This window comes from Cyrtonyx montezumae, unplaced genomic scaffold (genome assembly GCF_038088225.1).
Source record: "Cyrtonyx montezumae isolate F1298 unplaced genomic scaffold, pur_monq_1.0 scaffold_17, whole genome shotgun sequence".
NCBI lineage: Eukaryota > Metazoa > Chordata > Aves > Galliformes > Odontophoridae > Cyrtonyx > Cyrtonyx montezumae.
The window spans coordinates 14546132-15087399 of NW_027071903.1; the positions used below are offsets into that span (position 1 = coordinate 14546132).

A 541268-nucleotide genomic window follows, 5' to 3' on the forward strand; every position below is an offset into this window, starting at 1 on the left:
CCCCGCGGCGCTCGGCCACAATCCCACAGTGCTCCGGGGCACGGCCCGCGGGCGCAGCGCCGCGCGCTCTCCTTCCCCTCATTCAAATGAGCGACCGCGGGCGGCGCCGCGGGGCACGTCGGGACTTGTAGTCCTTCACGCCCCTCCCAGCGCGCGGCGCCGCCACCGGCCGGACTCGCTTTCCCGGCGTGCATCGGGGCGGGGCCGGGCGGGGCGAGGCGGGGCGGGGAACGCGGGCCGGAGAGGCTGAGGGGGTTCGCGCCGCGCACGGGGCCGCCGCCATAGTGGGAGCTGCGGGGTGAGTGCGGGGGGCGGGGCGGCGTGGCGGGGCTCGGCCGTCGGCACACGGCCCCGCTCGGCGGCTCCACGCTGCGGGGCCTTGCCGGTCGGCGCCGGGCCGGGCCCTGACCTTCCCCGTCTTTGAGGCTGGGGGGCGGCGGACTGGGCGAGGCCCCGCGGGCGGAGGGGCGGCGCCGCCGTTCTGGGTGTAGGGAGGTGGTTTGCGAGCGGGCCGCGGTGCCCGCCAGCCTCGCACGGCGCCGGGCTGCGCGGAGAGGAGATAACCGAAGGCTTTGAGTGCCGAGTTGTCCGGATCTGGGCTGAAGTTCCCGCCCGAGGCGTTGCGATCCTCGTTCCCGTTCCCGGCCCTTCTCTTCCACCTTTCGTGCCGGCTTTGCGGGGCGTTGTGTTAGTGAACAAAGGACGGGCGGGTGCGGGCTGCGGAGCTGGCAGCTCGGGGCTGCTCCCCTCGGCTGCTACGAGCGGCTGCGGTCGGGCGGCCCTTCTCCCGGGGGTGACTTTTGGCTGCGGTAGCGACGGGGAGGAAAGAGGAGCTCTCGGGTGAGAAGTAGAGAAGTTACCGTGTCGTCAATGAAACGCATCGTCTCCTTTAAAATTTAGGTTAAGCGAGAGGAAGAAAGCCTGCACTCAAAGGGAGGTGAGAAGCTGGGGGGACCCACCCAGACTCTATTCCTGGCGGTGGCCCTGGAGGCAGCCCTCTCCCCTGCGTGGGGTTAAAACTGCATAATCCCTAAGGCTCCTTCCAACCTAACCCAGTCTATGAAAATACAGTGATATTCTGGCCTGCTTTTGAGCTGTTCTGCTCTTTCCCACTCCGCTTTTTGCTTATTTCCTGTGCCTCCCTAGGAGGCTACAGCTCATTCAGTGGGTGGTCTGAAATATATTTGCTTTACCATCCGTCTTCCGTTCTGAACGTTCCAGCAACTTTCTGCAGTTCTCTCTGGTGGGGTTTCTGTTGTCCCCGCTGTCCCTGTTGCCCGGGGAGGTGGTGGAGTTGCCGACCCTGGGGGTATTCAAGGAGCCTTTAGACATTGTGTTCAGGGACTTGGTTTGGTGAGAACTACTGGTGATAGGTGGATGGTTGGACTGGATGATCTTGTAGGTCTTTTTCCAACTTTGGTGATTCTAATAGTAGGATCGTGTCATTAGTAGCGGTGTATGGTATGTTCTGTGTAAGGATTGTAGCCCATACGAACAGCTGGTAACTGAGAGGTGATTTCTTTGGGTCGCTTTTAAACTCCCAAACATTGGGGTGTCACGGGTAGCTTTAAAATCCATATCTGTGCACAAATGCACCTTTTCGTACCCATTTCTCTGAAGGTAGACACTGCAAGGAAATGTCATCGCAGCCTTCCAGGATTTACGAGGGGATTGCAAAAAGGAGGGAAGCCAACTTTTTACTCGGGTAAATAATGATAGGACAAGGGGAAATGTTTTTAAGCTCCAGGAGGATTGGATGTCAGGAGGAAGTTCTTTGCAGAGGGAGTGGTGAGCTGCTGGCACAGGCTGCCCAGGGAGGCTGCGGGTGCTCCGTACCTGGAGGTGTTCAAGACCAGGTTGGATGGAGCCCTGAGTAGCCTGGTCTAGGGCAGATCTGGAGATTGGTGGCCGTGCCTGTGGTGGGTGGCTTAGAACCTGCTGATCCTTGGTGTCCCTGCCAACCCAAGCCATGCTGTGATTCTTTGGTACCGTGTGCTCACAGGAAGCAGAAGAGGAGAGAAAATGCGTGGTTGCGGAAGCGTGAGGTAGGTAGGTGCCATAGGAAAAGTTCTGTGAGCGTGGGTGTTGTGTTTTTCTTCTTTCTTTTTCCAGGCATATGTTGCAAATCTGGAGCTTAACAAAGATCTGAGACCATTGGTGCAGAGATAAGGTGTAACAAGCCATGCTTATGTGCCTGCAAAGCTTGATCAGAAAGCGTGCTGGAGAAAATATTGTGTTTTGAATGGTGTCAGTCAGTAATGAGGGAATGTGACTAAACCTACATCAAGGTAATGAAATGCACCTGTTACCTAGGTCCTCTTGCATTTAGCACCTCAGTCAGTCCACAGGGTGGTGTTTTTTTGGTGCTTTGTGCTGCCTCCTGCAGAGCTGTTATTTATGCATTTGTCCACCTGGACCATGCAACTGGGGTTGTTTTGGGATGGGCCAAACCCATCCTAACAAAGGGATCAGATTTTGGCCGTTGGTAGAAGATCCTGCAGGAATAAAACTGAATATTACTTTGGATCTTTCAGTCCTTGAATAATCCTGACTAAATGCTGAGTAATTGCTTGCTAGGGAAAAACGTAATGTTTCTCTTAACATGAAACAGCTGTTGTAATAGTCACAGAGGTGGACAGACAGAAAAATCTGACAGCCTGCTCATCCTTGGAGTTGAAATGTGGTGTTGCTCTGCCTAGAAGGTGAGGAAAGATGTGGAGCAGCTGTGTTGTTCTGCCCCGTGTCCCCTCCCTCTCTGCTGGTGGCCATTCTGGAGTTCTTCCTGGGGAATGCACCAAGGACTTCAGCCTTGTACGTTTATTTGTATTCAGTTTTCTTGATTTCATCAAGAACATAATGTAAAAAAAAAAAAAAAAAGGCCAGATGTGTAGCTATTGCTTAACAGCAAAACATCCAGTTATGTATAAAATAATATGTGCCCATCTATTTGAAAATCATCTAGGGTACTTCTGTGACTCATGGATTGTTGGACTGCAGACAGGGTGAACGTCAAACTGGGCACAGGGAAGGCTCTTCCAGAACCAGCTCTCCCCATCCATCTATTTACTAGTGTCCCTGTACTTGCTAATGTCTGAAACCACCGAAATACACTTCAGGTTGGCATAATTCCTGCATTAATTCGTTTTAATGAAGTTGGAGGAGAGGGGAAAAAAAAGACAACAAAACTGAGTAAAGTAAATTATTTTCTGTATTTTTCAGGAGGGAACTGTCTGCTCCTTGTCACGCCTTTCTCACTTTCCATTTTTCAGCTGTGCACATACCCAGACTTAATTATTTCCAGGTCTGAAAGCATATTTAGAATAATTTCTTGCATTCTTACCCTCTTGTTAAGATGTGTTCTGTCTGCCCTGAGCTTGCTTTCTCTGCAGGAGCATGAGCAGAGCTCAGCCCTGACCTTCCACAACCTGCAGCAAGGCTTTCCACAGAGGTGGGGGGGTCTGGAGGAGGTGAGAGGCATCCAAAGCTAGAAGGGATTCTGCTTAGACCTGGGAGGGGGGCTTTTTCTCTCTGTGGAGTATTGAAGCAACTTGCCCATGGGGTTATGTTATCTCTGTTGTCAGAAGCTCTTGGGATCAAAGTGGGTAAAGACCTGGGCAGCCGGATATGATCTGATCTGAGACCCTGGCTGACCCTGCAGGAGATGGGGGTTGGAGCTCCTGAGATGAATACCATGTTTGCTTTGTTTCTTCTCTCGATGGTGTATGCCTTTGCTGAATGCAGCTGATCCTCTGTGTACGAATTGGGTGATATGTTGAAGAGTAACTAATCTGATTGTGATCCCATTGTGTTCTTAGAAAGCATGAGTAGGAGAAACTCCTGTCTTGTTTTCGTACCAATAGGTAAGAGGTCGAAGGAGAGATAATAGAAAAGTTGTTCACTGCTTTATGTGTTTCTTTGTGGTGCTCTGAAGTCTGCTTATGATGCTTCTCATTCGGAGTGAACAAAATACATTTGTGCCACAAGTACATGCAACAGGAGCTGACAGAGCCAAGCGTTCTTCATTGTCTCTGTGCTTCTGGTGATCTGTAGCAAAGGGTGCAGCAACGGGTGGTCCAGATTGTGTTTGTATGGATCCCCAGGTAGCCCTGGGCCCACAGCACTGGTTTGAAGGGGGCACTGCTGCTCCTGTTAACACAGATCTTCTTGTCTTCCAGAGAGCAGCCTGCCAGCTCGTTGTATTTTTAAGCTTCAGTAATCTTCAGAGAGCTCAACTTCGGTGCAGCGATGTGCAGAGCCAGCTTTAACATTCAGGGGTGTGGTTTGTTTGTGCTCAGATTTCTTATGGAAGTAGTGTAGTCACACTGGGAAACTGCATCATCGGTGGGGATTTCTTTCCCTTCTGCTGGTGTGGTGGAGTATTCTTTTACGCTTTTCTCTATTTTTGTTTCTTCATTTCTGCAGATCAAAAAGCCTGTATTGAGCTTATTTGCTTGTGGTAGTGGTGTGATTCCTCGTAGCTTGCTTCTCACACGGGGCAATCCCTTGCAGAAGGAGTCCAATTTGTAATGGAAATAGCTGAAGAATGCTTCTGCACTTGATATCGCTCATACCTAAATACTGATTTTTTTTGTTGGCACTGTCAAAAAGAGTAAGGTTCTTATAGAAGTGCTGATGTGCCCTTCTTGAACTCAGAAAGACTTTACCTGATAGCAGCGAGATTGCATGTGTCCAGGTCTGATAATGCAGTCAGCGTGGCTGTTGGCTGGGACAATTCTTTGTGGCCTTCCTCTGTCCTGCACAGATGTGGTGACACCCCACCTCATGAGCTTGCCAGTGCTCCCAAGGCTTCAGGGAAAGTGATTTGCTTTCATCTGTCAATGAATGGCAAAACAAAAAGGTGGCTTTTCTTCGGTTTGTAGCTCTGAGTTGCATTACAGCATGCTGACAGCCACCTCCTGGTTGTTCTCATGGTTTCTGGTTTGTTGAAGGAAGCAATGAGGAGAGTTTTCAACCAAACCCTGTGTTCATCCCAACCCGTCATGCAGTGATGCTGCAGTGGGTGGGGCTGTGCAGAAGTTTTGTTTGGGGTGGCTTTGTTTGCATTGAGGAAAGGTTGCCATGGTGAACTGGGAAGTCTTGCAGGGTGTAGGTATGAATTCCAATCTCCTGTGCTTACTGAATGTGGGACCTTCCCTTTGGGGTCAGGGATGTGGCAGTGCCGGGCTGCAGGAGGGTGAGCACGGGATGAGGGTGGTGGGGATATGTCTGGGGCTGTGTTGGTCAAGAGGTGTAGGAAGTGTGGGAGGCACACAGAGGGCAGGGGTTGCACTAGGGGATGTCAGTGTGTGCTGGGGAAGGAACACTTGGGTGGGTGTCACCAAGAGGTGCCCTGTAGAGCAGCAGTCAGAATGCTGTGCTGCCCCTCTGTACCTGTTAGAGCCAGAGTGTTACACTCCATGATGCACACTGATAGCTGTGTGCTGCTGCTGTGCTTCTGGAAGGAACCTCTGCTCTAAACTTTGTATTCAGGAAACGTGAGCCACCGTGGAGGAGAGGGTGACAAATCAGAAAAGGACGACAAGTCTTTTGGGAAAGAGTGAACCGTATATGAGCAGCACAGGGGAGGAAGAAGTCAAAATTAATCAGGAGTCATTAATTTCAGCAGATTTTTTTTGAGTTCAGCTCACACTTCTCTAACAAAATCATCGTTGTTGGATTTATACTGATTTATTTAGGGGTATTTCACCTCAGAGAGTACAAATACATCTTTAAGGAGGTAGCGAGCTTGCACGCTAATTTAAAAAACCATGATACCACTTTCTAAATTTGAAATTCCAGTCCCTTAATTTCTGACAGTCTTAAAGGCTTTCTTAGTTTCATGCTTGAACAGAAGGTGTCTGGTGCTTGTGAGAGGCTGTGTGCCTTGAGGAGCTGCAAGTGTCTGGGGCTAAAGAAGCTGTAGGGCCAGCATACAGCTGCAGCTTGGCTTTGTGATGGTGCAGTGAGCTCTTAAGGGGGGATACACATCGTGGATTAAGCAGATTTCACTTAGGGTGCACTGCTGGTGGTTGGCATTTACCAGTTAGATACTGTTTAATGAGATTTGCACTTGAATGTTTCGGAAGGATGTCTGATGCTTATCTGTGTTCACAAGCGATGGTGGACCACAGAAAATGATTTTTCACTTGGACTGTTTGCTTCACAGCAGCCACCAGCTTGTTGTCCCAGACTACCACCTGTAGGTACCTTCAGGTCTGGAATGCAAACAAAACAAGTACTAGTACTTCTGGTTTTCCAAACAAGGAATGGGCGTCCTCTCCTAACAGTGGGAAGTACAGGGGAGAGGTGCAGTGGGGGCGTCAAAGCTTCTGCAGGAGCTAAGAGGGAGGCTGTGAAACAACAGCAGGACTGTGCAGCCAGGGCTCAGCAAGTCAAAACCTCTCCCATGGAGTTTGCTTAGAGCGAGCCAGTGTAGGAGGGTTGGTATTAGGGGACACAGGGTGGTAAGAAGGCTTTTTTGATTGTGAAACACAGAAATTGTAGCCTGTGCCATGTTAAGAATTGTGCAGGGAAGGACAGGGTAATGACACAAAGCCAGAATGCTTGATCCCACAGCAGTCTTGGCATGCATTCTAGATCCTGAGGTTTCTTCTGAGAGGATGTGTGGGTGTTTGTCAGGATAGACCTTGCAGACGTAGTGAAAGAAGAATATCTCATATTGCATTTTTGGTTTATGATAGGTTGTAAAGAAAACTGTAGACCTTGTGCAATAAGCTCATCTTGTAGTTCTCGTGAGGTTATTTGTGTGTTTCTAAAGCCAGGTGTGCTTGTGCAAGTTCAGGACTGAGGCAGCTCCCCAGCAATGTTGTGATGGAAACCTTTCCTTTGTCTGGGGAGATTCATTGGCAAATCCTTCTTTTGCTGCTCTGGCACACCCTGGAGTTGTTGTATACCTGGGGAGCTGCTGGTAAATCTTCTGAGGTGTGGGATGGAGGCTGTTTGAAAGCAAGGGACTGACTAGGAAGGTCTTCTTTCAATACAAAATCCTTCAGTTCAAGGTGAGGTTGTCTGCTTCATGGTATGTGTTCCTGAGTTCAGCGCTGACCACTCTGACTGGGTGGTTGCTGACGAATTAGGAGTATTTCAGAAATGAGATAGATAAAAGTCAATGCTAACAGAGCCAGGTACCCACCCCTGGAGAGCTGGACTTCTAATAGCTCGCTAACTGCCATGATTCTAGGAAAGATTCAGCCTGTGAATCATGCAGTGATATGGAGAGATGGCCTTTTTGTAGCAAAGCCTGTAGGAGCAGCACACCTGGTGTAGATCAGATGCACAGAGCTGGGAACACAGACTGTGTTAGCTGAAAGGAATGTTCTTTTGGTTAGGGGAGATCTTAATTTCACCACAACACCTTGACATGACCCTGGGTTCAATTATAAACACTGAGTGTACATCAGCCTTAGTGATGGGATGCTAGAGGAAAGTAGGTCCTAAAGTAAGCCTGTGCTATGCAGGTAGCTGGTGAAAGTGAATGAACTCTGATTGTGTACCAGTAATAGGACACTCTTCACAGAGGGTCCTGTGTGTGGTAGAATGCACTGTTCAGGAGCTGAATAGGTAAATAAGTGCTGTAAGCCACTTGCAGGCAGTCAGTACTAATGCTGGTGTTGTTAACAGTGAGATCAAGTCATAGTAGCAGCAGCTAGCCAACTTTTTCAGATGGTGACATTTTTGAAATCTGTGAATGTAAGGCGGTAACATTTACTCACTTTGCTTCTTGTTCTCTGCTTCTGTGAGTTGACCTTCCACTGAAATAGCACTAGAAATCACCGGCTGCTCTAATACAAAATAAAAACCTCGGACACCAAATGGGTTTATTTCACAGAAATCTGGGATTCAGAGATGTTTGTCACTTTCCTAAAGAATAATTTGAGCCAGCTGTGTCCACTGGTGCTTCAGCCACATGCTATGCTTGTTTACACCATTGCTCTTTCTGATAGTTCCTTGTTTTGTTTTGCAGTCACCGGCTTTAGGCGAGGATTCAGAATGGGAGACAAGCCTATCTGGGAGCAGATTGGGTCTAGCTTCGTACAACATTACTACCAGCTTTTTGACGCAGACAGGACTCAGTTAGGAGCAATATATGTAAGTATCTAGAAAAGATGCCCAGTCTCATGCCTAGGCTTCCTTGTTTTGATGTGTGGGAATGCATAGGGTTGGGATAGTGGGTTTTATCCTTTCTCGAGAACATCAGTCAGTGCAACTGCACTTGCTGAGCTCAGAGTTTTTGCCTCTAGAAGATGCAAAGTGCTGTGTGTGTGATTGCTGGTGGTGAGGAATGCTGCTGGGTGGCCGAGGTTTTTCAGCAAGGCACTCAAGTCTGACAGGTCTTCCAGCAGCATGTCCTGTTTTTCTGACCCTTGCCATGAGTCATATGAAGATTCACCAAGTTCTGTAGGATTTAAGTTGCAGAATTGCTGTCTGATGCCCCTCCCTACCCCTCAGCAGTCTCTACCAGCACTGATAGCATTTGCTCTTTGGGTTCTTGTGTTTGCTAGCTGTTGCCTTGTTTTGACTAAGGAATTGTGAACAGAGAGACCATAGAGTAGGGGAAAAACAAGTAGCCAGTGTTTAATCACAGCTCTAAATATGAAGGCACTTAGCAGTTCCTGTCATGCCATTACTAAAACACTTCAGATCCTCAGAAGAGTGGCAGCATTGCAGACTAATTAATTCTGGAAACATGGCCATCCATACCATGAACTCATGTGCTTTTTTTCTGCCTTGAGGGCCCTTTTACCTTTCATCAGCATTCAGTGCAGGTACCTGTGCAGGGGCAGACTGTGCTACACAGCGTTTGCTGGAGTTCCAGGAGTATGAAGTTCTTTTCTGTTGCTGTTGCACCTGAGATAGTGTGCTCTGTATGCTTTCTCTCTTGTACACAGGAAGAGCTTATAGATTGAAGCATCTCAATGGTTTTGTCCCACACAGGGCTAGCAATCTGCTAGGAAACCTGTAGAGGCACTTTTCTGGGTGTAAATAGGAAATGCAAATTGGTACCTTAGTTGAAGAAAGTGTGGTGGTACAACTCATTTTATCAGGTTTAATTTATTCTCTGTGTGCTTGACTTCTGTCAGTACTTTTAGTTTTTTCTCATGAAAGCTGACTTAAATCCAGAGCCAGGAACTTTTTGCTGGTAGAATTGTGATAATGAAACTTAATCTACTTGATTTCCAGCTGACAGTTGTAAACTATTTCAATTGCTCTTTGTGGTTTCTTTGCACCTCTCTTTGAGATAGTTTCCAAATAGCTGGGTTCTAAGGATACATGCCAAGTAAGCAAAACCTCTTAATAAGGTTCATGAAGCATTACCTAAGCAGGCTGATGATTTGTTTTCCCTTTTCCCTCAGATTGATGCATCATGCCTTACGTGGGAAGGACAGCAGTTCCAGGGCAAAGCAGCTATCGTTGAAAAACTCTCTGTAAGTCTCTAATCCTTCACAAATGTTTCAGGAAAGAATCTGTAGTCTGTAGATTAGCTACCTCTTAAAAATGTGCTTTAAACTTCAGCTAATTAAAATTTAATTTGTGCTTTGAATGTAGTCTCCACAAAGATGTTACTTGTCGTTTAATTCTGTGGAAGTGGCTCTAATGGCAGATTGTTAATTGACTTGTTTAGCTTGCAAGGTTATTTTGTGACTTCACTTCCGTTTTATATTATTTGTTTATGAAGCTCACCCTTCAATCTCGGGGAATGAAAGGGGTTTTTGGTTAGATTTTTAAGGATGCTAAGCTAGTAGCACAGCAGACCTGCTCTTTGGATCTCTTTGTGATAGAGGCTAACCACATAACTGCAGGGGAGGGTTTTGTTGTTTTCCAATACATAAACTGCAGCTGAGTTCTGTAGCAAAGAACCTGGGTTACCCTCAGTGCAGTTATTCCAATATGAATAGTTACAGTTCAGTACTCTGAAGCCAGTGTTTCTTCTTGCATCAAGTCAGAAGAAAGCATTTTGTTGTGTGTACAGACTGAAGCTCTCTGTTTGTGTCTTTTCATTTAGTCTTGGAGAGAAGTTTTATCTTTTTGAGATACACCTCTCCTATAGAAATGGGTGTGCTTATAAGCTGTCATGGAAGCAGAAAGTTTTTCTCCCACAATATATGTGGACTGTGTGCTTTATAGCTCCTGATGCTCTGCTCAGAGCATGGTATGTCAGACAATGCAGTTTCAGTCTATCTGTCTCACACTTTGGAAAGAAAATCTTTATTGCTTGGCCACTTGTTGCACAGCTCTTCCTCCTGTGTTTTGGGATCAGTGCTTTCATCCAAGGTATTTTGAACTGTGGAGGCTGAGATTTGTTCTCATATCTGAGTTTTAGATGCCTGCCTTGCTTTTGAGAAGGCCACACACCTCGGAAATAGTACAGCTTGCAACTACTCACTTCTAGATGAGACATGAGGAGATAATCACGCTGTGGAGTTGCTTATTTACTCGGTGTTCCTTAGACAGCTGGGCTACCAGCCACTAAGACACCCGACCAGCTAAAATTTGCTTGGCTGCAGCATCTCAGGCTGCTGCCTTGGATCTGATCCAGTGCAGATCAGCCTCTTTCCCACCAGAGTGTTGTACCATCTTATCATCTTACCTGTTTGTGGTGGAAGTTGAACTTCGTGCATTCACGTGCTTGCTACACAGTCTTGTTTTGTGAACGGAGGCATACTTCTTTTCCTCAAGGAGGTGTTTTGATTACATCCATCTGCTTAAAGTGAGGAAGAAATGCAGTAAGATTATTCTTTGCCCTTGCTGAGCCATGGCTTGTTATGGGACTGTAGCATCTTGCCCTGACTCTTGCTCTGTAGCTGTCAGCACTGAACTGCGTGGGTTTTGTTTTTCTTTTATCCCAGTGTGTTTACCTGCTGTGTGTGTGCTTCTGGAGTGTCTGATCATTGTTGGGCACATCGCTGAAAACTTTGTGCTGAAGTTTTTTCTGCATTCCTGTGATCCTTTGTTCTCCAGCACTGAGCCCTAAGCGCAGGGTGTCAGCTTTCTCTCATAATAGTAGGATCTCTGCTCTGTAACAGCAAAGCTACAGCACCTTTCAGTCTGCTATCAGATGATGCTGGTACAATTGGGCTTTGCAAGAACTTGTGCACCTGCACCCTTGTTAAAGAGTGAGAACTGACACGCATGCCTTCTGTCTTAATTGGTGCTGGATGAAAGAATCATCTCAGAGTGCCTGTCTCCTTTAGGAGAACGGCCTGTTTGGTTTGAGCACTTGAGATAATCCTGTAGTTCCAGCAGCTTCATGGAGCAGGGAAGAAGCTGGAGCAGGTAGCCCTAACAACAAAGCATTTGCAGGCCAGCTTTACTCTTCAGTGAGATCTCTTCTCATGTCTCTTGAAGAACCGTGCTGCAGTTTTGTTGCCCTGTGTTAACCAAACATATCCAAAATCTCTGATGGTAAGGCTTTAACTTATTGCACCTAGTAGGCTCCTCAGGCTGGGCATCTCAGAAGGTGACAGTAGTGCTTGGAAGTGTGATAGGAAATAGTCCCTGCATTGCCAGGTCCATCAGAGGAAGTCAAGGATGGATGTTGTATTGCAGGTAACTTGCTTCTCGTACTTCCTGCTTAGCTTGCAACCAGGGCTGAGTTTAAGCTACCCAGAAAAGCTTTATTCTTACAGAATTTTTCATGACTTAAAAAGAGGAGGACTCTTAAAGCTTTGCTTTTTGCTTTTCACTCTGCACTTATTTTTACACTCTGCATGTAAAGAAATGCTTCTCTCAGGTATAGGTGGATATCTGTAAGCAACCATCCTTTTGAGGTAGTTTCCCTTGGTCTTAGGTATTGGTGATGCTGGCTGACCCTACCTAGTTCAGTCACTGTATCCCAGGAGGAATGGCTTGTTTGACTGCCCAGCCATTAGGGCCCTTCTTCTCTGATGGGGTCAGTCAGGTGACTTTAGGCAGGCACCATTGTGCCCATCGAGGCTGTTGCAGGACTTCCTTAACACATAGCTGTTGTGCTGAGGCCACGCTGAGTTTTGTAGTACTCTCACTTGTAGAAGAATGGCTGTGTGATATCCCAGTCTATGCTTGTGCAGGCTGGGCATGCACATTACACGTTCAAGTTCAGGATGGTGACCTTGGAAAACGTTCTGCAAACCAGCTGACTCATTTTTCCAGTTCATGGTAGTTTGGCATTATTAACCCAGCCAAGAGGAAATACTGGAGGCTTTATTCAAGGCTGTTGTTGAATAGTGTCTCTCTGCAGTTGGAGGGCTGCTCTGTACACTTACTTTGTTCCCTTCAGTCCTGATTCTTCCACAGTGTTGTGCTCTCTCTTAGCCAAGGATTTAGCTTCCTGGTATGCTTCCTGAAACCTTATACTTGTAGGGCCAAGTTTGTAGTTCACGTTATTGCTAGTTGCACTCCTGTCTTCTCTTTTTATGTGTGTGCCTTCTAGGAAGTCTTTCAGGCTCTTTCCACCAGAGGATAATGCAGAACTTGGTGAAGTGCATGTTTAGGTCTGTCTTAAGCCAGAAAAACCAGAAGGATCAAGTGATGCTGGAGTACATCGTACACGTTTAAATGACTGCATGCTGCATTCCTGTGCAGTGCTTGAGTCTGGATACCAGCCACATTATTGCCTAGAGCTCCATCAGAGCTCTGAGAAACTATTTGCACTTCTAACTCCAGCTTTTTTTTATTCTCAGTGTATGTGTTTTTGCTGTCCTGGCTGGCTCATGACAAAGATGTTGCCAGTTGCTGTTCTGATTTCCCCTCAGTTGCTAACATCAAAGAAAAAAATCAAACAGAAGAAATGGAAATGAGGAATTCAGGTCTGTTCCTGACTGCTTATAGTCAGAAGGAAGAGGCATATTTGGAGTTGTATTGTAAACCCGGTATGTTAGATCATATACTCAGTTCTTAATATTAAGAGCAGAGCTTTCTTCTTTCCTGGTGTGAACTTGCAGCTTTCAGAGGAAGTAAAGCTCTTGAGGCCATGCAATTAGACAAGGAAAAGATACTAGTTGATGACTATGGTGACATACCTACTTTTAAAGCACCATGACACAAAGGAACTGTTATGATCCGCCCAGCTGAGTAGTGTTGCAAAAGCTCTTCTATGCAGCACTACTAAAATAGTCTAATACTTCATAATGTTGGGTTTGTGCTTTGTGAGTTCAGTAATGCAATGACTGTGTTTGTTTTTCACTTCTCATTACAGAGCCTTCCTTTCCAGAAAATACAACACAGCATCACAGCACAAGACCACCAACCTACACCTGACAGCTGTATACTCAGTATGGTAGTGGGACAGCTTAAGGTAAACTCTTTCCATTAAGCAGTAACAAATGCTTATATCTTAGATTTTTGCAGGATAATAAGTCATCCAATTTCTGAAAGCAAAATACTCCCTCCGGTGGGGAAGGAATTCTGGTAAGGTTGCACTGGGATGTCGTTCTACTGCTGTTGATGTTTGTCAAGAAAGTACTCACCCTTTGGATAGCTAGCACTAGGTAAAATCACCTGTAGCTTGACAGTCATTTGCTCACATCCAGCAAGGTACTGTGGTTGTGCTGTACTATGCACACAAGTATACCAGGGGCTCAGGAAGCTTCAGTATTTCCCTTATTCTACTGTAAGCTTTCTGTGTCCCCATTTGCTTTAAGAGCATCACTACACTGTTCCTGGAAAACAAAAGCATCTCTAATTGGATATTCTTTAACACCTGCTTTGAGCTGTGGCAGTATACATCTTTTGTTAGTTGATGACCCTTCAGTAAGACCACACTTCTTTGCTCCCTTAGGGTACAAAACCACGGTCCTGCTGATAACCTTGGTAGGCAAAAGCAGTGGGAATGTTCCCACTGAGTTAAACACTTCTTGCTGAAAGAACTTCTTGTGAAGGAAAGCCAGAATAGTTTTCAGGCTGTATTATGGTTACACTGCTGTTTAAGTTGGAGTACTGAACTGCATAAGCTTGCTCAATCTCGTCTTCTTCTGAAGGAAGTTGTGATGCAAGATGATACTACTTTAATGAAAGAAGTTGTCCTAAAATCTGCAGAAAGTTCCTGTATGTAAGAACTTGCACTCAGTGCATGATGTTTTATCTTAAAAGTGTGAAATTGACATAATTGTAATGATCAGAAGATTTCTCAGAGATGGGTCCAGCCAAGCTGTCAAATCAGGACTCCAAAGCCATGCCACCTGTAGAGTTGCTTTGATCCCAGTTTCTCTTAAAGTAGCTGTTTAGTCTTCCTTGTCCTCTTAACTTTGAATGGCACTTCTGTTAACTGTCAGACTTCAACAGAGTGTACTGTTAAGCATACCTAGGGCTGAAAGCTTGAATCTGTTTGCGTAGCTATTCCCTTTCATTTTTTTGGGCATCCACTACTAAGCCTAACACAGATGGCTTTGGCTCTCCTTAAAGTTGCTTCTGCTTCCTGGCTGCAAGTTGGATTCCAGCTTTCCTGTTTCTCCCTCCTGCTTGCCCGTACTTGAGTGAGGAAAGAACCATTTGTGGTCTGAGGAAGTACTGCATTGCAGGGCAGGTGTGAGGTCAGACATGCTGATCCCATTTGTCTGATGCCTGGGTATGCACAAACTCAGTGATGTAACCGAGACTGTTTTTAGGTCAATGTCCTGAGCCAGTCACAGCTGCCTCACGTTTTGCACGTTTTTAAGGTTGCTATGTAATCACCAAGCAGAACACAGCTTGCTGCAGTGATTGCATTGAATCCTGTGGCAAGATGTGAAGTTTCTTAAAAGTTCTGTAAAGCTTTTGAGTGTATTCATGATTTAGAAGCTGTTAGGATGGTAGAGGCAGTCTGAAAGCTTTTCAGAAATAGCACTTATTGGAGTGGTGATGTACTGTGAAGTTTTCATGTTCTGAATGACCTCAGAGATCACACAGTAGTGCATGTAGTTACTTGGAAAGAACGTACTGGAATAATACATGTCTATTTTCAGTGTGAAATCCAGGTTTTTAGCAAATTCTTACTGGGAGGGATGTTCTCCAGTCTTCACATTTGAGTCTTCAGTCTTGGCTTTAAGATGTGTAGTTTAATGCTCAGAAATGCTCTTCCTCACTGAGGAAATGTTTAGAAAGACCAGTGTGTGGTATTCATTACAGACAGACATATGAAATACTCAGCAAGTCTCTAGCATGATGCATATAGTAACCACTTGTCAGTGCGTGAAGCTGTTCGTCATACTCAGCAAATGCTTTTTCTTGTGCTTATGCATGCATGTTAGCAGTCACTTTAGTATATCTTTGTGCTGTTGTAGATACAGTGACTCAGAACAGCAGGGTTTGGTAAGTAACTTAGAGCTGGTGAGTAACTGAACCCGTCTGTAGTTCGGGTTGATCAAGATGTGCTGTAGCACAGAAGCACGGAGCTGCACACTTAGCCTTAGTTAAAAGAAACCTTAATGGTGTGGCTGTTCTGCACAGCTCTGATTGCTTTTTTATAAGGAAAAATAGAGAAGTTTGTGCAAGAGATAAGTCAGTAAGGACCATTAGTAGCTGGATTTGAAGGGAAAGGATCCAGTCTGCAGCCTAGTGTGCTCATACCAACATGACCTGTAAACGTGCAGTATCTTTTGGAGCAGCCTACACTTAAGAGGATTGGACACAACAGCTTCTTGGAAAAGACACTGGAGTTCAACAGAGTGCATTTGAGTGGGATGAATGGTGCCCCTAGCAAGGGACAGATTCCCCAGCAGGAAAAACACAGTGAGGGCTTTTATTAAAAAGCAGTATTGTCAAGTAAATGTGTAAGATCCTCTCTAATTGATGTTGAGATAGTAATGTTTTCAAACTGGGGGAGGAGGGGTGGTAATAAATGTTCCTTCACCTCCTCCAGGTCTGTTCTTACAGCTTTTTATTGCTGTTCATGGTGTGTGCTTGCTCGCTTTAGCTAGTAAGGCTGAGCTTTGGTTTAAGCCTTCAGAAGCAAGTTTATTTTGTGGTGCTGCTATTTCTATGTTCCTCCAGCATGTTACCCAGTATTTCCTTCACCTTGTGACATATTTCTCCTCCTGTCATGCTTAGGCAGATGACGACCAGGTTCTAGGCTTCCAACAAACGTTTTTGTTGAAAAATATTCAAGGTGCCTGGGTGTGCACCAACGAAGTCTTCAGGCTAGCCCTCCACAACGTTTAACCTCTGCCTTACCTCTGCTCCCCGCAGTCCTCGCTGTCCTGGTTGAGTAAGGACTGCTTTCTTCTCCCTTTTCTGTCAGCTGAGCTCACGGTGGCTGAGAAGCATGGCTGTGGCTTGCACATTCTCAGAGCAGTGTGGAAGATCTGCAGCTCTATCTGAGTGTGAATTTTGAAGTGTTGTGGAATTAACGTGGATAACTAACTATTCTGCTGTGTTACTTTCCTTTGAAAGGGAAGGGGAATTGGTAACCCAAATCACTGGATGGTTTTGCAGTGCATGTTGACTACTTAAAGCATTGCTTAAAGCCTGTCAAATGTGGCCCAGCATCTGAAAAAATCTGTTCTCTTTAGTCACTAGCCTCTCCTTTGAGACAAAGGTAGCTCCAAGTATGCACTTCAATATACTTTCTTTTGTGGGGTGCTGATGAAATTCTTTCCATACAAGAAGATGAGTTTGTTTGTTTGTCTTTTGGACTATTGAATTTTTTTTTTGCAGCTATGTTTGGATTACAAGGTAGTGTAGCAACTAATGTTCTGATGTGACTCATGGCTCTGTGAGGTGAGGACTTGATACAGGTGCAAACCTCAAGGCCAGAAGGAATGAAGGATAAACTGGAAGAGGTCAAAAAGCTGCCAAGATCACCAGTGATTGAGGGTTTGAGCCTGGGGAGGAGGTGCCTGCAGAGTAGATGTAAGGTAGTGTAGTATTTGTGCTAATTAGTGGTACTTGAGTACCTCCACTGACCTGAAGCAAACTCTTGGTGGTGCTAGACAGTGTAACAAGGGATAGTGGTTGCAGACCACAGCTTGGGTTGTTTACACTGGACATGGGACAACTTACCAGAAGGGCTGGATCCCTGAGCAGTGTTTCCTGGACACATGTGAAATGTTGATGCATGGAGGACTCTGCTAGATGAAGCTTTGTCTGATGCAGTGCTGCTGGTAATCCTGCTGCAAGCATGAGACTCAACTGGAAATCAGGGGATCCTATCAGTCAGATTCTGTGCCTTAATCAAGGATGTCATGGAAGTGTTGACACTATAGGGAATAAAATAATAATAAATTAGGAAAAATAAAATCCCTATATTTAAAGCTTGTGCTCGCATCTGGAATGGAGATTTTGAGTTGGACAGAGATGAATTTGGAGTGGAAAGTAAGGATAAGGAGTTTTCTGTGGGGTTATTTGATCTGTGATGCAGATCCCAAATAAGATGGGCTTGGATTAGTCTGTGCCTTCTGGAGCATCCCAAGCATCTTGACTGTGGGTCTTTGCTATTGATAGCATGTGTTCAGAATTTTGAGAACAGGCTATAAATCATTCATTCTAGGTGTAGCTGAAGATTTTCCTTATTCTTAGAGAGTACTGCTCCTCTATTCTACAAAGACATAACATTAAATGAATAAAGAAAACACCAGTATGTGACCTTAGAGTGGGGATTGCCACGTGCAGAAGAGCAACTGTTTGGAGATGAGCTCTTCATCTTTTTTTTTCCACACAGCCAGTCCTGCATTACGTAGGGAAGGAAGAACTTCCCCTGAAGTCAAAGCACTACCAGCTGGGGTGTAGCTGTGCTTACCAGGCCCGGAGGAAGCATGCTCTAAAAGCAGGCTGTCAGTGAGCTGCTGTTTTTGCAGAGGTACACTCAAGATCAGTTATGAGTAATCTCAAATTTGGTGAAAACTACTCAAGCAACTTTTAGTGGGGCCTTGGTGACTCAAGAGGAGACTGGAGGGCAACTGCAGGTATGCAAAATGCTTACTAATAGCTGTAATTAATACTTAGTCAAGCTGGTGACATTCTGCCTGGTGGTGTAAATTAAGCCATTAGAAAGGAGCTGAAGTGAACCTGAACTCAATTCTGGCTTCATCAAGAAAGATAGCATTAATAAGGTGCTATCAAATACAAGGTTGTATTTCCAACTTTAAAGTACTCAGCTTTCTGTGTGTATGGTATACAATGAGTATCAGGTGGTAGCAAGACCTTACTGGGATTTCAGCATTGCATTTGCTACCTAGGAAAAGCTAGAAATGACATTACACTCCCAGACTTCAGCACACTGGGCAGGCATCTCCTCGGGATGGATACGCAAGCATCTTTCTGGGCAGACATAATGATGGTAATTCCCCTGAAATAATCAGTGTGACTGCTGTCATATGTGCTAATGAACAAGATGGACAGCCAGCCTAATTCAGCACAATTACTGTGTTCACGTGTTAATTACTGTGGAGCCTCTGCCCAGTGCAAAAGAAAGCTTATATCAGCGTGACAAAAAGCTGCTCAGGTCATCATGCTGAGCAGTGACTTCATTAGCACTTGCCTTGATTTGATGATTTCTCTTTTGTTACTTTGGCTGCAGAGTGCTTGGACTCACTGATACTTCTGCTGCCTTGTTCTCTGACTGTAGGGAAGTAGATTCCTCATTCCCTTTGCCCTTCATTTTTTTAATAGTAGTTTATCTTCTCCATTCTCCCACTCATAAAATCATAGAATCACTCCATCACGGTTTTTTGCAAGCTAGAGTCATGCTCACTTTACTTTCTTCAGTAGCAAGCTTGGGAGCTGGATCATCTCTTACCCTTTCTGGCCTTTCCTTGTTCTACTTTTTTCTTTTTTTTTATGTAAGAAATGCATGCAGGATTTGGAGTGTGGGTGCTCTGTGCATTTGTGCTTGCATAATTATGGGCTTTGGTCTCTGTTCCTTTCCTAATAACTGCTGACACTTTGTCGTGATAGCTGCTGGGCTCTGAGCTGCTATTTCCAGTAAGTTACTCATAGAATCATGGCATATTCTGACTTGGAAGAGACACTCAAAGATTGAGTGCCTCCTGGCTCTACACAGGAGCACCCAAAAACTGATTTCAGAATCGCTTTCCTGAGGGACAGCAGCTCCTCTGTGGGTATACTTGGATGTATATCCTACATGGATATATTCCTGACACCACATATCACGTACTGTTTTGTTTTTTGCTAGTTGTTGCTGTGACATCCTTGCAGTTGGTTTTAGATTTGTGTTTTCCTGCTACGCTTCAGTCACACACTCGATCCTTTGAGTGCTCTGGCAGACTTCCTGCTCTGTGATGTGGTTGCTGCTCCTTGAAGTTGACTTTGTTCCACAGTCAGTTTATCATCTACATACACTTGACATTTTTAAAAAAATGTTTATGTATAGCAGTTGCCTTTCTTCAGTCTTCTCATTTGCTTTTCTTGCTAGACAGCTAGACCACTGAGAGTAAGCATTCTGACAGTTTGTCTCATGTCTTCCTCTGGCTGCTGCTTTTCAATACTTTTTTTTTTTTTAGTGCTTTTTTCCCCCTTTTCATTCCAAAAGCTTAAAGCCTTCCAAAAAGGCTGACTTGAATACACTATGGTCAGTGTACGGGGATTGTTTTGTCACTAGATCTTAGGGATTGTTCAGATTAAATCCTGTCATGATTTCCAACTCATACTGAGGCTGTATAATGTCTCTTTTGAGACTGGTAAGCATTAGATTGGAGAACTAGCCTCCCTACACTACAATTCAATTCAGTACTATTGACATTTCTACTTCTGTACTTCCTAATTCCTGTAAACATAGCACTGAATTGGCAAAGACAGAGGGCGAGGCACTGCTGAGAAGATTCTCTGTGCTGCTGAACACCTCCTTGCAGCTACAGCTTCTGTTTCAGAGTTGGTCCTGGACTGTGGCAGCAGGGAGCACTGTGTTGCTGGCTGGCTGAACCTGCTCTGGGAAGCGTTTCACAAGGCTCGATTGTTACAGGGAGAATTCAGGCAGTGTTGCTGCTCTTGGCTTCTAGAGAAAAACCTCTTCTGAGATCTGATCCAAACTACAGCAGTTCCAACCTAATCTGGAAACGTGTCATCTTACACTTGCTTCCTTGGGTGAGGCCCAGAGGAAAGCTGTGGCTCCACGTGGTGAGGCAGGCGTGCTTTTACCGGTACTAGACACCTTACAGCATGCAGTGTCACTGTCAGCATTAGCTTCGTACGTTTTCTTACTGTGTGGTGGAATACATTTCTCAAGAAAGAGCTTTCTGAACTTTTTTCCTTTCTTTCCACAGGCTGATGAAGATCCTATCATGGGATTCCACCAGATATTTCTATTAAAGAACATCAATGATGCCTGGGTTTGCACCAATGACATGTTCAGGCTAGCATTGCACAACTTTGGCTGAGCTGGCGACCCCGAGGCACCTGTTCTTTTTTTTTTTTCTCCTCCTCTCCTGTTACTGATATTATTCACACTCACAGAACATTCCAAATATCATACACAAACCTGCAGCACTGCAGAGCGCGAGCAAGCAAGAGCTGTGACCTGCCCTTCTGCTGAGTTTACATTGTCACTAGATGAGTTCCTTGTGCATGATGTTTGGAAGTTAGTTAGCTGCATTTGACAAGAGAAATTTGTGTTGTACCAGCATGCCTCGGAAAGAATTGAAAATGCAAAAGGTTGTTGTTTATGTACTGACAAGATGCTCTATAACCCAAAGAATTGAAAGAACAGCAGCCCGTACAGCCCAGATACAGATTTGTTCAGATGTTTCAATGCTACATTACACAATAAAGACATGAGATTTTTCTTAACAGTTTAAATTGCTTTAATGAGTTGGATATTGTGTGTGTGATGGTGGTGCTTGATTTGGGTGCCCCTTATCTGCCTGGTTGGCAAATGTTTGTGAGCATACAGTTCAAACTGAGAGAGTGTTTGATGTTTTCCAAGCAAAGCCTGGTAAAACAGCTTATTTCCTCCTCCTTGGCAGCTCTGAAAAGCTTCCAGCTCAGCTTTTAGCATTGCTTGACACGTTGGGTCTCAGCTGTCCCATCTGATCCATGCAAAACCCTAAACTAATTCACAAGGCTGACAGTTGTGCTAGCCTGTAGTTCATCTTCGTGACCTCTCTTGCATTAACCCTCAAAGCTAAAGGAGCTGGCTGCATTTTCACGTGGGATGGTACCCACCTTCAGCTGAGGTACCTGGTCCATCCCACAGTGCCCTCCTTCAGTTTGTATCCCGCTCTGAAGTCCTGGCCGGTTGTGTTTCCACAATGTTTCTTACACAGTTAGGGCTGGCTGATAATGTTACGGCGTGCTTGGCCGTCATGTACGCGTCCCCCTGGAGGTGGCGGCATTTCACTACTGAAGGGATTGAATAAATTGATCTTTCCTGCAGCCCAGATGACACATGAGCGGAACCGCGGTTCCTTTACCTGCAGACCTCACTAAGCCCTTCGAGCCCGCCTGCAGAGGGCTTCGTGTGCCGTGCTGAGCTCAGGGAGCAGCCAGCCCACGGCAGGGCGTGGGGGGCTGGAAGGTCTAAGCCAACCTCATCCGCCCCGCGCGTTGCACTGCGTCGCTGTGGGGATGGGCAGCTGTGCCAGCGCCTCACCGCTCTTCGGGACAAGAAACCGCTCCTAATACCCAACCCGAGCTCTGCGTGGGGCCACCGCGTCCCGCTGTGACCCGGAGCAGAGTGAGCCGCACCTACACGCCGCGCAGGAGCGGCCGTACACCCCACGCACACCCCGCCCTGCCGGGGCGGTGCCAGTGCTGACCCCGCCCTCACCGCGCCCCGGAACCCGTTGGCCCGGCGGCGGTTTCCTCCCGGAGCGCCGCCAGCGCCGGGACCGGAGGCGGAAGTGCGGGCGGCGGGGCGGGACGGTGCGGTGCGGCGGGGCGGGCGGGAAGCGGGCCGGGCCTTATGGCCTCCTCCAACAGCATCGACATCGAGGACGCCACGCAGCACCTGCGGGACATCCTCAAGCTGGACCGGCCGGGAGGTGAGGGGCAGTGTGGGGCTCGGCGGGGAGCCCCGGCTGTGGGCCCGGGCCCGAGGCCCCGCGGGTGGGGCCCCGCTCGGCCCGTGCCCTCGTAGCCCGGCGCTGGCTCGGTCGTACTATGGGTATGGGCTCGGCGCCTCAGTGCTGTGTTCTCGCTACGAGAAAGACGTGGAGGTCCTGGAGCGCGTCCAGGGGAGAGAGTGGAGCCGTGAGGGGTCTGAGCGCAGCGCTGTGGGAGCGGCCGAGGGAATGGGATGGGTCCGCTGGAGAAGAGGAGCTCAGGGGAGAGCTCGTGGCTCTGCAACTCCTGAGAGGGGGTGTGGCGAAGGGGCGCCGGCATCTGCGCTGAGATACCGGCGATAGGGCAGGAGTGGTGGCTCGTGTTAGGTTGGGTACTGGGAATAATGGCACATCTGCCCAGCGTGGTGGGGGAGTCACCGTCCCTGGAGGTGTCCCAGAGCCGTGGGGATGTGGCACTGAGAGATGTGGGTGCAGTGGGGTGAGGTTGGACTTGATGGTCTGAGAGGTCTTTCCCAACTTTAATGATTCTATGACTGTCCAAGCTCCAGAGCAGCCACCACACACGCTGTCTCTGCACGACCACAAGGCACAGAGGTTGGTGTGAGGCTGTGATGGAGCAAATCTGCAGAGAGGCAGTTTCGTAGCACAGCTGGATTGGAAGGGACCTTAAAGCCTCTGATAGCTGAGGTGTCCAAGGCCTTGAGCAACACCAGCAATGGGGCATTACCAGGGTCTCACCACTCTCTGAGTAAATAATTTCTTCCTAACATCTAACCTGCGTTTCGTTCCCCCTTGTCCTACAGCTATTAGACTATGTAAGAGGCCACTTCTATCTTCTTTTGTGAATACCATTTAAGTACACAAAGGGCTCATTGAAGCATCCCGAGCCTTCTCTTCTCCAGGTTGAACAAGCCCAGCTCCCTCAGCCTTTCTTCACAGGAGAGGTGCTCCAGTCCTCTGAGTGTCTTCGTGGCCCTCAAAGCACCCTTCTTGTGTTGTGCTGGAAGCCCCAAGCTTGGACATAGGTGAGGCCTCCTCCCCTGGTGGGCCTCACAAGAACAGAGCAGAGGGGGACAATCACCACCCTCATCCATTTTCATTATAGCAATAGAAAACTTCTGGTTGTTCGAAGTTTCTGTTGTTTCTGGAACGTACAGGTGATTCAAGATTCTGTTTCTTATACTGTAAGGAAATACATTTTCCTTTCCAAAAGGAGAACTTGGTGCAGTGATGAGGGAACTCTTATTTCACAAGCAATTTGTGAACTGGAAGAATGCATCGTTGCTGGGACAGTGATGAAGCTGTCACCTTGAGAGAAGCTTAACTTTCCCCTGAAGCAACTTCCTCTTGCTGGTAGAAGCAAAGGAATTACTTTCTGAGGATGCTTTATTTCTTTCTGGGGCTTTTTATTCGTATTCATGCTTGTCCTTTGCCTCTTATTATCCTTTTCTCTGAGCTCTGGTGCATAGGAAGGCAGTTGAGAGGAGGAGGAGCAAGTAAATGGCAAGTCAGTGATGAACCTGCAGTTGTTCTCAGCAGGAAGCGCTGCCCGAGTGGGCATGTGTACTTGGAGGAACTGGACAGAAAAAGTGAAAAGCAGAAGGACTTGTTAGCTGAAAGCCTCTGATCCTCCCACGTGGACATCAGAGGAAGGGGAAGCTTTTGAGGCCCTTGACAGAAAATAGAAGCAGTCCTGTGAGCTGCACATGCAGGGCTAGTGTTATCTGTCGTGAAGCTGCCAAAGATCTCTCTACTTCCACTTTCTGATTCTCCCTGAGTTTCAGTTACAGATTTTGATGTCATGCAGAGTGTAGCTGCATTCCAAGGCTATTACTGCAATGGAAGTTCTGCTCTGCTAGCTGCAGGTAGCTCTGAGCAGTCTCTCCTGACACGAGTTTCTCCCAGTTTTGGTGTTAATATGTCTTTTTACCTGCTGAGCACCGAGTCTCTTCCCTTTTCTTATGCCTTCAGGGTTGTGCTGGCCTGGCTCCCACTAGGGTAGGGTGAGGGGCTGAGCACATTCCCCAGTGTTGGTGTCCCACTGTGGTGCCCATCATCCTCTGTGGGGCGTTTCCTTCTTCCCTTCCCCCGGAGCTGATGTCATCACCCTGCTGTCCATAAACACTGATGTGAGCCATTCCTGTTGCTGCAAATAGAGCAAAGCCCATCTCATCTTTTTCTGTCGCCCTGGATGCTTTTCTGTCACAATTACTTTCTTATTTTTGGCCACAAAGGATAAATTACAGCTGACGAAAGCTTATCACACCTACCAATATGCTGTAACAGTCCTCATCTGCAGCAGCAAGCTCAGCTCGGGTATGCTGGCTGGTTACAAGGCTGCATTCTGCAGCCTCATGCAGTGTGGCTGCACTGCTGTCCTGTTCACACAGGACAGGTGAACTGAGGTGTCGTGCTCTGTGCTGGGATGCCCTGGAGCTGCACAGGCTTGCTGTGTCCATACTGTAGTTGTTGATTTATTTACCTTGTTCTTCATAAGCCAGGCAGGTTTTAAATATTCTTCTGGCAAGTGAGTAATAGTTGCAGTTGTGGCTGTAGGCAGCAGCGCTCATGCTGATGCATTAATGTCATTAGGGCTGTTTGGTGATAGGAAGCTTGCCTTGCTTTCCTCCTGCCCCTGGTTTAGGTGTGTTATGTGTGGCAGCAGCAGTGGGACTCGTGGCCCTGCGAGCTGCTATCTCACAGGAGCTTTGCAGCACTTGTTACCTGGCAACAGGACGTGTAATTTCAGCCTTTCAGCATGAATGCTTCCAAGACAGGTGGCTTTGACTTCTGTGCAATCGCATGTAGGCACTGCTGGAGTGAGCTTGCTCTCTGGTGGGGATCATCAGCTGTTGAGGAGATGTGGAAGCCACCAGGCAACTTGCCCTTGGCCAGATGTATGAGGGCAGGATGCATACACTCCTCAAAGCAGAGATGAAGCTCTGAATAAGTGGTTGCTTTGCCCTAAACTTGAGCGCTGTGAACTTCCATGTTCCGTGTAAACCAGGGGACAGCTGTGGGAATCCCACAGGCACAGATGCATGGTTTTGTAGCTCAGCTGCTTGAACACCTCTGGCCTTTGAGGTCGTGTCTTAGAGAATGGTTTTGGAAGGTGTTATTTCCAGCCAACCCCAAGTGCTGTGGGTGCTGCTGTGTGTACTTCTGGCCTTCAGAGCTCTCTCTGAAGAGTGAGAATGCGCAGGAGTTAGAAATGACGTATCAAGAACCCTTTGGCCTGGAACATAAATATGAGATTCACTAAATCTGAGTTGTTAGCCCTTCTGATCTGAGAATGTTACCTCCTTGAACCACATAATCTCACTCCCATTTATCCTGATCTGCCGGGATTCCTCATGTAAGATGAGCACTATGACTTCAGCCTTTTATACAAGTTCCTTGGATGGGAGGTCTTCCTTTTTCCAGCCAACTCGGTGCGTTCTACCTGATAGTACCTGACCGAAAGCACCTGGAGGTGGTGTATTTCATGCAGCTCTATTTCTTTTAAATGGATCTTGTGCATGGTTGACTGTGCTTTTTCTTAGGTTCGGTGAATGAGAACCAGAGACCATCCAGTTCCTATAATGGAGACCTGAATGGGCTGCTGGTGCCTGATCCCATCGTGGCTGGAGATGGACCTTCGCTGGCGAAGCCGGTGCACCGCAGCATTTCTCTGGGGGCTGTGCAGGAGAAGCAAGTCATGTAAGTGTTGTTCAAGAAAGGCTTGAGAGTGGATAAGAAGCAGTTAAAAATGACTTGTGGTGGGCCTGGGAAAGCATGCTGGGAATCTAGGCAAGTTTTATGTTGAGCTCAGCTGGCAGCTGTGAGTCCCTGCTGCTGGTCAGAGCTCTGGTGGTGCTGATGCACTGAGCCTGACTGCTGTGCTGTGCAGGAACTGAAGAACATTGGCAGGGCTGTGTAGGGAGGAGAGCAGAACTGTCTGTGTGACCAACACTTGAGTAGGGATGCAGGTAAATAAGCAAGGCTGCAGGGAAAGGTAGCATTTGTATGAAGAACTCCAGCTGGACTCCTGCAGGGACCTGCGTTACCTGAGAGGTAACTTAAGCTGCAGGTTTGCAGTAGAGAAGGCTGTGCACTTGTCCAAGTGTTTCTCTCCCCATTATTTAAAATAGAAAAGCTACTCCCTGAGTAGCTGAGCTGAGCCTGCTGAGCTATGCCTATGCATTGATGTATTTTGGACAGCATACGTGCTTTTACTGCTTACATGTAAGCAAACATGTCTAGAACAGTTTGGATTTGCTCTTTGTCATGGGAGAAAATGCAAATCCAGAACTGCTATCGTATGTCAGTCTAATTAGTGTAATGCTTGTCTTCATGCAGTCACTCTTCTTAACATCAGAATTAATATAAATATATTTTATGTGGGTTTTTTCTTTGTAGTTTTGAGAGAAGGTTTTGTGACAATCATGAGCAGGATGCTCTGCTGCTGAAGTTCAGCTGCTTGGCTTTGCTGTTTGCATCTTGTGTTGGATAGTAGTCAGGGCTGCTCTAACCAAATATAGGTCTGTGCTCAAGTCCTGTAGGTTAATGTTCAGCAAGAAGCTGAGCAAAACGGGTGTTTGGCTCTTCTCAAACTCTGACATCCAGAGAATGGAGGCTCTTAAATGAAAGCAGTTTCTCTTTTCAGTTCAGGTCAGATCTTCTAGATGCACGGATTCCTTCTGTGTTGCTCTTAATGTTGTGAACAATTGTGTCCTCTGTGTTCTTCCTGTGGAGTCCAGTCTGATTTATTTTCTCTCTGCTTTTCTCAAAAGCTGCCTTTCTGGTGATGACAGCTCCACTTGCATAGTTATATCAGCAAAAGATGTGGAAATAGTGGCCAGCAGTGATTCCAGCATCAGCAGTAAGGCCAGAGGGAGTAACAAGGTAAGGAGCATGAGGGGACACATTCTGTCTATCCATTTCAGTCGCATCAGCTCAGTGCTTCAGTATTTTAAACAGAAAAGACTGTCTTCTTTCATGTGTTGTGGGAGTTTGTCAGAGAGCTTAGCAAGGGCAAAAGAACTGGAGCAGTATCTTGTGATTGATTGCTACTGTTACTCTAGAAGCTGGCCAAGCTGCCTTCTGCTTCTCAGGAGGAATTCCATGATGTAAGCTGGTCTTTGCTGAGAAAGTGCCCTTCTTCCCTGAACAAATTTATCTTGCTGATTGTTTCTGTGCTGGAAGGTCTTTTCTATAGAGGGAGTGTTTCACTGGTCCTCCCGAGCACCAGTCCTGCTGAGGGCTCCTGCCAGCAAGTCAGGGCTGCAGAACACTGAGATATTTCTCAGATATAACCAGAATTCCTTTTCTGGGAAAGAACAAGTGCCAATGCAGCAAATAGTTTTTGAATTTGAAGAGTGTCTCCAAGAACTGGGAAGCCGGATGCAGTGCCAATAGGGAGGTAAAGGCTTCTTGGCTGTGGTTGAAGGGCAGGCACTTGTTCTGCAGTGTGACATTCAGTGAGTCGCATTCCTTCTTGCAATGGAAGGAAATATTCATCAGCCTTCATAACTTTGAGAGTTCAGGGTTCTAATACTTGGCACTCAGTATGCAATTCTTCTTAGCAACTGCCGCTTCAAAGCTTGCTATTAAGCATTAGGCTTTCCAGGAGGAAGTTGTATTTGGCAAGTTTGTTCCAGGAAAAGTTATTTGAGACTCTCATAATTCTTTTTTCTTTCTCTTGAGCAGGTGAAAATACAGCCTGTTGCTAGATACGACTGGGAGCAGAAATACTACTATGGCAATCTGATAGCTGTTTCAAACTCTTACCTGGCTTATGCCATTAGAGGTGAGGTACCTTCTTGTTTTTGCTGTTTTGCTCTGTGTCTCTACAAGAGGCAAGGTTTGCATCAGAAGAAAGTAACTAACAATAAGTGAAATGCTTTTTGCAATGCCCTGACCAGTGTGATGTTATAACAGGAGAAAGAGTAAAGAGTACAGAGGGGGAAAAGTGATGGTGGTATGGGAGAGTTTGCACGGAGAAGTTTTCAGAGGGTAGAAATAGGATTTGCTGGACAGTATGCAGATGTTCACTGTACTCATCTAATGAAATGCTTCTGTAGCAAACAAGCTTCTCTGCACAGAAACAGCCCCGTGGTAATTTGAGTAGATGTTTGTGATGGGTCTGCTTGCATAAATTTAGAGTTGAGCTTAAGGCTAAATTTAGAGGAGGCAAAGAGCAGTGCAAAGGCAGTGTGTTTTGCAGGAGAGAAAAGCAGAACAATACAGGTACAGTCTGTGAAATAGTCTTTATGAAACAAATGAGCCCTTACAATGCTGTCATGTAACCACACTGCATCTGGGGCTCTTTGGTCTCTTTCTTAGTTCTAGCACCCACCCATTTGTCTGGCTTCCTACAACATCTGCTACTGCACTTCTGTGTTCTTCTTGCAGCTGAGGTTATCTCGGAGCAGCCATTTTTAGGATGCCTTACCCTTTTTTGAAGTATTGAAACTTGTGTGCCATAGAAAAGCTGAGTGATCTTCTAGGGCTGTGTTGGGCAGCCAGGTGGAACTGGAAACGATATGGTCTCTGTAAGACTGCCTGTGTTATAGCGATGTGGGGGAGCTGAAAATTTTGCCTAGAACACGTGTGCATTTAAGTCATGCCTTTTTTCAGCCATGCACACCAAAAAGCAGTGCCTTTTCCAGGTGGATGATCATGCTTTTTGTGTTCTTGTGGAAGATGTGTTTGAGCTTCCTGCCTCCTTTTGTCCAGTCACTGAAAGTGAAGTTGCAGTTACACTAATTCACTGTCACTGGGGTCAGTCTTAAAGTTTTGGTAGCTTTGTGATCACCTTGGGATGAAAATTCAGGCATTGCATTAAATAAAAGCATCTTTCTAGAGAAAGAAGTGCTGAGAATTGTGAGAAATCAACTTCTGTTGATTACCTCTTAGGTAGAACAACTTAGGACTTGTGGCACTCAAGAAACAGTGCAGAAGATATAGAAAATTCAGCTGCCCCTTGCAAGGCAGGGAAAATCCTTGATGCTGCTGTTCCCTTCTTCTGCACCGAAGCTGAAAAATGCAGGGGAAATATTTTTGCATGCATCCTGGGTCGTCAGAGGGTTTATTAATGTGTCGTCCATGGGTTTTTGGTGCACTGCTGACTGAGAGCAGCTGATGGCAGGATGGATGCTGGGAATGACAAATGGGGAGGCCATCCTTTAGGGAAACTGCATGGGTATGTAGTGACTCTTCCCTTCTGTCTTTTCTGCAGCTGCCAGCAATGGCTCTGCTATGGTGCGAGTGCTGAGCGTCAGCACTGCGGAGCGGACCCTGCTGAAGGGATTCACGGGTGGTGTGGCAGACCTGGCTTTTGCTCATCTCAACTCCAACCAGCTGGCGTGCCTGGATGAGGCTGGCAACCTCTTTGTCTGGCGCCTGGCCATGGAGAAAGACAAAATCCAGTATCTTGTCAAAACAAGCTTCACCTCGGTGGTAGGGTAATGGTTAGGTGTGAATGCAAGCTCGGAATTGCTGCACCTATCGTGGCCTCCTTAGAGCAGCAGCTTGCAGGAGGGGGTCAGTAGCTGTGCCTATCCCAGGGAGTATCAAATGTGGGTTTGCAAAGTCAGCCCCTGCTGCACAGTCAGCACAATCACTACTTGAAACTGTGTAACTTGAAATTGTAGGAGTGACATCTCTGTGCTCCTGGTCCAGGCAAAAACTTTCAGTCCAGAAGGTTTCAATGTTAATCTCTACTAGCTGGCCCTAAACGTGACTAATGTCATCTGGACTTGTGTGACAGCTTTTTACTTACCTTTGCCTGATTCCAATTACTTTTCTGGGGAAGGTAATACCATCCTTCCACTCCTTTTCATACCTGTCACCTTTGTTCTTATGGTGGTCCTGAAATTTATTTTAATACTTGATTCACTGCCCTAAATAATTTCCTTTTAATTGCTAGATGTGACTTCTCCATGCTTTTCTGAGGCACATCAGTCAGTGGGGTATCATAGAATCCTTAAGAGTTGGAAGGGACCTTTAAAGGCCATCTAGTCCAACTCCCCTGCAATGAACAGGATGCTACAGCGCAGTCAGGTTGCCCATGGTCTGATCCAGCCTCACCTTGAAAGTCTCCAGGGATGGGGCATCCACCACCTCTCTGGGCAACATGTTCCCAGTATTCAGTGAGGATATGGTTTGTTAGGTTGCAGCTTCTTCATTTTAATTGTATCCGCTCTTTCCAAAACCAACCAGAGTAAAGGTGGTTGTAATTGTTTAAGATCTGATGCATATGGATGGACCAGAGCACTCATCCTGAGGCATTGTGGTAGCATTACTGGCTCTCTGTGGTATTGGTGTTGCTGCAGTACTAGCTGAAATAACTTAATCTGTCCATCAGTGGTTGTGTGGATGATGCATCCAGATGGGAGTATGTGTTCTTGTGCTTATCCTTCTCCTGTCTGCAGCCTACAAGAGAAAATTAACAGAATCTATTAGCTTTTGTAAGCTGAATTTCTTCTGCAGTGAAGAAAAGCTAGTTTCCCTACTGATTTTTTTTTCCAAACCACAATTCTCTTTTAATCTCAATGATCAAAAAAACTTGAGGTTTAGTAGCATTTACCAGAGGGCCAAACCTGAAAAGCCAGAAAACTGTTTCTTAACTGTGGTGATCAGAGAGGAGATCTTGGTGAACATCAAACGACCCGACAGCACCCCTCTGAACACCTCTCGAAGAATCATCTGGTGTCCTTTCATCCCAGATGATAATGAAGAGAATAGTGAAGAGGGAAGTCAAACGTTGGCCTTGCTGCACGAGGACAGGGTAAGGAGATGTTGCTTTTGAAAGATTGTGTTTTCATGAGAGGGAAAGAATCTTATGGAGGAAGGAGCCCATGTAAATGGTTGGAGGTGTTGGGCTTCTGTAGTGTGCCAAGGGATCCTCCCGTAATAAGATGCACAATTCCTCTCTTCTGAGGATCAAATAGTGAACACTGCTAAAAATGATGTGGAGGGCATCGTTCCCTTGTTCAGGCTTTGCCAGTAGGGAGGAGTTTGGTGAGCAGCGTCTATCACTGCCATGAGCAGCACTAGAAAAGCATCTAATTGCCAAGGTAGAGAGGGGAAGGTTTGTGTCACATGCTTCCACGGGGCTGATAGGTTGGGCAGAGACTGTAAGAATTTCTCGTCTGCCTGAAACCAGTACTTGCAAAAGTAAACCTGTATGTGTACACATTTATTTTCCAGGCAGAGGTATGGGATTTGGACATTATCCGCTCAAACAACAGATCCTGGCCAGTGGAAGTGCCTAACATCAAAGAAGGCTTCATTGTAGTGAAAGGCCACAGCACGGTATGAGTCTGCTTCATTTTCTTTGCTACTGTCCCATAGGTGATCACTAGAGATCTTTTAGGCTCTCTTTGGGTTTTACTGTGTCTGGGGCTGGAGTCCTTAGGGCAGTTTGCTGCAGAAAAGTTCCTTGTCCATCCACCCTGTCACCCACAGCCTTCTGGTGATGTGATTAAGTGCACACGTCACTGGTAAATGACCTTTGTTTCAAGAGCCAAGGTGAATTTATGGATATTTGCTTTGAAAAAGTCACCTGTATTTCCAAGGGCCTGTTTAACAACCTGGGCTGTATTTCAACTGGTTTTTTGTGTGTCACAGTAAATGGAACACCTAATGCTGCTGTTTGTTGCTGAATAAGAAAGGGAAAACTAAGCCCAACATCTTCTTTATTATTTTATGATCTCCCCCCCTCCCCCAAATAAGTATAGCTATTATCTGTTACGACAGTGGACCAGAGCTACAGGTGAGCATCCAGAAGGTGATATTTTGAATATGAAAGATAGAGCTGGAAAGAGTCCAATTTCACTTCCTGAAAGGGGAAAATGACAAATTAATTATATCACCCAGATAAAACAAAGTAATTAATGCTTGTGAAAAGCCAGAAAATCCCAACACCAAATGAGCTCTGTTTGTAATACGATAAATGGTGGGAACAGCAGCTGAATAAGTAGGATGGATTATATGGATTAACTTCCTGTTTGGAAAAGTAGATTATTAATTATTATTATTAGAAAAAAATAATAATCAGGTTTTCTCTGAAGTGTTATGTAGTGAAGTATGTGTTAAATCACTCAGATCTCTGGTCCTATCAGCATGTTAATCACATTCCTGTTTGAAGAGAGTATTCTTTCTCCCGAAAGAGCTATAAAATTACTTTCTTTTTTTCCTCTTTTTTATTTAGTACCTGAGTGAGGGAGCACTTTCTCCTGATGGAACTGTATTGGCCACAGCAAGTCATGACGGTTTTGTCAAATTCTGGCAGATCTATATTGAGGGGCAAGATGAGCCAAGGTAACCAGAAAACTAGAAGATGAAGGAACTTGGGGCAGAGCTGCTTTTTCTCTGAGAATTTTCTTGCTACAGGATTGCATGAAGTGATCACTCTCAGGACACAGTAAAGTACAGGGTGGATGTTTGTAAAATGATTTGTTAGTGAATGGTGATTTTATGTCACTGGATATCACACATGCTCATGGTTTGGTGACCTCAGGAAAAGGTAAAAAGTAAAATCCTGAATTCTGTGCTTTGCAGAGGCTGTACTCAGAGTCAACTTGTTACTCTCTTTTTCAATGGAGAAAGCTGCTCTGAGCTATTCATCTCCATGTTGACTTATTTTATATATTATGTCCTTAAAAGGATAAGCTGGAGGGCAACATGTGTGTTCTTCATGGGTTATTTTTTTTGGTTCACTAGCTACAGTATCTGATCTTACTTTGTATACACATGTAAACAGCTGCAAGCTGGTAACTCTTAGTGCCTGCTGACCAGATGCTCCTTTGGATAGGGGATAATGTCTTCAGGACCTACATCTTCATTTATCTTTCCATTCACACTTGATTTCTCTGATTCTTTCCTAGATGTCTTCATGAGTGGAAACCACATGATGGTAGGCCTCTTTCCTGCCTGCTCTTCTGTGACAACCACAAAAAACAAGACCCAGAGTAAGGCCCCAGTCCTCTTTGTGTACTGAAGTTTGGTAACACCTTCTAATGCTGACATTGGGGCGTTCCTTGAAGTTGTGCTCTACTTGTAGGAATTTAGTTTTGTGGCAGGAGCAGGTCCTCTCCTGTTCATACTATGTTTTCTAGTGATGGAGAAATAGAGAGTGGACAGAACACAGCCTGAAGTTACCTTAATTCTAATGCCTTTCATCAAAGCAAGGGCAGATCTAAATTGATGAGTCCTTTCAGGTTTGTGGTGTGGTCAGTTTTGCCTGGCCTGTTGTCTTTCAAATTTCTATTGCAGATGAATAAAAAGATAGCAGTTGTTTTATTTAAAAAAAATGAAAAATGAAAAATAGCTATTTTTCATCTTTCTTCAGTTGCTTATAGATGTAGCTCAAGAACTCTACAAGAGCTGTACTGGTTTCCAAGGTAGATTAGAAACAGATTTTCTGGGAACTTTGCTGTTGGGTAAAACCACCTATGTAACACTTGTAAGGATGTTTCAGTGAAATATCCCTGCAGCAAGGGACCAGGTCTTGTTTAGAAGAACTTAAAATTGTGTTGTGTCTGCAGGGTTCCCTTCTGGAGGTTTCTCATCACAGGGGCAGATCAGAACAGAGAGCTGAAGATGTGGTGCACTGTGTCTTGGACCTGTCTGCAGACTATCAGGTAGGTGTTCACCTGCAGGGTTGGCTTTCCTTTGAGCCATTATATCCTAACAAAGCTCTCAGCTTCCAGCTATCCTTACTTTTCAAAGGTGATCTTTAGTGGAGCCTGCTCTAACTTCAGTTAGGACCTTTTTCTGGGCTGATGTGATATATCAGGGCTGTGGTAGGCTGTCAGGTCAGGCTTTGGTACAAGAGCAGAGGTCAGTCCTTTTGCAGTCAGTCATATTACTGAGGTCTGTAATCCTTGCTTAGGTCTGTAAAGCGTAGACACAGCTGTAAGCACTGGGAGAGGCACTGCAAATTGCACTTAACTGTTTTTTGTTTTTTTCTGTAATCAAACTAGGTATTGAATAGCCAACCTAGGATGTCTTCCTATTATTCCTTTTCTGATTTAAATAATGAGAAGCCGCTGCGTTGACAGAATTAGAGCAGTTTTACAAAGTTTATTTGCTGAGCCATATGGGTCCACAAGTTCAAATGCTGCTGCAGGCCTTCCCTTTGCTCAGCTTGTGCTGTTCCTTCATTTGACTTTTGCTAGGAGATTGTGGCCTCTGTGATCACATGCACAAGTAAGGCCACTTCTGAATTCTCCTCTCTCATATTGCAGGAGATCTAATGCTTGTGGATTGGTGGATGGTTTTTCTTAAATCTGGATCTGTCGTCCTCCCATGAATGTAGCATAAGTTCATAAGTTCATAAGGTTGGAAAGGACCTATAAGATCATCTAGTCCAACCATCCTAAGTTACCTGAGCACACAGTGTCATCTTTCATTTAAATACTTGGAATTCATGTCTTGATCCTATTCTGTTATCCTCCTGCTGTCCTCTTAGTTGATATCAGTCAGCAGTGACTTTTAGCAGTGATGCTTTTGTTTTAGGGGGTGGTTGTGCTATAGCGTGACTGTAAACTCCTAAAGATTCATTTTAATTAATGCACAGTAGTTGTGGTTGCATTAATATGCCTTTTTTCTGTGCCTCCTCCTGTCTTGTTTCTGGATCTAGATTTTCTCCTGACATCTTCAGCTCCATGAGTATTCTTCCCAGCCTGAAAGTCTGCCTGGACCTTTCTGCTGAATATCTGATACTGAGCGATGTGCAGAGAAAAGTAGGTGTTTCATTTTATTGCTGGCTGTGTGGTGACAGGGGAAATGTTCTCTGTGACTGTTTCTGCTGCCTGGGACAAGGCTTTGCATGTTAATAACTGAAAATTCTCAGAGTTTGGCCTTAGCTATCTCAGTGTAAGATGACAGATGGTGGCAATTGAACAGCTGATTAATCCTGAGGAGCCTTAAGGATTATTTCTTTCCCCAAAATAAAGTTCTTATTTGGAGGAACTTGTCTGGCACAACAGGATTGAGTTCCTGATCAACTGTAACTCAGATAAGAACGTACTTATTGTGATTGCCTAGTGTGGGTGTACTCCTCCAGATTTAAACATCCCAAGCCTATTCCTTGTTTTATTCCCATGCTTCCAAATCTGAATGCTATGCTTTATGCCCACATGACACATACACGTGCTGTTCTCTGATAGCCCAGTGGCATACTGTTTTTTATTCTTCTAGGTCTTGTACGTGATGGAGCTGATGCAGAACCAAGAGGAGGGCAAAGCTTATTTCAGTTCCATCTCAGAGTTTCTCCTAACCCATCCTGTCCTAAGCTTCGGCATCCAGGCCGTGAGCCGCTGCCGGCTAAGGCACACTGAAGTGCTGCCAGCAGAAGAGGAAAATGACAACTTGAGTATAGGTAAGTGGCAAAGAGAGTTTGGCTGCTGTGAGATCAGGTTGTCTGTCCTGACTGATTCTGGCTTTTCTCTTGAAAAGCTTGCTCTCTTCTTTAGCTCTGTGTGAAAGGCATGTTGTGCAGCTAGAGTGCTTCTGGGAAGCACTGTACAGATGGTTGCAATAGGCCTGGAGGTCTGCCAGCCTTGAGACTGAGTCAGCCCTGGCTTCACCCAATTCTTTGTTGAAGACGTTGAAACATGACATTTCTGGCTGTGCTGTGGTGCCCTGTCCTAGGGCTGCACCTCTTCAAAAGAAACTCAAGCTGGGAATGTCAACCTACAGATCGTAGCCATCACTTTGTCCCCAGCAGAACCCAGGGGAAACCTTCTCTCTCACTGTAGGGCTGTGAGTCTCTCCAGCACAATTCCACACACACAGCAACAAAAGAATTCCTGAAAGGACCAGCAGGACATAGTTCTGTGACTGCCTGTCCTGGTAAACTCTGTGTAACAAAACACGAGAGGTGTGAGCACACGGTCTGAGATCCAGTTGAATTTTACTGCCTTTGCTGTGCTGGGATATGAGGATGCAATACACTCTGAGTTGAGGGAAAGGGTGAGATTCTTCTCCATCGTGTATGGAAAGCACTTGCCCAAGACACAAAGCTTCTTGCAGCAGGAACGAACAAGAAAGTCTCTTTTTGAGGAGAAGCTTCTGAGAGTGATATGAGATGTATTCTTCTGGTTGGTATTACCGTGGCTGTGGCAGCGAGCCCTGTGGAGAACTGTTCCTTGATTGCTGCCTCTCCTTGGCTGTTACCTTGCTCCTGACTTTCTACTTTTTGTTAGTAAAACCTGGAAAGATGCTTTGAATAACAACATCATATTTCACGTGAGAGATTCCTGGGCTGTTGGTACAATATCCTTCCCTATACCTATTCTTCTACATGATTTCAGTTGATTCAGTGTTAGTGGTACATTGCTGTAAATCACATGAGAAAAAAATGACTGAAATGGAATGGAAATGCAAGTGAGGAGCAGAAGGGATGAAGCTTCAGGTCCCCTATTAGTGCTTAGATAATTAGGACAAATTGCATAGGAATGCCTAATTGAGCTTTTATTATGAGGAGTTATCCCTTCTACTCAGCTTTCATTCTTAGTGAGGAGGATGATTCACTTCTTGGCTGGGTATTGTTAGCACTAACTGGTGGGAGGTTTCTGCTGAGCTTCTCATAACTGCAGTTACTCAGAGCTAGGAGGATGGGTCGTGACCTAGCCTGAACTTCTGTGGGGTACCGTGTCTCCCTTAAAATATATCCAAGCAGTCATGTCAACAACCAGAGTAATCTCCAGACCTCATCTTCCCTGACTCTTCATGATGGAATGTACCTACTTCCTTGAGGCTTATTTGACTTGATTAGAGCAAATTTGATTGCTCACTTTAAAAGGAATGGAAGTATAAGAGATGTAGGCTACTCTTTCCCTTAACAGAATGAATCTACCTCTGAAGCAGGGGAGTGATGAAGCCATGTTCTTCTGGTTCCCTGCTCTGATGGGATTAGTAGCAGTTTGCTTTTTCCATCCAACTTCACTTTTTACTTTTATCTTATTTTTCAGAAGGTGCTCAGGGAGCAGGGGCTGTTGAGTCAGCAGCTGGCGTGCTGATAAAACTCTTCTGTGTGCACACCAAGTGAGTATGTACAGCAGCTGCCACAGTCTGCTGTCCCCAGTGGTCCTAATCCCACACTGACTTATAGGAACTGCTGGTTGCTTACCGATTTCTTTTGCTCCTGAGGAAAAACTGCTTGGATCCCTTGAAACTTCTAGCTGTGGTGCATTTAGTATGTCCCTGCAGGAAGCAGCCCAGCATGGTGCTGTGGCTGGGAAACACCTCTCACGTGCTCTGGGTGCCAGAACTGGTTGATAGGGATGAAAGGGGGTCAGCTTCTGCTTTCATCTCAGGCAGAAAATAACCAGTGTGTATTCCACGGGTGTCAGTTCCATTAAAAGAAGTTTTCTAAGGCTTGAACTTTTCTTGATGACTCATAAACTAATCAGAGATGCCCCTTTTAAAAAAAATATATATTTTTTTCAGAGCCCTACAGGATGTGCAGATTAGGTTCCAGCCTCTCCATAGTCCTGACATGGGTGCATCTGTGCCTTCCCACGGCTCTCATGAAGAATTTGGTGAGTGTTTTTGAGAGGGAAGCAGCAGGAGGGCATTGGCAGGCTTCTGGCAGCTTTGGGTGCCTCTTTATAACAGTGGTGTCACTGCATGAATGGTTCTCAGTGTAGCTTAACAGGTCTCTTGACTGGAGCCCAGTGAGAGTGTGGAGCACAAGGATATGTTAGGGTGGGAGTGCTAAAACTTCGTGCACTCTTGGGTTTGCTTTCCTAGGTGATCTGGTGCTGGTGCCAGAAACACGACTCTTTTTTGTGTCAGGCAGAGGGAGTCACAGTGACACCAGAGCTGTGGGGGTAGAGGGGACCAGGCTGTGTGTAGCATTCTCCTTCACTTCATTTCCTGCTCTAGAATGTTTCTGTTAAAACTAATGCTGCTGCATTCAGAGAAGAAAGGAAGGTTGTACCATGTATTATCAAAGCCTGATAACATCCACTCTAGCACATAAGAAATAAGGAGAACAGAAAGTTCACCTTGCTATTAGCTTTGATTAGCATGTTGCAGGTTTTCTGTTTAGTCTTTTGGAATCCAGTATGGCTGGCAATGGCATAAGTTCATACTTTGTGGAATTGAAACTTTAGCTTTTGATGGAGGTTCCTGCGAATTGATGTTTGTTTCTCTCTCGGAAGCCTTTCCAGATCACATAGCTGATCTAGGCACAGAAGGACTGGGGTCTGAAAAAGGATCTGTGCACGGCTCTCAACCAGACTTGCGACGTATCACTGATCTACCTGTACCAGCAGACTTTCTTTCGCTCTCAAATGATGCCAAACCTAAGCTGATGACTCCAGATGCATTCATGACACCGAGTACATCTCTTCAGCAGGTAAAGCAGAAGATGGCACTGATGGGGGTGGTGAAGGCTATGAGTGTGGATTTTGATACTTCTGAGAACTTTTTCTAGGCAGTTATGACTCAGGCAGACCAAACACGGAAACCACAGCTCTTGTAAATCCAACTGAGTTAAGACGTATTGGCCTGTCTAAATGCTAAGCTCATCTACACTTGTGTCGTGAGCACTCTGTTTAGCTGTAAAACAGCTGTAGCTGTGTTGTGTAGAAATGTGTGTGCTAAATACCTGTTTATGCTGGGAAACTGCTTTTACTGGTTTACATACGTTGTTTGGGGTTGTGATGTAGCAGTAGTGGCAGAAAAGCCCTGTCAGCTTGTGCTGTCCCTGTATGTCCTGTCTGACAGGGTCCTGTGGGAATGCATGTCAAACACGATCAGGTAGGTAAATGAGACTGGAACATCTGCATAAGATCTGAAAATCAGTAATCTGGTGGCTCTGGGAGTGTTTTGAGTCTGGCACAGCAGGCCTTAACTCATGTGGGAGACAAGTCTGCTGTACTCAGTCCAGGGACTGTGGTATTGGGAAGCATATGAAGCTTTAGTTGGGGTTTGCTGATCTTTGAGAGGGGTAGCAGAATGTCTGGGTGAGGAGCCATCAAGCAAGCATAAATAGAGTGCTTAAAATCACATCCTTAAGTAGATTGATCTGCAATGTAACGATAAGGTGGGGTTCCTTTGGTGAGAATCTGTGCTGTTTGTGCTTTCCTTGTCTTCCTGTGAGAAATGGAAAGTCAGCAGGTTTTTGCCATGCTGGTATGGTTCTTACAGACAAGGAGGAAGGTGCTTGGGAGCAGCACCCTGCATGCACATCCCAAAGGCAGGGTTTCCACTTCCAGGGGAGGAATGCGTGGTTGTCACCATGTATGTGTACTGGAAGAGCCTGAATGAGGGTGAGCAGCAGGTGGAGATGTGCAGAAGTGAAGTTACTATTGAGCTGACCAGTGACGTTGAGCCACCCCCACTGACAACCTAGGGAGCAAAGAAGAAACTCAAATCCTCATGAAGATTTTGTTGATGCTAGCAAAAGTTGTTGAGTGCAGAAGTTAAATACGTGCCTTCCAAATGCAAAGATGTCCTGAGAGAGCAGAGTGATTCCTGGAGTGACAGTAGCAGGGAGCCTTGTAGAGTGAGCACAGCCTTCAGTTCAGCTTCATCTCTGTGCTTTGCCATAAGCAGTGTTAATGGTAAGCAGCCTGGCCAAGCAGATTCTCCCAGCTGAGTACGGGTGCTTATGTTGGTTTCTCTGTAGGTATTTCATAAGGCCTGCACATCCCTCTGTGGTCTGTGCTGCTGACCAGATCATGAGATGCATCTGAGTGTTCTGCTTCTGCGTGGAAGACAGAATGGTGATCTAGTGCTGAGCCCTGCAGAATGCCACTGCTGTTTAGCGGGAGCAATACCTCTAAAAGCTGTCATGGCTCATGTGATGAGGATGTATTGGGACTGGCTTCTGACCAGCCCCTGAGCACCCCAGCACTATAACTCATGATTTGTTTTCTTCTTTTCCATCTTTGCCAGAATATCTTTACAAGTTCTTCTGAAACCAGTATTCTCAGCTTAAGTACTGCTGTTGGATTCTTCTGTCATGTTTCACTTCTGTATGCTCTCTTATAGATCACTGTATCTCCAGGTAGCAGTGTCAGTTCTCTGACTGCAGTCACAGCCATGAGCAGCACTTCTGTCACAGATGCATCTATGTCCAGGTAAATAGAGCATGTGTTAAATAGTATATTTGCATCTGAATCAATACTGTTCTTCAGCATGGAGCAGAGATGTGGTGTGTCCTATAGGAGAGTTGGTTGTAACCAGAACTGGAATCTGGCCCGTGTCCCAAAGTCCCTATATGGGCAACTGTTTGTTTCTCTGATGCAGCTTGGAGCATGCCTGTTGTCTTCTAGGGGGCCAGCAACAGTGATTAATTTGTGCTCACAGGGATTCTTTTCTTGCTTCTCAGTTTTGTTGCTTTACATGCTTCTCCCAAAGGGCTGGCGTTGTTTACAGGTAAGAGAGAACTGCAGCCACTGAGGAGCAGGCTGATAATTGGGACTGCTAGGAAAGTTTTACTAGTGTTGAGGTGTGTTGGGCTGCACAGCAGGGAAAGATGTTACTTCTGGGGGCTGGAAAAGGACAAGGAGCTGTTGTGTAGTGTCTTGTTTCTTTCTAAACACTGTACAGTGTGAATTGAAAATATAACGGGCCCCTTTTCTTACAGACCCCTGCAAATTCTAGGAGATTACAAAGCCCTTCTATTTCTTTTGCTTCCACTTGATTTCTGGGTAGCTCTGTGGTGACTGGGAGATGCAGTTGTTAGAGAACAGGGAGTAGCTGACCTTGGTGGAAAGAAGGACAGCAGTGAAGTTTGTGCTGAGGTTCCTCTGTTGACCTGTGGACCAATCTCCTCACCGTGAGCATTTGATGCAGACCTGCATCGTGGAGTTGGCCTGCTTGATTTGTTTGTGTCTCTGTTCTCTGCAGGCCATCAGAAGACTTGACTGTGAGCCCCAAGATGCAGCTGGACACCAGCCTCACGCTGAGTAGCAGTAGCAGCAGCCTCCAAACTAGTCCTAGGAGCCATTCAGTTCTTATCCCAGGCCTTCCTGACAAGCTGACACCAAAGGCACCTGTTCCAGTAAGCTCAAAATGTTGCTTCTTCCTTCTCCTTGGGCTTGTACAACCTGAAATTAGGTTGGCCTTCGTGTTCTCCAGCGTTGCATTTTCTTTTGGAAGTTTGTTTGAACTAACATTGGCTTATTGTGTTGTGTGCACAGCTGAGAGACAGTTAGGATCGTGAGTCTGGTTCTGTGTGACATCTGGAGGAGAGTTACGTGCTGAAGGGTCACTAAATGTTTTTATGCTTGTAGTTAGTGGGGAACAAACGTGCTGCTTTTGCATTGAAAAGTTGGAGGGGGAAGGGGCAAATGGAGGTGGAAGTGTGCAGGCTCATCACAAGGGTTGGGGCCCTGCTCCATCTGCTCAGCAGTGGAAGCACAGGGATTGCATGCAGGAAGGATACGGCTGGCGTTTTCCAGAAGTGGGATACCAGTGTAAGACACAGGTGTTTCTTGGGGTATCTGTGCATTACCCTGAAGTCTCTTGTTTGATTTTTGAACTCAGGTCACCCCAGGAAACTCCTCTCTAGCACTGGAACTGCAGGAAGTGGAGCCCTTGGTGGTGCCTCAGGCTTCTCCCACCCGTGAGCGTTCGCCGGACGTCATTTCCTCTGCTTCCACAGCCATGTCCCAAGACATCCCTGAGATTGCTTCCGAGACCTTGCAGCGCAGCTTTGCAGCAGCTCCATCTGCACTGTCTGCAGAGGTGCTGGAGCCCAGTCACCACGCAGACAGTATGGCATCTGCTGCCTCAGCCTTGCATTTGCTGTCTCCAAGAAACCGGCACGGTTCAGAGCACAGCCACCACTCTTTGGACATGCCTCCAGTGGAGGTGGACAGACTGAATGCTCCATCGTTACTGGAGACTGCTTTAACTCAGGAAAATGCATCTTCGGACAGTGTTGTGAGTCAGCCATGGCCAGCAGCTCCTGACATAACCAGAGAAACCAGGAACAGCATGGCAGACAGGTAATCATTCAGATGTGTCTTGCTTAGGATACTTTGTGCTTTTCATGCTGCTAGCTTGATGGAAAAAGTCTCACGTTTGTTGTTAAGGTAGAACAGTTTTCCATCCCTTCTCTTCCTTAAAGAATCTGGTGGTTCAGCCCTTCTGTGTGTCTGCTCTGTATAGGCTGCATCCTGCATTTCCTAGGCTGGCGTTATCGATTTGTGCTCTTAGGCTCTTCCAAGTACAAAGGATATCTGCTAAGAAGGTGAAGCCTGTTTTACTGGCCTTTGTGTTCACCTTGAATAGAGACTTCAGCTGGAATCTTCTTGATTTTATTTATTTTTTAATACATTGTCTCTGGAAACAAAGGTGATTCAAGCTAAATCGTCTCAGGTGATCTCCCTGCACAGTCTTTTTGAAAGCCATCAGTTAGCACATAATTCATAGGTTGATTATAGTTTACTTGTGTCTCTCTTCTGTGATTGGCTTTCTGCAGCTAGCAGTATAAATGAAGTACTTTAGAAGCGAGGACATGCATGACCTCTGTGGAGCAGGCATGCAGAATGGGGCAGCATCACCTAGGCCTGCTCACAAGAAGCAAACAGTTATGCAAGCAGCAATGCTAGGATTTGTTGCAGAATTAGTGTCCCCATCTTCTAGTGGGGCTGGGGCCAGTGAGGTGGCTCCAGAGTCTCTCTAGGCTGCCACTGCCTGCACCACGAGAGCTTTAGCACCAAGAGACTGTTGCTCAGTGAATCCATCAGCCTATGTTAAAAGGATAAGCACTCACTCCTGTTTAGAGATCCTGCATGCTAAACTCAAATAGACCCGCTCTGTGGCTTAGCTGGATGTGCAGTCTGCTTTCTGAGCTTCAGACTGGGTTTGGTGTTGCAAGAACTGGAAGACTTGGAGAAATTAGTACCTGTACACAGCACTTGCTGCTCTCTGGATCTGTGCAGATAGGTTTCTTTTATTTGTGTTGATTTTTGTGTTGCTTTTAAAATATAATTTTAGATCTTCTGTCAGGATCACCCATATGAAGTAGATTGAGCACATAACTAAGCTGAAAGATACTTTCATGATGGTGTGTATATAAATATATATTTATTTTTTTTCCTCTAGCCCAAGGGATGAGGTTGAAGAAAAGCACAAGGGCTCTTCCTATCATCGACACAGCTACCACCTGCTGCAGCATGACAGCCAGGATGCTAGTGCAGAACAAAGGTACAAGAGCACTCAGCCCCCTCTCTCGCCCTGCATGGAGTCTGTTCAGGCTGCATTCGTGCTTCTGTCCCCAGCAAGCCTTCACGTGTGGGGTGAATGTCTTTGCTTTGTCTCCTGATTCAATGTGTGTGTGCCTTCCAGCTTCCATAATGTTCTGGTGCCTTCAGCTGGTCGTGATTGACCTCTTGATGTTGTCCAGCTGGCATTCTGGAGGGCAGGATTTGGCTGTACTGCTCCTGAGAGCAGGGACCGAGCTTGGTTTAATTACCAGTGTAACTATTTAAGGGACCAGTATCCAAATCTTGGAAGTGATGTCCTCTCCCCTGCTGTTACTTTGTAGTGACCACGATGATGAAGTTGCAAGTTTGGCTTCTACATCAGGTGGATTTGGTGCCAAAGCATCTACACAGAGGCTGCCTGTGAAGGACTGGAAAGCCAAGGCATCCCCTCGGGCTTCCCCAAAGCTAAAGCGGAAGGCCAAGAAAGATGATGGGTATGCTGAGCTTGCAGGGACTGCAGGTGGCTGTGGGGCCAGCTGTGCAGGGCCTGGCAGAGCTGTTATGAATGCAGGCACAGTGCTCCTGTTCAACAACATTGATCCTTTGTTACCTGCTCGCTGCTTTTATGTGTTTCTAAACATGTCCATGTGAATGTCTTGCAAGTGAAAATTGATAACTGGAAAGAGCTGCTCATGGGAGATTAGAGCAACCTGTCTGTATTAACAAGGGGGAAAGTAGCACAGCTTCTGCAAGGGGCTTTGCTCCTCTTGTGTACTTTTGGCTCATTTGGAGCCTAGCTGTGCAGGTTGCAAAAAAAGATAGCTTGTGACATTAAGTTTCTGGCTGTGGTCCTTCACTGTGACACCCAGAAATGCTTTTCATTTCTCCTGCCTCGGTCTTTTTAAAGGTGCTGAATGGATGCAAATGTGTACTTCCCTTATGGTAGGTTTTTTTTTTTTTCTGAAGGTTTCTGCACCTTCAGAACTGAGATCATTAGAAATGTTTTGAAATTCATTAATTTCCTGTTTCACAAATGAGTACTGGGTTTTTTTTCTTTCTGAAATATTGGGAGACCTTCAAAAGCTCTCTGGCAAAAGCCTTCCCTGCCTTTGAACTCAGACAAGACTGTGTTGTTCTTTTTTAACAGCCCCCATTCAGACTTGGCTCAAGTCTGTTGGGTGTTGAAAGCAGCCCTGTGTAAGGGGCTTAAGGGCCTGTGAATGCTGCAAATGGAGGTACAGAGCAGTGGGGACTGGGTCTTCCTTGCCTTCCTGTTGCACTCACATTATGCTAGGCAAAACAGAAGTTTGAGCTGGGTATGAAATCTAAAGTAACCTGTGAGGTGCATGATCTGTTTGGGCACTTTTGATAATCAGTGCAATTGACATAATTGAGTTCCTGTTTCTTTCTCTTTATCTCCAGGGATTTGAACCAGTCACCAAGATCATCTAACAACCAGGTGAGTAGCTGCTCCTGCCATCCCTTCCAAGGGCCTGATGCTTCAGCTGTTTGCTGTCATACTAAAGACCTGAGAAGGATCATCCCAGTTAACTAAGTACTGTGGGCCCTCTGCAGCCAGGCCTGGCATTGCTCCATTCTGAGGCTTGCACACCAGAGAAAGAAGCTGCTCAGTGCTGCCCAGACCGAAGGCTTCCTTCTCACTTTTGCATGTTGATTTGCCTTTCTGTGTTCTCACAAGCTCTGTATCGTCCCAAACTCTACCCCTCATTTCCTCTTCCCTGCTGAGATGGCTTGCATGCATTGTCAGCAGGGATAAACCATTCCCAGCAAACTAGGGATCACAGTGGGACAGGCCTGTTGGGGTGTGTTGATCTCTGTTGATAGCACTTCTTTATCTGGTAGGAAACGTGCTCAGCAGAGTTAAGTGCTTCCTTTAGACTTCCTGAGCAGCTGAAGAGACAACTGTAGGTGTGTACTCTGAGTACTGACCAAAAATGAGGGAGTGCTCTTGGAAACCTCCTTACTGCACTGATTGCACAGCTCTTCCATAAGCATTTGAGGTGCCTATTTACATAAGGACCTCTGTGTACCTGGCCAAGTGAATAGGCTTTGCTTTTTCCTATTTTCTTTTTAATGCCTGAGTTTAGAAAGGGGGTCTTGAATCTACACAGTTCAGCATATTCTAAGCAACCACTTATGAATTCCTTGCAGACGCTTTGTGTACTTCATCAGTTTGTTTCTTGTGGCAAAAATCTTAGAAATTGGCGTTAAGCTGACCCAGTTTTCTGCTTTGTATGTTGTGCTTCTGTCTCTGGCATGGGGCTTGACTTAAACACCTAGCAGCAGGGCTTGGCTGATGCTGTCAGGGTGAGTGGTCGTCCTCTCCACACACAGGTGACACCGGAGTTCCAGGAAGAGCTGATGTGTGTACTGAGGAGCCAACAGCGTGAGCTCTCTGAGCTACGTCAGAACCAGATGGAGCTGCTGCAGAGGCTCACGGATCACCTTGATGCCATTCAGAGCTCACTGATGGGCCACATGGAGAGGGTGATCGACTCCCAGCAGGAGCAGGAGCGTATCCTTGTTTGAAATTGTGGAGTGGAAGGCTGCAAGGCATGAGGAGGGCTGAGAAAGTTCAGCAGTCTTAATAGCATGGGGCATAGGTGTTGTAAAGGAAGGCTTGGCTGCAGTTTAATTATTTCAGTTCTTCTCAGTCCCTTTCCGAGGGCAAGAAGCTCTGAAGTAGAATGGGGCATTGGTACTTTGTCCATACCCCTAAATCTTCAGCTAACCTATGATGGCCGTAAGTGCTGCAGTACTGCAACAGAAGTTGCACCTAAGGTGTTCCCCTTCCTCAGGCAGTGGCCAGTTGCACAGGAGTGCTTACAGACTGATCCTTTCCTTCTTTTCCTCCTGAAAGCTGATGCAGTACTTTGAGAAATTGCACCAGAAATAGCATCTGACTGCCATACCCCATGGGTGCAAACAGACTTTTCTTGTATGTATCCACATATTTGTCTGGTGGCTTGGCCAAGTCATTTATTCCGTGCCTTGGTGCTGTGTTTAAAGCAGTCAGCTCTTGTGCATCTGCTGCTGCTGTGTTGAGTTTGGTCATGTTCCCCAAACTGAGCAGCCTGTTTCACATCTCATTTGAAGTCACTCTTAACTGGTGATCTCAATTACCCTGCTCTGTACCCTTTCTAGTTTTATATAAAGTTGGAACTGTTACCCTATGCAGGATGCTGGTATACCTTACACTCCTGTGATGATGCGATAGCAGGTTGTTTTCTCTCTTAATCTTGGATTTTCCTTTGTGGTCATCAGCCTGATGTTTTCACAGTGGGCTTTCCACTGAAGCGCAGTCTGGAATTTCATTGTAATGTTACAGTGAATTTTCCTCGTTAGCATCAAATTTTGCCAGCAGTTGAACTCTTCTCAGTGAGTGCTGAGAGATCCACCTGTGTGCTTTGCAGTCAGGTGTAGTCCTAGTGATGGTGAATAATTTTAAGTGAAGAAAATTGCCAGAAATCTCTGTTTCTGGCAGTTCTGTGCCCCCACAGTGGGTCTCGCTTTCCTTCTGCTTTGGGAAGTGACCGTGTATTTCCATAACTTGCTTTTGCCTCTGCTTTCTTAATTCACTGGAAGATCTTGGCCTTAAGTTCTCCAGCAGGTCACTTTATTGCAAGCTGTTTGTGCTCCTTAATGTGCATGCTTGGTAGAGAGGAGACTGGATCGAGCGCTGACGGAAGGGCAGCAGCGCAACGGGCAGCTCCAGGAGCATCTCTCTCAGCAGCTCTCTCAGACCCTTTCCACTGCAGTGTGCAACCGTCTGGAGAGGACCGTTCGTGAGGAGATGAAGAGGGCTGTACCCCAGTGTGAGTGCTGCTGCCTGGGTTTTGAAGGTGGATTCTGGTAGAGGTGGAAGGCGTGCTCTGTTAAAGTGCTGGCGCTGCGTGATACGGGAGTTGGGTTGCAGGAAGACTTGTCGTTGCACACTGTTACTTTATCTGGATGAGTCCTGAAGACCTTCAAGGTTGAAGGCTCTATAGCTTCTCTGTTGGCTTCTGGTGTGTGGCAAATTTTTCTCCTTGTGTCCAGCTTTATTTTCCTGAGCCAGAGCTTGTGACCTTTGTCCCTACCTGTGTCATTTGTCACCTCTGGGGAGAGATTGACACTATTTTCTTTTTCAAGGTTTGAAGTGTAGTACTGGGCTTTTAAAGCTGCAACTTAAACTTGTTTGTGTTGTGCCTAGGCATTTCCAAGAGCATGGACCCAGTTGCTGGCCAGCTGAGTAACACTATTGCCACCAAGCTCACTGCTGTTGAGGGGACACTGAAAGAGAACATTACCAAGCTAGTGAAATCTAAGGTAAGGAGAACCAGACCATAGCTATTCCTGGGGGCACGGCATTGTCACCTGCATGGGTAATGACTCCTTGTAGCTGTTCCTCTCACCTCAATTTCCAGGTGGGTCTTAAGTCAATTTAGCTGACAGTGATCAAAGCTTTCTTCTGGTTTCTTCAGGAGAGAAAGCTCTTTGTGTGCTCCCCCGCCTCGTTAGCCCCTTCTTCCACTTACCAAGTTGTTCATGTTCTGTAGTAGAGGCTCTCACTAGAGCAGTGGTTTTTAGGGTCACCTTAGTCAGCCAAGTGGTGAATGTTTTTAGGAGCACAGGCTTGTCACTTGCATTAGCAGGCAGTGATGGGTTGTGGGAGGGAAGCTGTGGATGAGGAAAGGGGCCGTGCCTGGCTGCACCGCCTTGCCTTGCCCTCAAGCTGAACTGTGGGGAAATTGCCATTTTTCTTGGCACCCCCTCAGTAGTCAGCTGCTCTGCCTGCTGTAGTCACGGTGCAGCTTAGAGAACGGAGTTCAGTTGCTCAGGGAATGCACGCTTCTGTCTGACACCGGACTGTCCTTATCTGGTGTGGGTGCGTTGCCAGGATGTGGAGTGTTTATTCACATCTCTATGCTGCAGTTAATTTTCTGGAGTCTCTTCTGTGTGTTCTTATAAGAACCTTACAGACAGTGTTGTGAGGGCGACGGCCGATACCCTGCAGGGGCCCATCCAGTCGGCCTACAGGGAAGCCTTCCAGAGCGTCGTGTTGCCGGCCTTTGAGAAGAGCTGCCAGTCCATGTTCCAGCAAATCAATGACACCTTCAAGCAGGGCACGCAGGAATGTGAGTCCTCTCGGGGTTTTCTCTCTGCTGCACTTCTGTGTTAGTGACTGACAAGTTGGCCCTTGGCTAATGTCGTTTCCATTCAGAGTTTCGCTGTAATTGTTGAGCTCTTATCCTACTGGTCTTGTGTGAAAGTGCACTGCTCCATTTCCCACTTGAGAAATGGATGTGAGGAGGTTTTGTAGGTGAATCTCTGTTCTTGCAGCACCAGCTCCAAGCTCTGTAACCCACACTGCAAAGTGCTCGGTGTCATTCAGTGAACAGGAGACTTGCAGCTGGGCTTTACTACTGTGTGATTACCACATCCTACTTCTGTTACTGTGTCTCATGTAATTCTCTGTGGTGGGGAGACCAGAAGTAGGATTTCTAGGTTAGTGTAACACAGCCTATGACAAGCTTATGCGTTCTTCCCTCTTCTGTACTTGTACACTGGCTTCTGCTCCAGGATGCCTGGAGCCTGGTGTTGGATTTCTGCTCTGACCACAGTGCTTGCAGCTCAGCTGTCTTCCTGCTTGGCTGTTGCAGACATTCAGCAGCTTGAGACTCACATGAAGAACAAGAAGGCACGAGAACAGGAGGCCCGGGACCCGCTGCTGAATCAGCTCCGACAGCTCATCAGCACCTTCCAGAGCACCACGGAGCAGCTGGCTTCCACCATCGCAGCCAATATCCATGCTGAGGTGCAGCACCAGCTGCACATTATTGTGGGCAAGTAAGTTGGCATCTGGGCTTGTTGAAAGAGATGTCAGTGGAGAAGCACAGGTGTTTAAAAACAAACTTTTCCCTACTTTGTTGTTGAAATATGCCCTTTGCCACCCCTACCAGAGGGCTGCTTGTTAGCTCTGTGTGGTATGACAAAGCATCTGGGCTGGTGTAACTGTTGCCCTGTAAGGCACAGAACAAAGTCCACAGAACCCTTTGAACAAGCAGCTGTATCTCTGCTGTGTGTGGGAGTTTGGGGCATGCTTGGCACAGTATGCCCGCTGCTTGTTGGAGTACCTGGGCACTCTCAAGTCACCCTCTTCTTTCTGTTCCAAAATGATCTTCGGGTCTCTTCAAAGCTTTTCCTCTTTATGTCCTCAGGCATGCCAACAGTTTTGCAGGCTACTTTTGTCCTCTCAGCAGCAATTCCTGTTTGGCCATCCCAGATTCAAGTCATTATCCTGGCATGGATCACTGTATCCTGCCAGTGCCTTCAGCTTGTACACACCATGAAGCTGGTGGCAGGTTTCCAGGTGTAAAGACTGGCAAATATCACCTGCAGGACAGAATTCCCCCCGTTTATTTTAAGCCATTAGAGCATATGTCAGTGTTCTGGGGTCTTCAGTGCAGAGCAGACTTGGCAGGGAGGACACCAGGCCAAATTCCTGTCCTGCTGCATGGGCAGTGCTAGCTCCCAGGGGAGCCATGCTGCTGTACCACAGAGATAACTTGTTTTTTGTTTGCTTGTTTTATTTTTTAGCCTGCAGGAGTCTATTTTGACCCAGGTGCAGAGAGTCATTAAAGGAGAAGTGAGCCTGGCAATGAAGGAGCAGCAAGCAGCTGTCACCTCGAGCATTGTCCAGGCAATGCGTTCGGCTGCAGGGACTCCCATCCCCTCCACTCACCTGGACTTCCAGTCCCAACAAACTCACATCCTTCAGCTGCTCCAGCAGGGCCACCTCAACCAAGCTTTCCAGCAGGTACATGGCCTTCCCTGCAGTGGGCAGCATTGCTTTTTTAGGGGACAGAGTGAGCGGGAAGTGGCTCCTTGAGGTGGGGGGTGTAAGTCCACAACTCAGAGGAGCTGGCTGAAAAGACCTGTGGCAACAAACAGCTCAGGGGGTGAATTTGCACTCGTGCAGGTCAGGCCAGAGCCATGCATGTTCTGTGACACGATGACACTAAAGTTCCTTCTTCCTTGTCCTGTCAGGACAGCATCAGTGCTGCAGCAAGCCAGTGACTTTGCCGTCAGCAGCAGCACATGGTGCACCCCTGAAGTGCAGCAGCTTTGTAAGCCTCTCTGGGCAAATCTGCCAGCTGGGACCTGACCTTGGCTTTGCCTTTGAACATTCAGGCAGATTCACTTGAGCTGCTGCAGACAAACTCCACCAGGAATAGAAATAGTGCTGTGCCATCGAGCTGCAAGTGTGGCCCCTCTTCATGCTGCTGGTGATCCTGGACCCCTCTGTCTGTCTGTGAGCTGTTACCTGCCTGCTCAGTGTAGAACAAACACGGGTGTCCTTATAGTGTACACAGAGCCTGCACACAGTCCTGCCTGCACCAGTGGGATTTGCTGAGCCCTCTGCTACCAGAGGAGGCTGGCGAGCCATTGAGCTGTCCCATGTCCTTCACCTGCCTCATGCTTCCTCTGCATTCCTAGCTGTGTCTTCCTTGCAGGCTCTAACAGCAGCTGATCTCAACCTGGTCCTGTACGTCTGTGAGACTGTGGACACGCAGCAGGTGTTTGGCCAGCAGCCGTGCCCGCTGTCCCAGCCCGTGCTGCTCTCACTCATTCAGCAGCTCTCCTCGGATCTGGGTACTCGTACAGAACTGAAGCTGAAGTGAGTATGGTCAGAGCCATGGCTTTGAGCCCCTGCAGGTGTATGCCTGGCTCTAAACTCGCTGCCAGAGGTGCTCAGTGGGAGCTGTCAGCAGGAGCTGTGGGAGGTGCTGTTGGTCGGCTGTTCTGAGCAAAACACACGTGCCTGTGCTGGCACTTGGCATGAGCAATCTAAGACTGAGTCAGAACCCTGTTAGCTGCCCTGGAAAGCAAACTTGTTACGATAGCTGCAGGATTTGATAGCAGCATGTTTGGAAAACGTCTTGGCTTTGAGTTAGTAACTCAATTTTGGGGATAAAGGTAGCTCAAGCCAGAAAGAAATGAGGGGCTGTAAGTTACAGAAGAGCTGGTGAGTGGTTACTGTGGCTGCAGTCAAGTGGAAGTTGAAGCCAAGGCTCTTCCCCATACTTCCCTGGGTAGGAAGGAATGAAGAGTAAGCCTCAGCACTGTGAATTTTACTGCATGCTAAAATGCCATCAAAGGAAATTCACATGCAGCAAGCACATGGTCACAGCTCCACTGAAGCCTGCTTTGTTGCAGGTTTTGTTGTGTATCCTGCAGCCTGTGCAGCAGGGGCAGAACTGAACTGCACTCTGCTTCCACTTGCCATTTATTTTCTAATGGCTGAACTCGGGGCACTGTTAGGAACTGAACTGTGCCTCCTCAGCACTGAGACGGATGGGAACTGGCGTGGGGTCAAGTGCTGGGTTTGGTTCTAACCCACCTTTCTCCCCTTCAGTTACCTGGAGGAGGCAGTGATGCACCTGGACCACAGTGACCCCATCACCCGGGACCACATGGGGTCGGTCATGAGCCAGGTGCGCCAGAAGCTCTTCCAGTTCCTGCAGGTGGAACCCCACAACACGCTGAGCAAACCTGCACGCCGCCTGATGATCATGCTGCAGGGCCTGGTCACACCCAGCATGACCTAGGAGAGGAGGGGGGGGGGGGCTGCTGGATGCTCTGGGGAACCCCCTCCTGTGGCTCCAGTAGTTATTAACCACCTCCAGCTTGTGTTAAAGAGCTCTTGCCAGGAAATCTTATCAACTCGTGTGTGATATCTCTAAGGCGAACGCCCATCTGCGTGTAGTCCCAAATAGTCACTGAACGCTCACTTGGCTTGTAGTCCTCAACGGCCCCTCCTGAGAGATGGAGGTCTCTTTTCTGCCCACCCCCCTCCCCCTCCAGCTGATGCCAGGGGGTTTCTTACTCCTTTGCTCTGGAGCCCGTTGCCATCAGCACAGGAGGGAGGAGGTGGGTGAGGGGTCGCTCACAAGGAGCGGGGCTCGGATCCTGCCCGGTGTGTGGTGATGGGGAGAGGGGATCAGCGGGACGTTGGGGGGGGGCTGGGGGCAGTTATTGGCCCCCAGCTCTCGGCAGGAGCGCCCCGAGGGGGAAGGAAAGCCCGTGGGGGCTGCTGTTCTGTTGTGGGTGGGAGCACTTCCCCGGTTCAGCTGTTACTTTGGATTTTACACCCGGGGCACGGAGGTGAGGGGGGGGGGATCGGGGGGGGGGGGGGGGGGGGCGGAGGTTTCTTTTTATCTTTTTTTTTTTTTTTTTTTGGAAATAACGTTCAGAACAATTCAATAAATAACTTTTTTTGGAGAAAAACGAACCAAAAAAAAAAAAAAAACCCAACGTCTCCCGAGTGTCGCGCAACCCAGCGCTTTCGGGGCGGGGGCAGCGCGGGGGGGGCGGGGCCGGGGCCCGGGGGAGGGGGTGTGATTTTGGGGGGGGGGGGGCGGTGCGCTGCGCACACGGAGCGGTGGCGGTGCGGGCGATCCGCACCATGGGCTGCGGCTGCGGGCGGCTGCTGGGCGTCCTGTGCCCGCTGCTGCTGCTGCTGCTGCTGCACGTCGGTGAGTGCCGCGGGGGGTGGGATGCCGGAGCCGGGATGCTGTTTGAGGGTAGTAAAGGGTGGGATCTTGGCGTCTTGGTTCTCCTTCCCGAGCTTAATCCCGCTGCGGGGACGGGTGTGGAGGTGCGGGGAGCGCTGCGGGATCGGGGGATCCCCAAGGTGGGGCGGCCGGAGCCGCACTTGTGCCTCTTCTCCATCTCTTTCTCATCTCTCTGTCTTAAAGCATCCCATCTCCCTCAGCCACTTTAAGCCGGAGCCGCACTTGCGCCTCTTCCCACTCCGTTCCCCCTCTCTCCCCTTTCCCTTTCCCCCTTTCTCTCCTCCTGCCCTTCTCTCAGAGCTTCCCCCCCCACCCCCCTTTCTTGCTCAACCACTCAAAGCCTTTGCTTTTGTTTGCTCTGCTGTAGTCACAAATTAATCTGTGCTGTTGGGGGATAAGAGGGCTGCACAGATGGCTCTGGAGTGATCCTCGCGGGCTGGGAGCGTGGGTCCGGGCAGCAGACACTGTAATTCCTGGGGCTGTGAAGGAGCTCGTTCCCACCCCATGCCTGAACGTGAGCCCCTCTGCGTGGGGTCCCCAGCGTGGGCTGCTTTGTTCCATAGGACCTCAGGATCGTGAAGGTTGGAAGAGACCATTCAGGTCACCCAACCCACCCTCGCTGTCCCCTTCCTTACAAACCTAACCTTTCCATTGCTGGGCACGGGCACGCAGTGCTGGGTCTGGTGGGTCGTGCATCGCCGTGAGCCCAGCGGGTGCTGCCTGGTGGGGGGGGCTCAGCTCCATCCCTCTGTCCCCCCCGCAGCCGTCGCTCAGGAGCCCATCAGCACGGCGGGGAAGTGTAACACCATCTACAAGGGCTTTGCTGGCTGCCTCATCAGCCTGGGGGACAGCATGGCCCAGAGCGTGCGGCAGCAGCGGGACGAGGAGGAGGAGGAGGGCGGCCAGGACTCGCAGGAGCTGGACACCATCTGCAGGTGAGCGGTCCCATCCCCGTCCCCCGCTCCTGGGAGCTGCCACCGCCGTTTCCCTGATGCCCATCTCCGTCTCCAGGTCCTGGGATGAGTTCCACGCCTGTGCCAGCGGAGTGCTGTCCCGCTGCCCCGAAGAGGCGGCCGCCATCTGGGAATCTCTACGCCAGGAATCCCGCAAGATCCAATTCCAGGGCAACCTGCAGGAGCTGTGCAGTGCCCGGGGCCGCCTGGCCGGTGCCCAGGGCTCGCCGCCCGCCGAGACCAACCAGGCCACGCTGCGGGGCTCAGCCCCCCCTGCTCACCCCACCATCCTGCCCCTGCTGGCCCTGGCGCTGCTGGGGGCCTGGGCATAGAGCTGCCTGCAGCCAGGGACCCGCCGTGCCCTGTGGGAGGGAGCAGCCCGGGGTCCCCGCTGAACTCAGCGTGGACATGAGTTGAGCTCCAGCCCGGCCCCACAGCCCTCACCCTCTCCCGAAACCCTTCAGATGGATTTATATTTATATTAAAAGATGCTTTTACATTTCTCCCATCTCTCTGCTGTACGGTGCCCTCGCGTCTTCCCCAAACCTATGTGGCTTAGGGTGGCCTCATGCTGTCTCCTCTGCCACGCTGGCACCCAGGGAACCCCAGTGTCCCTGCTGTGGGGCACACACAGGTGTCTTTGAGGGGGTTAAGAGCTTTACAGGGATTTCACCTTCCCAGGAGAGCCCGACCCTGATGCAATCAATCTGCCATCTCCCTTGGGGGAGCTCAAATGCCCGGCCCAGCTTTGGACTGGAGGGCACCAGGGTGCCCCAGTGCCATCTGTGGCATTGTACAATTCTGTGTGTGATTCCAACCCTGCTAGGTTTGGTCCTGATAATGGTCACAGAGGAAATTGGGGTACGTAGAGAAGTGAGAACAGTTGGGTGCAGTTGTATTTTGGGGATGATTTGATAGAATTGAAATTACCAGATCTGAACGTCTCCACTTCAAGGTGAGACATTCAGCTATTGCCATCCATGTCCAACCAGGGAAAATGATTTCTCCATTCCTGGTAGGAGCTGAAAAGCTCTTCCTGCGGGGCCTGCTGCCTTGGCAGAGCTTTGTGATGGACACAGCCTCGGTCAGCACTGGCAGCTATCAGTTGAGCATCTGCTGGGCTTAAAACTCTTTGAGGACAGAGGTGGTGCTTCCAACACTGCTGGCTCACACGAGCCTGGCACGACCTGCTATTAATTCATTTAAGCAAGGCGTTGCACGGGAAGGACACAGCCCAGGGCAGAGCTCTGCCCCAGCGCTCCTCACACGGCAGCTGCTGCTCCCTGTGTTTAACGCTGCCGCGGGGGGATAATCTGCCTATTCTTCCATTTCCAATTTCTGACAATCCTGTGTTTAAGGCTGAATTAGTGCCGGGATCTAAGAGGATCAGCGCTGGGTGGGCAGCTGGCACCTCTGGGGGGCGGCTGGAGGTGGCTGGGGGCTGGAGGAACACCGAGGTGATGCTTGTCCCCTCCTTCGGATGCTCTCTAATAGTTTTATGTCCTTTGCACTGTGGTGCTCAACCATCACCAGCTGGTGAGGTGGCACACGCGTCCTTGGCCAGCTCGCAGGTGGATGTGTGGCACAGAGGGGCTATGGGGTGGCTTTAGGAATGGGGTCTTGCTGGCCATGGAGGGCTTCATCCAGCTCTGGGGCCACCACGGTGGGGAACAGCCAGAGCCCCATCTCTCTGCTGGCTTTTGCTTTTCTTTGGCCTTGGACAAGGGCTGTGGCACAAGCCTGTGTCCAGGAGGGGCCCAGAGCTTCCTGGTAAAGGCAGGCACCAGTCCTGCAGCTGTGTCCCATGGCAGGAGGGGCACATCCTTGTTCCTACCCCATGGACTTCACAGCTCATTGTCCTTCAAGTGACTGCACGAAACCGAGAGCACACAGCTCAGCTCTGTCCCGGGCTGCTGAGCCTGGGAGAGCTCTGCTTGGGCAGAGAAATCATCCCCCCTAAAATGAAGACAACACAGTACAGCTGGCTCATCCCCAGCACCATGTCCCCATTCCCTCCATCCCACCTCTTTATTTTGCCTCTCAACCCCAAACACAGCCCAAAGGTTCCCAGCTGGTGGGTGCCTGAGGCAGTGCCGGGGCCACCAGTGCTCTCCAGGCACCTCCACGCATCACAAAAACCCATCGCTCTGCTTACGAAACTCCAGCGACCTACTTTACACTCCCCGCTTTTGTTCTTAATTCCCAGATATGGCCGCCCTCCAGATTTTGCCCATCAAGGCAAATTAATTGGGAGTCGATCCTAATTTGCTCTCTGCTATTCTTTGGGCAGGAGATTAAATGCTCGGCAGACATTATCTCCCTCTCTCTTTTCTAAGAGGAGAACCTGAATTACTTAAAAAAAAAAAAAAAAAGAAGAAGGAAACCAAAGAAGGGAAGGGGATGAGGGAAAGAGTTTGGTTGAGTTGATGCACAAATTCACTCTCCGGGCAGCCAGAACCAGATGGTGACAGTGCACGTGGATGGCAACTTGAGGGCCAACACACCACGCTCTGCTCCTCCTTTCCTTTGCCAAAGGAAATTCCTGCTGGGTACAGAGGTACAGGGGCCTCGCTGCTCTCCTCCACACCCCAGCTGATCTCAGGGCTGATGGAGGCTGAAGGATGCTGTGTTGTAGGGCAAAAGGTCGAACCTTTTGGACCCAGAACAGCAACCTCAATCCCTGCAGATCGGCTGCAGCAGAACAGCTGAGCTGGAGTCACCTCTGTGCTCAGCCCCCCCATCCTGGCAGCCCCTCTGTGTTCGGCTTTGGGGCTTTTTTGGGGGGGATTTCTTTTTCTAAGCAGATTTAAGTGAACATCCTCCTGCTCTGTCCTCTGCTCGGCCTTGCTGGGACAACCTTGAGCTTGTTGCCAAATGGGTCCGGCGATGAACTGTCCCCTTGGTTTGAGTCCTTTGAGGCTGAGCCCCTGCACGTGGCAATGAGGGACCACAGCGTGAGCCTTGCACCCTCCTCCTTGTCCCTCCGTAGGTGGAATGAGACCCTGAGGGGTCTGAGCACTGTGCTATGGGAGCGGCTGAGGGAATGGGATGGGTCCGTTGGAGGAGAGCAGCTCGCAACCGCTGAGAGGAGGGCGTGGGGAGCGGGGGGCTCGTCCTGTGCTCCCTGGTGACAGCGATAGGGCGGGAGCGCTGGCTCACGTCGGGGTTCAGCTTGGGTACTGGGAACAGTGGCGGAGGTGCCCCAGAGCCGCGGGGACGCGGGCAGTGCTCCGGAGGCCGCCGGCAGGGGGCGCTAGAGGGCGGGGCGGTGGTACAGCACGCCCGCTTGTCCCGCCCACCGCCCGCTCTCCACCAATCAGCGGCGCTTCCGGTGCACGGTGATGACGTCAGGAGGCGGTGCCGGGTCCCGGGGCGGAGGTGAGTGCGGGGCCCGGCCGCGGTGCGGGGCCTTCGTTGTCCCCCCCCCCCCCCCAGTTCCCTCTGCGCCTCCGGGCCCCCAGCACAGCCCCCCGGGACGGGCGGGGACCTCGGGCAGCGCGTCAGAGCTGTGGGCCCCTGGGTGCCCTCAGCGGGCGGTCGGGGCGCGGCTGTGGGCCGGGGCTGCCCTCTCCTCCCCTCCTCCCCCCCCGGTAGTGCCGTGCAGAGCCTTCCCTGCTGGGCCTCGGGACAGAAGTAGAGTTGCAAAGCCGTGAGGGCACTCTCGAACGAGAAGGTCGGGGAAAGGCTCTGTATCGGGGAGTGTAGCGATGGGCCGAGGGGTAGTGGCTTTAAGCTGAAAGAGGGCCGGTTTTGATCTGATTGAAGGAAGGAATCTTCTCCTGTGGATGCGGTGAGGCCCCGGCACGGCTGCTCAGAGCAGCTGGGAATAGCTTATCCCTGGGGATGCACGGGGCTGGGGTGGATGGGGCTGTGGGTTCGTTGCCCCTGCCCAGTGGTGGTGGGCTTTAAGGAGCCTTCCAGCTTAAGCCACTCTGCACACCCACTGTGCTGTGCTCGTCGGTGGTGCTGAGGCGGTCAGGCCGCAGGGTTGCTCCCGGGTGTCTTACTGAGCTGTAAGGCCCTGACTTTTCCCAGGGGGCTGGAGGATGCCTGCCCGCCATCAGGAGCTGTGGCACTGCCCTGCCTGTCATGTGGGGAAGGGATCTCTTTGATACCAAAGTGCTCAGCCAGCTCTTCCTCTCACCTATTGTAACAAAGGCACGCTGACGTCTTTTGGGCAGTTTAGAGCCTTCTGAGTGTGGGGTTTCCTGTTCAGAAAGGGGGTTCTTATCCATAATACATTCAACTCCCAGCTTCTCAGTGATTTCATCCCCCCCACCCCCCGCTGGCATGGTGCTGGGTGCTCCCACAAGGCAGAGCCATTACCACACTGCTGGCTGATGCCTGATCTCTGCTATTAGCAGCAGGGTTCACACACAGCTGTTTCAAGCTCTGTGTTTCAGGCTTCTCATTGCTTTTGTTCACTGCTGGGATGCCTCACACAAGTGCTTCTTGGCACGTGGAGTTGCTCTGTAATAGTCTTGTTTGCAGACGCTCTCATTCCATTTCTCTGCTAACTTAAATGTGCAGTAATGCTGGGGGAAAGAACTGCTCGTGTGAGTTATGATTCAGAAGTAGCTATAATATTTCATGTATTCCTTGTCAAAGTGCTTTAATCTGAATGAGCACCCAGCTGTAGGACGGCCCTCAGTGAGTTCCTGTCTCCATTAAGCCACCTGTGGAGTTGTTTTATGTCTGCTGCAGACCTGCTTGTGCATGGTTGTATCTGACCTCGTGGTACTACCAGGAGCTCTTATGTGAGAAGACAGATGTCTGGTTTTTAAAGTGGAACCTTAACTAAAGCCTTGCTTTCTTTCCAGATTGAACGTAGAGCATAAACTTCTTGCTGTTGTCCCTCTGGAGCACCTTTTTTCACACGTAATTCTGATGGGAGACCAGCTGGGGTTCCTGCTGTGCTGAATAGTTGCTTGGAGAAGTGGTGAATGAGTGAAGATACGCTTGGTGATGGTAAGGTGGATGGGTACATCTCAAGGCTCCCTCCTTTTCTGTAGTCTTATGCAAATGTGGCACTGTGCTGATGGGCTCTGAGCCAAAGCAGAAACTTAAAACTGCTCAGCTAATTGCCAGAATGCATGCAGGCAGTTTCTTTACCTCCAGATTGTTTTAATCAGGACCTAAATAAAGGCTTGCAGACAGCTGATTTGGCTCTGTTGGAGTAGAGAGTGGTGAGCGAGAGCTCTTTTTGCTCCAATTGAGAACAACTGGCTGAAATTCTACTTCAGCTCCATATGGAAGAACAGAAGTGCTTTTTGGTATCTGAAAGTGCAGAAGGCAGCACAACTGTGCTAGGTGTTAGAAAACATCAAAGCCCACCTTGGTTTCTTAAGGCTTGAAGGACAGGAGAACTGCCAGCTCAAAGTTGCCCCGGTTAAGTAAGGCCTGGCATTCTGCAGGAGATGCAGGGAATAAATGGGCAGCACACATGGCAAATTGAGCCTGCCTATCTGCATATTCCCTGCCTTCTGCCCAGCTCCATTGATCCCTCAGAGCAAAGTAATTAGAGGTTTAAAGCACCAGTACAAGTGAAGTGTTAAGAAAGTGTAAGGATTTGTTGAGTGAACAAGTTGCTGAGAGAGTGTGTGGAGTTTCTAATGAGAAAATAAGGTTCAGGATGGTGAGTGCCTTGCGAAGCTTAGCAGATGAAATGAAACTAAGGAGGGTGCCTAACTCTGCCCTTGATTTTGATTAAGCTACTGGGGCTGGACAAAATGAGCTGTGGAGATCCAGCCTCAGCTATTCTGTACTTCATGGCTCTGATTGCCATCTGTCTGTTTCTCCTCGTTCTGTTTGGAAGGTTCAAACGTGGGAGCTGCTGCTGGCGCTGCCCTGGGAAGATGCCTTGATAGGGAATTGACACCCGTCAGTGATGGGCTGTGGGACCAGCAAAGTGCTTCCCGAGCCCCCCAAAGATGTGCAGCTCGATCTGGTTAAAAAAGTAGAGCCTTACACGGGCCACAGTGACATCTACAAGCATTTCATCAAAGATGACTGTGGTGCTGTCATCAAGGCCGGCCCTCCCTCGCCTCCACGCCACCCCGACCTGTTTCCTGGTCACCCCCTCCCTGCCCACGCGGCCCAGCCCGAGCCCCGCAAGAACAGAGTGGCCAAATACCGTGCCAAGTTTGACCCCCGAGTGACGGCCAAGTACGACATCAAAGCCCTGATTGGAAGGGGCAGCTTCAGCCGCGTCGTGCGCGTGGAGCACAAGGCCACCAAGCAGCCCTACGCCATCAAGATGATAGAGACCAAATACCGGGAGGGGAGGGAGGTGTGCGAGTCGGAGCTCAGCGTGCTGCGCCGGGTCCGCCACACCAACATCATCCAGCTCATAGAGGTGTTTGAGACCCAGGATCGAGTGTACATGGTGATGGAGCTGGCTACTGGAGGAGAACTGTTCGACAGAATCATTGCCAAAGGTTCCTTCACGGAGAGGGACGCCACGCGTGTGCTGCAGATGGTGCTGGACGGTGTGAGGTACCTGCACACCTTGGGTATCACGCACCGGGACCTAAAACCTGAGAACCTGCTCTACTACCATCCTGGAACGGATTCCAAGATCATGATTACGGACTTCGGGTTGGCCAGCGCTCGGAAGAAGGGAGATGACTGCCTGATGAAAACCACCTGCGGGACACCCGAGTACATCGCTCCCGAGATCCTGGTCAGGAAGCCCTACACCAACTCTGTGGACATGTGGGCCCTGGGTGTCATCTCCTACATCCTCCTGAGTGGCACCATGCCCTTTGAGGACGACAACCGCACCCGCTTGTACCGACAGATCCTGAAAGGAAAGTACAGTTACTCAGGCGAGGTGAGTGTGGCGGGGTTGAGGTGAGGGGAAGGTCCAGCAAGGAGCACTCTGCGTTTGGGTCTGTGTGGTCTCATGTAGGGCAGTGTTAAAGGTGTGTGATTCTGGCCCTGAAAATCCTTTCTCTCTCCTTCCCCAAACTGCAGCGCAGTGAGCTTCTTGAAAAAAAAAATGTCTGAAGATCTTGGTTCCCCCAGAACAGGAGGGATTGAGAGAACTGTGCAACTTGTAGGCAGATAGCTGGGATGCAGCTGAAAATCATGCCAGGAGCATTTGAAATGTAGTAGGAAATCAAACTAGAGATGTACGGATACAAACCCAAGAGTACTGTGAAAAATACCCGTGCTGGAAGGTGATGCTGTGGCACACAAAGGCCTAAAGAGCATTTCTGAAGTGAGTCTGCGTTGCCTCCTGAGCTTAGGTAGTAACAAAACTGAGGATAGAAGGATGGCTTTCTGGGGAAAGGAACCTTGAGGGGTGGTTTTTAGACAGAAGATGTCCCATCACCCCACAGGACGGAGCAGGCTGAGCACACAGCTGGGTGCCAGGCTGCTCCACAGCAAGCAATCTGGATCTCTGTCTACTTTCCTCACTGAAGGTGTTTTAAAAGCAAGCTTTCCTAACTTCTGCCTTTAAAAAGAGTGTCTAGTTTCCTGAACTTGGTGAAATGAAGCCCAATGGGAAAGTGGGGATGTGTGAGTGTGGGTATGATTCTGAAGTGACAGTGAAATTAACTGTCAAAAAGCTCCCGTGTGTCATGGCATAGGAGCATCTCTGGTTGTTCACTTCTTCCTGTGGGGTTTCTCATACTGTGTTTGTTTCTTTGGCACCCCTGAGCTGGTGCTGGGTGTCCAGGGCCATGGATGAGCAGCCTGAGCTGTAGGGGCACCCATCCCAAAGCATGGCTTGGAATTAGATGATCTCTAAGGTCCCTTCCAACCAAACCATTCGATGTTGCTGAGCTGTGCTGTTTGTGTGTGATAAATTGGCTGTTACTCTTGTAGGCAAGCTTCAAGTGGTCCCATGGGAGAAAAGGCAGTCGGAGTACTCAGTAAGTGATGGTGAGCTCTGAAGGTGCAGCTTGCTTTTCTTGGTTGAATGCTTCCAGTCGTTGTCTAGATCCCAGGACAAAAACCAACTGACATTTGGGCGTGTGCATTAAAGTCAAGAGCATTTCTGTTTCCTCCTGGAAAATAACACGCTGAAGTGAAAAACACCTGAAGAAGAACAGAGTGAATGATCAAAACTATTGAGTATGAAGAACATTTGAACAGACCAGGCCCAGATCCCCCCCCGAATTTGTGGGGGTGGGGGGCAGACAGCACTCAGTGCAGCTGTAGGGTCAGGGAGTAGAGTGCAGCTGCTTTGAGTGTTCCTTGGGGGTAATTCAGTTTGATGTCTTCTGGTCCTTGTTCCAAAGCTGAATCATTTTGAGAAGTTTTGGCTTCCTAGGCTGCAATTCAGGGTGTTGTGTTGGGTGAGAGCTGCTGGATTCTTGTAGGCTGTAGGAATGATGGTGGCACGTGTGCTGCAGTGCAAGCACAAGGCTGTGCGTGCTTTGGATGTCCCAGCATGTTAGCTTGAAGCCTGGCAAATGCAGCAAGGGCAGAGGAAGCTGTGTCTTTCTCCCCAAAAGGGATGGGGGAAATCGCAGTAAGAAGCAGTGGTGCTGGGTTCCTCAGGGTGCAGACAGGGGCTGGGGAACCCTCTGGCTTCTGGGGGCCCCTAAAAGTTTCCCTGAGTTCAAACAGCACCTGTGTGGAAAACAAATGAATGGAGAAAATAACAGTAGGAAACCCAGCTGTGGATAAAGAGGCACCTCAAGTGTTTAATGCTTGGGAATTTGGGGTGGGTTTCCTTCAACTCTCCCTCCATATCTGCAGCCAGATGTTGGAGGCACCAGGTCGGACTAGGTGAAGGCTTCCTCCACCCTCTTGCATCCTTAACTTGGCTGTCTGTTAGTGGTGCTGCTCCTTCCTCCTCTCTTTTTGTCCCTCTGTGCTTAGGGCTTTGTCCTGCCCCAGGGGCAGCCTGCAGAGCAGCTCAGTGGGATCGTGTGCTGTGTCAGATGTGCCCACTGGTGTGTCCATCCTGTCTGACGTCAGTGGAGCAGGTACTGATGTCTGACGTGCTCCTGGCTTGTGCCTCGGAGGCAGCATTGTGCCAGCTGAGCTTGAAATCAGAAATCAGCCCTGAGGCTTACCCAGCTCCCACTGATTGAGCTCACTGTGTGATGCTCCCTTGGTAAGGCTTGGAGATGTGAAAAGTAAAGAGGGTAAACTTTCCATTTTAAACAGAAACGTTCTTAAACTCTTTAATTATGACCCAGTGCTGGAGTTGCTCTGTACATGGGTGAAAAAGCAGACTTGCTAGCAATAAGAAGTGCGTTTTGCAGATGATAGAATGAATTCCACTTCCCTTTCTCCTCCAGAAGCATTTTTTTCCTTAGGAGAAGTGAGTCTGCCGTGACGTTCCTCATCTATGAAAGCCAATGTGTGTGTTGTATTATCATGCCACTCTGCCCTTCTCTGTTGGGTGACTCACTCAGGGTTGAAGTGTGAACACAGAGCCCACTTTATCATCTTGCCTGGCTCCCCTGTGCAATGGCTCTGCTGTTAGGCAGCTCCCCTTGCCACTTGGTTTTCCTGTTCAGGATTTTGCTCGTTTCATTGCACCCTTGAGGGGCTGAGTCAAACCAGAGACACCATCTTCTAAAACTGCACCTATTGTTTCCTTCTCTGACACCACGTGCTGGGGTAAATGGAGGTACCACCGCTGTGTTGGGGGAAGGGTTGGTGGCACATTCATACAGTCATTCAGCTCATCAGGTCCCAGCTGTCAACACATCACCACCACATCCCTCAGTGCCACATCCCCACGGCTCTTGGACACATCTAGGGATGGTGACACCCCCACCTCCCTGGGCAGCTGTGCCACTGCCTCTTAGAAGAGATTTCTCCTAATACCCAACCTGAAATGATGGTGGGTAGAAGGAGACAGTAAGGGTAGGACAGTGGGATCACGAGTGGAAGATGCTTCTTTCATTAACCTGAAGAATTTGAGTTTATCTTGGTGAAGGTCCACCTGACTCTCTCTGCTTTTTGTCCTCAAATCACCTGAGTGTCTGTTCTTACAGACACTGTGTGTTCATTTGTCTCTCACCTTTTCCTCCCAAGTCTCTAGAACCTTCTCTTTCAGCTGCAGAAATGGATTTTTTAGTGGATCACAGTCTCGAGGCCCCTCATTCTCCAAAGGGTGCAAGACAGTTGTCCACCATTGCATTGCTTCTGAGACTTCTTGTATACTACATCTAAAAACAAACTGAGGGAAACTCTAAATTCCCTAAACTGTCATTACTGAGTCAGCTCCTGGCCTTTATTAAGCACTCCTGATGAATGGAAGCTACAAGTTCACAGCAGTACTTCTCCTTGGAAAGGTCTGAGAGCAGCCTTCTGATGTCTTCCCTGTCCCTGTGCTGCTGATGGCTCATGAGTCGCAGTGCCAGCTACGTTTAGCTCATCACCATGCTCTGCAGGTGGTAAATGCTTGCTCTTCTTGGTCTGGTGGGCAGTCTAGGGGAACTGCTAGACCTGAAAGAGATACTCAGAGGCACACGTACTTCGGAGAGGAGAAAGCTCTTGAAGAAAACCATGTTCTTGCTGTCAAGCTGTGTTGCATTTGGGAAGGTTCATCAGATGTTTCACAGAAGGTTCAGAACTTGGCAGTGTGATATGGGATTTGGAGGTTTGAAATACAACGTACTGCATGTTGATTCTGGACTGAACAATGGAAACACATTTGGCATTGACTTCAGTCGGCAAGGTTTTTTCCCTCAGGTGGACCCACATCTCATCTCTATGAGATTGGCTCTCCTTTCCCCAGCAGTAACAGGACTGTGTTGTAGCAGCAGGTGATGTATTCCAGTGTGGAGCAGTGGCACACGTGTGCTTGGCAGTGTTCTGATGGATGGGAAGAACAGCAGCTTGTATCAGCTCAGTGTGCTTGATGAGCAGTAGTTTGCCCTGAGATCTCTACTGTTTAGAGGAAAAAACCAGCAGCTTGGGAGAATGTGGCCCAGAATGATCTGCAGTTTTCTACATCTGTTTGTAGTTCACCTGTCCGTCCTGTCCTGCCCTTGTCTTTTACATCCTTAATGCCTTTTTCTTCGCCTTCAGCTCTCTGCATTTTTTTTCTCCCTCCTGTAGTGTTTGAATGGCAGTAACCTGCATATCTCTCACAGCTTTGCAGAGCACGCTATGCACCTTCATATCCAAATGGCATTTCAGTCCATTTTTCCAGGCCTTGTCTTTTGTCCAAACTTAGGATGAAATGTAACTTTGGCATCTTGTGACCTTCCCTTTCCATCTGGGCTCCTTTGCACCCTATGTTCACCCTGTGCTCACCCAGCCTGTGGCTCCTTGTTTGGTAGCAAAACCCCCAGTGCTGAAGGGCGTGCTGTGGTCTGCGTGTTGGTCTGTCCCTGGCATGGAGGGGAGTTTCCTTGGAAAACAAGCACTGTAATGATCACCTGCAGGCATTGAGGAAACTCTGGGTATGTCTGTGGATAGATTCAGGCTTGAGGAATGCCCTGCCTGGACTCCTACCTGTACAACCTGGGCTAGAGCTGCTTTGGGAGCAGGGTTGGACTCGATCTCTAAAAGACCCTTCCACCCCCTACAGTTCTGTGATTATGTGAGCTGATGACATGATAACCAAGTTCCCTTAGTAAGAGGTGAGCACGATCAGTGTGGTGTCACAGTAACTAAGTCGGTTTAAGTAAGGAATAAAACCCAAACTGTCCATCAGGCACATCAGAAGCAGCAAGAACGAAGCAGTGTGTTAGCAAACAGTGCTTGTTGTCTCAGCTGCTACCTGACAGATAACAAGGGATAAAGATGAAAAGCACTTCCATGGCACCACAGCCATGGTACTGCCCTCCTGAGCCACGCCAGACCCATGGGAAGCTTTTGCAAGGCACAGTGGTAGTCTCTTTTTCTCTGATATTCCTCCGCGTGAGGAAGAACTGCTCTTTGTGTAAAACTGAGTGGTTTTTTTTGCCTAGAAAAAGGAGGGGGGGGGGAAATCAATTTCCAGAGGAATGTGCTATTGCATTTCCTAGCTGTGAGACCGTGGTGCAGAGCAATGAGAGCGGTGGTGAGATGCAGAGGGGTGGCTCTGTTGAGAAGAACACCGCGCTCTGCTTTGAGGAGCTGAGGCACTTGAGCAGATGAAAGTGAGCCTCTCCCAGCAGGCACAAAGCACCGTGGCCAGGCTCACAGATGTGCTCCTTGGAGCACCTCCTCTCTCTTTTCTCTGATGTACCTGCGGGGTGGGTGAGGGTAGAGGTGGGTTTGTGTTGCTGCATACGCTGTGGCAGCTGAAGTGTTTGCCCAGCCCTCCTGAGCTGCAGGGCAGGTATCTTGGGCTCTCTGAAATGTTACCAGCTCAGTTAAAACCTGGAAATCTTTCAGCCCAGCGTGTGTCAGTTGACTGCACTCCTGCAAAACCATAGCGTGCTGTAATGGAAAATGCTCTGTTTGCAGGTGAAGCAGCACCTCCTCGTGTAACAGGATGTTGTGCAGGCTGACAACTGGTGTATGAGTTTAAAAATTGATTCCCTTTCTGCTTTGGCTGCTGCTTGAGGTTCCAAAGAGTGTTTCCTCTGCAGCTGGTGTGTCACCAAGGACCTCATCAGAGTCATTCCTGCTGCCCTGGCATGGCGTGCTTCAGCTTATATTGCAACTCTTAGCTGGAAAGAGACCTCTTACCTTAAGGGTAAGCAGGGAGAAGAGTGAACCCCTCGTCCCGTACCATAGCATCTACAGGTTGGTGGGGTTGGAAGGCTTTGGTTTTTAGATGGAAGGCTGCAGCTGGGGCTGTGGCACGGCGTGCAGCTGAGGATGGAGGAAGGCAGGAGCTGCATCTCAGGGAGAAGGACTTGCAGTCATACAGCACTTTGCTGTATGATTTCTGGGCTGCATAAAATCCTGTTACCAGCAAAACAGTATTTGTGGAGAATTAGGGGTGTGGGGATAAAGGAACATTGGTAAGGTAGAAAAAGAATATTAAGCTGCCTCTGTGTAGAATATAAAGTATCAACAAAGCATTTAAACTATTAACTGTTTGACTCCGTTCTGGTGCCCTGAAACTAGACCTGGCAGTTTCCTTTGTCACTGTGTCCTTCTTCCTTTGATTAATTCCTTTGCTTATTAACCATGGCTCAGATTTTTCAGGTTGATGCTGCTAATGTGCTGCATGCTGGAGAAGCTGCAGTGTCTTTCTGACTCCATCTGAGCACCAGGCTGCAGTTGTACAGGGGTGCAGCGTGCTCCTACGCTGGTGTAGGACAAAGGAGGACTGAACCAGCAGAGGGAGAAGGGCAACCATCTGAAACCAGGATCCTGATTTCAGATACTTTTCATCTGTAAAAAAAAAACAACAACGCAGAAGTGCTTGGGGGATCTTATGTTGGTGCTGAGGGCTGTCAAGATGTTTCCTGGTTGTTCTTGGCCCCCCTCTTCACCTATTCCCTGAAATCCCCAAATCTGATGAGATTGCAGCTGAAACTTTCAGACCTGGAGTGGCAAAGAAGCTGAGCTTTGGTCTGGAAGGAGTGGCTCACACCAACAGCAGCACATCTGGAAGCTGGGGGAGGTTTTGGTGTTTTGGAGCATGAGCTTCATGGCTGGCTCCTCTGCTTCTCGCTTCTTCATTCTCACTGGCTGCTGCTTTGCCCTCCTGCTGCCCAGAGGCTGCTGAGGCAGAAATCCCAGGCATGTTTTCTGATTCATTTGTTATTGAAGTGTTTGCTTGTATGGATTTTCCTGAAAACTGAGCTTTTGCTAATGCACCTGATTAGCGTTGCTTGGTGAGATGGGAACCACACAGGTGAGTCTCAGGGGAGATAGCCACTGTCAATGCTGTGTGCACCTAGCTGGTGTGCAGTGCCTGGCTGTGTGCCTGTCAGCTGGGAGCTCCCATCAGCATCACATGCACCCAGTGTTTGCAGCAGTGAGCCAATGAGTGTGGTTTCCTGCCCAGATGAAATTCTGCTGAGGAGGAAGGTGTTCTTATCATAGAGTCACTCAGACTGGAAAAGAGCAGCATCCTTCATCTAGTCCAACCATAGGCTTGCTTCCTGGGTCATCCCTTTCTGTCTGAGGAATAATTTCTAAGGGATTCCTGCAGCCTGGTCATTTCGAGGTGGTGTGCAGAGCTCTGACACGTGGAAGGTTTCTTGTTATAGCCAGGATGACTCAGAGGTGTTCATCCATATTGTTAAAACAGATGCTGATAGAAAGGTCTGGAATCATAGTTTCTTACTCCTTTTTGCCTTTTTCTCATTTGTTTTAAGCTTCACAAGCTTGGGAAATTCTTAAAGCCATTTTGAAATCCCTTTTTGCTCAGGGGGCTGTTCTTGACAAGCTAAGGCTCTTGGGTGAGAACATGAAATCACTTTGTGGAGTAGCTTCCAGACTTGGTAGGAGTTGCCATGCCTCCAGTAGATGGCCAGGGCACTTGGCAAGGATCATTAGGGTTGTTTTTAGTTGTTTCATGAAAGCATTTTGTCGTTTCCAGGGGAGGGTGGAGGAAATAAATCACAATTTGGAAATGCACTGTAACACTTGCTGAGTTTTTAAAGCAAGACAATCAGTCCTCTGCACTGCAAGTGTGCTTGATGTTATTAATTATACGGGCAAAGTATGTGAACAAGTGCAATGACTGCATTCAGGTGAGATGGTGAACTGAGCATATCTGGAGGTGAAGGAAAGCAGGAGCCATCTTGTCTGGCTTTAGGCATGTGTCCCCTTCCTTGGCCAGTCCCAAAGGTCCCATGGTGCTTAGGGCTTTATCAGCTATCCTGAACAAGGGAGGAGGAGGGGGTGCATTCATTGTATTGGAGCAGCCACCCAGTGTATTGGGTTCCTGATGGTCTTAACAGATTTGAGCAGCTCAACAGCAGATCCAAATGTTTAGAAACAGTAATACCCACCCCAAAAACAGAAAAGCAAAACAAAAGAAGCCCGCAGGCCAAGTGGGCAGAGTTGACAGGAGGTCAACAGAGACAATTGGGTGTCACAAAAACAGTCATTGGAAAGTTGAAAAGTGATTGCTTTTTTTCTTTATCATCACCAATTGTAAAGATGTCGTGACAGCAGTTAGCAGATACACCAGGGGTGCTTCAGACAGGAGAAGGAGTAATCTCTTTTCCAGATTATGGTGAAAAAAGAGCCTTAAACTGCTTCTAGAAGGATTTATGCTGGACATTTAAAAATGCTTCACTAGCATCTCCTGTTCATTTAAAAACTAGATATGTATGTACACAAAAAACCCCACCCTGAACCATTACAAGGAGATTGCTGAAGCTGTCTTGTAGAACAAGTCAGGCTGTCATCTGTCAGGAGTGATGCATCAGCTGTGGGTCCTCTGGGGATGGTGGTATGGAGTGGATGGTCCACGGGCATCCATTGTACAGCCTTGCTTTTGTGCAACTGTGCCATCATTCTTTCACTTTCCCATAACTGATTCCTTAAGGTTGATGTTGAATTTCAGCCTGATCCCACGAAGCTTGTGGGATGGAGCCTGGGCTGTGCTGTGTGAGGTTGCTGGTACAGGGAGGAGAAGCATGTACAGGGACACAAAGGCACTGGAATTGCACAAACCTTGGTAATCACAGAATATCCCAAATTAGAAAGGATCTGTAAGGATAATCAAGTCCATCTCCTGGCTGCTCACAGGAACATGAGAGACCTCTGGAGGTGTGACACAGCCTGAGGTGTGTTGGCTGAGACTATCTTCTTTTGAGGCTTGAAAAGCTTCAGGGTGGGAGATTCCCACCTCCCCACTCACCTTTCCAGGGCTGCTCCACCCTTCCAGTCATCTCTTTTTCCCCTGCTCTTTCCTAATATGGGCTTTCCAAGGTGCAGCTGCTTCCTGTGCCCCTCTTTACAGGGATAACAGAGCCAGGCAGCACGTCCAAATGATGCAGCTACTTCTGAGTAGCAGTGTAACATCCCTTTAACCTCCCCCAGCCTGCCATGCACGCCAACCAGAGTGAGTGGTTAGCTCGTGGACCCATTGTCAGCCAAACCAATGGCTATCAGCCCACTTTATAGCATGCCAGATACTTCCCTAGGCAGCATGACCACGTTGCAGTTGGAGGAGCCACCCCTGGCTTTGTGTGTGCTGGTTTTGTATCTGCAGTGATTCTGCTGTGTGACTGTAGCTCGGCTGCTTCCATTTGGAAAGCTGGGTTACAGAAGTTCACAGCACCAGATGGCCACGCATACTTATAATGCTGTGGATTATTAAAGGGTCATCATTTTTCCCTCTTTTCATCCTTCCTTTATTCCTCTTCCCCATATCAGCAAATTAATGCAGAGTACTTGGGGATCTGTCGTGCGTGCAGCCCTTAGTGCAGAGATGTGATGTGCTGGCATCTTTTAATCAGAAACTTGCTGTTGCAGCCCTCTGGAACGGCTTGGGTCTGAGCACATCCTTGCAGCTCTCTCTGGGCTGGGCATTGCTTTGGGCTGGGCAACCTTTTCAGTGCTGGCCAGGCGTGGCACTTCAGAGATGCTCTCCTTATTCTTTCAGAGTCGACATTTGCAGTTTATGAAGTCGTAGTATCACAGAATGGCTTGGGCTGGGGGGTACCTGGAGGATTATCAAAATGCAAGCCCGTGGCACAGTTGCCCCCCCCAACCCCCCACCAGCTCAGGCCCATCCATGGCCTTAAACAGCTTCAGGGATGGAGCACCCACAGCTCTCAGGGCAGCTGTGCCACGGCCTCACTGCCTGCATTGTGAAGAATTCCTTCCTGATATCTAAACTGTATTGACACTCTTAGTTTAAAGCCATCACTCCTTGTCCTGTTGCTATTGGACTCTGCGAGAAGTTGCTCTGCATCTCTTTGTAAACCCCCTTAAGCACAGGAAGGCTGCAGCGAGGTCAATCTGGAGCATTCTGTTTTCCAGGCTGAACAAGCCCACCTCCCTCAGCCTTACTTTGTAGGAGAGGTGCTCCAGTCCTCTCAGCATCTTTGTCACCCTTCTCTGGACCTGCTCCAGCAGTCCCACATCTCTTTTTTTGTCAGGTACATCCTAAATGACACGGAACAGCTCCAAAATAAGCAAAGAGATGAAATCAGAGGACGAAGGACACAACGTGATCTAATCACAGAGGCCCAGCTCTGTGTGCATTCACCTACCCTAAGTGACACTCCTGCTTTTCCTCCCCCTCGTACAGCCTTGCAGCCCGAGTTGAATAAAACAGAGCGCACTTGAGAGCTCTGTAAGGCGTAGTGTATGAGGCTGTTTTTCCCCTGGGTTTATTATCGAGCAGCGAGGAAGCTGCGGATCAGAGCTGCACCCCATGTTTTATGCAGCTTAGGAGCTTAAAAGATGCTTTTGTCATAAATGTCACTGCATCTTGAAAGCAGCAGCTGTCATCCCCGAGGGGTAAAAGCTGCAGATCTCCACAGCAGGATTTCTTCCCCCTTCATCAGAGCTGTAAATAAGGCTCTGGTGGTTTCGTGTCTGTTTGAAGTGCTGCTCCTTGTGCCACTTGCTCACTTGGGCTGATGTTGGTGCCTCCATAGCCCACCTGTGAGTCATAGCAAGGACAAGTGGCAGGAAAGCCCAGCAAAACAGTGGTGGGAGCTCTCAGCTCTGGCTCACTTTGCACAAACATCCGCACTGGTGTGGTGGATGCTGCAGCATCACAGCAGGACTGAGCTGTGAAGATGCCTGGTGGTGAAGCACGGTGCCAGCTGCTTGGTTGGTTGAAAGCTTCTACCTCTTCTACAGAATTACTTTTCCTATTTGTGTGAGTGGGCATTTTGTCCCCGCTCTGCTGTCTTGCTGAGGGTTTTCCCTTAGCTTGATGGATTTCTAAACTAGGGGTCACACACTGTTGAGGCTCATAGATCGTCCCAGTATCTGTGCAGTGCATCCCCACCTCCCCTGCAGAGAGGGCTCATTTTGCCCCTGCAGACAGCCAAGGCTAGGCTGGGTGGGGAGCTCTGAGCACCTGGTGGAGCTGTGGGTGTCCCTTCTCATTGCAGGGAGTGGGAGCTGATGGCCATTAAGGTCCCATCCAACCACCCAGACCATTCTATGATTCTCTCTGCTGGGGCAGTCTCACTCCTGATAAAATCTGCATCTTGTAAAACTTTAAATAGCCATCTGTTTTCTTTAGGTGGAGCTGGAGGGCTCCTCTGTCTCCCTGGTGCTTTGAGGCTTCTCCAGCACTTGATCAGACTCGTCCTATGAATCAGTGAGGCTGGCATGCAGCACTTCTGATTGAATTAGCTTCTGGGAGTTCTGGCTCAGGCAGGTCACCTGGAACTGTGTAGTTCTTTGGTGTACAGTGCGCATACATGTGTTTGCAGCCCATCTTTCTCCTTTCAGTATCTTCTGGGTCTGTAAGAAAGATGGGGAAAGACTCTTCAGTGCGTGGTCTGTTGTGATGGGATGAGGGGAAAAGGTTTCAAACTATAGCAAGGGATTGAGATTGGATATTAAGGGTGTTTGTGGGGTAGTGAAGCACTGACACAGGTTGCCCAGACTGAGGGTGGCTGCCCTGGAGACTTGTAGGTGTCCCTGTTGATTGTAGAGGAGTTGGACTAGATGGCCTTCAAGTGTCCTTTCCAGCTCAAACACTGCTATGATTCCTCCCCATCTTCCTGAGAGGCCTCTTGGTCTTGGTTGTCAAAAAGGAAAATCCAGATAGAAGTGAGCAATGGGTCTGATCTCAGAAGCCCTGCGGTGTGGGTTGTGCCTTTGAACAGAAGGGAGAGCACCGTAGAGTGGCACGAGGTTTCTGGAAAGTGGGTACATTTCCCCAGGGAATGGGCTTGAAAACTGCACAGTTTGTTCCACTTGGTGCTTCTGTAGAAGATCCCTATTTTTAAACAAAAAGCTTCAGTGAAATAAAAGCAAGGACGTGTGTGGTGCAGCAAATGAAACCTCTGCTTGCATAAACAGATCAATAAACTGATTTGTGTTTGCTGACCAGGAGAAAAAGCTAATTGCAAGTACTCCGTATTCAACATTTACGGTGAAGCTGGAATAATTAGAAGAATGAGAAATCCAATTTGCTTCTGCTTGGAGCTTGTTCCTCCTTAGGCTTCATTTAGCTGGACTGGTGCATGCATAGGCTGGTTGTTGCAGTGAGATATCTGGGTGTTCAGGCAGGCTGATGCATCTTTGTGGGGTTCTTCACATTTTAAATCATCAAGTTTGCCATTGGACCTTGGGCAGCTGCAGGGATGGGGCTCCCACACCTGTAATGACCTTTTCCTACATGCTTTTCCTGGAAATATAGCTCTGAGAAAAGTGTTCTTGCACGTCAGCCCTCAAGTATTTATTGATTTTGATTCATCTTTTGTGTCTCTTTGGATCAAAGTAGGAAAGAGAGGATGAAGATCCTGGAGTGACTGCATCTCTGTGATACAGGTGGTGTTCAGAAGGGTAAAAGATTGCAGACAGACATGAAGAAGTGAAAAACAACGAGGTTGGAGCCATGCAAATCCTGCATTTGTTTTTTCCCATTGGAGTGGGGCAGGAGCTGTTTCAAGCTACCACACTCATCTCACTTGCTGCTAACTATAGTGCAGATGGTAACCAAGATTGAAAAAGATGATTCCCTTTGCTATTTATTGAACAAAAGAAGCACCTGATGCAAAAGTATGGTGGGAAGGCTTCAGGCTTGGTATGTGATTGATATCTCTGCACGTCAGAGTCAGGTTCATCTTTTTGGTCCTCTTGTTGCAAGTAGCACAAGGGCTGCACACTTCAGAATGTCCATGGCTCTGTAAAATGAACCAGTGTGCTCAGCTGCAACCTTCATTGTGCTTTTTCTCCCCCACGTTTGAAAAGGCTTTTTGCCATTTCATGTATCCTCTTTATCACCAAACACCATAATGAGTCTCTGATCAAAGACTGTCTGTATTCTGTTAGGCAAGAAGCGTCTGTTGTTTTTTTTTCTTTACCCAGCTGATGAAATGCATCTTGATAATAAATGGCAAGAAAGGAGTTATTCAGTGGTCGGCAATGGCAAACTAATTATAGCTGAAAATAGCAGGCAGCCTGAGCTTTAGGACCTTTTTATTAACTTATTTAGTTCTTGAAACATAGGCACGAGTGCCATTTGTCCGTGGCTCCAAAACACAGAAGTGGTGTCTGATCCGTGTGAGAGTGCTGTGCCTCCCTCCAGACCACGAGGTAGAAGGACTTTCAGTTCCTATCCTGACTATGCTCAAGGACACTGAGAATTTGTTCATGCACCAATATTTCCTTTGTGTCCCATATTTTGTGCCTTTTTCTCTCTTTCTTTGTATAGTTAGTGGCAGTGCTCGTGTATTCCTTTGGAACGAGTGAGCTAAGGTGAGTAAGCAGGCTGCTTCAGTCATCCTTTGTAAAATACAGTGTGAAGTGCTGTATAAATGTGAAGCACAGACTTTCTGTACCTCGATGTCCAAGCAGCACGTCCTGAGTGTCAACCTGGTGCTGGCTGTAGGCAGGCAGAGCAGAGCAGCTCTGAGAGCATCCTGCCCTTTCAACGCCAAGTTCTCCTGTGGATTAGCTCTCTTGCAGATGGCTTTCAGCCTCTTAGAAGGGAAAATTGCTTATGGTGAGTGGCAAACCTCAAAAAGAAATATCAGGAGATGCCTCTTATTTGGACCTTTTGTAAGAAGAAAAGGGCATTATATCTGACTCCAGTTGGTAGGTGCTGAATTCAAAAAGACAGAATCCTGTTGTAGAATAGCCACGTTCTTTTCTTCCACACCAAAAGAGGAATGGATGGCGTGGAGCAGCAGCCTGCTTTTCTAACACACGTGCTGGTCTCACTTGGTTACACGTGTGTGGTGTTGTATGACCTCATCTCTTGTGCCAAGAGTCTTTACTTCATTGCCTTAAGCTGTTCAGCTGTTGTTAAAGCCACTTGGAAGGGGTCTCCAGGCACTGAAGGCTTTGTTATCAGCGTTCCTAAGTTTATGGCTGTACTTTGTGTATTAAGGGGTTATGGGTGTAATCAATTACTTTCTGGCTTGGCTTTGTTTCTTTAAAAGCAGGATTTGTTCCTGTTTCACTGTGATATGTTCACAAAAATCCTTCATCTAACAACCCCTTGGTGGATTTTGAACACTTCATGGACTTCCTCCCGTTGAGGCCGTTTTAGGGTTGACCACTGAGACCAAGAATGGTCGCAAAAATATCTCCCTGCCCTTGGTTTGGGAACTGATGCGAAGATCAGCACCTGCTTGTGAGATTCAAAGGGACAGGAGAGCCAGTGCTCTGGCAGCGTGTCACAATCCATCCTCTGAGCAGGGTGGCTCATGTTCAAACTGAATGGGCTGCAGCAGGACAAAGCAGGTGGGAACCCAAGTTAGAATCATAGAGTGGCTGAGCTTAGAAGGGACCTTAAAGGTGATCAGGTTCCAACGTGAGAGGGATTCTCCTTCCGAAGGAGGGCTGGAATGAAAGGGCAACTCTCAAAATAGAGTCTCCCAGTAAGGTAATAACAGCTCTTTCTCTTGGCATCTTTGTGCAAGATGTTTTATTTATAAGAAACTCAGTGAAACCCCTAGAGCATCCACATTGACTTCCCTGAGCTCCCTGAGGTGTGGAGCTGAGGCAGCTTTGTCTCTGTTGGGCTGATGAATTCTCTCTCCCCCTTACAGGTCCTCAAACCAGTTGCCTCTTATTCTCCTTGCCCGGATACAAAGATCTGAGGATGAGAGAGGAAGAGGCAGAATGCCCCGCAGCACCTTTTAGGGCCGGGAGGAAGGAATGAATGAACCAGCAGGGCCGAGCTGGGACCTTTGCTTCTAATTCCTTCTTTTATCTTTCAGCCCTGGCCCAGCGTGTCCAACCTGGCCAAGGATTTCATCGATCGCCTGCTCACGGTGGACCCCAGCGACAGGATGACGGCCCTTCAGGCCCTGAAGCACCCCTGGGTGGTCAGCATGGCTGCCTCCTCCTCCATGAAGAACCTGCACCGCTCCATCTCCCAGAACCTTCTCAAGAGAGCCTCCTCCCGCTGCCAGAGCACCAAGTCGGCGCAGTCCACGCGCTCCAGCCGCTCCACCAAGTCCAACAAGTCGCGGCGGGTTCGGGAACGGGAGCTGCGAGAGCTCAACCTGCGCTACCAGCAGCAGTACACTGGCTGAGCCCTGGGCTGGGACCTGCCCGAAGTCTTTCCAGATGTCTGATCTCTTCCAGATGCAGTGTGCAGCACCCTTTGCTGCAGGTTCCTCCCTCCCTTCCTTCAGGTGTTCCCCCACCCCCCATAGTGTGGAGGAGAAGGAACCTTGTGGTGGTTCTCACGCAGGGTCTCACGCAGGAAACGGAGCAGCTCTTGTTGGCTCAGAGCCTAACACCCATATTAAGGAGCTGCAAGTGAGGAGAAGAGCTCTCTCTGTAGCCCAGGAGCCTGCTTGTTCGTAGTTATTTATTAATTCCACTTGCATATGGAAACGAAATCACTTTGTGTGTGCGCATGTATGCACGTACACACGAAGTGTGGATGTGTGTATATATATTTAAAAATATACATACACACACTGTGAGCTGGTTTAGTCACACTCCGTGGTGCCTTGCAGGGAAGCTGGTGTGAATCACATGCAGTTAGAAGCAAACAGCCCTGACTCACCAGTGTGCTGCCTGCCTGCTCCTCGTCCCGGTGCAGCACCGTGGAGATGCCAGACTGCAGCTGTGTGTGCGATGGCTGTGAAGCTGTGAGGATCCCCAGAGGGCTGCCATCAGCGTGCTGACATCAAGGGTTTGCTCACACCTTGCAGATTGGCAACTGCATTGAAATGCTGCCACCTCGGAGCTGGAGTCCTGTCCCTTTCGTCCTGACTGCGTGGGTGCTCCCCAGTGATGGGCAGGGAGAGAAGCATCGTCCTGCAGGAACGTCGTGCTCCACAGAGATGAAGGCAGTTTGTAGGGATTCCCCTATTTGTAGTAGGACCAGTGCCTACTGTGCAGGATTTGTTCTTGTTGCTGTGACATGGCTTGCTGTTACTGACTGTGTTTCAGCACCCCAAAGCTTCGGTTGCTCTGGGGTGTTCCCTGTCCTCTGGTGTTGCCATCAGTTCCCCGGGCCAGGGAAGTGGTGGTGGGAGCTGGTGAGGTGGCTGCAAGTGGCTCCATAGCAGTAGGGTAGGGGCTTGGCCAGGAGAATCCAGGCCTGGAATGACAGCAGTGAGAGATGTTGCACAGAAACCACCGAGGTGTTGAGTACAGCTTAAATCCACCAGGAAAACGTGGGCTCTCAGTTCTATTGAGCTGAAAAAAGGAGATTGCTCGGGGTGTGCTTTACACCCCAGTTCTAGGAGCCTAACCACTCCACACATATGGCAGAGGATACCTAAGGACGATGGTCTTGCACGTCCTTGCAGTAGGAGTGAATTCCAGATCCTTCCCATGGGTTTGCACGTTGCATTGGAAGCTCTGGATCCCTTGCAGGCTGCTCTGTCCTGGGTGCCCATCCTGCCACATCTCGTGCAGGCTTTCTTCCATCAGCATGAACTGCTGCTGCAGAACTACTAGCTGCTTTCACTTCAGCTTTGTGGGCTACAGAAAAGGTTTCTTTGGCTTCTTTTAGCTTTTGTTGTAGTCTTTCCTGGTTCGTTACCAGGAATGACAAACCAGACACCATTTCTGAGAAAACAGGCAGCTTGTTTCATTAGCAGCTCCGGTGCTCCTTGTATTCCTACAAACAGCTCTTCACAAGCAGCAAGTACTTCAAGGCAGGTATTAGCTGGAAAAGTGCTCTTCCCCTGACACGAAGAGATGGCCAGATGCTTTCTCAGAGGGCTTCTGGTTATGAGCCATTACTTGAAGGATTCTTGTGTGTGTTTGGAGCAGCACGGCCGGGCACTGTGATCTTTGTGTCTTCTTTGATGCTTTTATAGTCCTCTCCAGATTATCTTAAAGCAGATCTTCTACCTATGCAAGGAAATCAAACTGATGGACTGAGCCAAGACCCCTAGAATCTGAGAGCCTTTCCTTTAACCACTGGACCATTGTCCTGCCCAGATGTGCAGGTTTGTACCTACCCTGTCCCTGCTTGCTTTGTGTGGATGTGAGAGGAGGGCAGGAGGTTGAGCTCTGGCCTGACCAGACTCGCTTCTCCTTCACACAGCAGAGCAAGGATCCTCTAATCTGTGGCTTAAGAACAATTCCTCAGTGCTTTCAGCCTTGCAGCTGTGGCATGTTTCCAGCCAGGGGACAGGCAACGTGCCACCAGCTCAGGTGCCTTCACTTCAGCCTGTCGTTCGAGAAGCCTTCACTGTGAATGATCTTGCTCATCTTCATCTGTATTCTGCAAGGGCATCTCAGCTCTCCGTTGATCTCATGTCTCAGGACTTTCCCCTTTTCAGAAGTGCCTTTGCCTGGGGATGTTTTAGAAGTTAAAATCTCTGATGCTTTATTGTTTTGTTTCGGTTTTGTTTTTTCCCCATTTCCTTTTTCAGCTCTTCATTTGGTGGTTCTTCATTTGACTTGTGGTCTTCCTGCAAGGCTTCCCCTAGCACTGCATTAGCCAGGAGAGCACAGGTGGCAAATCCATTGCTGTGTCGTGGGGTGCAAATGTCAGCAGTGGGGCTTTTGTTTTCTCTGCTTGCTTCTTAGGGGGAAAACGAAGCTGGAAGGACACCTAGTGGCAAGCTGCACTGTGTCCTCGTCCACATGAAGTTGCACAGAGTCAGGGAAACGTCGTACATTTGTCTTCTGGAACTTAGCACTGCTGTGTAAAGCAATCCCATCGTTCTACCCTGGAAGCTTCCCTGCTCTCTTGGGGAGATGGATGTGGCCACAGAGAATGCTGCTGGCTGATTCCTTGGTGTTTTGGGGGGAAATGAATGTGAAAAGGTCTTCCAGACTAAACATTAAGTAGTCTACAGACTGTTGAGCTTCACTTCCAGATTTCTGAGCATGTGATGCATCTTCCTGTATATTTTGCTAAAAAGCATTTGCTTGTCCAGCTGTGATTTACTTCTTACTCTCAGGCTTCTGTAAACTTAACAGGACAGCCCAGGGCTAGCAGATCCCCATGCTCCTTCAGTCCAGAAGCAAACTGTGCTGCTTAGCACTGAGGTTGCGGCAGCATCCAGCTGCTCCCACCTATTGGAAGGGCTCTGCCCTGCTGGCCTGCGTGGTGATGTGAAACCTGCAGCACAGAGCCTGCGTTACCTGTTTGTTTGGGCAGTGAGAGAGCCTCAAACTCTCAGCTGCTTTGGAATTGGGATATTTTCGTAGACTCATAGAAGCATTAAGATTGGTAAAGACCTCTCCTGATTCCTAAAGTCCAACCCCACCGTGCCCTCTGCCCACGTCCCTCAGTGCCACATCCCCACGGCTCTGGGACACCTCCAGGAGTGGTGACACCCCCACCTCCCTGGGCAGCCGTGCCAGTCACTCACTGCTCTTTCTGAGCAGAATTTCTTCCTAATACCCAACCTGATATTTAGTTCTTCCTTTAGTTCAGATATTTTCTGCTCTGGTGATTTAAATTTTCTCATGCCCTGCTCTGTTTCTCAGCAGAGCCATAGGTTGGGGAGCATGAGTTGTGGTCAGCTCTGCTGTGGGACAGCCAGTCTGGGTAGAGCTCCCTGCGAGCTGTGGTGAGCCCTGGGGTGATGTAGAAGCCAACACACAGTGCCTTGCAGGAGCGAGAGCGCTCCCATTGAGGTCCCTGGTGCGTGGGCACCTTGGGTTGTGTCATTTCTCCTGCCCATCTCCACAGGCAGAGTAAAACAGAGGCTGGCTCTTTGGAGATGGCACTGGAGGATTCCCGAAGTGAGAAATCCACGTCAGCCTGTGGGTTTGGGCAGCTACTTCTCAGCCTTCTTCATCCCAGCAAACAGCGTGCCGTGCCTTCACCTCTCGGACACCCGGCCCCAAGCTGCCCACACTGCTCTCAGGAGCGTTTTGGTGCTTCTCCTCTTCCAGCCTGGATTCAGAAACACAGCCCTCGGGTGCTAGGTGAGCATCTCCGAGCGGTGAATTTGCCACAAAATGTGAAGCAGCAGGGGTGCCTCGTGGCAGCGGCGTCACGGAGCGTGGTACCTTCCCCCCCCTTGGTGTCCCCATGGTGCAGAGAGCTGCCCCCCCCCCCCGTGGTGACCCCGTGTCCTCCTCCTGCTGTCCCCCCTTCTCTAACACTGTACATCCCACGCGTGTGACGGCCGAGCCACTCACTGCTGCTGCCCAGATGTTGCACTGCGTCTCTTGAATGTGGAACAAATCCTGGCCCAAAACCAGAAACGAGCACCTAGCAGATGCTGGGAGCCTTCCTGTTGCCTTTCACTGCAGAAAGGCACCTCGTGGGGAAGCCGTGGGACCTGTTATTTTCGGTCACTGAATTTCCTGTGCTGGGCTGGAAGCGCAGCGCTCGTGTCCTGTTGGCTCCTAAAGAAACACCCCGCTCTGTGCCTTGCCTTCGGGCCCCATCTTTATGGACTGGCTCATAGAATGGGGTCTGAAACGTTGTAATTAGTCTGTAACATTGTGATTAGAGTGTACAGAGCTATTTATTTTGTGTACTCGGTCTGTTAAACACGGCAGTGTATCCTGTGTACCCCACTGCTCCGGTGTCGTTCCTTCTGGCTCATGGCTGCTGCTCTGGGGGTGTGGGCACTCCCTCTTGGAAATGACAGCTCGAAGGCTTTTGGGCCCTTCTTTTGTTAGCTGGCTGCGAGGTGGTGAGCAGGGCAGGAGAAATGCTCTGCTTTGCTCACAGCTCATCACTTCTCCACTTTCTCGCTTTTTAGGGCCGATAGGAAAACCCTTAACAGAGTGAGGATCGTGTGCTCCTTGTGAACCACATCCTGCTGGAAGGGTGAGGGCAGCAGCAGGGCTGAAGGTGAGCTGAGCACTCAGCAGACAACCACACTGCCCACACGCCCCATCCCTGCATCCCTGACTACCTTTAGAGCCACGTGGAAGCTAGCTAAAGCCAAAAGTGTGCATGCTTGTTCCACGTGGCAGGTTTTACTTCGGCTGCGGCCGGGTGAAGGCACAGCCCAGCTGGGTTACAGTGGGCCCTGCTGCCTCCTGCCCTGGGCCTTTGCAGCCAGCACTGACACACCGTGGTCCCGCTCCTCTCCACCACATCCCCACGACCAGCTCTGTTCAGGGCTGCCAGGATCCCTTTGCTCCCACACCACACAGGACTCTGACATCACCTGAGATGCCTCCACTTGTCCTCATTCCTGCTTTAAAACCCAAGCAATTCCTGCTTTAACAAACCCCACACACCTCCTGTGCCACGCTGGACCACGAGAGGAACGCAGCGGGGCTGCCCACAAGCACATGCTTTATTACTCTGCCACCAGGTGAGCTCATTGTGCTCAGCCCCGTGCTGGCGCTGCCGGAGCGGTCCCCTCAGCTCTACCCCTGGGCGACGATTTGGTCGATCCAGTTTCGGAAGTGGCTGACTCGGGTGTAGATGGCGGGCGTGTTGACGTTGCAGTTGCTGCTTCCCCACGAGACGATGCCAATCAGAGTCCAGGAGTTCCCATTGTTGTACACGAGGGGACCCCCGGAGTCGCCCTGCGGGGATGAGAGCTCTTTTAGGGGTGCCCCCCTCCCCACCAGCGCCCGGATCCTGGGACCGTGCTCCAGATGGGTCCCTGCCACCCTGGGGGTGCCTTGAGCTCCTAGTCCCAGGTGCGGTGCCCCACGCGTCCTCATTGCAGGCATTTGTCACTCTGCTCCTCACCTGGCAGGAGGAGGCACCAGCCCCCCCGGCGCACAGCATGGAGCTGGTGATTTTGCTGCCCCAGTACTGCTGGCACTGGCTCTGGGAGATCAGGGGCAGGGTGACCTGCTGCAGGCGCGACGCCAGCGCGTTGGCTTGGGGAGGGGGGAGAAAAAAGCAGCGTTACTCAACGGCACGCATCCCTGCGTGCATGTCGGTGGAGGCAGCCCCCCCCTCCAGCGCCGTGGGGTAACCTACAGGTGGTGTGGGTGCGTCCCCAGCCCGTGGTGACACACTGCATGTTGCTGGACAGAACCAGGTTGGAGGAGGCCAGGCAGACGGGGGACACGCGGGAGTTCAGCTGGGCGGGCGAGGAGAGCTTCAGCAGCGTGATGTCGTTGTTGAGGGTGTAGGCATTCCAGCTCGGGTGTGTGACAGCCTGCCGAGGGCACAAGGGTGTCATCCCAGCTGTGGGGCAGAGCTGCAGTGCCCTCCCAGCACCGTGGCCGCCCCGCTCACCTTTGACACGGTCTTCACTTGGACGGACTCAGTCGCAGAGTTGAGGTTGTATTCCCCAAGGACGACGACGTGGGAATACGGGCTGCAAGAGAGAGGAATTGGGGGTCCTGCCACCGGGAGGGGGGGGTGGGCTGCTCGCTGCACTTCGGGGCTGTGCCCGGTGTGCCTTGACCCCGTGCCCATCCGGCGTCCCCCATGTAACGCAGGGTACGAAGGGCAGCGCTCCTCACCTGAACTCGCAGTGGGCGGCTGTGACCACCCAGTACTCATTGATCAGAGAACCGCCGCAGAAGTGGGATCCCGAGCGGGTCTGGGGGGAAAGGGAGAGGAGGAGCTGGGGGTGGGCAGGGGGTGCCCACACTGCAGCCCATCCACGGGAGCAGGACGGGGACAAACCTGCAGGGACACCTGCCAGGGCCAGGAGCCGGACACCGCGTTCTGCCCATTGATGATCCTCTCGCTGTACTGCACCGAGGGGCTGATCAGGGGCACCCCACAGCCTGTGGGGTGGCACAGGAGGGGCTCAGGGCTCGTGCCCGCAGGCTGCTTGCATTCCTGCTCTGTGCTACCATCCCTGGGCCTCCTGCACCCCAAGGACCTGCCCGCACCGTGGGGCTCAGAGAAGAGGGACACGAACCTCTCAGGGTGCGTGGCTGTGCTTACCTGAAACGGTGCTGGCCAGGGCCAGGCAGGTGAGCACCCACAGCAATGCCATCCTGGGAAGATGTGGCCGTGCCCCAGGGCTGCTGGCTTTATAGTAGCCAGGAGCTGTGTGGCTCGTGGCCAGGCCAGACAAGGTCCTGTCCCAGCTGTGGGCAGCAGTGCCACGCCAAGCCTAGCACCCACCCTTCCCTCAGTGGTGCCAGTGGCTGCAGAACCGAGCTGGCAGAAAGCACCTGTGGTGCTTGGGCTGCTGCTGAAAGGAGTTGCGTGGGTCCTCCATAGCTGAGCTTTGGTGGGACACGGGCAGGGCTGGGGTGGGTGTCAGTGCCTGGGCTGTGGGAGTTGGCTGTGTCCCTCCAGGCCAGTGTGAGAGTTGTTCTTTCCACAGGCAGCTGCGATGCGGTGGCCTGGCAACGTGTGTGTCCCAGCTGGACGTTCCCAGAGCCCAGGGGCACCCTTGAGCACACCCCTGTGCAGGTGAGCACGTCCCAGGGCCAGGTGGGGCAGGCAGAAGCCTTCCCAAGCAGTCACGAGCCCTGGAAAGCAGGCAGCGAGCCCCAAGGGGGACGGTGGACTTCTGCCTGACCCCACCACCTCCGAGCTCCTCCTACAGGTGCCCGATCCCTCTGCCCCCAGGGCTGTGTGCTAGGGAGTAACCTGGCTCCCCCAAATCCCCCATCACCATCCTGGGCACAGGGAAAATCAGTGTCTGTGTGTCACCCACACCCCTGGGTAATGCTCACTTGAGTGTCAGGAGCTGTCCCTGGAATAACACTGAGCACAGGGATGTGTTCCCAGCTCTGTGCTCCCCACATCCTGCTCCCCCGAGGTACAGCCTGGACACTGGAGTGATTGCAGAGCTCAGGTCTTTATTTCTGGCATTGGTGCCACACAAAGACAGGAGGATCAGGCTCACCATAAGGCAGAAAGAGTGACAGTGTAGAATTCAGCCCTCCTGCCACCCAAGGTGCACGCAGGGCTGACACAAGTGTGTAGGGCAGGCAGGAGGAGGAGTGGCTAAAGAGAGCTGTGTGGCTCCAAGGAAGCAGAGCAGAAGGACGTGCTTTGCTCCTCACCTTCCCCTGGCACTTGGGGAGAAGAAGACCAAGGGATGGAGAGCAGCAGAGGATGTCTGTGCCCAGGTTGATGCTGTCCATCATGGAGGAAGCTGGGACTCACTTCTCATTCTCTCAAGTATTGAAATCTTGGACTTTGATGCCGTTGTGAATGTTGACAAGAGAGCTTGGGCCAGGAGTTGGGCAGGTCACTACCACTCAGAGTTGTCCCTTCGTGCCAGCAGCAAGAGAGTTGGTGGCACTACCCAGGGAGACGAGCTTCATGTCCTCCTTTTCCTCTCTGACCATGACCCATGGTGAGCTGGCTGAGGCTGGTGGAACAGGAGAGGAAACTCTCCCATGCAAATGTGGGTCTAGCAGTGCTCCAGTTTTGGAGCTGTGGTAAGAAAAGGACCAGTGCACAGGCCACACTGCTGTCTGGATGCTCAGGGAATGGCTGCAGCCCCACAGAGACAGCCTCACCCCAGCTGCAGCCCCTAGCTCTTCCTCTGCTGCTCCTCTTTCTCCTCCAGGCAGTAAGCTAGACCTGAGCAGCCTTGATTTTCTCCTGACCCAGGTGTCCTGGATCTGCTTGGAGGGCTAACAGCTCAGCGAGGCAAGCTCAGAGCAGGACGGCGTGTATCCAGACGGTCCCAACACAGGGCAAGGTGTGGGGATGCCAGATCTCCATTCTCCCCACTCACAGCCTCAGAGCTGTCCTGCTGGGTCCGCAGGTTGGTGGGGCAGCGGGGAGCAGGGCTGTTGCAGGCAGTGGGATGTCTCAGGCACACCTGGCCTTGCGCAGGCAGAAGGGCAGCTCGGGTGCAGGGACCAGGATGGTGCTGAAGATGGGCCGGTAGCCCTCGGGCAGAGGCTGGGGGTTCTGAGCCATCATCTCCAGCACTATGTGTCGCACGTCCTTGGAGACGTCGCCACGGAGGTCCAGCAAGGTGGAGATGTGCTCGTCACTGGGCAGAGAGCAGGAGGTGAGCTGGGAGCAGCTGGCTCACAGCACCAGCCCCTGCAGCCCTGCTCGTGTCCCCCAACCCTCCCACGGTTCGGAGAAGCTGAGCCGAGGCTGGGGAGGGTTGGCACTTCAAACCAGCTGAATTTTGTAGTTGGCTTGAAAATAATCCCACAAAACTTTCAGCATATTTTATTCTGGGTTTTCGTGGGTTTTGGTCGATTCTGACATTTCTGATTTGGCAATTCATGGTTTCTCACCCTTCTGATGACTAAATATGGACAGGTGAACACCACAGCAGAACTGCTGTTCCCTTTACATCTTTGTAATCGGGTTTTTGGCAGGAATCCCCTCAAATCTGGGTCATGGCAAAAGGAAACCTCGGGAAGGAGGGAGAAAACGCCCAGGTTTCCACACACTCTCCAGCCCAAGCCTGGCTCCCCACAGCAGTCATGCCCACCCCCATCTCACAGGTGAGCAGAGCTGGGCTCCCTACCTGACATCAGGGTACTTGGTGATGAAGCCCAGCACCTCCAGGCTGAGCAGCCCTGGGTCTTTGAGGCAGATCAGCTCCCGCAGAGCGAACACGGCCTCGAGGCTCTGCTGGCTCCTGTCCAGGCCCTGAGGAGGGGAACGAGAAGTGGTTGAGTTTCCAGCTGGTTTCTCCCATCTTGGCCTCCCAAGTGGGCTGATGCAGCTCTCCATCCGCCGTGGGCCCGAGCAACAGCTCATAGCTCCTTGCACCGACCTCACTATGGGGCTACCCCAGGCCTTGTGCAATGTCCCTCTCTCACAGCCCAACCTCATCTCCCCACCACGTTCGGGCACCCCTCACCAGGCTGCAGAAGAGCTCCTGGAGCTGCGTGGCATCCTGCAGCAGGCGGTCGCAGAACTGGCCACGCTCCTCCTTGCTCTTGCACACCATCTTCTTCTGCATGAGTGCCCGCAGGTACTGGCTCGCCACCAGCAGCTCGGTCTCCATCAGCAGGAACTGACCAGGGCAGAGCAAAGGTGTTAGTTCAGGGGGTTGGCCATGAATTGCCCAGGAGAGGGGAAAGCAGACAGAAAAATATCTGAATTTGGGGAAAATCTGCATGATGGTGCCCTGTGGGATGCTCTGGAGGATACGGGCTCTCCAGCAGAACTCCAGCGACTCTGGCCCTGCATCTCTGCTCGCCTCCCAGCACCCTCTGGGCTGTGTGTGGGCCCTAGCACCCCAACCAACTGCCCAACGACCAGCAGCTCATCAGAGGGAAGCCCTGCAGCAACTGTACCGTGAAGGCGGGCTTCCTGACATGGGAGAAGTCCTTGGTGTGTTTGTCAATCACTTCGCACATGCTGTTGACCAGCTGGGACCCGGAGAGCCACTTGTGGGAAGGCAGCTGCACGTAGAGGGGCTGAAACAAGCACAGGGGGAACGTGAGGTGTCCTGCACTGCATTGCTCTTGAAGTAGTTTCCCGCTGAAGAGAGGCACGGCATCCCATGGCACGTGCCCTCCTGCAGCCTGGCCCAGTGCACCCAGGCCCATTGCTGCAAGAGGGCCCTGCTTGGCAAGAGCCAACATAAAACAAAGAGTGGTCTAGATCAGGAAATGGATGGAAAGCACTGGGGCTGCCTTTCTCGGGCCCTCCTAATGCCCACAGGTCAGCATTCTGGGGCTTCACCTGGCCCAAGGAGCTTCGCTGTCACTGCTGGGCACTGCACCACAGCCAGCACCTGAGGTCTGGGGCAGCAAGCTGCTCCTCTCATGCTTGCTTTTGGCCTGCCCTAATGCAATTTAATTTCTGCTCCTTTTCCTGTGTAGACATAACATGTTTTGGGCCAGGGGCTTTGCCCTCTTCCTCCCCTGCTGTCCTGTAGGCAGCACCTTCCTGCCTAAAGGCACAGACTGTTGTGTGGCAGCTTCCAGGCTGCCTGCGAGTGTTTCACCCTTTAGCTGCTCCTTTGTTTCCATGGCATTCACCTTCCAGCCCTAAATAGCAATGCCATTAATTTTTCCAGATTTTCTCCAGGAAAAGGCTAAATTTGACTACGCAGGCAGGAAACAGCTTGGGCAGTTACGCATCGCTTCGTATCCTCCGCACGGATACGCTCTCTCCTTGGTTTTGTGCCATGAAAGAGCCACAAAAAAGGAGTGCAAGGGAGCCTGGGTGGGCTGTGGCTCCCCAGCCCTGTCTGTTGGTGGGTCTGGGGCCATCTGCCCTGGTGATACAGGGCGGTGCTGGCAGGCTGCTGGTGGATTATCAAGGTCTGGGAGATGTGTTTGGGGGATGATAGCTGGCTGGCTGCAGCCTGTAAAGCTAGGCAGGAACAGGCAGGGTAGCAATAGTGCTGTTCCTACTGAGAAAGGGTCTTTGCATCCCCAGCCCCCTCGGGCTGTGGATAAACATACCTGTAGGTCAAGGAGAAGCTCCTCCAGCAGCAGCTGGCAGGCTTTCTTCTGCATTTTGTCCAGAGCAGCCTGGAGGGATGCAGGGACTTCTCTGCAGGCAGCGTTGGGGTGCAGAGAGGGGACAGAGGAGCTAGGAGAGAGAAAGAAGGGAGGGGACAGTTAGCCCAGGGAGTGCAGGGGGACGGAGAACTTGTGGCTTCCCTGTGGTGGTGAGGTTGCTCTGAGAGGCATCCACGAGGCGTGCATTACCTGAGAGCCAGGTTGTTGTTGAGCGTGGCCAGGAGGTAGGGGACGTAGTGCTTGGGTACGCTACGATCCTTCTGGTGCTCCTTCCCACACTGCACCAGGACTTCCCGCAGGCTGCAACACAGCCAGCGATCCGTGATGAGCAGGCAGAGCCTCAAACACCTGGAGCTGGGATGCTGCCGCAGCTCCTGGGGGCAAGCAGGCCTCCCACAACCCTCCAGCTCACTGCTGCCAGGCTGGCAGCAGCCCTTTGTTGGGCAGCATAGGACAGCGGGACCCACTCTGGACCCCTCAGAAGAGCAAGGCTCAGCACCTTGAGGTGCTTGGGGCAACAGGTGCTGGGTGGCTGGGGGACACAGTCCCTTGGGTAGAAAGGCTGTGCTGTGGGGACCCAGGGTCTGTGAGGATGAGCAGGGGTAGGAGGGGCTCCACTGACCGTCCCAGAAAAGCCTCGAGCTCCTCCAGGGCCATGCTGTAGACCTTCTGCTGCAGAGAGTCCGTGATCAAAGAGGCTACCTGGATATTCTCACTCAGCATCTGCGTGGGGAGAGGAGAGTGGAGGCGAATCAGCGGGGGCTGCAGGCCATGGCCCCTTTTTGGGGGGCTCTCAGCACGGCCATGCCCCAGCTGCACCTCAGGGAGCACTGCACACGAGGGAAGAGGAGAGCCTGACCACATCTTGGAACCACAGTGAGCACAGTGTGGCCCTGGATGAGCCATCAAAGCAGCAGGGGGACAAGTGCCTGGGGTAAAGCATGGTGCTGGACACCCACCTGTATGACAATGACAGGCAGGGCAGACTGGAAGAAGCCCTGATGGTCCACCTCAGGTTCCTCTTCTCTGAACCATTCCTTGAACTCCACCTCCAGGGTCCTCTGCATCCACTCGATCACGCTCGCCTGCAGGATGGACACCGACCACAGGCAGCCCCAGAAGTCAGCTACCAACACCCCCCTGACCCAACACACAGCCCAGCAGCGAGCCCCAGGCTTCACGCCACAGGTTCCTGCTGTTGTCAGAGCAGATTCCTGCACGGTGGCCACGGCCGTGTCCCCGCACCCACTGCACACGTGCTGTCCTTGCTCACTTTGACTTTCTCCACGTATTTCCTCTCTGTCTGATCCACAAGCTCAGGGGAGATCAAAGGGCTCAGAGAAGAAACATCCACTTCTGGGAGGAGGTCAGGGTGGCCCATCACCTCCGGGCTGGAGGGCAGACATGAGTCAGGGCTGCGTTTGCCAGCAGTCCTTACACCTGCCCTCCCCACAGTCACCTCCAGCAGCCAGAGGCCGCGTGTTGGTGACAACCTGCGAGGTCGGTGCTGACCTGGGGTACATGCGAAGCACCCACTCGAGGAGCAGGAAGAGTGCCTGCTTGTCCAGGTCCTCTCGGAGGATGTCCTGGAGGTGGACACTGAGGGCTCGGTGGTACATGGCAGTGCAGATGCTGAGGATGTTGTAGTGTGCTGGGACACACTGGACCATCAGGTCCTTCACCACGCGCAGCTCAGACACGATGTCCCTCTGCAGAGCAGCGAGGTGCCTGGCCAGCCCCGGGCCTTCAGCATCCATGCGTTTGGCATTAAAGTGGGCTGCTGTGATGCTCTCCTGGAGAACTTGGTAGAACTTATGCCTCCAGCCCTTTGGGCGGCCAGGGGGCAGGAAGGTGGCATCCAGGAGTAGAGCGTCATCTATTTTCTCCTCCCGTTCAATGATCCTTACGGCGGTGACAAAGAGAACTGGGTCCTCCCGTACCAGCTGCAGGCTGCTGCCCACGATGCCCCACAGCTGCTTGGCCAGGCTCTCGTTGAGCTCCTGCAGACCACTGAAGTAGGACAGCACGGTCGCCTGGGCACTGGAGAACCCACGAAGGTGCAGCTGGGAGAGGATGTCATCTCGGAGGTGCTCCATCATCATGAGCTCCGCGTGGGCCTCCAGGAGGTGCTGCCCACGGAGCAGCTGCAGGGTATGGGAAAATACCTCGTGGACTGTGGGAGAGGGAGAAGAGAGGCCGGGATTGAGCGTGGGGTGTGAAGGGGGAGTGGGCAGCCCTTGGGAATGCAGTGCTGGGAGGCAGGGGCATCTCCACCCACAGACTTTCCAAAGCCAATTGGCAAAGCCCCCAAACCTGCTCTGACTTTGCCAGTGCACGGCCCAAGGTTGGACTGGAATAACGACACTGAGTGGACTTCCAGCCTAATTCCATACAGACTGGGCCACTGCCTTACCTGAGAAGAGCTGGGGCAGCACCTGGACCACCGAGGCCAGCTGTACGTGCTCCGCCATCAGCGCCCGCATCTGCTGGAGGTCCTGGAAGCGCTCTGCACAGTCGAGCAGGGCCCACCTCGTTGCCCCCATGTCCTGGCACACGCTCTGCACCTCCTGGACCGCCGACCGCAGCTGCTCCAGCCCAGTGCTCACCCCCTCCAGGTAAGACTGGACAGTTGACTGGGGAGCAGAAGAGAGGCAGCAGAGAAGCTCTGGAAGGCTCACACTGTTTGGCCCAGCCCTGTTAGGACACTCTTGCGTGCCCTCTCCCAGCCCCAGAAGGTGAGACCTGCCTCTGCCACCATGCTGTCTCCACTCACCATGACCCCATTGGTCCTCAAGTACACACAGCATAAAGAAAGCTGCTCCAGCAGCAGGAATGGCCCATTTCACCCCTTCAGAGTGTGCCGAGTCACTGTTTATGGTGACCATTTGCAGGGACTGGGGTGTCTAATGGCTACTGAGCATTAGGTGAGAGAAGGGCATCCCTCTGGGGTTACCAGGGCACCAGGGTGAGCAGTAACCAGACGTCTTCTTTCCATTTTAAAACCATTTCCAAAGACTGCTCAGGTTGATTGGTCTTCAGGTTGTGCAGAATGGGATCACAGAGTCACCCTGACCAGGAAGGTGTGCACATCCCTTATTTATACGTGCAGAAATACTGCTTCTCTGTGGGCTCTGCAGGCTGGGATGGGGTTCCCAGCTGTGGGGAAAGGGATGGGACCGCAGTGTCCCACACGTGGGATGCGTTGAACACAATTATTGTATCACTGTGAACCACAGACAGAGGCAGAGGAGGCTCATTTTGAGCAGGGCAGGGGTTCTGACCAAATCCTAAAGAACTAAACCTAAAAACTGCATTTCTCCCCCACCAAGTGCCAGCCAACGGGTGAGATTTTTCCCAGAAGCAGGTAAAATGATGATTCCACACTGAAGAGCCTGGCTGGGATCTGTGCACGGGTGTGAAGCTGTGGGCACCCATCGGGTGGGACGTGACAAACACCCACCTTCAGCCGGGATTGGATGGAGCTGTTCCTCTGTGTCTCTCGGTTTCGGTAGTGCCCGAGTCCCTCCAGTTTCTCAGGGCGGTAGAACACCCCTGAAGCCCATTTCAGAGCAGCTCCTCTCGCTAACTTCTCAGCCTTTTCCACCTCTGGCCACTCCTCATCTGGGGACGAAGCCAGGGGTTAATGAGCAAAACGAAGCCTCTCCTTGCAGGGCAGGAAAGGCCCCTGAGGCCAGAAACAGGAAACCATCGTGAGCGGATGTTCAAGCACACCCAGATGTGGGAAACCAGACAGCAGGGCAGCAAGGAGACATCCCAGGAGGGCTCCCTGACATCCCACCACCACGGATGGGGCCACGCAGTGGGCAGCAGGCTGCCCTGAGGAGCTGTCATCCAATCTGTCATCTCGGGGTGCCACCCTGAAGCGACCCACAGTGACAAGGACTGGTTGCCCAAAGGGGTCTCGTGCCATCTGGGAAGGCAGTGAGTCAGCAGGTGGCACAAAGAGCTGGCACTGCCTGTCCATGTGGCACTCCTGGAGGCGGTGGTGGCTGTGACAGTGGGCAGCCACGCTGGTACGAGTAGACCCAGGTCCCTGGCTTCCTTGGTGTCCCAAAGGCACCTGATGGGCTGCGTGGGGCTGTCTTAACAAAGAATCCAAACAAAAGCATCCAAAACCATGCCAATCCCTGAGGGCTGTGACCCAGCTCACCTCCAGGATTTGGTTTCACTGTTTGTTTCATCGTTTTCCACCCTCCCCAGCCCTTTCCCAGAACTGGGGCTCCCCGCACCTCCCCCGGGGATGCCACCCCGACCCCAGCCGAGCTCCCCCGCACAGAAACCGCTGGGGCTAGGGGGCTTTCAAGGAAGAGCAGTGCATCCCTGGAGGGCGGGGAGCTCAGGGGGAGTCACAGCTCAGCTTGGATCCGCCCGAACGCACCGGGCGTGGGGAGAAGGTGGCAAAGCAGGGGTTTGAGGAGCACGGAGCGGCAGCCCCTCCTCCCCAGCCCGGCACCGCGGGGACCGCATCGTCCCCGTTACCTGTGGGGCTCACGTAGCGCTCGTCCTTCGCCGACATGCCCATGGTCCCACCGCCGCCGTCCACGCACGAGCGGGGCTGGGCTGAGCGGAGGAAGCCGGCGGCCGTTTCCTCCAACACACGGCTCTCCTCAGGGGCTCATTGTGTTCCCGAGGACGCGCTCAGGATGTCGGGGCCGGAGGGGGAAGCAGGGGAAGAAGGATGGACATAAAGAACCGCCACGCGGTCCCTCACGGCGCAGGGAGGGAGGGTCCCTGGGTGCTCCCCGCTGCCCCTGGGCTCCGCTATGGGCTGAGCTTCCCTCGCGCTTTGTCTGGGCAGGGAGCCCACCGGCAGCGGGGGTTTGCAGCGTTCATGCGGTGGGTGGGCGATGGCACGCAGGGCCATCGGCTTGGCCGCGGCTGCTTTTGTTAACCGGGACATCTTGGGGCCACCGACCCCCCCCTCCCACCAGGGCGCGGGTGAGCGGCATTCATCCGGCACTCGGACACCCCCACCCCGAGAAGCGGTTTTGCGGAAGGCTCGGGCACCGTGCACCGCCCCGCAACCCCCGAAAGGGGCACGAGGGCACAGCCCAACTCCCGGCAGCATCCCGGGAAGGAGCTGCGTAGCTGCGGGCAGCGCGCACCGAAAGGCCGCCCCTCCCCCACGGAGCCTCCACGTGCGCCCCCGCCCCGCCCCGCACCGGAAGTTCCCTCGTACCGGAAGCGGAAGCGCGGCGGGCCCGGAGCCGGCGGCGGGCAGATGGCGGAGTGCGGGCCGCAGCCCCCCGGGGCTGGTGGCGGCGGAGGAGGCGGAGGAGGAGGGAGCGGGGGTTCCGGGGCGCCCAGCCGGCACGAGAAGAGCCTGGGGCTGCTCACCACCAAGTTCGTGTCGCTGTTGCAGGAGGCCAAGGACGGCGTGCTGGACCTGAAGCTGGTGTGGGGCCGCCGGAGGATGGGGAGGCCCGGCCGGGGTCCCCCGCACGGGGGGGGGGGGGAGCGTGGGGAGGGAGGGCGGGCGGGCTGCAGGCTGGGGATGCGCTGCTGCCCCCGCCCTGCTACTGCTGCTGCTGCTGCTGCTGCTGCTGCTGCACGTCCCGCACCCCGTGTCTACACTAATCCCGGCAGAAGGAAGGCAGCCGTGGGCACGTCCACCCCCGGCACGGATTGTCTGTTCGGGGGGAGGGGGAGCGTTGGGTGAATGCGCCTCGCTCTTTTTCAAGATCTCCTTGACAAAGGAGCTCTGCTCGTGTGGCACGTGCAGCACTAAGCTAAGCCTTTTCTATATGCGGAGCTGTGCTGTGGCTTGGAGAAATCCCTCTAAGGTGGATGTGTGTGTGTGAGCAACGGAAGACTGTGAGAGTGCACTGAAAGTGCAAGGCCATCCCCTGGCTGCTGAATGCTGTCCTCTCCTGTGCCGAACTGCCATCTCCTTGGATTTGGGCAGAAGAGCAACGTTCCTGAAGCTGTCAGTTCAGTGGGGCTGTGATTGTTAGCTTGATTTGGGCAGGGTCAGCAAGGTCCTGGAGTGTGAGAGGGGAAAGTCAGATCTGCACTGTCCTCCGTGTGACAGCACTGTGTGACCGGTGTCAGTTAAACTCGTGCTGGTGCCACAGTGCTGCCTGGTAGTGGAAATGGCATCAGCACCACCTGGTGCCTCCTGAACCCGAGGGGAGGGTCCTCCAAAGAGTCCAAATCACAGAATTGTAGGGCTTGGAGGGGTCTTCAGGAGTTCATGTAGTCCAGCCCCCCTGCTGAAGCAAGTCCCTGGATTAGAATGCACAGAAAAGCATCCAGGCAGGTTCTGAATACTCCGGAGATGGAAACAGCACAGCCTTTCTGGGCAGCCTGTGCCAGTGCTCTGTCCTTGCACCCATGCTTACTGCCCTCCTTGTAGCCACTTCCAGAGGACTCTGCCTCCTGACGTTGTGTCTGTTCTCTATCAGCTGGCATCAGGGTTGCATATAAGAGACCTTTTGAATTTCAGCTTTGCTAAACTGTCGGCACTCAGACAGCTCTCTGCATTCTCTCCCATCTCTCCTTGCCCTGGAGGAGCACTGAGTATTTAGGCTGCCAGGCTTGTAGCCCTGCCTCGCTGCTGAGGAGCAGTGGTTTCTGGAGCTGCTGTGAGTGAGGTGGCTGGAATTTGATCTGTGCTCAGCAGGAGGGTTGCTGGTAAGAAGGAACAGAGGGGCAGTGGCTTCTCGTGGTCGTAACAGTGTTGTGAACAGGGCTTTGTAATAAGAAGTGTGAGATGGTGAGCAGACAGCTTGGTCAGGAGTTAATCTGACAGGCAGGAAGGAGAGAAATGTGACTGAGAGTTTGGAGTTAAGTGTCTGACTTGTATTGCAGGCTGCAGATACCTTGGCTGTGCGACAGAAGCGACGAATCTATGATATCACCAATGTCCTGGAAGGGATTGGGCTGATTGAAAAGAAGTCAAAGAACAGTATCCAGTGGAAGTGAGTAACAGAGAAGGTTTAAGTGGTTCACGGGTCCCTTCTAGTCCAAGGTCCTGTCTTCTGGGTGCTGTTCTGCTGGTTCCTCAGTGGCCTGTGCTGAGCTGTGCTGATGGTTGTAATGAGGAAAGCTGAAGTATGTATGGCACATTGCTTCTACAGCAGAGCTGGTATTTTGGTACAAATTATTTCTGTGTCCTGGGTTGGAAAAGATACCTTTTGTGGCACTGGAGGTGGGGGAAAGCCCTGCTGGGCTGTGGGATGTAGGAGGCTGCACTGAGTGGTGCTGTCCTGGGAGATGGTGTGGGGCTGCAGAGTGGGTACAGGTGAGATTCTTCTGGCCTTGATGTGTGGTAGAGAGGGCAGGAGGGGAGGTGGCAGCTCTCAGAGGCTGGGTTTGGCTGCTCTGTTGGCTGATGCATGTCACTGCTGTTTGCTCTGCAGAGGGGTGGGTCCTGGCTGCAACACACGTGAGATTGCTCACAAGCTTATAGAGCTGAAGGCAGACATAGAGGACCTGGAGCAGCAGGAACAGGAGCTGGAGAAGCAGAAGATGTGGGTTCAGCAGAGCATCAAAAACATCACAGAAGACGTGCAAAACAACTGATATCCTTTTATCAGCTGGCCATTCCTCAGGGCCTGAAGGTGGGAGCCAGGGCTGGGCTGGCAGTGCCTGCTGGGGGCACCTCGTGTTGCTGGAGGATCTGCCCCTCTTTGGAAGCAGAGAAACACTGCCCAGTGTAGGAAGTAGCTTCCTCTGCAGCATTTGTTGTGCTCAGAAAGCATGGAGACACCGGGTGCCCTTTGAGTCCTGTCTTCACAGGAAACTGCAGCCTCTCTCCTTAACGTTCCAAACGCTAGCCTACGTGACACATGAAGATATCTGCAAGTGCTTCACAGGTGAGGAAATGGTGCTGCATCACAAAGAGATAATGCTGCAGTCCCGTCAGTCTATCCCTGCTGCTTCCCTTTCTCCAAAAAAAAAAAAAAGCAGCAGCACATCTTGGCTTAGTCCTGAGCATGGGCTGCCTGGTAAGCATGCACTTCAAGCTCTGCTGCCATCCTTTGGTTTGGGAACCAGTGAACAGTAGCTTTGATGTCACCATCAGAGGTGAGGGAGCAGAAGGTGACTTTGCACTCATGTTTAAAGGAACGTACAAGCAATTCTTTCTTTGCTGTGTGTCACTCTGTGGGTGTATATGTGACATTACAAGCCCTTTACTTTGAGGGCTCGAGTAGACATTACAAATGTAATATGAGGAAAAGTTTACTGTATGGTAGAAATCTGGATGTGATAAAAAAAAATAGCATAGCAGTGTTCCCTCAGCTGCATCACACCTTTTACTAAGAGGAGAGCAAAGAGGAGGTAGTGAAGAATAGGACAGAAGGGAATGTGCTTCTTGCTGTGACCTCACTTCCCTGTGGGGCAAAAGTGGCAAGAAAACCATACTTGTCAGTGTTTCCTCTCTGTTGGCAGTTGTAGTACTAGCTGCAGGGCTGGAAATGTCCCGTGTGCAGTGTGGCAGCCTGCTCTGTATAACCTGTTCTCAGCTCTAGCAGTGTGGATTCAGAGCTGCTTTCTGCTTCAGTAAATGCCTGCCCTCTCCTGACCCTGTGCAACCTGCATCTGCGTGCTTGCTTCAGAGAGCACAGGGTGGAAGCTGCTTCTCCTGCCCACCCCAGCTGTGCATAATCTCTGCCTTGTCTGACTGCTCACCTCTCCCAAGCTGTCTCCTTATCCTGCCCCTCATCAGTTCTTCCATTTCTTGTATTTCCTTTCTTGCACTGTCCTCCTTGCCCACCAGACTTTATCCTGCTCCAGTTCCTGCTGCTCTACTCGTGTGCTTTACTGTTTCCTCTGGCATAAGGTTGTGCTTCTTGGGGACAGGGGTTGTTTTCAGTTTGACAGTGCCTGGGGCCAGATAGATCATAACAGCCTGCAGGAGCTTCCTGGAGCCTGGCAGACAGATTATTGCTTGGTTGATTGAGCATTTTGCATTTTATTGCACCTGTTTTTTCTGAACCAGTTTGCATCTGAAGTCAGACTGCACCAAAAAGTGCAGAGAAGACGAGACCTTAGCGAGGGCAAATCTGAAATCCTTTGGAACAGAAGTTTGAGCCATGCTTTCCCTTTTGGGGTGTGCCTGGTTTTGCTGCACGAGCATTCCTTACACAGAGTATCTGATTCCCCCTCCTGCCAACAGCCTGAGCCTCACAGAGGTGCTGTGTCAGAGCCCCAGTGCCACTGAGCTGTGGTGAAAGCTGAATTTGAGCCCCTTTTTTTATTCTTATCGACTGCTATTAAAGTCATTTTCTCAAAATGAGTTAGGAGTTGGTGATTTCCGTGCTTGGACTCTTGTCAAATATGAACTCTTTATCTGAATTTAAAAATAAATGTGAGAATATGTTAGTTTTCAGTGGCTGGGAAACGTAGTTTTCCCTCCTGCTGTGATATGCTTTGTGCTTGCAGAATCAGAAAGGAAGCAGAAGCGTGCTGCACACGGGTTGCTTTGTGAAAATATTTGGGACTCAGCTATCAGGAGAGATAGAAAGGCAGTGCCTGTGTTGTAGAGGCTGTTGGGTCTCAAAGCTCGAGCTTTATCTTTGGGCTTTATTATGCCTTTGTGATGTCCTTTAACAATGCTTTCCTTAAGCACAGATTTGTTACAGGGCTCCCTTCTTTTTCACACATTTTGTGCTTTTAATCCCTGTACTTTTGCCCATCTGACCTTTGGTTGCCTTTCTGAAATTGAAGGATGTGCTCTTCTGCTGTCTGCCCTCTCATCGCTCTGTGGATCTTAGAGAAGATTCTCAATGAAGCTTCATGCAAGTGAAACCACACGAAAGCTGAACCATTCAAACTGAAAGCTGCTAACTGCTCACTCTTAATATACCTAATGTTCACAGCACCGGTGTTTCCCCATTCACGTTTCTCCTGTTAAATATATACCCATGTGCAGAATAGAAACTGCTCATCTGGAATTGTGTTCTGAAGGAGCTGCAGGACTTGGAAGGGAGATGATGCTGCCAGCCTGGCTCTTTGTGTCTCTGTACAGAGGCCATTGCAGCCAGCACCAGGCAGCTCTTGCTGAAAGAGACAAGGGGGCATTGGTTTCAGGTGTGGTACTCAAACACGTGAGGCTGCAGTGCTGTTAGCTGCCTGGCTCCTGTGCTGTCTGTGCTCGCAGGGCAGCTCTTCCAGCTGTGTGCTGTTGTGTTCACAATTCAGACTGGGGAACGAATCTGCTGGAAAAAAGACCAACTTGATTTTTTGCAGGTTCTTCACACCCTTTATGCCTCATTCAGAGCTCTACAATATGCTTAGCAGCTTGAGTGGGTGTCAGTGGCAATCCTCCAAGGGGGGGGGAAAGCCATGTGGACTTTGGGAAGTGCAGGAGATGAGGGGCTCTTTGTCAGCATCAGGACAGCCTGTGCCCTCTGAGTGCTGACCAGTCTGTTTTCACAGGAGACACCCTCCTTGCAATTCGAGCCCCATCAGGCACACGCCTCGAGGTTCCCATCCCTGAGGTGAGAGACAAATGCATGGATAGAGAGCAGCTGTATTGCATGCATGTGTGTGTTCTGGGGCAGTGCTGCTGGATTGAGCAGGATGGGAGCTGGGGAGGAATTGGTGGTCGTGGGTTCGATGGAATTGGAGGAACTGGCAACTCAAGGAAGGAGGAAATAGGTGCCAGCAAGCTCTCTTATTTGGAAGTGCTTAAGTGTAGGAGCTTTGGAGAGAGCTGCTGAGAGGTGAACTGTCCTGAGCTGCCTGGACAGCATGTCTTGCCACTGGGAAATTTCTCTTCTGTTTGGATAGGGCTCTTAACATATGCCTGTGTTTTGCTTCTGACTTTTCTCAGGGCTCCAATAGGCAGAAGAAATATCAGATCCATCTGAAGAGCACCAGTGGTCCGATTGATGTTCTCTTAGTAAACAAGGATGCTTGGAGCTCTCCTCCTGTAGTGCTCCCCGTCCCTCCTCCTGAAGACCTCATCCAGTGCCAGGCAGTTGCACCCTCAAAACCACCGATACCGCCGCTCGCCCACTTCCAGGAGGCATCTGTCCCCAGCAGCACCCAGCCCTCTACACCAACACCTTCCAGCACTCAGGATCACAGCCCTCCTGAGCAGAAAGACACGAGCACAGGTGAGAGGGAGGTCGCAGAAAGCAGGAATGGGGTGGTTGCCATTGCCAGCCAACAGGGCAGTGTGGTCTGGCACTGCTGGTCAGCTCCTGGCAAAGGGAGCGCCCCTGTGCTTGCTGCACTTCACCTTAGTGGGAGTGGATGTGCTAACGAAAATACTGTGTGTGTCTGTGGCTCCTTCCAGAGTGCAGTGTCTCGGTGGCAGAGTCCAAGAGCAGCAGTGACCTTGAGCCCCTCAGCAATGTGTCTGCACCCAGCAGTCAGACAGCCACGCAGCTGCTGCAGTCCTCTGCCTCGCTGGACAGCAGCTCCGTCCTTCCCAGCCCCTCTGCCTCCTTTGAGCCAATCAAACCTGATCCTGCAGGAAGTGAGTATGCACCCTCAGTTTGGCTGCTCTTCAAGATTGTGCCACTGGGATTGAGGGAGTAAACTTCAAAGCTTACTTCCCCTGCAGAAATACTTCAGATTAAAGTATTAGAAGAGGAAACCTTGCTCAAATGTAGCTCATGCAGTTCTTTTCCATCTTGGACTAGTCCTGACCGTGGCATCAAGCATCTGATCTGCTCAGAGCTTGCCCAGCAGGGCTGTACCCGACCTTCTAGTAGCATGCCCTTATCCTACACGTACAAACCAAGGTGTTGTGCAGAACCTGATGCTGTGTGAAGTTTCATGCACTCAATTAACCCCAGAGCTGTCAGCTGTGATAATGTGTTCGTGTACTGGTGTTCCTGCAGATCTCTTCAAAGCAGTTGAGCTTGAGTATTTTGTTGCTGATCATTTCAGCTGATATGTATTTGACAGAGGGCATGGGAGAAGAATTTGTGGGTGGCGTGGCATGATCTGGGTGCACCAGGGGCAGTAGGGCAGCAGGTGATTAAGCTGTAAAGTATTTCAGCCACTTCACTTAGCAATGTAAATCGTTTGGTTTGTTGTATTTGCAGTGCTGGAGCTTCCCAAAGAGCTGTCAGAGATGTTTGATCCAACGAGAGGTATGTTCACACCCTGATCACAGCCTTGTCCTGCTCCCGTCCGCCTGCAGAAGTTTGTGTGAAGCTCATTAGTGTTTTGTTTATTTTATTCGCTCCCTTTTGGGTTATTTTGTTCATTTTAAGGTGCTCGTGGCAGCTGCTAGCTCTCTCCTTGTAGTTGGGCACTCTGTATTTTTTTTCTGTCTTCGTGTTACCAGCCACTTTCCTGTTCAAGTTTGCCCTGCAGCCCATAGATGAGGGCTTGTCAGGCCCTGTGCCAGCACTAATTTGTGTTCTGCTTTCCCACGCTCCTCTTCCAACTTGCCTGCACCATCTAGTGCTACCAGCAAAATCCCTGTTAGTCTTGTTTCAACTGCAGCCTGCCCAAGGCTAATCCAAGCAGATAATCTGGAGAGATCAGCTGCTGCCCTTGAAGTACCCCTAGTAGTTTTTGGGGTGCAGCTGGGGAGGGGATGCTGTTACTTGTGTCAGTTCTGCCTCTGTCCAAGGTAAGTCTGCCTGTCACTACCTCATGGTGGGCTGAGGGGTGCAAGGTGCAAGAATTCCATCTAACTTAAGCCTAAACTGGGAAGTATATTTCTAAATGTGCACACTCAGACTCCAGTCATTCCTTTCAATGCTGGTGTCATTCTTCCCAGCCTTGCAGCTGAGTACACACAAGCACTTCATCGTGGTCACAGAACACATCACAGTTGTTCCTCGGACAGTTGTTCCTGGATTCATTGTGAAAGTAGAGCCTTTGCTTTAATAACCCCACAGCCTTAAATGCCACAGTTGACACAGAGAACACCATTCCTCCATGCTCAGCCCAGCACTGGAGAATCCACTGCTGTAGTCCGTGAGGTCTTGGTAATGACCAAACATGTATGAAGAGTAAAGCTGATTCTTTGCAGTGTGGAACAAAAGCTGCTGCACGGTGTGAACTGTGGGACTCTGCAGACACTGTCATGAAGGAGAGGTTTGCTGCCTGCACTAAGGCACACTGTTTTATGTACTATTCCTCCTGGTTTGGAGGGGTGATGTTCAGATCTAGGAGTGAAGGTGTAAAGGAGCTGCTTGTTTTGGCCCTCATCTCCTGAAGAAGGTCTAAGAATGTAGGTTCTGTACGTAACTGCTGTTTATTGAAGCAAGTATTATTCCTGTCAGTTCCAGTTGAAATCCTCATCTCCCAGCACAGAAGTAGGCAGGTGGGTCCTTGCCCTCTGGGGAATGGCCTGCAGTGGATCAGCATCTTGAAGACTGGCCCATCTGAGTTTCTTCTGTGAAAGATCACTTCACGTGTGGGTGGTGCCTCATCACCGTGGCCAAAACTGCTTTAGATCATCACTGTTTAACTTGGTGAAGCAAGAGAGGGATTCAGAAAGTTGTTTTCAAGCACTTGGCTCGTGAAAAGATCTGCTTGCCCATGCTTGGTCTGGCTGCTTGCCTGTCAGCCCTTCAAGTGCTTCGTGGGCTGACGAGCCAAGATCAACCAGGGGAAGGAATGACGTTTGGGAGATAATCTTTGTTTATAATGTCGTGTGGGCAGTAGAGTAGAGAGCAGTTAATGGCCCATTAGGGAAGGTTATGCAGAGCTCAGATGTTTGCTGGTGGGCAGCCAGCCAATCTACCATGGCATATCACAGCTGTGGAGGGAAGGGATCCAATGAGGGACGAAAGGGGACAAATCTGAAGGGAAGTGGAGACATTGGTTAGTTCTGCTGCTCCTGGAACAGCTCGTTTCTCTTTTTTTTTCCCCCCCACTCCAGCACTGAGGGACGCATCAGGCTTTACCACCTCAAACTCAGATGTGCATTGGGGAGCTTCCTTTGGAGCAGTTTGGGAACATCAGCTAGAACCCCAGTGCAGGGATAAGGCATCACCCTTTGTGTGAGAGCGTTGTGCTTGAGGCTGAGCAGAGCAGGGAGGAACCTCGTGCAGAACGTTTGGAGTGCGTGGTTCCCTGTGGCCTGCTGGCACTGCACACAGAAGTAGCCCAGGAAGGGGTAGCAAGGCTGAGGACCAAAAAACTGGGAGGGGTGGGAAACTACGCACACACAACGGAGCAGAAGTCAGCGCACGCTGCTTACTGTGTTTGTCTCTTCCCTAGAATGTATGAACTCCGAGCTGCTGGAGGAGCTGATGTCATCCGAAGGTGAGTTTCAGGAGTTCCCCCTCGTGGTGTGGCCTTTCTGGGGGAGAAGACCAGTCCTGTGTGCCTTCGTACAGGCGACAGCCTTGTGTTTGCTCAGGGCATCGTTCTCACTGCTGTGCCAGTCCGTGAGTGATGCGTGAGCGCGAGATGAGCCTCTCCAGTGCTGCAAGGCTGCTGAGAAGCCATCTCAAAGATCCCAGGCCTCGAGGCCCCACTGTGCTAGCTGTGGGAGCCCTGAGCCTTGTTAACCCACAGTTGGCTTCTCTCTCCTAGTGTTCGCTCCCTTGCTTCGCCTCTCCCCCCCTCCTGGAGATCATGACTACATCTACAACCTGGATGAGAGCGAAGGCGTCTGTGACCTCTTCGATGTGCCTGTCCTTAACCTGTGACTCGTGAGCACGGCTGCGAGCCTCGTGCATACAGACCCTTTTGTAACTCTTTGGAAAGTGTCTATTTTTGGATTCCTTTTGTGCTAGAGTCGGACGAGGGAGCGGATCAGAGACAACTCTCATATGAACTCAGAACCAGGAGATGTGGGCTCGGGGGCCGGGAGCCTCCCCGTCGCTTCCTTCTCTTCCTGTCACTCACGTGCAAGGACTGAGCTCGCCTCTCTGCATCTCTCTGTTCACCAGATTCTGGGCATCGCTTCAGAGGGTCTGTGATGTGTTGAGTTTGACCCGGGTGCCTCTCCGAGCTTCCTCAAACCTGCATGCCTTGGTTTTCCTGCACTCCTAGAGGCACTTTGCACCTCCTAGGTACCAGCTGCTCCACAGAGCCCCGAGAGCGTGGCCGGTAGTTAGTTTCACTGTGGGGTGGTTATATGGCATAGGCAAAAAACAAACCAACAGCACCAAAGGGTCCATTGCTCCAGTGACTCCAAACCAAGCTAGTATGTTTTACAAGATAAAGCACTTTTCTCTGTTGGCTGCCCCTCCCAGAAGGATCCAGGAGCTGAGCTGACAGTTTCCCTGCTGTGCCTCAGCAGCAGTGCTGGCTCTCCCGTGGGGTTTGCGTGTGGAGCAGCCGTGTGCTCCTGCAGGGCTGAAGAAGGGGTGCCAGTGTTCACGTTTGCTAAGGCTGCTCTGCCCGGTGCCTTTAGGGTGTTCCAGCTCTGTCAGACACCGCTCGCATTAGCATCTTGCTATTCTCCAGCATTGCACTTGAGCCTTCAGCTGTTGTAGAGGCGACCAAGCAGGAACGATTCAGTAGTACTTTGCCACGACGAGTTACACAGGTGTGGTCAGAATAGTGTTTTGTTCCCCCTCCCCTCTATTTTTTTTTCCTCCTTAGCATGTGCTCAGGGTCGGCCTTCCCATTTATATGACTTTGCCCTGGTGTTCACCCCGTGCTCCCTGATCCTGCGGCAGGTTGCTGCCTTTCTGCATCTTTTTTTTTTGTCACGAGATTGCTCCTTCATGGAAGGTCTGTCGAGGTGGCTTTGGAGTGGCTTTCTGTTTCTTTCAGGCTGCAGAGCCTGTGCATTTATTTCTTTTTGTCTTTACTGTTGTCGGAGCCAAAAGCCCTCCCGGATTTGTTCCACTTTGCAAACCCCAGCGTTGCTTTTGGCTCAGTTTTGACTGTCAGTTTTGCACATCGGTCGCAGCAGTCCCACGGAGCCTTTCCTGCTCTGCAAACTGCCAGAGGGGGGGGCTCCTCACTGCCAGCAGGACGTGCTCACCTGCAGAGCTGAGGCTTGGCTCCTTTCTTTCCACAGCATCTCATTTATTCTTTGTGGGACTGCTCCAGCAGAACCTCTCCTTTCTGCACCCCGTAGTAAAGCGCAACGAATTCGATAGGAAGGGACGACCTCGACCCCTTGCTAGCTGATGGCAGCACGGGGGGTGAGAGGAGATGTGTGGGTGCTGAGCGTGGAGCCCACGGGCCGTCCCTCCTCCCCTCTGTGGCTCCCGACCTTCGCTCCCTCCCCGTGTTAACGTTCACCACCACTTTGGGAAAGGAAAAAAAAAAAAAAACAAGATGTAGAGAAGATTAACAGATGAACTTTGATTCCTATATAAAGATTATTTTTATACTTTCGTTTTGTTTTTGCAAAGGAAAATTGCCTGTAATATTTGTACAGTTGTTGAGTGAATAAACAAACCCTTTCCAGAGCCTGTGCTGCTTGTGGGGGTGGCACGGGATGAGATGAGCTGGGGATGGGTGGGACAGGATGAGACTGGACAGGGTGGGAGGGATGGGATGGGAATGGGTGGGATGAGATGGGGATGGATGGGGTGGGAGGGATGGGATGGGATGGGATGGGATGAAAGAGACAGTTTGGGATGGATGGGATGGAAATGGATGGGGTGGGATGGGACAAGATGGGGACAGACAGGGTGAGAGGGAGGGGATGGGAATAGATGGGATAGAAATAGATGGGGAGTGATAGAATGAGAATGGATGGGATGGGATGAGATGGGGATGGGTGGGCGACTGGACAAGATGGGATGGGGCAGAAGGGATGGGATGAGATAGAGATGGATGGAATGGAGGGGATGGGAATTGATGGAATGGGACAAGATGGGATGGGGGGATGGATAGGATGGGAATGGATGGGACAGGATGGGATGGGGCAGGGTGGGATAAATGGGATGGGAATGGCTGGGACAGGGAGGAAGGGATGGAATGTGAATGGATGGGATGGCAATAGATGAGATGGGATGGAAGAGACAGGGTGGAATAGATGAAACTGGATGGGACGGGATGGGAATTGATGGAATGGGACGAGATAGGATGGGAGGGTTGGATAAGATGGGACGGGGCAGGATGGACGGGAAGGGATGGAAGGGACAGGGTGGAATGGAACAGATGGAATGGGAATGGATGGGACGGGAGAGTGTGACGGGGAGGGATGGCCGGGATGGAAATGGATGGGACGGGACGGGGCGGGACGGACGGGACGGGATGGGGCCGCCCCACCTGCGTCAGCTCAGGTGAGGAGGACGGCCGTGCCCGCCCCGCTCCGGCCCCGCTCGGGACTCCCTCCCCGGCGGCCTCCCGGCCCGGCCCGGCCCTCCCAGGGGCGGGGAGGTGGCGGCGGAGACCCGGAACTGCGGCGCGGAGCGGCGGGGAGCCATGCCGCCTCCCAAGGACGTGGTGAAGATCGCCATCCAGATGGTGGGAGCCATCCCGCAGCTGATCGAGCTGCAGCAGGTACCGCCCGGCCCCCCCGCAGCCCCCCGCCCCGCGGCCGCCGTCCGCTCACGGCTCTCCCCTTCCCTCGCCCGCAGAGCAAGCCGCTGGCCGCCGTGCTCAAGGACGTCTGTGATGCGTGAGTACCGGGGCTGCGGTGATGTAGTGACCGCTTGTGGTCGCACGTTGGGTCGGGGCGGGTGGTGAGCTGCTTGTGGTGGCCTGAAGAGTTGTGATGGGTGCTGACCCATTGCGTTGTGACAGATGGTGGCCGTCCTCCGGTGGCCCATTGGGTCACGTCGAGCAGTGTCAGCTATCCTTTGGTGGCCCACTGTGTCATGATGAGCAGTTGGTGGCCGTCCTTTGGTGGCCCGTTGGGTCACGATGGGTGGTGACCAGCCTGTCCTGGCTCCGTGGATCGTGGCAGGCATTGACCACACTGTGGTGGCCCATCAGGTCACAACGGCCGGTGTGTGGCATCCTGTTGGGTCACAGCTATGACCGTGGGGCACGGCTGGGACCAGCCCTCCCCCATGACTGGCTGCTGTTGCTGCAGGTGGAGCCTGCCCAACGCGGAGCGCTATGCCCTGCAGTACGCTGACGGGCGCCAGACGTACATCACCGAGTTGGTGAGCGGCCTCCCACCCGGTCCCCGGCCCCAGTGGCTCTGTGTGCCCCTCACCCATTCCCTTTCTCCTCACAGAACCGTGGGGAGATTAAGAACGGGAGCATCTTGCGACTGACCACTTCTCCGGTACATCCCCTGTCTCCTTCTCCGAAGGCGGGCGCTGGGCTCGGCCCGCTGCTCCCTGCCGTGGGGCAGCGTGGCCCTCCAAGGCCCCGGCGCTGCCTCGCTTGGTGACATCTGGCTCGTGACAGCTCCTCTCGGTGCCTCAGACCCAGCAGAAATAACAGGGAGACCTCTCTCAACCTTCATTCTCCCTCAGTAGATCTTGGGGGAGCGTGAAGAGAAACTAACTCCGTAGTCTTGGGAAACACTTTGGACGCATCAGAATGCACTTAGTGCAGCGCTGGTCTGACTTCCTTCCTCAGCTCTGCTGCTCTCTGCTCCGATCGCTCTCTGTCAGACCCCTCCTTGCCTCCTTCTTACATTTCAGCTCCTCCAGCCTCTGCCTCCAGGTCTCTTGCTGCCTTTCGATGAGCCCCTGTGGCTTGATTCTTTCCTTCCTGGTAGGACCAAGAAGCGGAGAGGCTGTACAGCGGGATCCAGAGCAACAACGTGGACGTGAAGACTGACTCACTGAAGAAGCTTGCAAGCCTCTCCCAGGATGTTACCTTTGCTCAGGAGTTTATCAACAGGAATGGCTTGAAACTAATTTTCTATATTGTGGAGGAAGGGAATGAGTGAGTATCAGGAGGGGAATTTCCTTGCAGATCTCGCCTTCTCCCTTGCTAATGCTGTGTGAGCTCTGAGCTGGACTTCACTGGTGGCTTCTTTTGGCCTTGATAATTTCTCTCTCTGTTGTCTTTGGCTGTGAGAGGTCTACGGGCAGCTTGAGAAACTCCTGAGTGCCACAGCAGTGCCACCCCGACACTTTCCTGTCATGATGAGATGGGGCATCTCATCTGGATGCCGAACCCAAAAGCGAAGTGCATGTTCCTTGGAAGTAATGGGTGGGATTTGAGGTGGTTTTGGTTTCCCCAGGGCCTGTGTATGTGGTCTTTGTACCACGGTAACACAGCTTTCCAGAAGCTTGCACTTCCCCTACCATGGCTTCCTGGGATGACTAAGCCACAGTGTGGTTTCCTACCCAACAGCATTCTTCATTCTTTTCACCCTCTTCCATTTGCTTTTCTGGTTGCTTCTGTTGTACCCCACAATGAACACTGCGGGTGGGTGCCCACCACGGGGTCCTGCCTTACTGTGGTCACTGCAGGGTGTCCGTACCCATCCTCACTCAATTTGCTCTCCCTTTTCTCCAGTGCAGGGGAGATCCTGGCTCACACCCTGAAGGCCTTCATGGAGCTGATGGAGCACGATTTCGTCTCCTGGGAGACTCTAAGTGCAGCCTTCATCAAAAAAGTACCCAACTCCTGCGCCGTGGGCTGCCCCGTTGTCACTGCAGCTCGGCCTGCCTTGCACTGATGGCTTCTGTTATTGCAGATCGTGAGCTATGTCAACATGAACGCCATGGATGCCTCTGTCCAGCAGCTCTCCATGTCAATCCTGGAGAACATGGTACCCAGCAGCCGCGTCCTCTTCGAGCTCGTCAAAAAAGAAGTGACCGTGGATCGTCTTCTCACCCACCTGCAGGTGTAAGTGGAGAGCCAGGGGAAGCGTGGCCCTGAGGGGATTTTTTGGGGTGTCTTGCTGGCAGTCCCCGGCACCGCGTTGTGTTATCCCTTCCGAAGCAATCTGTGGGCACTCGGCACCTGTTACCCCAGTGCTGGGGGAGGTTTGGGCTGGACTGAACAGAGTATGCATGGGGGTCTGGCAGTGAAAGGGGCCGTCCTCGCAGCTGGTGACACGACATTCCTCCCTCCTTCCCCAGGATGAACACCCAGCTGCAGCTGAAGGCCATGGCCCTGCTGATCGCGCTGCTGCTGGCTGCCACCGATGCTGAGCGGCGGGTACGGGGTGGTGGGCAGCACCGGGGGGCTGTGGTGGGCACTGGGGATCCCAACACAGCGGTGCACCCATCGCTGGGGACCCGCAAGAGCCCAGAGCCAGGGACGGGGGGATGGGGACTGTAAGGGAACACTTGGCTTTTCTGGGAAGAGCAGCGCTGGGCTGGGAGATGTCTCACAGCCTTTCCCCTCTAGGATATGATGGAGTACCTGAGAGAGAAGAACATCAGGCAGTTCATCCACAAGGTGGGGAGTGAGGTTCTTACATGGCTCTGTGCTTCCTCCTGTCCTTCCCTCCTCGTATGTGCCACCCAATGTCCCCTTCCCAAAGCCCCTTCGGGCTGCAGGGCTTTGGCCGTTGGTCCCTGTGGGTCTGGAGCACCCGGGGGTCCCTTCTCACTCGCAGTCTCCTGTAGAACATCATCCACAGCTCCGAGCCGCTGGGGGACGAGATGGCCCATTACCTCTACGTGCTGCAGTCCGTCAGCCTCAACCTGCACGAGCGCCGCATGAGGACCTCCATGGACCCCTACTCACAGGTCTGGGAGCTCTCTCCTTGCCTGCTGGCTGTGCTTCCGCCTTCTTAAGTCCGGGCGGGCAAAGGTTTACCTTCGGGCTGTGTTCCTTTCCCAGCACGGTGGCTTTCACCGTCGATTTTAGTTCATCAGCATCCTTCCCCTCCGCTCTCCCTCCAGGAGCAGAGGGAGCTCCTCCAGTCGCTCCGCCACGCTGCCTTCGAGTCAGAGAGCGATGCTCCTGCCAGCACCTTCAGCACCGAGCGCCGCCGGTCACTCTGCGCCAAGGAGTTCCGCAAGCTGGGCTTCATGGTGCGGCCCAGCCGGCCTTGTGCCTGCCTCAGCGGGACCTTAGCACCTCCCCTAGGATGCTGCTGGGACAAGAGGTGCTCCATTGCGTTCTTTTGTGTCTTGCCAGAACAACAGCAACCCAGCGGAGGATCTGCGCCGCGCGCCGCCGGGGCTCCTCGCCCTGGACAGCATGGTGTACTTCTCCAGGCACACTCCCAGCGCCTACAGCCGGGTGCGTGCTCCTGCTCGGGGTATCTCCCAGCAGTGGGAGGGCGTGTGACACGAGGCCGTGTCCCTCTCTTCCAGTTTGTCCTCGAGAACAGCAGCCGTGAGGACAAACACGAGTGCCCGTTCGCTCGAAGCAGCATCCAGCTCACCCTGATCCTCTGCGAGATCCTGCACGTCGGGGAGCCGTGTACGTGTGTGCCCGGCCCCGCTCCGTCCCGGCAGTGGGGACGTGTGGCAGAGGGGCTGTGACACGGCTGACAGCCGGGGAAGGGCTGGGAGATGGCCGGGTTCTCCTGGATGCTGCAGGAAAATGGGAGTGTGGCACCGTCTGTCCTTCTCACCGCAGGCTCGGAGACAGCTCAGGCCTTTTACCCTATGTTCTTCGGGCAGGATCATTTCTTTGAAGAGCTCTTTTGCATCTGCATCCAGCTGGTGAACAAGACGTGGAAGGAGATGCGAGCCACCCAGGAGGACTTCGATAAGGTGACAGCGGGACCCCGGGGCTGTGCACGCGGCCCTGGAGCATCACCGGACTGGGGATGCTGTCTGGGCCCCCACAGGTGCTGCAGGTGGTGCGGGAGCAGATCACCAGGACCCTGTCCCTCAAGCCCACCTCCCTGGAGCTGTTCAAGACCAGAGTGAACGCGCTGAACTACAGCGAGATCCTGAAGCTGCGGCAGACGGAGCGGCTGCACCAGGAGGAGACGCTGGCCGTGCCCGTGCTGTGAGTGGGCTGTGGGCCGGGGGTCGTGCTGGGAGGTGACCCCTTAAGGGCCGGCTAAGACCCCGCGCTCCTTCTCCCCTGGCCGGCGTCCCAGGGAGCTGCGCGAGAGGCTGAAGCCGGAGCTCCTGGGGCTGATCCGCCAGCAGCGCCTGCTGCGTCTCTGCGAGGGCACCCTGTTCCGCAAGGTCAGCAGCCGCCGGCGCCAGGGTGAGTGCCTGCTCCCGGCGGGGCCGGGGTGGGCGCAGGGAGGGTGCAATTAACCGCAGCTCATCAGCAGAAGCGCTGATGGGGTCTCAGACGGGGCCTTTGTGCTGCAGATAAGCTCTGGTACTGCCGCTTGTCACCCAACCACAAAGTGCTGCACTACGGGGACGTGGAGGAAGGGGTGCAGTCGCCCCCCATCGAGAGCCTGACAGAGAAAAGTAGGTGATGGGGGAATACAAAGGGAGGGGGAAGGGAGCGCTCCGCCCACCTCTGTTACCTGGCGCCCCAGATGGGAATTGCCCCGCTGTCAGGGCACCACAGGTCTGGCCCTGCAGGTGCTGTGGGCTGGGGGAGATCTGGCACTGGGGATCCCTTCCCCAGCCGGGGCTGTGACCGAGGTCCTGGCCGCTCACACTGCTGTCCAAATGATGGGCAGTGGTTCTGGGGGGTGAGGACCAGGAAAGCGGGCACCCACAGCTCCTCTGCTCCCCAGTTCCCGTGGCAGACATGAAGGCGCTGCTCACTGGGAAGGAGTGTCCACACACGAAGGAGAAGAGCTCTGGGAAGCAGAACAAGGTCAGCACCTCCCCGCGTCGCCTTGCACGCTCCCCTCCCTCCTTGTGCTCTGTCACTCTGCACCTCCTGCTCATCCTCAGATGTGTCCCAGCACGGGGTGTTGGCCACAACCCAGAGCTCCAAGAGCTGGAGGCTCTGAAGGAGATCAGATGAGCAAGCATGTGTGTGGGACGTGTTTTTGGTGTGGCTTAAGGCTGGAGACCTGTTGGGTCTTTCAGGCTGCAAACCCCAGTGGGCTGCAAAGAACCCAGGTGACAGGCCAAGTACCCAGGCAGCCATCAGGTTGGGTATTAAGAGCAGTTTGTGGTCCCAAAGAGCAGCGAGGCAGTGGCACAGCTGCCCAGGGAGGTGGGGAATCACTGTCCCTGTAGGCATCCAAGAGCTGTGGGGATGTGGCACTTAGGGACATGGGCAGTGGGTATGGTGGGATGAGCTGGGGATCTGAGAGATTCTTTCCAACCTTAGTGCTTCTGTGGTTCTCTGATTCCCCATAGGATGTCCTGGAGCTCGCCTTCTCCATTGTGTACGATGTGGAGGAATATTGCCTGAACTTTGTTGCCCCCACACGCTACGAGGTGAGCTCAGGAGGGCACATCCTTGCCAAGGGAGGCCGAGTGAGGGAATCCCCTTCTCTGCTCTCCCAGACCTGGAATTGGACACTAAAGGGTGATTTGAGACACTGCTCCCACCCTCCCCTGCGTATTGTGGAGGAGCTGGGGGTTCCCTGGCCTGCAGCCAGCGTGCTGGGCTAGCACTGAAAGGATAAAAAGGCCTTTGTGCACCCATGGCTGAGGGCCTGGAGGAATGCAAGGACTGCAGCTCTCTAGTTGGCTGCTAGATGTGGGGATGAACAAAGACCCAGTCTGGCTGGGAAGATCAGATGCTGGGGGCTGAGCTGCCCAGGGCTGGGTGAAGGCACAAGGGGTAGGGCTGCTGTGCTTTGAGGTTGAGAGCCACAGGGCACAGCAGAACTGCTTTGAGCTGCTTTGCTTCCCCAGTTTTGCCTGTGGACAGATGGGCTGAACGTGCTTCTGGGCAAGGAGATGACGAGCGAGCGGACGCAGACGGACCTCGATGTCCTGCTGTCCATGGAACTCAAACTGCGGCTTTTGGACCTGGAGAATATCAGCATCCCCGACAACCCCCCTCCTGTCCCAAAGCCCCCCAGCAACCTCAACTTCTGCTATGACTTCAGCCATGCAGAACAGTGAGTTCCTGCATCCCGCCCCGTGCCCGATCCCCGTGCCCCTCTGCAGGCTGCTCCGTTCGGCTCCGAGATGGTCGGAGCTGGAAACGTTCTGTTGCCTGCCAACAGCAAAACCCTTCCTCCAGGCTCCATCCCCAAAGGGACGAGCCCAGGTGCTTGGATGGGGCTTGGCTGTGCGCTGCCTGTCCCCTTCCCGTGCTGGTGGCTGTGAGCAGGGTGTCCTGTCCCCTTCTCCATACCTCTGCCGTGTGCCCAGACAACTCAACCAGCATCTCAGGGCATAGCACCTTCCCTTCATCACCTGTGTCCTATGACAGCATGGGGCTGAGCCACTGAGCCTCAGGCTCCTGCTCCCTCAGAGGGAAGGGACCTCTTTGCTCTGAGCCACGGGCAGGAGAGACAAGACAGTTCTCGACAGCTGAACCCCTCCGTGATGATGCTGTCCCCGTACCCCCTTTGCTGCAGTCACACTTTGGGCAGAGGGTGAGGACGGCAGGATGGGGGGGACGGTACAGACACTGCTGTGACAGCTGGGTGGAGGTCAGCACACCCTGACCCTCCCCAGCACAGCTGCTTAGGGTGGAGGTTCCCCTCTGGGTGAAAAAAGGAGTTAGGAGAGGCTGAAGTCCTCCGTCTGCTTGGTCTGCTGAGCAGACAGCACTCTCCAGCAGGGTCAGCACTGCAGGCGGGCACTTAAACGCACTGATTTTTTTCCTACTCTCCTCCCTCTCCCTGCTGCGAGGGCAGCAGGATGCTCCCAGAGTTTGTTCAGGGTACGAATCCTCTTCCCTTGCACCGTATGAGACGGGCACGTTCTCGTTGCCCGGACCCTAGAGCATCGCCGAGCTGCTCGTGCCACCCTTGGTGCCTTCCCCACCCCGGCGGATATTGCACACTGCGACGAGCTACCTCCTCCGTGACCCCACCCGCTGCCCTGCACCTCCTCGTGCCTGTGGCCACTGCAGCGGGTGCCGTCGTAGCCAGGGTGCATCCTGCAAGCACTGTAACTGCACGCTGCGGGGTGGGCAGGGCTCTGCCTGTGCCCCCCACCTCCCGCAGATTTGGGCAATAAACACTCGTGGAATAAACCTCAGTGCCGCGTCCTTGGTGAAGGTTTGGGGAGGGGGGGGTGGGGGGGACACGGCGGAGGTGGGCAGGGTGCCTGCATGGGGGAGAGCAAAGAACAGCGTGCCGGGGCACCGGGTGTGGAAAACACACGTTGCTGTGCTATGGAAAGGAGCTGGGAGTGGGGAATGCCATCGTGGGTGCTTTGCCAAGCCCGTGGGGGGGGGGGGGGGGGCTGGCAGGAAGGGTCCAAAGAAGGGCAGCGAGGCTGGGGAAGGGCCTGGAGAACGTGTGCTATAGCGGGGGGGGGGGAAACGATGCTGTGCCCTCTGAGCGTCACTGCCACATCCCCGCGGCTCTGGGGCAGCCCCAGGCACCGTGACCCCCCCTCCCCTTCCATCCTCAGCGCTCTCCGAGGGCGGCAGCAGCAGCAGCCCCGGTCTCACCGGCACAGCCGCGATCCCCGCCCCGCGGGCGGAGCCGGAAGGGGCAGCGCGGAGCGGAGCGGCCATGGCGGTGAGCGGCGGGGCCGGGAGCGTTGGGGGGGGGGGGATGGGGAGGAGCGGGGTGCGGGTCGCTGACCGCCTGTCTCGGCCCCTTAGCCCAAAGGGAAGGCGGGCACCAAGGGCAAGAAGCAGATCTTCGAGGAGAACCGCGAGACGCTGCGCTTCTACCTCCGCATCATCCTCGGGGCTTCCGTGAGTGCCGGGGGAGGGTGCGGGGCCGGGCTAACGGAGCCGGGCTAACGGAGCCGCGTGTCCCGCAGGCCGTGTACGCCGTGGTCAACCTCGTCGTGTTCTACTCCGCCGCCTCCGCGTGGACGTGGGTGAGCGTGGCTATGGGGTGTTCCCCCCCTCTCGCCCCCTTTTCCCCGTGCCGCCGCTCGGCGGTCACGGCCCCTCGTGTCTCTGCAGCTGGCGTTCGCCTTCAGCGCGGCGGTGTACGGCGCCAGCTACCGCTCCATGAGCTCCATGGCCCGGCCGGCGTTCGCGGACGACGGCAGCCTCGCCGACGGCGGGATCGACCTGAACATGGAGCAGGGGATGGCAGAGTGAGTGTCCTCACCCGCACGAGCCCAGGTGAGCGGGGCCCCCAGCCCGGAGCGTGCCCCTCTCTCCTCCGAGCCGCGGGGGCTGCTGTGCCGGTGCCTCTTTCTAGTTTCCCCGCTGTAAACCTCCGCAGAGCAAACCCTGCTTTGGGTTTTCTCTGTAGTTATGCTCGCTCTACGCGGAGTGGCTCGATGGGATAACAACGCAGGTCTCTTGCTGTGCCCGACAGCCGAGGTGCAGGGGTCCCCGTGCAGGGGTCCCGTGCAGGGAAGCAGCGTGCTTTTAAGTCTGGAAGGAGCCCGGATTGATTTGTTGCCGTTTGTTTTGAACAGAAGCTCCGTTTCTGCAGCCAGCAGGCAGGCTGACCAGTTGTCCCTGCACACAGCTGCCGTGCTCTCGCAGTACATCTCCCACGCTCGGCGCAATAACTAAAATGTCAGGCGTAGGAGGTTCGGTCACCAGGGTAAGGCAGACAGCAAAGGAAGGAATCGTGGACCCAGTACACAGGTGTGGCCTCAGCAGTGCTGAGCAGAGGGGATAGATCACCTCCCTGCACCAGCTGGCAGTATTCCTAATGAAGTGCAGGACACCGTTCACCTTTGCCCCGAGCCATGACTGGCTTATCTTTAATGATCTTTAACGTGGTGGTTCTTGCTGGTCAGGTGGCCTGTAGCAGTCAGCCACTATAATATCACCTGTACCTGTCTTCTCTTTAATCTTAATGCGTAAACTCCATCTGCAGGCACAGCTCCGCACTCCAGCTGTGCTCCCATGAAGGGCAGCTCCCCTTCCTCTTCCCATACAGTCCTTCCTGAGCAGCCTGCATCCCTGCATTGCAAACCTGCAGTCATGGGAACCCGCGGTTCCCCTTCAGTGCTGAGCGTGGTGAACTTATTTTGGGTGTAAGGCCTTAGGTTGAGCAGGAGCTTTCCTCTGGGTGCCAGAAATCATCCATCCTTTCCAAGGACCTCCACCACAGGGTTGGGCACTGCCTGCTTCTCTTCCGCAGTGCTGGGCTGAGGCTCTTCCAGTTGTGACACAGGGAGGATCCTGTCCATCTCCCTTTTGTCTCTGATGATGCACAGTCTGCTTACTACCTCTGCTGAATTCAGAGGCAGGCTCCAGGCCCTCCCTGCAGCCTGGCACCTGGAGGACTGCACCAGCTTCCACCTTGGTAGGAATTGCTGCTCCAATAAGGGTTCAGTGGGAATGAAAGCTGGCATTTTTCTAACCCATCCCTGCAGTCCTTTGTGGCTTGTGCTGGAGAACCATGTACCTGCTTGTGTCTTGGCTCTGAGTTTGCTCCTGTCCCTCACTCTACCTCAAGCTGGCTTTGGTGGGGGCTGGAACGGGGAGGTTCACGTGCTGCTTTACTTCACAGGCACCTGAAGGATGTGATCCTGCTGACAGCGATGGTCCAGGTGCTGAGCTGCTTCTCCCTCTACGTCTGGTACTTCTGGCTCCTGGTAAGCCCTGCAGTTGTTTTCACTGCTTGAAGTTGTCCCTCTCTTTCCCCCTCTCAGAGCTGAGGCTGCAATTTATGCATTTCATCTCTAGCTGTCCTGTTTCAGGCTGAAACTGGTTCCTGATAATTTTTTTTCATCATCCCATAAAACCTTTGTGAGAAAGAAATCCCAGTCCTTCTGGGTCAGTCTCGTGATAAAACTTGCCAAAACTAGGCTGGCCTTGACCTTTCCCTCTGGTCCTATGAGACAGCAAGGGGAAACATGGAACAGATGAAAGCTGCCTTTGTGCATAGGGCTATTTTCTTTGCCTTTTTGTGACCAACAGACTGTGTTTCTTCTTGTGGGGTTTTCTGCCACTCACCAGCACTGAGGCTGGGAACTGCAGGACCCTGTGCCACTGAATACAGCAAACTGCAGGCTTTCATCCCCCTCAACACCAGGTGCTTTCTACTCCTGAAGTGTTTCTCATGTTTCTTCAGCTAGAGCTGCTTTGGCAAAAGGATTAAAAAAATACTACATCAGGGTTACCTGGAGTACATCCCAGGAAGATAATCGTGGAAGAGCAGGGAGGTATCTTGTTTTAATCCTGTCCCACAAGTTAGTTCCTAGCCAGTTCTGGCAGGGGGCAGCCTTGGCTCTGACTGCACCATATGGATCGTGGTTTTTTTTCCTTCAGTAAAATGTGATTTTGGTTCTGAAGGAGGGAGAGGCAGAACAGGCAGGAAGTTGGATCATTCTGGGTAATTCAGAACGGGTGCTGCCATTTCCACGTATGAAGTCCCAGAAATGTATGCAGGCTCCCGAATTCTATGAAATCAGGCTATTTATTTTGGGCGCCTGCTGCTGCCTTTGATTTCAGTGGATCCTGCAGTGTCCCTCACCCAGCCTGGAAACGTTTTCCAGCTCCTTTGGCTTCCTGTGTAGGACCAGCCCCCCCTAACCTGCCAAAATCACATCCGGAGTGACCGACTTTGCTTCCACGCGTGTTTTGCAGGCTCCGGGGCGTGCTCTCTACCTCCTGTGGGTGAACATCTTGGGGCCCTGGTTTACAGCAGAGTCTTCAGCCCCCAGTCAGGAGCCAAACGAGAAGAAGCAGCGTCGCCAGGAACGCCGTCAGATGAAGCGCTTCTAGCCCTGGCTGGGGAGATAGGTTCATGCTGTCTCTCATCTCCACGCTGTTATCTCATCAGGGATGCGACTGAAGCCAATCGGAAAGCATCGCAGTATCTGTGTCTCCCTCTGTCGTTGCTGCCATTCCGTGACGAAGGCTGCAAGAGACTTCCCTTGGTTGGTTCTTAGTGCCAGTCGAGGCCTTGCTCCTCGTGATGATGGGGGTTGTGCTGGGATGTGTGTAAATACCTTTCTAATGCAGTGCTGTATCGCATTCAAAGGTGGGGATTGCAATGCCAGAGGAAATATTATATTAAAGAGCAGAGAGTAATTGGCCACGCTGGCATTGTGTTGGGAGAGGGGTGCTCATGGATGGCAGTGGTGAAAAACACCAGCATGCTTGTGGAAGCCTGGACTAGATGGAAGCCAAATCTCCAGGCTGAGTTGTCTCATCCCTTCCCAGCTTGCTCTGTGCTACGCTGCCTGCTGCAGCACCTGGTCTGCAGAGGCTCTGGCTGCTGCCCTGTGAGATCTGCTGGGTCTGCAGCAGCTGGAGGAGCCACAAACTGCACGTGCAGCCCCATGTGGGACAGTTGGGATTGAGCCTGGGCATTCTGAAGCCACAAACCGGCCTGTGCTACCTTTAGGGGAGCTCAGTTGGATGGAAGGTTCCAACTCCCAGAACTGAAAAGCAAATCTTGTTTTGTAAAGCTCCCCACAGATAGCACAGCTGAGGTGCTGTGGCTGGGGCAGAGATCTCAACCTGCTGTTGCCTGCTTCTATTTATTCTCACTGTTCCTGCTCATTAGGTAGCTTTGCACACCGGTGACCCCTTCCTGCTCCTGACGCACCAGCTCAGCAGCGTGCAGCTTTGCCCATGTGAGTAACACATTAGTGTTGGTGGTGCCAGCCTGGCTTTTGCACTGGATGCTGCCCGTAAGCTTTGGCCCACACTTAGTTTCCATTACATGGGTTTTATTATACCTTTTTTTCATAACATCAAGCCAGATCCCTACCCCGAGTCCTTTGTGCCCTGATGCCAGGCAGAGCATGTATTTAGGGTGCAGTAATGGTTGCTTGTGGGTCCGCGTGGTCTGCAATGGCAGGACAGGTATCCAGAAGCAGGGAGAGCAGAGGTTGTTATCTGGGGGGACTGAAGTCCCTCCTGCCCCTCAGGGAGGACAGGAAGAGAGCTGGGAGCACCACTGGAACCTTGAGGACCCTGCCACCCTTTTCCCCATTGCAAACAGCCCAGCACAGCCTCTTGCACCGTTGCAGGGCTGATTCAGCTCCTAGGCTCTGCCCTTACTCCCTCCAAACCTTCGTTTCCCCAGAACCACACGGAGTAGCACAGCGTTCCCCAAAATGCACAGACCTGGGCAGGGGGGCAATCAACAACAACCACACCGACCATCCCAGCTGTGCTACCCTGCACAGCAGTGCATGCACATCCACCTCCTGGGCAGAAGCCCGAGCTGTGCCATCTCCTCCAGGCAAGAACTGGCCTGACAGCCCCAATAAATACTGAATAAATAGAGCCAGCATCAGCTGGGTGCTGGCAGGCTGCACTGAGGCACACGGGGCGGCCGTGGGGTGTGCAGTGCTGCTCACTCGGGCAGCAGCTCCTCCAGCTCCTGCTCATCCAGCTGGTTGGTGGTGACAATGTGGTCGAGCTGCTTCATGTACCGCTCCAGGTCCTGCATGAAATGGGGGATGCGGGCCTTCTCCAGGACACCAAATTTCTTCAGGCGGTTCACATCTTCATAGGAGACCTGAGGGGAAGCAAGGGGATGGATGAGCACGTGCAGATGAAGGGGTTCTAGCCCCCTGCGACACTCTTTGCCTGCCTGGCTGGGCTTTTTAGCCTCACACTGCCTAAATGGGACCACAGACTGCCAAGGGATAGAAACGAAAGCTTAAGGTAAGTTTTGAAAGAAAGACATGGGAGAAGAAAGTATCTGTGGAGGCAAAAATTCTTGTAGGGGAAGTACTGGGCTAAGCCAGGTCTCAACTTTGGGAAAACATAGGTAGACAGGAGAAGCTGGTGATCTCTCACCTGAGTGCTGTGACAGGGGAGGGTGGGTACAGCAAAAGGGGAGCCAGAGACCAAACATGAAGAGCTGTTTGCCTGCGTACAGGGGCTGGCAGGGAGAGGTGTGGAGCAAAGTGAGATGGCCTCACAGAACTGGAGCTGTCCGTAGTGCATGCTGACCACGAAACCTGATCATTTCTGAGCAGAAGGAAGGCAAAGCTGGAAGGGCTCCTGACAGTGCTGTGTCCCTGCTGCTGCATGCAGGGCTGTCTGTACACTGATGCTTAATGCTGCTGTCTGGAGGGAAGGTGAGACTGTGTCTGATGCAGTGCCCTTGGAAAAATCCTATCTGCTCTCAGCAGGAGAGCACGCCTAGCTGCCCCAAAACCAGAAAGCCCCTTGCCAGTGCAGAGCTTGAGCTGCGACCCCAGGCTGTTACCTTTCCAAGGGCAGCCAGCAATGGGAAGTCGATCGTCTGCCGATGGCGCAGGATGCGGAGAATGCCATCCAGGTACACCTGGTCCTTACTGAAACAGCCTGCAAAACAGGGAGGGCCTGGGAAACACCAGGAGATGACTCCAGGGTAAACCCTAACTTCCCAAATGTGTTGGGGCTGGCAGGAAGGAAGAGACTCAAAGGATGAGCAGAGCCAGCACCGGGGTCCCATGCCAGGGAGAAGCTGGGGCAGCAAGGTGCAGGGAAACACCATTCCCCAACACTTAGGAAAAAGGGACAGGCACTGGAGTCTCTCACCATTTTCATCATGCTTTGTGACTGCTTTATTTTAAATGCTGGAATCTAAGTGCATCCTCAGAATGCTTATCTTTTCTCTCCTTTGGCTCCTTGAGAGATTGTGCAAGTAACTGCTAAGATCCATCAGACTGAGATGACTCCACGGGGCTCCCCATGATGCCTCATCCATCCCTGCCTGCTGGACAGCAGACAAGAGAGGTGACAGGGCTGCTGGGTGTTGAAAAATATACCATAAACAGAAGTGTAGACCTATATGAGAGCAGAGCTGGGGACGAGGAGGATGAGAGGGCAGCAGAGCCACCGCCTGGGAGGATGCTCTGGCCACCCAGCACCAGAATGCATCTGTAGAAATACAAAAATCCCTTCCAAAGCACTGAAGGCTTTGTCCCCCTCAAGCCGTACCTGGCTGTGAGGTGTCAGTCTGGCCACGCTTGGCCCTCACGCAGTACTCCCACCGGATGCCAGCATCCTGGACATACTGCTCCAGGTCCTGGAAGAGCGCGGAGAAGGAGAGGCGGCTGGCCCGCTCGATGGTGTAGTAGAGCAAGGCTGCACGCCAGAGGAAGGGCTGCTTGCGGAAGAGGACGCTGTGCAGGCTGGCCAAACCTTCCTCTGTGGGGTTGGCAGGCTTCAGGCTGTACTGCTTGCGGCCCTCTGAGCTGTGCCAGGGCTGGCGGGTGTTGTTCACCCCACGGATGTAGTGGGTGCCTGAGGAGACAACAGCAAGCATCGTCAGCTGGGTGAGCCAACGTGGTGAGCCACAACAATCTCAGCCCCATCGCAGCCATCCTGCCTGCTATCCCCACGACGGTGGTCACTGAAGATGCTCAGCATCCTCCCTGCTCTGCCCACGGTCCCCCCCGTTGCCCTGCTGACCTATCTCGTGGCGCAGCATGCCCTCCAGCCAGTACTGCCGGGCTCCAGACAGGTTGATGGCCAGCGTTGGCCTGCTGTCCTCCACCATCATCACGGCCTGAGACAGGAGATCATCGGTGAGCTGCACCACTACCTGCGGAGGAGAGAGAAGGAGGCAAGTGGTTGTGTTAGCAGCGATCTTCTGCTGGCTCAGGAGCAGCAGATGGTACTTTGGGCAGCTCTTCAAAATGCCTAAAGGAAACACACTACAACTACTCCAATCCGGAAAGAAAATATGTCAAAATTAGAGATACCAGCAGGAACTGATGAGGAAGTAGACAACCTGCTCCTGGTGGGTGCTTGAGTAGGGGGAAGCTACTTGCAACCACAACACGTGAGCAGGCTGTGGTGAAGCTGAGTGCCATGCACAGCCCATCCCCAGCTCCTCTCCAGCTGCAGACAGCTCCCAGCATGCTGTAGGACCAACAGGACCAAGGGCCACGCGTGGCTTTCCATCTTCACCCATCACCTCCCATGGGTAGACTGAGGCCCACACAACACAGTTCCCAGGCAAAAGATGGATAACCTTCCTGAAACCCAAATCTCTTTGGCTAGTTCCAAGTACTCTGTTGGGTTGTATCTCCCTCTCCCCTCAGCCCAGGAGGTTTTGCAAACAAGCACAGGGGCTGCACTGTAGAAAACGTACTGGGAAACAGGCACCTGGTCCCTGCCCAGGAAGGTGCTGTGCACACGGCTGAAGGCAGAGCACAGATTTGCACAAGCAGCATCAGTGTGCCACCTGCACACATGACTACACCATTCCTACTTTTGTAGCAAAAGTCTTCCAGTGCACCACTATAGGAAATGAAGCACAAAGAGTCTCAGTTACTCTACCTGGCTCCAACAGAGCCTTCTCACCCATCCCTTTCCTCGAGTGCTGCATGCACAGCAATGGGAATGAACTGCTTCGTAATGTGTCCTACTTATAGGGCACCTGCCAAAAATATTCCGTGAGAGAACCTAGCTCCATTTTCACACCTTCATCTCCTTTTGATTACTGCTTAAGAAAAGAGCAACAAGAATAGATCCATCCAGCACACTTGCAGCAAGAGCTGCCAGCCACACACACATAGCCACACTTCCTACCTGGGCATCTGTCAGCACGACTGGGGAACACCTTTACACAGAAAGAAACAGCTCACATCAGCATGACTGCTCTCTGACCCATCCTGGAGGTGGATCCTGCACCTCTCCTGTGACACGAAGAACATCCAGCCAAGCACACAGGAGATGTTTGTATGGGCCCATACCTCAAAAATACTTCTGTCACGTACACGTGAACTCTAAAAAACATCTGTTTCAAAGCTGAAACTTTCCAGGTTGAAGAGCAGAAACCTGACAACACTGTACTCCCAAGCAAGACAACGCTTTTAAGCTTCTTCTTTCACTGCAGAATTGCAAGCACAGCCCAGACTGATGCACAAACTACACTAGAGTTTTTATCTCTTTTCCTTCTTTTTTCTTAAAAAAAAAAAAGAGGAGACGAAATCAGTTTGTTTTAAACCCAGATTTATTACTGTGCAAAGCTGTTCATTACAGCCAGAAGTGCAACGTAACACAGCAACACAGACTTCCACAGCAATGGTTTAACTGGGTCACACATATGAAAGACACAAAGACTTGCCACATTACTTTTAAGGTGTGCATCCCTTCAATTTTACTTCTGCTCCAGAAAGCAATTTCAAATAAATAGAAGTTGTCCTTCCGCTGCCCCTCCCCACATCCTGCCAGCACTCAGAGGTCACTGCTCCAACCTTGGCCTTAGGCACAAGTCCTGACCTGGGACCCCAACGAGCTGAGTCTTGCAGATTTTAGGAGTTGTAGCTGAGAACTGGAAACAGCTTCACAGTAAGTAGAAAGAAGAAGGCACACAGGAACCAAACTCTGGTATTATTTTGACTAATTCCTATCCATTAAGCCAACTCAACGTGACATGAATACAAGCATTGCAATCCCAAATAAAACCCAGATGAAGCTGAAATCTTGGAACCTGGGAGGGGAAGGGAAGACAGGAGGGACAGAGCTCAAAACAAACAAAGATAAGGAATGCATTTCATTGTCACAGTACTCTTCCTGCTCCTTCGAAGCCATTGCTGTGATCTTCAGCACAGAACTGGTGCTTGAACTCCTGTGACAGTCCCATGTCCTCTGTTGTTTGACCTAGAGCCCCTCCAGGGAGCACAGGACTCGATGTGCTGTGTCAGCTTGTGGGACTCAACTGCAAGGACATCATCTAACACACAGTGCTCGGCTGGCTGGGACATCTTGCTGCCTTGTCACTCTAAGTTGCCCCTACAGGAAAAAAAAACAACAAACAAACCACAAAGAGGTTGGAATTTAGGATACTACAGCCAGGGTAGTTGCAGATAACCTCTTTCCCTAGGATAAAACGTTCTCAGTTGTACCTGCTTTCCCCCAGCCTGTTTGAAAAGTAAATAATAAAAAAATACACTGCCCAATTGTCCATACCATGGCAAATTCCTCAAGGACAATGACTTGTATTCAGTGGTTTTCTACATCCCCTCTAATGTCTGTTCCAGTGGGAACTGCTTCACTGGAGTTATCTCAGCTGGCAGCTTTTGGGAGGGTGTTGCTCACTTGGCATCCTCTGAACAGCTCAAGTTTCAGTATTTGAAAAGCTGACTGTGAAAACACTGTAAGAGCACCCACACAAGTGAGAGAGATACTGCATAAACCCAAGAGTTTAATTACACGAATCAAATTAGAGGTCAGTGCTCTATGTAGACCAGCTCTGCTGTTCTGATGACATCTAACTCTCCCTCCCTGTCTTCACCTTCATCCCCACACCAAAGAAAACCAGCCAGGCATCATGATAATGACCTGTCCATGGCTTTTTCCTCCGCTGTAAGGGGAATGCCTTGCTGAAGAACACAACCCTTCTTTCATCCACAGCACAGGTTGCTCCTTATGTGATAGGAGTGGATTTGCTGGAAGTGCAGACTTTTTTTCTCCCACTTCTGACTGCAGGAGTGACACAGGGCCCGTGGATTTTCTTCTCTTGTATCTCGCACAAAGGCAAAAAGCATCCCTCAGACCAGCTGCAGATTGAACTGCTTCTCCAGACAGCCCTGGTTTCTACACCTTCATTCATTTTGATGCACTCTAACAGAGAAGCTGTTCTGAACACCGGGGTTCTGCTCAGTGGTGAAGAAGCTGCATGCTAGCCAAGAAAGTGAGTACTCTCTGCTCAAGAAGGACTATGCTGGATGGAGGTGACATCCCCAGGGATGCCTAGAAAGGCCTTACCCCTGCTGCCATCTGGGTGTGCTGCCAGGGCTGAGTTTGGTCAGGGAGGCCCCTGTCTGCACAAAGTCCCTCTTCAAGAGACCTACAGAGAGAGATGCCTCAGCTTTAATAAGCTGTAAATAACACCTACGACAGAGCACTCTGTGTTAAAAAGGTTGAGAGATGAATTATTTTCTCTGCATTTATACTGTAGCACAAGTCAATTGTCACTGGGCCCAGCAACCCCATCAGATCACTGCACAAGGGGTCCTGGGGTAATGCTTCATGTGTAGGAGCAAGGTAACCACCAGGCACAGAAGACACTTTTTTTTTCCTCTCCTGCAGTAAAGACAACACTGAACCCAATGAAACGGAGTCTAATATTTTTCTTATACAAGAGCTAGATGACATGAAATGAAGTGATTAGGAAGCAGATTCAGGACAAGGAAGCACCAGTGCAACCTGCTGTGGGAGGTTTACAATGGCTCAAATCCATCAGACAAATGAATGGAAAGGACTCTGCACACAGGAACACCATCTATGGCTCAGGAAGACACTGAACTGCAGTGGCAGAAGGCCACATGACATTGAAGGAAAAGGGATGAAGGTCTTATGAGCAGACTAGACAGGAAAAAAGAAAACTCTGAGGAAAGGAAGCAGGAGTGCTGCAAAAATTGGGAGATAAGGCTTGTTACTACTAGGGTAACTAGCTGAGGGTAGCACATCGTGGTCTACAGGTGAGCACTGACCACGTGGTCTTGTGGATGCATGCTGCAATTAGTAGACAAGCAAAGATTCAAGACTTAACTATTCCTTCATTCCTTTTAGCAAAGTATGATGAATTTTTAGAGGCACAGGCTTATGGTTTTTGTGTGTTTGTGTTTGACAGTGTTGCTTTGTCTCATCAGACAGAAGCTCCGAGAACTGCTCTGTGCAAAGCCAACCCTTTGGGTGCAATTGTGTGTATCTCCAGGGAAGACTGCAGCTTGCATGCTCCTGCTGTGCTGCCCACAGCATGTTTCTGGATTCAGTAGCAGGCTCTGAAACCTGATGCTTCCACTGGAAAGCACAGATCCTTGCAAGGTCAGCACAACTGCCACTGCTTCCCAGTGTGCTCTGCTCAGCACCTTTATCACAGAACCCTGTGCACCTTCCAAGATCCAATTCCAAAGCAGAACAACATACTACACAGCCCAAGAGAGAAGAAAAGAGATTGTTCTAAGGCTGGCTTTTGCTGAGTAATCACGTCAGCTCTGTGACTGCAGTCTGACAGACAGCATCACTTGCATTATGTCAAGATTCCCCAGTTTTGCTCAGGTACAGATGCTGTGGGAGCAGAGAGCTAGAACTGTAACCAAAGCCTTATTCTTGGAGCAGCAAGGCCAGTAATCTGGATCTGCAGCTTCTCTTGTGATCAGTGTTCACAGGTTGGGTCCAAGCACAATCTCCAGCACAACTTTGTGGTCCATTAAGCAGTCTGCCCAGTTTGTGGGTGTAATGACAGAGAAAAGAGGTCCCCAAGAACTGTGGGAAGAAGCAGAGGATGCTGATGGGACCAAAGCCTCTCCCCTGCACTGACAGCAGTGTGTGCATCTGCTCAGTACTGGCAGGGTGTGGTGGGACGGGGCAGGCCCAGCACTGCTGCCAGGACCTGAGGACATGCTAGCCAGCATTATTTAAGAACATTTCACAATGCCTGGATTACTACACAGTACTTACCAACGGTCAGGGGTTTCTTTAGTGCAAACTGGGAGCAGCTGGGAAATCCATGAAAAATGATAAGCAGGTGTCTGAGCTCCGGCAGCATCACCTCAGCCCTGAGCCAGAACAGAAACAGAACAGCCTCAGAACCTGCAGCTTGGACTACAATAAAGAAACTCTTGAATATGCAAAGTTCACTGCAGTGCAAATACTCACCCATAAACACGCTCCCTGGGGTGCTGGAAACTGGCATCCTGCCTTCATCACAGCTCAGACCATCCCTCCATACCTCAAGTGCCAGGGATGGAGGCACAAAAGGAGCACTCTGCACTGACACCTCCTTGGCAGGCAGTGCTGCCAGCCCTGCCCATTTGCAGGCAGCTCAGACCACTGATGCACTGAAGTGACTTTCCTTTCCTAGCATATTCCCAAATAACCATCTTCTTTACAAGTTTTGGAAAGACTCATCTAGATGCTGCAAATGCTATCCCATTTGTCCTGGGACTTCACTTGGGTCAGGCAGCTCTGTTTTTGCATTCCCTAAAGTGTTGTTTGCTTGCTGATTAAATTTAAAGAAGCAGCACAAGTTGTGACTTCATGTTTCTGGTTGCTGCAGGGGTTGCAGATGAAGGCCTGCAGTCACCTCACAGCCCAGCCAAGCAGAGAAAGCAGCAGCCATGCTTGTACACCTGCAGCCCTTTGCAAACATTTTGGCCACATCAGACACAAGCTTTGTTTTCCCCAGCTGCAGACCAACAGCCCATGCTACATCCCCAGCTCACAAATAAGCAACACCATGAGGTTTCTGGGCTGCTCCTAGTGCCTAGCAAGTCTGTGGCACAGGTTGAACAGGCCTGGGAACTGTTTGGAGTTGTAGCAGTGTGGCACAGCCCAGCTCTGTGCTATGCCAGGTTTGATGGAGAAACTACGGCAGGGCTGAGAACTGTGTCAGGAAAATCCATGCTGAGCCCTCTGGATCACGGTGCCTCCTGCACCCTGTCAAAGCAACACCCCCTGCAGGGAAGGCGATGGGAGAACCACAGGGTGCTTGCAGCGAACGCTGCCTGGCAGCTCAGTAACCTGTGGGGGCCCCATGAGATGGAGTTTCTTTTTGTAAGAAACCCATCGTGATTAGTGTGCAACACGAAAGCAGCAACAGAAAAGCAAACAGTGGTGCAGAACAGACTGGGTACAGCAGAGTGAAGTCAGCAAACAGAGATACGCAGGCAGCAGGGAGGGAAGGGAGGGAGGTGGCTCTGTGAAGCTGCTCTGTTCCTCAGCAAGGCGCACAAATGGCAGCAAGTTTTTGTCCAGTACCAGGAGCAAAGTTTGTCAACGTTTGCTATACAGAAAGCAGGCAAAACATTTCCATTTTCCCCTCCCCAGAGAAATTTACCACAGTCTGTAATGACTGGTAAGTCATAAACTGATGCTTAAATGGTTTTAAAGGCACTTATCAAAAGCTACAAAAAAAAACATGAGCCACGTACCTTGCACTCCAATGTACAAACACGGTAACTGAACTTTTAGTTCCCTTAAATAAAGGAAAAATTATACAGGGCTGGCAGAAAGTCAGACTAACAGCTAAGAAAATAAGTCTTTCTGCCCGGGTAGAGTTCAATATGTTTTAGATTAACAAAGAAGAATACAAAAGCTGAATTTAATCAATTAATAAAATTGAGAGAGAGAACACGGTTGGCCCAGAAATACTTCTCACCATTCGGATCTGGGGCCATGGAAGTGTTTTGCACACACGCTGCAGGGAGGAAGAGGAGAAAGCCCCTTAAACAAAGCCATGGGGTATTTCTCTTCCCTGTGAACATCCCGCTGCCAGGAAACACTCTTGTAACACGGATAAATCCTCAAACTCCTCACCCTGCTTTATAATGCCTGAGCTCTGTCGTGCAGAAGGAGAGCAGCTTTCCAACCGAGCAGCTGTGACAGTGGAATCAGCAGTACAATGCAGCATGCAGAGACCACGGATATGTTTTGTTTCCACCTTTTCACCGTGACTTTGAGATGACAGAGAAAGGGACAGTGCTCCTGACAGGCATGAACCAAGAGGTAAACAACAAGAAAGGAAGGAGTGCATCTTTACACCGCTTATTTAATCCTCTGAGATTTTTGGCTTAGTTCCTTGCAGTTCCACTGTAACAGAGCAGCAGGAGTTTTGAGTTGTTTGGAAAGAAAGGTTATTTGGCTAAATTCAGGAAGCCAGCTGAAAGCCCCTCCTGCTTTGCCAGACCCAGGCTTGCACCCAACGGTTGCTATCAGAAAGCAGCTCAGTGCGTGCAGCTACAAGTGATAAGAGATGCCAAGAACTTCCCACCCTCCACCCCCCACAGTTGATTTACCACTAGTAACATCTTAACAAGGTATTTTCTAGTCTTACAACCTCAGAGTGGAGTCTGAAAGCACCAGAACCTAGAACGTGCCAAAGAAAAGCCGGAAATCTCTCCCCCATCTCTGCCTTTGAACACACGAACAAACCCAGCTGCCACAGATTTCTGCCATACCACTGCTAGCAGAAATAGGTTATTCATCCCAACGGTAATTGATACCTCATGGACACAGCAAACCTACCCCAACCCTGTGTGCCTGTTCACGTGGACAAGCAGTAGCTCTTCTTCTTCTCAAGCTTACAAGGGAGATACTTCTGGAATGAGAAATCCAGGCAAATCGGTGGGGCAACAGCACCTGCTTCCTAACTTCAGGACGCTGCAAGCCAGGAGCCATGCCACAGATAAGGTAAGGTAGCCACAGTCCAGAGCAGAAAAGCAGAGCAATTTACTGCAAGGTAAAAGAGAAAGGCAGACCTGCTTCCCTTTGCTCTTTTCTGCTCCAAACCCCACTATTCTGTGCAAGTCAGCTTCAGGAACACGCAGGGCAGCTGTTGGTACAGCCCTCTGTGCTGCTCTACTCTTTGCATGTGGCTCTACACAAAGAGGTGCTGCTCCTGCTCTCAGTTTCCCAAAAGCTGCACAGAACATGCTGGCCCTGAGCGTGCACCGGGCAGCAGCCAGGTCAGAAAGAAATCTTGTAGCTGTACGACGTTTGCCCAGCCAATATCCAGGCTCTTACACTGTGCTGGCCTTTTCTGGGAGCCATAAATAGTCTGAAGAATGAGCTCAGCATATGTAAGGGCAACACAGCAATGCAAAGGATTGCTGAACTCCTTTGTGAAATATTTTAGCAAACAAAACTGCCACCAAGTTTATTTACAGAATCCTGAGCTAAAAACTCAGGTCTCAGATGCAACCTGAACTCCAGCCCTGAGCCACGAATCTCTCAAGCTTCTTTTCCCCACCAAGTCCATTTCTTCCTTGTATCCAAAACACTCCTTAATTCAACCCTCCATTATCAGAATTAACACCTCGCTGAACAAGAGCAAAGCTAAAAAAAAAAAAGTTCTGCAGATTAATTTCACCAAAGATGAAAAAACAAACAAAACAAACCAACAAGGACAATGATTACCTCCCCCACGCAGCCTTCCTTCTGCATGTACTTTCGGATAACAGACCAGATCTGACACTTGCTCAGCAGTCTCCCACCTGTGGCGACTTCGAAGCTCTCATAGGTCCCATACTTCTCCAGGACAGCGTGAATGATCCTAATGGCCTGTGACACACACAGAAACAAAGCGTCAGTCAGAACACCTCCTCCACTCTCCAGTCAGTCCATCTTCTGCAGCACCAAAACTCCCAGGTGTAACAGAACCCATCTGAGGAAATCCCTGATAAAGGACTCAAACATCTCTTAAGTGCCTATGAAGTGAGATGTTTCCGTGTTAGCGAGTGGGAGAGAAACAGAACGTCTCATTGGCAGGTGAGCACCAGGATAGATCAATACATAACAGAGTCAGCACGGCCCATGGCACACTCTGCCTTCACATTATTGTTTCACTCATCCTCACAAGTGTTTATTTGCAGGACTGAGCAAACCAGAAGTGAAACAGCTGTCCGTAGCACACTGCCTCGGGATGCTAAAGCCACAATTGTTTTCATCTTTTCTGCTTTCACTTCTTCTTTCAAACTTAAGTGTTTGCAAATCTTATCAACTCACTTATTGGTTTCTTATTGCAACACTGCACTGGTTTCAGGAACTCACAGCCCAGGAGGCAGTTGATAGAGCACGGCTCCTGGCACAAGACATCTTCTGGCCTGGCATGAAAGTAGCGAGTATGAAAACAGGACGGGTTCACGACTGGTCATCCTGGAGCTACAGAAGAGATCTTTGTTGAGCTCTGATAGCTCAGGACAACACAATTAGTATGAATCAGCTGCAGAGAATTTTAAAGAGAGGTGAGGAAGTTGTTAAAACGACTGCGCAGCTCAAGATGTTTGTTCTTCACTGGTCACCACATCTGCTTTGGAGAATTTCTACAGAAACAACGATTTCAACACAGCACTCAGGACATGAAAGAGTCAGGACTGCAAACAAGAGGAGCATGCCCTGTAGTAGAGCTCCCACAGAGAGCATTTCCTCGGGCAGCAGCGCTGCTTCCTTCGGGGTCTCAACACAGCCAGAGTACTGCAACAACAGCACACAAATAAAGGCAGCATGTGTTATTTTACCAATGTAACAACATGCTCTATATGAGCACTTATTAGCATGTTTCTTCCCCTAAAGTGAGTTTGCACGGAAACCATTTGCAAGCAACGACCCCCTCCAGACTGTTTGTTAATGCACACTCCAAAGTGGATGACTACAGCAAGTCCTTTGCAGTCATTTCGGAGTCTGTCAGCAGTTTTACTGCATCTAAAACCTGACTGCAAGATGTCTGCTCACCTGCAGTGTTTTTTAGCCCAGGACAAAATGCTACTGCTGAACTGTTTGCATTTTACCTGCTCCTCCTGAGCTCTGTTGTCCTTTCTCACCCAACTGATGTTAATAACAGACTGGCTGGCACTCAGGCTCATTGACAGCCCCCTGACCCCAGGAGCAGATCACCCTTTCTCCTATCACAGTACAACTCTGTCATCTGCTGAAGCTACCAGCTGGAGCCCTGCAGAAGTTACATGCCCTCTTGCTCCTTACCTGAAGCTCACATGCTTCTAACATCTCACACCCTTGTGGAGGTTTGCTCTGCCTTTGCCTCTCACTAAACCACCAACATCACCTGAGCGTGTGCTCTTGCAGCAGCTCAGTTCCCATCCCCAGCCAGCAGACAGGCATTGAGCTGAACCTGGGAGAGCCACCACGGCCTCTCCTGCCAGCTTACAGGAGGAAAGGATCACTCCCTCCTATCACCCGTGCTCACCCACTGCTAAACTTTGCCCCCCATCCCCTAAGATGGCAAGCAGCTCGCAAAGAGGAACTCGGTGCAGACTGCAGAAAGCTGACAAAAGGGGCATGTGCTACAGCAACTTTCAGACAAGTCACAGACAGCAACATTCCTAAGATAGCACATTTGCTCTTTGAGAAGCTGCTGAGCCCACACCAGCTCTTCCTGCCTGGACAGCAGCCTGGCTGGGCTGGGAGCAGGAGCCCGTCACCAGCTCAGCCCACAAGCCTGTGTCAAGGGATAACAAACACTCAAGCTGTGCTCCAAGCCCTGTGCTGATGCTGTTCTTGTGCCTCCAAGGAACTGGGCTGCCAACAGTCTTCTTGATCTCTCATAGCATAAGCCATAGAGGGCCTAGAAACCCCCAAACCAAACCAAGAAAACCTACCACCCCAACAACAACTCCTCAACACAGAACAGCTGATTCAGCAGAACTAAAGGGGGACGTCAATGTCAAAACACACAAAAAATAAAAGGACAGGAAACTGTGATTTTGGTTTGTCTGCTCTTGCATCACGATGCTAAATCAGTACGAGGTGCTGAGCACAGGGCGTCAGCAAAGGATCACTGCCACCAATGCTGCCAGGTACCCATCCGTCTCCCTTTCATCTCAACACTCACCTCCACAAGACTCACTCCACAGCTCCCACTCCTGACTGCTATATGCTGTGCTTTATTGAGAAGGTAGCAGAACCTCTGCTCTCCCACGACACATTACACAGATAGAGAACTTGTAAAGATAGGTAGAAATATTTAACAGTAACATCTCTTGCAGTGGGTGTAAGAACAAGACAAGAATGCTGTTTGTGAACAGTTAATTTCATTCCAAGCAGTGCACAGAGACAAATAGTTCCAATTATTCCCATTTTAGAACACTAGAAGCCAAATGCACCAGAAGTGGGGAAGTAGCTCTGTGCAATTCAATTTACTGCATTAGTCAGAGACCCAAACATGCTCCAACACAGGAAGAAATGAAACAAAAACCACCAAGGCCATTAAAGGAATCCAACCATCTCCCCTGAAACAGCATTGCTGGCACCAGTGTAACTGGGGCAGAGGTGTAGCAGGAATAGCACTGGAAATGACTGATTGCTTAGAAAGTTGTTTACAGATAGAGACCAAACCACCTGGGTAACATTCCTCTAGAGAAGCAGGAAGCAGGAGGTGACAAGGCTGCTGTGTACAGGCAGAGCATCAAGCAGCCTGCTCTTTTTACCTCCTGCCTGTTGTCTCCTGCTCAGATGACCGAGTGCTCTCCGCTTGCTGCCACTCGTGCATAACTACAACCTGCAGCAGAGAACAGCCAGGAACATTTCAGTAGCTTATAAGCAATAAGAGGAGCCTACAACCTAGCTGCCATCCACCATGTTAGCTGATAATTATGGGTTAAGAGTGCTGCCGTTCTCTTATCAGCTACAGAAGGTGTACGTTGAACATGTAATTAAAGGAGAGCTTAGACAGCCAAAACAAAACAACAAGCAAGTCAGAGTATGACAAGCAAAGCAAGGTCACACAGCAGGAGCCACGATGAGGAGCAGGCTGAGGGGTGTCTGGGGATGGCACGTGCTGTGGTTCCAGACTGGCCTGCCAGCAACACCCTGGCGGTGGCTACTGATCTCAGAGCCAAGACAATGGCACCATCGTGTATCAAACCTTATCACAGACCGGTTGGGTGGGAAGGGACATTAAAACCCACCCAGTCCCAACCCCTGCCACAGGAGGGGACAATTCCCACAGATCATGCTGCCCAGAGCCCCATCCAGCCTGGCCCTGAGTACGTTTGTGGATGGGGCATCCAGCAGCCTCTGTCAAGGCCTCATGTCCTTCCAAGTAAAGAAGTTCTTCCTAACGTCTAATCTAAATGTCTCCTCTATTACTTTAAAAGTAACCCCTTGTAGTACCACTACACCCCGCGACAATGAGTCCTTCCCCCGCTTTCCCATAGGCCCCTTTAGAACCATCCAAGTAGGAAAAGACCTCTAAGACCATCTCATTAACTACCCACGCATCACCACCACACCCACAGGCCATCTCCCTCACTGCCACATGACAAGCTCCCTGAACACCACCAGGGACCGCGTCTCCTCCACCTCCCTGGGCAGCTGTGCCAGCTGTTCCCAGTACCCAACCTGAACCCCCAGAGTGAGCCGTCGCTCCCGCACTATCGCTGTCACCAGGGAGCACAGGACGACCCGCCCCCCCCCCCTCCTCTCAGTGGCTGCAGAGCCACGAGCTCTCCCCTGAGCCGATCCGTGCACACCGCTAGCCCGCTTCACCCGGCACGGCAAGGCAGCCCCAGGCCGACACCCCGCACCGAGCATCCTCCCTCCCTCACCTGCGCCACGAAGCGATCGGAGGCGGCTCGGTACTTATCCAGCACGGCCTCGGGCACCGGCTCGGCGTACTCGAACTGCGGATCGTAGGCGAAGCGCTCCCTGAAGAAGCGCTCCCTCTCGGCCTCCACGTTGCGCGGCCGCAGCGCTACGAGCAGGCACGGGCTGCGCTTCCCGGCCCCGCCGCTTTCCTCGCCCCGCGCCCGCGCGATGTGAGGCAGCGAGGCGGCGGCCCTCATCCTCCCGCGGCTGCCGCTCCGCCGCATCCCGGCGCCGGTTTCTGACAAACGCCGGCTCCCCCGCGGGCGACGGGGCGAGCCGGCCGGCGCCGGGCGAGGCGGGGGAGAGGGGCACGAGCACAGCCGGGAGCCATCGCGGTCCGGCAGCGCGCCCAGCCCGGCGCGGCCTTGCCCGCTCGCCGCCCCCGGGTCCAGCACCATCGCCTCCAGCGCGACGGCCCCGGCCCCGCTGCCCTCGGGCGCCGCCGCCCCGACTCGCGCCGCACGCAGCCAATCCGCGCCGCGGCCGTAGTCTCACGGCCAATCGAAGCGCAGCGTTGCGTGAAAGCCCCGCCCGCCGGCCCGACAGGCCACGCCCATCTCGAGCGGGAAGATGGCGGCTGTCGCCTGTGGGTGCTTGATGCTTTTGCGCTTTTCTGGGTGGTGGACTCAGCCCCGTATGGCAGAGTTTTGCCCCCCCTGCGGTTGTGCCATGCGGGCGTGGGGGCTGTTCTGAAAGCCCAGCTCTTGGGTTCTGTCTGGTAATGAGAATCTCACAGGATTTCCGGAGGTGGAAAGCATCCAGGAGGATATTGAGGCTAACCCCAACCTCCTGATGGGATCACCCCAAAATCAAACCGTACATCTAAGAGCGTTGAGCAAACACTTCCTGAACACTGACAGGCCTGGGGCTGCGGCTGCATCCCCGGGGAACCTAGTGGTGAAGGACACATCCCCAGCATCCAACCTGACCGTCCATGGGTGCAGCCTTGATCCTCTCCTTCACACCCCATCACCGCTCACAACAGTTTTCACAGACCCACAGAACGATTGGTTGGAAGGGACCTCAAAGCCCGCTGAGCTCCAACCCCTGCCGTGGGCTGGCTGACCCCCCAGCTCAGGCTGCCCAGGGTCCATCCGTGGCCTTGGGTACCCCCAGCGATGGGCAGCAGTGTCAGCACCTCGCTGCCCTCTGTGTGAAGCATTTTGCCCTTATGCCTGAACTAAATCTCCCTTTAGGTTTCCACTGGGCATTGGTTATCACCCAGCCATGGTCGTGTAGGCAAGCTGGGAGACGCTGCACAGAGGAGGCTGGACGTGGTAGAAGCCAAGTGTGTTTATTAGGTAGATCCGCTGATTCTAAGCCAGTCTTGCAGCAGGGGCTCAGCTTGTTGCCGGTATGATGGGGGCCCTTCTGCAAGCTGTGCCTATCCTCCTGTCCTTACCCACCGTGGTGGCTGCCCCGGCACTATTAGCACTATATTGCTTACAAGGAGGCTGTCCTGTATAAACAGAGGCTATGGCACCACGGCCTGAAGTGTCTAAAGATAGCTTGCTAGCACTGAGGACTTGCTCACACGCCATTATCCATGAGTGTGATGTTAATGAGCTGGCAGCGTGGTTAATTATCCATCCACTAGTGGGAAATGACAAGCCTCTGAAGTATAATTAATCACTGCTCCCAAAACAAAACAAAAAAACCCAAACAATCAGAGTGGAAGAGGGTGCCAGCCCATCCACCCGAGCAGTTGTTCTTGCTCCTTCTCATAGATACCAAGCTCCGAGTCCTTTACTCCCCTGCATGCCAGCTTCTGGTGGATACCAGCATGGAGGGAAGCTGGCCATCACCTCCTTCAGTTCTTTCTGGGCTCCTTAAGGACTTTGTGCCCCTTCCTCCCTATGTCTGGGCTAGATCTCAGAGCACCCGCCGGCTCCAGCTCTTCCTGCTCCTCGGTGCCAGGCCCAGGCTTGGCGCTCCCCAGCAGTATTTCATTGATGGAGGTCAGCGTCAGGTTGCTGAAGACCATGTTGAGGTGGTCGATGCCTCGCAGCTCCTGGACATGCACTTTCTGCTTTTGCTGGTTGCGCCACCGCTTGCACAGCTCTGAACTGCGTTTGTTGACGGTGTCGTCCCCATCACCATAAATCATGTCCACGGGGTCCTCGTAAGGGAAACGCTCATCGTATATGTAAGTCTCCACTGTGGGATAGCCTGTGCCATAAAGGCAATATGTGTCCACACCAGGAGGGGGTAATCCCTTCAGCAAGTCCTTCATGTCCTCCCACATGTACCAACCGTCCTCCAAGTTGACATCAGTGAAGAACTGCTGGTAGTCCCGGTAAGTGTAATTGTAGGAGGGTGTGGAGATGAAAATATGATCTTCTGGCCAGGCCAAGCTCGTTGGGAACATCCAGGGGCTGGTGGTGGTCATGCGCTGCTCTTCACGCAGCTTGATGTTGGACATAAGTGGGATGCCCTGATTATCACCTGTGGGACAGACAGACCACACCAAAACACACTCTTGGGCAGCTGAGGCCAGACACCTCTTGGCCACTCTTGACAACAGCATGCACCTATCAAAACCCTCCTCTCTGACTTCAGCCCTCCAGATGGAAGAAGGGGCCGAGTGTGGACAGATAATGTCCTGAAACAACTGAGCCCTGCAAGCCCTACACCTCCACACACGAGTGAGCTGAGCCCAAGGGGACTGATGAAGTGTGGCCAACCTGCACTCATTCTGCAAACCTGGGTGTTTTTAGCGTGTCTGGAGCCCTAAGACCATGCAACGATACAACTACCTTAAAAAATGTCTCTGGCCCTTGTGATAACGGGGGAAAATTGTGATGACTAAGAGTGATGCAAGGGGTCAGATGTTAAAATTTGCAAGCATGTGTTTTTAAGTGAATTCCATGCATTTTGGAGGCTCAGCTTGTGACTTGTGGATACTTGGGCTGTCAGCATTAGGCAACTGATTGTGGCTTTCTGGGCTGAAAAGAGGCTTAAAGAGAAACTAGGTGAAGGAAGTTAGAAGCCTGCAAAAATAAAAGCTTAAGGGGGATGGGCTCTGAGATATAGGGAGATGCAAGAAAGTGATGTAGGACAGTGTGCATGTCCCTGTAGGCGCCTTCATGTCCCCAGCTGCATAAGGGCTGAACTGCTTGGAGCAAAAGTCCATCTAGCTCACAGCCCTACACTGTTGGAGGCAGTGCAGCTGACTGGGGAGGCAGCAAGAATAAGCACGGCCCAGGCTGCTTTCCTGGCCCCACAGTTTGTGGCTGCGGCATTATTTTTGCAGTTCTGATTTCAATTTTGCCCAGGATGGGCAGTTCTGATTTCAAGGAGCATCCCTAGTCCTCAGCTTTCTGTCCCCCAGCTCTTCTACCGCAATGCCTGTTCTCTGTCACTGCCACTCTTCCATTTCTGCAGGAGGAAGAAAATGAAGAAGCTTCTGCCCACAAGGAATCACTCACCTGATGCCAGGACACGCAGCGGCTTGACGGACCCTCCCCAGGGGGCACCCAGAGAGATGAAGCCCCCAATGTACTGATCTTTCCAGGCTTGCTTCTGCTGGAGCAGGAAGTAGAGGACGTTGAGGTTGCCCATGCTGTGCCCAATGAGGAAGACACGCTGCTGGTACTCATCGTGCATCTCCTCTATCAGTGCCTTCAGGTTCTGGAAGTATTCAGGCTGCTCCTCTGTGGACGAGAGAGGCACCAGCTCTTGGCCAGCTTCCCATAACCACAAGCTGACACTAAAAGCCTCAGCCAGAGAGGTGTGTGGGCACACATGCCAGAAGTGTCACCGCATATATTCACATGAGAGTGCTACTCACAGCCACAGACATCCACCCCTGTTCCAAGGGAACCGTGCTGAACCACCACACTACTCCTCAGCATGCTCACTGAGAGCCATCCTGCCTCCCTCCCTGCACATGTGAGATGGCCACAACCCTACACTTACGGGGACCAACCCTCCAGTCATAGGGGGCTGCCCGAACTGTCTGGTCCCTCACGTAGCCGTTGTTCACCAGGTTCTGTACCAGGGTGTGCAGGTAACCTGCAGAAAGAGAGAACAGATGGGATTTAGATCACTGGTCTTCTGTTACCCTTTTTCCACTCTTATCCCGATCACAGGCTGGAATTTCATCTGCTAAGCTCATAGCTTGACTGCTCTGGTCTGAGATTGTAATTCTGCGCATCCTGGAGGCATAGCACAGCACTTGGGGCTGGAAAAACATTGCCCTGGGGCAGCATCCTTCATACCCACGTGACCTGGGCTCCATCAGCTCTGCAGAACTGAGCTAGGATGAACCCCATAGATACAGGGTCTCGTCTCTGCTGGGGATGCATGGCAGCTCTGGATGCTCTCTGCCTCCCCACGAAGCTGGCTCCTCTCACCTGCCAGTTTACTCTGATCCAGGTACTCCACAGAATAGGTTTTGCCAAAGCCAGGCACACGGATGTGCACCCCAGGAGCGTTGGTCATTTTCCGAGCGGTTCGGTTGTACACTACCCTGTGGAGAGATCAGGACAGAAGGCAGCAACGGGGCCACATCCTGACCCTGCTGCTGCCCCTGGGAAGGCTGGCAGCATCGGCAGGAGGTGCTGAGGAGGTGTTATCATGAGCACATGGCGGGACGTGGAAAAGGGGCTGGAGTTCAGAAAGTGTGGATGAGAGCTGTGTTCACAATGCAGAGTCCGGGAATGACGGTGCTCCCACGGTTTTGTGTGTGTGTGTGCAGGGTCAGGGCCACAGAGGGAGGAGAGGGGAGGGAGATCCCTGGTAGGTCATTAACCTGGGGAGCTCCTGGGATGGGGGTGAGCGGTACCTGGTGTTATCGATCCAACAGTCAACACCCACTGGCAGGAACGTATTGAGGTTGAGCCAGATGGTGAAATAGTCCTCGGTTTTGCGGTAGCACATCCAGTTCACTACATCCGGCTTGTCCAGCTTGGCTTCCAGTTGGTTCCCAAGGCACCCGGGCACTGGGGGCATCACAGAAGGAAACTACAGCCAGGTAGACCTCATCTGTGGAGCTGCCTGGCCTCATGCTTCCTTGGCCCACACTCTCCCCTGGGGCTGCCTGGCTGGGCACACCCAGGAACCTGCTGTTGGTCGCTGTTGGATGTTGCTGGAACAGCACTCATGGAGAACAGCCTCCCCATGCCTTGGCCCTCACCAAGCACAGCACATCCTAGGGCACTTGGAGATGAAGGTTGGGTATAGAAGCATTGGAATTGTGCTGAAAGTGCATTCTATGGGAACACCAAGCTGCCACCCTCACCCAGCACTGGTCCAAGCGAACAGAGATAACCAGCATGGAGCATCCCACTGTTTCTCTCCAAGCTTGGCTGGGTTTCCCCACTCCTGTCTGCAGCCACAAGGATGGGGTTGGTGTTCCTTGGAACTGCCCACCCCCACCATATCCCATGCTCTACCATCACACCCGTCAGTTCTTCCAGGAGTAGCAGGGGCCCTGACTGGGGTGAAAACTGTCCACGTGCTGATGCCCAAGGCCCATGCATTGTTTTCCTGAACTTTAAACCCTCTGAGCAGATTGAACAAAGTCTCTGAAATGATTCTGAACTGTTCCCTATGGGAATTTGCTGCAAATATCATACAGTAAACACAACACCATTTTAACCAAGTTCATGGCCTGCCTTGTGACAGGCTCTGCCTCTGGGAGCTGCCCTGTAGTCCCCTGGCAGGGACAGGGAACATTCACTGCTGTCATTGCTCCTAGCCAGTGCACAGGGTCTGAGATGTGCCCCAAAGAGCTGGACGAGGATAAGAAACAAAGAGACCTCAGTGTTTGCAAGCCTGATGGGATGGGAGCACTGGGTATGGACTGAACCCAGCAGCCCACACTGTGTCAAGGACACGGGGGTTTGGCACAGCTCCGGAAGTGTCCCTGCAGTGGTGTACAAGGGCAGCCTCATCTGGGGATGCTCCAGTACATCCCGAGGTCACCCCGTGTCCCATGGGGCAGCCTCATGCAGGGCTGCATCCCAAGGGTGCTGGGGCAGCTGGGTGTCCTCCTCCTGCTTTACCATTCCCCCTGGTGCAGCCAGCACCCCAGTGCTCAGCTCTGTTCTGTGCCTCACCTCAGAGAGGACACTAGGTAATTATTAAGGGAGTTCCTGTGGGGGCGGAGGGGTTATCATCCGTCCTAAGGGCACTAGGGGTTTCTGGGACTCCAGACCCAGGGGGATGGGCTGCATGTGAATGCTGTCCCGACCACCCCTGCACCCTGGGCTTGGCACAGGGCACGGGACAGGGGCTGAGGCTGGTATAGGGGCACGGGGCAGAGGCAGGGATGGGGACGAAGGGAGGTCCCTGGGAAATGCTTGGAATGAGGCTGCCTGGGGGTCTGAAGAAGCTCACAGAAGGGCGGTGGAGATGCTCCTGCTGCCTCATGCCATCCTGCAAAGTGGCACAAGGTCACTCGTTCTGTGCCATCCCCTGCCTGGTATGGTGACAGCCTCCTGGCCACCAGGGCTGCACCCACAGCCTCTTCAACCACACAGTGCCAGAGGCTGTGGGCATGGCTGCCCCTGCCAAGCTGTGTGCCAAGCTGCCCTGTGCACAGAGAACTCCATGGTGAAGGGAGTTCATAGGGTCAGTCTTTGGATGTTCTGCTTTTTTTCTTCTCTTTTTAAAAGGGAAAGTCCTTCTGAGTCAAGAAAAGGGTAGAAAAATAATCCCCATGCACAGCACAGGTCTCGTGGCAAAATCCCACGCCACTGTTGGCACTGGGAGGCAGATTGCAGCCAAGCTGATGGCAGACAACCCCAGCCAGGCTGACAGAACTCCCCATCCCCACCTCCCCAGGTGATGCCCCAACCTCTCTTCTCACCTCTGCTGCAAGCAGAAGCTGCACACCGCCTCGCTATAGCCCAAGCAAGGCTGTCTGCTGTGGGACAGACACAACAGCAGCAGCAGCAGAGGATGAATTAACTGCAAGTTTAACAGGTAGATTCCATTCCAGTGGAACAGAAGCAGCAGGGGTACAGAGCTGCAATCCGGAGGCTGTGGCAACCCCTGCCCCTCCATCAGCCCCCCAAGCAGGGAAAAACCTGAACCCCACCTCAACTGTGATTTCAGAAGCCCTGAGCTTGGCAGCCCCTGCAGCCTCAGTGCTCCCACATGGCACGACATGCAGAGACTGCTAAGTGCCCCAGCCTCACTGCCAGCACCCCGGGCCGGGCAGCTGTCACCTTACCGAGCACCACGGGCGGTGTGCTGTTGGTCGGGGGTGCCTCTGGGGTGGTGGTGGGTGGGAAGAGCACGTTGAAGAGCCAGAACTGGGATGTGGGCTGCGGGAGCAGCAGCAGCGTCAGCAGCGTGAACCCGGCGCCCGTCCTCCCCATGGCCAGCTTGGCTGGGCTCCCTCCAGCAAACGGAGCAAACGGCCTTTTATATCTTAGGCAGGTCCAGGAGCCCGGGCTGCAGGGGAGGGGAGAGCTGCAAGGGGCTGGCCGGGATGGGGAGGAGGGACTGGGAGGGACGAAGGCCCGGCCTTGCGAATGTGCCATCTCCTGTGTACGCTGTGTTGGCTGGAGACACTGTGTACCCACGGGTGGCTGATCCATTGGCGTCCCTGAGCTGTGTGCAGGCAGTGACCACAGCGTGCCTTCCGTGGGTGACACCAGCAGGGGACACAGCAGGCTCTCTGCAAAACCACTGCTGTGTCCTGGGCTGGATCCACAGCACACAGAACTGATCACTGTACGGTCACGGCCGGCTCTCTCCTCAGGTTGAATTTACCTCGTGTTCCCTAGCACCTCAAGGCAGGGCTGGAGCTCTGAGTTCAGTCTGGGCAGGCACAGCACTCCCCATGTTGTCCATCCCATGGTGGCAATGTGGGCTCCTCAAGGGGCCGTCACAAGCATCAATGAAAAGCTTAAACAGGAGCCTGGATAGCTCAGTTGGGAGAGCATCAGACTTTTAATCTGAGGGTCCAGGGTTCAAGCCCCTGTTCAGGCGAAGGTTTTATCCTTTAAGTCTTGCGTGAGTGGACCTTGAACGCTGCTGCCCTGCCCAGTGCAGGGTGCAGTCTGCCCCAAGCTCCTGCTCCTGTTTTCTCCCTCTCGTGCACCCTCAAAGAGGAAGAACTCCTGGGCAGGGGCTGACGAAGGCTCCTGCTGCCCCCTGCAGGACCTGCTCGCTTTCCTCTCCTGGCCAGAATGGAGCTCAATCAGACCTTACATACACCCCGGGGGTCTGACTGCACGCCCTCATGCGTCTATGGGCTGGGAGTGGGCAGACTCCCACATCATGCCTCAGGGTGAAAGGATGGAGAACAGCTCAGGGAGCCAATGGAGCTGAGGTCCTGGAGCTGTGTGGGGCAGCCCAAGGTGAGGGCAGGGAGCGGGGGCTGGACGTCTGGTGACTCAGTCTGTGTCCCTGTCGGTGGAGGTCTCTCCCCTGGGGCAGTCCTGTCTGTTTTCACTGTCCTGAGCCACTCATATCTTATTTGGCCTTCTTTCTGGGATGTCCTTGTTCCTCTCTATCTGCTCATAGGGTGACCTCATCTCTGGGGACTGTCCATGCTGGGGTGATCCTATCCATCAGACTGTCCCATGGGTTGTCAAGGACAAATCCTGAATTTGAGACAAAGCATTGTCTTCACCTCTTCCTTCCCCTCTCTCCACCTTTCACAGTCCTTCTCCTGCTCCACACCTTGGGAAGGTTTGCTTTTCAACCTGAACATGTGTTAGTTATTATTCTCCATTGCTTGTCAGATGAGCTTAATGGGCTTATTCACAAAACCGACTTTCTGGACTGGAGGGGAAAAGAGGGATGGTGAAGTTTTCTTCTTTCGTTCTGTGTCTCAGCTGTGTAAAAGTGGGATAGGTTGGCCTCTTTTCCCAGATAACAGTGTTAGGACAAGAGGTAACGGCCTTCACTTGTGCCAGGGCAGGTTCAGGATGGATATTCCAACAGGCAAATGAGCCATGCACTTTGCTCTCCGTTTCTATATCTAGCTCTTTCCCTTCCAACAGCAGTGTGATCTCAGACAAGAAGGAAGAACCTGGGCAGCATCCCACCGTGGTGATTTGTGCCCTCCCACCGCCATGGCACAGCTCTCTGACCCATGTTCCTCTCCTCGTTCTGTTTTCTTTCTAAAGTGGCTTAAGGATAAAGAAAAACATCAGTCTGCAGTAAAAAGCTTCGCTCTTCCCTTCCTACACACAAGTGGCTCCTTCACCAGCTGAGCCCTGAGTGATTCCTGGAGAGACCTATGAGACACTCTGTTCAGCCTTTAATTTCTTTTCAGACGGCTGCTGCTCACAGTGAGCTCTGCACAGCTGTCGGGAGAGGGCACTAAGACAAAGGAAATTCAGTGTTTCAAAGGGCTGAAGACATGTAAAGAATAAAGGCAGGAGGTTAAAACACTTACAGAAAGTGGAGACGTTCTGGAGCAGCACAGAGCTCTTTGTGTGCCTTCTGAAATATGGGAAAAAGCTGATAGAAGGGGTCTGCAAAAGCCCTGGCGGAAGATGTCTGTGCTAGCATGGGATCCTGGCCTGACAATTAGACCCGTGAGCAAGAAACATCCTTGTAGAGCATGGCCAGATTCTTTGAAGTGCAAAGGGGCACCAAATAAAACCAGAGACATCCTGAGGTAGCCTCAATAAATGGAAGAACAAAACACTATTGCTCATCTGGAGAGGTGAAAAAATTGGACTAGAAAAGATACTGAGAGGGTAGGAAAGCAGGATCTGTTGTTTAACACGTTGCTTCTACTCTCCTTTTCCAAGAGGAGGGCCGTTCTGCTATTGCCACAAGACAGACTTGAAAGTGAGCGTTGCTTCTCTTCCCTGGGGAGGCAGACTGATGTTACGCAGCCTCTCTTTTCAGGCTCACCTGAAATGGCTGCATTATGAAGATACACTTGAATCTCTGCTGGCTTTCCTTCAGGACACATGAGAAAATAGGGACGTACAGAGAACTAAGGGATTTTGTCCCCTGTGCACAGGGACAGAGCTATAGCAAGATGGCAGCCAGGCCCCTAGTCAAAGATTGGTCATTCCAGCCAGCCTAGCTCAGCCACATACAAAATAAATGAGACATTCTCTCAAAGCGTTAGTGAAGACTGTGAAAATTGTACTTAAAACGAGAGCAAGAAGGTGGCTTGCATACTGCTCATGTATTGTTATCACTGTTTGCAGTCACAAGTTAAGACAGAGGCACAACTCAATGCAGCAACAAAGAGATCAGTGTTAAAATCCGAGGCTGGGCCAGCATCTCACCAGGCCATATTTTTCCCTTCCCAGCTCAGGAAGGCCCCGGTGTCCTTCTCAGAGAGGGAGGAGAGCACCTTCAGCATCCCTTGTACACTCTCATCCACTGTCACACGGGACTGCAGGGGGAGAAGGAGAAAGATGGCTGTGTGTGCCCGAGGCCCAGCCTATCCAGGAGCATCCACAAGAAGCTTCACATTCCCACAGGAAGAAATTCTTCCAAACCTTGGCCAAAAACTCTCTTACCTTATCTTCTAACGTGCCTCCCATTTCTGTTTTGACCCAGCCAGGATGGAGAGCGACGCAGAGGATGCCGTGTTCCCGGTACCCCATGGACTGGCACCTGGTGAGCATGTTCAGAGCAGCCTGTGGGAGACAGCACACGGATCAGGTGGGGATGAGAAGGTGCTGCATGGGGACCCCACAGCGATGTCCCCATGCAGATGCCCAGTCCAGAACATGTGAGAGGGAACTGAGACGGACAGTACCTTGCTGCAACGGTATGAGAGTGCTTGTCCATACTGCCATAGATAGAGTTCCTGAATGGATCCAGCAGTGCTGGACAGGTTGACGATGGCTGCCTTGCTGCAGCTCAGCCCTGAGCCCGGGGTCCCCTGGGCTGCCTTCTTCAGCAGGGGCAGGAACGCCTGTGGGGAGGGGAGAAGTGGGGTTGTGGCAGATGGTAAGGTAAACAGCAGAGTGCCCTGCAGCCAAAAGTGCTGACCATGTCCTGGGGTGGCTCAGGAACAGCCCTGCTACCGGGCGAGGTAAGGAATCGCCTCGGGCACTGCGTTGGATGATGAGCATAGAAGTAGCACAGAGTGTCCAAAAGAGGGCTGTGAGGTGGGGAGGGGTCTGAAGCCACCGTGTGTGAGGAGAGCTGAGGGCTCTGGGTCGGCTCGACACAGAGCAGAGGAGGCTTAGGAGGGGGTCTCATGGTGGCTGCAGCCCCTCGTGGCCTATGGCATTCAGCTCCTCATTGGGAGCAGAGTTCTTGGGACAGCAACAGGATCCAAGGAAACAGCATGGAGCTGCAACAGGGGAGGGTCAGGTGGGGGTTAGGGAAAGGTCCTGCACCATAGGATGGTGGGCATGGAACAGCTCTCCAGGGCTGTGGGCACGGCCCTGAGCTGCTGGAGCACAGGGAGTGTAGGGCCACTGCTATCAGCCTTATGGTTTGATTTTTGGATGAGGCTGCATGGAGCCAGGGGTTAGAGCTGATGATCCCCAAGGGTCTCTTTGAATTTAGGATTTCTTAGAATTCTATAATTCCTTCCAAAGCAGCAGTGCTGGCACCGGCCCCACTGGCACCTGCCTTCTTCCCCCTGCCCCATGTTCCAGCTCCTCAGCACCAGTCCCTGTCCCACAACTCAGAGCAGCTCAGGAGCAGCAGGGGTGACATTGCACAAGGGCAGAGCAGGGCCCCACCCCACCGGCCCCTTCCTTCCACCGTGGACAAATGCAGAGCTACACGGCAGGAGTGTTCCCAGAGCTGTGGGTGAGTGCAGTACCTGGCTCAGCAGCAGAGGACCAACGGTGTTGGTAGTGAACACATGAAGCATGTCGTCCAGTGTCTCGGTTTCAAGTGAGTTATTATTTCCTATGCCAGCGTTGTTGATGAGGAGGTTCAGCCCCGAGCCCTTGAGGTGCTCCCCGACGCTGGCTGCGGCCGCCTTGATGCTGGCGGGATCGGTGACTTCTGCAGAGGCGAGGTGGGGAGGTGAGTGCCCGCTCCCCCCGGTGTGTGCCAGCAGGCACAGTGCTGGGACAGAGCCCTCAGCCCAGGGATGTTGGGGGATGCAGTGCTGGTACAGCGGGGAGCCCGGACAAGGGACGTGTCACCTACCGAGCGGGACAATGACCAGGCTGCGGTGCTTGGAGGCCAATTTCTGCAGCTCCTGTAAGAGACAGCTGATGTGAGCCGTACATGGTGCTCTGATCTGCACAGCAGCCCCAGCCCTTTGCCTCCAGCCCTGGGGCACACGGTGCCAGGCAATGGCAGGAGCAGTAGCAGCAGCTCCCTGCCCAAGCCCAAGGATCCGTGGATGCCCGATGCATCCCCCCACAGCTCCGTCCCATCCCAGCCTCACCTGTGCTCGCTGTCCCTTGGGGTCCCGACAAGCTGCAAAGACCACTTCAGGTGGGTTTGGCAATGCCAGCAGGTGCTGGACAAACCCCAGCCCGATTCCCCGGTTGGCCCCGGTCACCAGAACGGAGCGGACACGCAGCTCTCCCATATTGCTCCTCCTGCCTCTGCTCCAGCTCTCGTTGTTTGTTCAGTGCCCTAGTGATTCTTATAGCATGCTGATCTATCACCACACCCACACAGGGCTTGCACAATCCCTTGGCTCTGTGTGCAATCTCTCCAGCTCTTTGAACTGATGGGGACAGAGCTCCTGGCTGAGAGCCAGCCTTACAAAGGGTAAAAATAGCTTTGCTTTTTATGGTAAAATGTACTTATAAGGTGTATAGAAGGTGAGTTTGTAGTCCTTCAGTGATATCTAGTCACGGCCTTTTTCCTGTGTCACCTGGGATATGTGGAGGAAGAGAGGAAGCCATAAAGAATATGAAGGGACACAAAAAGACCTAAAAAGGAGAAGAGATTAACCCAACCTGGTTAATTATTCTCGTGAGTGTGGATATGCGTGAGTGAGATAACTTGTTCTGTCAAGTTCACCTCATAGGGCAGCTTGATAATTGGAAACTGAAGCCAAATAGAGAAGCCAGAAACCCAAATATGCCAATACACAGAGCTGAGAAAGCAATCATGGAGACGACATGAGACAGATCTCCCTAAGGTAGCGCTTGATGGGCTGGTGAGAAAGCAGAGGTGGCACCTCCAGCAGGATCAAGCTGGACTTTTCCAGTGATAGATATAAGAAGAGAGAACAGCGATGGGCAGCTTTCTGGGGACACAGAGAGCTCCACATACTCGTGGAGGACGTGCAAAAGAAGGGGACGAGCTGTAACAAAGTGCAGTGGGAGGCAGAAAAGGCTGTAAAGGAGAATGGGCTTTGCTAGTGCAGTAAAAGAGAATATAACACTTCCACGAATGCCTCAACGGCAAAAGAAGAGTTAGGGAAAATTTCCATGCGTTATTGGAATACGAGGGGAAGCACAGTGATGAAAGGTGGGGTTAAGATTGAGATGCTTCATGCCCTTTCTGCTTCAGTCTTTATTAGAAAGAGCAATTGCTGTGAGGATACCCAGACCCCTGAGCTGCAAGATGGTGACAGGGAGTGAGATGCAGCCCCTGTACTCCCATGGGAAACTGGAAGTGACCTCCTACATGCTGTGGACATTCCTAAGTCTGTGGGGCCTGCGATATACAGACCATTAATGGAGCTGGTGCAAGTGCTTGCCAAGTTGGTCAGCAATTTTCCAGCAGTGCTGGAGAACTGGTGAGGTGCCAGCTGAGCGTAGGTCAGTGCCTGTGAGTACAGAGAGTGAGACAGACAGGAAGGATGATCCAAGGAATTACAAGTTGTCGTCCTGACCACATGTATGGATGTGTCTCTTGGGGACACAGATTAGTGATGGGATTTGGTAAATCAGGTCGGACTTGGAAACTTGAAGTTCTCTTCCAACCTCAGTGATTCCTGTACTCCATACCATGAGTGAAACCTCCTCCTTATCTCTGATTCTTAGGCAGCAAAGGACATAGGGATGCAGGGGCTGTGCTGCAGAAGCCATCATCATCAGTGTGTCCTCCAAAGTGGGCTCCATTAGGCTGTGCCACAGGGTGCTGGAAGCCTCTATGTTCCCATGCTTGGCATCAAGGTGAAGGGGCAGGAGAGGATTTGCTGATACTTGCCCACAGGGTGTGGACCGTGTAACCCTCCATCTGCCCTAAGACACTCATTCCTTACTTGGTACTACAAGTCCAAGCGCCAAAGCAGCCAGCACAGGCTATGCCCCTGCTTTCTGCAGAGCAAATCCCCATTTCCCACTCTATAGCAATCCTTACTGGAAAATGCCCACCTACGGTCATGGGCAGCATCTTCTTCCCGCACTGAATCTTACATGTGGTGGTGCAGTCCTCTGCATCCCAGCCCTGCCTTCCCCCATGCCCTCAGCCTCCTTGTCCACAATGGGGAGTCCTTCCCGTGCAGATCCTGTGACCCAACCACACTCGTGCTTCACTCAACCCCGGGTAGCCCACCTCCTGGAAAATGGGCGCAGGCCCCAGTCCCTTTACCTTCCAGAGGGGACATTTCCTGCAGGGACAGCGGTCACTTGAGGGGTCACCTGGCAGTGACTGTGCTTGGGAGCAGTGGGTGCTGACATACACAGGTTAAGAGTGGGACCCCCAGGGAAGGGGCTGCCCTCCACGGGCTCGCAGTGTGCAACAGTGTGCTGTGCTCACAGACAAAGATAAAAGCATTGTTGTTCTCAGTTATGGGTTTATTGAGGGGGAAGCAGAGGTCAGGCAGCAGCAGAGGGGCCACTGCCACGATCCAGGCACGGGGTTGGGCCAGCACCTCACCAGGCCACTACGTTCCCTTCCCAGTCCAGGAAGGTCCCGGTGTCCTTCTCAGAGAGGGATGAGAGCACCTTCAGCATCCCTGCTACGCTCGCATCCACGGTCACTGGGGGCTGCAGGGCAGAGGGAGAAACACAGGCGTGTGTGCCCAAGGGCTGCCCAGGCAGTGCCCTGCAGCCTGGCTGCAGGAAGGCAGCAGCTCCCCCGAGGGGGAAGCAGAGCCCTGGGAAGAGGGTGAGAGCTGGGAAGCCAGGCGGTGGGGCTGCCAGGAGCCAGGGCTGGTGCTGCACAGGGGTCCCAGGGCAGGGAGAGCTGCCCATGGAGCTGAGGGAGCAGCCCCCCTCCCCTGTGAGGGGGTCTCAGTGCAGGGCTCAGGGAGACAGCAGCCTGCAGTGGGAAAGAGCACAGGGTGTGGATGCAACCAATATGGGGAAGCTCCTACCGTGAATCCACCTGCACTCCCCATGTCTGTTTGCACCCAGCCGGGATGGAGAGTGACGCAGAGGATGCCGTGTTCCCGGTACCCCATGGACTGGCACCTGGTGAGCATGTTCAGAGCAGCCTGTGGGAGACAGCACACGGATCAGGTGGGGATGAGAAGGTGCTGCACGGCTACATGTGCATATCCCATGGCTGGGACTCACAGAATATCATGGTCCTTTGCAGTGGGGCCCGTGACCAGTAAAGGCAATGTGATGTGAGGTGAAACTTGTGACTGATAGAAGCTCTGTCACAGCAGAGAGAGGTTCAGAGACTGTCAGAGATGACAGTTGAGGGCACATGAAATCATTTTATGGAAAGTTTGGGCTCATGTCCAACACATACCTTGCTGCAGCGGTAAGAGACACATTGTGCAGCTTCCCATAAATACATTTCTTTGATTGAACCCCCAATGCTGGAAATGTTGACGATGGCTGCCTTGCTGCAGCTCAGCCCTGAGCCTGGGCTCCCCAGGGCTGCCTTCTTCAGCAGGGGCAGGAGTGCCTGTGGGGAGGGGAAGGAGGAGCATGCAGAGATGAGGATCACTGGGAGGGTGCATTTCCTTCTGTCGTTGGCACATCAGAACCACAGAATTAGAATACAGTTGTTGTTGGCAGAGATCTTTGTAGATCATCTGGTGTAGCCACCTTTATTTGAGCAGAGCCACTGGAGCCTATCGCCCAAGCTCATGTTCCAGTGACTTCTGAGCATCTCCAAGGAGTGACACTCAACCAGCTCTGTGATCAGCCTGTGCCAGCACCCAGCCACCCACCAGTGCTCAGGACAAAGGCAGAGCACACATTGTTGTTCCCTTGGCTCAAATCATGATGTCCTGCTCTCTGGCATGAGCTTGCACCTCTGCACTCTTCATTTCGCCCCAGGCTCCAAAGTGCCAAAGTCTTCAGCCTGCTGCCTGGTCCCAGTCAACCCCAAAAAAGCATAGAGAGGTCAGCATTTCTAAGACAGCTGTGAGCACCTGCTTCTGGCAGCAAGAGACCTGACTGAATCTTGAAGAACTCTGGGCTTGACACCAGAGCATGAACTCAGCAGGCAGAGAGTGGAGGAGTGCCCTGTCCCACCAGCCCAGTCCTTCCTCCATTGAAGATCTCAAGGTTGCAGTACAGGGACATTCCTGGAGCTGTAGGTGAGGACCTCACCTGGCTCAGCAGTAGAGGTGCAGTGGTGTTGGTGGTGTAAACCTCAGACATGTCCTTCAGTGTCTCAGTGTCAAGTGAATTTATCTTTGCAATGCCAGCGTTGTTGATGAGGAGGTTCAGCCCCGAGCCCTTGAGGTGCTCCCCGACGCTGGCTGCGGCCGCCTTGATGCTGGCGGGATCGGTGACTTCTGCAGAGGCGAGGTGGGGAGGTGAGTGCCCGCTCCCCCCGGTGTGTGCCAGCAGGCACAGTGCTGGGACAGAGCCCTCAGCCCAGGGATGTTGGGGGATGCAGTGCTGGTACAGCGGGGAGCCCGGACAAGGGACGTGTCACCTACCGAGCGGGACAATGACCAGGCTGCGGTGCTTGGAGGCCAATTTCTGCAGCTCCTGTAAGAGACAGCTGATGTGAGCCGTACATGGTGCTCTGATCTGCACAGCAGCCCCAGCCCTTTGCCTCCAGCCCTGGGGCACACGGTGCCAGGCAATGGCAGGAGCAGTAGCAGCAGCTCCCTGCCCAAGCCCAAGGATCCGTGGATGCCCGATGCATCCCCCCACAGCTCCGTCCCATCCCAGCCTCACCTGTGCTCGCTGTCCCTTGGGGTCCCGACAAGCTGCAAAGACCACTTCAGGTGGGTTTGGCAATGCCAGCAGGTGCTGGACAAACCCCAGCCCGATTCCCCGGTTGGCCCCGGTCACCAGAGCAGAGCGAACACTCAGCACTCCCATATTGCTTCTCCTGTCTCTGCTCCAGCTCACGTTGTTTATTCAGTGCCCTGAAGCTTCTTTTAGCCTTCTGAACTTCCACCCCACCCACCCAGAGCTTTCACAAACCCAGGTTCTGTGTACAATCTCTCCAGCTCTTTGAACTATTGGTGACACAGCACCTGGCTGAGAGCCAGCCTTACAAAGGGCAAAATTGATGTTGATTTTTAAATCAAACTGTGCTTGTAATGTGTATGAAAGGTGGGTGTTTATTTGGTCAATTAGTATCTGATCAAGACCTTTTTCCAGTGCCACATGGGATATGAAGATAGAGAGGGAGCCATAAAGAATATACCTGGACTCAATCTCCAACTAAATAGGAGAAGGGCAATGAAGCTTGTGAGCACACAGGTTAAGAAGAGGACCCGCTCCAACAGCTCTGCACTATTCTTGTGCTGTACTGGGGGACCCAGGCCTGGGCACAGTACTTGAGATGGGTCCTCGTGATGGTAGAGAGGAAGGGCACAGTTCCCTCCCTGCCCACTGCCTCCCCTCCGTTGATGTGGTCTAGGATGCTGTTGGCCTTCCTGGCTTCAGGTGCTCCCTGTTGGATCATGCCCAGTTTTTTGTCCTTCAGAGCAGCACGGTTCATCTCAGCACGGCTGCTCGTAATGAGTTCTTTTCCCAGTCAGTACACACACATGGGATTGACCCAACCCACTGCACTTCACCTTGTTGAAACTCATTGGGATTTTGTGAGCCTACCTTACAAGACTGTCCAGGTTTCTCTTGATGGTATGTTTAATTGTGAGGAGTCTGAGGGGAGACCTCATTGCTCTCTACATCTCCCTGAGAGGAGACTAAGGGGAGGAGGCATTGTCCTCTTCTCTCAGGTGTCAAGTGATAGGACATGAGAGGGAATGGCCTCGAGTGGTTCCAGAAAATGATTAGATTGGATTCTAATAAGGATTTCTGCATTGGAGAGAGTTGTCAAACATTGCAATGGGCTGACTAGGGAAGTGGTGATTTCTCCACCACTGAGAGATTGAAGAGATGTATGGATGTGGCTCCTGGGGACACAGTTTAGTGATGGGATGTGGTAAATCAGGTCGGACTTGGGAACTTGAAGGTCTCTTCCAACCTGAGTGATTCCTGTACTCCATATCATGAGTGAAACCTCCTCCTTATCTCTGATTCTAATGCAGCAAAGGACATAGGGATGCAGGGGCTGTGCTGCAGAAGCCACCGTCATCAGTGTGTCCTCCAAAGTGGGCTCCATTGGGCTGTGCCACAGGGTGCTGGAAGCCCCTGTGTTCCCATGCTTTCAGAGTGGGGCATTTATAGCAGTGACAGCTGTCAGTTGAAGGGATATCTGTCAGTGGCTATGGTTGGGAACAGTGGGTGCTCACGTGCATGGATAAGGAGTGGAACTCCCAGGGAAGGGGCTGTCCTCCATGGGCTCGCAGTGTGCTACAGAGTGTGCTGTGCTCACAGAGGAAGATAAAAGCATTGTTGTTCTCAGTTATGGGTTTATTGAGGGGGAAGCAGAGGTCAGGCAGCAGCAGAGGGGCCACTGCCACGATCCAGGCACGGGGTTGGGCCAGCACCTCACCAGGCCACTGCGTTCCCTTCCCAGTCCAGGAAGGTCCCGGTGTCCTTCTCGGAGAGGGAAGAGAGCACCTTCATCATCCCTCCTACGCTCGCATCCACGGTCACTGGGGGCTGCAGGGCAGAGGGAGAAACACAGGCGTGTGTGCCCAAGGGCTGCCCAGGCAGTGCCCTGCAGCCTGGCTGCAGGAAGGCAGCAGCTCCCCCGAGGGGGAAGCAGAGCCCTGGGAAGAGGGTGAGAGCTGGGAAGCCAGGCGGTGGGGCTGCCAGGAGCCAGGGCTGGTGCTGCACAGGGGTCCCAGGGCAGGGAGAGCTGCCCATGGAGCTGAGGGAGCAGCCCCCCTCCCCTGTGAGGGGGTCTCAGTGCAGGGCTCAGGGAGACAACAGCCTGCAGTGGGAAACAGCACAGGGTGTGGATGCACCCAACATGGGAAAGGTCATACCTTGTCTCCAACTGAGTTCCCCATGTCTGTTTGCACCCAGCCGGGATGGAGAGCGACGCAGAGGATGCCGTGTTCCCGGTACCCCATGGACTGGCACCTGGTGAGCATGTTCAGAGCAGCCTGTGGGAGACAGCACACGGATCAGGTGGGGAACACGGGAACATTCTTTGAAAGAGGTACAGTGACTGTGAGGAGCTCAGCCACAGCAGAGGGATGTTCAGAGACTGTCAGGTGATACAGGAGGGCTCATGAAGTCATTTGCAGAGGGGAGAATGTTGGCTCATGCTCAACACGGCACATACCTTGCTGCAGCGGTAAGATACAATTTGCATGACTTCCCATAAATACATTTCCTTGATTGAACCCCCAATGCTGGAAATGTTGACGATGGCTGCCTTGCTGCAGCTCAGCCCCGAGCCCGGGCTCCCCTGGGCTGCCTTCTTCAGCAGTGGCAGGAATGCCTGTGGGGAGGGGAAGGAGGAGCATGCAGAGATGAGGATCACTGGAATTGCATGTTTCCCTCTGTAATCAGTTATATCAGAACCACAGAGTCAGAGAACAGTTGTTGTTGGCAGAGATCTCTGTAGATCATCTGGTGCAATCTCCTCTACCCAACCATGCTTACAACCCCATTGCCCAAGGACATGTCTGGGCGACTATTGAGCATCTCCAAGGAGGGACACTCAACCACCTCAGAGATCAGCCCGTGCCAGCACTCAGCCAACAGCAGTGCTCCGGACAACTGCAGAGCACAAACTGTTGTTCCCCTGCTCAGATCATGATATTTTTGTCTAGCATGAGCTCATACTTATGCAGTCCTATCTTATTTTATGGATTGAGGCTCCAAAGTGGTAAACTGTTCAGCCTGCTTCCTTGTCCCAAGCCTGGAAGTGCATCTGGTGCTCTGCCTTTCTAGGAATGCTTTGTGCTTCTGATAGCAATAGACCTGGTGGGATTTGAAGTATGGTGGGCTTAACAGCAGGGCAAGAACTCAGCAGGCAGAGAGTGGAGGAGTGCCTGTCCCACCAGCCCAGTCCTTCCTCCTCTGAGGACCTCAGAGCTGCAGTGCAGGGATGCTCCTGGAGCTGTGGGTGAGTGCAGTACCTGGCTCAGCAGTAGAGGCGAAATGGTGTTGGTGGTGTAAACCTCAGACATGTCCTTCAGTGTCTCATTGTCAAGCGTGATTTCCCTTACAATGCCAGCGTTGTTGATGAGGAGGTTCAGCCCCAAGCCCTTGAGGTGCTCCCCGACGCTGGCTGCGGCCGCCTTGATGCTGGCGGGATCGGTGACTTCTGCAGAGGCGAGGTGGGGAGGTGTGTGCCCGCTCCCCCCGGTGTGTGCCAGCAGGCACAGTGCTGGGACAGAGCCCTCAGCCCAGGGATGTTGGGGGATGCAGTGCTGGTACAGCGGGGAGCCCGGACAAGGGACATGTCACCTACCGAGCGGGACAATGACCAGGCTGCGGTGCTTGGAGGCCAATTTCTGCAGCTCCTGTAAGAGACAGCTGATGTGAGCCGTACATGGTGCTCTGATCTGCACAGCAGCCCCAGCCCTTTGCCTCCAGCCCTGGGGCACACGGTGCCAGGCAAGTTCTGCAGCTCCATGCCTGACCCCAAATAACCTGGGCTCACTGAACACAGCTTGCACCTAAGCTGCTCCACCATAGTTCTCTTGTGCTCAGAGCTTGGAGCTGCAGCTCCCTGGCGGAGACCTTCACACGTCCCCTCTCCTGCTCCAGCTCTGCTGTCCCCCCACAGCTCCGTCCCGTCCCAGCCTCACCTGTGCTCGCTGTCCCTTGGGGTCCCGACAAGCTGCAAAGACCACTTCAGGTGGGTTTGGCAATGCCAGCAGGTGCTGGACAAACCCCAGCCCGATTCCCCGGTTGGCCCCGGTCACCAGAACGGAGCGGACACTCAGCACTCCCATATTGCTCCTCCTGCCTCTGCTCCAGCTCACGTTGTTTGGTAGCACCCAGAGGCTTCTTATAGCATGCTGATCTATCACCACACCCACATGGGGCTTGTGCAAACCTGTGGTTCTCTGTATTATATTTCCAGCTCTTTGTACTGGTGGGGACAAAGCTCCTGGCTGGGAGCCGGTCTTACAAATCACAAAAATGACATTGTTTTTTTAAGGCAAACACGGCTGGCATTTTGTTTGGAAGTTGAGTGCGTATCTGATCTCATAGCACCCAGTCAAGGCCTTTTTGCTGCGTCACACTGTATATGGAGGAAGAGAGGCAGCCGTAAGGGACGTACAGATACACAAACCAGAGACTCATTTGTGAGAAGCCAACCTGCTTAATTACACTGATGTGTGAAGGCATGTGAAAGAGTGAGAGAAGTCAGTTCATCCAGTGTGCTTCATGGCACCTTGATAATTGTAATGTAATGCTGAATGAGGAGCCAGGAACCCAACTGTGCCGTGGCACAGGATGGAGAGAGCAACCACAGAGACCATGAGATGAGCCGTGCCCGCCTGTGGCACTGCTTGGTGGGCTGAGAGAAAGCAGAGGTGTCATTTTCAGCAGACTCTGTAGCAGGGTCTGTAGTGCAAGGGCCCTCCTGGTTCTCAGAGATGCGACACAGAAACGGCAGAGCACTGAAGGAGCGTGTACGTGTGTTAGAAAGACACAGAGAGCAGAGGAGGCAGGAGAGCAGCATGACTGGGCAAGAAACGGCTGATCAGACTGAGAGCAAAGAAGGACATGTGGGCATTGGGAACTGATGTCATTTGAGGGGTCACCTGGCAGTGACTGTGCCTGGGAGCTGTGCGTGCTGACATACACAGGTTAAGAGCGGGACCTCCAGGGAAGGGGCTGCCCTCCACAGGCTCGCAGTGTGCAACAGTGTGCTGTGCTCACAGAGGAAGATAAAAGCATTGTTGTTCTCAGTTATGAGTTTATTGAGGGGGAAGCAGAGGTCAGACAGCAGCAGAGGGGCCACTGCCACGATCCAGGCACGGGGTTGGGCCAGCACCTCACCAGGCCACTGCGTTCCCTTCCCAGTCCAGGAAGGTCCCGGTGTCCTTCTCGGAGAGGGACGAGAGCACCTTCAGCATCCCTCCTACGCTCGCATCCACGGTCAGCGGGGCCTGCAGGGCAGAGGGAGAAACACAGGCGTGTGTGCCCAAGGGCTGCCCAGGCAGTGCCCTGCAGCCTGGCTGCAGGAAGGCAGCAGCTCCCCCGAGGGGGAAGCAGAGCCCTGGGAAGAGGGTGAGAGCTGGGAAGCCAGGCGGTGGGGCTGCCAGGAGCCAGGGCTGGTGCTGCACAGGGGTCCCAGGGCAGGGAGAGCTGCCCATGGAGCTGAGGGAGCAGCCCCCCTCCCCAGTGAGGGGGTCTCGGTGCAGGGCTCAGGGAGACAGCAGCCTGCAGTGGGAAACAGCACAGGGTGTGGATGCAACCAATATGGGGAAGCTCCTACCGTGTATCCATCTAAATTCCCCATGTCTGTTTTGACCCAGCCAGGATGAAAACCAACGCAGAGGATGCCGTGTTCCCGGTACCCCATGGACTGGCACCTGGTGAGCATGTTCAGAGCAGCCTGTGGGAGACAGCACACGGATCAGGTGGGGAACATGGGAATGTTCTTTGAGAGAGGTACAGTGACTGTGAGGAGCTCAGCCACAGCAGAGAGGTTCAGAGTCAGTCAGAGATGTCAGTTGAGGGCTCATGAAATCATTTGCAGAGGGGAGAATGTTGGCTCATGCTCAACACGGCACATACCTTGCTGCATCGATAACAGACAGTTTGTATGACTTCCCATACATACATTTCTTTGATTGAACCCCCAATGCTGGAAATGTTGACGATGGCTGCCTTGCTGCAGCTCAGCCCCGAGCCCGGGCTCTCCTGGGCTGCCTTCTTCAGCATGGGCAGGAGTGCCTGTGGGGAGGGGAAGGAGGAGCATGCAGAGATGAGGATCACTGGAATTGCATGTTTCCTTTGGTAGTGTCAGAACCACAGAGTCAGAGAACAGTTGTTGTTGGCAGAGATCTCTGTAGACCATCTGGTGCAATCTCCTCTACCCAACCATGCTTACAACCCTGTTGCCCAAGGACATGTCCAGGTGACTATCGAGCATCTCCAAGGAGGGACACTCAACCACCTCAGAGATCAGCCCATGCCAGCACTCAGCCAACAGCAGTGCTCAAACTGAAGACCGAGCACGAAATCTTGTTCCCCTGGCTCAGATCATGATACTTTGTACTCTGGCATGGGCTTGCTTTACTGAAGTCCTATCTTATTTTATGGATTGAGGCTTCAAAGTGGCAAACTGTTCAGCCTGCTTCCTTGTCCCAAGCCTGGAAGCGCATCTTGTGCTCTGCCTTTCTAGGAATGCTTTGTGCTTCTGATAGCAATAGACCTGGTGGGACTTGAATAATGGTGGGCCTAACAGCAGGGCAAGAACTCAGAAGGAAGAGAGAACCCATCAGTGAGCCCACTGACATCATCTCCTTCCCTCCTCCATTAAAATCATCAAGGCCACAGGACAGGGATGCTCCTGGAGCTGTGGGTGAGTGCATTACCTGGCTCAGCAGTAGAGGCGCAATGGTGTTGTTCATGTACACCTCGGACATGTCCTTCAGTGTCTCAGTGTCAAGTGTGTTTTTTCTTAAAATGCCAGCGTTGTTGATGAGGAGGTTCAGCCCCGAGCCCTTGAGGTGCTCCCCGACGCTGGCTGCGGCCGCCTTGATGCTGGCGGGATCGGTGACTTCTGCAGAGGCGAGGTGGGGAGGTGTGTGCCCGCTCCCCCCGGTGTGTGCCAGCAGGCACAGTGCTGGGACAGAGCCCTCAGCCCAGGGATGTTGGGGGATGCAGTGCTGGTACAGCGGGGAGCCCGGACAAGGGACATGTCACCTACCGAGCGGGACAATGACCAGGCTGCGGTGCTTGGAGGCCAATTTCTGCAGCTCCTGTAAGAGACAGCTGATGTGAGCTGTACATGGTGCTCTGATCTGCACAGCAGCCCCAGCCCTTTGCCTCCAGCCCTGGGGCACACGGTGCCAGGCAATGGCAGCTGTTCCCTTCCAGTCCCTTTAGTCCTTCAGTACCTCATATGCAGCTTCTTTCAATGCTCTCCCACCATAGTTCTCTTGTGCTCAGAGCTTGGAGCTGCAGCTCCCTGGCGGAGACCTTCACACGTCCCCTCTCCTGCTCCAGCCATGCTGTCCCCCCACAGCTCCGTCCCATCCCAGCCTCACCTGTGCTCGCTGTCCCTTGGGGTCCCGACAAGCTGCAAAGACCACTTCAGGTTTGTTTGGCAATGCCAGCAGGTGCTGGACAAACCCCAGCCCGATTCCCCGGTTGGCCCCGGTCACCAGAGCAGAGCGGACACTCAGCAATCCCATATTGCTCCTCCTGCCTCTGCTCCAGCTCACATTGTTTGTTCAGATCCCCGATGCTTCTTATAGCATGCTGATCTATCACCACGCCCATACAGGGCTTGCCCAATCCGATGGTTCAGTGTATAATCTCTCCACCTCTTTGAATGGATGGGGCTCCTGGATGGGAACCAGCTTTACAAAGGGCAAAAATGACAGCGCTTTTGAAGGCAAACACTGCTGCTAAGATGTGTGGAAGTTGAGTGCATATCTGGTCAAATAGCAGCTGGTCAAATTGCAGCTGGTCAAGGCCCTTTTCCTGTGCCACACACGACATGGAGGAAGAGAGGCAGCCATAAGGAATGTACAGATTACACAAACCAGGCCTTAAATTGAGCTGGGACTCATTTGTGAGAACCCAACCTGCTTAATTACACTGATGTGTGAAGGCATTTGAGAGAGTGAGAGGAGTCAGTTCATCCAGTGTGCTTCATGGCACCTTGATAATTGTAATGTAATGCTGCATGGGGAGCCAGGAACCCAACTGTGCCGTGGCACAGGATGGAGAGAGCAACCACAGAGACCATGAGATGAGCCGTGCCCGCCTGTGGCACTGCTTGGTGGGCTGAGAGAAAGCAGAGGTGCTATTTTCAGCAGACTCTGTAGCAGGGTCTGTAGTGCAAGGGCCCTCCTGGTTCTCAAGAGGAATCTGGAAAGATGAAGGAGAATGGGTTGGATAAGAGACTCACTGCATGGATGGTGTCATGCTCTAGGCTTTGGATTCTTTGATCTTGGACAGCAGTAGGAGGGACCAGGTTCGTGGGCAGCAGATGGTACATGAGTGATCTGGTGGAGCAGCAGTGTTCTGGGAAGCAAATTTGCTGGATTAATTGCAATAGCTTTAAGATGGATTTGATGGGGAAAGAATTGTACGCGACAGAGAATGTACAGCAAATGCTGTCATTTTAGGAGAAGGGGGGAAAATCCTCTGATTTGTCACAAAGGATCTCATGATGACTTCTCCTAGGATATAACATTGCCAATAGCTCAGCTGAAGTACCTCTACACCTCTAAAGCACACAGCCTTGGTTAAAAACAGGAGGAGATGGAAGGCATGATGCAATTAGAAAAGTAAAACCCAACTGTGGTCACAGAGACGTGGTGGGATGATTCACATGGCCAGAGCTCCACGACTGAGGGCTGCCAGTTTTTCAGGAGAGATGGGCAGGGAATGAGGGGTGGGGAACTGCCCTATGTGTTAGGGGGTGGATAGAGTGCAAAGAGCTGCCTCTGAGATACAGCCAGCTCCAGGTTGAGATCTTGTGGGTGAGAATTAGGGATTGGATGATAAAGCTCATCTGGTAGTCAGGGTCTATGACAGATTGCCTGATCAGGGTGGAGGATTTCTGGTGGAGGATTTCTTGCACCCAGAAGTCTGCTGGGAAAGCAGCATGGCAGGCTGCCAGCAATCCCAAAGCCTCCTGGAGTGTGTTGAGGACACCTTCCTGGTCCGGGTATTAGACAAACCTATGAGAGGAGAAGCATTTCTGGACATGGTTCTCAGCAGCAAAGAGGAGCTCCTTAAAGAGGTTAAGATGGGAGGCACTCTGGGCTGTAGTGACCATGCTCCATGTTAGACTCAGTAATCTGGAAGAGGATGGGCTGGGCAGCAAGCAAAGTCTGGACCCGGAACATCAGGAAGGCAAACTTGATTGTATTTAAAGAACTGCTGGGTGAGATCCCCTGGGAAGCTGTCCTTATAGGCAAAGGAGTAGAGAAGAGCTGGCAAGAAGTCAGGATTGGTTTTCTGAGAGCACAAGAGCTCTCTGTCCCCCAGTACAGGAAAACAAGCAGAGGAGGCAGGAAACAAACACAAGTGAGCAAGGACCTGTTCGTCAGAGTGAGGGAAAAGAAGGATGAGTGCTGATGGTGGAATTGGGGATATGTCACCTGAGGAGAATACAGGGATGCTGCCTGGACATGCAGTGGTGAGCACTCTGAATGTCAATGAGAGCTGTGGCCATGCTTTCTTCAGGGCAAAGCCCCATTACCCATCTCCACTGCCTTTCTGCCTGGAAAATGTTCCCTCATGCACCCAGCAGAGTGCAGGGCTTTCTGGAGGTGCCGGGCAGCCTGTTACAGGACATCTTTGATGCCTTCCTTGACTGGGAAGGGAACGGTGTGTGCTGGTGAAGCCAGCTCAGCCCCCCCATGCCACCCCTGCCCACACATGGACACGAGCAGCAGTGTCTTCCCATTCTCTGTATCATATGTGGCTGTTCAGCGGCCTGTACCCCAACTCTGTGCCCCCAACCACCTGGGCCCCCGTGGGAAACCCTTCCTGGACAGATCCTGCACACTCAACTCATCCAGTGCTGTTCCCGGCCCCGGGCAGCCCACCTCTTGGGAGATGGGTGGAGGTCCCAATCCCTTCTTCTCCCAGAGGGGACATTTCCTACAGGGACAGCTGTCACTTGAGGGGTCACCTGGCAGAGACAGTGGTTGGGAGCAGTGGGTGCTGACAGGCAAGGAAAAGGACTGTGCAATAGAGTGTGCTGTGCAAAAAGACGAAGACAAAAGTGTTGCTGTTCACAGATATGTGTTTATTGAGGGGGAAGCAGAGGTCAGGCAGCAGCAGAGGGGACACTGCCACGATCCAGGCACGGGGTTGGGCCAGCACCTCACCAGGCCACTACGTTCCCTTCCCAGTCCAGGAAGGTCCCGGTGTCCTTCTCAGAGAGGGATGAGAGCACCTTCATCATCCCTCCAACACTCGCATCCACGGTCAGCGGGGGCTGCAGGGCAGAGGGAGAAACACAGGCGTGTGTGCCCAAGGGCTGCCCAGGCAGTGCCCTGCAGCCTGGCTGCAGGAAGGCAGCAGCTCCCCCGAGGGGGAAGCAGAGCCCTGGGAAGAGGGTGAGAGCTGGGAAGCCAGGCGGTGGGGCTGCCAGGAGCCAGGGCTGGTGCTGCACAGGGGTCCCAGGGCAGGGAGAGCTGCCCATGGAGCTGAGGGAGCAGCCCCCCTCCCCTGTGAGGGGGTCTCAGTGCAGGGCTCAGGGAGACAGCAGCCTGCAGTGGGAAACAGCACAGGGTTTGGGTGGAACAAACGTGGGGAAGATCCTACCGTGGCTCCTGCTGCATTCCCCAGGTCTGTTTGCACCCAGCCGGGATGGAAACCAATGCAGAGGATGCCGTGTTCCCGGTACCCCATGGACTGGCACCTGGTGAGCATGTTCTGAGCAGCCTGTGGGAGACAGCACACGGATCAGGTAGGGAACATGGGAATGTCCTGTGAAAAGGAAAAAGTGATGGACATGGGCTGAGCCACAGCAGAGAGAGGTTCAGAGTCAGTCAGAGATGTCAGTTGAGGGCTCATGAAGTCATTTGCAGAGGGGGAAATGTTGGCTCGTGCTCAACACGACACATACCTTGCTGCAGCGGTAAGAGACAGCTTGTATGGCTTCCCATAAATAGACTTCTTTGATTGAACCCCCAATGCTGGAAATGTTGACGATGGCTGCCTTGCTGCAGCTCAGCCCTGAGCCCGGGCTCTCCTGGGCTGCCTTCTTCAGAAAGGGCAGGAGTGCCTGTGGGGAGGGGAAGGAGGAGCATGCAGAGATGAGGATCACTGGAATTGCATGTTTCCCTCTGTAATCAGTTATATCAGAACCACAGAGTCAGAGAACAGTTGTTGTTGGCAGTGATCTCTGTAGATCATCTGGTGCAATCTCCTCTACCCAACCATGCTTACAACCCTGTTGCCCAAGGACATGTCTGGGCGACTATTGAGCATCTCCAAGGAGGGACACTCAACCACCTCAGAGATTAGCCCGTGCCAGCACTCAGCCAACAGCAGTGGTCAGGGCAAATGCAGAGCACAAACTTTTGTTCCCCCGCTCAGATCATGATACTTTGGCCTCTGGCATGGGCTCATACTTCTGCAGTCCTATCTTATCTTATGCCCTCAGATTCCAAAGTGGCAAACTGTTCAGCCTGCTTCCTTGTCCCAAGCCTGGAAGTGCATCTGGTGCTCTGCCTTTCTAGGAATGCTTTGTGCTTCTGACTGCAATAGACCTGGTAGGATTTGAAGTATGGTGGGCCCAACAGCAGGGCAAGAACTCAGCAGGCAGAGAACGGAGGAGTGCCTGTCCCACCAGCCCAATCCTTCCTCCTCTGAGGACCTCAGAGCTGCAGGGCAGGGATGCTCCTGGAGCTGTGGGTGAGTGCATTACCTGGCTCAGCAGTAGAGGCCCAATGGTGTTGGTGGTGTACACCTCGGACATGTCCTTCAGTGTCTCAGTGTCAAGCTTGTTTTCCCTTACAATGCCAGCGTTGTTGATGAGGAGGTTCAGCCCCGAGCCCTTGAGGTGCTCCCCGACGCTGGCTGCGGCCGCCTTGATGCTGGCGGGATCGGTGACTTCTGCAGAGGCGAGGTGGGGAGGTGAGTGCCCGCTCCCCCCGGTGTGTGCCAGCAGGCACAGTGCTGGGACAGAGCCCTCAGCCCAGGGATGTTGGGGGATGCAGTGCTGGTACAGCGGGGAGCCCACATGAGGGACCTTCACCCTTGTGGTGCGGCTGTGTCACCTACCGAGCGGGACAATGACCAGGCTGCGGTGCTTGGAGGCCAATTTCTGCAGCTCCTGTAAGAGACAGCTGATGTGAGCCATACATGGTGCTCTGATCTGCACAGCAGCCCCAGCCCTTTGCCTCCAGCCCTGGGGCACACGGTGCCAGGCAAGTTCTGCAGCTCCATGCCTGACCCCAAATAACCTGGGCTCACTGAACACAGCTTGCACCTAAGCTGCTCCACCATAGTTCTCTTGTGCTTTGAGCTTGGAGCTGCAGCTCCCTGGCGGAGACCTTCACACGTCCCCTCTCCTGCTCCAGCTCTACTGTCCCCCCACAGCTCCGTCCCATCCCAGCCTCACCTGTGCTCGCTGTCCCTTGGGGTCCCGACAAGCTGCAAAGACCACTTCAGGTGGGTTTGGCAATGCCAGCAGGTGCTGGACAAACCCCAGCCCAATTCCCCGGTTGGCCCCGGTCACCAGAGCAGTGCGAACACTCAGCACTCCCATATTGCTTCTCCTGTCTCTGCTCCAGCTCACGTTTGTTCAGTGCCCTACTGATTCTTATAGCATGCTGATCTATCACCACACCCACACAGGGCTTGCACAATCCCTTGGCCGTGGTTACAGTTTCTCCAGCTTTTTGAACTGTCCCAGGACAGAGCTCCTGGCTGGGAGCCAGTCTTACAGAGGACAATTGTCTCTTTGCTTTTTAATTTCAAACCGGCTTCCTGGTGATGCCTGGCCCCCTGTATGCATAGGCAGCAGAATCCCTGGCCAGGACAGGCTGTGCTGGTTAAGGAGAGTGGAAGCTTAATGTGGGAAGGACACATGATGTCCTGTGGGTCTGGTGGACTTCAACAGAGCTGTTTCACAAACATCGTGAGCTAAATGGGCTTTGTGCATCCCACCCATACAGAAAGCAGTCTAGGGTGGTCTCATTCCCCTTTCTCTGCCTCCCTCAGTCATATTTTGCCTCAGATCGCCACGAGCTGATGTTTTCTGCTCTCCTTTCTTCCAAGCAAATGCCCCATCCCTGATGTTTCCCTTGGCAGCCCCTTGCTTTAGAGCACCGAGTGCCAAAGCCACAGGTCTGTGCTGCTGGGTAAATGGGCAGCGCTGAACTCACAGGCCGTGCAGACATGCTGGTTTCATCAATTGTGTTGTCTTTGCAGGAGTGTCAACCAGAGCTGCTTCCTCCCAGCCGTGCTGCCAGAACTGCTCCAAAGCCCTGCAGCAGACGGTGCTTAGAGGGCAAATTTGCAAGTGCCAGAAAACACTTGCACACTGCTATAATTTCGCTAGGCTAGCAAGACACAATTTCACAGCTTGTGCTGTTCTGAAACGCCATTCCCATGCACACATCTGTGGGAGAACCCAGTTTTGCACACCCACCCACCGTACCTCATCAGGACTCCAAGCCCAGAGCAGATGTCAGAAGTGCACACACACGCAGCTTCCTGCCTGGCACGGGAATGGGACACAGGGTTTGTCACCAGGCAGTGCCTAATGCTTCTGCTCCTGGACCCTGGGGCAAGCATTCCCTGCTGACTTATTTGTTATGTTCTGCTGCTGCCGTTCGTGAGACTTTGCGTGCAGGTACAATATCAGCGTGTTAAGCACTCACATTTCCATCAGTTATGAAGGTGCTGTGACCAAGATGGCACTTTTACCCTCTCCTTTCTGCAGTCTGTTGCTTTTATTTCATGTCAGTGCCCTTCTTGTGGCCCCACATGACTCTGCTCCAGCATGCTAGGATCTGTTCCTGCTTTGTTAGTCAACTAAGGCTCTCCTTTCAGCTTCTCAGAGCCAAATTCGTCTGCGCTCATCACCAGTTGGAACCTCTCTGTTTTCCAGCTGTCTCTCCCCATGAGATCTGTCTAAGGCTGACCTCTCACTGAGCATCGTTCATTTTCTCTGCCTCCCAAGCTGCAGGACTGCCTTTCTAGCCCCTGGTTGCTCTTCTCAATGGCCTTGTCTGCATTTTCACTGTCCTTTCATGGCCACAGAGCACCACTGGCTGCTATGTGCTGTTTGCAGAAGAGTGCAGAGCGCTTTCACATAACAGTCTTCCAAGGATTTCCTTTTCTGCATCACTGCCCACAGTATGCTAGAAAAGTCCAAGGTGCCTCTGAACCAGATAAAACCAAAACCAGACCTTTTCTCTCTCCTGTTTCTGCTGTGTCATGTTGGTTTTGAACCTGTCCATTGTTTCAGAGCTGTAATGTTATAATGTTGACTTTGCTTTGGGGCCTCATGCTGGATTATTGACCACTAAATTCTAAACAAGCATTCCCTTTCCAGGGGTCATAGTCCAGTCCTGCATGGACACACCTAGAAAACAGCAGTCAGCCTTGCCTGGGTGGCACTGGAGTCTTGCTACGAGCGCTGCTGTCCCCAAAGCTCAGCTGCAGAAGGGTGAGACATTCTTGCATGGCCTGGACTTTAGGATGAACAAAAGCAGTATATTTCAGAGTGGTGAAAGGCACATTGGTGTATCCATCCCACAGACCCTCTGGCAGCCATACTTCATGTGTAGATGCTTTCTGTCTTAGCGCACTGTAAGGAGTGGGGCACGGCTGCACCTTCCAAATTACGAGTGGCTGAAAGCTCAGCGTTCACACTTATCTAGATGTTTGTACAAAGGGCAATTACAAAGTCTCTGCAGAGATCTTGGGTAATATTCTTTTGTTTGTCAGGTTGAGGAACAGGGGCATGGCACAGTTATGTTTATTATGTATAATCTACCATGTAAGTTGCAGTAAAGGTGCTGCCCTTCATCGAGGCCATTGGCTTTGCAATGTCCAATTTCCATCCAACTCCAGCTCTCCTGTGCCTGGAGCCCAGATGGGGATGTTACTCATGTGCTTCTTGGCCTTTCTGCTTCAGTCTTTATTAGAAAGAGCAGTTGCTGTGAGGGTATCCAGACCCCTGAGTGTGAGACAGTGACAGGGAGTGAGACACAGTCCCTGTACCCCAGTGGGAAACTGGAAGTGACCTCCTACATGCTGTGGGCATTCCTAAGTCTGTGGGGCCTATGAGATACAGACAATAGAGCTGGTGCAAGTGCTTGCCAAGGTGGTCAGCAGTGCTGGAGAAGTGGGGAGGTGCCAGCTGTGTGCAGGTCAGTGCCTGTGACTGCAGAGCACGAGACGGGCAGGAAGGATGATCCAGGGAATTACAAGTTGTTGTCCTGACCTTGGAAGCAGGGAGCATTATGGCACAGGTCATCCTGAGTGCCATCCTATGGCACATAGGGGAGCATCAAGTGATGACAGAGCAGCCTGGCTGTCCAGGCTGAAAGGTTCCTAATGGATGGGGTGTGACTCAGCTGGGTGCCTGTCACCAGTGGTGTTCCCCATGGCTCAGTGTCGGGGGCAGTTCTGTTTCACATTTCTGCCAGTGGTCTGGCTGAGGGGATGGGGTGGTCCCTCAGGAATCTGAAAGACAACACCAAGTTAGGTGTCAGTGTCAAACTGCTTGAGGGCAGGAGGGCTCTGCTGAGGGATCTGGATAGGCTGGATCAATGGGCCAAGCCCAACTGCATGACATTACACAAGGATGAGCACCATGTCTTGCATTTGGGTCACAACAGCCCCATGCAGAGGGACATGCTTGAGGAAGAGCATCTGGAAAGGACGTGGTAGATAAGAGCCTGCACGTGATGACTGACAGCTGAACATGAGGCAGAAGTGTGTCCAGGTGGGGAAGAAGGCCAACAGCATCCTGGCCTACGTTGGAAGCAGTATGGGCAACAGGACTAGGGAAGTGACTGTCCTCTTGTACGTGGCACTGGTGAGACTGCATCTCAAATACTGGGCTCAGTTTTGGGCCCCTCAGTGCCCATTGCTCCATTGGGCTGTGCCACAGGGTGCTGGAAGCCCCCATGTTCCCATGCTTGGCATCAAGGTGACTGGGCAGGGGACAACTTGTCAATGCTTGCCCACAAGGGTTTGACCACAGGACCTTCCATCTGCCCTCAGACACCCATCCCTTCCCTGGTACTGCAAGTGTGAGCACTGAGACAGCCAGCACAGGTGTCATGGTTTTATGATTTGTTTGTTATTGGTATTCCACATCATAACATCATGTAGTGGCACTGTGAGTTCAAGAGTTAGTGCTCCAGCTCCACGGATCACTGGTGGTTCCAGGTACACCTATCTCAAAAAAGAAGAGCTCCGTATCCCAGAAGACTCTGCATTGCTTTGTGTTTTTCTGTTTTCCACTCGGAGGGAAAGATAAAACTGTTGGCCAGTCATGAGATCTGGCTCTTTTCCCCTTTTGGATCATCCCTCTTCAGCCATCTCACCTACAGCGTTAGCATAAGGCCTTTGGTTTTCAGACACTCTCATTTTATTTATAAGCTTCAATCCCAATTCTATTGTATTATGTTGTGTTATTTTGCATTCCAGTATCTTGTTTTGTAATTTAGCTTTCCTCCTCAAATTGTTGCTGCCATTTTACTTTTAGGCTCATCACCCTTTTCCCCTTCCTCCTTCCCCTTTCCCAGAGTGTGTGTCCATGGGTCCACTGACCCATTTACCACGGAACAGGGCTGAACAGGCCCATAAACTATTGACAGCAGGCTAGGGTCCAGTTTTCTGCAGAGCAAAGCCCCATTTCCCACCTCTATAGCCTTCCTTAGTGGAAAATATTCCCCTGATTCCCCACATGGACCCAGCAGCCTCTGCTCACTGATGGACACAGGCAGCATCTTCTTCCCGTACCCCATCCTAAGCGTGGTGGTGCAGTCCTTGGCACCCAGCCCCTGCCTTACCCCATGCCCCCAACCACCTGGTGCCCTACGGGGAACCTTTCCTGGACAGATCCTGCACCCCAGCCACACTCGTGCTTCTTCCAGGCCTGGGCAAGCCATCTCTAAGGAGAAGGGCAGTGACACAAAGCCCTTCCCTCCAGGTGAGGACATGCTGTGGCATTCAGACTCAGCTGCAGAAGGGTGAGACATTTTTGCATGGCCTGGACTTTAGGATGAACAAAAGCAGTATATTTCAGAGTGGTGAAAGGCACATTGGTGTATCCGTCCCACAGACCCTCTGGCAGCCATACTTCATGTATAGATGCTTTCTGTCTTAGTGCACTGTAAGGAGTGGGGCACGATTGCTCAGCATTCACACTCATCGAGATGTCTGCACAAAGGGCAATTACAAAGTCTCTACAGATATCATGGGAAATATTTTGATTTTTAGGTTGAGGAACAGGGGCATGGCATGATTATCTTCAATATGTTTAATCTACCATGCAAGTAATAGCAAAGGTGCTGCCCTTCATCAAGGCCATTGGCTTTACAATGTCCTATCTCTATGCAACTCCAGCTCTCCTATCCTGGAGCCCAGATGGGGATGTGACTTATGTGCTTCGTGTCCTTTCTGCTTCAGTCTCTTTATAAAGAGCAAGTAGATAAGAACCTGGATGCACTGACTGATAGCTGGCTGAACATGAGGCAGAAGTGTGTCCAGGTGGGAAAGAAGGCCAACAGCATCCTGACCTATGTTGGAAGTAGTATGGGCAACAGGACTAGGGAAGTGACTGTCCTCTTGTACGTGGCACTGGTGAGACTGAAATACTGGGTTCAGTTTTGGGCCCCTCAGTGCCAGAAGGATCTTGAGTTGCTCAAGTGAATGCAGAGAGGGGCAATGGAGCAGGTAAAGGGACTGGTAAAGAGGGATTATGAGGAGACACTGAGGGGATGGAGCTTGTTTAGTTTGGAGGGGAGGCCTCATTGCTCTCTACATCTCCCTGAAAGGAGACTACAGGGAGGAGGAGTTGTCCTCTTCTCGCAGGTATCAAGTGATAGGACATGAGAGGGAACAGCCTCAAGTTGTGTTACAAGAGGTTCATGTTGGATGTTAGGAAGAAATTCTTCACATTGTCAAACACTGGAACAGGCTGATCAGGAAGGTGGTGAATTCGCCATCACTGAGATATTAAAGAGATGTGTGGATGTGGCTCTTGGGGACACAGTCTAGTGATGGGATTCAGTAAACCAGGTTAGACTTGTGATTCCAGGATTCCATATCCTGAGTCAAAACTGCAACCTGCTTGGACCCATCACCTCTCCGTGGCCACCCTGGGCCACAGTGGTAATAATGGTACTGGTCCACTTCAGCAGACACAGGTGATGGTGGAGCACAGTGTGCAGGATGTCCTTGTGATTCTGAGCAGCCTCCTGTAGGAGAGCTCTACAAGAGATCTCTGGCACGTCCACCCTCAACTGGGAAGATAACTGCTTGCACTGGTAACACCAGCTCAGCCCCCACATCACCACTACCCACCCACAAACATAGGCAGCATTTCCCAGTACCAAGCCCACCATGGAGCACCTGGCATCCGAACTCTGCCTGAACTGCCTAATCTCTGCTTTGTGCCCCGAAACAACTGTGCCCACATGAGCATCCCTTGCTGGACAGATACTGACCCCTCCAGCCCCAGGCAGCCCTGCTCCTTGGGCCAGCTCTGACCCAGTTCCATTCATTTCCTGTAGGGACAGCGGTCACTTGAGGGGTCACCTGGCAGTGACTGTGCCTGGGAGCAGTGGGTGCTGACACACATGGATGAACAGTGGGACCCCCAGGGAAGGGGCTGCCCTCCACAAGCTCACAGTGTGCAACAGTGTGCTGTGCTCAAAGACGAAGACAAAAGCATTGTTGTTCTCAGTTATGGGTTTATTGAGGGGGAAGCAGAGGTCAGGAAGCAGCAGAGGGGCCACTGCCATGATCCAGGCACGGGGTTGGGCCAGCACCTCACCAGGCCACTGCGTTCCCTTCCCAGTCCAGGAAGGTCCCGGTGTCCTTCTCGGAGAGGGACGAGAGCACCTTCAGCATCCCTGCTACGCTCGCATCCACGGTCACTGGGGGCTGCAGGGCAGAGGGAGAAACACAGGCGTGTGTGCCCAAGGGCTGCCCAGGCAGTGCCCTGCAGCCTGGCTGCAGGAAGGCAGCAGCTCCCCCGAGGGGGAAGCAGAGCCCTGGGAAGAGGGTGAGAGCTGGGAAGCCAGGCGGTGGGGCTGCCAGGAGCCAGGGCTGGTGCTGCACAGGGGTCCCAGGGCAGGGAGAGCTGCCCATGGAGCTGAGGGAGCAGCCCCCCTCCCCTGTGAGGGGGTCTCAGTGCAGGGCTCAGGGAGACAACAGCCTGCAATGGGAAACAGCACAGGGTGTGGATGCACCCAACATGGGGAAGGTCATACCTTGTCTCCAACTGAGTTTCCCATCTCTGTTTGCACCCAGCCGGGATGGAGAGCGACGCAGAGGATGCCGTGTTCCCGGTACCCCATGGACTGGCACCTGGTGAGCATGTTCAGAGCAGCCTGTGGGAGACAGCACACGGATCAGGTGGGGAACACGGGAATGTCCTGTGTGAGAGGTGCAGAGACTGTCAGGAGCTCAGCCACAGCAGAGAGAGAGTGATTCAGAAAATGTAAGAGCTGACACTTGAGGGCTCATGAAATCATTTGCAGAGCAAAGAAGGTTGGGCTTACATACAACACAGCACAAACCTTGCTGCAGCGGTAAGACACAAACTGTTCAGATTCCCATAAAAACACTTCTTTGATCGAACCAGCACTGCTGGAAATGTTGACGATGGCTGCCTTGCTGCAGCTCAGCCCCGAGCCCGGGCTTCCCTGGGCTGCCTTCTTCAGCAGTGGCAGGAATGCCTGTGGGGAGGGGAAGGAGGAGCACACAGAGATGAGGATCACTGAAGGGCACGTTTTTACTGTAGCAGGTCACGTGTGAACCAGAGAAGCAGATGACAGTTGTGGCCGACACAGATCTCTGCAGATCATCTGATGCAACCTCCCCCACTCCAGCAGAGTCACCGAGACCCCACTGCCAGCATCATGTCCAGGTGAGTTTGAGGATTTCCAAGGAGAGACACTGGACAACTGCTGCAGTCAGTCCCTGCCAGCACTCAGACACCCATCAGTGAGCCCTGTGCCACCATCTCCTTCCCTCCTCCATCAAAATCATCAAGGCCACTGGACAGGGATGCTCCTGGAGATGTGGGTGAGTGCATTACCTGGCTCAGCAGCAGAGGCGAAATGGTGTTGGTGGTGTACACCTCGGACATGTCCTTCAGTGTCTCGGTGTCGAGCGTGTTCACCTTCAGAAGTGCAGCGTTGTTGATGAGGAGGTTCAGCCCCGAGCCCTTGAGGTGCTCCCCGACGCTGGCTGCGGCCGCCTTGATGCTGGCGGGATCGGTGACTTCTGCAGAGGCGAGGTGGGGAGGTGAGTGCCCGCTCCCCCCGGTGTGTGCCAGCAGGCACAGTGCTGGGACAGAGCCCTCAGCCCAGGGATGTTGGGGGATGCAGTGCTGGTACAGCGGGGAGCCCGGACAAGGGACGTGTCACCTACCGAGCGGGACAATGACCAGGCTGCGGTGCTTGGAGGCCAATTTCTGCAGCTCCTGTAAGAGACAGCTGATGTGAGCCGTACATGGTGCTCTGATCTGCACAGCAGCCCCAGCCCTTTGCCTCCAGCCCTGGGGCACACGGTGCCAGGCAATGGCAGGAGCAGTAGCAGCAGCTCCCTGCCCAAGCCCAAGGATCCGTGGATGCCCGATGCATCCCCCCACAGCTCCGTCCCATCCCAGCCTCACCTGTGCTCGCTGTCCCTTGGGGTCCCGACAAGCTGCAAAGACCACTTCAGGTGGGTTTGGCAATGCCAGCAGGTGCTGGACAAACCCCAGCCCGATTCCCCGGTTGGCCCCGGTCACCAGAACGGAGCGGACACGCAGCTCTCCCATATTGCTCCTCCTGTCTCTGCTCCAGCTCACACTGTTTGTTCAGATCCCCAGTGCTTCTTATAGCATGCTGCTCTATCACCACACCCACACAGGTCTTGCACAAACCCTTGGCTCTGTTTGCAGTCTCTCAAATTCTCTGAATTGTCTGGGACACAGCTCCCAACTGAGTGCTAACATTGCCAAGGGCTAAAATCAATTCAATTTTTTTTTAAGGCAAATTTTTCTTTAAGCTGTACTGAAGTTGGGTATGTGTTCCTTCAGGGGTCAAAGCCTTTTTCCAGTGCCACATAATTAAGAAGAGAGTAAAGTAGTCAAAAAGAATGTGCAGGGACAAAACTAGACCTAAAAAGGAGAAGGGGTATGTTCCTGTTAACCCAGCCTGGTCAGTTATGAGTGAGGATATGCCAGAGTGTGAGGTCACAGGGCAGCTTTGTATGTGGAAATAGAGGCCAAATAGGGAAGCCAGAAACCCAGATGTGCCAAGACACAGAGCTGAGAAAGCAGCCATGGAGATAGTGACATGAGACATTCCTCTGCAGCACTGCTTAACGTTCCAGTGAGAAACCAGATGTGGCATTTCAGCAGACACTTTAGAAGGGTTTGTTGTGATAGGTCAAGGGGAAATGGTTTCAAACAAAAAAACAGAGGAGATTTAGGCAGGGCAGTGAGGCAGTGGCACAGATTGCACAGAGAGGCGATGGCAGCCCAGTGCCTGTAGAAAGACAAGGTTGGGCTGGATGGCACTTGGAGCACTGGGGAGCTGTGGTGTCCTAGTTCACTGGAGAGTTGGACAGGATGACATTTAAGAGTCCCTTCCAGTTCAAATTCTTCTAGGGCTCTATTCTATTTTCAGTTCACTCTGTCCTCTCTTCTTGTTTCTCTGAATAAATCTTTATTTACTCTCTCTGCATATTTATACACTCTCTTATGCGTCTATAACAGTTGCAACATTGTGGTCTCGCAGCTGCAACAGAGCCTGCTGTGGTCACATACAGAGTAGGGAAATTTGCTTTATTCAGAAATGGGTTTATTGAGGGGGAAGCAGAGGTCAGACAGCAGCAGAGGGGCCACTGCCACGATCCAGGCACGGGGTTGGGCCAGCACCTCACCAGGCCACTGCGTTCCCTTCCCAGTCCAGGAAGGTCCCGGTGTCCTTCTCGGAGAGGGATGAGAGCACCTTCAGCATCCCTCCTACGCTCGCATCCACGGTCAGCGGGGGCTGCAGGGCAGAGGGAGAAACACAGGCGTGTGTGCCCAAGGGCTGCCCAGGCAGTGCCCTGCAGCCTGGCTGCAGGAAGGCAGCAGCTCCCCCGAGGGGGAAGCAGAGCCCTGGGAAGAGGGTGAGAGCTGGGAAGCCAGGCGGTGGGGCTGCCAGGAGCCAGGGCTGGTGCTGCACAGGGGTCCCAGGGCAGGGAGAGCTGCCCATGGAGCTGAGGGAGCAGCCCCCCTCCCCTGTGAGGAGGTCTCAGTGCAGGGCTCAGGGAGACAGCAGCCTGCAGTGGGAAACAGCACAGGGTGTGGGTGGAACAAATGTGGGGATGCTCCTACCGTGAATCTGTCTAAATTCCCTATGTCTGTTTGCACCCAGCCGGGATGGAGAGCGACGCAGAGGATGCCGTGTTCCCGGTACCCCATGGACTGGCACCTGGTGAGCATGTTCAGAGCAGCCTGTGGGAGACAGCACACGGATCAGGTGGGGACGAGAAGGTGCTGCATGGGGACACGTGCAGATCCCATGGCTGGGGTAAGGGAGAGGAAGGATATTTTCCGTCAGCAGAGCGTGGCTGTACCTTGCTGCAGCGGTATAAGTTCATAAGTTCATAAGTTCATAAGTTCATAAGGTTGGAAAGGACCTATAAGATCATCTAGTCCAACCATCCTCCTATCACTATCTCTACCCAACTACTAAATTAAGTCCTTAAGCACCTCATCTAAACGCTTCTTGAACAGCGCTAGGGATGGTGCCTCAACCACCTCCCTAGGCAGGCCATTCCAGTGCCTGACCACTCTTTCAGAAAAGAAATGCTTCCTGAGGTCTAATCTAAATCTTCCCTGGCGCAACTTGTGGCCATTCCCTCTCGTCCTGTCATTACTTATCAGGGAGAAGAGGCCTACCCCCTCCTCACCACAACCCCCCTTCAGGAAGTGGTAGAGTGCTATAAGGTCTCCTCTGAGCCTCCTCTTCTCCAGACTAAACAATCCCAGCTCCCTCAGCCGCTCCTCATAAGACTTGTGCTCCAGACCCCTCACCAGTTTTGTTGCCCTTCTCTGAACACGCTCCAGGGCCTCAATGTCCTTCTTGTAGTGAGGGGCCCAAAACTGAACACAGTACTCGAGGTGCGGCCGCACCAGAGCTGAGTACAGGGGGATGATCACCTCCCTGCTCCTGCTGGCTACACTATTTCTAATACAGGCCAGGATGCTGTTGGCCTTCTTAGCCACCTGTGCACACTGCCGGCTCATGTTGAGCCGAGCATCAACCAACACCCCCAGGTCCTTTTCCTCTCTACATTCTTCAAGCCATTCTGCCCCAAGCCTATAGCATTGCATGGGGTTATTGTGGCCAAAGTGCAGGACCCGGCACTTGGTCTTATTGAACCTCATCCCATTTTGCTCAGCCCAGCTGTTCAGCCTATCCAAATCCCTCTGAAGGGCCTCCCTACCCTCAGGCAGTTTGACACATCCTCCCAGCTTTGTGTCATCTGCAAACTTACTGAGGGTACACTCAATTCCCTCATCTAGGTCATCAATAAAGATATTAAACAAGATGGGCCCCAAAACTGACCCTTGGGGGACACCACTCGTTACAGGACGCCAGCTGGACTTAACTCCATTAACCACTACCCTCTGGGCACGGCCCTCCAGCCAGTTCTCCACCCAGAGAAGAGTGAACCTGTCCACACCACGGGCTGCCAGTTTCCTGTTGTGGTTTTGTGGTTTTGATGCCGGTATTCCACATCAGAGCATCATGCAGCAGTGAAGGAGTTAATGCTGGGGGAGCAGCAGAGGGGAGGGGCGGAGCTCCGCACCGGATGCAGGCGGCGCTCGGTCTGGGCGCTTTGCTCTGGGCTGCCGTGGAGGTTCAGCACGTGTGCTTCCCCTGCGGGTCCTCCTTAGCGTAAGCTCATAGCTTTTGGTTTGGAAATTTTTCTCTCTCTTTCAATTGTTCAATTTTATTAGATTTAGTAAAGTTACCGTTCCTTCTCAGATCGTGCCGTTGTTTTCTTGTAGACCCATCTCTTCCCGCCGTTTCCCCCTCCCCCTCCCGGAGCGCGGCTCTGCTCGGGCGGCCGCGCGGCCACTGACGCAGTTTCTTTTTTTCTCTCCCCTCTCCCTTCTCGGTTTCCCTTGGGTCACTGTCACGGACAACACCGTGACAATTATTGGTGGAGAATGCGGGCAGTGCAGTATTGGCACTCCATTGTAAATCTGGTGCAGAGTGGACTAAGGTTTTTCATGTACCTTATAGCATGCTGGCGTCTTTTTAAGCTCCTCGCGTTCAGCACCGGAGTAGTGTGGATATACAGCTACTTTAGTGTGCTGAGGGGGTTACATGCCTCCTACCTAAACACCCTGGCTAATGTGACAGATTATGCGGCATTTGGAATGGTTTCCAGTTACTCTTTTCAGGTCTTTACCTATATTCAGGATGTCAACCTGACAACTGTGTTATCTATTTTCCTGAATGCTCTCTTGGCAATTTATATCATGTGGAGGAAGCCTTCCTCAAAACCAGAGAGTGTTGAATGGCAGGGAAGGTGGAAAAAATTAGGAAAGAAATTAGAAGCGTGGGGACCCCCGGTGTTATGCAATTTTGATCTTGAGCACCTGTGGGATCCTGAGAAATTCAGTGAGTGTTTAGGTAAGGAGTCATGTGACTCAGGACGGTCTGAGAAGGAATGTATTGTTTGGGGTCTGGCTTGTGCTTATCGAGCCATAATTGATATTCTGGAGAGAAATGGTTTCCAAACCAAGGTCCAAAGCAAAAATGAAAACCTCCAAGTTAGACCTGACCAATCACAGGAAGCACCGGTATCAGTGTCGGTTGCCCCTGTGGAAGGCCAGAAATGGACACGGCCGTCCTCGCGCCTAGAACGGAAAGAAGAAGCAGAGAAAAAAAAGGAAGATCCAGGCGAGGGGCCCTCCTCAGCACCAGCACCACCACCACCACCTAAAAAGGCCACTAAGAAAAGTGAGAGACATGGAGAAGACAGCGATGATGATGGAGTCACTGTTACCACTACTCGTCGGCCCCTAAAGATGACTGAAATACAAGGTTCAAGAAAGGAGTTTGTACGGCGCTCGGGTGAATCTATTGTCACCTGGTTGCTGCGGTGTTGGGACAGCGGTGCCAGCAGTGTGTCCCTAGATGGCAGCGAAGCCCGCCAACTGGCAAGCATTGCCCGAGACCCAGCTATCGACAGAGGAATTGGCAGATGTCTGAATGGAGTCGCTACCCTCTGGGAACGAGTCCTAGTGGCTGTAAAGGATAGATACCCTTACAAAGATGATCTGGAGCCTAAGGTGGAAAGATGGAACACCGTGGAGAAAGGCATCCAATTTTTGAGAGAAACAGCCGTAGTAGAGATGCTGTATGATCCCAATTTCGTCCCTAACAATCCACACCAGGACCGTGATCCTGATAGAGTAAGGTGCACACCTGATGTATATCGCAAGCTCTCAAAAACAGCACCAGAGAGGTACGCAAGTACACTGGTAGCAATGTTCCATAGATTCGAGGGTCAAGACAGGAGACTCCCAGTTTATGAATTGACTATTACACTCCAAAACTTTGAACAACAGTTTCCACCATCACGTGCTTCCATTGCAGCTATAGTAGCAGAAGAAGTAGGTGAGATAAAGAAAACTATACTGGACGAACTGTCATTACTGATGAATAGGGATGAACCTGTGTCAGTATTGGAAACACCTGATGAAGACGAGCATGACGCAAAGAATCTGATGAAGCAATTTATCAAACTGTTGAAAGTCTCGGCCACCAAAGGCAACCGCCCCTCTGCACGAGCAAATGACGGCAGTAACATCATGTCACGTGTGGCCATGTGGAGCTTCTTACGAGAAAACGGAGAGGACATGAGGAAGTGGCATAAAAAACCCACTCCTGTACTGCGAGCACGGGTGAGAGAACTACAGCAGAGATCAGCCACCAATGAAATTGCTCCCGTCACTGCAGGTAACCAATAGAGGGGCCCTGCCCTCAGCCAGGGGAGGGAAAGGGATAACAGAGTGTATTGGACTGTGTGGATTAGATGGCCTGGCACATTAGAGCCACAAAGATATAAGGCACTGGTGGACACTGGTGCACAGTGCACTCTGATGCCCTCGAGTTATAAAGGGACAGAATTGATTCATATTTCTGGAGTGACTGGGGGTTCTCAGGAACTGTCTGTGTTGGAGGCAGAAATAAGCCTCACCGGTAAAACCTGGCAGAAGCATCCCATAGTGACTGGACAGGGGGCTCCATGCATACTCGGTATTGACTATCTCAGAAGGGGACATTTCAAGGATCCCAAGGGGTACCGATGGGCTTTTGGAATAGCTGCTGTAGATGCAGACAACATTCAGCAGCTGTCTGTTTTACCTGGCCTGTCAGAAGATCCGTCTGTTGTGGGGGTACTGAAAGTGAAAGAGCAGCAGGTACCTATCGCTACAAAAACAGTGCACAGACGGCAGTACCGCACCAACAGGGATTCCTTGCTCCCCATTCATAACTTGATCCGTCAGCTAGAGAGCCAGGGAGTGATCAGCAAGACTCACTCACCTTTTAACAGCCCCATATGGCCGGTGCGTAAAGCCAGTGGAGAATGGAGGCTGACGGTAGATTACCGTGGCCTGAATGAAGTCACACCCCCACTGAGTGCTGCTGTGCCAGATATGTTGGAGCTGCAGTATGAACTGGAGTCAAAAGCAGCCAAGTGGTATGCCACTATAGACATTGCCAATGCATTCTTTTCTATTCCTTTGGCCACAGAGTGCAGACCACAGTTTGCTTTCACCTGGAGGGGCGTTCAGTACACCTGGAACCGTTTGCCCCAGGGGTGGAAACACAGCCCAACCATCTGCCATGGGCTGATTCAAACCACACTGGAACAGGGTGGGGCACCTGAGCACCTCCAGTATATTGATGACATTGTTGTGTGGGGTGATACAGCAGAGGAAGTTTTTAAAAAAGGAGAGCAAATAATCCAAATTCTTCTGGGTGCTGGTTTTGCTATTAAACGGAACAAAGTGAAGGGACCTGCCCAAGAAATTCAATTCCTTGGAGTAAAATGGCAAGATGGACGTCGTCACATTCCAGGAGATGTGATTGACAAAATCACCAGTATGTCACCACCCACTAGCAAGAAAGAGACACAGTCTTTTCTGGGTGTAGTAGGTTTTTGGAGGATGCACATCCCAAACTACAGCCTCATAGTAAGCCCCCTCTATCAAGTGACTCGGAAAAAGAATAATTTTGCATGGGGTCCTGAACAGCAGCAGGCCTTTGAGCAAATCAAGCAAGAGATAGCCCGTGCTGTGGCCCTGGGGCCAGTTCGGTTGGGACAGGATGTGAAAAACATCCTCTACACTGCTGCTGGAGAGAAAGGTCCCACTTGGAGTCTGTGGCAAAGAGCCTCTGGGGAGACCCGAGGCCGACCCCTTGGATTTTGGAGCAGAGCGTACAGGGGTTCAGAGGAGTGCTACACTCCAACTGAGAAGGAGATTTTGGCCGCATACGAGGGGGTTCGGGCTGCCTCTGAAGTAATTGGTACTGAGACACAGCTCCTCCTGGCACCTCGACTGCCAGTGCTGAATTGGATGTTCAAAGGAAAGGTTCCCCCCACCCATCATGCTACCGATGCCACCTGGAGTAAGTGGATTGCACTGATTACACAGCGAGCTCGGATGGGGAACCTCAACCGTCCAGGAATCCTGGAGGTGATCATGGACTGGCCTGAAGGCAAGAAATTTGGAACATCCCCATCAGAGGAGATACCACGTGCTAAAGAGGCCCCACCATATAACGAACTACTAGAGAATGAAAAGACGTATGCCCTCTTCACTGATGGATCGTGTCGTATTGTTGGGAAGCATCGCAGATGGAAGGCTGCTGTGTGGAGCCCCACACGATGAGTTGCAGAGGCCACCGAAGGAGAAGGAGAGTCAAGCCAATTTGCGGAGGTAAAGGCCGTCCAGCTGGCCTTAGATGTGGCTGAACGGGAGAGGTGGCCCATGCTATATCTTTATACTGACTCTTGGATGGTGGCAAATGCTTTATGGGGGTGGTTGCAGCAGTGGGAACAGGACAACTGGCAACGGAAGGGTAAACCTATTTGGGCTGCTGAACTGTGGAAAGACATTGCTGCCCGAACAAAAAGGTTGGGTGTAAAGGTGCGCCATGTAGATGCTCATGTGCCCAAGAATCGAGCTACTGAAGAGCAGAAAAATAACCATCAGGTAGATCGAGCTGCCAGAATTGAGGTGTCTCAGATCGATTTGGACTGGCAGAACAAAGGAGAGCTGTTTTTAGCTCGGTGGGCCCATGAGACCTCTGGCCATCAAGGAAGGGATGCGACCTATAAGTGGGCTAGAGACCGAGGGGTGGACTTAACTATGGATGCCGTTGCACAGGTTATCCATGACTGTGACACATGTGCCATAATTAAACAGGCCAAGAGGATGAAACCCCTCTGGCAGGAAGGGCGATGGGAAAAGTATAAATATGGGGAGGCGTGGCAGGTTGATTATATCACCTTGCCACGAACTCGCGATGGTAAGCGTTACGTGCTCACCATGGTGGAGGCGACCACTGGGTGGCTTGAGACATACGCAGTACCCCATGCTACCGCCCGAAACACCATCTTAGGGCTCGAGAGACAAGTCCTATGGCGACATGGCACTCCAGAGAGAATTGAGTCCGATAATGGGACTCATTTCAAAAATTCTCTTGTGGATATCTGGGCCAAAGAACACGGCATTGAATGGATCTACCATATCCCCTACCATGCACCAGCTGCTGGTAAGATCGAGCGCTACAACGGGTTGTTAAAAACCACGTTGAGAGCAATGGGTGGTGGGACATTCAAGCACTGGGAGAAGCATCTGGCAGAAGCCACCTGGCTGGTCAACACTAGGGGATCAGTCAACCGAGAGGGTCCTACACAGTCCAGCTCCCTACAGACCATAGAGGGAGATAAGGTCCCTGTGGTACATGTGAGGAGCATGCTGGGAAAAGCGGTGTGGGTCCTTCCAGCCTCTGGAAAGGGCAAACCCCTCCGTGGAACCGTTTTTGCGCAGGGACCTGGGTGCACCTGGTGGGTAATGGATAAAAATGGGGACGTCCAGTGTGTCCCACAAGGGAATTTGATGCTGGGGGAATGCAGTCTGTAATTACGTGTGTATGTATGTATGTATATATATATATATGTTTCTATGGAACTCATGTTATTACTGTTTGGTTATGTATAGATGTGTGTTAAGCATGATGTGATGATGTGGAATAAGGGGTGGAATGTTGTGGTTTTGTGGTTTTGATGCCGGTATTCCACATCAGAGCATCATGCAGCAGTGAAGGAGTTAATGCTGGGGGAGCAGCAGAGGGGAGGGGCGGAGCTCCGCACCGGATGCAGGCGGCGCTCGGTCTGGGCGCTTTGCTCTGGGCTGCCGTGGAGGTTCAGCACGTGTGCTTCCCCTGCGGGTCCTCCTTAGCGTAAGCTCATAGCTTTTGGTTTGGAAATTTTTCTCTCTCTTTCAATTGTTCAATTTTATTAGATTTAGTAAAGTTACCGTTCCTTCTCAGATCGTGCCGTTGTTTTCTTGTAGACCCATCTCTTCCCGCCGTTTCCCCCTCCCCCTCCCGGAGCGCGGCTCTGCTCGGGCGGCCGCGCGGCCACTGACGCAGTTTCTTTTTTTCTCTCCCCTCTCCCTTCTCGGTTTCCCTTGGGTCACTGTCACGGACAACACCGTGACATTTCCTTAGGAGAATACTGTGGGAGACCGTGTCAAAGGCCTTGCTGAAGTCCAGGTAGACTACATCAACAGCCTTTCCCTCATCTACCTGTCTGGTCACCCAGTCATAGAAGGAGATGAGGTTGGACAAGCACGACCTGCCCCTGGTGAACCCGTGCTGGCTGGGTCTGATCCCTTTATTGCCATGCACGTGTCGTGTGATCTCCCTCAATATCATCTGTTCCATAACTTTCCCTGATACCGAGGTCAGGCTGACAGGCCTGTAGTTCCCCGGGTCTTCCTTACGGCCTTTCTTGAAGATGGGAGTCACATCGGCAAGCCTCCAATCTTGTGGGACCTCTCCAGATAACCAGGAATGCTGATAAATGGCAGAAAGTGGCTCGGCAATCACCTCTGCTAGCTCCCTCAGCACCCTTGGGTGGATCCCATCTGGCCCCATGGACTTGTGGCAGTTCAGATGGAGGAGAAGATCTCTGACCGTCTCTGCTTGAATCACAGGGGGTGCATTATGCACCCCGTCCCGGACTTCCAGGTCAGGGCAAGTACCATGTGGACAACTGTCCTGTCTATTAAAGACAGATGTGAAGAAGGCATTGAGAACCTCAGCCTTTTCCTTATCATCTGTGGTTATATTGCCTGCCTCGTTGAGTAAAGGAGGGAAATTTTCCTTAGTTTTTCTCCTGCTGTTAATATATTTGTAAAAGGGTTTCCTGTTCTCCTTTACAGCAGTAGCCAGCCTAATTTCAAGCTGGGCTTTAGCATTTCTAATTTTCTGCCTGCAGATCTTGGCCAGTTCTCTGTAGTCACCCCAAGTAGCCTGACCCATCTTCCAGAGGACATAGACTCTCCTTTTCTCTCGGAGTCTCAACAAAAGATCCCGGTTCATCCACACTGGTCTTTTGCTCCTCCGGCTTGACTTACAGGACTCCGGGACTGCCTGCTCCTGTGCCTTTAAGATTTCCATCTTGAAGAGCATCCAGGCTTCCTGGACCCCTTTACCCTTCAGGAGCAAGTCCCAAGGGACCCTTGCAACAAGTGTCCTGAACAGGTCAAAGTCTGCCCTCCGGAAGTCCAAGGTAATAGTTTTGCTAGTCACCCTCTTGACGGCACCCAGAATAGCAAACTCCACCATTTCATGGTCACTCTGGCCAAGACAATCTCCAACCTTCACATCCCCTACTAGTCCTTCCCTGTTAGTGAAAAGGTATGAGACAAGTTCTATGACATCCCAACCAGTGAGGGAAGAAATGGATCCCCCAATGCTGGAAATGTTGACGATGGCTGCCTTGCTGCAGCTCAGCCCTGAGCCCGGGCTTCCCTGGGCTGCTTTCTTCAGTGTGGTAGGATTGCCTGTGCGGAGGGAAAGGAGGAGCACACAGAGATGAGGATCACTGAAGGGCACGTTTTTACTGTAGCAGGTCACGTGTGAACCAGAGAAGCAGATGACAGTTGTGGCTGACACAGATCTCTGCAGATCATCTGATGCAACCTCCCCCACTCCAGCAGAGTCACCGAGACCCCACTGCCAGCATCATGTCCAGGTGAGTTTGAGGATTTCCAAGGAGAGACACTGGACAACTGCTGCAGTCAGTCCCTGCCAGCACTCAGACACCCATCAGTGAGCCCTGTGCCACCATCTCCTTCCCTCCTCCATCAAAATCATCAAGGCCACGAGGCAGGGATGCTCCTGGAGCTGTGGGTGAGTGCAGGTAGAGTGTAGGGTGATCTCATTCTCCTTTCTCTGTCTGTCTCCGTCATACTGTGCCTCAGATTGCCACAGGCTGATGTTTTTAGCTCTGCTTTCTTCCAAGCAAATGCCCCATGACTGATTGTCTTATTAAAGCTTTATGGAGCCAATCTCACATGGCCTGCTTGCAGAAGGATGCAGACCTGCTTTCACACTCAGCCTTCTCACTTTCCTCATGCTATTGTCTCCCTGCATTTCCCAGCTCTTCATTGCACAAGAGCTCTCACATTTCAGTCCGTTAGGTAGGTGTTGTGACTTTACCCTCTCCTTTCTGCTGTGTCACTCCTGTTTCATGACAATGCCTTTCTTGTGCCCCCACGTGACCTTCTGCTCCAGCATGCTACGATCTGTTCCTGCTCTGCTAGTCAACTAAGCCTCTACTTGTAGTTTCTCAGTGCCAAACTTCTCTGTGCTCATCACCAGTTGGAACCTCTGAGATTTCCAGCTGTCTCTCCCCATGAGTTTTGTCTGAGGCTGATCCCCCATTGAGGGCTGTTCATTTTCTCTGCCCCAGCACACCTCCCATTCTGCAGGACTGGCTTTCTAGCCCCTGGTAGTCCTCTTCCATGACCTTGTCTGTATTTTCAATATCCTTTCATGGCCACAGACCACCACTAGAAGTGGTGTTTGCTGTTTGCAGAAGAAATCAACCCTCCTTGCTGGGCTGGCTATGGAGCCTTGCCACAAGTGCTGCTCTCACCCAAGTCTCACAGACAATTTCTGCCTCATCATGCTGTAAGGAGTCAGGACTCGATTTCACCTTCCACACTAACAGTGGCTGAAAGCTACGGTTATGTTACACACCCATCTAGATGTTTGCACAAAGGGCAATTACAAAGGCACTGTACAAATGTTGGGAAATACGGTGTTTGTTTGGCTGGGAAACAGCGGGCATGGCACAGTTATCTTCACTATGTTTAATCTACCGTGTAAGCAGCAGTAGAAGTGCTGCCTTTTATCAAGACTCTTGCTTTACAACATGTTCAAGGCTAAACAGGCTCATGTCTTCACATATCAATCACTTGCTGAAGAAATTAAAGACAGCAAAGAATGAACAACAAATCAAAGGAGTGGCTTGGGGTTTACTCCCTGTCCCTGCCTGAATGGAGGAGCTGGGCAAGTCTTATCAGCCCTCTGTGACTTCATTCTCCTTTTTTTTTTTGGCTCTTCTCCTCTCTCTTGGAGGTTGGGAGGTCTCGGGCAAGGGAAAAGCAGCCCTGCAGTCTCTAATGAATAAAATCACAAAGTGATTTTACAGATTCACATCAGTAAAGTGAAGATACAGAGATGATGCAGATGTTGTAATGCTCACTGCCACTTCAAATGAAGAAAATTCTGTGGGCTCTAAAGCTCCTCTGATACAGCTCCCATTGCTTTGTTTGCAGCAATCTTCTTTTTGATGGCTTTACAAGTCTTCCCACACCTTGAGTATGCCAAGAGCTGTAATCATAGCCACTTGTCACCACGATGCACACTCACAACACTGACCTCATGGTGAGTAGAAGTTACAGATAAAACCACAGCATTTGAAAACATATTTCTACACTCAAGTACTCTAAAGTTCTGATAATAGAACAATGTTTTACCAGCTGCAGCAACCTACCAAGGGTTTGTCTTCTCTCCCTCCCTCCCTCCCTCCCTCCCTCCCTCCCTCCCTCCCTCCCTCCCTCCCTCCCTCCCTCTCCCTCTTCCTTTCTTCCTTTCTTCCTTCTCTTTCTATCCTTTTCTTTCTTTCTTTCTTTCTTTCTTTCTTTCTTTCTTTCTTTCTTTCTTCTTTCTTTTCTTTCTTTCTTTCTTCTTTCTTCTCTTTCTTTCTTTCTTCTTTCTTTCTTTCTTTCTTTCTTTCTTTCTTCTTCTTTCTTTCTTTCTTTCTTTCTTTCTTTCTTTCTTTCTTTCTCTTTCCCTCCCTTCCTTACTTCTCCTTCCTTTTCCTTTCTTCCTTCCTTCTTCCCTCCTTCTTTCTTTCTTTCTTTCTTTCTTTTTTCTTTCTTTCTTTCTTCTTTTCTTTCTTTCTTTCTTTCTTTCTTTCTTTCTTTCTTTCTTTTTTCTTTCTTTCTTCTTTCTTTCTCTTCTTCTCTTTCTTTCTTTCTTTCTTCTTTCTTTCTTTCTTTCTTTCTTTCTTTCTTTCTTTCTTTCTTCTTTCTTTCTTCTTTCTTTCTTTCTTTCTTTTCTTTCTTTCTTTCTTTTCTTTCTTTCTTTCTTTCTTTCTTTCTTTCTTTCTTCCTTTCCTTCTTTCTTCCTTCTTCTTTCTTTCTCTTTCCCTCCCTTCCTTCCTTCTTCCCTCCTTTCTTTCCTCCCTTCTCTCTTGCTCTCTTTCTCTCTTCCCCTCTCTTTCCTTCTTTCCTTTCTCTGCAATCTCACAGAGCGCTCACAACCTTTAGCCACTTGAATTTCCAACACTCCTCCACTCCCCGTTTCAAAGCCCGGAACGTAGCAAGCAACACCCCCCCCGCGTGCGCGCTCCACGCGAGCTGCCTGCCCCTTTCTCAGGGCCGACAATCAACTTTCCGCTCTATTTCCTTGTGGCCACACGCGCTCTGTCAGCATCTGCGCTAAAAAACAAAGTCCGGAGTCCAGCAGCAGCAGCACGAGCCCGGCGCGGCCAGGAGCGCGGGGCTGGGCCCGGGGGGGGGAGGGGCAGCGCTGGGCCGGGGGGGGGAGGGGCAGCGGGCATGGCGGCGGTGCGCGCCCGCTCCGTGCTAGCTCACCGCTCCAACCGCGGCATCGGGCTGGAGCTGGTGAGGCAGCTGCTCGGGGGACCTCACCCACCCGCGTGCATCTTCGCGACGTGCCGGGACCCCGAGGGGCCGCGGGGGCAGGTGAGCGTGCGGGTGGGCTGCGGGGCTCGGGGCTGCGGGGCGGTGGGGGTGAGGGAGGCGTCCCCATGGCGGCCGTGCCATGGGGGTGGGCGCTGCGGGGAAGGCCGGGGGCTGCTGGGGTCCGACGCGGACGTTGTTGTGCCGGCCCTCGTTTCACGGGGACGCGGAGCACACGCGCGTTTGTTTCGGGGCCGGACCGCAGGTCTCCTCCCGCTGATCGTTGCCGTGTTTCTCTTCGCAGGAGCTGAGAGATCTGGCGTCCAAACACCCAAACCTGGTGCTGGTGAAGCTGGGTAGGTGTGCCCTGGCCGTTGGTTGATACCTTTGTGCCGCCAACCACGTTGGCCCCATTTCTCCTCCCCTCCCTGACCGCAGGCACTGCATCCCTGCCTTTGGCTTCAGGTGCTGCCACCGTCGCTGCCTCCCATAGCCACAGCCTGTGGCCACGGGATGGGGAGCTTCTGGAGACCAACCATGGGCTGTCTCTCAGGGGACTGCCCCCTCCCTCCACCCCCAGGACTGTCACGCCAGCGCTTTGCCACCGTGGGGTTGTCTGCCAGGGCACCCCATGCATTGCAGACTTTGGGGACTTTGGTGCCAGGGCTCTGGGATGGTTGCGCAGCACCCTCTGGTGCCCACGAGGGGAAGAGACAGCACAGGTTGGGGTGCCCTGCTGCTCTCGGGAGCTCAACCCGCACCTTCCCCCCCCCCCCCCCCCCCCTTGGGTGGACTTTGGGATTACAAAGAGGTGCAGCTCTCAGAAACAAGTCCAACCTCCCTTCTGGGTCACGGTGGGCCTGCTTACGGCCAGCTGTGAGCAGACTGTAGGGCAGGATGCGAGCTCAGTGTCATCCCCTGCAGCCCTGCTGCCCTCCTCTCAGGGATGGTCACAGCAACATCCACTGCTGGCATCCCCAAAGCTGCTCTGGCCCAGGGAGGAGCTGGAGAAGCTGGAGGAAATGGGACGGAAATGCATTCTCTGCCACTTGCAGATGTTGCAAATCCCTCAGCGATCGTCGATGCGGTGAAGGTTGTGGAGGGGAAGCTGAACGGCGCAGGGCTGAACCTGCTGATAAACAATGCCGGCATCTTTGCCCCGGTGTCACTGGAGACAGTGGACTCTGAAGAGATGATACGGTCGTACAAGACCAACGCGGTGGGACCTCTGCTGATGGCCCAGGTAACTCTGCATCTGCGCCTTCTGCTCCTTGTGGCTTCAGCCACGTGCTTCTTTGGTCACAGTGAAGGTCCCAGAGGGTTTTTTGAAGTTTCCTGGAGCTGTGGGATGGAGAGGATGGTGCTTGCTGGTGCTCCCACCCTCCCCCTTGGCATCCTGCCCCTGCTGTAGGCGTGGGCATGGCACGGGCACCCACCAGGCTGCTTCTCCCCAGGCGTTCCTGCCCCTCCTGAAGAAAGCTGCCCAGGACAGCAAGGAAAAAGGACTGAGTTGCAACAAGGCAGCCATCATCAACATCTCCACCGTTTTGGGATCCATTGAGAAAACTCCTGAGTCCTTCTTCAAGCCGGTCATCTCCTACCGCTGCAGCAAGGTAGGGAGGTGGGGACGGAGGAGCTGGGTGGAAGTCAGAGGGAGCCCTTGCCAGGTCTGGTCTTAGGGCAGCACCCAGGCTTGTGAGATGGAGGAATGTAAATGTGTTGGTCACCACCTGAAATCTCTGAGCACCTCCGTGCCCGGCCCCTGACCTCCTAGGGGATGCTTGCACCGTGCACCCTCTCCTGAAGACCTGGCATTGTTTTTATTCCCTCACTTTGAGGCAGAGATAGGGTTGGAGGTTGTTGCGTGGCACATTCTAACGTTGCCTTCCTCCCCCCAGGCTGCCCTGAACATGCTCACCAGGTGCCAGGCTCTGACCTACGGGGAGGCTGGGATCCTGTGCGTGGCAATTCACCCCGGCTGGGTGAAAACCGACATGGGCACCCAGGAGGTGGGTGCAGCTGAGCTTCTGTGGGGCACGGACCCCTCTGCAGGGTGTACCTGGGTTGCATTGGCACATGCCCTGTGCCAGAGCCTCCACCCAGGGTTGGGAGGAGGCTGGTTCAGGGGTACAAGGCTTCAGGCTGTCCCAGAGATGTGCCGTGATGAGCCCTCCATCCTGTAGGGCTTATCCCTCCATCCTGTAGGGCTCATCCTGTAAGAGGTTTTTCACACTGCAGGATCCCTGTTTTGGGGCGAGGGGGGGGTCCCTGTAACCATGGGGTGTTGATATACCATGTAGCATCCCGCTTGCAGCAGGACCTTCTACATGCTAAGGCTCTGTGTGTCTGGTTCCTGGAGCTGCTCCCAGTGCATGCAGCTGGCTTCTTAGCCCAAGCCACCTCTGTTCAAACCGTGCTGATACCCACTTAAGCAATCCATCCCATCTCCTGTGGCTCTCCCCAGCCCGGGGCCAGGCAGCTTTGCTGGGATGGGTGTGAGCTGGCTGGGTGCTGGTGGTTCTTAGCCCTGCTCCTCACTGATGCCCTTTGCAGGCTGACCTGACAGTGGACACGAGTGTGCAGGGGCTGCTGTCGGTGCTGCCCATCCTCTCTGAGAAGCACAACGGGATGCTGCTCAACTGGGAAGGCAAAGCAATTCCATGGTGAGCCCCTGCGAGGGACCACACGGTGCCAGGGGTACCCTGAGTCCCCGGGATGCTCATCACGGGGTGGCAACCTACCCAGGAATCTGTCACTGGCTGTGCAGGGCAGGCTGTGATCCCTGCATCTGAATCACTAATAAACACGATGGTCAATTAGTGCCTGTAGCTTTTCCCCACTGCAGTGCTCTCGCTGAGATTGTCCCTGCCCTGGCCCAAACCTGCTGTCTGTACCAAATAACCTGCCATTAGAGCAGTCTGTCTGGGCAGAAGGCTCATCCCAGTGGGTGTTTCAGCAGCCTGAAGCCCTGCTCCGTGTGCCTGCTCTCTGCCACTCCTCTGCCCGATGCCTGGCTCCAGCAGTCTCCCTGCTGCACATCTCTTGGTGGGACTTTGTGCTGCATGAGCAGTGTTGGGGCTGAGATGTCCAGCAGTACCACAGCTCGGTCTGGTGATCCCAGACAATTAGCCATTCCCATTTGGGAGATGTAACTGAGCACAATACCATTTGGGTGTGAGAAATCCAGTCCCAAGGGGAGTGCACTGCAGGAAGGGCACTTCTGGATGGAGAGGGATGAAGACAGCAGCAACTGGGCTTCTGCAGCAGGCAGGGCTTCTTGTGGGGGCTGAGCAGCTCTGGACTGCGTGGTTTTGCTCGGGAGGTGATGGCAGCCCCAGAGGTAGGTTTTCCCAGTTTTAAAAACATTTCTACACTTCTGAAAGGAGTTTCCAATTGGGGCTAAAAGCAGCCAAGTGGCACCTTCAAAACCAGGTGAGCAGAGCAAGCTGGCTTGTAGGAGTCAAAATCCCAGAGCTTTTCCCTGAGCCCCCCATTTCCCATCCAGTCTCCCTTGCCCAGGCTCCCTTCTGCAGTCAGGCAGAGCACTGGGACAGATGGGCTTGCTGGGACCATGGCTTGGCCCCACTGTGCCTTGGAGACCTCCAACGAGCCCTGACCCCAGCCTGCCCTGCCCAGCAGCTCATTGCATCACAGCAGTGAGTATTTTCAGCCCTGGGTGCTCCCAAGCCAGTGGCATTTAGCAGCCCAGATTCCTTGCAGAGGACAGGAAAGGGGACAGCAGGGGAAACCTGCAGCTGTGTCCCAGCCTGGGCCAGGTTCCCATGGCTGCGGGTAGGACAGATGCCAGAGCTTGTGAGCTTATCCCTCCTTCCTGGTGTTCTCAGGCAGAGAGGAAAGCTGCCCCTACAAAGCTGAGGGGTGCTGGGAGTATCCGTGGGTGGAAAAGGGGGTCCCTCTGTGCCATAAGCTCAGGAAGACTCAGCGAGGGATGAGGTCCCCCTGCTCCAGTGCTTTTGCCAAGCAGTGTCGGCTTTTCCTTTGCAGAAGTTCCGGGTGTTTGTGCTCACACAGCTCATTATCTCCACGCTTCCTCTCCAGCCCGATGTTTCCTGCCTTGCTCACTCCCTTTCGCTGGCTTTGCCCTTTGTGTCAGCCTTATCTCCCAGCTCTGGGCAGTGTCAGGGCCCTGTGCTCCTCCTGCTCGCTGTGACGGAGCCGGGTCACACCCATTGCCTCTCTGCTCACCAGGGAACGGATTGCTGGCTGTCTTTGATTTCTTGGTTCTTCCAGCAGTCTCCTCCTTCCTCGCCTGACCTGGCCGTGGGAGATGGGCAGGCACCAAGGAGAGCACTGTGTCCTCTCCCCAGGGCTCCACAGGGAATGCCAACCCCTCCTGGCAAGCTGGGACAGAACGGGGAGGATTTAGGATTCATCTGCATTCAGCAGCTTAAATGGGATCTCCAGGTTCTGTCTTCAGCCACGGGACAGGTGCAAACCAGACCGGATGGAGTGTTGCCCATCTTGCAAGATGCACATCTGCAAGATGATCCGGCCTCCAAGAAATTAAGGAATTAGTCCTCCAAGGTGGTCGCTTCCCACCTGGTCTGAGAAAGGCACGTTGCAGCAGGAGCCGGGGCAGGACACCTCTGGGAGTTGGGACAGAGTGAGAAGGGCATGGGGAGCCCCACTGGGATGGGGATCCGAGGGCAGGTGCTGCACCAGGTGGGGCCAAGAGCCCCACGGATGGTGATGCTGGTCCAGGAGGAGAGGAGCAAAAGAGGGGAGTGGGGATGGCACAGGGCTGCTCCACGGAGCGACCTGCTGGCCCCAGTGCTGGGAGGTGGAGCAGCAGCAGGAGGCAGGTCAGAAACCAGCCAGCGAGGACAGGGAGAGCCAGCACGGCCGGTGTCGGAGCTGCAGAGCTGCTCTGGAGCAGGGAGAACCAGGAGCAGAATAAGCGAGAAGTGCGGGGACCTCGGACGGGACCTGAGTGAGTGTGCATCTCCCTCCACTCCCGCACTGCCCATGGGACAGAGAGCTGGGCCAGCAGGGTGGTCCCTGTGGGGACATCCACAGCACTGTGGTCCCAGTGACTGCTCCCAGCCCTGTCACCCGGGGACCTGCCGCAGAGCAGGGTGCTGGCAGGGTGTGGGAGAAAAGCAGCTGGGCAGGAAGCACACCCCGGCCCAGGCAGTGCTGGGGCCAGCAGATAATGCTTCAAGGCCTCCTCCTGCACACTGCAGCCGTGGGGCTGGGGCTACTGGCTGCTCTCTGGCCCCCAGACCCACCAGCATCCCCTCCTTTGTGTTGTTGTTAGCTCCCCAAACCCCGCTGCTGCCTGCCCTGCTGCTCCCTGCCCCATCAGCCTGGGCAGGAGGATCCATGGCTGCTGCGTGCTGGGAGCTCAGTGCTGCCTTTGCCCTCCTGGGGGGCCAGCATCTTCCCCAGCCAGCTTGCATCCCGAGGGCTCTTTCCCAGCACCTCCCCTCAGTGACATAGTTGCGCTGTGGAGGTGTCCATGGTTCCCTCTTTGCTGTCTCTGCTCACTGTGAGCTGGTCTGATCCTGCCCGGTGTTTCCTCTCTACCCACCCCACTGACCACATCCCTCAGTGCCACACCTCCACGGTCCTCGGACACCCCAGGGATGGGGACTCCTCGGACACCCCCAGGGATGGGGACTCCCCTATCTCCCTGGGCAGAGTCTCCCTGGGGTGCTGGGTAGGGTGGGACCCTCTGGTGCCTACAGGGTGGCCATGCAGTGCAAGAGAGGTCTGGAGGAGCTTGGGCAAGTCCCGCTGGCTTTGTAGGGGACACCCTTGGGCTTGGGCACGTGGATCAGTGCATCGTCACACTTGGGTCTTCCAACTGGAGGTATCCTGCCCACGCTCTGGGGGCCATGGGGATGGTGGAGGAGATCCAGTCCTCCCAGGGCTGGAGCAGGAGGAGCTGTGCTGGAGGGTTCCCGCTGAGCGTCCCCTGCCGCATCCTTGGCCCCACCAGCAGCACGCTTTGGCAGCTCAGATTGTCTTTCTCTTCACTGTCCCCCTCTTTGGAGCCAAGGAAGCGGTGCTGGGGAGGAGTTTGGTTCCTCCTGTTTGTTATTAGAGGATAAAGTTACTCTTTAAAGCAGAGCCAGCGCTGTCGGGGCCGCATGCCATCCGGGAACATCGCTTGTTCCCGATGGTTCTGACGTGCTGCCTGGTGTTGTGTCCCAGCCCCAGGCACAGCAAGGGGGGGCTCAGATGGGGGGGACCCAAGAAGGTGCTTGGGGTCTTCTCCTCCTGCTCTGGGAGATGGAGAGGGAGGGGACAAGGGCCTCTTCCAAGCAGGAGAGGGACGTGATGGGGAGCAGATACTGAAGTGAGAGCTGAGGGCATTGGAAAGGCAGAGCCTATGAGCTCCTGACTTTGTCCCCACAGCTCCCAAATCCAGAGGTGTCCTTTGCTGGGACCTGGCAGGTCTGAGCAGTGCCCACGTTGCCGCTCTCAGTACTCAGTGGTGACGTGATCATGGGTGGAGGGGAAGGAAGTGGAGCTGGGGGGGGCTTCCTGGAGAGCTCCTGCACCTTCTGTGTCCCCAGGCCGGGTGCAGGGCAGGGACCCCACGCAACTCCATTGACAAGCCAGGTCCCTGGGCCACAAGTCATCTTGCCCCCCTGCACGTGGCACTGGGGAAGCAAAGCCACCGAGTATGGGGATGCCTCGCACGTTCAGGAACCCTGCCACCTTGGTGCGCCAAGGGAAGGTGGCCAGCTCTGCCCTGACTTGAGCAGAAGGAGCTGGCATCCTCCCCACAGCATCCCCTCCGCTGCCTGTCCCCGCCACATGCTGGGTCCCTATGAAACCTCCCTGCTCCATGGCACGCTCTCGTGCACATCACACCCATGCCAAATGGCATTTTCATGTGCCTTGCTGGGTGTGGAGCACCAGTCCAGCATGGACAGGAGATGGTTACAGCTGCTTCCTATTGCCCTGCAGCTTGCTCACCCCTTCTCATTTCCTTGACCCATGTCCCAGCGCTTTTGTTGTTATTCCATCTGGAGGGGAGCGATTATTTGCTGAAGGGGGGAGCTTTGACCCATCCCTGGGGCCACCTCGGCCGTGCTGGGGATCTGCCTGATGCCATGAGCTGAACCCGTGGGTGCCAGCCCCGCGCCGAGCCGCGTGCAGCTCGGCCGTGACCTCAGCCTTCCTGCCGCGTGGGACAGGCCCGCAGGGGCTGCAGGAATCCTGTGAATCACAAATACTTTAGGAGTGATTACTCCGGGGCGTGAGATGTTTCCTACGGTGCAGGGTTGACAACACAGGCCCCGTGCCTTTCCAGCGTTGTGTCCATCCCCTTGGTCCAGGCAAGGGCTGGGGATGCTTCTTGCCATCCTCATGGGGCTGAGAAGTGGGAGAGGGGAGGGCAGCACTGCTGCAGAGCCGTGCCCTGGGTGCCAGCTTGCAGTCTGGCTGAGCTGGCCAGGTTTCCAGCAGAGCTCAGAGCTGTGAGTCAACCTCCGTCCTCTGTTAACTCCTTCCCAGGTCCTGCTCCTCTGCTTTGCACCCAGGGGACCCAGGAGAGCTGCAGCAGTGCATGGCACCGCGCTCTGGGGCACCAAGGGTGAAATTGTGGCTGTGAGGTTTTGAGGGTTGGAGGCTCCGTTCTGCACTGCTCCAGCACGGAGCTGGAATGCCGAGCACGCAGTGCTGCAGGGTGTACATGGAGGGAGGCACGGAGCCAAGCCCTGGCCTCGTGCCCTCTGCAGAGTGGGGAGAGGACATGGCTCAAGACCTGACACCCAGGGTCTAGAGATGGGGATGGAGCTGTGAGGGGTCTGAGTGCAGTGCTGTGGGAGCAGCTGAGGGAATGGGATAGGTCGGTCTGGAGAAGAGGAGCTCAGGGGAGACCTCATGGCTCTGTAACCCCTGGGAGGAGGGTGTGGTGAGGGGTTTCAGCCTCTGCTCCTAGGTAACAGCAATAGGGCGAGAGTGATGGCCTTGAGTTGTTCAGGTTGGGAACTGGGAACAATTCCTTCTCCAGAAGAGGGATGAGGCACTGGCACAGCTGCCCAGGGAAGTGAGGGAGTCACCATCCCTGGAGATGTCCAAGAGCCATGGAGATGTGGCAGCAAGGGATGTGATCAGCAGGCATGGTGGGGTTGGACTCGGGGATCTCCTGCACTAGGATGAGCTGTGCTGTTTGTTGGCCAGCCCTGGGCCAGTTGCTGCTCCACAACCTAGGGACATGGGGGCAGCTGGGTGCACTCACAGACCGCCCATCCATCCTACTAACCTCCTACCCATTCTACTAATCATCCATCCAGCCCACTGGCCATCCATGCAACCTACTGAGCATCCACGATAACACATGGAGCAGGTCAGCAGGGGACAGTTCCTGCCTTCCCCCAGGTAGCCTCGCTCCCCTGAGCACCTGGCTGCCATCTGAGAGCTTTCAGAGTGGGCAAGGTGGTGACACACAAGGTGTGGGTGGGATGCAGCCCCTGCATGACCCACTATGGATGCTTTCACACCTTTGATCTGATGACAGCAGCTGGCATGGTGGCCCTGATTGTGTGGTGACCATCCAAGCAGGATGGAGGCCACTGGGCTGACCAAGCCCCATGTTTCTGTCCTCTCCGTGTCTGCCCACTGGTTTGCCTTCTCCCCTCTACCCAAGGGACCTACTGTCCTCTCTGCTGTGTTCACTCTGCCACTCCATCCAAATAACAGGGCCAGCCAGAGCTCTGGGACACCTGGCTCCTCACGGAGTGTCCTTGGCACGGCAGTTTCTTTGTCACTGATATTGCCCTGCTCTGCTTAGCTCCGAGGTGTGGCAATCAGTTAATTAGGGTTTTTGCATCGCTGAAGCTCTGTGCTGTCTTGTCCTTGCAGCACAGGTGTCTCGTTGGGACCGGAAAGCCATCAGTCCCACTTAAAACTGGGTCAGCTCAGTGTGATCTAGGACAAGGAGGAGAGCGATGGGCTTTGGGAGAAAGAGTTAGGGTTATGGTTAGAGTTAGGGTTGGGATTGGGGCTAGAGTTAGGGTTGGTTAGGGGTAGCGTTAGGGTTGGGATTGGGGCTAGCATTAGGGTTGGGTAGGGTTACTGTTAGGGTTGGGGCAGGGGCTAGGGTTATTAGGGTTAGTATTAGGGTTTGGATTGGGGCTTGCATTAGGGTTAGGTAGGGTTACTTTTAGGATTGGGATTGGGGCTAGAGTTAGGGTTGGTTAGGGTCTCCCACCTGCCATTCCTGGCACTGGGGATGGGCAGCCTCCTCCCTCCCGCCCCCAAAGCTCCACAGTGGGGACAGCATTTAGGGCACAGGGTGTCACCCACTGGGATGGCCACGTTGCTGGCTGCTGGGGTCCACCTCAGACATGCCCCTATACCTCCCAGCATGGGGTTGGGGCCGGGTGGTGGTCTGGCGGCGGTGGCGGCCCCATCCAATGCTGCGTCCTGCTGGGGACAGCCTGGTGGGGGCCCTCGGGGACGCCCGCCCTCAGCCCGGGGCTGGCAGCGGCGATAGCGGTGACAACGGTGGCGGCAATGGCAGTGTCTATCGGGGGCAGTGGCGGTGACGGCGGCGGCGGCTCCCAGGGGAGGGCCGGAGGGGAGGTGCTCGCTGGATCCGCCATTGGCGCCGGCCGTGCCGTGGTTTCCTGCTGAAATCACATGGCTCTCGCGTTTCCATGGAGAGTGGCCGGGGTGGGCGCTGCCAAGCGGCTCTGAGCCGTCCCTGCCTGCTCCCCGTCCATGGGAGAGGAACAAAGGCGATGCGCCCAGCCAGGCCCGCTCCCGCCGCACGCCTCTCCCGGGACATGTGAGTGCCGCCGTCCGCGGGCTCCGCGATGGGGTCACCCTTTGGGGTGGGGTTGGGGGGCAGCGTTGAGTCTCTCCATTCTCTTATCCGGATGGGAGAGGGGAGTGAGGGTGGGTAGGGGGACCCCGCTGCCAACTGCGGGGACGCCGCGACCGTGGTGACAGCAGAGCTTGAGCAGAGGGGCTGAGAGCCTGTCCTGCCCCATGGGGACGGGAGGTGACGGCCATGTCTGGGGGCTGCCGCCTCGCCCTCCTCCTCCTCCTCCTCCTCACTGCGGAGGGAGGAATGCTCGGAGGAATTAATGAGACAGATCTGGCTTTGTTGCCGGCCCCATCCTCCTATCTCTCAGCCCTGCCAAGAAATCCTTTGGGAAGCCGAGCGCCATTAACCCCTTCCCCACTGCGCAGTGGGGCTCCGCTGTGCCCCGGCCCTGATCCGGATCCATTTATGGCACCCCCAAGCGGAGCGGGTGCTTTTACCCCTCGTCCTGGCTGCTGTGACAGGAGGAGGGCTCCACTGTGTCCCCAAGCGGGACTGGGAGCCGGGGATGGCAGGGCCGAGCAGGGCCGGGGGGTGACACATGGCTCCTGGCTGCTTTTGGGGTGCCCAGAGAGGGCTGGGAGCCCCCCCCAGAAACCTTCACCTAGGGCAGAGGCTGTGACAGGTGCTGCCATGCCCCACAGTGGCTGTGGGTCAGGGGACGTTGTTCGGGGCCGCATCACTGCTGTGGGGCTGTGAGGCCTCTGCTTTGTGGGGCTGTAGGGCCGCTCCCACTGCCCGGCCCCAGGCCCTATGCTTAGGGCTATTTATAGGGCTGCCGCTTATATCTGTGCTATTTCTGCCCTGCGTGGGGATGGCGCAAGGAAGTGACGAGAGGGCTCCAACCCAACCCAGCGGGGACGACTTTGTCACCCTCACTGTCACCTCGTTCCCCCTCCCACGTGCCTCCTGTGCCCCCACCTCTTTGGGTGGCATTGGCTCCGGCCCCAGTCCCTTGCTGTGTGGTGCTGCTGTGGGGGAGGGCCTGAAATAGCTCCTTGATCACCTTTGTCAAATTGGTGCCACTGTCACCGGAGGGGACAGGTGGCCTTGGAGATGGTGGCCTTGGAGGTAGCCTCTATGGCACCTTGTAATGGCGCTGGGGACAGCGACGTGGGGTCGTCTCCAGTGCTCAGTGCCTCTGGGACTTGGGTTCTGTGGGATGCTTGTCCTGTCCCCATCTCCTCCCAGTCCACCCCTGCTGGGATCCACTGGTCGAGCTGCAGCCTCCTGCAGCAGTGAAGCAGATGGTGGGGACACCACCCACATGGGGTGGGGACACCACGTTAATGGGATGGGGCACCGCCTATGCGCGATGGGGACAGCACGTCAATGAGATGGGGACGCCATTTGTGAGGGACAGGACATCACCTAGATGGGACACCATCCTCACGTCCCTCGGAGCCTTTTGGCGGTCTCCCATTGCGCAGTGCCCTCGCTGCTCACCACCAGGCAGCCCTCGTTAAGCTTTAATGAGGACAAACGAGCTGGCATGGGCCACGGCTGCAGGCACGCTGCCTGGGCGTGTGCCGGGCACCAGCTCGGGGCGGCTGCCAGCGGGATGTCGGCATTGCAGTGCCCGCAGTCCCATCAGGATGAAGGGTGAAGTCACTGGGCAGCTGGCTCTGCTCCTTGCTGGTGTCACTGGGGCGAGGGGTGACACGGCAGTCCTGCTGCCAGCTCCCTGCCCTGGTGCAGGGATGTGGCCCCCAGGCTGGTGCTGTGCCCAGTGCTACCTCCCTGTGGTGTAATGGGGAGGCAGGGTGCACCGATGGCATCTTGGGGCTGTGACACCCCTCCAAGGCTCTGCCCTGGTGCTTTTCTTCCTGAACCTTGCCTGACCTCCCTCTAAAAGCAGCAGCAAACAGGAAGGGAGCTGGGAGGGAGGCGTCTCTTCCTGCAGAGCTGATGGCAGCCGTTCCCAGCCGGGATGGGGCCGTGCTGCTCCAGCCTCCTCCTTGGGAGCTGTGGCTATGGCCAGGCAGAGGGCAGGACTAGTACAGAGACGTATGGCCCTGAAGTTCACGTCTGTGCTGCAGGTGGGCAACGGGGTCCTGTGGCTCTGCAGGGACAGGGACATGGCTCCGTGCTGCCTTCATCAGCTGGGAATTGCTCTGCAAAGGGCTTTTCCCTGTCCTTGTACCTTGTCCTGCCCCCGGGGATGTGGAAGCACGTGGGCTACCCTCACACCTGGTTGGTTTTAACACCAAATTCCTATGGGGCACGAGGAACCTGGTGCTGTTCCAGGTGCCGCTGCCATGCCCTTGGGTTCCCACATGGGAACGGCACCCAGCAGCCTCCCAGCACCCTACACAGAGCCACGGCTGAAGGCAGCTTCTCCACGGCACGGGCTGGGAAACCCTGCTGGGAAACCCACAGCAAAACCCCAGGCGGGCTTCAAAACTAAAACAAAATAAAAGAAAGCCGCCCAGAAGAGAGCAGCAGAGACGTGAGCTCTGGCCGGTTGTGCCGTGCTTATCAAAGGGGCCCCTTCCCGGCACAGGGGACAGACGGACGGACGTCCTCCCTTCCCCGGCCCTTGAGGCATGCAGTGGGGCAGTGCCGTGGGCAGGGGAAGTGTGGGAGGGGACAGCCTGCACCGAGCCCTCCTTGGCGGTCCCGTAGCATGAGAGCCCGCTGGGCCCCACTGCTCCCCACTGCACCCCACCATGAGCGGCAAGCAGAGAGGTAACGAGCCCGGCGGGGACCCCAGAGCCATAATGTCACCGCAGGGAGGATCCCTCACACCAAAACACGGGCAGAGGGGGACGTGGGTTGGGGTTGTGGGGTTGTTGTGGCAGCGCTCTGTTCCCCGTAGCACCTTGGCGAGATGAGCAGCGTGGTGCTGGAGGTGTGTGTGCCCCCCCTCTGCTTGGCAGATGTGCCTAATCTGGGGAACCCCGGGTGGGGAGGTGGGGGATAAGGGAACCCTGAGGATTGTGAGGCGATGCTGTTGCTCTTCTGGGGGTATTTTGGGGTTGAGGGATTTCACCCTCCTTGCCCTGGGGGAGAGAGCACCGGGGGATGGATGTTACTATGGCACTGTGGCACTGCAGCAGAGGTGTGGGGCTGTGATGGGTTTTTGGGGGACTGGGACTGGCCAGCTGCCCACCCTGGGCAGAACAGAGGAGTGCTGGGGCTCTCCCTGTCTACAGCTCCCCAGTTACCTGGGAATGAGCATCCCAGGGGAGAAGATTTGGGATCTTGGTGAGGTTCTGCCAACCCCATCAGGACCCAGAGGCGTTGGGGAAGTGAGTGCCACATCCCTACCCAGGGGATACAGAGAGGATCTACAGCACCCAATTGGATGGGGATCCCAGTGGGTGCCGCCGCTCTGGGGCCCTGTCCTCCTCCAGGGGACCCATCCCGCTGGGTGTGGCACCTCCACCGCCACATCCCAGGAGATGCCCTAGAAAACAGGTCGTGCTTGAACCACGCTTTGAGGCAGCCTCCTCCCTGGGTGCCACCTCGGGGCCGGCATCCCCCTTCCGAGATCCTCCTGGTGCCCCAGGATGGGCTGCGAGGTGCTCCGTCCCCATCTCCATGTGTGTCAAACCCAGCCCTGCCCTTCCTCGGGGACGCTCTGAGGGGTAAATAAGCGCTTCCTCCAATTCTTCCCATTCGCAGCTCCTTCCCTTTCCTGCCACCCACCCACTTCGGTGCAAGGAGCTGGCCCCATAGCTGCAAGGGGTGGGCACTGGCACCACATCGCCCAGCATGGGGTCCCGGCACCCAGCACGGGCTCCGTAGCTCCGTGCCCCCAAGCACGAATGGCTTTGGCTTCTCCCCAGCTTGAGTTCACTGTTCCTGACTCATCCCACTCCAAACCCCGATCCGCCACATGCAATGGGTCGCGGGGTGGCGGGGAAGGGGCCGTAATGCGGAGGAGGTCAGGGGGGAGGCGGCTCCCAGGCCCTCCGCTGATCCCCGGATGCCCCCATCACTGAACCGGGGCAGGAAGGAGGATTGAACACGGCCAAGCGATGTCCTGGGCCGGAAAGGGGCTGGCGGGGGACCGGGGCGTGCAGTGGGGACGCAGCTGTGCAAACAAGGACGCAGAGGTTCAGGCAGAGGGAGCGGTGCCAAACGCCTGCGTTTGCAGGCTCCAAAGGTTCTCCTTCGTGGTTTACCCTCCTAACAAAGGTGAGCTCGCCCAAAGGTGCCCTGTGGTGCTGGGGGGAGCCAGGCACACCCCATCGTGCCGTGGGGTACTGGAGTGCGTTGCTTGGCCAAGGTTGGGAGCGATGGATCCGGACGCAGCATCCGTGTTGGGGGCTCACGAGGAGTCGGTTTGGGTTCTTGGGGCATCTCAGCCTCCCGTCGTGTTGATAAACCCGAAAGAGCGACCTGGGGCTGCTGTCTGAGTGTCAGGAACAGAAACCAGCCGGGACCAACCCAGCCGGTCGGACTGCCCCCTCCATGCGCCGGAGGAAGCTGCTAGCAGCATTCCTGGGATCGGAATCATCTGAGCAGCACCAAGCACGGGGACACGAGCGGCAGCAGGGTCGGGGAGCCCAGGGGAGGGCCGCTGTGTCCCCTCCGCGGTGCCCGCAGCAGCTGGACAGAGCGATGGGGATGGACGGACAGACAGACGGGCTGTAGGACCACACGATCGTAAGGGCGGTGAGGCACAAAGCTTTGTCAGAAGGCGGCTTCGTTAGCACTGTAATTAGGGGCAGGGGCTGTGGCTCCGTGGGGCTGTGGGACTGGACCTTCAGGGCAGGGACACGAGGCTGCGTGGGGACCTGTGGGACTGCCACCCACAAGGAGCAGCTGGGATGTGCCGTGGGCTCGGCGGGCAGCAGGGACACGGACATGTGGGTGAGCCACCAGAACCCCATGGAGAGGGGCTCCAGAGCCCTGCGGGTGAGGGGCTGTGGCCACCATCCCTTCCAAGCGTGCCCCAGGCTCGGGGCCGCAGCGTACCAGGTACTCCTTATCTCGGTAATGTCAGGAATGCACCACGCTGGGGCTTCTCTTCCGCCAGCGGAGCATGCCAGCACCCGACCCCGCTGCCACCCAGCACCCAGCTCAGTGCCAGTGTGTGCCAGGCGGGGGCATCCCAAGCAGCCCTGCAGACCGTGAGCAGGATGGGGTTCATGGGGCAGCCCCCTCCTCAATGAGCTCCTAGCCCTGGGGCTGGGGACATGGCAACATGAGGCTGGAGCTGATAACTGGGGTGTCACGGTATTTTGAGGTTGGGATGAAGCCACAGTTATCAGAGTGGAGAATGGGGATATGGAGCTGGCCATGCCATGCCATGGTCCTGATGCTCGAGGTCAGGCGCATGTCCCAGCGTGAGGGACCCCCTGAGGGATCTGAGATAATACTGAGCATCACTCCATCCTGCCACTGCTCCCTGGTGACAACCTCAGCATCCTTCACTCGTGCACTTCCTGCTGCTGAATGCCTCTCCTGGAATGCCCCCCAAGCCCTTAGGCTGCCATGTGGGGTTGGAAAGGGTGGACTCCATGCGTGCTGAGTACTGCTGTGGGGCTGCTGGGTGCTTTCTCTGTAGATCAGCCCACTCATGCCATGGGCCCTGCTCGCTCAGTGGGGAGCAGATTAAACCACCCTGCAGAGGGTAATCTGCCCAGGCCCTGCAGGGATTACAGCTCCTCCTAATGAGCTTAATTGGGACAACGTTGTCCTGGTGACTGGAGGGACCAAGGCAACGCCGAGACCCACGGAGCTGCTTGGCTCCGGCCGAGCTCCGAAAGCAGGACGTGGATCTGCTGCATCCCAGCCCCATTCGTGCAGGGCCTGGTGGTGGCAGCTGCTGGCTGCTGGTGGCCTTGGTGCGGTGTCCCCGGGAGCTGGGGACACGGGGCTCAGCGTGGTGAGGAGGAGGCTGGGGCATGGCTTTGTGTTGGCTGGGCAGGTGCGTGCTGCGTGGGGACGGTTGGGATGGGCTCAGGGCTCTGTCGCACCCTCGGGACCCCCACCCCTAGGCTGGTTGCAGCAGGAGGAGCCACAGACCCTCCTCTTGTGCATCCAGTGGTGGCTGGAGGTGTGGTGATGCTCTGCAGGTGGCAGCTGGGTCGGGGCTTTGGCACTCAGGGATTGTCTCTACCTTGCATGGGATGTGTGGATGCTGTTGCCATGAGGACAGGCAGCATTTTCAGGGCCACCGGGACTTCTCAGGGGAGTGGGAATAGCTCTGCCTTTCCCTTCCTGACACAGAGCTCCTGGTGAAGGCTGGGGACTTTCCAAAGTGCTTTGTTGTCAGCGGGTTTCCGTCCTGCTCGCAGGGCTGGGCAGCAGAGTCTGGCCCTGCGCCTTTCCCGTGCCTGCAATGGGTGACAGTGGGACACGTGTGGGGACAAGCAGGGCTCCGGGGGCTTTGCCATGACCACGTCCTGGAGCAACTGTGATGAGCATCGGGATTCAGCATCTTCCCATGGGCCTTGAGGGGACGTACCTGGGGGATGGCAGCCCCGTGCCTTGCTGTTGGTGACCCCACTGTCTCGTGTCCCCGCAGGGAGGCCCTCCAGGTCACACTCAACGATGTCACTGTCCGCGCGGCCGCAGCGCCGAGTCCTTGTCGCCAAGATCAATAGGAGCCAGTCGTTCGCCGGGGTGAACTCGACAGCAGAGCGGCCCTTCAGGTAGGAGATGGGTGCTGGTGCTGCGTGGCGTGGTGGGGGCTATGCATGTACTACCCGAGGTGTTGTCCCTTCTCCCCATGGGGATGCTGGTGGTACCCAGAGATGTGGCACTGGGGCTGCTGAGCCCATCCCGTGTCACCACAACACTTGGTTGTCCCTGAGCCAGGGCAGGCACAGCAGGGTGATCCTCAGGAAGCCTCTCACGGCTGCCCTGTGGCCGTCCCGGCACATTTAATGGTTGTGGTGGAGGATTCAGTGTGGTTTTGAAGCTTTGTGTCTCAGCCCCTCAATGTCCCATGGCTGCGAGTGTGTCCCTCGGCACTGGTGTGAGTCAGGGCTTCCTCTGGGCCGTCCTCAACCTGCTGCTGGAAGGCTTTTTTGGCTGCCCCTGAGCTCTGCTGTGAGGAGCAGCAAGCAGCCGGTCCTTGCTCATCCTCTCCACTGCTGGCGACTTGGTGGCACCCATCACATCCTCCCTCCTCCTGTGCCAAACTTACGTCAAGGAGAACCACCCTGTGCCTTCCTCTGCTCCTTTCCCAGCTCCTCGGGTGATTCTTGAGACACCGTAGGTTTGGACTGTTCTGTTTTAATGCTCAGAATCCCTTTTTGGTGCTCTTTACCTCCCAGCACGGCCAGCCTGTCCTAGCAGGGAGTAACTAGGAAGTGGTGGCACAAGTGATCTGTGCTCCCGCAGCACCTCCAGGTGGGCACCTCCGTGGCATGAGTACATGCCCGTGTAGAGCTTCTCGTGCCTGGCAGCAGCTCCCCAGCCCCACTCAGCTCTTCCTTGGCAAATGAGGAGGGGGAAGGGATGGTTGTGCAAAACAAGTACTCGCCCATCAAGATGGCTTGGGTTGAAGCCAAAACGTTTGCTTTCCCGTATTGATGCTTCAGGGAAGTCTTCTGGCCGCTCTCTGAGGAGTCACGTAGGATGGGAGGTCCAGGCCAGGGCTAGTGACGTGGCCACGTTAGAGGGCACAAGGGAAGGGCTGTTCTGCTTGGGGCATTGCTGGTGGGGCTGGGCCGGGCCTGAAATTGCACAAGGAAGGAGGAGTAGCATTGGGATGCGCAGTGCTCCTGGGTCACGGAGGTATCTCTGTGATATCTGTGCTCTGTGTTGCTGTGCTGATGGGGGGGTGACAGGCACACGTCCCCAGGCTGCTCCTGTGCCGAGACCAGAAAGGTTCCTCTGTCCTCGGGGATACCACCCAAGGCACTGGGGGTGGAGCAGAGCGTGGTTACCCTCTAGAGAATGTCTGGGGCTGGAGATGCCCCTGTGGTCTCTCCAGGAGAACAGCTTGGCTCTGGCAGGTGCAAATTTGCCTTTGCTCCTCCTAAAAAGAGCTGAGGATCCTACAGAGGCATCCCAACAAGCTGGCATCTCTGAGGTGGGGTTGACTCCCTGCTTTTCTTCGCCACAAGCATTATAGGATTGCCCCCCACCCACTTCCAGAGCCGGCAGTTGGCAGATGCTACAGGTACCAGCTCAGACTGGCCAGAGCCCCATTCCGTGACCTTGGCCAGCTCCAGAGATGGCACAGTTATGACTCTGGGCAGCCTTTCCTCCGTGCCCGTTCTGGGGCAGGCAGCGTATCCCGGCCCGGCAGTCGCACGTGGCCTCGTCTCGCCCGGCCCTGCTGGCCTGTTCCACTGGGAGCCGGCGAACCGTGGGAGGGGCACTCAGGTCGGGATGGAGCTCCTGGGACCTGGCCTCCTTCCTGGAGCTCCTTGTTGTGAGACAGGCACCCAGGAGGACCCCGTGGCCATGCTGACTTAACTCGCTTCTCTCAGCAGGAACCTCTCCCCCTTCACGCCCACCGTCTCCCGCAAGACTGGCTCCAGGGTCAGTAGGATGTTCTCAATGTCCCACAAATCCCCACCACCCAAGGTGCCTCAGCCCAACCGCCTGGATGAGGTGTACGAAGCGCTCAAGAAGGGCCTGACGTAAGTGCTGGGGCTGCTGGGGGGATTGGGATCGGGGAGCCCCTGTGTGTGTCTGTGGGGCTGGGTGGTGTGGGCCGAGGTCCCAGCCTGAGCCTGCAGCACTCCTGTCCCCAGGGCCTACCTGGAGGTCCACCAGTGTGAACTGGAGAAGCTCAGCACCCAGATCCGTGAGTCCAAGAGGAATTCGCGCCTGGTGAGTGGTGCTGGGAAGTGTCTGTAGGGAGTTGTGCTTTGTGAGGATGCTTGGGGTTCTGACCACAGCTGGGGCAGCTCACAATCCAGCTGTGTCCTGTGGAGACACTGGGAGACAGTGCGTGATGCTGGGCTGCACGGGGTCCTGTCCTCCTGCCATGCTGCGGGTGGTGGGTGCTCCCTGGGTGGGCAGAGCTGGCTTTGTGCCGTGTCTTATCCCTCTCCTCTCTCCTCCAGGGCTTTCTCTACGATCTGGATAAGGTAAGCGGGAGCGGTGCCCCGTTCCCTCACCTCCCCATGTCCCCTCTACACCCACCTTCCCCCACGCAGCCGGGCTTGGGACTCTGCACACAGGGTGGCAGAGGACAAAGCAGATGCTGGCGGTGGCTCGCAGCCTGCTGCTTGGGACACGTCCTGTCCCGCAGCAGGAATATGGGGCGAGGCCATATCCTGGCCCTCAGCCCCTCTCAGGGAGCCTCTCACACCGTCTCTGCTTTTCCAGCAAGTGAAGTCAATCGAGCGCTTCCTGCGTCGCCTGGAGTTCCATGCTAGCAAGGTAGGAGCTGGGGATCGGATGCTTCCGTGGCTTTCCGGCCTCTATTTAGCAGCGCTCTTCCCCACCTGGCTCACATGAACCGTGGTGCTCTGATGGTGCCCAGCTGCAGTGTCCTGAGCAGTGGGAGAGCACGTTAGGAGCCGTTATCCCTGCTTGCCACTCGTCCCCCTGCCCCTCACCGTGCTCCCATCCTGTCCTTGCAGATTGACGAGCTGTATGAAGCCTACTGCATCCAGCGGCGGCTCCGTGACGGCGCCCACAACATGGTCAAGGCCTACAGCACGGGCTCGCCAGGCAGCCGAGAGGCACGTGAGAGCCTGGCTGAGGCCAGCAAGGGCTACAGGGAGTACACGGAGGTGAGGCACCCGGCACTGGGTGGGCTGGGAGGTGCTGACCCGATGGGCTGTGAGTGATGGGTGCTCTGCTCCTTGCCCCCAGAACATGTGCCTGCTGGAGAGCGAGATGGAAAGCCAGCTGGGAGAGTTCCACGTTCGGATGAAAGGTAACACATCCCTTCCCAGCCCTGGAGCAGCACTAGCCTGCTGGGTCCTAAAACCCCTCTGCCTTCTCTTGCAGGGCTGGCAGGTTTCGCCCGGCTCTGTGCTGGTGATCAGTATGAGGTTGGTGGAGCCTTGGGGATAGGGATGGGGATCTGTCCTCCTCCCTCCCGCGGTCCATGTTGAGCCTGAGGGACACGGGTGGGCCTCGTCCTTGGGTGCCGGTGTGCAGCAGGAATGTCTGTTGAGGACCCGTGGTGGGTGGCCCTGGGTTGCAGAGAACGCCTAGCCCCATGGATGGTGGACCTGTAGAAGGGTTTGAGTTGGAAGGGACCCTTAAGGGCCGTCTGGTCCCGCTCCCTGCAATAAACAGGGACACCCGCAGCTCCATCGGTGCTCAGAGTCCCATCCAGCCTGACCTTGGCTGCACCTCTCTGGGCAGCCTGCTCCATGCCTCTGCTCTTCCCCCAGATCTTTATGAAGTACGGGCGGCAGCGCTGGAAGTTACGGGGACGCATTGAGATGAACAGCAAGCAGGTGTGGGACAGCGAGGAGATGGTCTTCTTGCCTCTCATCACCGAGTTCCTCTCCATCAAGGTAGGGAGCCCCACAGTCAGAGCAGGACGCTGTGGGCAGGAGCTGTGCTGGGACAACAGCTGCAGTGGTTATGTGGGGGACACACAAGGCAGTGAGGGAAGTGGGCCTCGCTCAAAGCCATCCCTTGTTGGGAAAGAGGATGCTGTCCCATGGTGATGGCATCCTGGCAGCAGCCTGACTGACCGTGGCTGCATCTCATCCTCTCCTCCTCCTTCCCCAGGTGACAGAGTTAAAGAGCCTGGCCAACCATGTGGTGGTGGGCAATGTGTCCTGTGAGACCAAGGACCTCTTTGCAGCTCTACCCCAGGTCGTGGCTGTGGATATCAACGACTTGGGTACCCTCAAACTCAGCCTGGAGGTGACTTGGAAGTGAGTATCTCAGCAAGACTTCCCAGTACAGTGTGGCAGGAATGGGGACCAACAGCTGGCCTGTCCTGAGCTTTCACCCATCCCAAAATGGGTCTTTGGATCTGGAAAGCCAGAAGTGGACAGCAGAGCACCTTGAAGTGCTGTCCAACACCCTCCAGCTCGCTGCAGTGCTGGCACCTCCTGGCTTAGATGCTTTCCTCACCTCTCTGCTCTTCTCCGCAGCCCCTTCGACAAGGACGACCAGCCCTCAGCAGCCAGCACCGTCAACAAGGCCTCTACGGTGAACAAACGCTTCTCCACCTATAACCAGAGCCCGCCCGACACGCCGTCCCTGCGGGAGCAGGCTTTCTACGTAAGTGGGGCAACCATGGTCGGGTTGAAGTGCCCACGGTGGGGTTTGCTTTGTTGAGTTGAGCGTGCCAGGAGAAGTCCCAGTGGGTGGCACAGCTCCATCCATCCAGCCATGGCTCCTGGTGCTGGCCATCCTGCCCTCACAGCTCCTCTTCTCTCTGCCCAAGAGCCCGCTGCGGGCATCCGACAAGCACGGTTGGTCCTTGTTGGACATCTTTCGGGAGACACTCTTCGAGAAGCTGTCTCGGAGCTGCTCCTGCAGCGACGTCTCCTCGGTCGAGCTTGGGAGATGGCCACAGCCGGGCCGCGTAAGTGCGAGGCTGGAGCCGGCCCGTAGCGTAGCCCAGTGGCGTGGCCGTCCTGCTGTAGTGTAGCTGCTCCACTCCTGCTCACCACCAGCGAGTAGAAGACCTGGCCTTGTCCTGTGCTGGTGGCCGTGCCGTGCTGCGGCACTGGTGCGATGGCCAACGCAGTGCAAATTGTGGAGGGGGTGCTGGTGCGACTCTAGCTTGTCATTGCTGTGGTGCTGGTGTGGCACTGCGACAAGGAGGTGGTGGCAGCGTGATGCTGGGGTGACACTGATGTCACAGCAGCACAGGCATGACGATGTGGTGCTAGATCAGTGTTGGTGACAGGGGTGCAGTGTCAGTGTGATGTCAGTGTGAAGTTGGTATCACACCATGTGACACTGGTGCCACCCTCTGCAGGCTGGTGGCGGGGCTGTCGCTCTCTTGCTGCTGGGGGCTCCCAATTCCCTGCTTCGTTGGCACCACAGCTGGGTTCCCCGAGCTGGAAGGGGCAGCAGCACGCCAAGCAGAGCCCACTCCTGCCCCAGAGGTCACAGCAGCTTCAGTGCTTCCTGACATGTCATTGTCCCCTCCCTAGAACATGCTGCGGCGTCAGGAGGAGCTGGAGAACGGCACAGCTTGGTCCATCTCCTCTGAGTCATCGGATGACTCCTCCAGCCCCCAGCTGTCCAGCAGCACACGCCATGCCTCCCACAAGCCCATCGTGCAGCCTGAGGTGCAGGCCTCAGCCCCCGCCATCGAGATCTCCTTCTCACAGCAGCAGGAAGAGGATGGGGCTGCAGGGGGCATCCTCAGCGGGACAGATCTGCCTGGGCCCCCAGAGGAGCAGGACGGCCTCAAGAAGGATGCGGTGGCCAACGGGCACGTGCCCTACACCCGGACTCTCAGCCACATCAGTGAAGCTAGCGTGGATGCCAGCATGGAGGCCAAGGCTATGGAGAGCACATGGGAGCCCTCTCCCAGCCTGGAGGAACACGATGCGGGCAAGCCAGATGATGACTCCCTCCCTGGTGCCTCAAATTCGGTGCCAGCAGCCTGGGCAGGGCAGGACAGTGGCACTGAGGCCAAGCCACGTGCCATGGTGGCATGGGCTGAAACCTGTGAGGTGGAGGCTGAGCTGGCGGCGAGCCCAGCACCAGCTCAGGACATTTGTGGAAGCGAGGCCCCCACGCCGGCCGTGGTGTTGGCACAGGTTCCTGCAGAGGAGGGGCCCATCCCAGCCCCACACCTGGCCACCAGCCCCCCGGTGGTCCCACGGGTGAAGGCCGTGGACTCGGGGCTGGAGGAGGCCATCAGCCTCCTGGCCTCAGCCCTGGATGATTATCGGGGACAGTTCCCAGAGCTGCAGCCCCTGGAACGGGAACTCAAACACCTCGAGGAGATCCTGCTGGTGAGGGGGCCTGGAGGGCAGAGACCAGTGGTGAGAGTGATGGCACTGCCCAGGGCACAAGGGTGGTGGTGCCATCCCAAGTGGCAGTGATCAGTGATAAGAACAGTGGGGCCATCCCTTATGGCAATGACCAGGGTGCTGGGGCCATCCCTGATGGCACTGCTCAAGGGACAAGGTTGGTGGGACCGTCCCTGATGGCACTGCCCTGAGTACGAGGGTGGTGGGCCCATCCATGTTGGCACTGACCAGTGACAGCAGTGTTGGGGCTATCCCTTATGACAGTGACCATAGTGGTGAGGCTGTCCTTGACGACACTGCTTAGGGATGAGGGTAGTGAGGCCCCTTTGAGTTGCTTGCCAAGATCTGAGCGTTCCTTCCTCCACAGCACAAGCAGGGTGTGTTCCTCAGCCGGGCCTCCAGCATCAGCCTCACGGTGGAGCACGCTCTGGAGAGCTTCAGCTTCCTCAACACCTCCGACATGGAGGATTCAGAGGGCTCTGAGGAAGAGACTCTCCAGGATGAGAGGTGTGCAGGGCACAGTCTCACGGAACGGGCGCAGGGCAGCTGGGACGGGGGTGCTGAGCTGTGGTGGGGAAGGAAGGGCTGGATTTGGGTTCCCTGTGCTGACCCAGCTCTCTCGCTGGTTTGCAGGAGGGCCAGCAGAGCGCGGCGTGGAAGCAGAGCTCCCAGCACTGGTGAGGTGGGAACAGATGACACTGGAACATGCAGCGGCTCCGAGGGCAGCGCTGACCCCATGAGCACTGGCAACGAGTTCCTGGATAAGGCCCTGGTGCTACACCTTCACAACTGCAACCGCCTGCTGCTGGTGAGAGCGGGGACCGGGATGTGACGGTGGGACATCTTGTGGGGTTGGCCACGGTCCCCTGCAGGAGTAGGGCACAACAGTGGGACACATCTTGGGGTTGGCCAAGGTCCCCTGCAGGAGTGGGACCTGATGGTGGGACACAACTTGGGGTTGGCCATGAATCCCTGCAGTTTCTGGTCCCCCTGAGCCCCTTTGAGATGCCTTGCTGTGGCTGTGCTGGGGTCTGGGCGCTGTGGTGCCCCTAAGGTCCCTGGCATACCTATGCCTTACAGAACCTGGGCACCTTTGGGCCCCTGCGGTGCCGGGAGATGTTTGCCCTGGACAGGCTGCTGCGGGAAGCTCAGGTGCTGGAGATCGTGTGCCAACTGATGGAGGAGAGGTCGGAAGCAGCGGGCTCTGCTGCCGGAGGTAAGGGCGGTGAGAGGCTGCACAGGAGGGAGGAGGAGGAGGCTGGAGGAGGAGGCTTGACACCGCCTGTCCCCGCAGTGGTGCAGTTCTCAACGCGGAAAGAAGGGGTGCTGCCCCTTTGGGACCGCTGCGTGGAGCTGCCCAATGTCTACACCTGCCCCGTGGAGCGGTTCCTGCAGGTGCTCAGTGCCCAGTACACAGCACCCATCAGCGAGCGGCACCCGGGTCTGGCTGATGCCGGTGAGCCTGTGGGTGTGCAGCAAGGGAATCTCTGACCCTACAAGGTGCTACATGCCCTGACCCCACTATTTTCCCGCAGTGTGTGTGAAGCTGGTGGAAGATGTCCTGAACCGGCGGCTGCCACGGCGGCCCGGCGGCACCCAGGGCGAGCAGGTCACCATCTTCCAGTACTGGAGCCACTTCGAGTCCCTCGGCGCCCTGGTGCTTGACACCTACATGATGGAGCTGGCGGAGGAAGGTGGGTACCTTCCTGCCACACCTTGAGCCGCCCAGTCCTGAGCTGGAGGCTCAGGGTGCTCAGCCCAATCCTACACTCCCATCTCGGGCGCCCTTTGGACCTGGCTGTTGGCAGGTCCCCAGCTCAGGTGCCCCAGCTCAGCTCACCGTGCTGTCCCCACAGTGCTGCTGGCGCAGAACCTCAACTCGGACGACCAGGACGTGGTGCTGAGGGCACTGAAGCGTGTGCCCGAGGGCCGCCTGAAGAAGGAAGGGCTGAAGGCGCTCAGCTCGCTGCTAGTGGAAGGCAACAGCAAGGTGGTGAGCGCCGTGTCGGCGCAGCTCCGCAGCCTGGCAGAAAACCCCCGCTTCCGCCAACGGGTATGTCGTGGGCAGGAGGGGAGGAGGAGGGCTCTGGGTCGCTGCTTGGAGCAGTGGCACTGAGCCCTCGCTCTGCCCCAGGCCCTCGTGTGCTTCCTGGGCCAGCTGGAGGATGAGGAGGTGCAGACGCGCGTGGCCGGGTGCGCAGCACTGGGCTGCCTCAAGGTGAGATGGCTGCACGAAGGAGCGCACGGGGCATCTGCTTCCGGGCTGAGCTGGCTGTGGGGTGCACACAGAGGAATCGATGCTGCCTGCTGCTGTGTGCGTGCAGCCTCCAGCTCCTGGGGGTGCCCTGAACGTGCAGAGTACAGAGGGAAAGGGGATGCAGCCAAGTGACTGTTGGGGTTGGAGCTGAGTGATCTTGAAGCTCCCTTCCAGCCCAAGACATTCTGTGATCCTGGGACTTTTCTGCCCAGGCCCTCTCCGGTGGTTGATTTCTGTGGGGCTTTGGGGCTCTGCCCTGCCCACTGCCTGGCACAGGGCTGTGGGAACCTTGCTGCCTTTCCTGGTGGCTGACACTGACCACACTCAGCCCTCTCCCCTCTCCTGCAGGCCAAGGAGAGCATCGAGCAGCTGGTTTACCTGTGCCAAACTGACAAGGAGCCCGTGAGGGAGGCGGCCAAGCAGAGCCTGATGCTGTGTGGTGAGTGTCCCACGTCAGCCCTGCTCGTGGCTCCCAGAGGGGCATGGCCCCGTGTCACGCTGCCTGAGGGGAGGAGGAAGGGACCTGGGCTGGTCCCTGCCCGCCCCAAGCTCCGGCTCACGGTGCCGGAACTCTGTGGGATGGGCAGTGAGGAGTCCTGTGGCCACAGCCCTAAGCATGGTTGTTATCTATTATTTGCTAGATGGCACTGACAGAACCATCTGAGTGGGTTTCTAGGCCTCCAGATCGCGGCAGCTGCTGCACAGGTTGGGACACGTGAGCCATCCTCGTCCCTGCTCATGCCGCTTTGCTCACGAATGTCTCCGTCTTAGAGCCTGTCAGCCATGTCACCTTCTGGAGTCTGTGTGTCTTGGTTGTTCGTAGCCCCACGGCACTGCTGGCACACATAGGTGCCACATGTCCTGTGTCCCACGTCACCAGCTCTGCTGGGGACATCTGCTGTGTGCAGATGTGTGTGCGGGGCTGCCGGGCAGAGATCTCTCAGCCAGCTCTCAGCATGGATGTGTGCATCCCTGTGTGTACATGGGGGTCCCCGTGTGGGTGCATGAGGATGTGCACAGCTGGTTGGGATGCTGCGCCCGGCACAGCCCCAAGCCTGGCCTGCTTGCCCCAGCTCCTGGACTGGGAGCTCCATTAGAGACGGCATCCATCCCAAGGTGTGCTAAGAACAGAGAATCCTAGAACCATTCAGGCTAGAGCAAAGCCCTCCCAGCTCCCTAAAGTCCAGCACCAATCACTGACAGCATCTCCCAGTGCTACAGCTCCACAGCTCTCAAACGCCTCCAGGGCTGGGCGCTCCCGCACCTCCCCAGGCAGCTGTGCCAAGCTCCGCTGCCTCAGCTCTGCCACATTTCCATCCCAAGGCTGAGGAAGGTGGCTGGGGATGGGCGGGGAACACGGCTTCTCCCCTTTGCTTCACTGACCACAGCACACGCTCGCAGGGGAAGACGGCAAATCGGCGCACCGGCGGCTGGAGGAGAGCCTGGACAGCCTCCCGCGGATCTTTGCACCAGCCAGCATGGCCAGCACAGCTTTCTGAGACACAGCACGGAGCCACCCACTGCCCCTCGAGGACAAAGGCACCACCAGGCTGCTCGCACGGGCCGGGCCCGGCCGCTGGCCCCGCTCACAGCAGCACTGCAGCATCACCCCCGCTGGCAGCTCGCCACGGCCGCACGCTGCCTTACAGAGCACCGCTTCCCCCGCCCCACAGCCCGGCCACCTTTCTTCCACCGCTCTTGGAAACGCACAGGGAAGCCACCCTTCGTGCTACGGCTGCCGGGAAGGGAGAGCTGGAAGACGCAGCGGGTTCCCCCACCTCTCGCCTTCCTGTTGCTCGGGGGCACAGCACCCTTTCCTGGAAGGACCCGCGCTTTGGAAGCGATGCTGTTCTTTCCTTTGCAGAAGTCGCCTAGGCCAGGAGGGAACTGCTGCCCTGTGCCACCTGGAAGTCCCCGGGACTTCAATAAAATGAAAATATGAGAGGTTAATATATTCTGCCAGCGTTTCTTCTTTCCAGCTCCGCGTGCTCCTGTCCCCCCCCTGCAGGGCAGGGGCAGGAGGAGTGGCAGAGGGACAGACAGACAGACGCTGCCACCTTTTCCTTTTGTTGTCGTTGGGTTTATTTTATTTTTTATTTACAGTCTTTTCTATCAGGTCTCTATAAAGCTATATATATAATGTAATTACAGAGAATGACTACTTTGGATTTTCAAGCAGAAATAAAAGCAAACCTTTAATGAGCATCAGAGTGGCTGCGAGGGTGTTGGGCCCCGAGGCCCCAGATGGGACATCTGCTCCCTGTAAGAAGCTGGGAAGCACCGCATCAACAGCAAGGGCGTGTTGCACTCGGGTGTCTGTCACACTGGGGTGTGCTTGAGAGGTACAAGCAGGGGATGCTTTGCTCCACCAGTGCCAGCTTAGCATTATTCCACCTGCTTGGGGGCTGGACAAGCCCCAGGACAAAAGCATCGCACTTCTCCCAAAGCTCTGTGTCACACTCTCAGTTGTAGGGAGCAAGAGTGAGGACAGGGGTCTGGGTTGGCACATGCTGCACTTGGGTAACAGCCGTGGACAGAAACACCCTGAAGGTAATCAGTGGTCCAGACATCTAAATTTTGGGTCGTTTCTTTTCCCCCTGGAAATAAGAACAGCCCAGTGCTCCAGCAGCCTACATGGGCATTCTCCTTGCCCTGCCAAAGTCCGTCCCCATCCCCGCAGCAGAATACCACCTTCCAGGATAAGCTGTACCTTGGCTGCAGAGATCAGAGCAGGAAAGCAGCCTTCTGTCAGGGCAGGCAGGGTGCTGCGTGGCAGGAGAATGACTCTGCTCCTGGAACTCTGAGGAGTAATCTCATTCGTGTGGCTTTAACAACATCTATGGAAAAAAAAATACAAATAGGAGTCAATTTAGGAACACAGTGCCCAGTCCTTTTTAAATAAAGGAGTGCACAGCCTTATTGTACCAGCAACAAACAACTGAGCAGACAATGCACCCTTCCCTCGGTGAGCTTCAGGGCTGCTGTGGCTGCTCAGGACGTGGATTTGGTGACCCCAAGCAGACACTGCCTCTTTGTGGCACCACAAACTCCTATCATCCCTTACATCTAAGAAACGACCCAAATCTTGGTGCCTGGTCACGTTCAGGAGGTTGAAGTTGGGGGATTCTCTTGCTTGAGCAGGCTCAGATTTGCACTCTCACCTTACCCCAGGTTTGTAGGAAGCTGCATTCCCAAAGCATTCACTACACATGTGTTTTAGGGCACTTATGGAAGATTCAGAGGGCAAAACCCCCCTTAACAAGGGGTTAAGCTGAGCTGGGAGCTTGTCAAGGCAGCCAGGGGTCTGTGGCTCCAGCTCCCACATTTCTGCTCACAGGCAAGGTGTCTCCAGGACAGGCTTTGCTCAGATAACTTCCAAAGAAGCAACATCTGCCTCGGGCTGCCTATTCTGGGGACACTAGGAGTGTGATTTTCAGGAGGCTGAAGGTAGGGGCAGGGGGACGCACTCAGCTCAAAAGTACCCAAGGATCTAAGGTTGGCTGTGCACTGCTAGATGGTTTCAGACATCTCCGCCAAGAAAAGGCCAGGAGAAAGCAGGATCTGTGCCCACGTGTGAAAGATACGTCGCTATCTCAATAGATCCTTGGAATACCTCGAGCCATTTGGACCCGCAGATGTTATGGCAAGGGGCTGCAGCCTGTCACCTCCCGTAACTGTCAGTCTGCTGCAGCAGCTTGTCACTGCTTTGTTCCTCCTATGGATGAGGCTGAAGAATCAGAGCCACATCCCCGACACGGATCTGACCCCAAACTCCGGGCCGAGCGCGGACCGCCCCGCTCCCGTCAGGGCCGGGCGGGGCACAGCCTCCCCCAGCGCGGCACCTCCCCACCACGTGACTGACGCACGCACGCACGCACGCAGCGAAGTGACGCCGCCGCCGCCGCCCCATCCCCGCGTTTGAAGTTGGCGCGCGCCCCGCGCAACCCCCCCCCCCCCTTCCCCCGCCCCGCCCCGCCCTCCCGGCATGCCCCGCGCGCGCCCGCTTCCCCGCGCGCGCCGTCCCCTCCCCCCCTCCCCCTCCCCTCCCCGCTCCGGCCGGCGGTCCGCGGCAGCCGCGCTCGCGCAGGCGCACTCCGCCCCGCCCGCCGCCATTTTGTGTCCGAAGCGACTGTGGAGCGATTAAACCGCGAGCTGGTGCCGGGCGCTAGCGGCGGCCGCGGCGGGGCGCGAGGGGAGCGGCGGCTCCGCGGAGCCCGGGGCGGCTGCGGGGCGGCGTGCGGCGGGGCCTCGGCGCCGGGAGCGAGCCCGGCGGGGCGCGGGCGCAGGTAAGCGGCGAGCGGGGGGTTTGCAGTCGCTTTCTCCGGCCTCTAGGTGTCACGATGGGGCTCCGCGCCGGCTGGGGCCCCGCAGCGGCCGCCGCCGGGGAAGCAGGGGGCTTTGTCTCCCTCTATCGTCCCCAGCGCGGCCCGCGCCTGCCCGCTGCCGCCACCGCCGTTCCCCACAGCGCGGCGCTGAGGCCGCGGCCCGCCCGGCCCTCCCGCCCGCCTCCATTTTCCTCCCTTTGTCTCCCCGCCGCCCCACCGGGGCTCGGCGGCCGCCCCCTCCCCGCCACGCGAACCGCCGCCCTCCCCCCCCCCTCCCCCCCTTCTCCTTCCCTTTCCCTTCCTCCTCCCCGCCCCGCCGCTCCGCTCCCGGCCCGCTCCCCGCCATTCTGCCGCTCCCTCCCCCCCCCCCCCCCCTTTTCTTCATCTCCCACCTCCGCGGGGCTCTCTCCGTTCTCCCTCCTCGTGGGGGTTGGCTCGGCGGAGCGCTGCTGTTGCGGCGGCTCTCGGTGCCCGGCCCGGCCCGCAGCCCGCCTGCCGCCACCTCGCTGCTCCGCCGCCGTGTGCGCTGCGGAGGGAGAGGCGCTGCGAGGCGCAGAGCGGGGACTCGAGCTCCCTCTGCAAGGCAGGCTGAGCAGCGCCATGCAGCGCCGGCCCTGGCACGGCTGGGGGGCGCCCGCTCTCGCCCTCCCGCCTTCCCCCCCCTCCCCCTCTCTTCCAGGCCTCAGCTCCGAGCTGGACAACGCGCTGCGAAAAGACGACACCCCCCCCCCCCCCTCCCCTTCGTTTCACCCTCCTTCTCAACCCCATTTCCTCCCCCCCTCCCCGAGGTTTGGAGGTCGCCGCTTCTCATTGTGCAGACATCGCACCCGGCTCTGTGCCCTGCGTCAACCTCACGCTCCTTGAGATGCTCGCAGTTTCTATGGGTTCCTTTATTCAGGCAGCGTTTTGTTGGTAGCTCCCCAGTGCAGCTGCTGAGAGCGCACCCGCTTTCCTGTTGCTGGCTTCCTATTTTTCACCCGGTCTTTTTCTCCCTGCCTGCTTCTGGTTGCTGACGAACCCTAGAGGTGTTGTTAACAGCGCCTGAAATGCTCTGTGTACTGCTCTGAGATTTGTTTCAAGTGCAGGAAGCGTGTAAATGTGTTCTCAGATCCCACTGTTCGCTCGTGCGGAGCTTGTTGAACTGGTGGCTGTCTTTTGGGTGTCTCTGAGCCCTGGTTGCCCCTTCAGCCCCATCTCACCTTCTGCATTAGTGCAGGAGAGATCGTGAAGACTGAAGAAGGCCCTGAGTGTGTAATCCAAGCAGTGCTTTCTTTTTATTCCATGGGACAATTGATGTTCTTACTTCCATTTTGCTTTTCTCTTCGGGCTCTGTTCTGCAAGTCTTTTGAGGGCTGTGGTCCTGTGTTGCAGGGCCCTGCTGTGCATCCAGAGGTGACTTTGGGCAGGGGTTGATGTCACGGTGGCACCTCCAAACTGTGAAACTCTAAACTCAGTCTTCAGACGGTCTCTGTGCTCTCTTGCTGTCCTAGGCAGGTGCAGTGGGACCAGTGCAGGTTGGCTATTAGGGTAAAATTACTCTCAGAGCAGTGAGGCTATGGCACAGCTGCCCAGGGAGGTGAGCAGTCCCTGTCCCTGCAGGGCTCCACTACCCGTGGGGATGTGGTCAGTGGGAATGGATTGGGTTGGGCTTGGTGATCTTGGAAGTCCTTTCCAACCTTAACGATTCTGATTCAGTCTTCGTGCCTTCTGTATTTATAGGAAGGCTGCTCAGAATGATTTCCTTAACGCTCGTGAGACTCCTTGCAGGATATTGTTGAAGTGCAATGTCAGAGTGAAAGGTGTGGAATTGGCACTTGCTCTGCTTCCCTGTGGCCCTGCAGCTCAACTAACACAGCTCAGGGAGTTTGCTGAGCTGTCACTGTAGTGCTGAGCCTGCTGCAGCTCCTGCCCACGCCGGCAGCGAGGGAAGAGCTAATCCAGGCACTGCTCCTGGCGCAGGCAGGCTGTGTCTTGGCTGTGAACTGAAGTGTGTGTTGCTAGCAGGCTTTGTGGGTGCAGGTCAGCAGCTGCCTGATACTTGTGAGTAAAAAGGCCAGCAGCTGACCTGTGTTGTTTTGGGGTTGGATTCATCCTTGCTCGTAGCAGCAAGCTGTGGTCAGCTCTTCCAGCTCTGCTCTGCCTGTCTTCTGTACGCTGGTTATTTCTGAGGAAAGAAACCAAAAGCACACAAAGCCATAACTTGAAACTTAGGCAGGGAGAGAACAAGACCAGAGTTACTGTTGCTGTGCGAAGGAACATGGGGTGTCACGAGGAGTAGAGGAGTCAGCCCTGTCCTGTCGTACAGAGGAAGGAAAAGCCAATTCCTTTTGTGCTACTGTCTGTGGCTACAAGGGGAGGTGTTTCCTGAGCTTGGAGCTGGCAGCAGTGTAGCCAGCAGCCCCCCATCAGGCCGAGCAGAGAGGTTCAGGGCTGCTTTCTCCTGACCTTTTGATTATATTCCCCAAAGCTTTGCATAGTAACTGTGATTCTGCCTTGTGGCTACTTTTGCTTCTCTTACCTAGCAGGGTTTGAATGCTTAAGAGAGCAGCAGAGCACTGGGATTGCTGTGTGCTCTGTAAACCATTACCACGAGGAGCAGCCACTGCTGAGCAGCTGGCTTCTGCTGTGGAGCTGGAAGAAAGCACAGCTTGGGCTTTTCTGCTTGTATAAATGGTTCAGAACACAGTTCTTATGGGGCTTTTGTCCTCATTTTTTTGTGCTGAATCTCAGAATCCTTCCTATACAGACTGTAACTCGAGGTGTTGCTTTCTGTTTGTACTGAAGGAAGCTTGAGCTTCAGTTACAGTGCTGTTCTGCTGCTCCTCTCCAGTGATCTGTCACCCTTCAGCAATTACATGGTGTGTGCTTATTCTAGCCGTGCTTAATAAGTAAACTAAATAGCTGCTGGGCTGAGTGATGGCAGTGTTTTTTTTGGTTAACAAAAATAACCTTGAAAAGGAGAGTGGAGTAGACACAAGGTGGGTGGGGAGTTGTGTTTCTCAGCGCGTGTTAATGTTCAGGTACACTGAGCAGTGCAGTCCTGATGTCTGATACAACAGAAATGGTGCTCTGCTGTAAAGCTTTGGGAGCAGTGCAATCTGAATGCCTTTCCATGTGGTTGTTAACGAGTGGAAGTACAGGAATAGCACAGAGGCTGTTCTCAAGGAGCGTGCCATTAACATGCATCACTCAGGAGACGTGTGCTAGAACAGAAGAGCTGAAGAGCTGTTCTTCAGCTGTCCCTGCAGATGAGTGTGCAGATAATGCTGCGACTTGGCTGTGTTCAGCTTTACGTAAAGGTCTGATTTTTATGCACCGTAAGGACCCTTTGAGGTTTTGTTCCTTTAGGGTACGTCTGCTGCCTTGGGAGCGCAGGCAGGGGCTGCTGCACTGAGCTGATGGGTGCTGTCCTTGCACCCTGGTAGGCTGCCTAGATCTGTGCTGTTTTGTCACTGAGCTGTCCTTGTGCTCTGCTGCAGAAACAAACCCCTGAACTTTCTAAAGCCACTCGAGCGTAAAGGCTGCACGAAGAGGCTGTGGAGCAAGTTCAGTTAACGCTGCAAATCTCATTTCACCTCCCTTCTTTTCTTCCCAGAATCTGAAGATTTGTGTTGACATTGTTGAACGTGTCAAGTTCTAACAAAATGGAAGCCAGAGCACAGCATGAAACATACCTTTGTCTGTATTAATGTGTGGAGATAAGAAGCTTGTGTGCCTCGGAGATGTCAGCAGGTGAAGCAGCTCTGTGAGCTAGAGGAGAAGTAACATCTGTTACGTAATTGCACCGAGTTACCTTACCTTAATTGGGAAGTCATAGCTGTGCTTATTTCCCCCGGAGGTATTTAGGAATAGCTCGCAGTTCTGAAAGCTTCTCTTTGAAACACCATGGGGATTTCAGAAGTACATTGGGATGGGGAAGAGATGCTTGTCTTGGATCATCGGAGCATCCCTGGCTGTAGCAGTGGAAGGTGCACTGTACGAATGAAGCACTTTGGAGGAGCAAAGAAATTGCAGGAAACTGCTGATGTGTTGGTACTAAAAGGAGCTGGAGTGGGAGAGCGTGGTACCGAGCGCTGCAGTGCAGTGTGGGGATGCAGGAGCTGTGCAGAATTAGTGATTGGTGGCATAGCAGACAGTGATGAGGCAGTGGTCATGGTTGCAAGGCAGAGCTGCAGCACTCCCAAGTGTGTGTCAGACTGCACGCCTGGGAGCACGGGAACACAGTGAATCTGTATTGAGACAAATGCTGTCCTAGAGTGCAGTGGCAAGCTGTGCTTTGGGTACAGCTTACATGTGGATTTCCAAGGTGATGCTGTGGCAGAGAAACTGACAGCAGGCTGAGCACCTCTGGCTGTCATCTAAAAGTGCTTTCCCTGTCTTACACACATGAAAAAGATGGGAATGGACAAAAGTTAGCTTGAATCATCTCAGCTGCAGAGCAAACTTGAAAATAACCCATGTGGTCTTCTGGCTGGTCGTTGCAGTACTTGTGAAGCTGGAGTTTGGCAGTTTGAGTTTCTCCTGGCTGTTTGCAGGGTAATTCAAGAGTGCAGGCGGTTTTCAGTTTTGTGGTTTGCTGGTTGTTTTGTTTTGTTTCAGGATTGCAGTCTGTGTGCAGTGATAGCTATTCCACAGTGTGCTTCCTAGCACTGAAGCAAGGCCAGCTTTTTAGGTGGGCACAGCGAGTCCTCTGGTGAGCCTGCAGTTCACAGGAGAAAGAAAGAAAGAAAGAGAGGAAATACACACCAGCTAATGGAGATTTTGCTGGAGGCTGTGGAGACAGTGGGGCTGAAAGTCATCTGCAGGTCCTGAGGCAGGTCCCTAACCCTAGGCTCCTGATGGGGCTGAGGTACAGCTGCAGGCAGGACTAGCTCTGGTTGCTCTCCCTGTGCACTGTTTCCTGCTTGAGCTCTGGGAGAACAGACTAGTGGACAATTTCTCATCTTTAAGTAGAGATTGATTGATTCTTATGCTGATATTGGATGTGCAAAAGGTACACGCTGGTTACTTGGTTCTTGCCCAGCTTCCATGTAAATGGACTCCTTTCTGCTCAGCAGTGGCTGTTGTTTTCTTAAATTGAAACTGGGAGTGTATTCACCCCTCAGAAAGTGCAGGTCACTAGCAGATTGCCCAGAGCAGCACAGCTTCTCCATGCTAAAAGCTTACTAACAACTGCTTGGTGTTGGAGATCTTGAACAGGTCCCCTGGAGTGTGCATGGAAGACAGTGCTGAGACCAACAGGTCCATCCTCAGAGCAGTGTGGTTCATGGATGCGTGCGTGAAAAGGATCTCAGTATGTCTGAAGTTTAGATTTGTTCATCCTTAATCTTATATATTCTCGTGGTGGAAAATGGCAGAACAGTTTGGGGTTGGAAGGGATCACTTGAGGTCCAGGCCCTGGCTCAGTGCAGGGCTGGCTATCAAATGAAACGAAGCTGTTTAGGGTTGTATCTAGCAAATATTTTCAGAATTTGAAAGATAAAGTCTTCCGTATCTCTGAGCAGCCTGTTCCAGTGTTTGACCTCCAGGCGTGTGGCTCTGTCTCCCTGCCCTCCTGTTAAGGCAGCAGTAGGAGCTCTCCTTTGCCTCCCCACATGTGGGTTGGCATGCACACGGTGTGTCCTGCCCCCAGACTGTCTGGTGCTCCTCTGCAGGGCTAAGGGAGCTCAAAAACAGCCCTGTGGAGCAGTGACGTTTCCAGCTCATCCTGTTCTCCTTCAAGCTTATCATACCTTACCTACCTGCCAAAGATCTGCTGGGAAGGTAAATCCGTGCAAGGCGTTTCATGCCAGCTGGTTGCTTTTCCAGTAAACAAGTGCAGGAGTGGCTTTTCTGCCCACTGACATCGCCGTGGAGTGGATCAGCCTCTTTCCTTGAGGAGAGTGTGTCTGTTGGAAGGAGAAGAAGGGCGCTGCCTCTTGCAGTGCTTCTCTCTTCTGTTTCTTTAATGTTGACTTAGAAATTGGTAAGCTTTAGGGAATACCCATCTTTACGGGTGCTGCAGGTCAGGAACAAAAGTTCCACTGTTGGCAGAAACTCTTTTATATCCCTGCTGCTGTGCCTGAGCTCTCAGCCCTGGTGAGGATGCATTGTGCTGTGCACTGAGCACTCGGGCTCCCCACGGCCTCTCCGAGCATCCTCTTCTCTGTCAGTGTCTCCAGCTGATGGGATTTTTATTGGCTGTTGACTACAAGGAGAATCAGTTTTGAATACTTACTTTGGAAGCTTGCTGTCACCAAACGTTCACAGCTCTCCCAAGCTTATCAGCAGTGGTCTTTGAAACTGATAAACAATTAAAAATAGACTTGTCAAGGAAAACTGCAGCCAGAAACCAGAGCTGAGTGCTTTGTGCTAAATAAAATACAGGAGAGCCAGGGGAAGAAAAAGTAGTGAAATTCAAAGGGCACAGAGCCATTGTGAAACTTAGCACTGCTTGGCACAGAGCAGTGGCACATGCCTGGTTTTAGAATGCTTGCTGGGGTTGCTTACTGTTTCCAGGGATGCTAGCATGTATGCACACCACGGTCTGAGCAGGATTACTGATAAAGAGTGATGTGCTGGCTTGTAGGTATTTTAGTTGGGTAAAAGTGAGCATTTTAAGCTCTCAGCTGATGAGGATGCTGCAGCTTCACAGCTCTCCAGCTGGCTGAGGCTGTTCTTGTGCAGAGCGATGAGGTTAGAAGTGTGTTAAAGCTGGCTCTGTTCCTTTATTAATAGTGTCACTTGCTGCATTGACTGTGTCATGGGTTATACATGGTGTAATTTACTCCAAGTGCATGATTTTTGTGTTTTCCTTTGGTATTCCTTTGGTATTCCGCAGCACTGGACAACATGGACATCTGAAGCGGGCATGACCAGCTCTGAAATGTCACACTGCACTCTTAGCTTGACACTAGATCAACAGAGTTTTTGGTTGTAAGGACTTGAAATGTTGAAGTGTGAGGAGGTAGAGAGAAGAGTGTGTAGACAAGGTCAGTCTTCTTGATAAAAGCATGAAAGCTGATGTAAGTACTCTGTGGGTTTTGTTTAAGGCTTGTTGGAAAAGTGAGGGATTCCTCAAGCAGTTACCAGCACTGTTCTCAGTGGTAGGGGACTACACATTTCATGTTTAAAAAGCAGTAAACGTTCGGATAGTGCTTCCCCCCCACTCCCATCACCTCCCCCCTTCCTCTTCTGTGTAGCTGTGCTATTCCTACTCATTTGTTCTGTTCCAGAGAGCGTTCTGACATGGAGCTGCACGAAGCATAGCCAGCACAAAGAGACCAAATCAGGCCAGGCAGAAGCATCAAGGACAGAAACGGGAATTAAGGGATTTCAGAGTGTGCTGTGCAGTCTGTGCTGAGGCCCTGGCTTCCTGAACCCTTACAGGTAGCCTTGTGCAGGAGGAATCCCTCTTGCTGTGCTTCTCTTTGGGTTTGCCAGTGTTGGGTCACACCAGAGGCCTGGTCTGCATGGAAATAAAAGTGTCTTTTTGGCTGGGTGAGTTCTGACCTCGTTTCCTGACCACCTAGCTGCAGTCTTGGACATCCTTGCACATGCACAAGGAGTAGTTGAGGTGCTGTGAGTGGGCAGTCGTAAGGGCAGGGATGGCTTTGGCCCAAGTGCTCACAAAATGAGCCTTTACTTTTGTTTTGGTTTTTTTTTTTCATTTTACTTTTGTTTTCTCCTCCAAAGTTGAGTGCCTCTGTGGAATTTTCATCTGCTTTGAAATCTGATTGTGGCACCGTCCCTAGGGCTTGGTCTTTGAGAGTGTTTTGATGGATTAAACTTCATGGTGAGGGCCGTTGCCTGGGGTTAATGTGGGTTTGCTGCTGTTAACATCTGTTCCAACACTCAGTAACTCAGATTAACTTTCCTGAGATCTGTGATTCAAGAGTAAGGATGACTGAATTGAGCCACGGGCACTTGCCTTGTCCACCGCCCTCCTCCCATAGGTGTTTCCAGAACTCCTGGAATTTCCTGTCTCTGCTGTAAGGTGTAAACTACACCTTTCCAGCTGTCAGCCTCACATGAATCCAGCTGGCACCAACCTCGGCTTTCCTTGATGCATCAGGCTGTAATTTGTGAGGTGATTAACAGTTACAGCATGCAGAGCTGTTGTTTGTGGGGCAGGAACTGTGCTAACATCCCAGGGATGAGCAACGCCCTCTGTGATTTGAAACCCAAATTCCCTAGTCCAGGTAGGGCATCACTACTCAGTGTTTGTGCAGAGATGAAAGCAAGCAAGAGCTGGTGCCCAAAAGCTTGGTCCTGGGTGGTACTTCATCTAGATAAAGCCTTGGAGGAAAACAAAATCCAACCACTTGTACTTGATTGTGAAGTCTGCCATGAAACTCGTTGCACTGGTCTCCTCCAAGTGCAGCAGTACCTGGGCTTGCTGTTCTGATGTCATGCAGACATGGATGGCTGAATTATCCTGCTCTGCTCAAGTTGGTTTAAAAAAAAACACCTGGATTTGCTTTTTGCAGTTTGTTAGCATCCTGAATGAAAGCCTGAATCGACGTGTGAAGGGCAAAACGAGCACGAGCACTTGTTGATGAAAAGCATTAACCTCTCAGGATCTGCCTGCAGAGTTGGGCTTTCCCTTTTGTGGCACTGGACTTGGCAGGCTGTTGTCCATCAGTGGTGTGTGCTGCTCACTGACAAGCAGGTGGTGGTGGCAGCCCAAAGTTCTCCTCGCTTTGCATCCCCATCTCCTGGGGCCTAGAGAGCGTTCAGAGCAGCTAGCTGCGTGAAGCAGCGTGTGCTTTTGATCACAGTTGAATGCTGTTGATCTGAGAGAGGAAGGCAGCCACAAACTGGCTGTGACCCAGAGGGTGCTCGAGAGGAAGCAGTTTCACTCTTGAGCTCGCTCAGTGGATAGTAGGATGGTGCAGAGCAGAGGGCCACAGCTCAGTGCAGCCACCTGGCTTCAGAGAGGCAAGGTTCCCACTGCTCCAAGTGGTGCTGGCTCTGAACTGACCTCAGTGTCTGCCCAAGCGTTTGTGTGGGGGATTGCATCAAGAATTGAGTGTGTCCTAACGTAATGAACCATTTCTTCCTCTCTCAGTGTTCAGCTGGGTGAGTTCTGGATTGTGCTCGTTCTGCAGGTGAGTGAGTTGTGCTGTCAGTGCGAGGGAAGGGAATGGCTGAGGAAGAGGTGAGAGCAGCTCTTCAGCAGCAGCATGGTGTTTTCCTCCTTGAGGCGGCTGTGAAACAGTTGTGCAAGTTTAGAATCTTGTTAATGGCAGCAGAGGTGGTTTCCTCTAGATGGTAATTTGGCATAGGTGTTCTTTGTGCCACTTTCCTCGTCGTGCAAGGGTTTCTTGGGTTGTAGTGCCACACTGTGGAGAATGAGAATTGGCATATGCAGAAATAGAGAGCGTGAGGCTTTGTGAGGAGGCAGCACGTGCACTGAGCTCCTCTTTTGGATTTGCTGCCTGTGTTTTTCTGTTGATAAACCCAGGAAGCTTTGTCTTATGGCAGCAGTGTGCAAAGTAAAAATGGGCAGTAGTGTAAAAGCAGTAAATGTTGGTCAGCTTGAGTGTCTTAAGATATAAGCAGTGCTAGAGTAGCCCGTGCTAACCTTCCTGACACTATAAGCAGCACGCTGACATCTTTGGATGCTGGTAAGTTGCTTTTTGGGGACTCAGGGACATCTTGGTGTGCTGCCCCCTCCCACCCACGGAGCTCCTGCTGCACAGTGCCTGGGAGCACACGCAGGGCTTGGCGTGTTGGCTCACTCCTAGGAGCCTTCACAGGTTTGTTGCCAACTTGTACAGTTAAAGAGAGCCTTAGGAGAGCCCCAGCTGGACTGCTGGGAGCTGGCTGTGCCGGTGTCAGAGCTGCTGACCTCTGCTTTGTTCTGTCAGATGGGGCTGTCAGCTCTGCACATGGGCTCCTGCCATTTTCCCCTCATCTTCTGTTACCTCCCACCCAGTTTATCCCATTCTTTTGCTTAGCTCTGTCTTCCCTTCCTTTGGGAAGGTGGAAGAGGCGATACCTGGGAAGATTTCTCCTCTCTACAAACCCTTGAGTTCATTGAAAGACTGTTTGCTCTGATGGCTTCACCCTTAGCAGAGGGTGAGGAGCAAGGTTCCCGTGGCTGCTGCCTGGCACTCAGCACTCACATCATCTCGTGTGCCACGGCTTTGTGCCTATGTGGGATGAACGCTGATGGGCGGTGAGGAAGGAGAAGCAGCATCCCTGTGCGGAGGCACGAGGTCATATGGTGGCATTTGTGGGTGGCTGGTGCCCCCTGGAGACCACTGCTGCCCCGATAAGCAAGAAGAGCAGCGAGACCACGAGGATGTGGGTGTTTCCAGTGGGAACAGCATTGTTTTGGGAGCTCTGCTCCCTCACACTGAAGTGAAGGCAGAGCTGGGCGTGCTGCGCTCATCCTGCCTGAGGAGGGCACTGTGCTCCCAGCCAAGGATGGAGCAGGAAGGGAGCCCCACGCTGCTCGCAGGAAGCAGGCCTGGCTGCCTGGATCCTTTTTACTTCATTAGCACACGGGTTCAGGGAAACCTAAGCACGCAGGAAGCCAGTAAGAATGTATTTGGCGTGATTTCTAAGCTTGAGAGCAGACATCATCATTCTTTGTCCTTTTTCCTTCTGAGGAGCCTTTGCAGTTCTCAAACTTATTACTTCATGTTGTCTCTTTGCCTGTAAGAGTACATTACTTTGGTGCCTTTAACATGTATGGCCAGAGACAGAGTCTCTGATACTACCAATCTAAAAGTGACATCCTAAAGAAGCTCAGTAGGGAGTAAAATTGTGCTAGATCTTGCCTGTGGGAGTTGCAGTTCTTAAGAACTGAGGCTACGTATCTCACTTAATACTTCTCCTTGCCTCCCAAATAAGCAGTGAGGCTGACTCACTGCAGACAGCATCGTGTGCTTGCCTTGGTTTCTGGTGTCAGGATGCTGGGGAGGGATGAACCCTTTCAGGTCTCAGTTTGTCTGCTGGATCACTGCAGCGCCTCAGTGAGGCCACTTGCCTCTCAGAGGGGTTTGTGTGGCTGCTGGAAGATGCTGGATGATGCCCAACACTCAACTTTGTGTTTTGTTTTTTTTACAGCAGGGAGGTGAAATGGAAGGTGAAGCAGTTGAAGCAATTGTGGAGGAATCTGAAACTTTTATTAAGGGGAAAGAGCGAAAAACGTATCAGAGGCGCCGCGAGGGAGGGCAGGAGGACGAGGCTTGCCACATAGCACCGAGCCAGGCAGACGGGGGGGAGGTGGTGCAGGATGTCAACAGCGGCGTGCAGATGGTGATGATGGAGCAGCTGGATCCAACTCTTCTCCAAATGAAGACTGAAGTAATGGAAGGTGCCGTGCCTCAGGAAACGGAGGCTACGGTGGATGACACACAGATCATAACGCTTCAGGTTGTGAACATGGAAGAGCAGCCTATAAACCTTGGTGAGCTTCAGCTGGTCCAAGTACCCGTTCCAGTGACTGTACCTGTTGCCACCACGTCTGTGGAGGAACTTCAGGGAGCTTATGAGAACGAGGTTTCCAAAGGAGGCCTGCAGGAGGGAGAGCCCATGATCTGTCACACCCTGCCTTTACCAGAAGGCTTCCAGGTCGTGAAGGTGGGTGCTAACGGCGAGGTGGAGACACTGGAACAAGGGGAGCTTCAGCCACAGGAAGATCCCAATTGGCAAAAAGATCCAGACTATCAGCCACCAGCCAAAAAAACAAAGAAGAACAAAAAGAGTAAGCTTCGCTACACCGAGGAGGGCAAAGACGTGGATGTCTCTGTGTATGACTTCGAGGAGGAGCAGCAGGAGGGCTTATTGTCTGAGGTCAATGCAGAAAAGGTGGTGGGCAACATGAAGCCACCTAAACCAACAAAAATTAAGAAGAAAGGTAAGCTGTGAGTGCCTTTGGAAAATGCTTTTGTTTGAGGGGAGGGGGAGGAACCTTGTGACACAGTTGTATTGCCTGAGTAGGTGCAAGCAGGAGTGAAGCAGATGTTCTCCGTGTCCCTTGTTGCCTCAGTTAATAGCACTCAGCTCTGCTTTTGGACACAGACTGTGAAGAGTTCTGTGTGATGCTGTGACATCAGTGTTCCCATGTAACTACAGTTGAAAAGATTCTAGTTTCTGCTCTAATACATATTTAAGTGTTTGCGTACTCATTTTGCATCAGGAACCAACAGTGCAATTAGCTTTGTGACTTTTCTTTTTTAACAAAGTGCTGCATAGGGTAAATGGTGCAGAGTACAGCAGTGTGTGCTTTCCTCTCTGGAAATTTAAACCTGTAAATTAAGGAGCCCTTTTCAGAGTGGAGTAGGAACATTGAGTGCTGGCATACGAATGGAAAATTCAAGCCAAACTAGTCAATGCCTGTGTTCCTAAGGATGTAGGATTGGATGTAATGGTACGAGATCGTTCCTCACGTTAACTAAACCTCCACAGTGTTTCCTTTCCCCTGCTGACCTGTTACTGTGTTATGCAGTAGGCTGCAGTACTGTTGAGTAAAGATGATTTCCTTCGTGGCTAGGTGTAAAGAAGACATTCCAGTGTGAACTGTGCAGTTACACTTGTCCACGTCGCTCCAACTTGGACCGCCACATGAAAAGCCACACTGATGAAAGACCACACAAGTGCCATCTCTGTGGCAGGGCTTTCCGGACAGTCACGTTACTGAGGAACCACCTCAACACTCACACAGGTATTCCTGCTTTTGCCTGCATTGTTTGTGTGGGATTTGCTCTGCCTTTAGAGCAAAAGCAAGGTGATCTTTCTGGTTTTATGGAACAAGCTAAAGAAAAGTCTCTGTAATGCTGCTGTCTGTTTCTCACACAAATGCAGGTGTTCTCGACCAGGTCAGGTGCAAACCTCATCCATCCTACATAGATTTTTAGAAACAGCTCTGGGCTTGGCCTGGAAGTAGCTTAACCTTTGGAGAAGAAAAGGAGAAAGAAAATCCAGCTGTGTTGGATGCTGATAGTTGTATTCTAAGCTTTGTATGGCCGTTGCTTGCAGAAAAGTAAGGTGAAGAAGGAAGCTGGAGCTGAAAGGGAACTGAAAGCAGAAGGGAGAGAGAGGAAGAAACAGGTTATGAACTACATCAGTGTAACTTAGTGCTAGGGTCTGTAGCACGTTTCTATTGCTCTTACTTAAATTCTAGTGTACTAAATAATCTTCTGTCACTTGTGCCAGAGAGTAGAAAAACAGAAAGCATGGTCCATGTCCCCCATTCTCTCTGCATACCCATGCCTACATCATGTCTAGCTGAGCAGTCGGGTTTGTGAATTACCGAGCAGTGTGAGACTAAGGGAGTTTGCTCCCTTGTGGAAGGGATGTTCAGCCCCTGAGAAGATCCTCAGTCCAACAGTTACACAGAAGTCAGGCTGTACCATTCAGCGCTCTAGTCTTTCATCGCATGAAAGCAGTGTTGTTAATTTGCTTTAAAAATGAAAAGCAATCAGGAAATGCTGCCGTATTTTCTCCTGTCACCCCACCTGAATGCCACCTTCCCTTTTTGCTGCCCATGGTCAGGTACTCGCCCTCACAAGTGCCCAGACTGCGACATGGCCTTTGTGACCAGCGGGGAGTTGGTTCGGCATCGCCGCTACAAACACACCCACGAGAAACCGTTCAAATGTTCCATGTGTGACTATGCCAGTGTGGAGGTATGGTGGCTACTTGTTGCTGTGCTGCTCTTTCTCTAAGTAAATCTGTCTGTGAGGAGATGAAAGGAAGTGTAGCACGCCCTGTGCTGAAGGAGGCAGCCCTCTCCTACGCAGGACATGCCTTTAGACAGGAGGTGCATTGCAGTTCTAGGGCTGTGCATTTGACACGTTACATGCTCACCGTAGGGTGTCTGCTGCCAAAATCAATGACCCTTTGCTTATATCAGATGATTATCTAATCTTCTCCAGCAAATGAAACTTTGCTAGTGTGCTCTGTCCTGTGCAGGACTGTCACTTACGCTTCAGGACAGCCTTTATATTGTAGCAGAGATTATACAGCATGGTAGGGAGAAGAGAATTGAGCAAGATCAGTGACATGATTTAAAAAAATACACTGTGCAGTAGAAGAAGGTCAGTGGGTAATGTTGAGTAGGGGGTCAGTCTTTATCTCTGTACTGTGATGGCAGTGCTGGGGTTTGAATGTCAAATAAACTGTGTTGCAGTGATATTCATAGTATAAATTAAGACCAGATTTGTCTTTATGTGAGCCTGTGCTCCCTTCTATAGACAGCAGTTCTCAATTACACAGAATACTCATCCTTGAGCAGAAAATGAGTTGGTTTGCACCTTCTAAGTAGGAGCAGGAGAGCAAAGAAACGTTCACCTTTTTGATTGTAGATCTAGAATTGTTTTTAGCAAGCTGATCATCTCTCTCAAAGTAACTGGAGAGAACCCAGGAAAGCACTGTCTGGGGGAAAAACAAATGGCATGGAGGTCACTGTGCTACCTGTTGTCCCCACCTCCAAAGTTGCTTAGGTGCTTGCTCTCCCAGAACACTTTCTTGTGTCTGTGCAGGCTAGCTTCACATTCTGGCATGTCCTCAAATTGATGTCAGTGAGGTGAGAATGAGGCCCTAAATGGGGCAACACTGAATTTGGGAATAGCATCAAGCAAGACTAGGTGAAGTTCAGCAGGAGGGAGAGGTTACGTGCAGCAGGAGGATGGAATTGAAATGTGTTTGCTGTAGTGGGAAAAATAAAACGGAAGTCAGTTACCTTAAATCCTTGAGTGACTGCTTGTGCTTTTGGGAGTCAGACCTGCTCACGTGTGCTGACTTCAGTCTTGCTCTTTCAGGTTAGCAAATTGAAACGCCACATTCGTTCTCACACTGGGGAGCGTCCGTTCCAGTGCAGCTTGTGCAGCTATGCCAGCAGGGATACTTACAAACTGAAGAGGCACATGAGGACCCACTCTGGTATTGCTGACGTGGTTTTTTTGTTTTAGTGGTTTCTGTGTTTTGGTGCTTAAGCTGCATGATATATGCTGAAGCTCTGAATTGGCAAAACAGATCATTTTTATTTCATGTAAAACCTTTGTGACAGTATGTAGCTGAAAAATATACACCATCGTTTGTGAGCAGTGCTATGTACATACAGAATGGGGATCAGTACCCTGAGAAGTGAGCTTGGGGGATTCCAGTTTCACTGTGAGGTGGTAAAATGCAGCCACTTGTGGTAAGCAGGGAAGAAATGTCTTCCTTTATTAGGAAGACTTGCTGTCTTCTGGCAAGCTGCAGGTAGATCTTCCCTGTACTTTCTCCAAGTAAGGATATTAATAAACTTTTTGCTTAAAGGGCAGACTTGAGTTTCTTTGTAGAAAGAATGAGAACTTCTAGAGACACTGAGCTGTTTCTGTAGAGTTCCTGCGTTTCTACCTTCTGTCTCTTGCAAGTTCCTGGGAGCTTGGGGCTTCTTGGTTGGATTTTATTTCAGTAAAAGTACTTGTGCTATTTCTTTTCCTCCTGCTACTTTAGGAGAGAAGCCATATGAATGTTACATCTGCCATGCTCGCTTCACTCAAAGTGGTACCATGAAGATGCACATTCTGCAGAAGCACACGGAGAATGTGGCCAAATTTCACTGTCCTCACTGTGATACTGTTATAGCGAGAAAGAGCGACTTGGGTGCGTACCTGAAAATGCTACAGAAACCTTTTCCCAGGGTTAGAGTTCGTTTGACCCAACTGCTGTCTGCTTTTTAACCTAACAGTTCTGGTAACTACAAAATGAGGCACAGGCTTAGATGTGGGGCTTGTAATAAACTCCTAGCTTCCTGCGATTGCTGCAGGCTGAGATGTTCTGTTAATTATTTGAAAGTGTAGGATGCTTTCCAAGCACACGAGGCAAGTTGCTATTTTCAGACCCATAGGTGGGAACTGAAAAAACCCCTTAGACGTGAGGCATGTATTGAATTTAGTCTAGCATTACAATTGCATATGGGCTAGGTCTGAGAGACTGAAGGTCAGTTGACTTGACCTGCTGCGTACTGGAGGCCGTTACATTTCAACCATGCATCTTCACCTGGCTGGTGGGCTTGAATGTGAACAAATACTTTCATTTTCCAGGAAGTGGAGCTGTGTGCTACAGACAGAATAGGAGAGACAGAATTGCCACAAAAGCCCCAAGTCCTTGCAGTAGAGAGTGTTATCTAGTGAGCAGTACCCAGTGATTCCAGCAGGCAAGCTCTCTGATGTACAAGAAGGTGAAAAATAATGTCAGCCCAGAGCAGCTGAGGAGGAAGAAGCCACCATTTGGCAGAACGTTCGGTCTGTAAGCAAAATACCAACCACGTAATGGAAAGACAGGCTGCCTTCCAATTAAAATGAATGTCAAGTGGTACAATGAGGGGTGGCAGCCTACTGATGTCAGATGTCTACCAGAGCAAACGAGGACTGATTTACACAGAACAAAAACTGATGTTAGCTATGAAGAGTTTGTCTTCTAATAACGCTTTAGTCTACAACAGGCTGCGTAGTGCAGCTGTGGTGTGCTCTTAGTTTGAGTGTTTTGAAGGCATGACTAAAACCTCTGTTGAGGATTATCTGCTGGTATCCCTATTGCCTTCTAGCCCTGTCACTCTGACTTCTAATCCTGCAGGCAATCCTGTTTCTGAATGTTATTACCTGGCTTCTGGCTGAATTCAGGCAATTCAGAGTAGAGTAGTCTGAAGTGTTGTGTTTTACTTCTATAATCTTTATGTGTTGCATAAGCATTGCTAACAAAAAGAAATCATGTGCCTTCCTCCAAGAGAGTCCTTGTGGAGGTATGCTGACAGAAGCAGACCTGGTGTCCCTGTTGTCTGCTGTGTTTTGGGGCTAGCATAGATAGTTTGAAAAATCCATTTAAGGTGCTGCTTTTATGCATATAGCTTTTTTAACTTAAATTATGTGACATAACATCACATCCTTTCTCACTTGGCAGTGCTCTGTGCCAACAGATCACTACCAACTAGTAAACGTAGAGCCCCGTGGGAGAACTGGATGTGCTGAGGGGTCTGTGGGCTGCTCTCCCCCATGCTTGGAAAGCCGTGGTGATGAAAGCCTGTGTGATGCTTTGCTCCTAGGTGTTCATTTGCGAAAGCAGCATTCCTACATCGAGCAGGGCAAGAAGTGTCGCTACTGCGATGCTGTGTTTCACGAGCGCTATGCCCTCATACAGCACCAGAAGTCTCACAAGAACGAGAAGCGCTTCAAGTGCGACCAGTGTGACTATGCATGCAGACAGGTGAGCTGTGCTGCTGGCACCTCTCGTGAGCATCAGCTCTGGTGGCAATCTTAGCTGGTTGGTCTGGCTGTCTGGATCAAATTAGCTCTTCCTTTCTTCTGAAGGGAGCGGGTGGGGGAAAGTTCAGTGGCTTTTGTCTCTTGGTGTGGTGCTCACCCACAGGGAGCCCCCTCTGAAGGGTTAGGTCACAGTGCTGATGTATTGCTGATAAAGAGCTGCTAAGAGTCCATATGGAATGGGAGTAGCTAGGACTGAATGTGCTGTCAGTCAAGATGCACACCCATTCCTGCAGAATCATCTGCTCTTAGACAAAGTTTTGGGCTCTTCTTGTGTCTGCCTGAGTTCTCAGGTTGCTTCCTGTGTCTCACCTGTCCCTCAGGAGCGGCACATGGTCATGCATAAACGGACTCACACTGGAGAAAAGCCTTATGCCTGTAGCCATTGTGATAAAACCTTCCGTCAGAAGCAGCTCCTCGATATGCACTTCAAACGATACCACGATCCCAACTTTGTCCCTGCTGCCTTTGTCTGTTCCAAGTGTGGTAAAACATTCACTCGCAGGGTAAGGGGATGCACTGTTCTGAATTGACATTGTTTTGTAGTGGAATGAAGGCTGGTGGGGAGGGGGGAGCAGGAAGAATGGCATGCTTCCCCAGTAACAAGGGGGTGGTTGAGGCAGGGGGACGGTGCTGGCATTTTAAATGGAGCATTTGTTCCTTTCTGAGAGGACACCTGGTACAGTTCACAGCTAATACTGTTATGCATTAGTGCTGACATCAAAAGCAGTGTGAAAATTCAACTCCGTTCATAGAAGTTACTGAAATAAATGCCTGCATTTTCACTAATTAATCTTCCTTTGTTAAGAAAGCACAAACACACACAAAATGAAAAAATACAAGAAGTTATTTATCAGAAATGTGTTATAAATACAGGGCCAGAGTGCTTGATCTTGATTCCAATCCATTGCTTTGGGTTTTTTTTGTTCTTTTTCCCTTCTTCCATGGTGTAGAACACAATGGCCAGACATGCTGATAACTGTTCTGGCCTAGATGGTGGGGAAGGAGAGAATGGAGGAGAGACAAAGAAGGGCAAACGTGGCCGAAAGAGGAAGATGCGCTCTAAGAAAGAAGATTCCTCTGATAGTGGTAAGGAGCAGTGCACAAGTGTCCAAACAGCAGCCCCAGTGTTGAAAGGCTGGGCTGCTTCTGTTGGGAAAGGATGGGAACATCCAAGAGAGCGATAGAGAGAGTGCTGGCAATTCATGGGCTGTTGTGAAAGACCTGCTGAACCCATTAAAGGGTCCAGGGAGCTGATATCAGGTGGAAAACACCAACTTTTTGCACATACACTGGTGCTGGGAAGATGGCTGTGGAGGGGCACCTGGCTTCCCAAGTCAAGTGCTGTAAGATCAGTTAGGTGCCATTCAGAATAGATTGGCTGCTGCCTATAAGCTTTTCTAGAACAGAGAGGCAGAAAGTTTCTGCAGCTAAACTGCTTGCCTTCACTGAGGTATACTTGGGGAAGGAAGAGCTCGTGGCCTGTCCTCCTGCTGGAGGAAAAACGATCGTATCTTCAGCAAGAAAATCCAGGTGGAGCCTGAAGACTAACCAGGTCGAAGGTGGTTCTGCTAAAGTAGTATTGCAGAGTAGTCTTTTGTCTGAAGCCCTTTATGTAATTAAGGAAGGGATGTAGGTTAGAGAATGTGTATCTGGAAATCTTAAGTGACTAACAGGTTTTACAGGAAGCTGGACAAGTATGGTCAAACTGGTGGTTGTGTAAACCCTGACAGCAGAAACTCTAATAGTGAGGAGTTTCTTAAACTCATGTTCGTGCAGATATTTGGGAACAGTGTGTAGCAGCGGTGACTAATAGCTCACGTAAAACATGGCGGGATGTAGGGGACAGAGTAAAATAACCATCTTGGTAGAAACTAATTGCAAACGAGGGATTCTGCAGCATCTGCTTTTAACATCTGGTTGGTTGGCTTCTAGTGGACTCACTTAGTTGATATGGTGTGGGTTTCAGACTGGTTTCTGGGGAAGCTGGTCCTGAATCACGCTCATTAGGTGAGCTGATGAGCTGGCTGGCTCAGACTGTCTCCAGCTGACACAGCTCCTTCAGCCTCAGATGAGTGGCCAAGTTTGGGCTGACTTCCTCAGGAGTCATCTGATGGAGAAGCAGTTCACCAGCGTGAGCTGAACAGCAGTAAGAAAGAGGTTCTCACTGTGTTCACTGCTGAGAATTCTAGCATTCAGCATTCTTACCTCTTGATCTGCAGCTTCGTGAGTTCCTGCAGCTTCCACATTTTCTAGAATAAGGTGAGCAAAGCTGTGAGAAAACAGGCCCTTGTGATGAATCACCTCGGTCACACTCAGGGCGTCCTGAGCACGTCGATGGTGCTAAGCATGGTGACTTCAGGGAGTATTTGGAGGTGTGAGGTTTGTGGTGATTAGCTCAGTTAACAGTGTAAAAGCTGTAAGAAGGTGCAGCTTGCTGTGAGGCCTGTTGGATCCAAATCAGTTCCGAAACACAATCAGGTGCAGAGACAGGTGGGCCTTAAATACACTGCAGTGGGCTCTCCTGCTGCAGGAAGAGGTTCTGGGGGACACTGGTTGGTACGTTGCTGTTTGTTGGTGGCACTGGAACGTGTGACGTGCAGAACTGTGTTCACCTCTGGTGCTTAAGAGCCCCCCAGTTTTGTGTGGTTCTGACATGTTCAACTTCAGATTTTGAATTCTTGAACACAAGTTCCACCTAGGGAGCTGCAGTCCTGGTTTCCTACCCACTTAACGACAACAAAAAAAGATAGGTATGGCACTGTTGTTTCTTGAGGGCTGGGAGACTTGCTGTTCAATCACCCTTCAATTCTAGAATGTGTCAGAGACACTGCAGTTACTGCTGCCAGCTGAAGTAAAATGTATCCAGGTGGGACTTTGGGGGTCTGATGGTTCCTGATGAGCCCAGCAGCCTGTTATGTGGGCTCACCTCCTGCTCTTGTCTCTCTGAGCTCTTATTGGATAGCCTAAGGTAGAAAGAAAAAAGAAACTTGACTAAACGGCAATTCCTTGCCTCTAAGGTGAGGTGACAGACTGACATCCACGCCACCAGCTCCTTGGCACAGAAAGTTTGTATTTTGTTCCAACTTGACTCCTTATGGCTGAGGATTTGGTGGTTCTTCTGTAGGTGGGTATTTCAGAATGTCTGAACTGAAGGCTGACTTGTTCTGATGCTTCTTGTAGAGGAAAACGCTGAACCAGATTTGGATGATAACGAAGATGAGGAGGAGACAGCAGTAGAAATTGAGGCTGAACCAGAGGTTGAGCCAGAGGCTCCTGCACCACCTCCCAGCAAGAAGAGGAGAGGAAGACCACCAGGCAAAGCTGCCACCCAAACAAAGCAATCCCAGCGTAAGTCACTGCCTGAATGAAGCTTGTTGTTGCACTGCTTAAACTGTTCTTGTTCTTTGATTGGGACCATTCTGACAGGAGAGCTGCTCCTGTAAGAAAACAGTAATAATTAACACTTGTCCGTACTTTGCCAAGGCTGCACCATTGGAAGTGAGCTGTGAGTATTTTCTGCTCACGAGGAAGCATAGTTGCTCCAGACTGTGTAAAAAAGGAGAGGATGTTTTTCCTGCAGCATTATTCCAGCTCACAGATGTACAGACTGCTCGTTTCTTTGTCAGCTGCTTTACACTTGCTGCTGACATAACTGTACAATCACTGCAGTGTTCTTTACTGCGTGCTGCAGGGTTGTGTTTCTGAGCACGCAGGTGTAGCTTCAGCTCAGTAGAGTTCTCTCCTTAAGAAAAGAAATCAGGACCTATGAATCACAAGGTTGGAGAGAGGACCTCTGAGATCACCCAGCCCAACCATCCGCCTGGTACCAGTGCTACCGCTGAGCCCCTCACCTTTTGCAGTGCAGTATGTGTGAGACTGAAGTACGTGCAAGAAGTCATCTGGTGAGAGCAGCTCTGCAACCCGTTAAAATCCTGTTGTTTTTCTCTCTTCCCCCTTTGTTTCCTGCCCGTCCAGCTGCAGCAATCATTCAGGTTGAAGACCAGAACACTGGTGAAATCGAAAACATTATAGTTGAAGTAAAGAAAGAACCTGATGCAGAAACAGTAGAGGAAGAGGAGGAAGCTCAGCCTGCTGTAGTGGAAGCTCCAAATGGAGACCTCACTCCTGAGATGATTCTCAGCATGATGGACCGGTGATGGAGGAGGAGCACGCCGGGTGACTGAACTGGCCTGGGCTGTGTTTAAGCGGCTCAAATCTATTTTTCCTCTTACCTTTTTTCTTGGCTTTGGGAAATGCATCATTTTAGACCATTTTACCAAACATACTGGGAAATAAAACTTCAGAAATGATGTTAGAATGTGATTTAACTAGAACTTTGCTGTTTTATGTTAGCATTACAGGATCATGGAACGTTATTAGGAAATGCTTCGGAGTCCATGAGGGTTTCCCTTGAGGTGCTTGGTTAGTTTTGTTCTGAGCTGCATTGTGAGCAGGGTCCTGGCACGGCCAGCTTTACGTGCAACGAGTTTTATTCTACAGAAGTGGAAGCCTTGACTAGAGTATGTGGTAAACCACTCCGGACTGTGCCCTTCCAGTTCCCAGAGTCCTCGAGCCTCCTTCTCTCAGTAGTGTTTTTAACTGTAAATGCAGACTTGGGAGGGTTCTAGACTTTTTAAATGTTTTTTGCTTTCCCCCACTGACTAGCTCTGGTTCTCCAAGTCGGCTGCACACAGTAGTTTTGGCATGCTCCAACTGGTTTCTGTCCTTAATACGCTTTGCTTTCTGCAAAGCATTTCTGTAATGGTCAAGCTTGTAAATAACTTTTTGTTTTGTTTTGTTTTTTACATTTTAATCTTTTTCCATTAATTAAGAGGTATGCGAAAACACAGCTCAGATTTAAAACAAACAAACAACAACTCAAAAAACAAACAAACCTGGTGTTCTAATTCCTTTTGGACTAAGAGATAAGAGGATCAATAGTGTGAATGTTGGGAAGGCTGATGATAACTGGTCCCATAGAGGACAGGTGCACCCGGGGCTGTTGCAGAGCCCCACGGGTGCAGGCTGCTTTGGGAGCACACCCAGCACTGTCCTGAACCTCCTCTTTGAGTCAGAACCTCACCACTACGTTTCCTTTGCTCTCTCGTAGCTGTATTTTGTGTTGATGAATCCTTGGTTAAGACAGAAGTGGTGATTTTTTTTTTTAATGTTTATTTTTTTAAGTGGGTCACTGCAGCCCTCAAAAAAAAAACCAAACCTGGGCCGGGAGATTTTAACAGGTCAGTAATTACACCATTTTGGATCTCTAATAAAGACAAAAGGAATAATGTGAAATACAAATGATGCCTGTATATGAAACTGTCACATGGTAAAAATACGTAAGCTTTTTATAGAGCCTCAGTCTTGCTGATTTCAAACAAAATTTTTCTTCTATGTATCGCTTTTAAGAGAGCTATCAGTTTAGCTATCAGACTCTAGGTTGATGCATTTTTGTACTTAGCTGTACTGTGTGATATTTTTCATTATTTTAGGAAGCCAACATGGAAAATTAAAAAAAAAATACTGTTATAAAATATGTAATGGGGTTTGAAAGCTGGGAAGGAGAATATACTGCTGTACAGCTAATAAATAATAATGGATTAACGTGTGTGCTCGCTGGCTGCTTTCTTTGGGCTGTGCAGCAGGGTGCTGCAGGACAGAGGAAGCAGCTCTGTGCCCCTGGTTCTGCTCTTGTGGCTTGCTGGCTGACCTGGTTTCTGTGTGTGTGTGTGTGTGTGTGTGTGTGTGTGTGTGTGTGTGCTCAGCAGTCCATGCCTTGGTTTTACGTTCAGTTTGTGCTGGGTTTCCTGCCTGGGGCACCTGATCCCGACTGCTGGGAGCTCCTGCATTCAGAGGGACTGATCCCTCCTGTGCTGCAGCTGAAGGTGTCAGGCTGAGGTTTCAGGAGGATCAGCCATGACTTTCTCTTCTGCTGCGGTGGGGGAAAAACTAACGACCTCTTCTACTCTCATCCTCACAAGGGAGAAAGGCTCCTGGAACAGGAGGAGCTGCAGCTGTGGAGAAGGCCAGACTGCTGCTAAGAGAGCAGGACGTGGAGAGCGCGGAAGGGAGATGAAGGTACTCAGAGATGCTCTTATTGGCCTCCCTGAGCCCAAACCTAGCAGCACCTGAAGGACACGTCTGAGGGCGCCGAGGAAACCACTGCAGGCCACACTCCGTCAGATTTGAAGCCTGGTGACCTGAGGAGGTTCCTGGTAGCTGGGGAAAGACCTTCGGGGAGGGGAAGGAGGAGGAAGATGTGAGGAAGCACGGTCAGATCGCACTCAGTTTTGTTCCTGAGCCTGCCCTCCTGTAGTCCTGCAGAAGCCATGGATCCAGACAGGCCCACCGCGGGGTGGCTGTGGGTGCTGCCCTTCCCACAGCGATGCTCTCAGGAAGGCTCCTGGTGTGGAGCTGCTGCGTGCTGTGGTCGGGCTCTGGAGACAGCTGTCCCTGCAGGGCCATCACTTCCTGCCTTCACTTTTACACTTTTAAGATGGTTTCAAATCTCCACGGCAGCTGCGCTCCGGTGGGCTCTGCTGAGCCAACACCAGCAAACGTGTCTGAAGCCCTGCAGCTCTGCCCCGTCCTGCAGTGCTCCTGAGGTGGAGGCCGTTTTCCAGCCTTCCCTGGGAAAGCAGAGCACTCACTGCTTTGCTCCAAGGAGGCCATCCTGCTTTCTGGGCCACCAGCCACAGCTGGCCAAGGGGCACTGCGTCGTGACAAATGCCAGCTCCCGTCTGCATCAGCGGTCCCTCCAGGTGCCCAACGCCAGCGGGAGGAGCTGGATGGTTTCCCTGTGCCAGGAGCTGCTCTTCTCTCACTCACCACCCCCCTCCATCCACCAAAACGCAGCCGTGTCCCCAAAACCACCCCCCTCTGCTGACCAAGAGGACATCGGCGAGCCTCCACCACGCTCCAGGATGCTCTCAGGGTCCCGCGGGTGCTGCGTGGGCTGCAGGCTCCGTCGCTCTCATCTCTCATCTCTTGCTGGCTGGGTAAATCTTGCCTGACGGGGCAGGAAGAGGCACCGAGGCAGCGAGGGGGAGGAGGTGGTGCTGCTGGTTGGTAACCTCAGCGCTTCCTCCCAGCGCCGAGCAGGGGCTGTGCTGGAGGATGCTGCCCTGACCCCGCTGCTCTCCCCACCATGGCCGTGTCCCCCGTGGGGATCCCCTCTGAGCTGCAAGGTAAGTGTTGGTGCGGGGCCTCCTCAACCCTCGTGGCTGTGCTGGGGCTGGCAGGGCTGCTTCGGGCTCCTTGTGACCCGCGGCCGCATCTTGGGGTGTTCTGAGCAGGTTCGCTCTTGCTCGCCAGGCCTGCTCCCTGGGGATGCTGCTGAGGCTGAAAGCGTCCCCAAAAAGCCAGGCTGGAAACTCAGGGATGTGGTCCTGCGTGGCTCCCACTGACCCAATGGGGTTTGCTGGTGTTGGGGTCCCCAGGTGGGCAGGGTGGGCTGCAGAAGGGCCGGTGCAATGAGGACCTGTATGTTCTGCTTTTGCCCTCCTTGGGTGCAAACCGAGACAGCAGAGCCCCCGTGGGCACGTAAATGAAAACCCCTCCCCGATGGGATGGGAGATGGGGCAGGGTGAAACCACACAGTGCGGGGATGCGGAAATGCAGGCACAGAGCTCTGACAGAGGAGCTCCTGGTGCTGAAGCTCTGCCACCAACACGGCTCAGTGTCACCAGCACGGCCTGGGCTGCTTTGCGTGGGGACAGGCAGTCACACTTGCAGTGGTGTCACCCTTCTCTGAGCAATGGAGGCAAGGATTGCAAACGCAGCGGGGTCAGCACGTGGTGACTGATGCACGTTGTGGCCAAGGGGGTTTCCAAAGGATTGCATGGGCAGAACTCATCCCCGAGCATCCTGTAGCGGGGGCAGGGCTCAGCTGGACTGGATCAGCATGGGAGGGTGTGGTGTAGTGTCTCACTGGTGATCAGGGATGGCTTGGTGGGGATATGGCCCCTCTGGAAGGATACAGCAGGGCTGCTGCCGTGGGATGGGAGCTGGGTGTTGGTACTGCCTCCTGGTGTGGGAGGGGAGAGCTCTGCCACGGGTGCAGCCGTGCAACAGTAACCCCGGCACGGTCCTTACAGACGGCATCGCGGCCTTCCTGGGGGCAAAGCAGATCCTCCTGCTCAAGAGCATCCAGCTGCAGGTGAAATCCAAGTACGATGACTTCGTTCTGGTAGGTGCAGAGTCCTGCACAGCATCCCCTTGCAGTTAGCCTGGCACACGGCCCGAAACCCACGTGGGGGGGACAGCAGCGCAGCACCCCGCTCTCTGTCCTGGCCCTGCTGCAGACTAGCAATGTGTTCAGTGCTCACCCTGCTCCCATCACACCGATTTCTCCCTGTCTAGGTGCTGACACCCTGGCGAGCCTACGTGTTGCTGGCCATGCTGCCGCTCAGGGTGAGTTCTGGGGTCGGTCAGGAGAGCCTCTGGGCTGCGACGTGGGGCGGGATGGGGAAAATGGGGAGCTGGTGTGGGGTGGAGGATGGGTCCCATCCATCCACACTGTGCTGCTCCCACAGGTGCACAGCAGCTTCAGCTTCCTGGAGGTGAGGGACATCACCGTGCGAGAGCCCAGCGTGGTGAGTGGGACCCCCATGGCACACTCAGGGTACGAGCGTGGCTGCAGCCCCGGCTGTGGGGGCTGCTCCTGCTCGGTGGGGACAAGGTGATAAACTGTGGCTGGCTTAACTCAGGCGAGGCCAAATTTAGCCAGAGTGTGTTAAACCCCTCTAATCCTCTTAGAGCCGGGCAGCAATGCAGCGGGGACGGAGGAGGAAGAAGAGCGGGATGTTCTCAATGGGACATCTCAGCCAAATGTGGGGCTGCGGTCGCCGTTGGCATCCAATCTTTGTTTTGCTCATGGAAACACTGTCAGAAAGAACAGCCCTGGCCCTAAGCGAGGCTCCTGCTGTGTGGCACGGGGGCACAGGCTGCAGCTCTGAGCTCGGGGGGAAGGGGGGGAGCAGAAGCCCCGATACCTGTGCTTGGCTCCGGAGCACCCGAGTGCGGTCCCGGCAGATCGCTGTGTCTTGCTCCTGTGGCTCAGCCAGCCTGTAATTAAATCATGGAGCGCGTTGCTATGGGATCTGGGAGGAGCAGAGAGCTAAAAAAAGGCCTCGAAACCCAATTAGAGAAATTCAAGGAGGAAACCTTCACTGGGGGCAGCTTGGCACAGCAAGAGGGCAGGGGGTGTCCTTCCAGACAAGTGGCTGTGGGACTGTGGGCACTCAACCAGCATCGTGCTGCACGTTAAGCACAGTTTCCCCTTTTTGGGGGGCTGATGCCTCATTCTGGCACATCACGGCATCTTTAATGTGGTTCACGAGCAGAGGCGAGTGCCTGGCTGCTGCCACCGCTGTGTCTGAGGGCACACGGGCACTGCTGGTGTTCCCAGGCATCTCCCATCCTTTGGACACTCTGCAGGTTGTCATAGAAACGGATACGTCCTCGTACGCCTTCCGGCTCATGTCCTTCGATGACTTGGAGCAAGTCGTTATCCATGTCACCATGTCACTTAAGAAGGTCTTTCCAGACTCATCCCCTGGGTAAGGCTCCTCCGCTCCTCAGGGTTGTCTCATGGGCACCTGAGGGGCTGTGCTGCCTCTTTGCTCAGACAGACCCCAAATGTGAGCCGGGTCCTCGCAGCAGGAGAAAACAACACTGGTGAGGGCCAAACGAGCGCCCTACTCCATCGTATTGCTCTATCAGATTGGGTTGAATGTTTCTGGTCACCGTCGGGGCTTGGCACAGGGCTCATAGCTGGTGGGGGTGCTCTCCCAGCCCCCCAGCGTGCCCTCCTCTGGCCCTTCCCCAGGACGCTGCTCAAGAACTCTCCCCCCAACCTGTACGAGAGGATCCGGATGGTCACAGACTCGCTGGAGGAGATGCTGCAGAGCAACCAGGGGCCTTGTGGTAAGCACACAGCCCATCCCACGGGGCAGCTCCCCAAAAACAGGAGCAGGAAAGGCAAGGATGGACAGTCAGGGGTGCCACCCTCCCCATCACTGCGGTCACTTCTGGGAAGGTGATGGACCGTGCAGGATGCTCTGTCCCTGTTGAAGAGGGACAGGAGAGCCCTGCCTTCCTTCTGCTTTCTGCCTCTCTTTGGGGTCCCTTGCGTGTTTCCTCAGGAAGCAGGCCTTGCAGTGCTGCCTCCTCTTTGCAGGTGGGTTTTCAGAGACCTATGCTGCGTTATGTGATTACAACGGCTTCGCCTTCCGCGAGGAGATCCAGTGGGTGAGCTGCTCCACGCTGCAGGGCATCCCCACATGTTGCTGGGAGGGCAGGGGAGCAGGATGCTCCTGGGTTCCTGCATCCCCATGGAGGGCAGTCCATGGAACAGCTCTGCAGGGACCCGTGCAGGTCACTGGGATGCCCATCCACCCATGAGGTGGATGCCCCATCCTTGGAGATGGTTGAGGTCTGACCCGTGGTCAGGCTGTGTCCCCTCATTCTGGGGCATGATGACCACTCCAGGTCCCCATTTCCACCGCAGTGGTCCCAATTTCCCAGTGTCTTCTTCTGGCCAGTCTCCAGGACTGGGCAGCCACCACACAGTAGTGAAGGTTTCCATCCATTTGGGATGCCATGCTTCGAGGCTCAGCGGATGTTTATGACCCTGGAGCACAGGAGGTGGCACTGAGCCCTGTCCATACTCATCTGTCCCCTGAGCAGGACGTGGACAACATCTACCACGGCCAAGACTGCCGGGAGTTCAACCTGCTGGACTTCAGCCACCTGGAGAGCCGGTGAGTCCCTCTGCAGTGTCACCTTGTCCCCATCCTCGCTGCCCACGGTGGGTCACGCCCCAAAGCTTTGAGGGAGGACACGTCTGCAGCCTCTTCTTGCTTTCGTTGAGCATGTGCAGCCAGAAGTCCTGTCCCCTGGGGCACGAGGACGGGCAGCCTTCACTTTGAGCCCTTGCATGAGCGTGGCAGCCCCGTGCGGAGGTGTGAGCTGAAGGCTCGCGTCCCTCAGCCGTTTCCCCATGCAAAGCAGCCTGTTCTGCTTGAAGATGTGAAGCTCTGCATGATGGCCTGCAGCCCTGCCACCTGCCCCTGCTTCTGCTCTCACACACGTTGGAGCCACGTGCTGGGGGGGGACGGGACGCATTGGGCTGCAGCACTGTGTCCCTGTCACCCCACAGGGACGTGGCACTGAGTGTGGCCGCCTTGTCCTTCAACCTGTGGTTCACCAAGCTCTCCTGCAAGGACTTCAGGCTGGTGAGTGTCTGCACGGGGAGCAGGACTGCCCTCGGTGCCGGGATCTGAGCACCTCTGTGCCCCTGTAGAACCAGGAGATCACCGAGCAGCTGCTCTACATGCTGAGCAAGTCGGTGACGCTGGAGGAGCTGGTGCTGGAGAACAGCGGGCTGAGGGGGTAAGGGAAGTCCTCGCCTCTTGGGCACCACCATACAAGGATGGGAAGCTGTTCGAGAGCATCCAAAGGAGGGCTGTGAGCTGGGGAAGGGTGCTGTGTGTGAGGAGAGCTGAGGGCTCCGGGTCTGTTTGGCACAGAGCAGAGGAGGTTTAGGGGAGGTCTCAGGGTGACCTGCAGCCCCTCGCTGGGATTGAGTGCCCCATCCCCTGCAGCCCGCCCTTGGAAGGCTCTGGTTTCGGATGGAGTAGGGAACACGGCACGTCCCTGTAATTCTATGGGGTGTGTGTGTCCTCCTCCTCACAGTGACTTTGCTCAGAAGATGGCCCAGGCACTCAGCAGGCACCCTGAGTCCGTCCTGCACACTATCAACCTCGCTGGCAACCAGCTGGAAGACAGAGGTACTCCATGGGATGAATCCAAGCGTACATGAGCTGCACATCCCAGCCCTTCACTCATCACAGAATCATAGAGTGGTTGGAAAGGACCTTAAGGGCCATCTGCTCCCACTCCCTGCAGTGAGCAGGGACACCCACAGCTCCATCAGTGCTCAGAGCCCAGTTCCCTGTCCTTGGCTGTGCCCTGCTTGTGTTGGCAGATACTGAGGGCTTGTTCTGCTCTCCCCAGGGATAATTGCTTTCAGCCGACTCTTCGAGGAGAGACCCAAGGGCCTGCAGAGCCTCAGCTTGGCCAGGACAATGCTCACTGCTAAAGGTACGGCCAAGCAGAGCTCCTGGAGGGACTGTGAGGATGTGCTGATGAGGGATGCAGTGTTCCACTGCCCAAACCCATCTCTCCCTCCATCCAAGCAGGGATGAGCATGCTGTGCCAGGCACTCGCAGCTAACGAAGCCATCAGCTCCTCACTCTGGCACCTGGACCTCTCTGGGAACCCCGGCAGCCTGGCCATGGAGGACACCAGTGTGAGCATGGGATGGGAGATGCCACCAGGAGCAAGGAGGCACCCAGGGCACTGTGTCACTGTGTCCATCACTGCTGGGGTTGTTGGGGTGGGAAGCGTGGTCCTGAGTGAGATGCTGACCCTCTCTCCTCCAGAGCTTGCAGAGCTTCCTGGGCCGGTGCAGCTCGCTCACACACCTCAGCCTGGCTGCCACTGACTGCTGCCTGGACACTGTGAGTCCAACCCCCGCTTTGTGGCTTCACGGGGAAGCTTGGAGCTGGTTGTCCCTGTGGGGTTCATCATCACTCTTCCCTTTCTGGTCCATTTTGGGGTTGTACTCTGGCTGAGTTCTCCGTGATGCCATTCCACAGCTCTTTGGGGCACTGGTCCATGGATGCTGTGCCAGTCTGATCCATCTGGATCTCTCCAAAAACGTGTACTCACACCGGTGAGCCCCAGGCTGTGGGGTGGAGCGGGCAGCCGGTGATGGCAGATGATGTCTTTGTGTGCCTTTCCTTTCCAGAAGGGTGAAAACCATCTCTCCCAGCGTCAAGCAGTTCTTCAGTCAGGCCCGTGCACTCAGGCACATCTCCATGGCAGGGACCAAGCTACCTCCGGATGCTGTCAGGTATGGGGTGGTCATTGGAACTGGGATCTGCTTTGGGGGGGGGGGGGAAGGTGGATTTGTGATGGATGTTGGTCATGGTGGTCTCACTTGGAGCTTTTCAGGGATGCCGGATGGGGCTGCGAGGGGCAGTGCCCATGTTGCTCATACCTGTGGGTGGCTTTGGTGGCTTTTCCAGGGCTGTGCTGCAAGGGTTGGCATACAACAGCCACATCAGCGACCTGCATCTGGATCTGAGCAGCTGCGAGGTGAGGGCAAGCACCCATGGGTGCTGTAGGTCGGTGCCCTGCCCACTGTGGGGCCAAGTGACCGTCCCGACGGCAGCCTCTCATCTGCAGGGCTCCCCTTGTACTGATGTCTTGCTGTTTGTTCCAAGCTGAGGTCGCCAGGAGCCCAGGTCATCCAGGACCTCATCCCCGATGCTGGTGCCATCAGCGACCTGGATCTGTCTGACAATGGTGGGTTGCCCTTTCTTCACCCAGGGGGGGTTGTCCTGCCTCGGGCTGCTCCTCAGCTTGCACAAGATGGGTAGGGTCCCACCGAGCACCTCGTCCCTATAGCTGCACTGATATTCCAAAGGCTTATTGCTCTCCCAAACTCTCCAACTAACCTTTGCTGAGATGTGTTTATGGGCTCCGTGCAGCCGTGTGTCCCTCTGGCTGTCTGTGCTCGCAGGCTTTGACTCTGACATGGTGACATTGGTGCTGTCCATTGGCAGAAGCAAGTCCATCCAGCACGTCTCTTTGGGAAAAAACTTCAACATCAAATCCAAGTAAGTGCAGCCTGCAGTGCTTTGTCCCCAGGCTGAGGGTCCCTCTGTCACCTTGTGCTCATCTCAGGTCTCTGTCCCTATCCGAGCCCCACGTTGGTTGGGATCATCACCTGCCCACCTCTTGGAAACACAACGGGGAGCCCAGTCCCTGGAGGCCCACATCTTCACCCAATGTGGGCAGGAGGAGGGGGGCTGGGCTCTGCTGACTGACTCAGCACCCATGGGTGCTCGCATTACCTCCTGCCTCCCCCACAGGGATGGGCTGGTGGATGTCCTGCACCGCATTGTCCAGCTCACCCAGGAGGATGACTGCGTGAGTACAGCGTGTGCAAACCACCTTCCCACGTCCTGTCCTCAGCTGCCAAGCATCCTCCGTCCTGCGTGCACCCAGCGTGGGGGCCAGGCTCCATCCAGGGTGGGGTGGGAGCCCCATCTCTTCCTCCATCCAAAGCAGATGCTCAGATGGAGAAGCGAGAGCTTCTGTTAGGAAGGGGCTTGCTATGGCAGCCACCAGCCTGCACATCTCCACTGCACGGCAGGGAAGATCAGCCAGGTGTGCTGTGACAGTGGCAGCCACGTTTCTCTTCCTGTCCTCCCACCCAGCCCCTCCAGTCCCTGTCTGTGGCCGAGTCACGCCTCAAGCTGGGCACCAACGTCCTGCTGAGCGCCCTGGGCAGCAACACCAGCCTGACCATGCTGGACATCAGCGGCAACGCCATGGGGGACACCGGTGCCAAGATGTTGGCCAAGGCTCTGCAGATCAATACGAAGCTCAGGTAGCAGCAGGGCCACGCAGACTTCCTCCTGTGCTCTCTGTGACCACAGAGAGGGCCCTGCACCATTCCTGGCCAGTGGTCAAGAGATGTGGCCAGATCTTTGTTTCCTATCAGCCAGCTGGTGGTGCTGGTGACAAATACGGTGACAAAGGGCAAGAGAGCAGCTGGATAGCAGTGCCTGCAGGGCGACCCTGCAGCGTGTGCCAGCTTTTTGCTCCTGCACAGCCCGGCAGGCTACAGCTGCACTCATGCAGTTACTGCCCCAGTCTGCTCGGTCATCCAGTTCCTAAAATGCCACTTCTGGACTAACCTGTGCCAGCAAAGGGATAGCAGCAGCAAGGGAGAGTTCACACGTGAAACTGCTGCGCTGCTTGGCAGGCAGATGTGGCTCATTCCTGTCTTCTTCTCAGGACTGTGGTGTGGGACAGGAACAACACCACTGCCCTTGGACTCCTGGAGGTGGCTCAGGCTTTGGAGAGGTAAGGATGGAGCAGCACGGTCCTCCTGGCTGACTGCCACTGTGCACTGGGATGCCACTGTCCCCGGGGCCTCTTATCCCCCAAAGCATCACACACAGTACCAGAGGGTTGTGTGCAGAGTTTGAGGGTGATGGCATCCAGGGCTCTGGGGCTGGCTGGGACCCAGCTTTCCCATTCTGCCCACCCCCATCTCCAGAGCTGGACATAGGACCTGCAGGGGACGTGTCCCAGCGGGCTGCCCTGCTGCTGGGGTCCTTGGGGCAGTGTCCTGTGCTCACCCCACCGCTGTCTGGCAGGAACTACACCCTCAAGTCCATGCCCTTGCCAATGAGTGACATAGCGCAGGCGTACCGGAGCAACCCTGAGAGGACAGAGGAGGCGGTGCACAAGGTGGGACAGGGGCTGGGGTGGGGACCAGGGGGTTGGATTTGGCTGCTCATGTCCACCTGCACGCCACAGCTCCAATCCTGCTTGGCGAGGAACCAGACACGGCGCGTGCTGCCCACGCAGACCTTCCGGCTGCAGCAGGGCATCCTGACCTCCTCCTCCGAGCAGGTGAGTGCCATCCCATCCATCACCCCATAATCCATCTCCTTCCCACATCCCTGCCACGTCCTCCTCTGGGAGAGGGGAGCTGGTGGCAGCGGGAACGGGCTGGTGGCACGGCTCCTCTGCACTCCAGATGGTGAATGAGATCTGCTTGAGTGTGCAGAAGCACGTCGATATCCTGAGCTCCTGCCCAGGCAGGGAGATGGAGGCAGACATCCTCCGTGCTGAGGAAGCCATCAGGAATGCCAACCTGGCTGTCAGTGTGAGTCTGCTGCGCATGGGGACAGTGGGCTTGTTGTTTCTCCGTGGAGAAAAATGCTTGGCCTGTGGGGTTTCCATTCGTATCAAAGTGGTTTATTGATTCATTAATGGGCCTAATTAACTGGCAGCCAGCACGTATTGCTATCGTCAGCACAGCAGCTTGCAGGGTTGCCAACCACTGGATGAATGGGGAGCTCCATCCAATGCATCTCCCGTCCTCGATTCTGGGGCTGCAGGGAGCTGGGGGAGGGCAGAGCTGATGGAAGTCCCAGCAGGTCACTTAGAGCCCCCAGCCAGTGCTTTTCTATGGATGTATGCTTCCCGGGGCCAAGCAGAGCAAGGGTGCCGTGGGATGGCTCATAGGGTCTCCCTCCCCATCGCAGATCTTGCCCATGTTGTACGAAGCAGGGAACGCCCCGCACCAGAGTGGCAAGCTGCAGCACAAGCTGGAGTGCCTGGTGGAGGAAGCATCGCAGACCTGCGGCCGGGAAATCCAGGTGGGAACCCCTGGGGAGCTGCTGGGCTGCAGTACCTGTCCACCCAGTACGAAAGTCCAAGGACAGCCCTGTTTATCACCCCCACAGCATCTCCTAGATAAATAGGGGAGCGCTCATCTCATGGTGGGACACCCCGTGCCCCCCTTTCCTCCCCAGGGGATCATGCAGGCGGTGCTGGACGCGGCTCACAGCCTGTGCCCGCCCATGGTGCAGAAGAGCGGGGTGAGGGAGCAGCTGGTCAGCGCCATGTCGGAGCGCATCCACCTCCAGGAGCACCTCAGCCTCAGCGCCGTGCTGGACCAGATGGTCACCGATGTGTTCAGCAAGCTGAAGTGGGTGTCGTGCCTTTGGTTAGCACGCTCTGGGATGGGGATTGAGGAGCTCCGACATCACGATGCCCCCTACTCGGGTCCAGTTTGGGGTTGGGCTGTGTGGGGTGGCGATCCTGCTGGTGGGGAAGGGGCACTTCAGAGTGGGAGGGCTGTGGGCACCTGGCTCTGTCTCACCTTGCTGCGTGGGGCCCTGTGGCATCCCTGACACGCCTCTCCCTGCTCCCAGCGAGATCAAGCTGTCCGTCACCGCCGCCGTGGCCGACTGCATTGTGGATGCTGTACTGGGAGATCTGACCGCTGCCCAGTGCAAGCTGGTGAGTGCCCGTGGGGAGATGCGGCACAGGGGGCCCTGAGCAGACCCCACCCAGCACGATGAGCATGGATCCGCTGTCCATGCAGCAATATGATCCCCACCAGGCTGCTGATCCTCGGGGCTCATCTTCTCCCAGCGTGGCTGCAGCAGGGTTAAGGCTGCGTGGCTCCTCCGCGCCCCATGGTGTGGGTGCTCAGATGGAGCTGGCACCTGGGCCAGGAGCACCCGAGCCCTGCAGCCTGCTAATCAGCCCTAAATCCCCCACAAATCCCGGCCACGGAGCAGAGCAGCACGGCGCGCTTCAGCCACAGGGATAATTTAAGCGCTTCCTAATGGTTTTAGGCAGAGAGCCTCCCCACGCATGGGCTGGATCTCCTGGAGCCTGCTGAGGACGATGCCACCGCACCGGCACGGGGCAGGAACCCCTCGGAGCTCACCGAGAGAGGCTTCGCGACAGAGGAGGTAGGGCTCCGTCCCCCTCCCAGTGACCCCGCTGCTGCCTGACGATGCCCACGGGCTTTTATCCGCCTTATGGGATGATGCTGGGCTTAGTGTCGCTGCCTCTGCAAGCTCGGGGCAGTCTGCAGCACCTGGGGCATGTCCTGGCCGTGTCCCACGCTGCTTGCGTTCCTCCTGGCACTCATAGCATGCAGGTCTGGCACTTTGGGTGTGCGGATGGGTTATTTTTGGTGCCAGGGGTGAGGCAAGGCCAACACGAAAAGTGCAGTCCTGAGGTCAGGGGGGTGATTATGGGGCAGAGGTGGGCACGTCCCATCATCGCAGTGCTGGGTGGTCTGTGATGATGGATGGATCCACGGTGATGGTGGACGATTTGGGATGATGCTTTGAGGGCTGCAGCACCTCTGCTGTGAAGGAAGGCTGAGGGAGCTGGGCTTCTTCAGCCTCTGGATAAGAGAAAGCTGCTGGGACACCACACTGCAACCTTACAGTACTACTTAAGGGGAGCTTACAAGCAGGAGGAGGGGATCTGACCTTTAACAGGCCCTGACAGTGATAGCACAAGGGAAAATGGCCTTAAACTATCAGAGGGCAGATGTAGGGTAGGTGTCAGGAAGAAATCCTTCCCTCAGAGGGTGGTGAGGTGCTGGCACTGCTGCCCAGAGCCTGGGGGTGCCCCAGGACATGGGTGGGCACAGGACAGCCAGCAGGGAGCTGGAGCTCGATGGGCTATAAGGTCCCTTCCAACCTCAGCCATTCAATGACCGATTCTGTGATGAACGTCGTGGTGATGGAGCACAGCCACCTCCCCAAACCAGGCGTCCCCCATAGCCTCCTTCCTTGGCTGTCCCCTCACCACTGGTGGCTCTTTTCTCTCCTTGCAGTACAAGATGGCTCTGCGGAGGAAAAACAAACACTTCAGGAGCATTCGGCCCACGCTGACCGTGAGAAGTAAGGGCACAGTGCAGAGGGCTCATTAATATGGGGCACAGAGGTGCTGTGGGGTGACACCTGTCAGGCTCAGTGTGGGAGGATGCCCTGAGCTCCCTTCCAGGGATGCTGGCAGCGGTGGGAGGTGTAAGGACACCTTAGAGGCCTCCACCTCTCCAGCTGGGTGGCAGTGACTACATCCAGAGGCTTTGCATGGATGGGGGGGGATCGCCCATGGGTGGGTGCTGAGCTGTGCTGGGCATTTTGGCAGCTGATTGTACCCTCAAAACCCACTCGTGGGCTGGCTGGGGGCAGCTGGAGCACGGCAGGACCTTGGCAGGGGGTGCAGGAGAAGGCAAGCAGCCTTTGGGTACTGGGAGCCGTGGTGCCTGCTGGCTTTGGCTGAAGCAGCACTCACGCAGACCCCACAGCATCCCAAATTACCTGTGTCGAGCCTAACCAGAAAGCACTGGGAACGGCACATGGAAGGGGGGGGCAGTCCCAAAACAAATCCCCCGCTGGCCGCAACCCAGCCCTCTCCCAAAAACCCTAACCCGGCGTGAAGGGGGAACGCTGGGATCTGGCAGCCAACGCCGCCTGCTCGGTGGGCATTGCCGCAAGGGTCCCCGAGCATCCCTCCTCCCCCTGCATCCCTGGGGGACCGCGCAGCGCCGTCGGCGTGGCAGCAGGATCCATCCCCGGCTGCGCTGCACAGCTGATGCGCAAGCTCTCCCCGCCGTCAGCAGCGCAGCGGCCGCGCGTCCCCCCCTCCCCATCGGTGGGCTTCTCGCCCTTCGCCAGGTCTCTCGGAGCTGGAGCTGCCGGCCGCCGGGAAGGCTCATCCTGCTCCCACAAAGGATGCTGAGCCCGCCGCCGGTGCTCTCCCCGGCACGCCGCCCGCCCAAGCCCTCATGGACCTGCCGACCGCCGGGGAGAGGCTGGAGCACTGCACCAAAGCCAGGCCCAGGCCCAACCGCCGGCACCGGCAGCCGCCCAGCAAGCCCACCGTAAGCATGGCCACGGGGTCTTATTCCCGAGCACGGAGTGGGGGGGGGAGGGGGGATGCGTGCTGGGTTTCTCTTTTTTTTCATCCTGGTTTTCTGTTCTCTCATCGTGCTGACGGAGGTGGGATGCGTCTGGTTTGTTATTCTGTGCTGGAGGACGGGCTGGGGGCTCGGGCGCTCGCCCCTTGTTTATGAATCAGTGATGCAGAATTGCAGGAGCTGGGGGAGAGGCAGGGAGAAGCTGCTGTCTCCCTCCATCCTCTGAACGTTCTCCTTTGGCTCAGAAAAGAGCAGCGAAGCGCAGCCCTCCGTGGGGCTGGTGCTGGAGCTCGGCTCTGCCAACCCTGCCAGGTTGGGGTGCTGTGAGGAGCTGCAGCAGTCCCCTTCTCTTCCAGATGGGGTTTGAAGCAAAACACAACTTTTGGGTGCTCTGGGAGGGGGCTGTCAGCGATCCGGGCGCTGCCCTAGCAGCTTTGTCACCTTCTGGTGGGGGTTTTGCCACCCAAGGCGAAGCAGGAAGGGATTTCTGAGGCACCCCAACCCTACGGGGCAGTGGGTGGGAGCAGGAGCGGACCCCAATGGCACCAGCTTGTCCCCTGAGCACGGGCAGTATCTGGCCGCACACCAGAAACCCCCTGACCACGGGTGCTGGTGTCAGAGGAGGAAAGGGAGGTGTGAATCCAGCCACAGTGGCATTAGGGATTGAGGCCACCTATGGAGAAGTGCCTTCTTCTGGTTGAGAAATGCCACCTGTATGTGCCAGACCTCTGTGCTGCCCTGGCACAGAGCTGGGGACCTCATCTGGCCACGGTGGAGCTCTAGGGTCTCACCGGGCATCAGCTCTGTTGCCTGCTGGGGACAGGGACGCCCCTTTGTTGGGACACGTACCCCTTCCTTTCTGTGGGTCTGGGGTCAGAGAGCTGGCCTGGCTTTGGGAGGGCTTGGATGCAGCCTGGTCACAGCATGATGGGGCTTTTGGATGGTGGGGAGATGGTAGGTGCCAGCCCCTACCCTGCACCAGTGCACAGTGAGCCTCCTTGGGAGCTGGTGGCTCCACAGGGGGGTAGATGTGGCACTGAGGGACGTGGGGGGGTGGGTTGAAGTTGGACTCGATGATCTTTTCCGACCCCAATGATTCTACGATCTTGGTGCATTGGGGTTTTTGACTGATGTCAAGGGCTCGAAGATCCCATCCGTGGCTCAAGGCAGCGCTTGCCCGCAGGTACAGCCCGTGGCCCACGAGAACAGTGAGGACAGGAGCATCACCCGCGTGGATGAAGGCCTGGAGGACTTCTTCACCAAGAGGCTCATCACCGAGGAGCTGCCGTAAGCCGTGGGGGTGGCTGCAGCCCTCAGCTGGTTCCCAGCACCCGTCCATCCCTGTGCACGGTGCCCTTGCAGACCCTGCCCTGCGCTGTCTTCCCTTGTTGTGCTGGCTGAGTGCTGGGGAAATGGCACATCATGCTGCAGGCAGACAGTGGGGCAGAGCTCATGTCCCCCCCCCTGCGGGCATTTCCATAGGCAGAGGGGTTGGGGAAAAAAAGGGCTGTGGTGGTGGTGGCTGCACCTGGAGAGCACGGCTGCCTTTGCCAGAGCAAGTCCAGGTCTTGGATCCATGATTTGGGATGTGTTGGGGAAAACACAGCCCTGTGCTGACCTTGCTGTGCTTCTTCCAGCAGCCCCACGGTGCTGGAGACCGGCCCAGGCTCAGCCCCTCTGGCATCCTCCAGTTCCCGTACCCTCAAGAAGAAAATTGGGAATTTTTTTGCTTTCAAGAAGCCCAAATCCAGCCGGAGCTCGCGGTGTGAGAAGGAGCCCGAGGGCGGTGCGGCGGCCCCCAGGAGCAGGCGGTCGATGCTCAGTGACATTTTACGGGCCCCCAGCAAGGCGGGCGAGCCGGGCAAGGCTCTGAGCAAATCTGAGGAGGGGGCTCTCAGCGCCGAGCCCGAGCACAGCCAGACCCCCGAGGCTGCCCGCAGGATCAGGCCCAAGTACTCGAGGGAGGGCAAGTCCCAGTCCCTCATCCTACTGCCAGGGGAGGATGAGGAGGCGCTGGGGGTCAGGCAGGACAAGGTAAGCATCGCTGCGTCTGGATCTAGACTGTCCCCGTGGATGACTCTGTCACTGGGACAAGTGCTGTTCCCATCGCGAGTGGTGGGGCACTGGATGGTCCTTTCATTGGATCTGGTGGTAGGACAGGACGAGGTGGGGCCATGGGGACCCTCGAGCAGCACCCGGTGCCCCTGGCACCCCCGAGCACCCCTTGCCCCACTGCCATCTTGATATCCTCCTGCAGAAGAGGCACCTGGAGAAGAGCGATGGGGAGCTGCCCAACTCCTTCGAGCAGCGTGTCCACATCATGCTGCACCGCATGGGCGTCACCAAGGGGCTGGTGACCGAGAGCAAGAAGCAGCAGGTGAGGCTGGAGCTTCTTGGAGCCGGCACCCACGTGTGCGGGGGAGGTGGTGGCCCCATGAGGCAGGTGACACAAAGCAGTGCTGTCACTGCCCACAGCCACTGTCTCATCCCTTAGCCCTGCACAAGGGGATCACCCTCTGGGCTCCCATGCGCTGTGTAGGTCTGTTCATCTATCTCATGCCCTCCCTCTGTCACCGTCTTCCCTTTCCCTTGCAGAGCAAAGACAACGAGATCAAGAAGGCCGGTTCAGATGGTGAGGGGACTTCTTCCATCCCTGGGTGCACCTTGCTGGGCACCCTCAGAGCCCATAGTTGGCCGTGGGGTGGCGACCTCCACACACTGAAGCCGTGGGCCTGTGTTTGCAGGGGACATCGTGGACAGCTCTGCGGACTCCCCACCGTCCCTGAAGGCTCGCACGCACTCCGTGTCCACAGGTACGTGGGTCAGCGGTGGGAAGGGGCCCAACCCAAGAGCCATCCACCCACAGCGACCCCATCCGCTGGGGTCACGGGGCCACGCACCCACGCTCTGCCCCACAGATGCCTCCCTGCGTGGCCCGGCAGAGCCCAGCCCAGCCTGGAAGGCGCTGGGGCGGCAGCTGAACGCTGAGCTGACGGGGCTGGGCCGTGAGCAGCTCCGACGTTGCTCGGCCGGGCCCGAGCAGAGCGGGCAGGCAGCGTGCCGCGACGCCTGGAGCAGCAGCCTGCCACGGCCGGGCAGGAGCCACGCTGGGGAGCCAACTGCTGGCCCCGTCGTGCCCACATCGCCCCGTTCCAGTGCTGAAGGTACCCGAAGCATCACCCCGCTGCGGTGGCTGCCGCGGCGTTGGCCTCGAGCCTTGCTTTTGCCTTCTGACGCCATCTCCCGTTGCAGACAACCGCCTGACGCCGCGGCTGGCAGCGCTCGGGGCCCGCAGGGCTGTCTCGGTCCACGAGGAGCAGCTCAGGGAGCCAGAGTGCCTGGCGGAGCTGGGAAGTGAGTGGGCAGTGCGGCCCTCACGCCTCGCCCCTCCCGTTGTCCCCGCGCCTTAACGCGCTGTCCGCTTGTGTCCCCCCCAGCTGCCGCGGTCCCCCTCCGTCTGCGGCGGTCGCCTGTGCTGAAACGGAGACCGGAGGCGAGCGGCGAGGCAGGAGGTGATGCACGGGGCAGGCAGCGAGCTCCCTCACCGGGACAGGGCTGCCCCGTGCTCACCCCGGGCCTGGTGCCTTTTGCAGGCAGAGCAGCGCAGGCTGGGCTGGACGAGACGCGGCCAGCAGGCAACGCGTGGCACGGGGAGCAGCCAGCAGCCGTGGCACAGACTGTTGTGTATGCACAGGACTCACCTGTAGACCAAAGAAGCCCCGTGCCGGGCCTCGGGGAGCCAGCCCTGGGACAGTGAGCCCCTGCATGCCGCCGCACTGCTCCCAATAAAGCCCTGCAAGAGAGCGCACGGTGACGGGTGATGAGCGGTGGGGATGGAGGGCCGCTCCGTGCCCCGAAGGACGCAGCCCATCGGCACAGAGGGACTGGGGCTGTCCTGCCGGGCTCCCGAGCTGCAGCCCCGGAGCTCCCACGCAGAGCAGAGGGGCACCATCAGCACGGAGGACCGGTGTGCTGCAGGCAGAGCTGCGTGTGTCTGGGGGCTGACGGCAGCCTGGCAGTGCGGAGCGACCGAGGCATTTTTAGCACCCCCACATTTTTAGCTCCTAGCACATCTCCTGCCCCTCCAGCACCCCGAGGCCCACGGTTCTCGCAGCATGACCTGCAGCCGCTGCCCTGCCGCTCCCAGCTGCCACCAGCATCCCCCCCAGACCCCACGTGGCTTTCTCCTGTGGCAACCGTGAGCAGATCACCTCCCCCCCCCCCCAACCTCTCTGGACCAAATGCATTCCCCGCACCGATGTTTACGACACAGAAGCAAGATGCTTGGGTTTTTGGTTTTTTTTTTCATTCCCTCCCCACGTTGTACGTTTGTTGTTGTTTTTGTTTTTTTTTAATACGAGAGCCGTGTATTTAAAAAATATATGACTTTTAATTTTAACAACATGAACCTCGCAGGGTATTTTGTAGGGAAAAAAAAAAAAAGAGTATGGAGCCCAATGAAAACAGGTCAGTAGATGTCCAAACACTGCGCTGGCTTCAGGAAGGGGATCAGGCTCCAGGGCCTGGGGGCTGCATCTGCCCTTGCTGCTCCCTACGCTAGTGGAAACAGATCCCCTCTCCTCCAGGCTGCAATGGAAAGACCACAGGTGCAGCACAGCACTGAGGTGAGAACGAGCTCAGCTCATGCACTGTAGCATCCCCAAACAACGTTTCCCCCTCTTAAAACCGAGGGTGCTGGCCTCTTCCAGGTGACGGCCTCGCACTGTCACTGTCAGGGTCCCTGATGCCAGCCCAGCTGCCACCCAGCAGCCCCTGAGGGACACGGGTGCAGGTCCCTTTCCCCTCCCTGCTCTGCCCACACAGCTTTGAACGAAGGTTGCTGAACAGGCTGAAGAAAAGAGACGAGCACACTTGAGCTCCACGTGGTCTCATCTCAAAGCTCCGCATCTCTTTCTGTGACAATCCAGCTCGCCCACATCATCATCGCCTTGGAGAGCCTGCAAAACCAAAATGTGAGCTGGGATGAGACGTGAACCCAGCTAGGAAGACAGAAAGCTGCCCCGTGGGGCTGCTGCTCTGAGAGGGGGGAAGCAGAGCTCAGGACCTGGCGAGGACAGAGGGACCCACTGCAGCTGGGCTGCAAAGGTGCCCGAGCTGGGCTGTGCCCAGAGAACCGAGGGCTAGGAGAAGGCAGGGCCCGTCGAGTCCATCGCTGCACTCACCTGATGGATTGTACTTGCTTGCAGAGCTCAGGGCTGGGGGGCTCGTAGCTGAAGCGGGGTGGATTCTCATTCACATACTGTGGAAGTGAAGGGAACAGAGCCTGGTGCTGGAGCACAGCCAGCCAGCCATAAACCGAGACCACAATCCCACAGCATATCCCAAGATCTCGATACATCTGCAGCAGCACTCACCTCCCTCCCTTGTTTCCTCCCCTCCCCATCTTATTTCACCTGGAGACCTGTAAAAACCTCCAACAAGGGCTACTTCCCACACAGCTCCCTGCTGAGCTCAACTGCACCTGCACCCAGAGTCACAAAGTGCTCCCTGTACCCTGCACACAGCCCTGCTCTGCCTCTCCAGGAGGCAGGAAGGCCTGGCTCAGCACTGCCCACCCCCAACAGAGCCGGACATGCAGACATGCCTTACAGACATGCAGAAATGCCTGCAGGAGGCACACAGGGGGTGTGGGGGCACAGAAACCCTCCATGGGTGCTGCAGAGTCCCATGGGATCCCACCAGCTGCCTCATCTTTACCGGCTGCAGAGCTTTGTGCCGCTCCAGGTGGTAGCGGGGACTGCTCCCTGGGGATGCTTGCTCTTCTTCCTCCTCCTCTTCCTCCAGCTCTTCTTTGTCCAGCTCCTCCTCAAGGGATTCTTCTTCACACTGTGGACTGCTCTCCCTTCTGCTCTTCTTTGCTCTCTGCGGGCTCACAAACTCCAGCTTCCTGCCCACTTCTCTCCCCGTGCCCGGAGAGGGGTGTTGGGAAGGCTTTCTGTGCTGCAGTCCACTGAGGGACCGACATGTGTGAGGCACAGCTTGACCACCTCCCCCCAGCAGCTTCCTTTTGGCACCCACAGCCCTTTTAGTCTTCCTTGGGGATTTTTCTCTCCTGTTTCTGGCATCAGCCACGTGATGCTTCTGCGTATACAGAGGGAAAGCCGTGCCACTGGAGTCCGCCTGCTCCTGATGAGGTGCCCTTTCAGCATGGGATGCCACGTGGCTGCTGGGCAGGACGGGAACAACCACAGCGACTGGTGACACGTTGGCATGAGAGTCTTCTGGCCCCGTTGGGGCTTGAGCAGCGCAGGGAGCCTCTGCAGTTGATGTAGCCTGGGCCGTGTCAGCCTTCACAGGGCTGATATTGCAATACGAGGTGAGCAAGGAGGGAGATGAGGTCTGCACTGAGTCATCCTGCAGCAAGCCCTGGGGAGAGTCGTGGCTACAAGGCTCCAGCAAGTCAGGGGTGTTGCTGTCGGCGGCCACCTCCTGCTGGGCCTCTTGAGCACGTGGAGAGCTACACAGATGGGACTTCTCTGGTAAAAGAGGGAAAAAAACCACAGTCACAACGAGCAAGGAGCACTCTGCTGGAGGTAGTGCGTGGGAGCTATGCTGGTACGTGAGACAGGGCAGGTGAACATCACAGCACATGGCAACCTGGGGACATCAGATCAGCACAGCACTGCTTTCTGGCTGGGGCAGGTCAGCCAGCATCAAGGAGGAGCTGCACGTCCACACAGAGCAGAGGGGCTGTCTGCCCCAGGGAAACATGCACTCCACGCAGCACGGACACTCACCTGAAGAGGACAGGGTCAAGGACACCGGGGGCAGCCTGTTCCAAGGGTTGTCCAGAGATGCCTCTGAGTCCTCTGACAACGCTGTCGACTCTACAGCTGTAACAACCACAAGCAGGAAGTGATTGGGTTGAACTGCAGGACCACGAATGCTGCTTTCTACTCCCAGCCCTACCAACAGCTAAAAAGCATGATGCACCGTGCAGACAGCACTCAAGGGGGAGCTCTGAAACCCTTTTAGCAGACAAGCCTGGAGTGATGGCTCAGCCAGGATCCCCCTAAGACCTCATTAAGGCAGCAGAGATCCAGACAGCACCCAGAGAGCAGGCAGGCAGGAGGAAGGCCTTCCCCTGCACCCTTTTCCTTCCTCTTGCAGGGCTAGCAGAGGGTTTGGCCTCTTGCTGCTGAAGCCACACTGGGGGATGTAAACAGCAGCTGACACCTCCTGCACCCTAGATGCTGAGAGGTGAGAAACCTCAAGGAAGCCATTCATGGACTGTGACCCTGTGACTTGATAATGCAGTCCCCATGAGGGACTGGCAGGTGTGCTGTCTCATGGTGTCTGGAGCACGGCCTGCACTGTCCAGGACTGGCTGCAGGTGTGACATCGCTCCCCAATGGCAGGGGTACTCACTCCTAGAGATCTGGCTCTGCTGCTAAGTCCTCCACTTAAGGCAAAGACAAAACGGCTGGCACAGACTTCAGATGAAAATACTAAGAGGTTGGAGGGGATGTGTATGTCCCACTACTTACACCTGGCCTGGGGTGTGACGCTGTCATCACCTGGCACTGCCATTTCGTAGCTGCTCTTCTCAGGAGATGCTCCACATGTAACTGAAACGAAAGGGGAACTGCTGGTCACACCCCAGCACACTGCTCAGGAACAGCAAAGGAAACCGCCTCCACTTTCTAGAAAGATCCCAGGCAGCTGGGAGGACCTTTGCCACCTCAGCAGCGTGTGGAGACTGAGACACCAAGGGAAGGAACGTGCCAAGCAGGCTCGTGACCTACAAAGTTCTTAGGGTGCCCTGCAGCTTTCAAAATTCCACCTTCTAGGTGCCTATGTGTCATGCTCAGTCCATAACCAGGAAAAAAAGTCTTATTTCAACGTGCTTGGCCACTGAATTGCTGACCTGCCTACCCTCCAAACGATGCCATAGCACTGACCTGCCTGGGAAGCATCGCAGTCAACCACTGCTTCCTCAGCAGGGATCACCAGGATGTTGGCTGGGACTATGAAGATGTCCTCACGTGGCTGAAACGAGAGACACTGCTTGTTTTTTGCTGCGTGGTCCCTCTCAAGCTGCAGGAGCTCACTCACAGCTGAGCACAGCCACGCTCCCCAACAAACCCACTGCTTCTGCCCACTCCTCCCAACCCTCCAGAGCAGGGCCCCCACCACAAGCTGCCACGGCTCTGGCCCAGACAGTCACAGGGATGGCTCTGCATCAGGCCCTGTGCAGCACTTGGACTGACCTCCTTCTGGAGCTCTGCCTCCCAGCGGGTCACAGGAAGCTTGCCTGCCTCTGTTGAGGGCGCCTCTTTGGGCACCTGCAAGTCTAGGCACTCCTCAGCGTTTTCCTTCAAGACCTCGAGCTGGTCCTGTGCTATCACTTCTAACAGCTGAGAGAGGGATGGCTCTGGAGCAAGAAGACACGTATGTTAGTGGAGAAGATAACAGGCTAACGCTTTTACTTTCTGTCACGTGACAGTCACATGCATTGAAACTTGTGGAAAGACACAAAACTGTAGGAGGACTGTGGAAAAAAAGGTGTGCTGAGAGCTAGTGACAGCCCTGCACGTGCAGGAAGGATCCTGGATAGAAGGGTAACGGGAAACTTGAGGAACCCTGCACGCTGCAAAGGACCTGAAGCAGAGCTCTGGCAGGACTGCTCCAGCAGCAGCACAAGCATGGCTATGCAATGGCACCAAACTGGGCTGGGCTGCAGCAGGCACGGTGCCCTGTCACACCCCTAGCCCTGTTGTTCAGCCCAGTAGCACGTCTGGTTGGGCCTGTGCCACATCTGCCTAACACAGAGCATGCACCCAGCAGGCAGCCACGGCACAGGATGTCCCCAGGAGCCCCTTACCTGAGCTAGGAGTGGTCCCCGTAGAGAGATTCCTCCTGCAACAACCAAGGAGAAAGCCAGTGTCAGAGCTGGGTGGGACCTTGCATCAGCAGGATCACTCCTGTGAAAGTGATCCACTGTGCACTCTCTTCTCAGCTCTCTGTCACATCCCAGGGCAGAGAGTCCCACAGATTCACAAGGAGCTGCCACCAAACACGTACCAGCCCCTGCCAGCTCACATGAGAAGCATTCAGCACCTGCACTGTGGTGCCTGCATACATTCCCTGGCAATCACCAGCCCCATACTTACATCCAGAGCTCCTTTATCTTCTGCAGCACAGAGGGCTCCTGGTTCCTAGAACAACAGGGAACTCAGTTACTGATGGAGCATTCCTTCCTACACACACATTCCTTCAGAGTTTGCGACACAAAAATCTCTCTTTCAGAGTACAATCATCTCCACCACAACCAGGCAGCAGCAGCACATCTCTTAGCTCATTACTGGCAGTGCTTCCCGCTGTGCCAAGGGCTCCTGGCTTCAGTGCTACATGGCAAACACTGTCTTCTCAGCTCCGGGGCAATGCTCAGGTCCCACAGACCAGCACCCCCACCCCCAGCCTGCACCTTGGCACGTACACATTTGATGAATCCATCCTCTGCCTCTCCATGGGCAGCACGACGAAGCGCTGGGCGGTGAGATAAAACTCACAGTCCTCCTGTTGAGGCAAAAGGAGTCTGTGTGGTACAGGCAAGCAAATACAGCTGTGCTCCCTCCCACTTCAGGACCTGTGAGCACCCCCATCAGCACTGCTAACAATGAGGGGCAGCCTGGCCTCCCCTGCAGAGGGTTTTGCACCTTATGCGTCAGCTGTTAGCATTTTCAGCAGGGCCCACAAGTCAGGCTGGGCCAGTCTGAGGCCATGGGGAAACTCCTGAATCTGAGCAAGGGGAGGAGAGGGGAGCTTTCTGCCATGGGCTGAGGTCCACGCAGGCCTCCTGCAGGCACGCAGCTGGCAGCACCAGACAGCAAGAGGAAGCAGTCGTGTGGCTGAGGCTGCTGCAGACCCTAGGGAAGCTGCACCACGTCCCCAGGGAGGGCTCAAGTCTTCTTCACTTACCAAGACCTGAGCACTGAAGGGCTGTGGAGAAGAAAGGCCAGCCCCCACCCGCCCCCAGCTCCATCACACAGCTCTGTGAGCAGCTCAAAGCAGGAAGGAAGCAAGGCAAAGCCAGGGAACGAGTCACTTTCATTCATCGCAGCACTCACCAGCTTGGCCTCCTCCCGGAAACACAGTGTGTACTTCTGCAAGGCAATCAGTCTACAAATGAGGCTGGAAAGCATGAGCTGCATGTGGGCACTAGAAAAGGAACAGAGCAGAACCATCTGGGAGAGATGAAGAATGAAGTCAGACCGCCCACACCCACCGTGGGGCTCCCCTTACAGCTACACAACTACACCAGGGCACAAGGGAATACTTCTCAGTGTGAAGCAGGGACTGAGCTGCTTGATATCCTTCTTCTGACACCAGCAACCTCTCCAGCTGGAAAACAGAGGGCTCATATCCAAAAGGGGACACTGAGCCAAGCTGATGGAAGCCCAAGGTGCCACGGTGAATGCTCTGACTCCTTTCACAAAGGCCACGTGCCATTTCTGATCACATTTCTAAGGTGTCTGCCATCAACCCCTGCCTGCCCCAGCCAGCCACAATGACAGCACCGAGTGCCCGTGTGTTCCAGCCCAGCAGCAGCACCTCTTTCACCCCAACTTCCCACTCTGTTATTGATTTAGCTGAACACAACCTGAAACAAGCCCAGGCACGAGCCCCACCAGCTGCAGTCCCAGCCACAGCCAAGCCATGACAAAACCCACTTTTCTTCTGCCTGCAGAGCTTCTGCTGTAACCACCACTCGGATGTAGTGGGAGCCATCTGACACGTGTAGGACAGCATCCTGCTGCACTTCGCCTTGGCCGGGAGCGCTCGAGCCACTCAAAACCTAACAGAGCAGGAGGGGAAAAGCAGAATGAAAAATCATGCAGAGAACTGCCGGTGAATAAAAGCAGCACACCACGCCTGGGGAGCCCTCGGACCTCTCGTTCACCACCCCAACCACAGGAGATCTCCTGGTATAGAGTGGGGGCTGGGGAACCATCTTCACACAGCATCAGGAACACGAGGTTGTTATTCTATCCCATTTTTCACCCCAGCTTGTCTCTTCCTCCATTCAAGAATCCCAGCAGCCATCCCTCAGAGTGCTCCTCCTGGGAGCAGACATCTCTCCTGCATAACCACAACCTGCAGAGCTCGCACTCACAGCATCCTCATGCCCTCTCCCCACGTCACACGAGGGTCTGTGACACACCAGGTAGAAACCCAACTGCGTATTAACAGAACTGAGAGATTCACCTACAGAACTTGTAGTTACGTGATTATCTTAGTACTTAGCCCGCAGCTAATGAGAGTTTAGCCTGCTTTCCTCCACCATGCTGGCTCTGAAGCAGGGAACAGTGACCATCCACAAGTAGCACTCACAGCCAGCTCTCACCTTTCCTCCCTGGCCAAACCGAGCTGCTGCTGGGTAGCAAGGGAACAGCAGGGCTAGCAGAGGGCACTGCACCTCTGGAAGGAGCCAGGAGTATGGACTCAGCTCAGTTCATCCCCTCTTTCTCCCTGTAGGCCACACATCACGGAATCCTTCGAGTCAGACTTGGATGATATTTAAAGATCCCTTCTGGCTCCCCTGCAACGAACGGGGGTGCCCAGAGCCCCATGCAGCCTGACCTTGGGTGTCTGTGGGCACACAGCCCGTGCCAGCTCCTCACTGTTTCTCCTTACACCCGGTCTAAACATCTCCTCCTTCATCTCGAAGCCATTCCCCCTTGTCCTATCATAACAGGCCCAATGAAACGTCCGCCCCCTTCTCTCTCGCAGCCCCTTTAGATACAGAGAGGCCGTTATCCCCACGCTGCCTTGGATGCAGTCCTAGCACGGCCAACCACCAGTACCCCCAGACCCCTTTCTCCAGGGCTCCATCCTTCCACCCCCAGCCGGCGGGATCCGCTGCGACCCAGCAGCACACCACCACCACCACCACCACCACCACGAGGTCCTCCAAAGCCCGGACCACCGCACCGTACCCACCCGCAACACCTGTCCCGTCAGCCACTTCTTGCCCTCCGGCTGCTCGCGGTTCAGCAGCAGGCTGACGATCCACGGCTGCAGCACGTAAACACCGGGAGAAGGGAGGCTCCTGCTGCCATACAGCAACCTAAGCGGGGCGACACGAAACGCCGCGTCGGGACGGCCCAAAGCCCAGCACCGGGGCAGCCCGGCTCCCCCCGCTCCCGTTGCCTCACCCGCCCTCGGCCGCCTGCTCCGCCGCGCCCGCCCCGTCGGGGCCGCACACCGCCGCCATGGCCGCTCGCGGCCCGGGAAGGGGAAGCGCTGCCGGGCGGTCGCATCCGGGGCGGGACCCGCGGGGCACCGCTGCGTTTCCTCGTGCTCCGCGGGCGGTTGCGTTGGTCCAAAGGCGGCGTCGCCCTCGGGGCTGCACCGGTTCACTCCTCCCCACAATCCACCCCGCCCCCCGACGCCGGCCCGCTGTGACCCGTGGGAGCGCCTGCTGGGCGTCTCCTACCGAAGTGGGGCATAACGTTGTCCTGTGCGAGCGTTTCTTGGTCCCCGTGCTGCAGCACAGACGCCGTGGTCCGCTCGCATCGTTCCCGTGGGGGGGGTTGAGGGGGACCACCCCGAGGTCGGGCATCTCTCCCGGCTGCCTTGGCGTCGTGCGCGTTAAGGCCGCTGGGTAGCGCCGCACGCAGCCCACTTGTCCAACACTGAGGGACCGGGGGCCGACGGGGAAGGTGGGATTGGGCACCTCGGTGCGGGAACAGGGCCCCGAAAGCACGAGGCTCACGATTTGGTAGATGAGAATGAAGGAGGTACGAAGAGCAGCAGCCCAACTGCAGCCGAGCGCCTGCACGGGCGAGCTGATGCTTGCACTGCATCAGCTTTAGGAGCAGAGGTGGCTTTCAGGGGGCAGAGGACGGAGTGCGTCACCGCCAGGTGAGCATCGGCAGTCAGACCTCCCAGCCGGGACATTCCGGCTCCATGTCTGTCACTCTGCCACCGGGAAAGGTGGATCCGGGGTGTGGAGCAAAGCCAAGAGGCTGGCATACCGCAGGGAGATTGGTGGAGCAAAGAACAGATGCAAGCCCTCACGGGAAAGCGGGAGATAACTGAGTACTGCAAGGTACCTGCAGGCAGTGCGGGGTCAGCAGCGAGGCATGTGGAGCAGTATGGCTGGGGTTTGTGCACGCTCCGCTCTGGTGACCGGGGCCAACCGGGGAATCGGGCTGGGGTTTGTCCAGCACCTGCTGGCATTGCCAAACCCACCTGAAGTGGTCTTTGCAGCTTGTCGGGACCCCAAGGGACAGCGAGCACAGGTGAGGCTGGGATGGGACGGAGCTGTGGGGGGATGCATTGGGCATCCACGGATCCTTGGGCTTGGGCAGGGAGCTGCTGCTACTGCTCCTGCCATTGCCTGGCACCGTGTGCCCCAGGGCTGGAGGCAAAGGGCTGGGGCTGCTGTGCAGATCAGAGCACCATGTACGGCTCACATCAGCTGTCTCTTACAGGAGCTGCAGAAATTGGCCTCCAAGCACCGCAGCCTGGTCATTGTCCCGCTCGGTAGGTGACACGTCCCTTGTCCGGGCTCCCCGCTGTACCAGCACTGCATCCCCCAACATCCCTGGGCTGAGGGCTCTGTCCCAGCACTGTGCCTGCTGGCACACACCGGGGGGAGCGGGCACTCACCTCCCCACCTCGCCTCTGCAGAAGTCACCGATCCCGCCAGCATCAAGGCGGCCGCAGCCAGCGTCGGGGAGCACCTCAAGGGCTCGGGGCTGAACCTCCTCATCAACAACGCTGCACTTCTGAAGGTGAACACGCTCGACACCGAGACACTGAAGGACATGTCCGAGGTGTACACCACCAACACCGTTGGTCCTCTGCTGCTGAGCCAGGTACTGCACTCACCCACAGCTCTGGGAACACTCCTGCCGTGTAGCTCTGCATTTGTCCACGGTGGAAGGAAGGGGCCGGTGGGGTGGGGCCCTGCTCTGCCCTCGTGCAATGTCACGCCTGCTGCTCCTGAGCTGCTCTGAGTTGTGGGACAGGGACTGGTGCTGAGGAGCTGGAACATGGGGCAGGGGGAAGAGGAAAGAGGAAGACGGTTGCTGGTGGTGCTGGTGCCAGAACTGCTGCTATGGAAAGATTTGGTCCTGTCCCCTATGGGTGGATCCCTGCTTCTCTCCCCACAGGCGCTCCTGCCCCTGCTGAAGAAGGCAGCCCAGGGGAGCCCGGGCTCAGGGCTGAGCTGCAGCAAGGCAGCCATCGTCAACATTTCCAGCACTGGGGGATCTATTTCTTCCCTCACTGGTTGGGATGTCATAGAACTTGTCTCATACCGCTGCAGCAAGGTACAGCCACGCTCTGCTGAGGGAAAATATCCTTCCTCTCCCTTACCCCAGCCATGGGATCTGCACGTGTCCCCATGCAGCACCTTCTTGTCCCCACCTGATCCGTGTGCTGTCTCCCACAGGCTGCTCTGAACATGCTCACCAGGTGCCAGTCCATGGGGTACCGGGAACACGGCATCCTCTGCGTCGCCCTCCATCCTGGCTGGGTGCAAACAGACATGGGGAGCGCAGGTGGACACACAGTAGGATATTCTCCTGTGTTTTTTCCCATGGGAAGCATATTGTCTCCCTGAGCCCTGCACCGAGACCCCCTCACAGGGGAGGGGGGCTGCTCTGTCAGCTCCATGGGCAGCTCTCCCTGCCCTGGGACCCCTGTGCAGCACCAGCCCTGGCTCCTGGCAGCCCCACCGCCTGGCTTCCCAGCTCTCACCCTCTTCCCAGGGCTCTGCTTCCCCCTCGGGGGAGCTGCTGCCTTCCTGCAGCCAGGCTGCAGGGCACTGCCTGGGCAGCCCTTGGGCACACACGCCTGTGTTTCTCCCTCTGCCCTGCAGGCCCCGCTGACCGTGGATGCGAGCGTAGCAGGGATGCTGAAGGTGCTTTCATCCCTCTCCAAGAAGGACACCGGGACCTTCCTGGACTGGGAAGGGAACGTAGTGGCCTGGTGAGGTGCTGGCCCAACCCCGTGCCTGGATCGTGGCAGTGGTCCCTCTGCTGCTGTCTGACCTCTGCTTCCCCCTCAATAAACCCATAACTGAGAACAACAATGCTTTTATCTTCCTCTGTGAGCACAGCACACTGTTGCACACTGCGAGCCCGTGGAGGGCAGCCCCTTCCCTGGGGGTCCCACTCCTCACCCGTGTGTGTCAGCACCCACTGCTCCCAGGCACAGTCACTGCCAGGTGACCCCTCAAGTGACCGCTGTCCCTGCAGGAAATGTCCTCTCCAGAAAGGACAGGGATTGGGGCCAATAACCATCTCTGAGGACGTGGGCTGCCTGGAACAAGGAGCAGCACAGGCAAGGTGGGGGCATTGGATCTGTCCAGCAGGGGTTCCCTATAAGGGCTCAGGTGAGGGGGTCGGGACGTAGGGTGATACAGAATTGGGATGCAGGGCACTGCAGAGCTGCACATGGGGCAGGGAATGGGGAGAAGCTGCTGCCCATGTCTGTGACTGGGGAGGGGTGACACTGAGGGCTGAGCTGGCATCACCAGGGCAGGCAGTTCCCTTCCCAGTCGAGGAAGGCCCCGGAGCTGTCCTGTGACAGGCTGCCCAGCACCTCCAGAATGTCCTGCATGCTGCGCTCCGCTGTCATGGGTGCCTGAGGAAGAGGACAAGGACCAGTGTCACTGCCATAGCCTGTGCTGGGCAGGGAGAGCTGCAGGAACCAACCGGGCTGGAGGGTCCATTGGTGATGCTGTGCCCTTTTGTCCTAACTTGAATGGAGCTGGCTGCCCATAGAGATATTCTTCCTTCTTGCCTGCCCTTTGCTCTCTGCATAAGGGACAGGGACTGGCATCCAGTGTCTCCCTGCCGGCCCCAAGTGTCTGCAGAGCCTCTGCCTCTGCACACATTGCTTCAGAGCTCAGAGCATTCCCAGGGTCCCAGCTTCACCAAGCAGCAAGGACCCAGCCCCCATTCCCTGTGCTGTGCTCCCTGCACAGCAATGTACCTGCTCTGTTCCCACGTCAGTCTTCACCCAGCTGGGATGGATTGCCGTACACAAGGTCCCCTTGTCCCTGAGCTCTGCAGCCAGGCACCTGGTCATGTTCTGGGCAGCCTGGAAGAGTCAGACAGCACGGGCATGGCCCAGGCTGATGCTCTGAGTGCTTATGCTTGTAGGAATAGGCAAGAGATGTCTGGAGCAGGCCCGTGGGCTCCATGGGGGATCAATTCCCCCTGTGTACCTTGCTGGCATGGTATGGGTACATGGGGGCCTCCAGCACCTTGAGACACAGCCCAATGGAGCCCACTTTGGAAGACACATTGATGATGGCAGCCCTGCTGCAGCTCAGCCCCTCCGTCCCAGCTTCCTTCACTGCCTTCCCCAAGAGTGGCAGGGATTCCTGGCAGAAAGACATGTAAGTAAGTGCAAGTACTGTAAGTACGGATCCAGGGTTTCAGCCCTGCCCTCTGAGTCCTCACGCTGTGACTGCAGGCCGTGGAGGAGCAGCCCTAGCCCACACACACCTTGACAACCAGCAGGGGCCCCACCACGTTGACTGCAAACGAACTGCAAATCTGCGCATCCACGGACTGCAGCGTGGCCCACGAGCCAATGCCGGCGTTGTTGATGAGCAGGTTCAAGCCCTGGCCCTCCAGGTGAGACTCCACAGCCTGCACAGCTCCACGGATGCTTGGCAAGTCCACTGTGTCTGCTGGGCAAAGAGAAGAACGTGACTGTATCTGCTTTGAGGAGTGAAGAGGTCACTGTGTAAGTGCTGCTTGGAGGAATGCTATAGCTACACTCGTCTTTCTTCAGGAGCTACAGGGCTTGCTGGTGTACTGGGGACATATTCATTATATTACTGACTTACATTCTGATCTTTCCTGGTTGATACCCACTCTGATGGAGCATTTAGATCTTTTCCTTTTTCAGTGTGCTGAAATTCATCTTCCATCACTTCCCAGGATACAGCATGCAGCCTTTGATTTCCAACCTCCTCTTTTCTACACATGCCCCAGGTGTGGGTCCAGGCCCCCTGTGCTGCATCGGGGTGGTATGTTTTAAGTCTCTGTTTTCTTGTTTAAGGTTTGCTTGTCAAGATCTGGATCATATGATGGATGCTTGCCCCACAGAAATATGTTTAAAAGGAGACATCTGAACACCTCACAGATCTGAAATGAGCCCAGTTGGACCAACATTTAACGTTGGCATTACTTTTTCATGTCACGACTACACCAGCAGCCCTTAAGGTTTATGAATATTCCCATTTGTGGGTGCTGCTGAGGACGAGCCCCAGTGCACACACGTTCTGCAGAGCCTTCTGTGGGGAGAATTTGGAAGCCAGGCCCCTTATTGCAACACTCTGCCCCCACCAGACCTGTGTTCTCGAGCTTGCACAAGACTGAATTAGCAAAGGTGGGAAGAGCTGAAAACAACTTTTCTTCCCTTGAACAGATGAGCACCTAAACAGCTCTTTTCTGGGGCATTACCAGGTAGTCTGGTGGGTTTATGGTGAGGGCAAGCAAGCCTCAAGTCATCTTATAAGGCATTTGAGTGAGCTGGGAGTTAAGCACTCATAAGGTAGCATAGATTTTTGGAAGATGAGTGTTGCCTTATGGAAGCAGAATCTTTTTTCCTGACACACAGTTTGAATTTGGAGCTGTTTGTGATTTTGGATTTTGACCTGTGCACTCGGAGCAAGAGCCTAAGTTCATTCAGGTGCTGCTCAGCTTGGACGATGAACAAGCAGAGCTCCAAGCTCCATTACTCCACCACATGCCAATTACTGGCTCAGGTGAATGATTAATTTCTATGTTTGGACTGGCTGAATCATTACTCCAAGGGAGAATGGGGCCAGGCATGTGCAACAAGCACGTCCCTATTGCTACACCAGCCACATTAGCTGAAGACATCTTCTCCTCTTCATGATGGCTGGAATGGTGCCTACAAAGCAAAGTGCATGCCCAGATCCTCAGCTTTCAGATGGAGGAAATTACAGGATTAGAAAGGGAAAGAAGGAAATGGAGAGCAAAAGGATGCAGTAGGTGTTTTAAAGTTAATTTCTTTCGTTTCTGAAACGCCTGCTCCAATTATTGGTTTGTAGTAAACCATTCCTCTGCATGGAAAGGGACAGCCTGGAGCAGAACTCCCTGTAGATGAACACCCCAATTTTAACAATGCAGAATTCTCTCCTGCTCTCCCTTTTATTCCCTGTGTCCTTGTCCTCTCCTGTTCTGCTCAGCCTGGCGGTCATCCCAAAATGGAGCACACCTCTGAGCCTGAGCAGCAATTTAAAAATAACTAAGGCAAATTCAGGCATCTTTGGAAACAGCCCTTTCCCTTGAAATTTGGTCTGGACCCACCTCTGCCCCCCTCTGAAGCTGGGGAAGTTGTCAGGTGAAGGGGTGCTGCCAGGCTCGCTGCTGTCCCCAGCCTGGTGACACCAGCAGGGAGAAGGGGATGGTTGGTCATCAGCATGAGCACTGAGGTCACACAGGCACAGCCCACTGTCCCTCCATCCTCAAAGCACCCAACCAAGCCTGCTCCCTGCAGGACCCAGGAGGGAGGTGGGGGCCACAATACTCCTCCCTCCCCTGGTTGGTAGACATCCCCATGCACTGACCTTCCCTCTTGGACCAGTGGCATCACGGCAGGTGGCAAACATGTGCTGTGGGGGTCGGGGGCTGGCGGCGAGCTGCCTCACCAGCTCCAGCCCAGTGCCCCGGTTGGACCCCATCACGAGAATGCTCCGAGCCAGCGTGGCCACCTCCAAGGGGGTGAGACAGTCACAGTGGTGACAAACAGGCTGTGCCCAGTGGGACAGCTGGACTGTCTGGTGTGAATTGGAGAAAAGGCACGGCCCAGGGAGTGGCTTTGGGTGCCCACGGGGACAGTGCCAGTGCCAGCAGCAGCCCTGGTGCTGCCCTAGGACACGTGTCGTGGGGCGATGGTTCTCCTGCATTGCCAGCTCCTCAAGGCTTGACTTCTTCAAAGATTGCATCCATTCAGGGTTGGGAAGCTCACTTGGAAACACAAGCAAGAAATGGAATGGACATAAACAGGTTCTTGCTTGTAGCACTGGGGTTGCAGTAAGCTCATTCTGTATGCCTGCTTTCCCCCAGGAGCCAGCAGAGAAGACCCCCAGCTGCCCACAGCCCCGTCCACTGGGCACCAAGCCCACAGCCCTCACCCTTCTCCCATCCTCACTCTATCACCCATCGTCCAGGGGAGGACAGAACAACAGGCGTGATAAAGCAAAAGCTCCTGCAGCCCCTATCAGCCTGGGGACTGGATTTTTAGGAGGCAGAAGTGTGTAATGGGCTAAAAGAAACAAAGAACCTCCACGAGAGATAAGCTGAAGAACTGGGGCAAAGTGAATTTCATGTGGGAGAGGAAATTCCGTAGTGGGGGTGAGTCTGTGGCATCTGCATGCGGTCGAATGCACAGAGGGGACAGAGCTGACTCTTTCATCCCTGTTTGGACGGTTCTAAGTCTGGTTCTAAGTCTTCTCATTAAAGAAAGACTTGGGCCGGCAGCTGGGAGATGGTGGAGTGGTTCTAAGTCTGGAAGATTTGCTTTCAGGTGGCACAGAGCGTGGAGAAGAAAAAAGCAGCGATGGCTCCTTCTTTTGGTGGGAAGGCTGCTGCCTCAGAGCGAGAAATGAGCGTGCTGGGTGTGGATTTAGTTGGCATTAGACTCAGACCAGACATAAAAGGCGTTATGGAGGGTGTCATCGCCCATGCAAGCAATTGCACTGTACAGACTTGCCTGCTCCTGCTGCTATCTTGCAAAGCAGCACCTAGAGTAGAGCTGTCATCACAAACCAACAAGACTGGAGTTTCCTCTTTTCCTTCCAGGTTCCTTGGGAAGGGGACAGCTGACACAAGCAAAGAGGGCTGGAGGACCAGGAATGGCTGTGGGCCAGCAGAGACACGCAGCAAGGGACCTTTGGAAGTGGCTGATGGCAATGCAGATCTGCTCATGGCTCAGGAAACAAAACTCGGGGGCGGACAATCTCCGATGAGCCCAGAGGAGATGCTGCAGGAAAGAGATGAAACTAATCTAGAAGTGCCCAAGGCTGCCAAGGCACCTGGGGACCATTCAGGATGGAGATGACCTCTGGAGGACTCCTCTAGTCCAAGTCCTTGGAGCAAGGTCAGCAGCAACCTCAGGAAGCCCAGTGCTTGAACCGCATCTCAAAAACCTCCAGGGATCCCACGGTCCCTCCGGACCCCATTTCAATGCTCTGCTGCCCCCACTGCAATTTTTTCTCTCCTCTGCCAAGCTCACATTCTCCTTGTTCACGTGCATCTTGGCTGTGGGCTGCTGCTGTGGCTTAACCCCTGTGTGCAGCTGAACAATACACAGCTACTTTCTCAATTCCCCTCAGTGGGATTTGGGGGAGAGCTGGGAAGGTGAGAAAACACTGAGTTTGTTCAGTAAATGACCTGGGTTTGTTCTATGATGACGATGACTCAGGGTGGGAAACGTGCTGCGTGGTGCCAAGGCCACCTCAGGTCAGATCACTGCTGTGCTGCTTCTGCTTATTGAGAAGCTCATCCTTCCCCTCGCCTGGGTAAAAAATGACAGCCAAAAAAATGACAGCCAAGAGCCGCAAAACCCTCATTGAGCCCAGTGAGGGCAACCCTCAAATGGCGGCTTCCTGCCCGGCTTCACCCAGACCGCGTCACGTGACCGTCGCGTCCTCCCCCATTGCATCAGCCGGCCGGGAGAGGGCGAGAGGGTGAGTGGGCGGGGCTTCCGCTGAGCGACGGCTCACGCAGCCAATCGGCGCCCGGCGCCCTCCTCTGCGGGTGCTGCGGCGGCGAGGCCGGGTGAGCGGAGCGAGGGGCGGCGGTGCCCGGCGGGGTAGGCCCGGGGTCCGGCGCGGGGTTCCGGGCAGCACGGCGGGGTCCGAGGCGAGCAGCGGAGGCTGGAGCCCGGCTCGGCGGCCTCCTTGGGCCGGCTCCTTCCCTCCGGGGTCCTCCGCATTCGTACGGCGCCGTTCGTGCGTTTGGTGTCCGGGTCCGGGGTAGCTGCGGCCCGGGGATGCTCGGCTATGGGGCCGGGTCGGACACGTGGTGGGAATGTCTGACCCTGAAGGCCTTGCTTTTTTGTGCTTGAACCCCTCAGACTGAGCCAGCCTTGCTGCGTCCCCTCCTGCTCGGCTGTGCCGCTTCAGGATGGAGTCCGTGCTGACAGCGAGCCAGATCCGGCAGCGATTCATTGACTTCTTCAAGGAGAACCAGCACACCTACGTGCACTCCTCTTCCACCATCCCCCTGGACGACCCCACGCTGCTGTTTGCTAATGCTGGCATGAACCAGGTAGGATTCCAGCTCTGCTTCCTCTGAACACCTGCAGCAGAAGCTGTCCGTGTAGCCTTTGGAATTGCCCACTCCTTAGTAAGCTCCTGCTGGACAGCAGAGCTTAGTAATTGTTTGTAAAACGGTATGTGACCCTGAGCAACGTGATGGAGCTGTGGATGTCCCCATTCATTGAGTGGAGCTGGACTAGATGGCCACAAATGGCCTCTTCCAACTTAAGACTCCTGCAGACAACATCTGGGGGCTGCATTTACCCATCTCTTCTTAGCTGACTTCTTTCCAGCTGTGGTCAGCTTCACCTTGCAGGAGTTTCACTTCTCCCTTTGCACGTCAGTGCCTGCTCCCTGGGCTGAGCTGGTTCCCATTGCTCTGGTTTCACTGAGATGAGGTTTGTGTTTGGCTGCCTGCATCCCGATGTGTTTTCAGACACCAAGTAACTAGCAATCCCTTCTGCAGGTTGCATGGAAAATTAGCTTGTGCTCTGCCTCTCCTGATCACAAAGAGGTGGCTGCTGCATCTGCAGGAGTGTGGTTGCATAGTTGGCAAGAGAGGTTGCTGTGCTTCCAGGACTGACAGTGCGGAGATGGGAGTGCTGCCAGCCTGCCCTCCTTGACCCTTTGGACCACAGCTACCACTGCAAATAATTGCAGGGAGAATCCTGGCACAAATGACCACCAGCATCTCTAACGAGCTAGGCTGCTGGAAGGGTTTTTCTGGAGTTTTCATTGCTATTTTGGCAGCTGGGAATCTGGCTGTTTTCAGCCCCATTTGAAGTTCTGGGCTTTGGTGTGCTCCAGGCGTGTGTGCTAGGTCCTGCATCCTCCTCACACGCAGCAGACTGAAGGCTGGCTGTGGGGCATCCAGGCCAGCAGTACCGTGATGTAGAAGATACTCAGTGCCTTGCTGTTGCTTTCAACATCTGAAATCAGGCCCTTAGTGTTTTCCTTGATTGCTCTTCTTTCTTTCCTCTCAGTTCAAACCCATCTTCCTCAACACTATTGACCCCTCGCACCCACTTGCTAAACTGAGCAGAGCTACCAACACTCAGAAATGCATCCGAGCTGGGGGCAAGCACAATGACCTGGACGATGTGGGAAAGGATGTCTACCACCACACTTTCTTTGAGATGTTGGGGTCCTGGTCCTTTGGGGATTATTTCAAGGTAAAACAGACTGATCTGAAGCTGTTGCACAAAGTCACATGGCTGTGAGCTCAGCAGAGCATTTGCCAGGAGGCAGGAGGCCATCGTAGCACAGAGGGGCTCCTAGGGTACATTTGGCTCCTCCAGCTCTGCAGAATATTTTGTGATAGATTACTTGAGATTTACAAAGCTGATTAGATTATATTAACACTGTCAGTTTGGAGTCTTCAGGTGGAAGTTTTAGTGTCTGTCCTGGAGCTGTGATCATAAAATAACAATATTCCCAAGCTTCTTGCTGGTGTGAGGTTCGTGTCACAAAGGGATTATGAGGAATACAGCGTTATCAGCAGATTGCAAAGGCTTTATTTTTTGCTGAGGATGATAGGATTTCACATGGTTTCACCTGCAGAGATGTGTAGTAGCCCCATTTGCTGCATATGCTGGTTTGCCTGTTTCTTATGCCAGAGATCTGAAAGTTCTGGACTGTTTCTTAGACAGCTGTCCTGGTCCAGCTCCTGTCAGTTAGAGCTGGTAGTACAGGGGGACCTCGGGAGGGACCGTGTGGAAGGTTTCTGCATGCTTGAAAGACTCTCTGAGTAGATCCTAACCAGTGATCCCCCTGCAATAGCCAGTACTCTAATTGAGCAGGTACTGCACGCTGAAGAGCAGCTCTCTTTCCACTCTCTTGCTCACCTCATCTTTCCTTCTGCAGGAACTTGCTTGTAAACTGGCACTGGACCTTCTCACCAAGGAGTTTGGCATCCCTGCTGAAAGGCTCTACGTCACTTACTTTGGTGGAAATGAGGCTGCAGGACTGCAGCCAGACCTGGAATGCAAGCAGATCTGGCTGGATTTGGGGTGAGGGCTTTTAACTGAGAAAGCTTCACATTCTGATCAGCAGTTGCTATCTGCCTTTCTTCAGAGAAAGGCACGGTGTGTTGAGGCAGAGCACATACAGCAGGAGGTTTTGACATAATCCAAGCATCACCAATAATGTTTGCAAGGTGGCAGAGCTGCAAAGCCACAGGGAAGCAGTGATACTAGATGGAAGAGGCTGAGACTCAGGTCAGGCCCTCGAGTTTTCATTGCTAAATCTTTATAAGCTTAAGAACATAAGAGGTGCCCTGCTGTGTCAGATCAATGGTCTGTCCAGCTGACAGCAGGTAGGATACTGTTCAGGGAAAGCAGGCAAACCTGGCTGTGATCTGTAAGCTTTTCTTCTCCCAGCACTCACAATTGTTGGATCAGTTATGTTAGCAGGTCGTGCATCTGTTCCCCTTAGTCTCTGCTTGGGGATGCGCTCCTTCAGATTCTGTTCTGAACCTATTGGATTTCTCTAACTCCGAGTTTCCCACTCAGTCTTGTCCTCTCCAGCCCTACCATTGCTTGTGTTGATGTCAGAGATGCACCCATGTTCCCAGTGGCAGCTTTGGTGGGGTGTTGTGTGCATCTCTGCCTCCAGCTGGTACTCCCCAGCAGGGAACCTGGGTGCTAAGACCTTGAAAGTTAGGGTCTTGCATTGTCAGGGTCCTGAGACAGACTGATCCAGAGAGCTAGCGAGCTGAGATTTCTCTTCTGAGATTCCCCCTTAGCTGAGGGAGTTTCTGCCTTGCTGTGAGTCTCTCTTGTTCAGTGGGAGCTTCTTGTTACAGGCTGGCTGAGGGCAGGATTCTGCCTGGCAATATGAAGGATAACTTCTGGGAGATGGGTGACACGGGGCCCTGTGGCCCTTGCAGTGAGATCCACTATGACCGAATTGGGGACAGAGATGCTTCGCACCTGGTCAATCAGGATGACCCCAACGTCCTGGAGATCTGGAACTTGGTGTTCATACAGTTCAACAGGTGAGTGAGAGCTATTTCCCAGCCCAGCAGCTTGGCTGCGTTCCTGGTGCTCTAACCCAGGTGCCTCTGTACTGCTTTGCTGTTTGCTGGAGCCTCCTTCCTATACCTGCAAACATCTTCAGCAATTTGGGTGCTGTAGCAAGCTGAATTCTGGTATTACCCCATTGCCTGCATCGTTGACAGCTTGTTTTCTTTCTGTATCTGAGCAGGGAAGCTGATGGGAGCCTGAAACCTCTTCCCAAGAAAAGTATTGACACCGGGATGGGTTTGGAACGACTCGTTTCTGTGCTGCAGAACAAGATGTCCAACTATGACACCGACCTTTTCCTTCCTTACTTTGAAGCCATCCAGAAGGTACAGACTGGGGAATCTGGGCCTGATCTGGCTGCATCCATTGCCTGGATCCCTGGGGAGATGTGTGGGGCAGGTCAGGTTGGAATGGTTATGTCTGCAGGTCTCTGCATTCCCAGCTATTGCAAGCCCTGTGGGTTTGTACTTTGCTGAAGGTAGGAGCGTTGGCTGGCCCAGTAATTACTGCCCTGGGGGGATATTTCTCAAGGAAAACAAGGGACAGGAGTAGTGCAGCTTTCCCAGGTGCTTCCAGCACACTGTACCACGTGCAGGCACTGCTTTCTTATAGCAGTGTTCTTCTCTGGGGTACAGGTTGAAACACCCTGAAGCAGGGAAGCTGGGACTGTCTCCCACCTGGCAGAATTGGGAAGGTTTCTTGGCTGGGCAGGTGATGTCAGGCCAGAGTCTGTGAGCCAGTGTGCAAAACAGATGTTTTCCCTTTTGGGACTCCCATTTGTGTTCCCCTCCCTCCCTCTTCTGTCCTGGGCTCGTAATGGTGAGTTGAGCTGTCTTTACCTGAACCCTGAGAACACAGGCACTGTGCTGAGCGTCCCCTCCTCTTCCAGTCACCTCCTTCCCAGAGGACTGTGCCATCTCTGCAGGATGCAGCTGGCTTCTGAGGCACTTCTCTGTTGTTCTGCCGTGCTGCTGATCCCTGTGTTGTCCCCACGCAGGGCACAGGTGCCAGGCCCTACATGGGGCAGGTCGGTGCTGAGGATGCGGATGGCATAGACATGGCTTACCGTGTGCTGGCAGACCACGCACGCACCATCACGCTGGCCCTCTCTGATGGTGGCAGACCTGACAACACTGGCAGAGGGTAAGGAGGGAGCTGCTGCAGTGCTGCTGTGTCCTGTTCAGCTCAGGATCTGGTTTGTCTCTGGGAGGTCTGAATTTGTTGCTGAAGCAGCAGATAGCAGAGCGTTAGTTCAGTGTATTTGAATCCTGATGGCAAGGTCCACCCAAAAAACTAAGGCACGTAGGTCTGGGCATTCTCCTGGCTCCCACAGAGAGGATTGCCATGGTCAGGTAGGCACAAAAGCCTGTTTGGTGCAGTAGTGCTGCCAGAAAAGCAGTGATATTTGGGCTGAGGGGATGTGCTGTGGGTATTGCTGGGCTCAGGGCTGACTCTTAAGCACACAATGAGTCTGAGCCAGGGGGCTGAGGGCTGGGTGGGATCCCTGGTGCATCCCCTGAGAACAAATCAGAGGTGTGACGTTTGCATTCAGGGACTCTGCTGCTTTTCACTGAGAGGGCACAGACACTGCGGATGCCCAATCCCTGGTGCTTTGAATGCCAGGTTGGACGGGGCCCTGAGCTGCCTGATACAGTGGTTGGCAGCCCTGCTCGTGGCAGGGGGGGGTTGAAACCTTTGAGGTCTGTTCCAACCCAAACCATTCTGTGATTGTGTTCCCTAGGTATGTGTTGAGGCGGATTCTCCGCCGGGCTGTGCGCTACTCCCATGAGAAGCTCAGTGCCCCCAAGGGTTTCTTTGCTACTCTGGTCGACGTTGTGGTGCAGTCACTGGTAAGTTCTTTCCCCGCTCCTCTGTATCTGCTGTTGTCTGCTGAGGTGTGCAGGTCTCTGTGTGCTGAATCCTCTTGGGTGTGCAGGGAGATGCCTTTCCTGAGCTGAAAAAGGACCCAGATATGGTGAAGGACATTATCAATGAAGAAGAGGATCAGTTCCTGAAAACGCTCAGCAGAGGACGTCGCATCCTGGACAGGAAGATCCAGAGCATGGGAGACAGTAAAACCATTCCTGGTGAGGCTGTGGCTTCTGACTGGAGGCACCAAAAGGCATTTGTCCTGGAATAAATGGGACTGAGGGCCGAGTTGGGCTGGAATTGGGTGTTGGCAGAAGGTGTAGAGGGCAGAGTTGGAGTTCAGTAGACCGTTGCTCTTTTCTCTGGCCTGTGTTCTCTTGCTCAGGTCTCTGAGCTGTACAGACACAACGTGGCAGTGTGCTCTCTGTGCCCAAAAACTGTTAGTGAGGAGCCTTTTGGGTGCTCGTGACCACCAGACTTGTTTGTTGCCCTGCTGTAACACAAAGCTCAGTGAGGAGCAGTGTCTCGTGGAGTGGGAGTGCTGAATGCTCTGCTTTTTCCATGAAGGTGATACTGCCTGGCTGCTGTATGACACATATGGTTTTCCTGTGGATCTCACTGGGCTGATAGCAGAAGAGAAAGGCCTTGTTGTGGACATGGAGGGCTTTGAAGAAGAACGGAAAAATGCACAGGTAGAAAACAGCTCCAGGGGAGGCTGATCTGAGAGTGGGCACGGAGGGTTCCCTTTGTTTTAATCTGTGGCTGTGAGCTTCTGCTCCCTTCTTACAGTGTGTGCTCTACCCCTGAGTGCCCAGAGCCCTTTGGGAAAGACCAGGGCACAAGAACAGAGCTGTCATCCACCAGTGCTGGGGTGGGATTTCTTCAGCTTTGGTTCTTGTCATTGGCAGCTCAAATCCCAGGGCAAGGGTGCTGGAGGGGAGGACCTCCTCATGCTGGACATCTATGCCATCGAAGAACTGAGGGCCCGGGGGCTGGAGGTGACAGATGATTCACCAAAATACAGTTATACTTCAGATCCCAGCGGTACCTACGGTATGAAAAACCTCCTCAGCCCCCACGTCTCCCTGGGAGGAGCTGCTTTGCCTTCCTGGGACATCTGTCTTAACAAGGTCCCCTCTGAGTTCATCTTTCTGGGGACATGCTGGTGGGAGTGGAGATGTGTGCAGGTGAATAGCTGTGCAGGGAAGGGACAGTTCCTGCCACAGAAAGCACTGGATAAAATTATCCAGCTGTTGCCATAGTTCTTTCTCCTTACCAGCTGCAAGTGTAGCTGCCATGAGCTCCTGCAGTTGCTGGGAGGTGCTGCTGTGAAGTTCTCCCAGGTCATGTCTTGTTTCACTGACACTGCCTGTTGTCTTTGGTGACAGATTTTGGGAGCCTTGTGGCCACAGTGAAAGCCATCCGCAGGGAGAAGAAGTTTGTGGAGGAGGTGTCCACTGGCCAGGAGTGTGGGATCGTGCTGGACCGGACCTGCTTCTATGCCGAGCAGGGTGGGCAGATCTATGACCAGGGCTACATGGTCAAGGACGATGACAGCAGGGAGGATGTGAGTCTGCCTGAGAGCCTTCCAGTAGTCTCAGCCTCACCTGCATTCTGGGCAGTTGGATGCAGAGGAGAAAGGGCTGAATAAGCTCCAGTGGTTTCCTGTCTTTGGTCAGGACCAGCACAGGTTTCCTTTTAGGGGGTGCAGGGTGGCACAGGCGTGCTGGAGTTGATTCCCCTTGAGGTTGCACTGAACTCTGCTGCAGCATCAGGCTGTTGCTGTGGTGGTGGTGCTGGGGTGGCTGTGTTGAAGGAGAGTGCTTTTAAACTGAGGTGGGGATCTCTTTCAGCTCCGCTCTGCCTGGGGACATCTTGCTTTGCCATATCCCGCACACCACTCCAGCTCGCACACCTTTCCAGCTGCAGTCCAGGGGCTGTGCTTCCCTTTACACCCTCCTTACTTGGCTATATTTCCCTCTTTGTACAGAAAACTGAATTCACTGTGAAGAATGTGCAGGTCCGAGGAGGCTACGTGCTTCACATAGGAACTCTGTATGGAAGCTTGAAAGTGGGAGACCAGGTCCACCTGACAATCGATGAGGTGAGTTAAGGCATGGTGTAACAGGTGGTTTCACCTCTTTGCCTTGTCTCCTTCCTTTGGAGCAGCGTGGCTGCTGCTCTGGAGGCTTGGAGGTTGGGTCCTGCTCTCCTTGCAGCACGTGGTTCAGGCAAGCTGAGTCAGGGCCTCTCCTCTGGGATCTGGCTTCCCACTGCCACAAGGCCTCGCTGCTTGCTCAGCCACGCTCTCTGGGTTTTGCTGACCTGAGCAGGACCACACCTTTGGCCCTCACCAGGAGGGTGGGATGCACATGCAGCACCACTGTGTTGTTGATGACAGTGGAGAACCTGGGCTGTCTGCTTTTCCCCAGGCATGGCTCCAGCATGCTGAACCTGCTGAGTGAGTGCTGCGTGGAGCCCAATCTGCAAAACGTATTTCCCTCTTCTATAGAGGCACCTCTGGAGCATGAGAGAAGGCATATTGCAGGGATAGGCATGCTGCTCTATCCTTGACCTCTCTCCAGAAGGGGCCTGGCAGGGAAAAGCTGTGTACAAGCGTGGAGGGGATGTCCTGCTCCCAAGGCAGCAAGTTGAAACAGCACGTTAGCCTCTACCTCCCCAGCTGGAGGTGGTCCTGGCTGCAGCGTGGGACCCCATCTAACAGGGTTTTTCTCCATCAGATGAGGCGGAGGCCGGTCATGAGCAACCACACAGCCACCCACATCCTCAACTTCGCCCTGCGCTCGGTGCTGGGAGAAGCAGACCAGAGGGGCTCACTGGTGGCACCGGACAGGCTGCGGTTTGACTTCACAGCCAAGGGAGCCTTGTCCACACAGGAAATCAAGCAAGTTGAAGGCATCGCCAACCAGATGATCGAGGAGGCAAAGGTGGGTTGGTCAGGTTGAGGAGTTAGGTTGTTTGCTCGTCCCATCCTCCAGGAAGAATCCTGCCCTCCTCCTGGTGGATCCACACGCTGGCTTGCTGCAGTGTTTGAACGGGGCTTGGTGGACAGCTGAGGCACCAGCTTTCAGCAGGAGTCTGGCTTGAATCCCATTCTTTCACTGCACGCCCCTCCCTGGAGTTGAGCTATGTGTGCAGTGTAACGTGGATAAGTGCTTGTTTCATCGTTATTTCCCCACTGTGTGAGGACAGAGAGAAAACTTAGCCTTGATCCCACCAGCCTCTCATGCAGGCACCAGCTCCCTGTCTCTTTAATCCTTGGGTTTGGCTGGTATACATATGCTTATGAAAAGGATACCTTAAGTGTAGGTCTTTTTGGATGGCCTGGGATACTGGAGTTGTGGTCCAGTAGGTGGGAGTCTCCTGAACTGCTGATGCAGTGCTGTGTACAGATCTGCATTGTCTTGGGGTTTTGAGCGGGGAAAATTCCACGTGCGTTGACGTGCTCCTTCATACCGAGCCCTCTCCAGCTTGGAGTGGCCTGCTCTAGTGTCACACTTTGTGCAGGTGCCAAGAAGCAGTGGTGTGTCCTTAGAGACAAGAGAGTCGCTCTGTGTAGTGGCAGCCCTGTGCCAGCACAACTCTCAGGAGGACCCTGTGTCCTGCTTGGGAGTTTGCAGTTAGAAACCATCGGAATGTAGAGGAGCACAAGAGATCTGAGCAGTCACAGGTGTCAGGAAATTTAGGGTTGTTAAGGCAACCAACCCCAGGTCAGCAGCTTTTAGGATCTTTCAGAGGAAGTCAGGATACTCTGGAAACGCAGGCCCTCGGTTGCAGCTAACAGGACCAGCTCTCACCTGCATCCTTTTCCTTTGCTCTGCAGACTGTGTATGCCAGGGACTGCCCTCTCGCAGCAGCCAAAGCTATCCAAGGCCTGCGGGCAGTTTTTGATGAGACCTACCCCGATCCTGTCCGTGTGGTCTCTATTGGCATCCCTGTGGAGGAGCTGCTGGCTGACCCCTCCGGCCCCGCGGGCTCCGTCACTTCCATCGAGTTCTGCGGAGGGACGTGAGTACCTGGAGAGAGCAGGGAAGGCAGCAGGGTGGGTGAAAAGCAGTCCCTGCAAAGTCTGAGCTTCTTAGGGCTGCAGTGTGGTCGTGTGCTGGGCAAGGAAAGTGCCTGCGTGCTGTCCCTGTGGCTAGGTTGGGTTTTCTGTCTGTCCTTTGCTACTTCTGCCTCACGGGGTGGTTTTCTGCTGTCCGTGCTGAATCCTGCTGAGGGGAGAAGCAGACCGGGCTTGTTAACTCTCTCTTGTTGTGGGTCTCTTTCTGGGTTCTTTCCAAAGGCATTTGCAGAACTCTGGCCATGCTGGCCCCTTTGTGATTGTTTCAGAAGAAGCCATTGCTAAAGGCATCCGGAGGATTGTGGCAGTCACTGGGGCTGAAGCTCGCAAGGTAAGGGGAGGCAGGAGTTGCTCTTTTGGGAGGATATTGGCAGTCCTTCTGGCAAAAGGGGCTCCAGCCAGAGTCTGGCTCTGGGCAAGCACTGCCTGCATCGGCTCTGCTGCTTCCCTGGGAGTTACTGAGCTCCGTGCCTGGTGCTGCCACCTTCCTGGCACTTCTCTTGGGGACGGTCTGGTAGCGGCTCAAATTGTGTTCTGCCAGGCCCTCAGGAAGGTAGAGAGCCTCAAGAAATTGCTGTCAGCCCTGGACGCCAAGGTGAAGGTCCAGACAGCTCCCAACAAGGACGTGCAGAAGGAGATCACAGACCTCAGCGAGGTGAGGGTGGCAGCAGGGCTGGGCCCTTGCTTGCTTCTTTGTCTCCTCCACTGGGGCCTCCTTGTCTTGATTACTCTCATGGGGTGAATTGCTGATGGATTCAGGTCTTGTACCAACACCCTGAAGGACACAAGCTCAGCAGAGGTCCCAGCCCTGTGTTCTTTGCGTGCTGCAGCTTACACCCAAGCTTGCTGGGCAGCAGGACAGAGGAGCTTAAGCCACTTTGAAGTTCACGAGTACGATGCAGTGTGCCCTGCCTCCTGCCCTGGCCACCTCCACCCTTAAACCCTCCTTGCCTTTCTGTTTTGCAGATGCTGGCTACTGCTGTTATCCCACAGTGGCAGAAGGATGAGCTGAGAGAAGCTGTTAAAGCACTGAAGAAGGTTATGGATGATTTGGACCGTGCAAGCAAAGCTGACATCCAGAAACGAGTGAGTCCTGGCTGGGGGTAAAAGATGGAGTGGGAGGGCTGCTGGGGGCTGTCTGCAGGGAACTTGGGCTGGGTGGTTCTTGTGTCCACGGGCGTTGTGCAGATACCTGAACAGTGCTGTCTGTCCCCAGGTACTGGAAAAGACGAAGCAAGTCATTGAGAGTCACCCTAACCAGCCCCTGGTCATCATGGAAATGGAAAGCGGAGCCTCAGCAAAGGTAGGGGGAGGTCTGGTCGCTCCTCCTCGTGCCTGAGGAGCAGATGGGGGGGCTGCATTTGTCTGTGGACACGGTGCTGTGTTACAGAGGCATCAGGCCACCTGCCAGCCCTGAGCAGGGGCTGATGAAGTGGGAGAACTGTACTGCACTCTGTGTCCCTCCTAACTAAGAGATGGGCTTGCAGGGATGGGTGGGTCTGAACCTTTCCCTGGTGAGAATTTCCTCTATGGAAATCGCATCGTATCCCTGGGGAGATTCATCCCAAAGGAGTTGAGATCAGCTCTGGAAACAACAACCTGGGCTGACAGGGACGGGGCCAGATCACAGAGCTGCTCCTGGGCATTGCATCTGCTGCCCTGTGGCTGTCCCCGTCTCTATGCCCCTGGTGCTCCCAGCAGTGCTATCTAGTGAGCAGCAGTGCCTCGTTCCTCCTGCAGGCCCTGAACGAATCGCTGAAGCTCTTCAAGACTCATTCCCCCCAGACTGCTGCCATGCTCTTTGCTGTGGATAACGAGGCAGGCAGGATCACCTGCCTGTGCCAAGTGCCCCAGGTCAGCATCCGCGTGCTGCTGTGCCTCTCTCACACAGTGGTGGATGAGAGCCACGGCCCAGTGCTTGGTGTTCGCATGGGGCATGGAGCAGGAGGGGAAAAGGGGACAGCTGGGGCTGGGGAGCTGCATGTGAAAGAGCCTCCCTCCCTGTCCCCGGGCTGGAGGTCGTTATTTCCCTTCTTTTCCTCTCCAGGAGACGGTGCAGAAGGGCCTGAAGGCCAGCCAGTGGGTGCAGGAGGTGTCTGCCCTGATGGACGGCAAAGGTGGAGGGAAGGACGTCTCGGCACAAGCCACGGGCAAGAACGTGGGCTGCCTGCAGGAGGCACTGCGCCTGGCCACGGACTTTGCCAGGCTGCACCTGGGGGAGCTGAAAAACTGACGGGAACCCCACGTGTCCCCCCCCCCCCCCCCTCTCTCTTCTCCTTGCCCTTGCTTTGCTGTACGAGCCCCGCGTCCAATAAAAATAGTCGAGGGTGGTGAGACCACCAAGCTCGACCAGTCGGACCTCTGTTGCGCGCCTTGACCCTCCAGGGGCGGTCACTCCCACCCCCTCCCCCTGCGCGGCCCCACGGGGACGGCGCGGTGGAGCACACCCGAGGGCGGAGCGGAGCGCTCCGGGCTCCTCCCTCCGTCCGTCCCCGCTTCCCCCCGCCATGCCGCTGGATCACCGCCGCCTGCAGGGCCCCGAGGACTCGCAGCCGCCGGAGCTGTGGGCAGCGCGGCCCGCGGACGGAGGAGGTGAAGAGGAGGAGGGCGGAGCGGCCCCGCGGGACCCCTGTGCGCTGCGGCCGCTGTTCGCCCGCGCGGGGCTGCTGAGCCAGGCGGAGGGCTCCGCTTACGTGGAGCTGAGCGGCGGCACCAAGGTGCTGTGCGCGGCGTGGGGCCCGCGGGACGCGGCCGAGCCGGGGGGGGCGGTGGGAGCGGGTCGGCTGCTGTGCGAGTTCCGCCGAGCTCCTTTCTGCTCCCGCGGTGCCCGGCCCAGGCCCGGAGGAGCGGCGGAGCGGGACGCGGAGCGGGAGGCGGCGGCGGCGCTGCGGGAAGCGCTGGAACCGGCGGTGCGCTTGGCCCGGTACCCGCGGGCTCGGCTGACCGTCAGCGTTATGCTGCTGCAAGACGGCGGCTCCGCCCTGGCCGCCGCCATCAGCGCCGCGTCGCTGGCGTTGGCCGACGCCGGGGTGGAGATGTACGATTTGGCCGTGGGCTGCGCGCTGTGCCGCGACGGCTCCGCCGCGGGGCCGTGGGTGCTGCAGCCCGGGGAGGCCGAGGAGCGCGGTTCCGCCGCCCGCCTGACGGTGGCGCTGTTGCCCGCGCTCAACCAAGTGTCGGCCGTGCTGGGCGGCGGCCGCGGGGGGGCGCCCGAGGGCTGGGGGCGGGCGCTGCGGCTCGGCGTGGAGGGATGCCAGCGGCTGTACCCCGCGCTGCGGCACTGCCTGCTGCGGGCGGCACGGCGCCGGGACGGGGCCTGAGCCGCTCGGGGACGGCGGCGGGGGACAGCCGGCCTTGGGGGTGCCGTTGAGCCCCGAGGTCTTAGCCGAGCCGCCCCCCTCGCGCTGCTGCGGACCCCGTGGAGGTGCCCTCGGTGGCGCTGCCGACCCCTGGAGCTGCTCTTGGTGGTGCGGAAGAGCTCCGAGGACTCACCCGGGCCGCCCCTCGCTGCGTCAGAGACCCTCAGGACTGCTGTCCCTGGTGCCATTGGAGACACGCAGGTTCTACTTGAGAACCCCCCTGGACTGCTTCTAGTGCCACCAGAGACCCCCACAGCTGCCCCTGGTGCTCCAGGGCCTCCTCAAACCATCCCCAGTTCCACCAGAGACCCCCAGAGCTGCCCCTGGTGCCAGCTGAGACCCCAAGCCGGGCCCAGTGCTGCCAGAGACGCCGTGACATCCCCACCGCAGTGTTCCACCATCACCACGTCGCGGGACCGCAGACCTCAGTGACTGCTGCCAGTGGTGCTCCAGGCTGTCAGAAAGCCGTGCTTTGTTTGTGTTGGTTGGGGTTTGTACAATAAAATGGGTTTGTTTGTTTCTTTTGTTTTTTCCTGGTGAGTTCTGCCCACCTGGGGCTGCTGGGGTCCCCACAAACCCCAGTGGGATTCTGGGGGGGGAGGGCTGGACCCGGGGGCTGGCCCCATTCAAACACCACCACTGGGTGTACAACCTGAAGCGCTCAGAAACCATCTCAGTGCTGAATAACCAAAGGAATACAAATGGTGATTATTTATTTCCTTTCCAGCACAGTACACTCTTTTGCCGGAGCAAATTAGAAATACAGGACAACTTCCCACCAGCGAGAGAAGGATGGCCTCGAAACGGGGGATACAGACACACAGGGAGAGGGACAGAGGCACGACTTCCCTGGGCAGAGGTAGCCAAGGGGGCTCCGTGCTATGGTGGCAAAGAGCAGAGTCCTTAGGACGCCATTAAGAGAAACCCACTGGTGAGTGGGGGCTGAGCACCACACCACTGTGTGCCCCGTGTCCTCGCCATGGCCCTGCTGGGATAGGGCTGTGGCTTTATCCTGTGTGGGGCAGGGGTCCGGCCCGTGTCGTGCTCGTGGGATGGAGGGGTTGGGTGTGACCCGTGGGTCAGTGGGATGCTTTACCCACCGGGGAGGTGAGGAGTGGGGGCACGCAGGTCTCTGGGCTTATGCTCCTTTGGGGTGTGGAGCTTCTGCCCCCCCCCCCCCACGCTCCCTCCCCGTGTACTTACACTGCAAAACAGGAGGAATAAAAAGAACAATGCGCACTCAAACACAAAGACTTCTCTCACCGCAGCTGGCCAGCGCAGGGCACGGGGCCACTGGCACTGCTGGTGGGGACATGAGTGCTGTGAGCGGGCTCAGGGCACCAGCCTGGAGCCTCCAAAGGGGGCACAGAGATGGGTCCGGAGCTGCAGGGCACCCCACTACTGGCTCCCCTCGGGGTCCGAGGTGTGCGCCTTCATCTGCAAAGGGAAACGCGGGGCTGCACCCAGAGCCCGGTTCTGGCACAACACCGGCAGGCAGCCGGGCCTCTCCTTACCGTCTCCTCCGTGTCCGTGCTCTCCTCGGTGCTGTCCACGTTGTGCAGATCGCTGCGCCCGTCCCCTCCGCTCCCCTCCTTGCCCCGGGAGCCCTCTCCCAGAGGGGCTGGTGATGCTGAGCCCACCTCCGCCCTCTTCTTCTCACTCTCCTTGCACCCTACAGGGACAGCAGGGGCTCAGGGTGCCCACACGGAGCACCCAAAGGGGACGAGGGAATGGGGGGGTCTGGGCACGCCGCGCATTGCAGCATCCCTCACCCGAGAGCCGCTCCCTGCGCTGGTCCATGCGCTCCAGGCTCTCCAGCAGGCTGTCCACCCGTGCCTTGATCTGGCTCAGCTCCCCCTTGATGGAGTGCAGCTCCTCGGCTCTCACTGCGGGACCGGAGCCCTCAGTGTCCTGTGGGATGGGCACCCAGCACCCTGCGGGTAGCCGGGGCTGCCGCATCCCACTCACATTTCGTCCGTGTCCCCGTGGAGCTGGTGCTGCTCCGCACCCCGTGCTGGGGGCTGGGGCTGCTTGTGCCTCCTGCTCTTGTGTGCGTTCTCCTGACCTTGACGGGGATGCGGTTAATGAGGGGTGGGATCTTCTGGTACTCATACACCCTGCGGGGGGACAAAAAGGCGCCCACGCCCCGGTTACTCCATCCCTGAGGTCACGTGGCCCCGCTAAGGGTGCTCTCCTGGGGCAGAAGTGGGGGAAAGCGATGCCAGGACCCCCGTGTCATGCCTCACCGGTACGGGAAGTCATCCCTGTAGAGGTTGTAGTCCAGGTCGCAGGTACTGCTGCAGGAGGGGATGGAGGACAGCAGGTCAGCAGCTGCAGCACTGCAGGCAGGGATGCCCTCCTGCTGTACGTCCCCATCCCCGGAGCAGGCTCTGCGATGGGGGTTTGTGTCTGGAGCACAGTCACCCCGTCACCATGTGCTGGTGCTGCTTGGCAGCACGACCCAGAGCTGCTCCACAGAGCATCCCGTGGGGTGGGCAACGGCTGCTGCACGCCGGTGGCAACTGGGACCATGGTCCCTGCCCTGCCAGCACTGCATCCCTGAGCAGCCTCACTGCCATGGCAACATGCAGAGCAATTAATTCCATCCAGAAGCTCTCCAACGAGATGGAGCCTGGCGCTGACTCTGGGTCACGCAATCGTGAAGGTTGGAGAAGAGCACTCAGGTCCCCAGGTTTGACCTCAGCCCACCCCACTGCCCACGTCCCTCAGGGCCACATCCCCACGGCTCTGGGACACCCCCAGGGACGGTGACTCTCCCCATCTCCCTGGGCAGCTGTGCCGCTGCCTCACTGCTCCTTCAGAGAAGGAATTGTTCCCAGTACCCAACGTGGACCTCTCCCCTGGCACAACTTTGGCCGTGTGCCATGTTGTGCAGCACCCAGCATGAACGGAACCAGGGATGGGCACCTGTGCCGGGGGGGGGACCTACTCCAGGGATGGAGACCTGGGTTTGGGGCTCAGTAGGGACCCCCCAGGAGCAGCTCATGGGGACCCCTAGATGATGGCACTCACGGGTACAGGCTGCTGCTGTGTGGCCTCTTCTGGCCCAGCCTGGCCCGGCTTGACTTGGCCTCCCTGGCCATGTCCAGATCTGCAGGGAGAAAGAGCAAGGCCATGAGCAATGGCAAAACCCAAACTGACCACCAGGAGCCCCAGCGGATGGCTCCTGTCCTTGTTGAAGGAGCTTCAGCCCAGAGGTGTTCCGGATGTGCTTTGCTGTCCTCAGATACAGGTGTCTTACTGCCCACTGCTTTCTTCCCAGTTCCCATGCTCAGTAGGAGATCAGCATCCTCTTCTGCAGGACTGGAGCTGCATCCAATTCCCCACATGACAATGCTCAAGTGTTCAAGGACTTACGAAAGAATAGGGGGATAAAAAGAGCAAAAAGAGCTAAAATCCTGGAGTGCAGCACGGGGTGGTGGCTCTCAAAGGCCTGGGATGGCAGCGGGAGGCTGAGACGTGGAGCATGGCCGTGAGCATCATCACCGTGCCCAAATGTCCCATGGATATCACCACCATTGTCACATGTCAGGATATCCTATGGGCATCTTAATCACTGACACCATACCTGGCTGTCCCATGGGTGTCCCAACCACTGTCACTGTGTCTAGATGTCCCATGGGTGCCCCATGTCCCCAGCATCCCCTAGCAGCTCAGTCCCTTTCACAGAGCAACATGAGCCCGGCACAAAGGGAGCCAGTAGATGCTGGCTCCCACAGTGACCCGTGACATGTCAATGGGACCATCCTGGTGGGGCTCCACCACCCCTGGGACCCCAGTCCTGTGCTGGGGCTGGGACCAGGTGTCCCAGTACTGGAGGGGACATCCACGTCCTGGGAGCGACGAGGGCACAGTGGTACTGGGAGGATGTCCCTGCACTGGGTGATAATGGTGATATCCCAGTAGCAGAGGATATCCCTGTTCTGGGGAGCGATGAGGATGGGGGATGATGATGCAGGAGCATCCCAGTGCTGGAGAGCATCCCTGTCCCGGGGAGAGACAGGAGCTGGGGAGCAGGACATAGGAAGCATCTCAGCACTGGGATGAATGGACATCCCGAACCTGAAGGAAATCCCTCTGCTGAGGAGGAACAGACAGCGGGGAACGGGTCACGGGAAGCACCTCCATGGGGGAGAACATCTCTGTTTTGGGGGTTGGTGGGGACATCCCGGTACCCTGCCTTGAGAAGGACAACGCAGGAGCATCCCGGAGGACGGCTCAGCTGCGGATGCCCGCTCCCCGCATCCCCATCCCGGTACCCGCACCCCCATCCCCGTACTCACACCTCCACCCGTCCCGGCCGCTCAGAGCGCTCATGGCCCCGTCCGCAGCCCCGGCCCCGGCCCGAGCGGCCCCGGCCCGAGCGCACCTCCCCGGGCCGTACCACGCGGTCGCAGATCCGGCAGGGGGAACGGCCCGAACCACCGCACCGTCGAGGGGGAGCGAGCGTGATGAGCAGAGGCAGCCCCGAGCCTCAGTTTCCCAAGCAGGGAAAGCTCAGCGTGTCCCCCTTCTGAATTCACAAGGTCCCAGGATCCAGACGGGAGAAAAGAGGACAAGGGGCTCTTCCACATGGAGTGAGGGCTTTATTATCCCGGTGACGAGGAGCCCGCAGCGCCCAGCCCCCGCCCCGAGGTCTGTGTCACCTGAAAGCCCCCTCGGCACCTTGCTGTGTCGGGGACGCACCTGGACACCCCCAGGCTGGGCTTCTCCCTGCCCCACCAGCTGTCACAGGTGGTGACAGGGGAAGGCGAGGAGCAGCAGATGACACTGCTTTGGGATGCTGACACACTGCTTTGGGATGCAGACGCACAGCACTCTCCCTTCTCTGCCGGTCCTGTCCCTCAGCCCGGAGATGCCCGCTCAGGGGTCCCGCTGCCATCGGGAGATGTGCTCCTGAGCTGCATGGGAAGTGGAGTCAGGATGCTCGTGGGGCTGAGTGCTGTGCACATGGGGGACCCGAAGGCTGCGGCCAGGTGCTCACCAAACTGGCAGAGGTACCGGTTTCGGGTCTTGCAGCGCTGGTCGTTCCAGTTGAAAGCTGCTGCTGCCTGCATCTCCACGCAGTTCCCAAATCTGAGTGGGAGAGGAGGACAGGGCGGTGGCAAAGAGGTCATGGTGTCTCCCATGGGAGCTGGAGATGGGCACCTACCCCTGGTTGTCTGGCTGCCCGAAAGCAAAGCTGGTGAAGGCAGAAGGCTCGCCCGTGTCCCAGCGGAACGAAGCCTTGGATGTCTTGTAGGTGAGACCTGGAGAGCCGAAGGGGGGAGGTGTTTTTTAGTGGGGTGGGAAGTCCAACAGGGGATGAAACATCCATTAGGGAGGTGGGATGTCCATCAGAAGGGTTGGATATCCATCACAGAGGGTGGGATGTCCATTAAAGAGGTGGGATGTCCACCAGTGAGACAGGATGTCCTTTGGGGGAGTGTAATTTCCAGCCAACATATGGGATGTCCACCAGTGCCCTGTCACCACACCACCCCTCAGTAGCACGCAGGACTCACCAATCCAGAAGTTGCGGGTGTCAAAGTCAGTGTCCATCACCCTGTTGCTGCTCTCCAGGCGGCTGAGGTAGAAGGCCAGGATGTCCTGCACCTTCTGGCTCCTGATCTGGGCCAGCATAGCACCTTTCTCCTGGAGGGAAGCCAGGGAACCAGCAGGCAGCCCAAATCTGTGTTCTGCTCTCCAAGTGCCGAAGGCCCTGGACTGGGTGTTCTGGGAGGGCCCAGCTCACCTGGCACTTGGCTTTGGCCCCGTAGTACGTGTCGGCCTCGGGGGAAACTGTGAAGCAGTCACCATCGATCCTCACGTCGCAGGCATGGAAAGGGAATGGGATCCTGGCTGCAGGCACAGGTGGGCACAGGTGGGTGCTGGGGCACAGGGAATCCCCACCGGGCACAGCCCCCACTCACTGCCGCACTCAGCTCCGCCGTAGCCAGCATCACAGAGGCAGGAGCACTCCTCCTGCCTGAACTTCCCATGGAGGCACCGCGTGCTGCACCGCACTGCCAAAGGAGCAAGGAATTAGGCTGTGCAGGGCAGCCAGCCCTGAAACCGTGCTCCTTCCCACAACGCTTCAGTGAGCAGCCCTCGTGCCACACCAGCCGTGCACATGCACCATGCACAGAGTGCACAGAGCAGGCTGTAGGCACTGCGTGAGCCAAGCAAATGCATGTGCCACACTGACCATGCACACACTGGCCAATATTGATCACAGATGCATGGCACCAACCGGGCACGTGCATTGCTCTGCACCAAGCATGCATACATGGCACACACTGCAGTAACCATGCTCACATAGCACCGACTCTGCTCGTGCATGCACAGCAGCAACCACATATGCATGCACTGCACTAACTCTGCACCAAGCATGCATGTGCTGCATTGAGCTCGCACATGGATGCTCTGCACGGTGCACCGATCGTGCACACGCGTGCACCACTCACTCCCGTGCACTGCACTCACCCCACACGCACTGTGATCTCGCATGTGTGACCACTCAGGCCCTGTGCTGCCTGCATCCAGCTTGTTCCTGGTCCACCGTGGGCACCATGGGCACTGCTCACCTTGGCAGAAGCGCCCGGTGTAGCCAGGGGCACAGACACACTGGCAACTGCTGACGTTGAGGTGTGCACCGTTCCTGCAGCTCATGCGGCATGGATTCCTGGGGACCTCTGGGCAAGCACATGGGGGCACGCAGCCATCAGGGGGCTGGTAGGGCTGGGCCGAGGGCTGGGGGTTGCAGGGACTTACCGCAGAGCCCACCGCCGTGATCCCAGGACTTGAAGCAGCCGGAGAGGCCGGCGGTGCACAGTGAGCACCAGGGCCCACGCTGGTAGGGGACGATGGGAGCTCCGGCCAGCTCCCAGTTACCCCTGCCCAGGGAGAGAGCATCCCCAGGCTTGGCCTCAGGCCCCGCCCACCTCGGCACAACCCCGCCCACCTCGATGTAGCCCCGCCCACCCACCGCTCCGCCCATTTATAGCACAAATCCCCGTCCACGCTGCTGACGCCCCGCCCACTCTTATCACAAAGCCACGCCCACTAGCAGCGCCAAGCCCCACTTACCCAGCGGCTCCCCACCGGCTAGAAGCCCAAAGCTCCGCCCACACCGCAGACTCCCCGCCCACTTCCACTACACAGCCACGCCCACTTCACTACACAGCCACGCCCACCTCACTGCCGCCCCGCCCCGCTTTTAGCACAACGCTCCGCCCACCCCACGAAAGCCCCGCCCGCCTTTAGTACGAAGCCACGCCTACCTCGCAGTTCCCCCTGCTTTTAACAGCCCCCCCCCACATACCGCAAAAGCCCCGCCCCCCTCGACCAGGCCCCGCCCCCTTACCCAGGTGAGTAGGCGCAAGCGAAGGCCTGGCTGCGGCCCCGGTTCCCCGCACACAGCTGCCTGCCGCAGCCCAGCCGCCCCGCTGTGGCCCACACCAGCTACGGGACACGCGTGCCATCACCCTCGGCCACCTCGTGCCGCCCACCTGTCCCCTGTGTCCCCACCCCACCTGTGTGTAATGGCTGCAGGTGGTGTTACCGGTGCAGCGTGCCGCCCCGTAGTCGTAGCGTCGGCCCTCGGCGAACCAGCGCTCCAGCAGCTCCACGAAGCCCCCGGCGCCCACGGGCAGCAAGGCCTCGCTCCAGCCCAGCTGTGGGGCCGGTGGAGGAGCAGGGCCCGCCAGGCAGCCTGCCACCCGTGCTACTGCCAGCTCTGCCAGCTCCTCGCTCCACTCCTGCTGGGACACCGGGCTGGGGGCACTGGTGGGCGATGGGAGGTTGGGGAGGCACGCAGGGGATGGTTGGGGTGTCCAGAGTGGTGTCCACCACAGGGTGTTGGGCTACCAGAAGATGTTTGGGAACCACCAGGGTTTACTTGGGATCTGCAGATGACTGGGGACCACTAGGATGTGATTGATCACCATTAGTGAGAACCACAAGGGGATGACTGGGGACCCCCAGGGAGGATGCTGAGAAACCATCGGGAGATGACTGGAAACAACGTGACATGAGTGAGGACCAACGGGCAGTGGTTGGGGGCTATTGGGAGACCACCAAAGGATGCTGGGTAACCATCGGGAGATGACTGTGGACCACCAGGGAATGTTGGACAGCAGTGAGGAGATGATGGGGAGCCACCAGAAGATGTCTGAGGACAACCAGGAGGTGGCTGGTGACCATGAGGGGACTTTGGGCAAGCACTGAGGTATCAGAGGGCCACCATAAAATGTTGGGGATCTCGGAGGACCAGTCCTTGGTGCATGTGGGGTGTGACAGGGGCAGGGCACTCACCAACTTCTGCATGTTGGCTGCGGGTGGCTGCACTTTGCTCCTCAGCTTGTTGTGCAGTGAGAGCACCAGGAATGTCTCCTTCCCGCTGAGAGCTGCGGAGGGCAAGGGGCAGCAGGGGTTGGGGATGGGGCCGAGCGGCTGGCCAGTCCCACGCGGCAGCCTGGGATGTGGGAAGGCACCCGGGTCTCCATGGAGACCGGAGGGGAGTGAAGGAAGTGCTCTGGGACGGGAGTACAAAGGGGACAGGGGCTGGGGGGTAGCAGAGACCGCCAGGAATGCACCCGATCCCCGGAGGGGGAGGTGGGGGGGGGGTCCGGCACAGCACCGTCTTCATCGTGCTTGCACTTGTCACCAGCCCGGAGCTCCCATCACCAGCCCGGAACCCATCTCCAGCCCCACGTCCCCGTCACCAGCCCCACAACCCCATCACCACCCCAGCCCCCTGCCTGCCCGGGGAGCACCTGTTTAAGCACAGAGCAGGGGAACATCCACACCCTTTGGGAATGATGCCCAGGGCTCCCTGAGCTTCTCTTAGCCCCGATGTGAGCACAAAGCCCTTCCCGTCCCCTCTTCCCATTACCTCGGGGTCCCGGAGCCAGTGGGGAGAGCTTCTCCGACTCACCCACCCTCCAGGCCAGGCAGGCCAGCAGCACCAGGAGCCAGCCAGCCAGACCCCCACCGTCCTCCATGCTCACCAAAGGGAGGACTGGAGAGAGAAAGGAGGATTTGGGGAGGGACGAGCCAGTCCTGCGTGCCTGCGTGTCTGCTTCCAAGATTTGATCCTATTCAGGACTTCAGACAGGCGCTGCTGGTCAGCTTGAACAAAAGGTTGACGGGTGAGTAATAGCTCTGTCAAAACAGTCGCAGGCGGTGGAGACAGCTCGGGGGGCCCCACGGTCCCAGCACTGCCACCGCAGTGGGGTCGGGATCGCAGGGACTGGGCATCACCCCCCAGCCCCGCCGCCTGCTTTCCTCCTGCTCCATGAATTAAACATGCCGGGGAGGTAATGCACACTGCCGGGGGGGGGGGGGAGGGGGGGGGTGTTGGGGGGAGGGGAGGGATCCGTGGGCACACGGCCAAATTCCCGCTCCAGCGAGCTGGGCAACGCGGATATGAGGTGGGGGCGGCGGGAGGGATGCTCGGGGTTGGGCAGGGGGCCCGGAACCCCTTCTGCTTTGAGTGCTCTGTCCCAGCTCTGGGGGTCCCTTGGCACGGGGCAACGTGTGAGTCCCCAAAACGGAAGGTCAGTGTAGCCCACGGGTTTCCTGCAGGGGAATGCTGGAGCATCCCTTGTGGGGCAGTCCAGGAGCCTCCCTCACCCTAACATCAGTGCAGACCCTGACTCTAACCCAACCCCAGACTGCAATGCAGCCCAGCTACCCCCCACCCAGTGCAGACCCCAAAGCCACCTCTTGTCCCAAGAGCCCTCCCCGTGCTCGACGGATGCTCCGGATCAGCCCCATCCCGTTGTGCCACGTGCACTGTGCATCGGTGAGGCTGTGAGCACGGTGACAGCCGCCGCCTGGCCCCGGCCATCCCATGTGAGCAGCGGTAAGCGGTGGCCGCGGGGAAAGCCGGCATCTGCTGCCTGTGTGACATAAAAGGCCCCAAACCCTCTGATCTGAGGAGAGGGAAGGGAGAGGCCAGCGCGGGTGCCAAGGGGAAACTTTCCTATGGCTCGAGCAGGGGAAAAACCAACAAACACTCAGGCATGCACACACACACACACATTAAGTCCCGGTGAGCGGAGGAGCAGGCTGCGAGCGAGTGACTGAAGGAGGTTGAGCTGGGCTGGGAGCTTGGGGCACGTCCTGGAGCCCCTGAAATCAAGCAGGTCTGTGGGTACGGGCGGCCGTGGAGCGATGTCACATGGTGGGTACAGTGACATGTTGCTGCATGGTGGGATGTGGGGCAGTGCTGGGGGTCTCTGGGGGATGCGGCTGCAAGAGCTTGGGGTAGGGAAGGGGACACCACCTTGGTTCCACCCCAGTGGGGCTGTGAAGGGGGGTGGGATGGAATAGTGGTGTCCTGTCCTTGCAGCCAGCCCTGCCGTGATGCTCGTCCTGCTGCCAGGCTGGGTGGCCCTGTGCATCCTGCAGCTGTCCCTTGGCAGCGCTCAGGTAAGGACCCCGTGCCTGAGGTGGGCATGGCTGGGTCACCCGTGGGGCTGCCCATGGACAAAGGCTGTTGTGGGGCCCTTCCTTATCGGGGAGGGTGCTAGAGCCACCTGGGGGCGTTCAGGCACCTCAGGTGCTGATACAGGAGCAGGCAGAGGGGCTGAGGTTGGCGCGGATGCAGAAGCAAAGGCAGATGGGATTCCAAGGGATGAGCCCAGAGCATCACAGCACAACCCAGCAGGTGATGGGGAGGGCCCTGTGTTCCCCCAGGAGTGCCTGAGCCACCAGCAGGCGCTCAGCACCGTGCGGCAGATGCAGAAGCTGCTGTCGGCACAGGAGGCCGCCCACCTCCAGGGCACACGCAGCCTCAAGAAGCAGCTCTCAGTGCTGCACAGCCGCATCCAGAGGCTCGCTGGCAAACGCAACGGTAACGCTCGGCATCCCCAGCTCCCCAGCTCCAACCCAGGGACGGGGGCCGGCTCCCGTCCTCAGCCACGTCCTTCTGTCCGTCCACAGACACCTGCCCGCAGCTGGCAGTGCCCCTGAACGGGAGGAAGCTGGGCCGGGTTACACGGCCGGGCCACGATGTTCACTTCATCTGCGACGCTGGATTTCAGCTGGTGGGCTCGGAGACGCGAACCTGCCGGCGAGACCGCACCTGGAGCGGCACCCAGCCCTTCTGCAGAAGTGAAGTGCCCCGGGCTCGGGGTCAGGGGACGGCACAGGGAGCAACCCTGTGTCCCCCGCAGCAGGGGGGGGTGGCAGGAAGAGGCAGGAACTGGCTTTCCCTGCCCCTGGTCTCGTGGTATTGATGAGCTCTTTCTCGCCAGGTATCGATGACTGTTCCAGCAACCCGTGTGCCAACGGTGGGACCTGCGTGGATGGCAACCAGAGCTACACGTGCTTGTGCCCACGGGGCTGGTCAGGAGCCAGCTGCCAGAGCCCCGTCTATGCCTGTAGGTGCCCTCAAACCCACCCTGAGCTCGGCAGAGGCTCGGCTTTGGGCGTACATCCCTGGAGAGGAGGAGGATGGATTGCTTGCAGGGCCACGCTGCGACCATCTCATCCTCCCCCACTGGTGACCCCACGTCCTTCCTGCAGACTGGGTGACGCTGAGCAACTCATCCTTCAGCCGCCAGCCCCGCTGTGCTGAGGGCCGCCCGGGCTCACGGCACTGCAGCTGCGATACCGGCTTCCAGATGCGAGCGGGAGGTGTTTGCCAAGGTACGAGGCGTGAGGAGGGATGAGGCGCAGTGGGACGGGGCACCTCAGCCCCCATCCACCCCCGCCGTGCCTCCCCAGATGTGGATGAGTGCCAGCTTTTCCAGCCTAACCCCCAGACCCGGATCTGCCTCCACGACTGCCTCAACCTCCCCGGCTCCTACCGCTGCCTCTGCCCGCCGGGCTACGTGCTCCATGCCGACCTCAACACCTGTGAGGGTAAGAGGAGGGATGCCAAGCACCCCGTGCATGCTGCACGGCTGGGAGGAGGGCCAGCCCCACTCACCCCATTTTTGCCACTGCAGACATGGATGAGTGTGCTGGGAGCCAGCACAACTGCACCCAGGGCGAGCTCTGCATCAACACTTTCGGGGGCCACCGCTGCGTGCACCCCAAGTGCCCCCCACCACGCCACAACACCAGCTACGTCAAGACCTCCAGCTTGTGAGTATTGTGCCATCACCTTGGGAGGAGATGGGCCCTACACGTGCTGTATCACAGCACCCAGGGGCAGCAAGGAGAGTGCTGGCAGCAAATTGTCACACGGAGCGTGCTTGGCGTGCTGCAGGATGCCCCTTGCCAAAGGCTTCGGGATGCTGGTGGCTGCGGGAGCGGGCGGGAGCACCAAAATACAAGGGAGCTTTATGCAGGCACTGCACAGTGCTCAGGGCTGCAGCCACAGCAAAGCACCTCTATCCGGGAGCCGTGCTCCAGGTTGGCTTTGCTAGAGCTTTAATCAAATGTCAACAGTGTCAGTGCCCAGGACCTGGGGGGGGGGACGACGCCATTTCCCCTCCTCTGTACATTTATGTGGTGCCTCTGGCTGCAATCCAGCATGCAACCCGCTCCCCCAGTGCTGCTCATGAGACTGAACCGCTTTGTACACCACTGGCTCCTTCCCCCTGTCCTGGCACAGCTCTTGCAGCAACCCAAGCAGAGAAACATCCCAGCTCTGAGTGGCATCCAGATCCCTTGCCCAGCCCAGGGACACCTCTCCAGGGCTGGGCATGCTTGGATGTGGCCTCCTTGGGTTGCTCCATCACAGAACGTGAGGCTGGAGGTGCTGAGTGTGGTTGGTGGTCTCCATAAGCTTGTTAGCAAGCAGGCAATCTGTTCTCCAAGAGCCAAATGCCACAGGGGGTCCGGGAGAACTTCATGAGGTTCAACAAAACCACGTGCAAAGTCTTGCACCTGGGTCGTAGCAAACCCCACTAATGCTACAAGCTGAAGGACAAAAGGATAGAGCACAGCCCTGCCAAAAAGGACCTGGGGGTACTGCTGGGTGGCAGCTGGATGTGTGGCAGCAACATGCCCTCGCATCCCTGGGCTGCATCTAAAGCAGCACAGCCATCAGGGCAGAGAGGGGATCTGCCCCTCTGCTCTGTGCCTGCCTGCCCAGAGAGGCGGCCCTGCAGACAGCCAAGGTCGGGGAACGGGGCTCTGAGCACTGACGGAGCTGTGGGTGCTCACTGCAGGGACTGGGAGCAGATGGCCCTTAAGGTCCCTTCCAACTCAAACCATTCTATGATCCTATGAGTGGTGGTTTCCCTTGCCTCCTGGCAGCCAGTGCGAGAGAAACCCGTGCCCCACGGACAGCCGAGCCTGCCGCCTGGCCGCCACCTCCATCTCCTTCCACTACCTGCCGCTCCAGGCCAACCGCACCGTGCCCCGCGTCCTCTTCAAGATGTCCACCACCCGTTTCGTGGGTGACAGCCTGCGCTTCGCCATCACTGGTGGCCGTGGCCAGGGCGTCTTCACCGTGCGGCGCTCCGACCGGCAGACGGGAGAGCTGGTGCTCACCAGCCCGGTGGTGGGGCCAGCCACGCTGGAGGTGGAGCTGGAGATGAGCGAGTTCTCCCGCAAGGCGCTGCTGGGCAAGCACATCTTCAAGGTCACGGCTTTTGTGTCCCAGTACGAGTTCTGAGATGCAGCTCTGCCGGAGGCAGATGTGGCTCTGTCCTGGGGAGTGACGGAGTGGGATCAGCGTGGTGACCCTCGTCCCATTAGAGCCATTTCTTGGAGTTGGCCTCAGCGGGTCCTCTCAACTCGGGAGATGCTATGAGATTCTAGGATTCCTCGTGCTTGCTCATGGCTGTTAGAGCATAACAGGTGGCCCCCTGCCCACTGCCAATGCTGCCAGGAGGAACCAAGAGGCCGTGCTGGGGGCTACAGCCCACCGTGCCTCTTCACACCTCATACACACCCAATAAAAGAAAAGTGCCTGCAAGAAGGGTGTCCTCACTCGGTGATGAGCATCTTTTGGGCCCCAAAAGCTCCTGCTCAGGCCCACGGACAGGCCCCACGCCCACCAGCAACATGGAGGGGGCAGCGGGGCTCCCAGCCAGGCCGGGGCCAAAGGCTTTTTGACCCTCACCCCACAGCCACATGGAAGGCAAAGGCTCTGAGCTCTGCACGGGGCCTAGGAGCGAGGAGGGCCGGTGGGGACAGGCGCCCGAGGCGTGTCCCTGCACAAAGCAGCCGCTGTGCGCGGCCCATAAAGCCTTCCTTGTGCTGCGGGCACCGCTCGCCAGCACCTGAGGGCCCGGCAATGGGGAAAACCGTCTCAAACAGCGGAAAATAGACCAAACACAAGGCAGGGCGGGCGGGGGGTGGGGGGGGTGGGGAAAGGGAACGGAGCGCTGCGGCGAAACGCGCCCAAAACTTTTTGTCCCTCGTGGCACGCCGTAGCTCGCCCGTTGCCATGGCGACGGGCCCAGCGGCCTGACCCGCCGCGCTCGCCCCTCGGGGCGAGAGGTGAGGGCCCGGGCCCTCTCGGCGCGGCAGCAATCCGCGGGGTGCCCGGCTCCATCCCGCTGCGTCCCCCGGCCCCGGGCTTCGCTGCATGGGGTCTGCACGGCGAGACCTGCGGCCTCCGAGTCGATCCCCGGCGTCCGAGCAGCGCTGACTGAGTAAGCCGTCGGCTCTCCGCTTGGCAACGCGGTGCACGCCGTGCTTTCCTTAGCGAGAGGCATGTCAGGTTTGCAGTGACATGCGAGAGGCATGTCAGGTACTCAGCTGGGAGGAGAGCACAGAGAGGCCCTGTGGAGAGGGCTTAGCAGGAGCAGTGCTTAGCGGGGTCAGCCCTGGATGTGTGGGAGGCTGGGAGCACGGAGTGCCTGGTTGTGTGCTGCTGTGCGCAGCCTGGACTTCGTGGTCACTGCGGGTCCTTTCCAATTCAGGATATTCTATGCTTCTGTAGCAGTAATTTCCAGCCCTTTGCTTGCACTGATGCAAGCAGATCTTGTAGCAGGATCTGAACTGCCCCGCTCGCTGACAGTTGCTGCCTATGCCCTTTGGGATTTTTCTGGCACTGGAACTGTGATCAAAACTCCAGCAAGTGAACCAGAGACCTGTTCCTTGCCTCCCAGCCCTGCTCCTTGCCACTCAGCACACTCCTATGCTGAGGGGCTGTGAGAAACCCTGGCCCCACAGAATGGAGAACGGATGCATTTCTTTAGCAAGGCAGGTTCTGTTCAAAGCAGCTCAGTGGCCAGCAGAGAGCCAGAGAACTGCAACCAACAGTTCAGCACAAACTGGAATAGAATCTGTAGCTTGTAGCTGTCGTGCAAACACATGCACATCAAGAACTTCACAGGTTATGGTTCATAACTTGTCTTTGCAACTAAATCTTGCTTTCTCGTGCTGGCAGCCCAGACAGTGTAGGTCAGCTCAGTTTTACGTAGCTCTGTTTTGTTCTTCTAGCAACAGCTGGCCTCACTGTTGTGTTGTGTGCAATTCCTTTTTCCTCTTTTTGTTCACTTTTTTTTTTTTTTCCACTTTCTGGTCTTTCCACTTCCTTTGTTGCTGACAAAGGCACCTCTGTTTTCCCGAATGCTGTGTAGTACTGAAGCTGTGATTCCATCCCACATGCCACCTGCTTTCACTGCACTTCTCCTCACCTGCTGGAAGGAAAGCATGGCATATCCGAGTCAGGTGGCAGCATTTGTTCTGACATCACCTGGAATAGCTTTCTGAAATGAACACATTCCCCAGACAGAGCACGTTGTACTCTGGGCTGCCCACCTGCGCCCCTTTTACTCGATTTTGGCCTAGATCCATTAAAACACTGGCAAAGCCTGCACATTTCCCTTAGCTGAAAGGTTGGCCTAACATTGTTTCATGCAGACATCAACACTTGCTTTTGGAATGTGTAGTTGTTTTTCCCCTTTTTTTCCTATAGATGACAGATCCTCTTTGCTCTGAGAAGTCTTCCCTCAGATGCCTTATCCTGGTCTCTTAACTTTCTTGGAGCATATATCCAGGACTCAGAATGTATTTTTACATCAATCTTTTCTCTTTTTATTTCTACAGATGAACATCTGCAACAAGCCTCCAAATAAGACAGCTCCAGAGAATTTGGGTGAAGCTGATCCTAAAGTCCAACGTGCTCGAAGAAATGGCTGGAGCTGGCCTGTGCACCCTTTCCAGATCATTACCTGGCTGCTGTACCTTTTCTTTGCTCTGGTTGGCTTTGGAATTCTGGTTCCTCTCCTGCCCCTCCACTGGCTGCCCGCTGGCTATATCGTATCCTTTGGTCATAGGAAAACCAGGGAACTGCTGTTTGCAGAGTGTGGGGTTGTGTGTCTCCACGAGGATTGCTGCCAGTCTCAGTGTAGTGCAAACCGAGGGGAAATTTTAACATTGTCTGTAACTGAAGAGAAGAAAATCCTTCAGCAGCTGCAGCCTGTTTTGCCATTCATATTTAAAGCTTCCTTAGCAGAACCAGATAACCAAGAAATGTTGTAGACAGCATCTTGGGAAGAGTTCTGAAAAGATGTTCCTGAGGAATTCACTTATCATAATTAACACATCTGAAATTCATGTGCCTTTGATATCTTGGGGATTCTGATATTTTTGCTAATAGTTTTAGTTGAACTCACACGATTTAGTCATTAATAACATCATCAGCTCACGGTTGTCTTTTGTCTATCTATCTTACTGAAATCCTTGGTGCTATCGTGCCTCAAACTTTGTAAATCTGTCTGCCACATGTCATCATAACTCAATCTAAAGTCATTCTAATTGACCAGACCAACATATCTGAAAGCTTTACTGCCAGTTAGTACAGTTCTAAGGCCTTTTTTTTTCTCTCCTTACCACACTACTGTGTTTTCCATAGACTTTAATAGGATTGGTGATGTGCATATCTGGTTGCATAGCAGATAAACAGGAAGGTAAATTGTTGCATGCACTGATGTGTATTGAGGAGCAGGCTGTCGTGTGTAGTGGTTTTCCCAGATGCATAACATTGCTGCTTTATATGCTTTCCAAACATTAGCAATCACTTGAGGTTTGACCAGAAGTACTTCTAAAGCTCATTTGCTCTGCCTTGTAACTGTGTTTTGGAAGTAAGAATCCAAACAGGTGACGTTTTGAGATACAGATGACGTGTCCTGGATACTGTGTGTCAGTAAGCTCTGTAGGACCCTCCTTGGTAGGGGTGATCCTCTTCATTGGGACTCACTGAGTAAGGAAGAGGAAAGCGAGGTGGTCGGTGCTAGTTCCTTGATGTGACTTCTTTTTCTCTCTTTTTTGGAAGTTTGGCCTGTTGAAGGGGCATGTGCACGGCCTTAACTGACTGTTACTTTACAAAGATTCTGTGTGGACTAAGAAGCACGAACCTGCGCCGTCAGTCTGCACATAGGGTCAGATTCTGGTAAGTAGAAGTGACCTTTAAAAACTCCTGTGCAAGGGAGGACATTTCCACCAGGCACAAAGTAGTAGTCTATGAGGAGTGTTGTTCCTGCAGATGCAGTTATCTTTTTGCAGAGGATGTTTGTTACAGTGGGACAGGTGAACTTCTCTGTTAATAAAGCTCAGATTAACGTGCTGTGATATGGTAATTTGTAATCCGCATATTCCTTGTCTCTGTGGGCTTTGTGTATTAAGAATAAAAATATACACATTAAATCACTCCTACGATCCTTAACTGTGTAACTTCAGTGTCCAGGAGTGTGTTTTATCTACCATTTAGTTGTTTATCTTACTGCAGTCTCCATTGATCCTGCGGATGCAAAAGTGCGAGAAAAAAACTATCTAGGGCCTCTGGCCACCTTCAATCGTAATCAGCATGCACATGTCATTGAAAACCATCATTGCCATGTCTGTGATGTGAATGTGTAAGTATCTTCTCTTTTGCTTCTACTAATCTTTCTTCTTCACCACTGCACTTTGCCACTGGACGCTACTTTACTGTTGGGCTGTAAGATTGAAGTCAGGTTCCTGAAGCTCTGAGCTCTGCAGTGCCAGTGAAACTTCATTCCCAGCTCAGTGGGCTGGGTGGCTCCCACTGTCACATGTGAACATGGTTCTGTGTTTGATTCAATTGCTCTCATGTCATGTGGAGAGGACTCTGCTGTTCTTTGTTATCTGGGTGTCAGTGTTCAAACTGAGAACAACGTGTAACTTGTGCATGCGTGCTTGTGTTTGGTGAGATGCTAATGCAGTAGGAGAAATGCCTGGAGGGCAGCTTGTAAGATCAAGGTTTGTACAATTGCTGAAGGGTTTACAACAAGACAGCAACGATCTCCAAATTAGAAATCACACTGTGCATTAAATAGGAAAACTTTGCAGTGTTTGGGATCGTGGTCCAGCAATGGTGGATACAGGCAATGTGTTTGGGGGTTTCATTATTCGTGTTGTGGATATTCTCATGGTTGGTTACCAGACTCTCTGCTGCTGTACCCCCCTGTACGTGTGTCCCTGGTAAAGGCACGCCACGCTAACACCACCCTTTCTTTGGCAGGAGTGCCAGCTCAAAGCACTGTGGATCTTGCAACAAGTGCGTGCGTGGCTTTGATCACCACTGCAAATGGCTCAACAACTGTGTGGGAGAGAGGAATTACTGGTAAGGGCTTGGAGCCGTGGCAGGAGCACATCGCTGCCTAAATAACATCCCCCTTCCCCAGGGTGCTCCTGCATCTCAGTCTGATCTGTGCTCAGCCACACAAAACCACTTTTCCTCTGGATCCCAGCTGAATAAAATCAGTCATGAGGAAACCAGGTGGAAAAGACAAGCAGTATGACACCCGTATAACCAGGGATGAAATCCCTAGCCTTAGTAGTCAAATGTCTACAAGTGAAAACAGAAAACGTGGTGGGATGTGAAGTGGGTGTCCTTAGTGTATATGATAACTGGAGTGGGAATAGCTCCACGATCATCCTGTTGTTCCCATCCCTGAATCCAAACTGCCTGCTTTCCCTCCAAGATTTGCCAATTGGCAGGAGTTACAGCAGCACACATGCAAATCTAATCTGTGCCAGGTTTAAGGCAAAGAATGAAGCGACTCACACTCATTATTGCTTCTCTGCTCACTTTCCTGCACTAGAACCACATGGTTACTGCTGAGAGCCACGACACACTGCCTTGAGGTTTTGTGCAGGGAGCTCTTTTTCTGTCATGTGTACTTGACTGCTTTCTAACTACAATTGCTTGAAGGGTCCCAGTTGCTGTCAGGTTACGAAACAAGGCTCTTGTCCAGCATCAACAAAAGTGCTGCAGTAATTTGGGGTAGCTGTATATATCTGTCTCTTGAATTGTGCCTGTGATGTTACTGAAGCCACTCAGAGTTCACTTTTTTGGCAGGTTCTTTTTGAATAGTGTGGTGTCTGCCATCCTGGGCCTCGGGCTCCTGCTGCTCATTGCTTTCTACGTCTTTGTTGAGTTCTTCATTAACCCCACCATGCTTCGTTCTGACCGCCACTATGAGGGTAAGGGCATCCTGGGAATCAGCCAGCACGTCTCAGTATGAGATTGGATTCTCCCACTGAGGAGGAGCTCCCATTCCCTATTCCTGCAGTTGTACAAGTGTCTGCTCAGCTGATGGCACGTTTCCTTCCCACACCCACTGAACTGCTCTGCAGGCACAGAGTTTCTTAAGCCTCACACGCATAACGGGCCTGCAGCCCATTCCTAGTTCCAAATATTTCCAGCTCTAAAGTTGAGTTAGAGATACTTAACTATGTGGACAGTCAGCAGACCTGCTGCTTTTGCTTTTCAGGTCTGAAGAACCGCACGGATGTCTGGTTTGTGTTTCTGCCTGCTGTTCCTGTTGAGACTCGGGCACCTGCCATTTTGTTCTCAGCTGGGACTTTTATTCTTCTGAGCCTGGTGACTGTGAGCCTGCTGGGCCACCTCCTGATCTTTCACATCTATCTTAGTAAGTATTACTTCCCTGTCATCCGCATCCCCATTTCATTTTCCTTTAGCTACTACTTGTTCTGCGTTCATTGTGTGTTCATCCGTGTTACAGACTTCCAAGATGATCACTGAAGGGGGTAGAAGTAGAGGGTTTAACAGTATACATTTTGTGTCTTTGCAAAGGGTGGATTGGAGCTGGTGAAAAGCCTTTTCCAACTCAAGCCAGGTTCCTCAGAAGCATTTTAAAATCATTATCTTTCTAGTTATCTCACTAGGAAATTTCTAGTAGGGCCACTACCCACCAATACAATTTCCTTATTCGGGTCTGAATCCTAGAAATCATACCAAACTTTAGAATCCAGATAAACTTACAGTTCACTCATTGAACTACATCAGTAGGCATTTCCAGAATGTCTTGGATGGTGTTTGGACAGTTGTTAAGTCCTGAAGGTTAAACAGTGGCGTCTTAAATTGAAGAAATAAAAGAAGAATTGTAACTGAATTGTTCTTGGCTAATATAACAGTGAGAGACTTTATCTAAAAATGCATATCATTTTATATAGCTACAAGAAACTTATCTGGGTCACATTTCCTGTGGTTATAGATTGACAGTGCATCCGTGCTGGTTCTGTGCCAGCTTGGTGCTGTACCAGCTGAACCACAAGGAGATGTGAGCAAGGTGCACTCACGTGTGCAGTGCCATTCTGTGATACAAGAGATCCTGTTTCTCTGGACTCATTTTGCAGTGGGAAGCCCAACTTCCAGGTCTGACCCTGTTATGGAAGTTGTACTGTACAGGCACAAAATGACCTGTGGAACTCAGAGGGAGAAGCTTTCAGAAGGGCTCCTTGTTAGGTTTCCTACTCGGTGCTGCATCAGTAGGGGCAGTTTTGTCTGGAAGTCATCAGATACCTTGTTTTTCAGTCACTGTCTGGAGTGGAGCCTGTGCCATTTGTGTTCTGTAAGTCACGATGAGGGAAGATCTCACACTTGCTATAGTCAGTGGGGACAAAACTAGGGAAGAAGGGATGTGCTGGAGGAGAGGAGGAGGTGCTGTTACAGGTGGATTGTTAGGTTGTCTGTGACAGTGACACAGAAGCCAACACAAACAAGGTCAGCACAAACCAGTGCAGTTCCACATGTGGTCAACAGTCCGTGAGTTTGCTTTCTTGGCATAATTACAAGTTGCCTCTTATCTGGTTAATGGTGATGCCTGGAGATCTCAAAGGTCGATCTACCACTGCAGGAAGACTAAAAAGCATCACAGTGCTGGGGCAACTCCAGGAACATTTCCTTTGGCTGAAAACGACGAGGTTAACGCTGAGCTGCACGTTACCTTGTCTGCCATACAGCTTCCACAAGAGGGTGCTCCATCCTCGGCATTAAGATGTCCCTGACAAACAGGAACCTGTGTGGCCAAAACCCAGTTCTGTGGACAGAGCCCAGTACTCCTCTGTTTGTTTTTTATTGTTGTCGAGATGTGATTTTTTTTCTTCTTCAGAACCAATCTGAAGGCGAATTAACTTTTAATCTGCCCCAATGTTTTCTCCATATGTGGAAACAGCGTTGAATTATTGTTGATTTCTGTTACTTTTTTGTGATGTTGGCATTCACTGCCTTGTTGAAGCTGGCTGAGATGTGCTTCGTGCAGTCCTTAAAGGGAGCAGCACTGCCACCTTGAAGCCTATCTTGCATGTTACAAGTTATGCATTACCCTCAGATTCAGGTGAACAGACAAATGATGTCTTTAAAATTCACATTATTTCACACAGATAGTTTTCAGTGGTCTCACCTGAATACTTAGAGGAAGACAGTATGGGAATGAGCCATCCCTTTTGGTGCTAGAAATAGAATTTATCAACTGTATTGATAAATTATATGTGAGTATTGATTCATGAAACTCTTTGTAATTAAATTGCAGCCAAGAAAATAGCACCCCTGTGGCTGGTATTGCTTTTAAGTTTCACGTTAAAGAACACCAACCTCCCTTAAATCAGATTGAGCAGTGAAAATGTTAGAACCTGGCTTTGCTATGAGCGCAGTGATCTTTTCAGAATGGCTGTCGTGGCTTTAACGACTTGCTGCTGTCACAGTGGGTTATTCTCAAAGCAGTTGATCCGTGTATTTAAAATTGCATCTTGATTGAGGTGCTGTTGTGGAGTGAAGCATGGCACGTTGGAGGTTTGGAGAGAGGTGTTTGGGTTTTTGAATTATGGCTCATCATGTGCGGCAGTGTTTGGCCAAGTGCAATGCTTTTAACTAAATAACCATTTACAAATCCCATAACAATTGTAGGGGGTGGAAGGGACCTCTGAAGATCATTGGGTCCAGCCCCCCTGCCAAAGCAGCTCCCTAGGCCAGGTTGCAAAGGTTGCTCTGCTAACTGTTCAGAAGCCAGTGAATTCTATGGCCAAAATGGTTTGTAACCCTCTGCTTCTGAAGCAGTATTCTGTTTCTTACTAAGGCACACAGACACAGTTCTGCTGACATTTGCCAGCTCCCTGCACTGTCCTCATTAAATGCAATCTCTAATCACTTGGCTGCAGGCTTGCATTCAGTTTTATGCTCAGTCTTCCTGGCCAAATGCGTCTTGGATTCTTTTTCCTTCCTAAGGCCATTGCTTGGATAGGAGAGGCACCTTCTCCTCTGCTCTCCCCCACTTCCCTGTGAAGTAGCCTTGTGCCTAGGCCACGGTTCTGAGGGTAAGATACCCCTGGTCCAAATTAATTCAGGCACAGCAGGGATTTTAGTCTAGGTGTCCCACATCCTGAGCATCTGATTTAACTGTGTGCTACTGTAAACAGGAACAGTGCTTACCAGACTGCAGTCAAACACTGCAGCATCCATTTCTGGCTTTTGTGGTCTAAAAATACTACAACATTAGAGTCATGAGGAGAGGAACGCCTTAGTGTTGAATCCCCGTCATGTTTGGAGTCTCTTGAGGAAAGCAAGCTGCTCAGAAATGTCCGATGCTTTTGCTCATTCATGGAAGCAGATGTGTTTGTGTCTGTAGGACGTTAAGAGCACTTAAACTCAGGCACATATAAACGTTGGGCACGTCTGCTTGGCACAAGGTGAATGGGCAAGCACTGCTTACTGTTTTGGGTGTGAATTGCCTCAGCCTTCCTTCTGCACCCACCTGCTGACTTCCTTTTCTCCATTCAGCATTACATATCTTTTGACTGCTCTCTGTGCAACGCAGATCTTGCAGATATCGCTTACGATCTGCTCTGAAAGGAGCTGTGTGAATTCCTGCTGCATAAAAGTCAGTACCAAGTGTGTATGAGACATTTAACTGAGCACTGTGACGACGAGAAGGTGCTGTGGTGATAACAGTATGGTAAGATAAGCAGTGCAAAGGTGATTTTGGCTTAGAGTATCTGTCTTCCCGTGTTTATTGTTACCGTTTCAAACGTGGAGTTTGTGAGCTGGCAGTGCAGTCGGGAGCGGCCTTTCACACACTGACATGAGCTCCCTCTCTTTCCTCCCAGGGTGGAACAGACTGACTACGTACCAGTACATCCTGCAGCAGCGTGCCCAGCAGGAGGCCAAAGAAGCAGACAAGCAGCTGGATCCTTGTCCCTCCCAAGTGATCCCCAGTCAGGTACTCACTGCACTTGCAGTCCATCTCTCATGGAACAGCCTCACTCGTCAGCTGTGCAGAGTTTGCTTCGGTTTTGTAAGCTTCCAGCTGTAGAGGCAGCTGCTCCAGGCAGGACTTTGGAGGTACCTGTGAGGGGTTGAGATGTGAGGAGGATGTGAGCGAGCCTACGGTCTGTAACGTGATGAACACTTCAGGCATTAGCAGTACTGCTTTCAAACGAATCAATCCCACCCACTCTCTTGTTCCACCACTTGTTCTGGGCCCTGGACTGTCTGTTCTCCTTTGCCAATGCAGCTGTTCGTTACAGTCATGCAGTGAACAGGGTGGGGGAACTCATCTGGGTAAGAAGAAGCTTTGTTAAAAAAATAGTTGAGGTAGTGTTCAGCCAGGCCAGCTCCCTCCCATTCGGCTCACCAAGCAGTCACAGAACTGCTTGTGTCAGCACAAAAGAAGATGACTGAGGAGTGGGAAGGTCCTGTGTCTGGAAAGGACAGGACCATCTGTTTCAGTGGCCAGCTTATGCGCGTGGTGTTGTAGGTCGTGACTGAAAATGAGATAGGTTCTAAGGCTGGAGAAACTGAGGTTAATCAGCAGCAGCTAATACGGGCTAGTTCAAGTGCCTGGAGGAAGAAGAGAGCACCAATCCTGTTCAGAAACGACCCAGATAACTTTATTTTCCTTTGAGATGAGTCTACACAGTGCCGGGGTTCTTGAGGTTACTGCAGAGTTGATCTGTGTGCTGTACAGGACCCCTCAGTCCTGCTGCACTGTGCAGTGGAATACATAACACTGATTCTCTCATTGAAAGGTTCAGTGTCAGCTGCAAGACAGCTTTGTCCCTGGAGTGCTCAGAATGTGACAGAACAACACTTGTGCTGGTTTGGATGGGGGGGACTGACTAGAAACTTCCAGAAGCTCCTCCTAGTCAAAATTATTCTGCAATCCCATGTAACTCTGTGTAGCTTTATGCAAGTGAGTGTCCTGCTATATAACCAGACTTATATTCCATAGGAAACTAATGGAATCCACACTTAGGCCACGTCCCCTGTGAGGAGATACTGGGGTCTCTCTGCACTCACTCATAGCTTTTCCCTATCAAATGAAGAGGGACAGTGAACTGAATTCCCTTTCTGTGCGATACGGAGACCTCAGCTTTTCGTATGCCTTTTTTGTTCACTGCTGGGAAATCTGAACCATCATTTTGAACGGAGCTTTCCAGAACAGCAAGGATGTTTGGCACTTGGGCTCGTACAGCTTTGCTTACCGTGACCACTAAAGCACTACTGCAACGTGAGCACTAATGATTTCCTGGTTACCAGATTTTAATTGCTACTGAGAATATATACACCTGCAAAAAGTGAGCTGGGTGTGTCTGCCTTTGGGATGCTTGGCTGTGTTCTCCTCTGCACGGCTGCTTGTCTGGGGATGTGTGGGTACAGTTCTTTGTAGGCTCGCAGAAGCAGGGTGAAAAGGAGCTGTGTGTTTCAGAGCTGCAGTCAGTACCTTGGGGAGCAGCAGGGACTGGAAGATGCCCAGTAACATTGTGAAGAGCAGTGTTAACCCCCAGACTTTCCTTGTTCCTCACATAGCAACCAGAGATAAACACAAACAAACACACTGGAGCAGGGGCACACTGAGTGAGTTGCCTTTTGTAAGCTGCTCTGACTGCAGCCTTCAGCCTGAGCACAGAGGCCCTTTGTAACTGATCCAAGGTCTCTCAGGCATCAAACAGAAATTGTGTTCTTCCCACCTTTGTCTTAACTGCTCATTAACTTCAGAGGGCGAGCAGAGATGCATTTCCCATTTTGGTGGAGCCTTCTTTAAGCCTGGGTGCTGCTTGAGTCCTTGGCTGTGTTCAGGCTGAAGGATTACAGGGGACCTGAGCGTGGCACTGAGCTTTGGGAACTGGGATTGAAGTGGGGTTAGCAGTCTGTTTGCAGCAGGAGGGAGAGCTGAACCCAGATGAGCTGACGGGGAGAGGCAGCCCCATCAGGCTGCCAGCTGCCAGTTGTGTGGGAGCTGCAGATGCTGGGGCTCTGTGCTTCTGCCATGCAGAGAGAACCTTGCATTTCCTACTGATGCAGTCTTCTTCGGGTCACCTCTGCTTGTCAGCTCTGATGGGTTGCTTTCTGTGTGCGGCTGCTTTGGTTATTCATAATTTAAAAGGCCACCATGTACAAAATGGATTTTTAAAAGGCTCTTCTGTTGCCTACTTGGAAAGTATTGCTCGTGGTATCCTCAAGATGCATCCTTTGCTAATGTTCTTTGGCAGAGCAGGCCTGTCTTGCTGTGGATATTGTGTCCTGATGATTTCCCCTCGCTGTGCACAGTCTCACAAGGAAGTCTTCTGCTACAGCTATTTCAACACGCAGGGCAGGGAAGAGCTGCTTCTCTCCCTGCTTACAGTGACACGAGGCTGTGGCTGATCTCCTCCGTTTGTGACTCAGGTGCTTTGCGTGTCACCATGAGGAGTTCTGTCTCCAAGAAGCTCTGAGGAGCAGTTTATGTACCCTTGGTGCTCAGGCAGTGATGACTGATGACCTGAGTTACAGACTCAGGGTGAATTATCTGCAGATCATTAATCCTGCACTGGGCTGAACCCTGCTTAGTGAGCCCCCATCAGCCTCATTCCCAAAGTTCTGGTGTTTAAGGTTGCTGAACCAATTCCCTCCAATTTGATGCCAGCACCTGTAAAACAATTGCAAGTTTTCCTCCTGCATTTGCAAGACCAATTCAAGTAAGAGCACTTTTCTAAATGCAACAAGCCTGAACTCTTTCCAGCTTGGCACCTCTCTTATCTATAATTACATGAGTACAGAGTCTGCAGATCTCCATGCCAAGGTTTTTGAAAGCACCTTGCAATTTGGGAAGTTTCTTTTGAGAAGAAGAGTGGCCAGAGATGAGCAGGGCAGTGTGCTGGCTCTGTTGCTGGGGATGTGCTCCCCAGTGCTCTCTGGCAGCACTTGGCAGTGTGTGTCAGGGGCTTTGTAACTCCCTCTGTACCTTCTGATTTCATGTAACTTAAGGTTACGTGAGTCTTCTGCAGCTCCTTGCAGCTGGCTCTCATCCTTGCTGCCTTACATAAGGCAGCAGCATCATCACAGACTTCACCCTGCTGTTCTGCTGCATGCTGACTGTGGCTGTGGTGAGCTGCAGAGGCCCCGGGTCTCTCACAGACCCACTTATGGGACATCCAACTTTGATTTTTGACACAGTATGTGTCTGTGTAGCCACTGCACACTAAAAGTGTGATTGTTGGGTTGTTTTTTTTTTTCCTGAGATTGAAGCTTCATTGCCTGCATCACTTGGTCCTCCAACTGCCCCAACTGTGTGCTGCTGGGGGAGTCCAGGAACCCCTTTCTGTCGTTCAGAACTGGATGCAGAAGGCTTCTTTGTTAAGCCTTCTTCTATGCTTAACAAGGATTAGAAAATGCACAGTACTGCTACATCCTTTGCTGAGTGTCAGCTGTGGTAGCTCCAATGACCAAATGCTTGGTATGTGGGAGGAAGAAAACACCTCTGCAGTGAAAATCCTTCTTCCCCTGTGTGTCTCTCTTGTTCTGGAAATGCTGATTGTTTCTGTTTGGTTGTTTCAGGAAGTGGACTTACTTCCAGCTAACCCTGGCCATGCAGACCCTGGTGTTCACAGAGAGGACTTCTCAGCAGTAAATTCAGAAAAATGGTGCGTCTCCAAGAGGCAGGTGTCATGAATGGGAAGTGCATCCCTCAATGTGGACTGCACCCCTGCAGTCACCTTAGGAGCAGAAGAAGCACTAGTGTTTTGACAACGACATGTTCACTGAGGTTCAGGAGGGCAGGTACATGCAGGAGTGCTTGCCTCCTGTCCTCTGGAACACAAACTTTCCTAGATCCACATGTTTTACAATAAAATGATTTAAAATGCTTGAAATAGATCTGGGAGCTCCCCTTAAGCTTGCAGCAGGTTTCTATTTGACTGAAGGAAGTGGTCTGCTTTGTGAGCTACTGTGAAATGAGAAAACCTCTTAACTTCGTGATTTAGGCTTAGAGAACTCTGGAGTAGCAAGTCACACTGAGTGAGTATCTCACTGCCCTGGAATTAAACAGGGTATGCTCAGCTATGGGGCTGTGAGAGGGGATTGTACATAGCTCATCATACCTCGTGTATGCTCACGTCCTCAACAAGGCTGAGGTTCTTAGCAGGAGGACTAACTTAAGGCTGAGGTCTGCAAGGTACAGGGAGGTTCAGCTGCAGTGTACTCTGACCCCGTGCATTGTTGCTGCCCTGTCTCAGTTCATCAGTGACCTGCTCAACATTATGTCCTGGTTTGCTTTGGCATCAGAAAATCCAGCTTCAGCCCATTTCCAGATTCCCTAGAGATTTTTTTCTTGAGTAACCTATAAGGAATCAGGCTGAAAAAAACCATTTCAGGTTGTGTTTGTGCCCGTTTAGTATTTGTACCCCCACATCTGAAGCTCTCTTCTCAGGCCATAGGGTTTTTCTCTCAAAATCAAGTTTCAGCTCCATGTGGAAGCCAGGTGATCACGCAGAGTACTGCTAAGAGCCACAACACCACAAAAAAGGGTTTCTTCTGTTGCCAGCTTAAACTTCTGAGTGGTTTTGTCCCACAGTCCCTGTGCTGAGCTCATTATCCTGATGCGATTTCAGGTTGTCAGGAGACATGAATCACAGTATGAATCAGGGTAGTTTATAATATGAGGGGGAAAACAGCCTCTTAATTAAGCCTTGCCTATTAACTCGTGTCCTTGGGGGAGGGAAGGGAAACTATTGGTGTTTTGTGCACGGTTGTGGAGGAGCAGCTACCCCGAAGCTGGCTCTGTGCAGGAAAGGTGGGCATCACAGTTCAGCAGTGTGTGAGGGGAGCATCTCATGTAACTGCTGTGTGCTTTAGCTTTTCCAAGCTCTACATCCATGATGACGAAGCTGATCCTGAACGCAGCTCCTCTCCTGACCTCCCATCACTTCACTTTGCAGCCCCTCTGCAGGTAAGCACGAGCCCTGCTGCGTGCTGTGCTCTCTGCTGGTGGCTGCACGAGGACAAACAGTGCCCTCCTGCCTCAGCTTCTCCATGGGAGCAGATGTGTTCTGCTGTTGCCTCTCAGACTTGCAGCTCAGCTGTAATAAATACGTGAAAAAATCCTTTTCTGCTATGCTTGTATGTTGGACGAGAGCTCTCTCTCTGAGTATGTCATGTGCTGTGTGACTTTCTGGCTTCTTGCTTTCACAGAGACAGAAAAAAAGAAGCAAGAAGGTGCTAAAGAATTCTTCCTCGGCGATGGAGAACAGATCAAAACCACACACTGCACCCTGGACTGCTTTCCCAGGTCCCCAGTCAGGTGAGTGTGCATCGCTCAGCTCCTCTGCTTCGTAACACTTCCATCTCACTGAGATGCGAAGGAACTAACACAGACTTACTTGCTTTTAGAAAGCAGAGGTGAGGAAAAAAAGCAAAAGAGTGGCAACTCCCTGGAGAGGGGCAGATAGGAACTTTACTTGGCAGCAGCTGTGTTGGGAGGAGCTGATGGGTCGTGATGCCAGCTTTTCCTTGCACTCCTGCAGCTTTAAACATGCTATTTCTTGGAGCTCGTAGTTTGAAGGTAGCTGAGGAGGGGGGCTCATCTTGCTCCTAATCATCCTGCTCAAGACGTTACTGCAGCAGCACGGTTAAACAGCAGTGCTGCTCCTTTCAGTTCTGTGTTCCTCAAGAGGAAGGCGCAGCAAAAGCCATTGTGCTGGCAGCTGTAGCATGGGCTGCTTTTGTTTTTAAAGGCAGGATTAGTAGAGAAGCAAGAGGGGAAACCAGATCTTCATAAACAGGCTACTGTCTGAGCAGCACTGAAGCAGGAGTCCCCTGGCTCTCTGAAAAGAAGAATGCTGAACAAGGACTGCTCTGTAGCCAAGAGCTGCCTGGTTACCCACGGCTAAATCAGGAGCTGTTCATTCACATGAGTTCAGGGAGTGAAATATCAAATGGAAATCAATTCACGTGGGCCTTGAAGAGCTCAGGAGCAGGTCACGGGGTACCTGACCCTGAAGGTGTGTGGGGAGCTTTGGGAAGGAATCCACTCAGCACTGTGACAGCAGGGGTGACATCCCTGCGTGTTTCCTGACTCCTTGAAGTGCGAGGAGGAGTCTGTGAGGAGCAGACTACACTGACAGCTTTCCTGATAGGGAAACCTGGTGGTGGCAGGAGGTCAGCTGGCCTGAGAATGGGAAGTGAGCACCTCGGGGGGGGCTGGAGGAGCTTTGGTACGGTGCAAAACTCTGTACATTTTCATCTTGAACGTGACAAAAATGTATGTATGGCTTTTGTCACACGCACCGATGGGCCGTGCCAGAGCTGACACCGAGGGATCTTTCCTTCTCTCCTCGACCTTTCTTGTCTGTTTCGTTCCATCTCTAGAGTTTCCAGCTGCAGCTGCTGCCACCTCCTCTTCCCACAGCCCTCTCCTCCTGGTGCCAGCTGCAGTGCCCCCCAGCAGCACGGGGGCAGTGCAGGCAGCAGGACCCCCAGCGGACTATCACTCTGAGTCTGCTGAGTCCATGGATGAGATTCCTGTGGCTCAGACCCACCTCGGGAGCACGGCCCTTCACAGCCCTCCCCAGAACAGCCCCACGTCCACGCACGGCCCCAAACACTGCAAGGGGAAGGGTCTGTATTCTGGGCACAAGGTGAAAAGGAAAAGCTGCCGGCGAGGCAGGCGTGTGGAACGAGATCTGGAACTTCTTTCAAAGGCTCCAGCTGTGTTTGTAAGTAGGAGCAGTGGAGAAGCTCACGTCTCTCAGCCCCAGCCCAGTGGGAGCACAGCTGAACCGCAGCACAGAAAATGCTCCAGCAAACAGCATGGGGACGTAAGGACAACCACCACAGTGCCCGAGTGAGCAGCCTCCCAAAGCCACGGCCCTGGGGGTGAAGCAGGAGCTTCTTTGTTAGTGGCCACTCCAGCAACTCGTTCCCTGGCCACGGCAGCATCCCTCTGTGTGATGCTGTCCATCTTCCAGCACACCTCACCGAGGGGCAGCAGAAGCTCTTCTGCACTGCGTCTTGATGGCTGCTGCTGCTCTCCTCGTCAAGGGGAGGAGGTTTTCCAGGCAGAGCAGTGCCCTGAGGTGGGTGCTTTGACGTGTTGCCAGAGGGAACTAAAACAGAGCATCCTAAAACAGAGCATCCTCCGTAGGGAAGGGCTGTGCGGTCCCGACGCTCCGCAGACCTGTTCTGCAGTCAGTTTCAGGGTGCAGGATAAAACAAGGCTGCATCTCCACTGCGTGTTGGTACTCTGGGAAGTCCATTTTCCACCTGCCTCCTCCCAGTCCGTCCCTGGGTCGCGCTGGGGGGCTCGGCTGGCAGTCACAGGATTGATTGCTCCGTCCCTGTACCGCGTTGTCACTGTGCACCTTCAAGCCAAGTCCACCAGCGTGTGCCCTGCAAAGCAGTGTGCTCTCATCTGCTCAGCCTGGAGCACCGTGTGCCTGCTGTCATCCCTCAGCTCACAGCTGCACGGCCTCCATGAGGAGCACCTCAGCAGCCCCTGCCCGGGTGTGATGCAGGAGGGCTTTGTGCCCCCTCGGGAGGGTGGCTGAGCACCCTGCTGCTTTCTGCACAGCACTTCTTGCTCCAGGGCCATCCCCGGGGGGGCTGTGTTATGGGGAGCCGGTTCCCTGCCCGTGCTGTGCTGCTCTCTGACCTGGAGGTGGTTGTCCTGAAGGGGCAGAGAGCTGAGCCGTGCTGCTAAACGTCTCTGTGGGGCAGAGAATGAGCTCTGAGAAGTGTCCTGGGCACTTTGGGTAGGTGCATTTTCTGCTGCTTCTCCATTTGCTGCCACCCAGGAGCACTGCAGCCCGGTGGTGGAGGCTGGCTGTGCCCTCACTCAGACAGCATCGACCCCTGGAGTCACTCTGTGCTTTCTCACCCTTTCCCCATGCAGAACCAGTCCCAAAGTTTTGTGTGGAGCTCTTTATCAGCTCCGCCCTCAATAAAGTTTTCTACTCCCTTTGCTATATGGTTTCCTCTTGGCTTTTTCTGGCAGCCCTTCATGGAGCAGCACCGTGCCCAGCAGGTGGGCGTCAAAAACCATGGGGTTTTGGGGGCCCAGTGCTGCAACCTGTGGGACAGGTCGGGTTCCCAGTGCTGGCTGTGGGTTCGCCCGTCCTCTCCTTTGCTTTCATCTTCAGCACCGTGCAGTGCCTCGCTCCTCTCTTGGAAGTCAGGGTGACCTCCCTTTGGGAAATGCCTTTCATGTGACATTTTTGGACGCTGATGAGCTGAAGGGGGGGGGGGGGGGAGGGGGGTTGAAGACATTTCACCCCGAATGGAGGAGGAGGGCGGGGGTGCAGCCCCCCAACCTCACACCGTGGGGCAGAGCAGCGGGGCCGGGCACGTCCCGCGTGCATCTCGCTGCTGTCAGACGCAGCTAAGCCCCGCTAACGCCTCCTGGCCGCGCCGTCGCCGGGGTGACCGCATACATATTGCACAAGCTCCGAAACACTTCCCTCTGTTTTGTAGCAACTCGCTCTATAGGAGCGGCGTTCCCACGTAACCTCATCCCACCCCGCTGCTCCCCGATGGCGGCGGTGCCCGTGGGAGGAGGATGGGGCGTGGAGGGAGCGTGTCCCTGCTTGGGGCGGCCTGTGGGTGACCCCGCTTTGGGATGCGTGCCCGGCACCGGGGTGAGCATCGGTGTGGCACGGCTCGCTGGGTGCTGGGAACGCCCCCGATCCTTTCTGGAGATCTTCAAAAGGGGAAAGTTGCTGGGGTCTGGGCACCGGGCCACTCCGTGCTCAGCCCGTGGGACCTCGTGCTTGGCTGCAGCCCGAGCCCCGGGCTGGCCTTCCTTTTCCGGGCTGCGTGAGGAGCCAGCCCAGGACCTGGCTTTGGAGCTCTCCGTCCCAGCAGGGCTGTCATAGTGACAACAAATGCACAACAAACCCCGGCCCTTAGAAACCGAAACCTGACCTGCTCGACCCGGCGATGGGGCAGCGAGCCCGGCCCGGCTCCGGGCCCTCCTCCTCTGCTCCCCACGCGTGTCGGCCCCGACGTGTGCCGCCCTCGGCCACGCAGACGTGCTGCCCCTTGGTTATCCAGAAGTGTCACCACCCCATGGCCACCTCCATCCAGGAGGGTGAGCATTTCATTGGGGACAGCTCTGCTCCCAAGGAGCAGTGATGCAGTGGCACGGCTGCCCAGGGAGGGGGGGGTCACCGTCCCTGGAGGTGCCCCAGAGCCGTGGGGATGTGGCGCTGAGGGACGTGGGTGCGGTGGGGGGGGTCTGAGAGCTCCCTTCCAACCCTCGTGGTCCCGTGGTCGGAGTGATGGCGGAGAAGCGAGGATGCAGGGTGTGGGAGGAAGGGCAAAGGCTGGAGGACGGAGAACGGCAGAGGGAGGACGCGGGGATGGGGCTGCAGAGCTCCGGGTGCCACAGCACAGCCGGGACCTCCCCCCGCGCCCATTCCCTCCCGGCTGCCCCCGCAGGAACCGGGCCGGGCGGACACCCGGTCCGGGCGGGGCGGGACGGGGCGGCCCCGCGGTCCGTCCTCAGCCCCTCCCGCAGCCCCTCCCGCAGTCGGGGGCCGGCACGGAGACACCGCGGGGCCTTAAACAGCGGCGGCAGCGGCGGCCGCGCCCAGAGAGCGGCACCGAGAGGTGAGAGCGGACCGGCACCGGGAGCGAGCGGGGGATGGGACGGGGCTCCGCGGGGTCGGGACCGCTCCGAGGCCCCCGAACCCCCTTTAAGGGTCCGCATCCTCCGGTGACCCCCCCCCCCCCCTCCCCCCCCCCGGGGCCGCGCATTCCAGCCCTAGCGACGGTCGCTAGGCAGCGCGGCCCTGCCCTTAGCGACGGTCGCTAGGCAGCGGGGGAAGGGCGAATGTGATGGCATAGGGCTGGGAGCTCGCTGAGGGATAAGAGTGGGTGGCGGCCAGGCTAGGGGTGGGTTGATAAGCTCGCATCCCTCGCTCCGAAGCCGCCGTCCCCTTAAGGCACCTCTCAGCTGTCGGCATCGGAAGCTGAAGGAGTCATCCAGGTGCTGATCCCACCCCATCCCTCGGCCCCATGGCGGGGAGCGCTGAGATGTCATCTCTGGAGGATAGCTTCCGCAAGTTCGCCATGTACGGTGACACCAAAGCCACGGGGCAGGAGATGAACGGGAAGAACTGGGCCAAGCTGTGCAAGGACTGCAAAATCATCGACGGCAAAAGCATCACCAGCACCGACGTGGACATTGTCTTCTCCAAAGTGAAGTAAGTGACCTGGGCTGGGGTCCCCGTTCTGCACGCATCGCTGTGCAGTGGGTGCAGATAACAAATCAGTGCAGATCTGCAGGATGGGAGAGCCCAGACTGTGGTGTCACGCACAGATAAGACAGGAACCCAAGTTCCCATCCAGCAACAGGAGGATGCTCGGGGCTGTACACTGGGATGTGGCACAGCCCTGAGCTCAGGGAGGGCTCTGAGCTTGGGCCCCGGGGATGCTTTTGTGGTCCGCATGGGTGTGGTGACAGCCAATGCTGCAGCAGGGTGTGGAGGTGACAGTGGGTGGGGATGCTGCTTCCCCAGTACTGCTGCCTGGGGTCTCCTGTTCCCAGCTGGAACCAAGTGGTTTTGGGCACGAGTGTGATGCCGATGGGGAAAGACACGGCACAGCAGCTCTGTGCCAAAGTGAGCAATGGGGAGGGGTCAGGAGCAGCAGCGACAGATGCTCATCCCCTCCCACCAGTGAGGGTTTGAGCACAGAGGGCTGGAACATCACGGGGCTGCAAAGCTCCTGGAGCCCATCCAGCTGGATCCGTGTGCAGCCCCACTGCATTGTGGAGGTGGCTGAGGAACCCCAGGTTGAGAGAAGAGCATTTTTGGGGTCCTCGCGATGTGGCTTGGACCAGCACAAGGTGATGCTCACAGCATTTCGGCGTCGGTGCTTGCAGGGGGAAAACAGCACGTGTCATCAACTACGAGGAGTTCAAGAAGGCCTTGGAGGAGCTGGCCCCAAAGCGCTTTAAGGACAAGAGCAAGGAGGAGGCGTACGAGGCCATCTGCCAGCTGGTGGCCGGGAAGGAGCCCGTTAACGTGGGCATCACGGTGAGAGCGGGGGCAGGGGGTGAGGATGGGGCTCTGCTTCGTGGGAGCCCCACGGGTTTGGGTTCCCAGTGGGCACTGGGGATTGGCAAAAGCTGCTGGCTGACCCACTGCGCCCGCGTCCCCCTGCAGAAAGCCAAGAACGTGGGCGCCGTGGAGCGGCTGACGGACACCTCCAAGTACACGGGGTCCCACAAGGAGCGCTTCGACGAGACGGGGAAGGGCAAGGGGAAGAGCGGGAGGGAGGACATCGTGGACAACAGCGGCTACGTCAGCGCCTACAAGAACGCGGGCACCTACGATGCCAAAATGAAAAAGTAGGGAGCGCCCACCGCCTGCGGTCACGTCAGCCTCGGGACATGGCCGCGGGGCCTGGGAGGCTGCAGCGGGGCTGGCCCCACGCTGGCGGGACATCGGATGCGAGGGGACAGTGGCCGGGCTCCATCTCAACGCCGCATCCGTCCTTCGTGCATCACCCCCTGCCCCTGCAGCGCTGCTCCGTGGGGTGCCCCACCGGCACCTCGGCTGTCCCTACCTCAGTCCCTGCGGGACCACAGCCCACCGTCCCCACCCCTGGCACTTCCCGTCACCCTATTGGGATTCCACTTGCCGAGGGTCCCGCTGCCCAGTGCCGGGGCAGGGTCCCAACCGTCACCAAAGGTCCCTGAGCCTCCATCTCTGCACCCACGTGGGCTCCCGCTGCCCCCACGGAGCCTGAACCAAAGGATGCTGCAGCCCCACGCTGTCACCCCGCAATAAATTCCCCTCCGCACTGACGCCCCGTGTCTTCTTCCGTCCGTCTGTCCATCCCTCTGTCCGCCTTGGCCAGCCCCAGGGCTCGCTTCCTGGCTGGCCCCGAGTTGCCTGAGCAACCGCAGGCACAAACACAGCTCCTGGCTCCGGCCCCCGCTCTGTTTGCAACCAAACACACCGCGGGCTCCTGGTAACCGTCCCTGGGAAGCGGCCGCACTTGTGCTGGGGTGGTGCTCGGGGCTGGGCGCTGCCACCCCAACGCCCACAGTGTCAGCACTGCCCGAGCACCGGGCTTGTGATCACAGCACACGGCTCAGCTCCCCGCCGGCTCTCGTCCCCCCGCACCTCGCTTTGTAAAAGCAGGAGGCAGGCGGGCTGCCCCTGGGCTGGTGTTGGCATCGCTCCCTGGCGCTGCCATGGGCTTGGAGGTGTCATCCCTGCTTTGAGCGCGTCGTACGGGGACAGCGGGGCTCTCCGTGCCCCCTGTCCTGGGTCCTTACCCCTTTGCTGACACCATTGCCCAACTGCAAAAAGGAGGCACGAAATGCCCGGGGTTGATATCCCGTCCCTGTCCCTCTGCTCATGGAGGGCGTGACAAGGAAGGACATGGTGAGCAGCCAGGCCTTGGGGCTGACCCAGGACAGAGGTGGTGGGGGGCAGGGGGGATGCCCACATCGGGGCAGCTCTGTGAGAGGCTGTGGGACCCCTGGGGGCAAAGGGGACACTGCGGAGGTGCCCCCCGGGTACCGAAAAGCGCATTAACCCATTGATCTGATCACAGCTTCTCCCCGAAGTGCTGTGTTTGCCCCAAACCCTAAAAGCTCTGTCACTGACCCAAGGATCTGATGTACTTTTTGGGAAGTCAGGACCCAACCACACAGCCACCAAATGGCGAGGATGCAATGGGGACGTGGCCAGGACGCTCCTCCAGCCTGGGCAGCGCTGGCATCCCACTCCTGCCAAGCCAGCCCCAAGGCAAGCAGTGCTGGCAAAGACCCAGCGGGGTCGACCTGAAGAGCAACTCAAGTAGAGGTCACCACCAGTGTGGTGAGGGTGGCTTCCTGGGAGCAGTGAGATGTTCGTTTGGCTCATCGCCCAAAATGAAGAACAATCTGAACCTGAGTGCAGCAACGTGCTGGGAGAGCTGTGTCCGAGTGTACCCCCCCCAACCCCACAGGAGGCAGTCAGGGCCCTTTAGAAAAATGCATATGAAAGCTGCAGCTGTGGTCTGCATTATAGATGCATCACGATGCATGGCTGAAGCCAGCGATGCAAGAGGCAAATGTTGCATCCCACTTTAGATAGGGTAAGGAGGAGGACCTGGAGAGCAGCCTTTCATTCAGACCCAAAGAAGGTGGTGGGAGATATTTCTGGGCACATGAAGGACACGGAGGTGAAGGGAATGGCCACCAAGGACCTACCAAGGGCAAGGCGCACCGGAGCAACCCCATGGCCTCCTACAGCAAAGAGGTGGTAGCTAAGTGGAGGATCAGTGGCTGGACTAGATGATCATAGTGGTCTTCTCCAACCTTAACGATTCTATGGCTCTATCTCATCTGGACTTCAGTGTGGTTTTTTGCACGGTTTCCTCCAGGAGACACAGAGACCAGGGTGACTGGGTGGGTGCAAAACTGCTGGGGCCACCAGGATCAGGCTGACCGATGAAACCTGAAGCAGTGCCACAGGCTGCTGGGGCAGCAGAGAGCTCGAAACATTATCAGCAGGGCTGCCTTCAGCGGCGTGAAGTGACAGAGCCTAAACGAAGGGCTTGCAGCTGCTTCCCCCACTAATGAATTGGCTCTGGCCAAGCATTTGCTCCAAGGCTGGCTCCACAGCAGCACCAGAAAGCCACTTTGCAGCCAGCGTGTAACTCCCTAGCAGCAGAGGAGCCAGCAGGCAGAAGGTGTCTCAGCCAACATTTATGTCACTTGCATTTATCGAGGTCCCAGCACTAAGCTTGCAGCCCCACAGCCTTTTTTCCCTTTCCATGTGTTCCTTTCCCTTGGCTCGGGAGAGAATATGAGATGGCAAGAGCAAACCCACAGACTGTCACTGTCATCCAAAGGAAACCAGGAGGACTCGCTGGTGGTTGAGGAAGGAAGCAAAGAGAGGGTAAAGTCTTCAGAACAGCAGGAACATGAGGAAGGATACACGGAGACACAGAACCAAAGAATAACCCGAGTTGGAAGTGACCCATAAGGATCATAGAGTCCTCCAGTTCCTGCCCATTGGTACCAGTAGTTCTGTACCTGCTGACACCAGCAGTCTTGATTCTCATTAATTTATCTTCTCTTCATGCAAGCTTGTTCTTGGCACTTTCCCTTCCTGTGCTCAAACAGATCCAAGTCTCTCCCTGGCAGAAAGCAGGTCCCTGGGTTACGAGGTCCTTCTGAGCACCCCAGCTCTGCAGCTTCCATAGGAAAGGGCCTCAGTAGGATGGGGGTGAGTGAACTTCCCCACTTCAATGGGGCTCGAGACAATGAAAAACTGTGGTTTCAGACACATTCAGATATAATTCAAAGTGTGAATCACAGAACTGTCACAGTTGGAGACCTCTGAGATCCTCCAGTCCAACCCCACCAAACCCAATGACCACGTCCCACAGTGCCACATCTCCATGGTCCCTGAGCTCCTCCAGGGACAACACCCTGAAAGATCAGGAAAGGCAAGATCGTCCTCTCTGAAGGCAAACACATCATGCTAACTTTGGACACTGGATGCTTTGACCACTTCCAAGGGAAGCAATGAAACCTCTGCGGCCATTCACTGAAGAGGAGCATCATTAATGGGTGCAAGGGAGTGACCTCCTTTACTGCAGCGTACAGCAGGTCCCTCTGGTAAGCACGGATCCAGTGGGTAACGTGGCTGATGATGGGAAGCTTGAGGCTGTTTTTAGCCCGATGAAGTCAGCCTGTGTTTGATCTGATGCCTTCCTGGGCTCCTCGCTCGGGTGTCGTTAAGTTCACATAAATAAATCAGAAACCGAGGCCAAGAGAAATTATCAGTGTCTGGCAGCAAGAAGTGCACTGCTCCCTCTCCCTCTTCCGGGCTCCTGGCGTGGGGTGAAGCCCTGTGGGAATGCCAGCTCTGTCCTGGAAAGATCGTGAGCTGCTCTGATGAACTGCAAAGCAGAGGTGGTGGGGCTGTGCAGCACGAAAACAGCTCTGAGCATTTCCATTTCCCTTGTTTGAACAGAGCTCATGCAGGAAGAGAAAGGGTTAAAGTTTAAGCTGCAGTCCCACACTGATGGAAGGAGCTGCTAGCCAGGTGGGACAGTACCAAAACATGACCTTACATTTCCACAGTGCAATCCATTTCTCTGCCACGGATGGCCTCCCTGGGGAAGGGCAGAAAAGGGAGGGCTTCACGCTTTGACTGCGACTCGTGTGCCTGAGATGAGGGCCTGTTATAACGTGGGATGAGTGCTTTGGTCAGCTTGGTGTGGACACGGATCTCCCAAGCAATGCTTCAGTGCCAGCCACATACTCACATTGATTCAGTACCACTTAGGAGCAAACTGAATTAACTCAGTGACTTTCTTCCCAGCACGACACGATCTCAGAGAGAACGTTATTAGTGGGAGCCATCCCCACCTCGGGTTAATCCAATAAGTGGGGCAGAAGAAGGCAGGGGAAGGAAGACAGGAGCGGGAAGATGCTGAGAAATGGACCAGTGCAAAGATTAGATTCCCCAGCAGGAGATTTCAGAGGACAACCCAATTTCCACGTCCGTTCTGTTCCCCTTACAGAGGACAATTGCTTAATTGCTCTGAAGCGAAGCACTGCGCGGAGCTGCAGGGACTCAGCTCTTTGCAGCAGGGCTGGGAGCTGATGACTGCTGCCCCTTTTTGGGAGGACGGGTGGTCCTGGGAGCAGTGTGAGTGCTGGCTTTGTGCAGCAGGAGCTGTTCGTGGGCACCAACGACCTGGCTGAGATCGCCGCAGAGGAAGATGCAGACAGCAGGCATGCATCCAAGCACAAACACGCCGTGATGTGAAAGATTGCTCCAAAACAAGTGTACTGACTGCTGTTTATTCAAAGCCACGTGTGAATACATACGTATTCTGAAGAAGTCTGTACTTAAACCTCTCCAGCTTAAACTACAGCCATGACTCATCTGAAGATTTCGTGCACAGCTGAATCGCAGCGATTAATAACTCCCTGCACCCATCCAAGCTGCGTTCACACCGCGTGCTAACACAGCTGGATCCCACAGGGGACTGCCATTGCAAGAGTGTCTCGTTTTGACCTGCGATGCTTTCCCTAAAGAAGCAGTTTCATTGCAGCCAGGATACTCCCGGTGTCCCACTCATCAATCTGACATGTAATTAAAGAAATTCATTAGAAAACCAAACAATTCCTAGTACCAGCGGTACAACCTGTGTATAACAGGATCCGTTTCTACTAACAACATCACCCCTTTGTTGCAAGCTCCAGGCTGAACCTGCTTCAGGCACATCTCTGGGACTAAACTTCCACAAGTGCTGCAGCAAGGATGCTGCCAGCAGCAAGGGCTGCTCGGGGAGACCAGGGGCACTGAGCCACACAGAGGCCGTGGCTCCTCGTGTGCATAGCTCAGGGCTGCACAGCTGGCCACAACACATCCTCTGCTGCATGGCACGTCAGAGCAGACACTTAAATCCACTCACTCATCAAACTGGTGAGGGGATCTCTGATTACAGAGCAGCTGGCACCACGCACACCGGCTGCTGACGAGTGCTGGACAAACGGAGATGAAGGCTTGCACCTCTGCCAGTTCAGCTGAGGACTTGGACAGACAGGGAAACTGAGGCACAGCCATCCCCTAGCCCTCCATCTGGCTGCTGCAACAGATATCCCACTTGTGATGAGACAAAAGCAACCGACATCCCCCAGGGCTGCGGGATCAGATGGGCGTTAAGAGAAACGAAACACATCTGTAGCTCTGTGCATGCCTGGCAGGTTCCTAGAAGCAGTGCTGGGTGATCCATCTGAAAAGTGATAAAGGACACTGAGCACGAATTTAAGCAAACTTTTCTGTCACTGCTTTGGGGTATTTATTCGGTACACACACCTAAAGGATAAAAAAAACCAAACGCAACCCACCAACAAAGCCACTTCCAAAGCATTCATGCATACGTGTGCAGAAACAACCTTAAACAAACAGCAGCACACGAAGCACAAAGAGATATTCAGGCATCCTGGCAGGGCGCCTGGCTGATGTCAGAAAACAAAGCTAAACAGAAACGTTACTATGGATATTTATTACTACGGCTGGTGGTTTGGGGTTGGCTTTTTTCTTTTTGTAAGAACTAATTGGAAGCAGTTTTTTGCTTTGGATGTAAACATCTCCTTGCAGTACCTGCATTGCTAGCCACGCGTGATGTGTTTCAGCTCTGGGAGCACGGGGCTGCAGATTACAGCAGGGGGAAGCCTGCCGTGCTCCTGCCCGATGTTACTGCTGCAGATTCAGCTGCTGGTCTTGGGAAAGTCATGCAGTCTGGTGGCCCTGAATCTCCTGGGAGAAGCCAGCACGCTGAGGTGAATTACCAACTGAAGAGAAAGCTGCCGAGCTCCATCTCTCTGCTTCCCAAATCTAGGTTTACTTGCTTTCTTGAACCAGAGCTTTGAGAACAACGAGGAGCTCCACGTGGTGAACGTCACAGCTGGCTGAGCTGGCTCTCTCCTCCAGGTGGGCCACGTAGATTTTGAACTCCCATTAAGCACTGACAGCTCAAAGCACTCAGGCACCTCATTTGCTCACCCCATGTGCTGGAGCACGACGCACAGAGAAGGAAGAGAACGGTATTCCGTTGGATCAAGAGACAGCTTGGAGCTGGTACATCCCACAGCCTGAGAAAGGGAGCAGGGGACCAGCCTGGACTGTGACAACCTGCAGAAAGATCACGTCAAATAAAACAAAACTGCAGCTGAAGTGCACGTGCGACATCTGGGAAATGCAGTATTGCAGCAGCTTGGCTGTGCACGGGGGATGGACAGCAAGAACTGCTGCTTGAAGGTTTGCTGCAGAGCGGGCAGAGCCACAGCACTTCAGGGCTGGACGGGAGACAAAACCCAGCAGAAAGAAGGCTGCAGAGGGAGGCTGATGAGCGTCGGTGTGCCTGTTTTCCTGGGAAGCAGAATGCAGCCAAACAGCTCCTCTCTGTGGCAGCCGGCTGGCCAGCACAGATGCTGATAAATAAACACTGCTTGAGATGAGGGAGAGGCCTGGGAAGGATCCAGAGCGATGCTGCTGGCAGAGTAATTAAAAACAGGATGAATGGGAAGGAGTTGGTTGACCCCAGTGTCTTTGAGGGGAAACAGAAAGGCTTCTGAAATGCTCTGCTAAGGACGGGAGGATTGCAGTGTGCTTTGCACCCCTGCTCAGCCCAGACTCAAAGGGGAAACGTGGCAGGGCTTCACCACCATCTCAGAAAGAACAAGGGCAATCCCAAAGGCCCAACTGCAGAGATTTCCAAACAAGGGCCTTGCCATGAGATACCAGTTCACCAAACTGGAGATACGTGCAAACCAAACAGGTGAGTCTCAAAGTTCTGCTGAGCTGAAGATAGTGGAGAGCAATGGGAACCAACGCCTCGGTGCAAGTCAGGTGTTAAGGAGCTGCTCTTAATTCCAGGTGCCACAAATGGGATAGCTCCCACAGGAGTCATCCCACTGCTTCCACACACAAGGAGCATCCAGCACATGTTAGATGGAAATCCTATTGGAAGACATCTTTTCTCTTGGTAATTAAATCAGGTGATTAATCCCTTCTCGATTTCATTGTCACAAGGAAGCTGTGCCCATTAAGAAGTTCACAATAAGGTTATCTTCTGATTGAATTTCCATTAGCGTGTTGACAAAGAAAGAGAACTAAAATCACCTACCAGAGCAGCATCCATTCCATCGAGTTGTTCAGCATCCTGAAGCTGAGTCCTTTGGACTCCAGGATCACTTCTAGCTAAGGTTGAGGAGCTGCACCCAGCTGTCAGGTGAGTGTCCACCAGATACGAATGCAGAGCTCCTCTTTGCTTGTATCCCATCCAGCTGGGTGAGGTGCCAGCTCCCCAGCACGCTGCTGCAGGTCTCACCACTGGGGGCTGAGGGCTCTCTGCTGACCTTTGAGCTGGGAATGATGCTGTGCCATTGAAGCCAGCAGGCAAAGCAGAAGAACCACTGGAAACAGAAGATCTGTGGGAAAGAGAGAAGCAGGCAAGCACTCTCAGATGTTGTACCCTTGAGTCCTCCACAAAGGGAATGACATAATACAAATGGTTTGCCTATTGACACCAGGCCTTCACAGAGGAAAACACTAGGGCATATATCCAAAAATACAGAGGGGAATATCTCTCCCAGAGGCCAACGTCTCACTAATTTCAACATCAATCAAATCCAAATGCCTCCAGGGATCTGGGATCATGACTCTGTCATTCTGCTCCGTAGAGGTGTGTGTTTTTCTTAGAAAAGTCCCAAAGTTAATGTCTGACCACAGACTTTAGAAGTAAAATGCACAAAAACATCTTCGTAACAGTGTGTGATTAAGAAGTGAAGCCTCTCATGGGTGCCCTGTATGCATTTATTATATGTGACTGCGTATGATTTCTCACGTTCTCCTCCCAACCTGGGACAGGAGTAAGAAAGCAGAATCCCACCAGCCCTGCTCATAGCACAGACTGCCCATAGGGACTCTCCAAACACTGACTCCCTTTGGCAGCAGAGCTTTTAAACCAAGAACAGCTTCAAACTGACCAAGCTGGAGAGCACAACAGCAGCCATCCAGCCTCCTCCAGCACAAGTCGGCCTTCACTGGAACATTCTCACTGTCAAAACCTCACGGTATTAATGAGCACAATGAAAAGTTCCAGTTTTGCCACTGATGCCATCATCAGAATTAGATACGGAAGATGTTCTGCTTGGCTCCCTGTTCTGCTCCCCCCAGGGCAGCAATGGACTGCCGCCATGGTAGGGCAGAGCAGCGCTGCTCTCAGCCCGGCCCGGGGGGAAAGGAGGGTGGGTTTGGGTCCGGATCCCCCAACCCCTCGCAGGGTTGCACTGGGCAGCCCCACGTCGTGGTGTTTCAGTGGGAGAGATGCCCTGCTCTGCTGCGGAGCGGTGGGAGGGAGCAGAGGGGCCGGGCAAGCTCGCTGCGTGCTGCTGCAGCTCAGCTCTCACCTTCATTAACAGTAATTTGTTCCCCCGTCCTCTTGCCGAGTTCCTTCTGACTCCCTTCCTGCAGCCTTTCTAGCAGGGGAAAGGACCTCACAGTTTCACACATCGTCTCCCTCCCCCAAGAACTGCATTCTCCATTGCTAACACAAATGCTGTCTCTTTGGGGGCAGGGCAAGACAGAAACTGGCTGTGGGTCTTATCCGTGTGAAAGGAGTGGGGGTTGGGTGGGGAGGGGAGCTCCGTGCCCAGGTGATGGTGATAGGGTGAGGGCTGATGCCCTGACGGGGTTCAGGTGGGATACTGGGAACGATTTCTGCTCCCAAAGAATGGTGAGGAACTGTCACAGCTGCCTAGGGACACGGGGCATCACCTGGAGGTGTCAGAGCCGTGGGGATGTGGCTCCGAGGGACATGGCCTAGAGCAGCCACGTGCATGGGCTGACGGTTGGAGTAGGTGATCTTGGTGGATTTTCCCACCTCAGTGATGCTACGATTCTTTTCCTGTTGCGTGGGAGGGCACATAGTGCGTGTTTGTGATTTGTTACTGTCTTGGCACGACACTGGGTTGGGTGAAACCCTCACACTGCTCATTTCAGCGACCTTTCACCACTTGTGACCATAGCTGCACACGGAGGAGTGTATATAGGGATGTGATGCTCTAGGTCATTAGCCCCGTACTTCAAAATGTATCTTATGGATGCTACCTCAGAACAGAAAATAACATCGTGGAACCACGAAGGTCGGAAAGACCACCAAAACCACCTATTCCAACCATCAGCCCACACCTCTGCCTCCTCTAGGCTGCTACATCCACTCTCTTCTTGACCACCCCCAGGGACAGTGAGTCCCCCACCCCCCAGGGCAGCTGTGCCAGTGCCTCACTGCTCTCTATGAGAATAAATTGCTCCTGATATCCCACCTGAACCTCCTCTGGTGCAACTTATGGAATCTTTAAGGCTGGAATTACCAATGGGAAATGTCAAGTCCAACAGAGCTTTGAAATGAAATGGCATGTTGGTTCAGAATTGACAGGTTCACTGTTCCTCCTGACGTGCTTTCCCCTTCTGTCTGAAGGAACCGGAGAGCACTACTGAATCTGCAGAAGAAGAGTTGATTAATTTTAATGTCGGTGGATGGTATTTCTCATTTCCCAGAAGTAAAGTCGCTCAATTTCCTGACTCTCTGTAGTGGAAAGAAGCTTCTGCACAAGACTGGTCTGAAAATCTAAGACTGTTTATTGACCAAGATGGTTTTGTATTTAGGCACCTTCATTATTACGTGCAGACTTCAAAGTTATCCTCTTTCAGCTGCGCCGAATTGGATTTATTGCACGAGCAAGCATCAGTTCTGCAGCTGACACCTTTAATGCAGGTAAAGCTTCATATATGCTGGCAGAGCACTGAGGGGCTGTGGAGTCTCTCTCCTCGTAGAAATTCAGAAATCATTTGGGTTCCTGGGCACACTGCTCAGGTTGGTCCTGCTGGAGTGGGTGACCTCCAGAAGTTCCCCTCCAACCTCAAACCTGTCTTTCTGTCACCACTATATATTTGCTTACGTGCGTTGCATTTAATATTCTCTTGTGAAATTGTCTATTTGAAATGTATTAACACAGTCAACTTTGAGCTAAGAATCATAGAATGGCTTGGGAACCATTGAAAGGAACCCCAAGGATTAGCAAGTTCAAGCCCCCTGCCCCAGGCAGGGCCACCAACCTCCAGATCTGCCCCAGACCATGCTGTCCAGGGCTCCATCCAACCTGGTCTTGTACACCTTCAGGCACAGAGTACCCACAGCCTTCCTGGGCAGCCGGTGCCAGCAGCTCACCACTCTCTCCGTGCAGTTGTGTTAACTCATTTGCATGAATGCTCGATCTGCTGGGTAGTTGTAGAATCATAGAATGGTTTGAGTTGGAAGGGACCTTAAGGGCCATCTGCTCGCAGTCCCTGCAGTGAGCACCCACAGCTCCGTCAGTGCTCAGAGCCCCGTTCCCTGACCCCGGCTGTCTGCAGGGCCGGGGCAGCACCACCTCTCTGGGCAGCGCGTATCTCACCCTCCTGAGCGTGAAAAAACATCGTCCAACCTCAATCTCCCCTTTCAGTTAGAACCCATCTCCCCTTGTCCAGCCACAGCATCCCCTTCTGAAGTGCCTGTCCTCCTTAAACACTGAAGGGCCGCGCTCAGGGCACCCCGCAGCCCGTTCCCCCCTACCCCAGCAACGAGCAGCACATTTCGGTAACGAAGCCCTCGTGCCCTCGGTCGTCAGGCGGAGCAGCGGAGCGGTACGCGCTGGGGCTGCTGCAGCACTCCCCCGATTCAGCACTCGGACAGCTCCTGGTGGGCAGCGACCCGGGGCGGCGGGGTCCTCTTCCAGCACGCCAGGCACTCGGGGACTGGGATCTGCTGGGAGCCTATCGGGACGGTCCTGGGATCGGGGCTCCCCCGTGGGCTGGATTCCGGCTCTTGATTTAAAAAGCGATAATAACTAAAGATATGGGAATTTCCGAGTAAAGCTCAGGAGGCCAAACAATAACAAATAAAGAGTTTCTTTTTAAGGTGAATTTATATTTACTGCCTTGTACTCATTAAAAAATAAGCAGTATGTGTAACGCAGAAATACAAAGATTAACAAAAACGTGACTCCTCCTTTTGGATAGGAGCTGGTTGGGAACTTGGCAACTTCCCCTCACTGAGAATGCCACCGAAATCCAAGAGCTCTGCGCTTACTTGGACAAAGAGGACTTCCCCTGTGAGCCGATGAAAGATGCTTTAAAATGCTATTTGAAGCAACAGGTGTCACCAGAGAGCAGAGATTACAGTAAGTCTCAGTTTTTCTTCTGTTGTAAAGTACAATGAGCAGTTTTGCCTGAATGCGATTAACAAATGATCCTTTTCTCTGCCCCATGCTTCAGCTGGTAGGATCCTAATTGTCTCCTTTCCATTTCCTACTCCATTTCCAGATGCAGACTGGACAGCAGAAGTGTCAGTATGCACACTGCATCAGATTGTGAAAGTTTAGGTAGGAAGTGACTGGTACGAAACGTACTTACAGACTTTACTGAAGGTACAGATAACCCATCGTGCTGGCTTAACGTGACCCTTCCCAAGGCAGAATCTATAGTTCTAAAGCAAGTAAGCTCAATTTCTAATAATAGGAATCATCTGGATGGTTTTGCCCTGAATGTTAGATGTATTCCTATCAAGTGGAATATATTCAGGTACCCGAGGCAAACAAATTTTGGACTTCTTAAGAAAGTACTTTCTGGGCTAAGAAGACATTGGGTAATAAGATCAGCAGATGTGATGGAAATGGCTCCGTTCATTCACTGATAAATGAAATAGTGAGTTAAAGAAAATCCCCTATAAAGTTGTGTTAAATAAATGTGGAGTTATAGACATACTGATAACGAGGTGCAAACACTTAATGTGCTTTGCTTTGCTGGATCGATCAGAGCTCATGTGAGCAAACTGTTTGGTTCCCTCTGAAACAGATGTGGCTGTGGGAAAGGCTTCCTCCAAGACTTTCTCCAGAGCTCAACAAGATTAATACGTGATCTAGGATTTCTCTCCTACATTTGGTAGTCGAAAAATTGCTTTCACATGGGAAGAGACATCTTCCTCATTTGAAACGATGTTCTTTCTACTGTCTTAACATCTTTTTATTTCTGTAGTACCCAGAGCTGCTGTCAAATGACAAGAAAGTCAGTTGGATCACTTATGGGCAAAGTCTTCTAATCCATGGAGATGGGCAGATGTTTCGACACGCTCTCAACTTTCTAAGGCTTGGGAAATTGTTTTTGCCTGCAGAATTTAAGTAAGAGTGAATTCATGGGTTTCTGTTATATCAGCTGGTTGTAGGGGAGACAAGCACGGGCATCTGGCTTCTAATTTTCTTAGAGATACCATCCAAAAGAATGAAGAACTCTGTTTTCGGTCCTGAAGCAAACAGTCTCTCTAAAAACAAACTGTTGGCATTTGGAGACTATTGTGAGATGAGCATACCTTCATTTTAATGAGAGGCATAGCAGTGCTTGTCCTGTGGCCAAGACCACAGATTTGGGCGCTTTGCACACTCTTAGCAAAAAGAAAAATGTTTTTATTGATGGGAAATGTTGAATTGTTCTTCAGGATTTTTGTTCTGTTTTTTGTTTGTTTGTTTGTTGTCTGGTTGGTTTACATTATATATATTTTGATGTCAGGGACAGCGAAGTCTGATTTAGTTCAACTGAAAAATATTTCATCTGCACCCTCTACCGGTATCTCTGTTTTAATGCTGAAAAATCTCTTTCCAAAACTGCAGTGGTATAGGAAAGCAGGAACAGAAGCAGAAGGGAGCACTCTTCCTCCATAGGCATGCCACTCTGTGAGGTCTCTCACATTTATGAAACAACAGAAATTGTGATGGCTTAAACATCCATCTCCTAAGGATGTTCCCACAGCATGCTTCCCTTGCCCATGAGGTTGGGCAGCACAGCCCACTTGGTGCCTTGGCCTCTAGTAGCATTCCCTCTGGGACTGGTGCTTCTCCCACCGTTGCCCACAACATTTCTTTGCTTCCAGCAATGAAGGTCTGCGTGAGTGTGACAGCAGAAGATCTCCTGGCTTCTTCAGTCTTTGAAGTCTTTTTTTGGCTCTAGTTGGCAGGCTCTCTCCAGTTCAGATCAGGGCCTTTGAGCTCACCAGCTGATGCAGTCAATTTTAGCTCAGTTAGCTGTTGTATATATTTTCATTCTTTTCCCCAAGTCAACAGAAACATTACACTGGTGGCTGCGTTAATCCATGTTTACTTTCATGGCTGACATCAAAGGCACACAGGAAGCCAGACATCAGGCACCACAGCTCTATCAGTGCAAGCAAACAAATACGACTGGGAACGTTTCTGGTCACTGCATTTCTGCTAGTGACCTGCCTTCACCTCCCCGGGGTGCAGGCTCCCCTCCTCCTGTCCTTTGTCAGCAAAACCATGCCTGGGAACTGCTGGAAGGGCAGCACGCGGGATAGGGCCAACTGAAATGCCAACACGTTGGTAGTGGAGGGAATCACGTTCTAGGAGCGTTTCTGAGAGTGAAGAGTTTCTTCAAACCTGTGAATGTTCATTATGGGATTCCCTATGGAAAATGCCAGAGTGAATTTTTAACATAAGGATCACATCGCAGAGCAGGAATCTCACTTCTCAAAACCAAGTCCGTGTCTTTCATACCCACAGTTAATGGGAGAAGGAAAAAAGGAGGACGTATTTTCACTTAACCAGGAGAGGGGCAATAGCATAGAAGTCAGTGGTAGTTAATGCTAAGATTTCAATTGCTTTCAGTAGAATCAGACTTTTTTTGCTCGTTGTTGGGATATTAGATCTGAAACATCTAATGCAAAAGGTCAGTTTGGGCACTTTCCAGCTATTCAAAATGATAGGGTTTTTGACCACAAGGTTATCGTCACTGCTGTGAGCGCATCTTTCATTTTGTGCAGTCTGCTTAAGCTTCCAGAACTGATGTATCACTGGATGAGGTAGTTGATAAAATTGTTTATCCAACGATTTTACTGTTAATTTACACCTTGCAGAGAATGGCCTCTGTTCTGTCAGGAAGCAGAGGAGTACCCGATCCCGTCCCTTTTAGAGGCACTTCATCGCTGCCATGCGTACAGGTACGTCCAATATTTCTTCTTTCTTTTTTTACTTTTTTTCTCCAGTATAGCATCCTTTCATCTGGGCTAGAAGTAGCTGTCCTCTGAAATGACAGCAGCTTTGTCACTGCCTTCTGAGATACAGCCCCTGCAGGATGAGTGCTTCCCTTATCTTTTGGGCCGTGTTTTTTCCCCATTAGTTATTTGGATACGGAAACAGTAATAGAAGAGCCCTCAGCCAGCTCTCCAAGAACTGAGAAAATGAGTCCAGACAGGAAAAATACTACAACTCCTTCAGGAAACCATTGTACAGGGATGCAGGACTGAATGGGCTCAGCCCTGGCTTTGCCAAAGCCCTGCTGGTTTCTGGAGGCCCTCCAGAGGGTTTGCTCTGGCATTATAAAATCTGTGACTCTGCAAAACCCATTTGTGAACGCTTTATTTCCTGTGCTCTTTAGGGAGCCAGATGGGTTCCTAGAGCTCCTTGCTAGGTCCATCAGCCAGCTGGATGTGCAGCCTTCTCAAAGGCTACACCTTTTATATCTGTAGGCAGCTCACTGGGAGGCAGAGAGAAGCAGCCACTCTGTGCTGCCTGAATTATTTCACCTTTTCAAAAGCTCACGTGTAGCTCAGGCAATCACCAGCAGGCGCTCACTTTCCTAAGGAGGCTTAAAAGTTGGTTTTGATTCCATGCATGCAGATGATTGGCCTGGATGTGAATAGCTTTCCTTCCCCCAAAAGAGTGAAAAACAAACCCCAAGTCAGCCTGGGTTGATCAGCACGGCTCACATACATCCACTGCTCAAAGTTTTGTGGCTGCTGGAACGGAAAGATCACTTTTAGCACCTGTGTATCAGTAGCATCACAGTTCAGACACTCTCAGTGCTGGTGAGCAATGAGGGCTCCCGGGCCTTTGCTATCTTCACGTTACGCACTAGTGCTAATTGTGAGCTCCTTTCCTTCCCCAGTTGTGATAAAAATGAAAGGGATACACACAGAGCCCCAGGCGAGTGAAAGCTCTCACAGCCCCTCTTTGCAGGGAGGAGTCATATAACCATCATAAATCTATTATCTAGGTTATGGATCCAAACCAAGGAACTGAGGAATGGAGATGTCTTTCTGTGTAGAGCGCCTTGGAACAAGGAGTGTGAGTTCAGCAAAGCTCCCGGAGAGGTAAGATTGGGCTTTCAGAAGGCACTGCCATACAACGCTTTGATGAGCACTCAGTGGTGCAAACAGAGCTGGATTGGCAGGGCAAGGCTAAGGCACAGCTGCCTTAGGAGTGAGAAAGCATTTCCAGAGATGAAGAACTTGGTTCTTAAAGGTTTGTATTACAGCGAGTAAAATAGGCCTCTTGGTAGGAAAGGGAAGACTTGTACTTCCCTCCACACAGAAATAACAGTCCTTCGCTGTGCTTTAGGTGCATTCACACGCAGCTGTGGGTTGCAGTGAATGCTACATCGATATGTGGATTAACATAAAAGATCTGAAGGGGAGACAAGACAGCAATGGAGAGAAGGCAAAGCCTCTCAGAGCGGTGCCACGAGCCAGGGGCACCAAGCGAAGAAACACTGCTGGAGGGTATGATAAAGCCTCACCCAGCACGGTGAAGTCCAGCACGCGTTTGGAAAGCTCTCCAAGGAAGAGAGGGATGAGAAGAGGTTTAGCAAAACAAGCAGAAAATAGAGCCTCATCCATTTACATCCTGAAATTACTTCCCCTGGTAAATGAAGGGGGCATGCTGAACTCCAAGAGATGGGATTTTAAGCGTGTGAAGGAATCTGATGGCTGTATCACGGGCAGTGTACCTCAACATGGTGCTCCTGAGGAGGACAGAGGTGTCAAAGCTCCTACTGCTTGTCCTCCTGGGAAAATGAGCCTTGCTATTCAAGAAAATGAGCCCAAATTTGGGGCTGAAGAACAGCAGCTGAAGCAAGATGTGTCCAAACACAGTTTGCCAGGTAGTCCAAGCACTGGAATGCATCAGTTCAGCACCATCAAAACTACTCTGCCAGTGGGAAAAAGCACAAAGAACATAAACAGGGAACCAGCAGAAGGTAAATGATCGCTCTGTGACTGTTGTTTGCAAAAACAAGGGGAGTAATTAACTGAATCAGTTCTATATACATGAGATACTTAGGTCCTGCTGCTGGTCTCATCCCTTTCCTTGTCCTCCTGCTCATAGGAAGTTTTCCTGGTGAAGGAAGAGACAAGAGCTTGCAGATGGAGCCCACCCCTAGGACAGGTGGTAAGTTTGCATAGAAGTGCTGGCAAAGCAAGGAGCACCCACAGTGATCTGGTTTTATTTCCATAGCAGTGCGAGGCAGATGAGAACTTTTTTTTTCCTATTAAAAAAAAAATCCTCTTTCATAACCCTTGTAAGAATCCAGGCCTAAAAGGTGCTTGGGTTTTGTTAAGCTGTGTGGAATGGCTCCTTTTCCCCGTGGAAGAGGGAAGGAGAGGAGAGCTGTAATGTTGTGCTAAAGGCTCTAATGGATCTGATGTCCAGTTTGCCATTTTCTGTCCACTGGTGCTTCACTCTTCCTGGCAAAGACCAAAAAAGAGCAGAACTTTAATAAGAAGATGATTTTGTGGTCACGCTTACAAGAGAACAAATGTCTTTATCCACTACTGCTACACAGGCTTTGCTACAGAGTTCAACCTGTACCGACTCACAGGACCAAGGGACAGCCAACAAACTCGAGCTCTTTGGGAAGCTCACAGAAACGTGGGAGTGGTTCTGAAAGTTGAACATCCTCCAGTGATAGGCAGCGATGGCTGCCATACATGGAACAAAGAGAGTGTTTATAGCACTCTGCTGGGCAGCATCCAGCTGGAGAAGTCAAAGCCTTGGGCACTACCGCAAGGTTAGGAGGTGAAAATAGCTGTAGGGTGCTGCTACTGTACCTCTATGACCAGGGGGAAAAACAGAAGAACATAAAGCAAGCCCGAGATCAATGGCCTGACATCTGTAATCGTTCAGGCAAATGCTGACACTGAGCTCAGATTTGAAAGCTGGCTGCAGGACTCCTTGGGAAGGACAGGCATCAAAGAAGCCAGCAGTTGGATGATTGAAATGTGCCATGCTGGGACCACATCCTTTTTTTTTTTCCTGATGGTTTTGTTGACCTGTTTCTTGCAGACACTGTTTTCCTTTGCTTTACTCTCTCCCACGAGGAGATTTCTACGCCAGGAAGTGCCACTTCTTCCTGACTGATGTCATCCTGGACTCCATCAGGCGGAAGGATCCAAGGAAGTCACGGCCAAGGTGATGATCCTCGTGAACATGCTGTGGGTAGGTCCGAGTGCAGAGAGTAGAGCTGTACCTTCCCAACCTCCTCAGGCTCTGCTGGGGAATCAGGGCACTGAAACTCAAGGAGTGATGGAGCTGTTCTCAATTGCCTATTGGTATGACCACGCTGTGTTCTGTGTTTTAGACCCAGCAGATCACAGCCAAGGAGTTTGTAGGAGATCTACTGAGCATAGAATACTTCAGAGGGGACAGGAATGTCCGTGAGCAGCTTCTGAAGTGGGTGGAAGTAAGTAGCACTGGCCACCAGGTGATGCTGTAGGGCTTCTTGGCTTTCCCCCTGAACCAGTTACTCTTCCCGGCTGTTTGCTAAAGAATCAAATAAGGCAGGGGCTTTACAGCACAGATTGGCTCCTGCCACGATGAAAATGTAGGAGTGTGCTGCTTGTTTATGACACTGCCCACAAAAGAAGCGGGCAGATGGCTTCTGGTGGTTCTGCAGTCATGGAGGGGCCTAACACCACCTGGTTCTGTGCTTCTCCAGTTCACACTGCCCCTGGCGTGGAAACACAGCCGCTGCCTCCAGCTGCTGATACAGAGGGCTCGCTCGATCCGTCTTCACCTTGGGAATGTAAGTTCACAGAACGTTAATAAAACCTTGTTGTGCAGCCCCTCTCTCCTGCTGCAACAGGATGAGAACACATCTGAGCTTTTTTTTCCCCACTCCCATCCCCCACCCTGGGAAGAAAGCAGTGTTTCAGCCCCTAGAGAGTGTACCTGGGTGTGTGGGGGCCAGCTGTGCTCCCCAAGGCAGGGCTGCTCCCTGGCAGACTGAAATCACCATACCACACCACCAAGATTCATATAAAGAAAATAACCTTTATTAGACAAATTGATCAAACCCTGAAAAAAAAAAAAACAGCATCAGGTAAACATTAAGATTTTTGTGTATTTTTTTTTTCCAGCAATACAGAAACCTTTGAAACTGAAATTGAGACATTCAGGAAGTCTCTTTTTTTGCATTGGTAAACACTTTCCCTCCGGTGCCATGAGCTACTGCTGCCTTGACAGTGCCAAACCTTGAGTTAACTTAGCAATTACTTCAAAATAGGAACTTCTAAACACGTCCCAGTGCAACTGTTCCCCGCACAATTTCGTATACAAAGGTGTCAGCTGTGTTCTAGCTGCTGTCTAAAGAAAAAAAATTGGTATTTTTTTTTAATTAAAAAAAAAAAAGCAAAACACATTCACCTCATTAAAAATAAACAAGTGTTTTATGTACAGTACAGGAACTTCCAGAGTTGAAGGAAGGTTTATATGCAGAGGGTAATGCGTGGCTGGGAGCTCTGCTGCTCACCAACCCTGCAGCTGGCCAGGCCTCAGGTTGCTGCTGCTAGCTGAGAACTGGGCCAGCAGCTGCACAGAGGAGCTGGGTGGGCACAGCTCGGTCCCCCCACCACGCAGCCCCCTCCCCTGTCCCTGCCTCACCTGGGGGAAGGCACTCCTGCTGGGCACAGCAAGCTGGTGGGTTAGCACAGGAGAGCAGGGGGTTAAAGACAGAGAAGCTCAGCACCGAGGCAATGGAAGAATGGTCTGAAGAAAACAATTCACTGTAACAATGAAACTGCTTTTATTAAAACAGGAGTGTTAAAGCCAAGAAAATAAATTATTGCTATGATAGACATATTTAGAACATAAGGAAGGACGTTAAGCTCAAGCTCCAGGTCAGTATAACCCTGAAACGGAAAGTTACTCTACTTTTCTTAAATACCTTGGTTTCTCTTCTCGCCCTTCCAAAAACTTTATAAAATGTGCAGCTTACAGAACAAACAGTAACTGAGTCACGTGTAACAAAAATCTGTACAGCACATAGCTTTAAAAATAATACATTTTTTTCTTTCAAACAGCTATGTTACTTATAAATACAGGGCTAACAAGTTTCAAATGCCCAAGGTCCCATCCAACACCAGAGCTATAAGAGTAGCTGACAGAAACCTTCCCGGGCCTCCCCCCGCCAGCCATCAGCTTTTGTGCTGTCTGACAGAGCCCACTTAAGTGGAAAAATATCTTCACGGATGAAGACTGTCTCCTTCTGCTGGTCAGAGGCCTGGGGTCTTCAGTGAGTTTGAAATGGCAATCAAACCTGGAACACAGCACCGTGCAATGGGTTAGACCTGCTGTACTCCTGCACGGTGGCAGGACCTGCAGCCTGCAGCTCCCCAGCCTGGCCAGCAGCAAGTCTGCAAAATACTTTAAAGCCACGGCTTGTCAGAGCTGCGTTTCAGAGCAGAAAGGATGTTTTGCTGGAGGAGCCTCCACAGGAGGCTCTGCTCCTCAGGCTGAGAGCTGCCCCTGTGCCTCGGGACTCAAGGTCATGTGCTGCTGTCACTGCAGTGGGCCAGCAAACCCTGCTGCAGCTGGGACTACTTCAGAAGGTCCTGCCTGCAACCTGCCCCCAGAGGGGTTGGGATCCCCAGCCTTAACCTTGGCAGCTGGCTCTGTTTAGGGCAGTATGATGCCCCAACCTGCAGACCACAAGGCAGAGGCTCCACCATCCATCACCCTGTGCCTTGCCCATCCAAGCCCTGATCCTGGGGACCAACATCCACTGGTTCTCTCAGGACTTTCTGCCCACGACCTAGCAGGCTCCTATGCTAGGTGCTGCCTACAGTTCAAAGGAATCTGGGATAAATCCAGCCTGGGAGAATGCCATGGATTCCACTCCCCCAAGGCAGCTCAGAGGGACTAAGGAATAGCAGGATTTTGGCAAACAGCCACAGAAACAGGTTAGTGGTTAGACAGCAGGGCAGCATCAGGAGCAGAGAAGCTCATCTGAGCACTGACGCACGAACGAGGTGGTGCTCAACCTCTGCTACCTGAACGTGGTTCTGCTGGTTTTGTTTCTGCTCCTCCAAACCAGAGAGGCATCAGACCTGCTATTTAAGGCGATGGTTCTGGCTGTGGGAGTTGGTCAGCTCTAACCAGATCAATGAGAGCCTCAGAGACTGGTCAGGAATGTGGGTGGAAAGCTTTTCAGGGGAAGCAGAGCGTGAAGCTCTCCTGGCTCAGAGCTCCAGACAATCCTGACCAGCACTCGGAGCAGCTCGAAAATCCCCTTTAGGGGTTACTTACAACAACTCCACTTCCTTAGGCCGTATACGTTTGCAGAGGGGATCACACTATTGTCGAGGGACTTAGGGTGGCCTGGCCTGCTTTCTGCAGAGGAGAGAAGCCAGCATTAGTATGGGGTTAGAGGACACCAGCATCAGGACACAAGCTAGTGGGAAGGGAGGTGACTGAGAACCTCAGGAACTAAGTAAAAGGAGAAGCAGCGATATTCACAGAGCAACAGGCTGCCGTTCTTCCCCACTGCTCCACCTCATCGCTCCCCACAGAAGGCCCACACCTCCCAGGGAAGGAGCTCAGCAGCATGCGTGGCACAGCTCCATCCGTCCAACCCCAGGACGTGCAGTGTCCCCTCCCGACGCAGCCTCCAGCACTGCAGGTCCTTTCCAGTGCATCTCCTCAGGGATCCCGGTCACCAAAGGTGAAGCTCTCACAACACGGGGGCTCTCGCCTGCCCCAGAAGAGGCAAGTCTGCAGGAGGAAGCATCACTTCCCCACAGCCACTCCCAGCCCAAAAGCAGCATCTTCAGTCCCCACGTGAGAGGCAGCGCCTTGAACCGGGGAGGCAGCGGTGGGAACAGGCAGAGTGAAGAGAGAGCTTTGGCTGCTTGCACTTACTGCAGAAATGTACTGGCTGTTCGTGAACCGGGGTTTGCCCTCCATCGCAGAGCTGTGCTGTGAGCCCAGGGGCACGTAGGGGGGTGAACCCATGTCTTCACAGAAGCTTTCTTGTGGGATGCTGGAGACACAGCCGCTGTCAGAGCCGCTGGAGCCGCTGCCTGACATGCAGTGTGAGGACTCGGAGCTCTCTGTGGCTGGGGAAAGAAGGGAAGCTGATTCTGAGCACTGTGAATTTAGCCTATGCCACCTGTACCGCGTGCGCTCAATAACAAGCCTGCCTGCAGAGGCATGGTCACGCAATACCCAACGTAAGCCTGCTATCTGGGCCACTTAAAAGCCACAGGGAACAAAACACTCCAACAAACTGTAACAAACCATGCTGGAGATTGTGCAAGGAGACAGCTGAGCTCAGGGCCAGGCTCTGCTGTGAGCCCAGTGTGACCACACAGCAGGGACAGGCACACAGCACAGGGACAACAAGGATATATCCCTGGTGTGCAGCATACGTACTCAGTGACGGCTGGCTGCTTGTCTCATGCTCCAACTCATCTTCCTCAATGCAGGGGCTGACATCAAAGGGGCGCCGGGGGGCCAGGACGCCGGGCAGCAGTGCCTGGTCCAGGTACATATGCAGGTTGAGGGGCCCCAGCAGCGAGGAGGAGGACGGGCCGTACGCAGCAGGGGTGCTGCCAGCAGAGAGCTGCGCCTGCGTCCTCTTGTAGGGGTTGGAATGGTCAAACAGAGACACTGCAATGGATGCTCTGGTCCTGGCAGCTGCCACAAAGCACAATGAAAAAGCCATGAGCATCATATCCTGCTGGGCTCACCTGGAGCAGGGGGCAGGCAAGGCTGGCACCTACCTCTGCCTTTCATGATGTAGTCAATAGCACGGTCATTGATAGCGGCCTCGCTGGGTTTGATATCTAGGAATGGCTTGTTGCCCACACCCATGGAGACCATCTCCTGCATGCGGATTTCTGCAGGGGAAAAGCAAGGTGTGTAACAGCAACCCACAGCCGCCTGCCAGGCTCCCCTCTGCCTCTCTGCAGGTACTCTGCTGCCCCAGGGCAGGCTGCTCCTGAGATACCCACATTCCATCTGTTCTCCCACCGCTCCCCAGTCTAAGGAATCTCCACAAACGAGCAGTCATGCTTTGATCTGGCTCCACGGTCTAGTGTCATGCCAGCTGTAAGTGTCCTGCCAAGCAGGAAGCTTGAGGTGAAGGGGAGGGACTCAGCCAGCATGAGCCAGACAGCTGCCACTTCGATAGCAAGGCTGTGGTGAGAACAGTGAGCTTTTCACAAGCAGTGCCACTCTCACAGGGCAGGAAACCCATACCAACATCTCCCATTTCTCTCGGGGCACACAGCCACACGGGGTGCAGACTGCCATCAGGGTCTATGGAGACAAGGGGCAGGAAAGGGACAGCACTCAGCCAACCCCAGCACATGCTCCTGAGGCTGCATGCAGGGACACAGCTGCTTGCTGCACAAAGCTGTCTGGTAATAGGCTCCAAACCTACTCAGAACAGCACGAGCTGAACGGGGCTCCCGCACCTTTTGCGGCACAGACGCCCTGGGAAGGAATCACACCTTTATTGCGGGCTGCCTGCTGCCACAGGATCTTGGCAATGTCACTGGTCCAGGCCTGCTTGGTCTCAGCTGAGCTGGCCTGGAGGATGTAAGTGTCACTAGACTTCCGCCTTCGGAACCAGATCTCAAAACGCAGACCACTGTCCCCAGAGTTCTCCGTCAGACCGATGTCTGCAGTCTGCCAGAAGAAAAGGAAGAGCAAAGCATCAGCTGGGGCTGCACTGGGAGCAGGAAAGGTGAACTCAGTGGCAGGCAGGGGAGAAAGATAATCTGATGAAAAGGGACACGAAAACTTCAGGGAGAAGTCCAGAGTCACCTCCTGCACAAGAGCAAGCAGCAAAGTTGCCCTTACCTTGAAGGAACGCTTGTAGATATACACATCAAAGCCACCCTCGATCCTCTTGGGCTTGCTGAACAGGATCAGGTCCTCGAAGAGGAAGACGTGGCGCTGGCACTTCCTGCGGCCCAGCCAGATGGCAAACTCATCCTGCCGCACCAGCTGCCCCTGCTCCTTCAGGTTCACCTGGCCACAAGGAACACCTTGGTAAGGCCCAGCAGCAGGGAGCCCAGGGCTGGGCAGGCCTAGTCACAGACAGCAGGTCCCACACGAGGGGGGGGTGGGGGGGTGGAAAGTAGCGTCCTCTTGCCCCTTCAAGGGGTCAAGCAGTGGCCTCTCTGTCCCTCCTTGGGCTGTATGGCATTGCCAGCAGCCACATCTGGTCAAAACAACTGGCTCAGAGCTAAGATGAGAGCTGCAGCTCTTCCCTGAGCACTACCTACGGACAACCTTCTCCAGTCTCCCTGTGCAGACCCATGACGAACCTCTGGGCTGGCAGCTGGAGGCACCAGCCTAGCCTTCTCTTGGAGAATGAAGTGAACTGACAAGGAAAGGACACCCACCCAGCTGCCACCCAGGCTAGAAAGGAAGCACCTCAGTTCTGCCTGCCCCAAACCCCATTTTCCTCCATTCTGAGCCTGCACCAGATCAGGAGACTGTCAAGCCCTGCCATGCCCTTGCCCCATATTTCAGGAGTCAACACCCTGACCACTACAGGGTTGCGCCACACAATCCAAAGACCCCAAGCCCGAAGAGGGGGAAAATATGTAGCTTGGCTCCCAGGCAGAGGAGGACACAAACATACGTCGCAGTCACGGATGGCATCCATGGCCAGCAGGTCATTCCCATGCCGGAGCTGGAACTTCACCATCTCCTCTGCTGCCCGGAGATAGCCCAGCTCCTGCTCCTGTGCCTCACTGCACTCCTTGATCAGGTCCTTCAGGAGCAGGGCATATTTGCTCATGCGCTGGATGGGTTTCAGCAGGTAGGAGGCCAGGTCCATCTTATCCCCCAGCTGCACCTGCTTGAACTGAGAACACAGCAGTGATGGCAGGAGCTCACCAAGGGCAGCCCCAGGGCCCCACACAGGCACCAACACACCCCCAACTGCCCAGGGCCTCGACTTCCCAACAGGGCTACTCTGCTCACGCTCTACAGGGTAACAGAATAGATGCTGCTTTGTGCTGGGCACCTTCCCAAAGCACTCACTGCACACCTCTGCCCCCACATACTCCTGTGCAGAGAGCTGTGCCAGAAGGCAGAGGGTGTTGAGCAAAACAGGGCAGCGACCCAAACATCATGAGAAACCGTGGACGTCAGCAGTAGCACTTACCTTGAAGAAAGTGTTCCCATGGCTGGCCAGCAGCGAGTCTGACTTTGGCTTGTTCTTGCTGTATAAGGCATACATCCCAAACTGGTCTTTCTGCATAAGAGATCTGTGTGTGAGGCCTGGGCAGGCCCAGGACCTGCAACAGCCGTGCCCTGGGTCGGTTACTGAAGCACTTCTGCCTCTCCCAGGCTGCACCACAGCCTCCTGTCCATCAGGACAGACTTTAAGTTCAGCAAGAGCTGGGGAACATTCTCATTTTCCTACCCCCACAGTAGCTAGGACTTTTTAATCCATTTTCCTGTTACCTCTTGCTCATTAGGTACCCCAAGAAACACGTGCATACCTTCCCATTAAGAGCCACAACCCACCAAGACACAGACGAACAGCTAGACTAATAGGTGCACAGAAACTAAATGTGGAGGAGCTCAACCCCGGGAGAAAGCACGACGCCTTACGTGCCGCAGGAAGCAGTGGCTGACGCGCAGTGGGTGGTTGCAGCAGCTCTCGAGCTCTCGCAGAAAGTACTGACTGTGGAAGTCATAGAGTTTCTCCAGGTTCCCAAAAATGACGCTGCGCTTCCCCCGCAGGTCCTGGGGCAGATCCGGGCGCTCCATCTCAGGGAAGTAGCTGTCGATGATGTAGCACAGTGACCTGACGTACTCCCGCTCCGTGGTCACCATCTCATCGATGATGTGCCGCAGCTTGCTGCAGGGGAGAACAGCTGGCCTGTTGTCTTGCCAGGACACAACATGGGGATGATCCCTTAGTACAACCTAAACCCCGATTCACGACCTTCTGTGAGAGCTGCCCCTCATCATAAAGCTGGCTCCAAGGCTTCTCCGATCAGGAAGGGAATCCCTGAGCTGGCTGGGGGCCCCTCAGCAGGGTCCAGCCCTGCTCCTAGACACAACAGGCTGCTCCCATAAATCAGTGTGCTTCCAAAAAAAAAAAAACAAAAAAGGGAGAGCAGAAATGCCAGTGACTTTTGTGGGGAAAAAAAGAAAAAAAAACAGCCAGGTGAAAGTGGGCTAAGGAATGGGATGCTCTGCATGCAGACATTGTTGAGCTGGAGGAAGAAGGGCTGCCCAAACAAGGAGGCTGCAACCTCGAGCAGTGGTACCAGAAGGAAGGGCCCAGCTGGAGGTGCCAAAAGTGCTCCACCTGGGAAACGGGGAGCTGCTATGACTCTCCTCCAAGCCAGGAGCTTGCTGGCTACTGCTGGAGCATGCGTGCACTCTGCTTAGCAAGAGGGAGAGAGCCTCAGCCCCTCCAGGGTGGGTGCCCCATTCCTGCATCACCCCACCAGTGGGAAACGACCTTCCTATCAGGGCAGGTTCCTAGTGCAGGTGGCTCTGTACTCCTCTGAAGGGACTGGACTGCTCCTCAGTACTTGAGATTTCCACTGCGAGGCAGCACAGCACCAGTCACAACCATTTACACCACGTGCCTGTCTTCCCCACTCTTCAGCTTTCCCTAGAGCTCCCTCAGCTGTTCAGAAGTCCCAATCTCCGCATGCTACCACATCACACCCTTGAGAAGTCAGCCTCCTGCCTCTGGGGCTTGTCCCCTGCTGTGAGCCTTACTGACATGTGCTGGGCACCATCCAGAGCCACCACGCTTCTGCGTACCCTCACCACCTGATGCCAGCTTCCCATCTGTGAACTGCTCTTCCCCTGCTTTCAGAGGAACAACACTTCAGAAGCCGCAGAGGGAGAACAACTGCCCGCCTTTCCCTTTCACCTTGCAGTTCCGAGCACTGTGCTTCACTCACCTGCCCCAGCTCCTGGCCTCAGCAGAGCCACAGCCCCGCTGCCCCTCCGGCTGCCGCAGTGCGAATGTCCTGTCCACCAGTTCTGTGCTGCTCACCTCCAGCCCCTTGATGAACACGCCAGTGTTGCCGTACCTGGCCGGCTCACTCAGTGTCCTCTGGCAGCCCGACCACAGGCTCTCGCCACAGGGCAGGTCGAAGCTTTGGGCCTTGCGGAGCATCCTCCTGGGAGGCAGCTTCCCAGAGGTGGGAGTGGAGGCAAAGGATGGCTTCATCTCCAGGGTTTCTAAGATGCTCTCCAGGTTTGACTTCTCCTCAGGCAATTTTGGTGACTTGCAAGCCCCATTTCCAAAAGAAACTCTGCCCAAGTGGGGCCCGGCCCCGAGAGCAGCTTGGCAGGTGAATTCTTCCCCAGCACCAAAATCACCAGGGCAGCTCAGAGAGGGCGAGGGAGCTTTCTCTTTGGTCCACCCCATGGAGCGATTGGGTCGGCCCTGGGATGGGCCAGGAGCAGCCCCTTCGGAGTGCCTGCGGTGGGACACGCTGCCGGCCTCGCTGCCCACCTGCGGCTGCTCCGACAGCAGCGACCTCCTGGTTCTCAAGGCCGCTTCCAGCTTCTTTTCAAACACCAGCTTGGTCTCCTGGCATTTGGACCACGCGAATTTCCACTGCTTGAGTCCCTTGTCGCTCTTCAGCTCGCAGGCCAGCTCCTTCATCTCCTGGAAGCGGGTGTTGCTGATGTCCGGGTGCTGCTCCTTGTAGCTCTCCAGGCACTTGATGACCCCAGCGCAGTGCTCGGCGGAGCTGCACTCCTCCATGCTGATGCAGGCGAGGTGTCGCATCCCTTCCAAGGCCCACTCATACGCCTGCAGAACAAAAGGCAGCAGCCAGTCAGAGGCACTCAGGGAAGAATGACCCCCAACTCGGTGCCCAAAGTGCTAGACAAGAGAAAGGATCAGTGTGTGGCCAACGCAGTTCCTTCAAGTGTGAGCAAAGGGGGGGGGCTGCTATTGTCAATGGGGCTTAACAATTCAGCAGAACAAACAGCTCCTTATGTGGAGGGCTTCAGCTGTGCAGCCTGCTCTGCTGCAGCCCCACCACCATGCCAGCTCCCACACTGCTGGGCATGTCTGCCTTGCTGGGGGGATCCCAGGAAAGCTGCTGGCAGGAATTTGCACATCTCAGTGTGGCCCTGCAGGTTATTTCTATCACTGCAGGAATGCTGGGAGCAGTTTTAAGAGGCTCAGCTTGAGTGTAGCAGACACAGGTACAGCTCTGCCCTGTAAGTCAAAGAGGAGGAGTGGGACAAAATGCCACCTACCCTAACACAAGTAAGGAAGAGCACCTGGCTGCCATAGCCCCACATACCCCATGCTCAGTCCCAGGAATGAAGATAGCAGCCTCAGACTCCCCAGGAGAGCTGAACACCAGCACGCAGGGACTTGCCTCACTTCAGGGACAGGCACTGCTCTCCGAAGCTGCAGCTGCCTGTTGTGCACGCAGCCAGCCCCATTACTCATACACAGCAAGGAGTTGCTTCAGAAGCCAGCAGCTGCACAGGGAAAATGCCTCTCAAGCAGCTCCACACAGCAGCGGCCACACTTTCTCCAACACCAGCACATGCCCGGGACGTGCCTCTCACTCATTCCAGGCACTGTGCTGCTGGGGTCAAACGGCCCTGCAGTGTGCAAAGCCCAGTGGCTCTGATTTACCCAAGATCTGTAGGCTTTTGTATTCCCTGGAGGCAAGCCTGGCTTTTACAACTGCCACCAGGAGGGCAGATGTCCCAGGCAGGACTTCCCCAACACTGGGGACCTCACTTTCATTCTCAAATGTGAGAGAGGAGCAGTTAGAAGCTGCTTTTATTTCTCATCTATAGATCTGCCTGCAGCCTCTGCAAGGAGGAATAAGGACTGCAATCCACACAGAAAGGCAGCCCCACCAGCCCTCATCATCATATGCTATCTGTCTGCTCCTGGCAAGGACTGTAAGGCAGCACAGAACTCAATCTCCCATTTCTTCCCTCCCCAGTGCCTGTCACAGGCTAGTGAATAGTTCAGCTTTGTTCCCTGCACAATGGCAGCGGCCCTCCACACCCCACAGCTTGCCTGCTAACATGCTAAGTGGCCACCAAGGCTTTTTCCAGCCACGTCATCTGCTCCAGCTGTCCCATTCAGCACACGAAACAGCAGCCCCGTCCACAGGCAGAGTGTGTCCCAGCACGCGGGGGAAGCATCACCACGCAGGTAAGAGCATTGCTGACATCTCTGTCCCAGGATGTTACAAGCCACACAGCTGACCCAGCCACACGATGGGCCCTGAAAACACGGAGCACTGGGGGAGAAGGCAGGACCAAGGCTTCTCTGAACAGCTCTACGTGCAGCAGGGCTGAATCCTCCCACTGAGGTGTGGAGCCAGGCAGGAAGGAGCCTGTACTTTCATTTTCGAAGGGAGGCTGGGCTCCTGGGGGACCTGCTGTGCCACAGAAGAGCCAAAGGCACTGCTGACCGTGCTTGTCCCTGCTTGGCTCACCACGGCGAGGCGGCTGTCAGCTCATCGAGGGTGGAAGCTCCCCACGACTGTCACTGCTGGCACTGCACAAGTGCCATCTGCACACAGAGGCCAAGAGAAGGTGCTTAGCCCTGATGCCAGCACTACATGGGAAACCTCCCTTGTTTCTCCCTGTGCTCTCAGATCTCACCCGAGCCAATGTTTGCTATCACTGGTTCCAAACTGAACCCAGCACAAAGCCACTAGTCTCACAGCCCCAGACACCAATGTGTCCCCTGTCACAGGTTGCTGTATCCACAATGTAAGCAGGGACTTCTGGCTGCAGACCACCCTGCAGGCTGGCAGTTCAGGCCAACCCCAGTTAAAAAGCTACTTCACACTGCAATATATTCAAAACAACATTATCTTTAGACTGAAACCTTCCTAAAAGAGCTGTCAGTCAACAGATGGCAACAAACCTGCTGCTCTTGCTAAGCCAGGGACAAGCAGAGCACGAGAAGGTCCTCAGCTCCACTCACACTTTGCTCAGCCTCCCCCTCCTCAATCCCAACAGCGACAGAGCAGGGCTGCAGGACCTGCAGATGGCAGGGTGGTTAATTCGGTAAATACTACCTCCTACCTGCCCAGTGGGGTGCAGCAGGTCCATGTCCCACCGGGCATCACCATCTCCTGTTGCTGGGCTCGGGGCTATTCACAAGCAAATGCTGCTAGCCTAAATACCAGATCGAGGAGCCCTGGAAACCAGACAGCAGGAGGGGGGAAGGGCCTGTGCTTCACACGAGAACTACTGAAGTGTGTGGAGAACAGCCTGCACGGGCGTGGGTCAGGTTCCCCTTCTTTCACAGTGCAAAAGGGGAGAGAAAACAGCCCACCAACTCCAAATGCAAGCGAGATGCAAAGCAAGTTGCCACCCAACAAATGAGAGCTGCGGAGCAAACAGGGTTCTCTCTTCTGGGTGTTGCAGTGCTCTTCTGTACCTCAATGCTGAGATCTCCCCTCACTTCTAGCAGGATTTGGGGCTCTGCAAGCAAGCAGCTGCCTTTAGAGATATATGAGAAAACTTTGAGATCACAGCTTTTCAGCAAAGCCATCAGTTACAAGCACTCCCTCTGTACGTAGGTTTGCTGTTACCCTGCCCCTTACCCTGCTGCATTTGTCTATTCCGCACCGCATGCAAAATCCTGTCTGGGATTCATTAGCAGCAGAAAGCAAACTAACCAAAACCATGTCCTGTGGGGCTGGAGCTCAGCTTTCAGCACTGAAGAAAGAACTTGCTTTCCTAAAATACTAAGCTAAATGATTCCTGAGTTGCTGTGTAGCTCCCACTGCCTCTCCTCCTCTCCCCACAGGAAGAGAGGCCACTAGCATCTCTAGTTTGGCTACGCTAGCAAAAGAACACTTTCAGTCCAGAATTTGCACTGCTGCCTGTTACCAAGTGCTCAGTGCTGTACAAACACCACAAGGACACAAAGGGTGACAAACAGGCACAGACTAGATCCTCTGGGTGTAAAAACAGGAGAATGGACAGATGCCCACAGCTGGGCAGGGAAGAACAAGGCACTGGGAAGTGGCAGCAGTCAGCAGGAAAGACAACAGAGCTGCACAGACCAGGTGGGCATCAGAAAGGGATGGAGCCCCAGACAGCCCCAACTGGGGAACAAGGACAGGGGAAACTCGTTAGAGCAACACACTCAAAAACAGCGCAGCAGTGCTCTGGGTGAATGCAGAGCTCAAAGCTCCCTTCCTTTGCCCCTGGGCAGCTTGACAAGACCAGGAGAGGTGAAATTACAGGAGAAGATAATTGGATGAAATGGGATTGTGCACCATTTCTTCTCTCGTGATGGCAACACGACGACCCCAAGGGCAGCCGTGGCTGGCTGCTCTGCAGCTGGCGTGCAGGACGCGTGCTTGCTCTTCTTTTACTGCTGCAACTGCCAAGCAACACCTAGCGTGGCTCCATTAGGAGCAGGCTGACTCAACTAATGAATCACAACAAGCCACAACAACCCTCACTTTGCTGTGATTCACAGCTTCCACAGAGCAACCTGTGTTAGACGCACACGGATGAGTGTATTTATATATTTAATGCACAAAATGACTCCCTGGGAAGCTGGGCAGTCAATCTCTGAGGTCTGTCCTCCCTGCAGCTGCAGAGAACCTCCCAGTAGCACACAAGGTGCAGTTTCCCCCACTCTTCCCTTTCTGCCCCCTGCCTCTGAAGCCTCGAGTAGATTCTGCACTGCTTATTTTTTTCTGCCTCATCGAGGGGGCTGTCTCAACATTTAAAAACCTCCTGAGCTCAGAGGACTGCGAATTGAGATTGCTCCCAGTAGAACTGGAAGCATTAATGTTTGTGTTTGCTACAAACCAGCCTCTGTGTTTGAAGCACTGCCCATCTACTCATGAGCTCTCGCCACAAAACTTTTCTGTTGGTAAAACTCTGCTTACCATTCCTTCTTTACTAGAGTAAGAACAGATGCTGCTTCCCTGCCTTCCTATCCTCCTCCCTCCTTCCTGATGCCTCACCAGTTACTCAGTATGTGCCAGCCCAGCCTCACCCTCGGGTGCTGCCAACAGCACAGCTGCAGTTAGGGTCAACAAAGTACTCAGCAGCTCTGTGCTAAAGGAGCAAAGAGAGCTTGTGAAGCACAACTGCATGCTGAGAGCTGCCACCAACAGCTAGGATCCAGTGACAGGTCCTCCAGCTGGCCGCACCGGTCACTGCAGCCAGGGAAACACCTCCAGGTTGACTTGAAACAAGTCACACCTGTTGAATTTTTACTGATGGCTGAAAAACCACAGGTGTGAAGGTGTGTTTGTGCATGTGCAACCACTGCCTAGAGGAGGAAAAGGGCTGAGTTTTCACGCCTTTTTTTTTTTTTTTAGCAAAGGGTAGAACTCTTTTTAGTGAGAGCTGCAGGCCTCACATTGCTGTCAACTCAAGAGCAAACCACTGCACAACTGGAGACTCATTGAAGCTGGTGCCTTGCATAGCAGCAGCATATCACTCTCCACTCTGAGACTGATGTCACCTCATGAGGTTTTTGCATGTGTCACCCCTCCACTTCTCCAGACACTGTGCAAATGCCCCCTGTAATAGCCCCTCACTGGCTCCTGGTTAATGATATCCTCCACGTTCAGATGGGGACTGTAGAACCTCCAGCACGCCCTCAGGCCTGGACAGGGCGCATCAGCGCTTTCACCTGTACTCTTCAATTCCCATCCTTTCCCCTGTCATGCTGAGTCAAGCTGCTTCATTCTTCAGTAATGTGCTGCAATCTGGGTGGCTGAAAGGAAGGGCAGCCTGGCTGAGCTGCTTTTTCCAGCCCTAAAAGCAGTCTATAGGGACCAGGGGAGAGAGCACACCAACCCACGCATCGCTGTTTCACAGCACAGCTCCTTCCACTGCAGCTGAACTAGGAGGAAGGCTCTGCCTCGGGACACGTGGGGCTGAAACCAAACCCAGCACGAGCACATCTGTCAGGCCCTGCTTTAAGGGACACACTGAGATGCACTGAAAGGATCTGAGCCCCCCTGGAGAAGCCAAAGGAGCCTGGGCAGAGCCAGTGGCTCCTGGGAGAGTCCAGTCCATATGGCAAGGCTTTGATATGCAGATTGGAGCCATTGTGAGCCACAGCTCCATCTGTAAGCCGAGGGCAGCTCCATGTCCAGATTGCCCAAACAGATCTATTTAACTCCGTGACTAAAGGGAATTCCGGACTCCAGGAGGATCCAAGTATCCAGATGGATGCCAGCACACGGGCAGTCACAGCATTCAGGAAGCCTGTTGTCCCGCACAGATCCTGTCCAACGTCCAAGCAAAAAAAAAAAAAAATGCATCTAATCCCAACATCTCGCTCACAAGCTCAAGGCTGGGGGCCAGCTGAGGAAAGACCTCTTCTAGCATCACATCTTGCACCTCAAGCACAATGCATTCCTCTCACAGTTCAGCTGCAACCCAAGCTAGGAAATCCCTACACCTGCTGGCAGCAAACACTGCTTCCCTGCCGCTAGGGACTGCCTCTACCAGCGTCCTGATCCTGGAAGAGATTTGCTTTCACTGCTGCACCAAAGGGGAGCAAGCCCCAGAATTGGATAACCATCAGATTACGCTCACAGACAGCCATGGCCACCAATAAATAGTTACAGAGCACTGTGATCAAAGATGCTGCAGCACATCGAGTGTTGTCCCCTGAGTGCGCATCAGGGTCCAAACATGTTGGCATTCCTGGGATCAGAGAGGCAGCTGAGGGGCAGGCAGCCAACATCCCAAAAGATGCTACGTGCTGGGGCCCTTCAGCCCCCTTGCCAGCACAGTATGAGGGAGAAGGAACAAGGACCCCAACAGCCAGGTCACACTGCGCTCAAGCAGACTGAGGCACTGCAGCAGGTAATGGAAAGCATCTCAGCCCAAGAACTCACATTCAGCCATGAACTGTGCTTGGATGTAGCACGTGGCAAAACCCCAACTAACCCACCACTGCCTCTGACAAACTTACACACAAGCTCCACTCCTCTGCTGCGGACCTAGAAAGGAGCACTGAATGCTGGAGCTTCCACCATGCAGCCTTCCACTGTCAGTGAGCTCACTGGGAGCTAGAAACACTGCTGTGACACCAAGCAATGAAGAGAAAATAACTGAGATGACAGATCTAGCAACAAATTACTGGAGAATTCATAAAACATCATTTTCCAAACAACTAATTTTGAAAGGCAGTAATTTGGGATAGAATTTACATGGTCAGGGCTTCTTGCTTATGCAAGAGGCAAAACTTCAAACTTCAGAAGCTTTCTGATAAAAATACCCTTCGTCAGCACTTATTAACCTTGCAGGAAGACTTCTCCAGCAAAAAGCTGGCAGGAAGGAGAAGGGAGAGATATCATGCATTAACCTTGCATGAACTCCACAAGAGGATCAACTTTCCAACCTCTAGGCTCAATCCCCCCCCAAGTGATTCAGACCACATATGAAAATGGACACTGCTGAAATGGGAGAGCAAATCAGGTGAGATGTCTGTCTAGGGCACCACTCTTACAGTGTAACTGAGGAAGGAGAGAGAAGAGAAAGGGACAGCTGCTGTCAGACACCAGGGGCTTCCCCTAGAGCTGTTTCACAGCATCAGGAAGGCACAGAGAGTGTTTGCTGCTGTGCTATTCAGACCTTCCTTCCCCATCTTCAGTACTTCTACCAGTAAGCAAATGAAAGCTGTTAATTAGGAATTTCATACAGCCTTTCCTCAGAAAAGTCAACGCAATCTCTGTGCAAAAGCAGAGGGAGAACAGCACCTGTTATTAAAGAGACTGTGCTGTAAGCCATGCTAAAGGTCCCACTGCACAGCAGTGATGTGGGCAGAACCATGTCCTGACCTGCACAGGACTGCTATTGAGAGACAAGCACAGGGGCACGAGCACCTGAGTGTCTGCCTGTAACAAGTACTCTACACCAGTGACACATCAGGTGCCTCTTTTCACACTCCGGTGCAGTTACATTCTGCAGCTCCTCTCCAAGCCTGCTCCCACAGCTGGGAATCACAACGCCCTTTAGATACAACAAACTGCCTGTGCCGACCAGCCTGGGACAGAGGAACCACACGTCAAGGTCCCAGCTACCCGGCTCCTGTGCAGCTTCCTGCAGACCAGCACTCACACCCTCGCTTCCCTCCCCAAAGGCTGAGCAAAAAGAAACAAAACACATCTTTCTGAGGAAGAGGAGCAGGGCCAGGCACTGCCACAGGACGGAGAGCACAGCCCCGGGGTTCAGAGGGGCCACGCAAAGAGGCACAGAGCCCCGCGCACACAGAAGACGCACACGCAGCACTCATTCGCACCGGACGCACACAAGCCTTCCTTTACACTGTTTCCAAACAAATCTCAATGCAACCACCACTGTCAGCCGGGACGCTGAGCACTCGGTACTTACAGGAGCGTTTGCTGTGTCTGTCTGCAGTCAGATGGGGTGGGTTCGGCTCGAGGGGAGAGCTCACGGGGGCTGGGCTGGGGGGAGGAAGGGCCCCAGCCCCTCTTTGGGCCCCAGAGGCAGCAGCACTTGTTCACAGGATAGAGCGCAAGAACGCTGGCATGCCTGCAGCAGCAAGGACAATGGGGAGGGACGAGGAGGCGCTGCCATAATCAAATGCAGGCCAGCTGGCCCTCCCCCAGGAAGGGTAGGCACCTCCTTCACTTGCCAAAGGCTTTGTTTTCTAAGCCACAAAGTGGTGCCGGGGTGAGTGAGAGAAGAGCCGTCCACCGTTCAGGCAGAGCCACGCGTGAGCGCACGCAGTCTGTTCACAAATGCCAGCGCAGATGGAGAGAGGTTGGGCCATGCTTGGCACATGCTGAGCAGGGCTCAAAAGCAGCAGGTCCTGGCTGAAGATCCCCGCTCCCCTAGGACCTGCATGGTCTGGGATTCAAGGGTCAGAGAAATGCTGCTGAATGAAAGGCTCCAGAGCACGGTCCAAAGAAATCCCAACAAGGGAAATGCTATCATTCATTAAGTAACCTCATCCCAACAATCCCAAGCACCGAACCACTGAATGGCTTCCCTCAGAAAGCAGACACGAGGCAAGGCTCCAAGGCTCCCACCAAAGGAGAGCTCTTGCACAACACCCTGACAAGCCAGAAAAGAGCCTCTGGGGCTGGTGCTGCCCTGGGCCCTCCTGTAATGATGTGGGCAGCTCAGCTCCAGGGCTCAGGTACCAGCTGCGTCACAGCTGCAGGGTATGCAGGTGCTGAGCCAGTGGGAGGCTGCTCTGCCCCTTCCAGTTGGGTCAGTGCTCTCTTCCAGCAGGGACATTTTGCCAGAAGCATCGTGCATCTTCACTACTGACCTCACGCAGGACTGCTCAACACCCCACTGCTGGCAAAGGCCAAGCTGCGGGCTCTGGCTCATCAGACGTGCCACGTTTCTTAGCTGCAGAAAGGGTACACAGCTCTCAGGGGGTGGAACTTCAAGCTGGGATCACAGGCAGCAGGGCATTTTGCTTGCTATAAAGTCACGAGCGTGCAGAGACAGTAAGAATGAGCTGGGAAATAGTTTCGCTCAAAGAAAGCTCAGGAGAGGAAGAAGTCTGAAGGCTGACAAGGTAAGCACGGAGAAGGAGACTTGCTCCTGGTAAGGACAGGGTGTCTGTTGCAGTGCCAGTGTGAAGCCAGGATAGGCAGCGAGGGAGGGATACTAAGAGCCACCCCCCAGGAACCTCAGAAGAAGCCAGCACTGGTACTGTTGGTAGAACACACACCCTTGCTTGCTCAGCTTCCCACTTCTCCCCCAAAGCACTGCCAGATCCACCACAGCCATGGAACGGAGTGAACAAGGGACAGAGGCCAAACCAGGCTCAAAGCCACAGGAAGATGGCACGTCCCACGGTATGTTTGTGCTGAGCCTGTGGTACTAAAACAATGCTCTGCCCGCAGCTGGAGATGGACAGCGGCTTCCTGCACCACTCCTGCCTCAGCCCAGCCACCCACAGCCCTTTCCAGGCACCAAGAAAGGAAGCAGGGACTAGTGGAAACATCCAGCCTGGCACAGGTTGTGGCTTTGGGGAGGGAATCCTGCCAGCCCATGTGTGAGCTCCGTGCGGTCTAGCCCTGCCCAGCTTGCTCAGCTCTGATGGGCCACCAGGGCTGCCAAACAGTGAAAAGCACAGCACAGCAGTGTGACAGGTCATATGGGGTGCTGCTGATTCCCCCACAGCCTGCCTGGCAGCCACATTCTGCACCCTACACACCACGTGCTCACCGTGTGCAGACGGGAGGCCAGAGGAATGCTCCCACCCCCCGCAGACGGTGCCGCACGAGGGCATGAACACCACGATCCCTGTGGCGGGCGCTCCACTCCCCTGGCACAGGCTGACACGTCTGGAGGGATGTGAGCTTGCCAGCTCATTACCATAGTGCACATTGCTTACGCATCCCCAGGCTTTTCCCTGAATCCTGGGGTCTGGCACACTGCAGGCTCTTAACAGAAGGAAAACAAGGACATTACTTCGTTTAGACTGCTGCTGTTGATCCCTTCAGATATTAGGGAATAGAGAAGGGGGTTACGCAGGCACTGACAAGATCACAGCAGTAAGGCCAAAGCAGCTCAGCGTCAGAGGGGAGTGAAATCAGTTTAGATAAGATCTTCTGCTTCTCCCCCACCTCCCAGACAACACCAGTGGCTTTGCTTTCAGAAGGCAGAAAGCTGGAGATCAAGATTAAAATAGTGGGCACAAAGAATTTCACGATGCACAGCAGTTTCTGCTCATCCTACAGCTGCAGGATGCATCCCCTCCACAGCCCTGGTTTCGGTTGGCCACTGGTTCATAGTACCCATCTGCTGTATTGACAACACCAACACTGTTTATGGTTTTACTGGAACAAGTGAGATCAAAATCCTGCTCCTTCACTATGCGGGATACCTCCCTCTCCTCTGCATTCAATTGTCACTCACCAAAAAGAAGCTGAAAGAGCAGCACTAAGAAAAGCAACGGGGGCCACACAACATCTGTGCCCCAGGAATGGTCCAAATAAGGCTTAGCTGTGATGGATGTTCTTCCGTAGCTTCAGAGTCCTGGCTCACCAACCTGGCAGCCCAGGAGCTCCCACGGGCTGCAGTTTCCCCACCTGAACAGAGGAGAATGGAGCCACTAAGGTGCTGCAGCTCACAGCTGTGCTCCAGAGATGCCTTCACACCTTCACACACAGGCCTGATGTTTGGCTTGACCAGAAACTCGCCAAGGTTCTGGGCAAGGCACGGCACCTCTGTGTGCCTCAGTTTGTCAGCAGTATGGCAACAGCCTTCCTCACCAGGACTCCTGTCCACTGGGAAAGAAATGACACACTGCCACAGAAAGAGGGTCCCCCACCTGCTCAGCAAACTGCAGAGATGAGCTAGAGCAGACCTCACATGGCACGACTGCAAGGCCCTGAGCTGCATTCTCCACTTTCCTCCCTCGCACAGGGCACTTCTCCATGTTCTTCATGTTTAGCTGAGTTTCCTCCCCTTTCCCTGAGCACTTCTGGCTGCCAAGGCAGCTCAGAGACAGCAACTAAGTGGCACCTACATCTGGTACAGCTTAACTTTTAGTGTCTATTCTTTCTGGAATTCGAGAACTTAAAACCCAATGTTTGTACAAGTGTGGATTAAGTGGAGCACGGGCTCCCTGGTCCTCTGTGCCTGCCAGAGCTGTACTTTCAAGTGCGCATACAAAATCCTACTGTTTATTCATATGCAACTTCAGAAATTAAATCACACCAAGTGCAACTGCATCCAGCCAAACAGGTGAGAAGGTCACACGCTCACTGCAGCCACCACATGCACCCTCTCCTCCTGCTCTGCACATACCCAGCCCCACGCAATGTTTGTGTCCCTTGGCTACACTCCACATCACCCTGCTCTGGCGTTCCACATCCTCCTGCACGTCTCCAAAAGAGCAGAACTGGGTTAACTTTAGGACTGAATAGCAGGGTGCTACTCCTGACAAGCTGACAGGCTCAGCTTACCAGCAGGTAAAGATCAAGTACCGACAAAATGTGGGCAACCTACCTACCTTGGTGTGGTGGCCTAATCCAGCACTGCCACAAAAAGGGCCTGCAAGTTACACCTCAGACAGCAGAACACTATTCTCAATAGATGTGGATGTTTTCTTAAACTCACACCAACCCCTTCTTGAAAAAAGGATCAATGCAAATTACGATCTGTCAGCTCTCTGCTGGCATGCACGCTAAATTTTGTGTATCTCAAGCAACCACGCTCTGGACTGAGCCTGAGCAGGTTTTTACACCCTCCTCCACGCAGCAGTTGCCTCGTCTCACCTTGTCAAAGAACTCATACAGCCTGACTGTCTCACAGACTCGATGCCTGCTTTCATCCAGTTGAGTGCAGAATTCTTCCAGTTGATCTCTGTAGGTCTGCAGCTTCACTCTGTAAGAATGTACATCCACAGAGGAAAAGTCTTCCCATCGATCCATCTTCTTAAGTGCTTCCTGTCCCCTCCTGCAATATTCCTGAAAGCAAAATGTGTTTGCATATGAGGATAGAGAACTGTCACGGATAGTAGATCAAAGTCATTAAGCTGGGACTAATTAGAGCAGGGTTTAGGTTCAATTCAAATCAGCAGAGGTGTACTTGTTTACAGCAGAGTTCTGTAGTATCCTGACATCTGATATGATTTACATCAGCCACACAGCAGCTTGTAAAGGTCTACCCATTAAGACCAAGAGGTCAACTAGAATCAAATAAGATGATGTTTCAAGCACATCAAGGGATTAACTCAAAATAAAAACAAAACAAAACAAAAGAAGAAAAAATCATCTTCTACCACAGAAATTATCCTTCTCAAGACTGTTAAGTACAGTCCTTCCTGAGGGGTGGAGCTGGTGGCTTTATCTGCAACAGGAGAGCAGGGAAGCTAAGTAGTGTAAAGGAATGACACCAACAGCCTGGTGATGAACCCTCTACCAGTGCCACCACAGCATCGTGGCTTTGGCTGAGCACGCATGCATGCTGCCAACTCAGGCTCTGGAGAACACGTTTTTCCAATCAGACAACACTTACACTGGCAACAAGATCAAACTCCCTGAACTGCTTCTGTGCTTGAAGCAGCATCTCCAAAGAATCGTCCAGGTTGATCATCTCCTTTAGCTTTTTTCTGCCAACATTCTCAATCCAACTGCTGACCTAGGAGAAAAGGGAAAAGCTTCACTATTAGTCACCCTGTGCTACTCACCAAGGCAAGCCTTTATGTGGAAAGAACAGGGAATTGCTCTTATAACACTGGCCATTATATTACTGGAAAAAATGTGCATGTACACTTTTTCCCCATCCTGGCGTTTCAATGTGAGCCTCCTGCATGGAGTTTTTCCACTTCAGGTTACCAAATAATTGCAAAGCTCTGCTATTGCTCACACAGCCTTAGGCACAAACAAGGCAAGTAGCTGCCTGTGTTCTGTTTCGGGTGACCCATGGTCTAAAGCAAGCCCTGCATCCTGCAGGCTGTCCTGATACTGCTATTATTGTTACCCCCAAGTGGGATAAAATCTCCCTGCTGCCAGACTTCCTATACCACTTCCCTTTTCTGACTGGCAGCATATAAACGATGTCAATGTGAACACACTGATGAGTTCTCACCACTGGCAATCTTTCACAGACCCCTGGAATTCTCAGATACTGGTTTTCTGAACACAGCTTGCCATGTTGGTTCTACTACTGTGCAGTAACTACAGGTTCCTTGACAGAGCCCCATCACCACCATACTGTTTTAAGCATGTTACCTCAAACACAGGTGAACAACTATACCCTAAAAGCAAAGCAGACACAGGAGGCTAAGCAGGATAACACCAGCACCATTGAATAAGTGTTTTAAAAAGCAAGCTGTCAAGCTTGTCTGATACGCTTCAGAAATAGCACCCGGAAGAACAGATTAGTTGTTTGCCTCATCCACCTAACTCTACCCACGTTCAAAGATTAATTCCTACTCTTCTGCACTGGGAAAGGGACCACCCACACAAAAAGGAGATGGAGTGGGTTGCCAGGTCATGGCACGCAGCACGGAAGGGCACACACTGCTGCTGCCTCCTGTCCATGGGCATACTTGAAAGCAGAGACAGGCTGGGAACTTGCCTGTCTCTTTTCTTTTTCCATTTGGATTAAGAACCTGTGTGTTTAGCTTTAAAGGAGACTCTACTGGGCTCTTGCATCACACTTCTTGTCCTGAACACACAGGGCATGGTGTCCAAGCATCTATCTCTAAATAGGAAAGTCGCTGAAAGGATCCACCTTGGCCTGGCTACATGTTCCTCTGCAAATTCAGTTCTGTGCAGACAAGAGCACAGAAGAACAATGGGACAACCCTAGAAGAACAATGGAGAAACTGGCCCTAGCCCTTATCTTTAAGGGGACATGTTCCTAAGGTGAGCTCCAAACAGCACACCATCCATACAAATACGTGTGTGTGTGTATGTGTACACGATCCTAAATGCACACATGTACAAGCTACAAGAGATGCACAAAGCATCTCACTGCTGATGAGTTCCAGCACAGGAGACTATGAGACTCCACAACCTCCAGGCAGAGTTCAGGCTTGGAGAGCACACCCCAGACCTGCAACACTGGAGATCTGTCAACACACAGAGAGCATAAGCTATTTTTACAACTTCTCAAGGTTCTTTTTATCTGCGTGACTTGAGGTTTCAAAGGTCTTTCTGAAAAAATCAGGGCCTGTTTGCTTCAGTTAACCCACAGCTTTAGCGAGCAACACAAGAAGGGAAGTTTAAGCTCCCACAGACCAACACGTACCTGCTGTGGTACTCACAGTCAGAGGGTGGCAGCAGGCAGTCACAAGAACGGACTAAACAGCCTTACTTACCTCCTTAAAACATTCTTCCACCTTCTCAAACTCCATCACCAGCTCCAGCTCCTGGATGCGTTTATTCGACGCCATCACCAGCCGGTGAACGCCCTCATCAACTCGATTATAAAGCACACCAGCAGCATCGAGTGCGTCCCTGGCAGGGGACACACGGCCGGTCAGGGCTTTTGCATCAGGTCTTTCCCCCAGCACTTCATGCAAACACAGCTGATAGCAGCAATGCAGACATCGTCCCCGTGGGAAAAGAGATGGCCATCTCCATATGGAGAGCAGAAGGGAAATAGCACTGCTCCCTGCCCGTGATTCATCCCACTGTGGATGACCTGGCAGGAAGGCTCAAGGCATCTCCTCCCAGGCAGGCTCCATCAAACACTTCACCATGCCCATCACGCTTTCAAGAAGGACACTCAGATCTTTGTGAACATGGATTCTTGCAGCATTGGCTTTTACAAAACACCAGCTCAGGTGGTTTCAGTTTCTAAAAGCACCATTTAAATTTAATATGAAAACACCTGACACCCTCAAAACTTCCACCAGCCGAAGAAAAACGCCAAGTGTGCAGCACCCCAGCACTGAGACAGGATTCAAAGGCTGAGCTCCCAGCAGGCAGGCCGGGCAGCACGCTCCTGGCTGAAGCACTGTGTGGAGGCAGGGATGGAGAGACTCAGACTCAGCTCCTGAGTGCTGCAGCCAGGGACTGTACAGACCTTCACCCAGGGGAGTTGATCCACATCAGCACATTCCTTCCAAAGGCCTGCAGCACCTCTGCAGCACAGCTCTGGGTGAGCTACAGCTGGGATGCAGGAGACAGGTGGGCTTTGGAGGTTATCCCTTGCACCCTTTAACTCCTATTTCTTCTACATTTACAAGCACAGACTGAAAGTGCTACACCTCCTCCTGAGTGCCTCCTGCACTTATCCCAACCCAGATTCAACGTTCAAAAGGTATTACAGCCTCCTGGGTTGTGACAGCATGGTTGTGCTGGCGTTTTTTTAAATCATGGTATTAAAATTATTTGAAAGTCTTGTGAAACAGACAGGCAGCTAATAAAATCACTGGGGCTTTGCTAATGGGAATTAACGCCTGCAATTCAGCATGAGGTTCACTTGGGTTATGGGCCTCAAACTTATGAAATGCAACCAAATGCAAGCACTGAGTCACAAGCACCCCACAGCTTTTAGGTAGCACTTGTCATGAGGTGGTGCAAGAGTCTGGACAACTCTCCCTGCACAGCAGAAACCCACAGGATTTTTCCATTCAGAATTCCACCCAACATGCAACAGCCAACTTCACAAACCTCAGGCTCTTAGACACTTTTTTTTCCCCTCTTCAAAATGCTATTAGACTGAATGAATTTCTCCAAAGTGCAGCCAGAATAACAAATTGTTTCTGGACTAAGATCAGTGCTACTGCAGTGTGAAGGAGACAGGTTCTCTGCGGAGCGTCTGCAAGCCTCCATGGAAAGATCCAAGCTGTTCTGCTGCTCCTGTGCTCCCCCAAACCACCCATCAACAAACACGGGCCATGTGAGCCTTCTGTTTCGCAACCTCTTCCTCGGGATGGACACAGATCCAACCCAGGAGACGTGCGTTACTGCGGTCTGAGCTGAGCTCTGGGAGGTTTGTTTACAGAGCAGGTTCTGAAGGCAGCCGTCAGCAGCAGTGACACAGTGAGGAGAGCTAATGAGAAACAGTTTGGGAGAGCGATGAAGTTGTATCTGGCAAGTGCTTTAATGCTAAGTCCTGGTTTCTGAATAAAGTTCCAGCAAAACACAGACTGACAGGCAGGCAGACACCCTTCAGTCTTACTCCCGTGGGCCTGAAGTCTTTGCTGGCACGAGGAAAGCACACTCACATCCCAAATGCTCATCCTGCTGGCACAGACGAGTGGACATGTGTAACTTCAGGCACTGCAGGCTGCTAAATGCAAGTACCGTGACTGTTCTCCTGTGATGGGAAATGTTTTTCCAGCCTTTCTCTGAGCTCGCAGAGAAAACGCTTCGGTGTTGACATTCCTCCTTTGATGGCATTCATCAGCAAGCCAGACTGCTTTCCTGGGCTTTTCTGTAAGGGGATGAAAGGGGTGGGGGAGTCCAAACACCCACCCAAATCCAGGATAAAGAGTGGTTTCAGTATTTAACAAGACACGACAAGATGGCCACCTTAAAAAGCAGCAACTTGAAACAAGTTTCAGCTCCTGCACCGCCTAACCTAGATCGCTGGTCATAACCTGACAGGGGAAGGGAGCCCCACACCACTCCTTCCCAGCCCTGGTGGAAAACAGAGCCGGGCTCTGCAGACCTCACTGAAGCCCAGCCTGCCCTGTGCTTGCAGAAAGCTGTAGGAAAGAGGCAAGCTAAAGCTTCCAGATGAGAAGCAAGCACTCAGCCCTCTGAGCCACCAATGCAACCCGCATCCTGGCGAACAGGACCACAAGCCTACACAGCCACAGGTACTCAGCCAAATTCCCTTTATCTCAACGGATTCAACAGGACTGAAAATGGCACTCAACTACCATACAAGGAAAACCTTTGCTTTACTGATCCCCAGATGTTTCAAACTTACATCAAGGCAGGATCTTAGAAACATTTAGGGGTTTGCACCGCAATCGAGAACTTGACAGAGAATTCATCTCAGGTTAAGAGGGCCGGAAATGAACTCTTGCTTTCCTCTGTACAAAGCACCAGGCTGTTCAGTGTATGTATCATAATCTAAAATTCTTACTCCTGTAATTTAAAATCATCTTGTTTTCTGGGAATTCCTGCAGCAGGCTACTGATAAACTGATCAGAGCACAGCATAACACCCTGAGCCATCCCTTCCCTTGGTCCTGCCCATGACCACACACAAGCCATCCCCACAAACCCCTCCCCAAAGGCACCCACCCCTCAGCATCCCAGCACCTCCAGCCCTCATTTCCAGGACCAGCTGCGCTGTTTTCACATGCTCTGCCTTGCTTGGCAAGCATCCATTCAAGCCTCAGTGTCTCATTGTTGGTCCTCCACTGCATCTCCAAGGTAACTCCATTCATACGCTGGCAGCTCCTGACAGCTCACTCAGCATCCCGCCAGGCCCCCTAACTAACATCCATCTTTTACACTCCTACACAGAGGACCATAGCCCTTCCTGCCCTGCAGCACGCAGCAGGTATGTAAACCCAGTCACACAAAGGAATCACTCTCAACTCACAGCAAAGTTCGATTTTTGGATTCACTTCATCAATGCCAGATCTCACAAAGCATAATTTGGGCATCAGACATGTTATCCCAAATCCTTGCACATCTCTTTACCTATGTCCTCATCTCCACTTTCCTTCCTAAATCGTTTCTAGCACTGAGTAAACTCAACAGACTTCAGAGTTTTCATCCCTGCCCTCCCCTGCTTTCAAGGCAGCCTGAAGGAAACAAAACAGATATTGAAAATTAGGCCCAAGAACCAAAGGTGCCTTCTACTTTGCCACAAAAAGGGAAACAGAAAGACCTTCAGCACTTTATAGATCTTCTAATAGCGACCCAAGTGGATCCGAGGAAGAAAAGCAGAGTTGTTTGAAGTCAGTGGAAAGTCTTGTCTAAGCCTGACTTTGTTTGGATGCACTGCGATTTCCCCGTACATGTGAGTGTGGTAATAAGAGTCTTTCACTGCATTCTTCCATGATCAAATCATCCAAAGTAATTTTGCAATAGTGCAGAGTCAATATAATTTATAGCAAAAAGGAGTAGCTTGATGTCAGTTTATGTTTCCCCAAATCCTGTTTTCATTGGGCAATTATCGTTTTGGTGGAAAAGGTTCCAAACATCTCCAGTTTTCTGGAGGAGCGCCAAACTGCCGGATAATGGCAGGGTAATTTTAAACCTGTAATTTATAGAAAGACCATTTCTGCCTCAATCCGGCCTTCAGAAAGCTCGCCTGGCAGAGTTACACTCCAGTTTTCAAGGCAAAAATAACCCATTGTTTTACAGATACACAACCACGGAGGCACCCAGCAGGCTTGCAGGTGCTGCAAGAGCCGTGCCCGCCTGTGCCAGCGAGCACCCTGGGAAGGAAGCAGCAAGACCATCACTGCTCTGCCTCTGTCTGTTCCCAGCGAAGCTGTAACTTAGAAGGAACACAGCCAGATGTTCCAGCATTAGCATCACCTGCTCTTCCACTCCTGGTGTGGAACTTTCCAAGTGGACGTCTCCATGGGCTTTGGAGGAATGGGAATAGAATCTGGCAACTACAGATGGCCTGGACAGCACCCAGACCCTGTGTGTTGATACCTGGCTGACAAGTCGCTTAATGCTTCAGGAAGAAAGCCTTCCAGCTTCGCAGAGAAAGTCCTGTATGCCCAAGGGCTGTTTTGCAGCTACAAAAATGCGTTAATGCATTTTGGTAGCAGTGACAACCAGGCTTGCAGTGATCCCATAAAACGAGGTCAGCCTCAAAGGCACATGCCTGCTCATCAAGCTGCAAAGTTTGCATGCTGCCGAGGTTACAATTTGAAATCGTTAAGGTAAAGCTAATGCAGGTACCACTAAATAAACTCTAATTATTCTCCACAGCACCTAAATGGCCACGGTGGTTTTCGTCTCCTAACAATGGCACTCGAACAGCTGGCACAGTGCTCACAACCCCAAAGCATCCTCAGAAAGGTGCTGCCTCCCAACACCAAGCGTGGGGCTGCTGAGCAGCGGGACTGCTGAGCCCACAGACCAACCTGAACCCCAGAGCTCAGCAAGCGCACTGGGGACAACTCAATTAATGCTACACACCACAGATCATGACTGCCAAGGGAACTCCTCTGGAGCACAGTTTAGTCTGATGTGCTTTTAACAGAAAAATACTCCACAGTCTCTTTAAAAGCATCAGCATTGAAGCTTATGGGTGTCCAGGTGTGGTCACACACTGCTATCTTAGATTCTCCCCCAGCCTCATCTGCACTCAGTAACAATACAAGTGTGTTCACACCAGCTGATTTTAAACTCCACTGACATCTGTAAACTTCCCTGGAAGAAGCCCCCAGCCCATTAAATCACCTACTTGTCGGGTTCAGCTCACCCCGCAGCGGAGCCCCAGATAGGATACAGCATTTCTTCAGGACCATCAACTAGTGGTTTTCTACTAGCTTTCAGAGCCTCCCAACGTTACTGCTGTTTACACATGTTTTATGGGTTGGCTGCACTAGTGGAACAGCTGTGCCACTGGAGTTAGGGCACAAGGCTTTCAAGAAGCTCTGCTTGTATCCATACACCCACCATCACAGCAAAGCAGAAACCTGTTACCCTGATACATCCTTCTTTTGCACCATCCCAGCCTTTATGATATGTACAATAGCAGTGACTGTGCTATTAACTACCCCAGTAGCAGAAACATCCACCCCGACTCAGCAGGACAAAGCAGTGACTCCGGGATGCTTCGGCAGAGCCAGGAACTCCATGCAGCCCAGCTAACATCCTATATTGGAAATTTGTTGCCATTTTTTTCTGTGATGTTTTTGAACAGATAAAAACAACTCAGCATGATGTTAGTTACCTCGTGCCCTCTTGGCACGACAAAGACTGCAAACAAGAACATGCAAAACAGCAGTCTTCTGGGTAAAGTCCCACTGAACCCAGGGCAAGCAGCAGAAAACAAACAGGAGACTGTCCTGCAAATCCTCAAAGAACAGTGCAGACTTACCTAAGAGCAGCTCTGCAAGCTCTTCCCTCCCCACCAGTGCCACAAGTGGCTCCACACTGCGTTTCACTCACTGGGAACGACAACGGCTCCTTGCTCCTTTATGTGCAGAGCAGCAGAGTTTGTTTAATGCGAGCTAAGTGCTTTTCTCCAGATTAAAACCACCACACCAACACAGGGAACAGGTTAGACTGTCAGGAAAATGAATAGCAAGCAGCACGGTGTGTTTGGATAGAAACGTCCCTGCGTGCTCCTCCCCTCTACCTGACATAAATAGAAACATGGAAGAGCACTGCCACCAGTGCACTGCTGGGGGCCAAGGGTTCTGTGTTTGTCAGCATCTTCTGTGCCACCAGCCACAGCACAGAGGCGTCTCGTGGTAAAGCTGCTAAACCACGAGGCTGCTATTTCAGCACAGGTTTTCATCTCGCTTCAAGGTACACAGAGGGTTTACCTGAACCTAACGATGAAGGCTGTAGGATCAGGAACATGAAACATACCACACAGCTCTACACTACTGTCCCTTTGACCACAGAGATCCTGCAGCTGCTGGCCACAGCTACAAGCAGGCTTCATGCTTCCTGCTGCTAGTTAAAGTAAGGGGAGTGCAACACAAATTGTGGTTGCACTTTGATACAGACTGTGGAAAAACATCTAAATCTTTATTTCAAAGGAAACAAAGAAGGAAAGATCTGACCACATCGCTGGTGAGCTGTTCCAGCTGGTACTTATGCTCTGCCAAACCTGAAAGAATATCCTCTGAATTCACGTAAGTTTCAAAGTTTCTATTCACTGACCTCTGCAAAATCAGGTTGGGTGACAGGAACGACTGCATGGCTTCTCTGCAGCCCAACAAGGCAGATCTGGCTCTATTGGAATAGTCTATACTTAACTGGAACTTCCCATTTGTGACCAACGATGAGTTAATGCAGGGCGTTGAGACAGCCCGGTGCCCGGACCACAGCAGGGACAGGCAGGCCCAGGGTAGCTGCACAAGGCAGCCCAGGATCCCTCTACTGCTGGAATCGAGTTGGGTTTAGCATCAGGAACTCGGCAGCTGATGCTCGGGAAGGCTGCTCCTCGCTGCCCATTCCCTCTGCTCACACACGTCCCCACCCAGGGCTTCCATTCAGATCCCCACACCACACTAAAAATAGCCAGCTCACAAAAACAGCTCTTGGCTGCCGCCACTCCCCCCCCTCAAAGCACAGAGGCCTTTGCAAACAAAAGGAGAACTTCACTCCTCCATCTATTTATACGCTGTTTATTCACAGCTTGCAAGCACAAATTCTTTTCAGATGAGGAGTTTGAGGAAGGGATTATGACTTTTCTGGTTCCATGTTGCACAGAGCCCAGCACCCAACCTGGTCATGCTTTCACCATCTGAGGTTTTCCTCCTTTTCTTCCAACTCTCTCATCTAATCTAGAGGCTACCATACCTGCCAGCACATGGAACATGTTGAGATTCCACTCCTGTGTCTGCTAGAGCCACACACTGGGTGTGTTCTGGTTCGACTAATTTAAGGCACCTTTATTTTAATAAAAAAAAAACGTATTTGTGTTTTCTTTACTCCACTTCTGACTCACAGCATATCAAGAGGACGAAAGGCGTCACTGGACACCTCCTGCTGGCAAGCATTTCCAGCTCTTGGCTATGCCAGAAGAGCAGCATTAATGCGAAGAACAACAGTGGAAAATGTCTGGTGGAAGACAAGGTTAAAAGTCTCTCTGCCTTGCTGCCCGGTCTCAATTTAATAAGAGCTCCCACTGCTGCTGCCTGGCTTCTGGCAGCTTCCCAAGGCTTATGATGGAGATGGGATCTTCAAAGCCCACCACAAAGTTAAGCAGTGTGTTAGTTACACCTTCTGCACCTGGCTGAGTGAGTTGCCTCCAAGGCACAGGTTGGCTGATCGATACAGGAGATATCCCAAAGCCAGACACACCTGCTAGCCAGCCCCACGTAACTGATGAACTTGAGTCTTTCTCCTAAAATAATTCCTGTCCAAAAGTGAAAGAAGTAGTATTGAAAGCACTGAAGTGGTGGATGCCTCCATGGCATTTGTTCACATTTACTGACAAAAGCTTCAGACAGGAGAAATCTTGGCTCTTCAATGCCCAGAAAGGCTGGGACACCAAAACCTGGAAAGCTTTCAACTGCTGTGCTAACAGACCTGGGGAAGCACTGAGTGCTCAGCACAGGAGTTGGCATGATGCAGATGTGCTGGGGGAGTTGGCATGATGCAGATGTGCTGGGGGAGTTGGCATGATGCAGACGTGCTGGGGTTAAACCCTGCCAGCTCCACTAACAATAAATAAGCAGCAAAGCTGGCTTCAGCACTTCACCTGCACTGCCAGATCTCCCTTTCCTTCATCAGATGAGTAGATGGGTACAGCTATCTCAGTACTTGGAGAGAGGGCATGCAGTCTCCAGGTCAGCTCATGCTGGGACCAGTGGGAGCTACAGCTGTGGTGCTACAGCATCCCTCAGGGTAGAACCACGGGCTCCTCCTGCAGCCCAGGTCAGACCCGAGCAGCAATGAGGTCCCCCTGCTCTGTGTCACCAAACACTGACAGGTATCTTGACTCTCTGAGAGGACAGAGCAGGGAAAGCTGCCAAAACCAACCCCCAAGGGAAGTTTCATTACTACTGAATGACCAGAGCAGGGCTTGTCTGCAGCATGCTCCCAAATGGCATCTGGCTGATAGCATCCAAGTGCACAGAGCACAAGCTTGCATCCTTGCCTTTTTCAGGTTACTATCTCTTAACTGCAATCAAGCTTTAGTTACACATTTCCAGAGGGGTCTGTCCATCTCTCTTGCTACCACAGGATTTTCTTTTTGCTACATAAAGCTACATAAGCCTTGAGAGCAGAATACAACCCCTGCAAAAGCGGGCAGGTCTCTTGCTTCTGTAATCCCACAGTGATGGTACAGTTGGGTCTGTCCTTTCCTTTCATCCCTCTTCAGAAAGTTCAGTTTTTAATTTCACCCCAATACTTCTGGCTGGCACATGTGATCTAATCAGAGACTAATACAACTGCAGAAAATTCTGCTCTTGAAATTTCAGCCTCTATTTATATGCAATTCCTGCATTTTGACAGTTCCCCACCCACAGTTGGCCTCACAACTTCAGATTAAGAAGTCTGGGATGTTATGAGTCTCTGCTTGATCAGCCTTTTGTAGAACAGCAGAGAAGAAAAAACTAAGCCAGCGTGACAAGTGATTAACAAGAGCCAGAAGAAGACTTAACAGGCTAAAACCATTCGATTTTTGTAAATACTTTGGGATGGGGGAAATTGAAGACTTCAGCACTGATCTACATTTTACAATTCAATGGTTCAGAAAAGCAATACAACAGGTTCTGCTGAGGGCACAGACAACAGCACGGTTCCACGTTCACGTGTTTCCAAAGTTCAGCATTGGACTTGCATACATCAACAGCCACTCCATGCTAGCTTCAGCAGGCCAACCACAGTATTTTGTTACAACTCTGCTTTGATCCCTACCCGTTAAGGCAGCCCTTAAAAAGCACGATGACAGGAGCCCTTGCAAGGTTAACAGAACCCAGAACCTCTCCTATCTGAACACCAGCTTGGACGGAAGGAGCTACGTGAGCAAATGCAGAGCCACGGAGAATCTAAAAGCAGCAGTACCCTATGCAGGGCTCTCTGCCACGTGATGGGAGGTTTTACCCTCATTTGAAAGGATCCTGGATCAGTGAAGAGCCCACTGCCCTGAGCACGAGTTGCACGACAAGCAGGCATTTCCTTATTTGAAAATACCACATGGATTTCAGTTTCTGCAACTGATCCACAAGCTAAAAAGAAAAATAACCCAACTTTTTCTGTCTGCTTTCGTTTATTCTCCTCAGGCTGGATAGAGCCCCACAGCACACGCTCTCCATTCACGCTGGCAAGCAAAGAATACAACCTGAATTAAACAGAGAATGTGCTACACAGCTTTGGCATGTGCTCACAAACACCGTGCAATCAAAGCACTCTGTGTGTTCCACCCCTATCCTCACTAAGGTAATCAAAGCAGTAAATTATCCTTTCAGGCTCTGTCAGGTCAAGTTTCAAAGTTGGTAATTTCCCTGCACATGAACACATGTTTAGCTTAAAACCAAAACAAAACATAAAAAGCATGCATGTTCCCTTCGTTCTCTCAAGACTGTGAAGTTGCCGTGCGCTGCTTAGAAGCAGAATAAAATAAAGCCACACAAAACACAACCACCCGCATTATCTTTCCTTCTCATGTTAATCAATAGGCTCCATTGGCCTCAAAACTGCACCAGGAGTACTTCAACAGATCAAGAGAAGCGTGTCTTCGTGGCTTGCCAGAGCTGCTGGCAGGAGTCACAGTTAGCATGGAGAAGGAACGGTTACAGTGCTTGTCCCCAAAACACCCACCCCTGCCCTTCCAGTGACGGGCAGCAGCTCCCACAGTCATCCACTTGCTGAACTTTCAGTGAGAAGCATTCTTTCTGCTGCACTTAGATGAGACTCCCCACAAGCTATTTCCTTATCTTCACTCCATTCCCTCTTCTAAAATCTCTCTGCCTGTGATGGCAACAGAGAGCTTAATTAGGGAGGGCAGCAGATGCACGGGGCCATTCCTCACTCCCCACCACCTGCTATGCCCTGGCCATACCCACGCACCAGTGCTTATCTCACACTCAGGTGGAAGCTGCAGGCTGCAAGGGAATGCCTCACTGTTTGCACAGCACATAGCACAGAGGGCTTCACACACTGATAGGCTTCAGGTGTTTGACAGTACAAACAGGAGTTGTGCAATGCCCCGGGGATTTCTAACAGCTGGCCTCTCTCATTCCCCCACTTCTCACAGAGATTCTGCAAACGGGCAGCGAATATTTGCTGTGCAAACCACACCAATGTGAGAAGAGATCTGAGCTTGCTATAGCCAGAAAGCATTCCTCTCAGCTAAGGTCCTTGGAAATCCCCTTGCGTGAGGAGTGCCTTGGCAAATCACACAACCTTGGACCCAAACATCCATCGCAGGCATCATCAATTAAGATCTTTTGCTTTAGAGGCACAAAATATATCCCACTCTTTCCTCACAGCAGAAGGTGAGTGATTTGGCTTGGAAAAGGAACTTAACCACCTAGATGAATCCACTCAGTAAGCCTTTGGACTAGGGAAGAAACAGTCAAGACAAGAGTACAATTGTTCTGCATTTCACCTTTGCTGTTTTCAACAGAAATCCTTGCTACCCAAAAAATTGCACCAACAACGTGTCATCCCCCAGAGTGCAACTGACTGCTTTTTGCTCATCTCCAGCTCCTCTTCTCCCCTTCTCTAGGGGCTCACCTGTAATCCTGGGTGAGGGTGACACAAGACTCCTCCTTCCTCAGCCTGGCCAACAGTGCTCCACCCTCCAGCTGCAGCCTGACCAGCCGTGCATCCTCAAGAACGTTCTTCATCAGCTGCCTGTAGTTCCTCAGCAGCACAGCCGCCTCCTGAGGGATGGCAAGAGCGAGATGAGCTGTTACTGCAACATACAGGTGATGAGGAAAACAGCAAGAAGCAGAGGCTGACACAAACCAAACCACACCTCACCTTGTGCCACCCTAGGAAAGAGGGAGTTTGGTTTCCAGGGCTGTTTTTCTCAAGCCTGCCAAGTCCAAAGTAATAAACAGTGTTCCCTGTGCTCTCGATACTCCAGCCCACCGAGCTAAAACTGAGACCCAGTTTCTATTGTGCTTTTCTTGCTGGGCTCGGAATCATTTTTTCACCCTCACTTTCCTCTCACAGCTAACTCCTGCATGGCACAAGCTGTGGGACAAGATGGACCCGAAGGGCTGAACGATGCACTTGTGTGCAGGAAGATTCAGTCCTGCAGTATTTTCCAACATTGTGCTGCTGGGACACAATGCAGAGCAGACAGCAATTTCCTGCCATGGTTCAGAAGCTTCACAAGAAGAGGGGATTACACTTGCAATAACAGCTCAGAATGCGCTGCCACTACACCTTTCAAATTCAAAGTTACAGCCTTTTGGCAGCTCTTCAGCTCCCTGCTCTCTTCTGCCCCAAGCTCACCCTTGGTGTTAGGTGAGGGCCATGCTTACCTCAGCTCTTTCTGGCAGTTTTCCAGATTCCACTTTATGAATGGCTCCCTGGAGGAAGGCACAAGCCCCTTGGCATCCTTGGAGCAAATGTTCCAGTTTCTACATGAGGAAAGGACGGAGGCAGAGGTCAATGTCTCACAGCTGAGGAGAGAGCCATCTTTTCAGCGTGCAAAAGGTTAAAAGGAGAAATTCAAGAGAGGATCAAGGGTTCGATCACACCATTTGGAAAGCCTGGATGAGCAGAAAGAGGCCTACAGGCCATCACAGGCTTCAGATGCATCCCTCTTACAAACTCGTGGCACACCCGGACCACGCTTTAGAGAAGAGACAACCAGTGCAATTAAGTCCCACCTTCTTCTACAATTAGCATTTCTTCTAACTTCCCACTAAGATGAATCACTGCACACGCATTTTTGGAGGAACAAAACTTAGAACTAGTACCTGGAGTCTCTATACTTTAAAGCATCCCTCCTCTTACTAAAAGTAGTGTAAATTGAAGGTTAGGAAGCGGGAAAGCTTCCACAATTAAAGCACCTTAAACTACCAGCAAATCCTAAGTTGCTTCTTTCTTGTGGGGAAAAAGAACAACCAAAAGAACCATTTCACACATAGCTGAGAGAAGGCAGTACTTTTCTACAAAGTCATTGTTAAAAGCCTAAAGACTCAACAGGTGCCACCCTCTAGCCACTGAAATCAGGGAAGGGAGGAAGGCCTATTCAAAAAGAATTAAAAAAAAAAAAAAGGGAGGGAAAAGGCAAATTGTGAAAGCTGTTGAATCCAACCGCCTCTTTGGAGTGCTGAACAGCCCCAGAGGGGACAGATCAGCAGGCAGGATGCAGGTGAGATCACCAGGCAGGAAATAAACGCCGTTTGCCACACAGCTGCAGATCTAAAAGGGTCATTAGCACATGCAGTGCATGTTACGTAAACAGGCAACCCATACAGACCCATTCTGACACCAACTCTGTTGTAAGACACGGAAACAAGAGGTACTGACACCAAGCTCCTTTCTTCAAGCACTATCCCCTTCCGCACCCCAGATTTTCTCAACTTTGTCCAGCAAACTAATCCACATCCTCTTGCAAAGCCTGTCTGCTTCCTCACTGCCAAACCAACCCCACGTTCTCAGATTCTACCCTACGCTGAGACCTGCACTTCTACTGCACCAGCACGGGGTCGGTGTACTTTCAGGTGAGAGTTTAAAAACAAAAAAGGTCATAAAGTAAACTGGGAAAGCTAACATCTGGCAAGGGCTCAGCTTAATTGCTTAGCTTGCCACCAGCTATGTGACAATATTATCAATATCATAACAAACACTGCTTCAAACACTGCACTGCATGCCACGCAGAACTCCATGCAGTGGAGTTGAAGAGCTGGAAGACCACCAAATCTTTTGGGAGCACAGGAGACAGGGTGAGCAAGTCAACTGCAACGCAAAGACAGCCAATTTGTGTGCAGCTTTACAGAGATTTAATCCTGTCTCATCTCAGTGTGCCAGATCATGTCTCAATCCAGCTTTCAAATGCTCAACAAGCTCATGATCCTGATCCACAGGACTTATGCTCCCTGCATGGCCAGCAAGACCTGCAGTCCTGCCAGGTATCACCAGCACCCGCAGTGCTGATGGCTGCAGCACTCTGCCAGGGCTCCCTGACTTACAAACTGCATCTGGTTGCTGCAGTTGCAGCCCCTCCATCCCTGAGGCTTAACCTGGGTCAGCTCAACCACTTCCAGAGTAGTCAAACAAGATCATGGCACTGAGGAATATCCAAAGCAGCAAAACAGGGAGAAGGAACAGGTTGCTGGTACTGCCTCCTACTGTTCCCTTGTTCCCAAGACACAAGGAACAGAATCAGTACAGGGCAGTCTCCTAACCTCACGAGAACAGTTCTTGAAGAGGAATAAAACACATTCCTAGACTGAATCTTTCCTGTACTTTTAGTTTCTATGTTTTGCAAAGCATTCAAATTTGATGACAACTTTGGTAAATAAGTGAATAAAGCAGCAAATACGTGTCCCTGTAAGTATCCGAAATTATTATCGGGAACTTCCAAGTTTGAGTCCTTCCAGGACTGCAGCTTTCACTAAGCTGTGCCTAGTTTTGTCCACAGAACCTGTCCCGAGCCCCAAAAGACCTAATCATTATTACTGAGTTCTTATGATCAGACACTAACATCTCCTGAGATCAGCACAAGAAGTGTCTGTCCTTGAGCCTCAGAAGTGTCACTGCACATCACAACAAGGGATTCTGTTTCTTTTTTCCCTTCAAAATATGGCCAAACTTGAATTAATATAGTCCAAGGAGATGAGCTAAAGTTCCTCCAGCCACGCTAACAGGCCACGGGGTACTTCTATTTTATGAAGACAATGTTAGTACCCTTTTGGCATGCACAGCTGTTAGAGGCAACACTGCCTTTCTGTGCTGGTAGGCTCGGCTGCTGACATGCTCTGCTCTCTTGCTTCAGCTCTGTCAGCATGCCATTCCCTTCTCCCAGATAACAAAGAGCACCACTTACCATGCGGAAACTTAACCAGTCCCGGTGGCAATATGGGAAGGTCCCATCCAGTTCCAGAGGCAGCTGTGAGCTGTCTATGTGCTTATGGAGGGATTTCATGGAGGTGAGAATTTCCAACTGCTTGCAATGGAATGGGAGAAACAAAAGCACATTTGCATTAAAGAAAAGGGCAGTGAGTATTGGCAAGGAGGAGGGGAAGTTAACAAGACAGCGTTTCTTCATTTATCCTGCATAAAAACAAGACACACTGTGTATCTGCAATATGAAGGAAAAAATGTTCTTATCTTGGAGCAGTTTGCTGTGCGTTTTAGTGGGTGAACCCCGAGGGAATGCAGGCCACAGCACGTCATTTCACCAAGCAGAACATCTGTGATGGAAGTCTGGCAGCAGCCAGCCTTCTCCAGATATAACCAATACTTTCAAGCACAAGCAGAACAACTCAGCTCCCTCATATGCTCGCAGGCTGGGTTGCAATTTGCATTTGTTTGGAGAGCACAAGAGTCTAAAATCCAGCCCCCAGCCTCCCCACCTCGCTCCCTGGAAAATCTGAGCCCCTCTCTCAGAGAGCAGTCCCTGCCCTTCCTCAACTCCGCACTCACCACAGCAGCTATTTGCTTCAAGTGTTTCCTAGATTTCAACACTGATAATTTGCTTTCCCCGAGTCTGTAGCACCTCAGCAGAGCATTCTGGAGGGACAGACCAGTGCTCCTGAAGGAAACCAGCCCAGACACCACGAGCACAGGTGCAGACAACCCCCCCCACACACACCCCGCAGAGTTTTCACTTCCATGTGAAATAGCAAGGATGTTTCCAATTCCTCCTGCATGCCCATGTCTTTATTATGCTTTCTTCTGATCCCTCCTACACACTTTGCATGTGATCAGTGCTTTTATGCCTTCTGGAGCTCTCCCTGCATGCACACACCTGCAAGCGTGGAAATGGACTACCAGCATCTGCCGTTTGTTAGGCTTTCAGGGCAGCACACCACACACACAGCAAACACAAACTATCCTCCAGGGTCAAAAAGGAGGACCGGATCTACTCTGAAACATACAGGATTTCTGTGTTGGGCACGGGATTTCAGTCTACCCCTGCAGCCTGTAACAGTCGTGGTGCAGAGGGAGGTGACTAAGATGCAGTCTGATGCTGTGCTCTCTCACCACAGACAATTAGAGAGGGTAAAAGCCTACAATTCATACACAGCTGTGCAATACCAAGGCACATTTACTTCTAGCAGGGGCGCATGGCAATGCTGTGATGATCTTCCCTCCTCCATTAGCACCTTCTGTCACCCTTCCCAGATATCTCAGCTGCAGGAGAACCTCACATGCTTACACGTCCCCTCTTCCTGCTCTTGCAGGAGTCTCTCAGCTGCTGACAGCAGTGGCTATAAGGGGAGGAAACATGAGATATCCAACAGACTGTGAAGCAGCAAGTCCCTTCATGGGATGGAGTCCAGGACTGAGCAGAATGAGATTTCTTCCTGATTGAGGATTTTCTCCATCGTTAAGAGCAGAGCAAGAAAAGCCTCTCTGTTACTGTTAATCAACAGGCTCCTCCATACATCTCTCCACATCCCCAGCAAACCCCCTGCATCTCAAGGGCCCCAGCAGACTGACATAATTATGGCATACATGTCAGCAATGGACTTGACAATAAACACAGCAAGACAGAGGTAGGTTCAGCCCACAAACAATTTTACAACCCTATAAATACCACAACCATAAGAGACCACAGCCATAAAATATAGAGAGCTAAAGAGATTTCATGCAGGAATAAGCATACATTAGTGGACTTAGAACTCTCTGCTTGGAGAGTTAGACACAGGATATCAAGAGCTCCCCAGCAATCTCTGCACAAATGGCTCTGTTACCTGTCCTGCCGTTGGTTTCTCCACCCGAAAAGTCAGATCTCTTTCAACCAGAAGCAGTACTCCATGAATACAGTGAGGATCCATGTCCTGCAAAAGAACAGAGTGGAAGTCCCATCACCTGTCTAGTCAAGACACTATGGGGAATCTACATTACCAGCTTTGCACAAGAGATTGCAAGTTCAAAGGAATTTGGTACTTCAGAAGTACTTGGAAGGCTGGCAGGCAGACACTAACAGGGAAGGCTGTTCTGCAGGGCACCAAGGTGGTTCATTTCACATCAGCTAGTCTTGCAGTACTTCAGGGAGCAATGAAAGAGGTCAGTTCTTGGCTACCCTAAAAAAAATGCTGCCTTATGCATACAGAAATGTATCAGCAAAGGAAAAAATTAAATGCAAAGAACCATGTACGAAGTCCAAGCTTTTGTTTTATGACTTTCCTGGTCATTTTTCCTAACCAAAATGAAGTCTTTTCCCCCAGTGTCAAAAGTGTCACCTTGTTTTTACTTAATACCAACATACAATCAGGGACTTGCATCCTGTTGCTAGAATTAAATCAAGAGAAATTCCAATTTGGACATCCCAAGGGATGCCCAGCAGCTTTAGCTCAAGATCTGTGACCCAGAATCAGCTTTCCATTTACAGAAGCACTCTACAGGAAGGTGAGACACAGAGCAACTGCAAGGAGAGGGAAATGTAGCAGAAATATTCAGATCACAGAGACAGGACTGACCAAATGATGTTGGGATCTGGACTACAATGAGAAGCTGTCATTCCACGTGGTTAGATAGAAGCCATTCCATCTACGTGTCACATAGATGTCCTTTGCATCTGCAAAGATCTCAGAAACTGTCAAGCAACAAATCCTTTTTGGTAGTGCTCAAGCTGCAAGGAGCCTGCCATGCAGGAGGCCACAGCAACCAGAGAGCCCTGCTTAAGAAAACAGCCCCAACACTGTTAAAGGTAGAATATCCCATATGAGCAGCAGGGCCAGCACATAAAGGCAGACACTGTGCTCCCAGCAGAAACCAAGTTGCCCAACCTGACACTGGGCCCAGCATGGCAATTTAGAAACAATGCCAGCACAACTCTGCAAGTGTAGGCAGAAGCTGAGATCACAGAACAAAGGAAAAGACGCTTCCCTGCAGTACTACAAGAGGAACAGCCAGGAAAATAGCCCAGCTGAAACACCTCCCAGAGCAGTGAGAGGTTTCTGTCTTCTCAAATCCCTTTCTCCAAAGCAAGTTATTCACACTTCCACTATAACACTGATCAAAAGGCCAAAAAAAAACCTTACAGCAGAATTAGAGGGAACTATGTAAATACTAAAGCTCATTTGAAGAGGAGATGGGAGGACATCGAAGCTGCACCAGGAGCTCTGAGTTTGTCTGCTAGGAGGTACTGAAGAATGAGAACTAGCCACAGTGCCAAGATAGGTCATAGAGCTAGGAACTAGATAAATGCAATTTCACAACCCCTCCTATACTCCACCAGTCATAAGATGCACAGTCTGAGAGGATAAAGTAGGGGTGGCATAACATAGGGTTACAAGAGCCAAACACTCGTTTGCTTGTGTTCTGGTGCTAAAAACAGCAGCAGAAAAACCATTTACAGGTTAAGCTGGCAGGGAAAAAGTTCAGGGTTTTCCAACCCAAGAGAAAGAAATATTTCCAAATGAAATTAAGTATGTTTTGCCATACTTTCTTCCCAAAGGGCTGAAGAAAAGTCAGTCTCATCCAGCCCTGAGGGACCCATCCAAGTGGACTGCAACAGTTCACAGGAGCGCTCTGGGAGGCAGGCAGAGCTGGAAGCAGCAGGGTGCTGCCTGCAGAAGCTTCCCTGCAGGCTTTTGTACCATCTCCTATCTCTGCTAACAGGTCCAGCTGCACAGAAGCAAAAACACAGCCCATACTCCAAGGGAATGCCACACTTCCCATCACAAGGGGAATGTGGACATTTAAGAAACAGAGCAGCACCAACAGCAGCTCAGAAAGCAGCAGGGCAAACATCAATCCTTTTACTCTGTTAAATGAAAGGATTATATACTTTCACCAGGAAAAAAGCTTCAAATCATCTTCTGGCTTGCTGACTCAAGCCCACAGCCAACCTTAATGCTGGCACAACTTGAAACACTGGCAGTTTGGGCAGCATGTGCTTATAGGACACTCCCCACATACCATGCTCAGTCTCAAAGCAAGCACTACTCATAGAGTTATATGAGATTCCTGGCCTGTACCAAGGTCCTCCATACTAATGTATTTATGTGCCCTGTTAGTGCATATCAGCAAAAGGACTGCACCAACTTTACTACTGTATCTCTGTCTTCACAAACAGACTTCCCCCCCGTCAGAAGCAGATCATCAGATTAAGGATTAAGCATTTGTACTGACATGCAGTACTCAGAAGTACCTCATTCTAAGAACTCAGGCAGAGGAAAATCCCACAGTTCTTTGTTCACTGAAGTCCAGCACACACTGCTCTGCTCACTGGGGCACAGTGCAGAGCTAGCTGGTGCCAAGCTGTGACCAAGCATCAGAGCAGCATTCTCCTCTGCACAAACCCTGCTCCAAAGCATGATTATACAGCTTCCCACAGGAACAAGGCACGATCCGTTCTGCAGCACATAAACCCTGCACACTTCCCCTCTCCTCTATAGAGCTGCCAGTTTCTCCTCCTTCTCAAGTTAGCTTTGCTGCAGCACTTGATACTGCCTCTGGTCACAGACAAAGATTTCCAGAAGCACCCATTCACCCTCATTCTTAAAAGGATGGGGAATACTGCCATGCAGAACACAACTGAAGGCAAAAAAGGGTGAGAAGAGCTCACAAGGCAGCTCTGGACAGCAACTGTAAGTCAGGGAAAGCTACCTGCAAGCATCAGAAGCTGTCTGTTAACACTTAATTCCGTTCACACGTTCACTGTGGAAAGATGGAAAATGGAAGAGCTATTTCCTCAGCTTGACAAATGTTGATCCAGAAATTTCTGGGATGAAATTCATCTCTCCCCAGGGAGGTTCTACAGGGTTAATAGATTCGAGCACCACAGCAGGAAGGGACTTTGCATGAGGTCATCTTTGCTGTGCTCATCCGCTGTGAAGCAGTGCTTCTCACCACTGAGTCGAGAGGAAAACGTCCCTTCCAAAGTGAACAAGCAACACTGGATCTCAGTACTTAACAGATTCCACCCACGTTTTCATAGCAGGCTTCACAAAAGCCATATAAACAAAGTCCTGCTGAGGCAGAGAGATGAGCTCTCTAGAAACAGTGTGCCAGATATAAGAGAAACTGGGAGGTGCATCGGGAATTTCATAAAGGACCCCAAGGAGATCACCTGTTACACGACCTTACAAGCCCACCTTACTGACTGCTCCAGTGTCCACTGTCCAGCAAGCCTTGGCACACTCTAGAAAGCCTGACTTGCCTCACTGTACTTAGTTTTCTAAATTTCTCTATCCTTATTTCAGAGCGAATGGGAACAATGTCACGGGATCACAGAGGTAAATCACAAGTAAATAAATGCTAGGTATCCCCAAAAGGCTCAGCAGAGCCAGGGGATTATTCTTGTGCCAAAACCAGACAACGAGCTAGCTGAGCAGGTCTTGTCTACAGAGTACGAACAGCAGGCAAGGTAAGGACCAAGAAACCACAGGCAGAGCGATCAGCCTGTCAGTCACTGTTACCCGGAGTGCACATTCAGCTCCAGCAATCTGTCTTGCAGCACACTAATCCCTGCTAGCTAACTGTTGCTCTACCCTCTACTTAGAGCTAGATTGACATCACAGCAGGATATTACACAGGTAGTTTAAATAAAAACAGCTCTTCCTCCCTCCCCATTTCAAAGGATATGAAGCACAGGGTGAGGAGGGCTCCATCCCTGCTGTGTTCTGTGAGAGCAAAGACCTACTAGCAGCACAGAAGCACACTGTCTCTCAACATGCTGCTGGTTTTCAAATTACCCCACTAAAACACAACCATGCAGCCTACATGGAAACACTCAAAAGCGTGAGCAAGCCCACTGTCATGTGGACATAATGTAAAAAAAAAAAAGAAAAAAAGAAGGTACCTGCTTGTTACCTCTGCAGAACTGAGCAGGGCACCAGATTACTCCTTCAGCACAGAGAACGAGATATTGCTCTCACCTCCACCCAGCCCAGGAAGCAGGAGAGCTCTGACTCAGCCCTAACACTCAGATGTGGCACTGAAGCACATAAACCACAGGGACACCAGCCTCATTAAAACACTGCCCCATTCCAGTCTGCAGAGCTTGAGCCCTGAGAGACCTACGCTCTGATTTAAAAGGAACACCTGCTTAAAGAAGATTAGTCAGAGCTACAACCCAGCATCTCCTCTGGCTTTCTAATAACAGACAGAAGCAATCTGGGACCAGGGGCAACACAACCCACTTGCTTTCCAAGTGATTGATATGAAAGCCTTTGACCTGAAGCAATATAGAGTTACAGCATGTCCGTTTCCAATCCTTCACTGCCAGCCACACGAACAGCTGCATGTGCTCCTCCACCTGGAACAACACAGCGCCTTTCCCTCCTGCTGCAGCAGGCAGAGGGCCCTCCTCTTCCCTTCCCTATGGAGGGCTACAATCCCTGAGTGTTTCACCTAGTCCCAGTGCAGCAGGTAGCATCACCGTGCACTATAATTCATGACAGCATTTAGACTCAGATTCAGGGCTGCTCTCAGTGTAGAGATAGAAATAAATGTGAAGGGGTGGGAAGGGATGTTCTCTAACTCAGAGCTGCTTGGTTTTTTTGCTTTGTCTGCAGTCTGGCAATGGGCTGGGTGCAAAACTCCATCTCCCAAAGCCAGGAGGCAGATGGAAACACAAGCAGCAGATGGAGGTATAACCTTCAACCGAGACAGCAAGCTAAGAAGTGTTCTTTTGTCTGAGCTCAAGGATCACCTGCAAAGTGCTGAATGCCTTGAAGAGAGCAGGAACCGGCGAACAGCGACGAGCATCCACGAGAACAGTCAGACCCAAAGCCTGACACTCGGGTCTGCAAGGACAGGGAAAAAGATGTAATGTTAGCCAACAGTGAAAATCAGCAGGTCCATGAAAACCAAGCCCTTAGACACGGCAGGGTGAAGAAAGCATGTTATAGCTCTGTACAAGGAAAGCCAGCTATCCAGCCACTCTGGAGAGCCTGCCACAGTGAGAAGAGTAGCTGCAGCAAAACCCAGCCTGCAGACTCCAAAAACAGTCATCAGCCAGACTTCCCCAACCCCTGGGGATCCTCCCGCTCTCTTAGTTTGGAGGCCTTAAACACCACATCACAACACTGTATCGTGGAGCTGCTGCACGACTGCCCCATCACAGCTCCCAGATCCCACTTTCTGAGCTAAAGAATAACAAGAATTGCATGGATTCATAGCAGTGCATGAAAACTTTCAGTACACCTAGTTCTACCCACGTGGCACACGCAGGACAGCCAAGATGTTTACTGAACATGAGCCAGTTCAACTATCAGGAGATCCCCACCCATATCATTTTGGGAATGTGTGGACTGGCTTCCTAGGCCAATACATACAGACAGTCTGATCTCTTCAATGCCTCAGCTCCCATACCCCCAGAAGACAAGCAGACATGCCAACATTTTGTTTCCCGTCAGCCCAGAAGTATCATCACAAACCTCGGGATGCTGTGCAGGTACAGAAGAAGGCGAACCAGCTCAGTGGTATTGCAGTGAGGGTTTAACCAGATTGTGTTCCTTGTTGTTATTATTGCCACTGCACGTCCTGATTTATCTCTAGTACCTGTTAAGTGGGAGAAACAGAAAGTCACGCAAGGATGTCAGTGTAACAGAGTCTGGTTCCAGGTGTGCATGTTTCAGATTTCCCTGCTGTAATCCTCATCACCTCCCTAGAAATGCTCTGCAGAAACGGACTATGTGTTAGGCACCAGTGTGGGATACAAACACACTTCTGAAGTACGTAAATGCTGCCCAAGAACGAAGTAGCCGAGCTCTGCTCGTCCTTCTCTCAGCGCAGTGCTCAGTTTGACTGCCCTCTTCTTCCCAAACAGAAAATCCTAACCGAATTTGGCAGAAGTTGGCTTATGGTAACACATTTGGGGAGAAGAACAAGAATATCAAGATAAATAACCTGACACCTATTTGCGTTACAATACCACATGTAGCCCAGACTGCCCACCATGGCCATGTACTGTGTCTGCTGCTCAATTCTGCCCTGCCTTCCCTCCCCTGAAAAGAGCCAACAAAATCTCTGTAGTGCCCCTGAGCTCATCAGAAAGAAATGAGGCTCAGCCACCAGAATGGTGCTATCAATACAGCCTAGGGAATGGTCAGGACAATTATGGGCAACACAGCTGAGTTGGGATATGATGAGGAGGGAGAAACCCCTGCACTTCAGCTACCCACCACAACTGCTACTCGATTCGTGCCTTTCAGAAGTCCAAAGACAGTTTATCACAGGACTCAGCCTACTCTAGGAGCTCCCAAAACAAGTGACATTCCATCTTTGAGCTTTAGCCATAGAATGCCTTGAGAGCTATGAAGACAAGGACTGGAATTACATCCAATCTTCTCTCCAGATGTGAAGAGGTAACGAGAGGTGAACACGCTCCTTTGGAGGCCCAGAGCTGTCTGTGTCATTCAAACCAGGCAGGGCCCACAGAGGGAGTCTGGCTGAGCAACCACTGCTGTGAGCTCAGGAAGGTAAATGATCTAGAGAACCACAGGAACCACACCTCTATTGTGTGAAAAGTAATCCACAAAAACAGAAGGCATTTCCTGCCATACAAATTGTGTCATAGAAGGGAAAAATCCCAAGCACAATACAAAAGCAAAGGTGTAGGGAAAGCTTTCCTCCTACCACAGGAGGTAACAGTCCTGGACCACCTTGCTCCCTCCCCATCTAAGGGAGGAGTGAGTGAGCTGGGAGGCAAACTAGATACAGATGGACAGCCTCAAGCGTAGAAAACTGCCCTGGTGGGATCTCAACCTGTCACAAGGACCTGACTTGAGTCAGGGCCACACACACACAGATGGGCACCATTTAAAATCAGAACTGCAGCAAGGACTTTCTCTTGCTGAATACAGGATCAAAGACTCAGACTGCCCCATGCTTCAGGAGGAATACTGAATTCTGAGCACCGTATTATCAAAGGGCTGGACAGCTATATCCTGTTTCATAAGCTAAGGGCTTCATCAGGAAATTTAAAAAGGAAAGCACTCAGCTACAGCATAATGGTATGATAACTAGTCTCATTAAAAGCCTCCTTGATCTGAAGCATCACTTTCTGTCCATTAGGGTAGTTGGGCATCACCAGAACTCGATTAAACCTTTAATTAGCACATGTGAGCCTAGGAAATTACCTGACTAGGTCAAAAAAGCAACAACAGCCATCAGGACCAGGTCTCCAACAGCGACACAAGCAGCTGATTCAAGAACAGAATACAGGAATGGAGCACTCCTGAAAGTTTCTAATTCCATCGTCTGTTAATTACTTTTATTCTTTACTTGTCATAAAAGTTATCCTCTCTAACACAATTAGTGTTTCATTACCAATGTCTGACATTTGGCATTTCACTGAGTGGTGCATGCATTTCCTCAGGCATCTCCTTTCAGATGTCAGTGGGCAATCCTCACAGGAGAGGAGATATTTAAGTGAATCCCACATCACTCTTCTTTAAGGCCAAAGCTCCCTTGGAAGCATCAAGCCCAACCCTCATTTCTTCAGCTCTCTCCAAACACACGTCCCTCCAACCTGTATCTGAATGCTTTTAACTGTTCCTTTGTACTGCACGGTTGGAATCTGTGACATATATTGAGCAGTAGTTCCCACAGTTAAGACTCCTTCTATAGCAAGGGCTGTGATGTTTTCTGGCTGACCTCTACAAAATGTTTTCTGGCTGACATACACAACATAAAGCCATCCAACCTGATTAGCAGACCAGTTTACCTACCTAGGTAGGTAAACCTACCTACCTAACTAGACTGCAGGTACCATAAGTCTGCCCTGTACTGGGTTTCTCATCACACCTTTTTCTAGAAGATCGAAGAAGTTCTGTTTTCCTTTTCTCCTTTCCCAAACAGAGGTGATTTTTCAGTCTCAGGTCACCTTATGAGGTTAGCAATGCTACCAGTCACCCACCACGAGACATCCCCTCGGGTTACCGGACAGGCTGTCTCACTCTTCTGCACCACGTGCAGGTATCAGAACATCCCAAACTACCTCCTCTGGGCTCGAGGCAATTTCCAAAATGAAAGTAGCTCCTGGGTTCACTGAATGCTGCCTCTTCCTGCCCCGCACAGGGAAGCAGACCCTTGGAGCAAGCAGCTGCTGTTTCTCACTGGAGCAGCAGCAGAGAGGTAGACCTCGCTTCCTCTGTTTAAATTAATGTCTGATTAAACACAAAGACTTCTTGTTAGGGCCCTGCAGTCCAAGCGATCCTGGCTGCTCTGTCCAACAGCCTCAGCTTTGTTTACCACTCTGCCAAGACTTGTCCCATCCAGAAGTTTTATCTGCAGCAATTAAATATTTGCTGCCATATCAGATACAAACACTGAGTAAGGTTTGACCTACAGCTGATCCCGGCAGAACAATTCTGGGAAGTTCTCCCATCATAGCTACTTTTGTCATACGCTGTTTAGCTACGCTATCATTCATCCCACTCGTTGCTCATCCACACTGCACTGGGATATTCCTTCCAACTCTATGCATAATGAAATCAGACTTGTTAGAGAAATCTTACCTACCCAGGGAACTACACTTCATCGACCAAACTTCTAATTACCAAGAATAAAACTGGTTTTACAAGAACACTGTCAAATAGCCTCTTCTAGACTCTCATCCTTTAATTATTGACCAAGTGAATCAAGTTCCTATTGTTTTGACCAGGTCTGATGTCAGGCCCACCAGTCCATCATTAGCTGGATACTCACTCTTCTTTTTGAACTAATGGTATGAGTCCACAGATTTGTCATTTCTGACTCATGTGGGCATTGTTAATGTTTTAAGACTCTAGGGAGCAAGCAAACATGACCTTCATGGGAGGGAAATTCTACTTCCTGCCCTTCCCATTCAGAAGCTGTAAGAGAATTCAAAACTGTTACTTCAGGAGAGGTTTGGAATGAAAGGAATGAGACTGGCACCAGACTGCAGCACTAAAAGCCCAGCACATCTCCTCTGCCCTCCCAGTAGTCCCATTCCCCAGACACTTTCTGGCTCAGCTACTCACCAGGCAGGCAGGCAACTCCACTCCTGAGCACTTCAGGGTTCACATCCTTGGCTATGGAAGGTGCAGATCGGCCACCCCAAGCAGCTCCAGAAGCTGGGGATCTGGGGGGACTCACAGCTGCTGAGGTTTCCTCCAGGGCACAGGCTTTACCTGCTGGCTTCAACACCTCTGTGCCAGATGTTTCTTTTACCGTCTCTGCCCCATCTGATACCATGCCTGCAAAACAAACAGCAGTCAGAAACTGCAGCCCAGCTCCACCCAGAAAGGTCCCAGGGAAATCCCAAATTGGGGAGGGACAACGTGCCCCCAGCACCATGCAGCTCCGAGTCCTCATGCCAGCAGCAAGCATCGTGCACGCTATAAACCAGCTGTAACATGAATGCTGCAGCAATTAAAACAACAGGAAAAAAAAACACCAAAAAAAAAAACCAACAAACCAGCAAGTTTATCGTGAAGTTTTCAAACTGTAACAGCTCACTTCAGAGCAGGATTACTGCACTTCGGGACACTGCTGAAGGTAACACATTGAGCAGGACGTGTCTGCTGGCAGCCTCAAGTCCAGAGCAGCACAAGTCCCTGGCGGAGCTCCAGCAGCACGAGCACTGTGAAGTGATAAAGCAGCTTCTGACAGGGAGAGCTGCTCCATCCAAGCACAATTACTCCCTCGACACCACTTGCAGACTGCTTCTTGAAAACGCAGAGCTGACTGGAGGCTGACAAATCAGCTGGGAATTAGCCAGCAAGAAACCTCGTTCTGCTCGTCCAGACTTTTTTAATTAACAGTTAGCGTGAATGGCAAAAATCTATTTTAAAACCCTGAAGAACAGAACAACTAGACCGATCAGCTCCGTTTGGGAACTGGAGAAAACACTTCATATCCACGACACTTCGGCTCTAAAGAACAAGTCATCAGATTCATCTGATTCCAAATTAATTATCTCAGTTACTGCACACAAATTAACGCCAGTTTTCTCCTCATTTTGAGTTTCAATTTTCATGTGAAGATAGCTGGAGAGAAGAATTCTCCCCACCATGGGAGAAATGTTACTCCCCATTTCCAAACACAGTGAGAATTAAAAGCCAGCAGCACGTCTTTAGGACCCTATGCACACAGCTAGGCTATCCCACTGCTGAGAGGAGGTACATGCTGCAGAAAAAAGGCTGTGCTCCCCTGCAAATCATGGAACTTCAATATCTACCAACAGAAATCAATCTCTCTTTAGAGAAAATAAAAGAGTGGAGCATTTATTTGCTTGCTGTGAGGTCACACATTTTAATTGCTATTTAAAATTGACTTAAGCCATCCTACCTTCCTGCTGCATCAACAATGCTGACACTTGACTCAGTTTATTTACCAACAGATTCCAATACTTCATTAAAGAGCAGGACGAGGAACAAAGCAGTCCTTGAAGTGGCTTTCAATACAAGTTTTAGCAGCAAAGGAGATTTGCAGGTTGAGGCTCAGCCCAAACTGCTTTCAGAATTGCTCAAGTGAGTAAGAGAAGTGCCCCAAGGAGCACAGCTCAGCATGCAGAAATACCCGACATGGGAGAGCCAGGAGGGGCTGCAGGGCTGTGCCCCGAAGCAGTGACTGGGTGCAGCCCAGCACCCTCGTAAGGTTCCTCTCAGGGACCTGGGACCCATACGTGGCATTCGCTGGGGGTGATGGCTTGAGGCCCCTGCACTGCTCTGGGACACAGCAGGGCTCAGTTCTGTTCCTAATACTGTAGTTCAGCCTGTTTTCCAGTAAAACAAGGGGTCGCTACTCTGGACAGTGCTACATCTTCTCGAGGTGGTATTTAGAGGGGCACGGTCCTCCCGTGGATAGGGAATCACCAGGCCAAAGACATCACAGCACAAATGTTTTACATTAAGGGTTGGTAGATTCCGTGGGAAAACACGTTCTCAAGAGGTTTTAAGGCCTGGCAACCTGCACGCATGCTATTTGCAGTAAAGGAATTTGCATCAAATGAAGGAAGCCTCCAGAGAAGATCTAAAGGTGGCACTCAAAGAAGAGAAAGGGAGCATGGCTACACTGAAGGAACCACAGAGAGCAAGAAAAGGACCCAAATGCATACAGTCACCCTGCACTGGAGCCTTCTTAGGAACAGGCAGCAGCTTCCCAACCCCGGGAGGAAGAAGTGTTTCAATCAGTCCACCAGACACGGCTATGGTGCCGAGGCCAGGTTAGAAAAGCTGTGCAGCCTCTGGAGCACACAAGACCTGACCCAACCCAGCCTTCCCTAAGCCTCAGAGGCTCCATGGAGGTGTGCAGACCTCAGCTCTCCCCAAGCAGACCCGAGTGCACTGCGTGCTATTTGCCATCTGAGGAGGAGGCACTTACCAAAGCGGAAATGGTAGAACGCGGAGGATTACATCAAAAAGCCAACTGAGAACTGGGACGGCTGAATTTGCCATGTTGGCAGGTTCCACCTTCCCCCGAGGTTAAGGAAGCGGGAGAGGAGGATTTGCTTGTGTGCATTTCAAAGGGACATTAGCATTTCTCCTGCAAAGTGCCCCGGCACTAGCATCATCCCAGCTAGAGCTAACAGCGGCACGCCCCAGCAGGTGCTGCTGAATACGCCCCTGTGTGGCTCCTCAGCCAACTTCTTGCCTGTCAAGTTATTTTCCACTCCCAAAATTCTTCTCCAGGGAGAGCTGCAAAGCATCAAAATTCACTTAAAGTTAGCCACTAGGCAAGGAAGGAAAAAAAAAAAACAAAGCAGATCTTCTGTAAATGGAATCAATGTGAATTTTAAGCCACCAACTCAAAACAGGTCCCATTTTACTCAAAAAGTTTCCAAGCTAGGTCACATTTATGCATAAATTAAGCTCAGTTTGTGAATGGGAGTGGGTAGAAGGGGAAAGAACTGAAGGGTGAAGAAAAATCTGTGGATACAGCAAATTCAGATGCGTCAGATCTGAAAGGGAGTTTTGATCTCATCTACAACGCCTGCTTTAATTCAAGCTCATAAATGCCACACTGAGAGCAAACAGTGTACCTGCCCCTTCCCAGATCAGCAGATCTGAACCAGGCAAGGGAAGCTTGGGTTGTTCATAGCATGGGTGACATAACCCCAGTTAGCAACCCCAGCAGCAAAACGACCCCAGCAACAGCCAGGCACCAAGCACCCAGCTCACCTACACACTGAGCAGCTGCAAGAGGAAAGCACTCCTGCAGGACTGAGCCTGGGATGTTTGCTTCACTGCATAATTTTATCTCTGAATAACCTTCCTATTATGCTGTTTCCGAGAGCTGAACGGGCTAGACAAAAGGAGATAAGTAACTTGTTGAATCTGTTTACTTACGTATGGCAATCCAAACTTCTTCTAGCTATAGTATTTAAGAAATACTCCCAGCGTTAAGGGATATTTGAGCTGCTCTACTCCTTATCCTGAAGCCACCCAGACAGCCCTTCTTCTGATGGACTGAGGTATTTATCTTTTGTACTAGCCCCCAAGATAACAGTCTTCTTCACTGCAGTGCCATGGTGTGACCTCATCAGTATTGAGCCACAGACTCATTATTAAGACACTATTAAGACACTTATTTCAGACAAATCCCCAGAAACACTTAAATTGCCTTTCATTACAAACAGGCTCTACATGTGCCCCAGAGGGGTCCATCAGTGCTGAAACCCACAGCAGCAGCTGAGACTTGCCCTGGCAAGCAGAGAGAACATGGCACCTACTATCTCATCCACGAGCTGTTCTCAGCTAGTTTTAGGCAGGAGATGGGAATGCAGAACCAATCAGCCACCAGAGCCATAAGGAAAGCGTACACCCAGCAATCGCCATCACCACTGTTTTCTGAGGCCCACTCGTGTGCAAACACGTGCAAAAAGCCTTGGTCAAGAATGGCAGCAGCCAGCACCTGCCCTGGGGCTGAGGTGGAAAGCTTCATTCAGGGGGACTGGGTACCCACAGCACACTTACATACTGGCACACAGCTACCAAACAGCTGTGGATGGGCAGAGCGTGACCTCTTTTTGCTGCTCATGGGTTTGAATGCTCTTCAGAAACTTCCGAGCTGACCCCTTCATGTCACAGAAAACAGATGCTCCTCACTTGCTCGAAAGTATCAGTGATGCCCAGCAACAGTGGGCCTGCCAACCACTGAATTAACCTACTGCATGTAGGTGTAAACAAAAGTCTCTTATTCACGAATGGAGATTCTCCATTAGGAGAGGTCACACTGAGGTCTCTGGTAAAATGTGACTTCTGGACACTTCAAAAAGCAACAACTCTGCCTGCAGCCAAAGTGCAGTGATGCTGGCATAGCCAAGCAGATGACACTGGCCACACATCTCTGCTAGCTCCGTTCCCCAGGCATACTCCAGCAATGTGCATCTCTACCTCAAACCCTTTCCAGCATCTTCATGTTTCAAGCCGGATAATTTTCCTAGCCAGGGGTCTCAGGGAATGAGAGCTGCTGGACTGGAATGGCATGCTTCCCCCGCCACGCACACTTCTCGGGGTGTTCTGCAGATCTGGCTCCAGCTTTTCACTCAGCAGGACCATGTCTGTGGGACTGCACACTGTCTGCTACAAGAGGCAGAGACCTGGACTGCCAGCGTTGGTCCTTCTCAAGGGGAGCAGTTCCAGCACAGCAGTGAGGCACTAAGAAGGCTGGGCAAAACCTGCTTAAACATCTTGTTCAAGAGAGAGAGGGAGGTAGAGGAGGATCCCTCAACTGCAGCTTACTTCTTGCAGCAGCTGGCAGCACACACACACCTGGTGATCTTCAGGCCACATTCCGTAGTTAGTGTTTCGCTCTGCTGCTTCATCGTATCACAGTTATATTCCCACAGCTGTACTCCAAAAGCTAGCCACTCTGCTCTCACACACGCCTCCTGCATGCACCCATAATGTGAACGCCATGAGTTCAGCAGGTGGTCACCAGCCATCACATTAACTGAAATTAAAATCACTTATGCCCCAAATTTGCTGTACAATAACATAGATTTGCAAAGAGTGAGCAACAAAATACTACAATAAATCCACCTGTGAAAAGAAAGTTAACTTCAAGCCACAAAAAATGACAACCTAACCACTTTCCTGTGGTTTGCACTACCACCACAAAGCCTCCTGGTACTTGCCAGCAGTAGCTCCCAAGCGCTTTGCTTTCTACCTACGTTATCAGCCAAGCACACAAACACCCAGAACCTGTACCTTTAGGAGATGATGCCTCTGGAACTGCTTCTGGGTGGGAGTGCAGAGCAGTGGGCTCTGTGTTCCCCTCAGCAGGTCCTGAGGACAGTAGTCCAACCTCCAGCTCCTCTTTTATGGATTCCAGTGTTTTTAAGGCTACAGTCTTCGACCTGTCCACATCAGAAAAACTGTCTTGGTTCTTCTCCCCTCCCTGCAAGTCCTGTGCTGAAACACACTCTGGGTTCAGCATGGAGTTCACCTCACTTCCACAGCCCTGGTTTTCTGTCCATCCTTGTGGATCCACACACCTCTCCCCTCTCCTGCTGCTTCCAAACTGACTCGAGTCTTCTGCTTGGGTGTCAATACCCAGTGAAGATCCACTGGTACCTAACTGTTCTGCCACCTGCTCACTCTCTGCTGACAGCACGGTTTGGAGTATGGCATCTTCAGCTGCCTTATGCTGACACGCAGAGACTTCTCGCTCTTCACCATCTGAAAGCACTCCATCCGCAGGAGCTCTGGTAGAACAGCAACTGCAGCCACTCTGATGATTCAGAGTCTGCACTTGTTCAGTCTCTTTGACATCCTCAGTGCCCTCTCTTCTTCCCAGCTCTATTTCACCTACTTCTCCTCGGTTCAACTGTTCTGGAGGATTTAATGGAGAACTCCAGTTTGTATCCTGATCAGTGCAACAAGTTTGGATTGCAGCTGCATCCGGCATGTTCCCTGAAGGACAGCCTCTCTCCACACCCTCAGCTGAACTCTCAGGCATGGTAAGCAATGCAGTGGCCTGAAGTGGAGTAGTACTTTCCCCCTCCCTCTGGTAAGAAGCATCAGGACCTTCCTTCAGTGTGCAGCGCAGTCCCAAAGACCCCAGGACAGACCCAAGAGAGGGATCAGCCTGTGTCACCTCATGCTGATGCTCTGTCAGTGGTTCTCCACATTCTTCCATGACCTCCCCTTCAGCAGCAGCATCTAGATTTGTTTCTGGGCTCTGCTCCAGTATTTCAACACCAGGATTTATGCTAGAACCATCGCTTTCTAATTCCACGTTTCCAGTAGAACCAGTCATTTGTGCTTTGCAGCTGACACCATCTCCAGCACACACGTCACTGTAGCTGCACAGCACACACTGGCAGTCAGTGGAGTGTTCCGTGCAGGTCTCCTGCCCTGCAGCAGGGGGATCTTCTGCACTGCTGGAAGGAGAAGCTGCCGCAGGAAAACTGTCTCCCATGCTCCCAGGACCACCCAACAGCAGCTGATCTTCGGGAGGCAGCTCTTCACATGCTGTTGTTTCATTGCTTTCCAAAGGAATTACATTTTTGAGAGCTCCTGGAAAAGTGCTCAGAGTGTCCATCTGACAGCGCTCCTTTTGCATAAGTGCTGAGTGAACTAAGTTCTTGGAGTAGGTGCTATCTTGAATGACAATAAATCTGTGCTTGCTTTTAGATGCATTCACTCTCGTCCTAGGCTGAGTCAGATAACTTAAAGCTAGTGACTGCGTTAAGGAGCCTGTCTGCGGCCCAAACCGGGGCAGCGAAACTTGGGCAAGCTCAACGTACTCCCCTTCAAGGTCACTCTGCAAATCCTCTTCAGGCACAGGACTGGAACACACACCATTGACAAGAGTTTCGCCTAACTGTGGAGCTGGGCTGCCAACACCCAGGTTGTTGCAATCTGGACTTTGTTCCTGTAGATGCTGAGATTCTAGGTCTGGCAAGCTGTGCTCAGCATGGTCCACGGGGAGACACAGAAGTGAAGGTTTCTCTGCTGTCTCTGAAGTGATAATATTATTTTCAATTATTTTTGGTTTATTTATAAACTCCGGATTAACCACGTTGTCCCAGGGAACACGAAATATTTTATCATCAGTGGTTAGTAAACAATTTTCCAGTGCTATACCCATCCGCTCTCCATTGATAGTACTCAACCATTCCAGAGTAAAAATAGAGGTATAGGAAACTTCTGGAATCACAACTTCTTCTACATTATGCTTGTCTTTTGCTAAACATTTCAAGACAATTCGTGGAGACTTCTTCAGATAGGGAACCACCTGCAGGTAGAAGTCACCAGGCTTCAAGATTCGCCAGTCAATGGAAGCCAGCTGGACTACGATCTTCTCGTGAATGCACAGGGGCCAGCCCTCATGGCGGAACAGCAAGCCACAGTACTGAACCTAGGGACAAAAGAGAAAGCATGTTCAGCAGCAGGAACACAGCTCAGCTCAAGCTTTTGGATGGGAGAGAATGCACGTTTCTTTGACAGCCCAGATGTAGCATAGCACGGCTGAATTTGGAGTCTTCAGCAGTTAGCGTAGGAGAGTTGTCTATACTTAGATCTCTTAAAAAAATAAATACATAAAAATAAAAAACCACATACAAAAGAAAAGTTATCACCACGAATGACTGTCAGGGGTCCTACTTAAAGCTGGATCAGCACAGACAGGCAGAGGCCTGAGCCTAGAACCCTGGGGTACAGATGTCAGGTGTTCCCACTTCCCAGCGCTCAAGAAGTCACTTTACCTTAGTGCTGCAAATGCACAAAAACCTGTCCTCAACTGAAGAGCATTCATAGCCTTACCTAAGGTCAACAATACACACCACTTCCAGAGCTTCTACAGCACACTCTAGTAAAACAACCTGGTTGAAAGTATACTTGAAACTAACCAGGAGGTGAAAGATGCAGAAATGTTACTGCACAGAATCCCTCTACCCAGCATAGTGCCACACGACGCTGTCAGTCTGGTAAAGGGTGCTTAGGATGAGATGTGTTGTGCAGGAGAAAAAGCTCTGCCAAGGAAGGAAAGCAAAGTGAGACACAAAGCTCTGAGGGTTCAGTTCTTCTAAACACATGCTGCTGACGTGTGCAGTGCGTTCCATCTGATTTTGGTTGAGTCTAATAGCAGAGCATGAAGCCAGGTAAAGGCATCGCACAGCTGGAGCAACTGAGACAATGCAAAACAGGTGGAGACAAGTTACACAGGATTTGGCACCAAGGGATCACTGCAAACTTCCAAGTGAATGGAGGTTGGTAAAACAAAGCAGGAGAAAGGAGGCAGCAGAGCAGCACTGCTTACCCCCAGTTTGGTCATTCTGTACAACCAAGCTGTGCAGGCCCCGACCCGCTGCTTCCCGGGGTTGTTTTTAGCCCTGACACTCTCAGCTGCACCGTGTGTTCTTCATACAAGCCCATTTCCAAACACTTTGCACCTAGACTTTTTAGTTAGCTGGCATTTTGGTTCAGGCTGATAACAAAATACACTGAAGCACTGAAGAGCTGAGAAGCAGCTTCTGGAGATGCCTGCCAGGCACAGACCTGCCCAGTTACATTTTCTAACTTCCAGTCACGTTTTGAGTGTTTCATCTTAGCATTTCCTCCACGTGTGCATTTAGAAGTCCTGTTATAACAGGAATTCCCTGTGCCTGCAACACGAGCCCAGTATCAGAGCTCTCTAGAAATCTGTCCTCATCCCCAAACACAGCAGCACTCAGGACTGTCTATGCCATTGTACCTTTTCTCTATGTTAAAAGGGGAAAAAAAAAAAAGTAGTGACTAGGCATTGAGCAAGACAGGTCTTGAGACAGCTCCCAGTTAAGTAAAAGTTCACGGCTGAACTGACAACTCAATTATTTACAGCTTTATCACAACTTCAAAAAGTAAAAATCGCTCCTTTGAACTTGACTGTTGGGGTAAAATGAGGTCTAAATCAAGCCACAGCACAAGTAATAATGCATCTTCAGCTCCATGATTAACCTCACCTTTCTCTGTCAAGACAAAGGTCTTAGGAGGGTTTCCCCCGTACTGGATACAATACTTTAATTGGAAAGCTGTCATCTAGAAACCCAGACGTGTTAGGGTTGGCAGCACTGACTTCAGGCATTTTATCTTGTTCCTCTTAACACGGTCACATGAAAGCCTCCACCAAGACTGCTATTTATAAAAACAATGTATTCTGCAGGCCAGACTGACAAAGGAAAAGTGCTTTAACTCAAGGAACTTGCCATATAGCAGAGAGGCCATGGGGCTGGAAGCAACCTCCAAAATGTCCACACACATTGAAACAACAGGCACTGGCATCAAGCAACTTAGTTCTCATGCTCCCCAAGCTGTACCCTTCAGACAGCCGTGTTTCTTACTCTTGCTGCACCTGCTCACTCCTCAGCTTCAGTACTTCCCTTCATCAGCTCTGAAGCTTTCCCTATGTACATCACATCACATCACTGTAAAGCAGCTCCTCGACCATCTCCTAGGCCTGCCTGAAGCATCCCCTCAGCAATGCTCTTTTTACCACCACTCTCCACTTGTTATTGTGTGAAGCCCTGCAGAACACCAGGTGTAATGGCACCCCACACTTCCCAAGTGGGCTGGAAGCACTGTGCTCCTTAGACCTACTGTTATCACGCTCACCAGCCACACTCCTCACAGCCATCTGCTAGTTCTTCTCCCCAAACTGCAGAACCCAAGCTCACAAGAGAAATTCTGTCCATCGTTTTATCACAGCATGTGCTTGCCCTCTGACTCTACCATCACACAAGCTTCAATACAAAGTTTTAGAGTTCATCTTGTGCAATACACTTATCCTTCTCCTCCTGCTGCTATTGTTCATGTCTCCCAGACTTGTTTCATCACAAACTGGTCATCAGCATACTCTTACTTTTTACGCCAAGGTCATGGATAAGAAGCAACACACGTCTCATGACTCCTGTTTCCAACCCAGTTTTCACTGCAGCATACACACCCTTCCTTTCACCAGCTTTTCTGCCCATCTTGTAATGCTTGCATAAACCTCCATCCCTTTGACACAGTCATTAACTTCCCATTTGACCCATAATAAATCCTGCAAGGAAGAGATTAAGACACCAAACTTTCTCTCTTAACAGAGCAACGTTCTATGGGAAAGGCTGTTCTTACACTACCTGCCGTGGGGCAAACCACAGGAAAAAAAACTTTTAACAAAGTTTTTAAGGGTCATTTAACTCCATCTACACTCAGCAACTGCTGCTGTTGTACAATCGGCTTGTTCTCTGTGCTTTGTTACTAGCCCTGACTTAATAGATTCAATAAAAATCCCTGTTGCCAGCATTATAGGGCAACTCCTTCCAATATTCCAGATCAGCTGGTCCTTTTTGTTCCAACCCAGTCATTTCTGCGCCCATTTTAATCACGGCTGTTTTACTTCAGCTCTCTGCACAACCAACCATCCACTGTCATACCCACATGCTGCATTACTTCCAGAAATAAGCTAAGCTAAGACTCTGTTTAGTTTGGAGGATCTCATTAATATTATCTTTATAGCCTAACCTTGAACTAAGAGAAGACTTGCCTTCCCTTCTTTCTTCTCTTTCCATTAAAATGACTTTAAAAACAAACCCTACACGACCTGACACACTGTTTGCTTGTGCTTCCCCCAAAAGTGAATGGATCCGAGCTCTGCAGCCCTATATCCTCATGTTTTCTGATCTCCAAGGCAGAAGTGTCTTCTATAGTCCCTCTCCTGCACAGCACGGTTAAATTTAGCAGCCCAAGACCCAACCCAAGTCCAACACACCACTTGTAGAAGTCGCTTGTACTAGATCACTGACTTGTTCTGTCATCAGAGTAGGTTGAGGCCATCGGGGGAGAGATGGAGTTAGCAATAAATAAATAAGAAGTAATTTCGAGCAGTAAAAACTCCAACAAGCAGACTTCCGCTGCTGGCTGCACCCTGAGCCCTCGCAGGACCCCAATGCCAACACCTCAGCGTTCCTCAGCTCCCACCTTTCCCACTTCGGTGTCTCTCGGTCCCCCCACCCTCACTGCTCCCACCGCCCTCACCTCTCCGCCTCAGGGTCCCTCAGAGCACGGCCAACGCCTCAGCGTGGCCCTCCCGCCCCACTCAGCTCTCCTCATGCCCATCAAGCCACGCTCGCCCTCCTATTGGCTCCCGCCGCCTCAACCGCCCTCCTATTGGCCGCTATGCTGCGTGAGGCCCGTCCTCCCACGCCCCGCTCCGAGCGCGGCCTCGCGGCTCCGTGCCCGCCGCCAGCAGCATGAGGGGCGCGGCGCCATATTGCCGCCCGCCGACACCCACACGCGACTTAGGGGGACGACAGCCTGAGACCGTGCCCTAGCAACACAGCGAGGACTGCTGGAAAGCCGGACGGTCGCGTTCCCCAAATCCCCGCACTCAAAGCTGGTGGGCGCTCAGAGAAGAGCCATATCCAACCAGTTCCTCCTCAGCTGCGAGGATATTGCAGACCTGGCTTAGCGCACTCTCTATGGCCAAAGCCAAAACAGCTCGGGCAATCTCTGCTTTTTTAGGGTGGCGGTTTCTTTCTTTTCGGAGCCAAGTTTGCAATGGAGGCATTTGACTCATCATTTCTAACATTTAAGCCTCCTGACAGCGAAGCCCATTAATCTCGGTCTCGCTCTGGCAGTAACGTGACTCCTTGAGGCTACGGAGCACTGTGATGCTTCCAGCAGCCACCGAAGGCAGCCAGGGACATGCACCCCACACCCAACATCCTCAGCCCCCTGGCTGGAGAGCCCCTCAGCTCAGCCCTACACTGCCATCAGCCCGCAGAGGCCACACTAACCCTTCCTGCTGAGCCCCAAAGCCCTTTTCCACTCAGTGCTCCGCTTCTGGAAGGCGAGGGCACCGCTCCACATCTGATCTCGGCAAGGTTTGTGTTCGGGAACCATTCCTCAACTGTTTGCTAGCTGTCTGCCTCGCCCTCCCACCTAGGCTGCTGCAGACAAGCATGCGCTTTCTGCCAGGCGCTCCACATCCTCCGGCAGAAGGAAGGTTCCCCAGCAAAGCCCTAACAGGCTGAGAGCGTGATGTACTCACACAGGCATCCTGCTGAATGCACTGCAGGATGTGCTTGGCTGGAATCAGGAAGTCTATGAGGTAGCGCAGTCCATCCCCGCGGTACGTCTTCTCCACCACATCAAAAACTTGGCACAGCACGGTGGCGGCGGTAGCCTCGAATGGAGGGTAGAGAGCTGATAACGTGCTCTGAATGCAGCCGTCCAGCGACTCCGAGTCCTGCCAAGAGAGAAAGCGTTAGCGGTGCGGCAGCACGGGACGCCCCAGCCGGCTCTGTGCTGGGAGCACAGCCACCTCCCAGCGAAGGAGGGGAGAGGATCAAAGCAGCAAACTGCCGTCCTTCCTCCTTTCTTTTGGCACAGCAACAACTTCAGGTGGATTAAAACAAAACGCCAACAAACAGCACCTCTCCCAAAAGGCGAGTGAAGCGCTCACACAGCGCTGCGCGCAGCGGCGAGATTCCCCAGCTTTTGCTTATGCAGCAAGTCCGTCTTGCTGAGCTGGGTGGGGCTGCTATTAAACCATTACCGCAGCACGTGAGTGCGTGCGAGTGAGCGAGAGTGTCATGGGGCGGAGGAGCGCAGCCCCGCCGCTCGGGCACCACTGCTGTGATCCTTTGCAGGCCGAGGAAAGACGTGGGGGAACACTCGTGCCGATGCTCCTCGTCACGCCGTGACCCGAAGTGCTGCTCGAGCTCGTTGGCAGCAGGGGAAGCCAATCAGTGGTGCTATCCCTCATCATTCTCATGGCAGGCTCCTTCTGGGAGCCACGAGTTTTCTGCAGTGAGAAATGCCTCGCACAGGATCCCAGGCTGCTCGAACAGGACTGCCCCTGGTGCTCGAGCACGCGCCTCGGTGCCCATTTCCTGCTCAGGCGATGGCTTGTAACTTCCCCTGCTGCTGCTCGGAGCCAGCCACAGCCTGCCCGCGCTGTCAGAACCCATTCCAGCGCTGGAGGCCAAATTCTGATCTGCTGCATGGGTGCAAGTCACGAGAGCTTGCCAAAAAAATAAAATAAAGCAATCTGCAGACATCTGCAGAGAGGATCCAGATCCTTCCCTGCCTTTTTGTTTTACAGGGGACCCCTCTGGCTAACCTAAAGCCAGTGGGAGTGAGCTTTGCTACAAAACCAAATGAAAGTTTACTCAGGTGTCTGGCCAGATCCTCCTCTGATATAAATCCACCTCCTTTCACTAGAGACAGTGAAAGCATTTGAGCCTCTAGCCCAGAAGCCTCTAGCCTCCCGCAGAACAGGAACAGCTGCATGGACATGCCTGAAAACACACCTCAGTTCCACAGGAGGAGGGATCAGGAGGAAGGAAACGTTCACTTTTCTTCCATCGAAGGAAGGGGTCCCTGGCTCCAGCCATCACCTTGAGGAAATGCCACAGCTGCAGAGCAAGCCTGAAGTGACCTGCAGCCACAGCGCTCCTCACACCAACCCTCCCATCCTTCACAGCTGCCCAGCTCAACCATCCTTACATCCCTCATGCATGAAAGCATACGGGCACAATGTATTGCTCAGTGGTGCAAGCCTTCCTGTAGGTAAGCACACAGGAGAGATGAGGACATGCAGGCAGTGCCTGCACAATCCCTCCCTGCACCAGTGTGGGTGACAGCAAGCCACAATCTGCCTGTAGCACTGTTTCAGCTTTTCTGATGCCGTTTCTCCTGATGTCAGCAACAAGCAAGGCTGAATGGCAGCAAGTAAGCACCTAACGTGTTTGCAACCTCCTGCCATCCCCCTCGAGGTCAGCGTAACCAGATAAAGAGAGGCTAAGGAACTGTTTTTCATATTCTTAACCCAAGGACTCAAAAAGCAGGAGCAATGCGTGCATGCTGGCAAGTGCTGGATGCTGGACTCAGCGGTTAGGTCTAAACCTGAATGGGAGGGGATAGTTGTTTTAAACAAGCTTCTATCCACCCAAAAAATAAAAGCATTATCAACCCCCAGCTTTTATGTCGTTAACTAAAATGGAAAGCCTCTTCCAGCTGGACCAGACATTAACAGAAGTGAGAGTCCAAACGCAGGCAGCTGAAGGCAAGCACAGCTCCAGTAAGGCTGTGCCCCCAGGGGAACAGGAGGCCTTCACCTGCTGCTCTTCCCCCTAACACCAAAGAGCCCAGCCATGGACTCCCACTGCTGTTACAGCTGGCAGAACTGGGAAATGCTTTCCACCTGATCCTCCCCAGCCCCCAGATTCAAAGCCTCAGCCCGTGCCAGCTGTGGGTTGTGTTCTGCCCTCTGCCCCCATACCTCTTGCAGATATTAATCCCCCCTCCCCAGTGAATTTGGTTTACTGTTGCAAATAAAACAAAGAAGTAAAACTATTTGCACATGAGCCGGTGTGTTGCTCTCAGGTTCTCACACCATTCCTGCTGCCTGAGCAAAGCCTTTGCAAGATAATTATTAACACTGGCACCGAATCAAAAAGCCTTTATATGGTTAAAATAAACCAAGCTATATATTATTCTTCCTTCAGTAAAATACAGGATAACCATAGCCTGTAGCCATTGTAAAGTTCAGTGCTAACAGATGCTTCCCCTCTCTCTGGTTCAGTGTACCATAAAGCCACGATACCTGTGCAGGCTTGAAGGACAGAGAGCTGCTTTCAGGCCCCACCTTTGGATCATTTCCCCAGGTTCTCTGCTAATTCCACTTGAAAAGCCCCAAACATGGTTGCAAATACACGCACCCCATGGGGGTCCACCTGATGGCAGAGCCTCCTCGAACATGGAGAGTGCAGTGTGGCAGAGCTTGGAGCAGGCTGGACTCTGAGCGCAGACATTTGGAAATCAGTTCACAGCCCTGGATTTGGGATGGGGCTGCTTATTTGTCCTGTTAACTTCTCAAGGGCCAGAAGGAACGGCCTTGGCAAGGGCACTGGCCCAGAAGGAGCTGTGGTTTGGAGGCACAGGGAACTCATACAGAACGCCAAGAGATGGGAAGAGCATCCTGCACTCCAGATGCCAATCAGAAGCCCACAGCCCATCCTATCCACAAGCCACATCCCCTGTGCCACGCAGGGTACACAACCCCCACCAGGATGCACAAGGAGAAACTTTTGCAACCCAGGTCAGCATCCTGGGAGAAGGACAACAAGCCAAACTGAGCAAGGATTCAAGGGAAGGGTGCACTCCTGCCCACAGCTGCTTGCACAGCAGCCCCAGAGAGCTGGCAAAGCCCTGCACGGGGCCCTCCTGGAGAAAGCAGCCCCCTCCATGCACCACAGATCTCAGGCAGGCCGCTCCAGCAGCATTGCCACATCCTGCTAATGGGAAAGGCCTGAACATATGCTTCTTTCCATCCCCTCGGCACAAACGCAAACAGGATTGCTTTCCAACCAAGCCAGAGAGCATTACCCTTAGCAAGCAAGAAAGAAAAAAGTCTCAAGACTCAAATGTTTCTTTGTAAATAGCTCAGGACGCCCATGAACTCCTGCATGCTGCCGCCACACCTCCCAAAAGAGAACCAAGCTTTAAAAATAACTGCTCCATAAATCAAGGCTCTAAATAAAGCCCAGGTTAAGGTCACGTCTGGCCACGGCAGCTTTCACCACACCACAGCTGGGAGCTGGATGATGTTACAGCCCTGCTCCTGGGACCTATCTACCTCTCCTCATGCAAGCAGCTGCAGCAGCACGCAAGGAGCCTGCCAGGAGGCATCTGGAGCAAGCAGGAGCTCCTCAGCCCTTTCTGAATGCCTTTGTGGTCAGGAAGAGAGCTCCAGCCACTGGGAGCTCCTGCCATGCTGCAGTTCACGTTGAACGCTGAGAAAGATCTCTCCTCTGGAAGAGCAGTGAGGCAGTGGCACAGCTGCCCAAGGAAGGGTGGGAGTCACCAACCCTGGAGGTGTCCCAGAGCTGTGGGGATGTGACACTGAGGGATGTGGGCAGTGGGCACAGTGGAGTGAAGTTGGGATCTGAGAGCTCTTTTCCAACCTCAGTGATTCCATGGTTTCCTTTTGACTCAGGTTCTTCCTGTTTGTAACTTTCCATTTCGTTCTTTCTTTCCCTAACTGCTCACCAGTTCGGGCTGAATGCTGGAGACCTCCTGCAGGTTTGGAAAAGAAGTCAGCCTGCCAGGGAGAAGAGAGGAGAATCCTGAGGCTACGCATCAGAAAAGCACCTGGGACAGCAGCTCAGGTGGCACAGGTCAGTGCTGCATCCCTTCCCTGCACCAACCTGCACTGCTGGAGCCACCCAGACCCACCATTCACTTGACCACCTCTGGTGGAAGCCAGTAGCACGCTCAAAGCACTCGCCTGCAAAAAGTCCTGAACAAGGACAACACGAAGAAGAGGCACAAATCTTCCCCACTGACAGCCCAGATGTTGTCTGAAGGCTCCTAAAAGCTCAGTGAGTCCTGCAAGCCCGGGACTTATGGCAGACAACACTCCTTTCTGGCAGGCTGGACCGGTCCGTGCCACATGCTGAGACATACATCTGGCAGCAGGAACTGAGGATCTGCAGCTTTGGCAGGGTGAGCACCCAGCCTCCAAACATCGCCTGCGTGTGGCCCCCAGCCAGGTTTGGGGACTGGGGGAAGGGAGCCCCAGCAGGCCGAGCAGGGCCGGGTCGCTCTGCCAGTACAGGCCGCCGTGCTGCACCGCTTGGCTGGGGCTGCCAGGCTCTCAGTTGACACGAGAAACCTCATTTCCAGTAAAAACAGACCTCTGGGCTTTCCACGAACCCTTTCCACTTTCTGACAGCAAGGCGGGTGGAAAAAGAAAAGAAATTTCTGTGTTCAAAAAGGTCTCCAGCTAAAAGCAAGGCTTGTTTTTCTGACAAAGTCTGAGATTTCCCACTCCTTTTCTGCTGGGAGGAGAACCCTCCCATCCCCATTTCCTGAGCTGCTCTAATCGCAGCAGCAGTGAGTTCAAGAGAGGAAAATCTTCCCAGCACAAGAGCCAGCTCCCCCGGCTGCGGGGCTCGGGGGGAGGCAGGGAGCAGGGCTCCAGCCGCAGCACCCTGCCTGCCTCAACCTAAAGTACACTGCTTACTGAGCGCAGCACTGCAAGGCTGGCGTTCACACTGCGGTCCCGCGACATGCCCACAAACGGCTCTACCTGCTCTTTGGCACCGTGCTCAGCCGGCTTCGTGCGCAGGCTGTGCCTCCACCGGCCCCTCCGGCCTCGCAGGGAGTGGTGCTCTGGGAATCATTTCCAGATGCCTCCCTGCTCCCCAGCCCTTCCCGAGGCCAAAGCGGCTCCTACTGGGCAGCCGCGCGGGATTAGCATTCCAGGCGCTGCAGGAAAACAAGCGCTTGGAAGCGATTAACTCATGATCTCTTGTTTAATTAAACAAAGGGGAAAAAATGATGTATTTGCTTTTCAGCTCGGAGGTCCCGCTTCTGCGCATGCGGGAGGGCTGGGCGTGAAAGGCAGGGCAGCCCCATGGCCTGCGCGGGGTTGCACTCGATGGGGACACGCTGGGCAGCTTTGGGAGCAGTGCAAGCCGCCCAGAGGCACAGCACTCAGCTCCTCTTCCTCGGAGCCCCGCATTCCCCTCCCTACCCTTTGCTCGAGGTGTTCCCACTGCCTGCAGCTCCCCTTTGCAACACCCAGCGCATCAGAAGAGCTGCTGGTGGGGATGGTCTCCTCATGGGGATGTTTCATGTTCACAACTGAGCAAAAGGCAGGTCCTGCCCAGAGCCCTGCCCCAAAACCTGCTGCCCTACTAGCTACAGCTCAGGGGGTGAGACAGGTGTTTAAAGAGCATCTGAGAAAACAGACCCAAGCCCTGTCTTGAAGCAGACGTGCTCCAGCTGGCACAGGGGCCTGCAAGTAGGTGAGAAGAGCTGTGTGTGCACCACCACCCTACAGCCAGGAACCAGCTTGCCTTGGGTTAGTTTAATCAAGGGATTAGGGCCTTAATCTGAAATAACTGTCTAAGCACAGATATTTATTTTTTTTTTAAATATCACCAGCATGGCTCTAACCGTGCAATTAATTACCAAAGCTGTAATCAGTGTGATACAAAGCTTTTGTAACACCCTGCCCAGCAGTGGACTAGTGCTGGCTGTGTCTGCATTTGCCTGTCACCTCCTTGAGGCCCCAGGATGGAGCTGCATGAGCTCCCCTGGCTCATGGAGCAGCCAGATATGGTGACTCCCCACCGCCCTGGGCTGCTGTGCCACTGCCTCACCGCTCCTTCAGAGAAGAAATAATTCCTAACATCTAAACAGAAGTGAAGGTTCTGTTCACACCAGCCAGCTGCAAAGCACACCAGGGAAGCTCCCAGCCAAACACGTCAGCTGCCTTCAGCCAGGCCATCAGACCCTGACCTCCAGCTCGTGCTCAGACACCCATCTGCGAGCACCTCCCAGCAGATGGGCAGCCTCCTGCTCTCCAGGAGAAAATGATAATCCTCCAGGAGGACAGCTGACAAGTACCAGGAATGATCTTCACACGGTCACCACTTAGGTTATTGCTTCAGCACCGCTACCCAGCTCCCACTCCTCCCCTGCAAGGTGCACGAGCTGCTGGGACAGGCTCCCAAGGGCACGTTTTCTAGTCCCTGCAACCTCCATAAGTGAGGGTAGATGCCTCTAAGAAAAGAGCATCTATTAGTTAAATGAGCTCCCAGGCTTAAGGTAGGAGCCAGATAAGGCTCCACGGTCTCAGCATCCCGGCACAGTTGAGCCACAGCTCCTTTTGGCCTCAAACATCCCATCTCACGACGCTCCTGTGAAATACAAGTCCTGCTACATCAAGGAGGAGGGAAAATAAAAGCACTCTGAAGCCAGAGCAGCAGGATTGGCTGATCATAGGAGAAAACCAGACGTGCAGGGGCTCCTCCTTGGAGGAGCAAATCCCTGCACACCCTTGACACGAGAAGCAGTGGCAGATCAGGTGCAGCTGCACACCTCACCTCCAAGGAGGGACAGAAGGCCAGGGCAGGCAGTCCAGGGACAGCACCAGCCCCGCCTGGATAAGCGTACCCGCTTCCAACGAGCTGCATTTGCTCCAAGGCTCTCAGAGCTGGCTGGGGAATGGAGGCAGGCACCCCACTGCACACTGAAGCTCTCCCACTGAGCAGCCCAGCCTAGGGCTCAGAGCTGGACGGAAAGATTTTCCCTGTACTCAGATAAAGCCCTAAACGAGCGCCTCACAGAGAGCTAAGTACATCAGTCATAAACGCAGTGCGCTGCTTTTACTGAACGCCCCAGTCAGACAGGGGCAAACACAGGGCTTTGAAAGCTACTCCCTTTATGGCTTGCCTTTTTTTTTTAAATAGCAAAGTCTCACGTGTCCCATTATTTCCATACATATCAAAGAAGGGTGGAGACTTAACTAGAGATTTCTAAAAGACATCTTTGTGCACAGAAGGGATGTATGCCAAAACGTGGGTGGTTATAAGCCCAAACACAAAGGAGAATACATCCACAGGCATTTTTCCCCTTGATCCATTAACGGGTGTGCATACCAGCCCACCGAGCGGATAAGAAGGACCTTGTTCCAAAGGTAAATGTATTCTGAAAGATGACAACAGGCAGCAAATAGCCCACATCCTTTCACCGTGCCCGAGGCTCAGGCTGTGAAGCTGGAGGTGGACACCTCACTCAAACAGCCAGAACTCCTCCAGCTTCTTCCCATGCCAGGCAAGTCACCGCCTGGCCATAGCATCTTATCCTACAGGGGGAACCATAAGGCCCTACAGAGGTCCCTTTCTATCACATCTCTCCATGTCCAAGAGGAGCACACACAACTGTCCTCAGCTGCTCCTGTCCCTCTCCACCTGAGCCCTTTGGTTCCACCCCAACCAACGGCTGTGGCACCCCAGAGCAACAGCGAGATGTTCAGTCTGAGCAGACAGGAAGATATTCAGATTCACTCTGTGCTACTTCCATCTCGATATTTCAGCTTGTCGGCCAGCGATGCAAGAAAACGGGATGCACACAAAACCCAGCAGGAGCACTTCGCCCAGGAAATACCCAATCTTTTGTGTTTTAATGAAAGACTAAGTCAGCCAGCAAGGATGGGGCACAGGAATATGGGAACGCTCAGCCCCGGGCATCCCACCCATACAAGCAGGGCGTCCCCTTTTATGTCACCACGTCCTTCGAGCACCAGGAGCAGGTCCATTTTAGCAACAGTCTTTCCTTATATAACCACAGCCAGGGCACAGGAGCAGCCACAAAGGCAGTGCTATTCACTCACACGTGGCTCTGAGCGTGCCCCTCCCAGGGGTTACTTGGAAAGCTGGCACCTCCAACACCCAGAGCCTGCGACCACCGAGCAGTGCTGCCCTCCTGACTGCAGGGACAGCGCACAGAGCAGCCAGGAGAGCTTTGTCACCTCAACACCCCCCTGGAGCTGGATTAACCTGCTCCCTGCAGCTGGACCCTGCACCCAGCAGAGTCGTGGCCACAGAGGCCGTTAGCTGCAGGACGCCAGCTCTCCCAGCAGAAGTGCTGACACTCAGGGTACATTGCTCCATGGAAACCTGCAGCATCACACCAGAAACACTTGCTGTCTTGCATCCCTGCCTGTTACCAGAGCAGGTTAGGTGACTGCTGGGCAGAGATGTGTGGGTGCAGCTGGTCTAGCACCTGCAGACTCATTATTTTCATTGCTGCAAGGAATCTTTTTGCAGCGCTGCAAAGGACAGCGTGGCCACCTTCCCAGCACAGACCATCACCCCAGAGAGGATGCTGCTTTCAGACCATTTCCATGTGCTCAGGGTTACGTCTCTGGGCTCTGTCTGTGTTCCAAAAGTCTTGCTCATTGCTTTGGCACAGAAAGAAAGAAAGAAAATCCCAAACACTTAAAAGTTCTTTGCAATTCCCAGACTTGCTTCCTCCCCACCCCAGGAGAAGATACAAGAGGAGGATGACACAAAGACCATCTTTTCTGCTGAAATCCCCCTCTCTCGCCAGCACAGAGATGCCACCTGAACTCACCTGCAGAACACCAACATTTGCCTAAGTTGGGCTACGTCCACCATCAGAGAGCAGCAATCATCCTATCAAGGGTGGAAGCACGGCCTCGTAACGCAGCCTGAGCAGCTCCCCAGGGATGAAGCTGTCCCTCAGCCTAGGGAGCAGGGCTGGCCTCGTCACGGTGGCACCGGGTGGCAACTACTCCTCAGGAGAAGCAAAGCTGGGGCACTGTGGCCCAGCCACGTGTCCTGACCACCTCCTGCGCCCCAGCTGGTGGGCAGGGTGAAGTCCAGTCCCTCTGCCATGGCAGAGGGATCCTTACTAGGGGCCACGAGCACAGCCCTAGCTGTGAAAGCCACAATGTAATGAGGTTTCACAGTTGTAAAAGCCAGTTCTGGGGGAAGGTTTGCCTGTTTGGTGTTTAAGGCACCCATCAGCTGCAGCAGCACTACATACCACACACGGAGAGCAGAACATCCTTCACACTGATAGCAAGGACTCACCTGCCTCACACAGTTGGGCAGCCTCCACCAGAAGCAAAGCCTCCAAGAGCCCCAGGCCAACCCACGTCCACTGAGATCCAAATCTTCTCCCTACAGGGTTTGGTTGGTTCACCTGGACACCAGAAACTGGAGTCCAAGGGAACAGCTTGTGGCCACAGGAGAGCCACGGGGCCCTTGGCAGAAGAGATGCAAGAAGCAAAGATACAGGCCAAGGGAAGAGATACAGGCCTGTCAGCTTAGCTGGCCACAGAGACCAGGAGTTGGGCAACTCATCTTTTGGTGAAAGCCAGCAATCTCCAAGCCCAGAAGCTGTACTGAAGCAGCCAAGCAGCAACTCAAGCAAACAAAACATCTGGTCCGTGATCCCCGATCCCTCCGGGTGCTTGGCACAGCCAGGCACAGGGCTTCCCCACAGCCACCCCCAGGGAGATGGGGTGCTCTGCTGCCTGCTTGGTTTCTCAGTGCTTTCTCTAAGTGTCCAGTGCCAGCCCTAGGCAGAGGGAAAGGAGCGCTGCCCTTCCCCAGGCTCTGCAAAGGGGCAGTGCCCACGGCAGCACACCAACTCCAGCCCTGCATTCAAGCAGCGTACCTGCTCCGCTCCATCCCAGCCCCGGGCAGCACCCCATGGGGGATCGGTGCCAGCAAGAGCCCTGTGTCCCCACAGCCACCCCAGAGCTGGCTCCCAAATAACGGGAAGCACCAGAGCACTGCTTCCCCACCTCCGGCATCGCCCCGTGCAGCTCCGTCCCGCACAGCCCTGCTCCAGAGCCCTCTGCAGCGCTTCCTTACCATGTTCCCGACCTCCTTTTTCCCCCCTCACTTCCCAAAGCGGCGTTTTTTCTCTTTTTCCTCCATGTGTGCGACGGGGCGTCTCCTCTCCCGTCCGACGTGAACCACTGAAGCACTCTGAGTCCCGGACTGTAATCCAAACCCTCGCCGCCCCCAGCACAGCTCCAACTAATCTAACTCATGACACTAGCGAGCAGGGGACCTCGAAGGTTTCTCTGACAGCCAACCCCAGAGCTCGGCGGTGGAGGGACATGGCGTGGGGTGCTTCCTTCCCCAGCCTCGCGGGGACCTCACGGCCCAATCCCTATGGCACCGCCGCTCCCCACGCGTCCACTGCCCGCTCAGCGGGGATGCTCCGTGGCACAGAGCTGCTTTCTCCTGGGAAGATCCAAAGAGCTGCTAGAGGAAAGCGGGTCCACTGCGGACATCCCACGGAGGTCTCCAGCTTCGTCAGGGAGGTTTCCAGCAGAAGTTTCTCCCCCACGCTCCCCTTGGCTTTGCCTTGAGTTCAGGGAGGGTTCTCCACGCTGCAAGATCCCGAGGAAACGCTGGGGGTTGGGAGGGGGGGGTCGGGGAAAAACGCCGAGAAATAAGCAGAGCACTGAGGAAAGCTGTTTTTCTAACTTCTGGAAGGGAAACGAGAGAGGCAGTGACCGCTTCAGGCAGCGGCAACAAACTGCATTGGGATCAGGCGAGGAGCAGAGACCTCGCCCCCTCCCAAAGGAGGAAGTAATTTAACATGGCAAGTTTCTCCACCCCTCCATTAATTGTTTAAGATGGCCAGGGGCCAAAATACTGCCCCTGGGAGCGGGGAAGGTCACCGAGCAGGCGGGTAACAGCCTCCAGAAGCAACAACGGGAAAGGGCACAGCCAGCGAGGTGGGAGGGGGGGTGGGCAGGTGCTGCTAGCACCCCAGGCCTGCTGGCACATGGGGCACAGCGGGGAGCGGCCCCCAGGAGAAGCCCTGGGGATGGGGTGTGGGGCCTGGCTGCAGGACTGGGGGCGGCACAGGCTCACAGCCTTGCTAGGGACGGACCTCCCAGTCTGGAGGCCATGGTGCTGGCACCCAGCTGCTGGCGATGGTGACACAAAGCAGCACACGCCAAGGGAAAGGGGGACTCATGGACATGGAGCAAGAGGGACCACGTCCCCTGCAGGGACCAGCTCTGCAAGCAGCTGCTGCCAAACCCTTTTGCTGCTCCAGCCAAGGGCAGCAAGGATGGATGACAGTCCCTGCAGGAGCTCAGCTTGCTTTCCTTAAGCAGAGAGGCCCTCCTAGATGGGATGCAACAGTGGGTCAGAGCAGAGCAGCACTGTTCAGCACTTGTCTTCTGAAGTCCTTGAGGGCAGAGCCTTTCCCACAGCCATTGGCAACTACTCACCTCCTCCTTGCAGCACTTCCCCAGTGCAGGTTCCCTGTGGACCTCCTGCCCAATGAGGTTGGGCTGGGTGAAGGACAGCATCTCTGAGATGTAGAGCAGATCGCTAGCACCCATTTGTTGCTATCCTCAGCATCCAAAAATGAATCTGTGATCCTGCATCTGCGTGCAGAGACCCTTTCCTTCCTTGTCAAACTGACAGCACGAGGATGAGGAAACTTCCCCGGCAAAGCCTCTGAGTGTAGATTTCAGTGTCTGCACAAGGCTATGTTTGCAATGCAGCTTTGCCCTTCATTTATTCCCCAGAGAACATCTCCCAGCTCATGATCACAGCTCCAGCAGGTGCTGGGAGCATCCCCATGCTGAGAAGGGCAGCAGAGAGTGATGTCCCTGCAGGGCACGTGGCACACAGCTGGCTGCAATAAGCCTTGTGCTAGCAGAGATGCTGAGCTGCTCCACTAACAGCTCCAGGAGAGCAGCTATCAGCTCTTCTCAACCCCAGGGCACAAGGTCAGCTTCTCCTCCAGCCCCCGTCAGCAGCAGGGTTAGGGCATTATCAAGCCACCAAGCTGCAGCTCTCAGAGTCAGGCAGAGAAGCGGGGCAGCGCTGGGGGCCACGTAGGAGTCTGCAGCGTCCCCATCAGCACAGACAAGGAGGGCACAACCTACACACACACCCCTCAAATCCAGTTTCCATCGCATTTTCGACCTCTATGCCTGGGACAGAGCCAGATGCTCCCCAAGCCAACGCTTGCTACCCCAGTACTTCTCATACTGCTCAGTCAGAAGCACATGATGTTTGAACTGCAGCAACGGTGGTGGTGCCGTGCTTTCCTGCGCCACAGTGCAGTGCTGCAGGAACATCATGGTGCTGTTTATTCTTGGCTGGATCCTTATATGTATTTTTTGACTGCAAAGCAGCTTTTTCCTCGTCTGCTGCATTGGAGATCTGTTCCTTCCACCAGCACATGGCAGCCAGCTGCAGCCAGCACTCCTGTGGGTGTTGAACAGCCCCTCGAGCGTGGTGCACAACAATGCTGTGCTTGTTCCCTGACACAGGCTCGTACTGTCTCCTTGCAGAGCAGCTCCTCACTCTTACATGAGCCCTGTGGTTTCCTCGGGTTGAACTTTCATTGCTGATGCTGGTGCAGAAGTCCACTGTCATCCAGGAAGGGGCGAGGAAGCGGCCAGGAACCCGTGGCACCAAGCAGCCTGCCCATAAGCGTTGGCTGGGCCAGCCATGGAGATCCAGGTCCCTTGCACAGACCCACAAGCAGTTTTACACCAGGGGAACCACTCTGGCTCTTTGGTGGGGTTCTGCTCACCACTTCTCCTTTTCTGGACGCAGATTCTGGAGCTGCAGTGCTATCCAAGCGCCTGCTGAGACCCCAGGCAGACAGGAAGAGAGCACAGGCAGGCGCTCTGCTTTGAGGCCCTGCTACTAGAGGCCTACTTCCCAGTTGTGCAAAGCAGGGAGAGCTCAGTACTGTTACCAACAGGACTCAGCTGTTCTGGAGGAGACACAGATGTTTTGGATGCTAGATAAGGACATCTGACCTAGGGGAAGTTGTGCAATGAAAGCTAGACAGTCTCCCTACAGCAGCCAGCAGCTCATAGCAAAACACCCCACACACTCTGCATTAGCTTAGCATGAACAGCAGTGTCATGCTCAGCACAGGGAGGTTCCCATGTCTATGGGCACCTCCAGGGGCAAGGAGAGCCCAGCAGCAGGTGGTGGCAGACCAGATGACTCTGAATCCACTTCCAGAGGCATCTGCTGGACTTGGGCCCTCCGCCACCTCCCACATCCACACAGCACATGGCTGTGCAGATGTCCCATGGATTAAGCTGTGCTCTCAAAGTACAGCTTCATCATGTTATGATCCCAGCAAGCCACCCACTGCGACCCCCGTCAGCACACAGGGGTACCGCAGCCACCAAGAAGCAGCATCAGGTGCCTTAAGACCAGCGATGGGTGTTTACCTGAAGTAGATTTAGTCAAAGGAAAACAACAGGTGCTGCAAGCAGCCCTCAGTACCAAGAGCACTGCAGGACTGAGCTAGTCCTCTCCTCATTAGAAACGTAAGAGAAGGCAAAACGTGGCTTAATAATATTCAAACCTCCATTTCAGATCACAAGCAAAGCAGGCCTTGGCTTCACAAGAGTACCTCTTGGTTTAACTAATTAATTTGATAATCCTCTATTTGGAACACTCAAGAGACATTCAGCTTTGAAAGCAAGTAATTACCTCTAAGTGGCAACCTCTTTGTGAGGCCCAGCCTGATCAGAAAAAAAATGTCTTAAGCCAGAAACATAATCACGGTGTGATTTCCCAGAAGGACTGGATAAGAGACGACATAACAGCTGGTCACACTCACAATCTCAAGACACGAGAGCCACTCAATGAGCAGGTCTCCAGTTTACACTTCACGATGCCATTCAGCACCATGCACAAACCTGGTGTGCAGGCAACCACCAGGAAGCCTTGCAGGAGATGACTTATGATTCCTGGCTGCTCCAAAACCCACCACCACCCTCTGGTTCGATAAGGGCAGCCTGGCTTTTTCAGAAGAGCAGCCTAAAAGAGACCTGTGTCTCTGCAGATCTCACAAACGTTACAGCATGGGACAGTCACCTGTTTACCCACCCATGCTAACCAGCCCTACTAGCAGCAGTGCTGCATGATATTTAATCCCAGCAGCACATGTTTACTGCGCCCTCAGACTGCTCAGCTCAAAGCTAGACGTGCCCATAGGCACCTCTGCCTTTCCTGGCCCAGCCTGGCTGGGCTCTGTCTCCCAGACATGGAGCACAGGGGCTCTCATCTTCTTCAGTCAGGGTCCTCGGTCACGGCTGCCAGGGACTCTTTCCAGGTCTGTGTAACAGAGCACAGGTTGGAAAGATGCATCCCCTACACCCCATGCATCTGAACCACAAGCTCTTGTGTCACTGCCCTGTGCCCAGCTCATGCAAGCACCTTCAACATGAGAAGCAGATAGAGCCCTCACCAAGGCACCCATAGGTGCTGAGCAACAGGAGAAACAGGCAAAGCACTGAGACACACTTCTGGGCATCCCAAAAGTGATTCAAAATGCAATTATACCCAACTAGGAGAGAAGGATTCCAGCTGTACCACCTTACTCCAGAGGAGGGATCCACCAACAAGCACTGATTTGTGCTCACCATACGTTGGGCACTCAGGGGGGCCAGCACCAAGTGCTACCCTGTACTCCAGCAACACAGGACCACGACAGTTCCATCAACCTGCTCCAGGAGCTCTGACCCTGCAGAATACCATTCCTACAGGGTAAGCATCCTTCCCCCAGCACCCCACAAACCCCTCACTTACAGCCAGCACTTGTAGAGCAGCTTGCACCCAGCAGATCCCAGCAGATCCTGCAAACCATTCTCCCATGGCAGAACCTCTCTGGAGAGAAAGCAAGCCCTCACCTCCCTGCAGTCTGCTCCTCCAGAGCAAGCAGAGAAGCAGCTGGACGAGATCTGCACTCACTGGGGCAGAGCAATCGCCCCAAGGTGCAGCTCCAGCTGTGGGCATGTAATCAGTGCTTCCCGGAGCCCATGGGTGTTCCCTGAGACCAACTCTCACTTCACTTGTGTTCAGCTGGGCTGAGCACTGCCTGCCAAGCCCACGCCAGAACCACTGCTGGTCCTCCAGGTGCTTCCTAAAGCACTTTTAATCCTGCTGGTATTCCTAGTGGGGGAACAGCAACCTGCTTAGATCTGACCCCCCCAGTGCAGGAGTGGACTTTGCCTTCCTCCAGCCTTGCCACCTGGCACTGAAGGCAAAGAAACGTAGTTCCTCCATTCCACTAGAAAGCACTACATAAAGCTTGAGATAGCTGAATGAAGGGGGCTCATGCCCCTCCCCTCCTTGCCAGCCATCTCTCTCTTTCTTCTCATCTCTCTTTCCCTCAGGACTGCTATGCTTGTGGATCTCTGCTCACATGGAGATAAACAAGAAGCTCTTTACACTGAGGGCGGTGGCACAGGCTGCCCAGAGAGGTGGTGCTGCCCCATCCCTGCAGACAGCCGAGGTCAGGGAACGGGGCCATGAGCACTGATGGAGCTGTGGGCGTCCGTGCTCACTGCAGGGATCGGAAGCAGACGACCTTTATAAGGGTTCCTTTCAATTCCAGTGATTCTGTGATTTTTCTGTGATGGGAGCATAGCACGGGAGGGCTCCAGTAGGCTCAGATGCGGCAGAGTCCAATCACATTTCACAGGGGACCTCCAGGAGCGCAGAGCATTGGTGTCTGCGAGACTGATACTCCAGCTACCCCGGGCTGCCCTATCCAGACACCCCTCCATGCTGAGCCTGAGGAGCAGAGCAAGCACCATGCCTACACAACGAGCCCGCAACGTCCCTGGGGCACCATTCCCCAACCCTCCCCTCACAACCCACACAGGACACGTATAGATATCCATACGTTCTCCTCCTCCCCATCGCTAGGGGCCCAGCCGCCATCTTGCCCCGCTTCATGCAGGCCGCATCCCCGGGCTCGCGTGGAGGCGGCAGCCGGGGCGAGGCCGCGGTCCGGGGCGACACCTGCCGGCCGTGCCGGGGCCCGTCTCGGGGCTGAGGGCTGAGCCTCTGCCCGGCAGACCGCATTGATTCTGGCTGCCCACCCACTCGCCCGCCTTAACGCAGAGGCCCCATGCAATTAGGCTGGTGGGTGTTAATTATAATCCCAGGTCAGCGGCCCAGACGGAGGCAGCCAGGATGACCTAGGGCTGTGTGCAGGGCAATCTCTTGTCAAGCAGCGCAGCAGGGCGCCTGTCTATAATTAAATGGGGAATGGTAATTAGTTGATTAGCTGCTGACCTTGTGCGTGGCCCCTCCTGCCGGCACCTCATAGAATAGAATCATAGAACTATTAAGCCTGGAAGAGACCAATACAACCCCCCAGCCCACCCCCACTGTGCCTGCTGCCTGTGTCCCTCGGTGCCACATCCCCACGGCTCTGGGGCACCTCTTGGGACCGTGACCTCCATCTCCCTGGGCAGCTTTGCCACTGCCTCACTGCTCTTTCAGAGCAGAAATTGTTCCCAATACCCAACCTGACCCTCCCCTGGTGCAACTCAAGGCCATCACTGTCACCTGTAAACAGAGACCGACCGCCCCCCACGCCCTCCTCTCAGGGGTTGCAGGGCCACAAGCTCTCCCCCGAGCTCCTCTTCTCCAATGGACCCATCCCATTCCCTCTGCTGCACAGTGCTCAGACCCCTCACGGCTCTGCTCCCTTCTCTGGACACTCCAGGTCCTCCAAGCAGAGCACTGAGGTGGTGCGTGAGGATGTTGTGGCAAAAGTGCAGGACCCCACACTGGGTCTTGTTGGAGCCTGTGCTGTTGGCCTCAGTTCCCTGATGCAGCACATCCAGATCCCCCTGCAGGGCCTTCCTACCCACAGGCAGATGATCGCTTTTCCCTAATGTGATGTCATCTGCAAACTGACTGAGAGTGCATTCAATCTCCTCATCCAGATTGTCAGTGAAGATATTAACAGGACAGGCCCCGGTACCGACCTGTGGGGAACACCAGCTGCCAGCTGGATGTAACTCCATTCCCCACCACTCTCTGGTCCCAACCCTTCAGCCAGATTTTCACCCAGCAAAGTACACACCCGCCCAAGCCACGGGCTGCCACTTTGCACTTAAGCTCTCTGCCTCTTCCTACTGCAAGATGCAAAGAAGCAGGTCTGTGGGCAGCGGGCCCCCTCCCGCCCTGCCTCCCAGTCAATATTTGGCACCCCACATCTGCCCCATTTTGGCTGAGCACAGCAGCACCTCAGGGGGCAGTGTGTGTGTGGAGGCTTTCTGCCCTTGTGAAGTTTGGGGGATGTTTAATTGCTTTCTGGTAAGCGAGGCTCCGTGTGGAGGTGGATTTGTAGACAAATCCAAGCACAGCGAGGTAGCTGGTTGACTTTCTTTGCTCTTTATTGCACATTGTAATTTCCTGTTTGCTTCAAAAGCTATTCTTGCAAAGGAGGAAAAAAACATATCAAACATTTATAACAATTCTGTCTGTTCCTTAGCAGGAGAAAACAAAGATCAGAGCGAGCCTCTCAGAGGTCACCAGCTAATTCTGCTATTTAGCCAACGCGCTTTCCCCAGACAATGCAGCCCTCCTGCAGCACGCTGGCTAATCTGCTTACTCAGCCGCTGCTTTCAGCCCAGGAAAACAAAAGCTCGTGTTCCTAGAGTGGTCAGCTCCCAGGAGTCAGCCCCCACATCTCAGCACGAAAAAGCACAGCCTGCTCTGGGCCTGGGTATTTGCTTTTTTTCTTTTCTTTTCTTCTCTTCTCTTTTTTTTTCTTTTTACCTTTCTGGGTTACCTTCCCAAAGCATTTGCAAGCTTTCTCCACAAGCAGGAGAAAGTAAAAGAAGCCACGGGAAATATTTCTATATGTGTGTGCGAATGTGGTAGATGAGAAGGAATATCCTGGCTGTGGGAGATGGGGGTCTCTGGAAAAGCAAAGCCCTCCGTGGGTACCACCCCCCCCCGGCTCCCTCCCACTCCAGCTCACCTGGCACAGTTTACCTGCAGGGCAGCTGGGCTGTGTGGCACCGGATGCCAGAAGGGGAGCTGAGAGGAGCTGCGATGACTTCTTCTTCCTTGCGGCCGTGGGGAAGATCTGGGACACTCACGAAGTCAGAGCCTCCACACGTCAGCACCCATCCTGGCTGCTTTTGAAGAGTTCCCAGGAGCAGCGGCGCGGCCACGCAGTCCTCCAGAGCAGGGAGTCCCACTGCTGCTTTGCTCCTCCAGGCAAAAGCAGAGAAATCCGAACCACGGCGAGGGGTGTGGATCACCCCACCCAGCTCCTGCTGGCCTGCACATCCCACTGATCAGCTGCCCTCAGCCCATCCATGCTGCAGCTCGCTCCCCTGCACACTGGGATGCAAGGAGGGGGAAGCTCACTGTGAGAAGGCACGGGTGAGCCAAGGAGCTGGCTCGACACGCGACAGAGGGGTGCAGTGCGAAGCATAAAAGCAGCAGCTCTGCCGTCCTGGCTGCTCTGCCCTGGAACGCAGCATGGGAACCACTGCCCAGTGCAAATCTGTTCCTCATTATCCTCCCCGGCTGCTGACTGATGCCGGCTCAGTCACCAACGACGTGCCTTGCGGCCTAGGATGGCTCACACCCATCAGACAGGCGACTTTTCAGGGTACATTGAGGCTGGCATCCGCCCCTCCAAGGTAGTGACAGTGAGTTGCAGCCTCCGCGATAGGCAGAGGAGGCTTTTGGTGGAGGCAAGGAGCAGCGGTGGCTGCGGGAGAAAGGGGATGCAGTGGTGGCAGTGGGGCAGCAGGATGCCCTGGGCCTTACCCCAGATGCAGATGGTGGCCACAGAGTGATGGTGAGTTGCCACCCAGGAAACGAGCTGCAGGAGGGTGGCAGCCGGGTGCCCACACGGGCGGCCAGGGGAGCAGTGAATGAGCTGAGGTCTCCAAAGTGTGTCTAGCCACGTGTGGTCAGCCTGAACGCCTTGCCTTAATTCATCTTTGCCTTCCCACTGTTCTCGCGTGTATGGCCAACAGCTCTGCTGTGATTTGTGCTTGCTGGAAAGCCTGGGGAGAAGTGGGAGGTGAGGAGCTGAATGCCCATTCAGCAGCTTCCCACCACTTGTGACTGTGTAGGTCATCGTGGAAACATCACATGGGGGAATCAGAAGTGCTCCAGAGATGGGGCAGAACGAAGAAGATTGCAAAGTGGCCTGTGGCTCAGCAACACCCTTGCTACAACAGAAAACATGACGCTGGCAGACCAAGGAAAGGATTGTTCCCCTCAGGTTGATGCTTAGCTGCATGCCAGCTCCAATTGGAGGCTGCTCAGAACAAGAAACACATCTATTCTATTTCTAAAGCTTACCTAAGAGCCCAGCACTCATCGTGCAGTGGGAAGGCTGTGATTTGGAGATGCTGTGCAGTGCTGACCTGGGAGATGGCCGACACCAACCCCCACCCACAGCTTGGCTCTTGCATCCTGCTGCTGCCCCACTGCTGGCACTGCCTCACATCCTCTGCTGACTTCACAAGTTCTGGGGAAAGGGGAAAACTGGAGGAGCCGAGCATCGGAGAGAGTAAATCACTGCGGAAAAAATGTACAGATCTAATGGCAGTGCTAGGAGAAGCCTGTGTGCAGAACGGTCTGCAGCAGGCAGACAGCTCCAGGATGGGGTTGCTTATAATAACAGTCGGAGGGTTGTATGTTCTGGGTTACAGCCTGACAAGCAGCTAATTTGTTGAGCCTTGCTCCGTCCTGGAGAAGCAGAGGTTTGGGCACATGTGCTCGTGGTTTGGCCCGGTTTTTGTATTTTTCCACTGAAGCACTTTGGTATTTTTAGGCTGAAAGAGATGGAACTGTGCTGCACTGGAAGGAACAGCTCTGCGCAGGCAGGAAAGGGAAAGGCAGAGATTGGAGGAGGAAAACAAGCGCTGACAAAACCCCGTGGGTGCAGGAGGGGCCAAAGCCCCTGGCAGGTGCCCGAGTGGTCACAGCATGGTGGGGGCTGAAGGTGGGAGGAGAGGGCTGCAGTTTTGGGTGGGGAAGGGCAGAGCTCCCTGGGATCTGAGGGCAAACCCAACCCAGAGGAAGCAAGGCTTGCAGAGGTCCCCAGCCAGCCCCGAGTCCCAGCCATGACACCTGCTCCAACTCTGATTTATTGAACATTACAAAATACTCTGCATATGTTTTCACATTAAAACAATATTCTTGCAAATAAGATACTAAGTCTGGAGTTGTTTGTGGTGCCCATGGCTACAGAAAACACTGACCCAGCTAGAGATTTAGTATGGCCTGATATCAGAAATCAAAACTGGAATAAGGCATACAAGAAATGCAAAACTATATAAAAACCTGTTTAAAAACCTCATGCTCCAGTTGGCAGGGCAGGTACAGAGCAAAGCAGCCTTGCTAGCAGTACCGAGTGCCACCGCCTTGCCTGCCCCACGTGGGTTCATTCACCCAGGGCACTGAAACATCCTTGACACGTGCAGACCCAGCACCCCAGGTAGCTGCGATGGGCAGCCATGTGCTTGCTGTTGGGTGTTATCAGCCCAGCGAGGAGCATCCCCGCTCCAGGGGTCACCTGTGCCCAGCTACACTGAACTCTGAGCAGATCTTGGGGAGCGAGATCACAGGGTCCCACTTGGGAGGGCTCTGGGATGGCTGGGGGCAGGTGCTGGGGGCAGAGCTTTGCAGATGCACTCAGCTCACACCCGTCTCTCCCGCTCCTGCTTTACATTCAGACCTGCTGCTCTCCTTTGTGCCCTCCCAGATGATGAGAGCAACTGGAGGGACTGGGATGCAGGCAGGATGAAGGCTGCCATGCAAGGCTGCTGTCCTCTAGCAAAGCCAGAAAACAGAATGCTGCAGCCATGAGGAGCACCCCCGGATGAGCAGTGTGGTGGCACAGCCAAACGAGTGACGAAGAGTCCCTGTGCGTGTACAGCCTGGCTCTCAGAGGAGCCAAACCCCAGTCCTGAGAAGGTCATGGCTTTGCTTCTGCGGTGCCTCCAGAACCACGGGGGACAGAGCTGCCGTGGAAAGGGGCTGATCTCTGCTCTCCCAGCTGAGGTCCATGCGTGCCCTAAGCAGCCGGGTGCCTGGAAGCCAAAGGCTGGGTGGCCCGGTGGGAATGGGCAGCAGCCCATCCTGCAGAGGATGGAGGGTCAGCTGGAGCAGTCCATCAGCCAGAACCCCAAACCTCATGCTGGCACAGCCACAGTGGCATCAAGACCACCTTTGGGAGGAACACCTCTGGCCTCCCAGGAGACAGGAGACAAAGAACCCCACTTGGGATCTGTGCCCCCTGATGGATGGGGCCGGTGCCTGCTCTTGCATCATGCCCCTCTCTCCACCAGCCTCACATCAGCATGAGCAAAGCCCCACAGCTCTCTGGCCGCTCCTGGAGTTGGAGGAGACACGCAGAAGCTTCACAAAGCACGACGTGGGAGTGGCTGGAGGGTGGCAGTCTGCCCCGCATGCCATGCATTTCAGATGTGGCTGGCTCTGCTGAATGCGAGCCGGCGGTGCTCGGCGGGCAGCAGCCCCCTGCCCTGCTCCTCCGTGCCCATCAGGGGCTGCAGCTCCTGCTGCTCCACGCCCTCGGGGCTGCTGTCGCTCTTCGACCTGCTGCTCTTGGGTACGTGGCTGGGGAACTGGAAACGTGAGACCTGCTCCGGCGTTGCCTGGCTCGCCGACTGCGGCTGCTTCTCCAGCATGGGGCGGGCGAACCTCCTGTGCTGCACTCCTGCCTCGATGCCTGGCGGCGAGGCAATGCTCTCCAGGGATGAGATGCTTTGGTTCCATGCTTTCTGCATATCCACCGGCACGATTTTGGTGGTCTCCGAGGAGACGTAAACAGCCAGATCAGCCTGGTCTCCTTTCCACGGCAGCTCCTTCTCTGCCAAGGTGGGTGATGGCGGGATGATGCAGGGGCTGGGGCAGACGTCCAGGCTGCCTGGGGATGCAGAAGGAGGAATGGAGGGGGATGTTGCATGGCTCCTGCTCCTTCAAACCCTGGTACCAATGGGGACTCTTCCAATCTGGCCCATTTTGGAGGCTCTGCTGTGCCTCCATGGTCACAGAGAAGAGCAGCCCTCCTATTTGTGCTCCCAGCTCAAGCAAATCTTGCTCCATTAGGCAGAGGAAAGAATGGCATGCTTACCCTGGGTTGCCTTTCCTTGCAGGACCTCATCAGTGGCACGAGCAACGAACACGATCCCTTCATCATCCTCTCTCTCCGTCTCCGAGCTATCACTCTCCTCCTCATCGGAGCTGACTGTCACCAGCACGGGAGCTGCAGCCACACGGGGGAGAGGGGGTAAGGGGGGGAATGGAGCATGGATATCCTAAGAGCTGCCCTCCTGCACCCATGGGAAAGGTCCTTGTGCCAGGATAAACCCCAGTGCCACCAAGCATGGACAGTGTGCTGCTGCCACCCCACCCCAATGGGTGCCCTTGCAGGTCCTGAGAACCTCTCCTGCCACCTCCTCCTTACCCGCCTCCTGCCAGGGGATGTTTCTGTGCGTCCTCCCGTTGGGTGCATCGCTGGGCAGAGAGGTGTTTTTCTGCAGAGGGAGAGGGATCTGAATGGGACCCAACTCCGTTCCCAGGCTCTGGAGATGCTGAAACCCTGCAGCATGCCATGGCCCCGCAGGACCTCGCTGCCCCGTATCTTGTAGGGGAGCAGGAATTTGGGGATCACTTGCCTTCTTCCTGCCCTTTTCCTTCAGCCTGGCTTTGCTCTTGGAGGAGCAGACATTGTGCTTGGTGGACTTGAAGGTCTCCAGGCGCCTCTTCATGTTCTGCCGGAAGATTTCTTTATCTTGGCGTTCTTGTTTATCTGGAGAGATGAAGTGACGGCTGTAGCTGGCCTTGTACTGGCCGAGGGAGAGGCAAAGAGACACAGGGTGAGCAGCCAGCCCCGCACAGCACCCTCCATCCCCGCTCCTGCTGCGGGCGGCAGCGCTCACCCGCCGCCGGGGCTTGTAGAGGCTCCCGCGCAGCACATGGTGCATGGCCGCGTCCTCCTTGTCCCGCCGGCTCCGCACCGTGTCGATCACCTGCAGGTCCAGGCACGCGCCGCTCCCGCTCTCCCTCCTGGGGAATTGGAGCATCCCAATGGATCCAGCCCATCCCGTTGCATCCGACCCAATCCCCGTGGATTGATCCAATCCCGGTGGGTCCAGCTCATCCCAGGGATGTTGCAGCCAGGGAGTGCTGCCTAAAGGTCGGGGCTTAGAGGGATGCTTGCACTCACAGCAGGTTTGTGACTGACGACTCTGACATGGACGTGCGGCTGGGCATGGAGGGCAGTGCCAGCTTGGCAGCTGACAGCACGTGGCCACCCTGGGGGAGTGACAGAGACGGGCTGGAGAGGTCCCCACCACCTCATCTAGTGGGAAACAGCTCCCACCACACACCCCTACCTGGTCCACAAAGCTGATGGCATCACGGATGTTCAGCTTGTAGTAGACATCCCAGATCTCATCCCGCAGCTTGTAGGCAGATTTCCTCATCAGGAGCTGGCTCAGGTACTTTTTGTCAAACTGCTCCCACCTGCAGTGAGATGGACACGCAGGTGGTTAAAGCCCCACAGGGGATGGATGGATGTGTACAGTGGTCACGGGATTTCTTCCCATGCAAAGTCCAAAGTGTCCCAAAACGTGAGGAGAGAAGGCTGTGCCTGGGAACACCCTGGCAGAGGACAGCAGGAGAGGACAGGACATGCTGCCACGCTGTCCCCAAGCCAAGGGGAAACCGGAGACCAGTGACGGGTGCAGAACTGGAGCTGGTGCAGCTGCCCAGACGGAGCTTCCCTCCAGGAAGCAGGCTCCCTGCACGCTTTTCCTGTTGTGATTCTGCAGATAAACACTCCTAAAATTTTAACAGTTCCTTCCTCAGTATCCAGTGTGTCTCCATCTGGGGAGGCACAACGTCATCACAGCTACCACAGTCCTGCAGCAGCTCCAGCATGGGCAATGCCACCTTGTGCCCTAAGCCACCTCTGCCCAGCCTCTCCTTAGGACACTTCTGGGCCAGTGGTTTGCATTGCACTATCCAGATGGACAGACATACACCTTCCTGGTCCTGCTGCCTTGCCCACAGCAGGCCTGTTCTCCTTGGGATGTCTGCACAGCTGCCATACCACCCCATCCAGCTGAATGCCAGCAGACAAGACACTTACTTGTCCCGCCAGTAGTGGTAGCCGTGGTGTCCCACGATGTCCTCCACTGCCGCCAGGATGTGGTCAAAGGCCTGGAGTGAGGAGAAAAGGGTGAGAACGGTAGAGGGTGAGCCAGGCTAAGCCCTCCCCTCCTGTGGGGAGCACCTACGTGCTCGTGTAGCTCCTCATTCAGCGTGGGCTTGTGGTGGTCGCTGCGCTTCACCTTCAGCCACGTCACCAGTGGTTTGATGGTGAGGCCCTGGAACGGCAGGAGAGGATGAGGAAAAGATTGAGGGGGCGAGAGGGTGTGTGGCTAGGGGACAAGAGCAAAAGGAGCATGAAGTGACCAGGGACATTGGTTGTGACAGCCGCATGCAATGTTCCCACTGTGCTTTGGGTCCGTGTGATGGCGATCTGGAGACCTGACACCTGGTACCCGTGTCCCAAGTCATGCCCCTCCACACCCCAGGGCTGGCATCTGTCCATGGTGCTGCTCCCCAAGGACAGAGTGCCCATCCTCACCTGCACGATGACAGTGAAGAACACCACCACGATGGTCGTTGCCACAAAGTAGTCCTTGGCTTTCACCTTTGCCTTGTCCAGCAAGATGACCAGGGCGAAGGCAACAGCTCCGCGGAGGCCACCGTAAGACATGACCACCTGGTCGATCCTGTCCAGCGGGATGAGGCGGAAGCGGTTGAGGACATAGGTCTGGAGGACAACACCTAGAGAAGATGGAGGACAAGAGTGTGGGATGGCACCAGAGCCCCATAGATGAGGCAAAGTCGAAGCTAGGAGCCACACTTGGGGAGTGCTGCTTTATGGCAAGAAAATGGCTGGGACAGAAGGACAGACTGACCCATGGCTCTGAAGAGGAGGATGAAGAACAGAGTGCCCAGTACCAGCGCGGTGTCCCATGCCCACTTGGAAGTGTCCACAGCTGACATGCCCAGAAACATGAAGATGATGGTCTCTGAGCTGCTGGCCAGCGTCTTCATGGTGTACTTGACCGTGGTGCGGGATTTCTGGGAGATGTTGGCTTCCACATACTTCTTGCAGCAGATCCCACAGAAGGTGACTCTGCAGAGGGGCAGAAGGAGCTGGCATGACCCTATGGTGAGCACCCCTGCTTTTCTGGGGTTCCCAGTACTCACGCCAGGATGGCAGAGAGTGAAACCATCTCGGCAGCCAGGTAGGCAACATAGGCCAGGAGGAAGACGAAGAGCGGCTCGATGATGCGCACGCGCTTGGTGAACCGCGTGATGAGGGCCAGAAGGAAGGCGAAGAGCAGTCCCACAGCCGTGCCCCCCAGACTCACCAGGAAGAAGGAGGCTGAGGGGAAGAGGTTGAGTTGCACCTTTGTTGAGACCCCACGCTCCCACCTGACTCCCCACCAAAGCATCCAGTGACAGTGGCTGAGATGTGCTTAGTGACTGCCCACAACACAGCACCCATGCTCCCCAGTTCTCTGTGCTACAGGAAGAGCTGGTGGGGCACGTACTCACCTACCCCCTTCACATAGTCCGTGGCATGGATGTGTTCTGGGCCCAGCTCCACAAAAGAGTTGAAGACCTTGTACAGCACCTGCAGGCAACACAAGTCCTTTGGGAATGGCAGAGAACCTCGCTACCATGGGAGGGGCAGCACAGGTGGGAAGGATGGGCCTAAGCGTTCTCCTGAGGTGCAACACAGTGGAGGGACCAGTGGCATGGGGTGGCCACCTGCACCCTCTGCAGGGATTCCAGTGCCTGGCCCTCACTGGGCTCCACTTCCATAGGATCACGGACTGATCTGAGTCAGAAGGGTCATCAGTCCAATCCCATGGAGTGGGCAAGACAAAGAATCAATAGAATCATTAAGGTTGGAAAAAATTACTGAGATCACCAAGACCAACCCCAGCTCAACCCCACCATGCCTACCACCCTTGTCCCTCAGTGTCACATCTCCATGCTTCTTGAACATCTCTGGGGTCAGTGACTCCCCCACCTCCCTGGGCAGCCTCTTTCTGATGCCTCACCACTCTTTCTGAGAATAAATGTTTCCTAATATCCAACCTGAACCTCCCCTGGTGCAACTGAAGGCCATTACCTCTCATCCATCTTTCACTACATCAAGTTGCCCAAAGCCACGTCAACCCGAACACCTCCAAGGATGGGGCACTCACAACTTCTCTGGACAGCCTGCTCCAGTGCCTCACCACCCTCAGTGTCATTAGGACTGTAGGGCTCCCGTGGCTCCAACTCACCACAGTGACAGCATCATTCAGGAGGGACTCGCCAAACACGATGATGAAGAGGGTCTCGTTCACATGGACCTCTTCAAAAACAGCCAACACTGCCACAGGGTCCACAGCTGAGATGAGGCTGCCGAAGAGCAGGAAATCCATCAGCCCAGCTTCCACACCTGGATCTGCTGGGACAGAAGGATGGAGGTGAGGCAGGTCATCCTCCCCAGGTGAGGGATTGTGCAGGTGAAACAAGCCTGTCTGTCACACCTCTGAGATCTCCCTGAGGTGATGTGGGGTTTGGCACACGAGGGGAGAAGTGCTCGGATCAGGCACCAAGAGGTTCCCCTGGGCTCAGAGGAGCTCGAAAGAAGGCCCAAGCCAGGCAGGGCCAGTAGCTCCAGCCGAGGACAGGGAACACGGCAGCAAGCCAGCAGAGCTAGCCAAGGTCGGCGACAAAAATAGCAAAGACATGAGTCAGCCCGACGCCGAGAAGGTCCCCTTTGTCCTCCACACTTGCTGGTCGTGCCAGAACATCATTCCCAGCTCCTGAAAGCTGCGGGATTCACGCCAGGGCTCTAAATTTGGGAGTGTTTTGCATTTTCCCACCCCTCTTTCAGGGATGTGGGCTCCCTCTGCACCCACCCATCAGCCCCGCTTGGTGCAGGCCCCAGAGCGCGGTGCCGGTGGTGAAGGAGTTCCAGAGTGTGCCCACAACTGCGTAGGTGAGGATGGCACCAATGTTGTCGAAGAACAAGCGGCTGGGCATGAAGTAGCCCGAGTCCAGGACGATGGGGGGCAGGAGGAAGAGGAAGAACATGTTGGGCTCCAGCTGGTATTTGGGTTTCTTGGCCACGGCCAACACAATGCCACCCAGGCCCAGCCCCAGCAGGATGAGGAGGCAGCTCTCCGGCACGACGGATGTCACCTTTCTGGACAGATGAAACACTGAAAGAGAAGGAAGAATGTGAGCAGCAGCCAGAGGGGCACAGGGACAGAGCACCCTGAGTCCACAGGCTCCACACAGATGGGTTGACTGATGGGTGACAGACCCGGAGTGGAGACAAGGGAGCCCTAAAGGCCACGTGTGAGCAGAAGACCTCGTTGGTTCACTTGACTGTCCTGCTACCACTGCCAAGCCCAATCTCTAAAGCTCTAAATGAGGTGCTTGTACCAGTCACCCCACCAGGAGGAAGGCTGTGCTGTGGTCTCACACCAACCCTAGGACACTGGGCTCCTTCCCTGCATGAGGTGCCCATGGATGGGCCACAGCTCTACTCAACCCAAGGTCTACACTGTGACAACCACACCAGTGGTATAAACTGAGAGAGCAGCTCAGGAACTGGCTTCCCTCTCTACTGCCTGTGCCTGTCTGCTCTGGGCCTGTCCCAGATCAGGATTTCAGGTCCTCCTCCTCCCAATCCACTGCTGTATAAGCCAAGCATTTGGGCATTTTGCTTGTTTGAAATCTGTGCTAAAAGGATAAAGGCATCACTGAGCACGTTCATAGTGCTGCAAGCAGTGCTGGCTGCTGTTCAAGAGAGGCATCCTGCTCACAGGAACACGGTACCCCACACGGGGACGGGGACACTCAGCCCTGGTGATGGGGTGACCTTGTTTGCAGCTGTCTGAGCACGCGGGTGGAGAGGCATGCAAACACTGCAGCACGGGCACGTTGGACAGAGCACTGGCTGACCTACCTGCATGCAAATACAAGGCATGCGGGAGCTGCGGAGGGAGAGATGCTTGCAATTATCAGCTTATTTCAGCAAGCCACGAATGAGGATGTATTTAACGGAGCAAGCTAATCATACCCTCATATCCATGTATTTAGCCCCATGGCGAGGAGCCTGATGGCACAAGGCCACATCATGCCAGCCAGCAGAGGGGACAGGCTCCTCGTGGCAGCCTTGTCCCCATGTAAACCCAAATCATTGCAGCCTCTTGGCAAAACCAGCGGGGCAACCCACAAATCCCTGTGTATTTCTCCTGCCAAGCACTGGGTGCTGTACTGTGGGGCTGCCGGGGGTCACAGACAAGGTGTCCTCCCACCACTGAGGTCTCGCAGCCATCTCTGGTGACATCTCAGTGCTGTGGCACAACGTGGCCATCAGATGAAGGAATCACGATCATTACGGTTAGAAAAGACCTCTCAGGTCCCCTGGTCCAACCCCAGCCCACCCCCACCATGCCCACTGCCCGCATCCCTCAGTGCCACATCCCCATGGCTGTGGGACGCACCCAGGGATGGTGACTCCCCCACCTCCCAGAGGGCCTCATTGCTCTTTCTGGGAAGAAATTGTTCTTAATATCCAACCTGAACCTCCCCTGGTGCAGCTTAAAGCCATTACCAGGAGTCAGCAGGCACCTCATCCTCAAGTAAAGGGACATCGCGGTCTCCAGACCATCACTGAGCTGCCCTACCACCCCCACACATCCCAGTCCTGAAAGCTCCAGATGAGAGGAGCCCATTGCTTGTGCCAATCACCCCACCAGGAGGAAGGCTGTGCTGATCAAAGAAGTTCTCAGCATCGATGGGAGAAGCCCTGCATGCACAGCCAAGGCATGGGAACGCTGCTGGCTTCGTTGCTGCCGCCCTCACAGCAAATCCCAGCACACGAGCTGCTCTGCAGCAGGGACGGGTGGCAGAGCTCTAATTTTACACCCGCTAGGCAAGAATTTCAGCATTAACGTTCCCACAGCAACGGTAACTCAGCCACATGTGAATTAACTTCAGAGGTATCATCCCCGCTCCAGACATCCCCCGGCACGGGATGTGCTGTCGGGAGGACCCGAGGACAAACCCTGCTCCCCCTCGTGGGGCTCAGGGTCCATCATAGAATCGTTAAGGATGGAAAAGACCACTGAGATCATCAAGTCTGACCACTGACCCATCAGCACCACACCCACTAACCACATCCCAGCGGGATCGGAGGCACCAAAACTGGGAGCAATGGGGTCAGGGACTGGATGCAAAGGGAGAAGGTTGGGACCCACAGCCCTTCGTGTGGGTGAGGGGAGGCTGTGGGGCAACGCTCATCACTTCTCCTTTCTGTCTTCCCCAATGCAAACAGCAGGGAAGGCAGCAGAGCCCGGATGATGGCTTGCTGTGCAGGAAGCCAATGCTCATCGTGGTTTTCTCCACCCCGGGCATTTGCTTGCTGCTTGCTCAGGGCACCCCGGCATCATGATGGTTTCCAAGAACAAGAGCCTACAGTATCACTTCCCCAGCACGCAGCGCTGGGGACGTTTCCGCCCCTGCAGTCACAGGGCTGCGAGCTGGCAGCAGCTCTTCTGCACCAGCCTGCACCCAGCACCCAGCACTCAGCACCCAGCACGGCCACCCCACTCTTGGGGACCCTTCTGCCCCTGTCCCCATCTCCTTCCGTGCCCCTGGGCACCCTGGGGACAGCAGTGCCGGGGCTAGGAGCAGGGGTAGGATGTGTCCTCAGGCAATGGGACAGCTGGCTGCTGTCACATCGCTGCCACGGCAGCTGGAGGTGGCACAGCTGCAGGCAGAGCACCCCATGCCTCAGCTCGTAATTAATTCCTTGCAGAGGTTTAGCTGCGAGAAGGCCGAGGGAGGATGCAGCGCGAGGTGCACAGCCGTGGGTTGGGTGATGCTGGAGCAGGAGGAGGGCGGCTGACAGCGACAGCAACACCCTGCCCTGGCTGTTAGTGCATCCCCGCTTCCCCAGCACTGCTTCGAGGAGGACGGCCGCTTCAAGGTCACTGTCACACCTCCTGGGAGCCCGCTCCGTGCCACGTGGCTCTGCTGTGACCCACCGGCAGTGACCACCCAGCGCCGCTCCCAACCCCGACAGCAGCACACACATCCCCCACTCTGTCCCCTCCGTGCCCACCCCGGGGGTCCACCACCGTGTCCCCTGGGTGCCAGCAGCCAGGCTCTGCTCTGTCACCTCTCATCACACCCCCATGGCAAAGAACGGCTTCTCGACCCTCCGTGGGCCACCGAGCACCGCGCTGTCACCTCGCAGGGACCATCCGGCCGCACGTCACCGCGCAGCCCGGTGCCACCCCGCCCTCCGCTGTCACCGCTGCCCATGCCGGGGCCCGGTCCCCCCGTCCCGGCGGCACTCACCGATCTTTGCCAGGCTGGCCACCAGGATCCAGGCGACCACCAGGCACGGCACCTGCACCTCGTGCCATTGCCACCGCAGCAGCTCGGCTCCCGCCGGAGGGACGGCGGCGGGGCCGGGGGAGGCCGGGGGACCGCTGCCCGGGGGATGCATGGCCCCGCACCTCCGCCGCTCCGCGGCTCCGCCGGCCCCGCCGCGACGTCACCGGCAACGGCGGGGGCAGAGCCCGGCCCGCCCCGCAGCGCCCGCCCCGCCCCGCCCCGGAGCTGCTCCACCCGCTCCGGTCCCCAGTGCCGCACAAGTCCTCGGCGACGTCCAGGTGTCACCGTCACCCGCCTCGGTGCCGCTCCTCCCAACCGCCGCGGTCCCCGGTGCTGCTCGATCACCCCCCCTCCCCCCACCTCGGTCTCGAGTACTGCCCCGGCACCGCCTCCGCTTGCCCCAGTCCCCCACGCTGCCCCGGTGTCACCTCCATCTGCCCTAGAGCTGCCACGGTTTCACCTCTGCAGTTCCACCCGTCCCGGTCCCCAGCATCACCTCGATGTCGCCTCCCTGTCCCCAACACTGCTCACCCCAAGCAGCACCTCCATGCCACCCCACCCCAGCCCCGGTCCCCCTGCACGTACCCCAAAGCCTCCTGCCCCTCAGTGGTCTCCTTGCACCTGCCTTGGTCCCCCCCCCTTCACCACCCTGCTGTCCCCTCCATCACCTACTGCCCCCTCCAGGCCCCTTCTGTCCCTCCATCACCTGCTGTCCTCTCCATCCCTTCCTACTTTATCCATCACCTGCTGACCCTCCATCCCCCTGCTGTCCTCCCGAGGGACCATCCCTGCACCCCCCAAGCACCCCATGCACGCGGGGCACTCAGAGCATCCCTTACACAGCCGGAGCACCTCATTGCCCTCGGAGCATCCCCCTGCCCCCCCGTACCCATTGGAGCCGCCCAAGCAAAGCCCCGCTTACACCCGCGGAGGGCGCCCGAGCGCGGGGCGGTGCCGTCGCAGTGCCGGGACGGTGCCGGGGCGGTGTCGGGGGCCGTCCCGGTGCCGCCCCCGGAGCTCCGGGCGCAGTGCGGCGGTGGTGGCGGTGCTGCCATGGCGGAGGCTGCGGTCCCGTGCCGGGTGCAGTACCTGGAAGACGCCGATCCCTTCGGCTGCGGCAGTTTCCCGGAGCCCCGACGTGCGCCCGTTTACGCCGTGGAAGAAGCGCTGGCCCTGGGAGCTCAGCTGCCCGCGGTGCACCGGCTGCTGGGAGCCCCGCTGCCGGTAAGTGGGGGAGACGGGAGAGCGGGGGGGCTGAGCATCCCGGGCGTGGCTGTGGGGCTGCGGTCCCATGGGGCTGTCCGGTTGTCGCTTGGGTGGGGATGGCGGAGCGGTGGGGGGCTCGGCAAACCGATGTTGGGCGCAGCCGTACCCGCATCCCCACGTCGGGACGTCGTGGCCGTGTGTCTGTAGCCGCGCGCTGCCATGGGGACGCCGCCGTTCCGCCTGATGCCATCCCGCGCGGCCTCGCGGGAGAAGTGGCTCCGTTTTATCGGGGCCGGTTCCCATCCGACGGCAGCGGCATGGGACACTGCGTCGGCACCGCGCTGCGATGGAGCGCAGGGATGAGCTGCGCACGGGGCTGAGCTGCCCCTTGTCCCACGCGGCGTTTGCATGGGCTGGAAGGAAAGCCCCGCAAAACTCATGCACTGAGCAACTTCCTCCGAGCAGCGGGGAGGAAGGAGGAGCAGCACCGGGGGGGGGGTCCGAAGCGGTGCCGGTTTCCCCAGCCAGGCTGGAGCCTCCTCCCCCCACGCCCTCTCCTGCCTGCGGGTCCCCTCTTGGTGTGATGAGTGCCCTCTGCAGTCTCTTCCCGCTGGTGTCCCCGCCATGGGATTTTTCGCTGGTGACTAAACACGGTTTGTTTGGGAACACGCAGCCCCAGACATGACGAATGGAGCAAACTCAAATTTCAGGCATGCGTCCTCCCCACCCCGGAGCCGTAACGGGATCGCTGTCCCGGGGTGCCACCATGGGGACGGGGACATTGTGGGGCTGGAGCCAGCTCCCCCGCCCCACACAGAGCACCGCCGTGCCCGCGCTGCCAGGTGCCGCTCGCAACCCCATTACTCACCGTGCTATAATTAGGAAATGAGCAGTCATTATTAATTTTTTCCCCTATAAAACTCAGCCCTGGATGCTGGGCTCGTCCTGCTTCACTCAGCAGCATCCTCCCATGCTGGCTGCCCCGCGTCCCCTGGAGTGGATCCACGCGGGATTTACCCTCCCTGCCCACACGTGTGTGGCCCCTCATTTCCTCTCCCCACAGCTGATGGCTTTTTCATGCTTTCCGGAATGTGTGTTTGTGCCTGAAATACCTTCCCACCCGCTTCCCGCAGCCGCATTGTTCTGGTCCGGGACGATGCTATCTCACCCGAGCTTCCAGCAAGTCACACAGGGCACCGCTGAGTGATGCTCCCTCCGGGTGCAGGCATCCTTTCAACCGCAGGGATTTGCTGCAAAACCTGTGTTTTCTACAAAACTGTGAGAGCTCCCTCCTCTGGAAACGTGCAGAAGAGCTAAACCTGTGTTGGTAATGGGTCTGGGGCTCCCATGTGCCCAGAGTCCTTGATTCTGTTGGGTTTGGGGTTACGGAGCCATGGAGAGCTCAGGGCTGGATGGAGAGGGCAGCATGTGAGCAAGTGTGCAGCTCCGAGCTGTGAGTGCTGTGTGCCCTCCAGAGCCCTCCTGCCTTCTTTTCCTTTTTTTTCCCCACAGTGGGCACTACTCCCATCCATCTGCTGCCATCCATCAGCAGGAAAGGGTACAGGGCAGCACCCGGTAATAAACACCTCTACCAGCCCCAAAATGTCCCAAAGTGGTTCCTGTTGCCCAGGGGTGCGAGGAGGGAAGAGAGCCTGCAGCTATGATAGTGTGTATTTCAGAAGTGAGCTGAGCTGGGCTGGCTTGCACAAGAGCTTTGTTGGAGTTTTGGGCATGCAAAGATGGCATAGGGTGCCGAGCGACGCTTAGTTATGGATGCTGTGAGCTATGAGCCCTACTTCACACTGTATAAAACTCATCCTTGAGCTTTGTGTTGAACTGTGGCCTCAATGCAGCTGAGTCTTAAATCTCCTCTGACTTTCTCCAGACATTTCTCTTCTTTGTCTTTCTTGGGTCTCCATCGCCTCCATCCCTAGGCCAACGCGGGAGGTGAGGAGCGTCTCCCCATTCCACACTGTCACCAAACGGTTTCTTTAAATATGCTGAAAGAGACACCCAGGGAGCTCCGCAGCTCAGAGGAGTTGGGAATGTGTGGTTTTCAAAAAAAATAGAAAGTGCTGGAGATGGGGGAAGTGTTTCCGGCACTGGCAGATAAGAAGGATGCTGTGCAGGGCTGTGCCAAGATAAGGCACTCAGCTCGTTGTTGCAGGGTTGGTTTGGATGTGTCTGTCTTGGCCACGGAGACCTCCAGGTGTGCTTGTGGGTCCGTCATCTCACAGGTCAGAGGGATCTCCACCACTGCCCCGTGGAAGCATCTCCATCACCGTCCCACAGACACATATCCATCACAGCCCCACAGGGGCACCTCTGTCACTGCCCCATGGAGGGATCTTCATCACTGTTTCAAGGAGGGATCTCCCTCAGCACTCCATGGAGGGATCTCTATCACAGCCCTATGGAGACATCTCTGCTGAGCGATTTGGAGAGGGCAGTCCTGCTCTGGGTGCATCCATGAGCCATCATTTGCTGCGTGTATCCTCCCTGAGCTTTGAAGCTCACGATCCTGTGTGTTCCCACCTGGCTGGAGCCACGCTTCTGTGTGCTGTCCTTGTCCCCTCAGGACACGTCCCCAAAAGTCCCCCAGACCAGGAGCCGGAGGGCACCTGGGAGGTGTGAGCGTGGGATGGATGCTCTCCTCTCTTTGCCCTCCCTGGGTTTGCTGTGATCCCATACCACTGTATGACGCTTTCCCATAACAGAGGCAAATGGATCAAAGCTGGGAGCAGGAACACTGTGGCTCAACCTTGCCCAAGGAGCAACGGTGGCAACACATCCTCACTATAGCACGCCGTGTCCCTTGTCCCTTTCCTCAGGGGATGACATTGGCCAGGGCTTGCAACCCATGCACCAGAGCATCCCTTGTAGGGAGCACAGCCAGGCCCGCATGGGTAGCACCAGCTGGGTGATGTCACCATCCCCAAAGTCAGCTGTTACCTCCAGCTTGAAGCAGAGGTGATTTTTTTTCCCTCTGGAGCTGCGTTTTGGTGCACCCCGGAAGGATGCAAAGGCACGAGTGGGATCCTTCCCCCAGCCCTTGGTGGTGTTTGGTGCATGTTGCCATGGCTGGGGGCAGGGGGACATGAGGCGAGGTGCTGACAGCACGGTGACGGAGTCCAGCCCTGCAGAGGTACCCTGCCAAATTACCACTTATCTGCAGGCTGAGTCAGACCGTGGGGCGTCACTCCACGTGCGTGGCGTGGTTTGGGCTCAGTTCCTTTTACCCTCTCTGTTTGGTGGTGATGTCATGCATGCCAAGTCTTGTTTGGGACACCGAGCACGGGGGGGGGTAGGGGATGGATGCATGGTGGTGCTGCATGGGGCTGCCCTGGGGCTTTCCCAGCCCTTTGGTGGGGATCCAGCCCCTGGCCCCTGGAGTGATTTGGGGCTGGAAGTCGGGTTTTGGTGACGAGCCCCACAGCTCCTCCCTGGATAAGCCATGCACTGTGTTTGGAGTCTTTCTGGGGGGCTAATAATGGGGGTTCATCGCTGCTGCAGGGAGAGAAGTGGGAAGGCACACGTGGCTGCTGTAGGATGGGGAGCGGATGCTGTAGCACCAGGGCCACCTTTTGGCCCTTCCCCTCCCACCACGTGGCTGGGTGCAGAGCTGGGGCTGAGTCATGGGGCTGAGTCAGTGCAGCCCACAGCTGGGACACCCGTGTGGGGCTCACCATGTGCGGGGACCCTGCCCTGATGGGGACAGCCACTGCCTCTGGGCTGCGTCCCACCAAGGGACAGTCGGTGGTGTGGGGCCACCAAGGCCAGCCTTGCTATGTGTTTCCCCTGACGTGGGGCTCCCCATTCCTGCAGCAGCTCAACGCTGGTCCCTGTGCAGGGGTAGAGGCCCTGAAGGGCACATAGTGGCATCTGTGATCCTGTGAGAGAAGCTTGGGGGTTCGTAGTGGTGGGTGGGTGGAGCTGCCTCCTCCAGCAGCCAGGAGGGACACTGCTGCCACCCACTGGAGGGGACCCGGGGTGGGCAGGTGGCCCCCATCTCACCCGGCTGTGTGTCCCCAGCTGGAGGACTGCACACTGCAGCTGTCCCCATCCGGCCACTACCTGGACCTGGAGCTGTCCCTGCTGGAGCAGAAGGATGACCTGGAGGCTTTCTACGAGGAGGTCAGGTGAGGCACGGGGGGGGCACTGGGGACATGGGGACAGTGCCCCTGTGCCAGCGCTCAGCCCCTGTCCCTTTGCCGTAGGAAGGGCCGGCGGCCAACGCTGATCCTGCGCACGCAGCTCTCCGTCCGTGTCCATGCCATCATCGGTGAGCTGGGGGGGGGGTGGGGGTCTCCTCAACCCCGGGGCCGGGAGTCCATCGCACGCTGCGGGGATCTGGGGTCATCCAAGCGAGCTCTAAATATAGCCCTGGCAAATGCAAACAAATGGCTCACGTGGGGACGGGCGCTCGGACGCACTGAGGCTTTCCATCTGGAGCTGGGGGGGGGGAAAGCCAGCGGTGCTGGGAAGGAAGGGACCGGCAATGGGGTCAGGGTCACGCTCCCCATGCACGGTTCCCAGGCTCCGGAATGCTGCGTCCCGACGGCTCCGGGAAGGTTTGGCAGAGAGCTGGTTGTCCTGGCCGAAATACATAGGAAAAGAGTAAAAAATAGACAAAACGGGTTTGGCGAGCTGCGTGCCTCCTCTGAGGGCTGCCAGCCGTGGGATGCGGACAGAGGGGGTGGCGGAGCGATGCCTGCAGGGTTGTGCTGATGGGGTTCCTGTGGGTAGTGCAGGGCCGGGGCTGTGTCTCCTGCCCGGGTTCCTGTTTCGGTTCAGCACAGGAAACCAGAGGGGTTATTTGTGTCACAGCCAGGCAGAAAAAATATAGAAGGCAAAGAAAATAGGAAAGTGGCAGCGCTGAAAGAAATGGCGGTGGTGGAGCTGCTGCTGCTCCCACCCCGTGTGTCCCACGTCCCCTCGCCGTGCCCCCATGTGCTGCTGTACCCCGCAGCCCGTCCCCGTGCCTTTCCTTGCAGAGAAGCTGTACAACTCGCAGGGCCCGGAGCTGCGGCGCTCCCTCTTCTCCCTCAAGCAGCTTTTCCAGGTAGGTGGCCCCAGCTGTGTGTCCCCACCCCGGGGATGGCCATGTCCCCAACTCCTGCGTGGGGACATCGCTGGGCTTCGCTCGCAGGAGGACAAGGACCTGGTGCCGGAGTTTGTGAACCTGGACGGGCTGACGTGCCTGATCAAAGTGGGGGCAGAGGCTGACCAGAACTACCAGAACTACATCCTGCGCGGTGGGTACTCGGCGTGTCCCCGCCGGTGGCACCGCTGATGGAGCACACCTGATGCCACCACCCCGTGCCCCTGCCTTGCAGCCTTGAGCCAGATCATGCTCTTCGTGGACGGGATGCAGGGTGTCATCAACCACAATGAGACCGTCCAGTGGCTCTACACACTGTCGGGAAGCCCAGTAAGCTGCTGTCACCCCTGGCTGTGATGTCCCCACGCGCTGTCCCTCGGGGATTCACCCCATGCCATGCCTTCAGGATGGGCTCTGTGCCTTGGGCTTGTTGGGTGCTGCTCTCCAGTGTCACCAAGAGTCCCCATGGCCCCTTTCTGCGACCTGGGCACAGACATGGAATATGAGAAGGTGCCTTGGGCTCCTTGGGTGCTACTCCTAAACACCTACAAGAGCTCCATGATGTGACCTGGGCACAGAGGTGGAATATAACAAGGGTCACACTGTAACAAGAGCCAGCACCCATTGGCCATCAGGGTCCCAGCTGTAGGACCCTGAACCCACAGCACCCTTCACCAAAGCCATTGGTGGAGCCAAGCCCTGGAGTGTGGCTGCAGCTCTCTGCTCTAGCAGTACCCTGCCACAGCCGTTGTCCCTCGTCCCAGTTTCGCCTGGTGGTGAAGATGGCCCTGAAGCTGCTGCTGGTCTTTGTGGAGTACACAGAGCCCAATGCCCTGCTCCTCATCCGCGCCGTCAACGCTGTGGACCAGGCAAGAGGTGGGTGCAGCCCCAACCCCAACCTCGATCTCAGCTTGGGGGTGGTTGGACACAGAGGACACGGGTTGTCCATGCCCCATGCCACCCATGGAGTGTGACAGCTGTGGCATGAGCCATTGTATGTGCCAACCGTGGCCAATGGGAGCCCACCAAGACCCTCCAGCGGGGATGAGGAGGGGGTGAGATGCTCAGGATGCAGTGCTCCGTATCCCAAACACTCATTGCCTTGGTGCCACCGACACGTGTTGCTTGTCCCAGGTGCATGCCCGTGGTCCAACCTGATGGCCATCCTTGAGCAGCGCAACGGGGCCGACACGGAGCTGCTGGTGTTCGCTATGACCCTGATCAACAAGGTGAGCACCGGGGCTGTGCCGCAGGACCACCACGTCCCTGCGTCCCCAGTGCCAACCCCGTCCCTTTGCCACCACCCAGACACTGGCCGCCCTCCCAGACCAAGACTCCTTCTACGACGTGACGGACTGCCTGGAGCAGCAGGGCATGGAGAGGGTCGTGCAGCAGTATTTAAGCAGCAAGGGCACCGAGCTCGACCTGAAGCAGCAATTTGTCCTCTACGAAGTGAGTGGGGTGCCCGGGGGTGATGGCAGCGTGACGTGTCCCCAGGTGCTCACGGCACATCCCCGTCCCATTGCAGAGTGCACTGCGGCTGGAGGACGGCGTGGAGGAGCCCCCAGCAGGCGGGCGCAAGGAGCGCAGGAAGACGGATGAAGGACGGCGCGGGTGGAGGGCACAGGGGGGCTGTGCTGAGCCGGATCCTCTGCAGAGCCCAGAGAGCCCCGGATCCCTGAATGAGACCCCCAGCACCCCGAAGGAGCCCCCTCTTGAGGACAGCTTTGAGCTGAGCATCCCAGTGGAGTAAGTGTGGGAAGTGGGGATGCTGCATTATGACACTGGGAAGACCCCCGTGGCATTGTGCTCTGTCTGGATGTCCTCTTTCTCCAGGCCTTGCCCCAAGAGCATCTTCAGCAGTGCATCCAGCCTGCAGCTCAGCCTGCCCAGCCCCCCGGCTGAGAAGGAGTCCCCCAGCATGGGGGAGAGGAGCATCTACAAGTAAGGGATGGTGCCCTGGGGGTCCCATCACCACATCCCCTCTGTCCCCAGGGCACGCTGGGGCTGTCGAGGTTCACAGGACAGGAGAGAGCAGTGTGAGATGATCAAGCACGGTGCCTTCACAGCATCCTTAGCCCCACTGGGGTGTGCACACCTCTGCTCCAGCTCCATCTCTTCCCCCTCACTCCTCCTCTCTGCCCGTGCTGATTCTCTCCTCTGCCCACTCTTTCTATCTTTTCCTTTTGCAGGCTGCACCAACCTGCTGCTGTCTGGTAAGTGCCTGGGCTCTGCGTGACGCCTGCTTGCTGCCCCCAACCCTTGCATCTCCTCTGCTTGTGCCCTGTCTGGGTGGCCAGGACCCCCATACCACAGCTGTCCCACTGGAAGTGACAGCCCCCTCCAACCCCCTACGGGGCACCCACACCATCCCCAGCCTGCAGCATCCTGGTGGCAGGTCGGGTGGTACTGCTGGCAGAGACAGTGCTCCCAGTGTCACCAACACCATGCAAGAGGGGGGGTTCCCATGCCATGCCATGGGGCTGGGGGGTTGGGGTCAAGAGTTCCTTGTGAGCAGGGGCTAACCCCTGTTTTCCCTCAGGCGGGAGGATGCCCCCTCTTTGCATGGGGACAAACCTATTCTGAAGAGGTTTGAGTAAGTAGAGGCATGCGTGTGTCTCCAGGCATGCGCTTCCTCAGGGTGGATGCTCCCATCCATGCAGAGCAGGAGGAGCAGGAGGGTCCCACGAGTCCCAGCTCCAACATTTGGTGCCCTCCTGGGAGCTTGGTGTTGCGGCTTGTTGCAGTGGATATCAGCTTGGGACCAAGTGGCAGAGGTGGTGGAGGGAGGTGGTGGAGTCTCCATCCTTGGAGATGCTCAGAAGCCACCTGGGCATGGTGCTGGGCACAGATTGGGGTGGCCCTGTTGGAGCAGGGTCAGGGTGGCACCAGGTGTACTCCGGAGGTCCATGCTGACCTCAGCAGTTCTGTGCCCATGCTTTCCCTGGCTCCTGCTGGGCCTTGTCTTGCCATTCCCAATCCATGGTGGCCTTAGCCATCTCTCTGAAGTGCTTGGAGGTGGCTGGGGCCGTGGGTGGATCCTGCTGCGGTGTGGCTCGTTTTGATGTGGGATCATCCCCTTGCAGGGTTTGCTGTGTGGTGCTGTACGGTGAGGTTTATCCATCCCCATCTCCACCACGCTCCCAGCCAACATCAGTCCCTGTCTTGCAGAGCTCGCTTCTTGGAGAACCTGGCTGCCGCCCAGAAGGAGAAGATGTCCTCCATGGCCAAGGGACGGATCGACATCCTCAGTGATGTTGCACCACTGGAGCATCCCATCGCGTGGGATGGGGACAGCAGCACCCCTGATTCTGGCACAGAACCACCCCGCATGAGTACGTGCAGGACTGGGTTGGGGGTATGTCCCTACCAGGACCCACCACGTGGGCATTAGGAGCCCCTCTGGCCCCAGCTCACCCCATGGTACTGGATGCCATGATGGTACTGGTGCCGTAGGACAGCTTAGGTTGGAGGGGACCTTCAAAGATAATCCTGTTCCAACCCCTGCTGTGAGCTGGGTACCTTCCAGCAGGTCAGGCTGCCCGGGACCCCGTCCAACCTGGCCTTGAATGCCTCCAAGGATGGGGTGTCCACAACTTCTCTTGGCCACCTTCTCTGGCCATCTCACACCCAAGCATCTTCCCACAAGGAACGGGCTCCAAGCCCCAGGTGCAGCCCAGCAGCACCTTCTGCAGGTGGGCTCTATCTCTCCACAGGGTCCCATGCAGGACGGCAGGACGGCCCCGACTCCTGCAGCACCATCTCCTCCGATACCAAGTTCATGCTGGACATGCTCTATGCCAAGGGCTCCTCAGAGCTGGGGAGGCAGAAGGTCTTCCCTGAGGATCCATCACTGTCCCCACGCCAAGGAGAGGTGGAGACAGACACAGGGTCCAGCTGTGTCGAGGGACCTGGTGGTCAGGAACAAGAGAGTGCTCGGCCCCACGGCAGGGCTCCGGATGGGCTGGTGGCTAATGCCCACGCCAAACTGGCACGTGCTGCATCCAGCATCGATGCTGAGAGCCACACGCAGAAGCTGGAGAACACCATCATGATGCCCGCCAAGAACGACGCGGAGTTGTCCTGGGAGCGCCTGGAGGCAGGCCCCGTGCAACTGAAAATCAAGGACCTGGACTTCACTGACCTGGGGGAGGAGGAGGACTTGGATGTCTTGGAGTCAGGGCCCGTCACCAACGGCTCCTTCCTTCCTGCCAGCATCGAGGCAGCGAGCGCTGGAGTTCTCATGGCTCCCCCTCCACATCCTATGGTTCCTGGTTGCCCACCGCCTCCACCTCCTCCCCCAATGGTCCCTGGTTGCCCACCTCCTCCACCTCCACCACCCATGGTCCCTGGTTGCCCACCTCCTCCACCTCCACCACCCATGGTCCCTGGCTGTCTACCTCCCCCGGGGCTCTCAGGCCCCTCAACCACTGATGGTCCTTCCCAAGCCAAGAAGAAGAGGACTGTGAAGCTCTTCTGGAAGGAGCTGAAGCAGCTGGATGGCACTGTGGGGTCAGGCAGGTTCGGGCAGGCAACGCTGTGGGCATCCCTCCAAAATGTTGAGGTCAACACTGCCAAACTGGAGCATCTGTTTGAGTCCCGGGCAAAAGAGATGCCAGCTTCCAAGGTACCAGCAGGCCGGAGCTTTTGGGAGCTGTTGTGGTCTCAAGGCACTGCCACCCCATCCTGTGCTGAGGATAGGTAGCTAGAGCCCTGAGATTCACTTGGGAGGATGGGGCAGGGGGTGATGGTGATCAACGCATAGGTTTGATTCACTACCAGATCCCGTGGTGTTTCACAAAGGTGAGCCCTCTGCCTGGCTGCCAGCCTGTTCCCCGTCCTCTTTGCAGAAAGCTACTGATGGAAAGAAAGTGGTAGTGGTGCTGGATCCCAAGAGGAGCAACGCCATCAACATTGGCCTCACAGTGCTGCCTCCTGTGCACATCATCAAGACAGCCGTGCTCAACTTTGATGAGTTTGCAGTCAATAAGGAAGGGATTGAGGTGAGCACTGTGTGGGTCATTTCCCCTGGTCAGGAGGTCTCTGTACCGTGCTGCCCATGTGTGGCACACTGTAGGTGGCCCTGGGTGACATGTCCCATCTCCCACCATCCTGGAGGAGCAGTGGCATTGCTGGTATCTGATGTATCCCTCTGCCTGCCTTAGAAAATCCTGACCATGGTCCCAACCGAGGAGGAGAAGCAAAGGATCCAGGAGGCTCAGCTGGCCAACCCTGATGTGCCCTTGGGCTCTGCAGAGCAGTTCCTGCTCTCCTTGTCCTCCATCAGCGACCTGACGGCCAGGCTCCAGCTCTGGGCCTTCAAGCTGGACTACGAGAGCCTGGAGCAGGTATGGGGACACATACCTCATCTTCCCCTCAGCGGGGTTCTTGGGATGAGCCATGGGCAATCCCAGTGGGAAGTGGCCACGTCCAAATCTGGAGCTGCAGGGCCCCAAGTCAAGCATGGGGTGCTTGTGCCTGTGGTTGAGGACAAATGTTTCTGCTTAAGGATCCCCCAAGGGAGGTGACTCCCAGGGAGTCTCACCTGCACCTATCCCCATCCAGGAAATTGCCGAGCCGCTGTTTGATCTGAAAGTGGGCATGGAGCAGCTGGCCAGAAATCACACCTTCAAGTGCATCCTGGCCACACTGTTGGCCATGGGCAACTTCTTGAATGGCTCCCAGGTGAGGAAAGGGGTGTTGGGATTGCAGCCTGGGTGCTGCATGGACGAGACCAGCCACAGCACATGCGTGCCCAGGACCATGAGAAGCTTGGGACATGGTGTGATTGCTGGTGATGGTCTTCTTGGTCAGTGGGAGGGTGGCGAGATGGAGAGGCCCCACTGAGCATTGGGGTTTCAGAGCAGAGGCTTTGAGCTGGGCTATCTGGAGAAGGTGTCGGAGGTGAAGGACACGGTGCACCGGCAGTCCCTGCTCCACCACCTCTGCCAGATGGTGGTGGAGAAGTTCCCAGAAACCACGGACCTCTACTCAGAGATTGCCTCCATCACACGCTCTGCCAAGGTGAGTCCAAGCCCAGGTCCTACACCTTCACCTTCACCACCACCACCACCACCAGTGGACAACGTCTCCCTCCCTTAGGTTGACTTTGACGAGTTGGCCAACAGCCTGGTGCAGCTGGAGCGGCGCTGCCGGGCCTCCTGGGACAACCTGAAGGTGATCGCCAAGCACGAGGCCAAGCCGGTGCTGAAGAGCAAGCTGACTGACTTCCTGAAGGACAGCACCCAGCGCATCGTCGTCCTGAAGGTGGTGCACCGGCGCGTCCTCAACAGGTGAGTCCTAACCCCGGTGCACCATCCCAGTCAACCTGTGGTAAGATGGCCATGCCTCGATGGGTGTCCTTGCAGGTTCCACTCCTTCTTGCTCTACCTGGGGTACCCGGCAAGTGCTGCACGCGATGTGAAGGTGATGCCCATCTGCAAGCTGCTGCGGGAGTTCGCCCTGGAGTACCGCACATGCCGGGAGCGCGTCCTGCAGCAGCAGAAGAAGCGTGCAGCCCATCGGGAGCGCAACAAGACGCGTGGCCGGCTCATCACAGAGGTACGAGGCCGACCATCCCACCCCTGTGCCATTAGGATGAGAGGGAGTTGGTGGCTGGACTCGATCTTGGAGGTCTTTTCCAACCTGAATGATCGTGTGACTCCGTGATTCTGAGCTCTGTCCCCAGTTCCTGCCTCTTGTCCTGCTGCAGACTGAGAAGTTCTCCGGCATTGCTGAGGCATCGCCACCCGCCGTGGTGTCAGCTGGGCCCACGCAGCAGGAGCAGGCAGAGGTGGGCCACGAGAGCATGAAGAGCATCCTGAACTTGCCCACAGATGTCCCTGCCCGCCGCAGCCGGGGTGGCCATGGTAGGAGCACACTGGGGATGAGGTGGCAGAGTGGGGTGGCCCCAGGGAGCGCCCAGTTGACAGCAGCATCCTCGTGTTCCCATGCAGGGACGGGGCTCGCCACTCCCAGCCAGGGCTCCCCAGCCCAGGAGGATGTCCCCAGCTCACCTGATGACGCTTCAGATGAGATCATGGACCGCCTGGTGAAGTCAGTGACACACAGTGCCAACCCCCGTCCCTGCCCCAGCCGGGAGCGCAGGAGGTCCCGTGGCAACAGGAAGTCCTGTGAGTCCCCAGTGCCACTGTCCCCACACCCAGTGCCCCTGCGTCCCAGCCACTGTGTCCTATCCCTATGTTCTGTCCTTTGTGTCCCTGTTCAGGTGCTCTTTGCCATCTCATCGTCCCTGTCCCCATTCTGTGTCCTTGTTCTCACACCTGTCCCAACTCTTTATTTCCCTGCCCTGCCCCACCTTTCGTTTCCCAGTCCCACCTCTGTATCCCTGTCCCCGTGCCACCCTATGCACTGTTCCTGTCCCACAGCTGCCCATGCCTTGCCTCCTTTCCCTGGCCCCTCACACAGCCCCAACCCTGGCACCCACCCGTGCCACCGGGACCCCCTCTCCCCACGTCAGAGCCACCAAGCCCAGTGCACGGTGACCCAGCAGCCACTCTCCCGTCCCTGCAGTGCGACGGACACTGAAGAGCGGGCTGAGCGAGGAGCTGGTGCAGGCACTGGGCTTGGGGCAGGCACCAGGCATGGAGGTGTGAAGTGACCGCCTGTGTCCCATGGGGAAGGACACGGGGACGCTTGGCACGCTCCGCGCCCTCGGTCTCACCTCCAGCTCCAGAGCACAATGGGAGCAATGCCCCAGAGCTGCTCCATGGGGTCAGGATGGAGGAGGGAGGACGGAGGATGGAGGAGCACGTGCCGTGGTGGGAGTCGGAGCAGTACTGGGGGGAGAGGGGCTGGACCCGGACCCCCGCTAGGAACTGGGTCTGTCTGCTGTGACAATAAAGTGATGTGACGTGTGCTGCTGGCGGTGTCCCTTGTCCCCATTCCTGGAGCATGGGGTGATGCTCCCTGCAGCATCTCTGGGCAGCCTCCTGTCCCCGTGTCCTCACGCTGTGGGGGTCCAGGGTGGCACAGCACTCCTGCATCCCTCTGCCCCACCTGCATCCCCACGGCTCAGGGACAGCCTGCTGTCTTCATACCGGGATGCAATGCCACACCCCCAGGGGCCGTGTCCTCGCTGCAGGCCTCCTCTGCCCTCTCTCCGTGTTTTCATTCCAGCTGGTTTTTTGGCTCTGCAGCCTTGGGGATATTTCCAGGCCTCCCCGGCGTGTGCTGCCCTTGAGAGGCGCCTGAAGTGCTTGGCTTGGCCACGGTGCATGCAGACTGTGCCAAAAACACCATCCGGGTGGAGAGGGCAGCGGGGACGCAGGAACCCCTGGGTGCCACCAGCAGTGCCACCTGATCCAGATCGCATCCCCATCTCCATACAGTGCCACCGGTGTCACCTGCAGCCCCTCTCCTTGTCCCCAGGCTCTGTGCCACCCGCTGTCCCCATGTCGTGCCGCCACGAGGGGGCACGGCGGCCACGTGTGTGGCACATCCCATGGGTCCTCGCCTCTTGAGCAACACCCGGTAGTGGCACGCTCGGCACGGTGAGAGCACGGAGGTGGAGGACGGGAAATGGGTCACCGTGCCGTGACCCACTGTCCCAGTCGTGGAGCGGAGGAGGCAGTGTGTCACCGGGGCCGGGAGGAAGGCACGTTTGCTCCATCACCCTAATAGTGAGGTCCTGAGGATGCCGTGGAGAAGGGAGGTGGGAGGTGACGATGGGTTGATGGGATGGAGAAAAGGGCTCAGCCCCAAGATGAGCCCAGATAGGGATGGGGATACTGAGTGGGATGTGCCAAGCAGCTCCTTCCTCTCATGGCTGGGATGGGGGGCAGGTACCCCTCCCTGAGCGTCACCAACGCTTTGCAGCCATAGGAAAAGGCCCCCAGTTGTTGGCAGTGCATTTGGGGTGCTCAGTCCCAGTGACTGTAGCGCAGGAAGCCCAGCAGAAGAGAAGGGATGGGGGTGGGAACATACGAGCTTCCATCAGGAAGAAGCTTTCCAGAAGGTGAAACCTCTCCCAAAGCTGTGAGTCCAGCTGGAGGCAGAGATGTGTTTTGTAAAGGGCTGCACAGGCTGACCCCACCAGTCAGAGCCTGGGATTTTCCCACGAGAAGGGGACGTCTCTGGGCATCCTTATCCTTGGCTGGGGATGGGCACGGAGTGGGCGTGTCCCCTGGGGAGGGACTGGCAAAAGGAGAGGGTGTCCTGGGGACGATGAAGCACCTGTGGGAGCAGTGCTGGGTGAATCACATCCCTCCCTGCAAGCGGCCGAAAACAATGCAATGAATCTTCCAGAGATGGAGATTAGGGAGGGGAACAATTATCTCCAAACCTGTTCGTCATGGGAGGCTCCGCCGAGCTGTAGGAACAGCCTAGGGCAAGGGGAGCAGGGGGAAGACAGATCCCCCACAGGGACCTTGCTGAGCTCGGGCGTGACCCACCCAGCCCCGCTTCCAACCCGCAGCGGTGAGCCGCAATTAACGACATGGGCACGGAAGGCGTCAAGTAGGTCGAAAGGTAATGAGGAGCTCAGCGGCGTTTCCTAACAGCGCGGGGTTGAGCAACGGGAGGTGAACAAGGGCACACATTGTCTGCACAGGAGCAGGCACCCGGGCACCGAGGCAGGGAGTGAGGGCATGCTGCTGTGGTGATACGGGTGGGTGGAGGATGGATGGACCGAGTCAGAGCAGGTAGGCTCGGTGATGCTCAGCTACTGGTGATGAACACAAGTGCAAGTGCTGCTTTGTGGGTAAAGCATTGAATCACAGAATGGCTTGGGTTGGAAAGGACCTTACAGATCGCTGGGTAACACCTTCTCCTGCAGATTCAGCATGGGAATCCGCATGCACTTAGGGCACCGAGCTCCTTAGCTCTCTAAGCAGGAGAGCCTCCAAGCGACCTGAGGTGCTGAAGGCAGCTGAAGACGTCAAGTAGTGCCATATTTCTCAGAGAGTGATCTGCTATTCGAGCCGAAGGAAAGGGAACTTTTGCAGTTCACTGCTCTTTTTCAATTTGGAAAACTGATTTTCATCAGTGATGTGTTTCAAAGCCCGGTGAAATTGAGGTTCCCACGCACCCTGCCTTGACGTTTGCTGCTGGGAAGAACCTCGAGGACCCCACAAACCACATCCCAAGGTGGAAGACACGTTGGCCACATCCTTCCTCCTCTACCTGGCCAGCATTCCCTGCATTCCCCAGCCAGGAAGAGCCGGGCTGCGAACCCAACCGGGTCCCACCACCACCACGCCCCAGAAAAACCACCCCAGCCTGTTTGTTGGCCGCTGCCCTCCCGCCGAGCCTCCTGCAGCTGATGAAATCTGTTTTTTCCAATGGGACCAAGGGGGTTGCGTCCATACCATGCGTAGCTCGAGGACGGCGTAGGCATCCTCCACCCGGCAGCAAAGCTTTTGGGAGCAGAGCTTGGCAGACACACCGGCACTGCTCTGCCACAGGGTCACCGAGCACGGAGGCTTGGTGGAATATTAAAGCCCAGCAGAGCAATCACACCGAGCCATAAAGGTGGGAAGGGGGAGGACTTTGCCCCAGCACCTGCTGCTCGTGGCACACCTCCAGCACGGTGCTGGCTGCATTCAGCATGGCAGGGGGCAAAGCAGCGGCGGGCTGGGGGATGGCTTGGGATCGCCTTGGTCCCGAACTCCATAGCGCCTGGGGAGCGCCTGGGATGCAGTTCACACCTCACCTACCTGCCTGGGGTCCGGTCCCACGGAGTGGCCCTGGTGGCATCCATGTGTCCGGCCCTGGGGGCTGCGGGGCTGTGCCGGGTGGCATCCCTGGGGTGCGGCGACCTTGGGTGGGGACCGAGCCCCGGGGTGGGCACAGTGGCACCGAGCTGGGCTGAGCCAAGCTGGGCTGAACCCAGCCAAACCGAACCGTGCCGTGCTGAGCTTGAACGGAGTGAACGGAACCGAACGGGACTGAACCGAACTGAGCAAACGGAACAGAACTGAACCGTGCTGGAGTGAGCAGCAGTGAAGCGACCCGCGCGGCGCCGAACCGAACCGAGCCGCGCCTAGCCTCGCCGAGCCCAACCGTGCCAAACTGAGCCGAACCGAACCGAGCCGAGCCGAGCCCGCTCCTCCCTCCCCGCCCCACCCTCCGCTCCCCCCATTGGCCACCCCCCGCCCCTCCCTCCCCTCTCCTCCCGCCTCCCCCCGCTATAAGCTCCCCGCGGTGGCACCACGCGGCCGGTGCGGCGGGGCCGGGCCGGCGCGGAGCGTCCCATCCCATCTCATCTCATCCCTTCCCATCGCATCCCGTCCCATGGAGCGAGCGGAGCGGTGGGCGTACGGAGCGCTGTGGGCGGCGCTGGGGGGCGGCTTAGCGCTGCGGGCGGCGCGGGGAGACGTGGTGCTGGGCCGGGCGCTGGCCGTGCCGCTGGCTTTGCTGGCCGCTGTGCAGAGCCTGTGCCGAGCCTGCCTGCCGCTGCCCCTCGGGCTCGCCCTGGCCGCGGCGTCCGCCTGCCTGCTGCTCCGCTGGGCGCCCGGCAGGAGGCTGCTGCCGGTGGAGGGCAGGGCGGTGCTGGTGACAGGTGAGCGCGGTGCGGTGCCGGGGTACTCCGGGTGGTGCCGGGGATGCGCTCCGGGGATGCGATGCTCGCCGGGGAGCCGCTCCCTGCCCAGCGCCGGGGGACGCGCGGGCATCGCCGGGGTCGCTCCTCTCGGAGCGGGCTGCGCTGCTGTAGGGCTGTGCTGAGCTCCCGTAGGGTGTCCCGGTGTGTTGCGGGTGTCTCACACGCTGGGGTGGGTTCGTAGAAGGTCGTCTGCTCGCAGTCCCTGCAGTGAGCAGGGATGCCCGCGGCTCCATCAGCGCTCACAGCCCCGCTCCCTGACCTCGGCTGTCTGCAGGGACGGGGCAGCACCACCTCTCCGGGCAGCCCGTGCCACTGCCTCACCGCCCTCGGTGTCAAGATCCTCCTTATCTCCGATCTAAATCTGCCCTCTTTTTTGCCCAGTTTGAATCCGTTTCCCTTTGTCCCATCCCAGCGGACCCCGCTAAAGAGTCTGTCCCCTTCTCTCTTGTAGCCCTGCGGAGGTCCCCAGGGTTGCCGAGCCCCAAGGAGGAGGGAACGGTTCAACCCCAAGGTCGGTGCCGTGGGGCAGCCCGGTGCCATGGGGGTCACCCCGTGCGGCGCTGACATCGGCCGTGCCCAGGTGTGTACAGGTGCCTTCCTCCTGGCCGTGGGGCTGCAGGGAGGGAGCTGCGGGCACCACAAGGTGCCCACAAGGAGGTCCCATTGTGCTCTGGAGAGCTGACCCAGGGGATCGTGGAATCATTAAAGCTGGAGATCTCTCAGATCCCCCAACTCCCACCGCATCCCTCAGTGCCACAGCTCCCCTACCGCGCTGATCGTTCAGAAAAGTTTCTCCTAACACTCAACCAGCCCCAAAGAGAAGGGGAAGGCTGAGCTGAGCCGTGGGGCAGGACGGTGCCACGGGGCTCACCCAGCGTGGGGTTGGCATCAGCCGTGTGGCAGTGACTCAGTGCTGGAACACGGTGTTCTCGCCCCGTAGCACGGTGACACCTGTGGCCCTGCCGTGTTTGCTCTCGGCAGTAAATGCTTTGTGGTCGGGCAGGTTCGATTTGCAGGTGCTGAGGTGAAGCACCTCCAGGGGAGAAATGCAGCGCTGGAGGTGCTGGGCTGCACGTTTTGGTGCTTTGCATCTCTTTAGGGGCAGAGTGGGGCACTGCTGGGGCTCACGGCAGCGTGCCCCATTAAGGATGTGAAATGGGTCAGAGCTTAAGACCACGCTCAAGGCTAGTGGCAGTTCTGCAGCCCTGTCTTGCAGCCCTGCCAGATGTCAGAGCAGCTGGTGGCTGCGGGAGGCAGCGATTCCAGCCAGATGCTGAGGCTGTGGAGGTGCAGTGCTTCCCTGCAAGCATGGCAGCGTTATGTCCATCCCAATCTCGGGGCCCTGGTGCTGCCCCACACCTGATTTCTCAGTTTTGAGTGGTTAAGAGTGAGGGTTTGAGCTGCTCGGTGATTGGTGAATGCAATTGGGAGTAACAGCTGGAGCTGGGCACGAGGCAGGCTGTGCTCTGTGGGCATCTGGGGTTGTGGGTTCTTCCTTTGGAGCTGCACCACAGAATGGTTTGGGTTGGTGGGACCCTAATACTGCTGTCCTAAGGGTACTATGACTGCTGGCTGCTCCTTTCCCTGGCCCTGCTTCCAGGCAGGGATATGTCCCATCGGGTTGGGTGTCACTCCTGCCCTCAGACCAGCTGGAGGTTGTGTGTTAGAGTTGGACCCTGTGATCATTATGGGTCCCTTCCAACTTGGGTTACTCTACGTTTTGATGCTGCCATTGTCCTCCAGCCCCGTTCACTGGGGCTATGTCTGACTGCTCTTGTGTATTTCTGGGGAAAAGGCCCCAAATAACCTTGTGGCACACGCAGCCCTGCACAGGTTCAGCTGCACGCGGAGTTGGCTTGGGGTGGCCACGAGCGATGGCTTTTAGCCCACAGGTCCCCAAACCAACTCTCGTGGTGTTCCAGGAGCTGGGCCTCCAAAAAGCCCCGAGCTGTGCTGCAAGAGAAAATAGGGTCATCCAAACAGCAGTGTGGGGATGCACAGGATGTGTGATGGGCATGTGGCATCACTCCCGTGCCAATGGGACAAATGGGATGGTGCCTTACACCCCTAGTAGAATTTCACCACCAAGGTACCCGGTGGGAAGGGCTTTACAGCCCACCCAACCCCTCCACGGTGGAGGGGCACTCCCGTAGACCACAGCCTGGCCCTGAGCACCTCAGGGCACCCACACTTCTCCAGGCAGCCGTGCCAGGGCCTCACTGCCCTCCTAGTGAAGGATTTCTCCATCAGTCTCCCCCTTCTAGTCTGCTTTGCCGTGGCCATGGCTTCCCTGGGGCCGCGTGTCCTTGCACACAGGACAGCTCCCGCTGATGGATCGCCGTCGTGTTCCCGGCTCGCCGTGTTCCCGCTGCCGGCCATTATTCACCCGCTTATCACTGAGGCTCTTCACAACAACTTCCTCTTTTGGGGGGACATAAATCCCGCATTAGCTCTGATGAAAGGTACAGGCTGTGCCACGGCCTGATGTTTGCGCTCAGATCACTGTCACCGCTTTGTCCCTGCCCCGAGCATCCCATTGCTGCCTCCGGCAGCAGCGCAGAGGATGCTCACGTGTCCCTTTTGGGAGTGAGATACCCCGTGCTGAAAGCTCTGCTCCAGCACTGAAGTGCTGCTTCTAGGAAATTCCCTGTACGCTCTTTCTGCGAAATGCTGACTTCGTAGCAGCTCCGGCTCAGGGGAGCTGCTTCCTCCCCTGTGGTTGTTTTCGAGCCTCCCTGTGGCCCCAGCGGGACTCACTGAGTGGCACGTGTCCTGGTGCTCCCCTGGGTGCCCATGGTGTGCCCCGTGGGGTTGGGACAAGTCTTGGAGTGCTCTCAGCCCATTGCTGCTGCACCTGCTGGCACTGTTGGTGGGTGGGTTGGTCCAGTTGGAGGCTCTCTGCAGGCTGCTGGTGATCTTGTCCTCAAGCGTGCCATCAGCACTGCTTGGGCTCATCCTCACCCATGTCCTGGCTGCACAGAAGTAATTGCATTACCCCATAACTCCATTAGTGACCCCATTAACAACACACAGTGACGCAGCCGTGCGTGTTGGGGTGCAGGAAGGCAGCTGGGTGGCCTTGGTGATGGCAACCAGCACACTGTGTCCCCACTGCTCCGGTGATGTTGGGGCCTCGATGCTGACGTACTGCGGCCAGTGCCTGCTCCTGCCAAATGGGCCTTAATTTGGGAGCCCTGCTCACATCCTCAGGGCTCCTCTCCATCTTCGCCGCTGCCTCTGGTTGTCAAGGCAGGAAATCAGATTTTCCCCCGCTTCTCTCGGGTTTGTTAAGTGAAACATATCCTCCCAGGCGGAGGTTATGGCACATAATGCTCCCGTAAGCGCTCGGCTGATCCGTTGTAATTCATCCCATCTGGCTGCCACAGCCGGCCACCTCCTTCCCTGGCCCCTACTCAGGGCATCAGGTCCTGAAGAGCCCCTCTGAGGCTGTTTTGGTTCTGCTTTTCTGGGCGTGAGGGATGTCTGGGTGGTGCTTCTTATGGATGATGTCTCGCGGCTGGAGCATCCCGTGTTGTGTGTTCCACAGATGGTGCATCCTGCAGCTGGTGTGTCCCATGGGTGCTGTGTCCCGTGGATGCTGAGTCTCAGAGGTTGTGTGTCCCATGGATGATGCGTTGTACGGTTGGTGCAGCCCATGTATGCCATACCCCATGGCTGGTGTGTCCCCATGGTCGGTGCATCCCAACATCAGTTTCTTATAACACCAGGGCAAATGTGAGCCAGGGCCCAATTTCACGTTAATCCTGACAAAACCCAGACATTTGACAAAAAGGAGCAGTGTGATCAGCACGGGATGGGGTGCACCACCCACAGGCATGGGGCAGCTCCTGGGATGTAGGGAAGGGGACGGAGTGGCTGGGACGGCTCAGCTGCTGCGGGCACAGGTGCTGTGAGGTCCCCTCCCTCGCCGCAGCCCTGCCAAGAATGTGTTCCCTCGGCGTGGGCTGACATCACCCGCGGAGCACTGCTCTCTCCAAACGCGCCCGGCATCCGGGAGGTGTTGGCTGCGGGGCTGCGCTCTGTGTGCACGCACACACACACACACACACACACACACACACACACACACACACACACACACACACCAGCACGGGGTTTTGTTCTGTGCCTCCTCCTGCCCACCCCATGCTTTTGGGGTGCCCCTGGTCCCCAGCAGGGCTGTGCGGATCCTTTCGCTCTGGGTGCATCCCATTTGCTTGCCGTGCTCGCTCTTCCCCATCCCTCGGGGTCTGCTGTGTGCCTTTGCGTCCCTATATCCATTCAGACAATGGGCGCTGAGCCCCTCCATCCCCACTGCTATCTGTGCCCTTCCTGCCAGCATTCCCCCCTGCTGCGCTCCCGTTATCCATGAGGTTTTTGGGGTGGCACCACTTGTGGCTTCCTTCTGTCCCCGTGGGTCCCTGCCTGGCTCTGGCAGAAGGACTCATCTCGGAGCCAACCTCCTCCTGTTTGCCTTGGCATCCCAGGCAGGATTTGCACGTGAGCCCCTGGAGACAACAAGCATCTCAGCACTAATCCTCTTGGCTGCAGAGCCCAGCTCCCCTCGGGCTGCTCTAGGCCTTGGGGCTCGCACCGTGTGTGTGCTCTGTGGCTGCAGTGCAGGAGCTGCTGCTCTGCACCCCCTGCTTTTTTTGCCACCCGGAGGAGCTCCGGGTGTTGCACATCCTTGAACGACTCCCAGAAATGCACTGGGAGGAAAATGGGTGAATGGTGATGGATGTGCAAGGGGATGAGCAAGCATGCAAAGCAACAAGTGTGCAAGGTGGAGAGTGCACAAGGGGATGACCACGCAGTGCACTGCACATGCACAGTGATGACTGTGTAATGTGATGAGTGCGCAAAGCAGTGAGCATGCAATGCTCATTTGCTTTGAGGTCTTTGCCACCCCCAAAGCTGCTGCTTTGCTCCCCTGTGCCCCGTTGAGCTTCAACCCCATTTGCAGCCTGGCTTTGCAGGATGGGGTTTGAGGCTCCTTTTGGGTTTTGAAGGCACTGCTGTAGTTTGAGACTGGGACAGATTTTGAGCCCCAACCCCAGGAGGTGGCCACTCGTGCTTTGATTGCTGGTGTTATCTTTATTGTGGTTTTCTCCTGCCCTGTTGGGTAATGGGGGGACGCACCCCAGCTCCTTAATGGCTTTATGACACTGCAGTGAAGGACGCAGGGGCACAGCACTTATCGGGTTGCAGGCTCCGGGTGCAGCATGTGTGCCTTTACGGGTTCATGCTTTGGGTTTCTATGACTGAAAAGTGGGGCTGGGTGGGCTGGGTGGTTCCCCCTGTGCACAGTGTCCCCGTGTCCTACACGGTGTGGCTGTCCCCAGGAGCACCCACGGTGCCAGGGTAGGGTGCAGCTGGGGCCAACCCAGCAGTGCTCGCTGTTAATGGTTAATGGGGCCGCGCTATCGGCGCTGCCATCAGCTGGGAACGCGCTGTTCCACACTGCCTGTTTGCTCTCAGCCCCATCTCCCGCAGGGCTCTCCCTTGGGCACGGGCCCTGCTGCAGGTGCTGCCATGTGGGACATCCCTCGGGATGCCCCAGGGCCTGGAAGGGGACAAGAGTACACGCAGCCTCTTTTTTTCCCCCCCATTATTCCCAATCTCCTGGGTGGTTTTGGCCATCTAACAACTCCCTGGCCTGGCAGTGGTGGAGGTGGGGGACACTGTGGGTCACCACGGGGCTCAGAGCCCACCACGCCGCCGTCTCGTTGGTGCCCCCCTGCTCTCAGCCCTTTATCAGCTGTCAGCATCAGCGGGGTGATGGGTTTGCCGATAAGGAGTGTTTTCTTCCTCCTGAGAGAAAAAACAGCAGCACCGTGACCTGCGGGTGCACCGGGGACAAGGTCATGTCCCCATGGGGTCCCCGCGTGGCCGTCCTCAGCCCTCGCAGCATTGCTGTTGGCTCTTGCAGGCTGTGACTCAGGCTTTGGGCAGGCGACAGCACGGCACTTGGACTCCTTGGGCTTCCGTGTCTTTGCCAGCGTGCTGGATCCACGCGGCCCCGGCGCCCAGGAGCTGCAGAGGAGCTGCTCAGCTCGGCTCACGCTGCTGCGGATGGACCTCACCAAACCTGAGGACATCCAGAGTGTCCTGCAGCACATCCAGGCCCACACCAACGGCACAGGTGGGAGCCCGTGGCATCCCCATACAGCCCCTCCCCTTGTGTCCCATCCATGGATGCATCATGGAAACCCTACACAACCCCCCCAGAACTCCCACTGGTGTCCCCAGCGCATTGTGGAAACACCATAAGTCCCCCCCTGAAGACCACTACTTGTGTCCCTATCCATGGATGCATCGTGGAAATGCCATACAGCCCCCCCCCCCCAGTGCCCCCACTTGTGTCCCCATCCATATGTGCATCCCTGTGGGACACCAAGTTGGCTACAGCCACATCAAAAACCGTCCCAGCACTCCCTTTTATAGGGCTCCCACGGGTAGGGCAGCAGCTGGGACCCCTCAGCACAGTGCTACCCCCACTATCTCCACTTGTGTCCCCGTCCGTGGTTACATCCCAGGGGCTCCACACAACCCCCAGCACCTCCCATCCATGCATGCATCCCGGGAATCCCATACACCCAACCCATGTGGGTCCTCCACTTGATGCACCCATGGACTGGGACACGCTACAGGCCGCCACCTCGGCCATCCCGATGCTCCCCACGTAGGGCTCCCATGGACGGGCAACCCTCCGAGCCCCCCCCCCAGCACGGTGCCGTCCCGTTTATCCGAGCAGCCCCTCTCCCACAGGTCTGTGGGGTTTGGTGAACAACGCCGGCTTCAATGACATCATCGCCGACGCTGAGCTCTCGCCGCTGGGCAACTTCCGCACCTGCATGGAGGTGAACTTCTTCGGCTCTCTGGAGCTCACCAAAGGGCTGCTGCCCCTGCTGCGCTCCGCCGGCGGCCGCATCGTCACCGTCAGCAGCCCGGCGGGTGAGCGGCCCCGTGGGACACGGGAATGGGGGGCGGGGGTGGGGAGAGGCACCCCGGGGTGCCCTACAAGGGATGCGTGGGCTCTGCGGCGTGGTGGATTTGGGTGCACGGTGAGCGTTGCTGCTTGGGCTTTTTGGTGCGTCCACGGGGGCGCTCGCTGCGCACGGGGCCGTGTGAGAGCTGTGGGTTCACGCTTCTCCCCGCAGGTGACCTGCCCTTCCCATGCCTGGCAGCCTACGGGGCGTCCAAGGCTGCGCTCAGCCTGCTCATGGACACGTTTCGCAGCGAGCTGCAGCCCTGGGGTGTCAAAGTCAGCCTCATCCTGCCCGGGTACTTCAAAACAGGTGAGAGAGGCGGCCCCCAGCCCCTGCCCCGGGACTATGATCACAGGATCACCAAAGCTGGGATCACTGAGTCCAGCCGACAGCCCCAACCCCACCACGCTCGGGGCTTTGAGAAGCACCACCCAGGCAGGTGCTCCCTTCTCTCCCCACGTGGGTTCCTACAAGCCTGAGCCACCCAGGACCGGGTTTCCAGACCACACGTTGTCTCACGGGGTCCCGTCCTTTGCAGCCACCTGCGACCCAACCTTCTGGAAGCTGCAGAAGGAGCAGCTGGTGGCCCGCCTGCCCCGGGAGCTGCTGCAGGCGTACGGCGAGGACTACGTGGAGGAGATCAACCGGCAGTTCATCCAGTTCATGAAGGTGGCCGTGGAGGACCTGAGCGCGGTGGTGAACAGCATCACGGACGGGCTGCTGGCCGCCAACCCGGCCGTGCGCTACTACCCGGGGCAGGGCCTTGGGCTCATGTATTTCATCCACCGCTACCTGCCCTATTTCGTCCGAGACTTGTTCCTGAAAGGATTATTCATCAACCCCAAGCTGCCCCGAGCGCTGCGGCAGGAACACAAGGACGCCAAGAAGCCCTGACCTCGGCCGCGTGCCATCACCCGAAACCAAATCGCTTTCCCCAAATCAGGCAGAGATGCTGATCTATTTTCTATCGTGCGAGAATCAACGTGTTGTTTTGGGGTTTGTTTGTTTTTTTTTTTTCTAAGGACTCGGGTGGGTTTGTTTTTTGTATTGTTTTGTTTGTTTGTTTTCTAACCACGCGCTGGGACGCACCTCGGGCATTGCTCGGCCGGAGCTGAGCCGGGCCGGGCCTGCCCTGCCTCCACAACCCGGCCGTGGCTGAGGAGAGCAGTACAGAGCCCTGCAGAGGATGAAATACGTGATTGTCACTTTTTAAATAAATCTGTTCTTGCTAAGCCACGGGGCTCCGTGCTCTCACTTCGGGCTGGGGGGGGGGGATGTCCTGTCGTGGAGCGTTGCAGCAGAGCAGCAGGCTGTGCAGCAGGCAGGAATTTATTGGTGGAGAGAGGAGGGGGGGGGTCACAGGAGAGCAGACACTCAGAGGTGAGTGCAGCACCAGGCGGGATGGAGCTGCTGCTGCAGGGAGCACGGGGCACGTGTCCCCCACCCCCTCCCCCACCCCCAGCAGGGCTCCAGCTCTGCCCCATAGAGCAATGCAACAGCTGGGGACACAGGGAGCTCCAAGCCGCAAGGGTTAGCAGGGAGGAAGGAGCTCAGCTGGCTTCCAGAGCCCTTCCAAGCTGCAGCAGCTGATAGAGGAGCTTTTGAGGACAGCAGCAGTGGTGTGAACGCTGCTGGAGCCGGAGGAGTGCTCACACACGTGCTCTGGCTCTGGCCTGGCGTTCCCACAGGCTCCGTCCCAGCTCCGGCTGCTCGGTCTCTCCCACAACAGGCTTTGCTACAGGGGGATGCAGGGATTACACAGCAGCACTGGCTACGCTACAAGTCACATTCAAACTAAACCTCACAGGGACGACACGGAGCAGGAAGCGTGCTCAGAGCCCTGACAGTGAGGACTGCTGGCCAGGGCAGAGCTGCCACGCTCCTTGCACTGCTGGGAGGCAGCGAGCCCCGGGCCAGCACCAGCTCTGCAAAGGGCAGTGCAGACAGCAGATGAGTACAGCAACACAGGTACTACAGGTACACAACAGGAGGCGTCCCCTCCCGCTGCACAGGGCCAAGCCTGTGCCACCAGCCCCCCTGGACCCCTCACTGCACACACAATCTAACTTCAGCTTGTGAATAATTGAACTAGCAACTGTACAGTTCCTCCCCCTGAGCCAGTTCAACACCCGTGGAGTCGAGGCAGGGGGTAACTTGGGAAGAGAGGCAAGGGTCTCTCCAGGCTCCAGGGGCAGGCCAGGAGCAGAGCAGGGTTAGAAGATGGGAATGTAGTTGTCGATCTTGGTCCTGTGCCTCTGGGCGATGCACTCTGCGATCCACACGATGTTGCGGCACTCCTGCTCCTTCAGCTTCACAAAGGCGTAGAAGACCCCGAAGTGGAATTGATTGAGGAAAGCCAGCTTGTTCAGCTTCACCTACGGGAGGACACAGCACCTGTCCACTGCTGCTGGACTGTCCTCCAACAGGAGCCAGCCCCAGGAAGGATGGAGCAGCACAGAGCCGCAGTGACTTCCCCAGAAGGCTCAGGGCTCGGACAGGAGGGCTCTGATGCTCACAGGGGGAATTTATACCCCACATGCACTAAGAACCCTCCTTTCCCACATAATTTCACTCTGCTTTTGCTCTTGGTGGGCCCTACACACAACAGCAGCCCTAAATCTGACACACACGCTCCTCTAAGCTTCTGGGTGACAATGAGCATTAAGCCCCATTCCCTCCTTGGAGGGCATTCTCTTTCTTCCCCCAAACTCTGTTCCTGCACAGCACTGACATTCTGGAGCTCTACAGACAGCACAGGCAGACTCACCTGCTGAGAAGCATCTCAGGGCTCACTCACCTCATGCTCAAAGAACCTGTCTTCAAGGGTCTTGTCTCCAGGGTTGCTGCCAGCCCCTTCAAACAGCAGCTTGTACTCCTGCAGGAAGATGTTACAGGAGGATACACCCACACTCCACTACCCTCCAAGCTTAGCAGCACTCCTGGGTCCCACACACCAGAAACAGCAACTGTGCTGGGGCAGCAGAGAGCCTGCCCTATGCACAGACATGAGCACCAGCCCCTGCTGCTTAAGCAGCATCAAACAGGCAGCCCCCTCCCCAGGCTGCTCATCCACAAACTCCCCCAGCCCCTGATTCACAGCAGAGCCTAGCACCCATCCCCATGCCCTCACCCCCAAGCACTCACAGGGTAGTAGTCGGCAACATTTTTGACTTGTTCATAGTCATCTGCTCTGGCCAACTGAGCCAGACCCTCGGGGTAGAGCTTGCCACAGTGTGGGAACAGCTTTGCTCGGTCCTCCTTGGACAGCTCCGTGCCAAAGGAATTGATGGTGATGATGAAGGCCCTCCGGTCAGCTTCAAACTGCAGGAGAAGAGAGAGTTTCACCTTGGATTACAGTGAGGTCAGCAGACACCGGTGCTGCTCTGAACAGAGCCACATCAGAGGGCAGCATGAGCAAGCCTGGCTTGCTGCCTGGGATGCACAGCTCTACATGTGCGGGCTCCCTGTACAGGCTCTAGCTGATGCCTGATGACTGCTGGGCTGAGGAAATCCCCACCTCAGGAACAAGCCAAAGCACGGAGCAGAGCTCCAGGAGTGATTTTCCCCCACTGGACTGCCCTCGAGCCCAGCAGCCAGCCTTGGCAAGCTGACTGGTCATGCGCAGAACAACACTGGTTGTTCTCCTGCTTGTTGGGTGGAGGTTGCAATCACGGGTCAGCACCTGGCCAGGATCAGGCAACCAAGCCTGCCCAAAGTCACATGCAGACAGTGTTCTCCTGGGTCAGGCCACATGGGGATGCTGAAGAGGATCACCCTTAGTGCTGGCGGACAGGCTGAGCACAGAGCAATGGGTGTCCCCATTCCAGGCCTACCTCCAGGATGGGGCACATGGCGTCTGCTGTGGTACCTCCCAGCGCCTTGCAGAACTTGTAGAAGGACTCCAGGTACGCCTGGAAGAGAGAGAGGGACGAGCATGTTTTCACTCTGCTTCATTTACCACTCACAGGGCCGTTCAGACAGCAAGCAGGGACGCTCCCAGACACTTCATAACACAGTGCAGGCACTCTCACCCCAAGTGAACTTGGATGCCAAGCCCACACAAGGGACAGTGCTTCCCCAGGAGCCGGAGACATGAAGAGCTGTGGTTTGGTTGGTTCAAGTGACTGGATGAGCTTAGGGCAGGCAGAACACCAGGCACCAACATTCGAGCCTATTTTGCTCCTTCGAGTGGTCTAACTCCAAAGCATCCGCTCGAGTCTCTCACATGGTTTCCTGACCCCGCTCTGGCCTCCACAAACATGCCAAGCCACACAACCAAAGCTGCAAGACCCAAGCTCAGAAAGGAGCGCTGTGTAAGCAGAGTCGAGAGATGAGACAGGACATCTGTGAAGGAAACCAGTCGTCCTCTGTAATTCTCTTCTCACACTGCAGCCGCTGGGTCTCCATCCCAAGTGGAGCACTGCAGAAAATATCAAGCTAGGCACAGCCATGCTGCCTCCAGGAAACGTAATCCTTTGTGGAGAGGTACCAGAATCCAGCTGGAGGATGACTGCATCTCCCAAGGGGAGCCGTGGATGCAGTGCAAGGCTAAAAGTGCTGCTCAGCGAAAAACTCGCTCAGAGGAAACCATCATGTGATAGAGCACCTCCCCAGACAGAGTGCTGCAGACAGAACTGTGGAAAGGGATGGAAAAACAACGATGCTGAGACACCACAAATCTCTGCCTTGTCACAAGATGGACCACACCCTCGGCCTCTGCTCTAGGAAAGCACCTGGATGGCTGCACTCTGTAAATACGGTGCAAAAGGAGACTGCAGGGCCAGCACTGAGCCTCAGAGACACGGCTGCCAGCAGGCTGGGAATCCTCTGTGCCACTGCTGCAGCACAGGGAAGTGCAGAGCATTGGCCTGCAGAGTTATCACAGAAAGAAGGGTGCAGACATGGAAGTCCTCTGGTGAGAGGACGGCCCTGCTGGGTGCCCTCCCTGGGGCCCCTCGCAGATGACAGCAATTTACAGGAAGCTCTCCAGAGTCCCGAATCCTGTATCCCTGAAATGGTGGTGTGCTTGCATTTAATAGTCCTTAATGGACTTTCACTTCCATGACGCAATTCAATTACCCTCTGCCTCCTGCTAGCCTTGTTTGCGTTCTGCATCCAGGCTGATGTGTGGCCTGTCCATCCTCGTTGCCTTGCTCAGTGTTACCAGCACGATTCACTCCTCTTCCAGCTGAGGAATCCCAAACCTTCCCTGGAGTTTCCCATATGGAAGCACCCAAACCTTCGCAGTATTCTTCTTAGCAGCTCCTCCTGTTCCGATCATGTTCTGAGAGGAGAGGAACTGGACCGTGGGAAGGAGCAGCACAAACACACTACAGGTGTAGGCAGCAGCACAGAAATGCTCGTGCAGTTCTCACTGTTAAGAACCAACCACCTGTGATACAAACACTCTCAGGTCGATCACAACCCAAGACTGAATGTAGCAGTAGCAGCAGGGAACGAGGAGACCCTCACAAGCAGGGTTGGCATCACCTCCTCGTGCCTCCCACGTATCGCTCTGCATTTATCCACGGTGATTTCTCTGCTGCATTTAAGCATCCAGCCACAAAGATCCTCCGGCAGGTTCCTATGGGCAGGCTGCCAGCAAAGGCCAGCAGTCAGCCAGCTGTGTCCCAGCACATCCACTAAAGATGGGAAAATGTGGAAGAAGTAGTGAAGATGATGACGCCTCCACCGCTGACCTCTCTCTGCTCTAAGAGCTGACCACTTAAACTTTAGCTTCTGCTCCCTGTCTTTAGGGCATTTCCATTCGAGACCCTCCCTGGGAGTTGACCATGAGTGAGAGCCAGTCCCAGTGCCCTGAGAGGAGGAACACTTCAGTCTGGGGGTAGCAAAAGCAGAACGCAAAGCATCCACCCACAGCAAAGAGAGAGTGAGGTCATGGCAGCTGCAACCCAGGGAGAAGGCACCCACCAGGCCTCCTGCTGCACTCACTCTGCTCCCTGCCTCCCCCAGCTCCATACAAGGGTGCAGGTATTTATGCGTGCCAGCATACCTCCCTCCATTACAACAAAAGATCAGTACATGCCAGAGGCCACACGCAGCTGGGCATGACACGTGCAGTGCCTTCTCCCCTCCCTTTGCCTTCTTCCCTTCATGCCTGACCTGCTCTCCACCTCTCCCAGCGGGCCAAGGCTTCCTTGGGAAGCAGAGGTCACACTGCCTGCTAGCTGGCTGTGACCAGTGCAAACAAGGCTGGCAGATACAATCTGCATCCCACCCTTAATCCAGAGAGCTGAGATGGAGCGATAGCCACAGCCTGCACATAAACACACGCTTTTTAGACTGCAAGCTCAAACCAGACAAGGCCAGCAGAGGAACTGACAGCTTCCTGTGCAGGCTCAGGATAAGGAGCACGTTTATTTTTGTATCTGCTCTAAGGGGGAATACCTTCTTCCCTTTATTTGAAGAAAGTCAGTCTCTCAGCTGGAGCTCCTGGTCAGACAGAGCTGTAGGCACTCTAGGAATGAACAGGGAAGCGAGCACCTCTTTCCCTTCCCAGAGTCTCAGTTACCTTATACAGCGTGTTTCGAATGATTTCGATGTTCATTTCGTCGAGGTCCTGTTCAGATATGCAGTCTTGAAAGAAAGCAGCTGAAAGAGAACCACGGACAGAGTTAGTCCTGCCCCCCAGACCCACCTGCAGCATGGCAAGCCCTCGACAAAAGCAGGCAGAAGCACAGGTTGTGCTGATCTGCCCTGGCCCTTCTCCTCAGTACCACCAAACTGCTGTAACTCAAATCTCAGGCTTTGCCATGGCTCCCCAGGCCACAGCCATTTTTTGGAGTACTCAACTCAACGTCCTTCCTCATCCCTGGAAGATTTTGTTGACCCCTCGAGTCCTACCACGTTGCCAACAGCTCATTCTCAGCAGAAGTTCTCATCTCCAGCCCCCAGCATCAGTGCCAGAGCAGCCCACATTTAAGAAAAACAAAACAGCAAACCAATCAACCCCAAACTGTTCCCAGATGCAGGCTCTCAGAATTGACAAGGTAGCTTCCAAATCGCCTGCTACAGCACGGCAGCAGTGAGACAGCAGCTGGCAAGTCCTGGTGTGCTTCTCCTTCCTCCTCCAGCACCTTATGTGGGTTAAGGTGATGTGGGGATATGGCAGCTCCTACAGCCTGGATGCTCAGAGGGGATCGAGAGAGCCCTGAGCAGGGGGTGACCCCACAGAGGCCTCTTTGCTACGCTGCAGCAGCATCAGAGGGTGATGCCACGTAGCTAGAGGAGCACTGCTCACTATGGCTGGCAGAAATGAAACCAGAGTGTGCCAGGACTGGTTTTGACTGCAGGGCTCGCTGGCTAGCCTGAGAGCAGCGGCTACTTCAGAGTAGCAAAGGAATGAGAACACAGCTATTTCAGTTCTTGGCCCTCCAATATCCCAAATTAGGCTAACAGCAAGACTTATTTTGCCCTGCTAACCTATGAAAGCCATTTGGGGTTAGGCATTCCTACCAAGCCACGTAGCTACTCAGGCACTGTTAGGAGATAGAGCTGCTGTTTCTTCGCGTGTGGTCACTGGAAGGAGTGCAAGTTAAACAACTGGAGCCTGCATGCTTGCTTGTTTAGGCAACACAGCTACTCCCCACGTCCTTCTGCTAAAGAAATGCCACACTGGATGGCACACAGGCTCAAGGGCACAGCCAGGGCAGAGGTCTGAAGGACCTGGACCAGCCAGGGCAGGAGCGGGCAAAGCTCGCTCAGGGACAAGTGCACGAAAGCAAAGACCCTCCTCTGCATCCTCCTCACCAGTGTAACAAGGCAAAGCTTTCAGGTCTCTGAGAGCTAATAATACCTCTGAAACACTTGGTTCTATCTTATTCCTGAGGTGGGAAGGTTCAAGCTTACCCCTGAGGAGGATGTTCTTCCCACTCACCACCCTTACAGCGGGCTCGGCTCAGCTGCAGGCATTCTCCTGCCTGGCAAGCCAAGCACACCACGCTCAGCTGGACTGGCACTGGCCTTGCTGCAGAAGCTCCTTCCTTCTCTGGACACTCAGAGGTGGCCAGACCTCTTCACACACGTTTTTCCTTCTTCGTTGGGCTCTATGTGGCAAGCCATTTTTCCATGACAACTACTCGATTCACCCCATTGCTACAGCAAACATTTGCACGAGCACTTTTAGTTCCAAAAATGACGACTACCATCAAAGATAAAATGATGATTTAAGTGTTTTGTTCTTTCTAGCAACTCCAAAAAGAGTGATTAATCACTGACTCAGGCGCAGCTCATTACCTTTGCCCACAGATGCTAAGTTAGAAGGTCTCCTGTGACTACCTCTCCTACTACAGCACAGACTCCCATGTGTTCTCCACAACCACTTCCTACACCTTTTATCTTTAAAGACCAGATCTGCCCGCCTGGCTGTTCGTAAAACTGTTTTTACAGTGTCACATGCCTCCTGGTCAAGGCTTGCAGCCTTGTGACAGTGCCTCGGTGCAGGATCCTGCTATCCAAACAGCTTACAAAGCTTTGGGATGATTTTTTTTTTGTTGCTGCCATCTGCATTTGGGAGGCTAGGATATAAAGATAGTTAATAGTTAGATAGTATAGATACTAGCTTGGATAGTACTATTAGTTAGATAGCATAGATAGTAGTAAGGATAGTAGAGATAAAAGCCTGATACAGAGCTAATTTTACCTGCCTCACAGCTAGGTATATCATGCATTAATTTCTAACAGTTATCTCCAAATATTGCCTTCAAGAAATTGCCCAGCGGTGCTGGAAAAATTGGCATAGGACAGGCACAGATGTGAGCTCAAGCCCAGCCACCACAGGCAGCACAGCCACAGCTGGGCATTACCCACTGCTTGGTCTTTTGGGGGTCTTCTGGGGGTAAGGGACTTCTGCTCACCCAGGGGGGTGTCCACCAGGATGGCATTGTAGAGCTCTGCGGGCGTCTGCGCAATGTTCACGGCTTCCATCTGCTCAAAGCTTCCCAGAGGGTGGCACTTGGGCACCAGTTCGGAGATGGAGCGCTGGTGCAGAGTCCCAGTGATCAGCAGGATGACGTTGTCAATCATGTAGCTGTAGCTGCAGGAGTGAAAGGGGAAGCCTGTCACAAAGAACACAACAGCAACCACCAGCACCCACCACCAGACCCTGTGAACAGCTCCAGGAAGGTGTACTCTTCCTACAGAGAACAAGTGAGCACTTCCTTAGTGCCAAGCCCAGGCTTATGCTACAGCTCGATGCATCACTCTGGCAGCCACTACTGACCGCTGAAGAGTATTAGATGGGAAGGGAAGTCTGAAGGCTTAGGGTCAAACCTGCTCCAAGCATGGCCAGCTCAGAGCTTCTCCAAGCTGAACTCTGAGTCATTTCCAATGACGTGCATCTCACAGCCTCCCTGGGGTTCTGCTCCATTGTGTCTGACCACACTCGCTACAAGAAGTCATTGCTTCTTACGATGGTATAATGCACCAACGGACAGGAGAAGAGTCACTGATGTCATCTATCAGAACTTCAGGAAGGCCTCAGGCACATCTCCCCAGCATCCTTCTCTCCAGACTGGAAAGATACAGCAGACTGATCAATGAATGAGGAACGGGTTGCAAGATACATCCAGAGAGGGGTCAGTGTTGAGGTGGTGTCCCTCGGGGCCACATCTTCATCAGTGAAATCAACAGTGGGATCAAGTGCACGCTCAGCAAGTTTGTGGATGACCTCGAGCTGTGCACCCAGGAGAACATCATCAGGTCCAACAGAGCCAAGTGCACAGCCTGCACCTGGGTCACAGCAACCCCCACTACCAGTGCAAGCTGTGGGATGTAAGGACGGAGCACAGCCCTGCTGAGAAGGACTTGAGAGTCCGGTGGGTGGCAGTTGGACATGAGCCACCAGTGTGCCCCCTGCATCCAAAGCAGTGCGGCCAGCAGTGCAGGAAGGGGATCTGCCCCTCTGCTCTGCGCTCTGAGATCTCACCTCCAGCACTGCACCCAGATGTGGGGTCCTCAGTGCAGGACAGACGTGGACGCTGCAGAGGGCAGAGCTGCTCCTAGAGGGAAGCTGTTCCCACTGCTCTCCAGTGAGAGATCAGGTCACCCTGCCAAAGTGCTCAAGGACCAGAGCAAAGAGGAATCTGCTGATAACCTGTCTCCAGCTCAGCTCTGGTGCCAACAGCACCACTCCAACCTCGCTAAGAGCGTGGAGAAAGGGTCACATTCCTGCAGTTCCGCTCCCTTCCAAAAACAATGGGGCTGGCAGCTTCAGCACAACCTTTATTTATATCCTTCCGGAACTACACACAACTATTTCCAGTCCCCAGATGCAGAGAAGGGGTAAAGACGATAAAGGAGCAGGTCATTTGGGGCTTCATGCCCCTGTGCTCTGACTGCTCCAACTCTAAAAGTTTAGCAGGCAGCAGGTGGGGAAAGTCCTGAAGAAGGCTGTCCCAAAACAGAGATGTCTGGGCCTCAGTTCTGACACTGGAAGAGGCTGTGAGTTTGAAGCAAGTGGGTGCTGAAGCACTGCAGCCAGCAAATCAGGGCTGGCAGGACAGCAAGGTGGTCAGACAGGACGGGGATGCTGCTGCTTGTTGCATCTCTGAGCTAACAGCCACACAGCTGCTGCCCTTGGAAGCCCAGGAAGGATAGGTGAGCAGAGTCAGCTAAAGGCAGACGTCTGCAGTTTTATTACATTTAGGGCTTTCAAGCTCTCAAACATACTCAAGGGGCAGGCCCACGAAAAAATCCACACCTTCATTCCTCAGACAGGTGCTGCCCCTTTCTCCGGGCAGCAGGTAATGCTCCTCCACCCACCAGCTCTGCAGAGAGCTGATTGCAGGGACGTTCAGTCTAAAACTACAGCAACCACACAGCTGTCAGGGTGCTGGGAAACCTCCTGCTGCCCTTCACTCTGCCAGGCCATTACCTGCCCTTCCATTTATGCAGCACTCACCATGGTTGCAATCTCCTGGCAGCAAGGAGGGCTCGTGGTAAGAATCAGGGGCAAGTTTTCCCTGCAGCCCTCAGGCAGACACGAGCATCTCACTGGCTCATTGGATCCACATTCAGAGCAGGATTACGCTCTGTGGGAGGCACAACCACGTGCAAAACAGGGAAATTTCACTTTTCAGTTTCCACTGCGGTGGTGTTGCAAGAGCTGCAGCAGGACAAAGATCTTCCAGTGGCTGCAAGGGCAGGCAGACACCGCACACCCACATCACCCTTCCTGATAGTGAGCTAAGGCTGAATCCCATCTCCTTCAAGCAAACCCAGACCACGCTGACTCAAACGCGGCCTCTGGTTCATCACAGTCATTCTGGCTTAGTCAGTCACAGCAATGAGGCAAGTCCTCCAGGCCAGGGCAGCTGGAAAAGCCTCTTTCCCATTTCTGGACGGGGCAACACTTGCCAGTTCCCAACAAGAACGCATCTGCTTTCAGTAGCACAGCTGTACTAAAACCAGAGGAGAGGTCCTGGCCACTCCAGCATTTCCGCCCAGGCCCAGGGGATTAGATTGATTACGGTGGCAGCAGTTTTCCTAGAACCTCCAACTCCTTGTTTAATAGAGCAGCCTTTGTCATCATCCACCCCATCTCCTATCAGGTTCTTACCAGCTTCATTACATTCCTGCCACGAGCTGTTATCTGCATCTGCAAAGGCTGGAGATCAGCCTGAGCTCCACGGGTAGTCACATCCTGCCTCGCTCTGCCTTTCTCTCGCTGCACCGAGGTGTGGTGTTACACCAGAAACTCACATTCACAGAACCGCAGCGCTGGCCGATTCCTAGAAGCATCAGTCATGTCTCAGGCTACAGCAGAATCTCTTCTTTGGAGACAGGAAGGAGTCATCAAGTTCAGAAGTCTTGCTGTCAGCTGGAGACGTTGGCTCGCAGCTTGGATGAGCACCTAGCAGAACCGAGGGCAGCAGCCATGCATACAGGTAACATAACGTGTGCTCTCCTCCTTTTGGATTTCCTTCGGTGCCACCACAGATAAGCAAGACATACAGGAAAGATCGGGATGGCTTTCCACCAAAGGAGTGCATAAAATGCATGAAAGCTCCTCACGTGGGACATTAACAGCCTGAAGGCACCAGGGCACAGCCCAGCAAGGCAGCTACCCCAAGGCAGACACAGCTTCTCCCTCCCCCACTTCCTAATCTAATCATAAAGAGCCATTGTCCTGCAGCAGATAGGTTGGTTTTTTATTGCTTTCTGCTCCAGGATACTAAAAAAGCAGTAAACAATACTGCAAGTGGTCAAAAAGCATGACTAATGAACCCAACACTGCATGACCTGCATTTCTCAGGGATCCTCTGAGAGCCCTGCCAAGCTGTGGTTTAACAGCTGCTCGCCGAGGGGTCATGAGGACAGCCCTCCAGTGCAGGAGGCAGCGAGCTGACGGTGGGGCAGGGCAGCTGGGGGGATTTTGCTCACACCAGTGTCCCCACTGCCAGGCCTCTCCCTCGAAGGAAGAAGCTGGGGATGCCGACCGCAGACCCCCTGCACTCAGGGCTGAAGACCTTAGCAAGGTGCTGGCGTGCAGAGCGCAGGGTTACCACTCTCTGAGCTCTGAAGGCAGGGAAAGCAATGCCTAGAGGAGCTGAAGCTGACACTGAGAGCAGTGCTGACAGCTGAGAGGCCGGCACCTGGAGCGCAGCCCGAGCATCACCACGAACTAACTGCCCTGCTGCAGAAAGGAAAAGGGACCTCACGAAGACCTCAATGCCTTGGCTGAGGCTCTGCTGGAGTAATAGACAGCAAATGAACTGAATTAATTAAATCCTCAAGTCCCATTTTCAGCTCAGACAACGACAATACTGCCTGAGGGCAGGAAGCGCTGCCTGCTGCACTGCACAACTCAGTGGGCAGTGCAGGGAGCAGGCAGCACGGGCTGCCTGAAGCATGCTGACCTCTCCCTGTCCTTCCTAGAGTCACACCAGCAAAGCCCCGTGGTCCCTTTGCAGAGAGAAAGCTGAGAACATCACGGTTCTGAGGGTGCTCAGCCACAAAGTGGGTGCTCTGCTAACGGGACCCACCCGCAGCAAGGAGATGTAACTGCAGCACCACACAGCCTTCCACGTCTGAGCATCCAGGAATGCTCTCAGCATTAGCCTATATTTAGCTCCGTGTGATTTTTACCATCTCTTGGGACACTGAGCTCAGTTTCCTCGCAGTTATCATCCAGCAACCTGTAAGCAGTCACACAGCTTTCACCGCATTAAAGCCTAATGAGCAAAAAAGGCCCTCCAGAAGCACTCCAGTTTTGAGGTTTTATGAACACACGTCATGCTCAAGATGCATGCCACCCCCCTTGAAACACCACGGATGTTTTGAATGCCGAGCAGACTCATGCAAGAGACTCTGGTTTCTTAAACCTGACGCCTTAAGCTTGACCTCAGGACTTGAGAAACGCTAGGCTGAGCTCTGGCACTGCGCTGTGCCGAGGGGACTTTAGCACTAATTACAGTTTAAGTGTTGACCAGAGACATCTAATCACACTGCTCACGCATCAACTTTGCAAAAGCCAAACAGAAAACAAAGGCTGCTAACAGCAGAAGACCTTGAGAATGGTTTCAATGAAGGAGCAAAGCACATCACGTGGATTCAGGAGCACCCAGTGAATGCTCATCCAGTTAGAAGCACCGTGTGCATGCAAGCTGCCTTCTGGAATAGCCACAGCCGTGCAAAAATCCACCAGGGGAGCGTGGATAACCCTGTAACACACTCCTTCCCCGTTCTGTTTTAATGCCCCTAGCAGACACGCTGTGCAGCTGCAGAGGGAGGGGTGCAGAGATGGAACACGAGGCAAGCACAAGAACAACCAGAGGGATTCAGCTGTAAGCACAGGGGCAGGGCTAAGGCCATGCCTGCCCCTGGAGGAAGCAAACCAGAGCGGAAGCGGTCACCCAGGGACGGCGTGTTGCCCCAGTCTGCCTGCGAGGGTCATCCTCAGGGCCACAGAGCTTCATTAGGAAGCAGTGTCCTTCTTAATTACGCCCGGAGCTTATCGCTACGTTTTGCTGCCTCTGATGAGAACGCCCTGCTAGCAGTAGGATCAGCAGCGTGACTCAGCATGCCTGCCTGGCACCGTGCTAACGCTTCCCAGGCCAAGAGGAGTACTGATCAGTCGAAGCAAGGTTCCAGTTTAAAGCAACTGGTGAAAGGAAATGTTCTCCAGGTGCTGCAGGGAATAAAGCACAGTGTGACACACAGTGAAATCTGCCTTGCAGAGCGTGCTGCCCTTTCCAAAGGGGACACCCACGGTCACGCTGTTTTGAAAGATGACTCCTGCAGCCACCACCGACCAACACAACCCAGTTATCTTTGCAGACATTGGTTCTGGGAAACGGGCACAAGCTCTGTATCCTTTGAGTAAGCATGGGAACAGATGCAGTTCCAATGCTAGCATCCAGAGGCCGCGAGCCTGCGATCGTTTCCAGACCATTAGCTCCATGCCCTCTCGTTTTGAATGTTGCACAATCTCTCCAAGAACTTGGCTTATCAGTTCAACTTTGCACTCTTTGCAAACAGGGAAGCTGTTTGTCAGGAACCTGTGCTTCTCTGCCAAAACCATCTCTGCCAGAAGAGGCTCATAAACCTTTTATTGCAGGATCCCCAGCTGCTACGGTAACTTTTGCTTCCTGATCTCACCATCACGAAGGTCTCGACAAATAAATAGCATCGTGCAGTTTTAACCACAGGAGCACTGGAAAAAGAAAGTTCACATTGCTGCACTGGCCCCAAATGGGCTGCCAACGTCTAACGCAAAGGGCTTGGAGTTACTTCTCCTGTAAGAAAGGGCTTCAAAAGGGCATAGTCATCTTTTGTAACCTCACGCAGCTATGCCAGGACACACGCTGCAGTGCATTTAGAACAAAGAGAGGCAGCTTCCTACACCCGAGGAGAGTACGAAGACTTGAGTCTTCAGCTCAAGAAGCAATTGAAACAGTTTGGCTCTAGAAAACCACTGCTGTAAGATTAAGTTTCAACTCAAAGTCATGCAGCAGAAACTAGCTCTATCCAGTACAGGGAGAGGCAGAGCAGGAAAGGGTCACGGAGAAGGAACTAGAGGGAAGTGTCAGCTACAAAAAGGCATGTGCAAGTGGAAAAGGTACACGAAGCCTCGTCAAAAACAGGTCCTGTGACCGCAGAAACATACCGACAGCCAAGTTCCCAGGAACATCCTCAGGGCAACCACGTTCTCAAGGTCTAGCAGACTGGGGAGGTAAAGACAAATGATGTCTGAGTCCATCCTCTGCAGACAGGTGTGATCACAGACCTGGAAGATGTGTTCAGACCCAGCTTCACCCCGGGCCTTGCTCCTATGTGGGCTCAGAGCTGGCACCAGCGGCCTAGCTGTGAGGCAGAGCCCTTCCCTGCCCAGCAGCTGCCAGGCCCTCAGGTGAGGCTGCTGTGAAACCAGGCTATCCCAAGCAGGGAAAGCCCTGTGGCAGTTAAGGGGAAAAAAAAACACTCCTCCCAGCTCCACTGGAAAAACCCTACAGCTGACAATCTGATCAGGCTACGGCTGGCTAGAGTTAGGAGTAATAGCACAAAGCACAGACAGGAGTCCTATCTAAAATGCATAGAGAAGCACTGGAAGGAAAGAGAGCCAAGACATGGCACACGGCAGGCTGGCACAAAGAACAAAGCCCTTACAGAAAGGCAGGGCAGCACATCACTGAGAAGAACCTAAAACCCACTTCCATCCCACAAGTCAATATGTGCTTGTTGAAATCAGGAAGTGGGTTCTGCTGTTTCAAGTACACTTAATACCTGTTTGCTGCTGCCCTACAGCATGCTGCTCCGTTCCCTCGGCCAAACAGACAATTATTTGTGCTGGTGCAAAGAAGCTAGCAGCCAGCTTGTGCCCATCAGTCAGACCCACTGTGGTCGGCTGAACAGCACAGGGAAGCAGCAGTCGTGCTGTGAGGAGCTGCACAGCAAGGCACAGGGCTAGCAGGTGTTTCACAGGGGCTGGGGCAGGCTCTGCTCTCCCTCACCACGACACTCGGCGGCATGAGACGCCACCACTTGAACAAACAAAAGGGAAATCAGCCAAGTGACAATGCACCACTTGCCACAGAAGAGATCCTGGACAGGACTGGGGCCAGGAAAGAATCACAGTGGTGCCAGGAGAGGAGCACACTGAGACAGAAACCAGCAACGGCAAGCAGTGCTGCAAACGAAGACCTCGCACTGAGGTTGCTGTGTAGCTGCATTCTTGGCTCAGTGTGCTTTTAAACACTCTCCTTTCCCCTATGCTCTGCAGGGAAGCCAGCTCTGCCCACCCTGAGGTGCCCTTTCTCAGCCCTGGCACTAGCACATGGGGCACAGAGGCAGCACAGGGCTGGAGTGCCACCTCCCGGCAAGCACAGGCAGCGCTGCCTCGGCTGCGAGGACAGCACACGGAAAAAGCACCTGCGTGTTTAAAAGGCAAAAGATCCCATCGTGTACACCCGTGTGGTCAGCCAGAGCAGCTCAAGTGACACCAGCTCATCCTAGGGTCACCCAAGTCAGGTGGTGACACAGTATCCCTGCCACATGCACGGGCACAACGTCCCCAGCACTGCCAGTTTTGGCTCAATACTCCTATGATGTTGCCCCTTCGAACGAAACAAGTGTGAGATGGAGGACAGCAGCCCAAGGAGGCACTGCCTACCTCTGAACTGAGCTGCTTGCCACTCCAGATGTGCATGGGATGTGCATGGGAAGATCTGTGCTGGCACTGCTACCTGAATACATCAGGATTATCAACAGAAGCCATCAAGACCTGCTAGGCAAAAACATCGGTACCCCACTCCTTGAGATTTCCTGCCCTCGTTCAGCTACGGTGACTTGTCTGAAGCAGCACTAGAAGTTACAAGGGTTTTCAGTATCTAAAGGGGCTCTAAGAGCACTGATGGAGCTGTGGGTGTCCCTGCTCACTGCAGGGAGTGGGAGCAGATGGACCTTAAGGTCCCTTCCAACTCAAACCATCCTACAACTATTTGAGCTCCTAAGAGACAGACAGCAACTCCCACCTTGGAGCAGCTGGAGCTGTTAACACACTCTGTTCCATCAACTCTGCAGACCACATGAGAACTCTCCATCACAGTGCACAGAACTGCAATGAAGTGCAACTGAGTGCTCGGACGCTGAGCACAGAATGCTCCAAGAGGGTGGAGACACTTCCTGTAGGGAGAGAGCTGCATTCTGCTTCCTCTGGGCAGCACTGAAGACAATGCCTTAAAAAAAAAAAATGAGTGCTGCGAGTAAAAAGAGATGAGAGCAAAGACAACCTGAGGAAGAAACATTCTGTACCAAATGGGAGCGATGCATTTAAGAAGAGATTATGCAGTAGGTGAGATATGCAGATAGCATCTCACAGAACCGTGTTACGCTCTAGACAGCTCATCAAAATGAGAGACAGAAGCAGAACAAGATGAAAGGTAAATCAAGCTGAGCGTGAACACCAGTTTTAAGGCTAAGTCATTCAAATGCTGCTAAGAACATTACACACGGTGACCTAGAAAGTGCTTCCACCACTGCCAGTGCTGCTGCCAGATGAGCCCCCTGCTGTGTCTTGCTGATGTGTTGCTCCTAGCTGGAGTTTTAGCACCAGGTGTGTAAGAAAAAGCTACACCTTAGAAACCACAAAAGGCTTAAAAAAATCGGGCAGCTTCAGCACAGCGACCCAGAAAATTACAGCTGTGAGGCACTGGGTTAGACTAAATGAGATGGTGGTACTGTCCAGACATGGCAAGGATACAACAGGAAGGATTTACAAGGCTGCTACGCTACTTCATCAGCTGACCCAGCTGGGGGACTGCACACACAACAGCCCAGTGTCTTTTCATGCACTGACAAAGGCTTCTGCAGCCCTGCTGCACTCTCCAGGCCCCCCCTTTCCTTAGTGGTTGGATCCCATTGAGCTAGCTGAGGAGATAGATCAGTGAAAGATTAACCCTAAATGAGAAAATTTGTTCCGTTTTGGTCAGCTCACCCCCCAAACCAGTTTATGGTGGGGTCAGATGCAGGGCTATGGTCAGCAGGGTGGGACAGCAGGATCCCTGCAGCCCAGATGAAGAGTCAGAAGTAGCACACAGCTGCTGTCATTCACACACTAGTGTTTTTGAAGAGAGTCACACCGGAAACCCTGGAAAATCAGCACTGGGGATGAGAGTAAATGCCTGGGTTAGCAGAGCCAGAGCCAGTTCTGCACTGTAGGCAGGTAAGTGCACAGAAAGTCAGTCTGAGAGCCCCCAAGCCTAGAAGGACGAGGTTTTAAGCCCTGTTCATGAGCTGTACTCACGTGATGAAGTCCAGAAAGCTTGCCAGGGGCTCGTACGCGTGGTTCCTCATGTGACGGAACTCCACCACCATCTTCTCCTTCAGCTTGTCATCGATGACGGAGACAGTGAGCGGGGAGGCTTCATTGGCCAGGAAGTTCCCATAGTCTGTGCTCTGGAGGTGCAGCTTCAAGTCTGGAAAAGAAAGCACAGTTCCACTCAACAGGGTTTGCACTGGGGATTCGGGGGCTTTGATGAGCGTGTCTAAGGAAGCTGATGCTCAGAGCTTCTATAGCCAAGAAGACACCTGCACCCAGCAAGCAGGGCTCCTCTGTTACTGCTGACTGAGAGGCAGGAGGCATTCAAAATGCTTTCAGAGCCAAAAAGAAGCAGGCAAAAACCTTGGGATCATAAGGCAGCCAGGTCGTGGCGTCATCAAGTGGATCCTACTAATTGCACAGGTGAAGAGAAGTCAGGCATTAAGAGGTAGAGAGGAGCTGAAGAAGAAACCCATTCTAACTCCACACAGCAGGCATTGCCAGCCCTGTCCAGGGAGGAACAAGGCCAGAAACCTTCTCCTCCCCTTACAAGCTGAAGAAAGCTTTGTTCCCCCAGTACCCTCACTAGGGGTCAGGTGCCCAACCATGCTGAGTTTCTGGACAAGCAACCACAATGTTGCTGGGCTCTGTCAGGACAAAAAGCCCTACTTGAGCCAAATGCAATTAAACATCTCTGTGGAAAAACTGAATCCTGAGCTGGGGAACGCCTCATAATCCCATCCCTCACAGCATTACTAGCTGCGCTGGTACATGATGTTCATCTCCCTTCAGCTTCACCTCCAAGGGCCAGCTAGGCAAGCATCCTCACCGAGACTCGAGGCCTTTATGGGGAAAGGAGAAGAGCTGGAAGAGTTTAGCCAAACCAGATGTGAACAAACGGTCCAGAGACAACAAACAGCAATCAGCAGAAAGAAAATAAATGAAGCTCTTCTCCCTGCTTTCTCGGATGCGAGTCCTCAGCACTGCAAGGGTGAGCATATATGCCACATGCTAAGAGATATGTACACACGATACGAGTCAGGCCTGGCTGAAGCAGCCTGCTCTTCTGACACCACATCCAGCTACAGGCAGAAGCTGGACAGCATTCCGGGCTCCAGGCTCCAAGCTGAGCTGTACTGCACAGCGTGACACTGGCTTCATCCACAGGGGCAGCAGGGTCAGACAGCTTTCAGGCAGACTTAAAATCTTCAGGGTATATCCAATGGGATCTAGCAAGACATTTCTGACCCAGTGCTTTTCAGCTAGGAGGACGTTACCACTGCTGAGTCTCACAGGAAACACATTGTGGTTACAGAGAGGGGAAAGAAAGGCCAGGCACTTAATAGCACTCCATTCTGTCATGTTTCTCAGCCGTTTCCAGGAGAGTTTTGTACTCCATTTACTTTCAATAAGGAATCCTGGATGCAGCAGAGAGCTCCTTGCCCAAAGACACGCACCATGGTTGAAGCAAAGCAGAAACTTCACCCAGATCTCTGCTCACCAGACACAGTTAACAGCTGTGCTTTATTCTACCAGACACTACAAACCTCTGAGATGGGAAAAAACACGGACTGGATAACTGTGACAGTGGAGTTTTCAATCTGTCCCCCATCACACAGTCAAACACCCCAAAACTGGATTATGCCCAAAGTCAGAACTCCCTCCAGCTCAGTTTGCACACGTGGAATTGTTACTGATGACAATCAGTAGCACTTTAAGTTCTGTCATCGCTCAGAGCCCTGATGAAAGCTGAGTCTGTGCAAACCTCACATGAATTTGTGTTGCAGCTATGGGGGAGCTTGGAGAGAAGGCAGTTACTGCATACCCTACCAGGTCTTATTCCGACAGGGACACTTCCACAGCACTCAGCTGTGACGTGCAGCTTCAGTGCCACCACCCCTGCAGCTCAGTTCCTACTTTCCAGGCTGCAAGAATCCACCTCGCTGCCTGCCTACCCGATGCTGGAGAGCGACCAGCAGTGGCTAATGGATGTGAAGAGGGCAGCTTGCTGCACGCTGGCTCTGCTCAGACAGTGCCATCACCCACAGCTCAGAGCAGACCCCCACAACTGCTTTCTGCCCGCTCAGCAAGGGGCTGCCTCCACACCACAGCTCAAGAGCCAGCACGAGGCGACGTAACTGGAATAGGGGCCGTGTTTATATAACACTTGGAAACAGCTTCAACAGAGAAGGCCAGCCACAAGCTACAGGAACTGACCTCCTCTGCATCCCTCAGCATCCAAGCGGACAGAACTTGTTTTCCAAAAACTGGACTGGATTTACAAAGCCTGACTCAAAGCATCCCCTGGTGCAAGCCTCAGGCTCTCCCGAAGCTCAGCCCCCAGCACAGCTCAGACTTGGCAGCAGCAGCAATTGTCTGAGATCCCCTCCACTGCGTGTCAGCAGCCCAGGGTTGGCTGCCGAGAGGCATGCATCCCTGTTCCAGCATTTCTCCCAGTGGTTCACGCACTTTGAGAACACACTGAACCAGCATTTGGCAAAGGAGCTCCTGAATTACCACGCTGATTTTGTTCTCTCCCCCATCAAGCCTGGTAAACTAAGGCCAGGTCACAGCTCCCAGAAAACTGTCCCGTGCAAGAGTACAACAGCAAGATGGAACCTCATCCTCTTCTTGCTGGGTATCCATCGCAGTAGTGCTCAAGATTGCCATGGCGTGTACTTCCAGCAGCCACCTCTCACCTCAGGCACTCCCAGTTCAATGCTGCATATACAGAAATTCAAATTTGCTTTGCCTCCTCCCAGGCCTGAGGTAGCAAAGTAACAGAGGGAAGGACTGTGGAGCAGCCTGCAGAGCAGCTCATCACCCACACCTCCTTCAGAAGGCTGCAGCTCTCTATGTTCCCCTCGTTGCTTCTGTTTATATAACCACTGCAGATGCTTCTGAAATGGATTCTCTGAAATCTGACTTGAGGAATGCCCAAAGACCATTCATTTTCTGCAGAATTTAAGACCTTTTCTGTGGTTGCACCACACCGGTAGCAGTGAGGTGCCACTTCTCTTCTGCTGCCAGCCAGCAAATTACACCACACCAAAACTGGACTCAGTGCAGTGACTTCTGCAGCCCTTTCCTCACCACTGCTCTACCTCTAGCTCTTCACCTTCTGTTGCAGAGCCCGCCAGCACCAAAGGGCAGCTGGCACAGGCTGCCCACAGAGGTGGTAGTGCCCCATCCCTGCAGACAGCCAAGGTCAGGCTGGAAGGGCTCTGAGCACTGATGGAGCTGTGGGTGTCCCTGTGCATTGCAGGGGAGTGGGACTAGATGACTTTTAAGGATCCCTCCCCACTGAAACGACTCTATGATTCCTACTGTTGTCAAACACCATCAACAGTTTAACATCCTGCAGAGCAGATACCAGACCTCTAAGAGGCAGCTTCTAGGAGCAGGAGACTGCACAGTACCCCTCTGACAGCAGGAATCTAGGTGAGTCATAAGCTTGGTTAGCCAAGGCAGATCCTGCTCAGCAGATCTGTGCCTGCACAAAGGAAGCAGAGGAAAACAGCTCCACGTCCTTCACTGACACCTTGTGTCAGAAGCAGGAATTGGTTGCAGCAAGCTCCAAAGGTACTGAGCAGAGGTACCCAGCACGCAGGGCCCTGCCTGAGAAACAGTCAAAGCATCAGGACTTCTGCTGCTGAAAGAAAGGATTAAACGTATTCCCGATTTCTAGAGAAAGCTTAAGCCCAAACAGCTGCTGTGCCCTCCCTCCAATTCTGGTCACATCTCCCAGCCCTTTCTAAAGCCAGCTCAGGAGCCTGCCTGATCACACTGAGCTATACGGCTCCCTAAGGCAGCAGCAAGCTGTCTCAGCAGGAAGCAAGAGTTTTAATCAGCTTACTTTGCTATCAGACAGTGAGAGCCACAAAGGATCACACAGAAAAGCATGATCTCCTCCATCCAGCAGCATCAAGCTGTCAGCTCACGTCCTAACACGGAGGAGCTGATTCTTCCCAAGGCAAGCACCAGGACAGCCTCAGCACTTTAGGATTTCCCCACAGCAGAAGTGACTGTTTGCTCCAGGACTGGGAGGACAGTCTGCAGAGCTGGTGTCACACCAAGAGAAGGTGGCGAAGGCAGAACAGGAAAGCAGATGAGAGTGCAGGAGTATTTTGTGCCTAGCTAATTATTTTGGCTACCAATAAACTGCCAGTACGTAGATTCAGTGCAGAGAGAATTCACATTAAAGCCTACAGAGCACAGAAAACTAGTAGTGAGTCAGGAAAATCAGAGCCACAAGGACAGAGGAGAGAAACTGTCTGACCACAGACCTAGATAAATGATCACGAGCTTTGAAGGAAAAGCCTTCTGCAGGAGCACATCAGGCAGGGATGCAGAAAGCCAAGTGGAGGAGGAGGGAGAAGAGCAGAGAACTCAGAATGACCTTAATGGCCTGAGTGAAGCCTGAGCACAGCAGCAGCCACCACAGAGCTGTCTGGAGGAGACAGTAAGGAAATAAGAGCAATGAAGTGGGAAGTCCAAATTGAGTCATTTCAAATGTAGAAAACACTGCTCCGAGGGAGAGTTAGGTTTACGCAATTTGGTTCAGGATGCAAAAAGGGGGGAGGGAGAAGAGAGAAGCTGTAAATTCAGAAAGATCACAAAGAGGAAGCAGCCTGCTGGGATAAAGTTCAGGGCTAGCTGAGACTGCTGACCAGCAGGGCAGCAGGAACACCTCCCAGGACCCTCTTCCAGGCCCTGGGCAGTCTGTTCTGCTGGAGCAACCAACCCACAATGGAGTTTGGAGCTGGATGAGCTTGAAGGTCCCTTCCAACCTCATCCATTCTGTGACTCTAATTATACTCCCACTGACCATCTCTCAGCAGCTTTTCCAATTCATCTCCACAATGAGCCTGTTTTGGCCTTTGTGATTTAGAGGAGGATTGCTGACCCGGGCTCCTGACACCTACAAGTGACAAACATTAAGTGTGGCAGTGGCACAGAGGAGCTGCTGTTGGGATGAGCTGACTGAGGGCAACAAGCGACACAAAACCACCCCAGCTTTGTACACACTCATCTGTAAAAAAGACAGCAGCTGAAGCAGGAGCAGCCCAAAGAAAGCAGGGGAAGGGAAGCTCCCCTCTGAGATTTCCAAGCACTGCAGTACTGCTTGGCTTGAACACAAGAAACACCTCCAAAGCTAGAAGCACACTGCCTGCAATCAGAAGCTAATCACACGCTTCAGGCAGGGATCAAACTATGCCAAACACCTCATCTCCGACCTCAACACAGCAAACCGGCTTCCCGGGCTGGAAACACACAGCAACGCCTCACATAAACCCCTCAGCCTCCACATCCCCCCCCTCCCCTCAGCCCTCGGTCGTGAAGGGGTGGGGGGTTCCTCCCGGCGGTGCTCACCCTCGAGGCTCTCGCACTGCACCAGGTTGACGTAGTCGCCCTGCCGCAGCACGCCCGCCTTGAAGCCGCGCACCAACCCCTCCAGGTAGCCGTTGTCCACGTTGAAGTAGAGCTCCGGGAAGCACGACATGATGGCGGCTGCTGGCGGACCGGCGGCGGCGCCTCACGTGACCCGGCGCTCACGTGACACAGCTGTCAGTGCCCCACTTCCGCTTCCGGCGGGCTCGGCGCGGGCGGGAAGGGCTGGGCGGTGTGTGGGGGAGGGGCCCTCCCCTCGGCCCTCCCCTCGGCCCTCCCCTCGGCCCTCCCCTCAGCCCTGAACCGCGGCTGTAAGGCTGTTCGCCGTGCCCTGTGCCCCTGCCCGGCTCTGTTCGCTGCCGTCTCGGGGCGTTTGAGCTGTTCGGGTGGGGTGACACGTCCCCCCGCGGGCAGGCTCTGAGGGCGGGAGCAGCTCTCCTGTGAGGAAAGGCCGAGCGGCCCGGCCTCGTTGAGCCTGGAGAAGAGGAAGCTCTGGGAGTATCTCCCTGCGGCCTTCCTGTGCTTGAGGGCAAGAGAGGGGGCTGAGTTTTTGCAACAGTCTGATAGTGATAAGGCTTTAAACTAACGGAGGGGAGGTGCAGGTCAGGTGTCAGGGAGAAATCCCTCCCTCAGAGGGCAGCAAGGCACTGCAACCGCTGCCCAGAGCTGTGGGTGCCCCAGGCCATCGGTGGGCCCTGGGCAGGAAGGTTGTCCCGCATCCCCTTGTTCCCAGCACAGCCCACATCCCACACTCAGCAGTGCTGTCTGTCTGCTGCTTTATTGGAGCCGCAGAGGGGGAGGGCCGCTGGGGGCAAGCGGGCAGCCCTGCAGCATGGCTTCTAGCTAGTTCTTGCCGCACGGGAAGGTGCTGCTGATCTTCCTGCAGTAGCAGAAGGCGTTGAAGAACCGGCAGTAGCAGGTGGCACAGGGGTCGCAGCAGGGGATCTGGTGGCCCAGGCAGGACTCCAGGAGGCGCACGCAGCGGCGAGGGGAGGAGCGCTCCTCCCGGCCTGCAGCTTGCAGGGCTGCGGACGGTGCCTGCAGGGGAGAGGAGGAGGGGGAAGGTTCGCCTGCGAAGACGTGTTGGAGAGCCCGAGGCGCCTCCGTCTCAGACGGGAGGCTGAGATACCCAGAATTCTCGTGCTCTTAAGACAAGGGGCTTGGGGCTGGCCCCTGATGTTGCCAGCTCCTCTCTGTGCCTTGCTTGCTGCTCCCCGAGCACAGGGGACCTGGGGCATCAGACCTGCTTGGCATTCCCCTCTTTCCATCCAGCTGAAGCCTTCCCCTCCAGGTTACCTCCCTTCAAGGATCCCTTAACTTTCTGTCCGTAGGAAAACAACCCTGGTCTCTCCAGTCTCTCATCCTGGGATATTCCTCATGCCCTGCGTCACTTCATCCGTGAACCCCTCGGGTCTCCATCTCTCCCCCAGGGACAGCAGGGCAGATTGCATACACGCTGCAAGGGGAAGGGAGGTGAGTGTTTTCCTCCCAGAGGACCCAGCAGCCCTTGATTCACTGCTCCCGGGCTGGAAGTGCCCTCCGATTTTGAACTGAATTGGTCTGGATGGAGCAATTTCGAAAAGAGGATGTTTCACGCTCACTCAGAAACGTGGGCTGGGAAGGTTGGGATCCCACAGCTTCTTAGGAAACAAGGCAAACCTCCCAGCTCACCTCCCAGCCCCTGCAGAAGGCCAGCCCCAAGCAAGGGGGCTTTCCTGGCCCTTCTGCTTCCAGCTCCCCTGTCTCCCTCAGCAGGCAGTGAGGGGATGCTCCCTCCCTTTTAGTGTTTGCTATGGAGAAGCCTGGTACGGCCCCAAGCAGCCCTGGCTTTGGGTGTCTTTAGGAGAGCACAAGCTCTCACTGTGTAGTTACCTGTGGTTCCAGCACGCTGCTTTTCTGCACAAGGTCACCATCGCCTTCCTGCACCTCCAGGGCCACCTGATCCAAGTCTGGCTTAGGAAGAGCACCTGTGAAACATGGAGCGGGTGTGCAAGGTGAGCTCCCTGCTTCGGGTTGGGGGGACCTGGCTGTCCCAGGAGGGCTGGGGACTGTGGGGCTCACCGGCGAGCTCCGCTGACGCCTCCTTGGCCCCGCGCAGCAGGCTGGAGTAGCGGGCTCTGTCTGCCTCGTCGAGCCCAGCACTCATCTTCTGCAGGGGACTGCGGCCGAGGTCCGAGCTGAGGACAGCCTGGATCCCCTGCAGCAGCCCGCAGCACAGCAGCAGCGCGTTCAGCATGGTCCTGGGGCGACGTGCACAGCGTCAGCCCGGTGCCGGCGGTGTTTCCCAGCCAGCTTTATGGTGAGCAGGAGCGTGTGCTGAGCAGGTGGGAGCAGCTTCCCGCACCGTGACAGCGGTGTCCCCAAGAGGACGTCCCTGTGTTTCGCCAAAGCTCCTTTTGCAATGAGTGGAGAGGCCGAGGGCTTCCCCGTGCTCACAGGGGAACCTTTCCCTCTCCCCACCACGCACTGGGCTCAGTGGTTTGGGGCCTTTTGGGTCCCTGTGGGTTCTGCAGGAGACTGAATCCAAACCGAACCCTCCTCACCCCACAGAGCCACCCCACACCACGCCACGGGCCCCCCACCCCGCAGCCCCATCCCCGCAGTGGGCACTGACCTCCAGCCGGCGCGGGGCTCTCTCTGAGCGTCTCTCTGCCTCGATGCCCTCCCTCCCCACCTCGGTGTCCTCCCTCCCCACATGCTCGCTGGGAACTTATATCGGCTTCCCGTTAATGAAGTGCTGCAGCCACATGACCCCGCAGAGCGCGGGTAGGTGGGCTTTGTGCACACGGGGCTTTGTGTGCACGGTGAAGCAGCGTCGGGGCGTGGGTGGGATGGAGTGCTGCTGCTGTGGGGCCGAGGCCACGAGCTGCTGTCCCCAAACCCAAGCGAGCCTGTGCAGGGGTGCTGCCCCTCTGTCCGTACCCGAGAATGGAGGAGTGGTGATGAATACATGCGTGGCTTCCTCTTGCATCCTCCTGCACCGGCGATGCATCACCTGCTTCTGCCCCAACACCAGCCCTGCTCCTGCCCCACAGCTTTGGGAAGCCTGCTGTAAGTGTCCCGAGTCTCTGCAGCTTCAGAAGGAGCCACGGAGGCTATGGCAAGGAGCGGCTCTGATGCTGGAGGAGCCTCCGAGTGCCCCCAGCCCCACTCCCTCACCCTTCTCCGCGCTTTGGAGAAAGCCCTCTAGCTCCTGGCACGAGCCCAGCCACGGTGCAGAGCCTCCCAAAGTCCTCAGCACCCACTGCTGCCTGGCTGCAGGTCCTCCAGGCACCGAGTGCACCTCCTTCACTCATCCCTTCCAGGACCTGCAGCCTCAGAGCACTCAGCTCTGCGCATCCCGCCCTCAGCTGCACCCCAGGAGGAAGGATGAGTGCCGACCCACTGCCCGCATCCCTGCTGCTGGGTCCCACTGCCACGCACGGATGTGGTTCCTTTGGTTTCTCGGCGCTCAAGCACCACACCCAAACCCAAAGGAAGCTGCGCTGAGCCTGCTGCAGCCCCAGCCCCACAGCTATGGGGCCGGGCACAGGGATGGAGGAGACACCCCTGCACCTGCCCTCCTGCAGCCCTGCACCCACTTGGGATGCTCGCCCCTCACACCCAGCCGGGTCTCCCTGCACATCACCCCGGTGCCCTAGAGGGACGCAGCCCCCCCCCCCCCCGTCCCCCCCACCCCACTGCCGTGCCCGCAGTGACGCCAGCCCGGAGCGGGGCTCGCTCATTAGGGGCTGCTCGGGGAAGGCATTAAGCGGCTCCGAGGCGGCCGAGCGCTGAGAGCTTTTTAATCTGCGGGAACATCTCCCGCTTCGTGAGCGGCCCCGGGCAGGTAACGAGCTAAACGAGCAGCCCGCCCATCGCTTCCAGGAACACAGCGGCCGCAGCGAGGCCGCCCCACGCTTGTCCCCAGCCCCGCGTCCTCCCTCGCCCTAATTTGGGGTTAACCTCCCCCCCCCCCCCCAAACCCCCCGCCCGCTCTGACGGCCGAGCCGGGTGCGATGAGCTGCGCCCGGCCTCAGCCCGGCTGCGGGGTTGGGGTGCGGGAGAGGACGGGGGCCCTTTAAGGCTGCGGTCCGGAGCACACTGACGTCAGTGGGGCGGGCGCACCGGGACGCCGCAGCCCCGCGGCCCCGAGCTCCGCCGCTCGGTGAGTGCGGGACCCCCGGGGGAGGGGGGGGGGCGGATGGTGGGGTTTGGGGGTGATGGGAGTGTTGAGGGGGGCTGGGTTTCGGGGGCTGGATGTGGGGTTTGGAAGTGGTTGGGGTATTTGGGTGCTCGGGAGGTTGGGGGGAGGGGGAGGAGAGGGGAGGTTGGGGTGCCCGGGGTCATGGGAGGGGGGGGTAAATGGGAGGTGGGGCGACTGGGGTGCTGGGAGGGGTGGTTTTGGGGGGGTGTTGGGAGTGCTGGGGTTGGGATGCCTATGGTTGCGGGGTGCACTCGTGGAGGGTGGGGATTTGGGGTGTTTGCTGGGAATTGAGGGTTGCTGCTGGATGGGGTGTTGGGGTGCCTGGGGTCACGAGGTGCTCAGGATGCTTAGAGCTGGGGGGGGGGCGGGCCGGGAGGTGCATTGAGCTGCCCACGGCGCTGCTGGGACCCCCGGGAGAGTCGGGGTGCCCTCTGTCAGCGCCCTCCGCCCCGCAGCGCCCGATGCCCGTCCCCGCCCGGCACCATGGCCGAGGGCAAGATCGCGGGGCTGTACGACCTGGAGCGCACGCTGGGCAAGGGCCACTTCGCCGTGGTGAAGCTGGCACGGCACGTCTTCACGGGGCAGCGCGTGGCCGTCAAGGTGATCGACAAGAGCAAGCTGGCGGGCGAGGCGGCGGGGCAGCTGCTGCAGGAGGTGCGCTGCATGAAGCTGGTGCAGCACCCCAACGTCGTGCGGCTCTACGAGGTCATCGACACCCACGCCAAGCTCTACCTCATCCTGGAGCTGGGAGACGGCGGCGACATGTTCGACCACATCATGCGGCACGAGGGCGGCCTGGCTGAGCCCCGCGCCAAGCACTACTTCGCCCAGATCGTCCACGCCATCTCCTACTGCCACAAACTGCACGTGGTGCACCGCGACCTCAAACCCGAGAACGTCGTCTTCTTCCAGGAGCAGGGGGTGGTCAAACTGACGGACTTTGGCTTCAGCAACCGCTTCCAGCCCGGCAAGATGCTCACCACCAGCTGCGGCTCGCTGGCGTACTCGGCACCGGAGATCCTGCTCGGGGATGAGTACGACGCTCCGGCCGTGGGTAAGGGCGAGGAGGAGCCCCGCGCCTCCAGCGCTCTCCTTTGTCGGCACACGCGCGGCCTCGCGTTCCCTTTTCGGGCGTCCTCGGAGCCCTGGGGGATAAATCCTGCCCCGGGGATGCTCGGCGGAGCGCGGCGTGGTGCTGTCAGCAATTGGATGGCGGAAGGAAAGCCGTTTGGGATGCAGCTCCACGAGCTTCCTCCGGGTGCTTCGGGCCACGGGAGGGGAAGGAGGGCCGGGAGCTGGGGCGGGAGGGCCGGGAGCTGGGGCGGGAGGGCTGCGAGGAGCCGGCTCGGAGGGGCGGTGGGAACGGGAACGCGTAGTTCTGCAAAAGCAAATCAAGGAAACTGGCACGGATGAGAAATTTTCAAATGCGCAGGCACCGAAGGTATTAACGGAGAGCTCAAGTCATCCTAAAAATAAGGCGTTTTGCAATAGGAAGAAAATCAGTGGCCGGGCTGCCAGGCGGGGCCGCGTGCGGTCACAAGGAGGCACGTGAAGATGAGTGCTGCCGCAGCTGGCACCGGGCTGGCCCCGGCCCCCGCGGTGGGGCGGCCCACTTCAGGGTGTGCCTGCGCAGCTGGGAAAGCCCGACCCGTTGCCTGGGCCCTATGGCGCCTGGGCTGCGGACCACGGGCGGATTTGAGGGCTCCCAGTGCCTGTATGTCCCTGTCCGCGTTGGGGAGGAGGCTGAAGTGCCGGGGTCCTGTCCCATGGGGGGGGGGGGGGTCCTGTCCCATCCCCACCAGCTGGAGCCTTCCCGATGGGGGGGGGCAGCATGACCGCAGCGCTCACATTTTGCCTTTCTCGGGGGGGGGGGGTTGTTTCCTGACTCTCCCTCTTCCTCTTTCAGACATCTGGAGCCTGGGGGTCATCCTGTACATGCTGGTGTGCGGGCAGCCGCCCTTCCAGGAGGCCAACGACAGCGAGACGCTCACCATGATCATGGACTGCCGCTACACCGTGCCCCCGCACGTCTCCGCGCAGTGCTCCGAGTACGCAGCTCTCCCTGCTGTCCCCGGGGGGGGGAGGGGGCTGGGGGGAAAGCTCCGGGCTGTGTGTGTGTGTGTGTGTGTGTGTGTGTGTGTGTGCGCGCTCTGACGCGGTTCCCGCTGTCCCTCCCTTCCCCTCGCAGCCTCATCTCCAGGATGCTGCAGCGGGACCCGCGGCAGCGAGCCTCCCTGGAGCAGATCGAGGGCCACGCGTGGCTGCAGGGGGTGGATCCGTCCCCCGCCAGCCGCTGCCTGCTGCCCCTCACCTCGCACAAACGCGTGTCCCAGGAGGAGCACGAGATCATCATCCAGGCCATGACGTGCGGGCACATCGCCGACCGCGACACCATCCAGGAGTGAGTGGGAGATGGGGACCGAGGGGGGGGGGGGGGGGGGGTTTGGTGCCGGCGGCCGGCGGGTGCTGACCCCCGTCCCTGCCGCGGTCACGCAGGGCTCTGGAGGCCGACCGCTACAACCACATCACGGCCACCTACTTTTTGCTGGCCGAGAGGATGCTGCGGGAGAAGCAGGAGGAGCGGGGCCGCCGCCAGAGCCTCCTCTACGACCTGGCCAAGCAGGTGCAGAGCAGGTGAGCCCCCTCCGCCCTCCCCTCCCTCCGCAGCCCCGCGGAGCCGCGTGCTGACACCTCTGCCCCCCTCCCCGCGCTCAGGAGCGGCCACTCGGACGCGTTCGGCCCCGGGGACGGTGCTGGGGGCCGACAGCCCTTAGCGGAGGCTGCCGGCAGCTCCCTGCCCGACGGCGGGGACGGCGTCCGCGGCCGTCAGCCCCCGCGGGTGCTGCTGAAGGCCCCCACCATCGATACGACCATCACCAAGAGCACCCCGGCCCTGCAGCAGATCTGCGAGGAGGAAGAGGAGGAGGAGGAAGACGAGTGCAGACCCAGCGCGATGGAGAGGAAGAGCAGCTCGCTGAACCAGGAGCAGATGAGAGATTTTCTCCGTGGCGGGGCCCGGCGGCCACCGTGCCGAGGGGGGGTGCTGGGCTGGGGGGGCGAGGCGGGGGGGCGGGCGGGGTACCCGGGGGTCGGCGGAGCACGAGGGGCCCCGGAGCCGCGGGGGGACGGGAGGGGCAGAGCGGGGGCACCCGAGGGTGGGGAGGGCTCGAGGGGACCCGCGCCCGCACCCTCCGCGGAGCCGAAGGAGAAACGGCCGGGGGTGGGGGTGGGGATGGGGGTGGGGGTGAGGGGCGGCGAGGGGGAGGCGGAGAACGTGATCAAGCTGGACCCGGGGAAGGGCAAGAGCGGCAGCCTGAGGGAGCGGCTGATGCAGTTCCCGCTGTGCGAGAAAGCCCTGGCCTTCAAGATCCACCCCAGCCCCAAGGAGAGCCTGCTGTCCCTGGGGCAGTTCAACTGCTGCCATGTCATCTAGCGGCCCGGCCCCACGGCCCCCCCGGGATGAAGGCATTTTGTAACGTCTAGAAATGATTTTTTTAAATAGTCTATTTTAATGTAATGACATAGAGACGGCTCTATCCCCCTCCCCTGCCTGAGCTCCCACGGCCCCTGCCCGTACTGTACTGAACCCCCCACCCCCCCCGACCCAAAATGCGCTTCCTATTTATTACCTCTTTGTTTTCTTGCTGGCAAGAAATGAACGCACGAGGCGGGGCCGGAGCTCGGCCCGGAGTGGATGATGGGCGCCGCCGGGAAGCGAAGTTCGTGGGTGCAATAAACCGCGCTTTCGTTTGACGGCTCGGGATGGTCCCTCGGGGGGGAAGATGGGACGGGGACGGGGGAGGGAACGCGGGGAGGGGGGCTGCGCCGAGAGCCCCTCGCTCGCACCTAAAGGATAAAGGAGCGCCTGAACAGGGGCTTGAACCCTGGACCCTCAGATTAAAAGTCTGATGCTCTCCCAACTGAGCTATCCAGGCTCACGTGACGGCCCAGAGAGGGCCTCGCGCTGCCACCAGCGCGTGGCGCGCTCCGACTGAGCCTTTTTGTCCGTCCGCGGCCACCGTCCGCCGAGGGCCGGAGCTTAGCGCTGCCCACGTGCGGCCATGGCGGGCCCGGCCAAGCGGCGCAGGGCGGCGGGGCCCGACCCCACGGCGGCCTTCGTGGCGTGGTGCGGGGCGGCGGGCGTGGAGCTCAGCCCCAAGGTGAGCGCCGGCGGGGAGCGGGCCCGGCCCCGGAGCGGGCCCGCGGCGGCGCTGAGCGGGGGCTGTCGCCGCAGGTGTCCATCAGCCGGCGGGGCACGGTGTCGGGCTACGGGCTGCTGGCCGCCGCCGACCTGGAGCCGGGCGAGCTGCTGTTCTCCGTGCCGCGCAGCGCGCTGCTGTCCCAGCACACGTGCTCCATCCGCGCCCTGCTGCACGACGGTGAGCGCCGCGCGGGGCCGGGTAGCGGGCAGCGGCTCTGGGGGTCTCTGCTTTGTACGTGCGCGGGGCCGGGGCAAAGCGCGCCGCGGTCCCGCTGTCTGCGCCGCGATGGGAGCGACTCTGTCAGTGACAGCCCGCGGTGGGGAGGGGGGGTCCCTCAGGCGTCAGAGTGCCCCTCCGGGCCCAGGGCTTCGCGCTGGAGCCGTTCTGGTTTCACTCGTGCAGCGCTGGGTGAGCTGCCAGCACGGGGCGGCAGATCCCGGTCCTGCAGCAGCAAGGCTGGGGGAGAACAAGGGGAGGTGGAAGAGACCTTAACTATCATCTTGTTCCCAGCCCTTTGCCCTGGGCAGGGATGGTGCCCACCAGGCAGCCTATAAACCAGGGTGTTTTCTCACTGCTCCGAGCCACGCTTTAGTTCTGGGGAAATGTATTTTCAGAACAATTGATTAAAATCTCAGATGGACCTCATTAGTTTATTTTTTTCTCCACCACCTCTGGCTGCGTAGCCCAGGAGTCCCTGCAGAGCCAGTCGGGGTGGGTGCCGCTCCTGCTGGCCCTGCTGCACGAGTACACGACCAGCACCTCCCCCTGGCGGCCCTACTTCTCCCTCTGGCAGGACTTCAGCAGCTTGGATCACCCCATGTTCTGGTAAGGTTGGTGCTGAAGGGATGTGGGTGTGCTGTGAGGGGCGCAGCCTCAGCTCTCTGTCAGGCACTACACGAGGTTGCAGTGTGCTGCAAGAGCTCTGCAGAGCGTGAGGAAGCCGCTGTTTGGAGGGAGTTCAGATCCTTTTTCCTGGGGCAGATGGAGACAGAGCTGCTGGTTTGGTTTTTGCAACAGGCCTGAAGAAGAACGAACGAGGCTTCTGCAGGGCACCAGCATCCCCGAGGCAGTGGACAAGGACCTGGCTAACATCCAGCAGGAGTACAGCTCCATCATCCTGCCCTTCATGAAGTCCCACCCCGACATCTTTGACCCCAAGCTGCACACGCTGGAGCTGTACAAGCAGCTGGTGGCATTTGTCATGGCTTACAGGTGAGCAGCGAGGGCTTTGTGCTCACGTAAGGGAGGAAAGATGAGCAGGGGGAAGGAGAGGCGGTGAGTGGTTACAGGCTGCGTGGTTTAAAAGGGTGCAGGCGTGAGCCAAAGCTCGCCCTGTATTGCGAGCTGTGAATCAGGGTTGTGTTCACGTAGCTTTCAGGAACCTCTGGAGGAGGAAGATGAAGATGAGAAGGGCCCCAACCCTCCCATGATGGTGCCTGTGGCAGATATTTTGAATCACGTGGCCAATCACAACGCCAGCCTGGAATATGCTCCCGTGAGTGGCAAGGCCCAGTGCCTGTTCCTGCATGACCCCGTGGCTCTCCGTGGCCACAGCAGCACTGCTCCCTGCCAGGGAGCGGGCCTGGATCTCACTCACAGAAAGCTTTTGTGTGACGTACACGGCTGCTGCTTGCTTCAAGCAAGCCAAGCAAGAATTTAGGGTCATGTGAACCTTTCTCGAGATGCTCTTGCTGCAGGAAGAGACCTTATTTCTCCTGCTGCTCACTGCTGTTGTACACAGAAGGTCGCTCTTCCCTGGGGTCACACATAAGACACATACCTGAAGGGTTTTCCTGGGAAAAACCAGCACCCCTGCTCCAAAAGCAGCCTGTTAAGGAGAGGCAGCTCACGGCTGTCTCAGGGCCTCTCCTCTCTCTGCTTGCAGAAGTGTTTACGGATGGTTACAACGCAGCCCGTCAGCAAAGGGCAGGAGATCTTCAACACGTATGGGCAGATGGCCAACTGGCAGCTCCTGCACATGTATGGCTTTGCAGAGCCATATCCAGGCAACACCAACGACACGGCCGACATCCAGATGGTGACCGTCCGCACGGCAGCGCTGCGGCGTGAGTGCTGGCCACGGGGAGCACGGGGCTGGGGCTCTGTTAAGCAGCTCAGGGTGAGGGGGAGGTGGGGCTGTTCCCACAGCTTTTGAAGCTCTGGGGCTACGTCGCGGGTTTCTGTTTTGTTTCCCCTTCTGCCATCGCTGTGGAGTGAGCGGGGTCTGCAGCTCTGCTGTCTTCTGAACAGGTGCCAAAAGCGATGCCCAGCAGCAGCTGGTCGCGGAGCAGTGGGATTTCTTGTGCCAGCTGGAGATGGTGGGGGAGGAAGGAGCCTTCGTGCTGGGCTGGGATGAAGTGCTGACAGAGGAGGAGCTGTCCACGACCCTGAAGGTGAGCAGTGGCTGAGGTTTGCTGGTGGGATGCTCTCTCCTCACTTAGGCATGCTCTCTCCTCTCGCGTCCAGCTGAGCAGTAACTGCTGCCCCACAGAGGCCCGAAGGCTGCCTGAGGTCCTCAGCTGTCTGTGTGGTTGGGTCATTGCAGGTGCTGTGCATGTCAGAGGAAGAGTTCAAGGAGTTCAAGGAACAAGATGGCTGGGAGGACGACAGCGAGGAGGGGGAGAACTCGACCCTTTCTAACGCAGCTCTCTCCAGGCTGAGAAGCCCTTGCAAGATGCTCCTTCGTGACAGCGTGCTGCTGACCCTGGAGTCGTACAGATCAGACCTGAGAGCAGAGCACAACTTGCTAAGTAAGGAGGTTTATGAGAAACTGAGTCGAAGGGAACAGCAAGCTTTGCATGTGCGCTACGGCCAGAAAAGGATCTTGCATCAGCTGCTAGAGCTGGTCCAATAAAAGCCTCGCTGCCCCTGGAAACCACAGCTGTGCTCAGAAAGGGGAGGTCAGCCCTCAGCTATCTCTTCGGCAGCAGCAAAGGTGGAAGGCAGGGTGGGCCTGCTTGTCCCTCACGTGGCTCCTGGTTTTAGCTGCCTCTGCATAAAAAACAACACTGCACAGCACAGGAGAACATTTAAGTGGCCTTACAGCAAGAGGGCCGGAGCACAGCCCTCCATGTTCAGGGCAGACTCACATACACCAGCATCATCAGAAGTGGGATCCCTCACTCACTGTCAGAGGTTGAAGGCAGCCACTGTGCCCTGCGCAGGTAACAAGCTGCAAGTGAGAGCCTGTCTCTTTCTGGCTTTCACAGGGGCTCACTACAGCACAGCGAGTCCTCCTGACCTCTGCAGAAGGCGTTTCTGTGAGTGCTTGAGACCCTGGGAGCAGTCACAGGTCTGCAGGTTTGGTTTTCGATGCACACCTTAATCCAGGCAGTGCTGTCCCGCATCACACGCAGCCTTATTTTTCCCCTGGCAGCCTTGTAAGATATAGCATGCTGGAGGTTTGCAGGCCAAACTATGTTAAATCAAGATGGAGTTTCTTACCCAGCTGATGCCACCTACTTCAGCAGGATGCAGGACCCCCTCTGAAAGGTTTCTGAGCTCATTTTAACTGCAGTGACAGCGAACGAGCAAAACCCAGACTGCATCCACACACGGAGGTTAGCTGCAGCCCTGCGTGCACTGCTGGGGTGCCAAGGTGATGCAGTGGCTGTTCAGAGTGCAGTCTGGGTGCATTTCAAACCAGGCACAGAGCAGTGAATGCGAAGAAGGCCATTGTGCCCATGGCTTCTGCTGGCAGGGACACTGGCATCACCACAGAGGTGGCACCAGCAATGCCAGCAGTAGCAGCTGGGGGCTCCTTCCCTTTGTTAGGAAGAAGCAGTCACAGGTTGGGATTTTGGCAGTCCCCTCTGCCTCCCACCCTTCTGTACACCACCCTGACAGCTCCTAAGGCCTAAAGGGAACCAGATGTGTGCAGCAGTATTAGTACAGAAGCACAGAGACCTTTTAAGCTTGAGCAGAGCCAGCAGGACAAGGCAGCAAGCTCATATGCAGAGCTTGGCTTGCTGAAGTTAAATGGCAGAAAAGCCCCACCAAATCTGGACTGGATAAAGCTGGTTGCTGTTAGTTCTCTGTCTCCTAACCCAGTACAGCAGGGAAGAGCAAGCTGGACTTCCAGCTCCGTGGCCAGAACGTTCCAACTTCAAAAGGCTCAATCACAGCACAGCTGCTGACCTGCCAAACAAAGGCCAGGGAACTGGAACTGGCAAGAAACTACTCCTTCCAACAGGTGACCCAATAGTGTGCAGGAAAAGGTAAAAATGTGTCCACCAGCACGTCTGGCTCAGTGCACTTCCTTAGATCTCATTTTTGCTCTGTGCAGCAAAAGCACAGCTAGCCACAGAGCAGGAACTCCTGACCTCTGCACGCTGCTGTGACAACAGAGCAGTGAATCTCTTTCCTCACCATCTGTGTACAGGCCTAGGCTAAGGGAGCCTGCAGTATTCATCCCTACAAGTTAACCTAGGTAACCAGCAAGCTTACACAGGCACTCAAAGGGAGTGTTGTATCAGGGAGCATCATGAGGAACAGAACTGATCTGCTACCCGTGCTCTGTGCCCCTCCCCTCCTTTCAAGCACTCTGCTCTGCTTGGGAATATTTCCATCTCCACATAACTACTGTGTGTCCTTCCTCCTGGCACTCTGAATCGAGGCCCCATCTATTCCTAAACAAGTTTTCCCTCCCAGTGCTGGAAGCAAACAATTCTCACTAGGCAGCATCCAAAATGCACTGGAAAACTGCACACTGTGGAGGGGTGGAAACGGATTTTGAAAGACAGTGAGCAGCCAGGTAGGGTGGAACTGGAGAGAATAAGCACAGTGGCACGTGCTGCATGTCATGACTTTAATGTGTAACTACAGTATGCATACATACAAGAAGTGGGAGAACTAAAGCCCAAGAACTAGAAAGGCTACAAAATACAACACGTGGACCAATACTTTACAAAACATTCAAAATCCTTACAAAATGGGCTGTATTGGTCCTTTGTTCTTCTTTTTTTCCTTTTTTTTTGTTTGTTTTTGATAGTTTTTTGTGTGTTTTTTTGTGGGTTTTTATTATTATTATTATTTTTTTTTTTTTTACAAACTTATACTGTCACGGGGTAGGGAAAAGTCTGGATTCAGTTCCCCCCCCTCCAAAATTTACAAGTGTCAGGAGAAAAAAAAAACAAAACAAAAACAAAAGCTATAGGCCTGGTCTCTGGTTTCTTTACTAAAAACAGCTGACCCTCTCCCAATGGGCCTGAGGTGTGTCTTCCCCAACAGCAAGGAGGGGTTCTGAGCACTGCTCAGCTCTGGCAGCAAATGCTGGAGGAAAGGGGAAAGCAGCACTGGATCTTCCACCCCTCCCTCACCCCTCCCTCACTTAGCAGTATTCCCATATTACAAACATACCTGCTTTTTTTTTCCCCCCTCTGAAGAACAACTTAGTGATTTAAAGGTCCCCCATCCACATTAAGAAAAAAAAAATAAGTTACATAATAATATAACTGGCTTTTCAATATTCTTTGGGAGTCTGGCAATGTCAGGACAAGGAGGTCTGCCCCAGACAAGCACTTGGCATCAGCAGCTGCCCCTTTATTACAAGCTGGACAGGCACCAGTTACCCACTTGCCTTTTACACACTTTGCACAAACCCAGAAGTCCAGACAAACGTTTCTGTTCCTTGTATTTACACTAGTTCAAAATGATATTCACAGCATCTTCTGAATTTTGGCCAAAAGTAAAAAAAAAAAAAACATTTTTGTTTCAAACTTTGGAACGTGCCCACAGACTTTCACCCCACGTGTGTACCCAATCGAGGGGTCTGGGAAGGTCAGGAAGAGCCTTACAGATTCTTCTGTCATTCGATGGGACAGGGGCCTCCAGGCTGGCACATTTACAACACAGGATGCAGCTCTAACTGGCTCCAGTCCCCTCCATTACTTGCTGGGCTTGCTTCTGCCCCATGCAGCACTGTGCAACCGACTGGAACAACCTGAACACAGAAGCAGAGCAGTGTTAGGAGTTAACTGTATCTCCACCTGGAGCCCAACGCACCTCTGTGGCACCACAGGTGCAGACACTCCCAACAGCACAGGTAAAGGAGCCAGGCTCTGATGGGCTGCAGTGCTACCACAGCACAGGAGTGCACCACAGGCAGCTCAGTCCCACACAGAAGAGCAGTGTTTGAACAGCGTGTGCACTGTGTAGCAGGCTCCTCTGAACCCTCTGTACTGTGCTGGTGGCAGCTCCACAAAAAACATCTTCAGGATCTCCTCTGCAACGTTAATGTTTTGCTGTGGGACAAGCTTCCACACACAGGACAGGAGGAAAAAAATCAGCACTTCTCACAGCAGCCTGCTGTGACTTCCAGTAACCACTCTGCATTCTGCACTCAGGTTGTGTTTCCTCTTCTCGAGACAGGAAACACTGCTTCTACTGCAAAACACCAACAGCTCAAGGTACAGCTCAGCACCAGCTTCAAACGTATTGCTTTAGCGATCTTGTCTCTAAGTTATACTCACTTCTCAATCTCTGGAGCACAGTGAACAAATTCATGGTTCCAGAACTTAAACGCTGGGTTTTTTATCAGCTCAATGAAGGTAATAAGGAGACCCCAGGGATGAGGCCTATTTACAATCAGTCGTTCCAAGAGGACCCTGCAGTCCAAGAACAGAGCAGTTAGAACAGAAAGGTCTGAAAAACAAACAGGAAAGGAAAGCAAGAAGCTGAATGCAGGCAAGTTAAATCCCCCCCCCCCCCTCACCTTGTGATCTGCTCCTGGATAGCCTCAGTGTTGGCCTCTGCGAACAGGTAAAGCATGGTGCAGCTGAAGTAGTGGGTATGACTGTTGGGGTATCGCAGCTGGTTGGCAATTGCATTCAAGAAGAGGTACCGACCTGCAGAAGAAGAGTTGTGAGTACACACGGTGACCCCTACCCCACTGCAAGAGGGGAAAAGAAACCATTAGTACTGCCTAAAATGAACATTTCTAAGCGTGCCCCTTCCAGGTACAAGAAACAAACACTGAAGATGTGCAGGAGCCTCACCCACTCCAGCTGAAGGGGCAGTAACAACTCTTCATTAAACTGATTTCTCATTCCCTTGCACGTCCTTCGCATTTGGTTTTAATATTGCTCCTGCATTTAACATGCACCACTCCCTGTGGGTTCACTAGCAGCTGCATGGGACAATGTGCACTTCTCAGCTCAATCTGCTTAAGTCAGCTGTGACAAACCAGCTCACCTTCGGTGTCCAGGTCCACCGCCAAGTTCTGGAAGATGTCCATGTGTGCTGAGTGGGTAATGGTGCTCATGGAGGGTGTGCTGCCTTTGTTGTGGATGTGTGCAATAGCTTGAGTACCTACGTAGAGCACCAGTGCATTAATCAGCTGGATGTTGTAGCGGTTGCCAGGTTCATTTGATACCTAATAGGGAAGATGGAAAAAGCATTAAACGTTCTGTGTTCCTTCAGAAACGTAAGGGACAGCATGTACAACAACAACAGCACCCAGATCTCTCTTTGTTTATACAGAAGGCAACATACTTCACGTCCACAAATTCTATTTGGCATTTACCCATTTGTAATGCAATGGTTGCCCCATCCCTGCAGCTGCTCAGGTCCAGGCTGGATGGGGCACCTGCTTTGGCAGGAGATGCCTCTGCCATGACAGGAGTTGGAACTAGGTTGTCTTTAAGGTCCCCTGCAATCCAAGGCACTCTGTATTCTGTATAGGACCAATAAAGTGCTGACTGACCAAACATACAACTTTCACACTCCCCTCCTTAAAAGAAGAAAAATAAATAACCAGATGAAGGCAACGTGAATGCACCAGCTGTGCCACGGGCTGCCTGAAACAGCCAGCACTTGTGTGAAGGTTTATGCTGGAGCAGTTTTCAGAGGAAGTCCAACTTCAGTCCTGAGTCCTGCTGTAAGCTTCACTGTGTGATGTGCTAAATGAGTAGAGCTGGCTAAGAGTTCAGAACTGGGCTTCTGGCTGATTGCCCTGCCCTCCTTATACTCTTCCCCCAAAGCGTTAGCTTGCAGATCCACAGACATCAAGAAAAAACTATGAATTCACCTGCAGTCAAACTTTAGATTCTAAAAAAAGCCCACAGCCAAGTTCAATATACTTGAACTGATACTCAAAATGTGGAGGATCAGACAATGGCCTGGGCAAACAGTGCTGGAGTCATGTGATGGAAGCCACAGAGCTCCTTTATCTGCAGGGGACAACAGTGAGCTTGATACAGTCAACCCCATTTACATTCTTCTCTACAGTCTGCAACACTGCACTAGAGACATCCAAGCAGAGAAGGCCAAGGTTTAGATACCCTTACTTCTCACCTAAAGCATCTGGCAGCACACGTAGATAAAATCTACTGCTTTTAGATTAGATTGGTTCAAGGTTGCTAAAGAAAAAATACCCCTCAATATTTCTGTTTCCACCATAGTTTCTCCTTGATGTATAGTTCCTCCTCCTTCACTTAACTCCCCTGCTAGGGAGAAGAAGTATTTGGAGAAGCACATTTTCTGGGGCTCTTCTACTGCCAGAAACTCATGCTTGCTACAGACTGACATAATTCCTGCTAGGAAGGAATGTGACTCAGCCAACAAGATCATTTATCTCGTAACACTTCCTAAATCCAACTCCCTCAGAAACCAACCACTCACTTGTAAGTTGCTGCGCAAGTCAGACAAAAAAGTGACAGGAGAACGGGTTTTGAGATAGGAATCCAGGTCTTTCTTGAACTGAGGTGGCATCACTCCAGTGAAATTGGTGAGTATTCGAGGAGCAATATTAATTTCACTCAACATGTCCACCTGTTAAGAGAGAGTCCAGTCAGTTAAACCATAAGCAATCGGTAAAGGAACAAAATGCAACAAGCAGTGTGAGAAAGTTCGTGCTGCCACACTCTTGCCATGATGAGGAGACAGGTGTATGCCCAAGCATCTCATTAGTTCAACTCTCTCCAAGTCTCTCCTCATTATGCAAGAGGTTGGCTTCAGAATGGTAATTTATCCCATCATTTTAAGACAGGACAGAGCCCGTTTCTCGTTAAGAGAAATAACTGATTTAGTGCTTGGACATGCCAGCTCTGCAACAATCACACAACAGAACTCGAGGCCTCACACATCCTGCAGGGCACGAAGTGTCTGTACAGCTCAACATGTGCTGAACAAAACTCTAACAGTCGTTAGCTGAGCTTTCATACAGAGCCACAAAGACTACTTGAGTAGTCTGTCAGTGAGCAGTTAGCACAATGATGAAGATGTCCTTGCTCCAACACCATGGATTCAGTTCTAGGTACATCACAGCAGCTTTCCTTTGGAGAAGCCCTCTGGCTTCCATGCTAAAGGTAGACCCTCACTGATGCAGTCCTCAGGTAAGAAAAGTCTCAACAGCATGTCCTGACGGGTTGAATCTGCATATGTTTTGCAGGCAAGGTAAAGATCTGTTGCTAGCAAAGCCAATCCAGAACAGAGACAAGTTCTATGCTTCCAAGTACAATAAGTCCTACCTTTAGATTGGGGGTGAAAGGGTCTGGAAGCCTCATGTTCCGTGGGAAGGCACTCAGGATCAAATTCCTTAGCTGAATACAGTTGGGTGGGATGACATCGCAGAACCCATAATGGTAATCACATAGAAATTCTGGGAAATCATGCAACAAGACCAGCAACACACGCAGAGTGCCCTGCAAAACAAAATACAGCAGCTTTAATATTAATCTAAGAGGCTCCTAATTGCTGAAACTGCTCAAGAGCTTGCAAACCACCCTTGTACGTCATGTGGTTAGCATTAACAGAAATAAACCAATCTAGGAAGGCAGCCTGTTCTGCCCCACACCCAGTATGCATCTAGCTGAGAAACAAACTCTGACAGAACAGTAAATACTATTTCCCTACCAGATGATATTTTTTTCACTTCAGTTCTACTTTCAGAAGATCCTGGTGGGAAGCACCTACTGCCAGATGCTTATTTACCTTGTAAAGAATTTGCATAGGTTTGGTGAGTTCCACATTTCTGAGGAAAGGAGCCAAGTACTTGAAAAGATCGATGAGTAACTGGGCATACATAGGCCAACCCTGACAAGAAAGAAAACAAACAGCAAGTGATAAGTGGGCAACGAAGAGCAGCAATCTTTAGTTCAAAGCCATAATTTAGGGTAGGTGTTCATATAAAGCTTAATCCCAACTTAAGAAGTACTGCTAGCTCGAGTAGTGACAACTGCACAGCTCACTTCAAGGAGCTCAGTTGTGCTTTGTATATTATGGGTTTTTCCTGAACACTGACAATTGGCCATACTGAGATAAGCATTCAGCCTGGACTACAGCTCTTCCAGACTTTGGCAACAACATGTTTGTTAAATTCCAACCACCCTATAACTCAATAGCCTGTTGACATCAAGCTTCCCCTCCATGCAGTTAGGTTACTGTGAATACAGAAGACAAAAACAGAACAGCCATGCTACTAGTGCACTTCAGGAGATGTGAAAGCATCACACCAGGCATCCTTCTGGGTGAGCTTTTTATTTCAGAAAAGATGAACTGCAGCCACACCTTCTGCTGTGGTGTATGTGCCAGCATTCTTGCAATAAATATCCGATGGGAGATCAGTTCCAGCCAGGCATAAACAAAACCTGGAGCTTTTGTAGGCCTCAGGATGTGAAATGTGTTACTGAAAGAAAAGTTAGAGCAGGTTAGAAGTGCACAGCAATAAGATTGCTTTTCATAACATTGAGGGAAAACATACACAGCCCTAAAAAGCGAGGCATTTCAGCATCATTTTACCACTGACCCTCCTTAAAACAAGCAAGTGGACAGTCTAAGGAGAACAAGTTGTTCTGAATAAGTGATTAAGCCACCACACAGAACAGTCAGATAAGCCTTCAGATGGAAAAACAACAAAATCCTGATCCCACCAGGAAAGGATAAGTGCTGGGATCAAATACATACCAGAAAGCTGTGAGCGTCTGGAAGTTGATGGTCTCCAACACATGCTCAGGAGCATTTAATTCCAGCAGCAGCATGATGAAAATGCGATGGTAAGGAAGCTGCTGAAACTCACTCTGCCGAACATCATGGTCTTGCAGAAGAACTCCCACCACAATACCAAGAACCTAAAGAGAGCAATGTAACTCAGCAATGACAGCAAGAATAACTGTGCAGGTCAGATCACAGGTAAGAACCAAGAATTCCAGCTGTAAGCTAAAACCACGATGTTCGTCAGCAATCCCCAAGCACTACACTTTGCCCAGGGGACTGAGTGAGCACTGCTGAACACTTAGACACAAAACAAGTGGTGTAAAAGCATAGGCAAAGTCCTCCAAAACAAAACAAAACCAAACCAAACCAAACCCCAGCCGCCAAAACCCAAAAAGGTAAGCACTCACTAAGCTACCAACCTTAAACCAAACTTCCTAACAGCTCAGAACACCAGCTGAAAACTGATGGCTTCTCCATTTCAAGGCACAGAAGTGAATTTCAGGTTTGACTTTGAGAGAAACCACTTGGCATCCTGATACTGCACTCAATTTCTCGGTTCAGTGACCAACACATTCAAGTCCTCAACAGTTATTTTAGCAGCAGCCCACATTAAGATCAATGTAACTACACCAGTTAAGTGCAAAGACTACAAAAGATGGTCCACCACCTTGTTCAGGAGGTTGATCTTGGTAACAGTGTTGGTTGCTTCCCCAGAGTGCTTCACCAGCAGCGCAATAAGCCGCACAAAGGCATCCAAGTTGTGATAGCACTTGGCTCGGATCATAGTGGGGTTGGCAGCAGGGTTGTGCTGCTGCTCAGCCTGAGCACGATAGCTGATCTCAACACACATCTCAGTGCAAAGCCGGAAAAAGCGAGTGATCAGGTCATCTGTTTTCAGGATCCCTTGCTGGTGCATCTACCAGGGAAAAGAAAAGCCCTCAGAACCGTACACAAAACAAATTCATCCTACAACATATTTCAAGCACTTCTAACAAGCATTAATTACTCTTCCCTTACTCTTCCCCGAGGTGACTGTTTTCAAAGCAACTTGATGGTGGCATCACAATTTAACCAGGTCATTCGCTCCCAGAGTCTTTGATCTTAAAAACCTTCAAGTCACCAGCAGAGCTGAGAAGCCTGTTTAGTGCCACTTCTGCTACCAGCATTCAACCTTGCACAAAGGGCAGGAAAAGGCAGCAGCAATTTGGTCTGTTGCCCACAAAGGACAGCACAAGCTGTGGGAAGGGCAGAACTCAGCCACCAGCTCAGGAGCCATCACTACTTGGTGGCAATACCACATGTGGATAATAAACTTTCCTTACAGGAACATAGCTTGCAGAGCCAACTTGGGTGTGGGTTTTGGTTTCTCCCTCTTTTTTGGGGGGGAATTATTATTTAATAACACACATCAAGAGATCTCTTTGCTACCCACAGTATTAAAGCCATCAGAATTAAAGCAGAGTTTAAGGGAAGCTCTATGTTTTCAGTAAAGCATTTTACTTCTGAACTCCTGCACAAAAATGAAATTGTAAGAATAGCATAATCACAGATTCAGAACTTCAGGATTTCTGGAGACGTATTTTCTTTACTAAAAGGGAATTCATATCTCCCTTCACAGATGCTCCTTCTTGCCCCAACAGCTAATACAAAGGGAGCTTCATCTCTCCAAGTACCCAGATTAAGGTAATTTAAACCAAAACTTTGTTTAATGCATTTATTACAAAACACCTCTTTTAAAACAACATCTGATGCCTGAAAGGAAAAAAATTATGTATAAGTACTCTAGTTTCATGTATTTAGATTGCTATTTTGTGTCTGATCAAATACTTAACAAGAGGTAAGCAAGCAAGTGTGCTCAAACAGTGAAGTATGGCAGAAGTGCACAGCATATTAGAAGTACACTGTAGTGTAATACAGTATATAAGTATACTATTTTCCTATATTTTTGTATTTTTAATGTATTATTTTATATATTTAATCTATTTCTGTATATTCTACGTATTCTATATACTCATATTGTCATCTCTGTGATGTTAGCACTAAACTTTAAAAAGAACCTAATACAAACAGAACAAATCAGGGGCTTCCTTGCAGCTGCACTAAAGCAGCAATTAGCAATAGTTTTAGGATAATGACCACAGGTACACAGGGACTTGCAGCCCTACATATCTGTTTACTCAGTCACATCTGGATGGCAGATGCACAGCTCATCCCATCTGTCAGGATGCCCCAGAGTGAAGTGCTGGAGGGGTTGGTTATTTAGATTTAGTTTCCACTTTAGCTAATGAAGTTTCAAGTTCCTCCTCCCTAACGATTACAGTTAAAAAAGATTTCCTTGTTCACATGGTCTGAAACAATTCAGCTGCATCTCTCCAAGTAATATATTCTGTGGACCATCAAGAGCTTTTACTGCTTCTTACGAGGAGAAACATTAGTCAAGCTTCAGAGTACCTGAGCACTACTGCCAACTGCTACTTCACTTGAATTTCTTATCCCATTGGACTCGCATCAAAACCCTGGGCCGGAATGGACAGCTTAGTGCTAGAGTATCTACATCAGCCAAAGGGCAAAATGCCAAAGACCTCTACAAAACTTCAAAGGAAGGCAGAACTTTGACAGTCAACTGTCACACACCTACAAGTTTCAAAGAAGATGCCTAACATTGGTTATAAGTGTTTTAAAATGGAGGGCATCACACCCTACTTATGTCAAATAAAAAGCACCTTTCTTTCCAAAAGCTCTACCTGTCCAACAAACGCAGAGAATGCTTTGGTACTGTCACGGCCTGCTGCAGCCGAATGGTAGAGGTTCACCCACTCCCTCAGCAGGTATTCTGCCTTCTCCCTCAGACCTGGTGGATCATCATACTCAGAGGCTTGGGAAATTCCAGAATGCATCATGAAATTGGGACCTCCGTGAGCACGGTCAATCATTGCTTCGTAGTTTGATCGGACCACTTCCATCAGCTGGGGTAATCTAACACAACAGAACAGAGCAAGAGCTGGGTTAGAGTTCTTTCTCCTAATCCCAAGAAGGTATGTGAACTGGAAGCTCCACAAAATATAGTTAAAAGAAAGCCAATTCCACATACATATAAACTTTTTATCTTCTTCACTGGCAGTGCTAAGTCCTGAAAGCAGATATATTTATGAGGAAAAGCAAAAAGCACTGACATCATGCAAGCTCCAAAGATACACTTCAACCCATGCAGCAGTGTACTGCAGGGAAGCACCACCAGCACTATCAACAGCTTTAATTTGAGGGACTTGGGAAGCCCTAACAGGCTGACTCTGACATGCTGAAGAGCTTGACTGAAGCACTGGAGTTAGTATAATTTCATTACTATCTTGTGATTAATACATTAACACAGAGTTAAAAATGGAAGGGTGACAACACCACCTACATTTGAGAAAGTAGGAATTCAAGGGGGGTGTCTCACAGTGCCATGGTACTCAGGAGTACAGTGCAAACTTTTGCTGCACAAGCGTTCCATCTGAAGTCATGCTGCAACTGTCTCTCTTCTGATGAAATCAGAGCAGTTACATAAAAATAAAACCATTTTAAACCAACGTAGGACTGCAGCCAAAGAGGAAGTCTAAAGCTCTGTGATTTACTGGTACTAAGACACTATCTATATAACATTTGAAGTCATAAACGAGCACAACAGAGGTAACATATTGCATGGTATTTCAGGCTCACCCTTCTGGGGCATTCCCTCTGGAATGAGCATTAATCCTCATGAGTGTCTCAATTGTGTGGAACAGATCTGCCTCTGTTACATGGGCGACACTTCTCTCATCCACCAGAAGGATCTTCACCAACTGCATGGCAAATGCCACAGCCATATAGTTCAAGCCGTTCTCCATTGACTGCCAAAATTAAAAAGCCATGAGGATCATGAAGTTCAACCATTCACCTTATGGCTGATCATGATCCCCCCACCCCCAAAAACAAGCAGGTTCTCTTTACCTGTGCCAGGTGAAGATCGTACTGCTGCATGTTAACCAGATGATTGCGGATGAGCAGCTCCACAGCTTCCACGTTGTACTTGTACTCATCTCTACATTCAATCAGGCACCTAAAGGAATTTCATTTCTTTTCACAAGCGTACTTAAACTACACAGTTTAAGTGAAGCAGATCAAGTCTAACATTTGAGAGCCTCTGCGATCCACTTCAATCCTTTACTTGCCCCAGAGGTCTCTTCTGGAGCATTCTGTGAAGCAATGTTTCAGGCCAGGAACATTCCTCAAGCATTTGTTGCTCTGCAATACTGGCCACAACAGCCCCACCAAGAGCTTCAGTTTATTCAGCACGAGAAGCCCCTCTTCTAAGGGCAAAGTGGCATAGCCACGTAGCTGAAGCACAAGTGTATCAAGCATACACCATGTCACATCATTTGTGACAGCACGTGGAGATTGTCTCTACAAACTGGGAAAAAGCACAGCATCTCTAATGTTTCAAACCATGACAGATTTCTATCACATTCTAGGATGAATCTGTATTAACAGAAGCTCTAGTTACATTTAACATTAAAAAGACTAGATTTTTGGTGTCCAGACTGAGGCAAATGAAAGCATTAACAAGCTAGCAATTCTGAATAACACAGCAACTCCCAAAAGATGAGAAGGGCTACATCACAGCCCTGCAGTGTCACAACTGACCTAGTAATTTGCTTGTTACACCATGGAGATCCATACGCACGGCCGTCCTGCAGAGCCTTCAGCACCAGCAGGTGACACTCGCGGTAGCGAAGCAGGAGGTCAGCATCTGCCCCACTGGTGGCATCCAGTAAGCCCTCTACAGCCTAGAATAGATGTAACCTGTTAGCAGAGGAAAAACCAAGTCCTCTTCCAAATCTTACATAAGCCAGACCAGTTTACTGCTCAAGGGATTCAGCAGTGATGCAAATAACTAGTTCAGTCATGGTCAGTTGCTGCTGCACAAGTCAAAGCTTCCTCAGAATCACTTCTTATAACAGCTCATGGGAAGCTACACAAAGGAAAAATGTGCAGAGCCTGACAGAGAACACCTTTCAGATTCTTCAGACAAACAGCTGCTGCACCCTGATGCACCTGTAGTAATCTGTGTGAAATGGAAGTTACAACACAGGCACTAGATCATGTCACAGAGTTCACTGCATCGCTCCCCACCTAGCATAGCTCAGCAGGTCTGGCTGTGATGAGGTTAATTCTCTTCACAGCAGCCCATATGGTGCTATGCTTAAGATCTGCTGTTGAAACAGAGCTGACAATATCAGTGCAGCTGCTGAACAGTCTGTATGATGCATTAAGGTTTTACTCTCTCCCATTCTGCCTCCCCCACAGTGAGAAGGCTGGTAGTGCACAACAGAGTGCACAGCTGGCACAAAGCGACCACAAGAATATTCCATGCTGCATGACATCATGCTCTGTGCTAAAAGATTAGGAAAACGATGATTAGGGGAAGGCAGTCAGTGATGTTTGTCTTCCCAAGCAGCTGTCATGCTTGCTGAGTCTGATTTCCAGGAAGCAGCCCACCATCTGCCTACTGATGGGATATCGTTTTGTTTTAGTTTTTTCATTTTTGCTTTGTTTGTGCACACAGCTTTTGCTTCCCCTATTAAGTTGTCATCATCTCAATGAACAAGTCATTTTGCCTTCCTTCTATCTTCTCCTTAGCCTGCGGGAGAGGGGATTGAATGAGCAGATGACATATTTATCAGCTGCTACTGAATATGAAGCGAATCTGTGCTGCTATAAATCCACTACAAACCCCAGTGCTACCCACTTACAAAGGCAGTTCAGATGTCTTACTAGACTCCAAATTGCCTTCAAATCAGTGGCTGCTCGCAGCTGCAATAGCTCTCTACTGTGGACAAAGCTCCCCTGAATCTCAAGATGCTGAAACCCACTTCTTTCTGCAGAATGAACCATACCTAGTGAACAGAGTTCACTTCTTATCTCTTAACTCTTCCAGTGCTATTGATTGAATTTCCAAAGACAGCACTTGTTCAGTATCATTCACCAAGCAAGCTCCACACGATGCACAAAGATACAAAGCCACCACAAGGCAACCAACAAGTCTAGTGAGCAATAAACCCGAGCCTTGTTGGGACAGAATCATCAACACTCACCTTCTGCAGCAGCCCAAGGGCAGCAATGGCATCACGGGAGTTGCGAGCGACCACCACAGCCTCCAGGAGGCTGCGTAATGCTTGAACTTGGGGATTCATGGCCAGAGTATGGGGAATGGATTGCAGGTGCTGCTCCAGTTCTGTCATGCATTTGTCGTAGATCTGCGCTACATCATCGGTGGCCCAAGCTTGCTGCTTAAGAGAAAGTGGGAATCAGTGAGTTTTCAATAAGGATCACATCTGTGAAACTCATAGCGCCCAGAACAGTCTACTCTGCTTCTCTGCAGTGTTCATCAGAAGGGCTACAGTACTTAAGACAGTTAGAAATCTCTACCTTCATAGGTTGAGCCAAGAATCCTGTAGGCTGAGTTAAGTCATTGGTAGGCAAGAAGCCGGGGACGTTGCGTGCAAACTCTTCGTAAACAGCCAGCTGCTTTGGGTCCACACCTCCAACCTTCACAATAAAGAAGGAAACGTGTTAACATCTCTGCTAAGCACCATGGCAGCAAGGAATGCAGGCAGTTTGGGTGAGAGGTAGCTGCTCACTCACTTTTGTGAACAGAGTGACTTAATAGTGAGCAGTAAGATTCTGCTGCTGTGTGCTGAGGCCATAGCCCTCCTGCCAGACCTCCTAACAGGATTTTGCTATATCATGGCAACCTATCCCCAGAAACACAAAGAACTGAATACCTGCCCTATGATTCTCAGAGGCACAGGAGAATGCCTTTTAAAGGGATGAATGGGAAACGACACAACGGACTTTTCTTCAAGTGAAAGGTAGAACAGAGGAGAACAAGAGAAAGAACATAACCTCCTCAAGCAAATGAAGAAAATGGTATGAATACATTCTGAAACAACATATTAATGTGCTTCCATTATCAATCAAGCTAACAGCAGCTTCAGTGTCAGACATGACTAACAACAAGTAGAACTGCTTATCGCTCTTCATTATCAGAAAAGAAAGCAAAGCATCAGAAAATAGCTCACTTAATATCCTCACCTTTAACCTGATCTGCTCTGGCATCCGTTCAGCTTGGTAAGTTAACACAACAGGATCACAGTACCGACGACCCTCTTGTCTAGCATGTTTTCTGAGCTCAAATTCCTGATGAAGAGAGCGAAAAACATTGCATTTTAGATGCTGAATCTGGATGAATATGAGAACATAAACCTTTGAAAAGGCAGCAGTCCTATACTCACAGTTGCCAGCCTCTTGTCCATTTCAGGGCCTGCTTTTTCCACAGCTGTCTTCTGGATAAAGCAGCATGCCAGCTCACAGTTATCCTGTGCTAGCTGGGCAGCTGCCTGCTCCATCATGTCCCTCTGTTGTGGGGAGGCTGCCTATTGAAAACCAGGACAATCGGTGAAGGCATTTTCCTTGAATATAGCCAGTCCTAACATGTGCACTGCTGCACATACTGAACACCAGCAATAAAGGAACCTTCTTAGGAATGTGCTGTCTTTGCATGGAATACACAGTAATAAATTTTTTTTTTGCACAGCTTTGAATAAAACAAGCAAGAAGACAGTAAAGACTTTCAACAAGGAACAGAACAGCAGGAGGTTCTCCTCCTTTCACCCCAGCTTATCTCTAGTGCACAACTGAACTCACTACAGATGCTAATGAAGGAAAAGAAACCCCTCTGTTATGGCTTGAGGGCTCTTCTACCACCTAGGTTGCTGGTCAGAAATAAGTGGCTCGCTCAATGCAAAGCAGAGGTCCTAAGCATTTCTCCAGTGGGTTCTTCTCGTACAGTTTTGTTTTTCCTTCCCTTGAGAGTCTACGTTAAGAGAAAACTGAACAGGTGGACCCATGTGCCAGGGTGTAAAGCAGCCAGTTCCACTGGAATACACAAATAAATGCAAACAGTCCAATCTCCTGTCCTCTCCAAGATCTACCCCTACTTCACTATCCCCTGGAAATTATACTGCTTCTTTCAGACAAAAGAAATTCGAGCCTTGTTAACCCATTTCATATAGTAAGCCAGATGTGAATTTTTAAACACCTTGTGCAGCACCTTCTCCTGCAGCACAACATCCTGAGCAACTATGCCAGCAAAAAACTTCCCTGGATTAAATCAGACATATATCAATACATTAATAACACTTTGCAGATACAGAATACATTAGCACTAAGTCTTCCATAAAGCAGGAATTACTTTTCCCTACACGTGCAGGAACCTGGGAGATATGCACAGCTGTAACACCACTGGTGTGCATTCACCCTGCCTCACCTCTGCTGTTTCATGCTACCCAAGAGAAAACAAGTATTCCTCCAGTTGCTTCCCCGTCTGAACTGTGGTCACATCCAATGAGTCACACCAAAAGTACGTGTCCCTCTTCACAGAGGTCTTGTTTCTTTGCTTTTTTTTTTTTTAAACTACCTTGACACATAAGCTCTGAGGAATAATAAGCAAAAGGTGCTAACAGTAATCATGGGCTATGTTCCCACGTTAAAGCAGAACTGTTTACTCCCATCCTTAACTTGTATTTAAGATTGACTGCACAGGACTCATACGTTTCTGCAACACCATCTGTAGGTCCAGACTTGTTCCTGAAGAGAAAGCAAGCAGCTTCTGATCCAGGCAATCAGGTTACTTGAAGCTCTGAATAGAGGGCCAGCAGGGCTTGAGGCACGTATATTACATCACAAATCATTCAGCTCATACCTGGCATGGGAGCCTTACTGTACTCCTTTCAGACCTTTACAATCTGCCCTCTTGAGCAGAGAGCAATTGCATTGCGAAAGGGTCTTCACAGAGCCACTCCCTACCAGATGGGGCAACAGCAACACACCCTTAAGAGGTAGGCAGCCCTTCAACTCTGCTATTCTTCCAGGGAATAATAAATGTCTCATTCTTTCCAAGGTCTGTGCCTGCTGCAACACCAATGGCAAGCACAGCAAGTCTCCTGGGTAGCAGCTGCTGTTCTGGCTAGCAGTTCATGAACTGTGTTCCTTTTAGCCAAGAGGGAAAAACTAGGGATTTGCTCAAACTTTGCTTGTTAGAAAAAAAGACTTTAGACTATCCTCTAAAGCATCCAGCAAGTAGAAAAGCTGTTCAGAACAGTTTTAACTAGTTATCTGCTAACAGCAGAACTGAATGAAATCCGTCCAAACCTTACATGCATACTGTGATAATCCATCACCAGAAAATCCCAGAATAAATTCAATCCTCTCCACCCTTGCTTATCAACCTGAAAAGCCACAGAAGGATAAGGACTCCAAAGCTTCCATAATGTGATCAAACTTGATACCACACAGGAGCAAACAGCTCAGGCAGCTCAAGTGCAGCACAGCCACGACCTCCTTTTACAGGCTTAAGACCACAAGATGTGAGCTGTTATTTCAGCACAGTTCATCTCCATGCTGGATAAGCTGCGCAATATTGATCAAGTTTACTGTGTAGAGAACAGAGTTGCTAATGCTGGATATCCACAGCCCCGTAAAGTTGGAGACAAGTTTCTGATGATGCAACTCTTACCCTCAGCGCAGTAGCAAAACTGTTCTTCAAGTTGGTAGCTATGCTCATAAGCAAAGGTTCCCTGCAGGTAATCATGGCCATCCCAGCAGTCAGGTTCCTCATCATATGGTGTGCAGCCACACGCATTCGTGACTCCTCTGAATCCAGGGCAAAGTCCTTCCTGACTATCTGCTCACATGTAGTCATGGCAATCTTAATGGACCTATCGACCACAGGATGGACGAGCTCCTGCACCGCTCGCTCTATAGCCTGCCGCACACACTGCTTCAGCTGGGGGTGGGCCTGAAACAGTGGGATCTGGAGGAGCATTAGGAAAATAACATTAGTATTCTGGCTTACTGTATATATTCCATCTACACTAGGCATTCACATTTTCCAAACATCTTTAAGTACGCCACCACAGCTTGCATACCTCACGCAACAACATCTATTCAATCATTCTGAAACAGATATACATGCCAGGTTTTCTCCCACCATTGCAGCTGAGCACAGAGCAAAGACTAAATGAAAAGCTAAGTCACTGACTAGTTAAGCGGAGCAAGGAAGCCCTGGCAACTGTTCCAGCTGACAATTATTGCCCAAATTAACATAGATATTAACATACTACTGTGTAAGATCATTTGAGAGCCAGTTAGCTAATGTAATCACTAGTAACTTCCCAGATTCCCTCCCCCGGTTATTTGATAGCACTCACCCTCCCTGTTACTTCTCAGAAGTGACTCTAAGAAACAGCTTCAAATTCTACAATGCCAAACCCACCAGCTGAGACCTGTGACAATGCCAGTGACAGGAACACTTTTAGCAAACTGAATCAGCACTTACTGTTGGATTTAAAGTAATATGCGGAGCCAACCCTCCTAATGAATAGACATTGATGTCGTGGTAACTGTACTGGGGCTGTGGAGGAACTGTGGCTGTACAAGTGGTGCTGGTAGCTGGAGTTGTAGAAGCAGCTGTAAGAATAGAAAAATGTTGATTTTGAACCATTATGGAAGAGCAAGTGATCACAGTGGAAGCACTCACCTCATTTAAACCACTAAGTGATGAAGTTTTGATCATAAAGACTCCTACACATGCCTAGCAGTTTGCCCACCTTCACACAGCAGAGTACCAAGCTAACTTCAATCCATTTAGGTGCAGTTGTTTGTTATAGCAGGGCCTGAACGCCACACAACCTCATTAATCTATCTCCCAGCTCCATTCCCTTCTAAAGAGCAGTTACACACGGCACATACAGAATAAGTCCTCAGGATGGCTTCCATTCCTCTCCCATCTACTAATTCTGTGTGTCCTTTTTTATTACAGAATTATTCCAGTGATTCTAAGCTTTCAGTAATGTTACAGCAGTGTAGATGGCTTCAAATTCTTCTCTGCAGAAGCATAGCCTGCCTTAATAAACTTTGTACAGCATGAATTTGAGTTTGACCTGAAGCGTACTTACTGGTGGTTGTGATGGGTGGCAGCTCTTCTGGCTGTTTCACATCTTTCTTTGGAGCAGACAGTTGCTCATCCAGATTTTTCAGACGATCCTTATCTTTCAGCAGACTGCCAGGCTTCAGCTCATTGATGTCCAGTGCAAGATTCTTGCAGAGCACTTCGATCTCAAACTTCAGATTCAACTGCACAACAATTCTAGTTTAGGTTACGCCACAAGGAAAAAACCCAAAGTGTTTATTGGCTGCTTAAATCCCAAGCTTCCTGTTCTAAATCATGTTTGGTTTTTTTCCCTTTTAGAGACACAAATTAGCACATGAGGGTTAGACAAACATCTTGCACATTAACCTCAAGATTCATCCAAGGGCTCACTACATTAGCAATGCCCAATTCTTCATGAAATAAAGCAAGAAGTGAAATTTGGTCCTTCACAACATCCTTCTTGAGTGGTATGTCAAGAAAACCTCAAGCTCCATAGTTATATAGCGAAGGAAAAAGCTTACTTTTAGATCATGTTCTTGATGCAGCTCAGCTAAAACATTCATAATGGCCATTGTCCATGGATTTGGAGGCCTGAAGACCTACAAGAGAAAACAGAGCAGCATTACACAACGTCCCTGAATGGCTTAGTTAGTAGTCTTAGTTTTTGAAACTGAACCATTAAGTGCACATACAGACACAGGAAAGCGAAGGTTGCACAGTTGCAGGCAGAGCTGCTTTTAGCACTGAGAGGAACTAGATGAACAAGCACACTGAATTGGAAACACAACGACTAGGTCCTTCTGAGAGATCTGCTGTTCAGCCAAGCAGAACTAAAAAGAGCTCATCAGAGACAAAAGAGGCATGTTGAAGGGTGGAAGGAAATAAGTCCACCCAAATAAGAAACAGATTCTAGAATCCCTTCAACGGCATTCTTTCATTTCTCAACAGAGGTCTGTGTCTGGGGATGCTAAAGTACAGTTCAGCCAATACAGTCTGTTTAGGCTGAAAAAACCCCAAAACAACTACCACCCAAAGAACCACACAAGACATGTACTCTCCCTCAAAATGGAACTTACTTTAAGTCCCAATATCCCTTCTCAACCCACTGCCCCTGAAATTAACCCGATTTAATGAGAAGCACAACTTAATTTCTTCAGTACTTATACTGACTTAAGCTTATTACCACTCAAGCAATAACTCCCAGCATAAAGTCACTTACCACACTCCTGACACTGGATTCTAAGACTTTGGCAACAAACGGTACTACATAAAGCAATTCCTGCTGCCCCTTAACATATGCTTCCAGGAGTAGTGACTTCACATCCAGATCCTGAAAAACACCATCAGCAGTTAAAAAGGGTAAGGGGGCAGAGAGAACTACCAAGGACAGTGAAGAAACTCCATGTACCTGTTATTTTCTTATAAGACACAAGTTGAGTCAAAACAGTCCTTGGATTTTAGGCTGCTAAGGAGCAGTCTTCCATTTGAACAAAAATTCACAGATAGACATTTTGACATAAGATTACCTCCTTCAAGTTGGTGATATCATTTCCCAAACAGCTTATGCTCCTGCATAATAACACAGTAGTTTGCATCAAGTAAGTCTATGAAGACAGAAGCTTACCGTGTGCAAGATGGGCTTATTTTTAGCCAGCGTAATCATTCCCAGCCAGTGACCAAGGTTCTTTAACAAGGAACGGTCGGAGAAGTTGGCTGCAGCCTTATCTGATGTCAGTAGCACCTAATGAAAAAAGTAACTCAAGCAACAACTAGAAGATAATCAGACTCAACACCAAATCTAACAGCTGCTCTGACCCAAGCCAAAGCTTTAGAACGCTAAGTTCTGAGCTCCAGTCCCATTACAGAGACATTCCAGAGCAACCTTTACCTCAAGGTAGCACCCCACCACTAGTCCACCTTGTAATGACTCCAAAACTCCTCTACATGAAGAGGATCAGAAAAGATTATGCCTTTCCAGAACTTCCCAGTTAATTATAAGGCTGCTACAACTACTCAGCAAGAAGTAACTTGTGAAGGCAAATTTTTTTTAAAAACATTTCATTGCAGACCTGGGGGCTTCTACTGGGAAATGATTTCAATCTTATTTCAAGACCTGAATCCTGCTCCAGCATTCTACTATTAGCTCTGTCCCTTAGCTTCAGAGCAGCATCAGCCAAACAGAAGGCCAACTATGCTCTAAAGCACTAGGAGATTCTTTTGCACTACAGCGTAACCCACAGTGGCCAGGAAAATCCACCAACAGGTTTAAAAATAGTGCTTACTTGACAAACTCGATTCATTCACTCATCTCACCTGGGCTATTTCTTCTCCCACCTCTTCACATATTTTAGCCCTCTAATGATTTCCAGTTGTTGCACCCCTGTTTTCTATAGCTCCCTCTCTTTATTCTTTGACCAAAACAGCAAAGCATGATTCTCATCCTGACGCTCCCCCACACAGAATAACTAGACCACAAGGATATTTTCCCTGCTGTAATTTACAGGCCTCAGATACTCAATTTCTGAGTATCAGCAGCATAGGAAGCAAGTGGCCTGAGAACAGCATACCTCTAAACTTTGAAATCTAACCGAGTTTTAGAACTTGTGCTACTCACCTTGATATTTCTATAAGTTTCATTCAGAACCATTTTATTAAATTCTGGATTCTTAAGAGTGTCAAGGAAGTTTGAATATAAGCTGTGAAAATTTGGCTCTATACTGACTCTCTTCATCACGAGATACTGCGATACCCAAGGCATGAACTCCTCTTTCACTGTTTCCTTCAGCTCTTCAACCTGTCTCCATTGCAGAGAAAAAGCACACCATAGAAAAGTACATGAGACAACAACCACAAAACTCAACTGCTTTCAGCACTATGGGTGATTTTGTACATTTTGTTTTCAAATGGCTCTGAAAAACATGGATTCCTCTGTCCAACCAGTAAGGATTCAAGCAGAAAACGAGTGAGGCACAGTATTTTACCTCTCCTCTGCTTCTCAGCTTTCTAACAGGTAACTTCAAAACACCCAGGACTATCAGCATCTCCTGGCAGACCAGTCCACCCATAAGACACATCACAGGTGGCAGCAGTACTACAGATTTCTACTAGCTCAAAGACTAACATGAACTTCAGATAGAAATACAAGAGCCTAGCAGCTGAACCACGTAGTATCAAATAGAACCCAGCTCATTTATGGGAATGTCTGTACAAGTCTCTGAAAATCATCCATACATATTTGAAATAGTATTTTACAGTCCCTACAAGTGACCAAAACATCACAAAGTACAATTATTCTACGTACCTACTACAGGGCTATAGTGGAATAAAGCAACTTGTAGGAAAAAGCAAGGTTAAAGATAGCTATCTTTTAATTTCTCACCACTCCCTGAAAAGGCATCTCTCTGAAGGTTCAAGCAGCAAGTGATGGAAACCACTACTTCCTTCAGGTATGTTTTTCCCTCCCCACTTTTTATCTCACAAGTTAACATTGTTTGTAGAAACACCATCACCACTTTACAACTCAATTTTAGAAACAGTTAAGAATCATTTTACTGGTGTTCTTTTCTACTTGCCTTCTGTGTCATGTTTGACTGTGACAGATTATTGAAGATGAAAGCAATTTTTTCCTGGATGTTCTCTGGAGGTTCCACAATTCTCTCAGTTTGATCTGTTGCTACTAACAGCGTATCAATGTTGGTGGTATTAATGGAAGGCTAGAGGGAGACCAAGAAGTTAAGATTAGATAACATACCTAAGGGTAACAAGCACATAAAGTTCTGCTTCATTCTGTCAAGCCAAAAATAATTGAGCTTTATCACACCTTTTGCTTCTGGTACACTTTCAGCAGCGCTCAAGTGAAGTGATTTCACACTACAAGCAGTGGTCAATACCCATCAAAAGAATGCTGCTGTACAGAAATCAACCCCTCATGTTTGCATTCATATGTCCATTAACTAACAGCTGATATACAGCATTGGCCTGGAGAAAGTGAAAGTGCAGCAGAGAGCACCCCTTGGTACAACAGTAAGTCTCCAAAAGCACCTCACTACTAAACTAGGAGAGAGCTGCACAGCTTCATCTGAGTCAAAGCACTCACTCTAACAGAATAAGTCAGTGAAAAGTGATCCATACCCCTGCAGCTGAAGGTCTGAATTTAAGGGCTTTAGCTCCTGCTGCAAGATATAGTTTGATAATCATAACTCAAGTTCAGAATTAGACAATATGAACACCTAATTCTAATCATCTTAGCATTTAAAACTTAAAAAAAAAAAACCCAAAAAACCCCTTGCTGAAACAATAGGATTACAGCTTAAAAACTGGCAGCACAGAAATTTAACAGGCCTCTATCCCCACGTTCTCAGTCTGTATGGGCAACTTAACTCCTTTACTGGGGTCACAGGAAGCTTACCGGCACATCTTTCTTGAAGCTGACTCCAGTTGGTCGAGTGATCGTGATGGTTTTTGCGACAGTGGTGGTGGTTGAGGTGGTTACTATAGTGCTGACCTGGCCAGCAAGAGGAGCTTTTGCTGGAACTTGGGCCTGGGCCTGAGCCTGGGCAAGTGCAATACTTCCAGGGGTGGTGATTGAACCCTGCATTTTCACAGGAGGATCTCTAGACTGCTGTCCGTACTCTATGTACTAGAACAGGGTAAACAAGCACATACAGAAATTCACATGAAGTAATGTGACTGGGGAACGATTCTTAGCACAGCAACACCAACATTTGTTGACAATTTTTAATACTTAATGTTAAAGCCATTAAGGGAATCTGCACAATACAATCAAACCTCCTATAATGCATGCAGCTCATCATCACTTATCTCCCTCCTCTCCAGAGGAGAACCACCAGCTCTACCTCTAACCTCAACAAATGGATATTGAGCATCAACAGCTTCAACATCTGTAAGACATTTTGCAGAATCAGAAATTCCCATACCTCCAGGGCAAGGCTAGCAGACCAAAAGAGGGGGACTAAAATACTTGCTACAAAGCTGGGAAGAAGCCTTCCCCCCAAGGACTCCCGCAGCCAAATAAAAATGGTAAAATCTGAAGTTCACAATGAATAAGCAAAAACCACAGTTTAAGTGTTCAGCTTTACATTTTTTAAAACCTAAGTAATATCACAATAGAAGATAAATTTCTCATTTTAATATGCTTACCCAGACATCAGTAACACCAGAGGATACTCGGTCATTTAAGGCACAGAGACTGAAACGTGTCAGTGCAATTAAGGCTGTGATTGGACTTCACAGCATTGGGTAGATGAATTCTCAGTGCTAGAGCTGAACATTTCCCCTTAGTCAGAGTATGTTCTCAAGCTGTCACTGGGATCAACTTGAGTCGATCAGTTCTTGAGACAGACACCTTACGATCAGCACTGCTTCACTACAGGGTATTTCTCCTACTCCAATCAAACCTTCAGGAAAGGTTCACCTTTCTCTGGACTACCTTAGCAAGCCTGAGCATTATACTCTATAAATACAGCTGAAAATCCTCTGTTTCCCCAGGGAAATCCCAAGTCCTTAAAGGAAGAAATGTGATTCCTTGGAAGCACTTAAAAACCTTCGTGCATGGCCATGTGCCCTGACTGATCACGCAGGTATATTCCACTGTGAGCAACCCAAACAGATTACCAGTCACCTACATCCACAAGTTCTGCAAAGCATTAAAGAAAGTGCACAACCAGGGAATCAAACACTATGAGACAACTCAGGTCACATTCCCCAATAGAAGACAGCAAGCTGCTCAAAAGACTTTAAAAAACCACAGGAAGCTGGTGAGCACACTCACCTCCTGCAGGTGATGAGGGAACTGTATAAAGTGACTAATAGAAGCCAAGTGCTGACAATACTGGGGATAGTCCTTCAATCTGTCAAAAAAAACAAAAACACATTAGTCAGAAGCATAAGCCCAGATCAAAAACAGTATTACAGAGCAATATAAATATAACACTGGTACGTCATCCACATACTACATCAGAATGACTTCTGGCTTGCTCACAGCAGCTGTGCTGTAAACAAAGCATTTTCTACAAAGCAGTTGTTGTAGGGAAAGCTATTCTAAATGAATTCATTTAAGAGCAGAACACAAGGTTAATTCACAGCAACCCAGCTTATCGGACATATCTATACTTCTGACTGAATACACAATCACATTTATATTCGGTGTTAACAATAAGATTATTGGATAAGTGATTTCCAGACAGGCTCATCATTTTAAACAGCAAATCAGAGTGTCCCTAACATTGAGAACTCCACTGTAATTTTCTTCCTAATCTTGCACAACGTTAAAGGAGAATATTTTGAGCAACAGATGATTCAGACGCCACACAGGATATTCAAATTCAAACTGAAGTCCTAGAGCTTAGTTTCCTGGCCAGGCTTTTATTACTGAGTGGTGCAAACAGCACTCTAATAGAGTGCACCTGTTAATAATAATTACATTTACTCCATTTCTAAGAAGCTGACAACTTCAATCAACTCAATGCTTCCCTGAATTATTTTAACACACAAAGGCCACCATGTATTTTCAGCATCTCAGTTTGTCCCATATTTATACAGGAACTACATTTAACATGATTTCAAAAGTCACCCTTTTGCTAGTGCATTAACACATCCTGTTTCAGTTCAGCACAAGCTTAACACTGACATATGTACACTTCTCAGACACAGGTCATCGTTTACTGCAAAATTATAACTGGTTCAAGGTTAACAAGACATTACATGCACTGCTTATTACCAAGAAAACCACACTCACCTATTTTTAAATCTATCTAGTGCAGCAATACCAAAATAGTACATTTTGGATGCAAAAGGCTTTCGTAAGGCTTCGAGAACGTAGCGAAGGGCCAGGCCCAAAGCCATGTAAGTAACCAGTCCTTTCTCTATTATCCCACCAAAGAGGCAGGCTGTTATGTGCAGCTCTTTATCTGGGTACTGGGGAAAGAAACGGTATTCCTCAAACAAGTTCCTCAGCATGCAGTTAAACACTTCTCGTTCCCGTTTAATGTTGGAATCCTTAAACCTCTGCAGCATTTCCAAGACCTGCAAGCAAAGAAAGTGGAACTCATTAACAACAGATACTTCATTTCAGCTCTTCTGCATCTATGAGTTTCAAGAACGCGTGTAACTAAGGTAGGTGGGTGCACAGCAAGCCAGACTGCAGAGTAAGCATTTCCACAAAAACCCATTTTAGCTCGTAGGTACTACTTCACTCCAATTAACTTTCTATCTTCAGACTTGAATTCTCCCTCCTTTCTCTTAAGTCACTACTACCTTCAGGTAAAACTTCTTGCTACCTCTAAGCCCAGTACTTCAAAACTACATCATGTGTCTCCTGTAGTTCATAAACACACAATTACATTAAACTAAAATAGTAGTACTTGGAAAATTACTCAATAACTAAACAGTTAACACACAGTTAACTAAAACAGGAATATCAATGTATACATTTAGAAGTTACAGTCATTTTCAGATGCTCTATAAAGATTCAAGGTACAGTTTAATACTGTTTAAAGACACACTAGAACTTGTTCTGAATATTCAGGCTCCTACTCCAGTCCTGCTGCTGTTTCTATCTCTAGACAGGTGACAGCTGCTACCAAAGGGGACTCACCTCATCTACAGACATGGTTGGATGTGGTGGATGGTTATAGATACGCTGGAAGTAGCTGTTTGCCTCATCATCTATTTCTTTGCTGAAGTTCTGATTAGCCTCTGGCCACACCTGAGATAAGTCAGCTGTTAAAAAAAGGCAACAGGTTACAATCAACTTCAGACAGTCAATATTTTATTTACAGATCTAAGAAGTGACCATCTGCTAGCTTATCTTAAAAATCACACTGAAGCTTCCTAGTACACAGGAATTCTTAAAGATCTGTTTTCAATACATTTACACAAGAAAACTGAATCCTAGGAAGGAGTTGATCTCAGTGTTGTACTCCCAGAACTCACTGCAACCCAAGCTAGTCTCTGCTGGCACCTAAACCAAATGAATGCAAACAGTAGGATAAAGCATGCTACACAACACTAACATGCAGACAAACTTTCACACAGACTTTCAGGCCAGTCAGTGAGCTTCAAGCAAGGTTTTACACTCAAGCCCAAAAAGAAAAAACAATGGTCACTAAAGCTGCCTCCACTATCTAGAGATACCAGTAACTTATTTATTTACTTATTTTTTATTTTTTACAGAGCAAAGACAACAGATAGAAAATCAACAACACTGGAAAATTTAGCATACAGGTAGACTTCCTAACAGCAAAGCTTGATTGCTTGAGCATTTAATTGTGAGCATACTTAGAGGTACAAAGGAGCAAACCATAAGGACTCAGTTCTGAAGACCAAATAACTGTTTTGAGGGGAAAAAAAGCCAACCAAACAGCACCTTTCCACCAACTCATGTTAGTTTTATTTCTTTTCCAGCACTGTTGGCTGTTTCACTGCTCTGCTGCAGTAGGACTTGACCTTGATAGCAGTGATTACCTTACAAACAGAAACACACACCCCACTCTTTTACAATACAAGCAACTCTATAAAGAGTAGGATAAGATTTGCTCAAAACATAGCACAATTAGGAAAAAAAAAGGACAGAAGCATGCTGTTCATGCAATTCCTTAATGTGTTGTATTTCCTCCACTATTTCAATCCCAGCCTTGGCAAACTGCTAGTGTGGAAATTAAGAAGCCCCTTTTTTCAGACTAACAGTACATTCCAAGAGCCACACTTCTGTTACTAATCGCCTCCAGAACAAAGCCACCCCTGAAGGAAATGCAGATTAACCACAGTCACACTTCACAGTCACAGACAACACTACCACTTACAAGGTTTCATCTTACTCTGCTGGAACGTAGGCTGGCTCAGTCCAGATGTGCTCAGCTTCCTTTGCACGAATGGGTCATTGTTCACAGCAGGAAGGCCCAGGGCTCCAGTTCCTATGCCAGTCAGGCTACCCGTAGTAAGACCACCTACTGGAAAGTTAACAAGGTATTGGTCATCTCAGCTGCATCTTCTGTACAGTGCATGTATCACTTGCATTACCTTATTGTCTCCAACAAATTATCAGAGCTTCATAACTACCCAGTGTCAAGCACTTTTATCTCAGTTGTTCCTCATTTCTATCCCAGCCCAAAATGCTGCTGCTAAAATCTGTCAAAAACAGCCTCTGGACTCTCACATTTTCTATCTATTGTAATCGCAATATTTTGAAGTGCTGTTTTCAGTAGTGAAAAAAGAACAAGGATGTACAATTCCATCCTACAACAGACAGCTGTCTGTCCAGTGCTTTCAATCACAGTAAGAAATGACAGTGTTTTAACCCTGATGTAACAAAAATACAAGATAGTCCCAGCCAGATAGCAGTACCTGGAAGCTGTGAAGAGAGTCCTCCTATGCCACTGAAACCCGTTGTCTGGTTTTGGGTGGAAAGAGGGGGAAATGCTTTTGCTGGTGACTGAGGAGTACTGAATGCAGAACCCAAGTTTGGAGGGAAACCTTGCATGCTCTGGGTGTGAGGAGCAGCTGAGCCACCTAAACTAAGAGACGCCATTCCTGCAAGTGAGTCGATCTGAATGAAAGAAAAAAAAGATTATACACAGCCAGCCATACAAAAAAAAAACAAAAATCAAGCTCACTCTATGCAGGTTTTCTATGAAGACAGCTACATATCAAAAACATTCCTGAAAAGAGCCCTCCTGCATGGTCACTTTAAAAATCTGAAGTCACACAGGTTACCTTAAAGAGAAATTTTTGCCTGTAGAAAGCCAGACTGCCTACCCAAAAGACATCATAACTATAGGCTAACATCTGCTGATCCACTTCTTCACATTATTTACAGCAGGTTGACACAGTGTTTGGTACCCTTGATGAGCAACTTCCATAAAGTAGGAATTTATAAGGAAACAGCTCTCTGTGTTGAGTTCACATCATTTGCTGATGCTCCAGACATCCTTCAACACTGATCTGCCACTGTTTCACGTGTAAATGTTTTTACCATTTTAAAATCTGCTGTTGAATGCAGTCGCTAGAAGCAAAGCATGTCTGCAATGAATCTCTTCTTCCAGAGAAGGAAGGACGATGAGCAGCAGGGAATAACTTACATGTAGCTTGTTTTTAAAAGAGCAGTTCAGTTGAGAGCTGAAGAGCCCCAGTTATAACAAGTCCATATGCTCTAGCACTGTTGCTTGGCCCGTGAAGCTACAAACAAGACATACCAGGTTCAAAGGCAGTGCTCGGTTCTCAGAAATCTTTGTAAGTTTTAGCACTTCATAAAACCCTTCCACTATTTTCAAGTAAACCAAACCTATCACTCTTAGGTATTCCCATCCTGCTATATTTCTGTTTCTTACAGACATCCTTGAAGTGAAAGATAGTTCTGAACTACAACGCTCAGGCATTCTTCTGTTATAATTACCTGGACATGCAGAATAAAAACTAAAGGAGCCAGATGATGTTTTACTTAGTCTCACAGCAAGAGCTCAATAAGCACACCACAATTAACTCTAGCCAACTGTTTCTGAAGATGCAGCATGTTTGCTGTCTACCTGCACAGGAGAGATGGCATCCAAGCTGCTTGCACTGGGTGGGCGGCCTTTGGGCATGACTCCAGGCGGCGGCTGCCTGGCCTTGTTCATGACATTACTGCAGTTAGCTACCATGGTGAGGATGGTCTCCGACAGCTCCTGAGAAACACTCCTAGAGCAGAAGAATAAAGACAGTGAGGCATGCAAGATTCAAGAAATCCAGGACTCTGATTGTTTTCCTACAGGAGATGGGGCCACATTTCACGTATCTAGGTGGCAAAACAAACCCAAGAGAAACTATACCATTTCTTCTTCGCAGCATCAGAATTTCCCTCCCTGAGAGGGACAGCTCTATTTTAGATGGAAGAATTTTAACTGCAGTTCTAAGAAGAAAAATCACCTCCAACATATTCCTCTACTTTTAAGAACTCAAATACTGTGCTGTACAGTCACCCCTGCAAGTAATGGCTCATTGAAAGGCAGGATGTGCCTCTGTCTGCATGGCTCCGACAGCCCTAAAAGCCAGCAGATACGGACTACATACAGCATAGCCTCATTAATTCAGACAACAGCTTACGCTGTAATCCCTTGGTCAAATCAGCTTCTCAAGGCTTCCCCATTCCCAGGCTTTATCATTCATAATCATTTCCAGTTGAAATTTCATAACACCCACGGACTCAGTTACAGCATGCCTAAAAAGGCTGGATTACAGACAAGTACTCAGAAGGATGGAGTTAAATGCCCCCACAATTCCACTACAGTTCATCTGTACATGAACTAACAGACAGGCTTCATTAACCATTAACAAACATTTAACACAGACAAGAACTCTCCAACTATTCCAAGAACTTGTGTCAAAATGCAGCAGAAGGCTGCATGACATTGCACAACCAAGGGCAGCCAGCTCCTCTTTCAAAGTATCCCAGGTCTGGCTGCCAGGTTTCCAAAGAGCTGTGCTGCTGACACACCTACCCGCAAGCATGCTCATGCAACTCCATTCCACTCCAGAAAGCATAATCGACTATTTATGGCTTCCCTGACCTTTACTTTGACCTTTATATAGTGAGTACAACTACAGCAGCACATTCCTTCTCGCAATGATGCAACTATGTCAAATGCCTCCAGAGATTCTTTATTTTCAACAGATTTTCACACGATTTCTACTGTTGAGATGTGGGGGAGATGAATGAGGAACAACCCTGGCAATTAAGGCAGAAGTGCAGGCCAGCCTTCATCTTTGTCAGCTGCCCCACTACAGACTACACAGGTTGTTCTCCAAAGCCAGTGCCCTACCACAGTGTGGGAAAAATGCCATCCTGCCACAGACAGGATTTCTGTTTCAATCAAGTGCAACCAGACCAGAAGGCAGAGCTCTGAGCACAGCACAGGCAGGCTCAGCACACAGTGTGAGTCTGCCTACACCCCAGCTCCATAATACCACAAGTCTCTAAACTTCCAGGCACTTTTGACCAATTACAGGTAGGGAAGTTGAGGTTTCTTCATGCAGGAGATGTCTGCAGTGCGGCACGATCCTATTTAACCACAGAATGGGAGCAGGGCTGATGAGCTCAGGTCAAACACAGTTACCATTCTCAATCCTTCGGCCCGCTTTTTCTTTTTTGTTTTTGTTTCTTGGCAGCAGCATGCCTGCTATGTTTCCACTTAAATATCACAGCATGCTTTAGTAAAACAGATTCTAATCTGCTAGAGGCCATTGACCATATGGCAGCCCACAGCACAGTTTAAGATGAGCTTACAGTCCCAAGTTTGACTCCTACAGTGACCAGTTAAAGCTATTACTGCCTTGGAACAAGTCACTAACTTCTAGACCTGCCACCTATGCAGACTGAAAATTGACATTTTTGTGCCAGACTCTGCCACATATCAAGACAGATGCCACAACATTTTTTTAAATAGTACAAAACTGGGGATTTCCACAAAGCTGCTCCTGAAGCAGATGACTTGAAGCAGTAAGTAGGGAGACATGCCATAGAAGAGTCAACTACAGCTTAATAAAAGAGATTGCTCCTCAATCAGTTACCCACAGTGGCAAACTTCAGGTGGAGAAGGCCACTAGCCTTCTGGATATATTTCATGCTTACTGCAATTTTAATCTCCCAGTCTTTATGATGCCTGCTTCCATTTGTGACTGAAACAATCCAAGTGATCCCTTCTTGAAAAGAAAACCTGGCATTTTCTCTTCCACACTCAAAGAATAGCTGAAGGAAAATGACTGCAAGTAGGTCACATTCTTGCATAGAAGGGAATGCAGGTTGCTATAAAAAGAAAGCAAAAGCTGAGAGAACTGTGCCAGTAGAGAACTGGTATCTTCTGGATTAACTGAATAAATAAAACTTGGTAACACATTAAGATTCAGGACACAGTGACATTAGGTGCAAGTTAAGCCTACAGTTAACTATTACATCTCTTGATCTGGACATGGTAACATGGAAAATGCTGGGCTGGAATGGAATTTACAGTCCTAGAAGATAATGCACTGAGTTCAGAAGTAACAGACGTTCTGTCTAAAAGATGGACTAGAGATTAACATTTCAGAAACTGTATCTCATTAGTTTTTGAAGTTTAATGGCATAGGTCCCAACAGAAAACAGGAGAACCCCTTCTAATGTTATACCAAGACCTCAGAAATCCCCTTCCAGTTCAAACACTGACTGTGACAAGTTTGTGCTGGTATTTATTTCCTACTTTTTACCTACTTTACTGTCCCAGTTTGTGAGCTAGGTATCACCCCTGACGGCCATGCAGATGTTTCCTGTATCAGTCAAAAAACCACCACGTAAAAGATATGACCCCTAGTTCAGAAGACATCTGGCCATGCCAGCATCTTCAGCTGTCAACACCAAAGCAAGCACCACCCCCAACATCCAGTCTCTCTGACTCACAGGCCACACAGGGCTACTCCTGGTTACCTGTGAAATATTGCTGCAAACACTATGCTGACATGACAGTATTAAGTGACCCACTGATATTCTGCAATATTTTTACCTAAAATTAACACAACATTTAAAAGTGGTGTCGTCCTGTTCTCTTTTTGATGCTCCAGGAGGGGTATGTTACAGGTCTCTAGGACCCACACTGCTTCCTTTCAGATTTTAGCTAAACAAACTCATCTGCAGGTCATCTCAGCTATTTCCCATCCTCTGACTACTTCAAAACTGTATTTCCAAGGAGACAACAGAAGTCACACGTCTAGTTTCAGTTTCATAACATGACAACCTATACTTCTCTCGCTCAGGACAGAATTAGCCCTCTCTGCTATAGGGTAAAAATCACACATGGATACTTTTACTTAGTGCAATCACAAAATCCTTTACACTGTTAGAGGTTTAAATGATGCTGCCCCACCCCACAGTTATGATCCACATTCTTCTGTTCAAACAACAGCACTACATCTAGTCACTAATCCAGTATCTCACTAACCAGCCACCCCACAATTACTAAAATCACCCCACGTGTCTGACTATGAAGACAAGATCAATTTCAACTTCCTGTCATGTAACCTACAAGAGAAGCTTCAGTGTCAAATTAAACACACTACTGAGTCCAGCCATATGTTATATAGCTTCAGTAACACACAGGAAACTCCAAACCAACTGTGAATATGCACAACATAAAGCTAGCAAATGAGTTTCAAGAAGATGCACTCAGTGCAAGCATAACCCTTACCCAGCACAAGCCTGCAGGCATGCCAACATGGTTGCCAAGGTCTCTGGAGGAAGCTGAGCACTTTTGGGTTGATCTTTCTCTGGAGCAAGGCCCCCTAGGATAGATGGACATCTTCTCTTTAAGAAGGTCATGCAGGCTTGGATGAAGGGCTCCTGTGGACAAATAAAGTTATCTTAATCTCCCAACCCACGTCCAAGCCACTATTTCAAACTTGGCAATTGCATCATGGAAAGAATTTCACTTAGTTATAACTTATAGTATAATGAAAGTGTGGAACTATCAGGCCTTTCCACAACTTTAAAGCCACTTACAAAATGAAAGTGACTGAAGTTAGTCACTGATACAAGTACAGAAATAAGAAAAATCCTGCTTTACCCCATGCTCCCGAATTTTGTCTGTGAGCCATTTGTCAAGTTTGAGATATTCCCGTCGAGAGGCAAGTGCAGCAAGGTCAATAACAAAGGCAAATGGAGTACCATTTAGCAGCATTGACAAGGCCTAGAGGGAAAAAAAAAAAGACTACCAGTAAAGACATAAGGATACCCTTTTTCCTTTCTTTTCTTTCTAATCTCCATATTCTGCCTAACAAAAAAAAATCTAGCAGGCTGCTGTGCTTTATTAGTCAACCATCTGCATCACATATATAGTTTTGTGCTGTGGCACAAATAAGCAAAAGCTCTTCAGGGTATGGCATCACCTTTCCTGAAGTGACTTTGTGCTTATGGTGTTGAATTCTTCTATATGAAAATCCACCAGCAAGTAGCTAAGAACTACCAAAGTGATACTGTAAAGAAAACAACAACGAAACCCAACAGAGTACCCTAGCAGCTCCCTTCCAACAGATTTCAATCACTTCAGCACCTCTTTTAATACATCTGTTCTGAGTGGTCATCCCTGAACACAGAAAGCGATACAGTAAAACTGATTAGAAGCTCCTGCACTTTGTGACACACAATTATTTTGCATCTAACTTTAGGAAGTGATAAAGGTCTCTAAGGTATCAGGCAAGCTCTAGTCTTTCATGAGCATGTAAACAGTTGCAAAGTAGTAATGTTTGTAAGAAACCTTAATTCCGTCAGTCTCAGAGATGTCACCTTCAAACAAATGCCTGAAGGGTGTTTTCTACAACTCCAATTTCGATGGTGTTTGAGGTTAAAACAGTTGAAGCTCTTCCTGGATTTACAGTATATGCACAAAGCTAGCAGTTCTATGATACTGCTTCTCAGCAATCCTTACTAAAGGACTCACATCTGAGTTAGGCTTAGCCTTTGTCACAAGATGAGCAAGTCTGCATAAGACACCAGACAGAAAATAATGACGGTGCTTTGCAAAACTCACCTTCAAGTCTTGAGCCACATCAAGAATACGTGACAACTTTGCCTGGTCATACTGCTCCCCTCTCATGTACCATTCTGCCATTGCATGCATGATAAGCTGGCGAATCGAAGGAGACTGACCCTGAGAAGAATCAAATTAGGATTGTACTTCATGCCTCTAGGAAAAGGATCAACTATTTAACATTTAGTATGATATCTCTACAGCCTAACACAAACACATCTACTATTCAGCTACAGAAATTAGTTTCTTTGTTGGACTCATCACAGAATTATCCAGGAGCTCAACTAAAAGATGTAGAATGGCTATGAATGATGAGCATGTACATCCTGTAAAGGTTTCCTACGATTGGAGAGGTCTAATTCCTCCCAGTTACAGAGACACTGCTTTTGGAATAGATAAATTGTTTACAGAAGTGTAATACCCAAGTGTTTCCAAAGTGAAAAATGCAGTACCACACCCTGACGTGGAAAGACAGTATCTAGCTCCTTGCTCACACAAACAATCTGAAACTGCAGTCCAACTAGGCTTTTGCTGGCAGGAGGGGTTTTGCTTTAGCTGCCCTCAACTGTGAAAGACAAGTATCCTCAAGCTGTGAGACACAGGTTCTGATCTCCATTTTGAAGCCTACACCCTGTTGAAAAATTGAATCTTCTGTTATTTAAGCACCTTGTGCAAAAAGCACCACCTGTATCCTATCTTCAGTGTATGGATACGTACAAGAAAAAACCCTCAAAATATTCATACTGTTTCAGCTAGGGAACAGTCATGACTTTGCAGTAAATGTGGACTAAGACCCACTGAGGTCAAGCTTCTTATCACTGACAGTACCATACCCTAAGGAGTAAAACATTCTTCAATGCAGATTCTCCTCCCACCCCAGAGGGTTCCTCTGTCTTAAACTTCTTCCTCTGATTTGTGATTGCTTAACTACCAATAGACACAATGAGTTAAGTCAAGATGAAAGGGGAAACCATAGAAACAAGCCTATTGTTTGTTCATTAAGAGCGTGGAGTTTGTGTGCACATTTGCCCTCTCTCTGCATGGAAGTTCTCCCTGAAAGGCAGCCCTAAATTTTCTGAAAACACTCTAAACCTTCAACAGAAGTCACAGCATATGTGATTTCAAGCACACCAGCTGAAACTACTTGTTTTGAGCTTCCTCCCCTTACTGCTTAGAATTTCTACATATTAAACCTGTGAGCTTCCCTCTCTGAAAAATAAAATAATCAAACTTTAGTTCAAATGCAAAGATTCAGCACCAGTGAAAACACTTACCTGCCCGTGCCATGCATAGTGCAAAATGATGGCAGAGTTGGGATGGTTGCCAAGGAAGATTGGCATGAGCGTGGAGATGAGTTCATGGCGCAAGGTATGCCAGGAAGTGTTGATCTGCAATAAGGCCAATACCAACATATCTGGGCAATGCTTGATGGGAAAACTGAAGAGCTGCTTAACCTGTTCATACTGTCCCACTTCTGCCAACCGTAACAGAGATTCGATCAAATCCAGGCTCTTCCTAACAAAAAGAAAAAAACAGACAGACAAGCCCCCCAAAAAGTCACAAAGAAGTTTGTAGCATCAATTGCAAGACTAAGCCCAGTGCAAGCAACCTGAAACTGGAGCTCCTACTGAATATAATTAAGTCTCCAGGAGCATCTTTATCCATGAAAAATAACAACAGCCAAAATAAAAACAGATAAAAATAAACCCAAATCAACTTAAGAGCTCCTCTTATTCTGTTAAGGAAGATGGAGAATTGAACGTTGACATTGGAAAAATTCAGCTAGAAGCGGGTTACTTAAGTAACTCAACTTGGAATACACTTTCAGAAGTAAAAAACACTTCTGCATGTTTACCTGTGAAACCTGTGGAAGATGTTTTACATTTTTCCCTATTTCACAGAGATATAGCTGTTCCCACCTTCACTGACTTTAACCATCTTCCCCATCCTACTATTTGTTATTTCAGGAGCAGGTAATATCAGCACTGAAATCAGCCATACAGATATATTAGAAGAAGCTGTAACCATCAGCTCGCAGAGGCATACAATTTTGTACAATAACTCAGCAATAGCTCTACAAATTTACTGTTTAAATCCCAAGACTTTTTTTTTTTTTTTAGGAGGAGCAAGATTCTCTAGCATTGTCTTACAAAAGACAGACTTAAGATCTTAACTCCTCTATCACACCACCTCCAGTCCTAAGATTCACCAAAATACATTTGCAGAAACTCTCAAAACAATCAAGAGCAACAGCTAGCAATACATTTTCAGATATTATGGAAATGTACAGGAAGTTCTAATACAAGAATACACTATCAAACAGAAAAATAATAACAGCTCAATTACTGGAATGTAAACACAGCTACCGAGATAACACGCTGCACTAAGATGAAGTCACATCTGACCAAGTAAGTTGTCTTACTCTAAATCTAGGTAAGAAAAGCAGTTTGGGGAGAGCAGGTTTACCATGTAGCAATTTCTCGATTGTCATCCTCTGGTGGTGCTTTCAGGATGTCTGTGGTAACAGTATGACAAGGGTAGTCAGCAAAACAAAAGATGTCTGGGTTTATGAGGGAATGTTGAATGAAGGAGAGCTGGAAAGAGAAACGAAAAGCAGTTAATGTCTCGAGTGAAACACTCCTTCACAGCTGCATTATGCAAAGCTCTAGTCTTTTTGTGTAACCAGATTCTTGGCTCATCTGCATTAGAGCCAGAACCCTGCTAAAAACAAACAGCTAGTGACCACCTCCTTCCCAACAAAGCAGACAAGTTCTCAAACTCGGCTTGTCTGAAAATTCAGATTATCAATCCACATCTGCCATTTGAGAAGTTCAGGAACTTCTTAAATGACGTACAGGCAGTTAAAATGCTGGTAAGCTTACCTGGCCCTCTGCATGCTTCCAAGGTCTGTATATGGCGTTAACTGGAAAAACTTCCATGCCTAGCCCTCTCTGGATGCCAAACACCACAATATGCAGGCCCTTGCTGTCACGAATCTGAAATCCTGGGTGGTCCAATTCATAGGTTACTACTTTGAAGTCTAGGCTAGGATTCTGTATGCAAAAAGCAGGAGACAAGTTAGCCTTAAACGTCACAAACCTCAGTACTTGCTGCTAAGAACCCCACTTCAGCACAGCACCCACCCAACTTTTAGTTGAAAACAGTTTGTGTTCTTTTCAAAACAAAGTTCAGATAGTTGTACACACATGATGCAAGCTAGTGTTTGAAGCCAGTCCATGAGTTTTCACTTCCCCCAGCGCTGCAGTCAGTAGCTGTACATTTTCCCAAACATTAAATTAAAAGCAAAACAAAAACAGCTCATTTCTTTGCACTCCAGTGCATTTCTTTTGTAGACCTCCATATGCTCTCCAGCAAGAGGCAGAAGGACTTGACCAGCTGCCAACAAGCAGGACTTGTTCTCTTCTTGAGGAATTTACGATGCAAGCACTTGCAAAACATCCATTAGATTTTCATTAACAGTGTGAAACTTTCATATGAGGGAGTCCAGAAGGAACTTGGGCCATTACAGAATGCAGACCACTCCTTCCAAATGCGGGTGAGCAACAAACGCAAGAACTGGATACTGACTGCATATTGGCATTCATATTTCACTGCACTAATTAAAATAACACTGCTTAAGAAGTGATGGAAAACCTTCCAAAACATCACACACACCACCAGCACTGGGGGTTTTGGAATGAGTAGCTATAAAAATATTCTTCTTCATTATTAATGTCTACAGTGAAGCTTCTCAAAACAAGGTGTCTGATGCACAGAGGTGTTTCACTGTCAGAAATAAGTTACTCAAACTTAAAATACCTTCAGACACATACTAGAACATGTGGGAGTGAGCAGTATGGAATGCATCACAAGCTGCACCCATGTCAGCCATTCAGGTCTTTTTTTACTTACACTTCCTCAAAATACTCTTGCTCAAGGGGAAAAAGCATCACTGAAGCACAGCAGCACAAATACATTATTGAGATTCAAAGCCATTCAGGCTGCTAGGAGCTCAAAAAGCTTTATATTCACACTGGGACTTGCCCTTCTTTGAACCATTCTGCACTGAAGATCAAGGCACTCAGAAAACTTACCAGCTCTTTGAGAACATCAATTAAGACCTCCACATTCCAGGTATGGGCTTGTGCTCCATCACTTTTATCTTTCCCGTCGCTCCAAATCCCACTGCCAGGAGCCGAAATAGACTGCAAGTTAAACACACTCAATCAAGTACTGGCTAGAAATACAGAAGTCTCAGAGCCCACCAGCCATAGAACTTCTCACTACAAAAGAAAGCAGAGGTGCAGACCAGCAATGACACCACCTGCATGCTGCTAAGAATCCTTCACACAAGGTATCACAGATATCTACGGCAGAACTTTAAGAAGTGCAAACATTAAATAATGAAAGCTTATATTCTAAAGTCTTTATATCCCAATTTCTGCTTTTAAAAATACAAAGAGCCCATCCATTCCCACGCAGCACTCACTTGTAATGGAATACCATCTGTCAATCCTGAATGAGTTCGAGCCATCATCCCCAAAACCCTGGCAACCTGGGCAGCCGTCACCTCCCGAACGCCAAACTGCATGATTATGTTGCGACATTCTTCAACACTAGGATGGGACAGAACAGACAGACCTCAGTAAAGCCCACCTGCCTTTAAATGACACGTGCTTAGTCCTCAGCATGAGCCTCAGCCAGAAACAGCCACACGTTTGCAGGCTCCTGCTATCATGGCCAGGTATTAGAGCACCCTCCTTGAGCCCTCAGCATCTGCGCTATAATATTCCATTTATGGATATGTAGCAGATATACAGCATGAAATAAAATATATTCAAACTGTATTCTCAGCAGAGGCATTCTAACTAACATCCAGCTTTTCCTTCTACATGTCTGGTAATTCTGACAACTCATACACGTATATAAACAACCAATGGCACACAATGCCTGTGCTAGGTGCAAAGATATACAGTCATGTTCACATCAGTCTCAGCAAGCCCACGTGGCTCTGTAATAGCAGCATGCTTCACACAGCACCAGCAAGTCTGGCTAACAGAGCTGCATATTTAACATTTTAGAGAAGAGGAAGATAGCCAAGAGAATCTGGAACGCTCCAAATGAGAATGTGGGTTAAATACATACACAAATATATGCACAAAGCCAGGGCAAGTTTAAGACAGCTGTATTTCTCCCAAAATAAGTCTAAGCAGGCACAGACTCTAAAGCAGCTGTGAAGATACTCTGCTTTATCACCAGCAATTCACTATCATAATTACATTCCACAGCTTCAAATAATCTTAATTATAAAGTTTAGGCTTTGATAAGCATGGTACAAACAAAAAGCTGCTGTTGGCCAACTCTCTTGAAGAGAGACTATTGTCTTCAGTTCTTCTATAACTCACTTCACGTGGTGAGTGAGCTGCCAGGAGTGTGTCATAAGAGCAGAATGGGATTTAGTCCAAACTAAACCATCTTGTCTTTAGGAATGTAGCACCATTGTCCCTGTTCACAAAACCTCCACAAGGAAGGCAAATACCTCTAGCTAACAGTTTTTACCGTGACAACATCATATACAATTTCAACAGCAAAGCTACACACAACAGAAGAAAGCAAAACCAAACAGGAATCAAAACAGACAACCTCATAATAGTTAAAGTGTTCTTTTTCTTCACCTTTTCCATCTCAAGAAAGCCACCAGCACCCAAAATGCTTGATTTCCATATAAGAAATTGTCTTTTCCTACAAACCTTGTACAAAAGCCATAGCCAACTTCTTGCATAAAGTCTGCCAGAGAACTCTCCATCATCGTTTTGGCTATCCCTCCAGAATCAGGCAGGATCCTGTCCATTAGAATGTCCCGTTTTTCAGGGTATAGAAGTGGTGCAAGCACCACGGGGCAACGCTCCTGGGGAAAATCTGAAGGCAAACATAACGAAACAAAGTCACGTCAAAAACACAGAACAACAGTAGTTGCATGCAGCTGACTACTCAGAAACAGAGTGCCATACTGCAATTCCCTTGCTGCTGCAGAAACCTAGATGCTTCTGCAAGTATTCCACCCCACCTACCAGTTCCCTACTGGCTCTCAGATATTCTTAGACAACAAGAACATACAAGAGGCTACATTAACATTTTCACTGCAGCTGCCCACGAAGACTAGCAGCTGAGGTGGGAGCTTTACAACTACAGACTGTCACTAACAGCAGACACCCGAAAAAAGCACAGAGCAAAAAACAGTAGAGTAGTAAAGAAGGTTCTCCTCCATATCACGAAGTATTAGGAAACAAAGGAGGCTGTGGAATTGACAGCAACTAAGTCCGTCAATCAAACTGAGACACTCAGGGATGGAAGGAGAGAACACTCACTCTTCTCTCAGGAGAGCAAAATTTAAGGAAGGCACAGCACTGAGAAGATAAGAAGTACTGATGGTAGTTCTGCTCACAGCAAAACACATCAGAGTAAAGACAACTTATGGACAGGTCTTCCTTAGCACTATCTTTCATACGACACATAATACCCTGCACACCCTTTGGGCCACTGAGAGAAGAGTTGTAAGTTTCCCAAATCAAAGCAAGGAAAATAACAGAAGCTAATACACACTAATCTTCATTAAAGTAATCATGACTTAAGAAATTATAGTTGAACAAATGGTATAAACATTCTGCTCTCCTGTACAACGGATGCATTCCTCTAGCTCTGTGTAGAACCAAGCAGTGGGTTGAGTTAAATGCAGTTAGCTTTTGAGTCCAAGTCCTTATCCTTCTCAATTGCCTACAGCACACAGTTGGGTTTTGGAAAGGAAAGGACTACTTCACATCTCTTAACATTATCCCCTGCCATCACACACTATGCATGGGAGATTCCAGGAATTTAATTAGTTGTACTTAAGCCACAGCGCACACTCTGCAAGCATTTCATAGATCTGCATGTAATAAAAATCACCCAGCGATTACTCTTTCAAGTCAATGATTTTAAAACTTTTTTTTTTTAATGTTAAAGACTATGCTCCTTACCCTATAGAGCAGCTCAGGCTTTTCCAACTACAGTGCTCTGGGATGCGTCAAGTGAAAACCACAAATACCAGCCCAAACAAGCAAATAAGTGGACAAGAATATCACCCTATTTACTTCAGTTATTTATCAAAACCCTTCTAAAAAATAATAATAATAAAAATAAAGCCTTGAGGTTACCTCAAGCTACTGCATGCTAAAACAGAAATACCATATTATGTCCTGAAGTCAAAACAGTAGTACTTATGCCAGTTTTGTTAGGAAAATCTACAGAGTTCTACCTCAGCCCCATCCTCATTTCAGCAGCCTGCACTGACAACAGGTTTACAAATGCCAACTGTGAAACTCGCTTTAGTCTGGTTTCCAGAAGAGCACCACACTTACCTCTACGTAATGTTTTGAGGAAAGCGTCAATCTGTTCCTGTCCAACCCCAAAGGCTCCCTTCTGCCCAAAAAGGAGATGGGAGAGGAGAAGGTGCAGGACCTCTATTGCAATATCTTGGAAGCCACCTTCTTGATTTCCACTGACGTCCGCGTCAATGTAAGAACGTAAAAGATCTGGGAGTTTCTGTTTGATAAACTGGGCAGCTTTTGAATGCAAAACAGAACAGAGTCAAAATCTGAATCTGTTTTCAATATAATGACTTATTTCAGTTGAGTACTATTCTCTTAACTCTGTGTTGATCACAAACTACAACAGTTCAGACTTAAAAAGCTTTAAGACTTCAGCACCTCCACTGACTGCAATACCATGCATGCAAGTATCTACTTATTTAGGAAGCTCACTGTTTAAATGAAGAACAATGTTTTTGATGCACAGTTTTGGAAGGTTCACTTACCAAAACCTCGTAGATCTGAGCTGAAAGAATTCAGTAAAGCGAGACCAAATATCACCTACAAACAAAAGCAAACACAACAGTAAGGAGACATTGGCCTTTTCAACAAGCTCAGTCATCAAACACCAAAACAGTTTGAACATAAAAGAATCACCTACCTCTTGAACTTTACTTAATTTGATGACTTTACTCAATTGGGCAAATAAATGGGGTGAAGGTTTTAGACTCTGAAATAAGTAAGAAAGAGTTAAATGGAGCTGACTTTGTGATTATTCTCTCCTGTCACAGCAGGCAATCCAGATGCCTGCTTGCAGGTTTTGAATATTATCAACTGTTCTACTGCAGGCTAACACAGCTTATACTGGAAAACTAAGCACCTCTAGAATTATTTTTGGATGTGTCTAAAGTTTACTCCCCGTATACCCATATTACTCTAGCTTGGCAATTAAATCCTCATAGTGGCTTTAATATTGAAAGGAACAGGAGTACAGATGATTTACTTTGGTGCTGTCTGCCACAAACGAGCCATTAGATAACATACATTAGATTAAGCCTTCATTTTTTTTTTTTTTAAAGCTGAACAACTAGTCCAACAAAACAGAACGGGGAAGTTTGTTGAAGACTTCAGCACAACAAATTTCAGCCATGACAAAAACACGAAGTAGGAAAAGTAGAAAAAACCCACTAGGATCCTTTGCACAAACATACACACCTTCTGATAGTGCAACGGATTGTCAATGGCGTAGGACAGCGTCGAGATAAAGTTTGGTTTTGTAATCAGCGACGCACACTCCTGGATCAGAAATTGAGTCTGGGAAGAGCAAAGCAACTTAAATATTCATACTGTTTTGACATGGGAAAATAAAACAAAGCTACTTTCCAGTACAAGCAGAGGCACTAAACATACAGTGCAGAAGTTTCCCAAGTGCCTAAATTTTCTGTCTGGTTTCCCCTCTAAGTCTCAAGAAGTGACCAAACATCCACCATTAGAAGACAAAGAAAACTGATGTGTGAACGTGAGACGTTTCACTTCCTGTAAGCACTGTCACACTTTGCAACAGACAATCTAGCAATATTCAGTTCTAACTTGTGAGTTAAGAAGTCTGCACCAATACTGCTTCAGGATGAAAAACATGAGATAATACCAGAAGTGTCAGCTAGTGAACTGGAACAAAGTTTTTTGGGACAAGGGCTTTCAAGGAGAGCACTGTGTGTAGTGAAAAAAGCAGGTGTATGTAAGCTGTTTTCCCAGATCAAGATACTTTAAGAGTCAGATATCAGTAGTTTACTGTCTTCAGATTAGAGGACTGATGAGAGGTGTTTGCAATAGTAAAGCCACATGCCATAACAGAAGTTTGCTTGCAGCTACCATCGTCAACCCCTACACACCCTGTTGCAGCTTGTGAACACATAAACCTAACAGACAACTGCTCACTTTACCTGATGGAAATCTTTGCCACTGCTTTTACCATCGCCACTGAAATCCACGTGCGAGAATAGACAGCGTAGTAAATGCCTGTCTGCCTCGGGACCGTGCCTGTTCACAATCTGGAAGAGAACATCCAAAAATGCCTTGGTAGCAAACAGCAGTAATAAAGCATGACCCGGGACTAAAACCATGGATACATCAGCACTTCTGGTAGTTCATTCATCTACAGTTCTGACATAAATGAGAACGTTTCCACCTTTTAATCAGTAACCTAAAAGCTAAGTCATTAAACCTATTTGCAGATTAAAAGTATAAAAGGCGACCGGAAAAGAACCCAGACACAAGTCATCGATACAGAAGCCATGCATTTCACAAGTCATACCCTTAAAGAAAAGCTAAGAGAAGCAGTTTCTAAGTCAGGACAGAATGATTTCAAGCTTCTCTGCCACTAAAGCAGACAAGGATCCACATGGTGCCATGGTCCCACTTCTCTGTACTCTTCTCCTGCATTTTCTGGACTCGATCTCTTGAGGTCCTTTCCAACCCCCCTATGATTCTATGATCTCAGTCTGCAAAAGCATAGAGCCCTGAGACAGCATGCATCCCTGCAAGACAGGAATGCAGCCCAGACAGATCGCTGTACTGCAGCTTCACTGAGCTTGCAGCTTCTACTTTGTCTCCTGGTCATGTCTGACTGCCATAATTACTCCACGCTCTTTTAAAACATGGAAGGGACACTATACAGTGTTTCCTGCCTTCTAAATTAAAAAAAAAAATTTCCAACTTGCTCAATGGCAAACTATAAAAGCAAACAGCACATGCTGAACACCTGTGGCTGAGACTTCCCCCTTAGAGCTCATTCAGCCCAATTCTACAGCTCAGCAATAAATAAATTATCCACGTTTGTTAAACACGAATCACACATTTCTAAATCCTCATAAGGCTACATCTTTGCCAGCATCCTGCCATTTGCCTTAAGCTCAACTCCCGACTACAGCCCAGCTCCATCAACTTGTTGTCTGAAGACCTTTCAGGTTGTTTCAATGTCTATTCATTTCTTATCTAACTGTACAGCATCACTTTTTTATTTTTTAATAAATCCATACTGGCAGAAGCTTCAAGTCACCTAATCACCAGTAGCTCGCTTTATTCAGAGAAATAAAGCATCAAATCCAACCTTCACCTATTAGCAAGATGCTGCCACTGTTTCCACAAGACATGCCAGCATGCCCCAGCAGCTCTGCCTGTGCTCCAGCTCTTCCCCTCAAGTTCAGCATTTCATCTCCCTTCCTTGCTGGTGGTTTCCTTGCTGACTGATGGCTTTCACCTCAATTTCTATCATTATCTGACCCTACACTTTCCATCTCTTGCTTATGCCAGTGGCTGCCAAGCTTCGTTCTGCTGGAAAGGAACATTCAAGTCAGAGATAGTCCTGCATCCTGACTGATGGCAAGAACACACGTGCCCATGATACATCAGCCTGGAGCACAGAGCCCACTTCAACTACACTGACAGTACTGTCTTTGAGGGCAGTCATCCTCCATGATTTGGAGGAAGCTGCTTAGTCAAGCTCTGAGTTAGTTCAGGCTATAGAAAACAATCCCAATCAAATACGTAGATTTAGATGTGGCAACAAAACTGGCATGAAGCTGGATCCATCTTCTAGTGAGCCATGACCACGATTAATTCATCAAAGCAGATGGATGCAGAATAGAACTGTACACACTGAAGCTATCAGTACATCTCTGCATCAAAATTAGATTCCTTCCTCGTTTAGAAGTAAATTCAGAAGGTTTTGTTTGAAAATTAAACATGCAGTTGGGGGAATAAAGGCTGGAAGTGCAGTGCAGGCATTTCTCAGCTCTACTATATGGATGTAGAAGTTTTTTCTAGGAAATAGAGGAAAGGAATTGCTAGCTTCCCTGCAGGAAGAGCTGAAACAAACCTTAGCATTGCCAGCCTTCTTGCAAGTTTACAAGACAGCGTGCCTGAAGACAATGCAATCTGAAGTGTGACTAGCCCAGGAGGAACACCTGCACACCCTGTTTGCAGCTGGACACCAAAGTTTAGAGCAGAACTCCCATTTCAGGAGAGCAGTTCAGCATGTTACATTATCAAAGCACGAACCCTGCATGGTTTTCAGGAAGAGGGTAAGGTTAATACTGCCCAACTACTTCTGCAACTATCACTGTCAACTACATCACCACGTTTCAAGCATCAGCCTTCCAGCAAAAACAGCCTCTTAAAAGCCAAGGACCAGCTCAAGGATCTGAGTATGTCAGCACCCACTTCTTGGAAGAAACAGGTCTGCTTCTGGCAACTTAAACTGAGCTTCATTATACGCTACAGGTAGTGGAACTAAATTGGATTTATCACACGGACAAGCTCAGGCAAACGCTTAACTCACAAATAACTGCCTTCCAAAATGATTCTGCCCTCAAAGCCCTTCTCTCCTCTCCTCTAATTCAGGAAAAAGGAAACCACTAAAGCCATTTGGGAGGAAGTCACTCTTCTGAACTTATCTGATAAAATGTGTAGAAGTTTTTTTTTCCCTCAAACACATGTTCAATTTTTTGAAGCAGTCTTAAACCATCACCCATGGTCACTGAAAGCACATTAGAGCAAAAATCAGCTCTGACACCTTTACGAGCACAGAGATCTGAAGAACTGAGTCTTGAGTTCTGTGTTATAGCCACATATACTAAAAGCAGCCATTTCCATTTGCAGTCATGCAACACAGAAAGAGGCCTGTGGTGATCGACAAGGAGGAACCTGTCCCCATTTTAGAGATTTGTATTCAAGCTGAAAAGAAGATTGATCACAGTCTCTCAAAACTACAAGTTTATTATGCTTTACATAATTTTTCATGTTAAATCTGCAAGTCACACCTCAGTCACGCCTTGCTTCAGGAGCTACTAACCTGCTGAAACAAGCTGACTTAAGAGGACAGCAGGATTTCACACCCTTGCAAGTACTGAACTTGCAAAAACACACAAACTTTAGTAAAGTTCAAAAAGGTATGCTCCATTTTGCCAGCTTGTGAGATGATTCTAAGCACCCAATACAACAGAAGTTGCCCTCTTATCTCTGGGGGAGAAATGAATTTGCTTTTAAAGAAGTCCACCTCTGCCACAAATGGACTGTGCTTAAACCCTCTGCCCCCCCCCCCCCATCAGTGTAAGTACAAATGTTTAACTGGCCTAGCTGCACGTTGGGAATCCATCTAAACCAGTTTCTGAAACTTGCTCAGTAGCATTCACTCCTTCCTAGCTCTTCCACTGATAGACATTTCCAGTCCCATCCTGCAACCAGTGCTGTACGTAAAAAGGTCAGTCAAACCAGAATTCTTGCCCAGATCTACAATTTCTTTGTTTCAAGCTACTCTGCCTATAAACCCAAGACCACAGAAGCTCACCTGACTTGACAGTGTGCTACGCCTCATCAAAGGAGATGAAAAGCAAAACTCTTCCACCTGAGGTAGGTGAAGGTATTCAGATTAACCATATCCTCTCATTTTCAGAAAAACAACTCTGACAAGGAAATACGGTTCCTTCCCTCTCCCACCTAATGCCCTTATGAAGCATCCAGGAGCTGAAAAACGTAACCTGAAAGAGTTTAGGAAAGCTCTGCATGCCGTACTCCACGAGCAGCAGCTTAATCCTACCACACAGCCACAGACTCGCACTGCTTTCAGCTCTGAGACTCAACTAGTTGACTCCACCATCCAGCAGATGAATCCAGCAGGAACACTGGTGGCTTCCAGCTCCCAATCCTGCAGCACAGAACTGTGCACAGGAAAGCACCACAGAGCGCAGTTCAATCAAGGAGAGAAACTGCACGTGACACTCCCATTCCTTCTCTCCAAGGTTCCCTCTTGTTGCATCATCACTTTACTTACGTGCTGTATTTCCTGCTGGCTGGCTCGGTAGTTTTTCTTGGTTAAATTGTCCACCAGGTAGCTGATTTGAGACAAGGCCAGCGAGAGCGAGTCAAGATTCATTGCTGGTTGGGGCGGAAGCAGGCGGCCGAGCCCGGCGCAAAATCACCATTATTCCCCTTTAGTCACCTCAGAGACAGGTTAATTGTTTTTCCCCCAATTAGCCTGTATCTGGTTGTGTTACTTTCTTCAGCTCTTTCTCAGTTGCCTTCCTCTGTACAGAAACATGGCACCTGCAAGACAAAATTGCACAAGACTTGAGTTCTGTAGCAGCTTTACAGCTCTGCTCCAGGCACCGCTGGTACTTTAACTGATAAAAGTTCTGTGACAAGCTTCCTCTGTTCACTGTGATGAAAAAGTTGTTTATATAATATCAAAAAGCCAGTGGTTCGTCTGTATCGTGCTTCCACCAGAACACCACACAGTGAAAGAAGACAGAAAAATTCAGTAATATGCCTCAGAGCTGTTCAGTTCCTTCTTCTTGCACATTAGCTAAGCTGCAAAACAAGAAAACTGAAGTTTAACAATGCTGGTAATACAGACACTTTTGAAGGCTCAACTTACGTAAAGCATTCAGTATAATGACATCCACCAGGAAAGCAAAGCATTATTAAGTTTTTGCAACACAAGCTTAGTTTTTTTTCCACAGCACTCAACCACATTTCTTCCTTTCTGCATTCTGCCAGCCTGGAAGAGCCAGCAAACAGCTCGGCTGGAAGAACGACCGCCCTTTCTGCACGGTGAGAAAGAAGAAAATGAGATGCATAGTAAATGAGGCATGGCACAGCAGCCATTGGAGGTCACAATCACCCCGAGCATCAGTCAGGAGTTTACACAGAAGTGTGCTCTCTGACCTCCGTACCATTCTGCCTCACTACTATCAAATTGCATCACAGTCCGTGGCACGCAGCAAAACAAGTGCTTGTGAATGAGCAACACACACAGAGAGCTGCAATAAGCTAACCCTAACGTTTGGCTCCTAGAGAAACAGCTTTCCAGCGAGCGAGAACAGCACAGTGTGCCAGCTTAGTAATTCCTATGACAACACAAATCTCGGCACTTGACATCTCATCTGTTCAATCAGATTGCCAACACGATACAGTTGCATCCCAAAACAAGTTCTGCACAAGCAGCAGCTGCAGGAGTCCGGAGGAAGTGGCTCTGGGAAGCAGCCCCATCATTTCTCAGGGTGGAAGCACTGAAGGAAGAAGGCAGGGCTGCACCAGGCAGCAACTCCTTCCCCTCCTCCCTCCATACAAGAGGCACTCACACTTTGAGCTGTTCTTTACCACCTTCCTATTCAACACTTCCTCCTGCCAGAACGGGAGGGATATCTCCAGAGGAAGGGGCAGCAGTTTGCTTCCTGGGACTCACAGGTTTACATCCACCGATTCTCCTCTTGGTCCTCCAGAGATGACAAACATCATAAGCAATGTGTTTCACCACAGCAAATGAAGACCCTTCTGGTTTTTTGTTATTTTTAAAGAAAAAAGATCAGTCAACTTTTATCATGCCACAGAATCCCTGAGTGCTCCGAGGAACTGCAGTTCCCATTCACACAAAGAAACTCAAAATCTCCTGACAACAATTTAAACTAATACAACCACTCCAGTTGACAAAGACAAGCTAGAAGTGCAATGAAAGCATTTCAGAACTTGTCGAAAGTCACAACAAGGAGAATCACAGAAAACTTTCAGAAAGTATTTCTGCTCCTATGGCAGGCTGTAACTCATTGCCTGCATTCACAGGTTTAAAAACCCACTGACTGCAGAACTTTGCAGGAAGGGCAGGGGCACAGAGGTTACCAAGACTGGTCAGCAGCATGATACCCCACGGTCTTCTGCAAATGCTAACTGGATTTTAGATGGCATTACTGGGCATTGCAGGAACATGCATTCCAAGCAGTTCTCACCATACCACACCAACCTAAAGCTTCTGAAAGTACTTATTACGAACACACCATTATTGCCACGGTGATTACAGCTAGAAACACCCCCCTGATAGGGGAACCCTATCAGGGTACCTGGTGCCAGCAAGCAGCCTGGTACAAACTCAGGAGCAGGATCCACACTAGGACCCCAACTATGACATTGTTCAGTTAGTACCTTGAATTTCAGAGCTCCCCTCTCTGAGGGCTAGAAAGAGAAATAGCATTTCTCTGGATATTGCTCCTCAGACTGACACAAAGACAACAGCACTCATACCCACCCCACCCCAAATCAGCCTTTATATCCCAGGACTTCGGAGTTGGGCTGAGCTACAGGAGAGCACATGCCTACAGCCTGACCCTCCCTGCTGCAGCACAGAGCCCGGCAGAGCGCAGACTCTGACACCATCCAGCTGTAGCATGACTGAAAAGCAGAGACCACCAACTCTGTGTGCACAACGACATAACAGTCAAAGCAGGTCTTTCCTTTCTGAGGAAGCAGAACCAAAGCCTGAGCAGACACACTGACTCAAGGACAGAACACAATAGCTGAAGGAAGCAGCTTCCTATCTACATTCTAAATACACGGCTTGTGAGCCATGTATCCCAATACACAGCCATTGCAGCTCCCACCAGCAGGAGACTAAGAGCACTTCAAAGTTTCCAACAGTGCAAACTTATAGCAGTGCCCAAAAACCAGCACTGCCAGAAAAGCAGAAGGGCACAGGTACCCCTCTGGATGTCATATGCAAGACTAAATTTCTGCTGGACTGATTAAGGAAGCTATGAATGCTATGCAAGGCAGACTTTATTTTTAGATGCGTATATTCTTAGTGGGAACAAATCTCCCTAGCCTGGCCTCAAGAATTCAAGCAGCTTTGAGTCCGTGTGGCAAGCCTTCCTCTGGACTAGTCCACAGCAACCAGGACTCGGCCAGTTTACCAACGAGTTTACCAAAACAACTACTGACAAAATTGCTACTTAAAGTTACAGGGCCAACGATACTGTAACTGAATAAGCTCTCACACACAGAACTGGGGAGCCCTTACAACACCACTGTTTTGTATTGTGCAACAGGGCAAACTTTTAAGAGGCAGAAAATATTTGCTGAAACCTACAGTGCTGTACTGCCTGAACACTTCTTGAGGACACCAAAGGGTCAGCAACACATCTGGCAGGGGAGAAGCTTCAGTGGATTCTCTTCAAAGCTGCAAAGTTCTGCTGGATTACAACAACATCAATAGGATACAATAGTAGGCTAGACTCTGAAAGCACAGGACAGAGAGGACTAATATGTAACCAGTAGTCAGGTGTGGCCAAAACACTCCAACAAGTTCAAACACTCCCTGCTAACCTGAAGCAGATCAAGAGAAACAAACCTCACTGCTGAGGACAACAGAAACAAATCTCAAGTCCTCAGTACACCTTTAGCAACTGCCTTACCAGAAAAGCAACCCCAAATGTACCTGAAGCCAAACTTGGTTTTTTTTTGTTGTTTGTTTTTTTTTCATTTCAGTATTCTTGCAGAGCTAAGGAACTACTCCCACTGAGTTTCAAGGCTTTGGGCCACGAGCCCTCCACGTGGAGGATAAAACAGCTCAAGTGACATAACAGGAGGACACGTTTGCTGGTTCTCAACTCCTGACAGAAAACATCATACAAAAAAGCCACATCATTAAAACCAAGAGTGCTACACTAGGTGGGTATACAGGGTGAGGTGTTTCTCCGAAGAGAAGAGATGGGGAGAAAGTGAGTTTGCTGTGAGTCTGCTCATCAAGAAACCAGGCCGTCAGGATGAATGGCTGATGACAGAAAAGAACACACATAAGAGAATATACTAGAAAGAGCAAACAACACCGTGTACTCACTACCAGCTAAGCATGCTTCCTGTTTACGACAGCCACCTCACTGAGGCTTGGCTCACCTATAATCTTAGTCAGTGCCAATGCAGTTACCTTAGAAAGAGGAAGCACTCAAGTTATGTGTGCTACGAGTGACTTATCAGGTCCACACCTGCATGGCTGCCTGTGTGCTACGAGTGACTTATCAGGTCCACACCTGCATGGCTGCCTGCTTTAAAAGAAAAAAGCCAAGTTCCATCGAGAGCAGATGCCATACTTCCTTCTAAAAGTTGGAATCGTGAGCAGATGTAAGTTTGAGATGTAACAAAAAATTAATCACAGAACCACAGGGGCTGGAAGGTGCCTCTGGAAATCCCCCAGTGCAACCCCTTACTAAAGCAGATCATGTAGGGAAGCGTAAGGGGAGGGGGGGGGGTCCTGAATAATACCAGAGAAGGAATCCACAGCCTCCCGGGGCCACCTGTTCTGCTGCTCTGTCACCCTCAAGCACTTACCGAGTGATTATTATTTTTCAAGTTACCTCACTTCTGCTGCAAACATAAGCATGAGGCGGCCCGAACAAACCACACGTGGCCCGCTGATCGTTCAATAGAAACCTGACTGTCCAAAGCCATAGAGCCATTGCAGCCGGGCCAACACAGCCAACTGTTGCTGCTCCCACTGCTGCACAGCAGCAGCTCCTGGACGGCAGCTCGGCACCTTGTCCCCACGCGGTGTCACCGCAGCCGGTTCGCTACGAGCGCTCCCACAGCGGATAAGGATACGGCCCAAGGCCCAAGTAACCGGTCGGGGCCTCACACAGACACCCTCGCTGCGCTGTGGGAAGGGCAGCCCGAGCTCGGCCGGGCCGCTGCTCCGCCTCTGAGCACAGAACGGCTCCTGAGGAAGGCTGCAGGGCGGGATAGGCCGCGGGCCCTCACAGGCCGCGCTCCCCCATCCGGCCCCACACCTCCGGGACACCCCCCCGGCTGCTGCCCCTCCCCCTCCCCCACCCCCCGCGGACGGCTCCGACGCCCCTAGTCCATCCCACAGCTCTCACCTCAGGGGCGGCGGGGCCAGAGCAAGGCGGCAGGCTGCGGCCACTCGCGCTTTTCTCCTCTCGTCTCCGCCGTTGCGCTACAAAATGGCGGCCAGGGTCGCGCGCTCACGTCGCGGCCTTTCCCCTCCCCCGTCCCCTCGCGGCACGCCAGCGGGGGGTGGAGGGGGAGGAACGCGCGGAGGTTCCCGCCCACCCGCTCGGCGTTGGACCAATCGGAGCGCGCCGCTCCGTGCCGTCCGACCAATCGGCGCGGCTCATCCTCACAGAGCTTTCCGCCGTCCTCCCCCCGGCTCTCAGCGCGGAGTGAGGAACGAACGCTGATTGGTCGAAGCCGGCCGGACTCCTTCCTAGCGCTCGGGCCAATGGGAGCCGGCGAAAGTCTCGGCCGGAGCATGCGCACCGGCGATCAACAAGCGTTGGCCGCATGTGACGGCCAATCAGCGCGAGGCAGGAAGAGGAAGTGGCGGGGAGCGCCAAAGGGCGCCCGGAGTCGCGGCATCCCCTCCTCAGTGTTGCCAACCGCCTCCCCCTGGGCGCAGTGGTGCGGTCCTCCCAACCGTCTCCCCCCTACACGCAGCAATGGTACGGTCCGCGCACCGCTGCCCCCCCCCCACCCCCCAGTGGCGGACTGCGGTAGTGCAGTGCCCCTCCCCCCTCCCAACGCGGCCGCCATTTTGTACGGCCCTGAGGGAACTGTGAGGAGAGCAGAGGGGAGAGCGCATAGCTCTGCGACCCTGAGGGGAGCTTGTGGCTTTGGGGTCCTTCCCCAACACAGACGTGCAGGAATCACGCGGGGTACGCACCACAAGTTCACTTTTATTGAGTCAAGGTCATCCAGTTTTGTTTTGCGGTTAAAAATCATCATCATCATAATACATAAAAAGTCTGTTGTTTGTAAACAGCCACAGGAGCGGTAAGGCGGCAGAGAAACAGCCCCATCGCTGCGTCACCCTGCTGCCAGGGCAGGATGCGGCCCTGCTTCAGACACAGCTGACGATGAGGAAGGCCGGCATCCCCACGGTGTGCAGGTAACCACACAGGGCTCCTGCACCACTGCTTGGATCCGAGCAAGACGGGGAGAGAAAACACAGCAGCATCTCCAGTGCGGACACAAAACATCCTGCAGGCTGGCTCCAGCCCATGCCAGTGCTGAGCTGAGCACAAGTACCCCAAGTCCCTGCAGGCACCCTTAGCCCTGCGTGCCTGGGCTCTGCTTCCTGCTCGGGACCATGCTGTGGGTGCTGCAGACACAGTGGGTATAGCCAAGGTGCTTATCCACGGATCTTTGTGGGTTTGGGGAAAAAAGGGAGGGAGGAAGGAAAAGGAAGGGAGCAAAAAAGAAAAAGAGGGAAAGAAAGAAAAGGGAAAGAGGGAAAAAAAAGGAAAGAAAAAGGAAGAAGAGAGAAAAAAGGGAAAAAGGAAAGGGAAGAAGGGAAGGAAAGAAAAAAAGGGGAAAGGGAAAGAAAAGGGGAATAAAAAGGGGAAAGAAAAAGAGAGAAAGAAAGAATGGGGGGAGAAAAGGAAAAAAAGGAAAGGGGAAAAAAGGGAAGGGAAGTATGGATAGGAAAGCCAGCTCTTTGTCAGGAGCCAGAAGAGGCTTGGAGACAGCCCATGCCTGTGATGTCCAGGCTCCCATGTGCAGCACAGATGGACTGTGTTTATACACAGCACCCATTAACCCCAGGCTCTGGCTGCTCACATCTCCTGTGCTCGTTCTGGGAAAGCACACTGTGTATGCTCACGTACACTGCACACTTCGTACTCCCTGAAACACAGCCTGATTTCTGGAGAGCCCAGCACACTGACAGCACTCCTGTCCCCAGGTGAGCACACAACGGAGATGCAAACAGGAGGTTTGCTGGAGCCTTTTCTTGTGAAAAGCAGAAGGTGCAGAGGCTGGAGCTATCCTGGAGGCTGGAGGGACACAATACTTCACACAGTCCCCCAGAACCATTTATTTGGGATTTCCTTCTCATTCCCCACCTGGATTTCCCATCTCACCTCAGAGAGATGCAAGGAAGCAGGGGGTATTCAAATTACAGAGCAGATTCTGGAAAGAAATGTGTGTTTAGGTGAAAGGCACTTCCCAGAGCTGTGCCAGCACTGCCTGGGAGCTGCAGACTGAGAGAGCCAGGCTGAAGCCACCTTTTGTCACAGCACACCCATACACTGCAAGCACTGTAGGGACAGGATGAATGCCACCAGCAAGCTGTGCCTGTGGGCCATCCTCCCACACACTGCTGGCTGGTCACAGAGGGAAAGAAACATGGCAAGGACAGCATCAATGTGTCACAATTCATCTTCCCACTGCCATGGGCTGGGCCTTGTCCCATGTCTGCCTAGCACTGCTTCGAGACCGTACATGAGTATACGTGAACACCAACCTCTCCCTGCCCAGGGATTTAGAAGCCAAAGACCAAGGGATGTTAAAGTCTCAACAAGAGCAGTTGGCTGCTGAGGTTTAACTGCCCCAAGCCTCATCTGCAGCTGGGGGAGCTTCTACACCCAAAGAAACAACCAAGAAGCAGAAACTGGGGAAGGCTATGGAGGAACATCTCAGAGCAGCACCAGCCACAGCACAAATGAGCATGGGAAGAACATAAAATGGATTCATACCGATTGCTTTATCCCCAGAGTGTCCCTTACAACCTACACCTGGCACACTCCTCGGCCACGCTCTCCAGAAGAGCTGGATTCGACATTTAAGATCTCGGTTCTACCTTAGTGTTTCCAGTAGGAGGATGCAGCTCACAGCACCTTCTGCAGGGGGACCACCAGCCCTGAGCCTGGGGCTGGCAATGTAAACTATGCTCCTGCGGTCCTCCCGACCCCTCTTCCCACAAATGGCACGTTAAAATCAGGCTCAGTGTGACACTCCCTAAACAGCAGATGCAGCCTGGTCAGAGGAAAATGGGAGGGGAAATGCCTGCTAGCACCCGGATATGGAAGCAGACTGGCAA

The 541268-nt window shown here is 53.0% G+C and overlaps 42 protein-coding genes, 1 long non-coding RNA gene and 4 other non-coding genes across 65 annotated transcripts in view; 23 read left to right on the forward strand and 24 right to left on the reverse strand.

Annotated features, from left to right (window-relative positions):
- The first annotated feature begins 214 nt into the window (after positions 1-214).
- NUTF2 (nuclear transport factor 2) lies at positions 215-20724 on the forward strand. 2 transcript variants are annotated; one of them, XM_065733366.1, is made up of 5 exons: positions 215-298; positions 7985-8109; positions 9375-9446; positions 13196-13294; positions 20193-20724. In XM_065733366.1, the coding sequence occupies exons 2-5, from the start codon at positions 8011-8013 to the stop codon at positions 20304-20306; spliced, it is 384 nt and encodes a 127-aa protein (XP_065589438.1). In that variant the 5' UTR covers positions 215-298; positions 7985-8010; the 3' UTR covers positions 20307-20724. The 2 variants fall into 2 exon arrangements, with proteins under 2 accessions (XP_065589438.1, XP_065589439.1); XM_065733367.1 differs by lacking the exon at positions 215-298 and adding an exon at positions 820-840.
- Positions 20725-21798: 1074 nt separating this feature from the next.
- Positions 21799-52048, forward strand: EDC4 (enhancer of mRNA decapping 4). Its single transcript, XM_065733377.1, has 29 exons — positions 21799-21908; positions 25472-25628; positions 26702-26813; positions 27618-27717; positions 29149-29338; positions 30552-30699; positions 31122-31226; positions 32125-32234; positions 32801-32884; positions 33461-33556; positions 34558-34660; positions 35118-35298; positions 36893-36965; positions 37371-37462; positions 38087-38283; positions 39924-40012; positions 40785-40938; positions 41424-41887; positions 42990-43091; positions 43432-43584; positions 44513-44549; positions 45446-45626; positions 46771-46926; positions 47304-47419; positions 48063-48228; positions 48754-48940; positions 49691-49910; positions 50608-50771; positions 51510-52048. Exons 1-29 carry the CDS (start codon positions 21830-21832, stop codon positions 51700-51702), a joined length of 4209 nt encoding a protein of 1402 aa, XP_065589449.1. The 5' UTR covers positions 21799-21829; the 3' UTR covers positions 51703-52048.
- A 511-nt stretch (positions 52049-52559) lies between these two features.
- On the forward strand, positions 52560-54010 carry NRN1L (neuritin 1 like). The gene is made up of 3 exons (XM_065734261.1): positions 52560-52629; positions 53432-53603; positions 53680-54010. The coding sequence occupies exons 1-3, from the start codon at positions 52560-52562 to the stop codon at positions 53951-53953; spliced, it is 516 nt and encodes a 171-aa protein (XP_065590333.1). The 3' UTR covers positions 53954-54010.
- Positions 54011-58445: 4435 nt separating this feature from the next.
- PSKH1 (protein serine kinase H1) lies at positions 58446-75659 on the forward strand. Its single transcript, XM_065733369.1, has 3 exons — positions 58446-58589; positions 59437-60453; positions 75308-75659. The coding sequence occupies exons 2-3, from the start codon at positions 59509-59511 to the stop codon at positions 75623-75625; spliced, it is 1263 nt and encodes a 420-aa protein (XP_065589441.1). The 5' UTR covers positions 58446-58589; positions 59437-59508; the 3' UTR covers positions 75626-75659.
- A 5159-nt stretch (positions 75660-80818) lies between these two features.
- On the reverse strand, positions 80819-82396 carry CTRL (chymotrypsin like). Its single transcript, XM_065734262.1, has 7 exons — positions 82345-82396; positions 82078-82181; positions 81912-81991; positions 81682-81763; positions 81421-81601; positions 81184-81317; positions 80819-81014 (listed from the first exon to the last, which is right to left on the reverse strand). The coding sequence occupies exons 1-7, from the start codon at positions 82394-82396 to the stop codon at positions 80853-80855; spliced, it is 795 nt and encodes a 264-aa protein (XP_065590334.1). The 3' UTR covers positions 80819-80852.
- A 967-nt stretch (positions 82397-83363) lies between these two features.
- Positions 83364-91367, reverse strand: EXOC3L1 (exocyst complex component 3 like 1). Its single transcript, XM_065733370.1, has 13 exons — positions 91317-91367; positions 90277-90437; positions 89230-89449; positions 88329-88989; positions 88090-88207; positions 87776-87901; positions 87439-87539; positions 87006-87116; positions 86757-86886; positions 85638-85760; positions 85199-85354; positions 84860-84984; positions 83364-84367 (listed from the first exon to the last, which is right to left on the reverse strand). Exons 1-13 carry the CDS (start codon positions 91357-91359, stop codon positions 84181-84183), a joined length of 2262 nt encoding a protein of 753 aa, XP_065589442.1. The 5' UTR covers positions 91360-91367; the 3' UTR covers positions 83364-84180.
- A 667-nt stretch (positions 91368-92034) lies between these two features.
- E2F4 (E2F transcription factor 4) lies at positions 92035-101812 on the forward strand. The gene is made up of 10 exons (XM_065733373.1): positions 92035-92232; positions 93648-93757; positions 94199-94360; positions 94611-94654; positions 97221-97282; positions 97618-97903; positions 98086-98268; positions 98843-98890; positions 100980-101024; positions 101298-101812. Exons 1-10 carry the CDS (start codon positions 92059-92061, stop codon positions 101411-101413), a joined length of 1230 nt encoding a protein of 409 aa, XP_065589445.1. The 5' UTR covers positions 92035-92058; the 3' UTR covers positions 101414-101812.
- A 2180-nt stretch (positions 101813-103992) lies between these two features.
- Positions 103993-111407, forward strand: ELMO3 (engulfment and cell motility 3). Of its 2 annotated transcripts, XM_065733372.1 has the most exons (20): positions 103993-104177; positions 104255-104295; positions 104713-104785; positions 104860-104910; positions 105352-105521; positions 106101-106200; positions 106282-106433; positions 106670-106748; positions 106941-106991; positions 107162-107284; positions 107441-107572; positions 107679-107783; positions 107858-107966; positions 108126-108262; positions 108340-108503; positions 108598-108710; positions 108821-108925; positions 109201-109283; positions 109778-109858; positions 110282-111407. In XM_065733372.1, exons 1-20 carry the CDS (start codon positions 104100-104102, stop codon positions 110492-110494), a joined length of 2160 nt encoding a protein of 719 aa, XP_065589444.1. In that variant the 5' UTR covers positions 103993-104099; the 3' UTR covers positions 110495-111407. The 2 variants fall into 2 exon arrangements, with proteins under 2 accessions (XP_065589444.1, XP_065589443.1); XM_065733371.1 differs by lacking the exons at positions 109778-109858; positions 110282-111407 and having other exon boundaries at positions 104050-104177; positions 108598-108688.
- A 599-nt stretch (positions 111408-112006) lies between these two features.
- Positions 112007-115525, forward strand: TMEM208 (transmembrane protein 208). Its single transcript, XM_065734263.1, has 6 exons — positions 112007-112071; positions 112158-112253; positions 112322-112381; positions 112470-112606; positions 113986-114070; positions 115065-115525. Exons 1-6 carry the CDS (start codon positions 112066-112068, stop codon positions 115200-115202), a joined length of 522 nt encoding a protein of 173 aa, XP_065590335.1. The 5' UTR covers positions 112007-112065; the 3' UTR covers positions 115203-115525.
- Positions 115526-115974: 449 nt separating this feature from the next.
- On the reverse strand, positions 115975-131906 carry MATCAP1 (microtubule associated tyrosine carboxypeptidase 1). Of its 2 annotated transcripts, XM_065733375.1 has the most exons (7): positions 131447-131906; positions 127302-127445; positions 118842-118974; positions 118368-118673; positions 117652-117749; positions 116792-116952; positions 115975-116295 (listed from the first exon to the last, which is right to left on the reverse strand). In XM_065733375.1, the coding sequence occupies exons 1-7, from the start codon at positions 131882-131884 to the stop codon at positions 116193-116195; spliced, it is 1383 nt and encodes a 460-aa protein (XP_065589447.1). In that variant the 5' UTR covers positions 131885-131906; the 3' UTR covers positions 115975-116192. The 2 variants fall into 2 exon arrangements, with proteins under 2 accessions (XP_065589447.1, XP_065589446.1); XM_065733374.1 differs by lacking the exon at positions 115975-116295 and having other exon boundaries at positions 116369-116952.
- On the reverse strand, positions 120373-127024 carry LOC136046695 (uncharacterized). Its single transcript, XR_010622006.1, has 2 exons — positions 123846-127024; positions 120373-121172 (listed from the first exon to the last, which is right to left on the reverse strand). It is a non-coding gene; the product is annotated as an uncharacterized LOC136046695 (long non-coding RNA).
- An 857-nt stretch (positions 131907-132763) lies between the features above and the next one.
- On the reverse strand, positions 132764-138843 carry LCAT (lecithin-cholesterol acyltransferase). The gene is made up of 6 exons (XM_065733378.1): positions 138667-138843; positions 136273-136429; positions 135842-135957; positions 135405-135500; positions 134915-135139; positions 132764-133931 (listed from the first exon to the last, which is right to left on the reverse strand). Exons 1-6 carry the CDS (start codon positions 138812-138814, stop codon positions 133297-133299), a joined length of 1377 nt encoding a protein of 458 aa, XP_065589450.1. The 5' UTR covers positions 138815-138843; the 3' UTR covers positions 132764-133296.
- A 514-nt stretch (positions 138844-139357) lies between these two features.
- Positions 139358-139430, forward strand: TRNAK-UUU (transfer RNA lysine (anticodon UUU)). The gene has a single exon. It is a non-coding gene; the product is annotated as a tRNA-Lys (tRNA).
- A 2103-nt stretch (positions 139431-141533) lies between these two features.
- Positions 141534-143983, reverse strand: LOC136046701 (C-signal-like). The gene is made up of 6 exons (XM_065733382.1): positions 143782-143983; positions 143538-143589; positions 143203-143390; positions 142180-142338; positions 141938-142057; positions 141534-141810 (listed from the first exon to the last, which is right to left on the reverse strand). The coding sequence occupies exons 1-6, from the start codon at positions 143926-143928 to the stop codon at positions 141697-141699; spliced, it is 780 nt and encodes a 259-aa protein (XP_065589454.1). The 5' UTR covers positions 143929-143983; the 3' UTR covers positions 141534-141696.
- A 2091-nt stretch (positions 143984-146074) lies between these two features.
- Positions 146075-148568, reverse strand: LOC136046699 (C-signal-like). Its single transcript, XM_065733380.1, has 6 exons — positions 148391-148568; positions 148147-148198; positions 147812-147999; positions 147000-147158; positions 146617-146736; positions 146075-146287 (listed from the first exon to the last, which is right to left on the reverse strand). Exons 1-6 carry the CDS (start codon positions 148535-148537, stop codon positions 146174-146176), a joined length of 780 nt encoding a protein of 259 aa, XP_065589452.1. The 5' UTR covers positions 148538-148568; the 3' UTR covers positions 146075-146173.
- A 1454-nt stretch (positions 148569-150022) lies between these two features.
- LOC136046698 (C-signal-like) lies at positions 150023-152524 on the reverse strand. The gene is made up of 6 exons (XM_065733379.1): positions 152344-152524; positions 152004-152055; positions 151669-151856; positions 150867-151025; positions 150565-150684; positions 150023-150235 (listed from the first exon to the last, which is right to left on the reverse strand). Exons 1-6 carry the CDS (start codon positions 152488-152490, stop codon positions 150122-150124), a joined length of 780 nt encoding a protein of 259 aa, XP_065589451.1. The 5' UTR covers positions 152491-152524; the 3' UTR covers positions 150023-150121.
- Positions 152525-153444: 920 nt separating this feature from the next.
- On the reverse strand, positions 153445-155953 carry LOC136046703 (C-signal-like). The gene is made up of 6 exons (XM_065733385.1): positions 155767-155953; positions 155427-155478; positions 155092-155279; positions 154289-154447; positions 153987-154106; positions 153445-153657 (listed from the first exon to the last, which is right to left on the reverse strand). Exons 1-6 carry the CDS (start codon positions 155911-155913, stop codon positions 153544-153546), a joined length of 780 nt encoding a protein of 259 aa, XP_065589457.1. The 5' UTR covers positions 155914-155953; the 3' UTR covers positions 153445-153543.
- Positions 155954-158468: 2515 nt separating this feature from the next.
- Positions 158469-160991, reverse strand: LOC136046700 (C-signal-like). Its single transcript, XM_065733381.1, has 6 exons — positions 160815-160991; positions 160475-160526; positions 160119-160306; positions 159315-159473; positions 159011-159130; positions 158469-158681 (listed from the first exon to the last, which is right to left on the reverse strand). The coding sequence occupies exons 1-6, from the start codon at positions 160959-160961 to the stop codon at positions 158568-158570; spliced, it is 780 nt and encodes a 259-aa protein (XP_065589453.1). The 5' UTR covers positions 160962-160991; the 3' UTR covers positions 158469-158567.
- Positions 160992-167121: 6130 nt separating this feature from the next.
- LOC136046702 (C-signal-like) lies at positions 167122-169247 on the reverse strand. Its single transcript, XM_065733384.1, has 6 exons — positions 169065-169247; positions 168821-168872; positions 168486-168673; positions 167965-168123; positions 167656-167775; positions 167122-167326 (listed from the first exon to the last, which is right to left on the reverse strand). Exons 1-6 carry the CDS (start codon positions 169209-169211, stop codon positions 167213-167215), a joined length of 780 nt encoding a protein of 259 aa, XP_065589456.1. The 5' UTR covers positions 169212-169247; the 3' UTR covers positions 167122-167212.
- Positions 169248-170227: 980 nt separating this feature from the next.
- Positions 170228-267174, reverse strand: LOC136047157 (C-signal-like). Its single transcript, XM_065734208.1, has 5 exons — positions 267061-267174; positions 264962-265177; positions 264679-264837; positions 170760-170879; positions 170228-170430 (listed from the first exon to the last, which is right to left on the reverse strand). Exons 1-5 carry the CDS (start codon positions 267172-267174, stop codon positions 170317-170319), a joined length of 723 nt encoding a protein of 240 aa, XP_065590280.1. The 3' UTR covers positions 170228-170316.
- LOC136046721 (C-signal-like) lies at positions 182596-185514 on the forward strand. Of its 2 annotated transcripts, none has more exons than XM_065733420.1 (6): positions 182596-182747; positions 182989-183040; positions 183740-183927; positions 184139-184297; positions 184583-184693; positions 185238-185514. In XM_065733420.1, the coding sequence occupies exons 1-6, from the start codon at positions 182601-182603 to the stop codon at positions 185349-185351; spliced, it is 771 nt and encodes a 256-aa protein (XP_065589492.1). In that variant the 5' UTR covers positions 182596-182600; the 3' UTR covers positions 185352-185514. The 2 variants fall into 2 exon arrangements, with proteins under 2 accessions (XP_065589492.1, XP_065589493.1); XM_065733421.1 differs by having other exon boundaries at positions 182596-182666.
- Positions 192327-209473, forward strand: RIPOR1 (RHO family interacting cell polarization regulator 1). 6 transcript variants are annotated; one of them, XM_065733407.1, is made up of 23 exons: positions 192327-192450; positions 198971-199097; positions 200889-201041; positions 201156-201234; positions 201471-201494; positions 201736-201789; positions 201993-202145; positions 202228-202291; positions 202366-202409; positions 202758-202883; positions 203104-203252; positions 203475-203604; positions 204489-205301; positions 205687-205826; positions 205953-206127; positions 206400-206535; positions 206614-206775; positions 206855-207013; positions 207176-207372; positions 207454-207537; positions 207925-208015; positions 208218-208281; positions 208978-209054. In XM_065733407.1, exons 1-22 carry the CDS (start codon positions 192384-192386, stop codon positions 208238-208240), a joined length of 3150 nt encoding a protein of 1049 aa, XP_065589479.1. In that variant the 5' UTR covers positions 192327-192383; the 3' UTR covers positions 208241-208281; positions 208978-209054. The 6 variants fall into 6 exon arrangements, with proteins under 6 accessions (XP_065589479.1, XP_065589475.1, XP_065589476.1 ...); XM_065733403.1 differs by lacking the exon at positions 208218-208281 and having other exon boundaries at positions 208978-209473; XM_065733404.1 differs by lacking the exon at positions 208218-208281 and having other exon boundaries at positions 200892-201041; positions 208978-209473.
- CTCF (CCCTC-binding factor) lies at positions 211693-234008 on the forward strand. 2 transcript variants are annotated; one of them, XM_065733413.1, is made up of 11 exons: positions 211693-211862; positions 222960-223752; positions 224389-224559; positions 225390-225523; positions 226658-226778; positions 227337-227486; positions 228925-229085; positions 229465-229647; positions 230095-230230; positions 232325-232492; positions 233120-234008. In XM_065733413.1, exons 2-11 carry the CDS (start codon positions 222972-222974, stop codon positions 233299-233301), a joined length of 2187 nt encoding a protein of 728 aa, XP_065589485.1. In that variant the 5' UTR covers positions 211693-211862; positions 222960-222971; the 3' UTR covers positions 233302-234008. The 2 variants fall into 2 exon arrangements, with proteins under 2 accessions (XP_065589485.1, XP_065589486.1); XM_065733414.1 differs by lacking the exon at positions 211693-211862 and adding an exon at positions 220931-220990.
- CARMIL2 (capping protein regulator and myosin 1 linker 2) lies at positions 235899-252412 on the forward strand. Of its 2 annotated transcripts, XM_065733398.1 has the most exons (40): positions 235901-236331; positions 237241-237332; positions 237506-237556; positions 237679-237738; positions 238583-238704; positions 238974-239071; positions 239325-239395; positions 239834-239907; positions 240306-240381; positions 240450-240538; positions 240842-240936; positions 241163-241249; positions 241348-241457; positions 241591-241668; positions 241807-241883; positions 241959-242063; positions 242239-242308; positions 242437-242518; positions 242736-242832; positions 243088-243145; positions 243436-243608; positions 244019-244087; positions 244384-244477; positions 244547-244642; positions 244770-244898; positions 245281-245394; positions 245551-245726; positions 245953-246040; positions 246382-246501; positions 247383-247449; positions 248230-248435; positions 249655-249758; positions 250109-250505; positions 250729-250848; positions 251067-251103; positions 251216-251284; positions 251390-251635; positions 251724-251825; positions 251909-251983; positions 252065-252412. In XM_065733398.1, exons 1-40 carry the CDS (start codon positions 236292-236294, stop codon positions 252226-252228), a joined length of 4278 nt encoding a protein of 1425 aa, XP_065589470.1. In that variant the 5' UTR covers positions 235901-236291; the 3' UTR covers positions 252229-252412. The 2 variants fall into 2 exon arrangements, with proteins under 2 accessions (XP_065589469.1, XP_065589470.1); XM_065733397.1 differs by having other exon boundaries at positions 235899-236331; positions 251909-252412.
- On the reverse strand, positions 253217-260709 carry LOC136047136 (uncharacterized). Its single transcript, XM_065734189.1, has 14 exons — positions 260651-260709; positions 260436-260562; positions 259166-259290; positions 258563-258653; positions 257932-258011; positions 257606-257650; positions 257317-257351; positions 256703-256866; positions 256394-256481; positions 255980-256060; positions 255229-255325; positions 254190-254970; positions 253655-253731; positions 253217-253429 (listed from the first exon to the last, which is right to left on the reverse strand). The coding sequence occupies exons 1-14, from the start codon at positions 260707-260709 to the stop codon at positions 253366-253368; spliced, it is 1914 nt and encodes a 637-aa protein (XP_065590261.1). The 3' UTR covers positions 253217-253365.
- LOC136046720 (C-signal-like) lies at positions 261572-263525 on the forward strand. The gene is made up of 6 exons (XM_065733419.1): positions 261572-261739; positions 261932-261983; positions 262131-262318; positions 262616-262774; positions 262897-263016; positions 263326-263525. The coding sequence occupies exons 1-6, from the start codon at positions 261581-261583 to the stop codon at positions 263437-263439; spliced, it is 792 nt and encodes a 263-aa protein (XP_065589491.1). The 5' UTR covers positions 261572-261580; the 3' UTR covers positions 263440-263525.
- Positions 267175-269284: 2110 nt separating the features above from the next.
- AARS1 (alanyl-tRNA synthetase 1) lies at positions 269285-280988 on the forward strand. Of its 2 annotated transcripts, XM_065733386.1 has the most exons (21): positions 269285-269306; positions 269571-269764; positions 270738-270926; positions 271618-271763; positions 272558-272749; positions 272959-273103; positions 273775-273920; positions 274519-274627; positions 274714-274864; positions 275214-275338; positions 275555-275699; positions 276035-276213; positions 276637-276750; positions 277388-277594; positions 278491-278675; positions 278953-279061; positions 279272-279385; positions 279697-279816; positions 279947-280033; positions 280471-280584; positions 280778-280988. In XM_065733386.1, exons 2-21 carry the CDS (start codon positions 269621-269623, stop codon positions 280961-280963), a joined length of 2907 nt encoding a protein of 968 aa, XP_065589458.1. In that variant the 5' UTR covers positions 269285-269306; positions 269571-269620; the 3' UTR covers positions 280964-280988. The 2 variants fall into 2 exon arrangements, with proteins under 2 accessions (XP_065589458.1, XP_065589459.1); XM_065733387.1 differs by lacking the exon at positions 269285-269306 and having other exon boundaries at positions 269555-269764.
- Positions 280989-281220: 232 nt separating this feature from the next.
- On the forward strand, positions 281221-282060 carry EXOSC6 (exosome component 6). The gene has a single exon (XM_065734264.1). It carries the CDS (start codon positions 281238-281240, stop codon positions 282048-282050), a length of 813 nt encoding a protein of 270 aa, XP_065590336.1. The 5' UTR covers positions 281221-281237; the 3' UTR covers positions 282051-282060.
- A 1281-nt stretch (positions 282061-283341) lies between these two features.
- On the reverse strand, positions 283342-286458 carry LOC136047212 (RNA-binding Raly-like protein). The gene is made up of 7 exons (XM_065734265.1): positions 286394-286458; positions 285123-285201; positions 284336-284386; positions 284058-284206; positions 283862-283975; positions 283604-283761; positions 283342-283526 (listed from the first exon to the last, which is right to left on the reverse strand). Exons 1-7 carry the CDS (start codon positions 286425-286427, stop codon positions 283488-283490), a joined length of 624 nt encoding a protein of 207 aa, XP_065590337.1. The 5' UTR covers positions 286428-286458; the 3' UTR covers positions 283342-283487.
- Positions 286459-286973: 515 nt separating this feature from the next.
- On the reverse strand, positions 286974-291094 carry LOC136047158 (C-type lectin domain family 18 member A-like). Its single transcript, XM_065734209.1, has 12 exons — positions 290986-291094; positions 290406-290497; positions 289625-289849; positions 289456-289553; positions 288864-288985; positions 288677-288784; positions 288023-288115; positions 287845-287951; positions 287615-287744; positions 287263-287359; positions 287095-287186; positions 286974-287011 (listed from the first exon to the last, which is right to left on the reverse strand). Exons 1-12 carry the CDS (start codon positions 291092-291094, stop codon positions 286974-286976), a joined length of 1311 nt encoding a protein of 436 aa, XP_065590281.1.
- A 1366-nt stretch (positions 291095-292460) lies between these two features.
- Positions 292461-295951, forward strand: LOC136047213 (fibulin-7-like). Its single transcript, XM_065734266.1, has 8 exons — positions 292461-292526; positions 292794-292950; positions 293040-293210; positions 293354-293479; positions 293625-293747; positions 293826-293963; positions 294050-294188; positions 295308-295951. Exons 1-8 carry the CDS (start codon positions 292461-292463, stop codon positions 295666-295668), a joined length of 1281 nt encoding a protein of 426 aa, XP_065590338.1. The 3' UTR covers positions 295669-295951.
- A 617-nt stretch (positions 295952-296568) lies between these two features.
- On the forward strand, positions 296569-312394 carry ZDHHC1 (zinc finger DHHC-type containing 1). Its single transcript, XM_065733388.1, has 11 exons — positions 296569-296653; positions 298056-298268; positions 299688-299863; positions 300490-300591; positions 301330-301454; positions 301745-301903; positions 305376-305488; positions 309085-309170; positions 310381-310474; positions 310717-310825; positions 311893-312394. The coding sequence occupies exons 2-11, from the start codon at positions 298056-298058 to the stop codon at positions 312369-312371; spliced, it is 1656 nt and encodes a 551-aa protein (XP_065589460.1). The 5' UTR covers positions 296569-296653; the 3' UTR covers positions 312372-312394.
- Positions 312395-315405: 3011 nt separating this feature from the next.
- TPPP3 (tubulin polymerization promoting protein family member 3) lies at positions 315406-317123 on the forward strand. The gene is made up of 3 exons (XM_065733389.1): positions 315406-315725; positions 316406-316559; positions 316689-317123. The coding sequence occupies exons 1-3, from the start codon at positions 315538-315540 to the stop codon at positions 316875-316877; spliced, it is 531 nt and encodes a 176-aa protein (XP_065589461.1). The 5' UTR covers positions 315406-315537; the 3' UTR covers positions 316878-317123.
- Positions 317124-323780: 6657 nt separating this feature from the next.
- Positions 323781-335307, forward strand: KCTD19 (potassium channel tetramerization domain containing 19). The gene is given in 18 exon segments (XM_065734210.1): positions 323781-323826; positions 325227-325249; positions 327625-327800; positions 327802-327834; positions 328110-328270; positions 328413-328516; positions 329124-329266; positions 331012-331095; positions 332151-332247; positions 332495-333131; positions 333260-333322; positions 333753-333941; positions 334217-334252; positions 334255-334323; positions 334326-334369; positions 334512-334613; positions 334869-334955; positions 335290-335307. Coding segments are annotated over 18 exon segments (2112 nt in total).
- A 2153-nt stretch (positions 335308-337460) lies between these two features.
- On the reverse strand, positions 337461-406070 carry PLEKHG4 (pleckstrin homology and RhoGEF domain containing G4). Its single transcript, XM_065733424.1, has 22 exons — positions 405427-406070; positions 395274-395471; positions 388466-390620; positions 383294-383509; positions 379724-379847; positions 378997-379090; positions 374087-374173; positions 372214-372330; positions 369698-369796; positions 368940-369088; positions 357957-358095; positions 356147-356269; positions 355405-355596; positions 343102-343964; positions 341786-342035; positions 341334-341423; positions 340806-341030; positions 340016-340186; positions 339664-339841; positions 338932-339048; positions 338582-338845; positions 337461-338265 (listed from the first exon to the last, which is right to left on the reverse strand). Exons 1-22 carry the CDS (start codon positions 405427-405429, stop codon positions 337937-337939), a joined length of 6183 nt encoding a protein of 2060 aa, XP_065589496.1. The 5' UTR covers positions 405430-406070; the 3' UTR covers positions 337461-337936.
- Positions 406071-416640: 10570 nt separating this feature from the next.
- Positions 416641-427043, reverse strand: SLC9A5 (solute carrier family 9 member A5). Of its 4 annotated transcripts, none has more exons than XM_065733411.1 (16): positions 426952-427043; positions 422367-422669; positions 421743-421909; positions 421003-421081; positions 420652-420829; positions 420357-420577; positions 420020-420222; positions 419667-419756; positions 419519-419589; positions 418761-418890; positions 418592-418680; positions 418305-418431; positions 418041-418211; positions 417830-417899; positions 417497-417628; positions 416641-417289 (listed from the first exon to the last, which is right to left on the reverse strand). In XM_065733411.1, exons 2-16 carry the CDS (start codon positions 422539-422541, stop codon positions 416823-416825), a joined length of 2370 nt encoding a protein of 789 aa, XP_065589483.1. In that variant the 5' UTR covers positions 422542-422669; positions 426952-427043; the 3' UTR covers positions 416641-416822. The 4 variants fall into 4 exon arrangements, with proteins under 4 accessions (XP_065589483.1, XP_065589482.1, XP_065589481.1 ...); XM_065733410.1 differs by lacking the exon at positions 426952-427043 and adding an exon at positions 425824-426021 and having other exon boundaries at positions 421743-421906; XM_065733409.1 differs by lacking the exon at positions 426952-427043 and adding an exon at positions 425824-426021.
- On the forward strand, positions 426879-440052 carry FHOD1 (formin homology 2 domain containing 1). Of its 3 annotated transcripts, XM_065733399.1 has the most exons (24): positions 426879-427086; positions 431101-431207; positions 431286-431350; positions 432063-432130; positions 432218-432323; positions 432405-432499; positions 432934-433045; positions 433304-433398; positions 433478-433621; positions 433698-433918; positions 434006-434113; positions 434362-434385; positions 434712-434765; positions 435341-435504; positions 435886-436796; positions 437020-437172; positions 437335-437517; positions 437735-437854; positions 438032-438193; positions 438272-438462; positions 438538-438730; positions 438882-439038; positions 439126-439302; positions 439703-440052. In XM_065733399.1, exons 1-24 carry the CDS (start codon positions 426916-426918, stop codon positions 439783-439785), a joined length of 3864 nt encoding a protein of 1287 aa, XP_065589471.1. In that variant the 5' UTR covers positions 426879-426915; the 3' UTR covers positions 439786-440052. The 3 variants fall into 3 exon arrangements, with proteins under 3 accessions (XP_065589471.1, XP_065589472.1, XP_065589474.1); XM_065733400.1 differs by lacking the exons at positions 434362-434385; positions 434712-434765; XM_065733402.1 differs by lacking the exons at positions 434006-434113; positions 434362-434385; positions 434712-434765.
- Positions 440053-443359: 3307 nt separating this feature from the next.
- HSD11B2 (hydroxysteroid 11-beta dehydrogenase 2) lies at positions 443360-451722 on the forward strand. The gene is made up of 5 exons (XM_065733417.1): positions 443360-443690; positions 449662-449874; positions 450501-450686; positions 450893-451030; positions 451260-451722. Exons 1-5 carry the CDS (start codon positions 443423-443425, stop codon positions 451613-451615), a joined length of 1161 nt encoding a protein of 386 aa, XP_065589489.1. The 5' UTR covers positions 443360-443422; the 3' UTR covers positions 451616-451722.
- Positions 451723-452188: 466 nt separating this feature from the next.
- Positions 452189-474537, reverse strand: ATP6V0D1 (ATPase H+ transporting V0 subunit d1). The gene is made up of 8 exons (XM_065733418.1): positions 474372-474537; positions 468984-469155; positions 459598-459776; positions 457254-457333; positions 454555-454632; positions 453866-454042; positions 453519-453596; positions 452189-453096 (listed from the first exon to the last, which is right to left on the reverse strand). Exons 1-8 carry the CDS (start codon positions 474499-474501, stop codon positions 452935-452937), a joined length of 1056 nt encoding a protein of 351 aa, XP_065589490.1. The 5' UTR covers positions 474502-474537; the 3' UTR covers positions 452189-452934.
- A 611-nt stretch (positions 474538-475148) lies between these two features.
- AGRP (agouti related neuropeptide) lies at positions 475149-476649 on the reverse strand. The gene is made up of 3 exons (XM_065734268.1): positions 476451-476649; positions 476262-476356; positions 475149-475427 (listed from the first exon to the last, which is right to left on the reverse strand). Exons 1-3 carry the CDS (start codon positions 476623-476625, stop codon positions 475233-475235), a joined length of 465 nt encoding a protein of 154 aa, XP_065590340.1. The 5' UTR covers positions 476626-476649; the 3' UTR covers positions 475149-475232.
- Positions 476650-478348: 1699 nt separating this feature from the next.
- LOC136046707 (SNF-related serine/threonine-protein kinase-like) lies at positions 478349-482021 on the forward strand. The gene is made up of 6 exons (XM_065733390.1): positions 478349-478536; positions 479031-479629; positions 480482-480623; positions 480764-480976; positions 481072-481209; positions 481291-482021. The coding sequence occupies exons 2-6, from the start codon at positions 479059-479061 to the stop codon at positions 482006-482008; spliced, it is 1782 nt and encodes a 593-aa protein (XP_065589462.1). The 5' UTR covers positions 478349-478536; positions 479031-479058; the 3' UTR covers positions 482009-482021.
- A 416-nt stretch (positions 482022-482437) lies between these two features.
- Positions 482438-482510, reverse strand: TRNAK-UUU (transfer RNA lysine (anticodon UUU)). The gene has a single exon. It is a non-coding gene; the product is annotated as a tRNA-Lys (tRNA).
- Positions 482511-482628: 118 nt separating this feature from the next.
- On the forward strand, positions 482629-485801 carry SETD6 (SET domain containing 6, protein lysine methyltransferase). The gene is made up of 8 exons (XM_065733393.1): positions 482629-482735; positions 482810-482954; positions 483461-483602; positions 483795-483989; positions 484149-484272; positions 484663-484843; positions 485028-485170; positions 485323-485801. The coding sequence occupies exons 1-8, from the start codon at positions 482637-482639 to the stop codon at positions 485629-485631; spliced, it is 1338 nt and encodes a 445-aa protein (XP_065589465.1). The 5' UTR covers positions 482629-482636; the 3' UTR covers positions 485632-485801.
- A 2496-nt stretch (positions 485802-488297) lies between these two features.
- Positions 488298-538440, reverse strand: CNOT1 (CCR4-NOT transcription complex subunit 1). Its single transcript, XM_065733422.1, has 49 exons — positions 538309-538440; positions 533442-533713; positions 529555-529662; positions 528827-528925; positions 528273-528341; positions 528118-528172; positions 527663-527866; positions 526016-526184; positions 524755-524881; positions 524360-524470; positions 523148-523318; positions 522732-522859; positions 521540-521780; positions 520266-520385; positions 519303-519425; positions 518928-519079; positions 515262-515412; positions 514084-514285; positions 513543-513689; positions 512336-512460; positions 511478-511764; positions 510512-510590; positions 509129-509359; positions 508293-508433; positions 507335-507514; positions 506345-506461; positions 505940-506050; positions 505242-505319; positions 504746-504923; positions 504127-504257; positions 503305-503601; positions 501023-501163; positions 500823-500927; positions 500157-500276; positions 499823-500014; positions 498372-498514; positions 497679-497787; positions 497409-497578; positions 496454-496685; positions 494377-494625; positions 493680-493843; positions 493284-493401; positions 492708-492809; positions 492245-492418; positions 491397-491546; positions 489969-490149; positions 489490-489622; positions 489248-489382; positions 488298-488718 (listed from the first exon to the last, which is right to left on the reverse strand). The coding sequence occupies exons 2-49, from the start codon at positions 533541-533543 to the stop codon at positions 488640-488642; spliced, it is 7131 nt and encodes a 2376-aa protein (XP_065589494.1). The 5' UTR covers positions 533544-533713; positions 538309-538440; the 3' UTR covers positions 488298-488639.
- On the reverse strand, positions 506864-506999 carry LOC136047309 (small nucleolar RNA SNORA46). The gene has a single exon (XR_010622078.1). It is a non-coding gene; the product is annotated as a small nucleolar RNA SNORA46 (small nucleolar RNA).
- LOC136047310 (small nucleolar RNA SNORA50) lies at positions 514816-514951 on the reverse strand. The gene has a single exon (XR_010622079.1). It is a non-coding gene; the product is annotated as a small nucleolar RNA SNORA50 (small nucleolar RNA).
- Positions 538441-539850: 1410 nt separating the features above from the next.
- Positions 539851-541268, reverse strand: part of SLC38A7 (solute carrier family 38 member 7) — a 5544-nt gene continuing 4126 nt past the window's right edge. For both annotated transcript variants that reach the window (XM_065733395.1, XM_065733394.1), the window contains one exon: positions 539851-541268. This exon is cut by the window's right edge and continues 813 nt beyond it. The gene's annotated coding sequence lies outside the window, so the exon portion shown is untranslated.

What these genes read in the sequence shown, in the direction of transcription:
- LOC136047212 (XM_065734265.1), bottom strand. Translation starts at nt 286,427, where the DNA reads ATGAGCGCTCTGAGCGGCCGGGACGGGTGGAGGT. An exon ending in CACAGCAGCAGCCTGTACCC is followed by an intron (nt 284,387 to 285,122) that starts GTGAGTGCCATC and finishes CCCCTCCTGCAG; the next exon opens with CAGTACCTGCGACCTGGACT. An exon ending in AGGGATGACTTCCCGTACCG is followed by an intron (nt 284,207 to 284,335) that starts GTGAGGCATGAC and finishes GTCCCCCCGCAG; the next exon opens with GGTGTATGAGTACCAGAAGA.
- HSD11B2 (XM_065733417.1), top strand. Translation starts at nt 443,423, where the DNA reads ATGGAGCGAGCGGAGCGGTGGGCGTACGGAGCGCTGTGGGCGGCGCTG. An exon ending in CAGGGCGGTGCTGGTGACAG is followed by an intron (nt 443,691 to 449,661) that starts GTGAGCGCGGTG and finishes TGGCTCTTGCAG; the next exon opens with GCTGTGACTCAGGCTTTGGG. An exon ending in GGCCCACACCAACGGCACAG is followed by an intron (nt 449,875 to 450,500) that starts GTGGGAGCCCGT and finishes CCTCTCCCACAG; the next exon opens with GTCTGTGGGGTTTGGTGAAC.
- SETD6 (XM_065733393.1), top strand. Translation starts at nt 482,637, where the DNA reads ATGGCGGGCCCGGCCAAGCGGCGCAGGGCGGCGGGGCCCGACCCCACG. An exon ending in TTGGATCACCCCATGTTCTG is followed by an intron (nt 483,603 to 483,794) that starts GTAAGGTTGGTG and finishes TTTTTGCAACAG; the next exon opens with GCCTGAAGAAGAACGAACGA. An exon ending in AGCTGTCCACGACCCTGAAG is followed by an intron (nt 485,171 to 485,322) that starts GTGAGCAGTGGC and finishes GGGTCATTGCAG; the next exon opens with GTGCTGTGCATGTCAGAGGA.
- LOC136046703 (XM_065733385.1), bottom strand. Translation starts at nt 155,913, where the DNA reads ATGGGATTGCTGAGTGTCCGCTCTGCTCTGGTGACCGGGGCCAACCGG. An exon ending in CCTGGTCATTGTCCCGCTCG is followed by an intron (nt 155,280 to 155,426) that starts GTAGGTGACATG and finishes TCGCCTCTGCAG; the next exon opens with AAGTCACCGATCCCGCCAGC. An exon ending in TCTGTTATCGATGCAGCAAG is followed by an intron (nt 154,107 to 154,288) that starts GTATGTGCCGTG and finishes TGTCTCCCACAG; the next exon opens with GCTGCTCTGAACATGCTCAC.
- LOC136046707 (XM_065733390.1), top strand. Translation starts at nt 479,059, where the DNA reads ATGGCCGAGGGCAAGATCGCGGGGCTGTACGACCTGGAGCGCACGCTG. An exon ending in GTACGACGCTCCGGCCGTGG is followed by an intron (nt 479,630 to 480,481) that starts GTAAGGGCGAGG and finishes TTCCTCTTTCAG; the next exon opens with ACATCTGGAGCCTGGGGGTC. An exon ending in GACCGCGACACCATCCAGGA is followed by an intron (nt 480,977 to 481,071) that starts GTGAGTGGGAGA and finishes GCGGTCACGCAG; the next exon opens with GGCTCTGGAGGCCGACCGCT.
- EXOSC6 (XM_065734264.1), top strand. Translation starts at nt 281,238, where the DNA reads ATGCCGCTGGATCACCGCCGCCTGCAGGGCCCCGAGGACTCGCAGCCG.
- AGRP (XM_065734268.1), bottom strand. Translation starts at nt 476,625, where the DNA reads ATGCTGAACGCGCTGCTGCTGTGCTGCGGGCTGCTGCAGGGGATCCAG. An exon ending in GGCGTCAGCGGAGCTCGCCG is followed by an intron (nt 476,357 to 476,450) that starts GTGAGCCCCACA and finishes CATGTTTCACAG; the next exon opens with GTGCTCTTCCTAAGCCAGAC. An exon ending in GCAGCGTGCTGGAACCACAG is followed by an intron (nt 475,428 to 476,261) that starts GTAACTACACAG and finishes TCTCCCCTGCAG; the next exon opens with GCACCGTCCGCAGCCCTGCA.
- CTCF (XM_065733413.1), top strand. Translation starts at nt 222,972, where the DNA reads ATGGAAGGTGAAGCAGTTGAAGCAATTGTGGAGGAATCTGAAACTTTT. An exon ending in GTGACTATGCATGCAGACAG is followed by an intron (nt 229,086 to 229,464) that starts GTGAGCTGTGCT and finishes CCTGTCCCTCAG; the next exon opens with GAGCGGCACATGGTCATGCA. An exon ending in AGAAGATTCCTCTGATAGTG is followed by an intron (nt 230,231 to 232,324) that starts GTAAGGAGCAGT and finishes TGCTTCTTGTAG; the next exon opens with AGGAAAACGCTGAACCAGAT.
- LOC136046700 (XM_065733381.1), bottom strand. Translation starts at nt 160,961, where the DNA reads ATGGGAGTGCTGAGTGTTCGCACTGCTCTGGTGACCGGGGCCAACCGG. An exon ending in CCAAGGGACAGCGAGCACAG is followed by an intron (nt 160,527 to 160,814) that starts GTGAGGCTGGGA and finishes TGTCTCTTACAG; the next exon opens with GAGCTGCAGAAATTGGCCTC. An exon ending in GGCCTCTACTGCTGAGCCAG is followed by an intron (nt 159,474 to 160,118) that starts GTAATGCACTCA and finishes CCCTCCCCACAG; the next exon opens with GCACTCCTGCCCTTTCTGAA.
- TMEM208 (XM_065734263.1), top strand. An exon ending in ATGGAGCAGGGGATGGCAGA is followed by an intron (nt 112,607 to 113,985) that starts GTGAGTGTCCTC and finishes TTTACTTCACAG; the next exon opens with GCACCTGAAGGATGTGATCC. An exon ending in TCTGGTACTTCTGGCTCCTG is followed by an intron (nt 114,071 to 115,064) that starts GTAAGCCCTGCA and finishes CGTGTTTTGCAG; the next exon opens with GCTCCGGGGCGTGCTCTCTA.
- NUTF2 (XM_065733366.1), top strand. Translation starts at nt 8,011, where the DNA reads ATGGGAGACAAGCCTATCTGGGAGCAGATTGGGTCTAGCTTCGTACAA. An exon ending in CTATCGTTGAAAAACTCTCT is followed by an intron (nt 9,447 to 13,195) that starts GTAAGTCTCTAA and finishes TTCTCATTACAG; the next exon opens with AGCCTTCCTTTCCAGAAAAT. An exon ending in TGGTAGTGGGACAGCTTAAG is followed by an intron (nt 13,295 to 20,192) that starts GTAAACTCTTTC and finishes TTCTTTCCACAG; the next exon opens with GCTGATGAAGATCCTATCAT.
- CNOT1 (XM_065733422.1), bottom strand. Translation starts at nt 533,543, where the DNA reads ATGAATCTTGACTCGCTCTCGCTGGCCTTGTCTCAAATCAGCTACCTG. An exon ending in ATGTGGCTCAAGACTTGAAG is followed by an intron (nt 519,426 to 520,265) that starts GTGAGTTTTGCA and finishes TTTTCCCTCTAG; the next exon opens with GCCTTGTCAATGCTGCTAAA. An exon ending in ACAAAATTCGGGAGCATGGG is followed by an intron (nt 519,080 to 519,302) that starts GTAAAGCAGGAT and finishes ATTTGTCCACAG; the next exon opens with GAGCCCTTCATCCAAGCCTG.
- CTRL (XM_065734262.1), bottom strand. Translation starts at nt 82,396, where the DNA reads ATGGCATTGCTGTGGGTGCTCACCTGCCTGGCCCTGGCCAGCACCGTT. An exon ending in AAGTGAAGACCGTGTCAAAG is followed by an intron (nt 81,602 to 81,681) that starts GTGAGCGGGGCG and finishes TGCCCTCGGCAG; the next exon opens with GCTGTCACACACCCGAGCTG. An exon ending in GGGACGCACCCACACCACCT is followed by an intron (nt 81,318 to 81,420) that starts GTAGGTTACCCC and finishes CCCCTCCCCAAG; the next exon opens with CCAACGCGCTGGCGTCGCGC.
- LOC136047157 (XM_065734208.1), bottom strand. Translation starts at nt 267,174, where the DNA reads ATGGGGTCCAACCGGGGCACTGGGCTGGAGCTGGTGAGGCAGCTCGCC. An exon ending in CCACTGGTCCAAGAGGGAAG is followed by an intron (nt 265,178 to 267,060) that starts GTCAGTGCATGG and finishes TCCTCAAAGCAG; the next exon opens with ATACAGTCACGTTCTTCTCT. An exon ending in ACCCATACCATGCCAGCAAG is followed by an intron (nt 170,880 to 264,678) that starts GTACACAGGGGG and finishes TGTCTCCCACAG; the next exon opens with GCTGCTCTGAACATGCTCAC.
- AARS1 (XM_065733386.1), top strand. Translation starts at nt 269,621, where the DNA reads ATGGAGTCCGTGCTGACAGCGAGCCAGATCCGGCAGCGATTCATTGAC. An exon ending in AAGAACGGAAAAATGCACAG is followed by an intron (nt 275,339 to 275,554) that starts GTAGAAAACAGC and finishes TGTCATTGGCAG; the next exon opens with CTCAAATCCCAGGGCAAGGG. An exon ending in TCCACCTGACAATCGATGAG is followed by an intron (nt 276,751 to 277,387) that starts GTGAGTTAAGGC and finishes TTTCTCCATCAG; the next exon opens with ATGAGGCGGAGGCCGGTCAT.
- ZDHHC1 (XM_065733388.1), top strand. Translation starts at nt 298,056, where the DNA reads ATGAACATCTGCAACAAGCCTCCAAATAAGACAGCTCCAGAGAATTTG. An exon ending in GGCTGCCCGCTGGCTATATC is followed by an intron (nt 298,269 to 299,687) that starts GTATCCTTTGGT and finishes GTGTAACTTCAG; the next exon opens with TGTCCAGGAGTGTGTTTTAT. An exon ending in TTCTGACCGCCACTATGAGG is followed by an intron (nt 301,455 to 301,744) that starts GTAAGGGCATCC and finishes TTTGCTTTTCAG; the next exon opens with GTCTGAAGAACCGCACGGAT.
- LOC136046720 (XM_065733419.1), top strand. Translation starts at nt 261,581, where the DNA reads ATGTGGAGCAGTATGGCTGGGGTTTGTGCACGCTCCGCTCTGGTGACC. An exon ending in CCTGGTCATTGTCCCGCTCG is followed by an intron (nt 261,984 to 262,130) that starts GTAGGTGACACG and finishes TCGCCTCTGCAG; the next exon opens with AAGTCACCGATCCCGCCAGC. An exon ending in TCTCATACCGCTGCAGCAAG is followed by an intron (nt 262,775 to 262,896) that starts GTACAGCCACGC and finishes TGTCTCCCACAG; the next exon opens with GCTGCTCTGAACATGCTCAC.
- TPPP3 (XM_065733389.1), top strand. Translation starts at nt 315,538, where the DNA reads ATGGCGGGGAGCGCTGAGATGTCATCTCTGGAGGATAGCTTCCGCAAG. An exon ending in ATTGTCTTCTCCAAAGTGAA is followed by an intron (nt 315,726 to 316,405) that starts GTAAGTGACCTG and finishes CGGTGCTTGCAG; the next exon opens with GGGGAAAACAGCACGTGTCA. An exon ending in CCGTTAACGTGGGCATCACG is followed by an intron (nt 316,560 to 316,688) that starts GTGAGAGCGGGG and finishes GTCCCCCTGCAG; the next exon opens with AAAGCCAAGAACGTGGGCGC.
- FHOD1 (XM_065733399.1), top strand. Translation starts at nt 426,916, where the DNA reads ATGGCGGAGGCTGCGGTCCCGTGCCGGGTGCAGTACCTGGAAGACGCC. An exon ending in CACCGGCGCGTCCTCAACAG is followed by an intron (nt 438,463 to 438,537) that starts GTGAGTCCTAAC and finishes GTGTCCTTGCAG; the next exon opens with GTTCCACTCCTTCTTGCTCT. An exon ending in CCGTGGCAACAGGAAGTCCT is followed by an intron (nt 439,303 to 439,702) that starts GTGAGTCCCCAG and finishes CCGTCCCTGCAG; the next exon opens with TGCGACGGACACTGAAGAGC.
- SLC9A5 (XM_065733409.1), bottom strand. Translation starts at nt 425,974, where the DNA reads ATGCATCCCCCGGGCAGCGGTCCCCCGGCCTCCCCCGGCCCCGCCGCC. An exon ending in GCACCAAGCGGGGCTGATGG is followed by an intron (nt 421,910 to 422,366) that starts GTGGGTGCAGAG and finishes CTTCTGTCCCAG; the next exon opens with CAGATCCAGGTGTGGAAGCT. An exon ending in TCTTCACTGTCATCGTGCAG is followed by an intron (nt 419,757 to 420,019) that starts GTGAGGATGGGC and finishes CTGCCGTTCCAG; the next exon opens with GGCCTCACCATCAAACCACT.
- NRN1L (XM_065734261.1), top strand. Translation starts at nt 52,560, where the DNA reads ATGGGCTGCGGCTGCGGGCGGCTGCTGGGCGTCCTGTGCCCGCTGCTG. An exon ending in GCTGCTGCTGCTGCACGTCG is followed by an intron (nt 52,630 to 53,431) that starts GTGAGTGCCGCG and finishes TCCCCCCCGCAG; the next exon opens with CCGTCGCTCAGGAGCCCATC. An exon ending in GAGCTGGACACCATCTGCAG is followed by an intron (nt 53,604 to 53,679) that starts GTGAGCGGTCCC and finishes CTCCGTCTCCAG; the next exon opens with GTCCTGGGATGAGTTCCACG.
- EDC4 (XM_065733377.1), top strand. Translation starts at nt 21,830, where the DNA reads ATGGCCTCCTCCAACAGCATCGACATCGAGGACGCCACGCAGCACCTG. An exon ending in GTGCAGGAGAAGCAAGTCAT is followed by an intron (nt 25,629 to 26,701) that starts GTAAGTGTTGTT and finishes TTTTCTCAAAAG; the next exon opens with CTGCCTTTCTGGTGATGACA. An exon ending in AAGGCCAAGAAAGATGATGG is followed by an intron (nt 43,585 to 44,512) that starts GTATGCTGAGCT and finishes CTTTATCTCCAG; the next exon opens with GGATTTGAACCAGTCACCAA.
- RIPOR1 (XM_065733403.1), top strand. Translation starts at nt 192,384, where the DNA reads ATGGGAGAGGAACAAAGGCGATGCGCCCAGCCAGGCCCGCTCCCGCCG. An exon ending in AGCCTGGAGGTGACTTGGAA is followed by an intron (nt 203,253 to 203,474) that starts GTGAGTATCTCA and finishes TCTTCTCCGCAG; the next exon opens with CCCCTTCGACAAGGACGACC. An exon ending in AGCGGGCTCTGCTGCCGGAG is followed by an intron (nt 206,536 to 206,613) that starts GTAAGGGCGGTG and finishes CTGTCCCCGCAG; the next exon opens with TGGTGCAGTTCTCAACGCGG.
- PLEKHG4 (XM_065733424.1), bottom strand. An exon ending in ACCCTCACCCAGGATTACAG is followed by an intron (nt 358,096 to 368,939) that starts GTGAGCCCCTAG and finishes GTCCCCTGCCAG; the next exon opens with GGACGCACTCGATGCTGCTG. An exon ending in AGTTTGATCTTGTTGCCAGT is followed by an intron (nt 355,597 to 356,146) that starts GTAAGTGTTGTC and finishes TTTTGCTTTCAG; the next exon opens with GAATATTGCAGGAGGGGACA.
- LOC136047136 (XM_065734189.1), bottom strand. Translation starts at nt 260,709, where the DNA reads ATGGCGGCGGTGTGCGGCCCCGACGGGGCGGGCGCGGCGGAGCAGGCG. An exon ending in TGACGGGACAGGTGTTGCGG is followed by an intron (nt 259,291 to 260,435) that starts GTGGGTACGGTG and finishes CTGCTCTGTTAG; the next exon opens with GTTTTGAGTGGCTCGAGCGC. An exon ending in TCCGGGAGGAGGCCAAGCTG is followed by an intron (nt 258,012 to 258,562) that starts GTGAGTGCTGCG and finishes TTGCCTCAACAG; the next exon opens with GAGGACTGTGAGTTTTATCT.
- LOC136046698 (XM_065733379.1), bottom strand. Translation starts at nt 152,490, where the DNA reads ATGGGAGTGCTGAGTGTCCGCTCCGTTCTGGTGACCGGGGCCAACCGG. An exon ending in TATCTTACCGCTGCAGCAAG is followed by an intron (nt 150,685 to 150,866) that starts GTATGTGCCGTG and finishes TGTCTCCCACAG; the next exon opens with GCTGCTCTGAACATGCTCAC. An exon ending in GGAACTCAGTTGGAGACAAG is followed by an intron (nt 150,236 to 150,564) that starts GTATGACCTTTC and finishes TCTGCCCTGCAG; the next exon opens with CCCCCAGTGACCGTGGATGC.
- ATP6V0D1 (XM_065733418.1), bottom strand. Translation starts at nt 474,501, where the DNA reads ATGTCGTGCTTCCCGGAGCTCTACTTCAACGTGGACAACGGCTACCTG. An exon ending in TTCGAAACACGCTGTATAAG is followed by an intron (nt 454,633 to 457,253) that starts GTAACTGAGACT and finishes TCTCTCTTCCAG; the next exon opens with GCGTACCTGGAGTCCTTCTA. An exon ending in CCATGTGCCCCATCCTGGAG is followed by an intron (nt 454,043 to 454,554) that starts GTAGGCCTGGAA and finishes CTTCTCCTGCAG; the next exon opens with TTTGAAGCTGACCGGAGGGC.
- PSKH1 (XM_065733369.1), top strand. Translation starts at nt 59,509, where the DNA reads ATGGGCTGTGGGACCAGCAAAGTGCTTCCCGAGCCCCCCAAAGATGTG. An exon ending in AGTACAGTTACTCAGGCGAG is followed by an intron (nt 60,454 to 75,307) that starts GTGAGTGTGGCG and finishes TTTATCTTTCAG; the next exon opens with CCCTGGCCCAGCGTGTCCAA.
- LOC136046699 (XM_065733380.1), bottom strand. Translation starts at nt 148,537, where the DNA reads ATGGGAGTGCTGAGTGTTCGCTCTGCTCTGGTGACCGGGGCCAACCGG. An exon ending in CACCTCTACTGCTGAGCCAG is followed by an intron (nt 147,159 to 147,811) that starts GTGAGGTCCTCA and finishes CCCTCCCCACAG; the next exon opens with GCACTCCTGCCCCTGCTGAA. An exon ending in TCTCTTACCGCTGCAGCAAG is followed by an intron (nt 146,737 to 146,999) that starts GTATGTGTTGGA and finishes TGTCTCCCACAG; the next exon opens with GCTGCTCTGAACATGCTCAC.
- EXOC3L1 (XM_065733370.1), bottom strand. Translation starts at nt 91,359, where the DNA reads ATGGGCATGTCGGCGAAGGACGAGCGCTACGTGAGCCCCACAG. An exon ending in CCATCCAATCCCGGCTGAAG is followed by an intron (nt 89,450 to 90,276) that starts GTGGGTGTTTGT and finishes TCTGCTCCCCAG; the next exon opens with TCAACTGTCCAGTCTTACCT. An exon ending in AGGAGCTCTTCTGCAGCCTG is followed by an intron (nt 84,985 to 85,198) that starts GTGAGGGGTGCC and finishes TCCCCTCCTCAG; the next exon opens with GGCCTGGACAGGAGCCAGCA.
- E2F4 (XM_065733373.1), top strand. Translation starts at nt 92,059, where the DNA reads ATGGCGGAGTGCGGGCCGCAGCCCCCCGGGGCTGGTGGCGGCGGAGGA. An exon ending in AAGAACAGTATCCAGTGGAA is followed by an intron (nt 93,758 to 94,198) that starts GTGAGTAACAGA and finishes TTTGCTCTGCAG; the next exon opens with AGGGGTGGGTCCTGGCTGCA. An exon ending in GGAGCTGATGTCATCCGAAG is followed by an intron (nt 101,025 to 101,297) that starts GTGAGTTTCAGG and finishes TCTCTCTCCTAG; the next exon opens with TGTTCGCTCCCTTGCTTCGC.
- MATCAP1 (XM_065733375.1), bottom strand. Translation starts at nt 131,884, where the DNA reads ATGGTGCTGGACCCGGGGGCGGCGAGCGGGCAAGGCCGCGCCGGGCTG. An exon ending in CCGATCGCTTCGTGGCGCAG is followed by an intron (nt 127,446 to 131,446) that starts GTGAGGGAGGGA and finishes TGTGTGTCACAG; the next exon opens with GCCATTAGGATCATTCACGC. An exon ending in CTGGAGGAGCTGCTGCCCGA is followed by an intron (nt 116,296 to 116,791) that starts GTGAGCAGCACT and finishes CCCTGCTTCTGG; the next exon opens with ATACCTGTCCTGCCATTGCA.
- ELMO3 (XM_065733372.1), top strand. Translation starts at nt 104,100, where the DNA reads ATGCCGCCTCCCAAGGACGTGGTGAAGATCGCCATCCAGATGGTGGGA. An exon ending in AGACGTACATCACCGAGTTG is followed by an intron (nt 104,786 to 104,859) that starts GTGAGCGGCCTC and finishes TTCTCCTCACAG; the next exon opens with AACCGTGGGGAGATTAAGAA. An exon ending in ATTGTGGAGGAAGGGAATGA is followed by an intron (nt 105,522 to 106,100) that starts GTGAGTATCAGG and finishes CCTTTTCTCCAG; the next exon opens with TGCAGGGGAGATCCTGGCTC.
- LOC136047213 (XM_065734266.1), top strand. Translation starts at nt 292,461, where the DNA reads ATGCTCGTCCTGCTGCCAGGCTGGGTGGCCCTGTGCATCCTGCAGCTG. An exon ending in GCTCGCTGGCAAACGCAACG is followed by an intron (nt 292,951 to 293,039) that starts GTAACGCTCGGC and finishes GTCCGTCCACAG; the next exon opens with ACACCTGCCCGCAGCTGGCA. An exon ending in TACGTCAAGACCTCCAGCTT is followed by an intron (nt 294,189 to 295,307) that starts GTGAGTATTGTG and finishes GCCTCCTGGCAG; the next exon opens with CCAGTGCGAGAGAAACCCGT.
- LOC136046702 (XM_065733384.1), bottom strand. Translation starts at nt 169,211, where the DNA reads ATGGGAGAGCTGCGTGTCCGCTCCGTTCTGGTGACCGGGGCCAACCGG. An exon ending in CCTGGTCATTGTCCCGCTCG is followed by an intron (nt 168,674 to 168,820) that starts GTAGGTGACACG and finishes TCGCCTCTGCAG; the next exon opens with AAGTCACCGATCCCGCCAGC. An exon ending in CGCCTCTGCTGCTGAGCCAG is followed by an intron (nt 168,124 to 168,485) that starts GTAATGCACTCA and finishes CCCTCCCCACAG; the next exon opens with GCATTCCTGCCACTGCTGAA.
- LCAT (XM_065733378.1), bottom strand. Translation starts at nt 138,814, where the DNA reads ATGGGGAGGACGGGCGCCGGGTTCACGCTGCTGACGCTGCTGCTGCTC. An exon ending in GGATCAGAGTAAACTGGCAG is followed by an intron (nt 135,501 to 135,841) that starts GTGAGAGGAGCC and finishes CTCTTTCTGCAG; the next exon opens with GTTACCTGCACACCCTGGTA. An exon ending in GCTGCGTGTCCTGGCATCAG is followed by an intron (nt 133,932 to 134,914) that starts GTGAGTGATTCC and finishes TCTGTCCCACAG; the next exon opens with GTGATAATCAGGGCATCCCA.
- LOC136046701 (XM_065733382.1), bottom strand. Translation starts at nt 143,928, where the DNA reads ATGGGAGAGCTGCGTGTCCGCTCCGTTCTGGTGACCGGGGCCAACCGG. An exon ending in GTCCTCTGCTGCTGAGCCAG is followed by an intron (nt 142,339 to 143,202) that starts GTACTGCACTCA and finishes CCCTCCCCACAG; the next exon opens with GCGTTCCTGCCCCTGCTGAA. An exon ending in TCTCATACCGTTGCAGCAAG is followed by an intron (nt 142,058 to 142,179) that starts GTACTGTCCGTC and finishes TGTCTCCCACAG; the next exon opens with GCTGCTCTGAACATGCTCAC.
- LOC136047158 (XM_065734209.1), bottom strand. Translation starts at nt 291,094, where the DNA reads ATGGAGGACGGTGGGGGTCTGGCTGGCTGGCTCCTGGTGCTGCTGGCC. An exon ending in CCTGCAGCCATTACACACAG is followed by an intron (nt 289,554 to 289,624) that starts GTGGGGTGGGGA and finishes CGTGTCCCGTAG; the next exon opens with CTGGTGTGGGCCACAGCGGG. An exon ending in CACCGGGCGCTTCTGCCAAG is followed by an intron (nt 288,116 to 288,676) that starts GTGAGCAGTGCC and finishes CTCCTTTGGCAG; the next exon opens with TGCGGTGCAGCACGCGGTGC.
- CARMIL2 (XM_065733397.1), top strand. Translation starts at nt 236,292, where the DNA reads ATGGCCGTGTCCCCCGTGGGGATCCCCTCTGAGCTGCAAG. An exon ending in GATCCCCTCTGAGCTGCAAG is followed by an intron (nt 236,332 to 237,240) that starts GTAAGTGTTGGT and finishes CGGTCCTTACAG; the next exon opens with ACGGCATCGCGGCCTTCCTG. An exon ending in TTCAGCCACCTGGAGAGCCG is followed by an intron (nt 239,908 to 240,305) that starts GTGAGTCCCTCT and finishes GTCACCCCACAG; the next exon opens with GGACGTGGCACTGAGTGTGG.
- LOC136046721 (XM_065733420.1), top strand. Translation starts at nt 182,601, where the DNA reads ATGGCGGCGGTGCGCGCCCGCTCCGTGCTAGCTCACCGCTCCAACCGC. An exon ending in GACCTCTGCTGATGGCCCAG is followed by an intron (nt 183,928 to 184,138) that starts GTAACTCTGCAT and finishes GCTTCTCCCCAG; the next exon opens with GCGTTCCTGCCCCTCCTGAA. An exon ending in CCGACATGGGCACCCAGGAG is followed by an intron (nt 184,694 to 185,237) that starts GTGGGTGCAGCT and finishes TGCCCTTTGCAG; the next exon opens with GCTGACCTGACAGTGGACAC.